Source organism: Heteronotia binoei, chromosome 16 (assembly GCF_032191835.1).
Source record: "Heteronotia binoei isolate CCM8104 ecotype False Entrance Well chromosome 16, APGP_CSIRO_Hbin_v1, whole genome shotgun sequence".
Classification (NCBI taxonomy): domain Eukaryota; kingdom Metazoa; phylum Chordata; class Lepidosauria; order Squamata; family Gekkonidae; genus Heteronotia; species Heteronotia binoei.
The window spans coordinates 28,477,254-28,952,072 of NC_083238.1; the positions used below are offsets into that span (position 1 = coordinate 28,477,254).

General features: G+C 43.8%; 1 protein-coding gene across 1 annotated transcript; it reads left to right on the forward strand.

Moving 5' to 3' along the window:
- The first annotated feature begins 142,660 nt into the window (after nt 1-142,660).
- B3GALT1 (beta-1,3-galactosyltransferase 1) lies at nt 142,661-417,275 on the forward strand. Its single transcript, XM_060257346.1, has 3 exons — nt 142,661-142,819; nt 289,632-289,750; nt 415,943-417,275. Exon 3 carries the CDS (start codon nt 416,168-416,170, stop codon nt 417,146-417,148), a length of 981 nt encoding a protein of 326 aa, XP_060113329.1. The 5' UTR covers nt 142,661-142,819; nt 289,632-289,750; nt 415,943-416,167; the 3' UTR covers nt 417,149-417,275.
- Nucleotides 417,276-474,819: the final 57,544 nt, after the last annotated feature.

Genomic DNA, 474,819 nt, shown 5'->3' on the forward strand with positions numbered 1-474,819 from the left:
ACTACTGTATGGGGATTAGCTTGGGCTTTGAGCTCATTATTTACAGTCTGGTCCCAGTTCAATCCCTGGCACCTCTGGTTAAAAGATCTCAGGCAAGCAAGTGTAGGGAAAGACCTTTATCTACCCAAGATCCTGGGAAGCTGCTGCCAGTCAGAGTAAACAATATTAAACTAAGTAGACCAGATGAGAGCTGACATGGCATATTGCAGAGGCGTTGAACTCATTTGTCACAAGGACCGGATCTGACATTAATGCCACTTCATAGGGCTGGGCCGTGCATGCCATAAAATGTAACACGAAGTACTGGAGATATGAACTTTATAAAGATGATTTTAGATACCAACGGCAATAGCAGGTGAATGAAAATAGCAGGCTTGATTGGATTGTGTGTGATATGCAGAGGGGTAACAGGCGTGGAGGAGATACCAGCATTGGGAATGAGACAGGAACCTAGGTCTCAATTTCATCCAGGTGAATTCAGCCCAGGAGGACGCAAAGAATAAATGGACATGTCTGACATTGAGAAACCACAACATTCAATTGCTGACCTAAGGGTAGGAGTGCTCTTTACAAAGGAATGTCAAAGGGAGATTAGAAAGAGACTGCTGAATTGCAATTGATAATGAAGCTCAAGACAATGCATCCTCCTGGATTGAACTGAGAGGTAGGCTGATTCTGCATTAGCCTATGCTCCAGCTCCGGTGCTGTGTTTCCCCCGGGGCAGATGTTGGTTTCCGCATATCTTGACCCGGGGTGGCAGTTTGACCCGCTTCCAAAGCAGTGTCACCCCAAAGTTAGGAGGTCGGCAAAATGTGAGAAGTTTATTTTTGATGCAGTTCCGGGGCTCGAAATTTATGTGCGGAACTCACGCCAATGCGCTGTCAAACTTCTCGCATCAGTAGAACACACCCACATAACTCCACACCCATAATTCCGCCCAGTTATTTCATCATACTTCCTTAATTTTACTCCCTTTGAAAATTATCCAATATTTTCCTGAAATAGAGTAATTTTTTTTAAACAACTCACATTTTGTGTCACAACGCGAAAAATATATAACGATGTAACATGATTTTCTTTTACTGAATGCATCCCTTGCTTCCACCTGCCCCATTCTTTATGGTATTCCACGTGATTTTGATAATGTGTCATTGCATTTGGATTACTTTCTTAAAAATCAATAAAAATCAATCCTGACTATTATAATTTTTTTTCCAAATAAGATTGTTACAACGCAACTAAATAAATAGCGATGTTACACGAACTACTTTAAAGATGCGCAATTGCCACCTTTATCGATCCCCACCCCCCCGTATGGCCTCGAACGGGAATTTGATTATGTTTATAGGTTTATATTTTTGATAGGTTGGGGAAACTTTCTCCCTCAACCCCTCTGCATAAATCTCCCCCTCCCCACCTTCATGCATCTGTTTGTAATTTGTTATAGCTTTTAATGGAAAAGCTATAACAGCGTTTGTGGCTAAAATTGGTGGACTTTGGGTCCCCAATAAGGGAGAAAAAGCAGGATATAAGTTTTTAAAAGTATATATAGTAAATAAGCAGTGGTGTAAGTTGGTAGACCAATGATCTAACTTCCTGTAGGGGAAGAGCCACTTACATTGAAAGAAGTCTCTTTAGACTGAAATAAGGCTTCATACTCTGTTTGCAGAGTGGTAGGGGAGGGGTAGGATCCACCCCCATAGCCTATATAACGCTGCATTTCTGTGCATGCTTATGGGAGTAAGGACCTTATTTCTGAATAACTATACCCAGGATTGGGCTACATATCCAGATTCTTCAGTGGATAAGCACTCAGGTAGGTGAGTAAAAGCTGTGCAATTAGACCCCTTGTCACTCAGATAGCATCACAGAAATCTTGAAATACCTCACAGCTTCCCAGAGACTATTTTAGCTGCAAATGACAAAGGCGCTGATGATTGCGCTACTGTAATTTTCTGTTAATGAGAACTCCTGAGACTTCTAACATGAACTGTGAATGTACAAATAATTTCTTTTTCAGGCCTCACGCCATGAAGTACCATTTAATTAGGTCACAACTGGAAGTGTTAGCTCATACCTCAGCCAGGGACATAATTGTTCCCATTTAATAATGTATATTTCAACATGAGAAAGTAAAAATCTCTTGAGCCATTAAGCTCGCTTTCCTTAAAACACGAGCCTCAGAAACAAAACATTGACTCCATTTTAGGTAACTTGACTCAAAGTTCCTTTTCCTGTCAACAGTTGTTATTACTGTAGATTTGGCTGTAAAAAGAGCAAAGCGTAATAAAATACAGTGACACATCAAGGTGCTGCTGCTGACTCTGTCTCAGTGATTTGTTTTTTTTTTTTAAAAAGCAGAATCTATCAGGGAAGGTTTTCTTGTAAGTGTGTGTGTGTGTGTGAGAGAGAGAGAGAGAGAAGGCTGAGAATAAATTGGTGTTGGATGAAAAATCCTTTCAAGTCGCAGCTGACTCATGGTGACCTCTCGTGGGGTTTTCATGGCAAGAGATGAACAGAGGTGATTTGCCTTCGTCTGCCTCTGTGTAGTAACCATGAACTTCCGTGGTGGCCTCCCATCCAAGTACTTATCAGGGCCAACCCTACTTAAGTCCTGAGATCCCATGAGATCAGGCTCATCTGAGCCATCTACATGCATCAGGGCAGAATTAAATCACACAATACTAAATCTTTCAGCAATAAAAGGTTAAATTTGCACTCAACGGTGCTCCTGTGTTCATTTTGTTGTGTGGCATGTTTCCCCCCCCCCCTTAAATATGTATTTTTTAAAATTAAAGCGAAGTTAAATTTAGTTTTATTTTGAGAATTTTATGACCCCCTACCCTTTCTTGAAACAATCAACAAACATCATGAACTGTGGCAAAACCAGGGCTGAGAATCAGTAGCCCTCTATAGCAGAGGTGGCCAAACTGTGGCTCGGGAACCACATGTGGCTTTTTCACATACTGTACATTGTGTGGCTCTCGAAGCCCCCACTGCCCTGTCAGTTGGCTCGGAGAAGGCATTTGTCTCTTCAGTCACTTCTTCAAGCCAAGCCAGCTGGCAGCTTGGAAAATGCATTTAAAGTTAAAGTTGCTTTCTTTCCATTCCCCCCTTCTTGCCCCATTTATCTTCCTTCCTTCCTTCCTTCCTTCCTTCCTTCCTTCCTTCCTTCCTTCCTTCCTTCCTTCCTTCCTTCCTTCCTTCCTTCCTTCCTTCCTTCCTTCCTTCCTTCCTTCCTTCCTTCTCTCGAAGATCTGATGTTCTTGTCTTACATCTCTCAAGCATCTGATGCTTATTCTATGTGAGTCTTATGTTAAGCAAGTTTGGCCACCCCTGTTCTATAGCTAATGTTAGGTACACTGGAGGGGTGTGGACACAAATGCACTTGCCCTGCCCACCACCATCAACATTCAGTTGCTGACTTGTGAGCTCAAAATATGGGTTCCCCTCACTGTGATCTGTAGTGTTTGAAAAAGCAGTGGTTCTGATCATGAGGGTCAGAGATGTCAGATGACGTGTACATACCTCCTAAACACACATGTTCCATGCTCAACAGCAAGCAGTCATGGGAATGGGGGCCACCACATTCATGGCCACGCCCCCCTCTATCCATTTCAGTGTATGTTGCATTTGACGTAGAGGGCTATTGTGAAGAGGTAAAGGGTGGAGATCTTTCCATAGGCATGTAACATTTGGTAAGCAGAAGTACAATGTGTACTCCAGCCCACAGAGAAATGTAGATAAGTTTTGTAAAATAAAGGTTATGAGGCTATTTTTCTACTTAAAAAAAGAAAGAAAGTACAGGTATAGTTAATTGGCCCCATGAGCAAAAGCCAAGGTTTCTCATCACTAATGGACAGACGATGTATGCTCTGCGCACTTTCAGAGGCTAGTCTGCCGTAGGGCTATTACTGAAGGCTATGCTCTTTGGTTTTTAAAAATCCCAATTTCTTACATGGGTTCCCTTCGCTTGGGATGAAGTGCAGTCATTTTTCTGCCGGAGTATACGAACAAAATTTAATAGAAAGGCCCCTTTTGAAATCTGTATTTGTTCTTGCACCTGTTGTGAACAAATAAACATTATGCATAGGCATAAAACAACAGGTGAATTGGCAACAGCAGTTAAAAAAAGGGAGCAATTAAAAGGTTCAAAGCAATAACATTCAATAACAACAAAAGGATGTGGTAAAGGAAATATTCCCTCTGCCCCAATTTGCTGTTGTAGCCTTATGAGACTGTGGAGTGTGAACTGTTGCTGTCAAGTGAGCGTGAGGTAAAACTGCAAATATCTGTTTTACTTGCAAGCATAGACAAACAACAACTCAAAGGTATAATATTTAGTACATCTCAATGTATGTTATATGGTGATGATTACAATGTATGCAAGTCACTTGCAGATAATTTAGAAGGGCTTTAGGTCATAAAATTAAGAGCTTAGCCCTGATTTATTTTTCTCTAGTGGGACAATACTTAAAAAATGTGATTTAGAGGCCCTCCGTGACTCGGTTGGCTGGTTGGCATTTTCTTTGCAGCCCACAGGATTTTAACTTCTCCTTTGTCACAGCAAAGATAATTTTCCTTATGATGTCGCTAGTTCAGAACGGGTTCTTTGGGTGATTTATAAGCCCCCAAGAGTAAACCTCATATTCTGAAGAAATGGTTCAACGAAGTAATGTGTTAGCATTTCCTAAACTGGAAAAGTCCGCTACAGAGAAACAGAGTTCATTGAAGGCAGTGGAGGCAGAGAAAGTGTCTTTTGTAACAAGAATCATACTAAGTAGGCAGTCGTATCACTTTGTGGGTCATTAGAGACCTCTAGGATAGGGTTGCCAAGTCCAATTCAAGAAATATCTGGGGACTTTGGGGGAGGAGCCAGGAGCAAGGTTAAGGCGACAAGCATAACTGGACTCCAAAGGGAGTTCTGGCCATCACATTTAAAAGGAACAACCCACCTTTAAAATGCCTTCCCTCCATTGGAAATAATGATGGATAGGGGCACCTTCTTTGGGGGCTTATAGAATTGTACCCCCTAGTCCAATTCTTTTGAAACTTGGAGTGTGTTTTGAAGGGAGGCACCAAATGCTATGCTGAAAATTTGGTGCTTTTGCCTAAAACAAAAGCCTCCCAGAGCCCCCAGATACTCACAGATCAATTCTCCATCATAACCTATGGGAATCGGTCTCAATAGAGTATATAGAGTGCCCAGCAGACATTTCCCTCCCCCCACACTTTCTAATGACCCTGAAGTGGGAGGAGGGCCTCCAAACTGGGGGATCCCCAGCCCCCACCTGGGGATTGGCAACCCAACTCTAGGATGTTGGACCTTCCTCTAGACTTGCCCCCATCTCCCACTACAATTATAATGGGAGACCTCCTGGGGGCAACCAGTTGACCTCTGCTACTACCTTAGAATTTCAGCTAAATCCTTGGAGAGCCAGTGTGGTGTAGTGGTTAAGTGTGCTGACTCTTATCTGGGAGAACCGGTTTTGATTCCCCACTCCTCCACTTGCACCTGCTGGGATGGCCTTGGGTCAGCCATAGCTCTGGCAGAGGTTGTCCTTGAAAGGGCAGCTGCTGTGAGAGCCCTCTCAGCCCCACCCACCTCACAGGGTGTCTGTTGTGGGGGAGGAAGGTAAAGGAGATTGTTAGCCGCTCTGAGACTCTTCGGAGTGGAGGGCGGGGTATAAATCCAATATCTTCTTCTAAATCCTGGAGCAGAGTGATGCAATTTCAGCCCAGAAATGACATAATTACATTGCTGTTTATGGCACTCCCCATGTCCCTGGCCCCCTTGCTGCCTGCTGGGTGACCACTACTGTCTGACAACCCTACTTTTCTCTCTGAGGTTGAGGTTGGTACTGCTGGTAGCTCCTACATCTGTAGTAAGGAGACTAAGGTCTGAAATTAGGCTTTAGTCTTTAGAAAGGCTTGCAAGGAGTGCGGGTGGGGTTCAGGCTTACCAGCTGCCCGTTTATGGCAGGCATACTTCTGGCAATTTTAGCCTCTGCTTACCGATGCTGAGCTGATCAGCAGGTGAGGCAGCAGTATGATGTCACTTCTGGTGCTACCTGGAAACACTGGCATCATGCTGGGCAACTCCGTAGCACTCACCTCAAAACCCTATGGAACCCATAGAGTTTCTGGGCAAGTGCTAGTGTCACCCTGGCGCAATGTCAGTGCTTCTGGGTCATGATGGAAGTGACATCATCGTGGTGGTGACTAGCATTGCCCCCCAGCGGAAAGTACTCGCCCACCCCCATCTCCTATCTTTGCTGTGTATCGATTTTACTTATTCTTTCTAGCGTCTCGTCAGTTTTGGAACTGCATGATCAGGTCTCTCCAAGGTGGAGGAGAAGTAATGGATCTCAGTGCATGAAGCACACAGGGATCTGCCACAGGGATCTTTGCAATTCTTGCCTGTGCTCTAGTCACGTCACCATCAGAGCCTGGCTTCCTTGAGAATGAAATAAATAAAGAAGGTGTTTCAGATGGGAGCATCACCAGGCCCTTGCTCCAAACACTGAGGGCCCGATAGGGAAGAGGGGCGAGCATAGCCCTCACTTAAACAGTGGCTCTAGCTTCAGACATACGGAGAGTGCTGCGCAGACTCGGAGGAAGGCAGCCGCTTGTCTCTTCGCTCCTACTAACGCTAAGTTGTTTTACTCTTTTAACTTTTATCTTGCCTTGATAGAAGGAATTGTTTTTAAATAATCTTATCCCATCACCTCACTTTTAATATTTGGTGCCTCTGTTTTGTCTTTCCCAAGCTCTGCCTGTTTAATTAGTCAATAAGCCTCTGCTTTCGTTTTCTGAATCAGAAGCTGCTGCAGCTAACGACCTACAGCTGAAGTTTTATAAAGTTTTACATAGTCTTAGCCTGTCTCTCAAAGACAGGGTTTTGTTTTTTTGTTTTGTTTTTTTTTAGAATCTTTTAATCTGAACTGAAGGTTGAAATTAAGTCAACTCCTGCAAAGCAACAAGGCAGAGTGCAGTCGGCTACAGAGTTGGCTCTGACAAATTTGGCTTTTAAAGATATTTTACGATATTCTTAGCAGATGTTGCGGCTCAAGCTTCAGCTCTTTTCCTTTCTTCCCTGGGAGTCTGCAGGAGCGATTCTCAGCTGTGGAATGCCTCCTGTCACACAGATCACTGCTTCACTAATTAAAAATGAAAGGCAGGGGCCATCCCTGAAGGATGTGATATGAATCACACATACAAGGGCTCTCACCCTGAGGCAGAGGGAGTCGTAGACTCACTGACCCAAATTCATAAGTTTATTCCCAGAGTGGTGTTACATGTTGGTACCTCAGATAAGGCTGTTTCCTTTTTTGCCGTAGATGATATTTATTCTAGATATCTATCTGTTTGTCTGCCTGCACCACTTTTTATGGAGTAGTTCTAAAACTGGGTAATAGTTAAAGCTTCAGTATCCATTACAAATACATACTAAAATCAGCGATAACTCTCAGACAGAAATGAATTTCACAAAGCTCTGACTCATTCGTGATCTAGGCTGACCTTTCTCATAGCTTCTTACTTCTGAGAATAGGGTTGCCAGGTCCAACTCAAGAAATATCTGCGGACTTTGGGGGAGGAGCCAGGAGCAAGGTTGTGACAAGCACAATTGAACTCCAGAGGGAGTTCTGGCCATCACATTTAATGAGACTGCACTCCTTTTAAATGCCTTCCCTCCATTGGAAATAATGAAGGATAGGGGCACCTTCTTTTGGGGCTCATAGAATTGGACCCCTTGGTCCAATCTTTTTGAAATTTGGTGGGTATTTTTGAGGAGAGGCACCAGATGCTGTGCTGAAAATTTGGTGACTCTGCCTCAAAACAGCCCCCCCCCACCAAGATATCCATGGATCAATTCTCCATTATACCCTAAGGCAGGGGTGTCAAACTCATTTGTTACGAGGACTGGATCCAACATAAATTAGACCTTGTTGGGCCGGGTCATGTGTGTCATAAAATGTAATGCCAGGTAGCAGAGATATAAACTTTACAAAGGGCACAGACAAGCAAAATTAAAGATTTCAAAAAAAAAACCCCTTAAACCATGCTTAAAACATTAGCAGTCATTGGTCTTAAAAGTGATTTCTTTGTATCTCTCCTGTGCAATCCGTGGAACTGGGCAAAGGAAGCTCCGACTGTTTCCTTCCTTCCCCAGGGGACCAGGAGGGGGAGGAGCCGCAGTCAGTAGAAGAAAGAGAGACTTGGCTCAGTAGCTCTGGTGTGTGATCGAGAGAGCCTGGCAAAGCAAGCTCTCCCTCCCCACTTCCTCTCCAAGGAAGGAGCCTCAGCCCATGGAGAAAACAGAGGCTTTGCTGTGTAGCTCCTGTGCTCTTGAGCAAGCCTGGCAAAGCAAGCTGGGATGCAGAAGGAAGCAAGAGAGAGGAAGAAGGATGACAGACAGTTGCTCAAGGGCCTGAAAGGAGTCCAAAATCTTGTTGCTGCCATACATTCTAAGGATGGTTAGGAAAACCACTATTGCGTCAGCTGCAGCCCATCTCAGTATGAGGGTGATACTGTATGAAGTCCTTTGACTGCTCTGAGCAATTGTGTGAATGCTGAGAATTATTGCTCGAGTTTGCAACTCTCTTATGGATGGAATCATAGCAATGTAAGGATCTACAGAGGATATAGTTCTTGGCTGCAGCCATCTTGTTGGGAAGCTAAAGCACTTCTCTTTGAAAGCACAGTTTGGATGCCTTATACAGTTAAGGGCCTGTGTCTCTGAGAAATGCCATTGGCAGTTTTCTGGCTTTTCAGTAAACTTACCAGCACACTCTGCTTGCTTACCATCATTCTGGGAAGAAGGAACAAGGGTTTTTATACACTATGAAACAGTAGAGAGGATAAGCTGTGATTTCTTCTGGAGGTGAATACTGGGATAAGTAAACAGGCAGAAATGGGTTGATTTTTAACAGACTTACAGTGCTTTTAACAGACTAAAAGAATTCCAGTTAGTGGAGTGTGACTTTTTTGCTTCACCCTTTCCACTGAAGTAGTCAGAACTGTGCCACAGGATGGGTGGGGAATGGGTAAAATCAACTCGCCCTAGGGTTGCTAAGTCTGATTCAAGAAATATCTGAGGACTTTGGGGGTGGAGCCAGGAGCAAGGTTGTGACAAGCATAATTGAACTCCAAAAGGAGTTCTGGTCATCACAGTTAAAGGGACCACACACTCTTTAAATGCCTTCCCTCCATTGGAAATAATGGATAGGGGCACCTTCTCTTAGGGCTCATAGAATTGGACCCCCTGATACAATCTTTTTGAAACTTGGAGGGTATTTCGGGGACAGGCACCAGATGCTGTCCTGAAATTATGATGCCTCTACCTCAAAAAACAGCCCTCCCAGAGCCCCAGATACCTATGGATCAATTTTCCATTATTCCTTATGGGAATCGGTCTCCATAGAGTATAATGGAGTGCTCAGCAGACATTTCCCTCCCCCTCCCCCAGTTTCTGATTACCCTGAAACCGGGGGATCCCCTACCCCCACCTGGGGATTCAATCAAAAGCCAAGATCCAAACAAAATTACTAATTCACTTAATATAATAAATTTCACACATGATTTAGGTACAATTCATAAATAATTTCATCAATTTCTGGTAAATATAAACGGTATTTCTTCACAATTGCATCAATGCTGTGAACTCAAACAAAGTGCTAGAATAACTCAAACAAAGTGCTAGAATAATTACAAAAGCCTTGCTGTTCCAAATAGCCCTCGCTTACAAATTCTAAGTACATAAATGTATTCAGAGCCCTGAACTATGTGGGCCCAGGCTAGCCTGATCTCATGAGATCATAGAAGCTAAGCTTGGTCGCCCCTAGTTAGTTTTTGGATGGGAGACCACCATGGAAGTTCATGTCACTATGCAGAGACAAGCAATGGCAAACCACCTCTATTCATCTGTTGCCTTGATACCCCTGCAAGGCTACCATAATTTGGCTGTAACTTGATGACACTTTTCACCACCACCCATGTATTCAGAGAAACTGGATGAATGCTTGTATTCGGAGGAACTGAAGGGCATATACCACAGAGCAGTGATTCAAGCCTTTACATACAGTGACTGCGGAGTCAAAGGAGGTCAGTCTAGTTACAGATTTGGGTTCCCTTCCCATAACAGAGTTTTACAAGTAGCCAAGCTCCCCCAAGACGCTTATCTTTTATTGTATGTCTGAGTTTTACAGTCAAAATGAATTTGAATTGACTGGTGTATATGGGCTTGGCGTTAAAGTTCTCCTTAGGGCATTAGCTGTATCATGCTCTAAACAGCTGCTGTCCTGCCTTCATGGTTATAAAAGCTCACGATTCGGTGTGCCTTGTGGAGTGTGGGAGAAAATGTATTCTGTATGCTCCCTACTAGCTGTGCAGGAATTTTATTTTGTCAGATGGAGTTCCTGCAAACGGCCTTCCAGCACGGTGTCAGCACACTGTGAATAAATTCACAGACAGTGTTTGCGTAGTGTAATCTGTTGGTCTAGAAGGTGATTTTCAATGCACCTCAAATGATATACCGGCAATAGTGTCTTCTCCAAAGGTAAGGGATAGCTACATGTGAATGATAATTTTTTGTTCTGCCAGTAAATTCAACACTGATGCACAGGGCAGACTAAGTGTGAAAAGTTAGGATGTCACTAGGGAAGTGGAAACAAGACCTTAGATCTTTCCTAACATGACTGTATTTAAGGATTTAAACATCTTTTAATTAATACCTTTACTGGCATGTTATAAACATAAAAAGACTAAGAGAAACAAGTATAATTTTAGTGCTACAAAGGAAGAAATTCTCCACCAGAGGATTTTACTTTATGCTCCCAAATCCTCATAACAATTAGAAGGTAACTTGCTCCTAAATAAGTAATATAAGGGCTCTGAGCTGACAGAAGATACAAAACCTCTCATCAGGATATCCATGAAATTTGCGTAGAAGGGGGCTAATTAAAAATCTTGCAGTTTGAAATAGAAATCACAGTAAAGCAAAGCATGGAAGTCAGATTCAGGCTTTCTGATCCTAAAAGGACAAAATCTTCCATGATAAGAAGCATTTTCAAATCTTCCAAAAAGAACCACTGCAGGGAGAGCATGAATTCTCATGAGCATAAAAGCTCATTGTAATCAAGGAGATGTTAAGTGTGAAAAATAGGATGTTAGAACCCTAGGGTTGCCAAGTCCAATTCAAGAAATATCTGGGGACTTTGGGGGTGGAGCCAGCAGACTTTGGGAGTGGGGCCAGGAGACATGGGGGCGGAGCCAGGAGCAAGGGTGTGACAAGCATAATTGAACTCCAAGAGAGTTCTGGCCATCACATTTAAAGGAACGGCACACCTTTTAAAATGCCTTCCTTCCATAGAAAATAATGAAGGATAGGGGCACTTTCTTTTGGGGCTCATAGAATTGGACCCCCTGGCCCAATCCTTTTGAAACTTGGGAGGTATTTTGGGGAGAGGCACTAGATGCTATACTGAAAATTTGGCGCCTCTACCTTAAAAAACAGCCCCCCAGAGCCCCCAATACCCGCAGATCAATTCCCCATCATTCCCTATGGGACTCGTTCATGGAGGTGCATAATAGCTTTGGGGGCGGGGCTTCCCCCGCCGGCCAGCTGGCTGGGGGAGGGGGGAAGCCTGTAAAACTGGGGGATCCCCCGCTGGGCCCTGGAGATTGGGAAGCCTATAGAACCCCGTGATCAGGTATGATTCCAAACACCAGCGGGAGCATGTCCTGTTTGCAAGAGCAGAGGGTTTGTTTTTCTGTATCCAAAAGTCAAATTAATAAAGTAAAACAATAACAATAAAAGTGCCAAATCCACGATGGCATTTTGCTAATTGTTCATTTTCTTCAGACTGCTGGAGTTTATGAGGGGGAAGAAACATTTCTGGAGGGAGGTAGACAAGAAGATTTGCAACCAACTATCACTGTCCTCTGTCAAAAACCTCTATCAAAAGCCTGGTGGAACATCTTTGCCTTACAGGCCCTGTGGAACTGTAGAAGATCCCACAGGGCCTGGGCTTTGTCCAACAGAGTTCTACCAGGTTAGGGGCCAGGCCTGAGAAAGCCCTGTCCCTTGTTGAGGTTGATCAAACTTCTTTGGGAGCAATTTACCAGCAAGGTGTTACTGCCCTACCAGGGACAAAGCAAATATTCAACAAGATATTTTTTTAAAAAAAAATACAATAGCAATTGGACATTTTTACAGAAAGTATTAAAATCATCATTAATGTATATATTTAATAAGAAGAAAGGAAGACCATGCACTCCAGAGACAAATTGCAAATGACAAGTAACCCAGAGTGGAGCAGTCATTGTGGGTCAGATGTTGTTAGTGTAAATCATTGCTGATGCTGTCTTTCAGGATTCTGTCCCTTTGTATGAGTTTTTGGCATTTAAACTCTGAACTAGGGACGTACCATACCTTGCCTTTTATCATCTATGTCAATTTGCACATGAACACTGAGGCGCTATGTCGTACGCAGCCTGCAGTTTCACATGTGCAGGTGAGAATCATCTCAATCTTCACGATGACTGATTGCAGCATAGTTACTGATTTCTACTCAATTTGTAACCAAGAGAGTTCTTGGGGTTTTAGAATCAACAAAGGACAGGCTGTTTCAAAGCAGAGGAAACGTAACAGGTGGGAAAGTGCCCCTGGCGGAGGCTTGGTTAGTGATTCTTGGTGACGCATAAATATCCCTGTTTTTATTTGCGGAACATTCAGGGATTTGGGCGAAGTTCCCAGGAGAATTGAGCCAGGCGGAATCAAATGTTTTAATTCCAGACTAGATCAGGGGAAGGATTTGCCAGTGTAACCAAACAATTTTCAGTGTAGGCATGGCTGAGGAAAATTATTGCTGTGTTTGTGAAACAACTTCAGTGATAGCGTCCCCACTGATTAGAATTATCTTCAGTTAAAGACTGACTCAGAACGTCTCCTGAAAAGACGTTACATAATTCTTTAGTGACTATGGATGGGGTTGCAATTGAGGCCGTACTATCACTCTATATCAACTGCTTTTACAAGGCAACCAATTACACCTAAGAGCTGATAAAAAAAGCTCTTCTCACATTTAAAAGCTGTTTCGAAGACTGAAATGTGCTTTGAATTTTATTAATCCTCCCTCCGTCCTTTTCTTCCAGACCAAACTGACTAGAAGGGTAAACAAGTTCTTCAGAGCATGGTTCATGGTAAAGAATGGCCTTAATAAGAAATCTTAACCTGCTAAGTTCTTAAAGAAATTAATTGGTTGCCAACTTGTTTTCAGGCTGCTTCTTCTCTTTAAAACCTTGAACATCTAAGGGCAGGGTATGGGGGGGATATATTCATTTTTTGTACCTTGCTTTTCTCTCTAATAGAGACCCGAAAGCAGCATATGCCATCACCTCAGATTCTCCATTCTATCCGTGCAACAACTCTGTGTGGTAGGCTAGGCTGAGAGTATGTGAGTGACTCTGAGTCTCCTAGAGGGCTTCTATGACAGAGTGAGGATTTGGAATTTATTCTCTCATGTCCTAGTCTGACACTCTAACCACTATGTAACATATACTCTACGGAAGGAGGAGGAGGGTTATTTATACTCTGCCCTTCACTTGGAGTCTCAGAGCGGCTTACAATCACAGTCCCTTCCCCTTCCCCATAACAAACACCCTGTGAGGTAGATCAGGCTGAGGGAGCTCTAAGAGAGCTGTGACTGACACAAAGTCACCCAGCAGGCTGCATGTAGAGAAGTGGGGAATCAACCCCCCAGATTAGAATTTGCCTCTCTTAACCACTGCGCCAAACTGGAGCTGCCCATCAGTTCACATGGGCATCAGTTTCTGTTGCTCTCAGATTCTGAAGTAAAATAGGTGACAGTGAGGTATCAGTATGCTTGTCCAATAATTCAAAAAGCTGAAAATGTTTTAAAGAATTGGACTAAATATAAATAATCATGGTTAGTGTGAAATGCCATTAAGATGAAAATAGTACCTAAGCTCCTCTTTGTAATTATAATGCTGCCATTATTACTTAAACGGTCACTGCTAATCCAAAGTCAGCAAATATTTATTTATTTGGAGAGATAGAAACCCAGAATCAAAAAACTGGTGCTTTAACAATAATGGAACAATGCGGGTTTGATGCTGCTAGTATTGAGAGATTATTTTGTTTTTAGGCTCTCAGCTCTAACGAACTGGTTTGGAAGAGATAAGACTCAGGTGAAAAAAGAAGGGCCTTTACTGTGTTGGCCCCTCAATTATGGATCACCTTTCCTGCGCTAGTATGCCTGGCACCTGGTGTGTTCAGTTTTAGATACTAGATGAAGTCCTTTATATTTGCCCAGGCAGCTGGTTAATTTTAATGCCTTAATCTTATATGAGTGATTAGGGTCAGCGCTAGCGGTTCTGCTGCTCAAGACAGCCCTTTGCGCTACACCCCCCCCCCCAAGCTCCTTTGCAACAGGAAATTGTGCGCGTGGCACGATGATGTCACCAAAAGTGATGTCATCAAGCAGGCCAGGGGATGAGGAGCATTGCAGGAAGCCTGATCGGGGGCAGGGAGAGCTACAACACTTGTGTACCACCCTCTTTGCAAGGAGCGTGGCACGCAAACCCCGGGCCCTGCTCATCAGGGGAGAGACGGGGCACCCAGCAACGCCCCAGGTGAGGTGGTGCCCTAGGCAGCCACCTACCCCACCTACTCCCACATGCTGGCTCTGTTAGTGTTTATAAGTCTTTTGCCCCCTGCTGGATTGTTCTTATTGTGTCACCCTTCAATACTAGACAGTTTGTGTGGCTTCAGATTTTATGGTTTGATTTTATTTATTTCTATTGATTATAGATAGATAGATAGATAGATAGATAGATAGATAGATAGATAGATAGATAGATAGATAGATATAGATATAGATATAGATATAGATATATAAAATAAAATATTTAGAACCAGGGTATTGAAGGGAGGGGGAGAGAAAGAGAGAAGATAATCGCTCTCTCCACTGTCCAGAATTATAGAGTTGGAAGGGATATTGCAGGACATCTAGTCCAACCCCTGCACAGTGCAGGAATAAGCAACTTTAAATGAATTCCAGCAGCAGCTAGTAACCTTAATCTAAATAAGTCTGAACAACAGATTATCTCTGCTTTGAATGAAGAGAACTGTCAGATTTGTTCTGTACTAAGAGAAAGATGGGAAGAAATTAACATGTTAAGACAGGCAAACAGTAACATGTTAAGACAGTAAAAGAGAAGGCACTTAAAATGACCTGATTCAATACAAAACTTAATTCCCCCGAACTGGTAACGTTAGCAACATGCTAAATACTTTTTTTTTCTTTTTCCAGACTAAAAGATTTTAGTACTTTAAAACCTGTAACAGGTGCATGGAATCATACAGTGCCTCTTCTGCTAGGTCCCACTGTGGGAAATGTCAGGCAAAAAAAGAAGACTGCAGATTTATATCCCACTCTTCTCACTGAATGAGAGTGGCTTACAATCTCCTATATCTTCTCCCCCCCCCCACAACAGACACCCTGTGAGTTGGGTGGGGCTGAGAGGGCTCTCATAGCAGCTGCCCTTTCAAGGACAATTCCTGCAATAGCTATGGCTGACCCAAGGTCATTCCAGCAGCTGCAAGTGGAGGAGTGAGGAATCAAACCCAGTTCTCCCAGATAAGAGTCCGCGCACTTAACCCCTATACCAAACTGGCTCTCAAAAGACTGTGGCTTGGAATCAAGCTAACATTTTTGCTCAGCTGGCACAAGGAGTTCAGTCCATGGAGTGTGTTTTCCCCACAGCACCCTGAAATGCCCTCCCATCCTGTTTCTGGGTCCCCCTTGGCCAAAGGAACAGGATTGAATGGGTGCGTTGTAGGTTGCTACAGGAGGGGAGAGGCACAAAACTCCTCGCACCCTTGGAAGATGTTAGTTTGGGTCCAACCATGTGTACTTGAATGTTCCCATGTAAAACTTTTTCAAAACAGAGAAAGAGAAGGATTCTTTGCTAGTCTTCTCTAGATTTATATGCTCCTGATGCATTTCATACCTCTTTTTCCCCATGTTTTTCAGTGCTGTGACTGATTGTGACTTATCCTGTGTTGGTGCTGCATAATAAACCTGTAGATCCAGTAGTGCCATCCTAAGCAGAATGACACTCTTCTGAGAGACCATTGACTTCAGTGGGCTGAGAAGAGTGTAACGCTGCCTGGGACTGTACTATGAGTCACTGCCAACTATATCTATTATTGGCTTAGCTGCAAATCATGTTCCCCATTAAAACGCACAGAGCTCTTTATGACCAAATGGCTGCATATTGATTGCATTATTGGCTTCATTGTATAACAGTTTGCACAGCCAGTCAGCACACATATTCATGGATGTAATGATAATATTGTCAGACCTCATCAGCAATTTCAAATATCTGGGGAGAAAGGAAGAGTTTAGCAAAAAAAAATTGCACGCATGCACAAACACACACATTCTCTTGCGCTTGTGGAAAGCTTGCGTTTCGAATTCATGGATGAAGCAAACTTTTGAGGTGCTGAAATGGTCCAGAAATATCAACGAAGCCCCCACTTGTCCATTAGGTACCACTCAAAATATTAAGGTGTATTATTATTGTAGCATATTGTATTATTGTTGTAGCAGCCCTAACAGTCCAGATCACCTAGAACTCGATCTTGTCAGCAGTGTAAAGTAAAGTAAAGTAAATTTATTTTTATATCCATCCCTCCCCCGCCAAAGGCGGGCTCAGGACGGCTCACAGACATGGAACACCATGATTTGGATAAAATACAATGTAAACAAGAGTTTTAAAATACAATTCAATTACACAAATTAATTAAAATAGATAAAACAGGTGCTATAAAGTGCTATAGACCACAATCATACATAGGATGGCTAGATGGTTACAGGTCAATTTCAATTTCAATTTAGCCAGGTTCTATCATAAAAGCAAGCTGATAGAGAAAGGTTTTGCAAGCCCTGCGGAACTGGTTCAGATCCCGCAGGGCTCGCATCGTCTCTGGAAGTTGATTCCACCATCGAGGGGCCATTGCTGAAAAGGCTCGCTCCCTGGTTGTCTTCAGTCTGGCTTCTCTTGGCCCAGGGATTTTTAAGAGATTTTGAGAGCTAGATCTCAGTGCTCTCTGGGGGACATACGGGGAGAGGCGGTCCCTAAGGCAGGCAGGTCCTCGGCCAGTGGGAACCTGAGGAGGGTCAACTGTGGTTAGTATTTGGATGGGAGACCAACAAAGGAAGCCTGAAACTGCTGTGTAGAGGAAGACAGTGGCACCTCCCCCCCCCCACACACACTTCTATGAGGTGAAAGTTCATGGGGTCACCATGAGTCATTTGCAACAGCACACTCTACTTTATTGGGCGGAAATTATTACTCCACAAAACCCACCCATAAGATATCCAATACTCTTTGTAGTAACAGCTCAATTCTTAGATTTGTAGATTTAACTTCCAAAATAATCTGAAGAATGTCCCCAAAAGAATTATCTCCTAGGAGTCAGTTTTTTTGATAACCCCCTGAAGTTGCTGAAGAGAATCATGTATTAATCATAAAATGTTACACCTTAGAAACTGATCTCTTGCATTAGCCGTTAAACACATTACGCTTTTGTATATTTAATAATGCCCTAATATACTTGAGAGGCTATTTAAACTGGTTGGATTTCCCTCTTGCCTATTCATGGAATTCTAATTTCCCTTGCAGGAGACTTGCAAGTGGCAGAACTGAAAATATTGCTTGCAGATAATTAACAAGAGCCGGGCAAGTAATTTGCTGTGAATCATTTCACGAGTCCGCTCACTTTGCTTACAGTTTATCTATGAATATCATATAATCACCCCAAATTTATTTGTTGTTCATGGAAATCATTTGGTGGTTAATTGGGAATGGGAGGTATGGTGGAGATAATATATCCTTGCGACTTGAGTTCTGCAAAGTGCCAAAGACCTACTCAGAAGCCCATTAGGCACTCAGTGGTAGAGCTTCTCCTTTGCAGGTAAAAGGTCTCAGGTTCCATTCCTGGCACCTCCAGCTGAAAGGATCAGGTAACAGGTGATGTGAAAGATCTCTGCCTGAGACCCTGCTGAGCTGCTGCCTGTTAGAGTACACAATACTGATGATCTGATCCAATATCAGGTAACTTCACGTGTAGGTGCGTTCATTAGCAGCTATCATCAAATGCACCACATCTGCGGGCTTCCTCAACCTTTCCAGTCCTGGCACCCAGCCTACACAGGATTCACAGAATTACAAACATGTGACAGGAAGTTAAGTGACATCATAGGGCAGAGCTATAGAACTGGAAGATGAGGGACTAGAATTATTAGCCCACCAGGGTCAAGGCTGGTATTATGAGCAGCAGTATAAGAGGTAAGGGCAAGAAACACAAACCAAACATCAGGGAACTGAAGAACTCAAAGTAGGATTGCCATACCCCAGGTGGAAGCAGGGGATCCCCCAATTTTGAGGGCTGCTGCCCACAGCTGGCCAGTGGGGGACCCCCCCCCCCCATAGCCACAAGCCCATGGGATGCCCCCAACATAATGATGTCACACTGGGGACATCTCATGCAGTGATGTCACCCCCCCCCCCCCCATGAACATGCCTGGAGAGCTCCCTCCCATTCTGTGCTGGTGTCAGGTAAGGACAACTGTGGAGGAATCCTCTCTATTGCAGGTTGAGTTGGCCTTGCTGTCTTGCTTCTCTCAGCATGCGAATAAACAGAGCTATGTGGCACTGCACCCTTGTTCACGATGTAAGTGCAGTGGCAACACCGAGCAATCTGTAACAAATGTAAATTATCATCTCTGCAAAACAGATAGGGAACCGGGGTTTAACACTGACATAAATTTGCTAGCTGAAATTAGTACCATGCTTCTCGCAACTGTAGGGGGAGCTGTAGTTTATCTGTTCATGCTTCCCTTGATTTCCCCCCTCTTTTCTACCTGTGATATCCTGAAAGTTTCTTTGCTACTGTGAATGCTTTCCGCAAACCAGTAGCTTCACATTTTATAGAATGCGGCTCTGTATGTATGGGACTTATTTATTTCTCCAGCTCTGCTAACAAAGGGAAGGCCTATCTGGGCTTGCAGGGTCTAATATTCATGTTATTTCAGATTAGGCATGCTGTGTCACCTGCTGTGGGGTTCTGGGCCCCAGCTGCTGCTTGGTGGATCAGTCAGAACAAACTAAGTGGCGAAAGCAGTTACCCAGAAGTGATGTCACAGTGATGCACTAGGAATTTCCTAAATCTCTGTAGATAACATAAAGATATCAGAAATTCCTAAAGCATAGCCATAATGTCCATCCTGGGTGTATAACTGGATGTGGCATTGTGGGGTCATGTGCTGCAAAGTCCCTATTCCCCGCCCCCCTCCCCCCCCCAAAAAGTTCTGGGGACTTGCCATCAGAGGGATGGCAGCCATATTTCAGAATGTGTTTTCTTTTTATGTGTGTTTGACCGGAGGTGGGGAAGTAGGGGCAGCTGTTGGCAAAAGTATGATATTACTTTCAGGAAAAAAATGAAGTGACATCATTCAGTTGGCCTGATGGCCATTTTTAATGTTTTTCTTCTGCCACTGCTCTTAGTAGTAGACGCAGCAGCAGAGGATAATTCAAGGCCGTTTGATATCACAACTCTGGAAATTGTTGGAAACATCATAAATTACTCCAACATTGATAAATGTTAAAGAAATTAAAAATGAAAGACTATAGCAAGAGGAGACTATAGGTCAGGGGTGTCATACATGTGGCCCAAGGGCCTAATCAGGCCCCCGAGCAGCTTGCTTTGCCAGGCTTGCTCAATCACACAGGAGGTACAGAGCAAAGCCTCTATTTTCTCCATTGACTGAGGCTCCTCCCTTGAGGAGGAAGGGTTGAGGGAGAGCTTGCTATGTTAAGCTCTCTCAATCGCTCAGCAGAGCTACTGAGCCAAGCCTTTCTTCCTTCTGTTGGCTGAAGCTCCTCCCCCTCCTGGTCCCCTGGGGAAGGAAGGGGACTAGGAGGGGGAGCTTCCTTTGCCCAGTTCCCTGGACCACATGGGAGAGAAACAAAGAAAGCACCTTTAAGACCAACGAGTGCTAATGTTTTAAGCATGTTTTAAGTTTTTTTAAAAAAGAAAATCTTTAATTCTGTTTGCCTGTGTCCTTTATAAAGTTTCTATCTCTGCTACCTGGCATTACATTTTATGTCATACATGGCCCAGCCCAACATAGTCTTATTTATGTCAGGTACAGCCTTCATAACAAATGAGTTCGATACCCCTGCTATAGGTTATTTGCCAGGTACCTTATTAATAAGGAGTGACAAGAACTGATGGTGTGGCAGGAGTGTGAGTGACAATAACTGTACCTTGTTTGAGGTGAGAAAACACCTTGAACCGGCCCTGCAGGCAAGTAGTTTGTGTAATGTCTAGAAGAAATCTGTGGCAGTCCCATGGGACACATCACTCATGCAATTTAAGGCATTCCATACCACAGCTGCCAGGGCTGAATGAAGTGGGAAGCTCATTTTTAAAAGAGCAAAGAGGTGGTGTTTCATTATTGATATTCTTTTGCAGATCCTGCAAACAGACACAACTTGTATATCTCTTGGAGCGAATAAGCCAACATGAGTCATTTATATTTCTAACAATGCAGATATTTAAGAGTTCCTTAACATTATATTACCTTTTCTAGCTTCTTCTACTGAATATTATTGGAAAACTGTTGTGATAATATATTTTCAAAAACAAGTTCTAGGGGGGACAGCCAAATTTTTTTTAAAAAAAAAACAAACAAACCCAAAATAAGAACACTTTTCTTGTATCATTGATCTGACATGAACTGGAAATTATTTTACACTCTCCACCCCCCACCCCCCTTATGTCCTGTATTGCATTCATATTAATGACAGAACAACAAACAATAATTTGAAGCAGTCCTATTTTTACTCCAGTCATCTTCAGAGGCCCCGCTTTGGATTGCTAACTCTGGGTTGGGAAATACCTCGATATTTTGGGAGTGGAACTTAGTGAGGGCGGGGTTTAGGGAGGGGAGGGACCTCATTTGGATAGAATGCCATAGAGTCCACCCTCCAAAGCAGCCATTTTCTCCAGGAGAATTGATCTCTGTTGTCTGGAGACTGGCTGTAATTCTGGGAGATCTCCAGCCTCCCCCTCCCCCCCCCCAGACTGGCAATCTTATGCTTTGGTTGTCCCCACCATCAGAAGCTAAACAGGCGGCAACCTGAGAAAGGGTTTTCTTAGTTGTGGCACCAAACTTTGGAACTCTCTCCCCAGGGAAATTCATCCACCTCCCTCTATCGGTGTCATCTGCCTGCAGGTGAAGAATTCTTCATTTCATTTGGCATATCACCTATTATTGTTATTGGCTGTCGTCCCTGGTTTAAATGTTTGTATTGACCTATTTTATAATTTTTAAATGTTTTTAATTTTTCAAATGTTGTAATGTTTCTTTGTGTGCTACCTTGAGGGCTGTGATGGGGCAGAAAGGCGACATAATGATTTATTAATTAGATTTGTGCGTTTCTGAATGAATCTTAAACCATCCATTCTTTTTCCAGATAGCTTTACACTGAAAATTAGTTTGTTTTCCTCACATTCCTCCCTTCTCCTTAGCCTTGCCAACCTCCAGCTGAAGCCTGAAGTTCTCCCAGAATTGTAGTTGGTCTCCAGACCACTGAGAGCAGTTCCCCTGGAGGAAATGGCAAGTTTGAAGGACGGATACTGTGGCATCACTGTCCCTCTGAAATTCCTCTTCCGTCCAAACTCTGCCCATCCCAAGCACTACCCACAAATCTCCAGAATTTCCCAAGCCAGCATTGGAGGTCCTAGCTGTCATAGGCAAGCTCTCCTTGTATATTTTGCTCCTTTATTGATGCCATCAGCAGGCCTAGATATCTATTTTCGATAGCAGAGAGAGAAAACCAGCAGGAAGAAGTACTTCTGAGAATGTGCAGCATCTCCTTGGCTCATCGCTAACTAACTGGAGTTTTCTGCCTCCCGGAGCCAGTTGTCTGTGGGCACAAGGTTCAGCAGGACTTCCCAAACCTGAACCTACTGATCCCAAAAGTACCCTTGTGATGTGCTTGCTTTTTCTCTGCCTCCCCTGCCCTCCTGCCAGCAGCAAAATTCTACTTTAAAAATTCAAAGGAAAATGCAATTCATGTTTGAAATGTTCATCTTGTTGTCTTATTAATAACGTAAAGTGTGTGAGATTAGAGAGATGGGGTCCCCCCATAGCTCTGGGAGGAATCTCAGTGGGTTAACAGTAGGGTTGCCAAGTCCAATTCAAGAAATATCTGGGGACTTCGGGGGGGGGGCTGGAGACATTGGGGGCAGAGCCAGGAGCAAGGGTGTGACAAGCATAATTGAACTCCAAGGGAGTTCTGGCCATCATATTTAAAGGGACAGCACACCTTTTCAATTCCTTCCTTCCATAGGAAATAATGAAGGATAGGGGCACTTTCTTTTGGGGCTCATAGAATTGGACCCCCTGGTCCAATCTTTTTGAAACTTGGGCGGTATTTTGGGGAGAGGCACTAAATGCTACTGAAAAATTGGTGCCTCTACCTTAAAAAGCAGCCCCCTCAGAGCCCCCGATACCTCCAGATAAATTCCCTATTATACCCTATGAGAATCGATCTCCACATAGAGAATAATGAAGTCCCCAGCAGACATTTCCCTCCCCCCTCCCCCCCCGTTTCTGGTGACTCCAAAGCGAGGGATTGGCATCTCTACTCACAAGTTGCTGCAAACTTCTTCAAAGTAACACAGGAAGCCTTTCAATTGGAGACTGAAGCCTCCGGAGGTGGAAAGTCACATGGTGGCTGTGGGGGTGGGGCTTCCCCCCACCGGCCAGCTGACTGGGGGTGGGAAGGAGCCTGGGAAAGCGGGAGAACCTCCACTGGGACCTGGGGATTGGCAAGCCTAGTTAGCAGCAGAAACTTGCCAAAAGAAAAAAAAAGTTAGATTTCTCACTGAGGTTCTTTTTTTTGGGGGGGGGGGTTGGCCAGGGGGGTGAATAAGGAAATGTGTAAGCAAAAATATGTTTATGCCTTTTTCTTTGCCTCAGTGAGAAGTCTGTGACTAGGTTTCACCAGCTATCTCTACAGTATGTACTCCCTCTAAGCTGTGGAGTCTTGTGAGCAAAATTCTACTTTGTGAGCTACTGGCATTAAAATTTTGAGCTACCACATAAATTAGTTTGCTCTGGGGCCATTTTTCCTGAGCTAAGACAAAGATGTGTGAGCTGGAGCCTAAAAAAGTGTGAGCTAGCTCATACTAACTCAACTTGATAAGAGAATGGGAGGGAAGGCAGCATGGGATAGATCAATCTTGTCAGCTCTTGGAAGGGAAAAAAAAAAAACTGAAACTGGGTTGGTAATTGGATGGGAGATCACCAAGAAACTCTGTTGAGGAAGGCAGTGTAAGCCCCCCAGCAGGAAAACAAATTTGAGGAAACACAGCCAGCCCCCCAGCAAGAAAGCTAACTAAAGGAAACATAACCAGCAAAAATGCAGAAAACTAGGAAACTCCTCCCTCTGTGGAACCTCTGGGACTGAGAGGAAAAGAAATGGCTTCTATATAGTGGAAATGTATGAATTTATCTTACTCTCACTGGTAAACACCATAGAGATTAGAGGAAAGTCCTGGGGCATCACCTGGACATGACACCAGTTCCTTCCCAAAGTCTGCTCTCTCCAGGCACTGCCCCCCCCCCACCCAATCTTCCTGCATTTGCTTAGGAGGGGCTGGCAAATCCTACTTGTTAAAACTGTTCCATGTAACCCGTGGACTGTTGTGTCCCCAAGCCCAATTAAGAAACACACAGAGAGTTCTGTGAAGAGAGATAACTGAAAAGCTTTTATTAAAATGTCACTACTGACAAGGGGGAATTGGGCCCACGAGGCACTAAGATCTCAGGACATCCCAAAGTTCTCCAAAGAATACAAAAGTGACCATGGGTCTTATACCTTTGATGTCATAGGCATACATTAAGCATACATTATTCAAGTAAACATGATTGGATACACAAGTAACACTACATGACTTGGTAAAACAAAAGAGGAGTCGATTGCACCTTTAAGACCAACTTTAGTTTTATTCAGAACTTAAGCTTTCATGTGCATGTGCACTTCTTCAGATGAGGAATGAGGTGCAGTAAGCAGAGCCACATACAGCACACGAAAGCTTATGTTCTGAATGAAATTATGTTGGTCTTAAAGGTGCAATCGACTCCTATTTTGTTCTACTACTTCCGACCAGCAGGGCTGCCTACTTGGATATAACTACATGACTTGACTTCTTTCCATTGGTGAATCCCGATTTGGGATGAACTTGGTGAAGTTAGCAATTGTTTACATAGCAAGAAAGATACATTGCAGAACACTGGCACCTCAGAAAGGCGATAAAACTCTTCTTTCTTTCTGCTTGTTCTTTGATTCTCTGCCATTTGATGATACTCCTAACACTTAAGTGTTCCAGTGTTATCAGCTTGTGCATTCCAAAAAACCCAGACCTCACTCTTAAATCATGCCTTTTCCCTATTGAAATGTGCCAGGATGTGTGTCATTGCAGATTGATTGTTATGCCCAGGTCCTATAAGCCTCATCCTCCCACTAGCCTAAATTATTCTGGGCGTTTTCGCACTCACCTTCAGCCGGCGCGACCCCCCTCTTCACCGCGCAGGATCTGCGCGGATCTCGCACTAAACGCCGCGGAGCAGCCGGAAGAGCCGGAAACTCCCGGCGCTTTTGCGGTGCAAACGGAAACCGCCAAAAAGCAGTTTGGCGTTTGCGCCGCAAAAGCGCTGGGAGTTTCCGGCTCTTCCGGCTGCTCCGCGGCGTTTAGTGCGAAATCCATGCAGATCCTGTGCAGTGAAGAGGGGCGTCACGCCGGCTGAAGGTGAGTGCGAAAACGCCCTCTGTGTCCAGGAGAGGGGAGACCTTCTGTGTGGTTGCTAATTTATTTATTTATTTATTATTTATTTATTTCATTCGGTTTATATCTCGCCCTACCCCACCGAAGCGGGCTAAGAGACCCAGGGAGGTCATTTTACAAGAATGAAATGCAGTTTCGATTTCCTAGCCGAGTCAAGCGTCTAAAGGAAAATACTTTTAAAATGCACCATTTGCCTAGCTTCTATAGTCTATCTATGTGTATTGCTAATTCTAATGATTTCGTTAATACTGACGTCAGGTTGTCATAGCTGATCAATAGGCAGTGACAAGAAATGTCAAAAGGTGCTGGGCCTGGCTCACAAAACTTTTGGCTAGATGGTGCCATATTGTTTTTAATTTAATGCTGATATCTTTTGGATCACAAAAGCCAAAATATGCTGTGCTCAAAAGCCAGATAGAGCCATTTGCATCACTGCTGAATGTAATCAAAATTTCTCTTACATTATTTTGTTTGCTGTAAGAACATAGGAAGAGCTAACTAAAAGATACATTCCCTGCCTTTCTGAATCATTTCGCCCTGTCTTTCTTTCTCCATTCCCTATTACATTTAGAGATGGTAGAACTGTCATATTTCATAGCCTATATGTGGGTTTTCACCCCCCCCCCCACATACATTGTGCCAGCTTGCATAGACTAATGGGCCACATAGTGCTTTGTGTTACTCAGGTGTGAATGATTTGGGGTTGGAAAAATCTTGGGCTGGAACTTATTACACCAAAAAAGCAATATTTTTCCTAGCTTAACCAGAACATCTTCATATCTTCAAGGTAACACAAGTCTGTCTGACCCTGAGTGAAATGAGATACTGAATATGATCCAGTATAAATCATGAGATGAAAAGAACAAATAAGAGAGAAGGAAGCCTGAGAAATGTGTCTGAGTTTATTACTGGATTATTGAAAAAGGGAAGATGGGGGGTGGGGGGGGGTGCAGTGGCCAAGAATGGTATTCTTCTGACATTGAAACAGATGCATATAAGCAATACGTCTCCTTGGGCACCGATTTTCATAAGGTGCATTTAGATTTCAGGTCAGAGTGGAAATTTTTAACACAACTGTAATTGTATCGGAATTAACCCTGATTAATGATTTTATTGGCAACTAAATTTAGTTGGGTGGAAGCCTGCATAAATAACTGCTTAAGAATTGAGTTCAGAGTAACCATCTGCAGAAGGCTGGTTGATCAGTTTAACAACCCCCCCCCCCCCCAAAAAAAAAAGGAAGGAAATGTCAACAAATCTTACTATTCCTGTGAATCTGAATCCTGTTTCCAAATCCGGTAGCTGGAAACAAACAAACAAACAAACACATATGCCTTACTTTACTTGGATCTGCTTTTATGGGACACCAGCATTTACTGGTGACATATGCAAAGCAATGAACATTGTATGTTCTCACAGATATATGAATTCCTTCCATATTTAAATTGAAAAAATAATAACATCCACTTTCTTACAGTCTTAAAAATGTTACAACATAGCCCAGTCTGTATCTCACCAAATCCTATGATAGTATTTGGCACCTAAATCCTCAAGTATCAATTTCACACCAAAGCCCAGATAAAGTTACACAAGAATAATTCAGTGGCTGTGTCTCTTTAAGATTCAGAGCAATAACAGACTAAATAGGCGTGCAAACCCATGACCACAAAACCCATGATGCAGTGAATCATTAACAAAAATGCATTCACAACAATATACAGCCCTTTGGTTTCATCATACATCTCCCTGCCATGCAAACATCTCGGCAAAGTAAGGTCATGCAGAACTCGGTTGATTTCCATTTGCCCAATGGATTTTCCACAGGAACATGTCGCTTGAAGCTGTGAAAATGGAATTGACAGAATTCCTCCCGTGAGTCTGGCACATAACTAAAAATAAGATTTTTACTGCTAGAGAGGTTTGTTAAAACATACTTGCTTTGGCATTCGCCTCCATGCACATGTCTGAAAATAGACCGCATCATCCACTTCTTTAATCTTTAATCTAATTTCTTAAGAGTCAAGCTGAAAGATGAGGCTTTCCAGTCCATCATGGTTAGTTCAAGATTTATGGGATGGATCTATTAGTGGAAACAAAGCATTCTATTCTGTGTGGACATAAAATGGAAGTTTTCTTGAGCAAAAGCAAGGCTCAGGATAAATGAAAGAAAACAAAATGTACAGAACTGATGGAAGATTTCAAAAAGTAAAATCGTCATTCTTGAAACGTAAGGGGAATGTATCATTTTTATTTATGCTTTTCAAGACACCAATAAATTAAAGTTTCCTGGAAGATTTTTTTTGTTTGATGCCAAAATCATTTCCTGTTGCAAAGAAAACTTTTTTAGCTCCAGATGTGAAAGAGTATTTCAACTGAAATCTCTCTTAATCAACATTCTTACAAGATGGAATACTGGAGCTGAAGTTATAGAAGAAAATGGGCAGCCAGTTTCATCGTCTGCATTATTGTCATCATCAGCCCATGTCCCTTGCTTCAAGGCACCATAACCTCTGTAAAATAGGTCAGGTGATGGGAAAGTAAGTGGCCCAGTGATGTTTGTAGCTGAGCAGTGATTTCAGGCCAGGTTTCTCCTGGTCCTAATGCAACACTCTATCCCCACACACTCTCTAACATCCAGGTCTGAATCATGTATAAAGAAAGGGAGGGAAGCTCAGTTTTAAGAGCACAACTGACATGTGTGAATAAGAGGAAGCTGATCCCTCCCCTTTTCCAGGCTCTTATCCTGGGAGTCAGCCCCGCTAGGAGAAAAATGACCAGATTGGAAGAATGTGAGTCATGAGAGGTGGAAAGGTACAGCTCCATACACCTACACTTTATTTAGTTCTTAAACTCAGTCCTCCATGCCTTGCTTTATATGCCGCTAGGGTAGATGTATGAGTTTGAACAAGTACAGGTATACAAATCACGGACATCACTTCCAGGTTTCCTTCAGAATGTCTGGCCATTGGCACTGCTATGCATTGAACTGGGATAGGTAGTTCCTACCTGGTTCACTGGAGACAGGAGAGCAGAGCTTGGGGACTTGGGAACAAGGGGCAGAAGGATCCAAAATGCCTGCTGCCCTAAACCAGTCACTGGCCCCCTGCCTGTTTCAATGGCCCAATGGCACATTAGCGCGGGAACCAGAGCTGTATATATGTTGGGACCGCAGGCCCCTTAGTGAGGCTTGTTGGTGTAGCCAGTTACCATGCTGCTTCCAAGAAAGAGCTGTTCTTACTTCCAATAAAGAGCTGTTCTCATCGATGCATTGAACCCACTATACCATAGGCACAAGAGTCATTTTTTACTTTTTCTCCCACTACCACTCTGAGCAGTGGAAAACAATAGGGCTGGGGGATCCACTGCCAGGGAGCTTCAACCCTAACGTGATGTCAAAATAGGAATTTGAATTTAGCTCTCCTCAGTCATGAAGCTCAGAATACCACATCACACTTTGATCAATATTGTTGTGAGCTCATTTTCCTGCTGTGAATATATGTGGGGTTTTTTTTGGGGGGGGGGGGTTGCTGTTTGAAGATGCAGTTACTCTGTGGCTAGATAGAAATGGTTCAATTGAAGTGGTGGTTTGATTGAAGCGGTGTATTTGAGAAACAGTGCAGTAGGACTTCTGGGTTGTTGTATTTAAGAGGAAAGAGACCCAAATTCAAATTCCAGCCAACCACAAATACTGTTAAGAGAAATTCTCAAGTGATCCCTCCTTCCTGCCCAGTGTTTAAGTGTTACTTTTATGTTTTTGTATGTATTTTAGCTCTGGTTTTAATTGTTTTAATGATGGGTTTTCTTGGTTGCTTTTAATGATTTTTAAAAAAAATTATTATGTGTGTTTTGTTAGCTGCCTTTTTGGTATTTTTGAATTCATGTGTGTGTGTGTGTGCACACGTGTGAGAGTGTGTGTGTATGTGTGCACACCTGGAAGTCATGGCAACTGACTGACCCCTACTGGGGGCCTAGAGGATATTCAGAGAGGTGGTTGAATAAAGCCTGCCCCCAGCTCCCAACTCCTGGCATTCTAAGGAGGTCCCTCATCCAAATACTTGTCAGTGACATCCCTGCTTAGCTTCTGGTGAGATTGGGCTAACCTGGGTTATCCAGATCAGGGCAATTTCTTAGCTGCCTTGATATGTCCTTGCCCCACTGATGGACCTCCTGGTGACGCCTGTTGTTGTTTTTTTGCCACTGTGTGACACAGAGTGTTGGACTGGATGGGCCATTGGCCTGATCCAACATGGCTTCTCTTACGTTCTTATGATAGCCATTGTGAGGGCAGAAAACTGGGCTATAAAGTTTGTAGCATTAAATAAATAAATGTCTCCATGTGTATGTGCAACTGTGCTTGGTATGCTTCAGGCACTACAACTCTGCAGCTTGCACTTGTGGTCCCACTGTTGAGTCTCTTGGGAGGCTGGACTTTTGCCCTGAAGTCTGGCAGTGCCCTTGTGCTCAGGCAAAGTCAATGAGAGCATTCCTAATCTTTCTACCCAGGGGAAACCAAACATCTCTCTGGCATAAAATGTTTTCATGGATTTTCCTCAAACTGAAAGCCACAAGGTAATTCTCATTGAACTTGGCCCTGTTAATTAGAACAAGTTGCACATGTGCCAATAATAAAATGGAAACAATTTGGATTTTGTTCATAAATCATGTGCTATTATCTTTTTTGTTAAATTTCAAGGTGTTAATTAGAAAAATGGAATCCTTATGTCATGCTTCCGAATTTTCTTAAAAAGATAACTGTGGTTATTGCCTTTTTTTTTTTCAAATACTTCTGACAGAAGGTGATAAAGAAGGTGGCTTTCTAATTAATTTCAAAACTCATTTAAGCTAGTCTAGAATTTGCTTTAATTAAAAAAAAAGTTCTGACAGAGGTTTGTTATTGATGAATAATGTATGAAATGTGATCAAAACATCATCTTTGATAGGCATTTTTTATAAATTAAGTTATATCTTGATAGGAAAAAGATGCTCTAAGCAACATAATTTTCTTGAACCAGAATGCTGTTGCACAGAATTAATCTAGAGGGGGGCTTGGGACAAAATGGTGTGATCATGAGGCAACTAACAGTGAAATCCTTTTTAAAAATTCCTGGGAGTAAGCCCTACTGAATAGTCCATGGGGCTGTGGCTCAATGGTAGAGCATCTGCTTTGTATACTTATTATTTATTATTATTATTTTATTCAATTTATATCCCGCCCTACCCCACCGAGGTGGGCTCAAGATGGCTTACAACATAAAAAAGCTAACAAAAATCTGTTTAAAATACATTAATAATTATACAATAAAATACATAAAAACACAAAGAACTCACTTCAATATGTACTATGCTACCTTTTCTTAAATACAGAAGGTCCCAGGTTCAATCCTTGTCATTGTCAATTAAAAAGACCACCACTAAGTGGCATGAAAGACTAGTATAACTGCAGATTTGAATTCTGTTGGGTTTTTTTAATTGACCCATGTGAGTAATTACTTTGAGACAATTGACATATCACTATAGAGTTGATCTGTTAGATTCTCAGAAGACATATTGGTGGAGATGACATATCCATGTGGGGAGGGATATCTCACTGCCGCTGCAAATACTTTTGCTTTTGGTGGTTTTAAATTATTGAATTTAAATTAGTGGTTTTATGTGTTTTATGTGTATTACACAGAAGTGTTTCCCCACACTTTCATTGTGCATGTCTGTCAGGTTTTCTTTGTCATTCTGTATTTATTTTCCTCTCTTTAGCACTCAGTTTGCTTTCTGATCACTGCTTCTCTGGATTTTCGGAGAGTGCTTTTGTGCCGATTTCCCCCCTTCTTTTGCTTCCAAGCCAAAGGTAATTCAAAAGTATACAGGTTCCTTCAGATTTCTGTTTTGCCCTATTGCTGCCCCTCAAAGGACATTCCCTTCGCCACATCAAGAAGAAGATGATATTGGATTTATATCCCGCCCTCCACTCCGAAGAGTCTCAGAGCGGCTCACAATCTCCTTTACCTTCCTCCCCCACAACAGACACCCTGTGAGGTGGGTGGGGCTGAAGAGGGCTCTCACAGCAGCTGCCCTTTCAAGGACAACCTCTGCCAGAGCTATGGCTGACCCAAGGCCATGCTAGCAGGTACAAGTGGAGGAGTGGGGAATCAAACCCGGTTCTCCCAGATAAGAGTCCGCACACTTAACCACTACACCAAACTGGCTCTCCGAGGTTGTTCTGCCCACTCTGCACTTTCCGCCATCCTCTGCCCTTCGTCAATGGACAAGTTCCATTTCCCCCTTGTTTTTAAATTTTTATTTTTTTTGACAAATGGCATGAATCTAGCAATATGCGACTATCACTAGCCTTGGATAGCCGATTTAAAAAAAATGGGGGGGGGGAGTTTAAAAGGAACCACATGAGGTTAAGTTCAATGCTGATATTGACTTGAAAGGGGGGGTCAGAGAGGAGGCAAATGGCAAGCGTCTTTAGTGCAAAAGAAAAAAAGAAAGAAAGAAAAATAATCTGCACAGGACAGGCTCTTAAAAACTGCTAAGATCATGATGAGTGTGCAGGATCAAATTAAAAAGGTAAAGATATCCCCTGTGCAAGCTGGAGTGATGTTGTATCACAAGATTTTCAAGGCAGACTTTTTTTACGGAGTGGTTTGCCATTGCCTTCCCCAGTCATCTACACTTTACCCCCAGCAAGCTGGGCAATCATTTTATCCACCTCCGAAGGATGGATGGCTGAGCCAACTTTAAGCCAGCTACCTGAACCCAGCTTGAGCCAGCTACCTGAGCCCAGGTCATGAGCAGAGCTTGGTCTGCAGTACTGCAGCTTACCACTCTGCACCACGGGGCTCCTAGGATCAAATTAGAGAATCAAAGAGAAAACCAGGACATTTTGCAAGGGCGGGCAGGAAATTAGCATTACGATGGAGCTGCACTAGGGCATCAGCAAAAATGCCCTCCCCTCATTTTTTCAGTTTAGTAGCACAAGACTAAAAAAAGCTCTTCCAATCTTCTGCCAGAAGACTCCTCCTCCCTCATGTAAATTGCAGATCTGTACAAAGCATTGTGGAGTTGCAACCAACTTTCCACAGGCTTGTTCATGCACACACATACATCGTCCATTATCACAGCTTGCATTGCCAGTGTCAGTGGGTTCTACCATCCACTCTGTACACTCAACATCTTCCCCCATATTATGAGATTATGTGACTTTCATTTTTCGCAGTGGCCTTTAACACAGCAGAGAATCTCATAGTGCTTGGCAATACGGAGGAGGGCTTCGCAGCTGCTTGTCAATTTCAGAAAAAGTCTGGTCAGTTTCAGCAGTGGTTCTTCCCCTTTCCCTGCATTCCTTTTTGTACCCTTTCATTCAGCGAACTAATACTAAAATGTATGCACAAAACTTGAACCATGGGGATTTGAATGGAAGGTGCTTGCTGGACAGTATTGTGTAGCTGCAATAGGGCAATTGCAGTAAGGCAGTTGCATGCGTTATTATTATATTGTTATTGTTTTCAAATAATAATAATGTGAGAGTGGTGTCTTTGGATGCCACTCCCCACATGTCACAAGTGACATCCCCCCCCCCCCCCCGATTTAGAAAAGTGTGTTTTAAAAATTGTAGCTGCAGAATGGATACACTGGAAGAGAAAGAACGGTGCATAAGGTGGGCACAGAATCCAAAGTAAAGCTTAAAGGCTTGCTGCTCTGAAAATCTGCATCAAGATGTGTGTGCATAATGGGTCATTGTGTTTTATTTCCATTTAAACAGTAAGCCACCTTGAGTTCCCGTAGGTAGAAAGGTGGCTAATGAATGTTGCAAATAAATGAATAACACTTCATTGTCTGAGGACACAGTGGAGCCATTGTACATTGACAGTTTGGGGAAGGGAAAGGAAAGGAAGATGAGTGGCTTTACCTTTTTTATTTATTTGTTTGCTTGCTTGCTATAAACATTTTTATGGTGTGTTTCTACCCACAAGGCGGAGAACAAAGTGAGAGTCCTGTGGCTCACACCTTGAATAAATCTTTGTTGGTCTTAAAGGTGCCATTGGACTCTCACTTTGTTCTCTTGCTTCAGACCAACGTGGCTACCCACACGGATCAACCCACGTTGCAGCAAACATAAAACCTTTAACATATCTGAATAACTAAAATGAGCAATAATTCAATTAAGACACATAAACAGCACTGGAAGGAGGGCCAATAACTGTTACTGGGGGGTTGTCATGCCCTGCCTCCTCCAGTGGCCTCTCCCCTCCCGTGGCCATTGCTCCATACTCCCAGGGGTTCCTCTGTGGGGTGCAGCCAGAGGTCTCAGAATGGTTGGGGAGGCTGGGTCACTTCAACGCAACACCTCTGGGTGCAGCCAGTTTGGTGTAGTGGTTAAGTGCGTGGACTCTTATCTGGAAGAACCGGGTTTGATTCCCCACTCGTCCACTTGCACCTGCTGGATTGGCCTTGGGTTCACCATTAGCTCTGGCAGAGGTTGCCCTTGAAAGGGCAGCTGCTGTGAGAGCCCTCTCAGCCCCATCCACCTCACAGGATGTCTGTTGTGGGGGGAGAAGATACAGGAGATTGTAAGCCGCTCTGAGTCTCTGATTCAGAGAGAAGGGCGGGGTATAAATCTGCAATTCTTCTTCTTCTTCTTCTTCTCTCAGCTGTTTCGGGCTGACTGGGCACTCTTTCTCTTTGGGCTGCACCAGTCACCTGCCACTTTCTTCCTCCTCATTGACCCCCTTTTGCTGCTCTCCCTTATATTTTTATTTATTTGTTTGTTTGTTTGTTTGTTTGTTTGTTTGTTTTACTTTGTATGCCGCCCTTCCCCACAAGTGGGCTCAGGGCGGATAACAACAAAAGTTAAAACAATTAAAAACTACAAACTAAAACCATAAAATACAATAAAACAAATAGCACATTTGTCACAGGTGGTGGTTTCCATTGGGCACATTCTATATATCAGTACAGCAGTTGGCCCAGAAATGGAATAATAATTTAAGGTAAGATAATATCGCATCATGACAGGCAAGGGAGGCCAAGCAGATGGAAATAAGGACGTCCGCTGCCTCAACCGAAGGCCCTGTGGAACATCTGTGTCTTTCCAGCCCTATGAAATGGCATCAAATCAGGTAGCGCCCAGATCTCCACAGGGAGCTGATTCTACCAGGCTGGGGCCAAGGCTGAAAAGGTCCTGACCCTGGTCGAGGAAAGTCGAACGTCCTTTGGGCCAGTGACTGTCAGAAGATGCTGCAAAGCGGAACACAGCAATCTCTGGGGCACATGTGGGGAGAGGTGGTCCTGCAGGTATGTCGGTCCCAGCCTCCTGAGTCCCTTCCCCCCAGTGTCCTCCTTTCAGCTCCACCTTTCTTTATAAGTTCAGAGGCCCAGGAGGGGCCCTGGATGCTGTCATGCCTGCTCCCTGGCCAGCCCTCACCCAGGTGATCTTCCCCCACTTCCTGGGGCTGACAGCGGGGGTTGTGCCATGGCTGCAGCCTGTTTCTGGGGGCTGAAAGGGTTCCGCAAATGCTGTGCTGCCCCTTTCTTTTCTGGCAGTGGCGTTGCCATTGGGCAGCATGCTGCCTGGACTCATGGCCTTCCTCAGCGGCTCTGAGGTGGAACTTCTAGGATGTTCAGAGCGGCTCCAGGGTGGAGCTACGGCACCTCTTCAGCTGGTGCCTCAGACCGGCCAGTACATGCTTCCCCGTGCCTTGCTTTTGTTGGGCTGTGCTGGGGGGAGGGGGGTGTTGGGCAAGGCCTAGCCAGGAGTGGACGGGACAGGGGTGTGCCAGATGAAACAAACAAAAAGCCTTCAGCTGCTGGCATAAGACACAGATAGAGGGAGACAGATGACACTCCTGAGGGAAGGAGTTGCAAAGCTCTGCCATGATGGACCTTTCTCGGGTCAACTAGCCTTTCTCGGGTCAACTAGCCTCAGATGGAGGGGACACTGAAGCAAGGCCTCCAAGGATGACCACATGACTATTTTGGCACTTCAAAAGGTTCAGGGAGAGGGATGAGAGCTCATGATCCTGCTGTTTCATGGGCCTAATCTGGTTCTGGTCCTTGCAGCGATTTTTAACGACTGCATTCTCATTTAAAACGGAGTTGGTGGTCATGGGTTGTCCTATGCCTACCAACTGTAGTATGTAGTCTGGCTTTGAGAAGGCCTGTTCTCAGGTTTCCACGCGTCTAACATCACATAGTGGAGACACCTGAAGTTGGACCTCCAAAGATATCTGTAGTGGTCAGGTAAGTTTATATGGGAGTAGGTGAGTTCGATCCTGGCGGAAGCTGGGTCCAGGTAAGCCAGCTCCAGGTTGACTCAACCTTCCATCCTTCCGAGGTTGGTAAAATGAGTACCCAGCTTGCTGGGGGGAAAGTGTAGATGACTGTGGAAGGCAATGGCAAAAGTAAAAAGTCTGCCGTGAAAATGTTGTGAAAGCAATGTCACCCTAGAGTCGGAAACGACTGGTGCTTGCACAGGGGACTACCTTTACCTTTAGGTGATCTATACACTATATAATGCAGAGTTGTAAAATATATTGCTGAAGTGTCTCTTCAAAAGGAAAACATCATATAAATGAAAATCTCTGGGTCAACATCTCAACTGATTTTCCTTATCATGCCTCATATCGGAGATTTCCTTTCTCAGTGGTTATAAGGAGGGAAATTGACTGGCAGAAGGGCTATAGATTGGCTTTTTAATACCAACTCGTTCTCCAAAGGACTGGGATCTTTGATCTGTTCCTGTTATTCTGCAACCTCCCTTTCATTTTTCACAACCCAGGCCCTTTCAAGACCCAAGGACAGATTTTTGGCTGTGGTAGAGTCAGCCTTGCAGTTATTCTTCCTCAGTGGCAGATGTAGCCTCCTGCGATCCATAATGTGTCATTCTTTTGGCAGATGAGTTCACACTGCTGTTTCAGAAGGTCTGGATAATTTTCAGAAGAGTTTAAAAAAATGGAAGTGAATAAATGTATTTAAAAGCCAACTGGTGTGCAGAATATGCCTCTATCAGCACCCTCTGCTCCTTCAGCTTTATATGGCAAAAAGATAAAATAATTAACTTTTTAAAAAAATTTTACTAAACTATTGTGCCTCCTCTAAAAACAATAAAGCATAAAAACATTCATAAACTTACAGCATTTAAGGATCAGGGGTTTTTTTATGTCACTCGTATTATGGGGGCCCTCACCTGGGCAGCCCAGGCTAGCCTGATCTTGTTAGATCTCAGAAACTAAGCAGGGTTGACCCTGGATAGTATTTGGATAGGAGATCTTCAAGAAACACCAGGGTGGTGGCATGGAGCAAGGCAATGGCAACCCACCTTTGAACATCTCTTGCCTTGAAACCGCTACATGGTCTCAATAAGTCAGCTGCAACTTGAGACCTCCCCCCCCCCGCCAAAAAAAGTGTGGGAGTAACCATTAGTTCCAGTCTTTCTTGCATCACTGCGTAGCGTAAGTAGTCCAGGATTGTGTGGGAGGAGCCAATGATATGGGAGGAACCAATGTTTCCCAATTGTTTCCCAAGGGCCACTTCTATCATTTGTGGGGAACCGTTTTACAGACTCCTTCAATGTGATCTGGGTTTTGCTATGTTACAGAGAGGTAATGTGTGGTGGATTCAGTGCTTCCACACTAGCGATGCGACATGAGTGGTGAAACAGCTCTTGGAATCATAGATCCTGCTTGGGTCTTGGAATCCCCCAATGAGATTCAGGGCCGTTAGAATCCCTGTTTTCTGCTCTTCATCGACTGCCATGAACTGCATCAAAATTCACGACAAACTTTAGTTTGTCAGCCAGTACGTGCCCATCTCTACTCACCTCTTTCTTAGTGTTGTCACTTACCTTGTGCCTTTATAGGGCAAAACACAAGAAGGACATAAAATATTGACCAGCCAGTGGAATTCTCAGACACCCCTCAGTGCAGTTGTATATTGCCTCATCATTTGAACCTCAACAAAACTGGAGTCATTATAATTCAAGTGTCAATTAAACCATTATCCTCGGTGGTGATGGGAAGTGCCATCAAGTCACAGCCAGCCTTGGTAACTCTGCAGGGTTTTCAAGGCAAGAGATGTTTGCCATTGCCTGCTTCTGTGTAGCAACTCTGGACTTAATTGGTGGTCTCCCATCCAAATGTTGTACAGAGCCAGCCCTGTTTAGTTTCTGACACTTTCTGAGACCAGGTTAGCTAGGGCCATCCAAGTCAGGGCATTATCCTTGGCGTTCATAAAATGTGCTTTTTGTATAAGGCACTGGAAATCAAGACTCAGCATCCCATACCATACCAAACCTTTAATGGCATAATAGATTCAGATAAAAATACACAGAATATAAAAATTTAAACATTGGAGATAAAATCAAAATAAAACCGAGCTTACAGATACATTCAAACATGGTCAGAATTAAATTTAAGGATGTCAGCCAGAAATTTTGCCACAGCCTCACTAACCACCCCCTCAGTATCACTCAATAAATAATAACAGGGTGGCAGAATAGACAAATCTGGAGAAAAAGAAAGCTTGCCAAATAAATCTTTACGGAGGTTATGGTAAAAAGAACAATCAAGCAATATATGCTGGATTGAGTCAGGGGTATTCGCTCCACAGGAGCAAAGTCTGTCGGCTAAAGGGACTCGCTGATATCTCCCTTGTAAAACTTTGGAGGGAAACGCGTTTAGTCTGGCCAACATAAATGCCCTGCGATGACTTGGAGTGGTTAGGTCTGATAGATAATTGGGCATTTTGCCACAAAAAGCATAAAGACCTAAGGAAGCTGGAGAGCAAGTATAAGGGAGAGTTGGCCGTAATTTCGTTTCCTCCAATTCCCACAGTCTCAGTTTAATACATCTGAAGATATATGACTCTTCAGAGGTAGAAAAATCATCTACCTCTAACCCCAATTGATTGAGTTTAGACAGAAGCAGTGCTGTCCAGGACGAAATATATGGGTCTCTTTTCATACAATCAAGAAGGCTGTTGGGATCTGTTCTAAAATGAATTTTGAGCCAGAATTTAAACACTGCAATCCAGGCTTTTGTCTCCACCAAAGACTGACCCACTTCAGAGCAGAGAGCAAAGTAGGACACACATTTTGGCAAACCAAGAATTTGTCTAAAGAATGAGGCTTGAATGCCCTCCACTTTCCTGGTAAAAGCTGAGATCCATATAGGGATACCATAGAGGATTTGGGCAAGCGTTTTGGCTTTGAATACTTTAATAGCTGCTGGAACTAATTGGTTGCCCCTTGCAAAGAAAAACTGTTTAATTTGAGCAGCTGAACACTTAGCCAAGTTGATGGTGTTGTTACGATGTGAAACCCAGCTTAACTTGTGGTTAAAAGTGATCCCCAAGTATTTAAAATTTTTTGTTTGCTCGATTGTTGAATTGCCAATAAACCATCTCTGTGGGCCCCAGCAATTTGAAAAGACAACTACTTTAGATTTGGCATAATTGATAGAGAGTGAATTACAATTACAGTAGTCATAAAAGGCGTTCAAATACCTTTGCAGGCCCACTCTTGTACAAGAGAGGATGGTAGTGTCATCGGCATAAAGTAATAAGGGGACCGCTCGGCCTGCAAGTTTAGGCGGATGACCATTGATAGGGGTCAAAAATTGTGCCAGGTGACTCAGCATCCCAGTAAACTGTAGAATTACAATAAAAAAATTGTTATTGTTCTTCCCAAAATTTGAAAAATAAGGAATTATTATTTTAAAAAAAGACTCAGGGCGTTTTCACACAGGGCTTACCCCGGAGCGATGTCCCTCTTCACCGCGCAGCGTCTGCGTGGATTTCGCACCAACTGCTCCACAGAGCCGCGAAGAGCCGCGGCTTTTGCGTTGCAAATGTAAACTGGTTTTTGGCGGTTTACATTTGCGACGCAAAAGCCACGGCACTTCGCGGCTCTTCCTGGTTCTGCGGAGCAGTTGGTGCAAAATCCGCGCAGACGCTGCGCGGTAAAGAGGGACGTCGCTCCGGGATAAGCCCTGTGCGAAAACGCCCACAGTGTCCCAGCTTGTTACTGAGGTGCTTTAACCACAGCACATCCTTCCTTCTATTGAAATGACTAACTCAGATACTCACTCTGTGTATGTTTTCTGTGAACAGACATCATGCTGGAAGGCATCCATTATTTTTCACTCAAATACATGTACTCTACTCAGTTAATTGAGCAGTGAGCTGGCTGGAATTGGAAGCCTCTTTTTAATAGCATTGCCTCCATTTAAAAAAAAAATTGAATGAACAATAAATCCACAGGGGTTTGGATATTTTTTTGAATAGGTGAAAAAAAAATGACGAGGAAGGTAGAAAGTATTCCAGATTTTTATACTTCTATCTATGAGCTATAGCTAAATTCTCACCCTGTATGTCTAAGGGAGTATCCCTCCCTATATAAGCACGCCCAGCCCTTCAGGTCTGGTGCAGAGGTCCTGCTGAAGGTAAAGATAAAAAGGTAAAGGCAGTCCTCTGTGCAAGCACCAGTTGTTCTGCTGAAGGCACTCTGGTATAAAAGGTAAAAGTAGTCCCCAGCGCAAGCACTGAGTCATTACCGATCCATGAAGTGATGTCATATCATGGTGTTTTCTTGGAAGACTTTTTATGGGATGGTTTGCCATCACCTTCCCCACTTTACCCCCAGCAAGCTGGGTACTCATTTTACCAACCTCAGAAGGATGGAAGGCTGAGTTAACCCTGAGCTTCCACTGGGATCAAACTCAGGTTGTGAGTAGTGCAGTGCTGCAGCTTACCACTCTGCACCAAGGGTATACAGAACTGTAAAACAGTTGAGGGATTTGGGGAGTTAATTACTCAAGGAAAGTGAACTGTAATCCTTGTGTTTGGCTTAGGCATTTAAAATGAAAATGTGAGGATATCTATATATAAGCCAGTTCCCAATGTACTCAGGGATGTACATGAAGGGGTGGGGCTATGTAAATAGACACAATGATAAGGGTCACCAAGGGTGGGGAGAACTTTGACACCTTCTCCCTGTGGTGTTCTCCCATAAAAGAAATAGTTCATTCCATTATTTTGGAGTGAAGAGGCAGGTCACAGCTGGAAGCAAAGCCTTCTGAGTCGTGGTGCCCCAGCTTTGGAATACCATCTCCTGTAGATGCACCAGATTTGCTGATCTTCCAGCACTTGTTAATGCCTGGTTTAGTGTTTTAGCCATGGAATTTTTTTTTTACCTCTCTGCTGTTTTTATGACGATGGCTCTGGTTGGATTTCTTCTTGGTATTGTACTATTTTTATCATGTTTGCATGTTCTATGTAAGTTCTGGTTGAAGGGTGAGAGGTAATTTTTCTGGCTCCACGTTGTCAGGGCTTGGAAGCTAAGCAGGGTCAGCCGCAGTTAGCGCTTCGAAGGGGGACCGCAAGAAAGACTGTGCAGAGGAAGGCAATGGCAAACCACCTCTGCTCATCTCTTGCCTTGAGAACCCCATGGCCATGATCCTGCAGCCACCAAGTGTTGCAAGACGTAAAGGCCAGCAATGCAGTGCACCATTATAATGGATGTTCCAGCTTGCCCACGGGCTGCAATGCACTGCCTCCAGGAGTCCAATGCATCACGCTGGCTCCCTTTTGTTCTTGCAGTAAATAAGTCACTTTCCTACCCACCATAGACATACATTTCCCTTTAGTGTGAGGGCCAGTTTGCTAGGATAGGGTTCCTAGCCAGAGAGCCAGTTTGGTGTAGTGGTGAAGTGTGCGGACTCTTATCTGGGAGAACCGGGTTTGATTCCCCACTCCTCCACTTGCACCTGCTGGAATGGCCTTGGGTCAGCCGTAGCTCTGGCAGAGGTTGTCCTTGAAAGGGCAGCTGCTGGGAGAGCCCTCTCCGGCCCCACCCATCTCACAGGGTGTCTGTTGTGGGGGAGGAAGGTAAAGGAGATTGTGAGCCGCTCTGAGCCTCTTCGGAGTGGAGGGCGGGATATAAATCCACTATCTCCATCTACCTCACAGGGTGTCTGTTGTGGGGGAGGAAGGTAAAGGAGATTGTGAGCCACTCTGAGACTCTTCAAAGTGGAGGGTGGGATATAACTCCAATATCTTCATCTACCTCACCGGGTGTCTGTTGTGGGGGAAGAAGGTAAAGGAGATTGTGAGCCGCTCTGAGACTCTTCGGAGTGGAGGGCGGGATATAAATCCAATATCTTCATCTACCTCACAGGGTATCTGTTGTGGGGGAAGAAGGTAAAGGAGATTGTGAGCCACTCTGAGACTCTTCAAAGTGGAGGGTGGGATATAACTCCAATATCTTCATCTACCTCACCGGGTGTCTGTTGTGGGGGAAGAAGGTAAAGGAGATTGTGAGCCGCTCTGAGACTCTTCGGAGTGGAGGGCAGGATATAAATCCAATATCTTCATCTACCTCACCGGGTGTCTGTTGTGGGGGAGGAAGGTAAAGGAGATTGTGAGCCGCTCTGAGACTCTTTGGAGTGGAGGGCGGGATATAAATCCAGTATCTTCTTCTTCTTCCTAATGGACAGAAACTCAAGGAGCCTTGAAAACCCTCTTGTTCCCCCACCAGCCAGCTCACTGCAAGACCTAGAGAATTCCCAACAGTGAGCTGTCTAATTTCTGCCTGAAGCCATCCAGTGTGAGCGAGAACTCACCGCTGTCCTTAGATAATTTGTATGAGCAATTAATTAGAATTAGTTGCGATAGCAATTAGCACGATGAGCAATTAGTTAGAATTGATAGTGATAACAAATGAATAGGATAGTAATAAACTATGACAAAGCTAGGAAGTTGCAGTAGCAATGTAGTAGGGATGTACTATGAAGGAACAAACGTTGATGTGAGTCTTGAACAACGTGGTCAATGAAGTTAGCAGTCTCAGTGGCAGACTTCATTAAATGTCTCGCTCAGTGAAAAGCAAAAACTTTACATTTGTTGTGAAGTAGGATCTTTCTGGACCACAGATCCCCAACCTTTTTTGAGATGGTGGGCACCTTGGGAGCTCTGACATGGAGTGATGGGTTCAGTTACAAAGTAGCCGTGGCAGGAGGAAGCACCACACCCTCAGAGGAAGCCCAAGTGCAGAGGGGAAGAGGAATAATTAAAAACAAACAAACATGTTCTCAGTGTAACCCAGACTTGCAAACAATAGAGCAATTAACAGATGGCATTTATTGCCTTTTGACATTCTCGCCATCATTCTCTCATTCTGACATGTTGCTGTTTTATTGATTTTCCATGCAAATGCTATCCAGACCAAATGTTCTTTCAGTTTGTTAATTTCACTATTTTGCCACTGGTTTCTAACTTTGTACCACTTTGTATAATTAACCACTTGCCTACCAGCTATATGTAGCTCCGCTCACTGTACCCCATTCCATTGTCTGATAAAGTAGGCATGCATACTGAAAGCTTACATACTGAATAAAACTTTGTTGGTCTTAAAGGTGCAACTGGATTCCTGCTTTGTTCTCTTGCTTCAGAACAACACAGCTGCCCACCAATGTTCCCTCTAAGCTGCAGAGTCTTGTGAGCAAAAATTCTACTTTGTGAGCTACTGGCATTAATGTTATGAGCTACTGCATAAATTTTTGTGCTCTGGGTTAATCCTTCCTGAGGTAAGACAAAAATGTGTGAGCTGGGGGGCTAAAAATCTGTGAGCTAGCTCATGCTAGCTCAGCTTAGAGGGGACGCTGCTGCCCACTTGGATCTTGGAAAAAAATAAGACTGGAAAAGAAGAATGAGAGAAAATAACTCCAACGTTGGTCACAACAGCCACTGAAACTGTTAGGGTTTAGAGATACCTTTAGCAGAGTTGTGTGGAGAGAACCACAAAAACAAGCCAGGCAGACGTTTTAGCTTAAGGATAAAGTAGTTTACTTTTACTAGGAGGAAATGGGTGACTGGGATTTCTAGAAAACAAATAAGGACTCAATATCCTTTCTAGCTTCTAAGCTACATCTCGACTCTATGGAATCCAAGCTCTAACTGCATGGAGATCTGAGGGCTTTACACAAAGGGCAATAAAAACTGACCAAATGGTTTCCCCCAGACCACCTCCCAAATATATGGATTAGCCTATTAGGGCTTTGCTTCAATGGTCACTATACATATTGACACCTAGCCTGAGCGGGAAATACGTGCACACATTCTCATTGGCTCTGTCTCTCACTGGCTAAGCATCAGCATGCATATACATTCATTTAATTAACTCATGACAACAGGAAGTGAAATTGCATCAGAAAACCCAACAGAAACAAAATTATTTTAACCTACACAGCCAATCAGAAGCCTGGCTGGCAAGAGCCCTGAATGGCCCCAGCCACTTCTAAAAACACTTGGTGGGTGCCAGAGAAAGTGTCAGTGGGCACCACCATGGCACCTACGGGCACTACGTTGGAGGCGCCTGTTCTAGACCTTTAGGGCTGGAGGGAAACACACCTTGCAGTCTGCCAAATCAATATGCGATGATCAGGAAAGCTGAGAAGATGATCTAATCCGTCTCGGGATAACAGTAGAAAAAGTGGCATCCAGGGGGAAAATGCAAGAGTACTTCCATAATTGATTGCTTTCATTCAATCTCTATTATAAATTACTGGACCGTGTTATGAAAAATAATGCCACCAAGAAGCGCACGTCTCACAAAATATAATTGAGTGCATTACAAATTTGACTGCAGGGGCTACTGCAAGCGGAGATATTGGAACCATTTGTCAATGTGTCTTTTAACTCATTGTTTACTCCTCCGTGCAATCTTTCATGTATTATAAGGGGGTCGCTTGTGGAAAGACAGATTCTGCCCTGCCATGTGCGTAGATTTAGTTACATCATTCTGGTGGGTTTTAGCAAAAAGTAAGGCTCAGTCGATGCTAAAACAAGAGCCGCATGTAAGCAAATTATCATATATGAAATGGGATGCTTCTCCCTCTCATCCTGTGGATTATGTGAATTAAGAGATGATAAGCTAACTATATGGGAAAAGAGCAATTAAAAGTGTGTCATATCCAAAATCCCAGCCTCTACAGCTTCAGTACACTGACTAAATAATAGAACGTTATTGTGGTTGTTTTAAACTTTATTATAGTTTTGCGCATGGGTTTCTCCTAGGCTTGCCAATCCCCAGGTCCCAGTGGGAGTTCTTCCGCTTTCCCAGGCTCCTTCCCGCCCCCAGTCAGCTGGCTGGTGGGGGGAAGCCCCACCCCCAGAGGACCATGTGCCTTTGCACCTCCGGAGACTTCAGTCTCCAATTGAAAGGCTTCCTCTTGGGATGGTGGGTCTGTGTTGCTGTGAAGAAGTTGGCAGCAACTCATGAGTAGAGAGGCCAATCCCCTGCTTCAGACTCGCCAGAAAGGGGTGGGGGGAGGGAAACGTCTGCTGAGCACTTCAATATTCCCTATGTGGAGATCGATTCTCATAGGGTATAATGGGGATTTGGAGGTTTCGGGGGCTCTGGGGGGGGGGCTGTTCTTTGAGGTAGAGGCACCAAATTTTCAGTATAGTATCTAGTGCCTCTCCCCAAAGTACCCCCCAAGTTTCAAAATGATTGGACCAGGGGGTCCAATTCTGTGAGCCCCAAAAGAAGGTGCCCCTATCCTTCATTATTTCCTATAGAAGGGAGACATTTAAAAAGGTGTGCTATCCCTTTAAATGTGATGGCCAGAACTCTCTTGGGAGTTCAATTATGCTTGTCACACCGTTGTTCCTGGCTCCACCTCCAAAGTCTCCTGGCTCCACCCCCAAAGTCCCCAGATATTTCTTGAATTGGACTTGGCAACCCTAGTTTCTCCAGTGGTCCTGGTAGTGGGTCAGTCCTTACTACTGGAAATGTAGCTTCTCCTCTTCCAGGATAGGGCCGGCTCAAACTTGATCCTGGAGGGGAGGGGCTTATCCCCTGGTTTCCCAGTCTTACCGGCCCTGCCTTTGAAGCAGAATGTATCGGCCTGAGCTCTGTTGAGCTTGAAGGTCCTGATAAAAAAGAAATAGTATTCCGGATTCGCTATAAAGTGCTGGTTATTACCTTTAAAGCCCTATATGGCCGAGGACCTGTCAACCTTAGTGACCGTCTCTCCCCACATGTTCCCCAGAGGGTACTTAGATCTGGATCACAGAATCTATTGTCAATCCCCGGGCCGAGGGAGGCGAGACTGAAGGCTACCAGAGAAAGAGCCTTCTCAATTGCGGCCCCCCACTGGTGGAACCAGCTCCCAGAAGAGGTAAGGGCTTTGCGGGACCTTGCCCAGTTCCGCAAGGCCTGCAAAACAACTCTATTTCGACTGGCCTTCAGCCCAACTATGTAGATGCTCAACATCGCTGAACGTACTGTACCAACTTTAGCACTAACGTGTACAACACCAGATACTGGGATACTGTCCCAGCAACAAGAGCTAAAGTGGCAACAGTCTCTTTCAGTGGTGCTAACAATTTTTTTGTGTGTGATCTTTTTCTGACATATGTGATCTCAGACCAGGCTACAACAAACCCTTTAAAGGGAAGTGGCAGCACAAATCCAGAGAGAATAGGTCATTTTCCTTCTCCGGCAAACAGGGTCAAGCTTCTAAGGGAACTAAGAAACAAATTCAATGTGACTATGCCACGAACCTGCATGGCATCAGAATTGGGAAGTCATTTACAGAGGTTTGCATTGCAGTGGCACAGGTCTGTCACCAGCTTAGGAACCTGGTAGCATGGATTGGTAAGCTGCAGCACTTCAGTCTAGGCTCTGCTCATGACCCGAGCTCGATCCCGGCGGAAGCTGGGTTCAGGTGGCTGGCTCAGGGTTTATTCAGCCTTCTCTCCTTTTGAGGTTGGTACAATGAGTACCCAGCTTGCTGGGGATAAAGTGTACTTGCCATCATTTTCCTGGAAGTTCCCAAGAACTGATCCCCAAACAAATGCAGTTCTCTCCAGCTGGCCTTTCTATATCAGCGGAACATAAGAGCTGTAGAACCTGTGTCTTTTTAGTAACAATCACAGTGTTCTTCATAGTCCACAGGAATGGTAGGGTCACCCTGGTTTAACATGGATTAACAAGATGAAGGCACCAGGAAATTCAGAATGGAGACCCTGAAGGACATGGTGGCTGTTTTCCAGCAAGGGGATTTCATGGCCTTTAAAGATCTATCTGAGGCATATTTCAACATTCCTATAGCTGCAGGCCATTGCAAATGTTTTCAATTTGCATATAATGGACTTCATTTTCAATATTGGACTTTGCCTTTGGGTCTGAAATCCTCCCTTGGAGTTTTCTTCACTAAGTTTCTGGTTTTCCCCTGATAGCTTTCTATGGCTGCAGGGAATTGAACCATATTCCCTTTCCAGTCGACATCCTAGTTGAGGTGGTCTCCTGGGATCAGATTCTCAAGTCCTTACAGATGACTTATGGAGGTCCTGAGAGACCATAGCTTTGTTATCAACATGTAGAGGTCCACTCTGTTTCCAACCCAGGTGATAGTTCACCTAGGGGTTCTGATTGGCATTGTTTGGGATGGAGTGTTCTTCTCACAGTAAAGATACCAAAAATTCACAGGTTGCCACAGATAATGTGGATGAATTCCATAGAGCTGATGCTTCTGGCCCATCTCCTAGGCTTGAGGGTCCCTGTATGAGATCCTTCAATGGACCAGGCTTTTTGGGCTTACCCTCCTCAGCAGTTCCCCCTCCCCTCTAGGTCCCTAGACCTAGATCCCACACAAAAAGGTGCTGAGATCTCACTTTCTGGTAAAATTCAGATTGGATCTCTGGTGGCAGATGGTCTCAGGTTGTTCCTCAAGCGGCAATCCCTGAGGGCCCACAGAGGTTGGTGGTGATGATGGATGTGAGTCCATTGAGATGGGTAGCACATTTCCAAGGTCAGATGACCTGGTTTCCCGCAAAGTGGGGTAAAGCATAAACGTCTGAACTGAGTACCATCAGGTTGGCACTGATGCAGTTCAAGAACGTTCAGAAGGGACAACAACAGAAGAGAACATTCATGGACAACACTACAGCCAAAGCTTATGTCCACAAGTATTGAGGGGGGGGGCACTTGTGTCCAGACTTTACACACAGGCAACTGATCTGTTGGGCAGAGCACCATCTTCAGTCCCCAAAAGCTATTCATGCAGTGGTCAGAGCAACTTGGTAGTTGACTGGCTGAGTTGATAAATGGTAGAGTAAACATAATGGATGCTCAACTGAAAAGTCTGCAGGAATGTCAGAAATTCAGGACACCAAGTGTGGACCTCTCGGTTATAGAGGACAATCTTCATCTGAAACTATTCATGTCCAGATTACAAAATCGAAAGGCAGTAGCACAGACCACCTGAACAAAGATTGGTCAAGGAGTCTTCTGTATGCCTTTCCACTACTTCAGATTATCCAGCAACTGTTCTAGTAGTTTATAGAACAAGGAGCAGAGATCATAGTAATTGCTTCCTTGCTCAGAAGGGTCCAGTTCAGACACTCGGTAGTAGACTCTGGGAGACTCCTGATGCAGGAGGACCTGCTAGTGCAGGGGGCGGTGTATCGTACCCAGCTGCAGATATTCAACCTCACTAACTAGATGTTGAGGTACCACTCAAGTGGTCACACTATGTTAGCCCCCCACAGAATCTCTGCCAATAGTCTATAAAGTAACACTTTCAGTCTTGGGTGTAGATAAAGGTTAGATCCACTGATGGCACAATGAGATATGTGGTGGCCTTTTTAATAGACTGCTCTAGAAAAAGGCCTTAGTTCCACCACCTTGATAAGACAAGTGGTGGCTATTTTAGTCATCAGGGGGCCAGAAAGAGAAAGTCCTTGGTCTTACAACCTACAGGTTAAGAAGTTCCTTTAGGGGGCAGTACATAGGCCCCACTAGGAAGCTGAATGGGTATTCTAGGTTCTGTGTAAGAAGCCCTGTGAACCAATGGCTTCTGAAGTCTGAAGGAGCTGACGTATAAAGCAAAATTTCTACTGGGGGTTACATCAGCTAGGAGGTTTTTTGGAGCTGAGTGTCTTGTCCATAGACAAGAAATTATGCATTTTTCATGTTGATAAGATTGCATTCAATGTTCCCTCTTAACTCAGTTGGTGTGAGCTGGCTCACTGTTTCTGGCCTCTGGCTCACACATGCTCATCTTGACTTGGGATGTGTGGTCCCGGAGTGGACTGGTTTGTGCAGTGGCTTGCAGCTTTCTTGTTGGTGGCTCGCAGGGTGGAGTTTTTGCTCACAGGACTCTGCAGCTTAGAGAGAGTATTGGTTGTGTGGTGCCCAGCACTGGTGGTTATTCCCTTTTCACAGATCAGAAGTATCATAAGATCTATCTAGGTTCAGACAGATCATTGTGCTGTGTTTTTCCCCCTGCAAGTTTTTTTTCTTCCTGAGAGCAGGGTTCTCTGTTTTTCTGGGTTCCTTTTAGAAGTCCCCTAATGTAGGTCTTGGACTACAGAGCCGTAGTCTGATGTTGGAAAACCTTTTGAAGGGGGGAAGTATGTTTTTTCCTTCCCTGTTTTAAATAGTGGAGATGGGAGGCAAGGCTTCGATATGACTGGGAAACCAAGGGATAAGCCCCTCCCCTCCAGGATCAAGTTTGAGCCGGCTATATCCTGGAAGAGGAGGAGCAACATTCCCAGTAGTAAGGACTGACCCACTCGAGGACCACTGAGAAGAAGAAGAAGATATTGGATTTATATCCCGCCCTCCACTCCGAAGAGTCTCAGAGCGGCTCACAATCTCCTTTACCTTCCTCCCCCACAACAAACACCCTGTGAGGTGGGTGGGGCTGGAGAGGGCTCTCACAGCAGCTGCCCTTTCAAGGACAACTTCTGCCAGAGCTCTGGCTGACCCAAGGCCATTCCAGCAGGTGCAAGTGGAGGAGTGGGGAATCAAACCCGGTTCTCCCAGATAAGAGTCCACACACTTAACCACTACACCAAACCGGCTGAGAAAGAAGCTTCACGGTAAGTGAAACAAAGCTTCCGTTCTGCAGACAACCCCCCCCCCCCAGGAATCCGCTTTGGAAAGGAATAAAATGACATTAGTGGGAGTCAGGCACCTTTGGAATTGGTACTAATGAAATTCATTGGGACTGCTGTAGGGGGTAGGTGTCAAGGAGCCAGGATCCAGAATGCACATGGATCCTAGCCGCTTCTTCAGCATGTCTGCATCATCTCCAGCCAACCATAAAAAGAGGGGGCCTATTTGTTATCTTGAGGGAACCTGACAAAGAAGCCAGAATAATGAACAACAGCAAGATCTTTCCAAGGGCTGCTTGTAAATGTCACAGAGAGGGCACTCTCCAGGTCACCTGCCTGAAGATTTGTGAGGACAGAAGGTTAGAAGCTAGCCGTATTATTTCTTTAAAGGATTTCTATTCCACTTTTGTCTGTGCCAGTTACCCAAAGCTGCTTACAGTAAATGCACAAGTGTAATGTAGACAATGAAAAGAAAAAAGGAAGAAAAATAGTCCATTGCCAGCTCTTTGGCTGGTCTTGGATTCATTTGCCCAGCTCACTCAGGGCCATGGGCTGCAAGTAGGGTTGTTAGCTCCAGCTTTAGAAATTCCTGGAGATTTGGGGGCACAGTCTGGGGAGGGGAGAGTTTGGGGAGGAGAGTAGGATTGCCAGCCTCCAGGTTGTATCACAAAATGTAATTTAGTACATTAAGAGAAGCCAAGGACAAATAGAAGCGGTGAGATCACTCCCTGCAAAGTGTTGGGTTGGCGATGGGGGCAGAGGGAGCGATCTCGCCGCTTGTCTCCCAGCCAGGCGTGTTTCCCCTGCGCCTGCGGGCCTGGCTGGGAGACAAGCGGCGAGATCGCTCCCTCTGCCCCCATCGCAAACCCAGCACTTTGCAGGGAGCATTCTCGCCGCTTGTCTCCCAGCCAGGCACACAGGCGCGGGGGAAGCACGCCTGGCTGGGAGACAAGCGGCGAGATCGCTCCCTACGATGGGTTTGCGATGGGGGCGGAGGGAGCGATCTCGCCACTTGTCTCCCAGCCAGGCACGCAGGTGCAGGGGAAGCACGCCTGGCTGGGAGACAAGCGGCGAGATCACTCCCTGCGAAGTGCTGGGTTGGCGATGGGGGTGGAGGGAGCGATCTCGCCGCTTGTCTCCCGGGGGCTGCAGGCCCCTCCCCCCTCATCTTTTAGTATTCGGACCATAAGACGCACGCACTTTCCCCCCCCACCTTTTTTGGGGGGGGGGAGTGCGTCTTATGGTCCGAAAAATACGGTACTATATCCCTTGGTGACCTGCCTGAGGAAGGGTTATCTCTGAAAGTGGATGGAAGCCGCAGTCCAGTTGCAGCCACACCGGTTTGGGAATTGCAGTCACACCAGTATTGGGCTTCAGGAAGTCCTACAAACAAAGAAAAAACATTGTGTATTGTCTTTGTAAAATGGACTGTAAAATATTTCTAAATTATTATGTGAAAAATACTGTGCTCAAAATTTTGTTTTTCAATATATGTGTTAGATAAAACCCTATCGGAGTGTTCTAAAGTCATATAGACTGGGTTGTATCTGGAGATCTCCCATTATTACAACTGATCTCCAGGCAACAGGGATCAATTCTCTGTGAGAAAATGGCAGCTTTGGAAGGTGGACTCTATGGCATTATACCCCTGAAGTCCCTCCCCTCCTTCAACACCACCTCCCCAGACAACATCCCCCAAATCTCCAGATATTTCCCAACCCAGAGCTTGTAACCCTAGAAGGGAGGGACTTTAGGAATGTGATGCCGTAGAGCAGGAGTGTCAAATATGCGGCTCAGGGGCCAAATCAGGCCCCCAGAGGGCTCCTATCAGGCCCCCAAGCAACTGTCTGTTGTCTGCTTCCTTCTCCATCTCTCTTGCTTCCTTCTGCATCTCAGCTTGCTTTACAAGGCTTGCTCAATCATCCCGGAGCTACAGAGCAAAACCTCTATTTTCCCCATTGGTTGAGGCTCCTCCCCCTCCTGGTCCCCTGGGGAGGGAGGGAAAGAGCCAGAGCTTCCTTTGCCTAGTTCCCTGGATCCCACGGGAGAGATACAAAGAAAGCACCCTTAAGACCAATGAGTGCTAATGTTTTAATCATGTTTCATTTTTAGTTTTTTAAAACAATCTTTAATTGTGTTTGTCTATGTCCATTATAAACTTTATATACCTGCTACCTCATCTTGAATAGGTATGCACATGGCCTGGCCCGGCCTGGCCCAACACGGCCCGGCAAGGTCTCATTCATGTCAGAGTCAGCCCTTATAACAAATGAGCTCAGCACTCCTGCCGTAGAGGTTACCCTCTGAAGCTGCCATTTCTTCTGGGGAACCGATCTATGTAGTCTGGACATCAGTTGTAATTTTGGGAGATCCCCACGCCCCACCTGGAGGATAGCAACCCTAGCTTAAAGTCAAGGGGCAGAACTGTTTTGGCTCTTGCCCACAGCCTTCCTCTTCAGAGTCTTCCTTGGTGGTGTGCCATGCAAGTACAAACTGTGGCTGACCCTGCTTAGCTTCCAAGCTGCAAGTCAAGAGCCAAGACTGTTATGGCTCTTGCCCAAAGGCCCCACCCTGACTTAAATGCTTATAACAAGGAGGGAAGCAGGACCTCAGCCCAGATCTCATTCCGCTGGTGGAAACATTCCCAAGACTCGCCTCTCCCATCCCATTCTTTGTATAGAAGTTAGGCTTGGCCTGTTATCATGGATAATTGAATTGTCACCCTTGGCCACCTTCTAAGATGGTTTGAAGATGTCCACAGGAAGAAGTGCAGATCCATCTTGGTTTTGAAGAAGAAGAAGAAGAATTGCAGATTTATACCCCGCCCTTCTCTCTGAATCAGGGACTCAGAGTGGCTTACAATCTCTTATATCTTCTCCCCCCACAACAGACACCCTGTGAGGTGGGTGGGGCTGAGAGGGCTCTCACAGCAGCTGCCCTTTCAAGGACAACTCCTGGAATAGCTATGGCTAACCCAAGGCCATTCCAGCAGGTGCAAGTGGAGGAGTGGGGAATCAAACCTGGTTCTCCCAGATAAGAAGCTGTGCTCCTATGAGCTCCTACTGAATCGGAGGCCTATGCAGCCCCAGATCATGACATTCCCACCACCATGCTTGATTGTAGGCAAGACACACTTGTCTTTGTACTACTCACCTGGTTGCCGCCACACACGCTTGACACCATCTGAACCAAATAAGTTTATCTTGGTCTCATAGGAGCACAGTACATTAGTCTGCTTGTCTGCAGCAAACCGTTTGCAGGCTTTCTTGTGCATCATCTTTAGAAGAGGCTTCCTTCTGGGGCGACAGCCCTGCAGACCAATTTGATGCAGCGTACGGCGTTTGGTCTGAGCACTGTCAGGCTGACCCCCCAACTCTTCAACCTTTGTAGCAATGTCATGGTCTGGGACTGCATGAGTCCTGCCAGCACTGTGGAGCTACAGTTCATTGAGGGAACCATGAATGCCAACATGTACTGTGACATACTGAAGCAGAGCATGATCCCCTCCCTTCAGAGACTGGGCCGCAGGGCAGTATTCCAACATGATAATGACCCCAAACACACCTCTAAAATGACCACTGCCTCGCTAAGGAAGCTGAGGGTAAAGGTGATGAACTGGCCAAGCATGTCTCCAGACCTAAACCCTATTGAGCATCTGTGGGGCATCCTGAAATGGAAGGTGGAGGTGTGCAAGGTCTCTTAACATCCACCAGCTACGTGACATCGTCATGGAGGAGTGGAAGAGGACTCCAGTGGCAACCTGTGAAGCTCTGGTGAATTCTGTGCCCAAGAGGGTTAAGACAGTGCTGGAAAATAATGGTGGCCACACAAAATATTGACACTTTGGGCTCCATTTGGACATTATCTCTTAGGGGTGTACTCACTTTTGTTGCCAGCAGTTTAGACATTAATGGCTGTGTGTTGCGTGATTTTAAGGGGACAGGACATTTACACTGTTATACAAGCTGTAGACTCACTACTTTACATTGTAGCCAAGTGTCATTTCTTCAGTGTTGTCACATGAAAAAATATACTTAAATATTTACAAAATGTGAGGGGGTGTACTCACCGCCCTGAGCCTGCCTCAGCGGGGAGGGCGGGATATAAATAAAAATTATTATTATTATTATTATTATTATTATTATTATTACTACTACTACTACTACTTTTGTGACATACTGTATGTATGTATATCTTCCACTTGATGAATCATCCTATGCCAACCAAAGCTAGGCTCTAGTACAACGTAACTTATAAATACAACATTTAAAACAAGTAAAAACAATTACAGTTACAAATCCTAGTGGCGTCCTGTTAAAATTCCGCAAGCAAAAGCATTCCTGTGTTGGTCAAAGTAGACCTGGGGTCCACAGTTTATACAAATTTTTGTCCAAATATTTAGTGAAGATCTCATCAAGCTCCTTCTCCCTCAAGCTGGTTTGCCAAAATCTGGGACATCCTTATCATGGAAAAAATCACTGCTCGTATACAGCACTCTGAAGTCTGCCCTAAAAACTCACATTTCATGGAAAAATGGTTTTCATTTGTAGATTATGTAGCAACTCATGATCTCCAGCCATACAGAATATCTCAATTTATTCTATCTCTAATTCCCCCCCCCCCTTTAAAATATCTTCTTCCCTCCTCCGTTTGTGCTAGTTGTGGTCTACATCTTGCACAAAGTACATACTACTGTTGCAGAAGGTGCGCTTTATAATAGTAATAGCACACATTACTCTTTATGCTGATATTCTTTAAGTTTCGTAATTGATTGATTATGGCATCTTACATAACTTGCTGTTAATCTACTTGCTATGTTTCCTATCTTTATTTTCTTTTTTATACATAATGCAGCTGTTGTGTTCTTATCCAACACGGTTTGCAGCTTGTTTGCACATACTTCTTACTCAGCTATAGTCAATATTATTTACTGCACTGCATTGTTATTTACATCCTTGTTCCTTTGCATTCTTGTTTTGTTTTTTGTATTGGAAAGCTCCAATAAAATGTTAATTACCAAATATTTAGCGAAACACAGAATCTGCTGCAACTCTGCAGCAGTAGTTTCTCCCTTTCGTTTACAATTGCGTCACTACCCTGATTTTTCCTTTATTGGTTTGTGTTGTGCTTCAACCAGGGCTCAGTGAGGACTCCTCAGGAGAAGAGAACTGCTCAGGAGTCAAGTGTAGCCAGCTCTGAGTCACCAGAAGCCAGCATGCAGGAAGATGAACTGCAGGCTGGTCAGAATTTACAGCCAATAGCTGGTGCAGAGCCACCGACAGTCTCCAGCCCTTAGTCAACAAGTGAAACTAAATTGATCTTCCCCAGCCCCCCAGTATCACCCACACCCTTTGAGCACCACAGACAGAGGCTATGAGCAGAACTAAAAGAAAGACATCAGAGTTCTCACCTCCTGGCATGACACCAGCTGCTTGAGTAGTTGCAGAATTATTTCTGAGCAGCTGGCTGCAAATTTGACCCTTAGGCACATGCCTATAAAAACCAGCCTGGGGAGACTGTTAGGTGTGGGAGAAACAAGTCATTCTACTACTGGCTCTGCGAGCACAGCTTCAGAACTGGCCTTACTTGGGTAATCCTTGGACTGGCTTTTGGCTCTGCTTGATTTCTGCTTCTGGATAGTCCTTGAGCTGCTTGACTATGTCTCTTGGGCAAGCCCTTGGTATTGGCTCTCTTGGCTCTGAAGTCTTGGAGTAGACTTTTAACTTGGTCTCTCTTGCTTGGCCTCTGACTGCCTTCCAGGAACCCACCAGGGCCGGATTAAACCCTGTGGAGGCCTCTAGGCAGTCAAAATCTTGGAGGCCCCCTTGCAAATTATCTCAGAATAGGAGCTTGTGGCCCCTGCTGCAGCCTGCAGGCACCTTCTCAAAAGCCCCTTTGACAAAGCTGTGGAGGAGAGGCAGAGAGAGGCAAATTTGGCAACGACACCAGCATCAGCTGCACCAGGCAAGTCAGGCAAAGAGCAGCTCAGTTGCTGGCTGCACATGCAAGCTGGGAGGGCTGCAAGCAGGGGGGAAACTGTGGGGGAAAAGCTGGCCTGGAGCCCCTAAAGGCATGGGGGCCCATAGGTCAGTGCCTACTTGTGCTAACTGTTAATCTGGCCCTGGAACCCACCCTTGGCTCTGCCTGACCTGTGACAGTTTGCCAAGATGTGCCTTTTTTCCCTCTTTCACTTCCACTAGACAGCCCTCCCCTCCAGAAAATTTGGTAACCTCACTCAATGGTCACTCATCTAATTTAAGCAACAGTGGGCCCAGTGATCCTATGTAATAATGCAGTGGCAATGTTCCCTGTCAGCTTCAGCAGCAACCAAATTGGACTTGGTGGGTTCCTATAAGCCAGGGGTGCCATATGGATATTTATAACATCATTCACGGGCCATTAAAAATTATCAACTTAAAAAACAGTGCTCCGCCAAGGGAGAATGATTCAGGCCAGCAAAATTAATGCAAATAATTGTTTTTCTATTTGAAGTCATGTGGGGAGAGCCTAATCTGGCCCACACACACACACACACACCCGGCCTGCTGCCCTAGGCAAATGCATACGTCCAGGGCTTTTTTGTAGAAAAAGCCCAGCAGGAATTCAGTAGTATATTAGACCACATCCCCTAATATTAGCATATTAGGTCACACACTCATTAGCATATTAGGCCACACCATCTGGGATAATCAACTGCAAACAACTGTGACAGTAACTTTTCCGGGCCCTGCAGCAATTCTGGCCGGCCAGCCAGGCCCCAGGGAGGCTGCCGCACAGTACATCTGTGCCCTGTGATCCCTGCCTGGCCCTGGGGAGGCTGCCGCACAGCGCAGTTAAGCCCCACAATCCTCGCTGGCCAGCCAGGCCCCAGGGAGGCTGCCACATGGCTCAGTTCAGTGCAGCAATCCCGGAGGGCCACACCAAGTGACCTCGAGGGCCGTATACAGCCCTCGGGACAGAGGTTCCCCACCCCTGCTATAAGCCAGCCAAAGGGGGATGGGATTACCATCCTGTTGCTGAGTGCTAAACTCCCTCCCTCCCCTTTAACACAGCCTAGTTGGAATTCAAACAGCTGAACACGCCGTTGGCTGAACGATTAGCCTTTAGAACTTTGGTGCTTTAATAACTTTTTTAAAAAAGAAAGTTGAGATGCAGGAGATCTTCAGCGGAGAGAAGAGCGTTGCCAAAAGCGTGGCAGTGGATTTATTACATTACGGCAGACTGCAATCTGTGTGAAGACGTGTGAAGTTTCTTTCCCTGAATGAAAATAGGGATGATCCGGTTTGCGTGGCTGGGGATGGGATGGGGAAGGACTTTGGAGAGGGTTTCAGCTCAACTTCTTCCATTGATTTCCCTTTGCAGGGTTCAGAGCAGCAGTAAGTTTTCAGCTGTAAAAACGAAATGGGGAAGAGGCAATTAAGGCCCCAGACAGCCTCAGCAGCATTTCATAATACGGCGCAGCAGTTCTAAAGCTGGGCTGGCGAGCAGAACTGTTATCAAAGAGGAATGATTTTCCACACATGCACCCTCGCTAATGAGACTGAAGTGTAAAACGTAGTCTTGGGGAAGGTGAGCAAGTAATTGTTGATAGATGTAATTTATTCTTCAGGCTGAGCTGAATTAATATGAATGTCAAATGGGAAAGAAAAAAAAAAGTATTTGCCTCTCCAAATTGTAAAGAGTGAGTATAATAGCAGAAAGTGAGGGAGCCGTATTTTGTAGTTAAAAATAAATACTGAACAAAGGGCACTGATTGCTCGAAGGCTTGCCGGTTAAGAAAGAACAGGGGCTCTGGAAAAGCACCCAAGGCTGCTTGGAATCCATGAAGTGGAGCGGGGGAAGGGGGGGGACTTGGTGTCCCTCAGCTTCATTGATATCTTTGTGCTAAGAACTCGCCTGTGACTAACCTCCAAATGATAGAGAAAGCTGGGTTCATTATCTGGTTCTTTTACATGGCTGCTTCCAATTTGGTGAGCTGAGAGCTGCAGTTTACCCCCAAAGAACACAAAAAGGAGCGTCAAAAGCAAGAGCTGCATACAGTCCCGCTGACCCATCCATTTCCATTTCTATCATATTCTGATATGACAAGACTGGGAATACAGTGCCTGAGAAGAGAGCTCTCACCCCCCCCCCCCTGATCTAATTAGATGCGATCTACTAATTGACATCAGCAAACACATATACATATTTCATTATTATCAAAGGTAAACACTTATGGAAATCACATAAGACCAGTCAGTCTCATCGCATAGTTAAGAAAATGTTCACATCCATAGAATCCCGTAAAAAAGCAATGTTTATGAAGCGGTGAGGTTTAGATGAAGCAAGTGAAGACTTGCAGAATTTATTCTAGCAGAAGCTTTTGTGAGTCTAGATGTAAAATTTCCAGGGGTGGGAGAACCAGAGTTTTTTTTGAGGGGGAGGATTAAAATATATACAGAACTTACTTTCTTTTTGAAATTAAGCTTTTACTGATTTTACAACCAGCACAAATGCGTCATGGCTTAGCATAAAAAATGATCCCGTTTGGCAGATTTTATGTACATGTCAGTGTATTTTAGCCTGTTGTCTGCTTTAAATTTGTTTTAACTGTTTTTAATTCGCTATATATTGTATTTTATCTGATGTAATCCACCCTGAGCCCGCTCGTGGAGAGGGCAGAATAGAAATCAACAATTTTTTTTTATTTTATTACATTCAATTTATATCCTGCCCTCTCCGCAAGCGGACTCAGGGCGGCTCACAACATTATACAATACAATCAGTCCAATAAAACATATAAAACCATAATTTACTTATTTCAGTTTTAAAACCATTCTGTGGCACTGCTTCAGTACGGTATAAGCGGTGTTGAATTCTCGACTGTGATCACCAGCATGCTATATGATGTCCGGTGGCAGCCCTTTTTCCATTAAACAGTAAAAGCCTGCTTAAACAATTCGTTTTGCTTAAACAAATATGTGCTATCAAGTTGCAAATGACTGATGTCAGCCTCAGCAAGAGGCCTTAAAGGCAAGAGATAAGCAGAGGTGGTTTGCCATGGCCTTTCTTTGTGGTCTCCCATCCAAATACCTACCCTGCTTAGCTTCCAACATCCTATGAGATTGGACCGCAGGGATTTCAAATGTTGTGTCTGGGGAATGGCACCCAGCAACAACTTTACTGGCGCTCACCAAGTGTTTCTATAATATAAAGAAAAAAAAGAAATATTTTACTAGAAGTTTTTTTTTTTTTTAGTGCTCTCCAAAATGTCCCAATTTTTCCCATCAGAATAATGCGGGGTGGTGGTGGTTGGGAATCCTTGAAAAACAACTGGAAACAGAGCTTGTTTCATCAGACCCAATTTATATACACAACAGAAGGGGCGGAGGATGTTGCAAAGTGAGGCTTGTTCAGAATGAGATCCAGTCCAAAAGTATTTGGATCCACTTCTCTAACCAGTGAAGGCCAATCCATTAGGGCCAATGAGGCAGTGCCTCACCTACTCAGGCTGTCCCCCACCACCCCCCTCCGCCTGCCTTCTCACTCCCCATAGCAGCCAGTCAAGCCAGTCTCTGTCTTGTCTTTGTTTTGCTTAGCACTGCAAGAAAGTCTCTCCTTCCACAAGCAGGAGGCTATTCTTCATCTTTAAAGGAGGTCCATCCACTACATTAGTTCATTGGACAGGGAGCTGTTCATTTGGCTCCCTTTTTGTCTCTAATGGGTCAATGGATCTCTAAGAATCCATTGACACAAGCCCTTAGCAGTGTTTGACCAATTCTTCACTAGCAGTCACTCCACCCCTGGGCTTCTGCTTTCCTAGGATCGAGCAATCAATTCCCCACCAGTGTATTTTGATATGTGGCTCCCTCCAATTTCACTCACAGCTTCCTGCTCTCTTTTTTGTTTTGATTTGGAAGCTGAGAGGGAAATTGGAGCGAGCCGTACATACTATCGTTGTAAGGCCTCCACTTCATCCCCTTTTCAGATTAGGTATGCTTGCCAGGTCCCTCCCTGACCACTGACGGGATGGGGATGTAAGATGTAGGTTGGGAAACTTTGGGAGATTTGATGGTGGAACCTGGGGAGGATAGGGATGTGGGGTACAATGCCACAGAGTCCACCCTCCAGAGAATCCATTTTCTCCAAAGGAACTGATCTTTGTAGTCTGAACTGTAATGCTGAGGCATCCCCGTGTCCCGCCTTGAGGCTGGGATCCTTAGAATAAGGCCTAGGGCTCCTCTTACAGCAGGAGGAGTCCAGGTTGCCTGATGCTGCTTAATAGCAAGGCGGAGGTAGTGGAGAAGAATACATAGTGTTCAGATGAATTTCTTTGCCCAATGAAAATCAAACCATCTTCAGTCCAGTTTGCAATCTTGTACTAGGGTTGTCAACATCATTTCTGGTGTAATCTTGGGAGTGACACCATTATATCAGCGTGTTAATTGATGCTCTAGGGCTCCTCCAAACTCTCTGGTAAAACCATGGAGTTTTCAGGACTCCTAGAGTGCCATGTTAACATGATTACATCACTCCTGAGGTCACACCACACATTATGTTGTAATGTTGGAACACTGCAGGTTTGCAGGTTCCTGCCTCAGTCTCTTGCTAGTTTCCATTGTTTGGCTGGCAACCACAATTAGGCTTATGCACAGAATGAAACAAGAGTCTTCTCTTTTACATATGTGCATTTCACTAAGGACATTTAGTACTTCCCCTTAAAACTCAGGAGGAGAAAGAAGCTAATTTCTATTATTAAGAGGAAAGACCCAGAAATAGGGTTCCCAGGTCTGTGCTGGAAAATACCTGGAGACTTTGGGGGTGGATCCTGGAGAAGGCAGGGTTTGGGGAGGGGAGGGGCCTCAGCATGGTACAGTGCCATATCCACCCTTCAAAGCAGCCATTTTCTCCAGGGGAGCTGATTTCTGCCATCTGGAGATCAGTTGTTTAAACAGGCCCCCACCTGGAGGCTAGCAACCCTAAGAGGAGAATTTGCATCACACAATTGGAAGCATTCATCACACAATTAAATGTTGCTGCAGTACATAGGGCTTCCAAGTCTCTGCCCACCAACCTTTTCTGAGCAACAGCAGGAGAAAAATGTTTGATGTTACTCCAAGAATCATTGGAAACTCTGGTTTTACCATAAAGTTTCTGGTGTTTCCTAGAGCAGGGATGGCCAACGGTAGCTCTCCAGATGTTTTTTGCCTACAACTCCCATCAGCCCCAGTCAGCATGGCCAATGGCAAAAAACATCTGGAGAGCTACCGTTGGCCACCCCTGTCCTAGAGTACTGTGGTATCACTTCTTTCAGTTTCCCCCAGAAATGATATCACACTGTGCATTATATTGTGCCCTCCCATATCCTCGCCCCCTCATCTTCCACTGACTGGCAGCCCTATGCACTAGACACTTCTTTCAGTGGAAGGGCAAAAATACTGTTTTTCAGCCTTCTCCCGGCTAATAGAAGGCTAATGGGAAGACACTCCTTCAGTAATTTATCTATTAAATTTGATTTTTATACCACCCATTCCCTGAGACAGAACTCAGGGCAGTGTACAACAACCTACTAAAACAAACATATTGTGCGGTTGAAAACTTCAAAAATTACAATAAAACTTTGCTATCAACTCAAAATTAAACAGGCGGTCAGAATTTCCAGTTGTGCTCCCACCTTGCAGGAGGAGGGGAGTGAGGGGGCCAGCTGGATGAACGCCATCGCTGTTCTCAGCCAAACGCCTTGCGGAATATCTGCCTTCCAAGTTGCATCAAGTCCCACAGGGCATGGATGTTGCTCGGCACAGAGTTCCGCCAGCTTTTAGCGCCCCGGCCCTCATCAAGGACAGCCAGGTATCTCTTGGGCTGAGGACCACAAGCTGAGCAGCTGAGTGTAATGCTCTTCGGGGGGTAAATACAGTTGTTGAGCAGAAAGCTGGAGCTTTCCCCTCCTGCCATATAAACTTCTTTCCCCAATGAAAACCAGACCTTCTTCAGTCCGGTTTGCAATCCTATATTAGGGTTGCCAACTCCAGGTTGAGAAATACTTGCTGATTTGGGGATGGCACAAACACAACCACAAAGGTTATAGTAACCCAATAACAAAATAATATTAAAGTACAAAAGTCATAATGCACACAAAGTACAATTGAAATAATAAAGAACATGGAGTCCCAATGTGCAGGGGGTCGACTTGAAACATCCTGCTCCGATCTTTCTTCAGCCATGGGGTGCTCCTTCCATAATAGTTATACAAAAAGTTCCCACTTCAAAACACTTAACAACGATTTATCCGCTGCGTCTTATAACTGCAAATAATATAAATACTTTCACAAAGGAATTACAAAGTTTCCAAAAGTTCAAGACAGGCACAATGCTCATACAGGCTCAAGGCATGCAGGGCATGGATGTTACTCAGCAGAGAGTTCCGCCAGCTTTTAGCGCCCTGGCCCTCATTAAGGACAGCCAGGTATCTCTTGGGCTGAGGACCACAAGCTGAGCAGCTGAGTGTAATGCTCTTCGGGGGGTAAATACAGTTGTAGAGCAGAAAGCTGGAGCTTTCCCCTCCTGCCATATAAACTTCTTTCCCCAATGAAAACCAGACCTTCTTCAGTCCGGTTTGCAATCCTATATTAGGGTTGCCAACTCCAGGTTGGGAAATACTTGCTGATCTGGGGATGGAGTCAGGAGGGCGGAGCTCAGGGAGGAGAGAGAGTATATGGACCTGAGCCTGCTTCGGCAGGGAGGGCGGGATATAAATCAAAATAATAATACCAATGCCATAAAGGCTTTTTCCCAAAACCGGCATTTTTCCCTAGGGGATTTTATCTCTGTTAAATTGCCTGGAAGTCAGGGCCCACCTGGTAGGGTTGTGACCTCCCGGGCCCACCTGGTAGGGTTGTGAATCGCCAGTTGGGGGCAGGGGATCCCCTTCTTTGGAAGCCCTTCCCCCACTTCAGGGTTATCAGAAAGTGGGAGGAGGGGTTGAATGCTCACTGGGCACTCCATGATACCCTATGGAGACCTGTCCCCATAGGCTATAATGGAGAATCGATATGTGGGTTTATGATGGCCTGAACACCCTTTGGAGTTCAATCATGCTTGTCACAACCTTGGTCCTGACTCCACCCCCAAAGTCCCCCGATATTTCCTGGGTTGGACCTGGCAACCCCACCACCTGTAGGTGACAACTCTACCCTATACACACTTGCCAGAAAGTGAACCCCATTGAATGTAGAAGGACTTGCTGGTGGTTAACACATGCATAGGATTCCACTTTTAGTGGAAAACAAAGGGTCCTCTGCACATTCTGTCATTTATTTTGTTACAAAATCTTCTGAAAAGCATTGCCTCATGAAAGCAAAGGTGCTGAGTCTTGTGAAAGTCTTTTGTAAGTAATCAGATCTGGCTGCATTAACCACCCTTCATCTCCTTATTAGTGGATGTCCTGACTTGCATTTTTACATCATTTGCATTTCAATATTTCGTTTTATTGCTGCTCTTAAATGGGGATGTTTTCAGTTTTTTGGCATTGTGACACCAAAACATTTCAGATCTCATGTGAGCTTCATTCACCCCATTCTGTCTTCAGCCTCCCCACTCCCCTGAGGGACTTCCGCATCGCTGTAGGTAGGAGGAGGAAAAGAGAGGAAGGTGCTAGACCACAGACAGGCTGAGCCTCTGAAAATCTAAGATAGGACACAGATGGCAAGTTTTGCAGGGAATTGAGGGGGGGATTGAAAGAAAGGTTGTCAATCCTTGCATTTTATACTTTCTCCTCTGATAAATACCATTTCAGTGCTTTTTATATTGTGTCAGAATTCAAAATAGTCTGAGGCAGCACTGGAACAAACAATGGCTGTGATCACACACACTAAATAATGCACTTTCAATCCACATTCAGTGCACTTTGCCAGTTCACGCAGTGATATGCAGGTGGGAAGTTGTGTACGATCGCAACTAATGTGTATGTATAGACTGTGTAAAACAAAGGCCTCTTTCTCTGGCATCAATTTTACTGTTAGGATCGCCAGCCTCCAGGAGATCTTCTGGAATTACAGTTGCTCTCCAGATGACAAAGATCTGTTCTCCTTACGGCTTGCAGCTTCCTGCTGAGGACTGGAAGTCCTTTTGCTCCCAGCTTTTGTTGCCTGCCACTGCTCAGATGGGTGGCAGGAAAAAAATTCCTAAGTAAAGTGCAGGCCACAATTGGCATCCCCATAGCGATGCAGCTTCTGGCATGACCCAGAAGTGACATCATCACAGCAGGTGATGGCCATAGAGTTTAGGGTAAATGCTAGAATATCCCACCAGCATCATGATATCACTTCAGATCATAGGCTGGGTTCAGACGGGCAGTTTGAGGCAACACAGGACTATCCCCCAGACAGATTAAGAAAAAACTTTAAGATGCAAATATCCAGATACCGTCCCGCTCCCATACACACCCCGTCCTCCAGAGTCGTTGAAATGTCTGAAGAAACTGTCACTTCCTAAGGGGTAACAAATCCCCATGGCACTTCCATGCCACATTTCCCAGCCGTCGGAACAGCCGGGGATTGCCTGGGAAGTGCTGCTCAAGCGCTTGAGCGGTTTAACCACTCCTCTAGGGTGCGTGCAGCCCATCCCTGTCCTGGCAGCAGGCCACGTGCAGTCTGACCACCCCAGGGCACTTTCAACTCTGCCAGCTTACTCTGGGATGGGAGGCTGCTGGCCCAGCCATATAATCATAAAGTTGGAAGGTACCTCCAGGGTCATATAGTCCAACCCTTGCAAAATGCAAGTTCACAAATACCTCCTTACACATACATACATCCTCAGTGAACCCTGCTTCATGCCCAAAAGATGGCAAAAATCTCCAGGATCCCTTGCCAAACTGGCCTGGAGAAAAATTGCTGACTGACCCCAAAGAGGCAATCAAGATTTCCCTGGGTGTCTAAGAAAGGGTCACAAGAACTAAGCTCTGATGCAACCCTTCCTGCCCTCCTTCTCACGATCTGCCTAATTCACAGAATCAGCATTGCTGTCAGATGGCCATCTAGCCTCTCTTTAAAAACCTCCAAGGAAGGAGAGCTTACTACCTCCGGATGAGGCCTGTTCCACTAAGGAACCACTCTGACTGTCAGGAAGTTCTTCCTGATGTTTAGCTGAAAACCCTTTTGATTTAATTTCAACCCATTGGTTCTGTTTCTGGACAACAGAAAACAACTCTGCACCATCCTCTGTATGACAGCCCTTCAAGTACTTGGAGATGGTGATCATATCACCTCTAAGTCATCTCCTCTCTGGGCCAAACATACCCAGCTCCTTCAACCTGTCTTCATAGGACTTGGTCTGCAGACCCCTCACCATTTTCATTGCCCTCCTCTGGACATATTCCAGCTTGTCCATATTCTTCTTAAACTGTGGTGCCCCAAAACTGAACACAATACTAGGTGAGTTCTAACCAGAGCAGAGTAAAGCAATACCATCACTTCACTTAATCTGGACACTATACTTCTGTTGATGCAGCCCAAAATTGCATTTGCCTTTTTAGTTGCTGCATCACACTGCTGACTCATGTTCAGTGTATGGTCCACTAAGACCCCCTAGATCCTTTTTGCATATACTACTGCTAAGACAAGTCTCTCCCATCCTAAAATTATGCATTGGGTTTTTCCTACTTTGACGTAGAACTTTACATTTATCCCTGTTAAAATTCATTTTATTTGTTTTAGCCCAGTTTTCAAGCCTGTATCCTGTCTCTGTCTTCTATTGTATTTGCAACCCCTCCCAATTCAGGAGGTCTGAAGAGGGGTCTTGAAAGAAACAGGGGGAGACTCTATGGCAATAACTAGGAGGAGTGTTACAACAATGGGGAGAAAGAGTGTGGGGACCATAGACAGTGAGTGAGAGATTAAGAAAAAGGGAGAAGTTAGATCATGACTATCAATCTTGAAGACCCCGTCTGCCTTCTTAGTGGCAGAGGTAGTTTAGATGGAAAAATGTGACCTGCTTTGTGGTGACCTGTTTCCAAGACCTTATATACCTGATTCCCATGGGGAGGGTGTATGCTGTGATTTTCTGGAGTCAGATTAAGTTGTCTGATTTGCTAGTTTCAGGTATCAGGAAACTTCTATCTTGGCTAATAATTGTTTGGGGCAAAGCTAACTGTGACCTGAGATTGTGCCAATATCCTACTTAACAACAACAACAAATGATTGAATATTGGTGTAATGTTCTGGAAACCGAGACTGTTTGAAGGCAACATGGTTTATTCAGTAGCACATCACAAGAGAGAGAGCAGGCGGGCCGGGTCCTGCTTATATACATTACCCGGAACTGCCCCCTCGTCTGACCAGTCCAATCCTGGTCAGTCAAACTTCCCGCCCCAGATCTTGATGGGCGGGGCGTCTGGCGAGCTACATCCGGGGACCCACGGGTCGCCTCTGTAGTGATCGCCATGCGGTATAACAGCTTATGTTCAAGACACAACAATTGGCTTGCAGATCTGTTGGGTCTCAGTAAATGAGTTTTTGCCCTTATAATGTACTCAAGAATGGAGGCTAATTTGCTTATTGCTGATGTGTTAAACATTGACTTAAAATTCTTCTGTGTCTTCTTTAATATTCCCCCTTTGTCAACACGCCCACCCATCCACCACTGTGGCTGGAATCTGAGATGATCTTAGCAAGTCAGGATTGTTTGCTTCCAGGGCATGTTTTCTTGCCAGGGTACCTGGAAACCTTATTTTGCATTCTAATAAATATTGGCAATTACGTCTGCTGAGTCTGATCAAGTTGCTTTCATCCTATTTTCAGGTTGTTGGTTTTTTTTAAAAAAAAGTGGCATTTTTGTGCAGTAGCCACATCTGTAGCTTCAGGTAGAAGCACCAGTCCATGCAAAGAACGGCTCTGTCATGCCTGCAACGTTGGCAGCTGTGTGGTGCTCCATCAGTGTACTTGACTGATGGCTGTCGGGAAGCGTGAGCCATTTTCTAGCCATTACGAAATCTTCATAATACATTTTCTCTGTCATGTGTCTCTCCAAGTAAGCATTGCGGTCCTGATTTTGTGTGTGTGTGTGATGAAAACAAACCAATTTTCTAAAATCTAGAGGTGTAGGCCTTGCTGTAATTTTATCTGTGGCAAAGCGATTGTCTTCTTGGAAAGGAAAGGAAGATGGCCGCTCACGGGTGAGAAGAGAAATCCTGTAGGCTTTAATTTATTACTAAGAGGGAAGTGCCAGGCTTGGCCTATCCTAGGGCTCTGGTGTCTGCTTTGTAATAACAGGCTTAAAAGATGGAGTAGTGCGGTAGTTTCTCTGCTTTAGGATAATTGGCACATTTGACAATGTGGAAGAGAGTTTCAATTGATACATCTACCTGCGGATCTGAAAGCACTAGGAGTGATGATGACAAATGGATACTTTTGACATACAAATTACAGCCTCCTTTTGTTTTTAAATACGTGCAGAACAGACTGCTCAGTGTGGGGGAGGCAGGTGGAGTTACCTCATGGGTTCTCTCTCTGCTGTTAGGCAAACAAATAATACCAGCCTTCTCGCTTTTTGTCAGATAGACCTGAAGGGAGATCAGATTCATAATGAACCTTCTCTGTAGCAAAAGAGTCACTTCAGGGAGCTCTCTGATGGTTATTTATGTACAAGAGTTCTGGAAGGTCACACGGTACTGTGGGGAGAGACAGCAACCATAGATATCAATCCACAGGCAAGGAGGCTGAACACTTGTGTTTTGAAGTGTTTTATTTTTAACTGCAACATCAGCTGGAGTGTAAATCAGAATTGCATAGATCTCATCTTCCCGACAACCAGTCATTGTAAAAATCAATTTAACAACTTTAAAGAGACATATTTATTTATTTATTTATTTATTTATTTATTTATTCTATAATATATATCCCGCCCTTCCCACAAAGTGGCTCAGGGCGGCTCACAACAACGACAAAACAATAAACAAGGTACAAAGTTAATACATTTAAAAGTCAAAACATTTAAAAAACCTAAAAACCTTAAAATCTTAACATTAAAACTATCCAGTATATTTCACTAAAATCTGATAAGCTACATTTATCTAGTCGGCATAAGCTAACCGGAAGAGGGTTGTCTTACAGGCCCTGCGGAACTGAGTAAGATCCCGCAGGGCCCTCACCTCTTCCGGCAGCTGGTTCCACCATGTGGGGGCCATTGTAGAAAAGGCCCTGTCTCTGGTTGTCTTGAGACGGACTTCCTTGGGCCCGGGGATGGTGAGAAGGTTTTGAGTCCCAGACCTCAGTACTCTCTGGGGAACGTGTGGGGAGAGATGGTCCTTCAGGTAGGCAGGTCCCAGGCCATATAGGGCTTTAAAGGTAATGACCAGCACCTTGTACCGGACTCGGTATGTTATTGGAAGCCAGTGCAGAGCCCGAAGGCCCGGCCGGATGTGCCCCCACCTTCGGAGGCCCAATAACAGCCGGGCCGCGGCATTCTGCACCAGCTGCAATTTCCGGGTCTGGCACAGGGGCAGCCCCATGTAGAGGGCATTGCAGTAATCCAATCTCGAGGTGACCGTAGCATGGATCACTGTTGCTAGGTCGTCGCGGTCCAGGAAGGGGGCCAACTGCCTTGCCCGTCTTAGTGCATAAGACTTAGAATTACAAACTCGAGGGTCTCATAAGGAATTGTGAGGGGGAGGAGATTGGATTTATATCCCACCCTTCGCTTGGAGTCTCAGAGCGGTTTACAATCTCCTTTCCCTCTCCACTATAGACACTCTGTAAGATAGGTTAGGCTGAGAGAGTTCTGAGAGAACTGCTCTTGAGAGAACAGCTCTTTCAATAGCTCTGGCTGACCCAAGGTCACTCAGCAGGTGCATGTGGAGGAGTGGGGAATCAAACTTGGTTCTCCCAGATTAGAGTCCGTGCTCTTAACCACTTTCAAGAACTAAGGGGAGAGATCTGCCAACCACCTAGAAGCCGGCTATATTTAGATTACTTTCATTGCACTTTTGTGAAACATTGGCCTAGGCCATTAGCATATCTGGAAATTATGAGAAACTACGAAGCACTACAGGATGCCACCCATTTATTCATTTAACTTATTCATTACATATCAGCAGACATAGCACCGAAGATGTTAATTTTATATATTATGGTTTTAATAATTGTTTAATGTTTCATTTTAATACTGTTTTAAAACAGACTATTGCATTTTATGATGATAATTTGCTGTTAGCCACCCTGAGCCTGTTCACAGGGAGGGCAGGATACAAATAGAAACAAACAAACAAACAAACAAACACACCAAACTGGCTCTCCGCACCAAACTGGAAATCCTACTTCAAAATCTCCCCATCTGGGATTTCCTCGGTTCTCAGAGAAGGCTATTTTCTCCCCCTTTCTCACTTTAACTGATGAAGTCCAGTCCTGCGCAGTGTTATCCCAGTCTGAGTACACCATGACTGAAATCATCCTGGACTAACTGCATAGTATTATGCCGTTGGTTGCTTAAACATTCCATCCCTTCTAGATCATTTTCAGTCTTCCTCACGCTGTCAGAAGCTTGGATGTGTGTGGACATGGTGGCGTGCTGGCATCATGTGTTCCATGACATCACTTCTGGTGATTCCTAATGCGATGTGATGTCACTTATGGGTTTTCCACGGATGTGATGTCACACTGCACGTGGCACCAGCAGTTTTTTTATTTTTCTCATGCCACCACTCGAGAGAAGTAGTAGGCAACAAGAATTGCCAGCATAAAACTTCTTGCCCATTGTAAACCTGGCAACCCTACTCAAGTCTTTTAAAAATGACTTCTAAAAACATTTCTGCTGGTTAATTTATAGTGGTGTAATACTATAGCCTGTCTGAAGAGGACCCTTAACTTTGAATATTCTCCCTGAGAAGCAGAATTGTTTGACATTTCCTGTTAGTACAGACATCTAATTCAGGGGTGTCAAACATGCAGTTTGGGGGCCAAATCAGGTCCCCAGAGGGCTCCTATCAGGCCCCTGAGCAACTGGCTGTCATCTGCTTCCTTCTCCCTTATTATTATATCTTGCTTCCTTCTACATAACAGCTTGCTTCGCAAGGCTTGCTCAATTATACAGGAGCTATAGAACAAAGCCTCTGTTTTCGCCATTGGCTGAGGCTCCTCCTTTGTGGAGGAATAGCTTGCTTTGCCAGACTCTCTCAATCGCACAGCAGAGCTACTGAGCCAAGCCTCTCTTCCTTCTGTTTGCTGAGGCTCCTTCCCTTCCAGGAAGGAGAGAGCCAGAGCTTCCTTTGCCCAGTTCCCTGGATCCCATGGAAGAAATACAAAGAAAGCACCTTTAAGACCAATGAGTGCTAAGGTTTTAAGATTTTACAAAAAATATGTTTGTGTTTGTGTTCTTTATAACATTTATATCTCTGCTACCTAATCTTAAATAGGTACACACATGGCATGGCCTGACATGGCTCGGCCCAACCAGACATGGCCCTGCCCAACAAGGTCTAATTTATGTCTGATCCGGCCCTCATAACAAATGAGTCCGACACCCCTGTTCTAATTGGTCTGTGGGTGCCCCAGTTTTCTTCACTGCCTTGTCCTCATGGGGACTAGTTGGTTTACTGTTAGACTGAATGATTTGCCATTGTACAATTACGACCCACATATACTTAATTCATTACTACCTTTTTGCCTATCAATTTAAATATGTTAAGTACACTTGTTTCTCTTTCTACCTTTGGGTAAGGGGGTAGCAAGATTTGTAACTGATTGTGAACTGCCTAAGACCTAGGGCTGCCAGGCCTCCTGCTATGGCAGGAAATCTCTCACTGGCAATCCCCTTTTCCTGTTGCTACTGCTATTGGCAGCAGCAGGAAGAAAAAAACAGTGACATCACTGACTTTGCTATGGCACTTCCAAGGAATACCCAGAAGTGAGGTAGGTAGCTCTAGGAATTACCAGAAACTCTATGGTAAAACCACAAGAGTTTTTGGTGATTGCTAGAGCTACCCTATGTCTCTGCTGGGGTTTTCCTGAAAGTAAAATGCCCCTATTTTCAACCCTCCTGCCAGCGGCAAGGCTCTCTCTGGCTCAGCCTGGCAATTCTACCCAAGACAGCCACTTTAAAAAACACTTTTTGAATCAAATGGGACTTACATATGAGAAGATCTGTTTAGGATTGCTCCATCTACTTCTCACATTCTTAGCACCATGAGATAACATTTCAGTATATCTTCTTAAGTACAAAAGTTGCCATCATTGTTTTTTGTGAAGGGAATAGCCCTTTGTTTTTCAATCGTTGTGCCTAAATAGCCCCTCGTTGGTGGAACGACCTTCCGGAGATGGTGCGAGCCCTGCGGGACTTGAACCAGTTCCGCAGGGCTTGCAAAACATGTCTCTTTCAGCTGGCCTTTGAGATGGAACCCGACTAATTTGATGAATGGACAACTAGTCATCTTGTGGATATCACGACTACAGCATTTAGCACCTATTTTATTATATATTTAACTTTTAAATAATTTTACTGTAATTGATATTTAAAATTGTTTATGTTGTTTATGATTCATGGGATTCCCATGCCTGTCAGCCTCCCTGAGCCCGCCTCGGCGGGGAGGGCGGGATATAAAAATAAAATATTATTATTATTATTAAATGTGAGGTAGTCAGGCTGGAACCCTCAAAGCACTGTATTGCTGCAAATCGCTCTAGGGTTTTTTTCATAGCAGGTAACTTTTAAAGAGTGGGTTGTTAAAATGTTTTTACGAAAGAAAGAAAGAAAGAAAGAAAGAAAGAAAGAAAGAAAGAAAGAAAGAAAGAAAGAAAGAGGGCGAGGAGTCAATTTATTATCTTGGGAAAACCTGAAAAAAACCAGAAAGTATCTAGAATAATGAACTACAGCAAGCCCTCTCTGTGGGCTACTTGTGATGTAGCTTTCTGGTGACCCAGGGCACCCTCTGGGTCACCTGCCTGAAGATTTGTGAGGCCAGAATGTTTGATGTTAGGAAGGCGTTATACTGCCTCTTAAAGTAAAGTCTTGCAGAGCCCTCTTGGCATGTATCTGTTAGTAGCTCACTATCCTACTTCTTCCTCTAAATCATTTCCTGCCTTCTTAACAGAGCGCCCTGGGTTAACACATGCAATTGTGGCACTTAATTTAATAAAACTGGATGTGGCAAGACTGCTGGGAGCCAAGACAAATAAAAGACTGTATCAATAGTAAGGTGAAAGCAGAAAGAAACAGTGGCGACATTTGGAAGAGCTTTTTTTTTTTTTGTAGTATGAATATAACCGGTGGCTATAGAAATACTCCAACCTTTCTGCACTCCTAGTACATATGCAGTTTGTGTGTGTGTTGAACACTGTGTGCTCTTAGACAGTATATCAGGGTCATGAGAGGTTTCTGATGACCTCTTAGACAAGCATTTGGCCTTAAAATAGAGTTACACATCTGACAAAAATCACATGCTAGCATTTGTAGCAGACCGGTGTGGCTTCATTCAGACATCATGAACAGTCCACAATCCCTCCCTCCCTTCCTTCCTGAGGGAGTCAAAGTAAAAACTTTTTGGGGTAGAAATCCTAATTGCTAGCAGGGTTCCCAACTCCAGGTCAGGAGATTCCTGGAAATCGGGGGTGAAGCTCAGGAATGGTGGAGTTTGGCATATACGGGGAACTCAGTAGGGCTGCAATGCCATATAGTCTCCTTCCAAAGCTACCACTTTCTTCAGGGGCAACCATGGTCTGTGCTTCTTTTCTACCTCTTCCTTTGCTAAGGGTGCCCCCATTAAGGTCACTAAGGGTGAAGTTATGTGTTATTTTGCAGCTTCCCCCCCCCCCCAGGGAATTATTATTTATTTCCTTCAAGGAATAAATAAATAAAATTTATTTCCCCAAGGAAATAAAGCAAGGGCCATCCTTGCATACTTAATGTAGGGATGATTAACCAGTACCATGCAAAGTAATTCTTCTCTGCCAATTTATTTATTTATTTGCTGACTTAATTTATAGCCTATCTTTTTCACTGAGCCTCAAGATGGTTTGCAGAATATAAAACAATATGTTCAGACCCCACGAGACATTCAGTGTACAGTGTGATAGGCCTAGAATTACAGAATTAGAAAACAATGTAAACAAGACAAGGTATACTATAAACAATGCAAAACATGGAATTTCAAAGGTAGACAGCAATGCGTAAAAGCAAAGTGATAACATACAATAAGTATTGCAATAGAATACAATCCTGTTCCACTATAAAAGGGGCCCTCTTGAGCGGTTCTTTTCTACTACTGTTATAATCCCTTTATAAAAATGAATTCTTGACCATCTTCTGTTTTACACATTCTTGGGAGTGGTAAATGCTTGGAAGCCTTCCTGACCTCCTCAGGCAGAACGCCCTTCAAGTTGTGAGCCACTGTGGAGAATGCTGGTGAACAGGCAGTTGCCAAATCTTACTCATTTGCCAGGTGGCACCTTTAGAAAGTTGTACTTGGATGGGCAAAGTTGTAAGTAGTTGACTCAAAGGTCATTAAGGGCTTTGTATGTGATGACCAGAACTTGAATGTAACGGGCAAAACTTTTGGGTAAAATTGGCATCAACCATAGAGTTTGCCCAAAAACCAGAGTGTCACTGTGGGACATCTCTGACATGATGGCATCACTTCCATCTGATGTCAGAGATGTAGTGCAGCAACATTGCTGTTTGTGGGTGGACAGAAGCCCCCCCAAAACTGGGGATTCCCTCGCTGGGAACTGGGGAATGGCAACTCTAACGCAGATTCAGGTATAGTGCATTACACTAATCTAGCCTTGAAGCAACCATAGCATCACTCCATGTCACCAGACCTGCAGAGTCAGGTTTGGGATCCATCTTCTGGGCTAAATGTACATGGAAGAATGCATTTTTGCAGCAGCCACATGAATTTGCTTCTCTTCTCCAAGTAATCCTATCAACCACTGGTTTATCATGGACAAGGAAAACATGATGTTTAGACACACACACACACATACACCTGTCATAACGTGTAGTTCTGTCCTCAAGAGTTTCTCATTGCACTCATCTGCTTAAGGAGGGGATGTGGCTCAGTGCAATGATGTCACTTCCATGTGATATCATTGTGATGATGTCAATGTGGGAGGGGATCTTTGAGGGTGGGGCTTCCCTTTGTAATCAGCTGGCTGAAATCAGGGAAACCCCCACCCCAACCAACGGTTTGGCAGCTCTACTTCATGTGCGATGCATGCAGAAGGTCTTAGATTCACTCCTCCCCCCCCCCCCCCAGCATCTCCAGTCAAAAAGTAGATTACATGAAAGACTGCCACACAGATCCTGCAGAGCTGCAGCCAGTCAGAGGAGAGAAGACGGATTTTGATGAACTAATAGTCTGTCTCAGTCCAAGTGAGCTTCATAGTGAGTGAGTCTACGGAGCGCTGCCTCTTTGCCTCTTTCATCCATCTGAAAAGGGTGCTGCCCGTAGAACTGAGAGGGTTCTAGCCTTCCCTTCTGCTCAACGCTATGAGTTCCAAAGTAATAGCAATGAATGCCCACCTTTCTCCTTGCAGTCTTCTCTATGAAGAGGACTCTTAACTTCGAATCCCTGAGAAGCAGAACTGTTTGACATTTCCTGTTAGAGAAAGATTGTTGCTTCACAGATGCAGTAGGACCAGGGCTTTCTTTGTAGAAAAAGCCCAGCAGGAACTCATTTGCATACTAGGTAATACCCCCTGATGCCAAGCCAGCTGGAACTGCATCCCTGCTCAAAAAAAGTAGGACTCATGTTTTTGTAAATTGTTTTCCACTCTAGACTTTTAATCCTGGTTTAGCCCTGTCCCCATACTGAAATTCTACGCTTGAATAATTGAATTATGGATGTGCATAGGTTCAGCGAAGAAATTAATAACATTCCAAACAAAAGTTTACTGAATAGGCATACTGCACATTAAAAATACATGTTTTCTTCCAGCCATGTTTCATTCGTCTTTGGATGCAAACATCTCTCTGTTAATTTTGATTTTCTTCTTCTTCTTCTTCTTCTTCTTCTTCTTCTTCTTCTTCTTCTTCTTCTTCTTCTTCTTCTTCTTCTTCTTCTTCTTCTTCTTCTTCTTCAGCTGCTGCTGCTGCTGCTGCTACATGGAAAATATTAATATTAGACTGAGGAAGCTATTATAAAATACAAATACTCCTGCCCATGTAGTATAGTTTTCAACCTATAGATGGAATGTGAAGATTCCCCTGAATTACAACTGATCTCCAGAAGATGGCGATCAGTTGCCCTAGAGAAAACGATGGCTTTGGAGGCGGGTTTATGGTTGTCAGGTCGTCCTAGCAACTGGTGGGGGATGGGGGGACTTCCCAGGAGCAGGAGGGAGGCCCACCCAACGTTGCTGATGAAATAATATCTAGCTTTTCCCCCTTCTAGATTAGAGACTTTTCTCCCCATGCTACTGCTAGGCCTTCCTACTCAGTCTTCTGCTTTTAATTAAATTCAGAATTAACTACATAATCCAGATTTGATTTGTTTTATTCCCACAGTAGCGTCATGTTTTCCCTCACCGACTGGCCGTTAAAGCAGCAGTTCTTGGCCTGTGATATCTCAGCTGCTCACTTGCTACACCTTTTCCAGCTTACCATATTCCTCCTTCTCCATCCTGGCCTTACAACCCTACAGTTGACTCACGTTTGGATCCCAACTCATCGTTTAAGAACGATTGGTATAGATATTTCCCCCTGGAATTTTATGTATTTATGAGATGTTATAACTTGGGGCTCTTTTTGTATGCTGTAAATAGATTCGCTGACTTTGGGTTGGGAAATTCCCCGAAATTTGGAGGTGAAGCCCAAGGAGGGAGGGTTTTGGGGAGGAGAGGGACCATAGCCAGGCAGAGTGCCATAGCGGCCACCCTCCAAAGCAGCCATTTTCTTCAAAGGTACTGACTCCTGTAGTCTGGAAATCAGTTGTAATTCTGGGAGAACTCCAGGCCGCACATGGAGTAGAGCTGCCAAACCGTTGGTTGGGGTGGGGGTTTCCCTGATTTCAGCCAGCTGATTACAAAGGGAAGCCCCACCCTCAAACATCCCCTCCCACATTGACATCATCACAATGATATCACACGGAAGTGACATCATCGCACGAAGCACATTGCATGGCGATGCTCTAGCATTTTGGCCAAAACTCTAAGGTAACCATAGAGTTTTGACCAAAATGTGAGAGCGTTGCTGAGCAAAATGCCTGGCATGATGATGTCACTTCTGCATGACGTCATAGCATACAGCAGTTTTGCCTCATCCTCCCCACTTCTGGTAGGCTCCCTCCCATTGACTGGGTAAATAGACCTGGCAACCCTAACATGAAGGTTGGCAGCCGTAGCTGTAAATCACTTGAGCGTGTGGAAAAGTGGCTTACAGATATTTTAAAGAAACAAAATGTAGAATACATAGCTAATTCAGATTTGCAGTGGGCCTTCCAGCTTCTTCTCTATGCCTTCTCTGTGCACAAAGGTAACAAAAATTAAATATGAAGCTTCCATCATGAGGTGGTGAAATTCCTCTTGCCCAGAGCACAAGCTCTTTAGCTCTGCTAATGACTGGAAAGGCAGTTTAGAAACCCATGTGTCAGAAGGCAGCAAATGGCTACGCAGCAGCTCTGAGCAGATCCTGAAATATGTGTTAAGAGGTATCAGCTTTGAGTCAATTCTGGAATGCAAGTTAAGAAGCAGCAGGTGGTGCTTTCCATTTTCAGGTGAATGGCAGGCAACAGCATCAGGCACACACAGGATCATAGGAATATCTATTTGTGGCAGAGTGTAACTCTTTATGCCAGACAATTCTCATTATCATGAGAGAGAGAACTCCACGTCCCCCCTTCATTGTTTACCTATAAGTTGTCACTGGAACAAAAGCAGGTTTACAAGAATGTATATATCTTTCTGGCAGCAAATAGGTTCTCTCTTGCCACTATGCCTCATAGATGGCAGCTGCTAAAAAAAGAGAGAGTGTGTGTTTGTGTTGTAAAAGCTGGTAAATTTTTTCAGGTTGTAAATTCAATTTCATGAAGGCAGAAACTTATTAATTTTGCCACAGAGTTGATTCACTGGCCATCAACGTGGCCAGCATTTTCTGACACATTCTAATCCTATCCTTCTTTCAAGTTACCTCAGTATATGTAGTTCTACCCCTTTCACATTTTACCTTCAGAACGACCCTCTTCCAATGAAAAAGAGTAACTGGTCCAAAGTCTACCAGTGAACCTCATAGATTAGCAGAAATTTAAACCAAGATTTACCTAGTCCTAGTTAAACGCTTAAACCACTACACCACAGTGGCTTACTTCTCAAATATCACTGACTGAAACAATTAGAGAAAGTGGCCCTGACTTAGAAGTGGGAAATGGGGGAGGCAGGATGGGATGTGTGCGATTGTCACCTCAATGCAATGATACGTCTTCCAGTGTGACCTTGAAGTGACATCATCACCCGAAATGACAGTCTATCACTAACCCAAAACTCAATAGTTATGGTTGCCACTTTTCAAGTAGTGGCTGGAGATTTGCTGGGATTACAACCGATTTCCAGGCAACAGAAAATGGCCAAAGAAGGGTTGGAGTTATACCCCACCGTTCACTTGGATTCTCAGAATGGCCTATCATCTCCTTTCCTTCCTCTCCCACAACAGACACCCTGTGAGGTAGGGTGAGACTGAGAGAACTGTTCTTGAAGGAACAGCTCTGAGAGAACTGTGACTGACCCAAGGTCACCCAGCTGGCTGCAAGTGGAGGAGTGGAGAATCAATCTCAGTTCTCCAGATTATAATCCAGTGCTCTTAGCCACAACACCAAATTGACTCTTGATGGCATTATACCCCATTGAAGTCCCTCTCCTCTACAGACCCCATCCTCCTCAGTTTTTACCTTCCCCCAAATCTCCAGGTATTTCCCAACCTGGAGCTGACAACTTGGTTTAAATCAGAGTCTTGGGCTAGTGCTACAGTGTCATCCTAAAAAGAAGAAGAAGATATTGGATTTATATCCCGCCCTCCACTCCGAAGAGTCTCAGAGCAGCTCACAATCTCCTTTACCTTCCTCCCCCTCAACAGACACCCTGTGAGGTGGGTGGGGCTGGAGAGGGCTCTCACAGCAGCTGCCCTTTCAAGGACAACCTCTGCCAGAGCTATGGCTGACCCAAGGCCATGCTAGCAGGTGCAAGTGGAGGAGTGGGGAATCAAACCCGGTTCTCCCACATAAGAGTCCGCACACTTAACCACTACACCAAACTGGCTATCCTAGACATGACATCACTTTTGGATTGCTCCAGAAGTTGCATCATCTCATCAGGAATGACAATTGCACATGCACATCCCATTTCACTGCCCAGTTGAGTAACAGCGGTCAACAGAGGTGATGGGGGGAGCGATCTCCTTCTACAAGCAAGAATATGGTAAGCCTACTCAGAAGCTTGCTTTCTAAGGCTCTGGGGCCACCCTTTTAAAAAACGGCCCTCAAATATTTAAAGAGCTACTTTATCCTAAACTACTGCTTCCTCTGGCCCATACCAATCTAATCTGACTGGCAGTGCATTCCCAGGATCTCAGAGCTTCAGGCATGTTATCGCAGAATCATCCAGGCCTCCAGAAAAAGATTCTCTCTGCCCTTCTTCACACATTTAAAAGACAGTCTGATAGATGCATGCATATGAGGAAACTGTCCAGTCCACAGATGAGGGAAAGAAACAAAAGCCTCCGAATCTTCATTTAAGTGGAAAACTCAAGTTCTCCCTGTCTGCAGAAGACCTGATTTCAGGTTGAGCCATTATGGATTCCTAGAAGGGCATTTTGCTGCCTTTAATTCTCACAGGTCCGGAGCAAGCCTGGTCTGGGGAATTTTCTATCTTCATCCCCCCACCTCTCATTCTCAGCGGTCTGCAGACACCAGAAATGGAGCATAAGACCATCTGTGTGCAGAGTATGTGATATACCGCTCACCTGTGTGGGATTTCCCTGTGTTTGTGTCTTCGCTTTCCTTTTAATGTTATTTCTTACAGAGGGCTGTAAATACAGCAAATATGCCTGGTGCAGTAAATTGGGAATTATCCCTGATATAATGGGAGATGACTTAGGGCCATATGGCTGTAATGGATAGAGGGGGAAGGATGGACGCAGCGGCTGTCGAAGGATGCCTGAAGCCTTTCTGCCAGCTACTGCTGCCTTGACATGGGAGATAGCAGAGTTAGCGCTTATGAAAGATACGGCTAGCGCAGCTGGTGTCCCTGACCACTCGGAATCTGCTTTAATTTACGAAGCGCCTTTGAAATCCTTCAAGCTGAAAGGTGCTTTATAAATGTAACTGGATGTGATGATTGACAACATAAAATGTCAGGTAGCATAACCTATTAAACCTTCCTCTAAAATACTTCATGATCCATGCTGGAAGATGTGGGGAAGAGCCCTTTGGAGTATATAATTTATCAAAGTTGCCATAATGACGAAAACCCCAAGCGTTAGCTGGATTTGGAAGCGTGGTTTACAGGCGCAAATGGCTGAACAGGAGGAACACCAAGCTCCACTGAATCCACTAGAAGGTTTTAATAATCAGAGCCAGTCTAAAGGCAGCCAGTCATTTCTACTCACTACTGAAGTCTGTAATGACAAGCAAAATAGCATACTTCTTAAGACGGTCTTTGCAAGGAAACTGTAGCAATGTATACCATTGTGCCAGGTCCTATAAGGTTTGGAACTATCAAAGTAGAATCCAGAATCCTTGCACTGTGCTGTGAATTACAGAGATCCTGTGCTGTGGATGTGAACATGGAGAGCTGCCTTCTACCGAGTTATTTAGGGTACCTTAGCCCTGTGATCCACAGCATAGTGCCCGTGAGCTCTATGGCAGCCTCTATTATGATTTCTGGTGCCTGCTGACTTCTTTCCTAAAGCTAAGAGCCAGTTTCCTCTACCTCATTGTAGCAGAAGGTGCTTCAAACGAGCCCAGGGGCATCACCTTTTCATCTGCAGACCACTGATTTGAAAACCTCTGTCTTCATTCTAGGAGGATGCTTGGCTGGAACTTTTCATTCACGATTGATCCCAGCATGCATGGGACTTAGGGCTCTCAAAATTCTAAAAGTGTTCACAGGTTCAACAAGGTTGAAGACCTCTGACAGCCTCCATCATCATATGGATTGAGGTCTGGTAAATGGAATTCATTATACTGGAGCACATGGCTGACTTTTCCAAACCCTTTCAGCAGGCTATAGAGCGTAAAAGGCGGTTCAGTGTGGCCAATGGGAAATTTGGCTACTTCGTGTAAATGGCTTTCAGGGTGCTTTAGAGCACTTTTGAGCCTGATCACAGGAGATGAGATGCATAATCTCAAATATAATGACTTGAAAACCAAGGGATACATGGCAAGGTCTGAGCTGAGCTGAAGATATATATCCAGGAACATTTGAACACAGCTGTATAGTTCTGTGCAAGTCATAAAGGGTAGACCATGGTATTTAGCACACATAAATGAATACACTTACAATCATGTTTTTACGTGGGGCTTCCCATGGTTAACATCTGCTGAAGTTTGACCATCCTGCAACCACTGGTCCATTAAGTCCAAGCATTCCTGATGCTGGAAGCAAACAATGTTAAAGATTATGCTTTAAGCCCTGCTTGTAAACTTATCAGTGGCCTGGCTTCTTTGACCAGGGCTGGTTCTTTGACCAAACCACTCAAACCTTACTTGTAGGATCACAGTGAGGAGATGGCACTGCATCCCAAAGGCATGACTCCCTTCCTGCCAGGTGCCAGCATGTGAGACACTGGGCATCCCATCCTAGACCCACACTATGGCTAGCCAGTAGCCATGTCCAAAGAGAGCTTCTGGAGCCATACACTGCAGGGCTCAGCTCAGACTCTGCTGGCAACAGCATGGGAGAATGCGATGGGAGAACCTTCCTTGGGATGACATGCCTGGCTATTAGGGACAGGATGCTGATTTCCAAGACCTTTCCCCTAAACCTTCAAGGAAAGGTTGTGTCCTTAAAATCTCTCTTTGTGTGTGTGCCAAGTGCCATCAAGTCGCTTCTGACTTATGTCAACTCTGTGAATTAATGACCTCCAAAACATCCTGTCCTTTAACAGCCTTGCAAAGCCAGGGCTGTGGCTTCCTTGATTGAGGCGATCCAGCTCATGTTGGGCCTTCTTCTTTCCCAAGTTATTGTGAACAGGTGCTAAGCGCTAAGATGTTTTCTCTGCTTGTTGGAGGGAAATCAACGATCTACACAATTGGGCAGTTGTGGAAAAGCCAAATCAAATTAGAAAGTAAAACCCAGTGGCCTAGTTTGCGCAAACAGTAGATGAGACACCAAATCCTCCTTAGAAACCCAATATTAATTGTGGGAGGGTCAGCAGAGGGAAGACTGGGGGGTGAAACAGATAACTCCTTTGAAGAAGCAAAGGCTGGTGACAGAATCAGTGTTGAAATCTCCTGCATGTAGCCATGAAGAGGAGTAGTGAGGATATACGACCACAAATGTGGCCCAATCTCAGAGCCAGATTAACAATTAGACCAAGTAGGCACTGGCCTATGGGCCCCCATGCCTTTAAGGGCCCCGGGTCAGCTTTTCCCCAGTTTCCCCCCTGCTTGCAGCCCTCCCAGCTTGCATGAGCAGCCAACAACTGAGCTGCTCTTTGTCCAGTTTGCTTGGTGCGGCTGCTTCTGGGATTGTCACTAAGTTTGCCTCTTTCTGCCTCTCCCCTGCAGCTTAGTAAAAGGGTCTTTTAAGAAGGTGCCTGAAGGCTGCTGTGGGCGGTGGGACAAGCACTCAGACTCTGACATAATTTGCAAAGGGCCCCCCAAGATTTTGATTGCCTAGGGGCTTCCATAGGGTTTACTCAGACACTGCCCAATCTGTACATAGCTGGTGCACAAATTTTCTTTTTCTTTCTCCAGCAAGCACTCCTATAGCTTTAAAGAGAGCTTGGTGTCAGTAGTCCTTTCCCCCTGGCAGCTGAAGAGACAGTTAAGAAGGCTTCCTATTGCTCCCTTTCCTGCTGGGTTCGGCATGTGGTAAGAGCAGGGATAAAGCTGGTTGGGAATTATGCAGATTAGGCAAGCTAATTTAGTACATCCAAATTGTGTAATTAGCTCTGTTACTTTGCATATTATGTAGATTATGCTACTTGGGGAGGGGGGGTAAAGCAGTGGCAACTTTAAATCCAATCATGTCCTTATATAACATTTTAGGATCTGTAATACAATGAGTCAAGTAGAGAGGTCCTATTGATTCGCCTGCGCTTCTCAGAGCCTTGTACACGGTGGTATCTTCTGGATTGCTTCACTGGGTTGAGAGTGGGGTGGGGCATCATTGTTTGTTGGCTGTAGAATGTGGTACTGCCCCCCTGGGAACCTCTGTGTCACCAAATATGATCTATTTTGTCCTACACAACTATATGAAAGATTTCTGGGGCAAGTTTCCTGTTGGCCTGGTGGTACTCAGTTCTCTCACACTGTACAGTTGACCCAAACGTGGCAGTGGGTTCCTTGAAGAGATGTGTGAAGGTTTGTGGAATCTGAAGCCAGTAACCAGAAACTCAGTCTTATTAAGACAAAGATATGTTTCAGAAGACTGGTCAGTTATGGAGAGAATTTTACTGTCCGTTTTCATGGGCTGACATTCATTTAGGACCCTTCTAAATGATGTTGTTCAGGGAACGTATTCTTGGATCCAGATCCATACCTGGAAGCTCAAGTTTGTATACATACTCCTTATTTACAGATGCTACAGAAAGAGAAGAGACCGAAATGGAAAGTCAGGGAATAGAATCATCCTTACCTGTAATGTGTAAGGTGACCTTCAATCATTGATTATGACTTGATAAATGGAGAGCATTATTGATTGGTGTTCCAGGCAGCATGAAACCAACATTAGATCTGTAAACAAATTCAGTAATACTAGTTTGGTTCAACTCACCTTTTTGTTTAATCTTGATCAGTTCTCTTCCTTATTACTGCCTCTATCCTGCATGATTTTTTGTCCATGCATGTCTCATGATCCTCAGCATGATCTTTTTTGCTGGTCAAAGAGGACTCGGTTTTTCACCATTGGGGAGAAAACTGGTAGGAACCCAACTCATTGTCTTCAGCAGTCACCTAAATGTGGGTTCCTTGAAGGCAGTGATGGCACTGCCATGTTTTGATGAATTAAGATGGCCACCTTTGTCAGTCTGCTTTTGAGGAAACTTTGTAATGAGCATCAGGCTTAGAAGGAACACAGTTTATGTGTATAGCTTGCCCTTTCCCATGGTCTGAAGACAGGTTACAACCAATATAGTTGATTGTAAAGCCAATAAATAAATAAAAGGCATGATAACATCTGTTCCTGCATGAAAGAAGGTATGTTACATCCCCTTGATGTTGGCAAATGACAGCGTTCTCTCTCTTTATGTATAGTTGCTATGCTCATCTTTTTTCTTTCCAGTAGAAAGTCTCGCCAATGCAATGCCTGGCTGCATTGAGAGTGAAATGGATTCATTCTACTATTTCCAGTTGACAACTCTGCTAACAACAGTATGGTCTGTTTGTCAGGTGCATCAGGATAATGTAGCACCGTGTTTCTTTTTTTTTTTTTACTCACGTAACTTCAGAGTAAGTTGTGAGAGCCCTCATTTCAAATGAGTGCAAATGACAATTTATTTGCCAGTTATTGGCCGGTTTGCTGCCTCAGAAGCATAAGTCATAGGGTGAAATGTTCATCATGGAGTTGCAGTGCAGCCACCACAGAAATACCAGGCTCTGCTTGGGGGTGCTAATGACCCACGCAGTTCCGTGGGTAAGCAATCCATTCTTGTCTGGTTGAAAACAGTTAGGCTTTGTTTTGCTTCAGCTGAGAGAACATGTTTTCACTTCCTTTTCAGAAAGCAGACTTATTTTTCATTGATTTCCATTAGAGTAAGGAGAGCGATGATCCAGAAACAGCTCATGAATTGCATTATCCAGTTTAATTAGAATGAACAGAAAATCCCTCCATAGACTTGAATAGTCAGCATTCAGCCTCCGGTGCAACTTTATATCAGGTTGGCAGTAGACTGACGGTGCTGCCAGCGCCAATTATTACAGATATCCCCCTCAATTTAGACAGCTTCCACTCCCCTTTGTCTTGTGCGCTTGTAAGAGTCACTTACACATTCTCAAGCAATCTGGTAACAGCAGAGGGAGGCAATCCATTTGGGCCTGCAATCTATTTTTAGTTAAGGGTGTTAAGCTCAGGGAACAGGGATGTGCCGATCACATTTGTAGACAGAATTCAGCTTTTTACCCTGTTCTGCTTTGCTGATCCTCCCTGGGAACTATTCCAGGGTGAAATGGGTGACTGTGTTCTAGAGTAACAGAAATGTGATGAAATTTAGCTCTGCAAAGAGCCAGGTCATGCATTCAGGACCAAATGATCAATAAGCAGTTTTGTTTGCTGGCTGGAGATTTGCCAGTCAGAAAACAGCAAATGAAGAAAAGAAACTAGGAGTGCAAATATGACTTTGTCATTCAAAGGAAATGATGGGGTAGATCCAAACAAGATTTTCTGCTAGTGGAATGGGAGGAGGGAGTCCCCTTTGACTGCCAAAATGACTGTGCTGAGGACGGTGGAACTCGTATGCACAAAAGCTTGTGTGAGATAGGGGCTGTAATGAGGAAGGAAATTGGGTGAGCGAGAGCAAAAGTTGGCAGGATCCAGCCCAAAAAAGCCATATTATACATTGTGTGAATCATATTCAGAATGGATTGGGAAATGTACATAAGGCTGCCGGCAGGTTTGTCTCTCTCCATCACACTCTTTGTGTTGATTATAAGCTTTATATCATGCCTTTCTGACTGATCAGGGCTACAGAAATGGCTATCTAATAAATAAGACTTTATAAGAACACATCATACAATCAGTTAAACCAAAACTACAAATAAATGTGTAAAAATGTCAAAACAGCAAGTAAAACATTGGGCAGGGAGCTCGTTTGGATTACCGTGGGAATGTCAGATGGGGAAAAAAGCACTCCTCTTCACCCACTGGCAGAAGATAGAGGGAACAGATGGGTATCTCTGCCCCCCCTTAGGTCCTCAACCATGTGACTGTGAACTCTAATCCTTGGCCAATCTCCTTTGAGCTCTGCCTTCCCCTCAACAGGTTCAAACATGAATCTCTGTCTGAGGCCCTAAAAGTTAGTAGGATGGTAAATAAGGGAAAGTTATGGAATGCAGTGTGGGTTGTTTTTTTTTTAAATCAGCCACAGTCTTGTAGAATGAACTCTTCCAGTAAACATAATTAGAAGAGTATGGAATGTAGGTCCACAGATGTTTATTTTGCCATTCCTTGCAGTGTGTTCACCTGCTTAAGTTATTTGGTAGGAGCAGGTACCTTCTGGAATGAGTTTCACTGTCTCTGGGCTGTGGCTCATTGATAGAACATCTGCTTGACATGCATAAGGCCCTAGCTTTAATCCCTGACATCTCCAGTTTGGGACCCAATTATCAGTACTCCTGAATACGTGACTATTTCTCCATATATCTGAATATATATGAAAATACAAATAAACTGTTTTTCAGATACGTATTCAGACCAGATAAATTCACATCCCTACATGAGGGAGTTTTGTGAGGAGGGGGGCCTTCTAGCATTTATAGCCAAAGTTGATCCAGGGTGCTTTCAGTGCAATCCTAAAAACACTTTCCAGAGAGTAAATCACATTGAATAAACCTGAGTCAGATTCTGAATGGACCTGCTTAGGATATGCCCCCCTCCCCCACTAGTTGCTATACAGCAAAACATGGGCTCATGGTAAATAACCTACCATTTCCTGGGGTATAATTTTCTTTCATTTTTAATTCTTTAACAATAAATGTCACTTATTAATTCATCGCAAAGTATCACAGCTTCATGGCAGAGTGCATTTTAATGGGTGTTACATTTACTCTCTTTCTTTGTAAACAGGACAGGGTATTGTGGCATCACAAAGAGTAAAGCTTATTGTAGCATTGATAATTGCTGATTAAAATAATTGTTAAATGAGTCTCTACCAATAAATGTAATTAATTGTATTAATCAGGGCTTAACAAAACTCCATTATGGCTGTTGTGAACGGTCACTGTGCTTATCTTATCCTTACGAATTTTGCATACAAGCGCCACAAAGTCTCCGAGAAGAGAAGCAGCTCTTACATTCCATGGCCTTTCAGACTCAGTGTTCACCATCTTTTCCCACAATGTGTATTTCTTATCTTTGCTGACTTTTCATGCATCTAATGGAATTGCATTGGAAGGCAGCTGGAAAAGAGGACGACCCGACATGAGATGGATGGACTCAATCAAGGAAGCCATGGCCCTAGGCTTCCCAAATCCCCCGCTTTGCCTGGTGACCCCCGATTTGAAGCCTTCTTCTCCCGCTAGCCAAAACTCTGGAAAGCGGGGGGGAATGGCGGCCCTTCCCACCCAGCCCCGATCTCAGCAGCTTTTCCTTGCCCTGCCCTTCCCACCCAGCCCTGATCTCAGCAGCTTTTCCTTGCCCTGCCCTTCCCACCCAGCCCCGATCGCAGCAGCCTTTCTTCAGTTTTCCCAGGCTGCTTCCGGTCCCAATCAGCTGGCTGGCAGGAGAGGGGGGGAGAGAGGGAGCCCCGCCTGCAAAGGACCATGTGCCTTTGCACCTCCAGAGGCTTGACTTGAAAGGCTTCCATTTAGGATGGTGTGTCTGTGTGTGTTTCTGTGAAGAAGCTGGCAGCAAATGGTGAGTTGAGAGGCTGATCCGCTGCTTCAGACTGGCCAGAAAGGGGGGGGGGGAGAGGGAAACGTCTTCATTATTTCCTATGTGATCGATTCTCATAGGGTATAATGTGGAATTCTTCTGGAGGTTTCGGGGGCTCTGGGGGAGCTGTTTTTTGAGGTAGAGGCACCAAATTTTCAATATAGTATCTAGTGCCTCTTCCCAAAGTACCCCCCAAGTTTCAAAACGATTGGACCAGGGGGTCCAATTCTATGAGCCCCAAAAGAAGGTGCCCCTATCCTTCATTATTTCCTATGCAAGGAAGACATTTAAAAAGGTGTGCTGTCCCTTTAAATGTGATGGCCAGAACTCTCTTGGAGTTCAATTATGCTCGTCACACCCTTGTTCCTGGCTCCGCCCCCAGTGTCTCCTGGCTCCACCCCCAAAGTCTCCTGGCTCCACCCCCAAAGTCCCCAGATATTTCTTGAATTGGACTTGGCAACCCTACATGGCCCTCAGTTTGCAAGACCTGAGCAAGGCTGTTAATGAAAGGACGTTTCGAAGGACATTAATTCATAGGGTTACCATAAGTTGGAAGTGACTTGGTGACATTTCACACACACACACATACACACACAGAGATTATTAATCTTAAAAGTGGCAGTATTACATTCCTTTTTAAAAAAAGTTTTGCTGCATAAACTAAGATGGCTACCCCTCTAGAATTCCAGTGCAATCCTAAACAGAGTTACACCTTAGGGTGGCACTTTTTGTCTCTGCAATTAATTGCTTGACTTACTTCTCAAGTTCACCTGAGTTTAACCTAGGAGGTTGTTTTCAATAACAGAGCTGACTCCTGAAAGAAGAAGAAAAAAACACATAGCCCACATCTTCCAGAAACGCCCCCCCCCAAAAAAAACCTCCACTCCTTCCCCTTCCCTAGCTGTCAACTTTTTAAAGAACTTCCCAAAACAGTGGAAAGTGGCAATTTCTTTATTAAAGTGTTAATTTTGATGCATGATCAAGAAACAACGTGCCAAAGTTTCAACAAACTCCTTTCTCCAGCCCTTCTCCTCTTCCATTATTTATCCCCAGAATCTTCATTTTCAGCCTTTGGCTGCAGAAGAGTGGGCTAAAGAAGAATTCGTAGATGCATCTAATTAGTATTTAAAACAGACATGTGGGGAGGGGGGAGTTTTTTGGGGGAGAAATCAGCAGTCACTTAAAAAAAATATCTTTCATGCCAGTTTCTTTGCATGACTCTATAATTTATGTGCTCAGCATCCGACAGTGTGTACATAAAGTTGCACAGAAGGAAGTAGCATCACTGAATTAAATTTTTTAAAACCGGGGAAGGCAAGCTCCAGGAGTAACTGATTTAACATGTTTTACAAAATAAATAAACAAAATGCAGAATTTAATTATATACCTGTGCACCCTCTGCACTGGAAGGGTTGTACATTGACAGAACTGTCTGCAAATTGAGGCTCAGTGGTAGGACTTACCTTTTTTTTAGCTCTTCCAGTATCTAAGAACAGATTTAATTACATCCCATACATATGGAATAAATACACTCAGAGGTGAGGGCATTTAAGATAAAGAATGGTATGAATACAGCTGGCAACGAGCTGTCCATGAGTATGTTTCTTTTTGAGAAAAGGTCCGCAGCCTATAGCCTATTTAATTCAAAGCTGTCCTGTTCAAGTCACTGCTCAGAAGTAATTAGTTGTTGGGTGGGAGCCCAGAGATTTAGCGATGAGAAAGGTAAGAGAGCATAGCTGGTGGTGACAGGCCTTATAGTTAAGACCTGATTGTCTTACAAGGCTGGGGAAGGCAGAGCTGCTCTTCCTTGGTTTACAAGAATGGCAGCAGAAACCCAGTGAGGATCCTCCATAGCTTAGCCTACATTCACACAGACAGAGGAGAAAGCTGTCTGCTTAGAGCAGGGGTCCTCAGACTTTTTAAATAGGGGGCCAGTTCACTGTCCCTCAGACTGTTGGAGGGCCGGACTGTTGTGGTGGCTGCCGTTACTGTACAAGGCCGCGGGCCGTCAGTTTTCCGTCTTCTGCATCTCTCTCCCTTCCCCACACCACACACCCCAGCCTGGGAAACCACCTCACCTCGGTATCGCCTCACACTCTGTCTCTGCCGCCTCAGCCCAGTGCCGGAAGTGTGCATTGCTAATGCGAGTTTAGGTCAAACGTCACTTCCGGTCTGATTTTGCCATAACCCGGTGGGCCGCATAAATGTCCTCAGCGGGCCAGATGTCCTCATCTGGCCCGCGGGCCATAGTTTGAGGACCCCTGGCTTAGAGTGTGGATCCACTGAGTCTCTGAATGGTGATGGCTCATCAGAAGCGGCAACTTTCTACTGTGGGCAAGCTGGAAGGGCCATTCCCCTCTTCTCTTTGATATTGCGCATTGTTATTGTCATCTTTGAGGATGCCCTCATTTTTTCATCTTCACTTATTCTTTGACATGCCCTATTTACTCAAAAGGAGGACAACCTTGATATGTACAGTTCAGAGGGTAGCTGTGTTGGTCTGCACTAGAATAGTGAGATTCATGTCTGGTAGCCCCTTAGAGACCAGCAAGATTGGGTCAGGTAGAAGCTTGCAAGAGTCAAAGCTGCCTTCATCAGACATGAGTAGGAATGGAGATTGCTGATTCTTCACGTCCCAGTCAGAAGGTGGAGGCTGGGGGTGTTGCAGAGAAGGAACTTAAGATGTAAAGATACCATGCAAGTTGATTATAATATGCATTGAGCCTTTGCATGCTGAGTTTCTTCTTTACAACACCTTTTGCACCTTCTGACTGGGATAATGAAAACTCAGACCTATTTCGCACGCACCCTACGCCGCTCTCACGTTTGTCTTCTCAGCGCAGTGTCCTTCCGATTTCCCACTATCTGCCCCTGGGCTGCAGCAAAGATCAGCACTGAAGTGCCCCGGGGCTGCAGCAAAGATTGGCATTTAAGTGCAGCAAACAAACTGGTTTTTAGCAGTTGTTTGCTGCTCTTAAATGCCAATCTTTGCTGCAAACCCAGGGCAGATAGTGGGAAATCGGAAGGACACTGTGCTGAGAAGATGAGCGTGAGAATGGCGTAGGGTGAGTGTGAAATCAGTCTCAGAGATCTCCATTCCGACTTGTGTCTGATGAAGGGTTTTTTTGTCTCTTGAAAGCTGATACCCTCAAAATCTTGTTGGTTTTGAAAGTGCTACTGGTCTCAAATGTAACCTTGACTGTAGGGTGACCTGCCACTCAGATGTTATATGCGACACATTTTTATTACAGAATATATGTAATTTGTTTTGGAATGTAAAACAACTCCCTATTTTATTTGATGGTATACCTGTGGGGGAAAAAAACTAACATTTGAGGAAGTACTGTGTATGGCAGATTGCACCCTTCGATCCCAGCTATCTGTTATATGTCATTTGCATGTCACTTGCCCAAAAATAATGTTGCTAAATGAATTTGTTTTAATGGGCGCGAGGAAAGAGAAACTGGAGCAAGAAGACTCATGGTTTGCTTCCCACAGGGAATAAATAAAATAAAAGCAGAGAATCACACCAAGCATCTTTCAAAATTTGGCATTATTAAATGGAGATGAGCCCATGCTTTCAGCCTGCCCCAGTGACAATCTAATCCTAAACAGAATGGTTTTTTGAATGGCTGTAACTCTATTTAGGATTATACTTTAAATGAGCTGAATCAAAATATTTTATTTTATTTATATCCCACCCTACCCTGCAAGTTTAAAGGATTAAAACAGAATACTATAAAAGTTAAAATTCAGTTCTATATAAAGAATCATAAGATGGCAACAACACAATTGAAGTGCTCTCTGAGATTTTCCCTTGCATGTGTGCTCAATAGCATTGGTTATTAGCAAATGGCCAATTTCCCACCAGAATATATATAAAGATACTTCTACCTTGTACAGTGGGTAGAGATGGATAGGACAGGAGGGTAGGGCAGGAGGAGCAATCGCAGGGGTGGCCAATGGTAGCTCTCCAGATTTTTTTTTTGCCCATCAGCCGCAGCCAGCATGGCCAATGACTGGAGCTGCTAGGAGTTGTAGGCAAAAAACATCTGGAGAACTACCGTTGGCCACCCCTGTATGGTGTCCGCCACCTGAGCCTAAGGCTCTGTTTTACAGGCCCTGCTAAAGGGTTGTAAGTTCTACAGGGCCTGGACCTCAACTGGGAGACTGTTTGGCCAGAGCTGAAAAGGCTCTGGCTCTGGTTGAGGCTAAGTGAGAACACCAGCAGATGTTGATCTGAAGAAGAATGGAGAGTTCTCTGGGGGACATAGTGGGTGAGGTTGTTCTGTAGATATGATGGCCCCAGACTGCTCAGGGATTTAAAGGTCAATACAAAGATCTTGATCTGGTACTCCACAGGAAGCTAGCGTGGAGCACAGGCTCTATACATGCTTATTCTGAAGTCCTTGTAAGGACACACACAGCTGCGTTTTGAACCAGCTGGAGTTTCTGGATCAGTCTCTGCGTAGAGCGAGACGCAGACATAGAGCGAGGCACAGGATGCAGTATACTCTATTTGTGCTTTTGTTTCTGTTTGCCCATTTAAATTGTATTTTTGTAAAATATATTTGTTTCTGTTTTGAGTTCCTACTAGGAGGAACTGGGATAAAAATACTGAAATGAAATGGAGACACCAGGGAGTGAACCTATGACCTTGTGCATGCAAATCATGCTGTGGCCTTCATTATTATTTTTTTGTTTGTTTCCCAGCTTCTCTGAATCATATAGGAAATTACTTTTGTAAACTACAAAAGCAGTTAACTCTGCATGAGAAGTGCAGATTACCTTGTGATCATCTTTTAAAACATAAATAAAACCATCTGTGCTGCAAAAAGATACAGGCGGGGGAGAACAGCGTAAAGCACGTGATCACCGTCAAGGGAAAGATCCACAAGACAGATAGCAAAAGCCTTACATTGTAGCTGAAGTTGTGCTTATTTTAAATACATGGTCACGGTTCTCAAAATATGGGGGCCACTGGAAAAAAAATGACTAGCACAAAGCAATACATCTGTAATGGTACAGTGTAATATGACAAGATATTACTTTGAATTTGCCCTGAGTGCTTGAGTCTTGTTCTCCCTGAGGGGTTGAAGCAAATAGCAGGGGGTTGAGACAGCCACATGATAGATTCAGTGATATCTTGTGAAGGCAGAGAGAGATACAAAGAACTGAGAAAAAGGATTCAAAGAAGGAAATAAATAAAAAAATGTTGTAACAAAGAATGGGGAGGATTTAAAAAAAAACAGGCAAAGGAGAGCTAATAATATGCTACAGTTATGATTGTAAGTATTCTGATGCTTTAAGGCAAGGCTCTAAAGATAACAAAAAACAGACTTTAGAATTCAAGTTAAAAGTGCCAAAATGGGCTGTTTTGGCACTTTAAAATACCTGAATAGGGGGAAACAAGATTGCCTGTTGCCATCACACCACAATTTTGACGTTGGCAGTTTGGTGTAGTGGTTAAGTGTGCGGACTCTTATCTGGGAGAACCGGGTTTGATTCCCCACTCTCCACTTGCACATGCTAGCATGGCCTTGGGTCAGCCATAGCTCTGGCAGAGGTTGTCCTTGAAAGGGCAGCTGCTGTGAGAGCCCTCTCCAGCCCCACCCACCTCACAGGGTGTCTGTTGTGGGGGAGGAAGGTAAAGGAGATTGTGAGCCGCTCTGAGACTCTTCGGAGTGGAGGGCGGGATATAAATCCAATATCTTCTTCTTCTTCTTCTCCTCTAACATGGTGTTGTTGGCCCTCAGCTAGACCCTTGTAGTGCAGTTGGCAGGCCATTACATTGGCAGAAACTAAACCACTTTAATCCAGTTGAATTTAGGAGGACTGACAACGAAATATAGCTGTTTTGCTGTTGTAGAAATCTTAAGTACTCACTGTCTAGTGCTCAGTGTAGTGTAGGAGCTAGAGTGTTAAACTAGGGTCTGAGAGGCCTAGGTGTGAATCCCTACTCTGCTATGGAAGCTTAGTGGGTAATCTTGGGCCGTTCACACTCTGTCAGTCTAATTTACCTCACAAGGTTGTTGTGAGGATAAAATGGAGAAGGACAATGTTATAAGCCCCTTTGGGAGAAAAGGAGAGAATACATAAATAAAGATAGCAAGATACATTGTCTAGGGAACAAAGGCTTTCCATTGGGTTGTTTCTTCTAGGGCTCTGGAAGGCAAATGATTACAGCTTTTCCTATACTATTGTCCACCTCCCATATTTTGAGAACATTTATGCCACTAGGAACAAGAGACCAAACAGAAAGTTTTGTTGGCATAGCATATCCCTTTTTCCTTCTCCATTAACACAGCACCACAACCATTAAGGCTTAAAACTAAGAAGCAGAGCTAAAGGAAACATTTAAGTCAATATGCCACTTAAATTGTAAAACTGGATTTGTTGAAGCTAAAGCATATTAATATGGCATCTTAGGTTGGATCACACTGACTTTCCCCCCCTCGGTCTTGCCCCATTCACCTCCTTATTACAGTCCTTGTCCCCTTTTTTTTGTTCCATGAAGGTTGGTCCCATGACCCCTTCTTAACCTTTTGGGTAGTCAAAAGCAACTCCCTCCTTTTTTCACCAGTGGAACAGCCATTTGGATCATGAGAGCTTTTTCGGATTTGGGCATGCCAAGCTTCCATGCATTTGTTTTAATTAATTTTAACTAATTAAATTAATTCATTTTATTTTTCTAAAGCAAATACAACCTGCCTCAAGCATGCAACGGGATATAAAAGGTCCCCTGTGCAAGCACCAGTCGTTTCCGACTCTGGGGTGACATTGCTTTCACAACGTTTTCACAGCAGACCTTTTATGGGGTGCTTTGCCATTGCCTTCCCCAGTCATCTACAATGGGATAGAACCAAACAACAAATTTTGTTGAATTTTAACAAACTCAGTAGTGTAAAATCAATAGCAATAAATGCAATCAGTATTTATTTGTTTGATTTTTTTAAAGTCTCCCCCACGTGAAGGGTCTCATGGCAATTTACAACATTAAAATCAATAAGGTAAAACACCATAACAAGTAACATATAAAATATTAATATTAAAATATTAAGTTATTAAAATACATAGGTATCACCATGCCACTATTAAAGCAGCTCAAATATATGGTTATCCTCCAAAGGCCAGCCTGAACAATTCAGCCCTGCATGCCCAGGTGTAATCCAAGAGTGCCTACTACAAGGTAGGGGCCACAACTGAGAAGGACATTCTCCTTGCGACAGCTAACCAAGCCATCCTGAGGCCAGGTACCTGCAAGAAGTCCCTAGACGTTGACTGAAAGGAACATGGGAGGTTGCATCAATAAACACGATCTATAAATTTAAGATTAATTACTGTTAAAATCTTGGGTGCATATGGTGGTCTAAAGGGTAATAATGATAACCAGACAAGTCCTCTTGTGGAGAGAATTCTAAAGAAAGGGTTCCATCACAGAAAATATTATAATTTTTTAAAAACCCGTTGGAGGGTCTTGGGGAAGGGCCTCTGACGAAGATTGTAATTCATGTGGGAGATGCTCTGTTCCAAGACAGTTTTCAGATTAACATCAGCAACTTTAATTGTGCCTGGAAACTATGAAGGTCTTTCAGCATGGGGATGATATGATCACTACAGTACGCTTCAGTCAACAGCTTTACTGCATGTTTTGAATCTGTTGATGTTTCTGAACACTTTTCAAGGGCACTCCAAGTATAATACATTGCAGTAATTGAGCTTGGATGTTACTGTAGCATAGATAACTGACCAGATCATCTCTTCCTGGAAAGGGAAACAGCTGGTGCACTAAACTATAGCAGGTGAAAAATTCATCACGCTGCAGATGATGCCTGAGCATATGTATGCAAGCCTGGAACTATAAGCACACTCAAGCTGTGAAGCTGATCTTTAAGGCGAAGTACATCTAGGAGTGATTGAATACCACCACCTTCATGGTCCAAAGAGTGACTCTCAGCTTTATCTGAATTGAGCTTCAGTTTATTTGCCATCAATCAAGCTATTAGTTACTCCAAGCACCTCTTCAGGAATCAGGTCATCCACATCCACTCCTGGGTGAGATAGAAAAGAGGGAAAGAAAAGATAGTTTCTGTTTCATATTAGCTCAGGCACAAAGCCTGGCGAAAGTTCCTTTCCCCAAATTCTGCTGCACTGTCAGATAATGCAAAAATCACCACATTCATATTTTGAAAGCATCTCTAGCTTCGTCTGGACTTGGATGCTAAACTTATCAGGAGGCTTCTGTACTAAGTTTTAGAAGACAGCTGTTGCAAAGGAATATGATACTATTGTATTCTTGTTCCAATAAAATGATTTTTAAAAAAAGCAGAATATCAAAGTAGGTGTCAGGAACAGAACAGAACGTTGGTTTGGTGAATGAGCTATGATAATTGGGATTCTATACCTCTCCCTAGTTCTTTTGTTTGTTTTTCATTCTACCTGGGCATAACACGTATGTAACAAAGCTCAACCTACCAGTATGTTGTTTCTTGCTGTGAGATGGTCTCTACCCCTGGGTACTGGAAGCTGGAATGAGAATCATTGGCAATGTAAAGTTATCATTATTGCTGAAGAACTGAGAGAGCCATTGTGGTGTTCTGTTTGGAGTATTGTAGTGGAAGACCTAATTTCTGTTTCCCACTTATCCACGAAACTCCATGAATAACACTGGGTCGGTCCATCGTTTGTCATCCTAACCAACCTTACAAGGTTGTTGGGAAGGCAACATGAGGAAGAGGAGGAATTTGTGTGCTCCCCTGATGTCCTTGGAAGCAGAGTAGAATAAAAATACAGTAGATCAGTAGAAGGGGAGCCTTCCATCCCTACAAAGTATTCATAGAATCCATGCCCTCTGACCTTAAGTATTTGCAGAATGAATGTGGCCACATTCTGAATAGGCAAGAAGAACTCTTCATGTATTCTGAAGGTACTAGGAAATGCACCCTGAGTTAGTGTACGACACAGGTTATTTGTTTCTCAAAAAGATCTAAAAGATTCAGGGATCCAAGTGTGGTTTAATTGGTGTTACTGCAGGGGTGGCCAACAGTAGCTCTCCAGATGGTTTTTTTTTTGCCTACAACTCCCATCAGCCCTAGCCAGCATGGCCAATGGCTGGGGCTGATGGGAGCTGTAGGCAAAAAACATCTGGAGAGCTACCGTTGGCCACCCCTGATTGTCCTACTGGTTCAGTTGCAAAGGATAAGGGGGCTCGACCATTCGCTGGTTCAGCTCATGTCCTGCTTGCAGATTGCAAACTAGGAGTCCCTTGTTTGTTGGGCAGTTTGTTTGCAAGCTGCTTGAGCCTGATTGCTAAGCAGTTTGGTGTAGTGGTTAAGTGTGCGGACTCTTATCTGGGAGAACCAGGTTTGATTCCCCACTCCTCCACTTGCACCTGCTGGCATGGCCTTGGGTCAGCCATAGCTCTGGCAGAGGTTGTCCTTGAAAGGGCAGCTGCTGTGAGAGCCCTCTCCAGCCCCACCCACCTCACAGGGTGTCTGTTGTGGGGGAGGAAGGTGAAGGAGATTGTGAGCCGCTCTGAGACTCTTCGGAGTGGAGGGCGGGATATAAATCCAATATCTTCATCTACCTCACAGGGTGTCTGTTGTGGGGGAGGAAGGTAAAGGAGATTGTGAGCTGCTCTGAGAGTCTTCGGAGTGGAGGGCGGGATATAAATCCAATATCTTCATCTACCTCACAGGGTGTCTGTTGTGGGGGAGGAAGGTAAAGGAGATTGTGAGCCGCTCTGAGAGTCTTCGGAGTGGAGGGCGGGATATAAATCCAATATCTTCATCTACCTCACAGGGTGTCTGTTGTGGGGGAGGAAGGTAAAGGAGATTGTGAGCCGCTCTGAGAGTCTTCGGAGTGGAGGGCGGGATATAAATCCAATATCTTCTTCTTCTTTTCATGGGTACACAGCTCACATTAGCCCCCCACCCCCATTTGTCACTGCCACCTGTGCTCTCCACTGCCAATTGTTTAAATGATGAATGAACAGAACAGTTAGTCATTTATACATAACACTGTGTGATTTTTTTTTTTAATTTTTATCTTCTGGTGTTTGTCTGTTTGAAAAGATCTGTCTGGGCCTTAAGCAGTTTGCCCATGCATTTCTTTATAAAACAAATGCGGGAGTCATAATTTTAAATGACCTGACCGAAGCCATCCATGATTCTTGGAGGAAAATCAGTTTCACCTGCTGTGCAAGGTGCAAAAACAGCTGCAAGATAAGGAATGAAACTGTCAGCACAGCTATTGCACAGCCACAAAGCAGTCTGGGACAATGCTTGAGTCAGGTGCTGAACAATCACGCTAGCCTGATCTGATCTAAGGTTCATCTCACGAGTTATCACAGTTGTTGCATACTGCATGCCTTCATTGATGGACGTGCTCACTGTGAAGCTCTCTGCAGCTCTGGGGAAGGTGTCAGGCCACCCAAAACCAGCTGAAAGATATATCATGTTCCCCTGAAAGACATAGGCAAACAAGGTTGTATACTGCTAAAAGCCCTTCACTGAGATCAGTACTGGTTGAGAAGAGTGTTCACTGAGGCTAGGAACTTATTTTATACCCATGTGAAGATATTAATAGCGCATTGTACATAATTTGGAGGTGAGCCTAGGCATTTGGATCTGGGACTTGGTATGAACTGAGTTTTGTACATAAGGAAATGATTTATACGAGTCAGACTTCGTATAGCAGTGTCTGTATGCTGCAAATTGTGGTAGCTTTCCAAGGTCTTGGCCAGCCTTGCCATCTAAGGTTCTTGTCAGGAACATTATAGATACAATGCATGCAGTCTCCCACTTAGTGATAGACAGGTGCAGGGCTTTTTTTGTAACAGGAATTCCTTTGCATATAGGGTCACACACCTGATGTAGCCAATCCTCCAAGAGCTTACAGTAGGCCCTGTACTAAGAGCCCTGTAAGATCTTTGGGGATTGGCTACATCAGGGGGGTGTGGCCTAATATGCAAAGGAGTTATTGCTACAAAAAAAGCCCTGGACAGGTAGTTTAGTGGTAGAAGTTTTTGACTGATGGAGTTAGGTTAGAACAAGTGCCTTATGACAGTCTAAGGCCTTCTTGTGCCGGAGAATTGGCTGCCTCCTGTGTTGATAATTCCCATAAATCCTATATATACCACTATCTATTTCTATTGTTCTAAACGCAGTTATAATTCACAGTAAACTCTTAGGCCAACACTAGGGGGAATTGGAGTAGTAAAATGTTACCAAGCCCTGAGGCTGGTAGGCTTAGCTATAAGCATTGTTCGCTAGTCAGATTTATTTTTATATTTCAGGTATGTTGGAAAGGAAAGGTCCCCTGTGCAAGCACCAGTCGTTTCCGACACTGGGGTGACGTTGCTTTCACAACGTTTTCACGGCAGACATTTTACAGGGTGGTTTGCCATTGCCTTCCCCAGTCTTTTACACTTTTCCCCCAGCAAGCTGTTTTTATCGACCTCAGAAGGATGGAAGACTGAATCAACCTTGGGCCGGCTACCTGAATCCAGCTTCTGCCAGAATCATAAGAGAAGCTATGTTGGATCAGGCCAACGGCCCATCAAGTCCAACACTCTGTGTCACACAGTGGCAAAAAAATTTATATACACACATACACTGTGGCTAATAGCCACTGATGGACCTGTGCTCCATCAGGTCGTGAGCAGAGAGTTCAGACCACAGTACTGCAGTACTTCTGCTTTTACCACTTTGCACCATGGGGTGTAAAGAAGGCTTGCAAAATGCTGTAAAAATTATTTGTTGCAAGTTCCTTAAATAAGGACTCTTACAAAATGTTTACCTCACGGGGAACACCACACTGCAGTAAACAGCTCACCACATGAATCAGCTGCCCCACATAGTTTTCTCTATGTTATGGCTGACCAAGAGTGGAGCAGATCATGGCCCTGATGCAAATTTAAGGGGCATCCAATTAGAATCAATTTTGTATTATCTAAATTTTACTTTAAAGGCTTTATTTGTGAGTGGGGGATCAATTTTGTGAAAGAAGGAATGATACTTTGATGGAAATAGAGGGAAATTAGGAAGGTAATGCAATTTGATCATCTTTGATATCATTGATCCTTTTTTTTTTTTGTGGACACGGTCTTTCTGAATTTTACTCTTATCTTTCCTTCCTGTTTTGTTTCTTTTTCCACTCAAGTTCCTAAAACATCAGACTTGTTTCTGCGTTTGTTTCCTTCATTGTGATCATCTGATTATTTGCTCTTAACATGCATTATACCTTCTATGCCAATGATCTGATTCTCTGCACCTCCTTTTCTAATACAGCTTCTTGTCTTGATGCTATCTCTGATTGCGTAGCTTCTTTCTCGTTGATATACATCTGGGTACCTGTTATGATCATGACATCTTTTGGTGGCCCCCTGTTTATATCTACAAGAGCCCTGTGGTGCAGAGTGTTAAAGCTGCAGCACTGCAGTCCTAAGCTCTGCTCACGACCTGAGTTCGATCCCCGGTGGTAGCTAGGTTTTCAGGTAGCCGGCTCGAGGTTGACTCAGCCTTCCATCCCTCCGAGGTTGGTAAAATGAGTACCCAGATTGCTGGGGGTGGGGGGGAGTGTAGATGACTGGGGAAGGCAATGACAAACCACCCCATAAAAAGTCTGCCGTGAAAATATTGTGAAAGCAATGTCACTCCAGAGTCGGAAACGACTGGTGCTTGCACAGGGGACCTTTCCTTTCCTTTCCCGTTTATACTTATGTGAAGGGTCCAGTGTTTCCTCTATGCTGCAGAGTCTTGTGAGCAAAAATTCTACTTTGTGAGCTACTGGCACTAAAGTTGTGAGCTACTGCATAAATTAGTGTGCTCTGGGGTCATCCTTCCTGAGCTAAGACAAAAATGTGTGAGCTGGAGGCTAAAAATCTGTGTGCTAGCTCAAACTAACTCAGCTTAGAGGGAATACTGCAAGGGTCACATCCTTCTCTGTAACTGCTCCTACTTTGTGAAATACCTTTTCTTACAAGACTTTGGAAATTGTGTAAAGCAGCATTATACCAGCAGGCATGTACTATCTAATTGATGAGTTTGATCAAACCAATTTTTCTGCTAATGAAAAAGGGATGGGGTCCTCTTTGACCACAAAAGGCTATTCTGTGGTCATGGTATCTGCATGCACAAAAGCCACCTGGAGCAGGAGCTGTAGTAAGGAGGAGAACTGAATGAAATCTTATTGTTCCGACAAATATCTCTATCATTCCAGCTCGGTATGTATAATCTGTCTAATGCTGAATTACATTCTGAACTTGGCAACTTGGATTTTGGTCTTTTGATGAGGAACTATCAGGTTGCTCAGATCTGTGAGTATAAAATGACTCATTAGTGAGGTTGACCATATTGGTAATTTTTGCTCCAGGTTTGTGTTGACTTCATTATTATTTATTAATTTGTATAATATAAAAATGAATTCTGTCAATCTTAAATTAAATAGAAGAGCTCTTCATTTGTTTCTTTCTTCTGTGTTTGTTCCTTCTCCCTGTTCTGTGGCTCTTCTAATGCTTCCATTCTTCCCTCTCGCCATTTGTGGAACCCTGTACCCCACTGTGGGAGAAGATGTATTCTCAAGGATGGTTGCAGTGATAAGAACATAGCCTGGCTGCCCATGGAATGCATGTTCAGACTATTTGTACAGCACTTTAGAATATGTCTGGTTTTACCCTTTGATTGCTTTCTCTCTTTCTCTTTTCTGAATGCTACAATAAAACTTGTATCATTTCCCACTTTTAAACATTGATTTCTTCTTTTGCCTCTGCCTCCTTGTCAAAGACATTGTTTTATTCTTTTCCAGCTTGACTAATTATATCATCTTTGTTTTGCCTCTTTTTCTGCTTCATTGTCTCTATTCTTCATTTTTCTGCCTGTTTGGATTCTTTTTTTTTAATCACATTTACCTAGCATTTCTTCTTTGTTACCCTCTTCTCACCGGCTCCCATTTCCTTTTCCAATTCTGTTTAGGTGACTTTTCTGATCTTTGGCTCCTTCCTATTTGTGGTTCTGTTCTCTTGTTATTATTTGCCTCTTAGTTCGCTCTGCGGATTCTCTGTTTTTCTCTAAACTTTGAGTTACTTCTGTTTCATGCTCCCCTCCTTTTTCCTCTTGGCCCTTTCTCTTCAGCTCAGTGACCCCTGAAGCACTTCTTCAGGAGTGCTTTAACCATGCCTGAAAAGGTATCTTCTCTTTCAGTTTTTTTTTTTGTCATTTCATCTGTATGCCTTCTTCTCTTCTGTTTTCCCTTTGTCTCTCTTCCCCTTTCCTAACGGCCATTAAAAACAAACCTTGGACCTCGAGGCAGGGATTGTTCCTGTTAACTGAATTACGGCACAGCACCTACCGGCTGAGGTGCCTCATAAATAATAAATATGGTTGTTATTGTTGTCTCTAAGAGATAGCCCGTTATTGGATCGCTATTAAAGGCAATAAAATGCAAATCTAATAGAAGTGGCAGCAAACTGACAACATCATTTAAGAAAGTTATTTTGGTCTGTCTTCACCTGTGGCAGAGTGCGTTCTCATCAACATGATTGCTTCCTCGCAGATTTCCCCTTTCCTGGTGGAAAGAAGGGGAGGAACATCTGTAAAGAAAGATGCGACTGGGAATTAAAAATAATAATAATAGATTATTCCAAGCAAAGATTCGGATGAGATCATTGCAGGAAAGATAATTGGTTATTTGGAACTGAAATTCAAGATAACCAGTTAATAGTGATGATTATGGAAATATGGACTGGATGGCAAAGAGCTACACAGGATGAGTATCGTCCCCATTCCAATCTGTAATAGTCACCCCAATCTTTGCCTGGAAGGATCTACACATGCATGGAGCTCACAGCTTTTTAAAAAAAATCTAAAAATAAGCTACACATGACTGATTTGTGTCAGGACCATTGCACACAGTTTTCCTGACCTTAACTGGCCCCAGGGAGCTGCTGTTTGTCCTCTTGCGGTAAGCATACAGAAGTAGGAGTCATAGTGTCATGGCAGAACACCTGCTTTGCATGCAGAAGGTCTCAACCATCCAGTTTAAAAGATCAACATGATAACGGTGGTTATAATGTTGGAATGGGACCTGGGGGCTCCAGGTTGGAATCCCTACTCTTGCATTGAAGCTTTCAGGGTAACACACTCTCACCCTACCTTACCACATGGTGTTTTTCTGAGCATAGAATGGAGGAAAGGGAAATGATGTAAGAGACTGTTGGTCCCCTTTGTGGAAGAAAGGCAGGGTATAAAGTGTTCAAATAAATCAGGTAGAAGTTTATGTGGAACAACTGTACCTGAGACTCTGGAGGGCTGTTGCTAGTCAGAGGAGACAGTATTGACCTTGATAAGCCAGTGGTTTGACTCTAAGGTTGCCAGGTCCAGCCTGACACCAGTAAGGAACCAGAGGGGCAGACACATGAGGGAAATCCAGAAGTGACACTAGTCCTCTCTGGTAATCACCCCAAACTTTATGGTTTGACCACTGAGTTTCTAGCAATTCCTAGAAAGATATGATCGCTTCCAGATTTTCCCTGAAAGTGAAGTCATGGCATCGACCTGATGGACATTTTTTTTTTAAAAAAAAGTCTTTATCCAGCACTCCAAGAATGAGTGTACAAGAGATTCAGTTAGATGTAATAAATAAATGAAGAAGGGTATTATCATATCCATTTGTATCTCTAATTCTCCCAGGTTGATATGAATCAACTTTCTGAACCAGAAACTACTAGGATCCCCCATGAATGCTGTATAGTGCTTTGTTACCAACAAAATTGCACATGGGATTGCTTATATGCATTATGTATGGGAGGTAATTCTACCTTGATGGAGAGAAATTAAAAAAAAGTTCATGATGGGAATATAGTACTATATTAGGAGCCCAGGCTTTATTTGAATTACAGTACATGGTTGATCTACATGCTTGAGTTCTCCCCCACCCCCGAATTGTATTAAGTAGAGTGAAGTGAGGACAACACATTGTTATGTTACTTGTTTATGCAGCCAAAAATATCTGTTTCTGTGTTAAATTTTTCAGTGCTTAAAAGGCTACCACAAACAGCCTGTGTTTGTAGCCTTCGAAAATAGGATAAAAATTCAAGTTCATATTTTCCAGTACTTCTGAAAGAGAAAGAGCTGCTTTTTACACCTAGAGAAGCAGGGTTGCTTGGTCTGTCAGAGCAGCTGATGGGGGTTAGGGTGCATTTACTGGGAACAAGGAGGAACGCCTGGCATTTCAGGGACATTGCGAGGGGGGGGGGGGTGACACTCTGGTTTTGGGACAAAAACATCTATAGTAGAAGCTAATTCTACCTTAGAGCTTTAGTAAAAAAACAGAGTGTTACCCCCGATGTGCCTTCGTCACTTCCGAGTCATTTAGGCATGTCATGGAAATGCTGAGCATACCTCTTTTTTTGGGGGGTGTGTGTGTTATTTTTTGGTAAAATAAAGTGGAGAGGTGGAGCTTGGCAGTGGAAGATCCCGGCGGTCTGGCTAGGGTTGCCAGGTCTGTGTTGGAAAATACATGGAGACTTTGGGAGTGAATCCAGGAGAGGGTGGTATTTGAGGAGAGAAAGGGCCTCAGCTTGGTTTATCTTCAGAGGTACCATTTTCTCCAGGGAAGTTGACCTCTGCCAGCTGCAGATCAGTTGTAAAAGTGGGAAATCTCCAAGCCCCACCTAGAGGCTGGCATCCCTAGGTCTGGCATCCATACAAGGAAGCAATGGCAGATTTAGGATTTGAGAGGCCTTTGGTCTTTCAGTCTGGACGAGGTGGGGTAGGCAACTGAGACTTGCAACTGACCATCTTAGATATTCCACAAAACGTGAGCGTGGGAACATGTTTGTGGTGGACTCTGTTAGTCCTGGGGAAGATGGGAAATGGACACCGTTGCTACCTTCTAGAGTTGGCCCTCAGAGCAAATGGCATAGTTGTTATCTCCTTCTGTTTACTGAGTAATGTGAAAAGAGGAAACTAGCATAGTTCACCTACATTTTCTGCAATACTGAATTGTGTGAATTACTAGCAGGGATACCAACCTCCGGCTGGGCCCTGGAGATCTCCTGGAATTACAGCTGATCTACAGATGACAGAGATCAGTTCTCCAGGAGAAAACTGCAGCTTCAGAGTGTGCATGCTATAGCGTCCTATCCCTGCGAAGCACCCTTCCCAGGCTCCACCCCCACATCTCCAGAGATTTCCCAAATCTTCCCATGTGAGGAGAAGCCCCCTTTTCGAACATCGTAGTTACCAGCATGGTTGCCAGCGCACCGGGAGAAGTGACTCACACTCGTGTTGTACAAATAGCCATGAGCTAAATAGACACTCTAAACCGGTATAGAGTGCCTATAAGCAGAATGGACGTCTTCCCGTTGTTCCGAGTACCAGCCATAGAGCGGAGGAGACTGCACCGCCAAGGAGCTGTCCAGGCGGTCGGTTATGGAATCCACCATGGAAGGCTAACACCACACACAGTCATCTTCCCAGCAGGCTTGCCTTCATTCCATCCTAACCAAAGGCTCACGTACACACCAGATGTCACCTTTGGCTGACCTGCAACCCATTAACTCAAAAACTGTTTAAGTGTTCAACTGCCGCTTCCTTTGATCAACGGAACCCAGAACAAAGGAGAAGATTGAAGAAGAGGACGACCATCTCCAGCCAGAGCCAAGCCTTTTGTCTGAACCAGGTGTTACCTAGGCAACGATTTGAATATCTATTGTCACCCTTGTGTTAGCCTTAAGTACCCCTCTACTCAGTCATTTTTCCCATTCTTCTCCACAACGGCCACTTTGGAGCCCCCCCCTGGGTATCTTTCAATATGAAAGTCTCGCCAGGTACCCACCAATCCAGCATGTTCATTGGTCAGTCACCGGCACCCAATGAAGGTGCCACCAATTAACTCACCATTGGCTACTTCAGAAGTCCAGCCCTTATGGTCATTGCAGAGCCTCCCCTTTCTCCTCCCCATACCTCCCATCCCCTGAGAGTCAAAGGTAGTTTATTTAACCTCTGACCCAACCTCTGACCCAACTCGTGTGTGCTTCTATTAGTATCCCAATTTCCGCTGTATAGATCCATCCCCGATTCCTGATCAGTTTCGGGCCCCTTACCCACGTCCTCACTTGTCGCTATTGGAGTCTTCCTTGGAAACTACGATAGGTAAATATCACCCTGTATGTCTACCCTTATGTTCCTCTATCTATCTATCTATCTATCTATCTATCTATCTATCTATCTATCTATCTATCTATCTATCTATCTATCTATCTATCTATCTATCATTTCTTAGGACTGTATGTGTGATTTCATGATCATTTTACTTGTATGAAAGTCTATATTCTCAATAAAAAGGAATAAAGCTAGAATCCCTACATTCTTGTGCCTTACTTCCTGGATGGTTGACCTTGTATACATTGGTAAAAGATCCTAGTGAGCCAGGTGCCCATCTAACTAATTCCCCAACCTCGTTTGAGGGCATTTCGGCTTACACCCAAACTGGAGATAGCAGCCTTAATTACCCCCAAAAAATTCTGTGAAGTGCTTCTCCTTCCATCATTACTGTTGTTTACAATAGATGAAGTTACCTTGAGAGGAAAAATATTGCAGAGGCACAAAAGTCCCTTAAGAATCACAATGTCATGTGAAATGTTAACCTGTTTTTAAAATTATTGCCCTAATTCTGCATTGCTAAGTGCAACTGAGTTTATCTAACTCTGGCATGAGAATGTTGAGATAGGGTACCTGCCAGCAGCATTCATACTTTTTAAAAAATCAGATTCCCTCTACGTGCATAAGAATTTCTCTTCATGCAACTGTTTTTCCCTTCAGACTTTAGTTTATATCGGAATAGTTTTACATACTAAAAAGAGAAGCATAATGTCAAAAAAAAAATCAGCACAAATCTCTGCATGGGTCAGCAATTAAGCATTCTTATCCTTCAGTCAAGTAGAAGCGTTTCAAGCTGGGGTGAGCAGTGCCCTCCTGTTTGTGTACGTGTGTGAGAGTCAGGCCTGATTAAAACATGAAGCTAGTGAGGCAAAATAATTCATCCAGGGGACTTTGTATTCAAACAGTGTCTTGTTTAAACAGGTCTGCTAAACCACTGGAAGCCACCATGTCTGTGCAGCACATCTGCATGATACTCACCTGGGCTATGTACTCCTGATGTGCTAAGTAAGATGCATAGCTGGTTTGTGTGCATAGCGGCTCATTTAAAACGAGAGGCTTTGCACTTGAAATGTCCCACATGTATGGTTGCCAACTGTGGGTATGGAAATTTCTGGACATTTTAGTGGAATCGCTTGGGGAGGGAGTTCGGAGAGAAACATCCTTAGTGGGCATAGTGCCATAGAATTCAACCTCCAAAGCAGCCATTTACTCCAGTGGAACTTATCTCTGTTTTCTGGATATAGGGTTACCAACTCCAAGTTGGGAAATACCTGGAGATTGGGGGGTGGTGTGTGTGTGTAGAGCCTGGGGAGGAGGGTTTGAGGAGGGGAAGGACTTCAGCAGGGTATAATGCCATAAAATCCTTTCCAAAGCAGCCATTTTGTATAGGGGAACTGATCTCTGTAGTGTGGAGATCAGTTGTAATTCCAGTAGATGTCCAGGTGTGGATTGTTTTACCTCACTGGCATCACTTTTCAGTCAGGCCTAAGAGAGACAAATGGGCAGAGACAGAGAAAAGAAGCCTTATAGCAACTAGAGAATAACCAGTTGAAAACAGAAATACAATGAAACAAATAAACAACACTGATAGTTGTTTTCCTGAGGGGGGAAATGTCCCTCTCTGAAAAGAAAATTCCATCTCCCTTTTCTTCTGTCACATTTTCCCAAATGCTGAAGAAAATCTCCCTCAGCCTATAAATACTGCCTCTCAGAAAGTGCTCACTTGTCCAACAGCATTACTCTTTATAGCAACTGTAAAGCCATGAGAGCTTTCTTCCCCGAAGTGCCACAGCTACATCATTTCCATTGCCCTTCATATATAATGTCTGAATTAATAATAAGGATATGATTATATACCTTGGTTTTATCTATGATGTAGATGTGGCATCTTTCCAAGCTAATCATGTCCCGTATTAAGCAATCTGTGGTCTTCCAACCAAGAATTTATGGCCCTTTTGTTCTTTTAACAGCTCCAGTCCTTTTTGTCAATTATTCATTTAAGGCATGGCTGCACAAGGAATGGACTACGGCCATTTTATAGTTTATTACAAGCCAGACCACAAACTTTTGTGAACTTCTTATTGCTGTTGTAGCCCACCTGTATTCCAGTACATCCCAAAAGGGCACCTTCTCTTCTCCCCACCTTTAAACGTGTCTATCATCTTTATTATAGTGGAAGAAATCTGATCAGAGAAAAGCTATAGCATGTGGAAAGGTAGATTGACAATAAGAAGGGCTACTGAAAGTGGAGAGATTCGGGGGGGGGGGCTAAATCAGAGGTGGCCAAATTTGCTTAATGGAAGAGCCACATAGCATAAATGTCAGGTGTTTGAGAGCCGCAAGGAAGGAGGGAAGGAAGCTAAGTAGGTGGGGGAGGGAGGTGGAGGTGGAAAGAAAACAACTTTTAGCTTTAAATGCATTCTCCAAGGCACTGGCTGGCTTGGCTTGGAGAAGTGATTTAAAGAGACAAATGTCTTTTTCAAGCTGGCTGATAGGGCAGTTAGGGCTTCAAGAGCCAAACAATATGTGTGAAAGAGCCACATGTGGCTCCTGAGCCAAAGTTTGGCTGTCCCTGGGATAACAACTTGGGACCCTGGTTTATCTGGACACCTGGGTAGTTAGTGATTTGCTGCAATACATTCAGCAGCTCTTTTATTTAGGGACAGCCACTGTCTCTCATCCCAGCCTACATACCAGGGTTTCGAATGTCAGGGGTTCTAATGAAATAAAGTTAAAATAGAACTACATCAATATAAATGATACATAATATATAAATGTGAGAAAATATTTTGTCGTATTAAAATGATTTAAAATAAACTTATAGACTGACAATTTTTTCGAAATTATTTCAAACTACATTTTGAATATAGTATAAAGCATATATCAGCTAGAGTAGTCGGCCTCTTGCTTTTTACAACTGATCTCCAGCTGGCAGAGATCAACTGGCCTGGAGATAATGGCTGCTTGGAAGGGGTGGCCTCTATGGCACTGTATCTTGCTGAGGCCCGTCCCCTCCCTAAACCCTGCCGTCTCCAGCCCCAGAGTCTCCAAGTATTTTCCAACACAGACCTGGCCACCCTAATTTCAACTGAGCCTGGGGTGGGAGAGCAACTCCAGGCTTTTCTGATAGACATTTCTTTCCTGCCACTTTTAAAATCTAGGTTTGGACCTGGTGACAGTCTTATTAGATGGTCGTCATTCTCAGGAAGACGGGGGAAATTTCTCTCTGTTGATTTTATTAGCTCCTTCTCCTGTATTTATTACATGGTCTTCTCAGGATCCTAATGAAATCTTGTCAGCGGGACTTACTCCCAGGAAACTGTTCTTAGGATGTTGCTTAGGCACACAGTTACTTTAGATCTTGTGGGAATTTCTGGAGCAGCCCTCCAGTAGTTTAATTTTTTCTTGTTAGATAAATATCAAAGCGGTTCCCATTGGTAGTGTGAAATCATCTGCCTAGGATTTAGTTTACTGAATACTCCTGTCTGAATTAATGTTATCCCTAGTCTTAATACATCTATGCAGCCTTTATGTGAGATCATCCTTGGCTTTGGAGTTGAGTATCTTTAATATGCTGGTTATACCAGGTTCTGCATCTCTTTAGGTGATCATCCAGGAGCAGAGGTGACTTCAAATTAGATTCTTATGGGTGAATATCAGTAAGTTAACCTTATTCAAAGCAAGATGGAGTTCAAATGTCTTCATTCAATCAAACGGGGAGGAGGGGTTGTAGAAAAAGCCCAGCAGGAACTCAGTTGCATATTAGGCCACACCCCCTGATGTCACCATTGTTTCACACAGGGCTTTTTTGCAGAAAAAACCTCAGCAGGACTTACTTGCATATTAAGCCACACCCCTTGACACCAAGCCAGCCAGAACTGCATTCCTGTGCATTTCTGCTAAAAAAAAGCTCTGAATATAACGTTACGAAATGCTTGTTATGGATGTTGCTTTGTTGAAGTTTTACTTTCCAGGAACAAAAATTAATGAACTTGTTTGTTCTCTCACTTACTGAGGACTCTGATATGGGTTTTTTTTTTTACAAATGTGAAGGGTTCAGAATTCAGAACTGACTTTGTAATCAGTTCTTTTACAAGACCCTTTAGAAGAGAGATACACTCTTTTTGTATGATTTTTCATTTGACATTCACAAATTGAATATACCTCTTTTCCTCTATTAAAAATTACCCAAGTCGTCATAAAAATAGGTATATGTTGCTAGTGTTTTTGTGTACAAAATCTGTATTGTTATAGAACAGGTGTACGCAAACATTAGGAGAACACAGAGCCCAAAAAGTGTAGTTTTACTTACAGTTATTTAAAATGTGAGATTAGCCACAATATCCCTGCATAAAAACTCATATCCATTCTGTGTCTCGCTTCAAGGATCAAACTCATAACCATTTGCAGCAGAAAAGAGAAAAAATGCTTTTAGAAACGCAGCAGGGATCTACATCAAAGTAACAAGAATAGCTATCAATTTTTCTTAACATCCCCTGTACCACACAGAGACTGTCAGACTAAGATCTGAGAGACCCAATTTTGAATCCACACTCTTTTGTGGAAGCTCACTGAATGATTCAGGTCAATCACACACACTCCATCTAACCTACCTTACAGGGTGGTCGTAAGGGTAAAATGGAGGAGAGAAGAAGGATCTAAGCTGTTTTGAGTTTCCATTGGGGAGATGAGTGGGGTTTAAATGAAGTAAAACTACAAATAAATAATATAAGCAGGGCCTGGGGAATCTCCTGGAATTACAGTTCATCTACAGACTACAGATCAGCTCCCCTGGAGAAAACGAATGCCTTGGAGGGTAGACTCTCTGGCACTGTATCCTACTGAGGTCCCTATCCTCCCCAGGTTCCACCCCCAAATCTCCAGGAGTTTCCCAAACTGGATCTGGCAGCCCTATCTACTCTCGCCCCCTGCTGGAGTTATGATGAAGTCTTCTATAAATGGACTTCACACATTGCTAGTGTATAGCCCATTTGTAGAAGACTTCATTATAGCTGACGGCAGCTGAGTCGCCAAACACAGCAGGAAGTAGAAAGCAGGGATCACAAATTAATACAAACTGGTTCAATTCATGAACCAACCTCCCTGTTTGTATCACTTTGTGGTTCAGTTTGTGGTTCGGCCATGAACCATGAAATGAAATGAACTACAAAAATGTGGTTCGTTCCCATCCTTAAACATTATACTGCCTTTCATAGATAACTCTACACAGTAATCACAATATTTAATGAGCCTAACCAGCTTAGTAAATTGGATTGTCTATCCCTTTTCTACCCACCATATTTCTGTACCATCATTCTTCCAAGGAGCTCAAAGAAGATTGCACTGTTCTCCCCTCCGCCATTTTATTCTCACAGCAGATCGGGTAAAGAGAGTGATCCAAAGCTACTAAACAAGCTTTATGGTTGAGTGAAGATTTGAACAGGTTTCCCCAAGTTCTAGTCCTTATTTAGAACTTTCATTAGCTTCCTTTTTCCCTTGTGGAACTCTAGGTGGCTTACTATATCAATAAATTATTATGAAAATAAATTTTGAAAAATCATAAAACTCCAATAAAAAGTCAACAATTTAAACCTCTACTCCACATTGGATTCATGTTAGCATTCTTCCTTTTGACCACTAATTGAACTATATTGAATTGAGTGCCTGACTTGCTGGAAATCTCTTGTAGAATGCACCCACCCCCACCCCGAAATGGTATTGTCCTCTTAAATGTCTTCTTTTAAAAGACAATCGTATTTTTAAGTCTTCTTGAAAGCCAGGGCTTTTAAAAGCGATATTGATAATTAATATCTGAAAAAGGATTTATATGAAAGGGTGATACCATATTTTCTTTCTTTTATACATTTTAAATATGATGTCAATATATTCTGTCCTATGTTTATGATGTCATGTTAAATACAAGACATTTTTATTATAATGAATTATGTGAATGGTAAGGTGCCTCTTCTGAAGTATGTCTGGAAGTTTGATGTAGTTAAAAGGCCAGTAGACCTAAGCCTTTGATTAACTGCATATTGACTGGTCTTGAATTGAAGGATTTGGTGTTTAGGCTCAAGAGCCATACTGTCTGCAGGGCTGGCGTGCCCATTTGGTGACATTAGCCCTTTGTCTAGGGTGTGCTGGCCATTGGGGGTGACGAATTGGGCACCCTATGTGACTCCACCTCCACTGGTCTCTACCAGCCACCTCTGCCCCCTGGCTCCCCCTACTTGTAAGCAGCCAGCCAGCCGCCTGTATGCAAAATTTGGAGATGTGGGCCAACAGCGTTTATGCACAGTTGCTAAGAAATTTGTTCCCTCAGTGGGGCTTGCTTCTGAGTAAGTGCTCACTGATGGGTGAGAAAGAAAAACTGTCCACAGTGGCAAAAGACTCTGGGAAAAGGAAGAAAGGCACAAAACTCCCCAGCGAACCAGCTTCCCTGGCCCAGGCCAATGAACGTGGCAGAGTGGGGAAAGTGAGGCATGGTGTGGGTGTCCCAGAAGCCTCCACCTGTGGGGAAGAATGAGGACAGGAGGGGCAGAAAAGGCTTTTTGCTCAACAACTGGAGCAGCTGCTTCTCCTTATCAGGAAGGCAGGAGCCTCTGCCAGAGCCTTCTTTGCCTCTCCTGGCAGAACTTTTCCCTTTTCTTTCCTTCACCTATTCCTCTGGCTATCCTTCCCACCCCTCCTGCTCGTGGGCTTCTCCTTTCTTTCTCTTTTTCCCCTGCATTCCCAGGCCTCTCACTTTCCCTCTGCTCTCTCATTCCCTCCCTGCATTTTTCCTTCTCCGCCCACCCACCCCATTTCCTTGAGGGAGAAGCCCCCTTCCTTCTCCTCTTCTTTCCCCACCCCTCATGGTCCGGTAAAGTGTGTTACCCAGTTTTCTGGGCAGAGGGGAAACCATGGCCAAGGGGTGGCTTCTGCTGCTGCTGTTCCAGACACCACATAGAGGAACTCCTCCACGCAGGTGGATTAATAGCCCAAAGTGAGAGTATGCGGAGCTGCAGCAGAGCCTATCCCTGCCCTGCTAGCAGACTGGGCATGTGGCTTTATTCAGGGCATCACCGAAAAAGTTGGTTGCATGTATGATCACCATCACAAGCATGGGGGTGGGTGGGGAGTACTGGGGGCCTGGGGTACCAGAAACCCTGGTGCTGGCCCTGACTGTCTGTGTCAAAATGGACACTTCCCAGAGCTGTCTGCCGCACATAGGGTCGCCACCAGAGCAGTGGCATCCAGCAGGAGTATTTTGTTGGTGAAAAGCAATGTCATCTGACATCACAACATTACTTCCTGTTTGTAACTGGGAGTGGCATTACAGCGTTCTTTCTTCTTTCACTATTGATAGTATTAGGGTTGCCAAATCCAATTCAAGAAATATCTGGGGACTTTGGGGGTGGAGCCAGGAGACATTAGGGGTGGAGCCAAGATCAAGGCTGTGACAAGCATAATTGAACTCCAAAGGGAGTTCGGGACATCACATTTAAAGGGACAGCACACCTTTTCAATTCCTTCCTTCCATAGGAAATAATGAAGAATAGGGGCACCTTCTTTTGGGGCTCATAGAATTGGACCCCCTGGTCCAATCTTTTTGAAACGTGGGGGGGTATTTTGGGGATAGGCACTAGATGCTATATTGAAAAAATGGTGCCTCTACCCCAAAAACAGCCCCCCACAGAGCCCCAGATACCTGCGGATCAAGTCTCCATGATTTTCTATGGGAATAAATCTCCATAGGAAATAACAGAGTTCCCAGCAGACATTTCCCTCTCCTCCCCCCGCTTTCTGACGACCCTGAAGCGGGAGGAGGGCCTCCAAACCTGTGGATCCCCTGCCCGCACCTGGGGATTGGCAACCCTAGATAGTATATTCTGTGCACATTAAATTCTATCAGTGGTAATTTTGAAGTATGCTAACCCTCCTGGGCCCAGTATAGAATTCCTCAAGAGTTCACACATGAGAAGAGGGATGCCAGATAGTCTCTGCTCTATTACACTGTGTAGAATTCCTAACGTACATGCAGACTCATACAAGACAACAGCTCCAATGCTTGATGAGATCTGAGTGCACATTGGAGCCTTTGTATATGTTTTCATAATGTTGGATTGTTGTGGGTGTCAAACTAAACAGAAGCATGTTCTGTTGAACTGATACTACCCTCTGTGGTTGTATCCCAGCATAAAAGACATTCCCCATATTTTACTTATCAGGGCATTTTATGGTTTACTCAATAAATTAAAACAACTTAAGGGAACTCAATGAACAACAGATTTTAAGTAGGAAAAGATGTGTCTCTCGGGAAACTGAATGGGAACAACGACCATTTGCTGCTTATATCTGTGCGTACTCCTTAAACATTAACATTAACAGAAGGCTAACAGCACAGAAGATTGTAACTCATCTGTCAAAGTCGAATCAAGAACAGAGGGCTGGTGTTCCGCTAATTAATTGAACTTCCAGGATGTGACATCTGAAATACCTTGTGGGAAATGTGACTGAAAAACTAATCTCAGCCTCATATTATTTATTCTAAATATAGAAAACAGATAAATACTGTTCTTACTAATTGTTAAGGCTCTGTGTTAAAGAATTAATAATTAGCACAATCAATGCAGTGGCGAGAGTGATATAAAAACTAGGTTAATCATCTCCCAACTCAGGCATGGTATGTTAGCCTCTGCTCTTTCCCCTCAGGTATATAGATGATTTGCATTTCACAAAAGAGGTTAACACAGCATAGTTTCCCCCTTTCTGCATATGAAGGATTTTGTGTTGGAAAGAAGCCAGCTTTACATTTTTTTCTTAAATGTCTTTATAATATCATTCCTACAATATGAACACTGCAATCATAAACACGTCTACTTAGAATCTACCCTGACCTGGATGGCCCAGCTTAGCCCTATCTTGTCAGATTTCAGAAGCTAAGCAGGGTTGACCCTGGCTAATATTTGGATGGGAGGTTTCCAAGGAATAACAGGGTTGTGATGCAGGAGCAGGCAATGGCAAACCATAGGGCTTACTCACAGGGAATACTTTTTTTACAATTTCACTATTAATCAGTTATCCATACCTAATAATTTTCACTTTTTCCTCCATCAGTGCACACTGGAGTGCAGAGCAATAACCAGTAATGTGAAAATCTGTGTAGTATTCTTGTGGTCTAATTTGCTGGCTGCTATGTGAGCAATCACTGTTTATTTAGATCTAAATAAGAATTCCAATCATCATCCTCGCCAAAAACGTACAGTTGTAAAAACCCTCATTCACCGTGGCATCACGCATCTGTGAACCAAGCCAACTCCAACGGGAACTACACCACCTCAAACAGTCACTGCAGGCCAATGGATACTCCCAACAAGAAATTAGAAGAGCCCTCCATCCCAGGAGACCATCCACACCAAATCCCGAGCCACACACAAATGTGGGTACAGCTTTCCTGCCCTACATAAAATCTGTCACCGACCGCATTGGCAAAATTCTCAAACGCCATAATGTTGACACAGTTTTCAAGCCCACACAACAGATCCGCCACATGCTGCACTCGGCCAAAGATATGAGAGATCCACTTTCAACCCCTGGAGTCTACAAAATACCCTGCTCCTGTGGTGCAGTCTACATTGGCACTACCCAACGCAGTATCAACACCCGTCTCACCGAACACAAGAGACACTGTCGCTTGTTTCAGCCAGAAAAAATCAGCTGTAGCTGAACATGCACTTCAAGAAGGAGACCACGTCATCCACTTTGAAAGAACTGAAGTCCTTTCTACCGTCTCACATTATCATACCCGCCTGAACAGAGAAGCTATTGAGATTTACAAACACCAGCACAATTTTAACAGAAAGGAAGAAGGCATTTTCATCCACCAATCTTGGTACCCAGCTCTGCAAAACACCCTACAGACTATAAATTGCAGAAAGTCTCAGAACAACCAGCAAATTCCACAGAACAATCAGCACAGTCAACAACCATCTTCCTTATCTTCAAACCCCTTCGAACACTCCCAGCAATTAACACGGAACAATGGTCACATTCAACAGCCAGTTTCCTTATCACTACCCTTCCAGGAAGCCCCACCAAACAATGGGCACATCCACAAACCAATTGCCCTTTCATCACACCCCCTCCAGCCTAGAAATAGCAGCTCTCCAGCAGCCCTGGCCCCACTCAATGCACAGCAGCCAAGAAGGTCTGAGCGCCTGCTCCGGCTGCAACGCCGCTGAGGATGTTCTCCGCAGCTGAGAACGAAATGTCTGGAAGGAAAACTTTCTCCAGTAGAACACGGCACTTGATCCCGAAAGATTCTACAAACCCTAATGATGTTACCAGCCGTGAAAACCTGAAATCTTTGAAAATAAACACAGTTTGCAAGCCCACACTTTTCTGATCTCACTGGGGCAGTTTACTCACAAGAGTTGCTGGACGTAACAGTCTGCTGTGTTTCAACCAACTTCTTCAGACTAACAGGAAAAGAAAAGTAAGGAACAAAGCAGTCCAGGGGGTGGAGCTTTTCACCATCCCATAATCAGGTTCTAGTTTACTCTTTACTATTTTACTATGCAAATGACTTCTGAAATGAATGCAGACCAAACAGAGGGACTCTGCTCTCTTACTTTGCCACAGCTTCACACACTCACAGAGGAGAGCCACGTGGCTCTATCTGCTCAGCCTGCCCACATCCCACTTTCCTCCTACTGAGATTTAAAGGCTCATACACTTTCCAAAACACAAGCCGTTTCCAAACTTCTTCTAAGCCTGCCAAGATTTAAAGGCATGTGGTGGCTGTTGGGGCAGGGCTTCCCCCTGCCAAACAACTGGCCAGTGGTGGAGAGGAGCCTACAAAACTGGGATATCCCCTGCCTGGACCTGGGGGCTGGTAAGCCTAGTGCTACTGGACTCAAACTTTGTTTTGCTGCTTCACACCAACCCACCTGAATCTGTCATGTGGTGAGCTACTCCAGTGATCTCACTGGGCTTAGGCTGGAATTTACCGCAGGATTGCTTTGTCACTCTTCAAACTCTGCTTGATATGACTTTATTCTTGTTCTCTCTGAAAGATCATTTGTATGCAATGCTCTTGGGATAGTGATTGAGTACTGGCTTGTTTTTAATATTGAAAATTTATGTTGTTGTTTTTATGATTTCCTGGTATTCTGACTTGTTAGTTGCCTCGAGCAGATCTCTGGAAAGATGGCATAAAAATTCTGTAACTAAACAAATAGATAGAAAATACAGAAAGACATATCTGATAAAAAGAACCAGTGACCCACGTTTCATTTCTTTCTTATACCCATTTCTGTTTCCGTAAAAGCTCAGTAGTCCAATAAGTCTTCTCCCAATGTTTATGAGAAATCCTTCAGTTTTGTTACCAGGCTCATAGCTATGGTTATCCAGAGTCCTCCTCAGCTTTCATCCAGGTAGGAGAAAATACTACCCCAGAATGATTATACAGCAAATAAGAATTCAGCTTGTGGTGGCAGGCAACTTTCCAGCAGGTGCAATGTCAGCTGTCCTCTGAAGAAGACAACAAGCTTTAGAGAGACATGTAGTTTCAAGTTGAATACAGTGTACATGATTTGTTGTTCAGTCACACAGTCGAGTCTGACTATTGCGGACCCCATGGACAAAGTCACACCAGACCCTCCTGTCTTCCACCATCCTCCGAAGTCTGCTCAAATTCATGTTAGTTACATCAGTAATGCTGTCCAGCCATCTCATCTTTTGCTGTCCCCTTCTACTTTTGCCTTCTGTCTTTCCCAGCATCAGGATCTTCTCCAGTGAGTGCTCCCTTCTCATTTGGTGGCCAAAGTATTTGAGCTTCAGCATCTGACCTTCCAGGGAACAGTCAGGGTTGATTTCCCTTAGGATTGACTGATTTGATCTTCTTGCAGTCCAAGGGACTCTCAAGATCCAAAAAGACAAACAGATTAACATGTACACACACAGAACCTCTATCATTCCAATAGTCATAATTACATTGGGGGGGGGGCACATTTATGGAGGTTAGAGAGGTCTTATGGTCATACCATACCACATGCTACTGTTTCTTGGTCTTCATATATCTGTAATTATTGTAAGCCAAATGTATAAAAATGTCTATATTAAATCAAGCCTGACCTCTCTGTAGAAGCAAAAATGACAGAACTGAGGCTATTGTACTTTGGGCACATTATGAGAAGACAAGACTCACTGGGAAAGACAATAAATACTAGGAAAAATTGAAGGTAGAAGGAAAAGGGGACGCTCTGATATGGAATGGAATGATTCATCAAGGAAGCCGCAACCCTCATTTTACAAGACTTGAGCAAGCCAGTTGACAAAAGGACGTTTTGGTGGTCATTAATTCATAGGGTTGCCATAAGTCAAGAGTGACTTGACAAGACTTCACACAAACACAGAGACACAGTTATAACAAATGTTCCTCAAATGCATTGTTTTCAAAACCATATTAAGTAGCAGGCTTTTGAAATTTGCCTACCAGGGTAGCTGGAAAATATTGGACTAGATGGGCTAGCTAGTGGTTTGTTTGACCTTAAACAATGTACCCAGCTCCTGAAAACAGCATCATGTAGATATACCCTGAATACAGTTTGTTAAGTCCTGCCTGCTCAGTTTCAATAATTATTTTTGACCAATAATCCTCATGGTTGCAACATTGCAATCCTGAATCCTTTGAATGGTCTTAAAAGCATTTTAGGAATGCACTAAGAGACTCTCGTGGTAGTATCTTAGAGATTTTCAGGATATAGGCTTTTGGGAGTCAAAACTCCCTTTGTCAAAACTTACATCTACTTGTATCTGATAAAGGGACCTTTGGTTTTCATCAGCTTATTCCCTGAAAAACTTGTTGTTCTCTAAGATGCTACTGGCCTCAAATCTAGCTCTCCTACCAACACAACTGTCCTCCTGATACTACCTTCAGGTTGTAGAAGATCTGAAACTGTATGGCAGTCTACATTATGTGTTCATCAGTTCATCTGTCATGATGGTGATAATGAATGATGATGAGAAAGATGTAGAAAGAACAATTTGGTGTTGAATGTTCATTGAAATGTTATGCTGCCTTTGATCACTAGACCATATTCAGCACATCTGAGCCCATTGCTGTCAATGGACTTAGGTATGCCTAACTCTTGGGGCTGCCAGGCCAATTGGAAATGCTGGCGGGAAGATGGGGGACCATTCCAGGAGCTGGAAGTGCCATCATGCACCAGAAGTATTGTTGCACAACATTCCTATGTCACCCCGTGTGACATAGGCACACCTGTGACATCTGGGACAATGCTGTTTTTTGGACAAACTGTGGTAAAATCAGCCTCAAACCATAGAGTTTTCCCCAAAACCCAGAATGTCACCAACGTGCATACATCACTGTTGGGTTTTTTTTGCGGGGGGGAGGGATTTCCTCTCACCAGCCCAAAGCAGGGGATCCCCCACTTTCAACTGGAGAATGGCAGCCTTGCTAATTCTGCGCCGAACCAGGCTGGCTAACTTTAATAGTTTGGAAAACAGATCAAGACTGAAAATAATAAAGTAAAATATATGCATATTATAAGATAAACAGGAGCACTTAAACCCATGGTCCACAATCCCAAACACAGTTAAGGAGGCCCATTGAAAGCCCATTGAGTTAATATGCCCATTGAAATTAAGGGTTTAAACGCACTTAACTCTGTATTGAGCCATCGGTCTGAGTGGTACTTGTGTAAATATGTAACTGCGTATGAGCTGTGGCTTTAACATTCATGTTCATTGTGTTGTATTTTCAAGGAGCGTTTTTTAAAATAACTATGAATATTTAAGGAAACATATTCAGGTTGACGCATTCCAGAAACACATTTTTAAGTGATGTGAAGAGAGAGAATTCTCTGAATTTCCTTTTCAATTTCAGAATCCAAACTTGAGTATAAAACATGAATGGCACCATTAAGCATTTAAACATGCTCAGATTCTGCCTGTCTCCCTTAGGCAGTTCTGGGCGGTTCACAGAATAACGGTATTTCTTTGTGAACACTGAGATTTTTCTCCCCGTTGAAACTGCTTATTGCCTGCTGAGGAGCTCTTAAGGGACAATTACTTCCAGCACAGTCCAAACCTCTGCATTCCTGCCTTTCTGTTTATCTCGGGGCATAATGACCACACACTGCTACATGCTATGTGCATGTGCTTTTCTGTGGCCAAGATGCTTGAACACAGCAGATATTCCATCCCTCATTTAGTACTCCTGGCCTTTTAAAACCTTGAAAACACTTCCATGTAATTAGAAGAGTATGTAAGATATTCCTAAACAGTGTGCCGATTCCCTGATTAGGAAGTTGTGTTTTTTATTATTTTTTCCCCCAAATGCTGGTCTATGCATACCCAGGGCTTTTTTTTTGAGCAGGAACGCACAAGAGCGCAGTTCTGGCTGGCTTGGCATCAGGGGTGTGGCTTAATATGCAAATGAATCCTTGCTGAGCTTTTTCTACAGAAAAGCCCTGTGTGAAACAGTGGGGACATCAGGGGATGTGACCTAATATGCAACTGAGTTCCTGCTGGGCTTTTTCTACAAAAAAAGCCCTATGCATACCTTTACCTTGACCTGAATGGCCCAACCTAGTTTGATCTCATCACATTTCAGAAGCTAGGTAGGGTCAGCCCTGGTTAGTATTTGGATGGGAGACCACCAAGGATGTCCAGAGGTCACGGTGAAGAGGCAGACAATGGCAAACCACCTCTGAGCATATCTTGCCTGGAAAACCCCACAGACTCACCTTAAGTGAGCTGTGACTTGACAGCACTTCCCATGACTGTATGTACCTTTGACCTGTCTTGACCCTTAGTCGATGGATGTACCATTGGGCTAAATTTTCCATACGAAATATCTGCTTTATTTATTTATTTTAAAACATCTTTGCTCCTCCTTTCCACCCGGATATGGCGAACGTCATAACATAAAATTTTTGAACATTAAAAACAGCATTTACCGGTAAAATGATGATGACCAGAGCAGATGGCTCTCCTTGCTTCTGATACCTGGGATATGATGAACTTTGTAACATCAGCAAAATAGGTCCCATTGATATGATCTTGTTTATTGTGTTTGTTTTTGAATCAAACGGAATGCCTCACAGGATTATCTAAATTATTTATTATTTAAATGTTTGCACTGCCCCTTTCTTCTTGACTCCAGGTGGCTGATCTGCTTACGGTTCAAAGAGAACCAGCATTTTGACCAGCTTTGCATAGTAAGGGCATTCAGCATTTGGCATGGTAACCAGGTGGCCACTGATTATGGATGCAAGAGCTTTAATTGGCTAGAGGATCACTACCCCAGTTCTAAGGGAATGTTCCATTTTGAGCCTTCTATTACTAGGGAAGTTTACCAGAAAACCTAATGTGCCCTTTGGTCTCCTTGTTTACGTCAAGGAAAGAGTTTGGTGTAGTGGTTTGGTGTAGTGGTTAAGTGTGCGGACTCTTATCTGGGAGAACCGGGTTTGATTCCCCACTCCTCCACTTGCACCTGCTGGAATGGCCTTGGGTCAGCCATAGCTCTGGCAGAGGTTGTCCTTGAAAGAGCAGCTGCTGTGAGAGCTCTCTCCAGCCCCACCCACCTCACAGGGTGTCTGTTGTGGGGGAGGAAGGTAAAGGAGATTGTGAGCCACTCTGAGACTCTTCGGAGTGGAGGGCGGGATATAAATCCAATATCTTCTTCTTCTTCTTCTTCTTAAATAAATGCTAGAATTTGTAAGTGAACGATGCACAGTCTCTCCAGTTTGGTGCGCTTAATGGCATGCATTTGGTAATTTGAAGCCCTGCGCTATATCTTCAGTGTTGAAGTCAGAAGAGTCTTCACTGGATCCAGTGCAGGTCAAGAGATTTTCATTTTGCCCAGCGAGCAGCCTGGCTCAGAAATATCTGCAGTGCTCTTATGTATAGCTATGGAGAGCAAATTGAGTGAACGTATTAAGATTAGTGGCTTTTGTTCAGTTTCCCTCATTTTTCTATTGCTCATCTCCTGGGTGACTTGATGAAGGCAAGCTCTCATTTTAACAATTGTTAGCGTGGAGCTTGGAAGAAGCAGTAGAAGTTTTGCAGGAAATAATAGGAGATATTAGATTTAATTGATCTAGGAAATTGAAGCCAGTGGGAAGAATGGATGGTTTTCAAAGTGACCTGAGCTGTTAGATCTGTACATACAAGTTGGGTGAAGGTTTAACATTCAGCTCACTTTCTCCTCTTACGTATTTTTTGCTTTGCGAAATCTAATTACTTAACTGTATAGCTAACTTATACCACATCATTAAAAAGGCCCATTTATCTAGGGAAAAAGGAAAGTCTTCCCCCCCCCCCTTTTGTTCTGGTTTTAGCTGAAAAAAATTAATTTCCAAAATGTTTTTTCTTAATTGATTGTATTATGTGGCATTTCACGTGTACCTGATTCGAGTTCCGCAGCACCTCAGAAACCAACATGAGTTTAGGGGTAGGCATTTTTGAGAGTCAATACTCCCTTCATCAAAAATGGTAACCTTCAAAGCTGACTTATCCATATTTACCTATTATTCTTTTCCAAGATCATTTCCCTTACTCTAAAGTTCATCTAATTCATCAGTGAATACAAATTAATGATTACCAGCACATCAGATGTCCTTAATATTGCACAATGATGCTTTAACTAAGTCCTGGATTCAATATTCTTTTACATTCTGACGGAAATGTTGTGAAGAATATGGACTTCCATAGCAATGTGGGCGGGTTTTCTGTAGTTGCTTTGTAGGATTCTTCCAGCAGACATTTTAGCAAAACCTATCTTTGAGGTTCTGTTGAGAAACGCAGTGGCCATTGAGGAGATCAGGAGTCGCACTAATAAACATTTAAGTTGTAAATAGTTCTTTGTACTATTGAGGGTCAGGTGGTAATGACCAGTCCCAGTGGTATGTGCCCTGTCTTTTCAACAACTCTTTGCCCTTCCCTTCTTAATAAAAGATAGCTCTGACTTTTGGGGACTGGGTGAAGCATAGCACTTAGAATGGGCTGTGATCAGGGAAGCAGCAGCTTCACATCTAGAGTTGCCAGCCTCCAAGTGGGGCCTGGAGATCTCTCACTTTTACGCCTGATCTCCAGCTGGCAGAGATCAGCTCTCCTGGAGAAAATGGCTGCTTGGAAGGGTGGCCTCTATGGCCTTGTACCCTGCTGAGGCCCCTTCCCTCCCCTTCTAACACAGACCTGGCAACCCTATTCAGATCTCATTCTGTCTCCAGGCTCACTAGCAGTACAATCCTAAAAACACTGAGTAGGTTAAAGTAGGGTTCTGAGTAGACCTGTTTATGATGGCACTGTCAGCAGCCTTAGGCAAGTCACTCTGTCTACTCTCTGGATACTGAAAGCACTATAAAAATGCTGTGTTGTTGTTGTTGTTGTTTGTTGTTGTAGTTAGTGGTAGTAGTAGTAGCCAAAGTCCATGGCTGCCACCTCCCTGTCACCTCTATATTTGGTGGTTAAGACACAGCTCATTAGTATATCAACCACTCTGCTTTGTTCCTGCTAACGGGATGATCTCTTAGTCTTAATGTCCATGCTGGCTGGGGCTGATGGGAGTTGGAGGCAAAAAAAACATCTGGAGAGCTACCGTTGGCCACCCCTGGGTTACAGCAATCAGAGCATTTGGCACAGCACAGGGCAGGATCCACACATCAGGCGACCCAACTGTTGGCCAATGAACCCCAACCCAGCCCATGTGCTGAGAAACCAGTAATGACAAGCAGGTGGTTCCGAAGGGCACAAGCCCCTGCATGAGACCCTTGCCACCTGGGAGCAGAGCCAGGCAACCACTCCCAAGCTGGGCATGCTACTAAATAACTTAACCCCCAAGATCCCATAAGGGGTAGGGGTCCCACCTTGGGGGCAGGCCTGCAGGCACAGCCTCCCCAAACCTGGATCTGGACCAATGCCTAAAACCTCCATAAAGCTGTGACACAAGCTTTTCAAATGAATTTACACACCAAGAGACCAAAGTGAAAAGGGAAGGCATGTCCAAGGAAGCAAAGTAGACCTGACATTGGCTGCTGGGCTTTAGGTGGAGGAGGTACGGGGCAGCAGCTGAGACTTGCCCAGACCCACCCCGAGCCCCATCAGGGGAGGAGACAGTCCGCTCAGAACCCAGAGCCCTCCCCAAAACCACTGCAGGCCAGCTGGAGCCATGCTACAACTCAGATGGAGAGCCCTTCATCCATTCGGAGCTCACAGCCCTGTGTCTATGATGCAGCCACCAGTAAATTTGTTTCCAGTTAAGGTTTTCAATTCTGCCTAGGCAAATGCTGGGAGAGTTTGGGGGCAGTGCCTAAAGACAGTGGTGTTTGGGTAGGGTGTAATGTCACTTCTGTGTGATGTTAGGAATTTCTGCTAATCTCTTTGTAGGCCATTTTCTTACCCACTCCTCAGTTTCTCTGAAGGTGGGAGATCAGATCTAGTGGTGGAAAATTCCCCCGTGGGCAACAGAGAAGCCTTTTTTCCAGGAACAGATTCGGTGTTCACCTTCAATGCCCTTCAACATCTGGGCCCCACATATCTGATGAATCTTCTCTCCTTGCATCGTATTTCCTTGTGACAGCTTCAGTGTTCCCAGAAAGGTTTATTGGCATTACTTAGGGTTGACAGGCCCCTGCCAGGGGTGGAGGATGCTCCACCCTGCCTCTTGTCCCCCCCCCCCAAAAAAAAAAATTAAGAGGCCACTGGGCTGATGGCATGACATCACTTCCAGAGAATACCCCCTAAGTGATGTCATCGTGACTCTTTTGGAATTGTCAGAAGCTCGGTGGTAAACTCATATAGGTAAACCATAGGGTTTTCAGAAATTTCATTCAGTCTTCTCCGGGAACCACTGAAAACAATATGGTGCTACCATAGAGTTTCTAGTGATTCCTAGAGATGCATGCTATTACTTCTGGTTACCCTTCCCCCAAGAAGTTATACCATACCATTGTCAATGGCCATTCTCCCCATTTCCCCTCCCCCTGGTTTCCCAGTGGCTGGCAAGCTAGGCCTGGCAATGTTATCAGTACCCACCTTGTCTAAGGCACTTTCAGCAACGGTCTAGGTCTCAGCTTATTCAGGTCTCAGCTTATTCACCTTAAGAGCCTGGAGGGCTTTCTGATAAAGTCATTCTAGCTTTCTGGCAAGGTTACGAAACAGTGATTCATCTTTTGTAGCAGCCTGATATTGGGCGAATGGGAACTACCCTGTTGTTGGGTGCATAAGGTGTTTTTATGTAGGCTCTTAACATTTTTGAAGTGTTGGTTTAATGTTTGTTTTTGTATGTATACATGTGTACTTAGATTGCCCTGACCTAGATGGCCCAGGCTAGCCCAGTCTTGTGATATTTCAGAAGCTAAACAGGATCGGCCCTGGTTAATATTTGGATGGGAGACCCCCAAGGAGTTGCTAAGCAGAGGAAGGCATTGGTAAGGTGCCTCTGTTAGTCTCCTTCCTTGAAAACTCCACAAGGCTGCCATATGATGGCACTTCACACACACATGTGCTTAAAATTGTTAGGGCATATAGGGAACAGTCGCAGCTAGACTTGCCAGATCTCTCCCTATAGCATGAGATGTCCTGCCCCTGCCCCCACTGCTCCCACTGCTGCTCTCTGAAGCAGCAGGAGCAAAATTGAAGAGGAAATTGGCAAAAATCAACATTGTGGCAGCTCTGAGACATCGCTTCCTACACAAACATGGAAGTTATATCACTGTGCTGGGATAAAGCTCTGGGATTCACCCCCAAGCTCTTTGGTAGCCCCAGTTGGCAACCCTAGCAACAGTTGTATAAGGGGAAAACAAAAACTTGAGAGAGGCAACAGGGCACATGGTAGGGTTGCCAGGTCCCCCCCCCCCACATCCAGTGTTGAGGGATGGGGGGTAGTGTTGCCAGAATTTGCCATTTTAGTACCTATTGTTACTCTGTAATTTTAGATTTTATATATTTTAAATTGTTTTATTTACTGTTGATTGTTTTTATGATGTAACCCGCCCTGAGGGGATGGAGCCTTTCAGGGAGGACAGAGACATCCTTGGGGTAAAGTGCCATACAGCCTACCCTCCAGAGCATTCATTGCTGATCTAGTTTGGAGATAAGCTGGAATTCCAGGGGATCCCCAGGTCCCACCTGGAGGCTGACATCCCTAGTACACAGTGATTGGGTGACAGGTTATAGTCAAGAAAGGAGGGGAATTGGAATTCTCATATGTTTGATGGAAACCATTTTGGATCTGAGTCACTGTGGGTCACTGGAGCTTACTGAAAGCCACATGCGGCATTTTGAAATGACGTTTGCTCACATATTAAAGGGAGCTTTGACTGTCAATAGCCTATACCCTGAAAATTCTGATAGTTTCTAAGGTTCTACTGGACTCAAATTTAACCAATACATATTGAACTGTATTTCCTTAGTTATTACATAAAAAGGTAAAGGTAGTCCCCTGTGCAAGCACCAGTCGTTTCCAACTCTGGGGTGAAGTTGCTTTCACAACGTTTTCATGGCAGACTTTTCACGGGGTGGTTTGCCATTGCCTTCCCCAGTCATCTACACTTTCCCCCCAGCAAGCTGGGGACTCATTTTACTGACCTCGGAAATATGGAAGGCTGAGTCAACCTTAAGCCAGCTTCCTGAACCCAGCTTCTGCCGGGATCAAACTCAGGTCGTGAGCAGAGCTTAGGACTGCAGTACTGCAGCTTTACCACTCTGCACCACAGGTCTCTAAGTTATTACATAGCAATACATAATTTAATAAATATTTATAATTTTTTAAAAATCTGAAATGATAGGGGGTTTCCAAGAGTATAAAATCTTTGTGTTTGTTTGTTTGGCTTGTCCCAAATGCTAGTTTTTACTCATAATGTCCCCTGGAGAACTTTTAATATTCTGATTGAATTGTGTTTGTTTATTTTAAGATTCAGGGCATAAAACATTTAGGTGTTTTAGAATAAATGCAAGAGCTCCCTTTAAGGTGGCCGTTGGTGACTTACTTCTCCGTAGCCACAGTGGGCAAGAGCTCAGGTTCCACAATCTCTTTATATTCAAGGCACCCAGCAATACTGCTAGCTCACGGCTGCTGATTTTCTAGTTCATTAATTACCTCGTTATTCTTTGTTTTTGTTGCCCGTTCCCTGGGTTGACTGTTAACATTCCAAAGGTTTTCTGAGATATGAGGCATATTTGAGACACATGCCTCCAGCTGACTTAATTTCCACACCTGTAATTTGGAAAATGTTAATACATTTCTCTCCCCACCCCCTTTCCCTTTGTGAAAGGAAAAGATGTGAATGTCAAATATTCTCTAGAGCCAGCATTGACTTCCCTTTGGCTGAATCTGTCCTTTTTTCAGCTTTTGCTTCTCTGAAGAGTTTTTCTGAGGGAGGTAAAATTGTGCAAGGTGGACTCGAAATTTTGTATGAATAATAAAAAAAGCAAAGTGCTGCATTTTTAAGTGCACGCTTATCACTTTTGATAGTTAACTCTTTGTATGTCATTTCTGCATGACTTTTTTTGAGCAGGAACGCAGTTCTGGCTGGCTTGGGATCGGGGGTGTGGCCTAATATGCAAATGAATTCCTGTTGGTCTTTTCCTACAAAAAATCCCTGTGCAAAAAATGGTGATGTCAGGGGGAGTGGCCTAATATGCAACTGAGTTCCTGTTGGACTTTTTCTACAAAACCCTGCATTTCTGCAAGTTTAAGATTGTAGGCTAAGCTTCATACAACTAGAGGAGTACTTTTTTTGTGGAAAAGTGCAACAGAATAATCTCGATTCTGGAACACTATGACAAAGGTTTAACTATCATCAAATTCTGCTTAAAGGGTAAAGACAGATTTCAGGAAAATCTTGTTCATGTGAAACATTGGCCGTTTTCCCCACTGACCTTACTCTTCACCGCGCAGCGTCTGCGCGGATTTCCCACCAACTGCTGCGCACAACCAGGAAGTGCCGCGGCTTTTGCGTCGCAGATGTAAACCACTAAAAACCAGTTTACATCTGCAACGCAAAAGCCGTGGCTCTTCCTGGTTGTGCACAGCAGTTGGTAGGAAATCCGCGCAGACACTGCGCGGTGAAGAGGGATGTCGCTCCGGAGTAAGGTCAGTGGGAAAACGGCCATTGTCAGGTATTTTGAGAGTAGTTAAAGGAATTTAGAGAAGATTCCAGAATTTCTGAGTGGAAACATCTCAAGAAGCAAAGTTTGAAATTTTGGAGTGTCCTGACCAGGCAAAACATCTTTCAGAATTTTGAAGGCTATTGGATGAGGTTTGGTAAGTTAAGTGTATATTTCTTGCACAGGGTTTTCACATATCGCTAGCTAATGGCTTGTCATGTATGATGGTGGAAAGTGTTGTGAAGTCATAGCTGATTTATGGCAACCCTGTGGATTTTTCAAAGCAAGAGATCTTCAGAGGTGGTTTGCCATTGCCTGTCTCCACATCACCACCCTGGTATTCCATGGTGGTTTCCCATCCAAATACTAGTCAAGGCCAACCCAGATCTAACATGACTGAGGCAGCCTGGACTATCCGGGTCAAGGCAATGACTAGTGAATATATGCTGCCATATTGCTTGATATCTTATAACTGATTTCATGACTTGATGGTGAAAAGGGAACAACCTGGGCTGAAAAAAAAATGTGTTTGAGGTAAATTTGGATGAAGTGAAAGTTTAACATGTGGAATTCACTGCCACAGGAGGTGGTGGCGGCCACAAGCATAGCCACCTTCAAGAGGGGTTTAGATAAAAATATGGAGCAGAGAGGTCCATCAGTGGCTATTAGCCACAGTGTGTGTGTGTGTGTGTGTGTGTGTGTGTGTGTGTATGTATGTATGTATATATATATATATATATATATATATATATATATATATATATATATATATATAATTGCCACTGTGTGACACAGAGTGTTGGACTGGATGGGCCATTGGCCTGATCTAACATGGCTTCTCTTATGTTCTTATGTTGTAATTGCAGGAGATCTCCAGGCCTTATCATTAGGGTTGTCAACTCTGCGTTGGCAAATTCCTGCAGATTGGGGGCAAGACTGGAGACTGGAGAGGATAGAGTTCAAAGAAGAGAGAGAGCTCATTAGGGGTTTAATTCTATAGAGTCCACCCTCTGAAATTCTCTCCCGGGAAACTGATCTCTGCAGTTTGGTGATCAGTTATAATACCAGGAGAACTCCAGGGCTAGGGTTGCCAGATCTGACTCAAGAAATATCTGGGGACTTTGGGGGTGGAGCCAGGAGATTTTGGGGGTGGAGCCAGGAGCAGGGTGTGACAAACATGATTGAACTCCAAAGGGAGTTCTGACCATCACATTTAAAGGGACTGTAGGCCTTTTAAATGCCTTCCCTCAATTTGGAAATAATGCATGGGGCACCTTCTTTTGGAACTCATAGAATTGGACCCCCTGGTCCAATCTTTTTGAAACTTGGGGGGTGAGGTTGAAGAGAGACTCTGGATGCTTTGCTGAAAATTTGGTGCCTCTGACTCAAATCACAGCCCCCATAGCCTCTGATACCCACAGATCAATTCTCAATTATACCCTATGGAAATTGGTTTTCATAGAGTATAATAAGAGTGCCCAGCAGACATTTCCCTTCCGCCCCCTGCTTTCTGATGTGGGGAGAGGGCCTCCAAACCAGGGAATCCCCCGCTCCAACTGAGAATTGGCACCCCTACCCAGGCCCCTCTTGGAAGTTGACGACCTGTGTGAAGGTCCTCCAGTGACCCTGTAGGCCAGGATGAGCCTGAAGTTGTAGTTGGAGTATGGTCACCTGCCCTGCCCTGAGTCACATCCTGCTTCCTGTGAGCTGCTGCTGAAGTCAGCTGCCTTTCAGCCACACCTGCAGACTTATGGGTTGCCAGTCTAGGTGGTGGCTTTCCCTGGCCTCTCTGGCATCCTCTGGGCTATTAGTCCCAGTTGAGGCTGGTTGTTTGGGGCTGCCTCCATGGAGCTGTCGCAGGTACTAACTACATCTTTGTTTCTTCAGCTGATCTCTAGGATTGATCTTTTCCCCCATATCCTGTAAGTTTTACAACCAGAGTCTGTTCATTAGTCCAAGCAGCTTGGCTCCCGTATCACCATTAAAAAGGGAAGCAATTTTTGCTGTTTCTTCAAAAAATCTCCAGGTATTTCCCCTTGGCCGCTGATAGGGTAGCCGGATCCAGGTGGGGAAACTCCTGGAGATTTGAGGACAGAGCCTGGAACAAACAAGAACCTCAGTGGGATACAATGCCATAGAGTCCATTCTCCAAAGCATCCTCTTGCTGTAGACCTTGGAATCCCCTTCATGTGGTTTTTGAGGGTCCCTTGTTCCCTAAGTGCAGCATGTAGGAGTATTTCTGGACTCTGTGGGAGGGCAGAGGGAGATCAGGAAATGGACCTTCCATGGTGAGGGCAGAAGTAAAAAAACAAAAACAAAACCCAAACAGATATATTCAGAGGGAAAAGGTGGAACACTAAGGGCTTAAAAATATCACTGGAAAAATTACAAAGTTGCAAGTACTTTGGGGGAAAACCCTATTAAATATTTTCTCATTTGGAATTAATGAAAGGCTTTAAAAGGCAGTTTTGCTTGACAAAATGCTTTCTAAGGACTATGGGGTATTTTTTTTTACGTAGGCAGCACTGGCTATTGATAATTCATGTATATGCTGTAAGTATAAACACAGAACACATTGCTGCATCTGGAGGGTTAGGAATGCCAGCCTCTAGGTGGGACCCAGGAATCCCCCGGATTACAACTCATCTCCAGACTACAAAGATCAATTCCCCTGGAGAAAATGGATGCTTTGGAGAATGGACTCTATGGCATTGTATCCCACTGAGGTTCTTGTTTGGCCTAGGCTCTGTCCTCAAATCTCCAGGAGTTTCCCAACCTGGATCCGGCAACCCTACCTCCTATACCCTATCAGTGGCCAAGGGGAAATACCTGGAGATTTTTTGAAGAGTGGAGCCTGGGGAGGGCAGAGTTTGGGGAGATGGAGGGACCTTAGCAGAGTATAGTGCCACAGAACCCACTCTCTAAAAGAGCCATTTCTCCGGAGGAACTGATTTTGACTCTCTGGAGATCAATTGTGATAGCAAGAGATCTGCAGGCCACAGCTGGAGGTTGGCAACCGCATTAGGGTGCTATTGTGTTGGAGCAAGTTGGGTTTTCTTTAGCATTGTCCTTCCTCTGATGTCCTTTCCTCTGCTTTAGTGCAGATGATAGAAAGCAGTGTTTTGATCTGCTGTCCTTTTGATGAGGTCTTCTTCTCCTATGACTGGATTGGTGTAGGTGGCCAGGGGTGGAATTCTGGCAGGAACTCCTTTGCATAATAGGCCACACACCCCTGATGTAGCCAATCCTCCAAGAGCTTACAAAAAAGAGCCTTGTAAGCTCTTGGAGAATTGGCTACATTGGGGGTGTGGCCTAATATGCAAAGGAGCTCCTGCTAGAATTTCACCTCTGGATGGGACTATCTGTGAATTGGGGTCAGGTGCTCTGGCACCTTCAAACGTTGTGTTCCCTTTTCCCTGTGTTAGTTAACATCTCAGACTGCAACAGAAAGGTGGTCATATTGCGGCTCTCATGTAGAAGGGAAGTAAAATTGCAATTGCTTTAGTTTATATTTATTCTTTGCTCCTGAGTGGAAGAGAGAATCTCTGCTCATGATTCAAAAGTCAGCATAATAATTTGAGTTGCCTTTTCAGTGGAAGGGTATAGCACCCTTTCAGTTCAACAAGTACCGTTGTCTATGGCATTCAGTATTCATTGCATATTCTGAAGAGCTGCTGAATAAATAAAATCATAAATTAGGGATGCTGTAGAGCAGGGTTAGCTCTAACAAAGGATAGGCACGCATGTCTGTGAAGATGTGGATACAAGGTCATTCATTCTGTTTGACGGAATTGTGCAATTCTCAACAAAGGGATGTCCCTCAAGCTAAGGACATCTGGAAAGCTATCCACTGAAGTGGCTAATTAGATTCCAAGGATTTTTTAAGTTGTTTTTTTGAAATGGTATCCCCAGCTTTTAGAGCTCAAAATGAGATAATCATTATTATCTGAAAGAATATATCTGTCCCATGCTATGAAGGCACGTGACACAGTCTATTTAAACAGACTCTATTGCCCTACCGCATGCCCCACTGAGAGGAATTAGCATCACTGTACTCCTGGCCAGTTTCCTATCATTTCAGTAGGGCTTCCATAGGAAAACAACCTGATGCACTGTGCCCATTGAAGAGCCACAGCATTCTCGGTTCTGTGCTCAGATGTTCCATTTAGGATTTCTGTCTTGAATTTTTATTTTATTTTATTAAGATGCAATTCAAGCGATACTGTGCAAGAGGAACCCAGTAAAAAGAATCATACCATGGGGCAAGAAAGATCGCATCAAGGGACAGAGATGTCAGGGGCAAAATGGCACTTAGGGCAGCTTATAGAATCATAGGGTTGAACTAGTTGGCCTGTATGGCCCCTTCCAACTCTGTGCACTATCCTACCTTAGGCTGGAGGAAGTTCTACCAGCCTAAGGAGACTTTCTCCAACTTTTAATAGCTCTTCTCTCAGAGGAAGAGTCACTTATTTTGGAGGAGGGCTTCTTAGACTAGAAGAAGACTTCAAATGTGGTTTAGTGGGGTGGGGAGATACTGACCACTATTTTTGTTGTTGTTCAGTCGCACAGTTGAGTCCGACTCTTTGCGACCCCGTGGACAAAGTCAAGCCAGGCCCTCCTGTCTTCCATCATCCTCCGAAGTCTGCTCAAATTCATGTTAGTTACATGTAACACTGTCCAGCCATCTCATCTTTTGCTGTCCCCTTCTTCTTTTGCCTTCTGTCTTTCCCAGCATCACAGTCTTCTCCAGTGAGTGCTCCCTTCTCATTTTGTGGCCAAAGTATTTGAGCTTCAGCTTCATCATCGGACCTTCCAGGGAGCAGTCTGGGTTGATTTCCCTTAGGACTGATTGATTTGATCTTCTTGCAGTCCAAAGGTCTCTCAAGAGTCTTCTCCAGCACCACAACTCGAAAGCATCTATTCTTTTGCGTTTGGCCTTCCTTATGGTCTAACTCTCAAAGCCATACTTTACAACTGGGAATACCGTCTCTTTGACTACATGGATTTTTGTTGGCAGGGTGATGTCTCTACTTTTTATTATACTGCCTAGGTTCACCATAGATGTCCTCCCAAGGAGCAGATGTCTTTTAATTTTACGGCTACAGTCACCATCTGCAGTGATCTTGGATCCCAGGAATGTGAAGTCTGTCACTACTTCCATGTCTTGTCACTACTGTCACCACTGACCACTATACAAAAACCCAAAATTTGCTTGCTTGCCTCCTTGCATTTCAAAGAACATGTAAAGAAAGGCACTGGTTACTTCATGTACCCAAATTATGTAGAAACTGAGTATATGAACATCTCAAGAACTTATCAATGAAAAAAAATCATTAATGCATTAGTCTTAGGAGTAAAAGTGGTTAGATACCTTCAGAAAATTTCCTCTTTTGTTTTGAATTGGTTTCCAGGGTAAAAAAAGCAAAGCAAAACATATTTTAAAAGTCAAAGTCCTTTCCCTCTGAATTATGGTTCTGTCACTTTTAAAGATGATGGAGCTGTCTCATCTTCATTTCTTACAAGCTGATCAGCAACTTCACAAGGCTTCCCTCCTGATTCCATAATTTGATACAAACTGAACAGCTGCCATCACAAAAGGTCAGTCACCCACTTACTTACCTACTTTCATTTGTATCTTGTCCTCTTCTGAAACAGCTCAGGGCATCATCCACAGTGTTTTCAGCTTGTGAAGTATTTTAGCTGGCAATACTGTGGTTTGTCAAATGTACTCAGTGAGTTTCATAGCTGAGCAGGGATTTTCAACCAGACCTCCCAATTCCAATTTAAACCATTTTAAAATTGTTACCTGCTGTTTAGGTTGGATAGAAGATAACAAAGTACTAAGAGGGACCTGTGAGTTCAGGGAAAGGACAATCACATGATAATGTATTGGTCTGTGTAGTAAGACCTCAGGATCAAGAAAGAGAAAGCTTCCTTCCTGGGACATTCTTGTAGACCTGTGCAGATCGTCTTAAATTGCTTCAGTGTCCTCACTGGCCCACCCCAGGTCTCCACACATAACTCAAGAATACTCCTTCTGCCTGTCTCTGGCACATTTTCATCCTGCCCTTCCTCCAAAAGGCTCAAGAAGGCATACATGGTTCTTCCCCATTTTATCCTCAGAATAACTGTGTCAAATAGGTTGATGTGGAATCTGATCCTTGGTGTTTCAAGACCTAATGCAACATATGTTAGGGTTGCCAGCCTTCAGGTAGAACCTGGAATTCTGCTGGAATTACACTTTATTTTCCGAATTACAGAGATCCATTCCCCTGGAAGAAAAGGCAACACTGGAGGGCAGACTCTGCGGTATACCATAAAGTCTTTGAGAAATTGAAGTCCTAGAGTGACATCACTTTCCCAAAAAGCTTCCTCTTTTCCCCAAACACTGTCTTCCTAAGACACAATCTCAAACCTCCAGGAATTTCCCAAAACAGAGTTAGCAATCCTAACCATACTGTCTCTCTATGTATGGTGGAAGCTGGGTTCAGGTAGCCGACTCAAGGTTGACTCAGCCTTCCACCCTTCTGAGATCAGTAAAATGAATACACAGCTTGCTGCGGGTAAAGTGTAAATGACTGGGGAAGGCAATGGCAAACCACCCCCTAACAAAATGTCTGCCAAGAAAATGCTATGATGTGACGTCACCCCATGGGTCGGTAATGATTCGGTGCTTGCCCAGGGGACTACCTTTACCCTACTTTTCTAACTATAATGTAGCGCTGTCCAATCTGTGCATGGAGATTGTGAGCAGGATCTGCAGATGTGAGCTTGAGTCCATGCATTTATATTACCTCTATCACACAGGGCTCTTTTTCCAGTAGAATCCAAGAAGAAGAAGATGAAGAAGAAGAAGATGATGATGATATTGGATTTATATCCCACCCTACACTCTGAATCACAATCTCCTTTACCTCCCCCCCCCCCCACAACAGACACCCTATGAGATAGGTGGGGCTGAGAGAGCTCTTACAGCAGCTGCCCTTTCAAGGACAACTCCTACGAGAGCTATGGCTGACCCACGACCATTCCAGCAACTACTAGTGGAGGAGTGGGGAATTAAACCCGGTTCTCCCAGATAAGAGTCTGCACACTTAACCACTACACCAAACTGGCTCTCATATGACACATTTAGTTATATGTTATGCAAATGTACTGTTGGGAACTGACGGTCAAGTCTATTAAAGGTTTATTGATTTAAGAATAAAAACATATTTTTATCATCTGTTACTTGATGATTTTTTTTTTAAAATTTGAGACTTATTTTGAAGAGTCCACAACAGTGGCCATTGAACTGACATGAAAGAACAAAGCTTCTATCTGATCCATTTACAGGTTTAAACAAACTTGTTTGTTCTGTAATCGCACTATCCTTCACTTTGAAATTGTGATAAATACTCCTTCGGAAGACATAGTGGGAGGGGGGGGAGAACCTAACATTGTGCAAAAGGCAAATGAACATGCAGGCAGAAAAAAAAAGAAATGAAAAATATAATGCAGCAAAAATAATTGGATGTATCTGGAATAGAGCTGAATAAATTAGACATAGATGTCATAATTTTTGACACAACTTTTTGACATGTACTATTGTGTTCTGCTGTTATTACTTTAATTTCTTAAATTATACTCTCACTGAATTTTCAGTCCTTGCAAATGACACAAATTGGGGACGCCAATGAATACCCCAGTCTTCATTCTGACATAATTAACAAACATGGTTTTCCATTAGGGAAATGAGCTTAGGAAAACCTTGGGCTTGTGCACTCTTTGACTCTCCTTTGTTACCCCTGACAGAATTAGCTATTTTTCTGGTTCTAAACTTTTGAAATAGCAAACTTTGGCTTGTAATCCTGGTTTGCAAACAACAAAACTAACCCCAGCTTCTGGATGCATCCAGTTTGGACATCCAAACAACTGTAGAATCTTTAGATCCAGTTGCCCTACAGGAGGAGAATGCAACCAGATCTCCCTCCACATGTGAAGTTCATGTAGTACAGGAGGTCTGTGATCCAGCAGCATCCTAGAATGCTGCCATTTGCACAAGTGGATAAAGATCCAAGAGAACTGTCTTGGGTTGGTAGGTGAGAATTGCTAGTAGAGAATCCCAGAGCACTGTCCTTCCCAAAATTGAAGCAATACTTTATTTACTTACTTACTTACTTACTTACTTACTACCAGGCTTCTCACTGAGACATAAGGCAGATTATAAAATATAAAAACAGTGCAATCTGACATCATAAGACATCCAGTAACGATGCAATAGGGCTAGGATCAGTAGACACAAGCTTTGATTAAAGGATGGATAGCATGTGAGCTTTCTGCTTCCTAAAGCTATCTTATTTGGGAACTTGCTATTCCAAGGCTGTGCTTATTTATGAGGTAAGTAGAATCACTTTTTCATAGATACCTGACTAGACAGACAACAAACAGATGGAGATGACCAACAAATATTTATTTAACAGAAAATAAAATATTCAACAGGATAAGGATCTTGTGTGGAAATGTTTCAGTATATAAAGTGAAGGGCTTCTCAACTTCATGACTGAAGCTTTCCCAAAAGAGAGAGTAACTGCTTTGTAGCTGAGCTTCAGTTAAGGTAAATAAACCCTGAGGGAATATTTGATTCCTCTGTTATCAGACAGGTAACCTCAGTGCACAAAGTTTCATTGGAGCCTATTTCCATAACCGACAGATTCATCTCCAGGTTCCGGGACCCTCTTTTAACACACAGAGCTCCTGACTACAGAAGTTGTACATGTGAGTTAGGAATGTCAGGTCCTTAACAGGATGCTTATTTGTCTCACTAAAACAGGCTTTCCCCCTAAGACTTTCTCAATCCCTAACTAAAAGCCAAATAAAAACCTGTCTAAGCTAGGGTTGCCAATCCCCAGGTGGAGGCAGGGGATCCCCTAGTTTGGAGAGCCTCCTCCCGCTTCAGTGTCATCAGAAAGCAGGGGGAGAGGAGGGAAATGTCTGCTGGGAACTTTATTATTCCCTATGGAGATTTATTCCCGTAGAAAATAATGGAGAATTGATCTGCGGGTATCTGGGACTCTGGGTGGGGGGGGGACTATTGTTTGAGGTCGAGGCACCAAAGTTTCAGTATAGCATCCAGTACCTTTCCCCAAAATACCCCCCTATGAGCCCTCAAAGAAGGTGCCCCTATCCTTCATTATTTCCTATGGAAGGATTTAAAAGATATGTGGCCCCTTTAAATGTGATAACCAGAACTCCCTTTGGGGTTCAATTATGCTTGTCACATTCTTGCTCCTGGCTCCATCCCAAAGTCTCCTGGCTCCACCCCCCAAAGTCCCCAGATATTTCTTAAATTGGACTTGGCAACCCTAGTCCAAGCAGAGCCCCAAATAGGAAAAAAGTTGTGCCACACCTTTCTTAAACTGAGGCAAGCTCATCCCCTTTAATCCAGTGGATTTCCATGGGTTCTGATTGACTGACAATCACTTGGATTTGTATGAGACCAAAATCACAAAGATTGGTTCAGAGTCCTGAGGAGAGGCAGGGCTTTGGGGAGATGATTCCCACAGCATCATTTATGAGCAAGTTTACCAGCAGACCAGTTTTTGGACAGTTTGCAAGCAATCAGTCAAAACTGTAGCATAAGATATATCAAGTATGGAAGAAATGTGAAGGGGGAAAAGAAAAGTAAAAACAGAAAACTTTATTATGAATTAGACAACAGATCATAATCATGGAAACTGAGATTCAACTAATAAGATCATGTTTAAGAAATCAGAGCCAAAACTGTAAATATTTTTAAAGTCCCAGGCTGAATGTCATTTCAGAGAGAGAAGTTATTCAACATACATGTTTATTCAAACAAAAATAATACATTTTTCCCCATCAAATTTGGTCCTTATATTAAAGAAGCAGGTATCACCAGAAATAAATAGAAACTGTAATAGTACGCTTCCCAAACAAAAATACACTTTTATTTTTAAATGATTAAAATGAATGAGTCAGAATCAATGGTTCCCTACTGCTAAGAGAATAACCACCTTCAAGTCTTTCTCCAGTGGAAGATTATTTACTTAATGGAAAGGAACTTTTGGATGTAACCCAATGTACTGACCTGGATTTAAACAAAGGCTTATATCTTTTCTATGTGAAATAAGTCCAGAAACTAAAATCTTCAGTCACTATGTATGTGTGTTAAGTACATATAACACACACACACACTTAAAAGATTGAACAAAATATAGGCTAGTATTTGTTAAAAAAGCATGATACACCATTCTAAACTCACTGACTTCTGTGAACTTAGGAAAGTGTAACTCTGGTTAGAACCAGGTAAGAAACTAGAACTGATTCCTCGCTGGCAGTTGCTCCACCCCTGGGCTTCTGCTTTCCCCTGGCTCATGCGATCAGTTCCCCACCAGTTGCTGCATGGGTGCATTTTGATCTGCGGCTCCCTCCAGTTTCCCTCGCAGCTTCCAGATATATAAAAAAACAAGAGCAGGAAGCTGCGAGGGAAATTGGAGGGAGCCATGGATCAAAATGCACCCACGCAGCAACTGGTGGAAAATTGATCGCTTGAGCTGGGGAAAGCAGAAGTCTGGGGGCAAAGCAACTCCTAGTGGGGAATCGGTATAGTGGTGTGATCTGAAGAACAAGACCCACTGGGACAAGCATCTTTTTAGTACTTTTTAGATCAAGTGGAAATATTAACTCCCCTGCTTTCTGTTCATAATATTAACAAATGTTTGCTACTGTACTACTCCAAAGGATAGGGATGAGAAGGACTTGAGACCAAGGACGTTTTCGCACTTACCTTAAGCCGGAGCAACGTCCCTCTTCACCGCGCAGTGTCTGCACGGTTTTCGCACTAATTGCTGCGGAGCACCTGGAAGAGCTGCAAAAGCCGCGGGACTTTGCGGCTCTTCCAGGTGCTCCGCAGCAATTAGTGCGAAAACCGTGCAGATGCTGCGCGGTGAAGAGGGACGTCGCTCCGGCTTAAGGTAAGTGCGAAAACGCCCCAAGAATTGAAAATGAGGGGGGGGCGGGAGGCAGAAAAAATTAGGTTGGAGGGAGAGAGAAATTGAATGAGCAAAGTATGGGAAAGAGGGAGGGGGGATTAAGGGAAAAGAAAGATTGTGTTGTCTTGCTGTAGCACCCGAACTAACGCTTTGCAAGATCCAGAACTGGCTGAGCTAAGTGCAAGACAAGCAAGAAAGGAAAGACTATTGGAGAAAATGACCTGCAGACTGTCTTGCACCAGAGCTAGCTTGGCTAATGGGTTTAGCATGATCTGTTAGGCAAGTCTGCTTCAGTCTTGGAGGAAAACAAGTCTAGCTGATAGTAGAGTGCCCTTTACCATGCTCAACCTGCAGCCAAATCTGCATTTTAAAAATAAATGGAAAGGCATTCAGCTGACTGCAGCAGAACACTGACTTAAAGGGCCCTCCAAACAAACTGACTTGCCCCCCCCCATTTTGTCCCCCCCCAGTCCTTTGTTGATGGCCTTAAAGTGGATGCCAATAAAGAAGCCTACAGAAGCTTTCACTTTGCCAATGAGAATTAGTTCAATAGTATTTATATTGTAGGTCTGGTTTCTGAAAGTAAAAAAGTTTTCACAGAGTATTGCACACCATGTAATGTGATTATTTCCTCCCAGTGGATCTTCTTTGCTTAAAAAAAAATCCCTACCTGCATCTGTGTCTTCATAGAGTTGGAAGTCCAACCCCCTGCACAATGCAGGAAATTCACATATACCTCCCCTAAGTTCCCAGGACTCCTGTCAGGTGGCCATCTAGCCTTTGTTTAAAAACCTCCAAGGAAGGAGAGCCCACCATCTCCCGAGGAAACCTGTTCCACTGAGGAACCGTTCTAACAGTCAGGAAGTTCTTCCTAATGTTGAGCCGGAAACTCTTTTGATTTAATTTCAACCCATTGGTTCTGGTCCTACCTTCTGGGGCCACAGAAAACAATTCCACACCATCCTCTATATGACAGTCCTTCAGGTACTTGAAGATGGTGATCATCTCACCTCTCAGCCACCTCCTTTCGAGGCTAAACATCCCCAGCTCCTTCAATCTTTCTTCATAGGACTTGGTCCCCAGACCCCTCACCATCTTTGTTGTCCCCCTCTCTGGACCCATTCCAGCTTATCTATATCCTTCTTAAAACGTGGTGCCCAAAACTGAACACAATACTCCAGGTGAGTTCTTACCAGAGCAGAATAAAGCGATACCGTCACTTCATGTGATCTGGACACTATACTTCTATTAACACTGTCCAAAATTGCATTTGCCTTTTTAGCCACCACATCACACTGTTGACTCATGTTCTTCATCTATGGGTGTTTGGCTACTAGAGCAGAGGTCCATCAGTGGCTATTAGCCATAGCGTATTCTTGGAATTCTCTGGGGCAGTGATGCTCTGTATTCTTGGTGCTGCGGGGGGGGGGGGCACAGTGGGAGGGCTTGTAGTTCTTTTTCCCACTGATGGATCTCCTGATGGTACCTGGGGGTTTTTGGCCACTGTGTGACACAGAGTGTTGGACGGGATGGGCCATTGGCCTGATCCAACATGGCTTCTCTTATGATCTTATGTTCTTAGGGTTAAAGGGTGATCCTAATCTAATGCAATCCTAAAAATACTACAGTGGATTTATAAGGGTATAACTCTGCTAGGGATGTGCCTCTTGCTCTTTATCTTTCGTTGGCAGCTACTTGACATTCTGCTAGTCATTGCTTAATATCACTGTTAGGGATACATTTATGTTACCTAAACCTAGTGCTTTTTTGTTGCTGGAGCATGGTGAGTGTGCCCCAATATTCTGCTGGAAAAGTGCAAGTGATAACTGTTGTGTGCCTTCTAGGAAATTGGCACCACTCCAGATTAATGGTGTTGAGATAGCAGTAACAGCTGTAGTAACTGATTATGAAACTCGGTATACCTTCTCCTGTGTTCAGCATTCATCTTCAGCATCCTATGACATGCCACCTCTCTCTCCTTGCTTGGCATTTGTATCTCCTCATGGTTGTCCTCCACTGTTCTTTTCCTGCCTTTGTTGGTTGCATCAGTGAAGAACAGTGTGTGATTTTTTTTTAAAAAAAAAACAACCCCTGTATGATGATTGTAATGTGGCAATAGTATCACAGAAGAGTAAGTTGGATCCAGCTAGCTTTTTTGGACACTTGACTCCCCTCTCCTATATGTCTTTAGTGAGACTATGCAGATTCCACAATCCATGGTGAGAAAAACTGTTGTCAGGTTTCAGCCAATTTATGGCAGGAAAGGAAAGGTCCCCTGTGCAAGCACCAGTCGTTTCTGACTCTGGGGTGACGTTGCTTTCACAATGTTTTCATGGCAGACTTTTAATGGGGTGGTTTGCCATTGCCTTCCCCAGTCATTTACACTCCCCCCCCCCGCAAGCTGGGTACTCATTTTACCTGCCTCGGAAGGATGGAAGACTAAGTCAACCTGAGCCGGCTACCTGAAACCAGCTTCCGCTGGGATCGAACTTAGGTCATGAGCTTAGGACTGCAGTACTGCAGCTTTAACACTGCACCACGGGACTCCTAAATTTTAAAGGTAGTCCCCTGTACAAGCACCAGTCATTTCTGACTCTGGAGTGACGTTGCTTTCACAATGTTTTCACGGCAGACTTTTTACGGGGTGGTTTGCCATTGCCTTCCCCAGTCATCTGCACTTTCCCCCCAGCAAGCTGGGTACTCATTTTACCTGCCTTGGAAGGATGGAAGGCTGAGTCAACCTGGAGACGGCTACCTGAACCCAGCTTCCACCAGGATCGAACTCAGGTCATGAGCAGAGCTTAGGACTGCAGTACTGCAGCTTTACCACTCTGCACCACAGGGCTCTTAACTTATGGCAACCCTAGAGCATTTTCAAGCAAAGAGATGTTCAGAGATGGTTTGTCACTGCCTGCCTCTGAACAGCAGCCCTGGACTTCCTTGGTGCTTAGTTTCTGAGATCTGATAAGACATATAGCCTTTTCATGGTCAAAAGAGACTTCCTTTTTCACCTACAGAAAAGCTGGTTGGATCTGGTGATATTTATGTCTTGTCCGATGCCCTGCTTGTTGCACCCAAATTGTCTCATTTGTCTCTGATACACAGATGACTGGTGCTAACACTCAGGAAATCCTGTATTTTGTTGGCCTTTCTCATCAGCGAAGAGTTAATTTTGACATCCATCACTGTTAAAAAAAAAAACCCCAAAAAACAAACCACACATTTCAGGACATGAATATGTAACATCTGTGCAGGATCTTTCCACCTGCTGTGCTTAATTTCAAAATGAGTGTTGTCATTAGTGCAAAATGATTTGCTCTTTCGGAAAAGTACAGTCAAAACAAAGGGTTTCAGACTGGTTCCCTGATATCAGGGCTCAATCAAAAGTTGTGGCTGTTGCCTCCAGCTGAAGAGCACACACCTGCTCAGGATCTCTCCTCTCCAGCTTCCTTCCAGATGTTAAAAGCTGGCTGACCAACAGTAGGCATGCTATGGCCCTCTTGGGAATTAGAATCTCCCTTTGTATCCTTATCCTTTTCCAGTACATTTCCCTCAAAGCAAGTGAACTAAAACCAGTAAGTAGCAGGTGGACTCCATTGCCAAAAAGCAGATATACTTCTCTCCTCTGGTTCCTTTGCTGTCTGAAGTTTTTTGTGGGGGGTGACAGATGGCTTCTTCAAACTAATCGGCGATAACATCGGGGTTTTTTGGTGTAGTACATGTATTTCTAGGCAAATCATGAACTGTTTTCATTTAATATTCTCACTGTGAAAAGCTGGGCACTTTAATGGAATGTGGCGTGCTCTAAGGAAATGTGTCACAGTCCCCAAATTACATTAAAGAAGTGATTAATCACAGTGCTCTGTGAGGAGTAATGCAAAAAAGACAACAGTCACTTGCTGGTTTGGAATCAGGAGTTGTGAGCTCTGTGAAATGTTTGTGGTGACATGGGCCACAAGGGTGGGGGGGAGAGATGTCTTTCTTTCTGAAACACAATTAGCAGGAAGAGATTTAAGACTCTGACCCTGCAGTTTGTTTGTGCTATGTGTTGAGAGTAACTCATGTGCTACTCTGCACTTCTCAGTAGAAGTCAGTGTTCCAGAATTAGAACTGGAGTGCTGGGGGGAGTGAATGAAGTGTGCCTCAAAAGGGGCACAGACTTGTCAGGGGCAGGGGGTCCTCTTTTCCCACGCCTCTCCCTCTGGTGCCAGTAAGCTGGCCAGCAGGGGACCAACTGGCAGCGAAAGGAGGCTTCTACTATAGAGTATTTGCTCAACTACCAGAGCATCCCTGTGTCACAGCGATATGATGATGTCACTTCTGATGTGTACTGGAAGTGATGTCATTGTGCTTCCAGACACATCAATCTAGCTCTGTCTTTGCTCTTGAAAGTCCCACCTCCATCCCCCTCTAGTTGCCTGGGAATACCTTAGAGGGCACTTTTCAGCGTAGCCCACTGAGATTGTTCTTAATGTATTATCTGAAATAAGTTATTATTTTACATACCATACCAAACCTTTAATGGCATAATAGATTCAGATAAAAATACACAGAATATAAAAATTTAAACATTGGAGATAAAATCAAAATAAAACCGAGCTTACAGATACATTCAAACATGCTCAGAATTAAATTTAAGGATGTCAGCCAGAAATTTTGCCACAGCCTCACTAACCACCCCCTCAGTATCACTCAATAAATAATAACAGGGTGGCAGAATAGACAAATCTGGAGAAAAAGAAAGCTTGCCAAATAAATCTTTACGGAGGTTATGGTAAAAAGAACAATCAAGCAATATATGCTGGATTGAGTCAGGGGTATTCGCTCCACAGGAGCAAAGTCTGTCGGCTAAAGGGACTCGCTGATATCTCCCTTGTAAAACTTTGGAGGGAAACGCGTTTAGTCTGGCCAACATAAATGCCCTGCGATGACTTGGAGTGGTTAGGTCTGATAGATAATTGGGCATTTTGCCACAAAAAGCATAAAGACCTAAGGAAGCTGGAGAGCAAGTATAAGGGAGAGTTGGCCGTAATTTCGTTTCCTCCAATTCCCACAGTCTCAGTTTAATACATCTGAAGATATATGACTCTTCAGAGGTAGAAAAATCATCTACCTCTAACCCCAATTGATTGAGTTTAGACAGAAGCACTGCTGTCCAGGACGAAATATATGGGTCTCTTTTCATACAATCAAGAAGGCTGTTGGGATCTGTTCTAAAATGAATTTTGAGCCAGAATTTAAACACTGCAATCCAGGCTTTTGTCTCCACCAAAGACTGACCCACTTCAGAGCAGAGAGCAAAGTAGGACACACATTTTGGCAAACCAAGAATTTGTCTAAAGAATGAGGCTTGAATGCCCTCCACTTTCCTGGTAAAAGCTGAGATCCATATAGGGATACCATAGAGGATTTGGGCAAGCGTTTTGGCTTTGAATACTTTAATAGCTGCTGGAACTAATTGGTTGCCCCTTGCAAAGAAAAACTGTTTAATTTGAGCAGCTGAACACTTAGCCAAGTTGATGGTGTTGTTACGATGTGAAACCCAGCTTAACTTGTGGTTAAAAGTGATCCCCAAGTATTTAAAATTTTTTGTTTGCTCGATTGTTGAATTGCCAATAAACCATCTCTGTGGGCCCCAGCAATTTGAAAAGACAACTACTTTAGATTTGGTATAATTGATAGTAAGTGAATTACAATTACAGTAGTCATAAAAGGCGTTCAAATACCTTTGCAGGCCCACTCTTGTACAAGAGAGGATGGTAGTGTCATCGGCATAAAGTATTATTTTACATATAAATTGTAGTTCTCATTTTTATTTTCCAATACAGGTCCATCAACATGCCGCCAAATCCTCTTTAATACTGAGTAAGACAGACAGAGTGGAGAATGGCAGAGAATGAAGAACTGTTGTCAGTATGGGTGTGACGATGGCGAAGCAATACACAAGATTTGCAAATCGTAAAACAGAAACGGAGCTTTTTGAAAATTTCGGTAAGTTGTTTTGAATTTTTTTTTTTAATATCTAATTTGTCCAACAACAAGGTAACATACTTTAGGTGTCACCAATATTATATTTTATATTTATCAACATAAGCAACAAGATGAACATTTAGTCATTATATGCACAGCTATATTCCACGTATAGTTTCTTGTGTATTTTCAATACTTCATTTTGGCTTTTTTTGGTGTGTTAATTACCTCTTGACAAATTCTCCTGATCTCTTAAACCTGGTGTGTAGCAATACTGCTGCTTCCTAGACTTGAAATAGAATTGTGAATATTTATCCACAAAGTTATGGCAGATGCTTCAGAAATCAGCAGTGTATAGAGAGCGGGGAGGGCAAAGCCTCTAGATCTCCAATTCACTGATTCACATTGACCAAACAAGCTTGCACCTGTCCAGCTTTTGACTTTTTATGGCAGTGACTTGCAGAGTCACATATGAAGTCTGTTTGCCTAACCAGTGCATCAGTATTCATGGTTATTAATTAGGGCTACCAGCAACCTCTGAGAGAAGCTGAGGGTGGGGCATAGCATGCTGACCAATGCTCAAACATCATCTCTGGCAAAAGAAAAAAGAAAAGAAAAAGGAAGTGATGTATTAGACACTCTAGAGTTTACAAAATCTCGATGGCTTTACTGTAGATTTTTTAATAAATTCTAAGCACCCACTATGTGAACTTTACTTTCACACCACACCCCATTTCATCCCACTAGCACCTGAGGCAGTGAGATGCTGGAAGGTCATCTACTGTAGCAAGAGGCCTGGCACCCTGATATTAATAAACTGTCCACTAAATACTGCATGCTAATCTGTAGAATACATCCGCCAGTGTTCCATATACTTAAAAATGCACTGTTTTCTATTGATAATGTTAGGTGTTTCTATTGATGATGTGTGGGGGGGGGGTTTCTATTGATAAAGTTGCGAAGAGGGCCCCAAGCCAATTTTTTTCCCAGTTGGGTCCCAAATTACTTCTCTGCAACCCTGCCAGGATTGTGCGTATGAAGGAATCAAAGAAAACAGGACAAATGGTGACCTTTGGGGGTGGAGAAATACTTCATATGTGTGTTTAGGAATGATTTGGAATTGCGCCATGAGGAAGGAGCTTCCACTTTGCTGCAGGAAACTGTGAACCGTTTTTGAGAGCTAATAGCAGCTACTAAACACTGTTCAGATGTCTGAGAAGGATTAGTTTTTCACAAGGCAATGCAGGACTTTGCTTTTCAGACTTGCCCCTGGGTGGTTTTCTGTTGAATGCTTTCTCATGTGGGTCATTGCTAGAAGAATGGGGGGAGGGGAGCAGAACCCTTCTGAAATCAGATCCTTAGCTGTGCTAGAAAAAGCCAGTGCATTGTAAAGGACAGCAGAATTCCACACTTCTAAGTTCTTAGAAGCCTGTAACCCTGCTTAGAATTAATCTGTACATCAACTGCTCTTTCAAGGACTGGACCTAAGAAACTCAAGCCATAGACCGGGTTCTGGACAGTAAAGGAGCCATTGGGTATCTTCTCAACTTCAGCACTGTCTTAGAAATTTATTTTCTTTCATCAGGGATATGCCTTTAGTGTAAGTAACAAGAGATTAGTCTGAAAAAATGAAGTTAAATGTCCAGAGGCATTGTTTCAGCTGGAAATGAGGAAGGACAGTGAAGTTAGGGCAAGGGAATGGAAGGTTAGGAGACGAAGGACTCTGAAGGCGAAGAAAGAGCTGTAGTTCCATGTAAGTGTCGTGGCATGCATGAACTTTACATAAATAGAGTTATCAACCTCCAGATGGGATCAGGAGATTGCCCGTTATTCGGGGCTTTTTTTGTAGCAGGAACTCCTTTGCATATTAGGCCACACACACCCTAATATAGGCAATCCTCCTGAAACTTACAATAGACCCTGTACTAAGAGCCCTGTGAGCTCTTGGGGAATTGGCTATGTCAAGGGTGTGTGGCTTAATATGCAAAGGAGTTCCTGCTACAAAAAAGCCCTGCTGCTATTAGTTTATCTCCTTGGAGAAAATGTCAGCTTTGGAGTGTGGACTCTATGGCATTACACCCTGCTGAGGTCCTTCCCCAAACTTCACCCTCCCCAAGTTCTACCCCAAAAATCTCCAGGTATTTCCCAACCCAGATATAAAGGAGATGATTTGAGTTGTTTAGAGTGCATGAGACCTTCAGTACAGGTGGAGGAGCAGACATTGCGGATAGGAGTGTAATGTGAATTAAGGGTGGAAAGACATGCTTAGTTGTACCCAACAACTGGCAACCTTCCACTCATTTGCCTCCTACTTAGAATTCAGAAGTAGGCCTCGGCAAGGATGCCTGCAGAGTACGAAAAGCGGAAGTCATCGCTCAGTTAGGAAAGTCAGAAATCATCAGCAACAAACTGCACGGAGCTGCGGCTGATCCCATTTACCATCTGGCATGATATTACTTATTATTTCCTCTGGGAATGTGCTAAAGATGAAAAGAGAAGTGAACATTTGCAAAGTGTACAGAATAATCATTCGAAGTTGCATCCTTGTTGATAATATCAATGAGATATATAATTGAGATATGAGCAGGGTGGGGCAGTGAAATGCTAAATATCGCAGAATGCTGGTGTGCTACTTTCAAGACTCAGCACTGAACAGACAAATGTAATCCTATTAGGGACATCAGAACAGGAAGAAAACTCCAACTGTTTTATTTAAAAGCCCCCTCAGACAAATCAAAAGTAATCAAAGCCGAAAAATCCCAGGCTTTTCAACAATTGCAACACAACTGTGCATCAGATTTTCTAGGGTAATCTCCCAAAAATGTTAATCCAATAATCTTCCAAAGGAGATTCTCCATATGCATAGCTATACCAAATACATCTACAGGCTGCATGGAATTAATTTTAACCAAAAGAAAAATTCATTTACTAAAAGGGATTAAAGGAAATGATTCTTAAATTATTTCAAAACAAGAACTTAGTGAGGGAGGGGGCAGAACAGGTTCTTTCTCGCCCTTATTCCCCCCCCTCAAAACTGTCAGGTTAAATCCAGTATGAAAATTTTGCAAATCTAATTAAAATTTGCATATGGCTTTTAGATGAAACAGTTGTATTAAAGTTAACTACCATTGAGCAATGTGAGTATATATTTGCCATAGTTTTGCCCAGGGGTTTTTTTGAGCAGGAATGCACAGGAACGCAGTTCCAGCTAGCTGGGTGTCGCCTGATATGCAAATGAGTTCCTGCTGGGCTTTTTCTACATAAAAAAGCCTTGGTGTTGTCTGGGCATTTCTCCTGGTGTACCATCAATGTGTACTTAGCAGTTGTGCCTTTAAAAACCAGTGTTTTCCCACCAGCAACTTTATTTCATTTTATTATTATTTCCAATTCTATCCTTATCAACTTCGCTGCCTTCCACAGCTGTGATAAGAAAACATAGCACACCTGCCAGAACCTGAATTCTGAGCATGCTATTGGTCCAGAGCTCTGTGATAGGCACAAGCAGACTTGTCTGTTCAGTCTCTCCCAGGCCCAGCTCCATAAACAGTTCTAGCCTGGTAAGTATACATAGATTGAGACCCCAGCTATTAGCATCTAGCCAGTGTGGTGTGATGGTTAAAATGTCAGAGTAGAATCTAGGAGTTCCAGTTCCCATGCTGCCATGGAAGCTTGCTGAGAGGCCTTGGGCCAATTGTACACTCAGCCTAATTTACCTCACAGTAGAACAAAGTTTGAGCCCGGTGGCACCTTTAAGACCAACAGAGTTTCATTCAAGTTTTATTTATTTGCTTTATGTGCAAGAAAACTTCTTCAGAATAAAACTTTCTTGGTCTTAAAGGTGCCACCGGGCTCAAACTTTGTTCTGCTGCTTCAGACCAACACAGCTGCTCACCTGGATCTTACCTCACAGTGTGTTTGTGAAAAGAAAAGGGAATGATCCATAAACCGCTTTGGGAGAAAGGCATTGTGGGAGAAAGGCAGGGTATAAATGAAGTAAATGAAGTAGAGATGTGAAGGCCTGGCAGCAGAATATGGACTATTTTAGTCCTTTAAATCATTTATTAGCCACCTTTCTACCCTACAAGAATGCAAGGCAGCCTACAACATAAACAACAATAAAATACATAAAATATGTGAGTCCACTCATTTAAAATCAATATTTTAAAATTGCCAGTAGGCAAAAGAACTAAAATTAATTGAATGCCATCATGGGTAAAATTATCTTTAGCTGCCTCCTGAATTTTGGGAGGATGGGGGTGGTCCCCCCTGCCCTCAAGGATATCCTCACCACACACAATTTTTTCCAACTGGATAACTGGGAAATCTGGAGAAGCACTGAAAAAAATACCTTAGAGGTGACATTTTACTCATTCAATATATGTAGCACAACTATTTTATATGAGACGATCTACAGCATCAAATAATTCCTGTGTCTACCATAAATACACACAACACATTTTCAAGTTATATGTTTATGAAAGGAAATAACTTATCAATAATTAATGTGCTATAATGTATTTGATTATATTACATTGCTGAAGAGTTCAGTGCTATAAAGTTTACTTCACCATCCAAGTATGCTGCTTGTCATGTCATGGAAATGTATAGAAACAAACTGAAAATAAACACAGAAACATTAAAGAATTTTAACAAAGTTTTAAATGTGGTTTTCCCCCTAAGTGACTACAATAAACGTATCTACTGAATACAAACTATAGAAAAATATTCATGTAGTAATCAGCACCTTGAATAGGCTTCCCAAATCCCCCGCCTGGGCGCCTCCTCCCCCCGCTTGCCAAAAATCTGGAAAGCGGGGGGGGGGGCAATAGCGGCCCTTCCCAACCAGCCCCGATCCCAGCAGCTTCTCCTCACCCCTTCCCTTCCCACTGTGTGTGGGCAAACAACAGCTCTACGATCTCCAAAATCAAATATTAAACTATGATCAGTCACAAAAGCTGTCTCTTTTCCCTTCAGCCATACAATCTAAGCCCGCTCTTGAATATGGCACCTAACCCCGGGCACGCGGGAAAACCGCAGCATCAAAATAATCGCGACCGATAGCTAGCTGCCTTCTTTTCTTGCATTGGTTCTGCTCTCTCCTGGCCTATGGCATCTCTCTACACCTACAGTCCAAAACTCCTGCCACTCAGCCGAGGAAGACACCTCTGTTCATTCAGTGCCACAGCCGGAGGACCCACACCATATGCTGTGTTTCTTCCCCCAATTTCCCCAGTTGGCACAAGTGCTCAGTTCTGTGATTGGCGGGGGCTTCAAAAAGCGGGCTCTGCTGGGCTTGCTCCTTCTTACCAGGAAACCAGCCGGGTTGGGAAGAACTGGTGTAGCTGAGATAAGTGCTGAAGGGGGGGAGGGGCTCTCGCTGGAGCTGTCAGTCAAGATGAGGGGGTGGGTGGCGGGGGGGGGGGCTCTAGCTAGTGCTGCCGGCTGAAGAGAAGTCCCATGGGTAAGATGAGTGCAGTTGGTGTGGGTGCGGGCTGGAAGGCCCTCCCCTGCCTGCAAGGAAGAGCTCCCATAGCTGAGACAAGGGGAGTGGGGAGGTGGGGAACCGGGAGGTGGGCAGGCAGACTCTTGTCGATGCCATCAGCTGGGAAGAGCTCAGGACTCGCTCTCCTGCTGCACTAACAGGGCGGGCTTCCCTTTGCTATCAGGGGAAGATATGCTAAGGCATGGTGCGGTTCTTTTGCTGGCAGGCAGCTTAGTTCGGGAACTGGAAGGGGAGCTGAACCTGCGACCATGCTCTGTGGAATGTGTGCATGCCTGCACTTTGCATCGGAGGCCCTGGCCGAAGCTGCACTTTAGTTCTGGGGAGAGGATACTGGCATGGGTCCACCTACCGCAGCTGGCCCCTCCATTCGCCCAGAAAACTGTCTGTTGCTTGCCTGTGTGGGAGGAGAAAGCAAGAGGAGGCAGCTGGTGCCGGTGACTGAGCCTGCAATAGTTTAACCAAGTTGCTGGAGAGGGAGCAAAGGCAGCTCTAGGGCATGGCCCGGGAGATGGAAGAGCGGGGGGGGGGGGGAGGAACAGCCTGTGAAGAGTGGTGCAACTCTTGTCCCTGTTGCCCCAACATACTCAGGAAACCAGCAGTTAGGAAAGCCAGGCATCGGTCTTCTCTTAAATAAAACTTCGTTGATCTTAAAGCTGATGCTGGACTTTGTTCTCGTCAGTTTGCTACTTGACAGTATTTCTCTCTCCTCGAGCGAAAGTTGGAGCGGGGGAGGGAATGCCTGGGTGTCCCTTTCACAAAATGCAAACTGTATGTTGTAATGGATGGGAAGGGACAAGCTTTTATCATTGTAATTTGTTTAATGAGGGTGTCGGTAAGGCGATATCGGGATGGAATATCGTTTGTTAAAAGCATGGGGTAGCTGCAAGTATCGAGGTGCTGGGCTGGAACCTAATGAATCTCCAAGAAAATGATGGCGCTCTACTTGCCAAGCCAGGCACCAGATCTCCCATGCTTCCAAAAAATCACAGCAATTTGTCTTGTCTGCTATTTGATGGTATTTCTCTCTCCACCCTGATTACAGGCGTTGGAGTGGGAAAAGAAATGCCAGGGTGACCCTTTTCACAAATGCAAGCTGTATTTCATACTGGGGTGGGAAGGAACAAGCTATGAATTATGCATGGTGTGTGATAGGGATGCCAGCCTCCAGGTGGGGCATTGGGCATCCCTCAGAATTACAGCTCATCTCCAGATTCCCCTGGGGAAAACTGATGCTTGGATCCCACTGAGGTTCCTGTCTTCCTTAGACTCCATCCTTAAATCTCCAGGAGTTTCTCAGCTTGGATCTGACAACCTCCCCCCGCCTTCCCCTCCTAGTGTTCAGGGAGGACCTGGCAACCCTATGTGTGAGCTGAGTGGAATGAGTCTCCTGGTGTTCTCTATTGCTGCTTTAAATCAAACTTCGTTTTGCTTGGATTATTTTCTGCTTAAAATTGAACTGCTTAAAAACCTAGAGGGCTTTGTTCAGGTTCTTTATTCATTTATTTTGGGTACAAGTTAGCATATATTTTGCTATTGGTCTGTATACCCCCTCCCCCAATCACCAGCAGAATACAGCATTCTTGGTGCTTTAGACAAAGTTTTCTTGTGGTCATGCATGATTTTGGAAGTTTGTCATTGTACAGGAGTTGTTTTGTTGTAAAAAGAAGATGTGGTTTTTTGGTGCAGTGTGCTGGAAGTGACATCATTAGAAGTGGACTTGGGAAGTGACATCACTTGACCTTTGACCTGGGAGTGCCATCACAGGATGTGACATCACAAAAGTGATGTCACATCCTTGCTCCTGGCTCCACCCCCAAAGTCTCCTGACTCCACCCCCAAAGTCCCCAGATATTTCCTGAGTGAGACTTGGCAACCCTAACCTTGAATCAACAAAAAATGTTATGCTGTTATCAATCTAAGAAGTTTCTTGAACCTCTGGTTGTAGCAGGTTACCAGATTAGTGCCAACATCAGTAGATTACTGTATATATCTTTGGAGATGTCTTTCAGTGATATTTTATAGATATTCTACTTTGGGTTTTTACCCAATTGCTCTTTAATGACCTAAAATTCTTGAACATGCCAAAGAAGTCTGCAGTTCTGAAATGAGTGGAATAGAATCTGGACACCTCGTCACAGCAGTATTTACCACCTATAGCAGGGGTGTAAAACTCATTTTTTTTAATGAGGGCTGGATCTGATATAATTGAGACCTTGTCTCAAAACATGTAAGACCAGATTTTTTTCGGGAGCGGGGGGAGAGGAGGTTTTCTTCCTGCTTTTGCAGCAGAGGCTGCAAAAGCTGGAGGGAAACCAAGCCAGGCCAGTTGGAAAGGCACACGGGGGTGGGGGAAATCTTTGTCCTGTTTTTGCAGTCTCAAAACACATTGAAAACACATCAGCCAGTATCATAATGCCCCTGTATAACTCTATGATGTGGTCTCATTTGGAATACTGTGTACATTTCTTCTTATTGCACCTCAAAAAAGAAATAGCATTGAAAAAAAGCAGAAAAAGGCAACTAAAACAATTAAGAGAATGGAACCACCTTCCCTATGAAGAGGGTTAGGGCTCTTTAGCTTGGAGAAACAATGACTGAGGGGTGACATGATAGAGGTTTACAAAATTATATGTGGGATAGAGAAGGCACAGAAAGAAGGCACCTTCTCATAGTACAAATAGTTGGGGGCACTCCATGAAACTAATGAGCAGTAGACTTAGAACAGATAAACGGAAGTACTTCTTCACTCAAAGAGTGAATGCACTGCTGCAAGAAGTGGTGGCAGCTACAGGCACAGACAGATTCAAGAGGGGATTGGATAAACATATGGAGATCCATCAGAGGCTATTAGTCACAAAGTACAGATGGAACACTACGTATGGGGGAGTGATGCTCTCTTGGTGTTTTGGGGGGCAATCTACCTTGCAGGGTGGTTTTTGAGGCTAAAATGAAGGAGAATAAGATGCTGAATATTTGAGGGACAGAAAACAATGTAAAATAAGATTTAAATCTGGAAGGAGGAAGTGACTTCACAGAAAGGACCAGGGAAGAAAGCATGTATTTCTAAGGGAGAAAGGTAATATAGGTTGGTGTGTTTAAATCCGAACTTTGAAAGAAGTTACTTTAAAGGAAAAGGTGGGTTTGATGGAGTGCCCAGAAAGTGACCTCACAGGTGGGGGTAGGGTTTGATGCAGTGTGCTGGAAGTGACATCATCTGAAGGGGTGGAGCTGGGGAAGTGACATCACTTGACCTTTGACCAGGAAGTGACATCACAGGATATGACATCACAAAAACTCTCCTGGCTCCACCCCCAAAGTCCCCAGATATTTCTTGAGTCGGACTTGGCAACCCTAAGCGGATCCCCCGGTTTGGAGGCCCTCCTCCCACTTCAGGGTCGTCAGAAAACGGGGGGAGGGGAGGGAAGTGTCTTTTATTCCCTAGGGAGATTTATTCTCATAGAAAATCATGGAGAATTGATCTGCGGGTATCTGGGGCTCTGGGGGGGGCTGTTTTTTGGGGTAGAGGCACCAAATTTTCAGTATAGCATCTAGTGCCTCTCCCCAAAATACCTCCCAAGTTTCAAAAAGATTGGACCAGGGGGTCCAATTCTATGAGCCCCAAAAGAAGGTGCCCCTATCCTTCATTATTTCCTATGGAAGGAAGGCATTGAAAAGGTGTGCAGTAGCTTTAAATGTGATGGCCAGAACTCCCTTTGGAGTTCAGTTATGCTTGTCACAGCCTTGATCTTGGCTCCACCCCTAATGTCTCCTGACTCCACCCCAAAGTCTCCTGGCTCCACCCCAAAGTCCCCAGATATTTCTTGAATTGGGCTTGGCAACCCTACTCCCAGATAGCCCAGGAGGTGTGGGCAGGAGACCTTCCTCATGTTTCTGCAGTCACGGGGAGGATCTTCTTTGTGCCTTTGCAGTTGTGGCTGCAGAATCCCGAGGAAAGCCCAGCCAACCCGCACGTCTCAGACAATCAGAGAGGCATGACAGGAGGGAGGTCAGTTGCTTATGGGACAGATCCAAGACCTGCAGGGGCCGAATCCGTCCCGCAGACTGCCAGTTCAACACCCCTGCCCTAGATTTTTGTTTGTCATGTCATGGCTGTAAGAGACTTTCCCCGCTACTACTGTTTCTGTCCAAGTAATATACTTCCTCTTGTTCAGCACAGAATTTATTTTTGACTTTATTTTTTTCCTGTGTCTCAGATGGCAAAAATTATTATCAGTGTGCTGAGTTAGTACAGGGTATGTGCAACAATTTGCAACCGTCTTTCAAGTACCGGGTATATTTGTAAATTTGTTTGTCGGTAACCAAGACATTATATTTTTCAATCCCATAAATATGCCAAGTAGCATAATTTTTTTCGTAGTGAATTTTGCAATATTGTTATAACCCTGCTCCTTCTCAGAACAGTTTTAAGGAAATAAAACAGAGATATTAAAGTTTTACATTCGCCAGAGAAAAACTGGAATGGCATCCCACCCTATCCATCCCACCTAAGTGCAAGGATATATAGATGTCCAACTGAGTTAAGATTGGTGATCATCCCCACTTCACCATGAAACTCACTGGATGACTTTGGGCCAGTCAACTCTCACAGCCTGATCTCTCTCTTAGCATTATTGTAAGAATATGGTGGGGAAGAGAAAATGATGTACACTGCCCCCAACACCCTGAAGAAAAGGTGGGATAAAAATGTTTGAAAGAGAGAAATCTTCTAACAGAACCAAAGTCAGAACACACCTGTCTCGCAAAAAAAAAAAATGCCAAGTTGTTTTGACATTTAGCAAATGTCAACAATTACATTTAAAGGGCCTTACTGTAAGAAATTAAATTCCAGTGATTACCATCATCTAATTCCATAATTGGAGGAAGTTTTGCTGCTAGGCAACCCGACCTGTCTGCCTTGGACAGCACTTCTGTTGCAAATGGGAGAGAATTTCCAATTCCTCACACCCTCAGGAGTAGAAAAAGGGAAGGGATAACCAAACAATGAGGAAGGAATTCCACTGGCAGCAGGTGTTAGGGAAAGGCCTGCAGGCCTATGTTCAGGTCTCAGGTGCATCAGAGTGAGGATCATAGGTTCAAAAGGGACAGTGTCCCAGCAAGGATCTGCTGCTGAGGGAGAAATGGTGATGCTGTTTTCATTCTTTGACTGGATAAGGCTAGCCAATGGTTTAGGAATATAGTTCTTGTTTAGGATGTCAGAGGTCCTGGGTTCAAATACCAAACAAGCCTTCCATAGCTAGATAGAGAGAGTTGACTTTTTTCTGGAAGGTTGTGGAGGGCACTTATTTTACATTTAACTCTTGATTTCTCTAATTAAAATATCTCAGGTGCCAAAGAGTACTACTATGATAATGATGTCATAATTCATAGGCATGATCCCATCAAATACCTCCATCTCTGTGCTACAGGCTGCAGAATCCATGGAAAGTCCTTATATCAAGGCTATACGTGTGCTGTTGTGTCTGTAGCAGGTATCATGAAGAAAAGGTGAAGAATAAGGGTTGAGATGGTACTGGGTCAAACAGTAGCCATGGCTTTAGCATATAAAGCTCCCCAAAATTTGGGGAAGCCCAAAGACTCCTGAGTACTGCTGGCTGCTCATCTTGCTGATTGTTTGGGATAGGGTTGCCAGTGCCCAGTCCAGATGGGGGATCCCCAGGTTTTGGGAGCTTCTCTCCACTATGGACCAGCTGACTGGTTGGGGAAACCTTGCCTCTAAACAGGGATGTTGCATGCAGATGCTCTTGTTTTTGGGCAAACCTCTATGGTTTGAGGTGAATTTACCACAGGGTTTCACCAAAAAACCAGAGTGTTGCCCCCTGTGTCACTGATGCGGTGATATCGCTTCCGGGTGACATCAATGCATTGCATGTCATCCTCACCCATCCCTGGAACACCTCCCAAATCCCGCTGCCAGAATGATGAGTTGGCCTGGCAACCCTAGCTTGGGATCTGTGGGAGGACAAAGGGACTTGAGATATCAATTGAAGTGGACCTTTTGGTTATCTGACACAACCAACCATAGGGTGCATAGGATTGCCAACTCTGGCTTGGGAAACATCTGGAGCTTCTTGGGTGGTACCTGGGAGGGTGGAATTTGGGGAGGGAGGTAGCCCAGGAGGGACGTGATGCCATAGAATCTGCCCTTTGAAGCTGCAGTTTTCTCCAGCAGAGGGAACTGTTCTCTGTAGGCTAGATATCAATTGTAATCCTGGGAGAACTCCAGGTCCCACTTGGAGGTAGGCAACCACATGCATGACCCACATCCCCTTTCTAATCAACCATGGATTTTGTAGTTTTCACATAGTATTATTTGATATTACAAAGGTAACACAGACAGTCTGATCTTCCTCATTCAATTAGACTGTATGTGTTTCATTTGCATATACCTCCACCATGGGCTTTGTAGTCTTAAAGCAAAAGGCAGCTTTAAGTTACTTCAGAGCTTGATTTGTCCTCATTCAATCAATTGGAGTTAGGTTGAAGGATTATAAAATATTTAGAAATAAAGTACTGGAAGAAGTATATTTGATTTGTTCCACAGATGCTATATTGCTTCATTCTTAGAGATTGAATTATTCGGTCTAGTTATTTATGCTTTAAATTAATATTGTCTTGTTGCAAAATAATAGAGCTGGTGGACTATAGCAAAAACAGAAATCTTCTCCGCCATTCGACCGAATTCTTTATGTTCTGTGTGGAGACTATTGGTTTCTGAAATACTCCAGTGCACTGCAAGGGCATTTCACAGCATAAATTATTTAAAAGTGCACTTTTAGAAATGAGAGGTTGTGTTTTCAATAGAATCCTTTGACAATGAGTCATTAGATGAGATGCAGGAAAGGCTGGCCCATTAAGGTAAGATGGCCCTCTTCACCACTGGGTTTAGGAGTCTACCCCTAATTCTGTCCATACTTTAGGGAGCACAACCAGGCAGCTTCCCACTCCCAGTCTCCAACACCCATCGATGCCTAAATGAGCAATGGGAGAAAGAAGAAAGAAGGGAGTGATTCCATGCAATGCTGCTGCATCACTTTTTGGTGACTACCCAGAAGTGACATCATCACTTTGTATAGTTTTGCCATAGAGATTAGAGAAACTCCTAGAGATATATACAGTGTGGTAACTTGGGTTGTGTGTGGAGGGGGGGAGATATTTGTGCAGTTGGGTATATTAAACCCCCCAAATATTGGAATTTTATGCTATTCCCAAATCCTGATACCGATATGGGGGGTGGTGGGGGGTGGGCTCCCTCTGGGAATCCTACCCCCCCAGGGAAAGTGCATGCGCAATACATAGCCTCTCCTCTCCCGGTGTAGTGAACGCCGCGTGGTCACTGTCTGGCTATGCCTGGCAGATGGTCACTGCAATGGCCTCTCCTGCATTACTGCATCCGTAGCAACACCTTCTCGCTGGTCCCCCCCGTTTTCACAGAGTTTGCTACGTCATGGTGCGACCGAAGTGTCCGGCGGTATAACCGGATGGGCAGGCTGGGCCCACCAACCTCGTCAGCCTAAGAGAAGGAAAACTCTAACATCAAACCCGGGCAGATAGAGCTCGTTAATGTAACACCTACCACCTGGAGGACTCACTGCCGGCGTCCCGGCTTACTGGGCCATGGCAGATGACCCCCAGGTGAAAGGGTGGAGCCAGTACCGCGCACACTGCGCTTCACCTAAAAAATTCCTCTGCGCAGGCCTGAAGGGCATATCCACACACACAACTCACAACGCATCAAGTCCTGCAGCGATAGGCAAGGGGCGAAACGGCAGGTGGAAGGTGCCACTGGAAGCCGCAGTCCCGATCCTGCATGTAGGCGGTTCAGGATATTGGTCGCCTGATGCTAACCCGGAGACGAAAGCATCTTTCGGCAGCACCCTGAACGACCAAGCAGCCTTATCTAGGGACAGCACTGCTTGCTCCACACGGAGAGGGGCCTAGAAAAGGTGGCCTAAACAAAGCTCGTCTCCCCCACCCCAGTTGGCTAGCCGCGGTCAACGGGCATCCTTACTTGCGGTCGAAAAATAACAACAAAGAAAAGGCATGCACCTGCCTCACAAAGTGTGCAAAGACTAAAGCTTGCGTGTTGGAACATCAGAACCATGCTTGACACAGTAGGCAGTGGTCGCCCTGAACGACGCTCTGCTCTAGTTGCCCACGAACTTCTCAGGTTGAATATCGACATAGCAGCTCTCAGTGAGGTCCGTTTCCCTGAGGAAGGTAGTCTTCAAGAACACGGTGCTGGCTATACCCTCTACTGGTCGGGTAAGTCAAAGGCTGAGAGCCGCCTTTCTGGCGTTGGCTTCATGGTCAGGAACTCCATTGCCTCCAAACTCGAAAACCTTCCAACAGGTCACTCAGATCGCATCATGTCCATGCGCCTCCCACTTCAAAACAAGCAGCATGCAACACTCTTCAGTGTGTATGCCCCAACCCTTCAAGCAGATCCTGCAGAAAAGAACAAGTTCTATGCTGATCTACGCAACCTCGTACGGAAAACCCCTACAGAGGACAAGGTGATCATCCTTGGCGACTTCAATGCCAGAGTAGGTAAAGACTCGGAAGCCTGGAAAGGAGTACTTGGCAAACACGGCATTGGCAACTGCAATGACAACGGGCGCCTCCTGCTAGAATTCTGCATGGAGCACCAGCTCACCATCACCAACACTATCTTCCAGCAAAAGAACAGTCTGAAGACAACCTGGATGCACCCACGGTCCAAGCATTGGCACCTTATTGACTACATTCTGGTGCGCCAGAGAGACCTTCGAGATGTCTTACACACCCGAGTAATGCCCAGCGCAGAATGTCATACGGATCATCGTCTTGTACGCTGCAATCTCCGTCTTCACTTTAAACCCACACCCAGGAGAGGAGGTATCCCTCGGAGGAAGTTTCAGGTTGGCAGCCTCCAGTCAGCCGAAGTTAAAGCTGCCTTCCAGGCAAAACTCCAGTCAAGAATTGAGGACCTCAGTTGCCCCACAGACCCTTCTCCAGAAGCACTCTGGGAACACCTAAAAACTACCGTCCTGCAGATCTCTGAAGAAGTCCTCGGGTTCTCCACAAGGAAGAACAAGGACTGGTTTGATGAGAACAATCAAGAGATCCAAGAATTACTGGCAAAAAAGAGATCTGCCTACCAAGCACATCTTGCTCAGCCCTCCTGTCCTGGGAAAAAAGCAACCTTTCGCGCTGCATGTAGCAACCTCCAGCGCAAGCTTCGAGACATTCAGAACGAGTGGTGGACCAAGCTTGCAGAGAGAACCCAGCTGTGTGCAGACACTGGTGATTTAAGAGGGTTCTACGAAGCCCTGAAGGCAGTATATGGTCCATCATATCAGGCTCAGAGTCCCTTGCATAGTGCAGACGGCCAAGTGCTCCTCACAGACAAGGCATCCATACTGAACCGGTGGTCAGAGTATTTTCAGGTTCTCTTCAGTGCCAACCGCGTAGTTCAAGATTCAGCAATCCACCTCACCCCACTTCAACCGGTGAAAACAGAGTTGGATGAGATCCCCACCCTAGAAGAGACTGTTAAAGCCATCAAGCAACTGAAAAGTGGCAAGGCAGCAGGAGTTGATGGAATTCCACCAGAGATCTGGAAGCATGGGGGCACAGTACTACATAGCTCACTTCACAAAGTACTTGTCACCTGCTGGGAACAAGGCAAATTACCACAGGACTTTCGCGATGCAATCATCATCACCCTATACAAGAACAAAGGGGAAAAGTCAGACTGCTCCAACTACCGGGGGATAACCCTGCTCTCCATCGCAGGCAAAATCCTTGCCAGAATACTCCTGAACAGACTGGTGCCCACCATTGCAGAAGAACTCCTCCCAGAGAGCCAGTGCGGCTTCAGAGCTAACAGGAGCACCACCGACATGGTATTTGTTCTCAGGCAGCTCCAAGAGAAATGCAGGGAACAGAACAAGGGTCTGTATGTGACTTTTGTCGACCTTACCAAAGCTTTCGATACCGTTAGCAGGAAAGGCCTGTGGCAAATCTTGGAACGTTTAGGATGTCCCCCAAGGTTCCTCAGCATGATCATCCAGCTACACGAAGACCAGCGAGGCCAAGTCAGACACTGCAACGACCTCTCGGAGCCCTTCCCAATAGGCACAGGTGTAAAGCAAGGCTGCGTTCTCGCGCCAACTCTCTTTACGATCTTCTTTAGCATGATGCTTCAAAGAGCCGCAGTAGATCTAGATGAGGACGATGGTGTCTACATCCGCTATCGCACCGATGGCAGCCTGTTCAACCTGAGGCGACTAAAGGCACACTCCAAGACAATGGAAAAACTCATCCGAGAGCTACTGTTTGCTGATGATGCTGCACTCGTCTCCCACTCAGTATCAGCTCTGCAGCATATGACGTCCTGCTTTGCAGAGGCTGCCAAGCTATTCGGCCTAGAAGTTAGTCTGAAGAAGACAGAAGTTCTCCACCAGCCTGCACCCCAGGAAGATTATCACCCTCCCTGCATCACTGTGGGTGAATCAGTTCTGAAGACAGTCCAGCAGTTCAGCTACCTGGGGTGCATCATCTCCTCAGATGCCAAGATCGACAAGGAGATTGACAACAGGCTGGCAAAGGCAAACCGTGCATTTGGCCGACTGCACAAAAGAGTGTGGAGCAACAAGCATCTGAAAAAAGGCACAAAGATCAATGTTTACAAAGCGGTTGTGATGACAACCCTCATCTATGGCTCCGAATCGTGGGTTTTATACCGTCATCACCTGCGACTCCTTGAGCGCTTTCATCAGCGCTGCCTTCGCACCATCCTCAACATCCACTGGAGTGACTTTGTGACCAACACTGAAGTCCTCAAGCGGGCAGAGGTTACCAGCATCGAGGCACTGCTGTTGAAGACGCAGCTGCGCTGGGCAGGGCATATTTCTAGGATGGAAAACCACCGCCTTCCCAAGATTGCCCTGTATGGCGAACTCTCCACCGGCCATCGAAATAGAGGGGCACCAAAGAAGAGGTACAAGGACTCCTTGAAGAAATCCCTTAGCACCTGTCACATCAACCATCACCAGTGGTCTGACCTAGCCTCAGATCGCAAAGCATGGAGGCACACCATCCACCAGGCTGTCTCTTCCTTTGAGAACACGCGCATAGCTGGTCTTGAGGACAAAAGGAGATTGAGGAAGAATCGCACTGCTACAGGACCAACCCTAAATCAGACTTTTCCCTGCAGCCGCTGTGGCCGGACCTGCCTGTCCCACATTGGTCTTGTCAGCCACCAGCGAGCCTGCAGCAAACGTGGACTATTGCACCCTTCTTAAATCTTCGTTCGCGAAGCCAAGCCGAGAGAGAGAGATACCGATATGTTATTTGAATTCAGGATTTTTCAGAAATCCTGAAATTTTTGGCTCCATTATACTCTATGGCCCCATAGGGCATAATAGGGAATTGATCCGGGGTATCTGGGACTCTGGGAGGGCTGGAGTAACTCCTTATACAATTGTTCTGTTAGGCATTGGGGTATACTTGTTAGATTGTTCAATTAAGGCCAGGTTTAAATCCAAAACAGAGTTCATGCCCTTCTAAACCCATTGACTTAAATGATGTTAGAAGGATATAACTCTTCTTAGGATGGCCCAGGTAGAATGATGTTTCTCTTCTAATGTTTATATATGGCCACCACCACCCCACACAAACAAAAAAAAAACCCTTTTCTTAAAATGAATGTGGAGAAGTGTGGTAGATACAACAGAACAGACACTTAAATGAAAGCAGTAACCTTAAAATTGTTGTGTTTTTCAGAATTAGAAATGCCTAAGTGTTGGGCAGAGTGGTGGTGGAGCTACTTACCTTGATATCAAAACTTAAATATAAGAAGGTGAAATACTACAGGTGAATAGTCAGCAAAGTGCACCAAGTTGTATGTTGGAATAACAAAAATTCATTTTTAAAAAACAATTCTCATAGATCCAGAATGGAGTTTATTAAGTAATAAAGATGCCCAGAGTATGGACTATTGTCCAGAGTCAATTCAAAGGTACCAACTCCTTTGATTATAAATTGTTTGAGGTCTTTTATAATTTCGTAACCATTTCTGAATTCCCTCTACCACTCCACCGCAGAAAACAAAAAAAGGAAACCCAAGGGCCTTTAACTCTTGGGCCTTTCTCCTTATTTCCCTCAAAAATGTTTTGTTAGCTGACATAACACTGGAAAGTCAGCTTAATGTAATCTCAGGCAAAACCATTGCCATTACTGATTACATATTAGTTGCGTAATAGGCTTCTCCCCCCCCCCCACCATCACCACAGAGGTCTTTCATTTTAGTCCTAAATCAGCATAAGAGGCCAGAAAGGTGCCTTGAATCACAGCCAAAAGTTCAAGTGTATTTAACTGTGGGTGGGATGGGAAGGATCACAATACTAGAAGCAATTAAATAACCCGGAGCTGCAGATATGATTATAATGTCCTAATAATGGAATTTTAAGCAGTATCAGATCCAAAGAGCTGACCCATTTACTTATCATGTAGCTGTTGTTAGATTTGAAAGGGAGGACTAGAAATGGCTGTAGACTGCAGTCCTATGAACTACACAGAGGCACTTACTTTTGAGTAAATATGCATAGGATCATACGCTCAAGCATCCTTCCAGGCAAGGTAAGGATCTGAAAAAGCTGGAACAAAACTAGAAATATACCATCAGACAAGCTTTCTGGATATCATATCAAGAGACAGAACAGGGCCATAACTAGCCTAGGTGGGACTTCCCTGTTCCCAGGTGGCGTTTCAAAGAAAGGAATGGAAAATCAATATTTCATTATGACCAACAGAAAATTGTATAAATATTTGATAATACGTAAGCTATTGGAGGGGGGCGGTATATCTACAGAAGGATATGTGTGTTTTAAATAGATCAACATATATGTAATCCTGTCGCCAAGCCCAAGTTATGTTTGTATTCCTTCTGCATGTGAATGGCTATTGTGTGCATTAAATAAGAAGTGAGTTTTGAAGGGCAGAGGTGTTCTCCTCATTATAATGAGCACCTTCCCTAAATAAATAATCCTAAACATCCCGAAATGCTCCCAGGCATAATAGATAAAGGATTATTGTTTTTGGGATCCCCCTAAGTGTGGTAGAGGAACTAGAGATCAAATTGCCAACATTTGATGGATTATGAAGAAAGCACGGGAGTATCAGAAAAACGTCTATTTCTGCTTCATTGACTATGTTAAAACCTTTGATTGTGCGGATCACAACAAACTGTGGCAAGTCCTTAAAGAGATGGGAGTACCAGACCACCTCACATGTCTCCTGAGAAACCTGTATAAGGGTCAAGAAGCAACTGTCAGAACGGGATATGGAACAACTGATTGGTTTAGAATAGGAAAAGGAATTCGACAAGGATGTAAATTGTCACTCTGCTTATTTAATTTATGCAGAGTACATCATGCAGAATATTGACCTGGAAGAAACACAAGCCGGAATTAAGATTGCCGGGAAAAACATCAACAACCTTAGATATGCAGATGATACTACTCTAATGGCAGGAAATGAAGAGGACCTAAAGAACCTCTTGTTGAGGATGAAAGAGGAGAGCACAAAAGTAGGCTTGAAACTCAACATCAAAAAAACAGATCATGGCATCTGGCCCCATCAAACCTTGGCAAATAGAAGGGGAAGACATGGAAGTAGGGACAGACTTCACATTTCTGGGATCCAAGATCACTGCAGATGGTGACTGTAGCCATGAAATTAAAAGACGTTTGCTCCTTGGGAGGACAGCTATGGCGAACCTGGGCAGTATAATAAAAAGTAGAGACATCACCCTGCCAACAAAAGTCCGTATAGTTAAAGTGATGGTATTCCCAGTAGTAATGTATGGCTGTGAGAGCTGGACCATAAGGAAGGCTGAGTGCAGAAGAATAGATGCTTTTGAGATGTGGTGCTGGAGAAGACTCTTGAGAGTCCCTTGGACTGCAAGAAGATCAAATCAGTCAGTCCTAAGGGAAATCAACCCAGACTGTTCCCTGGAAGGTCAGATGCTGAAGCTGAAACTCAAATACTTTGGCCACCAAATGAGAAGGGAGCACTCACTGGAGAAGATCCTGATGCTGGGAAAGACAGAAGGCAAAAGTAGAAGGGGACAGCAAAAGATGAGATGGCTGGACAGCATTACTGGTGTAACAAACACGAATTTGAGCAGATTTCGGAGGATGGCGGAAGACAGGAGGGCCTGGCGTGACTTTGTCCATGGGGTCGCAAAGAGTCGGACTTGACTGTGCGACTGAATAACAACAAAGTGTGGTTATGCTCTTGAAAAATCTGTCTAGAGGAATTTTGGGTGGTTAGTCCTTGATGCATTAAGTGGTTGGAATGTGAGCACTAACAATTTGTGGAGTACCAGTTAGGGTTGCCAAGTCACGTGATGTCACCTGCAAGTGATGTCATCACGACGGCAACATCGTGCACTGGCCACTCTAGACATTTCTGAGAAAACTCTATGGCTTTCCTGGATGCTCTAGCAATTTTCCCGGATGCTCTACCATAGAGTTTTCCCCTCCCAAATTGTTAGAGCATCTGGAAAAACCATAGAGTTTTCCTAGAAACGCCTAGAGCGGCCGGTGCGATAACATCACTTACAGGTGACGTCATTATGCCGACGACATCGGCGGAGGTTCCCCCCACCGGCCCAATGTACCAGTTGCTACTGATGGGAGGGCAGAAATGTTCCTAAATATTTCATAAAACAAGCTGTAAATCTTTACACAGAAGCTGTCATGTCACAAAATATACAAGTCTGCTTTTTTAAAGTCTTAGATGAGATTAATCAGTGTTCCAGGAAGAACTGCACACCCACTGGCCTAAGGGGAAAGCTTATAAAAACTGAGAGATAATCACAGTTAACTAGATAACCAAACAACAGAAAATAGTCTAGAAATATTTTAGGAAAAGGAAAGGAAAGGTCCCCTGTGCAAGCACCAGTCAACTCTGGGGTGACGCTTTCACATTTTCACAGCAGAGTTTTTATGGGGTGGTTTGCTGTTGCCTTCCCAGTCATCTACACTTTCCCCTTAACATGCTGGGCACTCATTTTACCGACCTCAGAAGGATGGAAGGCTGAGTCAACCTCGAGCTGGCTACCTGAACCCAGCTTCTGCTGGGATCGAACTCAGGTCGTGAGCAGAGAGTTTGACTGCAGTATACAGCTTTACCACTTTGCGCCACGGGGCTCTTAGCAGAAGTACTGTAGAAGTATTTAAAATCAGAAAGTGTCATGGTCCCATTCATTAGAAAAGATCTCTACTTGTGATTTAAAGATGTCACAATGAACATCAATAGAAGTTCAGTGTTAAAATCTTAAACAGATTAAACTTTGGCATACTTCTGTTTTAATTTTATTTTTTATGTATAACTGTCGTTAAATAATGCTTGCCTTTGATTAAACTGTGATGGTATGAAAACAGAGCCTTAATCAGTCTTAGGCAGATGAAAATATAAACACAGAGGACAAAACAGAAAGTGAAACTTTCTATTATTGTGAAAAATAACATGTTTTTAAGTGACATGATTTCTCCAACAAAAGACCCTCTGATTTGCATTAATCACATACAGCCACAAGAGGTATAAATTTATTTTTTTTCTCCTTTAGTGTTTAGAACTTTATTGAATTTTGTTTGACACCACAGATGACAGTAAAAGTGATTAATTGCCGCTCATAATTGGAGTTTCATTCCAGTGGTTATTGCTTGTCAGTATCAATTAATAGCTCCACGAAAACCTCATTCATTTCACAATATTAAAGAATGATGGCTTGTGGGAATTATGCTAAACTAGCATTTTCAATTAGGTTTTGGATTTTATAGTGTAATGAATAATAGTTTACTGTTTTATAATAGTTAGCAGTGATGGGTTATTGTCGTATTGTAATCACCCTAATCACATATATATGTTTCTTGGCAAAAATGCCATTATTGAGGCATCATATTAAAAAGCAGAGGCTATTGTATGTAATTGTTGCTTTTAAAAATAAAGCTTCTTTAGGGTACATACGAGAGATATTTTGGCTATCTCAATTATAGAGCTTTGTTTCAGTGATTAGGAAATGAGTACTGTTTTGAGACAACGAAACAAAACCTATCTAATGAGAAAAAATTGTCCTATAACATCTTCTAGATATAGATTGGGGCTTTCTGTGTAAAAAAATGATACTGCCACCTTTTAAAATGTCAGGACTATAGAGCCTATTCCAGTGCAATTCTAAGCAAAGTTGCTCTCTTCTAGACCCATTGACTCCACTGGATTCAAAAGACCATAACTCTGTTTAGGATGGCACTACCAGAGACCCTTTGCTGTCCATACTATTAATCTGGAGGAAGGGGTAGTTAGAGAATTGCAGTATGGCTAATGAGGCCAGATTCATTTTCTGTAAATTGTTCCTGGATGATGTCTTCCCCAGGGACTCATTCATTTGTTGTTGTACTACTCCTCTTCCCCACCTCCTTGTGCTCCAAAGGCCCCTCCTTCTAGTGGCTGTCTTCAGCTGCCTCATCGGTGCTTGATTTTGGTCACATTCCTGCACATTTTCTTCTGCTGCATTTCCTTGCTCAAGTTCATAAAAGATGGGATTTTATTATTGATAAAAGCCAACTGTTGGAAAGGTGGAATCCAGGCTCTGTACCCTGATCTAGCATGAATGTGAGTGGGGGACTTAGAGTTTCAAGCTAAAAAGGTAAAGGTGGTCTCCTGTGCAAGCACCAGTCATTTCTGACTCTGCTAGAATTAGATAAAAATGGGGTCCAGTCTTATAAAATGAGTTGGAATTCTAAAGCCCGTGCTGCATCTGCTGGTTTACGTGGAACAGTCCCTGTGTAGGTCTGACCACAACACATGCAGAAATATACTGGGAGCAATTGTTTGCATCCAACAGTTCTGTCTGTAGGATGTAAGCTGTCCTCTGATCCTTAAGTTTACATATTTAAATATCTACCGTTTTCACACACAGCTTACATCGCAGTCACAATCCTGTTCCCTCTGCAGCGTCCGGTCGGATTTCCCACCATCTGCACCAGAGGTACAGGAAGTTCTGCAGCTTCTGCGTAGCAAACGTAAACTGGATTTTAGCGGTTTACGTTTGCTACGCAAAAGCCGCAGCACTTCCTGTAACTCCGGCACAGATGGTGGGAAATCCGACCAGACGCTGCGGAGGGAACAGGATTGTGACTGCGAGGTAAGCTGTGTGCGAAAATGGTAATCCTGTTTTTCAACACATACACATCCCCACAATGGCTTACACTACCGTAACATCTCAATTAAAAAGTCGTAGTTAGTAATAACTCTGATAAAAGTTCACTGGACACCTGGAAAACTTTTGCATGCTCTAAGAATGTCTTGATGTGTCAGTGTTTTAGACACCTCCTTCAAGCATTAAAATGAGTCAAAGCATTTGTGCCATTCAGGGCTTTTTTTTGTAGCAGGAACTCAGTTGCATATTAGGCCACACACCCCTGATGTAGCCAGTCCTCCAAGAGCTTACAGTAAGCCCTGTAATAAGAGCCCTGTAAACTCTTGGAGGATTGACTACATGAGGAGTGTGTGGCCTAATATGCCACCGAGTTCCTGCTACAAAAAAAGCCTGGTACCATTGTTTCAATGAGATGGTGGATTCGACTTGTATCTCAGAAGCAGCTACTGTGAAACATTGAGTTGGATCTAAATTGGCAATTTACACCAGTTCCCCCTTCCTGCTATGGAACCCCCTCACATTGTTCCTTGGGGGGTGAGGTCCCCTGTCCCTCGGAAGCAGCATTTTGTGGAGCTGCATTGGGTGAAGGGAAAGCAGGAAGGTCTCATTCTGCCCCTGAAAAATATAGCCTGGATCCAGCCCATTGGATAGAAAGATATTGCAATGTATTTCGTTTATTATGTTGCATTCATTTTAACACTTTTTGATACGATTGCCCATCATTATACTACCTATACATCAGCAAAAGTTACTGTTTCTCATAATTTATTGTCTCGATTTCTGTCAACAGCTGTGGGGGGGGGGAGAGAATTCTTGAGGTGGAGGGATCAGCAGGTCAGCTATCTTTTTGTGCTAGATGATGCAAAACTATTCATGCCTCAGTGACTTTCTGAGTGATAGTTGTTTGTTAAGAGACAGTGAGTTTAAAATAAAAAAAACGTCAGTACCAACTGAATTGTTTCTCTGTCTCTTGCTGTTCTCAGCTTTGAAAAGAAACACCGAGGTAGCCATTTGGATTGCGGCAGGATTAGTGGGAAAGTTGGGTTTTGAAGAAGCTCTGGCTGATTGTTTTAGCATGGTGCTAAACCTTTGTACCATCTGGCCTGTGATCCAAAGGGACATGTACGTGCGAGTCCATATGTGCACCTGAAAATTTGTTTGTTGCAGTTTCCTGATGAAAAGCTGGCCCTGCAGAAGTCACAGACTTTTTTTTTTTTAACTCTTCAAAGGAAAAGGGCAGTTTTAGAACCGAGTACAAGAACTTTGCAGAGGTGAAGTGATAGGGAATTTGACGTTCAGTTGGTTTTGATCACTCAACATTTCCTTCAGACTGATTGTGTGTGTGTGTGTGTGTGTGTGTGTGTATGATGGCATGTGTTTGGAGTCTTTGCATTCAGAGGATGCTTATCCTGGTTTCGACAGAAATAAAAACCCACCAGTTTCAACAGAAATCAATTATTTAACCTGCCATCTAAAATTTTCAGAGCCTGTTTCCCTCACCCAGTGGATTTCCCCTTCCAAAATTTCATGCCTGTGAGAGATCCTGTCTGCAATTCTGGAGGCAGTTAAAATTCCAACGGGCACAATGTGCTGTGGGGAGGGGCTGGAAATGCTTCAAATAGCCAGGCACTCAAAGTAAGGTTTACTTCCCTTAACCCACATGCTTCTCTGTTGTAAAAAATAAGACCACATTCATGTATAATCAAGTTCCCCAGGAGTATATTCTCTCACAGAGAAAGAGAGAATGAGAGAGAGATGATCCTTCTCTCATCTCACTGTCTATGTGAGAGGAACTCTCACCTGAAAGCACTTGGGGGGAGGGAATGCCTCTTAATTTGCTGCTAAAGTAGTGATACTCATTTAGTGGCAAGCTCACTCTCACCTGAACTGCTGTGCTTCATGCTGAGGAGAGAGTGAGAAGGCCAAGAGGGAAGCATTTCCTCTCACGAATGTACATGGGCTTGCTAGGTTCAGTCATAGTGGAAAGGAAAGACAACACTATAAGCTCAGAGTACTCTGTTAATTTAAAAAGTTATAGTTATGTATTTAATATTAGTTATGTGGGTGCCTGGTGAGATGGTAAAGCAGGCATACAGCGATCACGTGGCTGTTCTGGTTGGTGGCAGTTGTGAATGTGTCTCTCTTCTAGCTGCTGGGTGAGTACCACAGTGTTAAAGATTGGAAACCAATACCGTAGGCAGACTGTCACAAGGATGGGAGAAAAGATCACGAAAAGACCAGTCTCTGACCCTTTGGAGACCTGGCAGAAACAACCCTTCAAAGGTGCAAAATGGTGAGCCTGGGAGGGATTTTGGACAAGGCTGAAATCTCATCCTCTGCCCTTCTTCCAGCTTTCTCTCAGCTTTCACTCAACCCAACCTTTTCTTCATAGCTGGGGTACCCCCAGCAATTAGTTTTGCCAATCCCCAGGTGAGGGCAGGGAATTCCCTAGTTTGGAGGCCCTCTGCCCACTTCAGAGTTATCAGCAAGCTGAGAGGGGTAGGGAAATGTCTGCTGAGCACTTCATTAGACTAGTCCCTATAGGGTGTAATGGAGAATCAATTCACAGGTATCTGGGGCTCAGGGGGGGCCTGTTTTTTGAGGTAGAGGCACCAGATTTTCAGCATAGCATCTAATGCCTCTCCTACCCCCCCCCCCAGTTTCAAAAATTAACCAGGGGTCCAATTCTGTGAGCCCCCAAAGAAGGTGCTCCATCCTCCATTATTTCCAATGGAGGGAAGGCATTTAAAAGGAGTGTGGTCCCTTGAAATGTGATGACCAGAACTCGCGTCAGACTTCAGTCATGCTTGCTACAACTTTGCTTCTAGCTCCACACAAAAAGTATCCTAGCTCCACCCCCAAAATCCCCAGATATTTTCTGAGTCACACCTGGCAACCCTACCCCCAAGCAGCACCTCTGCTCATATTTTTTGCAGGTCGCAAGCTGCAGAACCAAACAGGAATGTTTTTGGAGGAAACTATGGCTGAAGAAACACCACATTTGACAACGTTATGTGGTATGAACAAAGGCCAAGCGTTCTAGTTGGATAGTGTGCATGTCAGATGAATATATGTTTTGTCACTGTCTCCCTTTGTTTCCCATGCCCTAAGCATCACTGTCCCGGGGGAGGGGGCGGGTTGCAGAATTGAAAGACAGCATATGAAAACAAATACTATAAGATAACAGATACTGTGGGCCACATGGCATCATCCAAAACTTGGCCCAGTCTGACCTCGTCAATTCAAATCTGAAAGTTGGTGGAAACTTCATTTGGATTAGTTACCCTTCTAAGAGCAAACAGGATGTGTTCAGAATTGACTTGACTGGTTACTCAGCCGCCCTGAGCGACTTGGTGGGAAGGGCGGGATATAAATCATAAATAAACTAAAAATAAACTAAACTAAAATTACTTTCTGAACACACATCTAAAGAAACTGGCACTAATTGTGCATCTGCATTTTTTTTTGAGGTTCCAATCTATAGCAGCATGTAGGTTGGTGGGCAAAGTGCATTACACAAGAACCCATGAAGGTGCCCTATACTGAATCAGACCCTTGCGCCATTAAAGTCAGTGTTGTCTACTCAGACTGGCAGCTGCTGTCCTGAGTCTCTGGCAGAGGTCCTTTACCTCACCTACTGCCAAGCCCTTCACCCAGAGGCTCCGGAACCTGAGAATTTCTGCATGCCAAGTAGATGCTCTATCACCAAGCCATGGCTCCTCCCCATTATCTATCTATCTATCTATCTATCTATCTATCTATCTATCTATCTATCTATCTATCTATCTATCAGATTTACATCCCGCCATCCCCTGACAGGCTCAGGGCGGCTAACAACAGTTTAAAAACATTAGCAATTTACAAACATGTTAAAATTAGATATATAAAAACATTTCCATATATATTAAAAATCCGAGATGGAAAGCTTCAGATTTCCAATTCAGTGAGATTGTCGATGCTGAAGGTAATAGCCACCTCCCCCTAACCATTAAAGGTGAGTTTGAAAAGTTCAGTCTTACAGGCCCTGCGGAACTGTGGCAGGTCCCGCAGGGCCCTGATGTTTTCAGGAAGGGCATTCCACAAAGTGGGGGCTGTTACTGAGAACTGGGGAGGGACAGTGGCTCAGTGGTAGAGCATCTGCTTGGGAAGCAGAAGGTCCCAGGTTCAATCCCCGGCATCTCCAACTAAAAAAGGGTCCAGGCAAATAGGTGTGAAAAACCTCAGCTTGAGACCCTGGAGAGCCGCTGCCAGTCTCAGAAGACAATACTGACATAGATGGACCAAGGGTCTGATTCAGTATAAGGCAGCTTCATATGTTCATATGTTCAACGCTCTGGCTCTAGTGCTGGTCAATCGAGCTTCTTTCGGTCTAGGGATCTTAAGGAGATTTTGAGACCCTGAACGTAGTGCTCTCTGGGGCGCGTACGGGGAAAGGTGGTCCCGAAGGTAGACAAGTCCCAGGCCATATAGGGCTTTAAAGGTTATAACCAGCACCTTGAAGCGAATCTGGAATGCCACAGGCAACCAATGTAACGCTTTCAGCACAGATTGAATGTGTTTCCGTACAGGTAGCTCCATTAACAACCTGGCTGCTGCGTTTTGCACCAGTTGCATCCTCCAAAGTTGAGTCAAGGGCAGCCCCATGTAGAGGGTTACAGTAGTCTATTCTCAAAGTGACCGTTGCATGGATCACTGTTGCCAAGTCGTTGCACTCCAGGTATGCAACCAACTGCCTTATCCGCCTAAGATGGTAGAATGCGGATTTGGCAATGGCTGCTACCTGGGCCTCCATTGTCAGCGAAGGCTCCAGGAGCACCTCCAGGCTCTTGACCCTCGACGCTGGCGCTAATAGCGTCCCATCGAAGGCTGGCAAGGGGATTTCCTTACCCTGGCCACTGCGACTCAGGCACAGGACCTCTAGAAGAGGTTGTATTTAGTATTCTCTAGTACAGAATGAAAATAAAGTTTAATATACTATTGGGGAGGAGGGGAGACAGAGAAATCCATCTGTTTACCAACTCCATTTCAATTTCCAGGTACAGCTAGTCCCTTGAAACCACTGTCCTTAGAAATACGACAGCTACTTTCTGAGTGTTAAGGAAAAAGTAAATTGCTTGTCATTAGGGACTTCACTGCTTTGTTCTTGAGGGAAGAAAATGGCTGTCTCCATTTCTTTGCTGTCTCTTCTACGGTCTTCTTCTGCTATTGCTTCTGAAGAAGGAGATCTGTTAAGAAAGAATAAGGAAGGGGTTTTTTTAACCAGCTTTCTGCCTAATTGCTATATATGCAGGAATTCTTCTGCCATATCTGCAGGAATTCAATGTGATGGGAAGTAGTAGAGCAACAGATATCAGCGAGTAAATAGCCCAGGCTGACAATCCTGGTTTAGGAAATTACTGGAAATTTGAGGGCAGTGACTGGGAAGGGTGGATTTTCAAAAGAGGACAGAGGGATGTGATGTCATAGATTCGAAAGCTGTCATGTTCTCCAGGGGAACGGTATTCTCACAGAGGTCTGGGAGGAGCAGAGCAGCTCTGATAGCTGAGACAGCTGGAGAAATTGCTGAGAATTTCTGAGTTTTGAAGGACTACATTCTAAGGTTTGTGGGGCTGCCTAAAATTCTAAGGTGTGATAGCTGGGGAACTGCTCTTTGTTTGGTTGACTGCTCTTTGTTTGGTTGACTGCCTTAAGGGTGAAAGAGATTGAGAGTGATTGCTGCTGATTGAGAGTGATTGCTGAGGAGTGCCCTGCTCCACCTCTTTGCATTTTAAGCTGCGCCTTGCCAAAGGCTGAGCACATCTCACAGAGGTCTGGGAGGAGCAGAGCAGCTCTGATAGCTGAGACAGCTGGAGAAATTGCTGAGAATTTCTGAGTTTTGAAGGACTACATTCTAAGGTTTGTGGGGCTGCCTAAAATTCTAAGGTGTGATAGCTGGGGAACTGCTCTTTGTTTGGTTGACTGCTCTTTGTTTGGTTGACTGCCTTAAGGGTGAAAGAGATTGAGAGTGATTGCTGCTGATTGAGAGTGATTGCTGAGGAGTGCCCTGCTCCACCTCTTTGCATTTTAAGCTGCGCCTTGCCAAAGGCGCGAGCCTTTGGCGCGAGCCGAAGGGCGAGAGCTAAAGGGCTCTTGGCCTGTGGCTCTTCGCCTAGGGGCTCTCTAAGGAGCAGGAACCCAGATCCCTGGCTTCCTTGTTCTCCAAATAAGGTAAGTTCCCAGTAAGGTAAGTTTAGGTAAGTTGACCCGCCAGAAGGGGAGCCACTTAAACAGCATTTAAAGAGGACTGTATATTTTAATATATATATATATATATATATATATACAATGAAGATAGAATGCCAGCAGGGGGTTGGGGGCTTTCCAGTGTTTTGCACTGAGTGTCACATGTATGACTATCTGCCCAAAGGACAGAAGTCTTGGGTGTGTGCTCGATGCAAGGAGCTCCTGGTCCTCAGGGAACGAGTTCGTACCCTTGAGGCCGAGGTGACTGCCCTGGAGAAGCAGAGACGGTCAGTTAGGCACTTGGGGAAGACTCTCGGGGGCGTATTAGATGAGCCCCGCTCTGAACGTAGCAGCCCCGTTGCTGCCAGAGAGCGTGAGGGTCGAGAGGGAACAGGGCACCGTGCTGAGGATAAGGGGAATGCGCCCTCAGAAGGGACCTCTTCTTCGGTCGGTGAGCGGGAATCCTTTCGCGCCAAGGAACCATCCCTGAGCAGGGGGAGAGGGGGGGTATTGGTAGTTGGTGATTCGATCATTAGGCAAGTAGACAGCCGGGTGGCGAAACCGCGTACTGACCGTATGGTGACTTGCCTGCCTGGTGCGAAGGTAGCGGACATTACGCGTGTAGTAGATAGACTGATAGACAGTGCTGGGGAGGAGCCTGTGATCGTGGTGCATGTTGGCACCAACGATGTGGGGAAATGCAGTCGTGAGGTCCTGGAGGAAAAATTTAGGCTGCTAGGCGGGAGACTTAAGGCCAGGACCTCCAAGGTAGCCTTCTCGGAAGTGCTACCTGTTCCACGTGCAGGGCAGGAGAGACAGGCACAAATTAGAAGTCTCAATGTGTGGATGAGACGATGGTGTAAGGAGGAAGAGTTTAAGTTTGTTAGGCACTGGGATGCTTTCTGGAACAAGCGGGAGCTGTACAAAAGAGACGGTCTCCACTTGTCCCCGGATGGAACCAGGCTGCTGGCGCTTAAAATCAAAAAGGTGGCAGAGCAGTTTTTAAACTAAATCTTGGGGGAAAGCCGACAGGAGATGAAATGTCTCTGGTTCGGGAGGACTCGTCTCAAAGAGATGAAGGGTTAGCTGCTATTTTTCTACCGGGTAACGGACCGGAGTTGTCCACTGTGAAGGTGACAAACAATATGGACTGTCTGCCAGTGTCTCGAGGCGGCAGGAGGAAGGTGGCGGGCCTAGCTCGCCTGGGAAATTATAGATGTTTGTATGCAAATGCTAGAAGTGTTCAAAGTAAAATTGGTGAATTGGAATGTTTAGTGCTGGGAGAAAACATAGACATTGTGGGAATTTCAGAAACTTGGTGGAATGAGGAGAATCAGTGGGACACGGTGATTCCTGGATATAAGCTATATCGGAAGGATAGGGAGGGAAGGGTTGGAGGTGGGGTGGCTCTGTATGTCAGAGAGGATATACGGTCCAGTAAGGCTGAGATCAGAGAATTAGATTCACTTTTAGAAATGCTTTGGGTTGAAATAGAGGGCCCAAAAGGAAATTTAACTATGGGAGTTTGTTATCGCCCACCAAATCAAAAGAGAGAGGACGATTATAATATGATGGAAGGCTTAAAGATAGCGGCTAAACGTAAAAACTGTGTTGTAATAGGTGATTTTAACTACCCGCAGATTGATTGGGTCAATATGTGTTCTGGTCGAGAGAAAGAGATTGAGTTTCTTGATGCTCTCAATGACTGTGCTATGGAGCAGATGGTCTCAGAACCTACCAGGGGTGGGGCGATCCTGGATTTGGTCCTAAGTAATGCCCAAGACTTGGTGAGAGATGTAAAAGTGATTGCGCCGCTTGGGAGCAGTGACCATAATGTTATTGATTTCACCGTTTGTATAAATAGGGAGTTGTCCAAAAAGACCACCACAACCACGTTTAACTTTAAAAGGGGTAAATACACTGAGATGAGGAGGCATGTGAGGAAGAAACTGAAAGGAAAGGTACATACGGTCAAAACCCTTGAGAAAGCTTGGACGCTATTTAAAACTATAATCCTAGAAGCTCAGATAAAATACATACCACAAGTTAGGAAAGGCACAAACAGGCATAAGAAAAGGCCTGCGTGGTTAACAAATAAAGTAATGGAAGCTGTAAAAGGTAAGAAGGACTCCTTTAAGCGGTGGAAAACCAGTCCAAGTGAGATTAGTAAAAGGGAACACAGGCTGTGGCAAATCAAATGCAAGACTGTGATCAGGCAGGCAAAAAGGGACTATGAGGAGCATATTGCAAAAAACATAAAGACCAACAATAAAACTTTCTTCAAATATATTAGAAGTAGGAAACCAGCCAGGGAGGCAGTGGGGCCCTTGGATGACCATGGGGTAAAAGGATTACTGAAGGAGGATAGGGAAATGGCTGAAAAGCTAAATGAATTTTTTGCCTCCGTCTTCACTGTAGAAGACGAGAACTTTTTGCCCGCCCCAGAACCACTAATTTTGGAAGGGGTGTTGAAAGACCTGAGTCAGATTGAGGTGACAAATGAGGAGGTCCTACAACTGATAGACAAATTAAAAACTAATAAGTCACCGGGTCCGGATGGCATACATCCGAGAGTTCTGAAGGAACTCAAAGTTGAACTTGTGGATCTTCTAACAAAAATCTGTAATCTTTCATTGAAATCTGCCTCCATTCCTGAGGACTGGAAGGTAGCAAATGTCACCCCCATCTTTAAAAAAGGTTCCAGAGGAGATCCGGGAAACTACAGGCCAGTCAGTCTGACTTCAATACCGGGAAAGTTGGTAGAAACCATTATCAAGGACAGAATGAGTAGGCACATTGATGAACACGGGTTATTGAGGAAGACTCAGCATGGGTTCTGCAAGGGAAGATCTTGCCTCACTAACCTGTTGCATTTCTTTGAGGGGGTGAACAAACATGTGGACAAAGGAGACCCGATAGATGTTGTTTACCTTGACTTCCAGAAAGCTTTTGATAAAGTTCCTCATCAAAGGCTCCTTAGAAAGCTTGAGAATCATGGAGTAAAAGGACAGGTCCTCTTGTGGATCAAAAACTGGCTGAGTAATAGGAAGCAGAGAGTGAGTATAAATGGGCAGTCTTCGCAGTGGAGGACGGTAAGCAGTGGAGTGCCGCAGGGCTCGGTACTGGGTCCCATGCTTTTTAACTTGTTCATAAATGATTTAGAGTTCGGAGTGAGCAGTGAAGTGGCCAAGTTTGCGGATGACACTAAATTGTTCAGGGTGGTGAGAACCAGAGAGGATTGTGAGGAACTCCAAAGGGATCTGTTGAGGCTGGGTGAGTGGGCGTCAACGTGGCAGATGCGGTTCAATGTGGCCAAGTGCAAAGTAATGCACATTGGGGCTAAGAATCCCAGCTACAAATACAAGTTGATGGGGTGTGAACTGGCAGAGACTGATCAAGAGAGAGATCTTGGGGTCATGATAGATAACTCACTGAAAGTGTCAAGACAGTGTGCGTTTGCAATAAAAAAGGCCAATGCCATGCTGGGAATTATTAGGAAGGGAATTGAAAACAAATCAGCCAGTATCATAATGCCCCTGTATAAATCGATGGTGCGGTCTCATTTGGAGTACTGTGTGCAGTTCTGGTCGCCGCACCTCAGAAAGGATATTATAGCTTTAGAGAAGGTGCAGAGAAGGGCAACTAGAATGATTAAAGGGCTGGAGCACTTTCCCTATGAAGAAAGGTTGAAACGCTTGGGACTCTTTAGCTTGGAGAAACGTCGACTGCGGGGTGACATGATAGAGGTTTACAAGATAATGCATGGAATGGAGAAAGTAGAGAAAGAAGTACTTTTCTCCCTTTCTCACAATACAAGAACTCGTGGGCATTCGATGAAATTGCTGAGCAGACAGGTTAAGACGGATAAAAGGAAGTACTTCTTCACCCAAAGGGTGATTAACATGTGGAATTCACTGCCACAGGAGGTGGTGGCGGCCACAAGTATAGCCACCTTCAAGAGGGGTTTAGATAAAAATATGGAGCACAGGTCCATCAGTGGCTATTAGCCACAGTGTATGGAGCACAGGTCCACCAGTGGCTATTAGCCACAGTGTATGTGTGTATATAACATTTTTTGCCACTGTGTGACACAGAGTGTTGGACTTGATGGGCCGTTGGCCTGATCCAACATGGCTTCTCTTATGTTCTTATGTTCTTATTCGTACTCTGGAGATAGTTGAAGAACAAAGTTGGATTCCAGTAGAACCTTTAAAATCAATGAAGTTTTATTCAGAATGTAAGCTTTTGTGTGCGTACACTTCGTCAGACAATGAAATGGGGTACAGTGAGCAGTGCTACATGTAGCTGGTGGGCAGTGGTTCAGCATGCAAAGTAGTACAAAATTAGAATCCAGTGGCAAAATAGTGGAATTAACAACTTGAAAGAACAAATCGAAAGAGAAATTAACAAACTGAAAGAAGTTTGGTCTGGATAGCACTTGCCTAAGACAACCAAGGCAGTAACACATGTCAGAATTGGAGAATGACAGTGAGAGTGTCACAAGGCAATACATGCAGAGTCCTTTTATTTCTCTATTGCTTCTCAAGCCTGGGTTGAACTCCAGTTTCGTTCTATTGCTTCAGACTAACATGGCTGCCCATCTGGATCTACCTATCTGGAAACAGTTGTAATTCTAGAACTCCAGGCCTCACCTAGAGGGAGGTTGATGTTCAGTTGCAAGACCTACAAGATGCGTGGAAGGCTGCAGAAGGGAAATTCAGTGAAAGTGGAAGCTGGGGTTTCCAGCCTGAGGCTAGCAGTCAACAGGCACCTACCTTGGGAGTGTCTTGATCTGTCTGTGTCCATGTGTGTCTGAGACAGCATTTTCCCAACTTCTTTCCCAAGCCTGCCTGGTCTTTGATTTCTGCCCCTTACCAGCAGTTTGAGTACTGGTAAAGGTTCTCCATGTGTTGAGGCAATTCCTAGGCAAGTTGGAGGCGCTTTGAATACCGTCAGCTTTCTTTAAAAGGAAAAGAATTTTATTCACTACAGCTTGACAGTCTAGAGCACACTTCACAGAGGAAAAAGAATAGCAAACAGAAAGGACTGTTGGAGACCTAAGGAACAAAATAAAAACATATTCCCTGGTCTAACTTAGAGTCTCAGATTTTGCCTCAGCATCCGTCCTGGAGGGGGATGGGAACAAGCACTGCAGCTCGAATGCGGAGCTGAAACAAACATTTGTGGCAGTGCTTGAATACTGTTAGGAGGGTGTCCCCATCTTTTAAACCATTCTTGCCCTTCCTGGCTGGAAGTTCCTGAGTTTGGAGATGATGCCTCCTGGGCTTCTGGCACTTCATCTTCAATCAGCGTGGCGTTCATGTTTCGCATGTTTTAGTGTTCAGCTCACACTTTGCAGTAGCCATCCATCTTGTTACTTCTTGACAGTTGGGCAAAAAGTTGTCTCCCTGCAAGAAATTCATCTCAGTTCTGCTAGCAATTTGAGCATTTTTATGATCCTCTTCCCTGGAAAAGAGCATTGTTCCCAGTACTTTGGGGACCCCTGGGTGAGGTTCAAAGCACCTTACGTCTCCTGGGCATGAGGGGATGGGTGTCACTGGCAACATTGTGATATCCACAGCAATGTGGCACAATCCAGGAGTGATATCAGTGTGCTCAGGGGTCATTTTGTAGAATAAGAGGTGCTGGAGTTTATTAGCACAACTCATTTGCATAACTCATTTGCATATGCCACACACCCGTGACATCACCAGAAGGTGTACTACATTATATCAGCTCAGCATCTACCTTCAAATGCTTCTTGAATGATAATTGTCCCAATAAAACCTTACTCCTATCATACTTTTTAAATTACTTTCTCTATGTGGCCTCAAAGGCATGATGAAGATTTCCAACTGTCTGATTTGTACGTTTGGGTTATTTTCCCATTTTTTGTGTGGTGAAAACCATTAGAAAGTTTGTCAAATCTTAAGAGTTTAGCAAAATTTTCATGGGGGTTTGAACAGTGGAGCCCAGAAGCAAGTATTGGGGGGAGAGTAAGAAAGAAGGAGCACAATAAAATGTAGAGGCTCCTGTGAACTTCTGCCCAAAATGAGGCCTGAGTGTGCTCCTGGCACAGCCCTAGCATATATCCAAAAATTTAAGGTGTAACCATAGAATTTTGGGTGAATGCTAGAGCATCTCCTGGCACAATGACGTTATGTCTGGTTCATTGTGGAACAGATGTCACAGTGTTCTCAGCAACACCAATTGCCCACCCCCGCCACCCCATTTCTCCATGCAGTTTTACCCCTCTGCCAAGCTGAGTGGTGGCAGGTAGAGCTGGGTGTACCACCGAGGCAGGTGTACCACCGAGGCAGGATACCTGGCCTCCTTCGGGACATTAAGTCTTTCCACATTATTCATTTTTTTATGTCTGTATCCCAAATAGGGTTGAAATTCAGTGCAGGTCTGACCTACCAAGCTATTTTAAAGGGTGGGCCCAGCCTACCTAGTTGTATCTTGAGAACTCACTTAACATTTTATTTTTCTTTGGTTCTTGGTTCGTAACCTTTTTCTTAATTTGACCTTGTGTTGTTTCCTAATGTAGCTGTATTCCTTTCTTTTGTCATGGCAACAGTATTTCAATCTCCCCCCCCTCCCACACACACACATTTGTCCATTCAGTGTTCAAATGCTGAGACAATATAAACAAGAGTCAACAACAATCAGCACAGTCAACAACCATCTTCCTTTTCTTCACACCCCTTCCAACCCTCTCAGCAATTAACACAGAACAATGGTCACATTCAACAGCCAGTTTCCTTATCACTACCCTTCCAGGAAGCCCCACCAAACAATGGGCACATCCACAAACCTATTGCCCTTTCACCACACCCTCTCCAGCCTAGAAATAGCAGCTCTCCAGCAGCCCTGGCCTCACTCAATGCACAGCAGCCCAGAAGGTCAGAGCCTGCTCCAGCTGCAATGTCACTGAGGATGTTCTCCGCAGCCGAGAACGAAATGTCTGGAAGAAAAACTTTCTCCAGCAGAACATGGCACTTGAGCCCGAAAGATTCTACAAGCCCTAATGATGTTACCAGCCGTGAAAACCTGAAATCTTTGATAATATAAACAAGTTTCCTTCAATGACAACTATGGGAAGTCCCTAACTTTAGGAAGTCAGTTACTGTACCGATTAAACCAGGGGTGGGGAACCTCCATCCTGAGGGCCATGTATGGACGGTCCTCAAGGTCACTTGGTGTGGCCCTTGGGGATTGCTGGGACAAACCGAGCCATGTGGCAGCCTCCCTGGGGCCTGGCTGGCTGGCCAGAATTGCTGCAGGGCCTGGAAAAGTTACTGCCACAGTTCAGTTTGATTATCCCAGATGGTGTGGCCTAATATGCTAATGAGTTCCTGTTGTAATATGAGGGGATGTGGTCTAATATGATACTGAGTTCCTGTTGTGCTTTTTTTTTTTGCACCTATGCATTTGCCTAGGTCAGCGGGCCGGGTGTGTGTGTGCATGTGTGCCAGATTAGTCTCCCCCCACATGATTTCAAATAGAAAAACAATTGTTTGTATTAATTTTGCCGGCCCGAATTGTTCTTCCTTGGCAGAGCACTGGTTTTTTTTAAGTTGATCATTTCTTATGGCCCGCGAATGATGTTATAAATATCCATATGGCTCTTGGCAGAAAAAACATTCCCCACCCCTGGATTGAACCATAGGTTGACCATCTGGACACAGACGCACACTCTGTTAATGGCCTATCAAGTAGTACCAGATGGGATTATGACTAAGTACACTTTCTGTTGGGAAACCTTGTTTTCATGAATGTTATCCTATAGCGTTCATGAAAACAAGAACACCGAAAGTGCAATCTTAAACAGTATTACACCCATCTAAGCCCATTGACTTTAATGGATTTAGAAGAGTATAATTCTATTTGGGATTGCACTGTCAGTTCCCTGGCTATGTTTTTAGTTGTTTAAAAACAATACCACAAAAAAGTCTTACGGGTGCCTCAGAAATTCCTCTTGGCAGTTCATTCCTGGGAACATCAGAATGTCAATATCATCTAGAAGAGGAAATAAGAAACTTTTGGAAACTTTCTTGATTCTTACTATCACAAGCAACTTTCTCCCTTTAAAAACACACACACTTTTCCCATGACAGCTTTTATACTGCATGATCCAAGTTGTGATGTATTTCTCTTGAAAAGAGCAAACTGACAATCAGAAGACCGCCTTACTAGCCTTCAGTAAAAAGCATTGTGAGAAATGACTGATCGTTCACCAGTGAATATCTGTTCTTGTGGAATGGCTGTTGCTGTCAAGCTGCTCTGTTGTGGTGAACAGAAGGATATAACACCACAGAAAAATGTATTGTTAAAAACCTAATTACTATAAATTGCTGCTAACTGAAAGTGAACTATTCTACATGAGCCTTCTACTTGAGATCTATTGATTGGATTTGCTTGTGATACAACAAAGAAAATGGCCCCCTGGTTCCTGTAATGCCCAAAATTGCAGGACTCTTGGAATGGTTTAGTAATTTATTTATCAAGCAAACGTAGATGATGCCTCTCCAGAGACTTTTTCAAGGTGGCTAATAAAGTAAAATAATACAGTAACATCATTGAAATGCAAGCATATTAGTAATGAACCATGAAACTTAGCCCAGGCATAAAAAAAAAGAACATAAACCAACCGACCACAGATCAAATAGGACTGCTAACCTCTAGCTGGCACTTGGAAATCTCCTGCTATTACAGTTTATCTCCAGACAACCAAGATCAGTTCCCCTGGAGAAAATGGTTGCTTTGGAGGGCGGGCTTTATGGCATTATACCCTGCTGAAGACCCTCCCCTGCCCAAACCCCGCCCTTCCCAAGCTCAGCTCTCTGATTCTCCAGGTATTTCCCAACCCCGAGCTGGCAACCCTACCCAAGTGCCTTTCATAAAGACTAGAAGCAGTAAAGCAAAGAAGTAGTACATATAAAATAACCAAAGATGCCACTTCTGGGTAAAAGGAAATATTTTGTTCTGGCACTAAAGGATAGTAAGGTAGGCACCAGGGGGAGTGCATTACAAAGATGAGGTGCCACCATTGAGAAAGCTCTGATTCTGTTTTGTACCCATATCAGCTCTAGAGGCACTGGGAACAGAGAGATGAATCCCACCCCTACCGTGCCACTTCAATGAGCAAAGTTTGCTGAAATATTTATACCTCTCCTTTCCTTTTGTCTCAACCGTCAAGCCTTCCTTCAAGTAAAATACTGTCCTGATCTGTCCAATCACAGTTCTCACCTTGTATCCAGTCAGCTTCCAAGTTTTCTGTAGCTCCTCCCTGTCAGCTAAGGTAAATGATTTTGAACTTGGTTGAAAGGCCAGAGAGTATATAAAGTGTGGCAACCTTATACATGTAGAAAGAAAGCAAATGCATAAGACCAGGAATCAGAGACAAGACAAAGTACACCGCTCCCAAACAAAAGGTTTTTTTTTTTTTAAATTGCATTAAGTAACCATGCCTTTGTTGGTGTTTGCAAGCAGCCAATCTCTGAAATCTCCAAAGGCTGCCTTTAACTGTTTCCTTCCATCCATCTATGTTATATCTAAAAAGCAGAGGAATGCTCCTAGCAACGTTATAAGCAGAAGATAATTGTTCTCTACTCTTTGCAGTATTCTCTCCAGCATCATAACACACATAAGTTGATAATGGTTAATTACTTGATGCTCTTCCCATTCAGTCTCCTGAGGAGTAAATTAAATTTTGTCTCCTTACCTGAGGGGATTTAAGAGAATACAGAAAGCTGGGTCTGTGTGCTAGAAGCAATGGTCTCTTACAGCAGGTGGGGGAGCTTGGCTTTGACCTGGGTTGGAGTAGAATATACACTACAGTTCACTCTTGGTGTCTCTTTTCAGCCCAGCTACTTATGTACAGCACCCTTTCCACACAGTTTCACATGGCTAAATATAGTGGTGGAAAGTGCTGTCAAGTCTCAGCCAGTTTATGGCATCCCGGTGGGATTTCCAAGGCAAGACATAGACAGAAGTAGTTTCCCATTGTGCTTCTCTTGTATTCCTTGGTGGTCTCCCATCCAAACATTAACCAGGGCCAACCCTGCTTAGTTTCCAAGATCTGACAAGATCAGATTAGCCTGACTGGGAAATAACTGAGGATTTTGGGGGTGGAGCCAGGAGCAAGGTTGTGATTATTGAACTCTGAAGGGAGTTCTGGCCATCATATTTAAAGGGATCACACTCCTTTTAAATACCTTCTGTTCACTGGAAATAATGAAGGATGGGGGCACCTTTGGGAGGGGGGCTCATAGAATTGGACCCCTGGTCCAATCTTTTTGAAACTTGGGAAGGGGGGGTTAGGAGAAGCACTAGATGCTATGCTGAAAATTTGGTGCTTCTACCTAAAAAAACAGCCCCCCCCCAAGCCCCAGATACCCACAGATCAATTCTCCATTATATCCTATGGGGAACCATCTCCATGGGGTATAATGGAGTGTCCAGCAGACAGTCAACCTCCCCACCTCTGCTTTCTGATAACCCTGAAGTGGAGGGGGCTCCAAACCAGGGGATCCCCATCCCGCAACTGGAAATTGGCAACCCTATTTACCAGTTTAATGACTTAGGCAACGAAGACCCTCGGCACTACTGCATTTCTCCAGTCATGGAGATTTAGTTTCTGAGATTTGATGAGATCAGGCTAGCCTGGGTTATCCAGGTCAGGGACAGAATATAGCTGTTGAAAGTTCCTGCTTGTGCCCTGTGTGCTTATGGCAACTATGCAGAATATTTCCAATACGTTAACAGTCAGGTTTGTGGTGGGGCTGTGTTGCAAGGATCTGCTTTGGCCTTGCAAAATGGAAAAACTGTATAGAACTGTATACATTTGAAATGTTTTAAGGATTTTATTGTGATTTTATTGTTATGATTTAATTCTATGTTATTCTAATTACTGTTAGCTGCCCTGAGCCCATCAGGGGAGGGCAGGATATAAGTGGGAAGGAAGGAAGGAAGGAAGGAAGGAAGGAAGGAAGGAAGGAAGGAAGGAAGGAGAGGGAGGAAGGAAGGAAGGAAAGAAAGAAAGAAAGAAAGAAAGAAAGAAAGAAAGAAAGAAAGAAAGAAAGAAAGAAAGAAAGAAAGAAAGAAAGAAAGAAAGAAAGAAAGAAAGAAAGAGTGTGAGAGAGGAAGGAAGGAGGGAGGGAGGAAGGAAGGAGAGGGAGGAAGGAAGGAAGGAAGGAAGGAAGGAAGGAAGGAAGGAAGGAAGGAAGGAAGGAAGGAAGGCAAAGCAGGTGAAGGATGCTACCAGTAGAGAAGTAAGGCTAAGCCAGCCCTAATACCTATCACACTAAATCAATCAGTATGTGTCAGACTAGGATCTGGGAGATAGCTGAGTTCAAAACACCATTCTGCTAAGGAAGCTCACTGGGTGACCTTGGGCTACACTCAGCCTAATTTGCCACACAGGGCTGTTGCACTGTTGTAATAGTCTGTCACAGACACAGAGCACCTCCAAGACTGGCGTTAAAGCCTGGCCAAACTGTGTGCATTCTGTTGTCAGTTACTACTGAAGTGAAAAAAACCGAGAGGATTTTTTTTTTACCTTTCTATAAGTTTTTTGATTTATGAGATTAATAAAAACAGCAATTTCTAGACATATGGAGAAATGCTCAACTGTTGTAAGAGGTTTATACCTTTTCCCTTCCCTGCTCCCTCAGAAAACAGTGGAATCCATTCTCTCACAGGGATTATTGAATGATTATATCAGTATTATTTTTATCCCCTGATTTATCTATTCCTGCTGTGGTCCAGGAGTTTCTTGATGACTCCTTGCATTTTACGTGGTGGGGGGAGGGGAGTTGCTCTCTCTTTCTTTCTTTCTTTCTTTCTTTCTTTCTTTCTTTCTTTCTTTCTTTCTTTCTTTCTTTCTTTCTTTCTTTCTTTCTTTCTTTCTTTCTTTTCCTTTCTTTCTTTTTTTGCTTGACTATCCTCCAGTGTTCAGGACAACAAATGTCCTGTTACATTGACAGGTTTAATTCTTGTGCCACATTAAAAGATTATGAGAGTCAGGAAGGAATCTTTTCCTTCCTGAATCCTGCGCCCTACCCCCCCCCTGCTTTTCTGAGACATCTGAAAATGACAAAACTGGAGATACCAAACGGTGAACCCTTTTACTAGTAATTCAGGTAGGGAAGCTGGGATACCAAATGGGCTGCTACAATACTACATCTTTTTCTCATTCTGTTAAGGGTGTTTGGTAAACAGGTGTGTGTGTGTGTGTGTGTGTGTGTGTGTGTGTAGCTATGCTGGTTGGCTCTGTAGAGCAGCTAGGTTTGAACCCTGTGACACCTTGGAAAGCAACATGGTTTTCAGGGAATAAACCTTCCACAAAGACAGTTTTGACTCTTAAAAGCTTGTGCCCTGAAAGTCTTGTTGGTCTCAGAGGAGACTTCTTAAGCAGAGAAAAGGAAAAGAAAGGTCCCCTGTGCAAGCACCAGTCGCTTCTGACTCTGGGGTGACGTTGCTTTCACGTTTTCAGCAGACTTTTTATGGGGTGGTTTGCCATTGCCTTCCCCAGTCATCTACACTCCCCTCGCAGCAAACTGGGTACTAATTTTACCAACCTCAGAAGGATGGAAGGCTGAGTCAACCTCGAGCCAGCTACCTGAAAAGCCAGCTTCCACAGGAGATCGAACTCAGGTTGTGAGCAGAACTTAGGACTGCAGTACTGCATCTATAACACTCTGCACCACGGGGCTCTTAAGCAGAGAAAAGCAAAGTATAAAACAGATGCAGAGACAGGTGATGGGCTTGTGGAAGAACATTCCACAATTGGGGCTGTGCAATTGAGGGGGGGGGGGGAACCTATGCCTGCTTTGCTTTAGTAAGTAGCATGAGCTTTAGTAAGCAGCCTGATCATCAGAGTTGTGATGATGATGAAGAAGAGTACTTTTTATACCAAGCAAAGAAAAGCAAGGTATAAAAAGTACTCTTCTCTGCATCTGTTGAGTTTCTAGCACCAGAGTGAAACACATTGACCGTTTTCGCACACAGCTTACCTCGCAGTCACAATCCTGTTCCCTCCGCAGCGTCTGGTCGGATTTCCCACCGTCTGCGCCAAAGTTACAGGAAGTGCCGCAGCTTTCGCGTAGCAAACGTAAACCGCTAAAACCCAGTTTACGTTTGCTACGCAAAAGCCGCGGCACTTCCTGTAACTCCGGCACAGATGGTGGAAAGGATTGTGACTGCGAGGTAAGCTGTGTGCGAAAATGGTAATTTACTTTGTTAACACCTTTTGCTAATTTGTTGTTCTGCAATTTTATAAAGTTTTTTAATAATATAGTTGGGGTCATATTAATTTGTTTTTGTTTGCTTTTCTTTTACTCTTGTTCTGTTTCTTTAAAGTTGTTGGCAAAAATGCTGTTAGATAGGTTTATTATCAGGGCTTGAATTCAGCAGGAGCTCACAGGAACACAGCTCCTGAACCTTCAGCCAGGGTCTGCATACAGTGGGGAGTTCTCTCCCTGCTTCACACAGATCCTGGGGCATATGCAAATGAGATATGCTACTGAGTTTCTTCACCTTTTTTTCTACCCTGCTTATTATTATTGTGAGTTTTGATTCGTGAGTTATAGGATGACTTTTAACAAAAACCCCTTGTATTATATTGTTTATATATTGGCCAGTGTTGTATGCTGCACTGAGGGCCCTACCGATGCAGGCAGCAACAGAAATTGAACATTCTGTTTTATGCTCTTTTAATTGTCTTGACTTCTTCCAAAGAGTCTCAGAAACTGTGAGTTGGATGACAATTAACTTTTAGCACCCTCATCAAAGAACTATAGTTCTTTGGGTGAAAGGAGTGACAATTCTACATAATAGTCTACTCTCTCTCTCTCTCTCTCTCTCGGCTTGACTTCGCAAACGAAGATTTAAGAAGGGTGCAGTAGTCCACGTCTGCTGCAGGCTCGCTGGTGGCTGACAAGACCAATGCGGGACAGGCAGATCCGGCCACAGTGGCTGCAGGGAAAAGTCTGATTTGGGGTTGGTGCTGTAGCAGTGCGATCCTTAGTCTTTGCACACTTTGTGAGGCAGGTGCATGCCTTTTCTTTGTTGTTATTTTTTGACCGCAAGTAAGGATGCCCGTTGACCGCGGCTAGCCAACTGGGGTGGGGGAGACGAGCTTTGTTTAGGCCACCTTTTCTAGGCCCCGTGTGGAGAAAGCAGTGCTGTCCCTAGATAAGGCTGCTTGGTCGTTCAGGGTGCTGCCGAAAAATGCTTTCATCTCCGGGTCAGCATCAGGCGACCAATACCCTGAACCGCCTACATGCAGGATCGGGGCTGCGGCTTCCAGTGGCATCTTCCACCTGCCGTTTCGCCCCTTGCCCATCGCTGCAGGACTTGGTATGTTGTGGGTTGTGGATGTGGATATGCCCTTCAGGCCTGCGCAGAGGAATTTTTAGGTGAAGCACAGTGTGCGCGGTACTGGCTCCACCCTTTCACCTTGGGGTCATCTGCCATGGCCCAGTAAGCTGGGACGCCGGCAGCGAGTCCTCCAGGTGGTAGGTGTTACATTAACGAGCGCTATCTGCCCGAGTTTGATGTTAGAGTTTTCCTTCTCTTGGCTGGCGAGGTTTGTGAGCCCAGCCTGCCCATCCGGTTATACCGCCAGACATTCCGTCGCACCATGACATGGCAAACTCTGTGAGAAATGGGGGGGACCAGCGGGAAGGTGTTGCCACGGATGCAGTAATGCAGGAGAGGCCATTGCAGTGACCATCTGCCAGGCATAGCTGGACAGTGACCACGCGGCGTTCACTACACCGGGAAAGGAGAGGCTATGTATTGCGCATACACTTTCCCTGGGGGGGCAGGATACCCAAGAGGGAGCCCACCCCTCTCCCCCCCCCCCATAATAATAGTCTACAGTGCAATCCTAAAAACATTTTCTTGGAAGTAATCCTCTTTGAATAAAATGGGACATACTTCTGTGTAGACGTACTTAGGATTGCTCACTAAGTAGGTACAGTCCAATCCTAAAAAGAGTAACACCCTTCAAAGTCCATTGAAATCACTTAAGGGTGTAGCTCTGTTTAGGATTGCACTATTAATCATTCCTCCCCCCCCCCAAAAGGGAATTCTAAAAATTGTTATTTACTGGAGATGGGCTAGAGGTCTCTCACAAATAGTGGGTGGAGTTTAGGGAGAGGGAGGACTTCAGCAGGGTATAATTTTATTTATTTTATTAGATTTATATCCCACCCTCCGCATTATGGGCTCTGGGCAGCTGAGTCTATTCTCCAAGGCAGCTGTTATCTCCTGGGGAACTGATCTTGGTCTCCTGGGGTGGGAGAGAATCTCAGGGTGCCACCTGGAGGTTGGAAACCCTACAAGCCATGACAATTAAAATGGTACAAAATCCATATATAATTTTGTCTTTTTGAGGGCTTTTACACTGGTAGTGCTGGTATATCCTCAGTATTTTGATGGAAATGTGCCAGAGCAGACACAGTTAGGTATCTCTCATTTTTGATGGAGGAGAAGAATTTCCCTCAGGCAAAGACTGGAATTCTCACTGAGATTTGATTTCGGGTGGGGCATTTCTTGAGGCCAAAACCTGTTGGTGTCTCCAGGATTATTCTGTTACTGTGAATGGCAGGGAATATTTGTCTGAGTTGTCTGGCTTTGTATAACTTAATATATTCGTTCTCCTTTGGGCAGTTCTGGTATGGAGCTACATTCTTGCCTATCCAAAATCCTACATTCTTTGTTCTTCCCTATAATCCATCAGATCCTAGACTGTCCTATTTGATTTTATGGAATAACCCTTAGGCGTGTTTTGAGTATGGATGCAAGTGCAACATAACCCTCAAATTTGCTGTGTTATTTGCTACAAGCAAGATGTGAAAGGGGGGGGGGTGTCACATGTGTTAATGCTGATTGACATTTTTTTCACATTGTAACATTTAAAAAGTGAATCCTGGATGAAAGATTGAGGATGTGCTTTTCATATCTAAACTGAACTATTTTTGAAGAGTGGTATCTCTGAGACAGATCGGTTTTGTGGGTATGATGGCTCAGAATGTTCACTTTCTCAGGGAACAAAAAGATCTGAGGTCCAGCTTCTATGAATGGAGAAAAAGTTGGCCATGTGTGCTTGACCATCTGTGGTCCTCACAGAGTGTGGGACTTACCTGCTTCCTCCTCCTGCTACAGCAAAGTGAGTCCCTTGGAATTTTGTTCTTGGGGACAGGCCTGTAGCCAGAAAATTCTAGTTGGGGGGGGGGGGGGGGCACAGGAAAAAAATTTGGGTGGAGGGCCCCCTGGCGGCCCCCGCTCTCTCCACCACCACTTTTCTGGCAGACCCAATCTCTGCGTGGCTCTGGTCGTCCCGACTCCCTCCACGTGGCACCTCCCACTCCCACTTACCCAACTCACTCACCAACCTGGCAAAACAGTGGGCTCCCGGGGCTCTTTCAAGGCACCTCCCTACCCCTGCCGATCACGTGATCAGTGGGAAAAGCTGCTTCGACGCTGGTGGTTCCTACGCCAGCTTTCCGGCACACTCAGCAAGTTCAGCACTGGCCACCTCAGTGCTGAATGTCCTGAGCACACCGGAAAGCTGGCATAGAACTGCCGGCCTTGACGCAGCTGTCCCTGCCGATCATGTGATCGGCGGGGGGCACCTTGAAAGAGCCCCAGGAGCCCGCTCGTCACTGTTTTGCTGGGTTGATGAGTGAGTTGGGAGGGAGGGAAGGAGGGAGGAGGAGATGCCTGCAGAGTGGGGTGAGGGCCACCAGAGCAGCGTGGAGATCGGGGCCACCAGAAAAGTGGTGGCAGAGAGAGTGGGGGTCGGGGAAAGGAGGGGCCATAAAGGTCCGGGGGGTTGGGTGGGGGCTGGGCCTTCCCATCCTCCACCCTGTGGCTATAGGCCTGCTTGGAGGTCTGCAGACCCTCAGGAACAGGAAAGGGAGAAAAGCAGAAGGAATTGGTAGAAATTGCTACCCTTTTTCTTCCACAAATGGAAATGCTATTCCATCTGAGGAATTGTGTGGAGGGACACATTCTAGTTTGTTCGGGATTACAACCAGAATTCTTCCAGTTGGTCTTGAATGCTGTTGGGTTCTCATACAAAATACTTAGACAGATCATGAGAGGGAGGGCAGGAAGGGTTGCATCAATGCTTTGTTCTCATGGCCCTTTCTTACATGCCCAGGGAAATGCTGATTGCTGTTTTGGGGTTAGGAAGCAATTCTTCTCCAGGCCAGAAGGGCAAGGTATCCTGGAGAGGTTTTTTGTCATCTTCTGGCATGGAGCAGGGGTCACTGGGTGTGTGTGGGGGGGAGGTACCTGTGGAATTCCTGCATTGTGCAGGGGGTTGAACTAGAAGACCCTTCAGTTCCCTTCTAATTCTATGATTCTATTATTCTTCTATCCATTTTTTGATTGTGTTACATGCTTACACCTCATGTATTAATGAGAGGACTTGAAACCTTGTTGGGAATGTAGACTTGTAAGAATTCTCCTCACTTCCAACTAAATTACAAGTCTACAATATGTACTAAGCATGAGGAGATATTTTGCTGTACGATATATCTGGATACATTCATGTGTGGCAATTATGTTTATATACCTCAGAAGTTGTTTTATGACACCAATGGGGGAGGCAGTTAGCTGAAATGCATTTAGTGTTTTTGTTGTATGTTGTTCTTTGACCACTTGCATGTTTTTATGGTGTAAATGAAATTTATAGAAAATTAAAGTTCTATTTAAGGGTTTTTAAAATTATAAGTATTTGGAGGTGTCCCGCCCAGCCCGGGCAGGGACTGCGCGGAGGAGACCCCCCGGCGCCTGCCAGCCGCTCCAAGCCCCCGGCATCGCCCCAAGAGCCCCCCCCACCTCTCCAAGCTCCTGTGGAGGCCCCACCCCTCACCTCGACTGACGGGGCGAAAGCAGCCACCCGAGCGACGCCTCCCAGACGGCGAGCCCGGCTTCGAGTCCGTGAGGTCTGGCCGGGGCAAGACGCCGGAGAGCAAGAGGGAGAGCCATTCAGCTCGTCGCAGCACGAGACGCTCCCTTGCAGCACGCCGCTGAGGGCTGGGACGCCTGAGGCACGCCCAGTCAGCCCGGCCCCGACGCACCTCTCCTGGGCGTCTGGGGCTTTGAAGGGGGGAGGAGCCAGAGAGGGGCAGGTCCTGGGAGGGGGGAGGATGGGTCGGGAAGCATAAAAGGAGGGAGGGAGGAGGTCGCTGAGGAGAGCTGGCTGATGCGCAAAGAGGCTGCCTCGCGAGAGAGAGGGACAGGAGCCATAGCACAGCCAGGAGGGAACGGGGGCCTGCGGTGAAGTAACCCAGTGCCCACCCCCCTGTTTCTGAGACCTCCGGGGAACGCCCCAGACTGCCCGGGTGGGGCAACGGCGACGCCGGGGGACCGGGAGGGGCACCAAAGACCTGACAGGAGGTTTCCTTAATTATCCTTTTTTGGGAAGGGCTGTAGGCTGTGAGGAGGAGGGGGAAATACTGCTGAGGGGGGTGTTAAGTAGGTGGAAGCGCAATCTAAAGTAAATAGTGGTCTAACAAGCAGGGACCTGAGGAAACAAAGTGACAGAGGCATGAACCACCTGGTCTCTACACTGCTATTATGGTCGTCTTTAGGGATCCTGCTTCAAGTGCCCTTTTTCTTCTGAGATCAGACTGGTGACAACCCAACAGAAGGCCTTCTCAGTCATGGCAATAAAACTCTGGGACTTTCTTCTTGGGAAGATTTGCCTGCCCCCTTCTCTTACCTCTTCTACCAGATGATGAAGACTTCTTTTGCATTCCCTCACTGATCCCTCCATTGTTCTTATGTCTCTTGTGTATTTTTGCTCTAGTTTTAATTATTTTATTGATGTGTTTGGAGAGGGGGCTTGGTTTTAATGGTTTTAAAATGTGATTTTTATCAGATTCATTTTAATTTTATTAGCCACCTTGGTGGGCCCTAGTGAAGGCAGAAAGGCAGGATATAAATTTTGTAAAAGTAAATAAATAAATGGAGAAAAGCTGGGGGAAATAGAATAGGTAAAAATATACACACAGGGACTAGGCACAGAAGTGATTGGCAAGAAGGAAGTGGGCAAAAGAAGGAACCAAAGGGGACTATTGGGGTTGGTTTTGGAGCCTGGATTTCATCAAGGGACTTCTGCCATTTGACCTCAAGGGGACTCTGAGGATCAAGAAGAAGTGAGAGGTGGCTGAACACTGGGAATTCTGCTACACTGAGAAGGAGATGATGAAGTGAACTGATCAGAAGCTTTTTAATCAATATATTAGCAGCTATTTAGCTTTGTATTTTGCAGGGCTTTTTTTGAGCAGGAACACACAGAAACGCAGTTCCGGCTGGCTTGGTGTCAGGGGTGTGGCCTAATATGCAAATGAGTTCCTGCTCATTTTTTTCTACCAAAAAAGCCCTGGTATTTTGTTTAGCTGAAATCAGTCTGTACATTCCAGCTCCATCACTGTAAGTAGTGGCAATGGAGCTGGAATGTACAGACTGATTTCAACTATTCTGCTGCCAGTGTCATGCTAGACGGAGTCATATCCTTCTAAATCCTTAGACTTCAGTGAACTTCATGGCACTGCACTTCTTCAGGTACAGTCTGCTCCCCTAGGATCAAATGCAAGATAATGAAAACTAAATACTTTCCCATGAGCAAGGAATGTTCCTTAGAGTGAGCAGAAAAAAGTTACCCTGTGCGTAGATCTGTTAATAAAAAAAAAGTTCTCCCATGGTAAAACATGTCTCAGCCTTAGCGGCTGAAGTATGAATAGCTGCACTTCACCAAAGCAGAGTCCTAATTTTAATAGGGAATTGCCTGAGATGAAGAAATGAAGCAATTGCTGCACTTATGGGCAAATCATCCTCGAATGGAAGAAATTATAGCTGATTATACTGTGGTTACCTGCATGCATTCCTTGCTGGATATTACTCTTGGAGGTCCCTTCCCACATTGTCAGTGTCTTACGTTCACTTTGTTTCCAGACGAGAGGAAGAATGGCCCATGTTGATTCTCTGTAATGTTTAGCTATTAAAAAACCCAAAATTCTTACACTGAAAAGAGAGCTTCTTTGTGGGGGAGATGTTGGTTCAGTGCCCTTCATTCCTGCTATGGGTAAACATGTCGTAACCTGAACGTGGGATGAATAGGAAGCCACATCCACAAGCAGACTGTCCTGTTCCCTTCCCCTATCCAACACCCTGCACTGTGTACATTGGTTCACCCCTCCCCTGTCTTCAGCTTTGCTTCCCTTACTGCTCTATACGTGGTAGGATCTATTGGACTAGAAAAATATCAGAATTCCAGAATATTCACAAATACTCGAATTTATTTGGTTCCTTTATACCCTATGGGGACCATCCCTTTAAATAGTAGTGGTATTTAATAATAATAATAATAATAATAATAATAATAATAATAATAATAATAATAATAATAATAACTTTATTTTTATATCCCGCCCTCCCCCGCCGAAGCGGGCTCAGGGCGGCTAACAGACATGGAGATCCCATGATTCATATAAAACAATGTAAACAATTTTAAATATATCAATTGCATAATAAATTATTTAAAATAGATAAAATGTATAAAATGGGTGCTAAATTCTGTAATCATAATATCCACAAGATGGCTAGATGTCCACATGTCAGATTAATTGGGTTCTATCTCGAAAGCAAGCTGGAAAAGAAATGTTTTGCAAGCCCTGCGGAATTGGTTCAGGTCCCGCAGGGCTCGCACCATCTCTGGAAGGTGGTTCCACCAGCGAGGGGGCCATCACTGAGAAGGCCTGCTCCCTAGTAGCCTTCAACCTAGCATCTCTTGGCCCAGGGATTGTTAGTAAGTTCTGAGAGCTAGATCTCAGTGCTCTCTGGGGCACATATGGGGAGAGGCGGTCCCTTAAAGAGACTGCAGTCTCTTTAAATGTCTTCTAGCTGTGCCAAAATAAAACTCAAATAATATCAGCTTTTATTCAGCTTGGTATATACCGAGCACACACCCCTAATATGTGGTATCTTGGATTAGATCCTAGAAGTTGAAGAGACTTTGTAGATATGCAGTTTATGTATGTGTTCTGTGTGTATGTCTTTATCTATTATCTAATGCAGGGCTCTCTCCCCCCCTTTTACAGCCCTATGAGGTTGGTTAGGCAGACAGGTAATGACTGAATGTTAGCTTCATGACCAAGTGTGGATTTGGACAAAAATCCACATCCTAATCACATCATCACACTGTCTGTGACTGAAAAGGTTGCAATTACATTAATAAGTATGACTCATCCTAATAGCAGGAATGATACAAACCATAGCTTGTGTATTGTTGCTTTTTAGTCAATATAAAGGAGACAGATGAAGTTACTGTTCCGCTCCTTGTCAGCATGGTTGCCATATTTTGAAAAGCAGAAAAGAGGACGTATTTCCTGATTACTTCAAACAGTTATCATGATGACAAATCTCATTTTAAATGCTCCTACAATTTAAGGTGTGATAATTGCTAACTAGGAATATTCCTGATCTTCCAACCCCAAAAGAGGACATGTTCATAAAGGTTTTTTTTTAAGAGCCCAAAAGAGGACGTGCCTTCCAAAAAAGGACATCAGGTAACCCTATTGGTCATGGTAACTCATAGGGCTCCCACCCCCCCTATTGGAGGAGGGATCTTGTGACCACCACCCCTCTGAGAAGTAACCAGAGAATAATTAAAAACCTGTGACACTGGCTGCAATACCACATGACTTGTGTTCAAAACCCAGAAGTAGCATAGGGTAGCTCTAGGAATTGCTGAAAACTCTATGGAATTTCTGGCAATTCCTAGAGCTATCTGTGGCATTTACATGGTTTTTTTTTTTTTACTGGAAGTGACATGATGCCGCAACCATCATCACCCCCCTCCCATATTCCCACCCACAGCCATTCCATTAAATGCCAGACACAACTAGGCCTTTCAACAGGAGAGTGAGTTACCTTTTTATGAGTGAGTTACTCATTTGTTAGGAGGGCCATATCTGACTCAAATGGGTCTTTGTGGGGCCAGGCCATGTGTGTCATAAAATGTAATATGAGGTAGCGGAGATAAAACTTCATAAAGGACATAGACAAACACAATTAAAGATATTATTTTTAACTTAAAATACAAACATGCTTAAACCTCTTGAAATATTTTGTTTAAAATGGAAAGGTGGGGGAATAGTGGGATTTGGCAATGTAATTTTAAAAACAAAACATCAAGAAAAAGTACAAGGATCACAGCAGAAATTAAAAATATAGGATGCTCTGAGCTTGGGAAAACAATTGCAAGCTTCTCCCCCTCCCCCAGGGTCTACTCAGATTGGCAATGGCTCTCCAGTGTAATATCCCCCTTTGGCTGTGGGTTCCCAGGTTAGAGTACTCACTAGGTCATGTCCATTGAGCAGAGACAAGCTGGCTCAAAGTATCAACCCTTTATTTGCAATGACATAATCCAGGAAGCCTGAGCTTCAGCTGCCTACAGGAACACTGAAAGTGAAACTGATCTCCACTCTATCGAAACACATTGCAGCACAGACAAAGTTATAAGGAAAATGTGGAATGGATTTTCCATTGAGGTCTCTGGGACCTCTCTATCTGGGCACAGAGACCTTAATGGAAAATCCATTCCACATTTTCCTTGCAGCTTTGCTTCATGCTTCAGCCAGAAAAGACAAAGCAGAAAGAGCAGGGAACTGTCAGCCTCAGATCTTCAAAGGAGGAGGGGGAGAAATGTTCCCCGTGGGCCTGATTAAACCCTTGGGTGGGTCGGTTCTGGCCCACGGATTGGACATTTGACACCCATGATGTACATGCTTCTGAAAGAGTGGATTTGTAGCCATTGAGACTAGATCTATGATGGAGAAAGACTTCTGTGAACCAAACCTAGTACAAGTAGTCTAATGACTGTATTACTTCAAAGGCCTGTTGACCATATAATGAAGATGATGATGACCTTCTTATGCCCTTTCAGCATGGGGGAGGGGAGGATGAGCACCATATAACACCCACTAAATGTGTTTATATTGTAAGTCTGTCCCCCTAAATTAAGTGGAATTTATTCCCCCATCAGCCAACCACTCTGCCCCATGGCGCAGAGTGTTAAAGCTGCAGTACTGCAGTCCTAAGCTTTGCTCACGATCTGAGTTCGATCCCCGGTGCTGATAAGATGCTGGGGAAAGCGATGATTTCAGGAGGCACCCGCTGGATCAACTAAAAGCCTGGTGGAAGAGCTCCGTCTTACAGGCCTTGTGAAACTTGGATAAGTCCCACAAGTTCTGGATTTCCAGTGGGAGCTCATTCCACCCGGTGGGGGCCTGGACTGAAAAGACCCTGGACCATGTTGAAGTCAGTCAGGCATCGTTAGGACCAGGGATTACAAGATGTTGTGCAGCTGACCTCAGGGCCCGGGGGGGGGGTTCATATGGGGAGAGGTAGTCCCAGAGATATGTATGCCCCAGGCCCCTTTATTCATGCCAGTGGAGAAATCTCATGAATGAACAAAGCAGCAAAAAAAACAAACAAACAAAAGAGTATGGTTGAGTACTATATGTCTTGAAACACAGGTGAAGCATCCTGCGTTAATGCATTGTTATGAAAGCTGTGATCCTTAAGTGATAAGCACCACTGAGACACACAATGGGAATGAAGAACTTGGTCAATTAGCAAAAGCCACAGCAAAAACCCAGCTCAAGCAAAAAAAACCCACCATCAAATCCTTTTCCTTTCCCAAATTCCCAAGGAAAGACTGAGGCTCCATGAATTACACACAGATCATCCTTAATGAATTTTTCATGGAAAGCACTCAAACACTTTAGTGATGGCTGGGAATAAAAACCCTGAGAGGAAGATGAATGGGTGCATTTAATTGCTAAAAGTGTATAGAGTAATACATTTTGTCATTTTGTTTCTAAAGTTCAGGAGGCATTCCCACCCCCCCACTCCCTTTTGTTCTCATGTACATGAAAGTCAATCTGGAAGGCGAAGCTGGAAAAAACAGAGACTTTGTTCAAAACCCTTTGCGGTGACTGACTTGACACGATGGTATTACAGATCAAGCATCTGGGCATTTCGTATTCCGCAAATCATATGCTTGATGAATAAATGCCTAATTCCATTGCAGGCCCCCTTCTGTTTGACGTTCCACTTGCAAATCAAATTTTCCTGTGTATTCTTCATGTCTGTGCTCCAGAGTGAAATGGTATAATTTCTTTCTTAGCAGCTGCCAGCCATTTCAGAGGGAGCTGGGCCTTTCTCTAACATATTTCAATACTCCTACCGATTAATAACACAGCAGCAGGAAAAGACGTGTTGAGCTGAGTTCAATTATCCTTCCATCCCAATTATACTATGACATTAAATCTTGTGACATTTAATAAGAAAGGGCATTTCACCCATGGCTACCTTGAGCGCAGACAATTTATGCAACTATGTTCCCTCGGAAGATTTTTTTTTTTTTTTAGAAAGCTTAAAAAAGAGAGAGAAGGCATCCTGACATGCTTCTGTATCTACAGCGCCGTGTTAATTAAATAAGATGTAGTGAAGTTGTTAATGTTGAAGTTACCTGATACCTTAGACAAAGAGAAACAAATGAATTAACCATACCGGGTTTTGTAAGTGTCTAAGAAAAAAGAAAAACAGACCAGTGATTCAAATACAGACTGAGGGGAGGTATGCCATTATCTTTCTTTGTTTCATTCTCATCCTTCCTCCAAGAAGTTCAGGCTGGCAGTCATGAGGTAACAACCCTGTGAGGTAGGTTAGGCTGAGAAAGAGAGAGAGAGAGACACTAGAGAGCTCTTGGGTAAGAGTGGAGTGTCTTAAGTCATACACTCTTACCACACTATGCCATAGCGGTTTCTAAGTCTTTAGGGACACAGGACTATTTTGATGGTTATCTGTTGCTTACTTAAATGAGATTTCCCATTAAATTGCCAGTCCGTGCATGAACAACCAGAAACACTATCTCTTTTGTATGGATCTCTGTTAAACATTAAATATCTGAGGGGAAAACCAGAAATGTCACACATGTACCTCAAAGGTAAAGACCTTTTATGACATACTTTTCTCAGAGAACAAGGATGGGCTATTGCATGTAAGTTTGCCATGTCCTGACAATGGGGAGTAGAATGGAGCCTTCCGGGAGTTGGGTGCAGCAAGGACATCATGTGGAGGTGTCATCATCACATCAGGAACATTTTGTGGCAACACTCTGATTTTTGGGGAAAACACCATAGCAAAATTGCCCTCAAACCGTAGAGTTTTTCGCAAAAATCAGAGCGTTGTTGCACAATGTCCCCGATGCAATCAGATGGTGATAATGATGATGATGTTGGATTTATACCCCATCCTCCACTCTGAGTCTCAGAGCAGCTCACAATCTCCTTTATATTCTCCCCCCACAACAGTCACCCTGTGAGGTGGGTGGGGCTGGAAGGGGCTCTCACAACAGCTGCCCTTTCAAGAACAACCTCTCCCAGAGCTATGGCTGACCCAAGGCCATTCCAGCAGCTGCAAGTGGAGGAGTGGGAAATCAAACCCGGTTCTCCCAGATTAGAGTCCACACACTTAACCACTACACCAAACTGGTTCTCTTTCATAGCTCACTGCCATGTGCCATTATCATATGGGGATATTGCATGGTGGCATCACTGTTTGGGGACAGTTTCCCCCTCCAGACAGCTGGCCAGTGATGGGTCGAAGCCCCCAAAACCAGGGAACCCCCGCTGGGCCATGAGGAATGGCAAACCTAATTGCATGATTGTAATGAGTGAAGGAAAAGACTGACTGGCAGAAAGAGAGAGAGTGAGAGAAGACAGGGAAGAGTGACTGACAGAAAGAGAGAGAAATGATGTACAAACATGCTTAAAACTCTTGCAATACTTTGTTTAGGAAAGGTAGGCAAATAGTGGGATTTTGCAATTTTAAAACTAAAACATCAAGAAAAAGCACAAGGATCACACAGCAGAAAACAAAATATAAAATACTCTCAGCCTGGGAAAACATGAAATGGCAGGACATTTCAAGCTTCTCCCCACACCGCCCCAGATCTACTCAGATTGGCAATGGGAAGGAAGGAAAAGACTGACAGAAAGAGAGAGAGAAGACGAAAAAGACTGACTGACAGAAAGAGAGAAGGAGAGAGAAAAGGAGGGAAGGAAGGAAAAGAAATTAAATTAAATGGCAGGCCATTTCAAGCTTCTCCCCCCCACTCCCCGCACCCCCAGGTCTTCTCAGATTTGCAATGGGAAGGAAGGAAGAAGACAGACAGGGGAAAAGACTGACAAAGAGAGAGTGGGGGAGAGGGAAATAAAGCAAATAAGGGGAAAGAAAGACTGACAGAAAGAAAGAAAGAAAGAAAGAAAGAAAGAAAGAAAGAAAGAAAGAAAGAAAGAAAGAAAGAAAGAAAGAAAGAAAGAAAGAAAGAAAGAAAGAAAGAAAGAGGGAGGGAGGGAGGGAGGGAGGGAGGAGGGGAAGAGAGTTGGAAACAAATAGACAGAGAAAAAAGAAAGAGAAAAGAAATAGGAAGGAAGGAAAAGGGAGGGAAGGAATGAAAGAAAGAAAGGGACAAAAGGAAGGAGGAAAGAAAGTAAAAGAAAAACAAATAAACGGGATGGGTGCAACTTACCTTTAAAACTGCTGACTCTTGCCCAGCATCTTAGCTTACTTAGGCCTGCAGCCAACGGGAAATTGGGTAGCTCCCCACGCTGGCGTGGCTGCGTCCCTTGACCTCCGCTGGCCTGGGGGGGGGGGGTTGGGAGGCCCCATGCTGGCAGGGCTGCGTCCCCTGACCTCCGCTGGCCTGGGGGGGGGTTGGGAGGCCCTGCACTTGCACAGCTGTGTCCACTGAGCTCCGCTGGCAGGGGGAGCAGATCAGGAGGCCCCGTGCTGGTGCGGCTGTGTCCACTGAAATCCACTGGCCTGGGGGGAGGTTGGGAGGCCCCGCACTGGCGGTGCTGCGTCCCCTAATCTCCACTGGTCTGGGAGATGTCAACAGGAGGCCCCGTGACCCAGCATTGAGGCCTCCATGGCCTGGTGCCGGGTCCCAACCCTGCCAATGGGAAATGCCGCTCTATGTGATGCAGTTGAACAATTTTGGTTCCATGGTCAAATAACAAGTAATATATTGTCTTCTCCAAATGTAGACAAAATAATCTTTCCTTCTAAAGAAAAGAAAAGGATAATGCAGCCTTCACTGATTTGGACCAAGATTTGATTGAAATGTATGTATAACATGATGAATAAAGACTGCGTCATGGGGCCTAGATAAAAAACTAGACAGAACAATGCATGGAACTGACAGTTTGATCAAAATCTTCAGCCTAGATGAAGAATTTCATTTGCGCTGGAATGTGTTGCTTTTTGATGAGTTCCTGTTACTTTTGACCAACGATCCCAGTAGCAAAAGGAAGCAGAATTATGTTTCCTTTTTTAAAAAAATCTACAGGCAAAAGTTTATGTTGTCAAAGTTTGCATTGCAAGGCTAAAGCAGAAACGGAAGGGCATGCTGGAATATTTACCAGCTGTTCCAGGGTACTTTTCAGCCTCTCCAAATGAGCCACTTGACAGGTTCATCAAATATGATTTGTGTCACATGGTCACGTCTTGTGTGGATTAGTTGAATAGCTCACTTTCCTGGGATTGTTGACAAATACCTGACTCCTGTCGCAATCTGTCGGAAGCTGTGCGCCAAACTCAGTAAGCATTTTGGGAAGGAGGCTTCCTGTTTTTTGTACTCTTTGTGATCTGATAGTGATCCAGATATCTAAGAGTATGTGTTGGGGGAGGAGGGATTTAAGAAAATGTAACAGCGAGTAAAAGGTGACATTACTGGCAATGACATAACACTAGATATTGTAGCTCGGTGCAGAGTCTGTGCATCCAGTGCATGACTAGCATTTTACATTCCAACGCAGCCAAGAAAGCAGCATAATCACTCAAAATGAATGCAACTGGATTTGTTTGAGCACATTAAAACAGCTCCCTAAACAACCAGCTCCCTGCTCTCAACTAGCAAGCAGGGTGAAAGCTGAAGCGGTGGGTGAACAAGCATGTCTAGTTTCATAATTTTTGCTTTGTAGCTGGGGAGGACAGTGGAGAGAAATAAGCCCAGCTGTGGGCATCCGCCCATCATTCAGAGCCTTAGTTAAGACTACTGGTGGTTAATAACCCAGATTCAAACTATGGTTTGAACTCTTGGTTCGACATACCCTAACTAAAATAGTTAGTGAAATGGTCCACCTTCAAAAAAAAATCACACTAACTATAGATAACTTAATTAAACTATTAAAAGGTAAAGGTAATGGTAGTCCCCTGTGCAAGCATCGAGTTGTTACCGACCCCTGGGGTGACATCACATCACGGCATTTTCTTGGCAGACTTTTTATAGGGTGGTGTGCCATTGCCTTCCCCAGTCATTTGCACTTTACCCCCAGGAAGCTGAGTACTCATTTTACCGACCTCGGAAGGATGGAAGGCTGAGTCAACTTTGAGCCGGCTACCTGAACCCAGCTTCCACCAGGATCGAACTCAGGTCGTGAGCAGAGCTTGGGTTGCAGTACTGCAGCTTAATACTGTTATGTTAATCTGAACTGACCCGATCTGGTTCTGAATAGGCCCACAGCCATTTGTTCAGGAAAATTTAAATCTTTAAGGGGGCAGTTAAATTAAAGTTAATTAAATTAATTAAATTAGCTGGAGGAGAATGTGCTCGATGCATTTATTAATCTGAACACCTGTCTTTAAAGGGGGAGAGAGGCCAGATTAAGTCAAAGAAATGCAACAACCAGGTGGGGGGAGACACTCTGGGGTATTTGTTTGCCCTGATGCTTGTTCTCTCCCCACCACTTAACTTTAAAGCGTTGGAGCAGCCAGTTCAGCCAGATGTTGTTAAGCCAGCTCTGCAAGCACCCTGACCAGTGAATGAGACAGGATCACATCTTGCTGGTGCCACTCTCATCCAGCTACAAGGGCTTTGTCTAGGGCTTGTGGTCTCCCTCCCCACACACCTGCCCACAGCCCTGCTCCTCTTGAGACAGCCCCCCCCCTTACACATTATAGTCATAGGATACCAATTCTCCTGGTTCTTTAGTTGCTGCTACTTTTAGATTTGTACTGCCCTCTTGCCTGAAACTTTGTCTTGTTTCCTTTCCACCTAAGAATTAGGGTATAGCAAAGTGAAGTCAGGAATCCCTGGTAAAAGATATGATATGTTGTAAAAAACAAAACAAAAAAAAACACAACTGAGAATAACAAAAACAGGGAATCCCAGGACCCCCAAATGGATGGGTCAGGGAGTTAATTGCAGGATTCTATAACTACTTCAGTTGTTCTTGGCTTGTTTCCCACAACTTATTTATGCCTTTGGCCAGGAACTCCGTGTATCCCACGTTTCTGCCCCATTGGGGGCCATGAAGTTAAAACAAGTGTTACAAAAACACATCATAAAAACAGTTAAAAAGTAAAACTAAAATGCATATGTAATATCTCAGGCAAGCAGTAACTAAAATATAGGGCAGGAAGGAAGGAGGGGGTCACTGAGAGAACGCAAGTCAAAACAAAAAAAAGATCAGGCAGAAGATGGTGGCAGAAGGAGAGCCATCACAAAAATAGCTGCCAAGAGGAGGCAGTGAGGAAATGTATGGAAGTTCCAAGCAAAATATCCTCCTATGATCAGGGCAGCCATTTTCATCTGGGCATTCCTTGTAGATCCAAGGGTAATGAGCATAGTGCTCCACTGAGGTGAAGGAAAGCCAAGATTGGCTCTTTGCTTTAGGGAAGAGATACTTTAGGGTAGAAGCAAGTGAGTACCATCAGTGGGCAACTAGGTACTCTTAGGCATCACACAGAGGACCAGTGATCTTTCTTTTACATTATTAATATATTTGGCTTGCTCTTTCTCCCTGCATATGCCATCCGGAGTGCTCCAGCTTGGGAGGTTCTGAAGTCATTTGCCATCTTAGTAAAATACTAAAATTTATCCTGCTCTGCATGGAATGGGCTGTTTAACAGATTGCTTAATGTGAAAGTGGAATGCTGATGAATTGCCTTAACTTGCAACATTACTTGGAGACAGCTGATAAAAATGTCTTCATATATAATCATTAACAGTGGAACTTTCCAAAAAGCTGAGGGGGGGGGGCAGCCTGTGAAGTAGTGAGGGGTGAATAAAATTAAACCATCGTAATATATCAATATGCACATACATCATTTTCATTCATTGACTTATTGAGAATTGTAAAAATGGCCAGTGTCACAAATGAAAAATCAGGGTTGCTTTCATGAAGGATGCTGTAAAAGCCAATTCTAGCGGGTAGAGAATACATTTCATGCTGTTGTTGAGCTATTTAGTATAGATCCAGTGGCCCAGGGCATCTCTATCTAGCAAAAATGTATCTGTAGGGCTTGTCTCTGATTAAATACATGGACTCTACAGAGACCCCAGTGCTCTAGAGTTCACTTACAATTCACATTGTTTGCTTTTTCCCCCAGAATAACACTTGTACATTGGTTCAGACTAAATTTACTTTACCAAACACACACTCCTCTGCATTGGTAAACTTATGTCCCACCAGCTTGAATTTTGCCTATATCCATACTATCCATCACTTCATTCCTATTTTCTATGGCAGTGGGTGACAGAAACACGAAAATGTGCATATATAGTAGGCAACTTTGATCATGAGCCAGTGCTGTGTCATTGTCTCAGTGTTCTATATTTCACTATTACATTACTGTAGATACAGAGAGGAGACCAAGGGTTCCAGTCTTGGCTTGCCATGAAAAACGGATAATCTTGAGCCAGTTATACTCTTTCACATTTCCTTATCTATCAAGGAGAATATAAGGATTAAATGGCATTTGAGAGAGCCACATAGGTTGCCCCAGGCTCCTTGGAGGAACAGAAGGGGGGGGGGGGGGGGAAGAAAAATGGAACAAAAATGTAATCAATAAATCCAGTTCAAAGATAAATTGTATATATTAAAATGCGGATCACCCCACATTATGTTACATGTACTCAGGGCTTTTTCCTAGGGGAATTCAGTGGAATGGAGTTCTGGAACATCTTTGTGGAAACAGAATTCTCAAAAAATGATAAAAGTTTGTGAGAGGCACCTGTCGGTCTCCCCTTCATTTCCCTCTTGAGAGTTCTGGCACCTCTTTTTCCATATAAAAAAGGTCGTGCATGTACTAACCATAAACAGAGATCAAGATGGGTAGCTATGCTAGTCTGTCTGTAGCAGTAGAAAAGAGTAAGAGTCCAAGAGCGTCTTGAAGACTAACGAAATTTGTGGCAGGGTATGGCACTTAAATAAGTCGCTGCTCACTTACCGTATTTGGATAGAATAGGATATAGTCAGAATCTGAAGAAGTGAGCAGTAATCAAAAGCATATTTTCCCCAAAAAATGTACTTCTGAGACTGACCAGTATTCAGACCTTAGTATTTGTTTACAGCAGGGGTCCCCACATTTTGAGCCTGTAGGCATCTTTGGAATGTTGAGAAGGAGAAGTGAGCAGCACCACCCCAAAATGGCTGTTGTAGTAGGTACAGCCAAAACCCAATACTTCTCTCCTCACTTTGCACAAAAGGGAGTAAAAAAAAAAGAAACAAAGGAAATCCCAAGGAGGGACTGGAGAGAGAAAAGGAAATAAAAAGTAAGGAAAGAAAGGAAAACCTGATGTGGGAGGTAGAGGGAGGGAGAGTTTGGGGAATAAAAATAATGAAGGAAAGCTGGGGGCAGGGACAAAAAGAGAAGGAGTACATGGAACAAAAAGAAGGAAACCCTGAAGCGATAATAGAACCACAGAGTGACTAATGAAAGAACAGGAGGGACACTTACCCGTCCTCCTGATCAATCCAGTAGCATGGTACACCCTTTCATTTGAATGATGGCACCCAGTAACAAGCCCTGCCTTATAATGAAGCTTGGTAGGCACCAAGAAAAGTACGGGCGGATGTCGTAGCGACCATGTGTGCCATTTTGAGGAAACACACTGCTCTTCCAGATTACTTGCATTCCTTCTGTGAAAATAAAAAGTGTGGAAGGGGACATAGCTCAATGATAAGAGCTCATGCTCTGCATGCTGATTCAGTCCCTGATGTCTCAAAATAAAAAGATCTCGGATAGCAGGGCAGGCGAAAATATCTCCCTGAGACCTTGGAAAGAAGCTGACTATTTACAGACTATCAACTGAATGGTCTAGACTAGTGACTCTAGGGTTATCAGGTCACCCCTGGCCATCGGTAGGGGATGGGGTATAGGATGGCCAGATATAGAGTGGGAAACTCCAGGGCAGTTAGGGATGGTGCCTGGGGAGGACAGGGACCTCAGTGGAATACAAGGCCATAGAGCCCTCCCTCCAAAGCAGCCATTTTCTCCAAGGGTACCAATCTGTGTCATCTGGAGATGAGCTGTAATTCTAGGGGATCCCCAGGTCCCACCTGGAGGCTGGCATCCCTATCTGATCTGTTGGTCTAGAATAAGCACATTTCCATCTTTAGTCAGGAACGAGAGATGGATAGAAACAGCCAGGCCTTGGATTCAGCAGGAGCTCACAAGAGCACAGCTCCTGAACCTTTCTGAGGGTTCCCCCTCTTCCTCCCCACCTCCCCACCTTGCCCATTGAATAGTAGGTGCAGTTGCATAACAATCCCTGGATGAGCTCCACCACCTATTTTTCTACAAAATGACCCCTGGAAACAAACTTTTGCCAAGTGGCAACTTAGCATTCATAGACATACGCCCACAGGGGAATCCATGTCATCGCTAACCTCCAGCTACACGCTGAGGAGAATTTAACACTCTCCTGCTTTCCCAGATATCTGACGGCAAGTATGGAAGCGTTCTCCTCGCACGTGGACAAGTGATACAGGAAACTGTTTCCCTGCGTGGTTACATGTTTTGAGAAATTACCTCTTGCCAGCAGTGCTTTATATTCAGGGAGCGCCCTGTTCCAGTATTGCTGCTGCTGACAGCACAACCCCATTGGCACTTTCCGTGTGATGCTGACAGGAGCCAGCACAGGCTGGGGTGGTCGGCAGACTGCCAGGGTCAGATATACTGTCGGCTGCTTTGGGAGGGGGGAAAAAAACAAACAGCCTGTTTATTCCTTTACAGCAAAAAGAAATCCACAGTACTTTTCCTTCTGACAGTTCCTGAGGTGGGTGATCATAGAGTGTAGGACTCCCTGCTGTGGATTGCCTGAAACGATGGATGGTTGTTTGTTGCAGCCCTGCACTTCCGCTCCGAGCTCCACTTTTTTGAAAAATGTTAGCCTACGGGTAGTGCAAGCAGGCTGGAGAAAAGAGGATTGACGAGCCAAGGGACAAGAGCAAAAGCAGTAAAAAGACATTTGAGAACCAGTGTTTCAGAATACGTACATTTCATTCTCAGATCCTAGACTCCTATGCATTGGCATTGGCATTGGCATTGTGCTTTTTAAAATTCCAGCCACAAGACAGCCTTCTGGCGTGTACTCTGGGATCACTCAGTAATGATGATATCACATGTTGACTTATAAAACACTCTGACAGGGAGAAGGGCGTGGCTTAGTGGTAGAGCATCTGATTTGTTTCCAGAATGTCCCAAGTTCAAACCCCAGCACCTCCAGTTAGAAGGATTAGGTTCAAAGTTATGCGAAAAACCAGTTTGGTGTAGTGGTTAAGTGCACAGACTCTTATCTGGGAGAACCGGGTTTGATTCCCCGCTCCTCCACTTGCAACTGCTGGAATGGCCTTGGGTCAGCCATAGCTCTTGCAGAGGTTGTCCTTGAAAGGGCAGCTTCTGCGAGAGCTCTCTCAGCCCCACCTACCTCACAGGGTGTTTGTTGTGGGGGAGGAAGATAAAGGAGATTGTGAGCTGCTCTGAGATTCAGAGTGGAGGGCAGAATTTACATCCAATGTCGTCGTCTTCTCTCCCTGAGATGCTAGAGAGTCGCTGCAAGACCAAGTAGCCAGTAGGTCTCATTTAGTATAAGGCAGCTTCATATGTCATTGGATAGGTGACGGTTTCAAGAGAGGTAATTCACATTGTTTAGGTGTACACAAACTGATGGTTTGTAGGGAGACGCATGTATATGTGGGCATCAGCTCTAAGGCTTCTTGTTATTCCTCAAACAGCATGAAGTACCTTTGTACATTGAATCCCATTAGTAGTTCCTTTGATGCAACCTGGGCTTTCCTCTTATCAGGAAGGCAGCTTGGGAAATATATACATTTCCGATGCCTTCAGAGGGTTTGCAGCTTCTTGAGCATATTTGTACAAAATCATTTCAGCCACTACACTGGCCTGAGCTGCCTGCTAATTGTAGCTGTGGTTTAGACTTCTCTTCCACATCACTGTGTGAACCAAACACCCACCTGAAAAGAAATGAGGGACTGGTGGGAGCACTTGGGAATCAGCACTGACTAACTAGGCGGAGAGTAAACAAAATCAGAAGGTATGACATTTGGCTCTGTAGCGCAATATTTCTTACTCCCAGTGGCATGCATAGAAGAGTAGGGAAGCAAAATATTTTCCACCCAAAGAGATAGCATTTCAATATTTATTCTCAATGCTGTACCAGCATTATTTGGAAAGGGGAAAAGATAATGACTCAGACTGTGAGAGCTCATTTCTAAGGCAGGTCTATTTGAAATCCTACTCGGGTCTATTCAATAGGGCTTACTCCCAGAAAAGTGTTCTTAGGATTGCACTGTGAACCTTCAGATCTGGATATACTTATTAGGAGATGTCACAATCAGCTCAGAAGGTTCCAATTCTAGGTACTTATGCTCAAAAACCTATAGCAGGGTGGCCAAACTGTGGCTTGGGATGTGGCTTTTTCACACATATTGTGTGGCTCTCGAAGCCCCCACTGCCTCATCAGCCTGCTTGGAAAAGACATTTCTCTCTTTAAAGCACTTATCCAAGCCAAGCCAGCCAGTTAATTTCTTTCCACCTCTCCCTCCCTCACCCATCTATTTTCCTTCCTTCCTTCCCTTGCAGCTCTCAAACATTTGATGTTTATTCTATGTGGCTCTTACATTAAGCAAGTTTTGCTACCCGTGACCTATAGGGTCTTCTCAAGTCCTGTTTATCAGTCGAGAGTAGTTGTTCAGCAGACTGTGTGGATACATCCCAATGACTATGTGGTGGTGGAAAGTGGCACCAAGTGTCAGTCGACCTTTGACAACCCCATGGGATTTTCGAGGCAAGACACAATTTAGTTTGCTGTTGCCTGCCTCTGCATAGTGACCCTGAATTTCCTTCGTGTTTTCCCAACTGAATACTGACCAGGGCCAATCCTGAGTAGCTTCTTTGACAAGATTTGGCTATCCTGGTCCATCCAGCTCAGGGCCTCAGTGAATTATGGGTATGTTCATTGGCATGATTCCACTGTTTTCTCACACCATTAAGCGACTCTCTCAGCTATCAAGCCACCTGACTATACAAGTTTCAAGTTTGCCTCAAATGTAATCAAGAACATTCAGACAAGGTCTGTTTGCACCAAGTTCTGTGAGCAGTTACTTCTAAGCAAACATGCTTCAAATCATGCTGCACAAATCAGCTTACGCAATGTGTGCTCTCGATCTGCTGATGAGGAAACACACAGCAGAAAAATTGTGCCATTTAAAAGAAATAACACCTGGTTGTAGATTGCTGGCTGAACTTCAGAGTTTTATTTTTCTTATCTCCTCTTAACTTTTGATCTTGGGGATTTATGCTAAGCCAAACTAATTCTGGCCAACAAAACACTGCAGAATGGCAATGATATGCCTGGTATAATAATGATTGCAAACATTACATGGGCTAATTGGAGTAACATAGCTACTGTTTCCTCATGGTTTCATTCAGGGCTAAATGTATCATTGGGCATGGTGAGACAGCTGGCATTATATGGAAGATTGGGAGTACTGTTAAAGACCAGCAAAAAAAAAAAATTGCTATATTTTTATGGGGGCACCATCTGAACTTCCTGTCTCAGGCATCAAAATGTTTTGAATCTTTTCTGGCTATATTGAATGAGCACACCAGGGCACCTGAAGGACCATAACAGTTCTTGACATACTCTTCTTCCTGTGCCCCAACCTGTGAAAATAACGTGGAAGGCCACAAGGCAGAGAAGGCCTTTCTGTGGTGGTACCCCACTTACGGAACTTCCTTCAGGAAAGCATTTCCTGGCGCCTAAGTACCTCAGTTTTAGGAACCAAGCTTAAGGGGTTCATTTCTTCCAGACTTATAATGGAGTGTTTGCAGTTGATGTTATTTTATATATATATATATAATTTAGTCTCTCTCTGTGTGTATCATTCTTAATATTTTATGGTTGTTATCTGTCTTCACAAGGCATCACAAAGCTCTCTGGCAGAAAAAGGAGCGAGAGAGTATCATCTATAGCTTCCCTTGCTTACACACCTGCACAACATTCAAGAAAAAAATTAATTTCGAACTCTCCTGTTCATTTTTTAACGTTTCAAAAAGTTGTGAACTGTGACACTTCTCTTCCCCCTACCAAAAAAAAACTAGTTTAAAGAAAGAATGTAATGTTCTGAAAAGAAATGTACTATTAATATTTTGATAACATATTACATCTGTTTTAAGGGGAATGAGAAGCTGGGAACAGCAAATGCTAAGAAAATTGTGAGTTATTATAATATAAAAAACCCATAAAAATGCTATCTTTGGCCACAGCTCTATAATGTTTAATATTGCATGATAATACTGAATATTGCATTCTTCTTCTTGTATTCTGCTTGTTAAGGAAAAGATCTGTGTACTGCTAATGCTTAAGCCCGACAGTAAAACTAAGTGATTCTCTATTTCTCAATTTGTCAGTTTCCTAAATAATGAAATTACTTATGGTCACATTACAGTGGATAGGTTGCCTGGCCATGGTATAAAAAGACTGTTGGAAAAAGCTTTCTGAAGGAATAAAACCACCCTGAGCCACCCATTAGTACCTGGCCTAGATCATAAAGTTCCCTAGATCCACAATAACTTCGAGAGCCAGTTTGGTGTAGTGGTTAAGTGCGTGGACTCTTATCTGGGAGAACCGGGTTTGATTCCCCCACTCCTCCACTTGCACCTGCTGGAATGGCCTTGGGTCAGCCATTGCTCTGGCAGAGGTTGTCCTTGAAAGGGCAGCTGCTGTGAGAGCCCTCTCCAGCCCCACCCACCTCACAGGGTGTCTGTTGTGGGGGGAGAAGATATGGGAGATTGTAAGCCGCTCTGAGTCTCTGATTCAGAGAGAAGGGCGGGATATAAATCTGCAATTCTTCTTCTTCTTCCTTGTTCTGTGTAAGCAAGAGCACCTGATCTTCCTGTAAGTCAGTGCTCCCCCAACATGGTGGCCACCAGTGTGTTTTCTGGTGGCCCCTTGCTCTTCCCCCAAAGTGAAGAGACAAGCCCAGTTTTTCTTCATTGGAGCAGGAGGTTCTTGAGAGAACTGCCCTTAAGTCTGAGGTCTGTGGGAGTCTGTGGAACCCCCTGCTGATGATGGTCCACCCAACTCAGGTAGATTTTACACAGTTATCTGTTTTTTGCCCGTGATCCAGAAACATAACAGAAAATGCAAGAGGTTTTCTCAGCCATAAATAAAACCTGTCCCTCTCCCCACCCTGTGCATATTGCATTTCTGTAGGGTGTAGCAGTGGCCCTTCCTGCTTATCATAGGTTAGCCTGTGAAATGAAATCGTTGGGTTTGCTGAGTAAGAGAGTTCCTGCTTCAAGGAGGTTTTGATCAATGGGTTCAGGATCAATGGGTTGTATCTTCTGGAAGAGTTCAGAAAAGGAAATTGATGGAGCAGGTCTTTCCCTGCCTTACCGAAGGAACTGGAACCTTCTCTCTGAGGACTGGGAGTCAAACAAAATGCACAAGATCAGCATCTACGGTGTCAAGTGGGAATCAGATGAAATTGTTTCTTTCTGTTCCACTTAAGTCTTGCATCAGCAGAGAAAGGTAAAAGGTGATTTCGCCGTATTTCTCCTTGTGGCCGTAGCATCGTATTCTGTGGTGGGTTTTTGCTTGTCAGGCCCTCCCAATCCTCAAAGGGAGGCTTTGGGATAATTGGCAGGGTGCTTGAGGAAGGTGGAGAAAGATCCACAATGCCACCTGTTTCTGCAAACTTTTTTGCTGGATCCAACCTGATATTTTGACAGAGCAGGGCAGAGGGGCCCTGACTTGGACGGTCCAGACTACCCTGTTGTCAGATATTGGAAGCTACAAAAGGTTGTCCGTGGTTAGTATTTGTATGGGAGACCACCAAGGAAGTCCAGGGTCACAGTACAGAGGTAGGCAATGGCAAACCGCCTCTGTTTGCATATTGCCAAGAAAACCCTGCGGTTTGAAAAGCTTGTAATTTGATGGCATTTTCTACCACCAGGGTAGAATGTAAGGAAGATGGAGTGATGCAGAGGTGGAAACCAGAATCTGAGCAGTTCCAGGTCAATTAGAATTCTTCGTGAATTAAAGGTCATGTTGGTAGTGTAGATGCATGTTTTATATAAACAGATGCAATTATATATAACACTTCCACACAGTCGACGTAGCTACAGCATATGTACATGTAACATGCTGTTTGTTGAAATCCAGCTTATGAAATATTAATTTTTATGCTCCTGGTACTGGGAATTCTCTCTCCCCCCCCACCCCCCTCTGTAAGCTATTAAATATATAAGATGCAGGTCTATGCTTGGGCACTCTAAAGCTAAAACATTCAAAATGGCTTAAGTGAGTATCAGTCTCCATGATGATATATTTTAATCTGATGCGTGTGAGAGAATCACATGGTATAAACTCATGTTCCTCAGACATTAAGAAAGGTAAATGGGCTATTAGATCATCTGCTCTTTTTCCTGGCAATATTATGCTTTCAAGGATCTTTCTGTAGGACAATATGTTGTGGGCTATTGATAGCAAAGTGGGGTTTTTTAAAATTTATTTATATTTATTTTATTATTCAATTTATATTCCACCCTCCCCACAAGTGAACTCATGGTGGGTGGGTTACAGTAGCTAAAATCCAGTATAATACAAACAGATCATACAAGGTTAAAAAAAAATTAAAATCAGAGTCAAAGAGACTCCGCTCTGGTGTTCACAGTGGCCTTCCACAAGTGCAGAGCTTGCTTATTTATTTATTTTCTATTTGTACCCTGCCCTCCCTGCGAATAGGCTCAGGGCGACTAACAGCAAATTCACATCATAAAATACTATAAAATACTATAATCTACTAGAAAACAGTATTAGAATAAAACATTAAACAATTATCAAAACCATAGTATATAAAAATTAACATCTTTGACGCTATGTCTGCTAATATATAATGTATCAGATTTATAAGTGGACGGTGTCCTGTACTTCTTCGTAGTTTCACATATTTTCCAGATATGCTAATAGCCTAGGTCAATGTCTCACAAAAGTGCGGTGATAGTAATATAAATACAGCAGGCTTCTAGGTGGTTGGCAGCTCTCTCCCCTTAGTTCTTGAAAGCATGTTGAAACAATGCTGTTTTACAGGCCTTACAGAACTGGAGATCTTGTAAGGCCCTGATGTCGTTTGGGAGCATATTCCATAACGTTGGTGCTGCCACTGAGAAGGCCCTGGCCCTGGTTGAATTTAGCTTAGCCTCCTTCAACCCAGGGACTGACAGAAGATTTAGAGCCCCAGAACACAGTACAGGGAAAGGCGGTCCTGCAGGTAGGCAGGGAAAGGCAGTCCTGCAGGTAGGCAGGTCCCAAGCCATATAAGGCTTTTAAGGTTAATACACCTTGAATTGGATCCGGTATGCTACAGGCAGCCAGAGCATATGGTGAATAAAACTTGGATCCATTCAAAGGATGCCATAGTGATCCAGTTTGGTGCAGTGGTTAAGTGCGTGAGCTCTTATCTGGGAGAGCCGGGTTTGATTCCCCACTCCTCTACGTGCACCTTCCTGATGTGACCTTGAGTTAGTCATAAGTTCTCACAGAGTTGTTTCTCTCAAGAGCAGTTTCTGTCAGAGCTCTCTCAGCTCCACCTGCCTCACCGGGTGTCTGTTGTGGGGAGGGGAGGGGAGAGGAGATTGTAAGCCACTTCAGGTAGTGAAGGGTGGAGTATAAATCCAGTCTCCTCTTCCTCCTCTTCTTCTTCTTCAGGGCAGGGAAGGCAGGCCAAGATCTTCAGGGGTCCACCGCCTCAACCAAAAGCCTGGCAGAATAGCTCCATTTTACAGGCCTTGTTTATTTAAAACCTACCAGAAGGATTGAGTGCTCATGATAGGAAAGGAGGACATTGTGTATTTTCAATATCAGACAAACAAATGGTAGCATGAAGGGGGTACAGCCAAGATTTTATCGAGAGCATTGAAGGTGGCATCTAAGAGGAACTGGTTAGATTCTAACAGTGCAATCCTAAACAGAGTTACAGTATCCTAAATCAGTGAACTCACTGGGATTTGAAGAGTGTAACTCAGTTTAGCAGTGCACCGTAGAGGTCACGGAAGAGGACTTCCTAACTTCCCCACTCCAGTCGCAGCTTGCCAAGACTCCCAGAATTCCTTGCTTATAGATTGGTGATCTTCTGGGACAGCACTCGGTAAAGTGTGGGTCTGCAACAAGAAGGGGAGAAGTGTCCAAATCACCCATCCTCAGCAGTCAGAAGTGCTTTCTGTGACCAGAAAAGGGAGGTAAGGATCTAAAGTCTATATCAGTATTGTCCATATACAGGTTTTGCATCATTTTCCTGTTGTTTGCTGTGACAGAACAAAATAAATATGTCAGCATGCTATGGGAAGTCAGGGTTTTCTCAGACTGCTTTCAACTCTCCTCACTATTGTCTGTCTCCAGAGATGAGGGTGGAAATGGAGTTAGCATGCCAAAATAGGCAGGTTAATTGGAAGGATTGCTTTACTAGAAGAGGCTGCAGACGAAAGCAGTTCAGCAAACCACAAGTGAGATGCTGTTATCCAGAGACTGTAATTAACCACTGATGTCAATATGATACCATATAGCAAATGAAGAGACCATTAGGACAAATACTTCAGTAGCCTTAGAACAGCACAGAAATTAAGACTTCTAGAGATGAATTGCTCCTTTCTCCTACATGTGAAAAGCAGAACATTCTGCATGGCACTGAGAACTGTCTCTCAGCATTGTTTTAACCCAGAACTACCAAGGGCTAGTTTATACAGGCATGCACATTGATTTCTCAACATGGTTGCTGATGTGGGAGGGTGTGGCACAGTGGTTACAGTACAGGATAGGGTTGCCAAGTCCAATTCAAGAAATATCTGGGGACTTTGGGGGTGGAGCCAGGAGACATTGAGGCAGAGCCAGGAGCAAGGGTGTGACAAGCATAATTGAACTCCAATGGAGTTCTGACCATCACATTTAAAGGGACAGCGCACCTTTTTAAAATGCCTTCCTTCCATAGGAAATAATGAAGGATAGGGGCACCTTCTTTTGGGGCTCATAGAATTGGTCCCCCAGTCCAATCATTTTGAAACTTGGAGGGTATTTTGGGGAGAGGCACTATATACTATACTGAAAATTTGGTGGCTCTACCTCAAAAAACAGCCCCCCCCCGATACCTCCCGATCAATTCCCCATTATACCCTATGAGAATCGATCTCCACGTAGGGAATAATGAAGTGCCCAGCAGACATTTCCCTCCCCCCACCATTTCTGGCAACTCTGAAGCGAGGGATTGGCCTCTCTACTCACAAGTTGCTGCCAACTTCTTCAAAGTAACACAGACACCCCATCCCAAGAGGAAGCCTTTCTAATCGGAGACTGGAGCCTCTGGAGGGGGAAAGTCACATGGTGGCTTTGGGAGCGGGGCTTCCCCCCGCCGGCCAGCTGACTGGGGGCGAAAAGGAGCCTGGGAAAGTGGGAGGGTCCCCGCTGGGACCTGGGCATTGGCAAGCCTAGTATAGGACTAGGCCCTGGGGTGACCCTCATTCAACCATGGAAGCTTCCAAAGCAACCTTGGGCCCATCACCATCTCTCAGCCTAACCTACCCTCACAAGATGGCTGTTGGGGGGATTAGATGGAGGGCAGAAACAATGTGAATAGCTACTTTGGATCTCCCATCAGAGAGAAAAGCAGGATATAAATACAAATAAAATAAACTTGTTGACTAGCAGCTGCACTTGACCTGGTTAAAATTAACATTTTAAAAATTGTTTTGAAGTGATTAAAATGTCCTGGCATACATAGAAGCATAGAATAACAGAGTTGGAAGGGATCTCCAGTCATCTACTCCAACCCCCTGCACAATGCAGGAAATTCGCAAATACTTCCCCCTAACACACACACACACCCAGGAACTCCTGCTCCAGGCCCAGAAGATGGCAAAGGAAAACCCCTCCAGGATCCCTGACCAAACTAGCCTGGAGAAAAATTGCTTCCTGACTCCAAAGTGGCAATTGGTGTTTCCCTGGGCATGTAAGAAAGGGCCATGAGAACTAAGCACCGATGCAACATTTACTACCCTCCTTCTCATGATCTGCCTAAGTTCAGTAGCCTTAGAACATGTAAGGAGTTAATGTAGGGGGTCCCCAACCTTTTTGAGCTTGCATGCACTTTTGGAATTCTGACAAAGCATGGTGGACACTGCCACAAAATAATTACTACAAAATAACTACTATTACGGGAAGTACAGCCAGCCATAAAATAGCTGCTGCAGCTTAGCTTCAGTCATACAGTGAAGGTCCTTGTGCTGTGCTGTGCCAGCCACTGCTGCTAAAGCAACGTCCTAAAAAATCTACAGCCAATCAAAACTCCAGTGGTCTATGAGAACCCTTGCTTGTCAAAACCCCCACCAGCCCCCCTCACTTTCTAGAAACAAGAGGCTCCAGGAAAGACGTCAGTGGGCACCATGGTGCTCACAGGCACCACCTTGGGAACTACTGAGTTAATGGATGGCAGGGTTGATTAATTTTCATGAAGCAGCGTGAGGATTCACATGAAGTTGCAGTATATTTTTGAAAACTGCTTCACAGTTTAGATGATGATCAGTCTTATAACAACCTGGTGTTCTACATCTCTATGATTCCCCGTCCAGAGTTGGTGGGCAGAGACTTACATTCCCATTCTACAAAGCTGGAATTGAAGCTGACGCAGTGCCACCCAGCTGATTCATTTGAAACTCTGGTCTACAAGGATTGGATCACACCAATTCCTTCAACTAGAGCGTGGCCCCTTCATCGTCTTCCTAAACTCGGACCCATATCCATTGCAAACCTAATGAATACAGTGAGCTAGGCTTCTGTCTATGAGGCATGATTTCCCTTTCTCAAAAGCAGCCTCAAATGCACCCCAACATCCTCCTGTTTTAGAAGAGGGGACCCCTGGGAATAGGATGTCTGAGGGTGTTTTGGACTGCTGCAGGAAGGGGGAGAAATTCCACTGCACAGGTGGAAGTCCTTGCAACCATGAAAATGTCAGATCCAAACTAGGGCTTTCTTTGCATACTGGCCAGTATCATACTGCAGGTTCCTCCAGCTTAAGGAGCTCTTCCATGAGAAGAAGGCTACTAAAGTTGAAGGAAGTCTTCAAAATTTGCTCAGTAGATTAGTAGGATACAGGTCACTGCTGCACAATGAACCACCAGTCAGTTTTGTCCACTGGTGTAAAATCAACCTTACATGGCTTCATTCTTGCATTATTGAATACACAGCAACATCAAGAGGTGGAATTCAACTTTAAACAGAAGGAAATATATACTTTTACTTTAATACCCGACTATTGCTACTGACACACACATCACACATGGGCACTCAAACAGCATTTTCTATTATCATAAATGTATCCTAGATATACAATGCCATTCTACGCAGAGTTTACTTCTAATTCCATTGAAGTAAGTGGGTGCAGAAGGATGTAACTGTGCTTAGGATGGCAGTGTGAGGTTGCCAATCTAGGCCCTCAGGCTGCCCAGGAGGTGCTCTGGAAGCATTGTTTCAGAAGTACAGGAAGCTGTCATGAAGAGGGAGCGGCAAATTTTCCTTTTTTTGATCAGAAGCAACATTGTGGCTGCATTCAGACTTCACAATAAGCAACATTAGTTTAAACTACAGTTTGTTACACTAGCCGTAGTAAGCTACCAGACACACATAACAGACCATAGTTCATTCATAAACCCCAATTAGTCTTCTTGCCTCCTACCCAGCCTCTAAGGAATCTCTGGATGCTTTTCCTGGCAAGGCTTACTGTATATGCCACCTGCTGCTATTGACCAGATGCAAAAAAAAATAGGCATGGAAAAGGTGAGGCAACCTTGGGCAAGTCAAGTGTAAGCCAAGCCTACTTCTCCTTGTGCTTGACGGGGTATCATCATTCTTCCTCTCCCTTCTGTCTAGTTGCTTCTTTGAATTCATGAAATTTTATACTTTGAAATAAAACAAATCTTGTTCACATTTTTCTACCTTTTTCTCAATTGTCAACCACTTTCCCCTTTCTGTTTCTTCCAAGCCACTTCAATACATCTCTTAACATTAAAAAATAGATCTTTTGCAAAAAAAAAAATCCAACCCCTTTTCTCTCTTACCATTTTCTCGCCTTTTGTTTCCTCTTTGGAGAGGCTCAAGTCTCCAAAACACATCCCTGCATAGTTAGAAATTCCTAGTGGCAAGTGAGGATGGAGAGAAAGCAAGGAGAAGGAGAGAAAGGAGAGAAACCTGCCTTTCAAGCAGACAGGTTTTCTGTTGGTCTGTGCTTCTCTCTCTGTGTTCAGGAGGATTACAGCAGGTCTACTCACAGTCCTCCCCTGGACATTTCACTGAGGCTTACTCCCAGGAAAATGAAACTGTTACAGTGCCATCCTTAGAAAAGTTACAACCTTCTAAGTCAGTGGGCTAAAAAGGATGTAACTCTGCTTAATGCAGTACTTTAAGAGGAGCAGCACTATTGAATAAAGTGGGCATTCAGATGCTACAGCAAGCCACAGCTATCAAACCAGGTACAATCCATGGTTTAGAATCTCAGTTTAGCAGCCTGCATTCCGATACTGAACAGCAGTTTAATAAAACTGTGGGTTATATGCAGCATGTTTGCCTGAATGCGGTCCATGTTCCTTTGGATCCAAGCTGAGATGAAGCGACACGGCTAACCCGATAAATCTCTTGTGTTGTTATCTAAGATATTACTTGGCTACAGTCCACAGCAGAATTTGCAAGATCATATAGGGGGAAAGCAGTATATTCAAGCCTTTCTGCCAAACTGGAAACCATTGTTTTATGTTATGAAAGAGGTTCTCTTTGATCTTTCCCACAATTTATCCACTCTTCTCAATGCCTGTCATGTCCACAGAACAATATTGATATTCAATAGAAAAATACAAATGACAAACCTTTATGGCCTAGGGGGATATTATTGGAAATGGCCCATAATTGCTCCTTTTAACTTTTTAATAATAAATCTGACTGAATCATTGTCCTAAGGACTGGACAATCCCAGATAATCATCCAAGCAGTGATTTTCCATCATATTAAAGGATTTACTGTCCTTCAGGCCAAATTATGTTCTCTATAGAAAAGAGGTATGAATCTAAGCAAAGAACAAGTCCCCAAACAAAGAGCAAGTCTCCAAAGCAGTACTGGTTACCTACCTCTTCAATTCGTACAAATACCTTCTGAGGAATATCTTTTTTTAATTTCAGAAGCTTTTCAATTAGATGATGAATCAGGACATGTAAATGGTTCAGTCATTCCATTTCAAGTTAGACCTGTTTGTCTGCTGTAAGTGCACAGACCCTTAGTTGCTTACAAAAGGCCACAAAATGCCACTGATGTAAAAAAAAAAAAAAAAGATGAGTTAACCTTTCCGGCAGCATTAACGGCTCTGACATTATTGTGACATTAGTGATCTTTCCACGGTTCCATTTATTCATTTAGCATAACTTATTTTCCCGTGTTTTCCATTATTATTTTAACAATGAAGTAATTGTCCTTTTCATCAATATACCAAATAAGACTTGCCTTTAGAAAGGTAGTTCTTCTATCTTAACCAGGGGTCATTTTGTAGAAAAATAGGTTGTGGAACTCATCCAGGGATTGTTATGCAGCTGCACCTACTATTCAATGGACAAGGAGGTGGGACTCTCAGAAAGGTTCAGGAGCTGAGCTCCTGTGAGCTCCCACTGAATCCGAGGCCTGATCTTAATTAATTTGCCTGTTTGGAAAAGAATACTATGTGTGAGAGAAAGTGTATGAACATCTCTGAAGGAAAAGTTCCCTGCTGTTAGTAGGATGCATTTGCATCTCATATGATAATATATGTTCTGCCCTGATCTAGATAGCCCAGGCAAGCCTGATCTTGGAAGCTAAGTAGGGTCGATTCTGGCAAGTGCTTAGATGGGAGACCTCCTTGAAATACCAGGAGTGGGGAGGTAGGGATAGGCTTTATTCAGCCCCCTCCCTGAATATCCTCCAGGCCCCTAGTGGGGGGGTCAGTCACTAGAGGTCACCATGACTTCCAGGTGCACACACATGCGCACATATAAATACAAAAAGAAGACAATATATGTTCTGTGGCTTTGGACAAAATACCATTTTGGGGAGGGAACTGTAGTGAGGGAGGTGGAGTCAGGGCAAAATCAGTTTGCGCAACTTTCTGCGGAGTGGTAGAGAAAAGGAGGGCAATATTGCCTGAAGGTGGGAAAGACCCACCGTGAACTTTGACGGCTTTCAATTTGTAGAGTTCAATCCTTAGTTTATAAAACCCCTAAGACACTAAGAATTGTATGATGATTAATTTTTAAAGCTCAAATAGTTTACCATCTAGGAAAAGACAGGAAACTTATGTCAGGATACAGAAGGGCAGTCAGAAATAGGCCTAAAGATCCTAAAAACTCACCGGCCTGCATGATGCTGTGGTTAAGAGCATTGGAATGGCTTCTGGGAAATCCAGGTTCATATCCCACACTGCCACGATAACATGCTGGGTGACATTATGACAGGACTGGATCTACATGTTTTTTGAGGGGGCGGGGGCAAAATTTAAAAAAAAAGGTGCCCCCTTATGGGCCATTTGATCTTATGGTCCCATAGAATACAATGGACTCCATATCCAATTTGGTTCCCCCCCTCCGTTGGCGCCGGGGGAAAGCACCCCGCTCTGCCCCCCCCCCCCCTAGATCCGGCCCTGCATTATGATGGTTATTCTCAATTTGTCTAACCTACCTCACAGGGTAGTTGCTGTGAGGAAGAAAATGGAGGAACAGAGAACAATGCAAGCCAGTTGAGTCCCCAGTGGGCAGAAAAGGAAGGGGTGGTGGAAAGGGTCATCAAGTTGCAGCCGATTTATGGTGACCGCATAGCGTTCCCAAAGCAAGGCAAACAGGTGGTTTGCTGTTGCCTGTCTCTGCGTAACAACATTGGACTTCCTCGGCAGTCTCCCATCCCAGTACTAACCAAGGCAACCCCACTTAACTTCTGAGATCAGGCTAGCTTGGGCTTTTTTTTTAGCAGGAACTCCTTTGTCCGTTAGGCCACACAACCCTGATGTAACCAATCCCTCTCAATCTTACAGTAGGACCGGTATTAAGAGCCCTGTAAGCTCTTGGAGGATTGGCTACATCAGGAAATCATGGTAAGCAAACAAATATGTTTGTGGATACTAGTAGTTTCTGTCTGCTGCTTCTGGAACATACTCATTTTGGCCATTTTTTAAATACAATTTTAATTTTACTCTCAGCTGATTTTTAGTTGATGCTTCCTGTAAGTGGATTTTTAAAAACCCAAAAACCTGCCAGTTCCTGTGTGGATTTGAGAGCAGCTGCAGTCCAAGACACAGTTGCTTCAAAAGCCCACTCAGCAGATGCTATCCCAGGCAAGCAGAATCCGCATCCCCATAAGGAAGGCTTTGGCAGAAACTCTTGGTCATGATCTAAAAGATCCTGAGACCACTGTTCTTACTTCAGTTTAAAAAATTAAAAAAGCAAGAGGTAGGCATCTTAAAAATAATCTTTCCTCACCTTCTCCTTGAAGAGAACTTTCTTTTCTTTTTGTCTTGGGGAGGAGGGGAGAATTGGACAGAGGACACACAATCCAGTTGAGGTCACTGGGGCTAATAATTTTTCACACCGTTTGAGTTAAGTATTTCTTAATCGTCCAGGTTGAAACAATTGTACATGAGCTACAGTTGTAGATGACTGCTATCTTTTTCCTGTCTCACCTTAAAATCTGCTCTGCGAAGGCAATCAAATGGAAACGTTGCAAGTATCAGGGGGCCGTAATGCACACCCTGACTTGGGACCTCATAGGAGAACCTAGAGGTGAAGAGCAAGATTCTGCATTGAAATGGTTCTGCTCTTGCACTTCTGGCTGAAGTGGCAGACATCCAGCGAGAGTTGTTGTGCATTTTATCATCCCTATTTATTTATTTATTTTAAAGGAATGCCATAAAAATAACCTCCCATTGATGGGAATTCTACCAACCACACCCCTGAACTCAGGTAGAGCCTGATGGATCAGACCAGTGGTCCATCTGCTTCAGCATCTTGTTTCAAACAGTGGACAGGCTGTCACCCTGGGAGACCAATGAACAAGGCATAGAAGCCAAAGCCTCCCCTTCTAGCACTGGGTTTCAGAGGCTTTCTATCTCTGAATGTGGAGTTTCCCTTTATTCACCACAGTTAGTAGCTATTGATATCCTCACCCTCAATGAATCTGGCTAATCGCATTTTGAATCTATCAGTGTCGGTGGCCATCACTCCAGTGTAATGCTTAGAGACCATTCCCATATGGATAGATCTCATCATTTATGTAAAAATTCATTTAGTTAGATATTTGCAATGGGAACCCAAAGCAGCTTATCACATAATTCTCTGGTATTCCATTGTCCCCATCACCACAAGTACTGATTCCAAAGGCTTCCTGTATCTTGACTGCAGAGGCTCCCTTTATTCCCCATTTAACCATCAACAGCCTTGCAATGACATCAGTTTGGATTCCTCAGTTAAGGGAATTATGATGCTTTTAATTCAGAAGTCTAATACAGGGGGAAGAGTCTAAATTATAGTGAAATCCTAAACAGAGATACACTCTGGACTTAGAAAGACTTAAAAGGGTGTGAGTGTGTTTAGGATTACATGGTTAGCCTCTACCTGGACCATTCCTCTTAAACACAACTTTACAAACCATCTTCAACTGGGGATAGTATCTAGTAGGAGCACAGTCGTCACATTGTTCAGCAATTTTCTTACCTCTGGCAGCACTAACCCCAGGAACAGCTTTAATCCTTCACCTCCAAGGCAATTCACTGAGAATAAACATAGCAAAAGGTGGAGGCCCATCCTCCACAGTACCCATCCATAAGTTCTACTGGTGGTAAGGGACATGCAGCCTTTGAATAACAAATTCTCCTTTGAACAACAAATTAACCTTGGCAAGAACAACTGCAGGGAAGCAGAAAAAGCTCATCTCTTTTTCCAGCCATCCAGCATTCTTTTCCTCTAATACCATTGCATGAGACTACCCGGGCACTATACAAACTGATGTTGTGCTGCCCAAACAGGCACTGACCTTCAACTAGGGTTGCCACGAATTTCTCAGTGAATCTGTTCAACCGTTGAACGTATCCTTTTCAGTGCTCATGATCATACTGTGAGCTGATTAAGGATATGTTGAGATTGCATCAAGCAATTCAAGCAAGCAAACAAGTTTGCAGATGCCTGTGGGCTGAAAGTCAACTCCCAAATAACTGGAGGATTAGAAAAAAATAATTACACAGTGAAGCAATGCTTTTGATCATCCCATTGCAGAAGGAAGAGGGGATAGAGAAAGTTTTTCTCCCCCTCCCCCAAAGTTTTGCAGGGAAAGAAGTAATGCTTTTGATATCCACATCACAAAAAAGAGAGAATAAGGATATCTTTCTCTCTTTTTTCCCTGCAGCCCAAGCATAGCTCCCCTACCCACCCCCACTGCTGCTAAATTTGCTAAATCTCAGGAGTCTCCAGGAGGTGAGATCAGAAGACTTCCAGCTGATTGCATGGCATTTGGATCAGAGGACTTCTGATTTCCAGCTGATTGCATGGCATTTGGTTCTTGAGCAGAAAAAAAAAGAACTTTGCTTAGTACAGAACAAAATTTCCCCATTTTGAGATCAAAAGCTGACTGATACCTGCAAATAATCTGTTTCTGCATATAGACACAAATAGGTTGCAAACAGGTATACAGCCCATTGATTACCTGGCTGCCTGTTCATTGCTAGTAGGTGTTCAAGTATCCCTATCTTTAACAATCCTGAATTCTCACATGGTTGCAGAAGTGCAAAAGGCCCTCTGTTCTTGTCAAAGTATGAAAATAGCAGATCTGCAACACTGAGATGCTGGCATAGACTTCAGCACCATGGACAGCTCATTGGTTCCCGATAGCAGATGGGAAGGAAATACCTGGCCATTCATTTCCAGACCAGAGAATCTCTCAAGCTATCAGGCTGAATACAAGGTGTCTGTTCCAGGTTATACCTCTTTTCTTCTAAGACAGTTACCTGGTCTGCACGACTTCAAAGGCCATACATTTAGTAAATCTCATTAGACCCCAGCATGATTGAGAAAAAGAAAGATAGTGATGTCATCGGATTCAGGATATTCTTTCAAAATCTGTCGTCCCACAAAAAGTAAAGAACCTGCAGAATGTGAGCTGGTAAGAAAAGTTAACTAATTTGGACTGCAGCTAGAAGAAGAGAATTGTTCAAATTAAATATGACTCTGAACCTATTTCTCAGGTGGTGCTGTTCTGAGCATCACAAAAATGCATTTATTTAAGGAAGAAATGCTTGAAGGGTGTGGATCCAGTGTTGGAATTTGCACAGGTGTACAGTGTTTGATTTGTATGAGGCCAGGTCATGGCAAACAGATGTTCCTTTATAACATATTCTTTGTTTCAAGGACAATGCAAAGTCATAATACAGTGCCTCTACCATCTCATACAGCAAAACTGAAAGACTCTTAGTATCATAGAGAAATATATACCGTATGACATCATCACAAATGAAAACATCCATCCATGCATTACCGGGGGGGGAATCACAATACAGTTTATGAAAACTTTAAAGAACCAAAACAAAATAGTTCAACAAGGAAAAGTTTTTGCACCCTTTGGTTCTCTTGGAAAGCAATGGGGATGAAAAAAGAAACAATCCTACATCCCATTTTCAATAAATGTGCACATTGGCCTCTTCCATGATTAATGCCTTTCAATAGAGCTGTGTAGACCTTTGTGGTCTTTGTGGAATATCTGATCTCTGTGATGGTCTGTATTTTCTTGAGTCGTAAATACGCAAAACAAAAAAGATTCCCTTTATCAGCTCTTCAGACATTCAATACCCTGCTAAATGCTGAATTTAGTGGATGAGAATGGCACTGAGTGTTCTTCTTCAACGTTTGTATCTTTTGGTTTTACTGATTTTTCAAGGGGATCTTAACTGTAAATTCAGGTAAAAGACATAATGGAAATGCAGTAGGTGGGATACCGCAGTACACTTCTGCTTATGAAAATGAGTGGTCACTGATTTCCCCTCCCCCAATTCACTGTTCATTAAAGTCCGCTGTCCCCCGGGAGAAGCATTGTACAGAAGGCTGCTATTCAAGAGAAGAAGATGATGATATTGGATTTATATCCCACCCTTCACTCTGAATCTCAGAGTCTCAGAGCAGCTCACAATCTTTTTTACCTTCCTCCCACACAACAAACACCCTGCGAGGTAGGTGGGGCTGTGAGAGCTCTCCTAGAAGCTGCCCTTTCAAGGACAGCTCTGCGAGAGCTATGGCTGACCCAAGGCCATTCCAGCAGCTGCAAGTGGAGGAGTGCGGAATCAAACCTGGTTCTCCCAGAGAAGAGCCTGCACACTTAACCACTACACCAAAGTGGCTCTGCGTGGGAATGGGTGAGAAACATCTGTTCCGGTTATGGAAATCCTTTTTCCTCGTTAAAAATTACTGCTTGATCCAATCCTTTGCCTTTATGTTAAATGCTGTATTGTGACTCAAAGTCTATGCTTGCAGGACTCCATATGCACAACACATTCTTAAGCATGACAGCACTGTGCGCATAGTTCCTGAATCTTGGATTATCCAAGCAAGTCGTCATGGGGAAATGGTGGTCATGTTACTATATGCTTTCTGTAGTATAAGAATTATCCCACCATGTCACAGTTTGCTCTTTGGTCCTTTTGACTGTAGGGGGAAATGATATGCTTTGCAATACTCCATCCTGACATATACCTCAAAGCTCTCAAAATCCCATCTGAAGATAAATGCATGTTTGAAAGCTACAAGCTTGCTTCTTGCAAACCCAAGGAACCAATCATAGAAAGATAAGTACATGTATTGATAGCATAAATCACTCAAAGCCCATGATCCTCAAATCATTCTGAAGAACACATCCATCAAACTTTGCTCTCTGGCCCCGTTTTCAGGTAACTGCGTTTAGGGTTGAGTAGGCAGTGTGATTACTCTAATGACTATAACAGTATGTCAAAAATGTTGAAACTCCTTATTTTACACTGTTCATCTGACTTCAAATAGACAAGAGCTGCATCTTTCATTTCAGGTTGGCAGATTGAGGCTGACAGTCTTGCATATTCTTGTTTTAAGTTCCTCTTCACTACTCTACACTAGAAGTTCCTTGGAGTTATTATATGCACAGATGTGGATCAAGGTACGTCAGTTCAGGAAACATGCTTCAAGAAATTTGTCAACATTTCTTTGCAAATTAATTATTTTGGTAATCCTTCCAGTTCATGTTACAAGCCCTTTTCAGATACTACATCCAGATGTAGTAGGACCCACCAACTGCACATAACCCTACCTGATAGGTGTGGTTACCTTGCTTGTGGGAACATGGAGAACACGTCTTTTGCATGCAAATACACATTTTGGAGGCACAAACCAGCCACTGGATTTTGCGTGGCAGTTCTCATTCATTCATACCAAGACAGAAGGCATATGTTGCTCATGTTCTCACAACATGACAATGATGTGTATTGGGAGTAGGGATGGACATGACCTTGGCTAGCAAACCTTTATATGTGATGAATTTTGGGTAGTTTGTGGTTTGTGAACTGCAGTTTGGCCATGAACCTTCATGAACTTTTAATGCAGTTGGTGGAGGTTTGTGGAGAGCAAACCTCCTCCCTGCAAAAGCTGCCAAAACAACAGAGTGGAGGGTCAGGCTACTCACAGCTGCTCCTATGGCTCAGCTGTTTCAGGCTCTAAGCAGCTGTATGAGCTCCCATGGCTCAGCTCTTTATAGGGGCATTCTTGGGGAGCCAGTCACTGCAGCTTGCTGACTATCACATTCAGGGCAGAGCCTGGCGCCTTTACTCTTTTAAGCAGGACAGGGTACAAGACAGGAGGAAGAGAAGTAATCTCAGAGCAGTTTGCAATCTCCTTTCCCTTTCCCTCCCCACAACAGATACCCTGTGAGGTCGGCGGAGCGGAGGGAGCTCTGGCAGAAACTGCTCTTGAGAGGAACAGCTCTGTGAGAACTTGTGACTGACTCCAAGGTCACGTCAGCAGCTATATGTGGAAGAGTAGAGGATCAAACCCAGTTCTGCCAGATGCAGTTAACCACTACACCAAACTGACTCTCTCTGACTAAGCAGGTCAACTCACAGAGGGGGTGGCAAGCAAGGTTGCTTCCACACCAAGCCTTGTTCAGGATGTTCTTTTTACTGACTCCTTTTGCTGACTCATCCCCAAAACCCATGTGTTGTGTCTTCCTGGTGGATTCCTCATCCTCCAGGTGTAAGTCCTTGCTGCTTTCTAGCAGCTTGTCAGCCCTGATTCTGTAAAGACTCTGCTTAAGGGACCAACAATGATCATTGCTGTGCAATTATGTGAGCACTCTGACTTCATGTTAAAGTTGTCAAGCGCTCATTCCTTCTTCTATGGTCTGTTGGTTCAGGGACCACCATGGGCATTGAGGTTCTGACCTCTGTGTCCTTTCTTTCAACTCCTGCCAAAATGAGCAGCCTGGATGAAAAGCATTTTCACTTCTTGATGCTTCCTTCATTGGGTCTACTCAGATGGGTATTCCACCAGTGCAGAGCCTGACTTCTCTGATTCCTCCGAGGAGCTGGTGGTGCTGGCTGGCTGGCCCATGACACCATCCCCCCCATCAGGCTCCCCTCCTGACAGGCCCAGAGACCCAGGTTTCCCAGGGAAGAATCAATGGACCTGTTCTAACAGATCAGGGATATGCAGATTCCCCACCAGCTCATAACCCTTCCATTCCATAAGGTACTGAAGCTCTTGGGGGGGGGGGTTGGTATTCCACTGGTGCAAGGCCTGACTCCTCTGCTTCCTCTGAGGGGTAGAGAGTGTAAGCTGGCTGGCCAATGACACTGCTCAAGAAAGTGCCTTTAAACAGCTGAGCCCTGCGGAGCAAACTTCTTAGCAGGGTTCAGCTATTTAAAGGGGCTCTCTCTGGCATCCAGCCCCAGGGACTGGCAGCCCAATCAAGCCCCTTTAAACAGCTGGCAAGCAAGTGCTCATGCCACTTAACTTTTTAAAGGGACTTGCTTGAGTTCACCTCTGAGCTGAGTGGTGGTTTAAATGGCTAGGAGTTATTTAAACCTCTTCTTTCTACTAATAAAAAGTGGCAGGGAGCAGAAAGCAGGGGTCATGAACCCATAAGAATTCGTTTGGTTCATGAACCAACCTCCACCCAATTCATACAGGTTTATGCCTGTGAGAGCATCACAGCATGCATGCTCCTTGTATTTGTAGTTGCCAGTTCCCCAGCCCACAGGAACATGTCTGGAAAGTGAATAGAGAAGCTCAGTATGGACAGGTGTAACTAAAGGCCTGACTTTTATCCCAAGTCGGTATGCTTATAGGCCTTTTACGTTTGTTTAAACCATAGTTCATGTGATGACAAGCACCTATGTGGTTGGATCTATTCACACCTCTGAGTTCTGGATTTCAGCCATTAAGGCTTTTGTAAAATTGCTGAATAGAAGCAGATGGTGGTTGTATAAATCAAGGTGAAAGGGTATATGAAATCTTTACTTTAAAACATTTAAATCTTTTAGTCTTTATAAAACGTGCTCAACAGCAAATTTTGTGGATGAATAACTTTGTAAATAATCCATTTCACAAGGGTGATGTTTCTCTTTTAACAAACTGTGCCTGAGCAAATAATTGTTCCCCCCCCCCTCCCTTCCATATTAATTGTTTATTTGGCAAATAAATCTTGGCTTGCAGCTCGGTAAGCACTTTGCTGTGACTTTTCAAAATGTGGTGTCCATCTGTTTTCTAGGAACTTTTTGGGGTAAATGGCATATTTACCTCATGTTCCTGGCATGTTTGGAATTGTGCTGTGCAGTGTGCCATTGTGGAAAATACCACCTACCATTTGGCGTATTTTCATCTATGACACATATGACCACTATTAGTCTCACGTAACTGTCAAAAAGAAACTTTGAACAGGTACACTGACTGAATGGATGAGATCGCTACTGGGCAGTGTGTGTTGTTTTCCCATAAGGTTTATATATTCTGCTTCCAAGCATTTTTCATACACGGCGTTTGTCCGTGGATGAATGCTTTTAATAGCATGTGCACATGAGTAGTGTAATGTCTGAAAAAAAGAAAACTGTGCAAGGCACAAATGATCTTCGCTACTCAAAAGGTAGACTTCCCTAGTCATGAAAATCAATCTGAATTATTCCATGGGTTTCCTCTTCCTGCAATATGTTGCTCTTGCTTTTAGACCACTCACATGAGCTGCTCATTTTGTGCTTCACTGCCTGAATACATCAAAACTAGCCCTTAGAATCACATTTTAATAGGAATGTTTTGTTCCAAACAGAAGTCTCCCCCACCCACAAAGCCGATGTCTATCATTCTTTTCGGTTAATTTCAGTCCATCTGATCCTATCTGTTCAAAAATTTCCACCTGCGGAAGGCATAGGAGCCCCACTGCTTTCCAGATTTAGGGTTTTACTGTAGCTACTAGCAGACAAAGAGACTCAATGCTTTCACTTTTAGCTAGTTATTTAGAACATTTGTATACTGCCTCTTCAGAACCTGTGAGGTAGCTCACAACTAAAACAATAAGAACATGCAAATCCAGCTTTAAGAAGGTCAATAAAACATGCCAACAAACCAATATAGAACAGGTCAATAAAAAAACATGCCAAGCCAATAAAAACAAGTCAATAGAAACAGGCCAATCCAGTTTTAAGAAGGTCAGTAAAAACATGCCAGGGCATCAAAGCAGCATAAAACAAACAGAGCAGTCTAAAATGATATTGATAAAACAGGCCCAGAGCAGACCATAAACAGCTAAACAAGGTGGATTTCCTTAATTAAAAGTCTGGCTAAAGAGAAGTGCTTTGGCCCGACTGATGCCTAAAGGCACGTAAGGTAGGTACCCAGGTGAGTTTCAAAGGGGAGGACATGCCACAGGCAAGGTATCACTATCAAAAAAACTCTATTGCTGGTCAACCCATATCTCTGCTCTGTAGGCAGGAACACAGAAAGAGTGGCTTGAGAAGAGGATCTTAATAGGCAAGCAGGGCAATAATCTCAACATATAGGATCAGGACTCCATTCAGATTCAATTCCTATACATCTTAACTAGAATATGCATTTAGACACCATGTTATTTACATATTATTCTTAATATTATGTAATTGAGAAAGCATAATAACAGATAATTCTTATGACCTTGGACCAGTCACTCTCCCTCAGACTAAGCTATTTCATGGGGTGGTTGTTGTAAGCATAAATGGAGGAAGAGAGAATGTCAATGTAGGCTGCTTTGAGTCCCCACTAGGGATGTGCAATTGACATAAACCAAGCTGAAAATATACCCCAAAATACCAATATTTTACCAATATTTTTATACCTTACCAATGTTTTTAGGTATTATTTAAGCCAAATACAGATCAAAGAATCTGACTGGGTACTAGTATAGCTGAGCCCGAATAAAAGCCAGATTTTTTTTTTTTGCTTATATTCAGGTATATTCAGTGATACCACTGGATCAGCTGGGGCAGAGGGAGCTGAAAGTTTGCATGCCTCAGCTGGAGCTTGTTCCTCTTGCAGCTTGGTTTAAAGAGGAGCCAGCCCAGGATCAGCCAGGGTGGCAGGAGCTGCAAGTATACCATAGGATATAATAGAGCAAAAAAAATGGGTTTGCCGAATATTTTCCAAATCCAAATACCAGACGGGTATTGGGATTTGGTAATATCAGAAAATACCAATATTGTTCAGGTTTAGTATACACAAACTCGAAAAATACTGGGGGTAGGGTGGGGCTGCATACCCTAGTCCCCATCAGAGAGATAAGTTGTACATAAATAGTAAATAATATAGACACTTTACTGAAGAAACTTACAAACATGAATAAAAGACGTAAGCACTGCTTGTTATCAAGTGACATAATCTGCTCATAAATCTAACCACCGGTAGATCATCAGCTCATTAACTACTTGCTATGTTTCATTTGACGCTCTGGAGTAAGAGCATTGTAATACACCCACCTTGCTTCTCAGCAGTTCTGGCAAAGTTATATGATTTCAATAGGACATAATTGAAAGAAAGTGTACTTACGGCTGAAGTCATATGAAATGGCCTAAAGGCCATTTGAGAAAGGGCTGATGAAGCTGAAGCAAAACCTCTGATTATGTCTGTACTGATACAGAAATGCAATTCATGACTCAGGGAAAGAAACGTTTCAGAATTTCTAAACAGAAGCTTATTGAGACTTGGCTGAGACATGCAGAAGGATGTAATGGTAGAATTCAATAGTGGTAGACTACTGTAGCAGTTCAGATGAGCAATGTTCACCACATATAAACTTCCAGCAAATAATAATTTAAAAAAATAGGCGCACATCTAAGAGAAAAGTTCTACTCCCTGCTGTACCAATTTTCTATAAGAAGATGGGGGTGGCTGTTTTTTACACAGAGCAACATACAAAAACGTGACACACATATTTCCAAGCCAACACAGTCAGTCCATTCTGCCGCTGCAGGACACTGCCATTTCATTACCCCTTCATTCGACTAAAGTCTTCATATGCTGGGAGATACTGAGATTTTTCATTTGCTTCAAAGGTGCAGAGAATTACAAGTTCTGCTTAGGATTGCAGTAAATATATGGCAGTAAATGCTGGAAATGGTTAAGAAACTCTTAACAGTTTGGAGCATCACAGTGTTTGTGATTGCAAAGGAAGACAGACACTAATTCCGCACTAAACCTTTAGTTCTGGTTCAACCTTCTTCCCAAACTGATTTTCTACACTAGAATCACAGAATCATAAAGTCATAGAGTTGGTTTCTGTGATTCCATGATTCAAATGTAGAATATCAGTTTGGGGACAGGACTGAACCAGGATTTCATGTAGCCGAGATGTGACATATAAAACCTGCAGTGAATTTGATCAAACATAGTCCTTTCCAGAAGGCTTATTTCATGCTAATGAAAGAACTGATGGTAATGAAGAAGAAGAAGACTGCAGATTTATACCCTGCCCTTCTCTCTGAATCAGAGTCTCAGAGCGGCTTACAATCTCCCATATCTTCTCCCCCCACAACAGATACCTTGTGAGCAGGCCTCAGATTCAGTGGAAGCTCACAGGAGCACAGCTCCTGAACCTTTCTGAGAGTTCCACCTCCTCCTCCTGAGAGTTCTGCCTCCTTGTCCATTGAATAGTATGTGGAGCTGCATAACAATCCCTGGAAGAGCTCCACCACCTATTTTTCTACAAAATGACCACTGTTTGTGAGGTGGGTGGGGCTGAGAAGTCTCTCACAACAGCAGCTGCCCTTCCAAGGACAACTTCTGCGAGAGCTATAGCTCACTCAAGGCCATTCCAGCAGCTGGAAGCAGAGGAGTGGGGAATCAAACCCGGTTCTCCCAGATAAGAGTCCGCACACTTAACCACTACACCAAACTGGCTCTCATATGCCAAACTGGCTCTCATGAAGGGATGGCAACAAAAGGAGCGATAGCAATGAAGAGCCACCATTCCTTCTGTGCAGTTTCATCCAGTAGAGCTTGGCCAAGCAGTAGTGGTACCATCTACAATGGTGCTTTAGGACACTCAGTAGGATAAAATTGGATAAAGTTGCTCTGGTCCATTCCAGCTTGGACTCCACACTGAGGGCAGAGGTTATAGCAGAGTCTGTCCACAGCCTTCTCTTGTCCAGTATTGTTGGATGAGTTCCAGATGTCAACACTCAAGGCTATTGACAAAATATTTGGTGTTGCTGCTTTCCTGTCCAGTTTTGACTGGTGAAGACTTGCCAGGAAAGGCTATTCAACTCCATCATAAATACAATGAATGCATCATTGCATAAAGAACTGTCACCAGATGCCCTTAAAATGAGAATTTTAAAACCTCTTTAAACCCTTCTCTTGGTATCAGGAAATATCAAACCAATTCTAATTTGTCAATTCTGGCCAAAAGCATCGGATCAGTTCCAAATGATTCTGAATGAGACTGAACAATCAGAATCTGTTATAATCTGATTTCCAGATGGTGTTCAAGGTGGAAACAGTCTTAGTCACCCTGGTACATAACCAATGGGGAGAGATGGGAATATGTTGCCCTTTTGTTTGTCCTGGATTGCCCGATAGCTTCTCCTGACAGAGTTCTAGTTCAGTGATTGAGATCAACAAAATTGCCTTTTAAAAAAAAAAGTGCTACCAGTTGCCTTTGGGGAGCAGCTTGTGTAAACACAGCATTCATATTCAAAGGCAGCCATGTACACCTGTGTGCATGCCGGTTCCAAGCCCAGATAAATGGGGAGGGATGGAGAAAGACCTGGTGACCTACTCCAGAAAAATCTGCCAAGAAAATGTTACGGAAAGGCTCTCAAAAGTATCAGACATGGTGCCCAATGGCAGGACCCCCAGGCCAAAAGGTGCCCAACAAGTTACTGGGGAACAGCAAAGACCTCTAGCAAGTAGTCATGGTGTTAATGATGTGCCTGGGACAAATCTAGCGGGAATCCCAGCTGCTGATACAGCCCAAAGTGAAAGTAAGGGTCTGCGCTGCACAGAGACTTATTGAATAGCAACATGAAATGTCAGAGAAATGAGTCAGGGCAAATTGGATATTGTCAAACAAGAAATAAGGTTAAAAATCAACCTCCTTGGCATAAGTGAGTTACACTGGATAGACAATGGCTATTTTCAGTCTGAAGATTTTATTGTCTACTATTCAGGACATGATATCAAGAAAATAAATTGAGTGGCATTTATCATAAACAAGAAATTTGTGCATGCAGTAGAAGACTTCTCAATGGTCAATAATTGAATTATGACCATCTGAATTCATGCTAAGCCACTCAGCATCAAAGTTGTCCAAGTCCATGCCCCAACAACTGATGCGACAGAACTTGAAATAGAGGGTTGCTATGCCATCGTCCAAGAAACTGTGAAAGTTTCTGAAAGTTGCTCCAAAAATATATTGTTTACATATTGGGTGATTTTAATGCAAAATCTGGCACTCAAACAGAAATAGGCATCATAGGTAGACTAGCGCTTGGGGAAAGGAACAATGCAGAAGATTGTTTGGTACAATTTTGCCAAGAAAATCATTTTCAGATCATGAATATTTGGTTCAAACAGCACAAATATCACTTATACACTTGGACCTCTCCAAATGAACTACACCATAATTGAATTGACTATATTCTGTGCGATCATAAATGGACCAGTTCAGTACTCACTGTCAAGACATATCAAGGTGCTAACTGTGATTCAGATCATGCATTGTTGATGGCTAAAATAAAAGTCAATCTATGCAACATCAAAAGGACAGCACCACTAAAGAAGCTTGACATCACTAAAATCCCCGCACCCCCCCCCCCATGCACAATTGACAAGGTGAAAAAAATAGCTTTGAACTGCTGGACACTGCTGAGAAAACACTTGAAAAACTGGCTGGAAATTCATTCTACAATCATCAACATTCATTCTACAATCATCAAGATAGCTGCTGAACAACAGGGGTGGCCAAACTGCAGCTGCTCTCAAAGCCCCCACCACCACGTCAGCCAGCTTGGAAAAGGTATTTCTCTCTTTAAATCACCTCTCCAAGTCAAACCAGCCGTTTGGAGAATGCATTTAAAGTTAAAGTTGCTTTCTTTCCACCTCTCCCTCCCCATCTTCCTTCCTTGTCTTGTAGCTGTCAAACATCTGATGTTCATGTCTTGTGACCCTCAAACATATGCCATTTATTCTATGCGGCTCTTACGTTAAACACGTTCAGCCACCCCTGCCATACAAGAAACCAGAGAAAAAGTGCAAATAGCTTGAACCATAAAAACAGCAGAGCAAAGAAAAGCAGCAGGAAAACGAGAAGAAGCAAGAGGACTGAATGCGGATTTCTAGAGAGCAGCAAGGAAAGACAATAAAGTTCACTGGGATGAGTGTTGCAACAGCTAGAAGAGGACTGCGTGAAGGGCCACACCAAGTGTGTATTTATGCAAGTCAAAAAGATTTGAACACTATTTACTGCTCATAAAGGCATCATCAGAAGCAAGCAAGGGAAAGAACTGTCCATCCAACAAGCTGTCAAAAACAGATGGTGAGAATACACAGAAGCCCAGCCTCAGGATGCCAAGGAAAGGGAAGTTGAGAAGAAACCACCCATCCTTGAGGAAGAGATCGTGTGGGCAATGAGCCAACTACCAAACAACAAGGCCCCAGGTGTTGACATCATCTCCACGGAATTACTGAGGCCTGTACCACCCACAATCATCAGAGCCCAGAGTCAGAAAATTTGGGAAACCAACACATGGCCAGGGGACTGGAAACATTCAGTATTCATTCCACTACCAAATATGAGACTCCAGAAAGTGCTCCAATTATCACACAAAATTATACAACAATGCCTGGCATCAACCACTGAAAGGGAATTACCAGATGTCCAAGTCAGCTTTCAAAGGGGGCATGGCACTTGTGACCATATAGCAAATCTGTGCTGGATCATGGCGAAATCTCATGAATATCAAAAGATTATCTGTTTATGCTTCATTGATCACAAGAAAGCCTTCAGCTGTGTGAATTATGACAAGCTGTGGCAAACCCTACAAGATCTGGGGGTGCCAGCACGTCTGGTCAAGTTGATACAATCATTGTACACAAACCGGGAAGTCACTGTGTGGACACCATATGGAGATACTGATTGGTTCAAGATAGAGAAAGGAGTGCAACAAAGGCTGCATTCTTTCACATTTCCTATTCAACATGTATGCTAAAACAATCATGAGGAAGTTAGAACGGGAAGAGTCAAAAATCAGGGTAAAGGTGGGAGGAAGGAATATCAACAGTCTTTGATATGCTGATGACAACCCTCCTCTCAGAAACTAAGGAAGGCCTGGAATATCTGATCAAGAAAATCAAAGAAGAAAGTGAGAAGTTTGACCTCTTCCTAAACATCAAAAAGACCGAGATCATGACCACTGAGAAGAACAGAAACATCAAAATAACAGCTGATGATGAAGAGATTGAATGTGTGGAATGATTCACTTTCTTAGGATCACTGATCAACCAAAGTGGTGAATGCAGTCCAGAAATAAAATGTCGAATCACACTGGGTCACATAGCAATGATGAGCATGAGCCAAAAATGGAAGAGCAAGGACATCAGCGTAGCAACCAAACACAGAATAGTCTGCGCTTTTGTGTTCCACATAGCAGCCTATGGCTGCAAAAGTTGGACTGTGAAGAAATAAGACAGGAGGATAATTGACTCATTTGAGCTGTGTTGCTGGAGAAGGTTCCTGCGCATTCCTTGGACAGCAAAGGTGACAAGCAAGTATTGGAGCGCATAAAACCAGACATGCTATTGGAAGGGAAAATCACAAATCTGCGACTGACTTATTTTGGCCATGTCATGTGGAAGAACTCACTAGAAAAAGCAATTATGCTTGGATCGGTTAGCGGCAAAAGGAAACCAGACCGCCAAAGAACACGGCAGCTAAGCACCGTAAAAGTCGATACCAGCCTGAGCATGGAACAACTCAAAAAAACAGTACAAGATCAGAAAACGTGGAGAAAGAGCTGGCCCATAGAATCGCCAAGAGTTGGACATGACTGAATGGTTAACAGCAAAGAAGCATCAATACCAACAGGCCCACCATGATAGTATGGAGAACGGGGTGTATTGCATGCTCTGTGGAATTTGGAGTTGGCTGCAGTCCCTGAGCCCCAGTGGGAGAAAAGTGCCAGCATCATCTGCCTAGCTCCACCCCTTCATCTGCATAGCCTCACAAACACACACACTGTTCTTGTTGCTTGATCTTGCCAGTGTCTGATGGGATGCAGAGACCGGCGTTTATTAGACAGCTGTAGGAACAGCTGTATAAAGGCAAGAGGGCTTTTCCTCTGTTCTTCCATTACACAGCCTGGAAATTATAGTCATTATAAAATTGAGGCAATTTATCCTGCTGGCATGGAATTCAACACAGAGAATCTGCCACAGGACAGGCATAATTGTGCTAAGTTTCAGAAAGATCAGCTGAAGTGGAAGAGTCCATGCAATTTTTTTTTTTTAAGTGCTTCGATGTGCAGGCTTCTTATATTTGCAATCATTCTTCGCCAGGCCCAAACACCTTCAGAGTTCTACATTCTGATTTAAGTTCTGTCAGAAATTCAACACATTCTCTGCATTCATGAAAATCTATGATGTGTGTCTGTGTTTTCTGCTTACCTGGCATGGTGGGCATTTTGACATAAACTTCCCTCGCTTTTTTTTGTGTGTGTGCACAAGTAAACACTGTAACAATTATTTTGAAGTGAAGGAGGATATTTATTTATTTATTTATTGGCTCTAGAATATGGATAAACAAATGTGCTTCTCAAACTCCCTTTTTCATTTCTGCCTTTTGTTAATGTTCCAGGACAATTTTCTTCCTTTGAAAGTGTTGGCTTTTTTTATTAAAAGAAATTGCTTTTAAAATTATTTCTTTCCAATTGTTATATCATTTTTCCTATGCTGCTTTTGTTTTGTTTTGTTTTTCAAACTGTAATTTGGACGTGGCTGAGAATCTATATAACATAATTGCAATTGAAGCAAAATGAAGCAGCAACCAACAGCAACAACAAAAAGACTCTTCTTTCTTTTTGGGGGGGGGGACATTATGAGCCCCAGAATGAGTTTGGGTGAAAACTCTGCATTTCACATTTCAGTGCTTCAGTCAAATCTTATTCTTCTGCCTTACATTATGAGTTCCAGGTTTAAACACAAGCGATTCGATACAAAATAAAAAAGACTTTTCATTTTTTTGACAAGGGGCCGTTTGGGAGAAGGTGAAGTTGTTGAAATTGTACCAAATTAAATCTTGCAAGCTGTTTACAAACAAATAGCTTTTTAAGTGTTTTTCTCTTGGCAGTACCTGTCTCTGCATCCCACACTTCTTACCCAGAGGTATTAGAGCACTGATTCAACTATTGTCGCTCTTCCCATAGTTCCACAGCTGTCTAAGCGGGCTTCGCACCTGCCTCTTCTTCTCCAGATGGGAATGTTCCCTCAGGTTGCCCTTAATGAATTCCATTAAAAGTGAATTTGTATTTGCAGGAAGATCTGTATAGGCAGACAGCTTCATTTGACTGCAGGCTTGGAAACAGAGATATTCACCTTGACAATATAGAGGTTTATGGGGTGTGGGTCCCAGTGACTCTTCCAATCAGTTTGGTGAAGTGGTAAAGTGCACGGACTCTTATCTGGGAGAACCAGGTTTGATTCCCCACTCCTCCACTTGAGTTGGGCTGAAATTAAAGCTGGAATGGCCTTGGGTCAGCCATAGCTCTCACAAGAGTTGCCCTTGAAGAGCTCTCTCTCAGCCCCACCTACCTCACAGGGTGTCTGTTGTGGGGGAAAAATATAAAGGAGATTGTTAAGCCGCTCTGAGACAGTGATTCAGAGAGAAGGGCGGGGTATAAATATGTAGTCATCTTCTTCTTCAAATACAGAAGAAGAGGCCAACACATCACATTCTGTAGCATGTAGCTGACGGTAGATGTATATTAAGACTTCATCAGGGACCAGTTGGGCCACGGTGTAAATTATTAACAGTGAAGTTTCAAGCACACATTAGATGACTTTCCTCCTCCCTTGAGACATTTATAATGGATGCCTTCCCAGTTACAGAAGGGTAAAATTTATAGCAGCTAAATTTCCTGAGATGCTGTCTTGTTCGTAATCATCTCTGCTGCTGTTCTCTTTATTGACAGCATGGATGCTGAGCCATGCTGTGAAAAGAACCTGGCCTGTGTTTTTGAAAAAAAATGGTCAGTCTGTTGCAGTGTGAGCCAAAGAGAATTTCGTGATGTTCAAACAGTGATGAGGTCAAATAAAATTCCATTGAGAAGGCTGGACATGCTCTCCTATAGTACAAGAAAGCAGCAGAATGAAGACGTCTCTTCTTCAAATGGGCTTGGTAGCCTCCATACATGGTACTTTGACTGAGGCCTCCACCTGAGGACAAGTATGTTCATTGTTAGAAAGTTATGGACAACTTTGGCAGTAAGTGTAGCTCCATTCAAGGCCATAATGTCTCTTCAGTAGTTACCATAGATTCCCTTTCAGGGTTGTCCTCTCCAGGTCTATTGAGCTGAGGTTCAGCTGTGAAGAGTAGGTGAGAAAAAACAGGAGTACATACCTACAAAAAGGTCAGTGGGCCCTCTTGATTTTCCCCAGATGTTCTGCACTGTGCCTCCTTTGCTATAGCTCAGGCACCTATGCCCTTAGAGCCAGTTTGGTGTAGTGGTTAAGTGTGCGGACTCTTATCTGGGAGAACCAGGTTTGGTTCCCTAATCCTCCACTTGCACCTGCTAGCATGGCCTTGGGTCAGCCATAGCTCTGGCAGAGGTTGTCCTTGAAAGGGCAGCTGCTGTGAGAGCCCTCTCCAGCCCCACCTACCTCACAGGGTGTCTGTTGTGGGGGAGGAAGGTAAAGGAGATTGTGAGCCGCTCTGAGACTCTCTGGAGTGGAGGGCGGAATATAAATCCAATTTCTTCTTCTTTTCTGAAATGAAATTTCCCTTAAATGAAATTCACTGCTCACTAACATGTTTGAAGCTAACCAGCCACATGTTGGAGTTCACTAGGTGTTTAGCAGGCAACTAAACTGATCTACTGAAAACTGGGAGCTGTTGTCCATTGATAGTGGGCTGCTTATTAAATTTGCAGATGATATAAAATTGGGAGGGATTGCAAATACCATAGAAGACAGAGTCACGATACAGGATGATCTTGACAAGCTGGAAAACTGGACTAAAACAAAATGAATTTTAACTGGGATAACTAAAGTTCTGCATAATTATAGGATGAGGGAGACTTGTCTTGGCAATAGTATGTGCAAGAGGGATCTAGGGGTCTTAGTGGACCATACACTGAACATGAGTTGCCAGTGTGATGTGGTAGCTAAAAAGGCCCGTGCAATTTTGGGCTGTATCAACAGAAGTCTAGCATCCAGAACACATGAAGTGATGGCATCACTTTCTTCTGCTCTGGTTATACCTCTTCTAGAGTATTGTATTCAGTTTTGGGCACCGCAATTTAAGAAGGAGGGAAACAAAGATGATGAGGGGTCTGGAGACAAAGTCCTATGAGGAAAGGCTGAGGGAGCTGAATATGTTTACCCTGGAGAAGAGACAATTGAGAAGTGATTATGATCACCATCTTCAAGTATTTGAAGGGCTGTCATATAGAGGATGGTTCAGAGTTGTTTTCTGTTGCCCCAGAAAGTTGAACCAGAATCAGTGGGTTGAAATTAAAGCAGAAGAATTTTTGACTAAACATTAGGAAGAACTTCCTGACAGAGCAGTTCCACAATGGAACAGGCTTCCTCAGGAGGAGGTGGGTTCTCCTTCTTTGGGATTTTTTTTAAACAGAGGCTAGATGGCCATCTGACAGCCATGCTGATTCTGTGAACTTGGGCAGATAATGAGAAGGAGAGCAGGAAGGGTTGCATCAGGCTGAGTGTCTTGGCCCTTTCTTTGTTGCCCAGGGAAATGCAGATTGCCACTTGAGCCTATGAGAGTGCTGCTCCAGCATCCGATCACCTTTGAGAAGGGAGGTGGAATGTTGGAGGGAAGCACAAAAGGAGTTCAGTTCAGTTCTGCGTCAGGGAGAGAGCAGTGAGAGTTTAGTTCTGGCTCAGGAAAAAAAAGCAGCTAAAGGGAATCCATTTTAAGTTAGGTCTTCCTCTTTTCCTGCTGCCTTCCACTTAAATCCACTTAAATCCACTTAAAATCCACTTAAATTCCTCTTTTCCTACTGCCTTCCACTTAAATCCACTTAAATCCACTTAAAATCCACTTAAATTCCTCTTTTCCTACTGCCTTCCACTTAAATCCATTTCTACCCAGGTAAGGAAGACACATTCTTAAGCAAGACCCCTTCAGAGCCCTTTAACAACTGACCTTGTGCAAGAGAACTAAAGCACTGGGAGGAAGATTGTAAGAAACATTGCTGTCAGCAGTAACATTTATTTATATTTATGTATCACTTTACATTTCTATACCCAGTTTGGTGTAGTGGTTAAGTGTGCGGACTCTTATCTGGAAGAACCGGGTTTGATTCCCCACTCCTCCACTTGCACCTGCTGGCATGGCCTTGGGTCAGCCATAGCTCTGGCAGAGGTTGTCCTTGAAAGGGCAGCTGCTGTGAGAGCCCTCTCCAGCCCCACCCACCTCACAGGGTGTCTGTTGTGGGGGGAGAAGATATAGGAGATTGTGAGCCGCTCTGAGTCCCTGATTCAGAGAGAAGGGCGGGGTATAAATCTGCAATTCTTCTTCTTCTTCTTCTTTTACCCCCACCCCACCCCTGCAAGTGGGCTCAGGGCAGGTGACAACATAATCAGAGATTTAAAAAACAGTTACGACGATTCTAAAACAATGAGTCAGTTTAAGACAATTAGGTAATTTAAACTTTTAATCAAGTAAACAAATTAAAACAGTTAAAAACATTCAAGATGGCAAAATTTCACAGTATAAGGGCCTAAGCTGAGCAAGCAAAATAGACAGATGTTGTTACATAGTGTCAGTGCTTGATATAAACAGGTGGTTGGATGGGCTGTATTTGGCACGGAGGCCAGATATTCAAATGTCCCCGCCTCAAATAAAAGCCTGGTGGAACAGCTCTGCTTTACAGACCCTGTGGAACTGGGTCTGTAAATTTATAGTTGGGAGTGAGCAGTGAAGTGGCCAAGTTTGCGGATGACACTAAATTGTTCAGGGTGGCGAGAACCAGAGAGGATTGTGAGGAACTCCAAAGGGATCTGTTGAGGCTGGGTGAGTGGGCGTCAACGTGGCAGATGCGGTTCAATGTGGCCAAGTGCAAAGTAATGCACATTGGGGCCAAGAATCCCAGCTACAAATACAAGTTGATGGGGTGTGAACTGGCAGAGACTGACCAAGAGAGAGATCTTGGGGTCGTGGTAGATAACTCACTGAAAATGTCAAGACAGTGTGCGTTTGCAATAAAAAAGGCCAACGCCATGCTGGGAATTATTAGGGAGGGAATTGAAAACAAATCAGCTGGTATCATAATGCCCCTGTATAAATCGATGGTGCGGTCTCATTTGGAGTACTGTGTGCAGTTCTGGTCGCCGCACCTCAAAAAGGATATTATAGCATTGGAGAAAGTCCAGAAAAGGGCAACTAGAATGATTAAAGGGCTGGAGCACTTTCCCTATGAAGAAAGGTTGAAACGCTTGGGACTCTTTAGCTTGGAGAAACGTCGACTGCGGGGTGACATGATAGAGGTTTACAAGATAATGCATGGGATGGAGAAAGTAGAGAAAGAAGTACTTTTCTCCCTTTCTCACAATAGAAGAACTCGTGGGCATTCAATGAAATTGCTGAGCAGACAGGTTAACGGATAAAAGGAAGTACTTCTTCACCCAAAGGGTGATTAACATGTGGAATTCACTGCCACAGGAGGTGGCGGCGGCCACAAGCATAGCCACCTTCAAGAGGGGTTTAGATAAAAATATGGAGCAGAGGTCCATCAGTGGCTATTAGCCACAGTGTGTGTTTGTGTGTGTGTGTGTATATATATATATATAAATTTTTTGCCACTGTGTGACACAGAGTGTTGGACTGGATGGGCCATTGGCCTGATCCAACATGGCTTCTCTTATGTTCTTATGTTCTAACTGCAGCAAACTCCACCGAGCCCTGATCTCTAAAGGGAGCATATAAGCTGAAATTTCATGTTATTTTCCAGATATAAAGTTTGGGTGTGACCAGATGCACAAGCCTTTTTGTGTGAGCCAGAGGGCAAGAATCAAAGGCTCTGTACCCTCTGGTCTTAGGTAACCTGGCCCGCTGGATCTGGGATTGGGCCCAAGAGATAGCCAGTGGCTTTTGTTTGCTTCTTTTAAAATTGTACTTTTTTCCTACTGTAAATTGATTTGGATCCTTTCAGGGAGAAAACTAGGGAATTAAATATTTAAGTAACCAACATAATTGTGTGAAAGCATAAATCTGTTGTATCAATTTATACCAGGCTAAACAGCATCTGTAGAGTAATACGTATCTGGAGTAAATTGACCTTAGGACAATAATTGTAATGTGTGGGGATAAACAAAAGGTTGATTCATGGTCTGAGAGCCATAAAGAAGAGATGGTTACCAAGAAAGGCTGCTAATCTTTAGATTCTAATATAGGGAAATGGAATGCATGAAAGGAGTTGCTAAGGAAACAATTCTAGGACCAGAGGACTGTAGCCAAAAATATGGCTGGTTCTTTTAAATCAACCTGTGAACTCCAGCCTTCCTACATTTGCAGCTCTTGGACTATCTATCTAGTACAATTTTATCCTGTTGTTCTCCAAGGAACTCACAGCAGAATTTATGGTTCTCCCTTCATTCACTGGTGGCCAGAAACATATCTGTCTTCTCCCATATTAGAGAAGGTTAGCCAGTTCTGCCAAGGAGGGACCATAGCGCATAGAATCATAGAGTTGGAAGGGATCAGCCTGATGCAGGATCAGCCTAAGTGTTTTGTAGCCACTCCATGAAGACTGCCGGTGAGTGGGGAACTCTCCACTACCCTAGGTAGCCAATTCTACTGATGAACTACTCTTACTATCCAGCTGGTCGTGTCCTATCCATAATTTAAACCCATTATTGCAAATCCTATCCCCTGCTGCCAACAGCTCCCTGCCCTCCTCCTCCCTGCCCTCCTCCTTTCAAATACTGGAAGGATCTGTGATAGAGCATCTGCTCTGCCTGCAAAAAGTCCCAGGCTCAATCCCAAGCATCTCCAGTTGAAAAGGCCAGGAAACCTTGGAGAGCCGCTACCAATCTGAGCAGACAATACTAACCTTGATGGACCAATAGTCTGATTCTTTATAAAGGCATCTTCATCTATTCATGTGTCTTCAGCACCACAGAATCCTTTAGACCAGGAGTGGGGAACAGTGGCTCTCCAGATGTTTTTTGCCTACAACTCCCATCAGCCCCAGCCAGCATGGCTAATGGCTGGGGCTGATGGGAGTTGTAGGAAAAAACATCTGGAGAGCCACTGTCCCCCACCCTGCTTTAGACCTTTACAATATACATTGCTGCTAACAAAATTACAGCTTTGCCGCTGAGTTTCACAGCCATAGTTACTTGAACCACCATCCTGCTATTTATCTGATAAACTTAAGTAGCATTTGTGGCCTTATCATTACCTGAACAAGTCAGTTTCCCATTTAGTTACAGTGACTCTAGAGAAATGAGGCACACAGTAATGCTTTATGTCCTAACACAATGGTTATGTTTCCATTCTCCAACATACCTTAACAAGGGTTAACCAGCCTACACAACATAAAGTATGGCATGGTGGTTATTTAAATGCTAATTTCCTTCCTTTCCCCCAAATCTGATTGGGAAAAATAACCTACAAAAAGATTTCTGATCCCAGATAAAGCTTGCATATTTCCCCCCTGAATAAGATATGACATGAGGGGGGGGGCGGTGGAGGAATTACATGATGAGTCTTAAAATAAGGTATAACTTTCCCCAGCAAATACAGCATACTAATTTACAAACTTCTTGTTGGCACCTGTTCATCAGGATGGAAATTCACATCTGAACTGATTTTTGTCAAAGACAAACAGCGATATTAAAAATATGTTCCTGGTTCAGAAGCAACTAGCGGCTGATTCTCATGGTTGCTAAGTAACAGGCACTTTATGGCAGAAATCTGCATAGAGCCCATTCTTGCAAATCGATTCACATTGTACCTTGTGGGGACATCCCCAGAAAGGCATGGGTTGTGTACAAACATAACATTTGCAGAGCCAGTTTCCTCCCTCCCATGGCTGGCTTGCATCAGGGGGTGTGGTCTAATATGCAAATGAGTTCCTGCTGAGCCTTTGCTATGAAAAAAGAACTGGGAGCCACATCAAAGAGAATATGTCTAGGCCACATTGGTGTTGTGCAAATCCATAGAGGACAAAAAAAAATGGAAGGGGGTGTGTGATAGAAGTTACAATGGATAGAAAATCATAGCAATGAATAAACACCAAATTAATTGAAACAACGAATAAACAAGATGATCCTTCAAATATCCTGGTCCCAAGCCATGTTGAATTTTAAAGGACAAAGCCAATGCCTTGACTTGGGTTTCCAAGGAGCCTGGGGGCGCATTCCAGCAGGAAACCTACAATTTCTTAATAGATACAAAAATATGTCTGCAAATACAAGAGCATCTTCTTTTTTGATTAGGACACTGTATAAAATGTTCATCTCTTGGATGGTAGCTCCTAAGTAGCTAACCATCTGAAGGATGCTGCAACTTGTTGGATAATTTAGGCTTAGATAAAAGAAGGCAATTAGCGTACTGCTGGCACTAATGAGCCAATTAGCACTGACAATGTTACAAAGAACTCAGTGGCGCAGGTAGCTAATCAGCCTTTGAGAACTGTCCCCGCTCAGGAGTCGAGAGCTGGCAAAATAAATTTGTCATATGCTAGCCAGCTTGCGAGATCCGGTCGCAGTGTGAAATAGACAACTCTCCTCTGACTCACATCTGTATTATCGGAAGGGATTCTCAAACTTTGTCAGGATTCAAGGCAGAGGGAAGGCTCCACAAGTGTAATGCAGCCTAATCCAGAACAAAGTGTTCATCAGACATCACCCATAGCTTTAATGCCCAAAGGACACATGATACTGATCTAAGATCAAACTTGTACGTTTTTGCTAATGGAATGCAATCCTTGAATTCTGCCACACTAATTGCAACAGCTATTTAGGAAGTGTGGGGTGATTAATTTTAATTTCTGCATGGCTTTTTGTTTGCTTTTGCAGTCAAAATCATCCCTCCAAATAGAAGTAGGGAGATGCACTTGTTTCTTGGAGAATGCAGAAACAACAAATTAACCCCAAATCACCATTCATTTTATTTGTTTGGATAGTGCAAATGAACAGGAGAAAAAAAAAGAATGAATAAATGACTCCCTTCCCTCCTTCCCCTGGCCTCCCTCCCATTATTGGGTAGAGGATGCCTGTGATGACTCTAAGCTTGTGACTGCCACGCATACAGGTCGTCAGTTGACAGATGAGTAAATAGGAGGGGAGCCCCAAACACACACACCCCTTCCTTCTCACTCTGCTTGCCAAGGGAGGGACAGAACCCAGAATTGTCCCATGTCTGCAATAGAGATGACAACAGCATCTTCACCAACTCAAGCTCTTGCTTGAGTTTTGTTGCTCATAATAGAAAACAGTACTCCCTCTAAGCTGTGGAGTCTATGAGCAAAAATTCTACTCCGTGAGCTACTGACATTAAAGTTTGGTATTTGCACTCTCCAAACAAATAAAGAGAATGGTGATTTGGGATTACTGCAGAAATCAGTTTACTCCGGGGCCATTTTTCCTGAGCTAAGACAAAAAACGTGTGAGCCGGAGGCTAAACAACTGTGAGCTAACTCACAATGACTCAGCTTAGAGGGAAGGCTGTTAGGAAGTGCTCCCATACTAAAATCTAGGGGTATTGGTTTGGAGCTCTCTTACCTTCCTCAGTTAGGAAGCCAGCTGTTCAGTGGCCAGGTTGGGCTGCTCATGAGCAGCTGAAGCCCTTTCACTTTGTTTTCTTTTTGTGCAGACATGCAGTGCACAATAATTCCCTTACACACACACCTGTTGCCACCACCTCACCATAATCTGTCACCATTGTTTATCTGAATGGACAAAAACAGCCATTAATACCAAAATAAACGTTGCATAATATTTTTAACAAGATTTTTCTAATTGGATGTATGAGTGCGCCTGATTAACAGTAATCGTTCCAATAAAAACAGGTAGCCGCCACATCCTGAACCAGACTGCTGGTCCATCATCAGTATTGTTTACTCAAGGGCTTTTTTTTTTGTAGCAGGAACTCCTTTGCATATTAGGCCATACCCCTCTGATGTAGCCAATTCTCCTGGAACTTACAGTAGGCTCTGTACTAAGAGCCCTGTAAGCTCTTGGAGGATTGGCTACATCAGGGATGTGTGGCCTAATATGCAAAGGAATTCCTGCTGCCAAAAAAAGCCCTGGTCTACTCAGACTGTTAGTGGCTGTCTAGGGACTCAGGCAGAGGTCTTTCACGTCACCTACTACCTGATCCTTTTATCTGGAGATCAAACCTGGGACCTTCTGCATGGAAAACAGATGCTATACTACTGAGCCACATGACTGAGCCCCTTCATTAATTTTATTTAAAATATGTACAGGCTACTTTACCTCTGCAAACTCAAGGCAGCTGTGTCTGCATCACTCTGCAAATCGTTTTTCCCCACAAACTCCTATGGGAGTAATTGTTTTCTGCACACACAACTGCAACTGCAACACCACAGCTGCTGGGCAGCTGGAAAACTCCTCAGTGCGGTGCCAGGCAGTGAAGGCAAGCCAAGTCAAGGCTGAGCTCTTGAAAGATCACAGCTGGAAAGAAAGGTGTGGTCTCTGCAAAGTTCTCGACATCCCTGTCAAATTCTTGTATATTTGCATTCGAGAATGAAAAGGACCTCATGCCTTATATAGAGCTGCTTGCTTCTTCTTAGACCTGAACGAGAATTCTCATAGATCTAGCTAGAACACATCCAATGAGATGGTAGACTAAGGAACTAGATTTCCCACAGATGAAAGGAATTCATTTTTTTTTAGAATGCTCCCCACACTTTAAAAAAACAAAAAAAAGCTTCCTACCATGTGACAAAGAAGAACATCAGAAAGAGAGTCCATTGTGTGATCCTCGGTCTTTATCAAAGAATTGTTGTTGGAGAGAGAAAATTCAGATTACTCTTTCGTCGCATTTTGCCATGCGTTGTCTGAATGGTGCAATCAAGACTTCTAGCCCACAATCAGGGATCTTTTATCACCTGCTGGTGTGACTCATTTACTGTTTGCCAGACACAAGCCAGGAAATGATCATTTGCCAAGCTGTTTGGAGGCGGCTGAACAAACTCAAGGATGTTTTTTGCACAATTAGACTGTTTTCTCATAGCTGCCCCCCCCTCCAGTCCTCCCATCACCTCAAATTGTAAATTAACACTTGTTAAAAGAAACAATAATTCCACTGAAATTTTGTGTTGTGACTTACTACTTGGATCTTGCAATCATTTTGTGAATACATGCCACGGACTGCACAGGCATGAAAAGCAGGCAATGCCCCCTGAAGCTAAGCAGAGCCAACCATGGCAAGTACTTGGATGGGATTCCTCCAAGGAATACCAGGGCCAAGATGCAGGGGCAGGCAGTAAACCACGTCTGTGAACATCCTTGCCTCTCAGCACCACTAGGGGTTACCAAAAGTTATCCATGCACACACACATATGCATATACACACAAACACAAAATAGAAAAGAAAAGCAGGCAATGCAACACAATGCTTCCAGTGTCAGTCATGTAAAGGATGCATTTGACAGTGCAAGTGCAAGGAGGGAATAAGTGCTGAGGACTATGCTTGACCAATAGGTCAACTCACCTAGGAAGCCCTTGCCATCTAAGTGGAACTTTTCCACCTGCTCAACCCAACCCCATGGCTCCCTTTAAAAGGGGGAAGATGCAACTTGGAGGTGCTGCTTTTTGCCTTGGTAGACCTTGCCATCTACACTGAGCTTTTCTATTTTCCCAACCCCATGCCCTAGCTCAGGGGTGTTGAACGCATTTGTTATGAGGACGAGATTTCACATAAATGAGACCTTGTTGGGCCGGGCCATATTTGTCATAAAATGTAATGCCAGGTAGCAGAGATATAAACTTTATAAAGGACACAGACAAACACAACTAAATTTTTTTTTAAAAAAAAAGATATTTAAATAAAATGTAATTAAAACATTAGCACTCTTGCAATATTTTGTTTATTTAACAGTCTCTGATAACTGACACCTCTTGCTCTGAATTAGTGCATCAGAATCTGGAGACAATGTCGATGCTTTAGCAATCTTGAGTATGCTGTTCAGGTGTGTAACTGTAAGTTGCAAACCTACGTTTGATTTACTGACATTCAGTACAAAAATCTCATGGTCAATGCTTTGAGCCTAATACCCAGAGGAAAACATGAACTGTTTGGGCACTCTGAGCTTTTGTACATAAGTTGCTTCATATGCCAGTCAGCCAATGAAGGAAATAGAGGCTTTGCTCTGTAGCTTGATTGAGCAAGCCTGACAAAGCAAGCTGTGATGCAGAAGTAAGCAAGAGAGGGAGAAAGAAGCAGGCAACAGTAAGTTGCTCGACCTAATAGGAGCTCTCCAGGGGCCTGATCTGGTCCCTGGGCCACATATTTGACACCCCTGCCCTAGCTCTTTGCTTGTAAAATGAATTTGTTAGCTGGTACTATTGTTATTAATAGCTTATTTTTATGGTATCCATTTTTGAAATATATTGCTGAACAGGATATTGTTCCAACAAATCCATATTATAAAAGTTTAATTTATTTTTAGATATAGGAGAGGAAAGGTCCCCTGTGCAAGCACCAGTCGTTTCCGACTCTGGGGTGATGTTGCGTTCACAAGGTTTTCACGGCAGACTTTTTACAGGGTGGTTTGCCATTGCCTTCCCCAGTCTTTTACACTTTCCCCCCAGCAAGCTGGGGACTCATTTTACCGACCTCGGAAGGATGGAAGGCTGAGTCAACCTTGGACCAGCTACCTGAATCCAGCTACCGCTGGAATCAAACTCAAGTCATGAGCAGAGAGTTCAGATCACAGTACTGCAGTACCGCTCCTTTACCACTCTGCACCATAGTTGGGCCTAAATGGCTATATAAAAGCACCAGAATTTACTTTAAGATAGATAGATAGATAGATAGATAGATAGATAGATAGATAGATAGATAGATAGATAGATAGATAGATAGATAGATAGATAGATAGATAGATAGATAGAGAGAGACAGACAGACAGACAGACAGACAGACAGACAGACAAGTTTTTTTCTAGCAGTACAGGGCCTACTATAAGCTACTGTAGGCACTTAGTACAGGGCCTACTGTAAGCTCCAGGAGGATTGGCCACATCAGGGGTGTGTGGCTGAATATGCAAAGGAGTTCCTGCTACAAAAAAAGCCATAGATAGATAGATAGATAGATAGATAGATAGATAGATAGATAGATAGATAGATAGATAGATAGATAGATAGATAGATAGATAGATAGATAATAAACTCAGAACATATAATCTTATTTTTTCTTATGGTATCTGTATGCTACATTTTCATAGTATTGCTTTGTTGTTAAATTAATAAAATAATAATAATGGGGGGAGAAAAATAGCTTATTTTTATGTCTGTATTATAACAGAAAGTTTCATATTTGTTAGCTGTCAGGAGTGTCCTTTTGTACAGAAAGGTGGGAGACAGAGAGAGAGATAGACAGAGAGACAAAATGACCTTGCGGAATATGTGTCCCTTCTCTGGTTTTAGAAAAAAATTGCTGGGCAGTCCTAAGCAGTTACATCCTTCTAAACCCATTGACTTTGGAAGGTTTTGAAAGATTCGACTCTTCTTAGGACTGCACCATTCTTCACCCTTGGTTCTGTGTTACTGATTACCGGGCGTAACTTCTCCCTGGACACTGGTGGCTTACATTATACGATCCTCCTTGAGTCTCCATGAAACATCAATAAAAATAATTCTGTTGCACAGGTGCCAAGCCACTTGGTATAAGGCTTGATATAATTTTTAATAAAAATTATTATAGTGTTCGGATCAAGAGCTTGCCTAGCCTGTAGGCAAAGAAGTCTGAGTAATGCAAGTTTGCCTGTTCCTGCCTAGCTTCTCAGCATCTCTGCTCGCACCTCACCATCTCCATGTCTGGAGGGATACAGTGCAGAATCCATGCGGCTCCTCCTTCCCCCTCAGTCTGTTCCTTGTGTCGCCCAGGCCTGAAACGAATGAGCAAAAAGACAAGAGACAGCGCAGAAGCAAATAGCTAAAATAATCAAATCAATTTGACACTCTCAAGAGAGTTAGTGGCAGAATCAATCACTTCTGAATTTCTCCCACTTGTTATTCTATTGAAAAAAGCAGTGTTTAAAGCAGACTTATGGGAGGTTTATCTGCAAGGTATTAGGGATTCTAATCATGTTTAAGGTTTATGCCTCCCTCTGGTATTATCCTTGTTTATAATAAACTAACTATAGCATAAATCCTGCTTCATGAATCTGGTGTGATTGTTGCAAAGATTAATTATGATCAGTGCTGGTTGGGGGGGGGGGGTTGTTTGTTTTTTTTAAAGAAAAGCTATTCTGTAGTTCTAACTTCTAGGCTGGATTTTGCTTTAACTGATAGCAATTTACACATTCATAAATTCCCTAACCTCTTAAATATTTATAGTAAGAATAAAATTATATTGCCAAGATTTTACATTACATTCTATCAGTGCCCTAAGGATAAATGTCTTGTTAGTTGCCTTATTTTAAATTACATCATAACAAGTTGACTTTATACAAAGAGATGGGTTGTTTATCTCCAAAGAATGTCAAGTCTATAATGGGAACATAGAGGGGGAAAGCAGTCAGGCATTTACGGTAGGTTTATATTCTGTCAATAATATTAATGGTATGTTAAGCTGAGAGAACATGAGCAGTCTAAGATCACCCACTGAATTTGCATGACCGAGTCAGGATTTGAACCTGGGTCTCTCTCTCCCAGATCGTAGTACAACATTCTAACCATTTTATACCATTTTGGATCTCTAAGCATGTGACCCCAAGTCAGAACATGGCACCTAGCAGGAAACTGGGTAGGAACATGGAGACACTGTCACAATGATGTCATTTCCAGGTTGAATGTGGAAGTGACACTATGTTGCTTTAGGATTCAGTGGAAACTCTATGGTGGTGGAGGTCAGTGGCTCAGTGTGGAGAATACCCTTCTGGGAGGAGGAAAAGCAACACAAGGAGGAGACCGTGTAAATGCTGAAACACAAGCAAAAGCTCATGGCAGACTGCTGTAAAATGTATATTTTATGTGCAAAAAATTCAATAAGGTGTTGTAAGTATCCGTGTGCAATTCTTACAAATTTATATCAACAAAAACTGTATAACGGCAGCCTAAGAACATTCTATGCAGACACAAAAATAACATGCACATGTATAAAAATCCACATAACACTGCAAGCAGGCTCAGAAAAGGTTGTCCTGTAACCAAAAGTTGTAAGTCCACATAAAAGCTAATTATGATACATTAGAGCAGGGGTGTCAAATGTGTGGCCCACAGGCCAAACCAGCCCCCAGAGGTCTTCAATCAGTCCCATGGGGCTCTCTTCTCCCCCTTCCCCCCTCCTGTCCTCAACCTGTGAAGCTTGGAGGCTGCCATGACATTCCCAGCTCCTTCTGCCTTCTCTTTGCAGAGGCTAAAGCTGAAAGCAAAGCTGCAAAGAAAATACGGAATGGATTTCTCCTTGCTCACATGGCAATCTCAATCTCAGTCCAGTCATCCCGGTGAAAGGAAGCATGATGGATAACCAGCAATACCAAGCCATTTCCCAACAGGGCTTCAACAGACGCGTGGTTCTGGGACAACTCATACAATCAGTAACTCGCTTCGAGTCACACAACAAAGCTGGTATCTTCAGATGCTGATCTGAAGATACCAGCCTTGTTGCATGACTCGAAGTGCTTAAGTGCTGATTGTATGAATTGTCCCAGAACCATGTGCCTGACGAAGCCCTGTTGGGAGACAGCTTGGTATTGCTGGCTATCTATTGTGCTTCCTAAATTCATGGATTCCACACCAAAGGCTAAACTCATGGATTCCACACCAAAGAAGATCTGATCCATTGCAGTCTTTAGCTCCAGGACTGGTACCCCTGGCATTCTTTGATGGTGCTTGGGATGATTATAGTGGGATTAAAATATAAAATTACATGATTTGTTTAAAAGATGAAAGCCTAACTATACAGCACATCCCCAGCAAAGGAAATGATTGCACTGACAGTTTGTAAATGCCTGTGTAATGACATGTTGTATGCTTAGGTGGGGATTTTCCGGGGAGATATCTGGGCATTTTATTAATACCTTGGAGCAACTAATGATTTAATTACAGGCAGATAATGCTTCCTATCCAGATTAAAAAGGTATTTTTGTATTAATATCAAATTCTGATTTCTGACGGTGCCATGAAAAGCCTGAAATATGCAATTTTGCGGTTAATTTCTTTGGCATAAACATAGCATAAGTGTGGAAAATTACTTACCAAAGCAATCCTGCATATCTATCAATCAGATCCAAATAACATCAAAACAAAAAGGTACTAGGAAAGACTTAGGGCAATTTAAATAACAACGAATAGGACTGTGTTCCTTTGCACACCTAACCTTAAGTCAGACTTTAATCAATGGGGCTTTCTTCTGAGTAGGTATATTCAGAAGCTTGCGTGTTTCTTTCCAACGTCCACCTCAGAGGGAAAAAAACAAAAAGAACGAAACGGTGACTTTTGAGTCTAAGGTATTTCAAGACTGATCAAAATAGGATTTTTTAAAAAAAAAAGAATTCTCCCAACAAATAATGATATTTGCCGTTTTCAAGTGGGAACACAGCAAAACTGTTGTTATTAGAAAGGATGTGATGTTCACATTACTGCAACCGATGTGCAGCAGACAGACTGAGAACACCTTGATGGTATCATTGGCTCTCTCAAACATGCTGGCTGTGCTGGGATAGCCCATCAGTTGAGAACTGAAAAAGTAACTGATTGCTTGAAAGCGACTGGGTATTTGGCAGTGCCCTCCTAAGCGCAGTTACACCCTCATAAGCCTGTTGACTTCAGTGGACTCAGAAGGGTATGAGCCTGTGTGGGAATGCACTGTGAATCTCCTCTGAAGGAAATGGTAGAGAAGAGCAGCAGTGGAACTTTTGATTGAACACGCAATTTAAAACACATTGATCATAATTAAGTTTGTTAAAGTAAGAAGTTAATTGACCTTGAAAGCTGAATCAACGGCAGTCAAGCAGTGGTCATGGAAACCAGAGACTGGTGAGGCTACAGCATCAAACAGCAGAGGAAAATCAGACAACAACATCAATAGCTAAACAGGTCAGAGAGGCTATTGTTATCAGATATGGGGGGAAAGACTTGGATCATATACGGAGTACATTTTTAAGCAGATGTTTCCCCATGATATGCCCTAAGATATGTGTATCCCTTAATTACATAAACCAAACGTGGCCAAACCCAGTTTTTTTCAGACGTTCCATGAATAAAATAAATGCAATTCTATTTTTGCAACATATTTTAATGAGAATGGCTTCTTCCTGTAGGACAGCACCTTAATATGTAATGGGCTGGATCCTACCAGCTGTTCTGCTGGTGAAAGGGAGAGGAGGGGACCCCTTTAGACACCAAAAATGGCTATAATGAAGAGTGTGAGATGTGCACAGATAAAAATCATGTAGGACAGGAGCCATAGCAAGGAGGAAAATTGGGTGAGATTGTTTAAAAAAAAAAACAACTAGCTGGATCCAACCCAATGATATAGAATAGAGTATTCAGATTTTCCCCCTCATTTAGCTGAAGGACCCAATGGAAATCCAGTGAATTTGAAGCTATACATACACGCAAATAAGAATAATACAAATGTGGTTGTTCCAGTATATTTGGAATAGGTTGTACTTGCTGTAAAAGTTGCCACATCTTTGTCATTAGTTAAAATAGTAAACCATTTAATTTTTCTAATAATTTTGATGTGTTGATGAACTTTACTCAAAGCACTGCCTTTAGCTAAGTTTGGGGTGGGGGGATTAGAGATGAATTAGTGCCTTGAGCCTTCAGATTTGGCTCAAAGTTGCTTACTGAGTGATTGGGATGCCATAAATTTTTCACTGAAGCTCTGTAACAGTTGAGCTTACCTTGTTCAGCATGATGGGATTCGAAGCCAACCAGGCACTGGATGGCATCAAGCAAACTGAGCAGCTGCCAAAAAAAGTTTGCAGCCGCCTGTTGGTCGGCAAACTCAGCTGATTGGTGGATCAGCTGGCAGTTAGGTTCTTATCCCATGCACTTACCCCCTCAGAAAAATAGCTGCACAGTGAAGATAGAGAGCAGAAACAATTTCACACTGCAAAAGGAGAGAGAGGAGAGAGATGTCGATTTCTCACTAGGTCTTGTTCCGAGTGGAGAGCCCTTTTGCTCCTGGCGCTTCTCTCCATTTTCGCACAAGCTGCTGCAGAGCTGCGAGTTAGCACGCTGCTCTCCCATGGCAAGCAGAAACCACTTGTAAGAGGATCTTGCTTGCCGCAGGAAAGCAGCGCACCAACTCGCAGTTCCCTGCGAAGCACCGGGAGCAAAAGGGCTCTCCACCTGGAACAAGCCCTAGTGAGAAATTGGCCAGAGAGAGTTTCTCTCCTTTTTTCTACAACCCAGGTTAAGGGCTCAGAAGAAAAGCTCTCTCTTTCTTTCTCCCAACCCCAAACTTAGAGCTTGGCTATAGAGAACTGGAATGATCTGGGGAGAAGAGAAGGAAAATCAGCCAGGGTTCTGCTCACACACTCTCCCTGCTCACCACTAAACGTGTTGTATATCAGCAGGTCTTGATGCAGCAAAAATGTCTGGAAAAGAGATCAGAAGAACCTGACTTGCAGCTGATCAGCTGAGAATCAGCGCCTGATTCTCCCCTCCCTCTACTAAAATACATTGCTGGACACAAAATAGAAGCTCCTGCCGGGAGCTTATATCTCATAGCTGAAATGGGCCTCTTCTTGTGAATCGATACAAACAAGTTGAGAACAGCCCATAGATTTATTGACTGCCTAATCACCACTGGTGAATGGGAATGAGCTGAACTGGAAGGTGTTTAAGAACCCTTGTGTGATTGAGAATAAGGGGACACCTTAGGAATTATTAACAAGTTGTCAAAAAGAAGAAGAAGAGCTGATCCCATGGTTTGTTCCATACTGTCCCAGTTAAAGGATCTTGCCATGGTCTAGCCACAATCAACAACATCAACATTTATTACGATCAGTCGGCAACAATTTAACAGTGTGGTTGGCATACAAATACAAAATTAATAGAGATTAAAATTCATGGCCTTAATGTGCTGTAATTAATTATTCATAAAAGTTATTTAGAAGTTTTGGAATAGCTGCTTTCCTGGGGGCAAAGTCTCAGCACGGGGTTTGGCCACTTTAGAGGTGGTCTTGTTGGAGCAGTCTGCAAGGAGGAGAGGTGTGTGAAGAATTTTTCAGCTCTTCCTGGGAACTTAGTAGGGTTGCCAGGTTCAATTGTGTCCCTGACAGTGGGGTTTGGGTGGTGTTCTGGGAGGGGAGGAGCCATCCCTGATGTGATGACATCATACAGAGTGACATCATTGCATCCCCAATGCAACTCCCCCTTCCCCCGTTTTTCTCCAACCATTTAAAGGGAAACTTCTCTTTAAACGGCTGTGGGAGCTGTCAGTTCCTGTCCTGCAAGAGACAAAATTGCCTCTTGCAAGGTGGGGGCCGCTGGGACCCACTCGGAAAGAGTGGGTGCTGCGTGCTGCCACTCTGTAAGAGGAATAATCAATTCTTGCAAGGTAGGAGCCGGCAGCACCAGCTTGGAAAAAGTGGGCTCCATGCTCTCCCACCTTGCAAGAGCCAATTATGCTTCTTGCAGGGTGGCAGTGCATAGTGCCCACTCTTTCCAAGCAAGTGCTGCTGGAACCCACCTTGCAAGAGGCAAAATCACCCCTGACAGCACCCACTCGAGGGCACTGTGTATTCCTACCCTGCAAGAGGCAAAATTGCCTCTTTCAAGGCAGAAGCCAGCAGCATCTGCTCTTTTCAAGCAGGGCCCCAGAGGACTGTTGGGGGCAGGGCTTCCCCCCTCCGGCAAGCTGGCTGTTTTCAGGAGTGGAGTCCTAAAAATGAGGGGAAACCCTTCCGGCACCTGCGGAGTGGCATCCCTTTTAGATAGAGGTGAGATATGTGGCGTCCTTATAAAATGGGCAATATAATAACACACGTTCCACTGTTTTAGCTGCATTCAGTTGGCAGAAACAAAGACATTGTGGGTAGGGAATTTGTTAGTATCTCCCTTCCAGTAGCGCTGAGGGCAAGCAATTAAAACAGGCTAAAGTGAAAGTTCTGCAATATCTGGGGAATTCTGAAGCACAAAGACAGACAGAATGTTTTGGCTATGGATTCCCTAGCATGGGATGCACCCAAGCTCTATCAGCTTTAGCTGTATCCCAGATTCATTGTTTAGGTATTTCTTTAGCTCCCAGGAACCCATGATGCCATGATGTACAATAGTAGTCAGGTGATATGGAACCAACTCATTGGTTCTCCCTGTGTACCAGGGTAGCATGGGAAGAAACTGCTGCCAACAATAGCATATGAATTGGTCCTTCGGCTGCAGTAATGTAGCCAGCAGCATTAGTCACAATTAAGTAGATCTGATTTTTACCATCTGGCTGAATGCAAAGGCACAGTAATCTAAGTATGATCACCTTTTTAACTAGAAAACACTTTGTTGTGTCACACTGCTGTACGGAAATGTCTTTTGTGGAAATGAAATATGTTTAGTGAAGATAGTATAATGGAATCAACCTAATTAGTCTTCTGTAAAGTTAATTGTAGCTCCATTACTTGTTTACTTTGGTTTTCTATACAATGAGCACCGGGTTTGAAACAGGGTAAAGGATACATGAATTGTACTGTAAATAGGAATTGCAGTTGCGGAATATATAACTCACTGTAGCGATACTTTGAAATTAACGAACCTTCTCAATTCATTACAGATAAAAATGTTACACTCCCTCCTTCTCTATACGATAGAAACAGTGCGCTGATTATGTAAACAACTCCTGGTTTCCATTGCTGAACCATTATTTTGTGGGCATAAAGCATCAATGACTTGACTTGATTTCCCTTGGTGTGTTTCTGAACTTTCTTTTCAAATTTGCGAGATATATTGAATAACCAGTGAACTCTGACTCCAGCAAAAATCCCCAAATGCATTTTAATTAGGTCTCCGGATTTCCTTTAATGAAGATTTAAATACTTTCTTTTTCATCCTACCCTCTGCAGCTTGTTCTCACTCGTAGCAACTGTGGAATTATAATGATTTATTAATTAAAAACTCGATATCAGGCTAAGTGTTGTTGTTGTATCAGTAAATTAGTTTGGACTTTCAAAGAGCCCTCAGTGCCATATCAGATAGTGAGAAAATGGTTCTTGGACTGGACAAACAAGGAAATTAAGGACTGGTATAAAATGGCCATCTGAAAATGCTTCTGGATAAGAGCTTTTTTTCTGTAAGTATCAAGATACAAAATGGCCCACTTAAGGATCATTGGTTATTTCGCACAGTCTTTTTTTTAAATCTTCCATTCGAAGCATGCTGAACCTGAAAATGGCATTTCAAATAGGAATCAGAGCTTGCTGAAAAACAAAATGGCACCCACAATGCAAACTGCATGTAGTAACAATAAAACAAATGCAAAATGACAGTAACACAAGCAAGCATTTTATGAGGTGCTCCTGCCTCTAAATTCAGTTTGTGCAGACAATATCTGGAAAATGGAAATGCATTAAAAAAAGAGATGAAATTGCAGGCTAGGCGCTTAAGGAAGTTTTAATAAGACTGTAAAATATTATGATAAGCTCTTGTTTAAAATATACTCTGCGCTGGTCACTGCAGTATTAGAGAGATAAAAAGTTACAGAGACAAAGAGCAGCATAATTAGGAATCCGACAGAGAGGTAGTATTACCATGATAAAGCTTTGACAATAACCCAGGCGGCTGGAAAGAAACTATCATAAAGCTCAGTCCTAATGCAAATACTTACGCTAAAGATGTGGATTTGCAACCTCTGTTGGTCTCAAGAAAACTAATTTACAAGTAAGTGAAGCCCTATGGAGACATTGTGTTTGATAGGGAGAACTTGCGCGTGATAGATGAGAGCAATCAATCATTCTCCTGTTCTTTCCCTTTCTCTTGCACATCACGTGGCACTTGCTATAGCAGTGCCCGCAAGCTCATTCACACAATCTGTATGCTACAATTTTGAGATGTACAAACCACATGGTCTCTTATGTGCGTGTGAAATTCAGACAATATTGGGGGACAGACCAAAACTGGGTAGGGCATTTACGTTGCAAACCTTTATGCCCACAAAATGATCATTTGTGCTAATCTGGATACAGTCTTGTGACAGTTTCCCTACAGTAGAGTGCAAGTTGGTTAAAAATCAGACCATTTACTGGAAGTTGGTAACTGGTCTGAGGTCAGGTGAAATAGCAAGACGACATCAAATTATTTAGAATATAGAAAATCCCAAGCTGACGGCAAGTGCTTTCCTTTAAACTTGGCGTTTCCACACTGGTGAATCCTTTCCCTGCCTAAAGCATTGAGCCCTTTCCAAAAACTCAGTGATCAAAACAGGGCTCTTTTTCTAGCAGGAACTCATTTGCATATTAGGCCACGCCCCCTGATGTAGTCAATCCTCCAAGAGCTTAGAGGGCTCTTAGTACAGGGCCTACTGTAAGCTCCAGGAGAATTGGCTACATCAGGGGTGTGTGGCCTAATATGCGGAGGAGCTCCTGCTAGAAAAAGAGCCCTGGGTCAGAATATTATCTTCTGAAAACTTTCCAAAAACTCAGCAATCAGAGGATTATTTTATGAAAATTAGCTGACCATTCGGAGGCATCAACATAACAAAATAATGCCTTGAAGGCAAATCTGCACGTTAAGGAAAAAATGCAACTTGTACTACCATCCAGAAGGTTTCAATATCTGTTTTTATGTTTTATTTGTTTGTTAATCTATAAATCAAATGTTTTAGCAGCTGTAATTTGGCATGTGGCTTAGAAAAACCTATGTAATCCACCACATCCAAGTCAAACCAGAAACCCCCACCCAATACTCCTGCATCCCTAATGGCTTCCAAAAAAGTCTTGGGAATCTGGTGCTGCAGCTGAAGTTGGCTGAAAACATACATCCAATTCATTTCTTTCTTTCTTTTTTTCATTTCAACCTCTTAAGATCACAAGAATGATTTATGTAAGATTCTGTTTCCTGAAGTGGGCAACATGGTAGAGACAGTTACGGAATGTTCTACCTTAGGACTGGTGACCAAGTGCACTTGGAAGGGGCATGCTTATCATTTATTTAAATTATTTATATACTGCTTTTCTGGCAGCACTCAACATGGTTAATATTATGGATGATAGTCATTGATAGATGTTATGCTCCTAGATTTTATATGAACCTTTTTTAAAAGCTTGGGCTAGTAGCCATCAGTATGTCCTGAAGCAAATAAATTCCTTAGTTGCAGTCAGGGCTTTTCCTGAGCAGGAACACAGTTCTGGCTGGCTTGGTGTCAGGGGGTGTGGTCTAATATGCAGATTAGTTCCTGCTGGGCTTTTTTCTATTAAAAAAAAGCCCTAGCTACAGTGCAATATTATGCAGAGAGTTACTCCATTCTAAGGCTATTGAACTAAGTGGACTTAGAATAAGGTAACTGCATGGGATTGTTGCTCAGCTAACTCATCCCAGTTTAGCTTAGTTTAAAGTATGCCTTGCTGTATTTCCTGGAAGGAAGTCTTGCTCCTTAATCTTAACTGTACAGGACAGAGTCACAGAGATCCCCAACATGGTGCCAGTTTATGCCAAAGTACCCATCAACACCTATCCTGGTGCCCACCAAGTGCTTTAAGAATGTGGGCAAGCCATGTAGGGCTTTCCTCAGCAAGGCTTCTGACTGGCCACTGGAGATTTGATTGGCCATGCCCAGGGCTGGCCCATCCATTAGGCAGCCCTAGGTGGCTGCCTAAGGCATGGCGCTGGTGGAGGGGATGCCAAATTTGACCTGGTTGCCCACCCTAACCTCAGCCAGGGGAGTGGGTGAGTGCAGTGGCGTGGTGCCTGCACCTCAGAGCACACATGCCGTCCAACTGCCATTGCTCAGCCTGGCTGTCATCACTTCCAGAAGCAACAATGGCCAGGCTGAGTGATGGCAGGTGGGTGGCACGCACACTCTGAGGCACAGGCGCATCACCACTGCTGTGCTGCTCACCCTCACTGGAATGAGGGAGGAAAGGTGCTGGAGAAGGGACCAGGGGGTGGTGGGGTGGAGCCTCGCCTCAGGTGCCAGATACCCTGAGGCCAGCCCTGGCCATGCCAGTTTTTTTAAAACCTAGCTTTGGCAGCAGCTGCTACCATAGCACAAGGATCTTCACGGTGTGACTGTAAATAAGCTGCGGCAGCCATTTTGTGGCTGTGCCCACTGCTCTGCGTCCAAAGTCCAGAGGTGCCTTCAGGCTCAAAAAGGTTGAGAACCCTTGGTATAGGAACAGGTTCTGACTACTCATTGGGGAGCACACTGTACATCTATATACTTTATTATTTCTTCACAGTTTCCAAGGCATAGAAGCAGCCTGTACGGTGCCAGGAATGTCCAGGCTATGCCCCATTTTTCATACGTTTGATACGTTGAAAAATAGCCGACATTGCCATGGGGGGAGCAGAATTCTCGTTGCCTCTGTATTGCAGTAAACGGTGTTTGTTCTGCACCTTTAAAGCACTGAATAGAGGCCGTGACACGAGAGCTGGGGGAAAGGGGGCCAATATGGGTAAACAGTTCTTTTCACTAACTATCAACGCTGAGGAGGTCTGTCACAAATTTTGCCTAAAGCCATCTGACATCCCCTGTATGAGATGAAATTCACGCTTATCTCTAAAAGCCTGCCACAGTTCCCTTTGAATGATGCATTGTTTATCGCACATACCACAGAGAAAAGCTCCTTTGCAGGAAAGAAATGGCTCTGTAAAAACAGATTTAATTTTTTTTTCTTCCACTTCCTCCCTTTGGCCTCTTTCATCTGCTAATTTCCTCCATACCTTTTACATCTAATAGTTTTTCCCCCCTATGCTTTCCTTCCAAATCTTGGTAAACTCTTCCCCCCTTCTCCCCCCCTCCCCATTTTAATGCTATGTTTTCTTTGCCTTTCTTTCCTTAAATTTGGTCTCCACCATCTATTCTGTCTTCATTGCATCTGTATATTGTGGAAGCCTGTTATTTGTGTACTTCAATAATGTTTCATGTCCATTTTCTCACCATAATTTCCTTTATTTCCCCCCTCAGCTTTTTTCACTGGATCTTTTTAATTTACTCGAATAAATAAATAAAAGGGGGCCATGGCTCAGTGGTAGAGCCTCTGCTTGGCATGCAAAAGGTCCCCAGCATCTCCAGTTTAAAAGATCAGGCAGCAGGTGATGTGAAAGACCTCTGCCTGAAGCCCTGGAGAGCTGCTTCCAGTCTGAGTAGGCAATACTTTATGGACCAGTGCAATATAAGGCAGCTTCGTTTCCCTTTTAACCCAGTGGGAGTCCAAAGTGCCATCAATATCCTTCTAATCAAATTTAATTTCACTAAAAAAAAAACCCACCTTTTCTTGTTAAATTCTGGTTGGAAGCGAAGTGAGGTGAAAAACGTGGAGGAAACTTATGGCATTGAATGGGCAATATTCATTTTGAAGTAGGCAGGCTAGGGTTGCCAATCCCCAGATGGGGGCAGCGGATCCCCCGGTTTGGAGGCCCTCCCCCTGCTTCAGGGTCGTCAGAAAGCAGGGGGAGGGGAGGGAAATGTCTGCTGGGAACTCTGTTATTCCCTATGGAGATTTGTTCCCATAGAAAATCATGGAGAATTGATCTGCGGGTATCTGGGGCTCTGGGGGTGGGCTGTTTTTTGGGGTAGAGGCACCAAATTTTCAGTTTAGCATCTAGTGCCTCTCCCCAAAATACCCCCCAAGTTTCAAAAAGATTGGACCAGGGGGTCCAATTCTATGAGCTCCAAAAGAAGGTGCCCGTATCCTTCATTATTTCCTATGGAAGGAAGGAATTAAAAAGGTGTGCCGTCCCTTTAACTGTAATGACCAGAACTCCCTTGGAGTTCATTTATGCTTGTCATAGTCTTGATCTTGGCTCCACCCCTACTGTCTTCTGGCTCCACCCCCAAAGTCTCCTGGCTCCACCCCCAAAGTCCCCAGATATTTCTTGAATTGGACTTGGCAACCCTAAGGCAGGCCTATTTCTATCATCCTACTTGTCCCGGAACCTTCCTACCACTCCTGTGTGTGTGTATGCTCACAGGCACCCCCTAACAGAAAATAGATATCGGGGTAGATCTAGCCATCCCCTAAGAAACCTTTCTTCAGCCTCAGAAACCTTTCTGTAACTTGAGTGGCTTTCTCTTAGGCTGGAGAAAGGCTTCAAACTTTGCATTACAGAGCAGTGGGATAGGAGGACCCACTGCAATTAATTACTTAGGTAGGTTGATAGAGCAAACTACTGGTGATAAACTGAAGATATTAATTTCGCATGCAAGAAGATTCTGGAGGGTAGAATAAAGTAATTTGAGAACCTCCTTCCATTATCCCCAGATAGTCCAACAAGCCTAAGCCTTCGCTTGGTGTTTCTCAAGGACCAGCACAGTCGCACTGCAGACAATGATACGGCACATCACTGGATATTGAGCTATAGCAATAATTTGCAACTGGATTTTCCTGTGTGGACAAGACAATTCTACTGTGAATGAGTGCCATAGTTAAAATATGGTGTCATATCCAGTGATATGTGAATACAGCCTACATTTCAGAGCTGTGGTTGATTTCTAAAAAGCAAATGGTGCCAAGGCGTGAACAGTAAAACTGTCCCAAGCCGCCATAGTGCATAATCTTCAATGGTCAGTAACCTATTATAGAGCTTTTTCACACAGCCTAAGTATTCCAGTATGGCAGCTGGTCAGTTACTGAACAGTAACAGGTTTCTGCTGGCATTTCAGACAGACCCGATTCAGTAACTGGCTGCTGCCAGAATACTGTTACCTTTTCACACAGTCCCATGGCTGTCCCGGTAGTGAGGTATGCCTGAGTCGTTATTAACAAAGAGCAGCTTCTTTTAGTTTTCAACCCCTCCTTCCGGGTTGAAATCGCTGTGTGAAATGTCCCGTAGTGATTCCAGGAGTGCCGTTTCCGCTCTTTTTTTTGCCTGCTGGCACGCGATCTCCAGTTTTTGGGGGTTTTTTTGGAACGTCGGGCTAAGATCGTTATAACACTATAGTGCTATAGCGATGTTTCAAAACAGCACCACCATAGGGATGCCTGGGCTCCATTGAGATCCCTAAGATCGCTGTGGCTGACACTTTGTAACAAGTACCCCATTGGATACACAGTTCAAGCGGGAGATCAGGGCACCAGGCATTGGTCTGTCACCTGTTGCTATCAATTCCATGCCCACACAGGAGTCACGGGAAGGTGACTCTGAGGCACATTTATTGGGGGAGGGGGCTATTGCCACCTGGAGAGGGGTTGCCCATAGGGCAGCAGGTTTCGGCGGGAGAACAGACAAACAGTGATTGGTGAGACAGTTGTTGCTAACCCATACCTGATGTGCACCCATCCATGCTCACAGGCTATTGGCTGGAAAGTGACTTGTGCCAAGCTGCAGCAGGTATAAATATTGGGGGGGGGGGGGAGCCACAGACCATGTTCAGATTGCCAGGCATTGTAAACTCTCTTCCCACTTGAACTGTGTATCCAATCCTATGGTGGTGCTGTTTTGAAACATCGCTATAGCGATCTTAGCCCAACATTTAAAAAAAAAAAAGCTGGAGATTGTGCGCCGGTGGGCAAAAAAGGGCGCGAAAACAGCCAACACTCGTGGAAGCAAGATAAAAGTGGAATAGTGTGAAATGGCTCGCTTCAATCATAGAACCCTACCGGGGGGAAAAACATGTGTCTGAAAACTCCCATCCCTGTCCCGGATTACTCCAGGCTGGCACAATACTGGCTCCCTTCCGGTTTCCACTGGTAAGTGTGAAAAGGGCCATAATTAAACAGCCAAATTACATCAAAACTGATAGCAATGGATCAGCAACAAGCCTCTCTGAGAAAGTGCAACTCAACATTCAGTCAGTCAATATTTATTACAGTCAAAGACCGGTACAAAGCAAAAAAGAAGCCCTCAAAGCAACTCATTGATGTACAGTTGATGAAATCAAAGATCTTCTAAATATTTCCTGTTACAAATTACAATGTTAATTTTGTAACTGCATGAGTTATAGAGCTCTGTGTATCTTCCAGTGGGAATTTCTGAAGTACCTCAGTTCTAAAATTCATGTAAAATTGATTTAAATTTAGATAAAAGTGGGGCAATTAGTTGTAATCTTTCATTGTGGTAAAGTTTACAGTGCAGGAGGATATGCTAGACCATTTCAACTGTTTTTTCTGAGCAAAGACTCAACATTAATGCTAAGTGGAATGTTGATTAATAACTAGAGTTACCCCTGGCCAAGGGTAATAGCTGGGAGGGCAGGGTTGTGAGATCCAGGTTGGAAAACTTCTGGAGATTTGGGGATGGAGCCTGGGAAGGCTAGATGGGGTACCATGTCATAGAGTTGGGGTACCATGTCTTAGAAATGGGGTACCATGTTTATTTTCCTCAGGGGAATTGATCACTGTAGTCTGGAGATGAGCTGTAATTCCAGGGGATCTCCAGGTTACCACCTGGAGGCTGGCATGCCTCTTAATGTTTCTGCAGCCAGAACACCGCTTGTTATGAGTTTTGTATTAGGAAATGGCTCATCTCCAGTTTTTTTTAAAAATGCTTCTACTTAAGTAAACAAGGCAGCTTACTAGTTCACCAAGGAGTCCCCAGTACCTCAATGTAATCTTGGATACAGCTTTAAAGACATAAGAAGTATAAGAAATAGCTGTGCGGTGATTTGTACCTCGAAGATAGAAAATAGGATCTGAAGAGGAGGAAAGAGGCAGCTGGCCAGGTCTTGAAACATGTTCTGAATGATGAGCAATCCCTGTACTCACTTAAACTGCTCTTTCCCTTGAGCAAACAAGAAGGAAAATTTAGTCTGAGGGACTGGTCTTTTGTGCAAGTATCCAATGGAACAAAAGGACAGCTTAAAGCTCTGCTCTGTTCTTGTTCAGTCCATTTGAATAGGGCTTGCTGAGGAGAACTTCCTAATGGAATGTATCTTATATCCAAAACTGAGGGAAATATGCTAAAATAGGCTATAGACTTTCTCCCATTAGTTTGAGAGTCAGATATCCACAAACAGGTCCCATGTACTTGGGAGCACATTTAGATGACCCAGTTGCCTTAGTCTTTCCCAAATAATTTAAATGGCAGATGTAGGCAATTGTTTCCTTGAAATGTGGTCCTAGCTTTGTGGAAGCTGCTGTCAGATAAACAGCTAGCGAACATCTAAAGGGCATCTCAGCCACAGATAGAGCTGTGCAAGAAAAAAAAGCTAAGGTTTTTTTTTTTCAGGTTTGGGTTAGGGGTGTGCAAAAAAAAAATTGGAATTAATCGGATTCGGAAATATATGGGCCAAAATATTCGGAATACCGTATATTTCTGAATACCAGCATTCGGAATAGCTGTATGTACTGGAGATATACAGCTATTTCCAAATATACAGGCCCATTATAACCTATGGGCCGCTGAAATCAATGGCAAAATAGGGTATATTGGAACTGCCTGGAGGGGAGGAGGTTTGAGGGAAAGCCCCCAAATTTGTAGGGGACCTGCAGGGGACTCTCCTCTACAAATCCCCCAGGTTCCAAAAAGATTGGGCCAGGGATTCCTATTCCAGGGGCACCCAAAGAGGGTGCCTCTCTCCCACCATTATACCCTATGGGCCATTGAACTCAATGACAACATAGGGCATAATCAGAGGCTACTGGGGGGCAGGGGGTTTGAGGGAGAGCCCCCAAAACTGCATTGAACCCGCAGGAGACTCTCCCCTACAAAACCCCCAAGTCCCAAAAAGATTGAGCCAGGGGGTCCCTGTCTTTGGGCTCCCCAAAAGTCCCATTGCCACCAGTTCTGGGGAAAGCCCAATTAGCCACATCCTCCACTATAATTGCTGTGGGAAAAGTGGCTCTGGACAGCGGGGGGGTTGAGGGAGAGGCCCCAAAACTTCAGGGCAGCTTCAGGGGACTCCCCCACATGCAAACCCCCTGATCCAAAAAGACTGCACCCATCTGTGGGCACCCCAAAAGGAACACTGTTCCCAATGGTGAGAAAAAAAACATTAGAGCCACTTCCCCCACTGTAATTATCGTAGGAAAAGCGGCTCTGGGGAGCAGAGGGTTTTGCGGAGAGCCCCCCCAAACTGCTGTGCAGCTTCAGGGCACTGTCCCACACAAAACCCACAAGGCCAAAAAAAAAATTGGACCAGGGGGTCCAATTCCTGGGGCACCCAAAGCCAAACTTCACATCAGATAATCTCTATAGGACCCAAATGCACTAGATCCATCTATCTACTCCGTGAACCCTGCTGGCCTGGAACCAATATAAACCAAGTTGCCAACATCACTGCTACACAAAACACAATCTGCTCAAGGTCTGCTCTGCAGACCTGGCTGCAGCAAATCCAGATGCCAGCTCTCCAGCCCTGCCCCAAACAACGCGTGGAGAGCTGGCCAAGCACAACAGGCATGCTGGTTCTGGGTCTCTCACCCAGATGCCAGCTTCCCTGCCACAAGATGTGCAATCTACAGATGCCAGCTCTCCAGCCTTGCCCCAGACAACACAACTCTCAAACAAGAGAAGTGGTGGGCCAGACCTAGCTCCACATCACTGTGTATCTGACACAAAGCAAGATTTAGACTTACCTTGAGTGATGGATGGTTGGCTGGTCCAGGCTCTTTTGCGTTATCCAGGGTGCACCATGAGGAGGTGAGCCAGAGTTGCACCCCAAATGAGGAAGATCACTGGGAGGGCCTCAGATTGTGTGAGAGGAAGGGAACCATTCCTTCTCTCTCAGCTCAGCAGCAACACACCAGCTATCACTGTCCCATTAGAGGGACCTCAGCATTGGTATGGCTGCTGGCTGCCTGTCATCATCACTGGCACCTCCCTCTTTCTACCTCCTGCCCCTGAAAAATAACTGGGTTAACCTGGCTGGGCCTGTGAGTGCTGTCGTTTAAAGTTGGGGGCTGCAATGACCCTTTCAGTATTATTAGTCATATGTGGATGGGGACTGGGGAAATTTGGATTGCTTTGCAGATTTTAAATCAGCATTCACTTTTGGTTTGAGGATGGATGAGGGGTGAGGGGGTGCACTGCCAATCAATTTGTGAGTGAGTTTTTGGGCTGTCTTTGGACTCTAGTCTAGATTTAGTGGAAGAGCGTTTTACAACCACCTTCCAAGCGCGACCAAGAGAGGATGCAGGCACAAGTAGGTGCTCACTTCATTCACTCTCAAAGTCTACGTTCGGGGAGCCGAACAGAGGCAAGTTGACCTTCAGGAAGACCAACTGCTCAACTGTCCAGGGTTGCAGGCGATTGCGATGCGGGCAATGTCACCCATATGTGAAAAGACGCGCTCGCTCTGCACATTCATCAATGAGCATGACAGGAACGCCTTGGCCACGGAGGAGAGGATCGGCCAGATCGCCTCCTTCGCGACCCAGTAGTCCAAAGGAGATGTTTCCTGTGACTTGTTGGGCTCAGAAAGATATTTCCTCACCATTGCAGCACCTGTCTCCTCTCTCAGGTGCCTACCACTCCCAAAGGGGGCAACAATCCACCCAATGAGTGTCATTTTGGCACTCTACTTGGCGTAAGTCTGGTGGGAGACACTGCCTAGATGGGGAGGTTGGGGATGAACAGCAGTGGAAGTGGCAGATGAGCTGCTTCCACCCCCCCTGCTCCTCAACTACTGGCACTGAGCCTACCCTGACTCTGCAGCGCTCGACCATCTGGGAGAGCTTGTCTCGCCAGCAATCGAGCTCATTGGCCCACTCGGCGATTGTGCCCTTAAGGTGTGGGTCTAACTTGGTTACCATTGTGTAGACCTTATCCTGGGTGAAAGTCTGAAAGCAGGCCTCAAGCCCTTCCTGCAGCCTAACAACCAGGGCGCGCACCGCTAGAAGAACGTCTGCATGACCTTGAGCTGGCACTAGAAACGAGGCCAGGTCCTCACGGGGCATGTGGACCATGGGGATGACCAATGCAATGCTTGCCGTATCAGATGAGAGCATTTCTGTGTGGGTCTTGAAGGGCCCAAGAAACTCCACAGTCTGCGAAATGACCACCCAATCATCTTGGGTGAGACAGTTCTCATCCTGAAAGACCCTTGTCTCAGAGACAAAGGCATCCAGGGCTGCTCTCTGCAACACCATGAGCTTCAGCATGGCACAAGTGGAGTTCCAGTGTGTGCTGACACGCCTGTCAGTGTCTGTTTCTCATGCAGCAGATACGAGTCCATATTGCTGCGTGAGAAGTGATTCGTGATGTGCCGACACTTCTGGAGCAGAAGACAGTACTCATGGGTCGCGGCTAGATACTGACGATCCTGGCTTTTCGTCTGGCCCAATGCATCCTTAACCACGAGGTGAAGAAGGTGGACCATGCAAGGAAGGCGTTTTAGGCCCTGACACTGGACAGCCGCCTTGATGTTGGAGCCACCATCAGGCACCATGAAGCCCATGGTGATGTCCCTGCCTACCCAGCCCTCTAACTGCCATGAAAAGATGGCTCCAAGAGTGTCCACCGTGTGTGGTGCATCAACTGCTCTGGCGTGCAGCAAGGCCCAGTGATAGCTGGCCTGGCGGCCCTGACCCTACCTGCTGCTACTGCCACCCCCACCCTGCAGCTCACTGGATTGCCACCAATGCACAGTCAGGGAGAGATACCCCTCGAACACATGTTGGGAGCTCCAGATATCTGAAGTGAAATGAACAGTCCCCCCGGCAGCACGGGACAAATGCTCCTTCACCACAGATCTGGTCGCCCTGAAAACAGATGGCACAATGGTCCTGCTAATGGTGGTTCTAGCAGGAACTTTGTACCAGGGCACCAGGTACTCGAGCAACCCTAGCACCCCAGGATTCTCAACCACTGAAAATGGAAGCCCATGAGCAACTGACATGGCAAGGTTCCAGGCGATCACCCTCCTGTCATACCTGATTTCCCCTCTTGGCACACAGGCAGAGATGCCTGGCATCCCTGCCCTGTCACGGAACTCTCCTGGAGAGCTCTGAAGGTAGTTGCAGTGGGATGGACCTCCTGGCTGGGTGGTGTTGGCCGTTTGGGCACCCCAGTACCAGCCTGCTTCTCCCCCTTAAGAAGCACCCCCGGGTGGTGCTTCCACAGGTGGTTCCACATCCCCCCTGGAGTCAGGTGGGCAGGGTCCCGCCCACGAATGATCCGGGCCCTGCACAGCTGGCACTGCACATAGCATGGATCCTCTGTAAGTCGGAAATGCTTCCAGACTTCGGAGGTGTATGGATGCCCAAGCTGACCAGCAGCTTGGGTGTCCAGAGCCACCTCCTGTGAGGTGATCGGGGCAGACACATCGTGTCTCGAGGTGGCAGGAGGGGCTGGCCGCCAGGGGGAAGTGGGCGGAGATGGAGGCACCTCATGTGTCTCCATTTCTTCCCCCTCCAAACCATGTGGCCTCCCCTCCTGGCCATCCCCTGAAGGACTGCTGGTGCCCAAAGGAACCGAAAAAGGGGGCTGGTCCTCCTCAACCAGTTTCTCCTCCAGCTCCTGCACGACACTCTGCACCCTCCTTGGGGTGATCATTTTGGACAGAAAACTGTCCCCAAAGCTCATCTCCAAGGAGGGCTGCTCTTGCTGCCCCTCCTCTGGCTGCTGAGGTCAAGCGACATCAGCTGGAGGAGAGACTGCCCGAGCAGCAGACCCATGCTCAGTGCCAGCACCTAATGGCACCTCTACTGGGGGCACCCCAGAAGCAGCTTTGATGAAGGGCCAAGGCGGGCCTTCTTCATCACACTCCAGCCAGAGGTTTTAGTGCTGGAAGGCGGCTGTGGAGTGGCCCTACACACAGGTGGGGGGAACTGGGTCCTCCCCCTCCCCTCCACCCCTCTAGTCTTCTCCTTGGCCTTGCCCCCAGGACCCCTCTTCTGCTGCCTGTCACTCAAGTCACCCTTGGCCAGTCTCACACAATCTGAACTGAGAGTGGGTTTTTTTTACAAACCTAACTCACTACACTGTACCCTGAACCAACAGGTGTCCTGCCTTCTTTTTAAAAACCCTCGCACCAAAACTTGTTTGGTTGGTTTTTTGGTTCCTAACCTGTCCTGCTTTGGGTTGGGGTAGAAGTCTGGTAAAGTTTAGGAGACTAGGTGATCCTGCCTCTACCTAGCTATAGTTTTTAAAAGGCTACCTTGAGATGAAGGCAATCCTTGTTATATCCTCCTAGTTAAACTTCTCCTAACTAGATCCTGGGACAAACCGGATTTCCTTGCAAACTAGAAATCAGGTGTCCCCTATAACTAGAGAGAAGCTGTAGTTTACCCTATGGAAATCTAAGGATGCACTGGCTTTCAGTGGCTGAAAGCAGGATGTACTTCAACCCTAGTTTTAAAAGGGACCCTGATGTGGCCTAGTAGTCACGCTGCCTTTTATGAGAAACCTAAAATCTTTTTAAGTTGCCCTATCTGGCCTAGTTGAATTTTGAAAGAAGATAAAGCCCTGAACTGGATTAATTTTTTTTTTAATTTCAAAAAACGCAATCCCTAAAAACACCCTTATTAGTGGGGCAGCCTATTTAATGGCCCTAGCCCAACCGAAAGCACCCTCAGACTCCAAAAATAGCTCTATAAAAACATGAAAGTGACCCCACACAGCCCACACACCAACCCTCTCACACAAACCAGAGGTAATTAAAAAAAAACGTGACAGAAAGAAACTTAACTTGTAACCCTCCCCCCCCCCCCAAAAAAAAACCAGAACCAGGAAAAGGGACAACAGGAAAGGATGCAAAACCAACAGCAACAGATCCAAACAAATCCAACTGAGAAAAGGCCAACAAACTCAACTGTTCAAAAACTAAAATTTTAAACAATAAAAATTAGGCCAAACGCTCGCCCCCCCCAAGAACCAGAACCAGAACAGAAAAGGAACAACAGCAACACAACACAGCAGCAACAAATCAAACACAGAATCCTTTTAAAACAGTAAAAAACTTGACTTTTAACAATACAGGAACTTAACCAATTCCTCCCCCAAAAAAACCTTCACCCTAACCCCAAGAAATCCAAGCCACCCAAATCAGGAAAAGTAAAAGGACACTGCACTTTTAAAAGTCCTCTCACTAAAGTAAGATATAGGCAAATTGGCAAAAAAAAAACCCAACCCAGGCCCCCACCCCCAGGAGAACCCACTAACCCCAAATAAGCTACCCACCCACCCAAATCTGGATAAGTAAAGGGACTCTGAGTCTTAAAAAGTCCTTTTACTTTTATCCTAACTAAAATAAAAACAAGAATCCCAAGACTGTCCTACCTTAGATGTCTTCTCCAGGCAAGTCAGGCAAGGCTGAGAGAGAGCAGCAGCAGCTGAGGCGAAGGGCCAGTGCAGCACAATCTCTCTCACACACCAACACAGCAGCAATGGAATGGAGTCCAGCCAGGCAAACTCCTTAAAAAGGTTCTCTGGCCCTACACAGAACAATTTCAAAAAATACCACTGCTCTGTGATTGGCCAGAGAACACTGTTTACTTGGATACCCAAGTAAACAAAAGAACAACAATGCTGCTGATGGCTGAGGGATTAGCCCAGCCATCAGCTACACAACAGCTCTGCAATGCATGCATTTGCAATGCATTTTGCAAATGCATGCTTTGGATTGGCTGCTGGGGCTCCTCTCCCCCTCCCCGTCCCTCCCTGATCCCAGGGAGGTTATGGGAGAGGTGGGGAAAGGCTTCCAAAGGCGGGAAAGGAGGCAAACAGCTTCTCTGAGGTTGCAGAAGCTCCTTTCCCGCCTTTTACATTGAGTTCCATATACTTCCGAATATTGTATACTTCCGAATCAGGGGGTATTCGGCGGTCTATTCACTTCGGCTGAACCAAATGCACACCCCTAGTTTGGGTAGATTGAGCCCAAAAAATATCGGTATTCCCACATTCCTAATACTCGTGTGGTATTCAGATTTGGGAAAGAAGGTTCCCCAGATTTCCAAATTTTTCAAGTCCATGAAATAATGAGTTGTTTTAAAAGGTTTCTGGGTGGCTGAGGGAGTTCTCTTTAGAGATATAGGTGCCAAAACTGTAGCAGAGCTGCTGGCACTTGTCCTTTAAAATAACTTTCAAGCTTCAAGTTTATTGGACAAAGAGGTCCAATTTTATGGGCCTTTGATCAGAGTGCCCCTGGCCATTCTCCTTTATTTCCTATGGAGGGGGGAAAGGGGGGGCTTCTAGGGGTATCCAGGGCAAAGACCATTGCCTGCAAGTAGCAATCTCTGAGAGCAAATAGTAAATCCAACAGAATGATTGCAGAGCTCAGAAATCCCAGCAGAACCACAAGCTAATGTGCCGAGCCAAACAGAACCAAAAGCAAACCAGAGAATCTCTGCAGTGGAAACTAACTACATTTTTTTCAAGCCAAATGCAATCAGTTGCAATGTATGGAATGCCAAGCAGAATCCAGTGCCACTGTGGCAATGCAACTATGTGGAAGAAGAGAAGGGTTTTATGTTCTGCTTATCTCTACCTTATGGAGTCTCAAAGTGGCATTCCCTGCTTCTTCCACAACAGACACCTTTGGAGGCAGGCAGGGCTGGGAGAGTTCTGAGAGAACTGTGACTAGCCCAAGATCACCCAGTGCATGCTTCATGAGGAGGAGCAGGGAATCAAACCCAGCTCTCCAGATTAGACTCAACCACTTCACCATGCTGGGGAATTGTAACCACGCCCCATTATTCTTTGATTCATGTAAAGTATGAACCAAAAAACTGTAAATGTTTAGGGCTGTCCAGTTCTCAGATTTTTAATTGACTGTCTTGTATTTATCCATTTAAATGATTACATTTAACTGTATTTTCATATTGTTATAGCCTCAGTACAAGTGCCTTTTGAGTGGATAGTGGAGGAAGTGTGAAATCACTTAAAATTTAATAAACAAAAGCAGGAAAGCTGTTTTTAATTTTTTTCCCATTCCCTCTTATGGATATATGCCAAGATCAAATTGGCTTTAAAAAATAAACCAGTGTCTCCTTCAGGCTTAGCCCACTTAATTACATTCTTCCCCATGGACTGATCTGCTAAACTTCAGTTTTTATATAGGAATACTGTGTATTCATCTTGCAAGCTCAACCTGTCTTTGCTGGCTCGGGGAAAACATCTTGAATTCTGAAATTTCTGACTGCACCATCATGATCCTAAATTGTTGCCTAGTTAGTGATGTTAGAACACTACCTTCTCTATGAATTTTAATTCAAGAAATAGTTTGTGATTGTTTATCTAAGTTATGGACTGCAGATAGATAATAGTAGGCAGGGCTTTCTTTGAACAGGAATGCACAGAAACATAGTTCTGTCTGGCTTAGCATCAGTGGGTGTGGCCTATTATGCAAATGAGTTCCTGCTGGGCCTTTTCTACACAAAAAGACCAGTGTGAAACAATGGTGTAGCCTAACAGGGGATGTGGCCTAATATGCAAATGAATTCCTGCTGGGCCTTTTCTACACAAAAAAGGCCAGTGTGAAACAATGGTGTGGCCTAACAGGGGATGTGGCCTAATTTGCAAATGAGTTCCTGCTGGGCTTTTTCCTACACAAAAAGGCCAGTGTGAAACAATGGGGTGGCCTAACAGGGGATGTGGCCTAATTTGCAAATGAGTTCCTGCTGGGCTTTTTCCTACACAAAAAGGCCAGTGTGAAACAATGGGGTGGCCTAACAGGGGATGTGGCCTAATATGCAAATGAGTTCCTGCTGGGCTTTTTCTACACAAAAAGGCCAGTGTGAAACAATGGGGTGGCCTAACAGGGGATGTGGCCTAATATGCAAATGAGTTCCTGCTGGGCTTTTTCTACACAAAAGGCCAGTGTGAAACAATGGTGCGGCCTAACAGGGGATGTGGCCTAATATGCAAATGAGTTCCTGCTGGGCTTTTTCTACACAAAAGGCCAGTGTGAAACAATGGTGTGGCCTAACAGGGGATGTGGCCTGATATGCAAATGAGTTCCTGCTGGGCTTTTTCTACACAAAAGGCCAGTGTGAAACAATGGTGCGGCCTAACAGGGGATGTGGCCTAATATGCAAATGAGTTCCTGCTGGGCTTTTTCCTACACAAAAAAGGCCAATTTGAAACAATGGGGTGGCCTAACGGGATGTGGCCTAATATGCAAATGAGTTCCTGCTGGGCTTTTTCTACACAAAAAAGGCCAGTGTGAAACAATGGTGTGGCCTAACAGGGGATGTGGCCTAATATGCAAATGAGTTCCTGCTGGGATTTTTTTACACAAAAGGCCAGTGTGAAACAATGGGGTGGCCTAACAAGGGATGTGGCCTATTATGCAAATGAGTTCTTACTGCGCTTTTTCTACACAAAAAGCCGTGATGGTAGGCAGTCATTTTGGTCCAAATGCCATGTCAGCCTGTGAAGATGGTAATGTGCCAGGGAGATGAGGGTTGTAATAGTCTGGACACACTTGGAGTAAGCCAAGTCCAAACACTGCGACCAGCATCTCAGGGATGAGCTTTGTGAAGGTTTGGGAGGCTTACACCCATGCCTATTTGCCTTCTCTTGCGTCACTGGCTCCAGCGGTCCTACTGGTATTGATGTAAGCCGCCCTGAGCCTGCTTCGACAGGGAGGACAGGGTATAAATCTAATAAAATGAATGCATGAATGAATAATAAGATTGCTTGGATGGAGGTCTGGTGTTGGTTGTGGAGCAAAATGGTCTAGTGTACCATGAAACTTGCAAAGTTGCTTAGCGCTGCTCTAGAGAGTTGCTGAAAATCCCACAGATCTAACAGGAAATGGTTTGGGAACCCCCAGTGCTGTAGTATTTGTGTTGCTGGTCAGTGTTTGGTCAATGTCCAGATGGGAGACTGAGGGAAGCTCTATAAAAACTATTTTGAACTTCTTGTATCTTCTGGACATTTTTATTGATTAAAACAACAACGCACCAGCCATTGACAGAGTGCTTTGTTCAGACAGTGGCTGTGGTAGTCTGTAGCATCTTAAAGACTAACACATTGATCATGGCACAAGCTTTTGCGATTGGACGCATCTGGCCACAGGGCTCTTTGCTCTTGTTGTTTTTTCACGCAGTACTGCTTTCTGAACAAATTGCTGGCTGTTTTCTAACCTACGTTGGAAAGTTCAGATGAAAGTACGGGGCTTTTAAACGGCAGCACTTTTGTGAATGTTGATTCTTGAACAAATGGTTCCCAAATGGGTGTGTGCAGAATAGATGGAGCTAACCCCATTGATTTTCATTATTTAAAGACCAGAGAATTGGAGTTGGAGACTTTGAAGCCATTTATCCTCACACCTGCCATGGCTTTTTTTGGTTTGTTTGTTCATTTCTGTCTGCCAGATCCCTGGTGTTCCTTGACAATTAACAACTTTTAAAGAGAAAGGATTATCTGCTTTATGAAGGGTACCAAGGGAGAAAGTCACCTCCCTTTGCCGGCAGCTGGCAAATGTCTGATGAGCTTGACTGTAAACACCACTCACATTTGGAAGGCAAAATTTTAGATGCTCCTGCAGTTTGTATAGATCAGCTCGTTTAAAGTTAATCAGTCAATACACAATTAAGCCAGACAGAAATAAGGGGAAGGGAAGAAATCAGTGCAGGCTGTTTGTTTCAGCGGAGCAATTATCATTTGAAGCCGATATGAATTTTCAGCCCTTATGAACGGAGATGAGAGGTTGTTTATTACAAAAATGCCTCATCCTGTCTAGATGGTGATGTCCGTCAATTTTTTTTAATTCTTTTTTTTAACATATATCTTAAGATTTTTTGAAACGTATTTTGGACATATAGCAGCTAAATTTCTGACACTACAAGGGCTTAAAATAGCTGAGAGCATCAGAAGTGGAAAGAAAGAGTGAAAGAACTGGAGTACCATGAAAAAGCATCATAAACAGGCCCAATGCTACAAAGGAGAGGGTAAGGAATGGATGCTAGACATTGTCCATTAATTCCCTTTTTCTCCTCTCCACCAAGCCAGATTTTTTTAAAAAATTGTTTCATAGTTCCCCACTTGGTTTCTAGTCTTTGCTTCTGACTCACTGCTTTTCAACCCAGAAATACTTCCCTCTCCCTCCACAGTAAGACAGCACATAAACAGGGAATGGAAGCACTAGTTACAATTAAGTTGAGGAATGGTTCTACTGCACATCAGGCCACATTTTGGGCAGGATCTCACAAGGGTGGAGCTCTGGAACCTCTAAATTTTATTGTGCTCTTTCTTTCTTACCCCCCCCCTCCCCAAATTCTTACTTTGGGCTCCATTGTCTAAACCCTCTGTGAGAATTTTGCTGAACTCAAAGCTTTGACAATCTTTCCAATATTTTCCCCCCACAAAAAAATAAGAAAAAAACAAAAACATATCACGCAGACAGATGGAAATCATCATGCCGCTGTGGCCACACAAGAGAAAGTAATTTTAAAAGTCTGATGGGAGTAAGGTTGTTTAGGACAATTATAATTCAAGAAGCATCTTAAGGTAGCTGCTTAGCTGATATAATTTAGTACATAGGAGATCCCTATGTTAAGCACATTTGAATAAGCAAGTTTGACATTTCCAGAAAGAGACTAGATAGAAACTAGGAGTGGCTCGTTCTCTGCAGAAAGGAATTGTCCCTTTTCAGTGTCTGTTTATGATGTTTATCTTGCTGTACCTCATCACCAGCGGCTTCTGCCCTCCCTGTTTCATTTTGTTATGCTCTGGTACATATGTCTACCCAGGTGACCACTTCATTCATCTGACAAAGCAAACTCTGGACCATGAAAGTTCATGTCACAGTCTTCAACGTACCATAAGACTCTGTTTCCTCACTGTGGTCAAATATTTATTGATTTCATTGCACTGGGTATACATCCTTAAATATTCTGAATCGCTTAACTGAGATCTGTCAGGTCTGTCAAAGCAATATTTATATAATTAATGAAAGTGCCATAACAGATAAAATAGATCCCAAGACATTTCACTTTGCAAAAACAGTGCAAGGGAAAGGCTGAAGCTGCTTCTTCCTTTCATAGTCATGCCTAGACTCAGAAGTAGGAGACGTATTTTCTGGTTGTTCTTTCAGCTGGATATAGATCTCAGGTTTTTTTTCAGCTATCCAAAATAGTGGAGTCCAACTATCCTGAAACAAAACCTCTGGATAGCTGATTTTAAAGGGTATTTAAAGGGATTGCAGTCCATTGCCCACCAAGGTCAGAATAAAGAGTCGGACACAATGCATTGGAATGAAATTGGGCCACTTTATTAACTTCCAACATGAACAGCAAGGGCACCCCACCAGCGGCCTGGCCAGGGCTAGGGGTCACCGCGACCGCTCCCCTGCCATTAACGGGCGAGAGACCCAGCCTCCCAGCCGGAGCTGAGCCGCTCAGCTCCCTCCAGGCAGGCCCAGCAGGGAGGCCCGCACCAGAGGGCCCAAACCCAGACGCACGTCTCGGCAGAAAGGCACCCTCTAGCCGAGCCTCCTGGACAGTCTGCATTCTCCAACCCGGGTCTCCAAACCCCAAGGTCGATCATGCCAGACCCCAAAATTCCCCAAAAGGGGGATGCTTCACAGTCCTCCCCTAGCCGCATAGTGTCCTAAACCCCTAAAACCTGCCAACTAAAGTGACCACCTATTTAAAGGCACCTTCCCCAAGCCAATTCCACAATCCACTGCACTGCTATGCAGGGTAGGCAAAAAACACACCCCAGCACCAGCCAATCAGCTGGGGCGTAAAAAATTCCTACCCGGCTCCCCAAATGAGGCAACCAGCAATGCCTACATAGCAGACAGGGTGGGTGGGAGGGCCGATTGCCGAGGGACTGAACGAAGGGACGGGGAGCTAGCTGTTGAAGCGGCTAAACCTCGCCCCCAGCAAAGCGCGCCCAAACAGGCGAACTCCAACTCTTCCCGCCCTGGTGGGCAAACAGATCCAAGCAGCCTAGCAGCTACGCTGCAGGCTGCAAGATCACGATTTAAACACTTTCCAGATGATCTCATGGCTTGAAGAAGGTGATTAAAGGGGTTTGCAAGCTCTTTAAACACTTTTGGAGTTCACTTGCAGCTTGTAAAATGTATTTAAAGGGACCATGTTCCATTTAAATGCCTTCCCTCCTTCCATTGAAACTAATGGAGGATGGGGGGATCTTCTTTGGAGGTCCATGGAATTGGACACCTGATCCAATCTTTTTGAAACTTTGAGTTTTCTTAGAAGAGGCATCAGCAGCTATTCTGAAAATTCGGTGCCTCTACCCAAAAAAACAGACCCTTGGATACCCCCACATTGATTCCCCATTATATTCTACTGGGACCACTGGTTCCCATGGGGCATATAATATCAGAAAATACCAATAATTTGTTACAAGGGTTCCAAACCTCTTTCCCTCAATGAACACATCAGTTTCAGGGAGACATTTCCTCAGTGCTTAAACAACAGTATGCAGTTGATGAGGAAAAGGAATGTTTCCATCAGCTTTTGCTCTCTTTGATCTTAGGAAAGGATGTATGTACCACAAGCAGCAACTAGGGGTTTTTTCCCCTCAACTGGGGCATATATGTTTCCCCATAGACACAGTGGCTTCTAGTGTAGTGCAACAGCAGTGTAGCTTCCACATTCCAGGTTACCCCCTGGTTTCCTCACACCAGTCTCCCAACAGCAGTTATCCCCTCGCCCATACCACCAGTACTTTTTTGTTTGCTTTTTTAAATCAGCAATTAAATATGTTTATATTCCTGTAACATTACAACAATAAGTATAACTGGTTCTCTGAGTTTCCAGCTTTTATTTTTTAAAGTGTTTGTTCCCTTTTGTCACTGAGTTATGCCTTTTCATTTTCCTCAGCAAAAGGGAACAGAGATTTACTTTTCTTTTTAATGAAAGCTGGGAAGTCAGAGAACCTGTTATACATTTTGTTATAATGTTGTGTAGTTATAACAACAGTCATTTGCTGTTATATAGATATAATAACGGTCATCCCTACAGACGGACAGCAACTGTCCAGAGTCTCAAGCAGAAGTCTTTACATCACTTCCTACCCCATCCTTTGTCTGGAGATGCCAAGGATTGAACCTGGAATTTTCTGCATGCAAAGCAATACCCTCCCCATGGAAAGTGATTTAAAATGACTTCTCAATCTCATTACATCTGAGAAGTTAGTGTGCACTAACTAAGCACAGTGTTAGCGAGCACTTTGCAGAGGCTGAAAGTAATGGGAGCTGGCAATTTCTAGCCCACATAGATATAGAAAAGGGAGTCAGGAATGGAATGATTCATCAGACTTCGGAGGGGGTGGGGGAGATTGCCCCTAACCATGTAGGTTTCCATGCAAACTCTGTAATTAACAATATAATATTATGTAATACTTGGAGAGATCTCTGAGAGATAGATGAGAAGCAGGGCTGCAGAAGTGAAGAGGAAGTAAAGCAACAGCCATCTTGTAAAAAGTTCCATGGCAGTTTGGATGCAGTGTGACAGGGTTGCCAGTCTATTTGCCCATTTGGCAGGGAGATTTGGGAGGGCGGGGGGGTGTTGTGTGACATCCCTGACATGATGATGTCACCTATGGGACATCATGCGGGGAATGTTCTGAGAATCTTGTGTGGGGAATGTTTTGGTTTTGGGGCAAACTTTATGATTAAATCAAACTGAAACCATAGACTTTGCCCAGAAACCAGAGCATCCCCTGCACAATGTTCCTAATGTGATGACATCACTTCTGAGTTATCATTGCATTGGGGAGGTCATGCAGTGATGTCCCTGTTTAGGGGAGGGGTTTCCCCTGCTGACCTGATGGTCTGCGGTGGGGAGAAGCCCCTGAAATGGGGGCTGGCAACCCTGAATGTTGAGGAGAGAAAATGTTCATGTTCTTGAGAATGGAGGTGTGAACCTCCACCAGAAAGTTCAGTCTTCCCAAAGTCTCTTTCATAAAGTGAGTACTTTTCAGCGTTTTCAAAGTACCTGTCAATCAAGACAGTTCTTTAAGATTTCATTTGCAGACATTAAAAAGGTTGAGTAAATGGATTAAGGAAGAGTTTTAGGAATAAAGCATGATGAATAAGTTTAATGTAACTTGATACGGAAATTGGATCAAACGAGCAATCTGAAAGAGTTTAGCAGCATGGAAAAATCTACTAATTGAAACTAACTGCAGTTGGAAGCTACAGAAAATGGAGAGTCATGTGAGATCGAATGTGAGAAATGTCTGGATGGTAGCAACTGTAACACAATTGTTCACTTGGATTATTGCCAAAATAAATTCAGCATTTTTTGTTGGGGAGGGAAATTTGAGACACAAGGTGTTGCACTTATTCCATGAATGTCTGGCTGACTCAGGCAGAAAATTGCTCAAGGTGCATATAGATTTTGTACCTAACAAACTGGTTACCACCAAAGGACAGGGAGGGAAATACAAAAATTGTAAGCACCGTGAGTCATGTTACCTGAAGAGATTTTACTTGGTGCCTCTTCAGAGAGCTGAAGGGGCTCTTTGTGGGCTGACCTCATGATGTTCCAGCTGCATGCTTTTGTGGAGAAGCACCTCCTCCTCATTATTTAACGATACAGACAAACAAGTTAGGCCAGAATTTACCCTGAGATAATCTGATCACATGTTTCAGCTCAGAATTTACAAGTAATATGTAATCTATCGATGAAAATCAGATATTAGTAACAACATCGAGGCCTAGTTTCAAAATAAGCACTGAATACAGATGTGGTGGAGTTTTTACATACCTCACAGGGTTGTTATTAGGATAAAAGGGCTGAGAGGAGAACACTGTAAGGCACTTTGGGTCCCCACTAAGAAAACAGGTGAGGTATATATGAAGTAGATGTTCTTCATATTTATCAAGGGGTGGATACTAGTTAGATTAGTAATCTATGGTGGGGTGGGGAAGGTATTTTCTAAAATGTAATTTGCCTCTGTTTAGTGATGGTTTTCAGATTTCATGATACTAAATGTTGTTCATGAGCTATGAAAGATACAATTACTTGAGGTTTTTTTATTGAACATACTCACATTTCATTAAAATACATGGCTTTGCCCCCTGCCCTTAGGAGTGCCCTCCCTCCTTTCTGTACCTGGCACCATTGGTGAATATCTTCGTGTGTCAACCCAAGACTGTTACACTTGTTAATGGATTGATTATTCCCTCTGTATCTGTTGCTTTTTTTGTCTTGTTGTGGTTTGATATTAACGTTCTTGTTTGATGCTACTGATGAGCAAGGTAGCAGTGCTTATATTTCAGGTAAAATTTTAAGGTAACAAGACTATTCATTTAACACAACTATTATTAAAAGCCAGAAAACAGCTCTCTGCTGGGAAGCTAAAAATATATCATACTGTACAACTCGAGCTAAGAGACATCACCTAGAGTGCTAGCATCTGGTAAGGGGAAAGAGGACGTGGGAACTAGGTGGAGGCCAAATGAATGGGTCACAGGCAAAGCGAATGTCTGATAGATTGTTTTGAGGAGCTGGAACTGGACAGACCGTAGACCAGTGATGGCGAACCTTTTAGAGACTGAGTGCCCAAACTGCAACCCAAAACCCACTTATTTATCGCAAAGTGCCAACACGGCAATTTAACCTGAATACTGAAGTTTTAGTTCAGAAAAAACAACTCATAGTGAAATTAACAAACTGAAAGAACATTTGGTCTGGATAGCATTTGCTTAGGAAACCAACAAAATAGTAACATGTCAGAATGGGAGAATGATAGTGAGAGTGTCATAATGCAATAAATGGAGGCTGTTCATTGCTCTGTTGCTTGCAGGTCTGGGTTAAACTGAGAACATGCCTTTCCCAGAGGAGCTCCTGTCCACCTAATTTACTTTTGAACATGTAACATTCATTATAAACATCATTCTAGTTTGCCATTAGTTCATATGCCCACTCTGCCCTGGCAGCTTGCTGGGAAACCTTGGACCAGTAATATACTCTGAGTTAACCCACCTCATAGGTTCGTTGTGAGGATAAAAGAGAAGGGGAGAGTGTGTCAAACCACTTCAGTGTCCTTTTGGGGAGGAAGGCAGGGGATACATGATGTTAGTTAATAAATTAAGTGATGAAAGGAGTCCACTGATTTATATGGCTAAATCTGAGTCCAGCAGCACCTTAGAGAACAAGATTTTTGAGTGTCAAAGCTCCTTTTTTTCTAATTGAGGGAGCTCTAATGCTGGAAAGCTTGTGCCCCCTCCCCTAAATCTTGTTGGTCTCTAAGTGCTCCTGGCCTCGAATCTAGTTGTTCTATTATGGACCAGCATGGCTATCCTTGGAAACTTCAGGGATAGTCTGAATTGTATTAACTAGAAAATCTGATGTGAGAAAGGAAGGCCAGTTTGGTGTAGAGGTTAAGTGCGTGGACTCTTATCTGGGAGAACCGAGTTTGATTCCCCACTCCTCCACTTTCAGCTGCTGGAATGGCCTTCGGTCAGCCATAGCTATTACAGAGCTGTCCTTGAAAGGGCAGCTTCTGGGAGAGTTTCTCTCAGCCCCACCTACCTCACAGGGTGTCTGTTGTGGGGGAGGAAGATAAAGGAGATTGTGAGCTGCTCTGAGACCCTGAGATTCAGAGTGAAGGGTAGAATATAAATCCAATATCTTCTTCTTTCTTTAAACTAAAACTGCAATCCTGTGCATGGGAAGAGAGTAGGTGCCACAGTGCTCACTGTGGATTACTTCCAAGAAACCATGGAGAGCAAGCCCAATGAGGAAAGGTTAAGGGACTTGGGGATATTCAGTCTGGAGAAGAGGAGGCTGAGGGGGGAGACATGATTGCTCTTTTGAAGTATTAGAAGGACTGCCACTTAGAAGAGGGCAGGGAGCTGTTCCTGCTGGCAGCAGAGGAGAGGACTGGGATAGGAAAAACTTTTTAACAGTAAGAGTTATTCAACAGTGCCATCAACCCCCTCACTGGCAGTTGCTGAGCAGCAGCTGGACAAACACTTGTCAGGGATGCTCTGGAAAACCAGAACAGCAGTGCAACAGTTCAAAAACAGCTTATCAACAATTTGCCTTATGGTCCCTGTAGCTTGAAAGAGCTCTGCTCAGATATTGCTATCAGAAGCATCATATTTGAAAGCAAGGAAGCCTGCAGTTCCTCCCTTTCCACTCCTAAATCAGAGGCAATCCCGGCTGCTGTTTCTGCCAGATTAGTGGGATCCAACATTTCCTGTAATAAACCCACATCCCTTCAAAAAAACATGCTTGATTCAAGGTCCTGATCTCTCTTCTCCACCCACTCCATCCCCACACACCCATGCTCTCTTCTTCCTTTCAGCTTGGACCATGCCACAACAGTTTTGAAATATGAAATGAAAGCAGGTCTTGGCCACATGAAAATGTGAAGCTGCCTTATACCCATCTCTCTAGTGCAGGGGTGGCCAAACTGTGGCTCGGGAGCCATATGTGGCTCTTTCACACACATTAAAAAAGTAAAGGTAAAGGTTGTCTCCTGTGCAAGCACAGAGTCATTACCGACCCATGGGGTGATGTCACATCATGAAGTTTTCTTGGTAGAAGTTTTAGAATTTCCCAGTCATCTACACTTTCCCCCCAGCAAGCTGGGTACTCATTTTACCGGCCTCGGAAAGATGGAAGGCTGAGTCAACCTTGAGCCCACTACCTGAGCCCAGCTTCTGCTGGGATCAAACTCAGATTGTGAGCAGAGCTTGGACTGCAGTACTGCAGTTTTACCACTCTGTGCCACTCTGCTCCTTCCAACAGCAACTAGATACTTACAAAAGTAGACACTGTCAGCTGTATCCCATCACTTAAGTGTCACCAAGTCATAGCTGACTTATGACAGCCCCAGCAAGGGGCTTTCAAGTGAGAAGCAGAGATGGTTTGCCATTGCCTTCCTCTGCAGAGTCTTCCTTGGTGGTCTCCTTTCTGAGTATCAGCCCTGCTTAGCTTCTGAGATCTGATGAGATTGGGCTATACCATGCTGCCTTCCCTCCCGATTGCATCACATTAGCACATGTTCAAGAAGTGAGCAAAACTCACATATCCCCCATGGCATGTATTCAACAATGGTTTCTTTCTAAGCCAAAGAGTCTAAAAGTTGGAGTTCCCAGAAATATTGGTGTTTTTCTTGACAACATATAAAAGTGAAGCTGCTGATAGAACCTGACAGGGTTAAGGTGATTCACTATCCAAAAGAAATTTGCTACATCAGAAAAAGAGTCATCGCTTTTGATCACAGCAACACTGATCATTGTGAGGTGTTAGGAATATAACACATCTGTAACATGAACGGAATTGCAGTGTACCATTAAGGACACTTTCCTGGAATTAAACCACTGAAAATGTAGCAAGCCGTTGCAATAAACAAATTGCTCGAGAGTCTTTTATTAAAACTTGGCAGGGTTTTTAATGTGATCCTGTTACAGCAGCAGAATAACTCTTAACCAAATACCTCCCTGCCTTACTAAATCCATATTGATATTTTGAGAGTAATTTATTCTTCTTCATAGGTAAATTCAGTTTAAGTTAGGCAAAGGTGTTGAATTAGATGACTTTGAGATAACTTCCAGTTCAGGAACCTTGCATTTTAATCAGGAATAACTAGATGAACTCATCTGTCTCCTCTAGCACGAAAAATGTTTATTTTAAATCAATTAGCCATAAATCGATTCATCTTCTCTCTCTCCTGTCAACACACAAAACACCTTTATTGCAAATCATTTGTCCAGATCATTTTGTTCATTACCGTGCTCCAAGCACAGCACACATTTTTATTTTTACCTTAAATTTAATTTCATAGACGTCTTACCATGTGATCACATGATATACAGTTGTGTCCTTTGTGCCTGCTGGCTCCCAGAAAAACAGCATGCAGCTCTTTGCAGGAGAATATCAGCAAGTCTGCACCAACAAAGTGAAATATGCATGGCCATGCGAGCCGTGGTGGGAACTTGGCAACTTTAGCTCTGACCTAAACAAGGACACCAACCTCCCATTTGTATGAAGTTCTTCCACAGGAGGCTGAATCTTCACATGCAGTATAATAAGGCACTGGATAGGCTGTAGGGATGCAGACAGAATTTTTATTTGTTTTTGACTTGTTTTTGTTTGTTGCAAATCAAGATTCCTTGATATGGCAGGTGTTGGGAGGTGTTATTGGATTCAGTTGGTGCATCCCTTGGTTTCACTGAGAAGCAGAATTCCTGGCGTTAATACTGAGGAGGAGGTTGCCCTGCCCCACCAGATTCAAAGGAGGCGCGAAGCCCCATTGGGTGTTACAATATTCAGATGGCCAATAGAGAGGTGTATCTGTTCAACATGTGCTTGTTGCTGCATCTCTCCTGAGCAGGCTTTTGCTGATGGCTGCTGCCCACCTTTAGGCAGCACGGAATTAGCCAGTTACCAACTGGGGCCGAGCTGGAATTTGCGGGGGGGGGGGGGGGGGCTATCTCTGGTTGGCTTCACAGGTGCCTTTTTTCAATTGCTGCGTTATGTCACAGTGAGGGTGGTTAATTAGGCATGGTCCTTAACTGTTTAGGCCATACCTAGTTTGGCAGGGATTGGGTGGGCTGATAATGATAGGAAAGGTCGATCGACAAGCACCCCAAGACTTTCAGAGTGGTGGAGGAAGTGTCTGGAAAAAGCACATCACTGGCTACTGAGAGCCAGTTTGGTGTAGTGGTTAACTGTGCGGACTCTCATCTGGGAGAACCGGGTTTGATTCCCCGCTCCTGTGCTTGCTGCTGGCATGGCCTTGGGTCAGCCATAGCTCTGGCAGAGGTTGTCCTTGAAAGGGCAGTTGCTGTGAGAGCCCTCTCAGCCCCACCCACCTCACAGGGTGTCTGTTGTGGGGGAGGAAGATAAAGGAGATTGTGAGCCGCTCTGAGATTCGGAGTGGAGGGCGGGATATAAATCCAGTATCTTCTTTTTCTATGTGACAGGGTGCGGCTGTGAAGGAGCTGCCCTTGGTGCTGATCGACACCTTTTGGAACCTGGTAGTGGCTGTGCAATGCATGAGGTGAGGGAGATAGGGCTGATGCCTCTTGGCTGATGATAATAGACAATAAACATGGTGAGCAGGTGCTAATAAAGATGCTTGCTGCGTTTGACATCACCACAGGGCTCAGGGCAGGTTAGAACTAATATAAAACAATTAAAACAGTATTAAAACCAGGGCTTTTTTTGGTAGCAGGAACTCCTTTGCTTGTTAGGCCACACCCACCTGTTGTAGCCAATCCTCCAAGAGCTTACAGGGCTCTTATTACAGGACCTTCTGCAAGCTCTTGGAGGATTGGCTACATCGGAGGTGTGGCCTAATACGCAAAGGAGTCCCTGCTATAAAAAAAAAACCTGATTAAAATTATTAAAACTATATAGATAACACAGCACACCAGATGGCAGTCAGGCACAGATGAACAATGATCCCAAAATTTCTGCTTGTTAGTGTGGCTGCAATGGACCAAATACTGGGCAGTGGGCAGAAATCACTGTCAGTAGCATAAACAGGGTAGAGCAGGGGAGGCTGATGTAATTAGACACCAGCCAAAAGCCAAAAGCCTGGTGGAACATCTCCATTTTACAGACTCTGTGAAACTGAAACTAATCCTGCAGGGCTCTGATCTCACTTGGGAGAATGTTCCACCGGGCCAAAAAGACTCTGGCTCTGGTTGAGGCTAAATGGATGTCTTTTGAGCCTGGGGATCACCAGCAGCTGTTGGCCTGACAAGCATAAGGCTCTTCGAGGGACATATTGGGAGAGACTGGTGCAGATCAAGTTTAATTAATTAAACTAGTTAAACCTAAGCTGTTGTCTCATATTTTCTTGGAATGGGTGTCTGGGGCAAACCGCCGCTTTAACTGTAATTCCCACGTGTAATCGCTTTTTATGAAAATGTCAGAAATTGATCTCCTCACTGAAGGAATATTCTACTCCCAGCAGATATCACAAAGTTTGCGATACTGGATGCACTTAAATTCTCATCTGCAGATCAAATTGTGAGGAAAGAAATGCTTCAGATATCCCAGTGCATAGAGATAGAGAGAGAAGAAAGCCCTTTTCACATGTTACACTGATCATGTGTACATTATTGATGTATAGACGGACTTCTGTTTGAGAGGAAATGTCACGTGTGTTCATATTGCGATGACACCAAAGACTAGTACTTGGATCAGTGTGACATTCAGCTTGACATGGGTCGAACATAACATGAGAATTACTTGACACACATATAAAGAAAAATCAGGTGTACAGTGTACATGATTGTCCCTGCACCACTTTCGTTGTGACTTGTGAACAGGGCTGAACTTTTATCTTCTTGTCCATGCATTCTGTTTATGTAACGGAAAACCAGGCAATATTACACACAAAGGGAATTCATGTATATGGCCAAGGACCTGCCTACCTTAGGGACCATCTCTCACCGTATGAACCCCAGAGAACACTGAGGTCAGCAGGGAAGAACCTGCTGACTATTCCCGGGCCAAAAGAGGTAAAGCTACAGAGTACCCGCACTCGGGCCTTCTCTGCTGTGGCTCCACGCCTATGGAACCAGCTTCCGGAGGATATGCAGGCCCTGCGGGACTTTGAACAGGGTTCCGCAGGGCCTGCAAGACCATCCTTTTCCGAATGGCCTTTACCGACCAAGAAAAAGACTGCTGAGCAAGCTTACCATCTGTATAATAGCACCAACATATTAGTTAATTTATTGCTTTTAGAATTTTAAAAGAGTTTTAATTAAATTGTTGAATTGTATTCCATTGTTAAATGTTGTATAATGTAAATTATTGACTTGTGTTGTTAGCCGCCCTGAGCCTGCCTCGGCGGGGAGGGCGGGATATAAATAAAAATTGATTGATGTAGATAGATCCAGGTGAGCAGCCATGTTGGTCTGAAGCAGTAGAACAAAGCAAGAGTCAAATTGCATCTTTAAGACCAGCAAAGTTTTATTCAGAATGTAAGCATCAGACAAAAGTATGGAATGGCAAGCAGTCCTAAAATTAAAGTGGGCAGTGAGTTAGTATGCAGAGTCGTGGAAATGTTTTTTAGCAGATTAAAAAAGTCACAAATTGGGGTCTGGTGTTTGTTAGTTGATGTTAACTGTGCTGAGACAGCAACAGTCAAGTTGGAATAGCATATTGATGTCCATGTACTAAACCCATTAAGTATCCTGGGTGTGAATTGCAATAAATAAGAGTCTGTTGTAAATGTTAGCTCTGGGTTAAAACGAGGGCATAGGTTTCTCAGGGGGTTGATTTAAACATGCCACACGCACGTAAACGTAATTCTAGTTTGCCATTAGAAAAAAGAATACATTAAAATATAGCGGAAGATGGGTAATGAGATAAGCAGCCAGTATCCCTATTTGAGTATGTCAATACAAAAAACATTATTCTGATACACTATTCTAAAAGAGAAATACATTGGAATACTGTGGATATATAGCTATACCTGGTGAAAACGGCTTTAGTATATGTAATGAGATAAAAAAAAACAATATCCCTCAGTCCTGGGAAGGTGTTTCTTCCAAGTTTCATAATAATTTGTAATTCAGCAATTTCCCTCTCCATGCTGTTCTTGAAGTACCTTTGCAGCAAAAAAGAGACTTTGAGGTCACCCATTGAATGTTCTGAAAACTACTGAAACATCTAATCAGTGTTCTGTGCCACAAACGAAAGCTGCTCAAGGATATAAGGCCATACAGGATATGACCATACAGCTTACCCTCCAAAGTAGCCATTTTCTCCACTGATCTCTGGAGCCTGGAAATCGGTTGTGATTCTAAGAGATCTCCAGGGCCCACCTGGATTTTGGCAGCCCTAGTTGATGATTAGCAGATGGGTTAAGCCTTCTAGTTGACTCCCCATTCCCTCCTTTCTCCATGCTGCTTCTCCCTTACCCCCAAAGAAATGGAAATTAAAAGTACCAAGCAGTGGGCAGATTGCCACCTGAAAAGTAGCCAGACTTAATTTCCGTTTGGATCTGAACATTAGAGGAAACTTCATTTGGATTTGTTACTCTTCTAAAGTTAGCAAATGGTTGCACTGGATTTTTTGTCTATTACATTCTGAATGCACCTGCCTCATGGACTGTACCACTTCAGCCTACAGGTGGAAGTTTCCATTTTAAAGCTGCCCATGTTTTAGCCCCATCTACTACTTGATGTGTCCTTTGCATATTAGGCCACACACACCTTCTTACAGGGCCCACTGTAAGCTCCAGGAGGATTGGCTACACCAGGGGTGTGTGCCCAGAGCTGGCTCACCCACTAGACAAACTAGGCAGTTGCTTAGCGCACTGGGAGGAGGTAGTGCCAAATTGGACTCCCCCTCCTCCCAGTGTCCATTACAACTTCCTAGTTTGCTTGCCTGCCTCCCCACCACCACTGCAGGCCCCCCACTGCAGCCCACCTTCCCTCCCTCCCCGGCACTGCAATGCAGCCACGCTCTGTCGCCCCCCCCCCCATCACAGCGTGCCAAGATGTACCACACTGAGGCTGGGCTGCACCGGCTTTGATGCAGCCAGCATGCCATCTAATGCTTTGAAGCCCATGCAGGAGAAGGCTTTGCTCCCCCTCACTTCTGGTTCCAGGAAGGAGGGGGAAGAAGCTTCAAAGCATTAGATGGCACACCAGCCATATCGAAGCAAGTAGGGCCCAGCCTTGGCGCGGCTTGGTGCACTCTGAGGAGGGGGCGGTGACAGAGCATGGCTGCATTGCAGTACCGGGGAGAGAGGGAAGGCGGACAGTGGTGGGGCTGCGGTAGGGGGACTGAGCCTCATCGTGCAGGTGATGGAGCACAGCGCCACATTGTGGCATTGTGAGGGCTAGGGGGGTAGTGCTATGCACCCTGAGGCAAACACTGTGTGTGGCCTAATATGAAAAAGAGTTCCTGCTACAAAAAACCCCTGCATATTTGAAAAGTGTGTGAGTTAGTGACTCAGACATTCCTTGCTCATTCATGTATGCAGTCCCTTCAAGTGTTTTTTTGAAGCCTAAGATAACATGGGGACAAGACTAGTGATTGCAAAGTGAGTGCTATTTGCTAATCATCTCCTATTAATACAACTGATGACTTCTGCATCGCCGACATCAATTTTAACTTGACTCCTTTTTTGCCAGTGAATTGAAATTACAGCTATTTTAGCATGGGATATCCTCTGATCTGTAAGCCATCACTTTGTAGCCCTTGTGGCGTCTTCATTTTCAATAAAGCCCATACTGATTGTGCCATAACAGCAAAAATGCAGGTATTGAAAAGTGGTTTGTTTGTTTTTTTTTGCCCCATCTGGCCTTCCCCTGTGCCCATCTGTTTCTTTCACTCAGTGTGCCGGAAGGAATCTTGCTTCATGAAACAGAATCTAAACCCCTGTCGTAAGCCCTGTATAAGTCACCCAACCTACGCCATGGCTAAGTCTGCCCAAGAATAATCACTGTCCCAACATTCATCAGATTGGTTTGTGTGGGGTGTGTGTATGCTATCACATATGAGCAGCCCTTTCCCTCCCCACCCTAAAATACAGTTTGGACAGAGCGGATTTACTTATTAAGAAATATTCTCTGCTTTCAGCTGGTGATATGTTTCTGGCATGGGAAAAGGTACCACTGAGCCCTGTTCTTCCAGCTCAGCGTTTAACTACACATGGGAGACTTCTGCACAGACTATTGCTTGATGCTGTTGTCTGAATGGTAAGTACTGCGCACCTGTTATGTTAACAAATTCTTTGGCGAAAGGGCAGCTTAAATGCTGCAGTATCAACAATTAACCACATGCCTGTGTTCTATAGCATTTTTCCTTTTAACTACGTGACAGTTCATAAGGTCAGTGTTTGATTCTGTTGTGATGGTGCCTTGGTCCGATACTAATTTCTGGTCTTTTTTATTGCTTTCTTACGTACAGTGTAACATAAATCCCTTTGTGGCCCACAAGGGCAATTCATCCGTTCCTCCACTTCCATTTATTAAACTAAGAGTAGTGAATTCAACTTTTATTTAGAAGCTGCCACAGTGCTTATTGAGCATGATCCAGCCACAGTTAAACCCGGTTGATTTTGCTGGTTGAAATTTACACACCCGGTAAAATCAATTGGACCAAAAAGTATCTCACTTTCACTTCATCGTGCCCTTTGAGAGGATAACTCTCAACTATTTGTATTCCTCCAAGTCTTATGCATCTTATGCTATATAGATGTAAGTCCTTGGAATGAAAGGTGGTGTTTTTTTTTTTAAATAGTTGCCAGGTTTCCTGGGTAACAGGTGGAGGGTGGGGTTTGGGTTGTTAGCTCCAGGTTGGGAAACTCCTGGAGATTTGGGGGAGGAGCCTGGGGAGAACAGGGACTTCAGTGGAATGCAATGGCATACAGTCCACCCTCCAAAGCATTTTCTCTGCAGAAAGCAATCTTTGTAGTCTGGCGATGTGCTGTAATTCTGGGGAATCCCCAGGCTGGCATACCTATTATCCTCAGTCAGGACACATCTGATAGCAGCATATTAGCAATGCAATCCCATGTGTTTTTACTCAGGACAGAGCCCCTCTATGTTCAATGGACATTAATGTGAGATAAATATGCATATAGGTGCAGTGTTAGAAATCTTGTTTAATAAGTGGAATTCTGAATATGGTCTTTCCAATGCAATCCTTAGCGAAGAGACACCATTCTGAGTGTGGTGGATTCAGAAAGGTGTAACTCTGTTAAGGATTGCACTGTTTATTCCACAATGCTGATTCTTCTGAAAATGGTGAATTTAGGACCTCTGTTAATTAGATCTCTGGCTCTGACCATGTTTCACCTTCTTATGCTTCAAAGCCTAGTGTGGCCATCAGAAAGGTACTATTTTTACATTCCTGGCTTCACAGGGGTGATGCTGCAGCAAACAGGGTCGTATTTCAAATTATTCACAATTATTTCCAAGGTACTCTCTAAAACACTGTGGCATTAATTAATTTAGCACACAGCTGAGGTGATCCTCACAGACACTCACTTTGCAAATGATTATTTCTGCCGCAGAAAATTAGACACAAAATCAGACACTTCAGTAATGCATTCTCCTTCTGTGATTCTCAGCAATTGAAAGTAATGAATTACTTCCCCTTTTGACACATGAAGAAGCTTTTATGATGTGAGATGAGTTAAAAAAAATATATGCAATTTGAATTTAACTCGGAAATCAAAGCACTTCCCCGTGATGAAAATGGGACATGCGCACACACAAATCCTTCACAGTAATAGCATTAAATGTACTAAAAGTTCCATCACGAGATCAATGATGGGGCTGTTGGCTACTTTATAAAGGTAAGGATAGTGATTTTGAAAGCTTTTATGTGTACATATCAATAGGCATAAACCATATATCCGTTTAATGGCAAAAGCTCTGAGTATTTAAAAATGAAAGTAAATGCTGAATGGTTTATATTAATCTTAACCCCACACACACACACACACACACTCACCATTTAAAGCAGTAATTAATCTCCATGAAAGCCAGAGTGAGTTTTAGCATGGATTTTCCTGACAGGTGAATAAGAAGAAGAAGATGAAGATGATATTGGATTTATATCCCGCCCTCCACTCCGAGGAGTCTCAGAGGGGCTCACAATCTCCTTTACCTTCCTCCCCCACAACAGACACCCTGTGAGGTGGGTGGGGCTGGAGAGGGCTCTCCCAGCAGCTGCCCTTTCAAGGACAACCTCTGCCAGAGCTATGGCTGACCCAAGGCCATGCCAGCAGGTGCAAGTGGAGGAGTGGGGAATCAAACCCGGTTCTCCCAGATAAGAGTCCGCACACTTAACCACTACACCAAACTGGCTAGAATAGCAGTTCTAACTCAAATTTTTCAACCCAGCATTAGTCAGAGTATGAATTTTATTTTATTTTATTTTATTTGGGGGGGGGGGGTGAAAACTAGAGAACCAACCTCGTGTGGTAGTTAGAATGTCAAACTAGCATCTGGAAGATCCAGGTTCGAATCCACACTCTGCCATGGATGTTTACTTGGTGACCTCGGACCATTCACTCTCTCTCAGCCTAGCCTGTCCACAGGGTTGTCATGACAATAAAGTGGAGAAGAGGAGAACAGTGCTGTATAAGCCACTATGGTCCCCATTGGAGAGGAAAGTGAGCTTCTCCCCCCGCCCTCGCACACACACTCCAGGTGGTGGGAGGCAAATGTGACTACTGGCAAGAGACCTGACAACCTTCAATATAACTGACCACCAACCCGTTTCATGAGCTCCTAAACACAAACTGCTTGCCACTTGATAACAGCCAGCTACTATATGGAGAGAGAGAGAGAGAGAGAGAAGAAACAGGGCTCACTTTCTAGCAGGAGTTCCTTTGCATATTAGGCCACACACCCCTGATGTAGCCAATCCTCCAAGCAGGGCAGGATCTAGGGGAGAGCAGAGGGGGTGCTTGCCTCAGGTGCCGCCGGAGGGGCAGGGTGCCAAATTGGGTATGGAGTCCATTCTATTCTTTGGGCCCATAAGATAGAATGGGCCCATAAGGGGGCATCATTGTTTAATTTTGCCCCCCTCAAAAAGCACGTAGATGCAGTCCTGCCTCCGAGAGCTTCCAGGGCTGTTCTTACAGGGCCTACTGAAAGCTCTTGGAGGATTGGCTACATCAGGGGTGTGTGGCCTAATATGCAAGTGAGCTCCTGCTAGAAAGTGAGCCAGAGAGAGATTTATTTTAAGCCAAAGCTTATATGAGAGAACAAATTGCAATGCAGCTGCTATCCTTACCTTGCAAAGCATAACATTACTTTCTGGAAAATCAATGGCTATGGGTTGCATTTAATAGTTGCATTTAATAGTTGTCTTGAACCTTGGCAAGTGTCTTTCCACCAGTGGAGAAGGGAAACAATATAGTTGCCAGTTCCCTTTCCCAGATCCTCACATCATGTGCAGTGCAATTGCTGGGGGGGGGTGCCCTCTGAACCCCCACATTTTGAGGAGTTGTGGGCTTCAGGGGAGTGAAGAGGCAGGAAAGTTCCATTAGGTAAGCAGAGCTTTCCTTATAGTTTATTGGATCCATACCGATGAATAAGCATGGAAGACCCAGTGTCGGTGCTGGAGAAAAGCTCACCTAGTTCCAAAGGCCCTCTGAAGACCAAAGTGTTTATTTCTCTGGTTTCCAAGAAAGGTGGGCTAAATATTCTCTTAATAAAATAAATAAGGTTTGAGCAAGGTGTGAGGAGGCTAAAACAGTGGGGGCCAAATGGACTTAGGGGAAGCACAAAACCATGATGCCTGGGAACCTCAACACAAAAGACCCTTTTGGAGAAAGCCCACAAAGCAGATTTACCACCAGCTGACCTCAAGTCCTGGGCAGGTTGTTATGAACAGAAGTAGTCTTTCAGGTCCCTTGGACCCAAGCTGTTAAGGGCTTTAGGGTCAAAACTTTCACTTAGAATCGGGCCTGGAAGCAAACCAGAACTCCAGTGTAGTCGACTGGCATCCCGTTCACAGAGGATCTCAGTTAGGATCGTAGCTGCCATACCAGTTAAACCTTCTGGATTTTCTTCAGTAGCAGTCCAGCCCCATATAAAGCATGTTAGAGTTTGTGGTGGTTATAACAAAAATCAGGCCTTTACATTGTTGTTGTTTTAAATATCTTAGGTCCACTTAGTCCAAGTGGAGAGAACCAGAATGCACCTGCCAAGCTCATTCTGTTGCCTCAACCCAGAATCCCTAGTGAGAGTGAAAGGATAAATCTAATGAATTCATTTGTGAGGTGATAAAATCGCTACAAAGTGATGTTATCACGCTAGGTTAGAAGAGTGGCAAATATTTTGTTTGAACATGCCCTCATGTGGTGAGTGTTGGCATTTACCACTGAAAAGGTCTCACCGGGAACAATAGTGGACTGTGGGATGCTATATTTAGATAAAAACGTTACCACTCAAAACTGACATGATAAATTCTTTCCTTGGTTGCTTTACCGAAAAGTGTGGGTCCTCCCCCACCTTTGAGCAAGATTATAGTGTTAATGCTTTTTTATGCGGTCTTCTGTCCTGATTTTAATTAATTGTACTGTATTCAGATTAAGATCAATACAGATTTATTGTTGAGATGAGGTAGATATTAGTGCTGTTTTGGGGGCCCATTGGCCAGAAAGGTGGGGCATAATATGCAAATGATAAGCAGACCTTTAGACACCTATCATATATGTGATTTCAGTGACGGTTCCTTTAAAATAAAACTTGGACAGAGTTTGGCTGCTGTGAGAGAAAGCAAGATGGAACTCTTCCTTGTCTTGTGGGTTTTCAACTTGGATTTATTATTTTCATCCCTGTCAGGTTTTCTGTGCTTAATATGTTGCTAAGTAAACACAGAATGTGAGCAAGCCTTATTTTGGGCTCTCTGCTTTCTGTTTGGCACTGAAATGCTGAGCACCCTCCATGACCAAAGACAATAACTGCCCTGTCAGCTCTGTCACATTGCTTGGTTGCTTCTGCTGAGTTCGCTGTGAAGTGAAGCAGGCCTACAGATGTAATCCTGGCAAATCAGCAAAAACACTACTGAGCACCAAGAGCAAAATCTGTAGTAGAAATTAAAGGCAAAGTGCCAGGCCTTTTTCTGAGCAGACACGTTGCCAAAATGTGATGTGCATGAAAAAAAATGTACATAAGAAATAAAAATGAGCAAAATATTGATTTCAGAATTCAGATTCGGAATTATGGCCTTTCAGATTTGTTATTCAAAATTTAGAAATTGGGGATTTCTGAATATCTGGAACTCCATTGAAGTTAATATAAATCAGGACTTTTTTTTAGCAGGAACACACAGGAACGCAGTTCCCTCTGGCTTGTCATCAGGGGGTGTGGCCTAATATGGAAATGAGCCTCAGCTGGGCTTTTTCTACAAAAAACCCTGTGTGAAACAATGGTGATATCAGGGGTGTGGCCTAATATGCAAATAAGTTCCTGCTGGGCTTTTTCTACAAAAAAGCCCAAAAGCTGTTTCCCACTTTTTAAAAAAAGCACAACCACTTTTTACAAGGTTTCCTTCAGCCCCCCAGTGCCTGTACTAAGCATTGAGATGAGGCAAGTGCACACAGCGCCAGCCAATATTGTCAGGTGTTAGAAAGTGATGGCAAAGTGGGCATGGATTTTGATCAGTGCAGAGGCAACCAGGGCAGCACTGGCAAGGCACAGAGGACACCTGGTCCTGGGAGGTTGACAGATACCGTGAGCAGCACCAGCAGGCAGACTAGAGCTACAGACAGAGAGCAGTGAGTGGGTAGGAACTACTCCACCAGCATTGGGTACCGCACAGTTGAGTGAGTGAGCAGAGTCCTGGAGCAATAATTGGAAGAAGGGAATGGGAAGCAGGAAGAGGCAGCAGACTGACTGGTGGCATGCCCTGTACTGTGGACCATTCTGTTACTGAAAGGGAACCTCAGGAAAGCCCAGCAGTGGGTAGCTTTGTCCATAAGGAAAACCAGTCCCCCACCCACCCACCCCGATCTGAGGGTGTGGGCTAACAGCGTTTCTTGCCTGAGAGAACACCTGCTCAATGGGCACACTGGTTGGTGGGCAAGACATTACTCCCACTGATGAGTCTTCATTTGGCTGAGGCAATGCTCTCCCACATCAGATGCGTGTGTGTATTTGAAGAGGAGTTTTCTGCTAGTCACAATGCTGATTTGCACAGGGGAATTTTGCTGCACGTGTGGGCTGGAGGCAAACCATTCTGTGAGTCTAATTGCTAGGCTCTTGGCTGGAATGATCCACCCCCTAAACTCAAAAACACCACTACTGCTTCTCCCCGAGCTGCCAGTGTCGATCTCAGGGCTGATGCCATCCTTCTCTGGCACATCAGCCCGTTATATGAAAAGTGTCTCCCTCTCTTGCCTCTTGCTCTGGCTGGCTTGCACACAGGCACCACTGAACATGCTTGGGGTCCACTCTAATCTGCCCCATCTAATCTGCCAGTGCTTAACAAAGCAGCTGTCTGACAGATTGAGGGGGGGGGGGGAGCTCAACAAGGGCTGATTGTTCTCATCTTCCTTTCCCTGTCTCACTCCCCTCAGCAGAGGGTGCTGTAATGGCTACAGGCAGCGTTTCTGCAGCTTTCCCCATGTGTCAGCATCCTCTGCTGCAACTACATTTCATACTGCTTGGAGAATCTCTCCAAATGATCTTTATCTGTCTGTCTGTCTTTCTGCCTGTCTATTATCTATCTATCTATCTATCTATCTATCTATCTATCTATCTATCTATCTATCTATCTATCTATCTATCATCTATCTATCTATTTATCTATCATCTACCTACCTACCTACCTATCTATCTATCTATCTATCTATCTATCTATCTATCTATCTATCTATCTATCTATCTATCTATCATCTACCTACCTATCTATCTATCTATCTATCTATCTATCTATCTATCTATCTATCTATCTATCTATCCATCCATCCATCTATCTATCTATCTGTTTATGTCTTACAAAAGGCACCCAAATTTCATATAAAACATTCCTATTAATCTACAATCTACTTAAATCAGTCTTATTCCTAATATACACTAAAGCCGGGGTTTCAAGCTCATGTGTTATGAGGGCCAGATCTGACATAAATGAGACCCTGTTGGGCCAGGCCAAGTCTGGCTGGGCCATGTCAGGCCAGGCCATGTCTGTACCAATTTAAGATTAGGTAGCAGAGAATTAGACTTTATAAAGGGCACAGACAAATACAAAATTAAAGACTTTAAACACTATTAAAGGGTTTTTTTTAAAAAAAAAAACCCTTAAAACATGCTAAAAACATTAACACTCTTTGGTCTTAAAGCTGCTTTCTTTGTATTTCTCCTGTGGGTTACAGGGAACTGGGCAAAGGAAGCTCTGCCTCTTTCCTTCCTTCTCCAGGGGACCAGGAGGGGCAGGAGCCTCAGCCAATAGAAGGAAGAGACAATGGAGAAAATAGCAGTTTTGCTCTGTAGCTCCTGTGCAATTGAGCAAGCCTGGCAAAGCAAGCTGTCATGCAGAAGGAAGCAAGAGAGAGGGAGAAGGAAGCAGATGACAGCCAGTTGCCTGTGGACCTGATAGGAGCCCTCTGGGGACCTGATTTGGCCCCCGGGCCACATATTTGACACCCTTGCACTAAAGGGTAAAATCAAATGTAGGCTGAGCGACTAAGAAAGAGAAGACTATTTCAGCCTGAAGAGCACTAATCTCAGAAAATGATAAGAAGAACAACTGGTTTTACATCCCACTTTTCTGTACCCTAAGGAGTTTAAAATGACTTACAATTGCCTTCTCTTCCTTTCCTCACAACAGGCACCTTGCAAGGTAGCACCTTGTGAACTGTGAGTGCCTGCTCATAAAAAGCCCTGGTTGGAAAGGACCAATGTGAAAGTACCTTGTCTGTGTTTGTGTCTGTGCCTGCTTCAGGATAAGGGCAGGCTCATATCACACACAGGGCTTGCTCTCACCCTATCCTACCCTCCCTTAGCAAACCATGGCAACACCAATAAGGGGACACTGATTCTCTGCTCCCACCCCCTTGATGCCAGGTTGTCTGAGGAACATTTCCATTTCATATCTCAAAAAACCAGGTCAAACTGTCTGATGAACTGGTTTCACTTTTCTCCTCTTGCCATCAGCCTGGCTTGCTTTCAGGAGCCAATGGGACTGAATATCAGGAATTATCAGGACTAAAAAAATTAAAGAGTCAGAATTACTAATAACTAGTCCAAATATAGCATTAATCAATGTTTTTCAATACTTCTGAAAATGAATTCCCCATTCCTAACGTCAAAGGGAATAAGGATTACTTACTTATGGTGAATTTTTCTTTATTATTTGCTATACTGTATTGTTGTTTTTTTTAAAAAAAGAATAAAGATGTAGACCAGCTAAGATTGTCAACCATGAGGTGGTGGCTGAAGATCTCTCGCTATTACAGCTGATATCCAAGCAACAGAGATCAGTTCCCCTGGAGAAAACGGCCACTTTGGAAGGCAAACTCTATGCCCCATTGGTGCCTCCCTTCCCCTCCCCTCCCCCAGCCCCACCTTCCTCAGACCCCACCCCCCAAAATCTCCAGGTATTTCATAACCTGGGGCTGGCAACCCTAAGACCAACCAAACGATTTCTCATTCCTGACTTCATCACATGTGTGGACTGATACCCTTGTCCATAAGCGTAGCCTTCAAACTCTTTCACGGGAATTAAATTGCTCACTGGTGACATGATTCTCTCAGAGACTAGGACAGTTCTGCATTTTTTTTTTAACTTTGTCTCCCTTCAGAATATTTAGCATATTCATTTTCTTTGATCAGACACTACAGAGGGAATTTATTCTCACATTGCTTGTGCAATCAGCTAGCTTTGAATTCTGACTTTCATACAAAATCAGATATCTTCTTTGAGAAGTGCTACAACAAGGCAAATGAATGCAGGTCTTTGTAAATAAATACTAGGCAGTAGTTCAACAATCTAGAATATTTAGAACAGAATTGCACTCTGTTGGTTTAAAAATAAATCTGAGAGAGGAGAAAATTATTAGGCCTATATTGAAAATTTGAAGTTCTGTCATACACCACAATTATGTTACAATCAGATATTATTTTACAGGATTCTCTTAGTGATCATTAGTAGCAGCAATAGCGAATAATAACATCCCCGTGAAACAAGTGAGTTGGGAGAAGGCAGGATTGCTAATTGCCTAGTATTCTATTAGTCCAAACAGTAAATTTTGTTCTGTCAAGCTGAGAGTTGTGAAACCAGTAAACTCCAGATTAATTTGTAACAGGTTAATGCCTCCCCAATAAGGGAAGCCAGTTTGGTGTAGTGGTTAAGTATGCTGGCTCTTATCTGGGAGAACCGGGTTTGATTCTCCACTCCTGCACCTGCTGGTATGACATTGGATCAGTCACAAGTTCTTTCAGAGATGTTCTCAAGAACAGTTCCCTCAGACCTCTCTCATCCCACCTACCTCACAGGGTGTCTGTTATGGGGAGAGGAAGAGAAAGGAGATTGTAAACCACTCTGAGACTCCGAGTGAAGGGTGGGGTATAAATCCAATCTCTTCTTATTCTCTTCTGAAACACACACATGGAAATAAAGGGTCTCTTTGCATGTTCCAAAGCAACACTTTAACCTCTAAATCACAGGGATATGTAGAGACAGCTACTCTCTTAAAATTGAATTTCTGTTGGTTAATAGCTCTCTGACTGAAAGGAAGGCATACATGTGTTAATTCCAGGTGTCAAGTGAAAACTTTGTATCCCAGCCAAAGATCACTCATGTTTATGTTTTAAGATTTTTATTTAAAATCAATCTAATCATTCTTGAAACAAGTAAATATGAAAACATATTTGATATAAACTGTTCTTGCATACATAAATGAAATCAGAAACAGAGACATTTCATTCCTTCCTATCTAATGATATGTGGCCTTTCACACTTACCGGTGGAAACCAGAAGGGAGTCGGTATTGTGCCGCCTTGCAGTAATCCGAGACAGGGATGGGAGTTTTCAGACACATGTTTTTTTCCCCCGGTAGGGTTCCATGATGGAAGCAAGCCATTTCACACTGTTCTGCTTTTATCTCGCTTCCACCAGCGCCAGCCGTTTTTGCCTGCCGGCATGCGATCTCCGGCTTTTTTTTTTGGAACGTCGGGCAAAGATTGCTATAGCGCTATAGCAACGTGTCCATACCAAACCTTTAATGGCATAATAGATTCAGATAAAAATACACAGAATATAAAAATTTAAACATTGGAGATAAATCAAGATAAAACCGAGCTTACAGATGCATTCAAACATGGTCAGAATTAAATTTAAGGATGTCAGCCAGAAATTTTGCCACAGCCTCACTAACCACCCCCTCAGTATCACTCAATAAATAATAACAGGGTGGCAGAATAGACAAATCTGGAGAAAAAGAAAGCTTGCCAAATAAATCTTTACGGAGGTTATGGTACAAAGAACAATCAAGCAATATATGCTGGATTGAGTCAGGGGTATTTGCTCCACAGGAGCAAAGTCTGTCGGCTAAAGGGACTCGCTGATATCTCCCTTGTAAAACTTTGGAGGGAAACGTGTTTAGTCTAGCCAACATAAATGCCCTGCGATGACTTAGAGTGGTTAGGTCTGATAGATAATTGGGCATTTTGCCACAAAAAGCATAAAAACCTAAGGAAGCTGGAGAGCAAATATAAGGGTCAGTTGGCCGTAATTTCGTATCCTCCGATTCCCATAGTCTCAGTTTAATACATCTGAAGATATATGACTCATCAGCGGTAGAAAAATCATCTACCTCTAACCCCAATTGATTGAGTTTAGACAGAAGCACTGCTGTCCAGGATGAAATATATGGGTCTCTTTTCATACAATCAAGAAGGCTGTTGGGATCTGTTCTAAAATGAATTTTGAGCCAGAATTTAAACACTGCAATCCAGGCTTTTGTCTCCACCAAAGACTGACCCACTTCAGAGCAGAGAGCAAAGTAGGACACACATTTTGGCAAACCAAGAATTTGTCTAAAAAATGAGGCTTGAATGCCCTCCACTTTCCTGGTAAAAGCTGAGATCCAAATAGGGATACCATCGAGGATTTGGGCAAGCGTGTCACAACAGCACCACCATAGAGATGGCTAGGCTCCATTGAGATAAGTTACCAAGTTTCAGCGGCAGTGATCTCTGGCATCTTAATGGAACCCAGGCATCCCTATGGTGATGCTGTTGTGATACATCGCTATAGCACTATAGCGATCATGGCCCGACGTCAAAAAAAAAAAGCCCAAGATAGTGCGCCAGCGGGCAAAAAAGGGCGTGAAAACTGCTCCCAGATTAGATACTGGACATTTCACACAGCGCCCCATACCGATTTCAACCCGGAAGGAGGGGTTGAAAACTGGAAGAAGCTGCTCTTTGTTAGTAAAGACTCAGGCATGCCTCACTACCAGGACAGCCGCGGGACTGTGTGAAAAGGTGACAGTATTCCGGTAGCAGCCAGTTACTGAGTTGGGTCTGTCTGAAATGCCAGCAGAAACCCGTTACTGTTCAGTAACTGACCAGCTTCCATACCGGAATACATAGGCTGTGTGAAAAAGTTCAAAGTTAACATGCAATTTCTGAGATTCTCACCAAAGCACTTTTAGAAAGATTAGATAGCGTCACACAACCCACATCTGAAAGATTCAGGGGCCTTATGGGTGTGGCCAGGGCTTTTTTTGTAGAAAAAAATCCAGCAGGAATGCATTTGCATATTAGGCCACACCCCCTGATGCCAAGCCAGCCAGAATTGAATTCCTGTGCATTCCTGCTCCTGTGTGGCTATCTTATATAGGCTCAATTACATGGAACTCGCACTACCATACCAAAACCTTCCCATCTGTTACTTCTGATGATATGAGGTGAGCTCTTCTCTGAATTTAGAAATTTCCCATAAAAATGTATGTATCAAAACTGAACTGTCAGTTCAAAGATTTTTCTAGACATCTGTCCATCTATTCAAAGTTACCTCTACCCCAAGGATGGAATTGAGAATGTAGCTGAGAAAATAAAACTTGTATGTGTCTTGCTAAACTGAAAACTGAAGCAAATTGCTAGGCCGGCAGTTTGTTCAACCAGTACTTCTAATTGACAAGAGTTCATGACGCATCCAAAGTCTGCTTATAATCCTCCGAATTGTGACAGGTTCACTGTCCGACACGGAGAACACAACACCTCTTATGTAAAGTAACAGCATGGTGTGACCAGGGTGTGCCTTAGCATGAATATCCTTCAGGGAGCCTTGCAGATGCAAGTTCAAGTCTCCTTCCTCAACTGTGTTTTCTTTTGCCAAATACGCAGACAGACAAGAAAATGTAACCACTGCAGCAATGTTATTTACATGACTTGCTGTGGGTAGGGCTCAGGAGTTCCAGGTGAAGGGAACACAGACACTGGGGCACACATTAGTGACCATTCGCGAAAGGTATTCCTGATAACTGTTCAGTAGTTCACTGGGAAAAGTCACCCATGTGTTAATCAAGAGCCATAAGTTTGGGTCTTACCCAACAAGAAGGCAAAGCTGACATTTTGGATAAAAACAGGGTTTAAAAAAAAGGTAAAGGTAGTCCCCTGTTTAAACACCAGTCGTTTCCAACTCTGGGGTGATAACGCATCACAACATTTTCACAGTAGACTCTTTTATGAGGTAATTTGCCATTGCCTTTCCCAGTCATCTACACTTTTACCCCCAACAAGCTGGGGTACTCATTTTACCAACCTCGGAAGGATGGAAGGCTGAGTCAACCTTGAGCTGGCTACCTGAACCAGCTTCTGCCGGGATCGAACTCAGGTAGTGAGCAGAGAGCTTGGACTGCAGTACTGCAAAACAAAAGGAAGAGGCTGAATTAGAACCTATGGGTCACAAGCAGTCCTCTAACAACACAGGAACACAACCTTTCTTAGAACATTTGGATTCTTCCACCTGCCCTTATATCGGCACCACCCATACATATCAAGGCTGGTAAAGAAAGGCAGAGTACAAAGGAGATGTCAGGTGTCACATATCCAGAGCTGGTGCTTCAAATGCTATATGTGGCCAGGAAGTCCAAAATGGAGTCCCTGGCACGAGCAAGATTTAGCTCCACGGAGCATAACCACTGAGGATGGGCCACTCACGCTGACTGACTGCCTCACATGTCTATCATTTTGGTCAGCAATCCCATACACTATCTACCTGCTCAGTTCAGGAAGACTATTACCACCCGCAACTTCTGTTCATCCCAGCAGCCTTACACTGCATCCATGCCTACCCCGCCCTGTCTTGTAGGCTCCGTGGCTTATCAGACACCATCAGTGAGACTATTTTGAACATTTCTGTCCAGTACTTCCTGTGTAGTGCTTTTCAAAGTGGATTTTGACACTGTAGTAAAACAATGGCTCGGCAGTAAAATAATACAAATGCAAAGAGACAATGAATCTGGAAGGACTAAAACTAATTAAAAGCAGCAACGGTGTGTAAAAACATAGTAATCTAAAAACCATTAATACTCATAAAAGCCACTGTAGCATGTGTAAATATCATATATTCTGATAGTCAACAGGGGCACAGAAACAATTAGATTTTTCTGCAAACTTAGGGGGTCATTCCCAGGTTGGCAGAAAAATCTTAAAACATCACAAAATAGAGGGGGGAAGTTAAATTCCCCCCCCAAAAAAAACAAGAGCACAGTCTGTAGAGAGCCAGTTTGGTGTAGGAGAGCCAGTTTGGTGTAGTGGTTAAGTGCGCGGACTCTTATCTGGGAGAACCGGGTTTGATTCCCCACTCCTCCACTTGCACCTGCTAGCATGGCCTTGGGTCAGCCATAGCTCTGGCAGAGGTTGTCCTTGAAAGGGCAGCTGCTGTGAGAGCCCTCTCCAGCCCCACCCACCTCACAGGGTGTCTGTTGTGGGGGAGGAAGGGAAAGGAGATTGTGAGCCGCTCTGAAACTCTTCAGAGTGGAGGGCAAGATATAAATCCAATATCTTCTTGTATAAGTGCAGACAATGCTCCAATGTGCTGGCCAGATGGCTGGGTTGGGCTAGAAAGTCACTGCCGCCACCACTAGCATTACTGGGGCAAAGCAGCCAGGTTGGGTGGGTGGCCAAGTGGACAAACAGGGGAGTTGTCATCACTGGGAGGATGGGCAGGCGGTTGGTGGGGTGGGGGAGTCACCACCTCTGCCAGCCTTGAGGCAGGAAAGCTGCAGGGTTGTCAAGGGAGTCAGCGCCACTGCTGCCATTGAGGATGCAAAGCAGGAGGGCTCGGGAGTCACCACTTCCACTGCCCCGGAAACAGTGACACTGCAGAGCAGCTGGCCAGGCAAGGGAGCTACTGCTGTTACCATTGATGAAGCAGGAAGAGGAAGGGATAGGGGTGAGTGGGAAAGCAAGAGAGAGAAATAGAGAGTGATGAGGTGAGGGAAGCAGAACGTGAGAAAAAGAGAGAAGCGTCAATAGAAATGGGAGGAGAAAGTAAGAGAAGGTGAGGGAGAAAGGTAGAGAGGGATGGAGATAAATAGGGAGAGAGGGGAGGAAGCAACAGCAGCGGGGATGGGGTGACAGTTCCCACACTTTTTTGCAGGTCCCCTTTTGTATAGCTACATTCTTAATATTAAAATGCACCTATGTGCATATTCTTAAAGGTAAAGGTAGTCCCCTGTGCAAACACTGAGTCGTTACCAACCCATGGGGGTGACATCACATCATGACATTTTCTTGGCAGACTTTTTACGGGGTGGTTTGCCATCTGCAAGAGCTCCGTGGTGCAGAGTGTTAAAGCTGCAGTATTGCAATCCTAAGCTCTTCTCACAACCTGAGTTCAATCCCCGGTGGAAGCTGGGTTTTCAGGTAGCCGGCTCGAGGTTGACTCAGCCTTCCATCCTTCCATCCTTGCTGGGGGGAAAGAGTAGATGACTGGGGAAGGCAATGGCAAACCACCCCATTAAAAAGTCTGCCGTGAAAGCAACGTCACCCCAGCGTTGGAAACGACTGGGGCTTGCACAGGGGAGCTTTCCTTTCCTCGCCATCTACACTTTTCCATCAGCAAGCTGGGTACACATTTTACCAACCTCAGAAGGATGAACACATGAAGCTGCCTTCTACTGATTCAGACCCTCGGTCCATCAAAGTCAGTATCGTCTTCTCAGACTGGCAGTGGCTCTCCAGGGTCTCAAGCGGAGGTTTTTCACACCTCTTTGCCTGGACCCTTTTTTGGAGATGCCAGGGATTGAACCTGGGACCTTCTGCTTCCCAAGCAGATGCTCTACCACTTAGCCACCGTCCCTCCCCTAAGGATGTAAGGCTGAGTCATTTGAGCGGGCTACCTGAACCCAGCTTCTGCCGGGATCGAACTCAGGTCATGAGCAGAGCTTGGACTGCAGTACTGCAGCTTACCACTCTCTAACACGGGACTCTATGCACCTTCTTGCAAGTTAGCAAATATATGTTCTTCCTTGCAAATTAGAATGTAAACACTGCCATACATGCAAGCCAGTAAAACCAGAATAAACTTTACGACATGCATATACCTCAGTTCCGTGGGCAAACTCTCTGTGGAGTCCAAACAAACTCCCTACTTCGTTCAAACTATAGCCTGACCTCTCCAGACCTTCATTTTTATCTTTACCGCACAGACCATTGGCTAAAAGGCTGGTATTAAATGACTCCTGAAGATGAGGCATTGATTTAGTGCTGATGAATTCCAATTTATTTGCTCTCCTGATTTATTAGCACTATTCAAGAGAGCTTTGTTTACCTCATTCAGAACTGTTAAAACTGGAGGAAAAGCACTCCAGAGGGCTTCAGGTCTTGATTTTCCTCCAATGATGTTTGTTAACCTTTGTGCCAATGTAGAACAAGAGCTGTAATTGAAAATACAAAGTGAGCAATAGCTTGCAAAGTTTCATTTTAGGAAAAAAGATAATGGTGTCACCCAGTGTTCACTGTATGGGTATAATATTTCCCAAGAGGCACTCTTGTTAGTACAGATACAAAAATCATCCATCCATAGTTCTTTTTTTCATTCTAAACAGGAAGCACATGTAATCAGCTTGAATTCTAGTCCTGCTCTCGTTCACAGGCAACTAGTTGCATGTAGCAGTGGGTGGGCATTTATTTGGGGGAATGTTTTCTTGAGTTCAGATTTGACTATCCGCACGTGTTTTGCACTTGCTTTGAAAAGGGGTTGCGCAGCCATGTCAGCATGTATTCTGTCAGCGATAGAACCTTTTTATTTTTGCACATGAGCAGCAATGGTGTGGGAGGACCGTTTCACAGATACCATGGAGTGCCCAAAAGATACTTAAGTGGGTTCTAGATCAAATGAAGCCTAAATTCTCCCTAGAAGCTAAAATGACCAAGCTGAGACTATCATATTACGGTCATATCATGAGAAGACAGGGCTTACTAGAAGACAGAATAATGCTGGGAAAAGTTGAAGGGAGTAGGAATAGATCAACTCAGTAGAAGCAACAACTTCCATTCTGTAAGATATGAGCAAGACTGTTAATGATAGGACATTCTGGAGATCATTAATTCATAGGATTGCTGTAAATTGGAAGCAAGTTAATGGCACTTAATACCAGGGCTTTTTTGGCAGAACTCATTTGCATATTAGACCACACCCTCTGACATCACCAATGTTTCACATGGGGCTTTTTGTAGAAAAAGCCCAGCATGAACTTATTTGCATATTAGGCCACACCCCCGGACACCAAGCCAGCCGGAACTGTGCTCCTGTGCTCTCCTGCTCAAAAAAAGCCCTGCTTAATACACACATATTATACGGAGTGAAATATGGACTAGGGCTCTCCAGGCTAAAGCTTTTATGTCAGTATGTTTGTTGAGTCATTTACGTTTGTGGGATCTGGCACACCTGATAATTTGAAGGTTCAGAGAATGTTATTCATACTCAATTTAGTGAAATGGAAACCAACAAAAAATGGATTGAAGCTTTATTTTTTTCACCTACTAGGATGGAACTTAAACAGTGTTTTGAATTTTTTTGTTGTACAAGGAAAAACAGAATGTGCAGATACCCACCAAATTTGCAATTCATGTTAAGGATTCAACTATAAATGATGGCACACTCACAGTCCTAAGGAAAGGGTATTAAAAAGGGTATAACTTTAGTTAGGATTTCACTATCACTCTCCCTAAGCAGAATGAATCCAAAGTATGGAGTGGAACACTTTAAATTTTGGCTAGACTAGGCTGCTACAGGTAACTTGTGTGATTAAATTATCATTCATAGAACTGAGCCCTTAACATAAATCTGTCAATCCTAACCTATCTTTCATGACACTGGTTCTTCTGAGGTCAAATTAATGGTCAAGTGAGAAAGAACCACACAAATGGTCTAATTAGGCTTGCCAACTGCCCAACTTTGAGCAACCCAATGAGAATCATGGATAATGGTAGAAAAAAATAAAGCAAGCCTCCGTGCAAGCTTAGCCTCAATATATAAAGAAATTTCAACTACAACAGTAAATAAATTAATAAATTAATTAATATCTTAATTCTATTTTATTATCAGAAGTAGATTCTCATAGTAATATCCATCCAATAAGAACAGACTATTTTAATATGACAATAAACAGAATATCCCAGTGTCATATTCCTTTTTGTCCTTTTAAAGCTTCAGTCTTGATAATATTCCAGTGTGATGTATATTCAGCTTGTATAATCATAGCAGCAACGAGTTAGTACTCAATGCTTAGTTTCACTCAAGGCTTCCTTTCTCCAAAGGAAATCTTTTGCCATTTTCTTTGGAGAAAGGAAGCAGATTGCAACTGCGAGCGTTTCTTGCCTGTATTTTGTCTTGCCTATGAAAAGCTTGGAAAAAAACTTTAAAAGGATAAAAAGGAGTTTGATATTGGGATATTGTGTTTCTTGTTATATAAAAACATGGTGTTCTTATTGGATGGATATTAATACAAGGATCTTCTTTTGGTAATTAAATAGAATTAATATATTCATTTATTATCTGTTGTAATTGAAACTGTCCATCTTTTGCAGGCATTTACCCATTACCACTCTTACCTGCCTGCCACTCTAATGGTCATGACAGGAGAAAAAGGGGAAGGAGTGCATCTGACTCCAGAAGGGGTGTCATGGCTTTTACTATAGCGATTTGAGGAGATCCTAGAGCATCAGCCAGAAGTGACATCGTTTCTGGGGTTGGATGCAATCCCACTCCACTAGTCTCTGAGGATTGCCAGCTTGGGCCTGGCAACCCTAGGTGGTACCTGTATTTGGGCATTGGTAAAAGTATCATGGGAAGACTCTTGCAGTTAAATGTGGATTCACCATACAATCTGTCCTCTAACTATACAACCATCCTTGACAGTTCTTCACTTGGGCTAGCAGGGAACAGCTGCTGTGGCTCTGATCATAATCAATAGGCTGTGGAAAGCCTCAAGGTCTAAGCCAATGAAAGATACCTAAACTAAAATAAATAATTGTCTAAAGGAAGCCTTAAAGGGAGTCAAGAAAAAATGTGTCCCCGAAGTGATTTTTTAAAAAAAGAAAGTAGAATAGTAAAGATTTAGATTTGAACACTAAATTGTTTTAGTGGAAGGCTTCTACAAGAGAGGGAGGGAGGGAGGGAGGGAGAGAGAGAGAGAGAGAAGGAAGGAAGGAAGGAAGGAAGGAAGGAAGGAAGGAAGGAAAGAAAGAAAGAAAGAAAGAAAGAAAGAAAGAAAGAAAGAAAGAAAGAAAGAAAGAAAGAAAGAAAGAAAGAAAGAAAGAAAGAAAGAAAGAAAGAAAGAAAGAAAGAAAGAAAGAAAGAAAGAAAGAAAGAAAGATTCTACCACTGTTCAGCTTACCCAACTAGAGGTTTTCATTTAAGGGGTTAGAACTAGGAAGGATTTTGTTAAATTAAGACAGTAATGGTGATTGAACTGATAACTTCCTGGAGGCAAGAAATTCTTTTATTCTTCAGAAACTGATATTTTCCTTTTAAAAAGGAAAAGAAAAGCATACTTTGCAATACAAAAAAGGTACTTTCATTTTCAAATCTGTTTCTATAATTTCTTCATAGAGGGTGCATAAGCCAGGAGTCTTATCTGGCAAACGCTCTTATTCTTGCTTGATAGTTACGAGACTTTCCCTGCGGTTAATACTCCATTTTCATTTGGGGAGGGGACATTGGGGTTTAAACATAAATTAAAATACAGCTTTCAGTTGTCCACAGACAAAGGACAACAAATAGAGGTTTTGGGGATATAAGAGGAGATCAGAACTTAGCATTACAAACAAAAATCTTCCTTGGGAGCAGAGACACAAATAATGCAGCCGTATTGTGTTTGTATCCCTGGATTCATCCATTGGTAGGAGAGCTGTCAAAAGGCAGATATGCCATCTTGTTACTGAATTAATGAGAACTTTTGAAAAGAGAGGTTCGACTTACTTTCATCCCAGGCAATTCTCCAAAACAGCAATCCGCAGTAATTTTGTTTCAACGTTACAACGTTATCTTTACCCTGCATAAAGATATGGCAGAACGTAGCTATTGAAAACGAAGACCAGGAAGAATCTGGACTGCCATGACAAAGCTATGGCAACTTGAAGATAAAATTAAGCTGTTTTCAGGGAAATCCTAAGCAGAGTCAGACTCTTCTAAGCCCAGTGATGGTGTGATCAATGTCCAATTAATTTTACATTTACCTGAAAGGAGATTTGTGAGTTTTTTACCCCATATATGTTATCAAGAAAAAGAGAGGAGCATCTTACATTTCTGTACAAGTTACAGCTTTGAACAGTAATTTTTTTTAAAATTAAAAATTGGGGTATAACCATTTTTAAGGAGGATTGCCTCACATGGAGGGTCATCTTCTTTCTGAGTCTCTTCCGTGCACAACAATGAGACTTGTTTGCTTTATTTTGGTTATGTTATTTACAAAATTTATATCCCATCTTTCTGCCTTAGTGGAGCCACCAAGGTGGCTAGTGATTAGAAGCAAAACATTATAGAACACGAAAATTAAACATGTGTTTTAAAAACCTGCAATTAAAACACAGTGCCATAGGGAGAGGTCATTGATCAACAACAACAAAAAAGTCTTCATCCTCCAGCAGAAGACAGTGATGGACGGAGACCAACAGATCTTTCTGGGGAAGGAGTTCTGCACTTTTGGAGCCATGATCGAGAAGATGGTGGAGGGACGGTGGCTCAGTGGTAGAGCATCTGCTTGGTAAGCAGAAGGTCCCAGGTTCAAACCCCGGCATCTCCAACTAAAAAGGGTCCAGGCAAAGAGGTGTGAAAAACCTCAGCTTGAGAACCTGGAGAACCACTGCCAGTCTGAGTAGACAATACTGACTTTGATGGACCAAGAGTCTGATTCAGTATAAGGCAGCTTCATATGTTCAAGACTCACTCTTGGGTAGCCACCCACCGAAGCTCAGAAGGTGGGAGCTCCAGAAGCTGAAGGTCCTTGTAAAAGCACACTAGCATGGAATATGTTCCCAGGTAAAAATCCTTTCACTGTATTATGTGGTACACATGGTGGTAAATGCAGAACACTTCTCAGAGGAACCTCCCGTAATCCTGCCTGGCCCCACCAATACCACCCGGTACCATACAAATGCTTTAATTATGCCAGGCACAGTACAGACTTCAGATAGTGTGGTGTTTTGATACATAAGTATTGTGTGTTCTATTTCTGTGTTCTAATGTGGGGTTTGATAGGTATGTTGCTGTGGTTTTAAAAAGCAGGCCTCGGTAACAGCAGTGTGTTATGGTTAGATGGTAACCGTACCCTAGGGGTTGGAGCTGACTGGTTTGTTCTGAGAGTGAGTGCTGGACAGTGTGTGTATATGTATGGAGGATGGAGCTTGAATGCAGCCCTCTCACATCTCCTCTGGCCACATTCTATTGTTTCCCCTTCCCCAGGCATTCCAGTATACAAACTACCTGCTACAAAAGGAGGTGGGGCAATCATCCTCAAAAGTCCCACTTCTCCTCCAGGGGCCTGTGGAACTCCACTGAATAGGGGAGGTGGGAACCAGTCTCAGCTTAGGTGAGGTGAATACAAACTTTTTCTCCAGACAGGCATTTGTTGTTATTGCTCTTGTTTTGTGGCTTTGGAAAAGAGTGTCAGGTTAGCCAGGCTTTTATTTAGCTTTTAGTTAGGACTGGGGTCAATTTAGGGAAGAAAGCTTGTTTTAATGTGACATATAAGTATTTTGTTAAGAGCCTGATATTCCTAACTTGTGTAGGAAGATTCTGAGGAGTGTGGTAAAACAGCAGTGTTGAACCTAGTGCGGTAACTTATCTGGAGAAAGGGGAATCAAATCTCTCTACAGGGCTTATTTACTTTACTTAAGACTCAGATACAAAGTTATTACTATCATCGGGGAAAAGTCTTTGACCTTTGGAGGGTGAAGATGAGAGCCAGATTTACTTTATATATTGAAGCCATCCACACAAAGCATTTATGCTATGAAATACTTTGTTTTCTGTTAAATAGACATTTGTTGTTCATCTTCATCTGTGTCTTACTTGTCTGGTCAAATAGCTAGGAAAAAGTGGATTCTATTTTCCTCACAAAGAAGAAGTACAACCTTAGTCTAGAAGGTTTCCAAATATGAGACCTTTAGAGAACACATAGCTTACACACTACCTATCCCTTGTTCAAAGCCTGTGTCCTTCCTATTTCTTTGATTGCAGGTAGCTGGGGATTAAAGACTCTATAGGAGAGGCCAGAGTGAGGGACTGGACATTCTAAAGAATGCAGTTGCCTCAGAATTTTTCCCTCCTCAACCCATAGCTGCCACAGAGAGGTGTTGCATGCACACTGAGGGGATGCTGCAAAGATTGGCATAGGAGAGCTATGGTATACCCAGAATCAGGTGGCCATGGCAGGGGAAGAAAGAGGATGTAGTGTACTGGCAGCTTCAAACAAAGACCCTTTGTTGGAGAGGCTCCTTGTAGCTGCATTCAGATTGGCTGCCCTTGCTGAGCCAACCAATCAAGTAATATGCATTTGAATGAAGCCCATGTGAGGGTTCTAAGTGCTTGTTTTTCTATTGGGTTGTTTATTGCTGAAGGTGTGTTTTGAGTGGCGTTTCTGGGTATATAGTTGTGGCTAGCTGTGTGTGTTTTCAGCTGGGTTTTCACTCATAAAATGCTGGAATCATCATAGCAAGGGTGGCCAAACTTGCTTAATGAAAGAGTCACATAGAATAAACGTCAAATGTTTGAGAGCTGCAAGACATGAACATCAGATGTAGGTAGGTAGGTAGGTAGGAAGGAAGGAAGGAAGGAAGGAAGGAAGGAAGGAAGGAAGGAAGGAAGGAAGGAAGGAAGGAAGGAAGGAAGGAAGGAAGGAAGGAAGGAAGGGGTGTGTCAAGAGTCACTCCATCTTCGTTCCTCTTGTATTCAACCAATATTACAATGCTAACGCTTGTGCTTTGCTATGCTCGCTTTGAAGCTGGCTTATCTGGAGGGAGGGTGGCATGTCTGGGAACTCCGAAGTTACTACACAACCAAGGTCAGGAGAGCTGGAGGAGATGTAACCAAAAGGGTGATAACGAGCACCTGGGGTGATGAGAGACTAATAGTGAACCTGCGCAAAATCCTCGATTTAGCTTGGCGCGCTTGGCTTGAATTATAACGGTCAGGGCAAGGGTTTATAAGAGCAAGGAACTGGCAGGAGAGCCAATTCTGACAATGTCTGTACCTGCCTATGATGCTGGAATAAAGATCTTGAACATTACTTGTCTTTTTCTTGCCTCTGGGTCTGACAGAGGGAGGGAGAGGTAGAAAGAAAGCAACTTTAACTTTAAATGCATTCTCCCTGCTGCCAGCTGGAGAAGTGATTTAAGGAGACAAACACCTTCCCCAAGATGGCCAACATGGCAATGGGGGCTTCAAGAGCCACACAATATGTGTGGAAGAGCCACATGTGGCTCCCGAGCCACAGTCTGGCCACCCCTGCACTATAGCATTTGACCCACTCCTTTTCAGAGGACTAGAAGCACTTTACCTTCCACAGGTGGTGGTAGGGAGGCCATAGCCTATGTCTTCTATAGTAGTGTGATAAACTAAGCTTATGAATAAGTAGCAGGGCATTTGCATGCATCTCTTCTGTATCGCTGTGCGGGAGTCTTGCATTTACAGCACATTTTCAGGGGAGGACTGTAAAACCACCCCAGAAATGCCGATCAGAGACAACCTGTCTTTCTCCATGTCTAAACATATCCCATCGGCAGTTGTGTCTTGCCTGGGATTCCAGCATCGAGACACATCTAAGACGACAGTAATTCTGGGGTTGATTTAATCAATTGCAGGAGGAGTATGCAATTGTTCATGTCCTGCCAACTCTGCTTATTTCATCTGTGTTATTATTTTCCGGGTGGGGGGGAGGCATCTTTCTGTCTCTTGACAAGGTGTCGTGCAGGAAAAAAAAAGTGTGTGCAGCATACTAATGGGTTTCTAGGGAAAGGCAATGCTGGATCAGCATTTCTTCCAAAGTACCTGCCATTTCTGGAATTACATAGTTGCCTGTTTTAAAGCTGGGATATAAATCCAGGGTTTTGGTCTTTGTGAAACTCACAAAGGGACAAACCTTAAAAGCGTTTGTCTACTGATTATATAGTTGGAACAAGCTACTCAACTTTTTAGCATATCTCAGTAATCCCCAGTATTAACTCTGCTGACTGTAATTTGTGCATAGCTCGTTGTTGAATGCATGAACTTGTATGAGGAGTGGTTTTAATGGTCCTGTACAGGGACGGCTCCCATCCCCAACTTAGCCTCCTTCCCACTGGGCAAGCCACAAAAAAAGAGTGTATTCAGGGCTCTTACTCAGAGTAGAAGGCAGCAAGGAACCTGGGAGCAGCGACCAGCCTGGTGAGGCAGGCAGTAATGGTAGTGACAGCCACTGGTAGAGAGGAAACTGGAGACTTGGACAGCCCAGCTGTAAAGGCGAAGGCAGGCAGCTGAGAAGGGCCAGGGTAAGATGAAGATAGAGCAGGGAAGCTGGGCCAGATATCTTTAAGCCCAGGAAGGAGAAGAGACAGCCCTGACAATGGTTATCCATGCTATTTTTATCATTTCCAGGAAGAGGTGGCGCTGAATCCTGATTGGAGCGAAGGTTCTGTTGTTGGGGCCAAGGGTGGTATAAAAGAGCAGCTTTTGAGTCAGGTTAGGCAAGGAAAAGTTTCAGAGAGTGCTTGGAACAGGTAGCAGGACCCCTTCAGAACAGGCGTCTGAACCACGTCTTCCCATTCTGCGGCCAGCATGGAGGCTGACTCCAAACCATACAGGATGGCAGAGGATGGGTGAGCCAGTACAGCAAAAGGGAAGCCTTGCAGGTCCAGTGCCTATGTGAATTTGCTCTGTAATTTGGAGGTGGGGAATCAGCATTTTGGCCTCTGGGTTTCTTTTTCTAGTCCACGCAACCTCCTCCAGGACGGCTATTGGCTCAGCAGTAACATTCATGGTTTATCATCAGAATTTGACGTACTGAATTTTCAGCCCTAAAAACTTATAATCAATCAAAGTGTGAGGCACAGTTTTCCATGATGTTTGTTTATGTGCATGCGGGGCCAACCCTAGACTGTCTGGCACCCTAGGCAAGGCTAACTTCTGGCACCCCCCTCCACTGATAATATCACCAAGTCACATGGGAGCACCCAGTTCGGTACCCCCCAGAAGGCTGGCGCCCTAGGTAATCACCTAGGTTGCCTAGTGGCAGGGCCAGCATTCTGTGTGTGTGTGTGTGTTCAGGTGGGAGAAGGCTGAAAATAAAACAAGCTTTAATTATCAAATTTATCTCTATCTCTGTATCCAGGGGTGGAATTCTAGCAGGAGCTCCTTTGCATATTAGGCCACACACCCCTGATGTAGCCAATCCTCCAAGAGCTTACAAAAAGGAGCCTTGTAAGCTCTTGGAGGAGTGGCTACATCAGGGTGCCTAATATGCAAAGGAGCTCCTGCTAGAATTCCACCCCTGTCTGTATCTATCTAGAGATACATAGTGTTTCAGAACATGCAAATTACTTCGCATACATTATTTCAATCATGTTTACCACAACCCTATGAAGTAGGCCAATATTATTGGCATCATACTGTAAATGGGAGGTGAAGCTAAGAGGTTAATAACTTGTCTAAAGTCTAGGGCCTTGCAGAGCGATTTGAACTAGGGATTTATGGTTTCCCAAGTCAGTCCTAAGCACCACAAAAGCAATCCTAAATAAGTCTACTCATAAGAGAAGCCATGTTAGATCAGGCCAATGGCCCATCCAGTCCAACACTCTGTGTCACACAGTGGCAAAAAAATTATATATATATATATATATACATACACACACACACACACACACATACACACACACACACAAACACTGTGGCTAATAGCCACTGATGGACCTCTGCTCCATATTTTTATCATTTCTGTTGGATTAGGAAAGATTACAGTCTTGAGACTCTTCGGAGTGGAGGGCGGGATATAAATCCAATATCTTCTTCTACAGTCGGATAAGCCTGACAACACTGAAAACAAATTCCAATTGAATTATTAAGACAAATAGCTCCAACTACTTTAATGGAACCAAATCAAGTTTTTAAGGGGCAAATCATCCAATAATTAAAATGTAGTTTTGTGCATTTCTCTGCTACACAGGCACACTTTGTGTGATGTACAATTGACATGGAAAACTGTGCCAGTGATAGGAACTTTCTCTAAATAATACTTTATTTATTTTCCTTTCTTCGTATCTCCTTGGTACAGAGAAAGCCATTTACCTTGGCAGGGGAAAAAATTCCCATCGCTTAAGCTAGGATAGCCTTCTCACTCCCTTCTTTTGTATCAGCCCACATGAATACAACAATGAACTTTGGATATGTAATTGGAGATGCAGTGACTAAGCAAGAGCAGCAGATGACCAAAACTAATTTAAACATCAGATCGACTGCTTTCTGTTCAGACTTTTCACATCCTTGCAGACTCCTCCATCTGCAGAGTCAAAGAATACAGAGCATTGCATTCAGGCTGCATTGGAATTCCTTTTGCAGGCATACAATCTGGCTGGTCTAATGACTGTAATAATAAATTCAGTCAGGCACCTGTACCAAGGATAGAAAAAAGCTGGCTCCTTGCCCCCAATCCTTTGTTAGCCAGAACATAGAAGCACAAAGGGTAATGTACCTTGTTGGCTCCAGTACCCATCAAAGGGCACCGTGTTGGTCTAGGTGGGCCAATGGCTTGACCTCCATAGGCTTCTCTAGTTTGTTTATTTGTTCATTCATTCGTTTGTTTAGATTTTTCAACCGCCCTCCCTTGCCAAAGCCAGGCTCTGAGCGGTACAGCATAGAAATAGAACATACTGAAACATACTTAAAAAGAGATTTAAGAACCAGTAATAAACAAGTGTAACAGGTGCAAAACCAGTAACACCGCTATCCTACCAGGGTGGGGAGCACCAGGGTCAAACCATCACCGTCCTTGAGAGAGCCAGTTTGGTGTAGTGGTTAAGTGTGCGGACTCTTATCTGGGAGAACTGGGTTTGATTCCCCACTCCTCCACTTGCACCTACTGGGATGGCCTTGGGTCAGCCATAGCTCTGGCAGAGGTTGTCCTTGAAAGGGCAGCTGCTGTGAGAGCCCTCTCCAGCCCCACCCACCTCACAGAGTGTCTGTTGTGGGGGAGGAAGGTAAAGGAGATTGTGAGCCGCTCTGAGACTCTTCGGAGTGAAGGGCGGGATATAAATCCAATATCTTCTTCTTCTTCTTGCAAGCTGTACAGAATTGAAGCAGATCCTGCAGGGCGTGAATGTTATGAAACAGAGAGTTCCACCAGGTTGGAGCCACGGCCGAAAAAGCCTAGGGTCCGGTCAAGGACAGCCAGATATCTCTCGGGCCAGGGGCCACCAGTAGATTGGGGGGCATACCAGGAGAGGAAGTCCCAAAGGTACGTAGCTCCCTGACAAATGCAGAAACATGGACGTTAAGGATAGCCATCCAATTGGAGCGAAAAACAAGGTGGCATAGGCTGCAGCTCTCAAAATGCTTTCCTGGGAGTAAACCTTGTTGAAGAAAATTAGACTTACTTTTGAGTAGACATGCTTCGGATGTTTTTTTTTTTTTCTCCCGAAGATACCAATGTGTTTGTCCCCCTTTAACTGGAGAAAGAGTATGCTACAAGTGACATCTGTTGAGGTAAGTCAGAAGATACTTCTGCATACACATGGTGGGAGATAGGGGGAGACACTTAGAGCAATCCCCTCCCTAGCCACTTGGCATGCCAGGCCCACATCCGCTGCCTCCAACTATCCACACGGTGGATATCCAGAAAGGATCAAAGGTTTAGATCATGTGGCTGGTCAGATACATAGTCTGAATCTACACACGTAGAACTGAACTCCATTCAGAATACAGCCATTGCATGGACGGTTAACAGTGCTGGAGGTGGAACTGGTACATCCTGATTGCTAGGAAATTGTTTCTCACAATAAATTGTTTAAATCAGGGCTTTTCTGTAGCATGCACTCCTTTGCATATCTGGCCACACCCACCCACTCCGATGTAGCCAGTCCTCCTGGAGCTTACAGTAGGCCCTGTACTAAGAGCCCTGTAAGCTCTTAGTTCCTGCTACAAAAAAACACACACACACACACCTGGTTTAAATTAAAACCAACATTAAAACTATAAAAAAATCAACAAAGAATATATACTTCCAGATGGCAGGGAAGCATTAGCTTCTATAGACCTATGTACTATAGATCTATGTACAGCTTTGCTTATTTATTTATCTCATTAACCCACCCCCCATACACACACACCCCTTTCTCCCCAGCTTACCTCATTCTCCTTTCCTTCATTTTATCATTGCAATCAGTCCATGTGGTAGGTTAGGCTGAGAGTGCATGGCTGGCCCAAAGCCACCAAGCCAGCTTCTGTGACAGAGCTGGGATTCCTCCCAGATCTCAATCTGCCTCTGTAACTACTCCATCACACTAGCTGTCTGAAACTGACTCAGGAAATCTTAAATATCAGTTTTGCTGTAAAGTTATGCCACTGAAGGAGAAAGTGAGATTTATACATCACCTCTTTCTCCAAGCGATTACTCCACTAATTAATGTATCTGCAGTAAAAAGCTTTCAAGGCTCTATATGTGGGAAAGTCTGAGAATCAGTGACTGAGAACCTCATCTCTGCATAGCCCCATGCTGGATTCTGTTTCTTGTTTACATTAAGGTGGAACAGAATATTGAGCTTTTATAGACAGAGGCAGATGAGCGCAGCTGGCATAACATAGTGGCTGAGAGAATTAACTGAGGTCTACAAGGACTTCTGTTCAAATTTCACCTCAACCACAAACTCCCTATGGCAAGCAACTTGGGGTGGGGGAAGGATTAATGGTTTTGCTATGTTACGGTTTATTCTTTGGCGCTGGTAACTTTTGTTCATAGGGAATGGAGATTTAGCTATTAGTGACTCGGTCTTCAATGGGAAAATGTGTTACTGTGAAGAGCCTGCAGGGTAATAACTTCTTTTTCGTAATGTGCTTGTTTTCTTTATTGTGCTTTCCAATCTTTGTTTCTATTTCTTAATTAAAGCCATGCTCAGAATGGGTAATGCAGTCACTTAAACTGTCTTTACGATGCCATTCTCAAGAGCTCAGCTCTTTAATGTTGTAATTATGCTATCATTATAAATGCAACTCTTTATTATGTGGGGTGTAATATACTTGTGGGAAGGAGGAAAATAGGTTTTATATATCTCTATCGCTACATTCAAAATTTCCCAGCTTAAGGAGAAATTGCATTGTACTTTATCCCTCAGAACAAGCTGATTATTTAATGTGGCTGAAATTCTCCAAAGAGAGAACAAGGTCTACAAAACAACAGTTTCTCATTTATTTTATGCTCTCCTCCGCGTCTTCCATCAGGAAGAATAATGCTAAGTCAAGCTTCAGCACTTTTTCGTTGGTCAAATAAATATCTGTCCTGGCATTGATTTACACTGGATTTTCTAGGCACTGCTTATTGCTCGGCAGAATTGCCCACACTGACTAGATTTTGAAAGGTTACAAGATGTTTAAGTTAAGTATGACATTTTGGAAATCGGATTAGTTCTAGTTAAGCAGTTGCGTGGTGATAACAAGCAATGTCAAACTGTTTGGATATTTATTATCAGATAATAATAACTCCACTTTACCAGAACTGATATATAATGATGTGGGTGGAGAGAGATCTGTCTAGAAACAGGTCTCCTGCCTCCTGCTTACATGCTATCACCTATCGACGCTCATGGCACCTTTTGCTCATAGTGGGTTGGATTCGCATTGTAAGGTTGGATCAAAAGGTGTCCCTCCCCTCATAGGATTCATTGAAGACTCTTTCCATGAACAAGAAAGGCGAGTTTTGACCCTGCATAAGGACTCGGATCCTTTTTAGTGGGATCAGTACCATAAGTAGTTCAAAACCAATCAAATCAGTATGATAATTAAAAAACTGAAGCAATGAGTTCAGATAACTTTGTTCCGTGCCAGTCTATATGTTTTGTTTTGTTTTTAAATTCTATATTGGTGGTATTTTTTTTTTCATTTAGTGTGTGTGCATGCACACACATGCCCATTCCTGGAAGTGATGGCAACCTCTGGTGACTCCTACTGGAGCATGGGAAGAGAAATGGCTTGATAGCCTGCCTCTGCCTCCCAACCCCGGTATTCTCTGGAGGTCTCCCATCCAAATACTTGCCAGGGTCGGCCCTGCTTAGCTTCCGAGCTTCTGACAAGGTCAGGCTCTGACAAGATCCAGATCAGGGTTATATTATTTTAAAAAACATTCTTAGTAAATAAATTTATTTTAAAAACATTTCTATAGAACTCCAGAGGCCAGCCTATATATACACATATACTATGTGCAGCTGGGGACGTAGGGTTGCCAGCCTCCAGGTGAGGCCTGGTGTTCTCCTAGAATGACTACTGATGCCCAGGCTACATAGATCAGTTCCCTTGCAGGAAGTGGCAGCTTTGGAGGACAGATATACCATGGAGTTAAGGAGAAATGCAGCTCCTAGAGTGACATCACATACCCACTGAGCTCCCTCCCCAGTCTCTGCTCTTCCCAGGCGACACCCCCAAATTCCTAGAAATTTCCCATGCTATAGTTGGAAATGCTACTGGAAAGTGAAAATGGCAGGCACTGGAGGTCAAACTGAGCAGCCCCTGTGGTGCTACAAGCCAGCATAGGGTCACCAGGTCTGGGTTGGAAAATATCTGGAGATTTTGGGGGGTGGAGCTGGGAGAGGGTGAGGTTTAGGGAGGGGAGGGACCTCAGCATGGGACAATGCCATAGCGTCCACCCTTCTTCAAAGCAGCCATTTTCTCCAGGGGAGCTGATCTCTGTCAGCTGGAGATTGGTGGTAAAAGTGGTAACATTGAGCCAGCAATGCAGGGCCACTCAGCTCAGTAAAGCTGACAATAGGCATTAGCTCGCCACTGCACCATCCCCCAAATTGCAAGCAGTGCAGAACATGGTAGGCTGACACTAACAGCCATTAATGATAACAGGTCCAAGCCAAGCAGCCCCTGAGGCTGGGCAGAGTTTCTGGGGCTTGGCTCTGCTGGCTTCAGTGGCCATGAGTGCCCCCTCCCCCCTCAGGGCAGTGGTCCACTGGGAAATTTCCTTGTATGCTAAATGCCCAGTCCACCCCAATACACATCCAGATTTATGGGATTAGGCCCATAAATTTAAACATTACTCTGGATTTATTTTACCATGCTATGGTGACCCAGGGTCCTCCTTGGAACATCTAACACCGACCAGATAAATTCAGACAGACAGACAGACAGACAGACAGACAGACAGACAGACAGACAGACAGACAGACAGACAGACAGACAGACAGACAGATAGATAGATAGATAGATAGATAGATAGATAGATAGATAGATAGATAGATAGATAGATAGATAGATAGATAGATAGATAGATAAGCTAATTGTGAACATGTAGTTTGCCTGCTGTAGAGCTTTCAGCTTTTTTGATATACCTTTATGTATTGTGCCTCTAAATCAAACATGGGATCATTTGTATCAGGCCAGGTCAGGGAAGGACTGAAAATGAATAAAAGTGCCTTGTATTCTAATGGATATGGTCCATAACCATGGTAGCAATGATAGTTTTCCACTGAGTTCAGTCAAATGCATATTTTGTCCAGTAAATTAAGTTTCAAAAAGCTACACCAAAACTCCGGATGGAAAATATTATTCGTAGTGTTTTGGAATAAGCATTTTCATTGCTTGAATTTCTCATGCTTTGGATGGCTACCTCGAAGCAGGGGGTTTATTTTGCAATACAAGCAGCTTCTTTTTAAAAAAAAATGACTCCTTGGTTAGGAAAAATGTTAGAGAAATAAAACAGGCTAGTGCCAATCAATAGAAGATGAATCGAACGAGATTCCCTAATATCAGCTAGACATAGCCATTGCTCAGCCATTGCTGACTCTGTTGTTAACAGATCGCTGAACAAGCAGCTCACATTAAAAGCATCCGAAACGCAGCCATGAACTCACCTGCGTACAAAGCTTTGACGAAGGTGACAAGGCATCACTAAATCAGATGTGCCATTTCCCCCTGCTCCTTTTGTTTGATGGAGCCAAGACACGGGATTTTAACATCAAAGATAAGAGAACAAAATATTCCTTCTTGCTCCAGAAGGGGACTTTAATCTATGAATGCAATACCAGTATGTTGATTGGATTTTCTTTTACACAGCATAGTTGAAGATTTGACCTGACATCTGGTAAAGGGAAATTACCAGGCCTTGGCCTTATTAATTCTTTTAAAGGAGCAATGGGGAGAAAAATGCATGTACCTACAACACATGCAGCACAGGTGTTAGGCTGTGGCTTAGAGACAGAGTGCGTGCTTTGCTTAGCAAAGGCCTCTGGTTCTATCTCAAGTGAAAGAGCAGCAGGTATTCTAAAAGACCTTTCAGGGCCTGAGATGCTAGAGAGAACTTTCAGTCAGAGATGACAATATTGAACTAGATGAGCCAGTGTTCTGCAGCTACGTATGTTGGTATCCAGGTACTGTCAAAAGCTAGCTGGAAATATGTACTTCTTTTATGCTTTCATAAAAATGTGTCGGAAATTCATAAAGCCCAGGATTTCCTCAGCCGTCTCCTATATCCCAGCCATGTCACTCAAGTTTATAACTGTTATTATTTATCCAAGGATAATCAGATTGCTAGATCTTACCATCTGTTGCGCCATATTCTTATTAAAAGATTTACCATATGTACAATCCTCCCCATTTAATAATGCTGATATAAAAATAATCAACCAAATGCATAACCTATTTCAGATGGTACCCTGAGTACCACAGAAATTAATACACAATCCTGTCTGAGGAAATCCTGTGGAGCTACACTTTGGTACATTTTTTTTTCATCTTGTACAATCATTTAAAAACAAATGTATTATAATAGTAGAACAAGGTGTGGAAGCTTTGGGTCCCATGACGCATACATAACAATGTTGTGGGAACACATAGGCCGTTTCCCCACTTACCTTACCCCGGAGCGACGTCCCTCTTCACCGCGCTGCGTCTGCGCGGATTTCGCACAAACTGCTGCGCAGCACCAGGAAGAGCCGCGTAGTCCCGGGGCTTTTGCATCGCAAATGTAAACCACCAAAAAGCAGTTTACATTTGCGACGCAAAAGCCCCGGGACTACGCGGCTCTTCCTGGTGCTGCGCAGCAGTTTGTGCGAAATCCGCGCAGACGCAGCGCGGTGAAGAGGGACGTCGCTCCGGGGTAAGGTAAGTGGGAAAACGGCCATAGTTTATCAAAACATGGCCCATATTTAGCACAATGCATCTTTTAGACTAGAATGGGAATTTGTTGTAAAGGGCATTGCCAAAGGCAAAGGCAAAGCAATTTTTTTTTTTTAAAGTGTGAGAGCATGACAGACAGTATTACAGCGTTAAATTAGGATATTGGAAGGTTCCAATCCCCACTCTGACAACAGAAGCTTGTTGAGTGACCTGGGACCAGTCATGTACTCTTTATGAGAGAAGAACCATATAAATAAGTTTGAGTTCCAACCGGGGAGAAATATGGAGTATAAATGAAATAAATATATAACAACAGGTACTGTATCATCAAGTATTAACAGTTCTTAACAAAACATGCAGAATCAGAGGAATTTATAGCTTAACCAGGGGTGACCAACAGTAGCTCTCCAGATGTTTTTTGCCTACAACTCCCATCAGCCCCAGCCAGCATGGCCAATGCCTGGGGCTGATGGGAGTTGTAGGCAAAAAAACATCAGGAGAGCTACCGTTGGCCACCCCTGGACATAAAAGGTTGCACCAATGGCCCCATGGTCATGTGTCTGCGATGCTTGTGCATCTGTGTGCATCTGGTAGGGTTGCCAGGTTCCTCGCCCAACCAACAGGGGGATTTGGGGGGCATTCTGAGGGTGGTTGGGGACATTGTGGGCAAATGCTATGGTTCAATTAGGCTTAACCTGTAAAGTTTGGCCACAAACCAGAGCATCACTCACTCAATGTCCCTGACACAATGACAGCACTTCCAGGTGACATCATCACATCAGGGGGGGGTTCTCTCACCAGCCAGGTGGTCCGCAGCAAAGAGAAGTTCCCAAAACTGGGGGATCCCCTTCTGGAACCTGGGGGATGGCAAGTGGGTGCCACCACAGAGTCGCTACCTTGGAGGGTGAGCCCAGTCACAAGAAGGTGGGAAGTTGCTACAGCTGAAGCAGCTGTTTCTGAATAGCTGTTTTCTTCAGACACAAAGTTGTTGTCTCCTGTCTTCTTCTGAAGTACCTCTTGCTCCAGTGCAGTAAAGGAAAGCCAGGATTGGGGGGAGAGATTCATTTGGGGAGAAGCAAAATTAGTGTTAGGAAACCTGTTGGTGGGCAGTATGTCACCCACTGGCCATTGTGGGTCACTGTTTTAAGTGTTGGCCTTTGAATACAAGCTGAAGCCATGTTGGAATCTGATGGTTTCCTGTGAGATATTGGTGTTGGCCTTTGAATACAAGCTGAAGCCATGTTGGAATCTGATGGTTTCCTGTGAGATATTGGTGTGCATTCTGTCCTGGAGAAAACCCAGCTTTGGCAGAAATTCCAGCAGTTGTTCTTTATAGAAGAAAGAGAAAAGTGAAAGCCTTTGTTTCTGTATTTCCTGTTAATATCGGACCGTTGAGCTCGTTGCTCATTCAAATACAGAAATATGTAAAAGCAACCTTTAATGGTATCAGTGGGGTATCTACGGCCCACTCAATATTTTGAGACTTGCTGCAAAATTTTAAATAACCAAAGACAGGTGTAATGATTAATACATCAGTTCTCGTTTCCTACCATATGCTGTTTTTCATTCCTGCTGAGCACACTGTATCGGTATCTTTTGCTCACCGATATAAAATATGTTTTTCCTGCTTATCCTGATTTCTGACAGCATTTCAGACTCATAGTGAGTTCAAAAATGGTAGTGGAAATGTATGGCACTTTGGGAGAAATATAAACACTAGCATATGAATATGAAATAAATGTGTCATACTTACTCTGTGCCCAAAAAAAATTCTTTATGAAGATAATAGAAATTTTGTGCCATGGAAACTCAGATTCTCTGTTCAGTTTGTAGTAGGCAAAACTGGCAGAAGGGGAGCCAGTTTGGTGTGGTGGTAAAGTGTTCAAACCCTTATCTGGGAGAACCGGGTTTGATTCCCCACTCCTCCACTTGCAGCTGCTGGAGTGGCCTTGGGTCAGCCATAGCTATCGCAGGAGTTGTCCTTGAAAGGGCAGCTACTGTGAGAGCCCTCTCAGACCCACCCACCTCATAGGGTGTCTGTTGGGGGGGAGAAGATATAGGAGATTGTAAGGCACTCTGAGTCTGATTCAGAGAGATGGGTGGGGTATAAATCTGCAGTCTTCTTCTCTCTTGAAGCCGGAGCCACTCTTGAGGAGCTCTTTCTCAGTTCATTCAGATGTTAGCTGAGATCATTTCAGTTCCAAAGGGCAGAAATGAGCAGAGCCTTTTTTGTAGAAAAAGCCCAACAGGAGCTCATTTGCGTATTAGGCCACACCCATTGACATCAAGCCAGTCAGAATTGCGTTCCTGAACAAAAATGTCCTGGAAATGGTTAGAGACTCCCAGATACATGGCCATCACATGAATCTGCATTATGGTGAATCAGACCATTGGTCCCACAAGGCCAGTACTGTCCATTCAGATTGGTAGCAGCTCTCTAGAGTCTCCGGTGGAGGTCTTTTATATCATCTACCACCTGATCCTTTTTTAAACTGGAAATGGTAGGGATTTAACCTAGGACTTTCAGTGTGCAAAGCAGAGGCTCCACCACTGAGTCTGGCTCCTCCTCTGACATGGAAAGGAAAGGTCCCCCGTGCAAGCACCAATTGTTTCTGACTCTGGGGTGACTTTGCTTTCACGTTTTCACGGCAGACTTTTTTACGGGGTGGTTTTCCATTGCCTTCCCCAGTCTTTTACACTTCCCCCCCTTCCAGCAAGCTGGGTACTCATTTTACTGACCTCGGAAGGATGGAAGGCTGAGTCAACCATGGGCCGGCTACCTGAATCCAGCTTCTGCCGGAATCGAACTCAGGTCGTGAGCAGAGAGTTCAGACCACAGTACTGCAGTACTGCTGCTTTACCACTCCTCTGACATGAACTTTGCATTATTATAACTGATTTCATGCCCAATTAGACTTTCTTGCCCCTACCACTGCTCTCTGCTCCCCCCCCCCCAATCTTTCACTACACTCTGCACTATAAAAGAATACATTTTAAAAAGTTAGGGATTTTTGGGTTGGGATTACCCACAGTGGAATCCTAACCAAAGTTACACCCCTCAAAGCCATTACCTTCAACGGTCTTAGAATGGTGTAGCTCAGCACTGCAGGGCCAGATCTAGGGGGGCGCAGAGGGGGGTGCTTGCCCTGGCCACCGACGGGGGGGGGCGCCAAATTGGGTATGGAGCCCATTGTATTCTATGGGACCATAAGGGGGTGCAATTTTTTTTCATTTTGCCCCTCCTCAAAAAACATGTAGATCCGGTCCTGCAGCACTCTCAATACCTCTCTGTGCCTTTCTCCGTGAGCCAATTCTGTTCTCTGATCTTGGATTGTAATATACTTGACTGACTCCATGAGCTTCATTTATCTTGAGATGAGTCCTTACGATCACTTGAATAATCAGTGTGGCCCGAATAATCAGACTATGGAGGTGGAAAAAGAAAGGAAAGCAATCTAACCGATGCAGGATGTGCCTGCTTGCACAGGTGTAAAGAAGGGACAAAGCGCTAGCAGTCTCGTGCTTCCTGCAAGCCAGTCGGTTAAGTGACCAGAATGACCGTGGCATATACTGCCCTTGAACAGGTAACAAGCTGCTATGGCCAAGCAGATACTGTGCAGGTTGCAAAGCACAGCACCGTGCTTGTGATTAATTGGACCACAGAACATCAAGGTAAACCAATCAGCAACTTCCTGTGCAGGGAACCCAGCAACTCAGAGCACCGTATGTTTGGCTTGTGATTGTGTGTAAAAATAGAATATTTTAAAAAAAGGATATCACCTGTGTTTCCACACCAGAAATGCACGTATCTGTTTCTTTTTCTCATTCAGCATCCAAGGCACACTCTGTTTTCCCACTGACCTTACTCCGGAGCGACGTCCCTCTTCACTGCGCAGCTTCTGCGTGGATTTCCCACCAACTGCTGCGCACAACCAGGAAGTGCCGCGGCTTTTGTGTCGCAGATGTAAACAGCTAAAAACCAGTTTACATCTGCGACGCAAAAGCCGCGGCTCTTCCTGGTTGTGCGCAGCAGTTGGTGGGAAATCCGTGCAGACACTGCGCGGTGAAGAGGACGTCGCTCCGGAGTAAGGTCAGTGGGAAAACGGCCACAGATTTTCTATAGATAAATAGGTAAAAATGGTGGAGGTTATGTGAGCTGTAAATGAACTATTCCTCACACAACCATAAAAGGTAAAGGAAATACACCATTTTAAAAAATCCTTTGATGTTGATTTTCCTCACAGGCATCTGATTCCATATTTGCAAGACAATTGACTCCATCCCATGGACTATATACCGCCCTGAATGCTGATCCAGAACATAGTGTGATACTTCTGGAAATACCGCAACCCTTCCTCACAGCAGCAGTATTGTTCTCTGTGCTGTTTACCTCTGACGCCCTGTGTACTTTTGCGTACTGTTCTCTGTGCCATGGCAGGCCAGCTAGTTCATCAGTCACCAGAAGGTGCAAAGTACTGGAGGCGAATATGTGATGCGTGGGGAGCTTGAGGGAGAACTACCATTCTGTGACTTCTCTCCCCTCCCCATCCTCACTGAATTGGACACTGGAGGATTTCCACAGAGGGAGGGTGGGCAGCAGTTTTCACCAGATCCCCCTCCTGCCGCAGACCTCTGGATCCACTCCCACGTCATTCCCGGAGGTTCCCCTTCCCACAAAGCAACATTCTGGAACTGCAGGGTGAGGGGGAGAAGTAAAATAGAGCTCCAGAAATGGCCAATAGACCAAGCCTTGGCGGCCATTTTAAGGGCAGAAAGGCAGGTTACAAATTTTGAAAGATTTTTTTTTCCCCATTATGGTTGGATATTAATCAAAATGCAAACATTTTAACCCTTACCTCTGCTGACCCAAACATTTGTAACTTCCACTGTTAGCATTTTCATATATACATTCATTGATTGTTGTTATAAATATAACAATCCAATCCAAATCTTCAACATGGTTATGCATTTTTCAGTGCATACCTCTCTGCTTGTAGCAACATACTCATGTTTTTCAAAAGTCTGCAGTGCATTAATTTAGAAGTGCCAGTTATTTTCCTTTCAAGAAGCAGAAAGGAGCTTTACATATTACGAAATAATTCCTGGCCTGATCTTCTTCAGTAACGGACAATGTTTTAGTCATAAAGACTGCCAAAGTAGATGGGCAGTTCTCTGATGGCTTCCGCCATCTTCTTTTGTTTTAACAAAACTAAAATGGATTCTAGTGATACATTTGTTTAAGCAAATTACCTGCTGGGACTTTTACCCCAAACATAAACAGACACCATTTAGGTGAGTTAATCGCTTGCTTGACCAATTAACTGCATAAGATTAAATATATATCTCAAGCACTGATAAATGCATTGTCAGGCAGCTAATTGGGGTTATACTAACAATTAGTACTGAGCACTAGTAGAGCAGATAAGGAAAAGAGTTCTCAGACAGAGGAGATTACAGTGTGATCCTAAACGGTGATATACCCTTCTATATCCATCGTAATCAGTTGGCTTAGAACGATAGAGCTCTGTTAAGGATTTCACGGAATTCTGTGTCTTGCCCTCACTATGCTTCGAACTGTCTCCTTGGTGTTTGCCTCTTGTTCATGGTTTTAAGTGCCATACAAGCCTTGCAATTTGTCTCTGTTAAAATCACTGGAAGCTTTTCTATTGACTTTGCTATGTAGAAGATGCCGCTAAGATGTATAAACCCTGAAGTGGATCACCCAAGCTAGTGTGATCTCATCAGATCTCAAAAACTAAGCAGGGTTAGTTGGCCCTGGTGAGTATTTGGAAGGGAGACCACCGACGTTCCCTCTAAGCTGCAGAGTCTTGTGAGCTAAAATTCTACTTTGTGAGCCTTAAAGTTGTGAGCTACTGCATAAATTATTGTGCTCTGGGGCCTTTTTTCCTGACCTAAGAAAAAAATGTGTGGAGGCTAAAATTCTGTGAGCTAGCTCATGCTAATTCGGCTTAGAGGGAACACAGGAGACCACTGAGGAAACCCGGGGTTGTGATGCAGAGGCAAGCAATGGCAAACCACCTCTGGAGATCTCTCACTTTGAAAATCCCCTGCGATCACCTTCAGTAGACGCCCGTCTAACTGGAAATTGACTTGATTCCAAAGTGCTTAGATGCATGGGAAAGGAAGAGAAGGAATATTACAATCATAGCAGACAAAAATTCTTTCCTTGGCGTCCAAAAACACGTGATTGAAACTTACACTACTGATGAAAATTATAATTGAAATGGAGAAATAAAAAAAAAACCCAGGGTCTTCGTTTTGGACTCTTTGGGCTAGAAGGAAATCAGCGTTGAACTCAATATGTTGCCTGTTGTCGTTTTTTCATATATGTATATTTATGTATCACCTTAAGTCAGTCATGACTTGACATCCCTGTCCCCCCAAAAAGATTAAGGGTAGCGCAGCTGGCAGAAATTATGCACCCCACTTTCCAAACCATGTGCATTATGTGATATGCACATAGAATTCAGGAATGGGTAGATTTTCCCAGATCAGTTCTCGCTATTCATTGCAGTGAGTCCCCTTACAAGCGGATGACTTTAGCTTGAATGTAAGTATCTCCTGTGCTTTCAAGAAGAAGAGGATCTTGTTCATTGATAATTTCCTTTGTACAAGTTCAGTTTGCACAAAAAGGGTGTGTTTGAGTGAGATAGACAGGAGATTAGATCCAGCAGTTTCCATGGCCCCCCTTTTCCTTCTGCAGACATTCACACCCCAATGTTATTCCTCAGGATCCTTATTCAGTGAGTTGCAGTTGTGGAGAGAGAATGTTCCATTTCACTGATGAACTATTTAGTCCATATTCTATTTGGCAGAAGTCTGCTTCTTTCTTAGGTCAGCCAAGAAGAGCTTATTGAGTAAGCCTGGTATACACTATACATTAAATGACAGACAAAGAAGAAGTAGAGAAGAGATTGAGTTTATACCCCAGCCTTCACTCAGAGTCTCAGAGGGCCTTATGATCACCTTCCCTTCTTTTCCCACAACAGACACCCTGTGAGGTAGGTGGCACTGAGAGAGCTCTTTCAAGAACTGCTCTTGAGAGAACAGATCTGAGAGAACTTGTGACTGACGCAAGCAGCTTCATGTGGAGGAGTGAGGAATCAAACCTGGTTCTACCAGATTAGAGTCCTTCACTCTTAACCACTACATCAAATTGGCTCTCAAAAGTCTTGTCCTTGAACTCTGTTCAAATAAGAATGAGGGACTAGTGACTGGATGGAATATTTGAAAAAAGAAATCAGTGGCTTTGTCAAATAGCTAATTGGGGTTATACTGACAAAATCTCTTACAGTTGGAGAGCCGCTGCCAGTCTGAGTAGAGAATACTGACTTTGATGGACGGAGGGTCTGATTCAGTATAAGGCAGCTTCATATGTTCATGCACTGAGGAGGGATGGTCGTGGCAGGCAGTGGACTTGTCCTTCAACTTACTTCTTCCCTAGAGGGCCACCAGCAGCCAGGAGCAAGCTGAAAGGGGGCCCTGAAGTAGTAGAAATATCAGAGGGACCACTCATCTTGCCATGCTGCATATCTGTTTGACCACCTCAATCTGCCACTGGCTAGGCAGTGGGTTTCTAACCTCCAGTTATTACAATTGATCTTCAGACTTCAGAGATTGGTTGCCCTGAAGGAAATGACAATTTCAGAGGGTGGAATCTACAGCTGCACTCCCTCCAGGAATTTCCAAGCTGAAGGTGGCAACTCTGAAAGGGAGGATGAACGTTGGACTAAAGAAGGGTTTGAATTTCTTTAACACAACTTTAGGGAGGGAGTTAAATCACCAAACGAGTTGCCCATTTATAAAAACTTTGGCTTTATTGTCTCCAGGCTGCTTTCCCAAGACTTTCTTATAAAAGTCAGAAAACCAGGTTTGACTGCTAAATGATATAACATATCATCAAAGATTTCAGGTTTTCACAGCTGGTAACATTAGGGTTTGTAGAGTCTTTCGGGATCAAGTGCCGTGTTCTACTGGAGAAAGTTTTTCTTCCAGACGTTTCGTTCTCAGCTGCGGAGAACATCCTCAGTGGCGTTGCAGCCGGAGCAGGCGCTCAGACCTTCTTGGCTGCTGTGCATTGAGTGGGGCCAGGGCTGCTACTACACTTTCGGAATGCAAAATTAAACTCTGTACAGTAGAGAGGAACATCCGCAGGGTATAATTCAATACAGTTCACTCTCCAAAGCAGCCATTTTCTCTTTAGGCTGAAGATCAGTTGTAATTCCTGTAGATCTCCAGACCCCATCTGGAAACTGGCAATCTTACCAGGGTGGGACTTCAGCACGGAAGTCGAGGGCCCTGGTTCGAGAACTGCCAAATTCCCACCAACCCACTGGCAGGAAGGAGGCCGCCAGGAGGATCCCACCCTCCCCAAAGAGTCCCGCTGCCACACGGTGCACATGGTATGATGACGTCACCCGGAAGTGATGTATCGCTCTGGGATGACAAAGGATCTCCAGGCAACAGAGATCAGTTCCCCTGGAGAAAATGGCCACCTTGGACTCTATGGCATTATAACCCATTGAAGTCCTTTCCCTCCCCAAACCCGTCTCTCCTCAGGCTCCACCTCCCAAATCTCCAAGGATTTCCCAACTTGGAGCAGGCAAGGAAATCACGGAAAACTCTATGGTTTTGCATGGGGATGCTGCAGCAATTTGGGGGGGAAACGGCAGCTGGTGGGGACTTGGCAACCCTACCTGGTTCATGAGCTCAGGCTGAAGGTTTGCATTTGAAATGCACATTACAGTCTAAAGGGAACCCCCTTGTAATACCTTTAAGTCCACAGTCTAAAATTAACACAGTGTACTGTGGGTTACAAGGTGAGTGCCCCAGATAAAAATCCCATATATCTAAATGGAGTGTGGCGTTCAGGATCAGCTTGACCAACTATTTTGTCACTGTGTGAGCCAGAGTGTTAATGGTTACTATCTACCCAAAGTTGCTGCCAAAACACAAGGCATCTGGAGCTAATTAGAGAGAATTTCCTGTGGAGTTCAAGAAAGTTGAATTTTTATCTATCACTTTAAATACATAAAACATTAGCGCAGGTGGGAAAGAGACTGCAGCAGAATATATGAGCAGATAAGGAAGAAACCTCTTCCAGGAAAATGTTGTCTGAGAGGGAAAGGAAGAAGAAGAGATTGGATTTATACCCCACCATTTGCTACCATAGGAGTCTCAGAGTGGCTTACAATCTCCTTTCCCCTCCCCACAACAGACACACTGTGAGGTAGGTGGGGCTGAGGGAGCTCTGCCAGAAATTGCTCTTGAGCAGAACAGCTCTGCGAGAACTTGTGGCTGACCCATGATCACATCACCAGGTGCATATGGAGGAGTGAGGAATCGAACCCGGTTAACCACTACACCCAACTAGCTCTCTCAAGAGGAGAGACTGCAGTTGCCAGGCTTAGGATCCACGCTGAAACCATTTGGCTCTGCAGGATCATTGAGGAAAAGCTGAAAGACCACTTGGCCAGAGCCTCAAGCCCAACGTGGGCCTCATGTTTAGATGCCTGGTGCTGGATCCAGCCAGCTTTTCTGCCAGTTACAAAGGAATGAGGGGTACCGTTTCACTAACGCACACACACACACGGCTTGCCTGCTCCAAGTTGGGAAATCCTTGGAGATTTGGGAGGTGAAGCCTGAGGAGAGACGGGTTTGGGGAGGGGAAGGACTTCAATGGGTTATAATGCCATAGAGTCCAAGGTGGCCATTTTCTCGAGGGGAACTGATCTCTGTTGCCTGGAGATCCTTTGTCATCCCAGGAGCTCTCCAGCCAGCACCAGGAGGGTGGCAACCCTTAAAGATGCTCTACACTGAGTCAGATCTTTGGTCTTCCAAAGTCACATCCAATATTTGATTAATCGGCTGGCTTGTTTGGAGAGGACGAGGATGGGGGGGGAGGGTGGGCCATAGCATGAAACACCTGGAAGGGATTAAGAGGAATAAAAGCAAAGAAATGCTCTCAGCCCAGGTCAAGGAGTCAATGGTTTTCAGCTCCATGAAAGAAGAAAGCGCTTTGCCGAAATTAATGATGGGAAACAGGAAAGCGGCTTTCAGGGTCACAGAACTGCATTGCGTGAGCTCAGTTCGTAGCCTTTTCAGTGTGCAGCTTTATCTTCAAGGTTTTGGCACAGGAGGGAAGAAAAGGAGAGCGAGGCCTTGCCAGCCTGAGACTTCCAACAATAAACACCGGCAGCTAACCCACTGCTCTCTTCGCAGGAGCACGTCTTTGCTGCATAGTCTTCTGTCCGAGTGCAATAATGGCAACCGAGTCTGTTAAAGCTTTGCTCAGAGCTTCATTGTACACCACAAAACCTGCTGCTTAAACAAGCAGGACTCATGGAGTGTGTAATCTTTAACTCTTGTTGGTGATTATACCTTCCCTCCCTCCAGGATATAACAGATCCTAGATGGAGCCTGGGAAGATATACCACCTGTAGTATGTTTTGCAATGAGAGGAACACCTTGCCATTGAAATTACTGAGATTATGGCCTGGCAAACTGTTTGAGGACTTCGATCTAGGGGAAGCATACCTTGTCAACAAGAGCCATTGGTGTGATTGTGTATTAAGGAAGGAACCTGACAAATAAATGTTCTGTTGTTGACACAAAAGATAGGTCTGGTTTTCACATGCATGTTGTCTCCCTTAATTATTCGGCACTGATGAGCGACCGCTGGATGTCTGTTTTGTGTAGTGGTTAAGTGTGCGGACTCTTATCTGAAGAACCGGGTATGATTCTCCACTCCTCCACTTGCACCTGCTGGCATGGCCTTGGGTTAGCCATAGATCTTGTAGGAGTTGTCCTTGAAAGGGCAGCTGCTGTGAGAGCTCTCTCAGCCCCACCCACCTCACAGGGTGTCTATTGTGGAGGAAGGAGATAAAGGAGATTGTAAGCTGCTCTGAGACTCTGATTAAGAGAGAAGGGCAGGGTATAAATCTGCGGTCGTCTTCTTCTTCTAAATGGTCTTTGTTGAAGACTGTTGTATCCGAAGTGATGTTAGGAGATAGAGAAGTTCTTATCAATTGTGAGATCTGTGATGACCTCTTTAGACCTGTGGCGTTCTGCATCTAATAAGCATGCATGTATAAAGCCACTCTTAGTCACCCTTAATTCCCAGAGGAGGCCATGGAATGGAGCTTAATCCATTTTCATACAATCTAACAGTGGCATCCTAAACAAAATTCCACTTTTCTGAACCTACTGGATGCTTCTCTAAGCCCAACTGGAGAAGTCCATTGTAACTGTGTTTAAGATGGCACTATTAATTAATGTATGTAGGAGGAACAAAATCAGAGAAGCAGTCCCCATTCCCATCCTGTGTATGTTTAGTCTACTGTAGGGAGAAATCTTGTGCATGTTCAAAGACATTAACTGGTTCAAAAGTTCTCCTCACACAATGCAGCGGCCCAGCATTCTGTGAAGAGAACCTATTCCTGAGAGGAGTGAAATAATGAAATGAGCTGAAACAGAAGGAACCAAATGTAATGTCTTAGTGATTGTGAAGATGCAAGAAGCGGAACCAGGTACAAACAGTTAGTAACCATAGCACAGGTGTATTAGCCATTGTTAAAACGCAGAAGCAGAAAAGAAACGACACGGTTGAACAGGCCATGGCAACAGTAAAGATTAATAGCAATAGAGACTAATAAGTAGCAAGTATTAACTGACACACCCCACCTCGGGGAAAGGTAAATTTAAATGCACATGCAATGTATGTAACGGGAGGGGTACATGTCAAGGAGGGGGTGAAGTAGGCGTGCCGGGTAGCCTGTACCCTCTAAGTACCTCAGCCTATGGGGAAAGGAGGAGGGATTCATCGGCCGGGAGTAAAGGATAAAAGGGTATGTATGGAACTGATCAGAGAGCTCGTTGAAAAGCGACTCGTTGAAAAGGGGCCAGGGGAAGCGGACAGATTGTCTCTAACATTCCTCAAGGTGGGACCTGGAGTTGCCTTGGAATTGCAATAGATCTCCAGATTATCAAGATGGGTTCTTCTGAAAGGAAAGGCAGCTTTGGGTGGCACGCTCTAGGGTATCACATTCTTGTTGAGCTCCTTTCCCACCCCAAACTCTACCCTTCCCAAGCATCCCCCCCCCCCGCCCCCAGGCTCCAGGAACTTCCTAAACTGGACTTAGCAACCCTACCTATACATGTTCAGTGTGCACATACATAGGGATTGCTGTCACTGTAGAACAAGTGTATTTATGTTTTAGGGTTGCAGTTCCAGGTTAGGGGTGGAGCCTAAGGAGGTGGGGCTTAGAGGAGGGGAGGGGCTTCACTGGGTTATAATGCCATTTTCCAAACCACCCATTTTCTCCAGATGAACGAAACTCTTGTCACCTGGAGATCAGTTGTAATAGCGGGAAATCTCCAGCCACCCCTTGCAGGCTGGTAACCCTAGTGTGTTTAGAGTTATGGTGAAGCTTGGAGCTGTGATTTCTGTATGCACCAAGACTTCCACAGGGTAGTAGTTATAACTGACAATTATTTCTTGAACTTGTGAGGCACTCTAAGTTGATTGAAACCAATGAGTTTAGAAGAGTATAACTCTCCTTAAGACCCCATGTAAATCAAGTAATACTAGACCTTAGCCCCAGTAGACCTCTATGAGAGTTAGAAGTTACCATTAAGGAGGGAGGGGGATCCAGTTATGTCCCTATCATTTCTGTATTTTTTTATCTTCTAAAAACCCTTTTCTCTTGTTTCTGCAATGTTCACTCTGCTACCCACTCTTTGTCTCAAAAAAACCCCAAAATTGCCAGGCCATCAAATTTTGATACAGAATGTGTATCTTCTGACATCAATTAGACAACAGCAACTGGCTATAATGGATTATGTAGATGGCCTGGCAAAACAGCCAGAGTTTACTAAAAACTTGCACAACCTCCCAGAAAAGGAGATGACAATAAAACCACAACACAGTAAGTCATTTAGAAGAGACTGGCACATTTCCCCCACTCTTCATTTCCAGTCCCAATCATCTAACTAAATGAAGTGTGAAATAAAGCTCTGCCTAAATCGTTAGACAATGCCAAAGCCCTCCCCTCAAAGATCTCCTGAGTATTGGAGGCTTTTCCATCCAACAAAATAGTTCAGCAAAAGCCTGCTGCTCAGAGTTAATACACCAATGTACCATGGGATTTTCCAAGTGCTATAGAAGCAAGCCCAAAGTTAGGTGCGATGGAAATAGTTGTATGCAGGCCTTGAATTCAGCAGGAGCTCACAGGAGGGCAGTTCCTGAACCTTTCTGAAGGTTCCCCCTCCTCCCCCCATCTACCTACCTTGTCCATTGAATAGTAGGTGTACCTGTATAACAATCCCTGGATGAGATCCACCACTTATTTTTCTACAAAGCAACCCCTGGTTGTATGGATTTAATCTCAATTCCACCTGATACATGCTAAGTGACAGGAGGTGCTCTTTTTAAACAATAAGAAATGAGTAGGTAAGTTGATAATGATGAACACATAAACCAACAGAAAATGGGTACTTAAACCCTCCTTGCCAAGGGTGCTGGCAGCCAGTGTGAGCCCCCAGATAAATATTCCCTCAAGGCCACCACCCACATCACCCATGGTCAACCAGACATGATACAGTACTGTTGTAAGATGGGCCTAACTTACAAAGAGAACACAGAACAGAGTCCAGGGACAGCCTTCTGGTAGGAACCAAGTTTAATAATGTTTTAACCCCACCCCCTACTGTCTGGTATATCTCCTGCAAAGCAGGAGATTAACCCTTAGGTTCCCACTTGTACATGACATTAAAGGGGCAAATCAGCAAACAGGGTTATCTTTATGTACACATACATTTCCCCCACTCTTCACATTGGTAATACACTTAGGGTGTTTTCCCACAGAGCTTACCGCGGAGCGACGTCCCTCCTCACCGCGCAGCGTCTGCTCGGATTTCCCACCAACTGCTCCGCGGAATCAGGAAGTGCCGGACCTTTTGCGTCTCAAATGGAAATCGCTAAAACCCTAGTTTACGTTAGCGACGCAAAAGATCCGGCACTTCCTGATTCCGCGGAGCAGTTGGTGGGAAATCCGAGCAGACGCTGCGCTGTGAGGAGGAACTTCGCTCCTCGTTAAGCTGTGTGGGAAATCGCCCTTAGTTTTCTGTAAACAGTAAACAAAAACCACTCTCCTCTTTCCTATAGCCCCTTTCAGACACAGATGTACAGTCCACATGTACAGGAACTGATAGCGTTGTATGCTCATGCTGAGTCCATAGTCTGTCCCTCTCAGACAACATGGCAGCTTTGTCTAATGGGAGGATCACAGTTTGTGCATGCTCCCGATACATGTGGTTGGCAGATTCCCAGTACTTGCAACTGTAACGTTTGAAAAGGGTTCTTGTGAACAAGCATGCATGTGGAAAAATACGCTTGGATACCCCAGCACATTTAGCTGGTCCTTTTAGCGCTCCAATCCAGTAATAAAGATAATCAGTGTGCAGTTAATTGCACATCAGTGTAATTTAACCAAAGACCAGTGTGCTCTTTCTCTTTCCCCTTTTCTTTTCAGCTTTATGCTAAACTCTTGTGCTGGTACATCTGGAAGGGAAGGAAGTGAACCACCTCATCCTAAAACAAACATTTGTACATTGTATTCCCATCAGACATGTTCTTGCATGAGATCTCAAATACACAATCAAGTATCATAAAAGGAGCTCATTACAGCTGTGTTGGCCATTTATTTTAAAACGCTAAATAGCAACATTAGCAGCACTGCGCTGATCTACATTGTGATGAACTCTGCTAAATTAAAAATGGGCTTCTGTGAATAAGAGCCACATGATACCATCAATATCATAGAAACAGAGGTGTGTTGTTTTTTTCAAGGAAGCCATAGATCAAATTGCTAATTAGGTTCACACACCACAGATACCAGTCTTTAATGTCTGGCTTCACTGAACACCAAACAGTTGGGTTTGTTTCCTGCCTAATGGCTCTGAGCATCCTCAGGAACACCAAAGTCAGTGGAAGCACTCCAAGCAGAGAGAAATAATAATAATAAATTTTATTTATACCCCGCCCTCCCCGCCGAGGCAGGCTCAAGGCGGCTTACAGGACATGGCAAAAGCCATGTTAAAACAATAAAACAAGATAATACAATTCAATACAACTAACAATTAAATATTTAAATCATCTAAAAACAGTCTAAAAAATATAATCTTACCGTGCTACTATCTCAGTTATATTAATGATGGCATGATGTTTATTCCAAGTTCCATCTTAGAAGGCTAGCCGGAAGAGGGCGGTTTTGCATGCCCTACGGAATTGGCTAATATCCCGTAGGGCCCGCCCCTCTTCTGGCAGCTGGTTCCACCATTGGGGTGCCTTTACAGAGAAGGCCTGTTCTCTAGTTGTTTTTAATTTGGCCTGCTTTGGCCCAATGGTTGATCATAACTATTGGTGATAGAGCATGTCATTTCCTTTGACCACCCATGTCCTCTTTTGTTTGGGATGGACTGTGGCTCAGTGGTAGAGCAACTGCTTAGCATGCAGAAGGTCCCAGATTCAATCCCCAGCATCTCTGCTTGAAAGGACCAGGTAGCAGGTGATATGAAAGACCTTTGCCTGAGACCCTGGAGAACTGCTGCCAGTTTGAGTAGACAACATTGACCTTGATGGACTGATTATGGTTCCCAGCCTCCTGCTGGGGGTGGGGGTTCCCCTGATTTCAGGGCCTCCAACCCACTGCCATGGAACCAGTCAGGGGTGGCGCCCCGCCTCCAAAGAGCATTGGTGCACAGCAAAGTGCCCACACAATGACATCACCCAGAAGTGACATTTTTGCAGAGGAAGGATGGTCTACATTTGGAAAGAACTCTATGATAATTGTGAGAAGAAGATCCCCTGCCAGAAGCGAGGTAAGAACTGGCAACCCTAGGTCTGATGGTCTGGTTAGGTATGAAGCAGCTCCAGTTTGGTGCAGTGGTTAAGTGTGCGGACTCTTGTCTGGGAGAACCGGGTTTGATTCCCCACTCCTCCACATACACCTGCTGGAATGGCCTTGGGTCAGCCATAGCTCTTGTAGGAGTTGTCCTTGAAAGGGCAGCTTCTGGGAGAGCCCTCTAAGCCCCACCCACCTCACAGAGTGTCTGTTGTGGGGGGAGAAGATACAGGGGATTGTAAACCGCTATGAGTATCTGATTCAGAGAGAAGGGCAGGGCATAAATCTGCAGTCGTCTTCTTCATGTGTTACCTTCCTATGGGCTTCTTAGGCTTGCATATACTGCTGGTTTCTTCACACATTATGCTATTCCAGTTCTCTTGACGAACATTTCTGACAGCAACTTGCAGCAATCCAATGGGATTCAGGAAAACCACCTGAGGACTGGAGAGGCCTGATAGGGTCAAGCCACTATGCCTGAGCCCAACCTATATTTTAGGAATACTGTTCAGGTTGAATGAGATCTCACACACACAAAACACTGCCCTGTGCTCCTTGGAGGAAGACAAACCAGTAAGCATAGAATATGGGGTGCAATTCATGTTGGAAACAAAAGAATGACTCTGTGGTGGACTAATTTTATCCCCTGCCCCTAAAAGATTTACTGCTTTCAAAGCTTTCCACCATTCATACCAAGAGAAGCAGTCGGATCCCTATTCCTTGGCATCTGGTCCCTATGGAATGAGTGTGGGATGCACTCATCCACAGGGGGCTCCGGAACAGGATATATTTACCCATCACAAGAATCTTGCAAAACTTATTTAGTTCAAAGATTTATTAGCCACCTTCTCCCTTGCAGAACTTAAGGCAGCTTACAGTATAAGTAAGACGATTAGAAACACAATAAAAACAAGTATAATACCCATAACAATCACGCTATGAAATACTCCAGTTAGGACTGCCAATAACAAAAGCTATCTCAGTCAAATGCAGTCATCAATAAAGCTGTCTTCGGCTGCCTCTTGAAGATTGACAATGAGGGGACCTATTCAAGGCCACTATTTCAACAATGAGCAGAAATAGCTTTGTGCAGGGGAATAAAGCAGAAAGAAACATAGACACGGGGCAAATCTTTGAAGAAAAGGAAGTTGGTTGAAATCGCGGTTCTTAGAAGGCATAGCAAAATTTCTTTTCAGCACATAGTCTTGGTTCAGGGCATTATTGTATGCAGTTCTATAAGTTTATTAAATTACTGTATCCTTTGTTGTGACATCTATATATGCTGGAGTTTCTCAAATCTATGCATTATAAGCACTGTTGTCCATTTGGCATGATACAGTTTTTGGTTACTGGTGCAAGAAATGCCCTGTTCATTACTAAATTCTGAAGGATTTCTTCTAATTGTGTGTGTGTGTATGTATGTGTGTGTGTGTGTGTATATATATATATATATATATATATATATATATAATGGTACTGGAAAAAAGATTTCAGAAAGAAATTTGCCAGCTGTCATGTGTTGGTTGTAATGCAAATGGGATTCCAAATAGACATCTGTATTATGTACCTGACAGCTGCCGTTTTGACCCGAACCATTAAGGACTTCAAAATGTTATGCTCTCTGTAGCTTACAGCTGGACTGGACCCTGTTATAGATTTTTGAAAAGATTTAATCATGATGATAATCATCATTATTGGGTAGCCTCATCAGTGTTGTCTTGTAAGTGCATAAAAAACAGAGCCTTACAATTTAAAAACCCCAAAAATGATGAGGGGCAAGTTGGGAATTAAACAGCTGAAGAAGTACGATCAAAGATAAAAGTCTACGGCAATATTTCGCCTTTGAGAAAATAAATTTTAACTCAGCATGCTCTGCATAAATAGAATTTATTTTTAAATTGTTAATAGTATTTCTTTAACAATGTCATTCTGCTCTGTATGGGGTTATATTTATATTTTGTTAAGTAGCAGCCATATGTTAGTGGCTATTATCTTTGATTAGGTTACGCTACTCTGTGGTTGCATGTAATGTATTATTAAGACATAACGTATGTCTTCTCGTATTCTTGTATTTGGTACTCAGGAACCAAAAAAAAAAATTCTCATTAATTTGTTTCATTATAGAGTGATACAGTAGATTAAACCAAGAAACAAGCCCATTGTCCACTCATGTGGTGAGAGGAGTTTTGCCATTCTTTGGTAATTAAGAAATCTATAAAAACAGAAAAGTGTTGACCATTTCCTTAGTGGATGGGTGGATGATAGAGATGACTGGTTTTCAGTAAGATGGTAGGTGCACTACAGAAGATGGCCACTTTATAAATGGCTGATGATCTTCAATAGTATCTGTTATTAATAGGGTTGCCAAGTCCAATTCAAGAAATATCTGGGGACTTTGGGGGTGGAGCCAGGAGACATTGGGGGTGGAGCCAGGAGACATTGGGGGCGGAGCCAAAAGCAAGGGTGTGACAAGCATAATTGAATTTCAAGGTAGTTCCGGCCATCACATTTAAAGAGACTGCACATCTTTTTAAATGCCTTCCTTCCATAGGAAATAATGAAGGATAGGGGCACCTTTTTGGGGGGTTCATAGAATTGGACCCCCTGGTCCAATCTTTTTGAAACTTGGGAGGTATTTTGGGGAGAGGCACTAGATGCTATAATGAAAATGTGGTGCCTCTATCTCAAAAAACAGCCCCCCCAGAGCCCCCGATACCCGCAGATCAATTTCCCATCATTCCCTATGGGAATCGTTCATGGAAGTGCATGATGGTTGTGGGGGCGGAGCTTCCCCCGCTGGCCAGCTGGCTGGGGGAGGGGGGAAGCCTGTAAAACCGGGAGATCCCCCTCTGGGACCTGGGGATTGGGAAGCCTAGTTATTAAGTGCAGAGAGGAAGTGGTTCTGCTAGTCACAGCTGATGTCCTAATGCGTGACTCTTCTACATCATCAACAATTATTAGCTATAAGTCTGTATCCTCATGTTGTCCTGAAGACTCCCAGCATTTTCCAGTTCTGTATGTTGGCTGAAGTTATTGATTGCTGGAGTTATCTCCTTGAAAATAAAATGGCTGATGTTTCGATCCAGCTTGTCTCTGCTGAATGGACTTGAGAATGGGTGCCTGAGTGAGACATCTAACCAGGGAACCCACAGCCAAAGGGGACATTACATACAGTTCTCAAGGCCTCCCTCTTAACCATCTGAAAGAAGAAACCAGTTTAAGTTCATAGGTAAATGGTCTGGAGGGGTAACTCCTCCAGAAAAAGTGATTTCCTTAAAGAGAGGGCCCGCACCAGACAAAAACATCTTCAGCTGAGGCCTTTCAGAAATCCAGCCCTGGGAGAGACAAACAACTAGTCCTAATGCTCCACACCCTACCCAGTTTTTATTTTCTTCCATTCACTCCTATACATACTCCTCCCAATATGCACATTGAGCAGTTTTATTGCTCCACCCAACAGCATATATCCCCAAAGCTCTACAGATACCCTTGGTCAAACTGGCTTTCCCAGCAGGCTAATACCTCACTCATTCGATAACCCTTTCTGTGAAAACGCCTAGGCAAACTGGCCTTTTATTCCTCACTAAGAGCCCTGGCTTCTATGAATGCAGCAGTGCTTGCAACAGAGAACTTCACTTCCTCTTTATGTACGCTGCCGTGCCATCAGGGTTTGGTGGACCCCATGAGACAGCATTGAGGGTGAAGTGGGAGTTAGAGTGACAAATTGGCAAAAATTGCTGTTGCTGCCACTCATGGAAGTGGCTTCCATGAGCAGAAAATAGAGCTAAGATCCTTACCCAGACTGTTGCAGTGTCCAGCTATGAAGCCTTACCCACCCCAGCTTCCAATATGAACTTAACAATATTAATTAAAAAAAAACCCCATATGTCCTTATTTGAGTCTAACTCTTCTACGATTGATCATATCATACCAGCCTCTGAACTAGAGTTGCCAACCTCCAGGTACAAGTACCTTCCATTACAAGCATTTGCTTCCTGTCAAGTTTGGAGCTTGAATGGACTTTCATGAACTGTGGGATTCGAACTGTGAATTCAAACTTTCATGAATTTTGGTATTGTGTATCGATGAATATATTTATAAATAGTCTGTTGTTGGATGTATTTTGAACTAACAAATATAAGGTGTTCATAATTATAAATATATGGTAGGTGGTAATTGGTAATTGGTTCATCACAGCATTATTATTGTCAGTGAGTCTCCGTGGCCCTGTTTACACAGCGTGTTGAGTCCGTGTTAAACTGACCCAGTTCTGTTCCGAATATCTTATTTTCCGGATATTATCGTTCAGACTGCCATACTACAATTCGAATCACTCCGCGGTGAAACCGTCTTCTGCCGTCCACGCGATGGCACCATGCAGTCCTTTTTTTGTTTCTCCACTATCATGTGCATATGTTCATAATGCGCACAAGCACATTATGCACATAAGCACATGCGCATAGGTCAGAAAACATGTTATTATGCAGTTATGCGCATATCGCTAAGTAGTAAAAAAAAAAAATGGCGACCGTAAACCAGATGCCTGAGGCTCCTTTGGCTCTGGGACAGCCTTCCGACATCCTGAAGTTGGTTAATCTCTCAGCAGAACTATCCAGACAGAGAAAACTACGAGGTGAAATCGGACAACTCAAAAACCACTGCAAAGGAGCAGTTAACAAAATAATCCGGTTCGGAGAAGGATTGGGGGGGGCCAACAACGATTGACTACCGGGAGGCAGATGTTGCTGTCTGATCAACCACTTTTAATCTTGTAGGAAACAGCAGCGACAACTGATTAAACTGTGTGTCTAAACAGGCCCTTTGGTTGCTTATTTAACCTCCAGGTGTGGCCTGGAGGTTTCCCAGAATTACAAGTGATCTCCAGACTACACAGTTCAGTTCCCCTAGATAAAATGGCTTCCTTGGTGGGGGAACTCTATGGCACTATATCTCATTGAGTTCTCTCCCTTTCCCAAAACCTTCCCCAAAATCTCCAGGAACTTCCCAACCAAAAGCTGGCAAGCCTACTCTGGATAGAGTCAAGTGCAGGAATGTGGTTTGGATTTCTGTTAAAAGTGAAGTGAGGCTGAGGTCATCTTGAGTATGGGGCGCCTAGCCATTAGTGCAATCAGGCAACTGAAACAATGGATTTTTAATTATGTGCAGCAAGCCATGGCCAAATATTATGGGTTATGTTTTTCACTGAATGCCATCAATCCATAAAAAAAATGTCAAATAAATTTGAACAATGTTGGGAAATCACAGCCTAATTACTAGTAGTATGTCAGCAGAGAAACAGAGGGGCTAAATTCATCAAATAAATTATTCCTCATGAATTATTTCCTTCGCTCTAGGCATTATATGTATGATATACATTGATGAACTCCTAATTTAGCTGCTTTTTTGGCACATTATAATGATGTCAATTTTCCTTATTTATGTAGTCATTCTTCACAGTGGCACTGTTCAGGGCTTGCATAATGTACTACAGGTGCAGTTACCCACTAATGAACTAAGCATTTTGGCAAAGACAAAAGAAAGCACTTGTTACCTAAGAATGAGAAAAATAACAGTAAGAATGCTTAGCTGTGCCAGTGGTTTTTTTTTTTAAGTTGTTCTGTGAGTTTAGATTAGTATTTGCCTTGATAGACTCTTAATCGTAGTTTGTGTGGTTTACAGAGCCCATAAAAATCTCTGAACTGTATAAGTATAGCTGTGGGAACATATATTACGTGATTCACTCCTGGGTCTCCAGTGGCCCATTTTAACTACCTCATATATATTGATCAAAGCGACTGGACAATGAAGACATAGGCAAAGGGATTGGATCTCATTTGGGAGACTATAGTGCAGTTAACTTCAACAGAAAGGAGAAAGGTGGAATGTATGTTGCTTCCTCCGACATTTTCTGATCTGGATTTTAAACAATATGAAGTATTCTTTCTTCAAAGACCTTTAATTCCCCCCCCCACCCACCCCGAACTTCTCTTGTTTGTTTACAAAAATGTTTGTGCTGCCTTTTCAGAGACCTGCTCAGAGCAGCTCCTAACTACAGCAATTCAATCATACCAAACAGCCATTGAAAAACAGGGCAGAGCACAGAAACAATCTACAGAAAACCTTCACTTCACCTGCCTTTTCCGGTGGTGGAAAGGGCTGTCAAGTTGTCATTGACTTACAGCGAACCTTCGGGGTTTTCAAGGTGAGGGACAAACAGAGTTGGTTTGCCACCACCTGCTTCTGCATAGCAACCCTGTGTTTCCATGGTGGGCTATCCAAGTACTAACAAGGGCTAATCCTGCTTAGCTTCCGAGATCTGGTGAGATCAGGCTAGCCTGCCCCAGCATAAACACAAGATAATCTTGTTTCCATGCCCTGTTAATTGTTCTATCGCAAGGGGATAGAACATAAAAAAATTAGTCTTGCTTAGGCAAATCTTGTCTTGTGATGTGCAGCCAGGGATGTAGGAATTATCCCAGGGAATACATAATGATTCCTACCAAACCCTGCTGCTCACCTTTAGAAGCCAGCATGTTGTAGACTGCAGGGATTTTGTGAGGAGTCCAAAAGCTAAAGACCTTAGAGGGGCTGCTGGTTTAGTTGACAATGGAGATCAGTAGAGGTGCCATGAGAAATTTGCCAGCCTTATGAAACGTGTGTATTCTCAAAATCCCTCTGATATTTTGTCCAAGCAGAAAACATCCTCAAAACCTCAACAGACAAAATTCCATGGCAGCTATATTTGAGGACCTGAAACCTTCCTTCAGGTTCACAAACCAGCTGATTGTGTAAATTTCATTGAGAAATCGAACAGGAAACTTAATTAACTTTGAGAGTAGCTTGTTAAACTGGCTTGGCACGGTCTTCGCAATAGAAGTAATCCTAATAAAGCATAACATTCAAGAGTCCTTACTTCAGACGTGGCATTACAATATGTATTATTTTTGCACCTCTACCTTAAACATGGGTGGGAGGCTTGAGAGGGAGATCAGACTTGAAAGGTGGAATTTTGTCTGCAACAGTAGTGGCTCATGGCATAAAAGGTATCCAGTCTCTTGTTTCCGGGGGGAGGGGGGAGGTTGGTGTCCATTGTGGTATAAAATGGGAAGTGGTGATGGAGCTGCCATGGCTACATTTGCAGTACCTTCAGAGTGGCTGGTGGAACTCGGTACCAGGAAGTAGTGTTATCACCCTCCTTTCATGCCAGGTTCTGCTACTCACGTAGAGCCATACACCTGCAGAATGCTGGAGACATTGTGGCAAAACCACAGCCCAGATCGGTGCCACTAACATAACCACATCAAATGATAAACACATATGGCTGTAAGAATGACTCACTGACTCATATATAATCAATCCATGGCTGGCAAATACAAACTGTGTGGACATAGGGTGTGATCAGACAAGCAGTTTGACCCGCCATGGCTACCCCTCCCCTCCAGATTAAGTGGGTGCAATCGCACATCTGGCGCCTGTGCTCCACTCGCCCTTACCTTGTCCTAAAACAACTCCCCAGTGAAGCAGTTCCATGGCAGGTTTTTGGCCATCTGCCCTGGATGCCATGGAAACGCACCCTGAAAACGCATGAGCAGTGCAGTTGTTCCACTCCATTTCCAGCATGTCCTTTGTTCTTCCCCAACCCCCACAGACATATGCTTCAGTGCCCCCATCGAACCAGCCAGGAGAGTGTGCGTTTGTCAGTTTCTGTGCATCACACAGCAGGACTTAGGGAAAAAGCACCCAATCCAGCTGCGGGTCCGTGGCTGTGGCACATTAGCAATGTGGATGACCAACCACAGGCTCGCAGCACTATGATGCTGCCTTAGCAGCCACCATCTGATAAACCCAAAGCCGCTCAAAATCAAGCAGCTTTTAAAAAGCTGAGATCCTGCTGCAGCAACCTGCCCATCTGATTGCACCCATAGACCCTAGACACGTGAAAAAGGTTTGTGACATCTATATAACAGTATGTATAAAATATCTCTAGCAAAAATATATACACCAGTTTGTGAAACACGGTTCTCCCCTTGTCACTCCATTTAATGATAGCTCTTGAACACATGAAACTGTCTTTCACTGAGCCAGGCTAGTGGTTTACCAAGGTCAGTTTTCTGACTAGTAGTGGCTATCTCTCAGAGAGCAGTCATCCACATCACCTACTACACTATCATTTGTCTGGAGACAACGAGGTTTGGACCTTCTACATGCCAAACAGATGCTGAGCCGCAGCCTCTCCAGCAGTTTCATTAAAATGAACAAATTTGGCTGTCCTAAGCTGTCTTGTATTCCAACAACAGTGTATTTTTTTCAAGCAGAAACCTTTCACACAAAGGGTAAGAAGTGGTTGAATGGGGGGGGGGGTCAGATCAGTGCCTCTAGACAAGAAGGCAGGAAACGGACCTTGACGAACAGCGAGGTCTTCTCATCAATAACAGCAGAACGAACTATTTTTAAAAGAACCCACAAAGATACAAGGTCCAAGGTTTTTACAGTTATGATTACAGTTTTGCTTTAGTTATAATCGGGTCTCTGCAACAGGAAAGACAGGCTAGATTTGGAATGTCAATATCAGGGCTTTTTTATAGCATGAACTCCTTTGCATATTAGGCCACACACCCCTGATGTAGCCAATCCTCCAAGAGCTTACAGGGCCCTTGGTACATGGCCTACTGTAAGGATTGGCTACATCAGGGGCGTGTGGCCTAATATGCAAAGGAATTCCTGCTACAAAAAAAAAGCCCTGGTCAATATTATTCCACATGTTCTCATCGTTTGACAGACAAGCTGGACTATATAACGATTCCTACGCTGATTTGATGTATAGATGTACCACATCTTCTGTTCTGAGAAGCTCTGGAAAGTTCTGGCAGACAACAAGGATTAGTTTCCATGGATTAGTTGTAGGCAGAGGTCACTTTGTAGAAAAATAGGTGGTGGAGCTCATCCAGGGATTGTTATGCAGCTGCACCTACTATTCAATGGACAAGGTGGGGAGGAGGAGGGGGAACCCTCAGAAAGGTTCAGGAGCTGTGCTTCTGTGAGCTCCTGCTGAATCCGAGGCCTGGTTGTAGGTCTACTAGGGGCATCTGGTTGACCATCAAGCAAAGCAGGATGTTGGACTAGATGGACCATCGCTCTGAGCCCCTGCTGCTGCCCATATTTTCTTAGAAATTTGCTTTACAAGCCAAAAACCAGCTACTCTCCAATAGCTTCCAGTCAACATTGCCTAGAGGCACACAAAATATAAATCAGCTAAATTGTGTGAAGAACATAGAAGTGATACTAAATTCGAATCCTACATTGTGGAATACAGACAGGTTCACCAGTGAACCTGTCAAGATGTTCATCAAGATGTTACTCCATACAAACCATCAAAGATGTTCTATAAATACTACAGGTCTCCTTTGTCTTATTTCATTACTTATGCAGGAGATTGAATAAAGTTTCACCGGCAGCTGTGAATGTCTTAATTTCACACGGCAACTTTTATGATTTACATAATGGATGTTTTTAAAATAACACCGTGCAACTGTGTTTGTTCTCAGATGTATAATGATAAGGATGATAAACCTGCCCAGAGTTGTGCTAATAAGTTGTATTGATTCCTTATGAGACTTAAATAAGTCTAGCTGCCTGCGGGCTTGTAGCAAACAGCACAGTATAAACTTATGTGTCTGTCGGTGTGTAGTGATTTTCTATTCTCCTCTCTAACGTAATATGCAATGTATTGCATTAGTGAGCAACTTCCTTAGTTGCAGAAGAGAAATTAAAAGCTCCTTCCTCCTTGTTTGCAAATTTTAGAGCTTCTGAGTTATCACCAATTTATGTTTTGTTAGTCTGGACAACCCAGGCCAACCCAATCTCGTCAGATCTCAGAAGCTTAAGCAAGGTCAGCCCTGGCTGGTATTTGGATGGGAGACCTCCAAGGCCTGCTGGGGTCATGATGCAGAGGAAGGGGATGGTGGACCTCCTCTGAACGTCTCTTGCCTTGGAAACATAGGTGTTGCCATATGTCATCTATGACTTGAGAGCAAAACAAACAAGAGTTCCAATTAAAGAGTCAGGTGCAAACTGAGAGCCAGTTTGGTGCAGCGGTTAAATGTGCAGACTCTTATCTGGGAGAACCAGGTTTGATTCCCCACTCCTCCACTTGCAGCTGCTGGAATGGCCTTGGGTCAGCCCAAGAGATGTCCTTGAAAGGGCAGCTACTGTAAGAGCTCTCTCAGCCCCACCCACCTCACAGGGTGTTTGTTGTGGGGGAGGAAGGTAAAGGAGATTGTGAGCTGCTCTGAGTCTCTGAGATTCAGAGTGGAGGGCGGAATATAAATCCAATGCCGTCGTCTTCATCATATTAATTCAAGTGTTTGTCATACATTAGTTCCTGGTGGGGCTTTTTTTTCTAGAAAAGGCCCAGCAGGAACTCATTTACATATTAGGCCACACCCCCTGACACCAAACGTTCCTGTGCATTCTTGCTATTAAAAAAAAGAACCCTGGTTACTGGAAGAAAACAAACAGGCTGAACCAACCCACATTGCATTCCAAAGGGACTGTGTATTCAACATGCTGGAAATCACAAGTTGAGCTTCAGATACAGGGAACTGAGGGTTATGGGAGATCTAGGTTAAAAAATAAGAGGCTTTTTATGGCTGAACTGGGAATCCAGCGGACTCCACATGCTCCACATACATAGATTTTATGTAAGTGAAATATATGTATGAACATACCTGACCTGCAAAGTCATTCCAGTTCACAGCACATCTATATTTTTATGTAGTAAGAAAGCTCCTTGCCATGGCAGTCATGTTACTACAGTGATCATTTCATCTCTATCCACAAGAAACTGCTTTCTACTGATTCATACCGTTGGGCTATCAAGGTCAGTCCGGTCTACTCTGACGGGCTGCAGATATCTAGAGCAGGGGTGTCAAACATGCAGCCCGGGGGCTGAATCAGGCTCCTGAGCAACTGGCTGTCATCTGCTTCCTTCTCCCTCTCTCTTGCTTCCTTCTGCATCATAGCTTGCTTTGCAAAGCTTGCTCAATTGCACAGGAGCTACAGAGCTAAGCCTCTTATTTTCTCCATTGGCTGAGGCTCCTCCCTTGGGGAGGAAGTGGGGGAGGCAGAGCTTGTTTTTCCAGGCTCTCTCAATCACACAGCAGAGTTACTGAGCCAAGCCTCTCTTCCTTCTATTGGCTGAGGCTCCTCCCCCACCAGTCCCTTGGGGAAGGAAGGAAAGAACCAGAGCTTCCTTTGTACAGTCCCCTGGATCCCATAAGAGAAATACAAAGAAAGCACCTTTAAAACGAATGAGTGCTAATGTTTCAAGCATGTTTTAAGTTTATAAATATATATATATTTAATTGTGTTTGTCTGTGTCCTTTATAAAGTTTATACCTCTGCTACCTAATCTTAAATAGCTACCCACATGGGCTGGCCCAACATGACCCCGCCCAACCAGACATGGTCTGGCCCAACAAGGTCTCATTTATGTCAGTTCTGGCCCTCATAACGAATGAGTTCGACGCCCCTGAGTCTCAGGCAGAGGTTTGTCATTTTACCTACTCTGTCAGCCTTCTCACTAGAGATGCTGAGGGTTGAACCAGGGGGACCTTCTGTGTGCAAAGCTCTGCTACTGAGCTCCCTTTGCACATTGCAGAAACTGCTAGACTGTAGACTGGGGTAATAACCTGTGGAATTTAGAGTACTTTGAGGGGAGAATCGATTTAATCTTTTTTCATCTGTCCTTATTTGCATCAAAGACTTGTTCTTGAAACACAGCTTTAGTCCTCATGTGTTTAATACTGGCGGCCTTCAATTATTTCTCAACTTTATTACCCAAAAGTAAACTGACGTCTTGCAGTGAACATAATGAATTTGCACTCTATTCAAACAAATCCAATTTAACGTAACATTTTAAGAACAGCTTTATTTAGAATATTATAATGCGCATGCTGAACTTCCTTATTTGGTTGCACAAAGGCTGGAGGGGGAGGGAAGAGGATTACTCTTCTAGCAGCTCACTGCTGTATTTCAGATGAGAAATGGACTTTAGCTGTGAATTCCTCTCTAGCACTTTGCATCCCATTATTATGCAGACACAATTCTTATTGAACTGTTGAGAGCTATCTGAAGAAGGTCTAGTCCAAATCCTGGTAATAGTGCTGGTGAAAGTGCCATCATGTCACAGCAGACTTATGATGACCCCATAGGGTTTTCAAGGCAAGAGCTGAACAGAGGTGGCTTGCCATTGCCTGCCTCTGCAAAACTACCATGCGTTTCCTCACATGGTCTCCCATCTAAGTACTATAACCAGGGCCAACCCTGCTTAGCTTTTGAGAGCTGATTAGATCAGGCTAGCCTGGGCTATCCAGGTGATAATACTCAATATTCTACTCATGTCTATTCAGTGGGGCTATCTGCAAGGAAAGTGTTCTTAGGATTGCACCCCAAACACTGCTGTGTTCAAGCAGTATGTTTGTTGTCACTGGGGGCAGGTGGAGCAAGTAGCAGTCAGAGACATGGCTTTGTCAGTGGTGGCACCTCATCTGTGGAATGCCTTCCACCTCGAGGCTCACCAGACAACTATCTGACTTTCTTTTAGGAGACAGGCCAAAGCATTTCTCTGTACCCAGAGTTTTAATTAAGGAGATCCATCTTTTTCTAGCTGTTTATGGTCCGCTTTGAGCCCAAGGATTGTTTTACCAGTACCATTTTAGATAGTTCTTTTGAATACTGCTTTGATGCTTGAGCTTGTTTTTACTGGCTTTACTTTTTTATTATTTGCTTGTTGCCATTGTTTTATTGTTTTAGCTGTGAGCTGCTTCGAGCAGCTTCTGCAGAAGGGATGTACACATTTCCTCAATAAAATAAGTAAATATGCACATATCACCCTTTCATCCTGGAAGTGGTCCAAAGGCAATTTAGTATAAATTTAAAACATATAAAATACACTGTATTAATAAAATGGGAAATGAGTGCCTACCAGAATAGGAGCTATCCATTTCCTTGAGAAGCCGAGAAAAAATGAACAGAAGCACATGAATGGCATACATCATTTTTAGCAGTCATTTTGCAGCAGAACGGCTAAGAATATTACCAGGGACTCCAGGCAAAATGTCTCTCTTACCCTCCTTCCGCACATTACCAAGACCCAGCCAAAGTGTCATATGAGAGTAGGGTTGTCAACAGGCCTGGAGGAAAATATCCTATCAATTTAATAGATGCTTAATGTGTAGAAATGGACAGCTGAAGCTTTTCATGGCATGGAGGCAAGGAACATCCCCTGGTAAATAACATTGCATTCAGCTTCTATTAATGGTAGGTAGGTAGGTAGGTAGGTAGGTAGGTAGGTAGGTAGATAGATAGATAGATAGATAGATAGATAGATAGATAGATAGATAGATAGATAGATAGATAGAGAGAGAGAGAGAGAGAGAGAGACAGACAGACAGACAGACAGACAGACAGACAGACAGACAGACAGGGGAGGGAGGGATGGATGGATGGATGGATGGATGGATGGATGGATGGATGGATGGATGGATGGATGGATGGCTTTTTTGCAGCAGGAACTCCTTTGCATATTAGGCCACACTCCCTGATCTAGCCAATCCTCCAAGAGCTTACAGGGCTCTTAGTAAAGGGCCTACTGTAAGCTATTAGATGATTGGCTAAATCAAGGGGGGGGTGTAGCTTAATATGCAAAGGAGTTCCTGCTACAAAAAAGCCTGGATAGATGATAGATAGATGTGTGTGTGTGTATGAGAGAGAGAGAGAGAGAGAGAGAGAGAGGAAATTATGACACTGTTAGTATCAACAGACAAAATAACTGGTTCTCTCTATATGTATTGTATTTCCATTCACATATACGTGCCTCACTTCCATGAAGGACACAGAGCTATGTACATAATGCTCTCTTTTGTGTTGTGATATGTTACAGAGAGTGATTGGCCCAAGGTTACACTTGGTCCTTCCCTGTTCCTCAATAAAGGTCCTGTTAAATTTGTGCTCCAGTGCCTTCCCTGGCTGCACAGGCACCAAGACGACCATGCTCTTCCCCTGAAATTTGTACCATTAGTCCCCTCTCTCCGAGAAGTCCTGGCTCATAGCATTTAGTTGTGTGTCTTCTTAAAGATGACCTATCTTGGCCAGCTGGCAAATGCCAGAAGGCACTGGGATGTTCCTTAGGAGGATATTCCAAAAGTATACATGTCTGCTGCTTCCTGTGTGGACCATACCTTACTTCTTTTGAGTTACAGGGAGACTACTTACATAATATAAAAGATCAGATGAACTCTTAGAATTGGGGGACCGGACTAGCAAACGCAGTCCTGATCAGGGCTTTTTTTTTTTTGTAGAAAACCCCCAGCAGGAACTCATTTGCATATTAGGCCACATCCCCTGGCATCACCATTATTTCACACAGAGCTTTTTTGTAAGGAAAGTCCAGCAGGACTTCGTTTGCATATTAGGCCACACACCCCAGATGCCAAGTTAGCCAGAACTGCATTACTGCTCAAAAAAGCCCTGGTCGTTGTTCTTCTTTCATATGGGATGGATCTGGATTAAATTGATGGTTTCCACTGATTCTCTCCTCCTGATCCCCCTCATGTCATCCGGCAGGGTCTCCAGTTCCCCAGGGGCAACATTGCAGGGACATCAATGGGTTGCTGTGAGGGAGGGGAGGCAGGGCAATTCCATTTTGCTGTTGGAAAGTTTAGTCTGGCTCCAACCAATGTTCAATTTCTGTAGTGATGTTGCACAACAAAGGCCAATGTACGTGTGCGGAGGGAGGTTAGGTGTCTGCGGGTTGCTTTTTCCCTAGTTCGAGTTGCCACTGTTGCCGGGGTTTTTTCTACGTTATCATTTGTGCCTTTGCAAACATTTCAGTGGGATTTTAATTACAAATGACAGTCTGTTGTCTTAATAACTAGATTTATAGAAACAACACTTTTATGCCAGGATTGCATTCTGAGAAATGAAACGCGGGGGGGGGGGGGGGGGGGGGGGGCGAGTTCAGTGTAGACAAATGTTCTGTTTATTTTTATCCTTTTTCTGTTCACATAATGGCAGCCATACAAGTTTTTAAACCAGTTGTTGCAAACATATTTGTCCTGCCAGTTTTGAGGCAAACCAGAAAGAATCCAAATAGATTCAGTGTACTGGTAAATCAAGACCAGATTCTTGTGACGAGAGATGAGCTGATTGGGCCATATTCTTTTTATTTGGATTTTGTACATTACTGAAATTCTCTGATTTGTTTCCTTTCCTTGATGATGATGACCTCCGTCTTTACATAATTTGTACATAAACAGGGGTCATTTCATAGAAAAAGCGGTGCCAGAGCTTATTAGCACACCTTATTTTCATAACTTATTTGCATACGCTACACACCCCTGACATCACCGGAAAGCGTACTAAATGATATCAGCTCAGCATTTACCTTAAAATTCTTCTTGAATTATAATTGTCATAATAAAACCTTTCTCCCATCATACTTTTAAAATTAATTTCTCCCATGTGGCCACAGTGGCATGATGATGATTTCCATTTGTCTGCTTTATATGTTTTGGTTGTTTTCTCTTTTTTTGTGCAGAACAATGAAGCCCAGGAGCAAGTATTTGCGGGAGGGGGGAGGTTTAAGAAAGAAAGAGCACAATACAATTTAAAGGTTCCAGAGCTCTGCTCCTGTGAGCTCCTGCCCAAAATGAGGCCTTCAACTGACACAAAAATAGGTTAAATTTAACAGGAAAAAATCATGGTGAGGATTGAGAAACTGGTGTGAAAATAGAGCTTCACATTTCTCACCTGGAAGAAATGGTATCATAATGGAGATATTCAGATCCACCAGGCCACAGTCTAAATTTGACTTCTTCTCTACTTGTGTCTCCTGAAATGATGATGAATTAACATACATGGAACTGAGTGAGTAGACAGGGGAAATAACTCTGGGACGCGGGAAAAGATGGAGAGGCAAGGAACAGCTACAAGATGTGACTTGGCAGAGAAGCAAAGGGTGAGGAGAGTCAGTTCAAGAGGGACAGAGAGTTGAAGAGTTTCAAGCAGATTTGTTAATAGAGACTTTTCTATATTACTCCTGCCCAAAACATTACTACTCCCCCTAGGGTTGCCAGGTCCAACTCAATAAATATCTGGGAACTTTGGGGGTGGAGCCAGGAGCAAGGTTTCTGGCTACAAACTTTGGATGCTGTTTAATGACCATCTTCATTAAGGGAGTTCTGGCAATCACATTTAGAGGGACCGCATGCCTTTTAAATGCCTTCCCTCCATTTGGAAATAATGGATAGGGTCACTTCTTTGGGGGCTCATTGAATTGGACCCCCTAGTCCAATCTTTTTGAAACTTGGAGGATGTTTTGAGGAGAGGCACTGGGCGCTATGCTGAAAATATGGTGCCTCTACCTAAAAAACTGCACCCCCCCCCCAGAGCCCCAGATACCCACAGATCAGTTCTCCATTATACCCTATGGCATTTAGTCTCCATGGGTATAATGGAGTGTCCAGCAGACATTTCCCCATCACCACTTCCTGATAACCCTGGAGCAGAGGTAGAGCCTCCAAACTGGGAGATCCCCTGCCCCAGCTGGGGATTAGCAACCCTAGTTGCCAGCCTCCAAGTGGGGCCTGGAGATCTCCCACTGTTACAACTGATCTCCATGGTCAGTTAACTAACAAATTGTCATGCTTTATTGAAAGACACAACATTGAAAGATATATTAATACAATGCAGTTAATCCACACTATCAATTAGATCCTCAAAGTGAAAATAATTCCTATACGTTGAAAAATGTTCAGTCCGAAAAACTTATCCAGTCCAATCAAGTGCTTGTTCATAATTCTCTTGCAGTGAGCCTAGTGCCATGTGAAACATCTGATTCAGGTAAATTTAGGCCATCTCAATCTCCTCCCAGCAGTCGGTTTGAAACATACATGTCAGAACTGCCCAACTGTACCGAGTGAGAGCTATTATGGACAGCCTTCTTGCCACATGGAGCTTTGTCCACATTGTTCTGTTCTGAGCAGCCACCGCGGGGAAGGGTGGACCTATGGGCTGGGTCTAAGAGAAGGTTATTAATAGAACAAAGTGCCCAGGGTTATCTTCCTTGGGCATTTCCAAGGAAGCGTCAGGACTACTTAATACAGTACCTGACTTGGGAGTGAAATCCCAAATAAAAAACACAAAATATACAATCTGCTATTTTCTATATACCAGTAACCAGACTTAATTTCTCCCTGTCCAAAGACGCACCATCCATCTCAACACACTAGCCTGGAGTGAATATTGATTAACGATCGCATATGCAAACACAGGGTCATTATTCAAAGCATTTATACTTCAGTAACTCTCCTCAGGCAGAAATGCTCTGTGGACCAAAACAAAACCTTCGTTGAACATTACTTATATCCAGTTTATCCAGTTCTGTTGCCGTCACAGTATCGGGAATTTTGTCCATATGTGTAAGAGGTTCCTAAACACCCTCCAACCCTAGACTTTCTCTTGATGATTATGGATCATTTTGATATGCTCTGAGAAATGTACCAAAATACAAATTGTTAGTAGACTGGATACACATTGGATTTGATGTAAGCTTGCTAAAATCCTGCGTGTATATTTCACTACACAAAGATACTTTGCAGTGCGAAGCTTTTGCCACCACATAGCAAGATGTTCTGAAATCCTGAAAATAAATGGGAATTACAGGGTAATCTAGGGAATTCATGCACAGTGGCTAAACACAGATCTTATATTCCTTTAAAGCATAATTCCTGGCTTGGGTGACGCGCTCCTTAGAGACTTACAAAACAGAAACGGTGCCACTGCAGTGAGCATTAGTCATGCACACCCATGCACAGAGGTTCACATCATCACCACTGAAATGTTCCCGCTAATGAAAGGAATTTCTCGCAAGTCTTCTTGAGCTTTCTCAGACTAATCCTATGCATATTTATTCGCACATCAGTCCTGCTTTATTCAGTGGGGCTTACTGCCAGATAAATGTGTGCAGGAAAGCAACCTTAATCTTATGAGCTACCGTTAATGGTCAGTGTGACATGGTATCTCGTTTCTGACCATGGCCTGTGCTACACAGGAAATGTCCCTAAGTATAAACCATTTCACAGTGCTCCAGTTGCAGTTACTTGACCTTAGCATATCGTAATTTAAGCTTTGGTAGATTCTAAAAATGGCTATGTGTTATCTCAGCACTTTGGCTTGTGGACATCATCGTTTTTTATTTTCTACTGCTCTCAGGGCCGGCCCTGCCACCACTAGGCAAACTGGGCAATTGTCTAGGGCGCCAGCCTTCCGGGCACCGAATTGGGCATTCCCATGTGACTCGATGATGTTATCGGTGCGGGGGAGTGCCGGAAGTCGGCCTTGCCTAGGGTGCCAGACAGTCTAGGACTGGCCCTGGCTGCTCTAAACTTAGTTATGTGGATGGCCAACACCACAGTATGGGTCAGAGAATTCATACATATGAATGTGTGAAGCGGATCTGTAGTGAGATGAGAGGCGGGTGGGTGGGACAGAAGGCGACATGAGAGTTATGATGATGGAAAGAGGTTCCTGCATCTTCATGGCTAGGAAGAAGGGGGGAAGATGGCTCTGTACTGGAACAGGGGCCTCTTTTCCAGATGTGAGAGAGAACACGCCAGCCCTTTGATGAATTAACACCTATCTCTTTTTTTTGTATTTTTGTGTGTGTGTGCACCTGGAAGTCATAGTGACCTCTGGTGACTGAACCCTACTTAGGGCCTGGAAGATATTCAGTCAGGCGGCTGAACAAAGCCTACCGCTGCCTCCTGGTATGCCAAGGAGGTCTCCCATCCAAGTACTTGCCAGAGTTGACTCTGCGCAGCTTTTGAGATATGACAAGAATGGGCTTGCCTGGGCCATGCAGGCCAGGGCGATGTGCTAACAACTCTTGATTGGAGGGTGTGGGTTGGCAGTCTGGAGACCCAAAGCCTAGCACCCAGCATGGTTGAAGATCCCAGAGCACACGTGGAGGTGGGGGGCTGAGAAGGAGAGCTGCTCCTTTGCTTGAGGCTTCTGCCTTGCTTCCTTCTGGTTTTCATGCTTGGTTGGGATTTATGCGGACTTTGCGTTTGCCTTGAAGGATGAAGGGGGGCATGATGTGAAAGGGAGAAGCAGGTGCACCAGGGTGGGCAGATCAGATGCAACATGGATTGCAGGTATTGTACTGTCTTTCTGTTTATTTTCCTTGGTGTGCCTCCATTCTGACCTGTGCAATACCCTGAGTTTATGCCTGGCAGAAATAAAGTCTTCTTTAACTTGAGAGTTTGCACAAGTCCTTACCCAGCTGCCTGGCTTCTTAGCATGCTACTGAGCAATCTACTTGTGAGTGAGGCTGGCTATCAGCAACCAGGCAGGAGGGGGAGGCTGGCTTTTAGAAGAAGAAGAAGATATTGGATTTATATCCCGCCCTCCACTCCGAAGAGTCTCAGAGCGGCTCACAATCTCCTTTACCTTCCTCCCCCCCAACAAACACCCTGTGAGGTGGGTGGGGGTGGGTGGGGCTGGAGAGGGCTCTCACAGCAGCTGCCCTTTCAAGGACAACTTCTGCCAGAGCTATGGCTGACCCAAGGCCATTCCAGCAGGTGCAAGTGGAGGAGTGGGGAATCAAACCCGGTTCTCCCAGATAAGAGTCCACACACTTAACCACTACACCAAACTGGCTCTCTGGCTCATTTTACCCAAAATGGTGGCAGTGATCAGAAAGGCCGGCAGCAAAAGAGTGGCTAGCCTTGCCCACAATGTGACAGAGACCACGACAGGCTTTGTGTGTGTGTATGTGTGTTCTTTAATTGTTGCATTTTATGTAACGTATGCGCATGGGTGGAATTTTAGCAGGAGCTCCTTTGCATATTAGGCCACACACCCCTGATGTAACCAATCCTCCAAGAGCTTACAAAAAAAGCCTTATCTTAGATTGGCTACATCAGGGGGTGTGGCCTAATATGCAAAGAAGCTGCTGCTAGAATTCCACCCCTGAGTATGTGTAACTGTAATCCATTTGCCCTTAAGTCATGTGCCCATGTATTTACAATAGATACACTGTGTTTCAAACATTAGAACATCTGGCACGGGCATCATATGTGCATTCTTGTGCCAGAGCAGGGACACCTGAGGAATGTGCAAAAATAAAAGAAATCTAAGCATACTTTCACTGCATAGTTACTAACTGCTGTGTACTAGAGGAAAGTTCTTGCCAAGCTACTAATCCAAGGAAGAACAGATGCTTCCAAAGGTAGCACTAGATCACTGGCAAGCATGAGCTATAGAAATGTATTACACAAGATTTGTTGGCTTTTGGGATGCTTCTAACCACTACCATCCAAAATAGTGTGTATTACTTTAAAAGTCCTGCATGATCTGGGGTCAGCATACTCTTTCCCATCTGAATCTGCCCATCTGTTGAGATCACCAGCAAAGGCCCCGCTCTGTGATTCCCTATGATCTGAAGTGAAATGATTGAGTGCAAAGGACAAAGCCAGCTAAGTAGGGGGCCCAAGGTCGAGAAACTTCCTCACCACACTTGGTTCCAACTTCGTGATATTTTAGGCTCCAGGGAAAACATTTTTTTTTCTCCTTTATGTCATGGAGATTTACCATCCTGCTATCCTTTCTGCTAGGAGTTGCGCTGTTGAATTCATGGTTCCTTTTTGAGGTATTTTCTTGGATGTTTTCTTTGATTCTTTGCTGCTGCTACTGCCAGGGGCATTTTTGAGTGTTTTTAAATACCTCTCTCTCTCTCTCTCTCTCTCTGTTAATCTGCTCATTGTTTAATTATTTTGGTGGTATTGTTTTTGTTGCTATTTATATTTTTTCTGCATCTTATTTTGAAAGCTCCCTCACAGCGACTTGGATGAAAGGGCAGAATGGAAATGTGTTAAACAAACAAACACTATAGAAAGGAAGAGCTATCAGCACAATTCTTGTCTACTGCGGAATCTGTTTGCCTGTGGCAGAAACATTTCCACATCACTTTCGCCTTTCCTCAGTCTGAACTTTCTGACCCTTCCTCTGGCCTCCTCGACCTCTGTAATTGGACTGCCATGTGCTATGGAAACGAGCAAAGCAAATAGCATTTGTGCATTTATTTCATATCACGATTGTTTTTTTCTTATTCAGATGAGTGGAATCAGTGGGACTTCTGCATTTCCTTTTTAAAACTGATTTGGAAATTAATGCACATGATGCCTTTCTACAATAAGACTATGGACTCTAGATAAATATGGAGTCCAGGAAATAGTTCCCCGGTCTGACTCAGGAAATATCTGTGGACTTAGGAGGTAGAGCCCAGAGACTTTAGGGATGGAGCCAGGAGCAAGGGCGTGACAAGCACGAATGAACTCCAAAGGGAGTCCTGGCCATCACATTTAAAGGAACCGCACTCCCTTCATTGGAAATAAGGGAGGATGGAGGCATCTTCTTTAGGAGCTCATAGAATTGGACCCCCTGGTCCAATTTTTTTGAAACTTGGGAGGGGGAGATAGAAGAAGCACCAGATACTATGCTGAAAATATGGTGCATCTACCACAAAAAACATCCCTCCCAGAACCCAAGATACCCATAGATCAGTTCTTCATTATTGTCATGAGCCCTGATGAGGGGGAGCTGGAAGGGTTAACAGACCTGGAAGAGTTGCCAGCCAGTTCCTCAGCTGAACAAACAGTAGCTGGCCCATCAATCACTCTCCAGGCACCAGTGTCAGCTGTTGACGATCAATCTCTTCCAAGCTCTCCTCCTCCCATCTCAAGAGTTCGGAGCAGGCTTTGGAAAGAACTTTCAGAGCAAAGATATGAGCACGCCGATGCTTCAGATCTCTCAGCCCTGAGTTCTAACAGAGTCACTGCCACCCAGGGAGCAGGCTGATTGAGGCTTCTATATAGCTCCCACCCAGGACCGAGTAACCTTGTGGAAGCAACAAGTCTATCCTCTGGCTTGCATCCATGCTCCTTCCTGATTCCTGATCCTGACCTGCTTGATTTCCTTAGCACACTGACCTTTTGGCTTCTGGACACTGACTTCTGATTCTGGTTTGATTCTGCATTGGTGACTTGGCTCCTGCTTGATTTCCTGGACTTTGACCTTGGACTGGCTTTGGACTCCTGCCTGCCTGAGCCCTGAGAACGTGACAATTATGCCCTATGGGGACCAGTCCCATAGGGTATAATGAAGTGTTCAGTGGACATTCTCCCCCCCCCCCGCTTTCTACTAACCCTGAAGTGGGGGGGAGGGCCTCTAAACCAGGGGATCCGCTGCCCCCAACTGGGGATTAGCAACCCTACCAGGAAACTTAGCTTGGAGGATCTATTTGAATAGCATAGGCCTTTGTTGACACTTACAGTACAATGGGAGAAGTAAAAGGAATACATTGCCAGATCCAAAAAGGTGATGTTCAAATAAGTACAAAAACCAGTGCTGCGTGTGTTTTGTGAATAAGGCTGCCAAGCTCCCATCGAGGGTTGACAATTAGTGGAGAATGTATTAACATATTATGTACACAAGAATGTTCTACTGCACTGTATTTATTAATGCCAGTGGAGACTGGAAATGCATTGAAAGAGTAAATGATGGTTTATGGATTGATCCTATGCATGACAGTTCAGAAGTAAGCCCCTCTGGATTCCGTGGGGTCTGCTCCCTAATAAGTATATCTAGAAATAAGTGCTTGGCTGTAATAGAGTGTTTCCATCCCAGGAGTAGCATTTGTTAATTAGTAGCTCCTGAAATGGTTTTTAACCTTACAGTTTTAAAACACATCCAAGCGGAAAAACAATGTTTGATTTTTTTTTTCCTGCTGAGGTTTCACTGTTAAAAGTACTGACAGTTCTGATCCCAGAATCCTTATTGGTTGCTGATCAACTCAAATACAAGCCAATTCCAGACCTGTATTTGCAGGGGGGGGAGGGTACATGAAATATGTATACTCTGAACTAAAACTTCAAGCTGTTTCAGTCACAATAACCCTTTTCTTGACAAAAAAAAAAATGTGAGAAAATATAATTGTTTAATGTGTGACAGTTATTTCTGCACATTTCCTGGGGAACCAAATCAAATGGTTGCCAATGACAACCTAAATTATTTTTGTAATACGTTTTTATCCCTTCCTTCCTTCAAGGAACTCAGGGTAATTTTCACTGTTCTCCGTTCTTGCAATTTAGTTTTACAGCAGCCCTGTCAGTTCAAGATGTGTGAGAGAGTGACTGGCCCAAGGTCACCTGATGAATTTCATCCGAGTGGGGATTTGAAAAAGAGGTTTCTTGATCCACTGCTCTAAAATGCTGTCTTTCTTGAATCGAGCATCAGCCACGTGAGCCTTGCAGAGTAACAATGATAAATTTATGTCCCTGACAGAAAGGGTCAGGAAGGGGGAAAACAAAGAGAGAAAAGGGTAAGAAGAGACAAATGTGGACTCAGGCTAAAATATGGAGCCCACTGGTCCACAGATGAACAAACAGGGTAATGGGCTAACAAGATTAGACAGAAAGTTCAAAAATAAATGTTTGAATTTTTTCACTCACTGGTGAATTCCCCATCCATCAATGGTGAGTCCGTAGAGTCTGTCACTATTTTAAATCCTTCTCCTGAAAAGTACTATATAATACCTTGTCATTTTGCCATTAAACATAAGAATGTCAGTCTAGAAGTATCCTGATTTCTCTTACAAATGATGAGTATTCCCATATTGGCAGTTTGTTTCTGTTGTTTGTTTTTTGTGTTGCTCCTTGAGATAAGTATCATTTGCTAGCTGGAAACTGGAAACCACTTACTCTGGATTAATCCAATTGAGAGCAGCAGGAGTACTAGTGTAAAGGCGTAGAGAATCATTGTCACTCTCTGCATGTCGAGAATAAAGCTGTAAATAAAATTACCAGATAGGTATATTATTTGAGTGGCATATTCTCTCTAAATTAGAACAGTAGAAGAGAAGGTTTTTATACTCTGCTTTTGTCTACCGTATGGAGTCCCAAAGCAGTTTACAACCTCCTTTTCTTCCTCTCCCCACATGAGGTAGGTGGGGCTGAGGATGTGACTGGTCACCCAGCAGGCTTTATGTGGAGGAGTGGGGGAACAAACCCAGTTCTTCCAAATTAAATCAAATTCACTTTTGCAAATTAGAGGTGTAGTGGTTACTTATGAATCAGACCAAATCTCTTCTACTTCAATTGTAAAGACTGGTTTGGTGGAGTTTTATGGAACTGTGATGACATTGAGAAGGCAACTTTTGTTTCTTAGAGTTCTGATGTATGGAACATAGTAAAATATGGAGGCACAATGAAGCATGAATGTCCAACAAAAGAAGTAAGTTGGTCTTCACAGGTTACATGAGGCCACCACATTACAGATCAGCACAATGTGTCACAAGAATTAAAAGGTAGAAATCTGTGCAAAGCCAATAATTCTGCAGTCTTTTATTTTGATTGAAAGATAATATATAAAATACACATCATTAAATAAACTGAAATGTAACATTCTCAATATTTCTATTGTTATCTGTTAACTTAAAGGTTAACTACTGAGAACAAAACACAGAATTTAAATGAATCGGCAAGATAATAGCTGGGTAGCCTGAGCTTACCTTGTCAGATGACTAGGTGGGCCAGGCCTGCCTTGAATTCCACTCTCCTGACCCTATGGGAGGATTTCTTACTCAGTATCATTTATCAAACAGAGGGTTTGGCCATCTGTCTATACATTTTCATTTTTTTTCCCATTCATCCTCATCTCTAGCATTAAATCTACAGATTTCACATCTGCCCAGCTGTCTTTGATAAGGTTTGAGCAGTGTATTTCCGACTATTATTCAAGATGATAATTTCCCATACCACTCTATAAAAGTAGAAGCTTATAAAAAGAGTGATTTGCAAGCCAAACTGCTGCAGTGGATATTTTGCTTAAAGAAGCACAATTTCTATTTTATGACAATGCCCTAGTTTCTAAGGTGCTTGAATCTCTACATATTCTTTGCTATGGACACTAATTTGGCCTTTTAAATATTCTACTTAAGAGCACTAACTTTGTTTCAGGGGTATCCTCTTCACAGGGATTTCAAACTATGTTTATTTTAACTGTCCGCTGGTTTTTGCCACACAGTTTATGACTGGCAGTAGCTGGGATCATATCCTGGATGGTCATCTGAGCCCTGGAAGTTAACGCTAGACATCTAATCCCTGGCTTCCGTCTCAAGTGTACATTTGTCACCAGATTAGAAGCCAGTAGCCAAACGATCATCTTGATCTTTGTGTAGAAGTGCTGTTTGCCTGATTCTGTAGCGAAACTTTAGGTTCTTGGCTTCAGGGATCCCTTGAGGAGTAGAGTTGCAGGAATAAATGTGACAGGATATTCGTTCAGCTAGGATTCTCATTTTCTGTAGAAGATTTATTGATTTGAATTCATTCATCATCCCAGCTGAGGAACAGAAGAAAGTAATGAAGTATATAATGGAGAAAACAACTTTTAAAAGAAATTTCTTCAGAAAATCATTAGTTGTTTTTCTCCTTTAGTGCTCTCTGGGAAAAAAAAATAGGTTAATTTTGTCATCTCAGCCGTGAACAAAAAAATGTTTTAACAATAGCTCTGTGTTTTCTGCAATTTGGGTGGCTTTTCTACCTGTGTTCCAACTCTATTCAAGCAAGAAATAATATATTTAGTACCAATTTTTAAAATCTCTATCAAAAATTGACTCTTTCAAATGCGCCTATGCGATGAACCACAGGCTCTATTAATAATAAATAGTAAATTATGTCTCTGATCACTGATATGACCAAACAGGGAATGATCCACATTCCAGAGACTATATTTACAACAGTCAATAATTATTTTATTAATCTATTCCAGTCTTGGAGACACTTGGTGCCATCTCTGAGGCAGACTTGGTAAAACTTCCCTTCCAAATCCACCTTGAAAAAAAACAGCATTTTATTAGATTGTCTTTCCGTTCTAACACTTACATATACAAACATCTGAAAACTAGCTGTCAAGCTAAGCTCAATGGAAAATATATTTTGTTAGCACAGAAATACTGCTAATATAGAATCTTCTCAAATATTCTAACAGCAAAAGGGAAAAAGAGTCAATCACGGACTCGAAAATGTTATGGAAGAGAAGACGAACTACCTCAAGTAGGTTCTTAGAGAAGTGGCACAATTTTTTTCCTTAACAAATAAGTAGAATTGGGGAGTCATCCAGGGCCTAATGGGAGAGGGTGTATCCTGAAGAAGTGTCAGGTACTTAAAATGTTTTAGAATCAGAGGAAAAGGAGAAATATATAGGGCCAAAACACAGAAACATATATAAGCAACTGTAGGAAACTGTTCAAATTCAAAACAACCACGGAAATCTTTGCTTTTATTGTGTGCATGACTCAAGGTGGGGGAAACGCCATTTCCATTCTCCACTGACCCTCTCTTCTCCTCCTGTTGTTCTGATTCTGTCTTTCCTAAGAGCTGGGGATGTGAACCTCCAGATCGACCCTGGGGGTCTCCTGGTATTATAGCTCATCTCCAGATTATAGAGATCAGTTCACCTGAGAAGAAAATGGCTACTTTCTGTTGGCAGAGAAATTAACACAGCTGCCATGAACAACCCTATTAAAGAGTAGATAGGTTTATTTAGGAATTGACATACTTGATAGGAAAGAGGAAGGACCTTGTGCAATCACAAGAGAGATTGGTCCACCCTAGCCATCCCCCACCCCTAGATCTAATGTGTGTATTCACACACAGACATCTGCCCCCTCCCATGTCCCACCTCTTCATAGGACTGGCTGGGACTGGAACATATAACGGTAGCAAGCTGCTGAATTGCATGCATGGCACATTCCCCAGCTATCTGTAGGGCCAGGGCATGTGCAGGAGCAGTGTGAATGCTCTTCTAAGTGTATGTGTGGCCCACACTTATCGTGAGCAGTGTGTGATTGCCCTGGCACGTCTCTTCCTGGAGTAGCTTTTTCAAAGCCAAGAGATCACCAGGGCAAATTCCAAGTGTGATCGCACCCAGAGATAGGTTCCTAACTACATTTCTAGCTGAGAAAATGGGGGAAATTCACCGAAGAGTAGCAATCTGGAGACAGACAAGGAATGACACCTAAAAGGAGAGAAGGTGCTGACCTCATTATCCTATCTAATTGTCTTCTTGCTGTCCCTACCAGGACCTACCTTCCTTCCTTCCTTCCTTCCTTCCTTCCTTCCTTCCTTCCTTCCTTCCTTCCTTCCTTCCTTCCTTCCTTCCTTCCTTCCAATATGCCTGCCCACCTGAGTCAGTTTTTAAAAGGACAGTCTTGTAAAAGAATGACTATAAGGGTTAATGCAGGGTTTTGTTTTACATGCACATTGTGGAGAGAGGAAGAGAAAGTACATCTAGGACTGATAAAATTCATTGCATTCTAGTAGACAGTTAGAACTGAAAATAATAGATCTAGTCTGATTAAAAATACTCATAGTCATATATCACAAGGCGCATTTCAGGATCAGGGAGCTGTGTTTATTAGGGTTTCAGAAGAGAAATATCTCCTGAAGAATAAACATACATTAGCTCAGATTTGTAGCTGTTGTCTCTTTTTTCCTCCTCTTCTCAGTAGCGACAGCATTACTCAGACCAAAGAAGGCAAAGTAGACAATTCATTTTATAAGAGAGGAAGACAGAGGACAAGAGTACTAGTGGGACTCTGGATATTTTTGTACTGTCAGAAGGCCCAGAATGAATAACAACACTTATATACTCTATACATCCTAATCTAGTTTCTGGGGCTGAATTTATTGCATCCCACAGTCTCTTTTGAACATTAGGTTTAGTTTAACAACAAAAATCCACCTGAAACCAACAGCCAACATCAGGGCTCCCCCCCCCCCCGCACCCCGGGGAACGTGGTGGAACAGAGTTTCAGAATCTCTATGTGGAAACAAAATTCTCAACAACAACAACAAAAGTATAAAAGTTGATGAGGGGCACCCATGTTTTTCTCCTTTATTTCCCTTTTGAGAGTCCCTACACCTCTTTTCCCAGAAAAAAAAAAGCCCTGGCCAATATGGTTACCAACTCCATCTTTGAAAACAGGGCTTTTTTTGAGCAGGAATGCACAGGAACGCAGTTCTGGCTGGCTTGGTGCAAGGGGGTGTGGCCTAATATGCAAATGGTCCCTGCTGGGCTCTCTCTACAAAAAAGCCCTGTGTGAAACAATGGTGGGATCAGAGGGTGTGGCCTAATATGTAAATGAGTTCCTGCTGGGCTTTTTCTACAAAAAAAGCCCTGTTTGAAAATAGGCAGTGGTGCCTGAGTAGGGTTGCCAGCTATAAGTTGGAAAATAACTGTAGATTTTGGGGGTGGAGCCTGAGGAAGGCAGGTTTGGGGACGGGAATGACTTCAGTGGAGTATTATGCCATAGAATTCACCTTCCAAAGCAGCCATTTTCTCCAGGTGAACTGATCTCTATTACCTGGAAATCAGTTGTAATCCCAGGAGATATCTACTTACCACCTGAAGACTGGCAACCCTACACCTGGGGAAGGATGGAGTTTAAGGAGGACAGGGAAATCAGAGGGGATATGGGGTCATAAAAGCCATCAGCTGAAGATGCCATTTTTTCCAGGGAAACTGATCTCTGTGTTCAGGATCAATTGAAATTCCTTGGAGTTCCACACCAGCGTGGTATAGTGGTTAAGAGTGGTGGACTCTAATCTGAAGTACTGGGTTTGTTACCCCACTTCTTCACATGAGCCCTGCTGGGTGGGTGACCTTGGGCCAGTCACAGTTCTCTCAGAATGCTCTCAGCCCCACCTACCTCACAAGGTGCCTGTTGTGGGGAGGTGAAGGGGACTCTGATTGTAAGTCACATTGAGACTCCTTAAGGTAGAGAAAAGCAGAGTATAAAAAACAGCCCTTCTTTTTCTTCTTCTAAAGGCTGGTAAACAGGATGGTTGATACATATCAAAGATCTATGTTTGTTCAAGTTGCTAAGCCATAGTTAGCAATCCCAGGAGGAAATGGGGAGCAGGGCCTGGTATGCAAGTGCTTAATATAAGTGCACTTATATCCAGAAGTGACATGGCAGAAGCTCTAGCACTGGGAGGGGGGAATCTATGGTTTTACCATACAGTGTTTGCAGGTTGCTAGAGCATCCACCCTGTGACTTCCACTTTTTGCTGGAAGTGACATAAGCATGCCAGGATGATGCCAGCATGTGTTTTCCCCGCATCCCCTGTTTCCACAATGACATGGGATACCAAGAAGCCTCCTGCTATAGCTAGAGGCCTGGCTTCCCTAATATTTGCTATCTCTTGCCTGTTCATATATACAGAATTGCTGGAAGTGTGTTGAACAAAAACCTGTAGAGTTCTCTACCACTACAATTTCCATCACTATGATGGCACTATTTAAAACTGCTGAGATCAGAAAATACAGTGAAAGTATGCCATGTATCTATGCTTAATCTAGGCTTCCCAATCCCCAGGTCCCAGCGGGGGATCTCCCGTTTTCACAGGCTTCTCCCCGCCCCCAGCCAGCTGGCCGGCGGGGAAAGCCCCGCCCCCCACAATCACCATGTAGGTTTAGAGCTCCTGCAGGTCCGTTTTTAAAATACGTGCCTTTAAGGCTGAGCAGGAAGCAGGAAACAGGAAGGGCTTCGGAGAACAGCCCCTCCCTTTCTTTTGGTTTGGTTTTCAGATCAAGTAAAGTTCTGCAGGAACAAGACCAGGTAAGTATTTGTGTGTGAGAGAGAGGGAGGGGGCAGGGGATTCCCTGGTTTGGAGGCCCTCCCCCCACTTTAGAAAGCATGGCGGGAGGGAAATGTCTACTGGGCATTCTATTATTCCCTATGGGAGAAAGATTCCCATAGGGAATAATGGGGAATTGATCCGCGGGTATTGGGGGCTCTTGGGGGGCTATGTTTTGACGTAGAGGCACCAAATTTTCGTATACCCCCCCAAGTATACCCCCCCAAGTTTCAAAACGATTGGACCAGGGGGTCCAATTCTGCGAGCCCCAAAAGATGGCGCCCCTATCCTTCATTATTTCCTATGGAAGAAAGGCATTTTAAAAGGTGTGCTGTCCCTTTAAATGTGATGGCCAGAACTCCCTTGGAGTTAAATTATGTTTGTCACACCCTTGTTCCTGGCTCCACCCCTAATGTCTCCTGGCTCCACCCCCAAAGTCTCCTGGCTCCACCCTCAAAGTCCCCAGATATTTCTTGAATTGGACTTGGCAACCCTAACTTAATCTTACTTCTGTATCCAGAGGTTTCTGAAAGAGGGTGGAGGCCGTTCCGATGTGCAGATAGGCCCAGTTTATGCCAAGGGCTTAAGGCCTGTTCTCATGACCATTTGAGTTTTTGGTAGCTTTGGGTAAACCAAGGAAAAGTTTCTTTTTTATTTTATTAATACATTTTACCTTGCTTTTCTCCTGATCTGTAGAATTCAAAGCAGCTTAGGTACTCACATATAATGTTTTGTTTTGTCAGTTGGATCTGGTCATGGACTGCAATAAAACTGAAACTGAAGGTACTCATACACAAAGTTGCACAAATCCACAGATTACCATTTACAAACAGAGATACATAGCAAACAGTATTTCTGTCATTTCACAATTGGCCCTTAATAATAAAAGAAGAGTTTTATAATAAAAGAAGAGACACCTTCACACGGTGTCTCAGAGTGGCTTACAATCTCCTTCCCTTCTCCCCACAACAGACATCCTGTGAGGTAGGTGAGGCTAAGAAAACAGCTCTGAGAGAACTGCTCTTGAGAGAACAGCTCTGAGAGTTCTGGAACTGACCCAAGGTCACCCAGCTGGCTGCATGTGGAGGAGTGGGGAATCAAACCCAGTTCTCTAGATTAGACTCCGCCATTCCTAACCAGTACACCAAACTGGCTCTCTCAAGTTAGAGTGATTGGGATGCCAGCCTCCAGGTGGGGCCTGGGGATCCCCTGGAATCACAGTTTACCTCCAGACTACACAAATCAGTTCCCCTGGAGAAAATGAATTGGAGAGAGATCTTGTTCTCCACTGAAGTCTCTGTCCTCCCCAAGCTTCATCCTTGAATCTGCATAAGTATCCCAACCTGGGTCTGATAACCCTAGCCCCCAACCCCCACCTCGGTGGCCGGGGGGGGGGGCGTTGACCTGTCAACCCTATGCCAGTCCTTTCTTGGGTAGAAATGCTTGAAGTGCCGTAGGCACGGAGGAGGCCAGGGCTAAGCAATAGATATTAGTCAACTCCAGTGAAAGCCTTGAAATTTGCTTGCATGTAAATATTCTGAGTCTACCTTTTATACAGATCCATCAGAGGACTACTTTTGGTTATAGCTCTGTTATCATGCTTCGATATAGTACATGATGTAGTATGTAGTATATAATTTAACAACTTCTATCGCTTAGTTACTTTGTGATGTTTTATGCCATACCAATTAGATTTGCTTTTGTTTATGAGAATGGATGTTGGATATTCAGTTCCTGAAAAAATTGTCACAATTCAAAGTTAAATATGCTTAACATCCGTTTAATTCACTTAATTCTTTATGGGGTGGTCCCCCCACACACATTATAGTATTTTTTTTTAAACCTTCCTCATTCATCTCTGTGGGGACAAAACTTTTACCACATGACGGTTGGTTGTGTGAACACGTCTAAACTTGTCGTACATCCAGAACTTTTTAAAAAGCTTATTTGAATGACAGGCCAATTAAAAAAGCTTTCAGCATTTCCCATGTGCTAATTGTGTGCACTGAAAAGATTTGAAGATGATTGTGGAATGGGTATGAAGGGTCAGCCACAGCACATGGAAAAGGCTTTTCATGCGGCAGTTATGCTAAGCATTTATTTAAGCTGGAGAAAGGATTCAGTGCTGACAATGGCGCTTATGTGACTTGGGACTTAAAAACCCCAGCCTGATGCTTTCGCTTGCAGACAAAATCAATTACCTAAAGGTCCAGGCTTTGGATAACTCTCTTGATCTCTTGGGTCTGCAGTACTAGCCAAGAATTTTATGAAATGATTTCTATGAAATATATTTTTCATCCAAGCTGCATATGAAAAAAATGCAGTACATTTTTGCTTTCCCAGAAAAAAAAATAACCAAAGGTTCATAGATAAGCCGGGCTTGTTTTGTGCTGAGTGTATCGGTTTCTTGTACTCAAGCAAACATGTCTCTACAAATTGGAATAAAATCCACAGATGAACATACTCAGCCTCCTATTCCCTTCCCTTTCACCATTCTTAACCCACACAGCTTTGGTCTGTGCAGATCCCATGATCCCCAGCATAGCATTTTTGGTGGACAAAAAGGATTCTCTCCTCGGTTTTTCACCAATGGAAAATCTAGTTGGTTCCCCCTATGTAGAGCAAAAAAGAATGGGAAATCAGTCCTACCTCATTACAGAAAAATGTTACACACAAGACTCTTGTTTGTAGGTTGCATGTAGGATACATAAAAGAGTAAATATTAAATATGTGGATGGGAGCAACATTTGACTGCAGCCTGGTGCAAATGGAACTCTAAACGTAGTTAGGAGGTTAGTAACTTGACATGGTTGTGCCTACTTCCTACTACTACTCTAGCTAGCACTAATTGTGGTGCACAGGAACTCATTTGCATATTAGGCCACACTCCCCAACATCACCCTTGTTTCACACAGGGCTTTTTTGTAGAAAAAGCTCAGCAGGAACTCATTTGCCTATTAGGCCACACCCCCTAATACAAAAACCATCCGGAACTGCGTTCCTGTGCGTTCCTGCTTTTAAAAAAAAAGTCCTGGTGGTGCGGTGTTATGGCTGCAACAGCTGCAGTTACAAATTCGAGGCTGAGAAATACCTGGAGATTTGGGGGGTGGAGCCTTGAGAGGGACCTCAGCAGAATTTAATGCCATAGAGTCCACCTTCCAAGGTGGCCATTTTCTCCAGGTAAGCTGATCTCCGTTGCCTGGAGATCAATTGTAATTCCAGGATATCTCCAGTCACCACCTGAAGTCTGGCAATTCTAACGACGACACTATTCAGGATTAGCTTTCATGGAGGAAAGAAGAGTGGGATTCGGGTGGTCCAGGGAAGGAAGCAAAACAGTAGTCCATAGCACAATAATGCTATATCGCTAGCATAATACCTGCACTAAGCAACTCTCTACATTCATGTGGCCTGCAGTAACCTTTTCATTTTTAGAACAAAGTTAGAGTCCAGTTGGCATCTTTACGACCAACGAAGTTTTATTCAAAGTACGAGCTTTTGTGCGCATGCATGCTTCTGTTACTTCAGGCCAATACAGCTATCTACCTGGATCTCTTTTCATTGTTAATTACAGAAGGAAATTTTTATATTGTTCATTAATGCTTAGAATTTCTATAGCATTTTCAAACTCATGAAGTCTTTGATCTAACCATACTTCTTGTTGAGGCCTCAATGTAGACACTTGAACAAACTGGGATCTCACCCCCCCCCCCAAAAAAAAGAATTAAGATTGCAAATAAGGATGATGTCAAGATCGACTAATAATGACTTAAGACTGAGGGATCATGGCCTAAGCAATAGGCCCTGTTAAAATCATAATGGGTCCCCTGCTGCTAGTGTTTTACCTTAGTTGCTTCCCTTCCCCCCTTTTCTTATTTTGATTTGCAACTGGTGTGAAGGAACTAGTCGGCACCTTCTCAGGGCCTGAGGTGGGAGGAAGCCTTGCATAACAATTCAAGGGCATTTGCTAGCTATCGCCTGAGAAAGTATCTAGTAGTTATGTGTGAATATTTCCTCCTGTAAACCCCGCCCACCCCCCGTAGGAATGTTTTTGAAGTGTATCTTAAAACCCATGTATCAATGTATTGGTTTCATTCTTAGCAAGCTAGAGGCTTGCGCCAGAGTACCGGTTATCAATAAATGTAGTCTTAGTATCCACTTGGACTCATTCTTGAATCCGTCGACTTGACAGATGAAACACTAGTTTGAAATACTGGACTTGTATTCTACTGCTGTGCTTGGCAAAGTCTGCAGTCTCCCTTCTGCCTGAACGGTCCTCTTCCAGCTCACATAGGCCTTTTTCCCACTCACGTTTTACTGGCGCCACGACCATCCTGACGCCGGCGAATCTGCCTGGATTTCGCATCAGAAGCTCCGGCGCTCCCAGAAGCGCCGGCTACTTCCGTCGCTAAGCCAGCGCAAACGGAAATCGCAAAGATGCAGGAAAACGTTTGCGCTGGCTTAGCGACGGAAAGCGCCGGCGCTTCTGGGAGCGCCGGCGCTTCTGTTGCGAAATCCAGGCAGATTCGCCGGCGTCAGGATGGTTGTGGCGCCAGTAAAACGTGAGTGGGAAAACGGCCATAGTTCTTCAAAAGAACCCTTTCCGTCAGAGGAGCACTTTGTAAGTTCCAGGGAAGCTTCAGACTTCACTGAGCAGTGTGGCCAGATACAGGCTCAGGATTCCAAACTGTTGTTTAAACCTAGTTTGTATGCAAGAAATAACCCCCCATTTGCTCAAGTACCCACATTTAGACATGTTTGTGGTTAGAACACAGGCTTCCTAAAAGGAAATGTTCAGATCCACATGGGAGTGCACTAGGGTTTCCAGCCTCCTGCTGGGGGTGGGGGTTCGCCCAATTTTGGTACTCCAACCACCAGCACAGACCTGGCTGCTGGGGGAGTCCTGCCCCCAAAGAGCTCCAGTATGATGATGATGATGAGATTGGATTTATATCCCGCCCTATACTCTGAATCAGGGGCTGGTTTCACACTGCAAAACTGACACGATTTTATCCCATTGCGAAAAAAATCTGCTGTAGTTTGAACCATTTCTGGGCTATCAGACAGCCCCTGCTGAAGTGGCAGGATCCTGGCAGCGGAGGACGGTTGCCCATTCACACTGCTATCCCGGCTCAAGCACGGACCCAATGCAGAAAGAGTTGTCTCTTTTAAAAAGGCCCGTGTGTGCGCACCATCGGAGAAGCGGACAAGCGCACCTCGGAGAGGGATGAGGGGGGTGGGGAAACCAACCTTGCCAGAAACAGCTCAGCACGATCACACAGCACTTCCACTTATGAGTCACCTTGGGGCATTCAGACAGTAGCTGATTATGTGACCTACATCCGATTCAGGGGGATGATACCAGGAAAATCCAGGTGGCTAGGAGGCGTCTGGAGACAGGGTGAGAGCGGGTGCGGCTCGGAGGGCAGGTGTGCTCATATGATCATGCATTTTTCCATTTTCTCCAGGGGAACTGATCACTGTAGTCTGGAGATGAGCTATAATCCAGGGAATCCCCAGGCCCGTCCTGGAGGCTGGCATCTCTCCATGAAAATCATTGCAAAGGATTTCAACCCGTGGAAATGCTGTGCCTCAGACCTAGCCTTAAGTTGTGAAGTTACCAGAACTATTTCTGGCATTAATTCACAGAATTTACGTATTTATCTACTGGGACTTCTAAAAGAGACAAGTAGCTGAAAGCAACAGTGAAAGTTACAGATCACAACCAATTTAAGCCTTGCAAATAGAATGGAGCTAGAAGGTAAATGGAGGAGGGAAAAAAGCTCCAATTGAAGGTCTTTTAAAAGAATGTGGAATACTTTGAATATTGTTGACCTTGCAGGTTTGGAAAGAGAGGGAACTATTAAAGCTGAAACATTTTACGTTAGAGTAGAATTGCACATTGGGGTATAGAATATAATCTAAACACACCTGCCAGCTGAAATGCTGGCATTCTAAATTATGTTATTCCTCATGTGTGTTGCATTTTGCTTTTTGTGAAGACGTGCCAATGGATGTGAATATTACTCAGATCTGAAAACTGTAATATCGTTAAAAACATTTCACAACACCTTTTTAAAAAACATTTCACAACACAAGAAATAAAATTATTTACTGACATAAAATTATTTATTTGTAGAAAAGCCCTGCTTAGCGCACTTTAAAATAAATAATGAAATGAGCCTTTTATAATAGCTGCTGGATTGGGGCAGTCTACAGATTTCTTGTAGAAAAGCCCAGCAGGAACTCATTTGCATATTAGGCCACACACCCCTGATGCCAAACCAGCCAGAACTGCATTCCTATGCATTCCTGCTCAAAATAAGACCTAGTGCTAAAGTATCAATACTAGAGATCAGCATATAAAGCAAGGAGGCTTAGCCAAAAGAGGAGATACTCTGAGATCAGCATATAAAGCAAGGAGGCTCAGCCAAAAGAGTAGATACTCTGAGATCAGCATACTAGAGATCAGCATATAAAGCAAGGAGGCTTAGCCATCTGACTGCATTCAGCCAGCCTGCTAAACCAGTTTGCCACAATCTGTATGAGTTTAGCTTGTTTGTCAGGCCTCCACATTCATCTCCCTCTGTCGTCCTTCTTTTTTACAAAGAGTGAAACCAAGGATTCTGGCTTTGCAACGAACTCCAGTTCACCATGACATACAGAGTGAGCTGGAATATGCTTATTCTATGCAAGCCAGGATTTGAAGACATAGTTAAACTCTGGTTTAGATTCCAATTGTGGGGGGGAGGGGACAAACTCTAATTCAGAGGTGTCAAACTCATGTTTTCTGACATAAATGAGACCTTGTCAGGCCAGGTCATGTGTGACATAAAATGTAATGCCAGGTGTGGAGGGGTGGGGGGAGGTCTCCCTCCTCCTCCTCCAGTGGCAGCCATTTTGAGGTGGCACTCACCATCCCCTTCACAGATCCAAAGATACCCACAGGATCAAAGAGGTTAGGGGCTCTTGCTTATTGAAATCAATGAGTTTAGACTGGGATAACTATGCACGGGATTGCACTGTTCGTTTGCAAAAGGAACAGTGCTGTTGAACTGGAACATCATATATATAAAAGGAAGTCTTTCAAGGATCTTCTGCGAAAGTAATCAATTCCACAGGCTGTATAGATTTGGATGCTGCAGATTTCCAGCTCATGCTGTTATGAACTGTTCTTTTTTTAGACTCTCCTTGAAATTAGATTGCAGATGTCAAATGGTTAACTCTTCACTAGCTATCGTGCCTGATTTTTTAAAAAGTTCTTATATCTTCCATTTGCAATGCAGTGCCAGTTTCTGAGTAAAAGCGTAGATTCTGAGCAACTCTTAAAAACACATAATTGATTGGATCTTTTTGGTATGCATTATACATCCAGAGAAGATTCATTGTTCAAGTATTGCCACTAGAAACAAGCCAATGCAGAATACTGCGGAGGCCAACGATATGCATACAAGCCAGTTGCTTTCCCTGAGAGCCCTTGAGATCAGCAGCCTCATCCCATCAAATAGAGGAGACAGAGCTGGCATCAGCATACCGTGAGATGGGGCAGCTGCCAGGGCCCATGGCTTCTTATGGGGCCTACCTCTGCTGACTCCTTACTCACACTATAAGTGTACAAAAAAAAAAATTGGTATTTTTCAAGTTTGGGTATATAAGCAAAAAATGGTATTTCCCAATATACCTGAATCCCAGTATTGGTATAGTATTGGGATCCAGGAAATAATCAGGAAACATACATTTATTCAGCTCCATTATAGCCTATCCCCTTAAGCTATAATGGAGAATCAATTTGGCGGTTTCTGTTTTAAAAAGATTGGACCAGGGGGTCCAATCCTATGAGCCCCAGAAGAAGGTGCCCTCATCCTCCATTGTTTCCTGTGGAGGGGGGGGAGGGATGTGGTCCCTTTAAACACCTTCTCCAAGCTGTGGCATGGCTCTATGCCATGGTGAGTGAACTCCAAAGGTAAAATACAAAATGTCTTACAAGGTAGGCGAGTGAAGAGAGAGCACTCTTTAGGGTTTGTAGAATCTTTCGGGATCAAGTGCCGTGTTCTACTGGAGAAAGTTTTCCTTCCAGACGTTTCGTTCTCAGCTGCGGAGAACATCCTCAGTGGCGTTGCAGCTGGAGCAGGCGCTCAGACCTTCTTGGCTGCTGTGCATTGAGTGGGGCCAGGGCTGCTGGAGAGCTGCTATTTCTAGGCTGGAGGGGGTGTGATGAAAGGGCAATTGGTTTGTGGCTGTGCCCATTGTTTGGTGGGGCTTCCTGGAAGGGTAGTGATAAGGAAACTGGCTGTTGAATGTGACCATTGTTCCGTGTTAATTGCTGGGAGGGTTGGAAGGGGTTTGAAGATAAGGAAGATGGTTGTTGACTGTGCTGATTGTTCTGTGGAATTTGCTGGTTGTTCTGAGACTTTCTGCAATTTATAGTCTGTAGGGTGTTTTGCAGAGCTGGGTACCAAGATTGGTGGATGAAAATGCCTCTCTGTTATACCCTTGGCTCCATTATAGCCTATAGGGACCATTCCTCATAGACTGTGATGGAGATTCAATCCAGGGGTATCTGGAGCTATAGGGGGCTGTTTTTTGAAGTAGAGGCACCAAATTTGCAACACAGCTGCTAATGCTTCTCCTCAAACCCCTCCCACCAAATTTTAAAAATATTGGACCAGGGGTATTAAAACCAGATGTGGTGCAAAGGATACCGTGCTCTTAGTACAAACTCTGCTGTGGATTTTTTCTGTTGGTGTTGATGCTGCTAAATCTTGGTTTGCTTTTTGGAACAGACACCTGAGGACCATCACAATCCCTGTGTAGATTGTGGGCTTTCCCCCACTCGCTTGTGTGTTAGTTTTGTTTGGGGGGGGAGGTGTATTCTGCATGTGTTTTGCTCCCTCTAGTGGTCGATTCAATGTTACATCGCTTTATGTCTGGCATAAAACCTGTCATTTAAATCCGCAGGAAGTTATGCCAGACATAAAGCAATGTAATATAAAATTGACCACTAGAGGGAATAAAACACATGAGGAATTAAAAAAAACCCCACTGAAGTAATATAAACACACAGGCAAGGAAAATAAGAATGTGGGAAACCTCTCTGTCTTTCAGATACTCAGATTCCAAACACCTGGAATCCAAATCAAAATTTGACAGCAGCTTGGGCAATATCTAATTTTTCATTAGACTAAATTTATTTGGGTCTGAATCCGAACCTGCCAGGTTGACACAAGAAGGAAGGACAATCCCCACATCCCACTACATCCCACATTGTCACCAAAGGTTCCTTGACCTGCAGAAACAGCTTTTGGAAGAAGTGAGACATGAAAAGGAAGGCACCAGCAATCCACTCAGTTCACCAGGCTTCACTTGTGGTTCTCTGGATTCAGACCATTATTTACAAGGATAGTCACTGATTTATCATGCTGTAGTGACTGCACAAAACACCATTTTTTGTAACACAGCTGCCATGAGCTGGCAGAACAAGTACATCAGAGTCTTTATATGCTCATCCTAGTCCTTTTGTGCTTGTCCATTTGTAATGTTCCTGCAGGACAATCCTTTGACCTATTGCTTTGTTTTGTGAATTTCATTATCACCATCACCACCATCATCAATTTTGTTGTTGTCAATATATTTGTTTTCCTTTTTCTGTCCTTCTGTTTGACTTTCGTCACTTCTATTCTACTTGCTGTCTCTGTCTTTTCCAAGCTTTACATTCTTTTCTACTCTTTTTTCCTCCTTTTCATCTTAAGAACCTTCTTTCAATTTGTTTTTCCTTGCTGCCTCAAAAGCTTAATTTGTACTAGGACTCTCCAGGACTCTGTTTTCAGTGGCAGGAATTCATCCTTGTAAGGAACTAATGAGATATTAATTCCCATTAGAGTTCTAATTTAACAGAAAAGATGAAAACCACTTCATTTCCCCAAAGCTAAGGATAAGTTTATTAGACAGATTCAAACATATATTTTCACCCACACATATACAGAGTGTGCATACCCATCAATTCAGGGAGGGTGGGAAACAGAGTAAAAGATCATGATGTATTTCAGTAAAATTTCTTGTTATGGAGTATGATGATTCCCCCCAGGAACCTTTTAACTTCTTCTTGGCTGGGCAGCCCCTTTTCTTTTTTGTTTTTCTGTCTGTCTCACCCAGTTGATTAAACACATATAGATATATGCTGACCCAGTCTAGTGATCTGAAGGACCGAGTAAAGTTCTTTTGTCTTTGTTTGAAAATGGTAATTCAAAACAAATGAACTGGTGTATTTTACTTACGAGGGGGAAAGATCAGGTAGGTAGTAGAATTAAGTTTTATAAGGTGAATGGGCAACAGGAATGAACAAAATATAAACAAAAGATAGTTAATCACAAACACAAAACTGTTTTGCTGTACAGACTGGCCTTTAAACACTGAGGAGACAGATTTCTTGGCAATCTCTGCTTAAATAAATAAGCATAAGCTTCTTTGTCTCAAAGACATTTAAACTGGTGAAGGCAGAAACATTCATTTCAGGGAGGAAGTTCCAATTTCTCTTCTTAACCACCTAATAGGGATCACACAAATAGGAGCTATTTCCCCCAAGCTTGAATGGGGATCCTTCTTGATCCCTTCACACTCTTAACCTTCCTTCGCAGTCAGCTGTCAGTTCTTCACTGTCATTCTTAACTGGCACACCTAACTGCCACTCTCAACTGTAGAATTCCATTTGAATCTCTTTTCACTCAAGGTTCTCAAACCAGTTAAAGTATTAACCATTTTCACTTGAGGATCTAACCATAAGAATACATTCTGGGGTACAATCCCTGGGACATGATTAGAAATTATGAAGCAAATTCCAGAGGGGAGGAGATGGAAAGGATGAAGTGGTTTTCATCTGGTTACGTTCTAGTCTTAAGGTTGCCCAGCCTCCCTATATAGCAGGAGGGCTCCCAGTAATTATCTTTAATGCCCACTGGTGCCTCAAGTATTGACAGAAGGACTTGGATGAAAGAAAGACCTAACATCCCAGTGATGTGACAGCACACCCATGTCACTTGTGGATTAAACCAGAAGTAGCACAGGACACTCTAGGATTCCCAAAAAAAGCCTCTATAGTGAAACCATAGAGTTTCTGCAGAATGCTAGTGCTCCCAGAAACACTCCGATACCACTGCAAAACACCCAGGGAATGGCATCAGTGGCAATGTCATTACATCGTCAGTGAGAACCCCCACCAACCCAGTAAGTCTCCCACCAGTTGCCTGGTCATATCTGACAATTTTATCTAGTCTAATACAGGCATTTTTGATACTGATAATTAAGTGGTGCCTGATCAACACAAGTTATGCCTGTCATAAAAAAACAAACAGATAAATAAATAAATGCCTATCATAAATTCATAAATTTTCTTTTTTTTTTTCTATTTGGTTTACTGACACTGCATTTGTTCGCCAGTGTCTTCCTTTCTGTTTCAATAATGGCAGATCTTTTCCCATTGAATACGACTTCCACCCACTATGCACTCCAGTACTTCACTGAACCATCTTGTATTGCTGATCAGTAGCATTTCCTTAGAGGAATCGACTGTATTAAATCTCTGCAGAAAATTCAAGCAGCACGTGTCTTGAGAACATAGCTTGATCTTATTTTTCTGGGCAAACATGGGAACGTAGAGAATAGTGAGCTCAAAAACAGTGCAGTTAGTTAATAGCATGGCATAGGGTGTCTTTCTGCTTGCGGAAGGTCTTTCATGCTCACTCAAGGTTTTGTTTTGTTGATTTATTGCACGAAAAGTACTGCCTGAGAAATGCGAAACTAAATCCAGAATTGGTTTTTGGCTTGCAAAATAAGGTTTCCGTGACTCCTTGCATGCGTGGAATAACTCAGAACTGCTGTATGACCTACCTGCTATGCCACTATTTATTTATTTAATTTAAAACATTTAAAACACCTTTCCACTCAACTTAGCAGCAAACAATAAAAACATTAACAAAAGATTTAAAAACAGGGGGAAAAATGAAAAATTATAAAAAATAGTTTTAAATATTTAAAAAACAAACAAACACACGAACAGGAGCAAAGGTCGATGATTATGAGGGAAGAAATGCCAGGCTAAACAGAGAAGTCTTCACCCATTGGCAGAAGACAATGATAGGAGTAGACAAAGAAATGTCCCCGGGGAAGGAATTTCATAATTATGATGCCATAACTGAGAAGGCTTCAAAATTGGTCTCAAAATTGTGAATAAACAATGAAAACTGTTTCCTTCTGTTGATGGTTCTTTGGCCACAAAGCATAATTATTGAAATTTGTTCCCAAATGGATGATGGAAGGGGAAGTTTCCCAGCAGAGAAACACATGCATTTTCTCTCATCTTCATTTTCAGGTCTTCGGCCTCTTCTACGCTGGCCGTCTCCCTCGCTTTCTATATGCATTTCCATCATCTTTAAAATATTGTTCTGCATTTCCTCCTGCTTTCACCTTGCATTTCTGTTGAGTTTTCTTTTTCATTCTGCATTTCTTTTTACCCATTCAGCTCTCAGTTCATTTTCTGTCTGCTGTATCCCCAGATTTTCTGAAAGTGGTTTTGCCGTGGATTTTTCACTTGCCTCACTTCCAAGCCAAAAGTAATTCAGAAGCAGATACATTTCATTGGATCTTTAACAGTTTGGCTGCAAGTTAAAGGGGAGGTTGTAATATTTTGGTCTCTCCTCCCACTGGCAGATGGACTCCTTAGAGCCTCTGAGATCTTGGTAAAAAGTGATGCTTTCTCCCCCTCCCCTCCCCCAGTTTGTGCATTCTCTTGGGCTCCCCCCCCACACACACACACACACACTAAAACCAGCACAAGGGAAAGATGCTCTTTGACAGAGGTCTGTCCATGTTTGTGGTCTCCTGGTGACACACAAAAATAGCTGTTTACAGTAAATGAAATAAAACTGCTGAATGGTTTAGAAATAAGACTACTGGATCATTCACTTGAGCAACTGGCTGTCATCTCTTCCTTCTCCCTCTCTCTTGCTTCCTTCTGCAAAACAGCTTGCTTTGCAAGGTTTGCTCAATCGCACAGGAACTACAGAGCAAAGCCTCTATTTTCTCCATTAGCTGAGGCTCCTCCCTTGGAGAGGAAGAGGTGGAGGGAGAGCTTTCTTTGCCAGGCTCTCTCAATCGCACAGCGGAGCTATTGAGCCAAGCCTCTCTTCCTTCTATTGGCTCCTCCCCATCCTGGTCCCTGGGGAAGGAAGGAAAGAGCCAGAGCTTCCTTTGCCCAGTTCTCTGGGCCTAATGGGAGAAATGCAAAGAAAGTACCTTTAAGACTGAGTGCTAATATCTTAAGGATATTTAAAGGTTTTTTTAAAAAAAATGTGTTTGTCTGTATAAAAATGTTATCTCTGCTACCTAATCATAAATAGGTACACACGTGGCCCGTCCCAACCCAACATGGTTTGGCCCGACAAGGTCTCATTTATGTCATATTTGGCCCTCATAACAAATGAGTTTGAAACCCCTGATTTAGCGTGTGTGAGAAAGCAAGAGCGGTTCTAAAAAATGGTGTCTTCAGGGAAATATGACTGAATTTTAGAATGCTGGAGGGGCTGACCTTCATTCAAGTAGGGCCAGGAGCCAAAGAACTGCACAGGCCTATAGCCTACACAGGTTATGCTAGCCTAGGGGAATGGTTGACTCTTTTCCATTTGCTCAGCTGACACATACCCACAAACTCCTCGGGAAATCCTCTCTGCTTCAAAAGTAGTTTGCCATCTGGCGCTGAAGCCTACGATTGCAGAAGAGCCAACTGTAAAGTCCCCTTTGGCTGCTGGCATTAGTTTTGCATTTCTTTGGATCATCTTCAAAAGATCTTAAACTCTGCCACCATCTGTACTGAATTGCTCAATCCATGCCGAATGACATCAAATCCAGGGTGTCGAAACATCCTTGCCGCATTGCCCGAAATCTTTTAATGGCAAGTTTTCCTTCCTGGAGGTTCCAAATCTTGTAACTTGAGAAGGGTGCAGGCCAAAATAGCAGAGACTGGACAGGAACTATCAGGCCATAACAGATTAATGATAAATTCTCTTCACTGCTTTCCAAAAGTCTCTTTCCATATTTGGTGGCCAATATTATGTATAAGAAATATTGTAGTTCCGGAAAAACGTAGTTCCCAGCATACTGGGCTGGGGTGCTGATGTATTGCAGTCCCAATTTTAAATCAGGCGAAGGGGGTAATGGGATCCTGATGCTGATGCCAACCTCCAGGTAGGGCCTGGGAAAATCTCCTGAAATCACAGCTCATTGCCACTATTTGACACACTCCTCCACACTAGTCTATGTGCGGTTCAGGATAAATTGAGCTGGTGTTAGTGCTAGCTAAGTTAGGATCCAGGGTTGTTTTTCTCAAAACACTGGCAGCCATGGTGGACTGCTTGTTTGCACCATGATGTAGATAAGCCAGTAGTAACCCTGGTAACACTGATGTCTCAAGTCTTATTTGGCAGTACTGGTGCATAGTGTTCCCTCTAAACTGAGTTAGTGTGAGCTAGCTCACAGTTTATTAGCCTCCAGCTCACATATTTTTGTCTTAAGAAAAAAAATGGCTCCAGAGCAAACTAATTTATGCAGTAACTCACAACTTTATTCCAGTAGCTCATGAAGTAGAATTTTTGCTCCCAAGAATCCATAGCCTAGATACAATAATTGCTGATACAATTATTCACTGGTAGCCTAACATATCAAACCTTGGTGGGTGTGGGCAGGTGTGTTCAACAGAATATTTTTAATTGCATGTAGCTCCTATAGACACACTCTTCGGTACTCCCAAGTAATAAAATTTAAAATAGGGTTATAAACCACAGCCTGGAACTCCCAGGAGCATTGGAGGGGGAAACAGGTGTGCTGGCATCACACCGGCATATGACATCACTTCCTTGGAAAATCAGAAGTGATGTAATGACATCAGAAGGTGCTCTAGCATTCTCCAAACTAGTGCTTTTGGCAAATTTTCGAGCATCTCACAACATCATGCGGTTAATTCAGGTTTTCAGTGGAAGTGACATCACAAACAGCACAATGCCAGTGGCTGCCCCCCTGTTTGCCACCATTTTTCACCCACCAACTTCTCAGGCAAAACTGGGGATTGCCGGGAAGTCTCTCAACGTATCAGGAGACCTGGCAACCCTACTTCCTGAGACCTGATGTACTAGACAAGGCCTGGTTGTAACCAGAGCCAGCTTTACACCCAAGCTAAGTAAACTGAAGGGGTCTCTAAATACAAAGAAAATATGAAAAATTACTACTAATGCTATGGCGCCTCTTAAACTTAACATAGTTTAAGGCCTCATCATGTCTCAATCCAGCCCTGGATATCGGAATTAAGTAATCCAAGATCCATCTTCCAATTCTCTTTTGTTTTGTTTTTCTTTCAAGGCTCAGCTGCTCTAGATTCAAACTCATACGCTATATTCAATCACTGTATTATACTTTACATATTTGCAGTGGCCTTCTGCTTCATTTCGTTGCAGATACAGACCGCAGACCTCGTGTTTGTTTGTTTTTTTAAAGTGCTTCTGCTTGAGCACCGTTTAATTGGCGTAGTTCATACCACATATTGACATATGCCTTTCAAAGAGAAGGTTCTGATTAAGGCTGTGCTCCTAAGAATAGAATAGATTTTCTTTCTCGTTCCCACTGTGGCATACCAATGACACTTCGTGTGCAAGTCTATTTAGCTGCTTCTGAAGTGGCTGACAAATTACCTCTCCTCTCTGGTGTCTTTACTGTTGGGAGGATGCAGTAGCTGCTGCTTATTCTTTCCATCCTTCCACAAATTAAAAGCTAGCTATGCTTTAACCGATAGAGGGCTCAATGGAAGAGCATCTGCTTTGCATCCAAAAAGTCCCAGATTCAGCCCTTGGCATCTTCAGCCAAAAAAAAAAAAAAATCAAATGGTAAGTGATATGGACAGGGCACTTTCTTTGTAGCAGGAACTCCTTTGCATATTAGGCCACACACCCCTGATGTAGCCAGTCCTCCTGGAGCTTATGGAGGCCCTGTAACAATGAGCCCTATAAGCTCTTGGGGGATTGGCTACATCAGGGGTGTGTGGCTTAATATGCAAAGGAGTTCCTGCTACAAAAAAAAAAGCCCTCGATAGGGAAGCCATCAACTGAGACCCCAGATAGCTGCAGCCCATCAAAGTAGACAGTACTGACCTTGATAGACCACTGGTCTGAATTAGGGTTGCCAAGTCCAATCCCAGAAATATCTGGGGACTTTGGGGGTGGAGCCAGGAGACACTGGGGTGGAGCTAGGGGGAGGGGGGAAACGGTGCCGGGGAGCGTGGCGAGCCGCCCCGTCTCGGAGCGGGCGACGCCGCTGCGCAGCTGCTGCCTCTTCTCCGCTTGCCGTGGCTGCTCCTCCGAGATGGGCTCAGGCTGAGCCCATCTCGGAGGAGCAGCTGTGGGGGGGCGGCAGTGGCACGGCGGCCTCGCCCGCTCCGCCTCTGGTGTGGAATCGGAGGGGGGGGTGGAGGCAGGCCGAGGGCATGGCGAGCCGCGAGTCCGGGTCCTAGAAGGGCCCGGATTCATGGCTCGCCATGCTCCTGGCCTGCCTCCGCCCTCCCTTCTCTGGTTTTGCCTGCGCTGCTGCCGCCTCTTGGCTGCTCCTCCGAGATGGGCTCAGCCTGGGCCCATCTCGGAGGAGCAGCTGCGGTGGGCGGGGAGGGGGCGGCAGCCGTTTCCCCCCCTCCCCGGCGCCGTTTCCCCCCTCCCCCCGCTTCCATTTTTTTGGGGAGCGGGGGAAGAGGGTGGAAATCCTGGGATCCCCCGCCAGGGCGGGAGGGTTGGGAAGCCTAGTCTGAATCACTAAAAGGCAGCTTTATGCATTAAAATATATCATGGCTAGCCCAGTCTTGTCACATCTTGGAAAATACGCAGGGTCGCCCCTGGTCAGTATTTGGAAGGGAGACCGCTAAGGAATGATGTGGAGGCAAGCAATAGAAAACCACCTCTAAATGTCTCTTGCCTTGAAAACCCTACAGGGTTGCCATAAATCAGCTGTGACTTGACTGCAAAAAAACCAAGGTAATCAGGGACCCAGTCCAGAGATACCAACATGGAATTGTAATCTGCCCCTGTACTGCTGCATGCTCATCTTCAATACCAGAAACTCATACCTCTCCGAATACATATCTGCAGGGCTTTTTCTGTAGAGGAACTCCTTTGCATATTAGGCCACACACCCCTGATGCAGCCAATCCTCCTGAAGCTTATGCAGGCCCTGTACTATGAGCCCTGTAAACCCTTTTAGGATTGGCTATATCAGCAGTCTGTGGCCTAATATGCAAAGGAGTTCCTCCTACAAAAAAAGCCCTGCACATCTGGTTCATTCAGCTCTGACAACAGTGATCACCTGTTTGGGAGGCACATGAAAGGGGGGCTGAATCCAAGCCTCCATTTCCCTACAAGCCTTTTTTCCCCCCTTTGGTAGACAAGAATGAAGAGGAGAAATTAAGTCCAAATGAGATCATTTGGAGAACACGTAGCCCTCTGCATGGTGATGAGCTGGGGCAGAAGTGCTCCTTATCTCCTCGCCAATCCCCCACCACCACACTTTCTCCACCTCTAACACTGCTGGCCATTCATGTGAGAACGTAATGTCTGAATCGAATCAACTCGAGGATGCATATGCTTAGTGTACACGGTCAGTTTCTCAGATCAAAACAAACAACTGGTTAATCTGAGCTTGTCTGCAGTAGCCAGTGGTATTGGAACAAAGGCAACTACACCAGGAAGGTGGGAAATTAGGGTTGCCAAGTCCAATTCAAGAAATATCTGGGGACTTTGGGGGTGGAGCCAGGAGACTTTGGGGGTGGAGCCAGGAGACATTAGGGGTGGAGCCAAGATCAAGGCTGTGACAAGCATAATTGAACTCCAAAGGGAGTTCTGGCCATCACATTTAAAGGGACAGCACACCTTTTCAATTCCTTCCTTCCATAGGAAATAATGAAGGATAGGGGCACCTTCTTTTGGGGCTCATAGAATTGGACCCCCTGGTCCAATTTTTTTGAAACTTGGTGGGTATTTTGGGGAGAGGCGCTAGATGCTATACGGAAAATTTGGTGTCTCTATCCAAAAAACCAGCCCCCCCAGAGCCCCACATACCTACAGATCGATTCTTCATGATTTTCTATGGGAATAAATCTTCATAGGGAATAACAGAGTTCCCAGCAGACATTTCCCTCCCCTCCCCCCGCTTTCTGATGATCCTGAAGCAGGGGGAGGGCCTCCAAACCAGGGGATCCCCTGCCCCCACCTGGGGATTGGCAACCCTATGGGAAACTAAGAAACTGTTGCAGTCTTCTCCACTCCACTCCATAGATAGGGGCAGGGGTGGAATTCTAGCAGGAGCTCCTTTGTATATTAAACCACACACCTCTGATGTAGCCAATCCTCCAAGAGCTTACAAAAAAGAGCCTTGTAAGCTCCAGAAGGATTGGCTACATCAGGGGGTGTGTGGCCTAATATGCAAAGCAGCTCCTGCTAGAATTCCACCGCTGGATAGGGGTGTGTGCATCATTCAGTCTGGCCCCATGAATGCTGCGCACACACTTCCTAGTCCAGTGTGAGAAGCCTTGTGTGCAATCCAGAGTGGTCAATAAAATCATTCATCCCTTTCAGAGAATGCTGACACAGACATGTGTGGTTGCAGGAGATGCCTGAGCAAAAGATTGCTTCTGCATACAACATCAACCGTACTGCGCCAGTGCACACAGAGATACATTTTAATGTCTGTATTTGTGCAGTAGAATTTCTTCCATGCATGCCAATAGCTATAATTCAGGCATAGTGTCTTGGTTGTTCACGGCATTTATTTATTATTTAAGGAAGCTATATCTCACACACTCCTACCACTTACATGTTCAATATTGTAAAAGTACAATACAATAAAAAGATACGTTATCTCCTGTCCTCTCAACTTCTTTGTATTCACAGCCATTTTCAGTACTGTACTTTTATGATTGATAGAGAGGCAGAGATGAGAGAGAGAGAGAGAGAGAGTTCAATTTAAACTTCAAAGGCTGAAGATAATGAACATTATATTCCATAACTGACAATGCAGTCCTGAGAATACTTTCCTGGGAGTAAGCCCCATTGTATACAACCACATTTACTTCTGAGTAGGCATGCTAAGGGTTGCTCCCTAAGTTCCATAACTGAGGCGCTACTACAGAGAAGACACTCTCCCACCCTACTTCAGTAGGTGGGGACACATGCAAAAAGTCCCTACATCGGGAGGGACAGTGGCTCAGTGGTGGAGCATCTGCTTGGGAAGCAGAAGGTCCCAGGTGCAATCCCCGGCATCTCCAAAAAAGGGTCCAGGCAAATAGGTGTGAAAAACCTCAGCTTGAGACCCTGGAGAGCCATGAATGGGGCTGTGGCTCAGTGGTAGAGCATCTGCTTGGGAAGCAGAAGGTCCCAGGTTCAATCCCTGGCATCTCCAAAAAAGGGTCCAGGCAAATAGGTGTGAAAAGCCTCAGCTTGAGACCCTGGAGAGCCGCTGCCGGTCTGAGAAGACAATACTGACTTTGATGGACCGAGGGTCTGATTCAGTATAAGGCAGCTTCATATGTTCGTATGTCCTGCCCATCTTAACTGTTAGGCAGGAATATGCTGAAGAAGAAGGTTCTTTAGATATTCTGGTCCCAGCTTGTTGTAGGACTTTAATGCTTATAATCAACATCTTGAATTAGGCCTGAGAGTAAGTTCTGTCAGGACTGGCATGGAGCGTTCTCTGGAGCCCACCACAGGTGGCAGCCTGGCTACAGTATGTTGTGCCCATGGAAATTTCTGAACTGTTTTCAAGGACAGCCCCATGCAGAGGGCATTTCACTAATCCAGTCTGACTGCGATCAGAGCACAGATAGCTGTGGCCAAATCGTGTCTACTGAGACAAGCCTAAACTGGGCGAAGACACTCCATGTCGCAGGAGATATCTACACCTCCGTCTGTAATTCTGGATGTGAAGGTGTCCCTGTGCTACAAAGCTGCTATTTCAAACGGAGGGGTGACCCTGATTCTTAGCAGATCCAAATGCCTCAACTATCGACCAACAACAGACATTGGGAGAAATTATTATACACGGCCTGACTTCAGAAGGCAGCTTTTTAACAACAAAAAAGAAAAAAAAATAGAGAAAGCCACCTGTCAGTTGAGACAACTGCCAATTAGTTGAAAAAGCTGTATGACTAAAAAATGCTATAAGCTAAGCCCATGGATTCTCTCTGTCTTAAAAACTCTCTTTACAAACTTACCACCCCCTTCCCCAAATGTATAAATTTTAGACATTTATAATATCAGGCACAATCAAATGATAAGAATACAAAGTGAAAATGCATGAAATATTATATTCAACAATGCTTTAACCACTGCCATGAAAAAGTGACAACCGGAGACAGTTTCTCAAAAGGCTGCAGCAAGACTTTAAAAAGAAGAGATAACACCTTCTAAAAATTGGGATTCAGATGAGCCTACATGCCCTACTAGAGGGCCTCTACCTGATGACCCTGTTACATTCCCACCACATCCTTTTGCATTGTGTTTGCTTCCCTACTACACCTTAGCTGAAGAAAAGGTTTGAACCACTTTGTTGTCTCTCAGTTCCATAGTTTTGTAGGGCATTCTTATTTGTTAGGTTAAACATAATTACTTCCACTGTCTGACAGGGCAGGTTTGCTGGCAAAGTATATTCTGACAGAATCATGCTTCGTGACCTGCAAATGATCAATACACCTTTCCACATTTTGCTCAAGTGCCCTATATTTACGACACTCAGGAACCACTATATTATGCCCCAATTAAGCAACCACTTACCTCCCTACTCTCCAGAAACTGTTCTGCTCTTCCTCAAAGATAATAATCCAGAAATTACATTGAGTGTGGCAAAATAGGTATCAGTCCTTCAAATCTTGGTCCCCAATGGAATATTGAGAATATTTCTGCTGCAAAAGGTTATATATCTATGAGCTTCCAAAGTTGGAAGGGAAAGGAAAGAAAGTGGAAGGAAAGGAATACTGTTCACCCCCATTTTAAAGGCCAGTGCATTTCAAAACACATTTCCCATTGTGTTCCTAAGGGCAGTGTGGGCATCAAGTGAGGGAGGAGGCAAAATAAAGCAAGAAGATACAACAAACAAGAACTGGAGCAAACAGGCCACAGTGTTACTGATTACAGCATTCAAAGCCTTTCGTACAGCACAGGGCAGGTGACCCAGCTGTTGTCTGCTGAACTGCATCCCAGCCCGCATGCTGGGGGAAACCAGGAGTGACAAGAAGGCACCAGCCCCTGTGTGCAACCCTTGCCACCTGGGAGTGGAGCCAGGCAACTGCCCCTGAGCTGGGCATGCCACTAAATGACTCACCCCCCCCAACCCCATATAGAGGTCCCTACCAGAGAGGCAGGTATGCTGGCGCAGCTCCCCCACAAAATGGATCTAGCTCAACGCCTAAAACTGCCATAAAGATATGACAAAGAAATACATGTAAAACTATAAAACACAATAACCTGAACTAAGGGTGGGGGGAGGAGGGAGTGTCCAAAGTGGCAAGCAGGCAGAACCCCTAGCTGCTGGGCTTTAGATAGGCAAAATGTGGGGCTGGGCAGCTTAGATGCTCACCCAAGCCTGCCCCCCACACAGCTCAAAGGGAGGAGCCAGAAAAACAGCCTGCAATTGAAGGCAGCTGTGGAGACCGCCCAGCCACCTGGGGGGCCAACAACCACCACAGACCAGCCCTGCAACCGCAAAGCAGCCACCAGTAATTTAGCGGCCGCAGCTTTCTTTTTTTAATTATAAATTATAATTCCTACTTGTTGTTTGTTATAGCTTCTCCATATGGGGACTTCGCTTTGTTGTTATCGGATACCACTCCTCCTGAAGAAAAATCTCTTCTTCACCATTTCTCCTCTCCATCAATTTCAGTGGGATCTATGTGTAGATAATTGTAGGCATACGGCGTGCTCATAACCTTGTGGAACAAATCATTATTTCACCATTTTCATACAGATAAATGAAGCGGAAGCAGCAACTTGCCCTAGACAATTCAGATAACATTTGAAACTGGCTTCTCAGATCCATAGCTAACGGTCAGCTTGATGGAGAACACCATCAATCTTATTACGTGCCTTCTTACCAGGGTGGAATTCTAGCAGGAGCTCCGTTACATATTAGGCCACATACCCCTGATGTAGCCAATCCTCCAAGAGCTTACAAAAAAGAGCCCTGTAAGCTCTTGGAAGATTGGCTACCAGGGGTGTGTGGCCTAATATGTAAAGGAGCTCCTGCTAGAATTCCACCTTTGCTTCTTACCAAACGCCTTTCAATGCTAATCTGTTCCATGATAGTTCTTGTGTTTTCCACATGTCCTTCCTCTATTGGAGGAAATCATTCACAATTTGATTCTTCAAGCTACTGTTTTACTTCCAATATGGCTCAGCTTCTTGGGTTATATTTAGCAGCCGCACATCTCTGGAGAAAAACAACCAAATTGCCCTTTTCAGTGCTACGTTCTAGGACCTCCTGTCACAAGTACCAAGCCAGCATATTTTGCAGATTCAATATGCCCTCCACAAACCGGTTTTCAGGCAGCGTGTACTGAACATGCAAAATAAATACATTGCCTTTTTTGGACAAAATAGCGGTTGCACGTATTGAGATGGTATACTCTCCTGGTATGCATGATACATGCAGCAGAAATGTAATGTCTGAAAAGGGCTAATATCTCAGCATCACTGGGTAATTCTTCAAACTATAATGCTGCAGAAAAAGAATTATCCAATGCTGATGTTGCCTCCCTGTCTAATTCCATTCTTCAGTATCTTCTTGCTCCAGATAACATAAGGATCACTGTAGCAGAGCTTCTTCTGGACCAGCATTCTTTCCCCAATCTATGCTTTTTACTTACTAAAACAAGCAATACCAGGATCAATAAAAACTGTACCTTCTGACTTAGAAACCCAACCCTAGTTCCAAATGGGAGAAATAAATACTTAGAGGCATTCTTAGATGAGATATATGATGTATCATTAGAGGGGATGGACATAGTTTTAGGGCTGTCCCGATTCTCAAAGCACATTTCAAAACTGAACTCAAGTCTACCTTGAGAGGACTTTGGTCCATCTCATGACTTAAAGGGTACGAAGCTGCAAAAACAGAGGTAGTGTGGCTAGAGATATGTCAACATTCAGCTATTCAGAAGCAAAATAAAGATTCTCTCGCCCCTGAGAAGGTTTGCGTTTTTATGTTTGTTCACTTATTCCACTTCTGTTTTAGCACAATTTTCCCCTTGTAAATTTCCCCCTTTATATTCTTCATCAGATGATCCCAGCCAGTCAGGGATTACCGTACATAGTGAACATGATCACTTCACATGGCTACCAAGCCAGTCTGATTTGCCTATATGAGAACACTGCTGAGGGGCAAACAGTGCTGATTAAGAGTGAAGTAATCGTTGCCCAGACCTGGATAGTCCAGGCAAGCCCAATCTCATCGGATCTCAGAAGCTAAGCAGGGTGGACTCTGGCAAGTACTTGGATGGGAGACCTCCTCAAAATACCAGCAGTCAGGAGGACAGGGGCAGGTTCTATTCAGCCACCTCTCTGAATATCCTCCAGGCCCTCAGCAGGTTTCTCTTGCCTTGGAGTCACCACGACTTCAAGGTGCAGACACACACACACATGCACACACACACATTTAAAAAAAAAAAAAAGAGTGAAGTCATTGTTTACTTCTGTGGTCACATCCATGGTCACAGCCAATTGAATGACCAAATATCCTTTTTATCAGAGGCCCCTTAAAACGGCTGAAAAGAGAGGGAGGTTTTTATGCCATTGCTGAAATACGTTTACAAAAAGAGGTCAGCCCTAGAAATTATGTCCTCAGAATTGTGTGCATTTGGGATGAGGTTAGGACAATCCAAATTTCAAATGACATATACTTCAGGCATCCCATATCAAACAGAGGAAGGCCTCCCTTTCCCAGAAAGACGCACTGGCTCTCCAAAACAAAACCAGGCACACTTTATGGAATGGGTGTGGAAGAAGACTTGTGAACCACTTACAACAGCAACACTGTTCAATATATGCACCTGTTAGTAAGACCTAAAATAGTTTATTACATAAGAATGCAATTGGCACCTCCGTGGCTTTTCTTGACTGCTTATGGAATTGCTCCCACTATTGATCACAGAAAGCAAAAAAAATAAACTCCCTTTCTTTTCTGCCTATGACTTGAACTCCTCTCCCCCTTCTTTTCCTTCCGCCTCCCAAGATATTTAACAACGTGGCAGATGGTGTCAGTCCTACAAAGCCCATGCTCACGGAGCTCACACATGGAAAAAATAAATGTGTTTACCAAAAAATTATACAGAATAATGGATTTTTTCCCCAGGACCAGAGACATCAGGAAATAAGAAAGTATAGTATCAGGTTTATATAGGTGAACACCAAAACGTACAATATAAAGTAATCTAATAAAATACAATGCATAGATCTCTTATTTCTCTTCCTACTGAACATGTTGTATATAAAAGATTACTCATAAAGATGCCCTATCAATGACTTGCATGGATTTCCAAGTCATGTTTAACCTATTCACCATGTATAGAGTTATTAAGCTTCACTTCTTATAGTACTATGGATTTCCAGTTGTGTTGGCATAGTCCTAAATAGGGTGTACAAAAAAACCAAAATCCAGGAAAATCTAGATTTGGGAATATTCAGCGCTTAAAAATTCAAGGGGGCCGAATATCTCCTAATAGCAGATTCAGTAGCCAAATCTGATTCGGGAGATATTTGGCTATTCCCAAATATACGGTCCCATTATCCCCTGTGGGCCATTGAAGTCAGTGGCAAAATAGGATATAATGAATTGTGGCTGAGTGGGAGGGAGTTTGAGGTAGAGGCTCCAAATTTGCAGGGCAGCTGTAGGAGCCTCTCCCCCACAGAACCATCAAGTTTAAAAAAGTTTGGGCTGGGGGTCTAATTCTAGGGGAATCCAAAAAGGGCCCTTTTTCCCTGCCCATTTATTCACATGTTTAGAGTTATTTTTTAGTCTGTCTTGTTGGACAGTCCAATGAGCAATTTTGTCTAATACATAGTACTCCCATATTTTTTTTTATCCCACTGATACATTGGGGGAGGTTTCTGATCTTGCCAATGTAGAGCAAATGTGAGTTAGCTGCTATTAGTATGAGGTCTTTAACGAATTTAAAAGTATCAAGACCAGATCTTTAGTTATATAATAACCTGTGATTAGATGTATTTGTGAAACATTAATTATTTTACATGACACCAACTGTAGTAGAAAGAGCCTCTAGTTCCTCACTTCTTCTAGCAATATGGCAACAGATATGTATTAAAATACAAGAGTCTTGTTGGAGTTAAATACCATCGAAGTACAACTTTTATGGTTTGCTGCTGAATTGGAGTTGATCTAGATGTGTATACTGGGGGAGTTCCAGTTCTTTCCTCACGGCTGGGCTGTAAGAGTGTGGTCCAGATCTTTGCGCCACGCACACTTAACCTCTACACCAAACTGGCTTTCCTAGGGGAAAGTTGTCTGTACTGGACTTTTATTGCTTCCAAGAGGGAGAGGACATTGACTAATGGAAAACTCACATACGCACACACTGAGACATCCCTACCTCAGTGCAAACACAAGACAGAAGTCTCAGTCCCATACAGGCCTTGATGGAGAAATAGAAACTTGCCCGTGCAGGCACACTTCAAGCTATTCACGCCTGCATCTATCTCAATCATCAGGCGGTACCAAACTCTCCTCCATCCTTTCAGTTCCCCCTGCTGCTCTATACCATACAGCACTAACCTTTTCTTCAATGAGAGTCTCTTCAGAGTAATGAACAATAACCCAAGCTACTTCCTGCCACCCCAGCCATTTGTTCCTAGAAAGAGAGCACGGACTAAGAGGTGCACCACAAATGAAGCTATCAGCTAAGCAGCAAGGAGTAAATTCCTACAAAATAAAATCTTTTTTTTAAAAAAGAAAAGCCTTGAGAAGATCTTTCTGCAATGTTTTCCAGGATCTTTTAGAGAACACAGAAACTAATCTGCAGCAACCAGAGCTTTCTGGGGAGCCTTGCTGTAACCAAGAAACTATTCCAGCCTTGAAGCCCCCCCTCCCCAATTCTACAGTCCTTTTTCTTCTCCCACGGGTCTCTGATTCAAAAGCCAACTGGTTCATCTGCTTCTTTTGGGTTTGAGCTGTCGCTAGACAGACCTGCCCCCCATCCTCTGTCTCTTCCCTGACAGCCAAACAGACTGCCAGGTGGGTTCTCCTCCAAGTATCATGCTGGGCCAGCTTCAACAAAACAAGAAGCACGCCTGTTCTGAGGGAGGAAACCAAGGTTAAGACTCAGCAGTAGCACAATATGGGGAAAGAATCTGTTTCCCTATTTTATATGCAATTTTGCTGCTGTTGTTCACATAGATTTTCCCCAATGTGCAGGAAGCACTGAGTGAAACACCCACTGCCGTCTTTTATGCACCATTCCGTATTAACACCAATAGCGAGGCTGCTATTTCTGTTTGTTTTTCTTTTCCTGGCCTCGGTGGTCCGCCACACTGGTTGGCTTTGCCAGCTGTTTTGTTCAGTTCAGTGTTGCTTCCGTCTCATGCTGCTCTTGCTGTCAAAGCCGAAAAGAAAGGAATTGTTGGAGAGTCGGGTTTGGGGAAGTTGAAAGTGGGGGGCAAAGAGCTTTTCTTCAAGGTGATTCTGAAATTGAAATAATTCTGAAAGGGAGCTTCCAGAGGGGTAACAGAAAGAGACCAAGAATACAAAAAGTGAAACGGGGGGTCTAAACCATTGTCTACTTCTCCTATTACAAGAACCCTGGAATAAATCACGTATGTTCATATTTAAAAAAAAAATCTGGAGCCATTCACGGAAATTAGAGAAACCCCCTTGTGCAAACAGAACCTTTTGCTCTTATTAGGCTTCCTTTGGATATACCCCTATGCAACGAAAGTGAGTTCCAGTTTAAACACAATAAAGTTGGCAATAGGATCTCTTTCCTTTATCTTATCCATTTTTATCTGTCCTTTCTCCAAGGCGCTTGAGGCAGTTTATGATTCACTGTCCTTTACTTCATCCCCTCCACAGTCATCCTGTGGAATTGTTTAGACTGAGATAAACTTACTAGGCCAAGGTCCCCTAATGATTTCATAGCTGTGTCATTTGTCCATGAGCATAGGTCTCTGTGATGGACTGCACTTTTTAAAAACTTAGGAGTGCTGTACAAACAGCTGAAGGACTTTGAAGGGTTAATTCTTCACAGAAACAGAGGACCTTAAGTGACAGGCTGCTCCAAGCAATCTGATTGGTTAGTATCAGCTGAGCAGAAAAAGACTTAAGAGCTGCATGCTGAGGAGTCAGTCAGATTTCTGCCTTGACTGAGCTGACTCTGATTTCAGTCTTAGCTGACAGCAGTTTTACACAGATGGAAAACTGTAGGAAAGCTGGCAAGGAAGTTTGGGAAGTAGATGAAGACTTCCGTTTGGGCTAAACAAAGGGAATGGACTTTCTAGTGGGGGGAAATTTCTCTACCCAGTCATACAGAGAGCCAGCTCTGAAGAGTGCAGCGATCCCTGGTCTGGTGTGGTTAGAAGATCCCTGGTCTGGTGTGGTCCCTTTAAATACTGTTAAGAGTAAGTTAAAAACTCAGGATGAGTACTGGTGTTTCAAGAGAAAGGGTTTGGGTACTGGAAACAGAGTACAAGCCGGAGGAGCAGGAAGAGGTTTGGAGCCCTTCACTCAGAGTCTCAGAGTGGCTTACATTCACCTTTCTTCCTCTCTAAGTCAAAGAATACTCAAAGAAAGTGTAGTGTTTGGAAAACACAGAAACAAAAGCCTCCTAGCATAAAGATTTAAGTAACTATGAATAGATTAAGAAATTCTCATTAGCCTGAAACATAAGAACTAAAGTCTGTGCACGTATTGCTTTTACCTTAGAAATTTCAGCCCCTGATTTCACCTGACCTTTCCCCAGTATGTTAAATAAAATATATATATATATTTTAATTTTTTAATTTCAAAACACCTCAAGTGCCATTTAAATTGCTTAAGTTAAAAAGGGCTCCTGATCTTTCCCTCAGGTTCTGGGCTGAACCAACAGCCAAAATATTGTACTGTGACAGGGTGGGACAGACAGATTTCTTCAGGAAAGAAGAAAACAGAGAACTTGGGTGGCTCAGTCACAAAAATGGAAATATAAAACAGAGATAAATCTTACCTCTGAGGGAGGGAAGTGGACAGGGCCATCGTAGTCTCCCTACTTCTGATTCAACATTATATTGCACTGTCTAAATGTAGAGTAGTTGCTTCTAAACCACTGGAATGTGTTCCTAAACATGGGATTGATTAATATGGTAGCAGAAATGCTGATTATTCCCACTTTTTAGTATTCAAGAGTGAGGTGGATTACTGATCCATGGTCAAGGTTATGACTATGGATTATTCTGGATTAATTACATGATGAATAGAGGTTATATATCCCATAACCATGGTGCAGAGTGGAAAAGCTGCAGTACTGCAGTTGGAGCCCTCTGCTCATGACCTGAGTTTGATCCCAGCGGAAGCTGGTTCAGGTAGCCGGCTCTAGGTTGACTCAGCCTTCCATCCTTCCGAGGTCGGTAAAATGAGTACCAAGCTTGCTGGAGGGAAGGTGTAGATGACTGGGGAAGGCAATGGCAAACCACCATGTAAAAAGTCTGCCATGAAAACATTGTGAAAGCAACGTCACCCCAGAGTTGAAAACGACTGGTGCTTGCACAGGGGACTACCTTTACCTTTATCCCATATGCTCTAAAACCATTAGAGCAAGTATGTTTGTTTGTTTTTCAGCTAGCCCAAGAAAAAAGCAATGCTTGACAAGAACAACAGGAAGACATGGTGCATAATTCCTTGTGCAAACAATTATTGAGAGAGAATTTCTAACCTCTGTCTTGGGGGGAGAGGGGCTTTCCCACTGACATTGGTCTATAGTTGCACTACATTGTTGTATAAGAACACATTTTGTAGGAATGACCACCCTTTCTCTGGGACCCAAAGTGTACAGACAGAAAAGTCTACCAACTCCAATTATTGTGTGATTCAACAGTTGTATTGGGCGTGTTTCCATCATTGCGCTCCACCCATGTAAAAAACCAAGAATACATATACAATATGTGAGAAGCCTTAATGGGGATGAAGAGAAAATACCTACACTGCTTGCTGTACCTTGCAGAGAAACAAATCATACAAGAGAAAGACCCAACACAGGGGATGAAGTTCAACTGGAGGGCTTTGTTCAGCAGTGAGCATCTGTTATAACGAACCTAATGATGTAGCCGTTAAAAAATTGAAAAATCGGGGTGGCTTGACTGATCACAGTTTGCTGCCTTCCAGGAATGTTCAGGCTCCCCAAATTAAAAAGTGAAACAGTAGTTTTTGTATGGAGCGTCTAATGAAATAAGAAATAAAATATAAAATAGAAGAGCACCTTTGAGTCATCTAGTTTTTACAATGTATTATCGTCTGGTGTCCTTGTTAGGTTCAAGAAATCACAGCCTGAAGGTTATCTGAATTTTATTCATGAACTTCGGAAAGAGTCGGGAAGTTCATTTTGTTTATTTTAATAAAAAACTCAGGAGTATGAGTCACTTTAATTCCAGATTAGCCAAAAGTTCTTCTTGGAATTCAGGGAAGAGTCGTTAGAATGTGACATCATGTGTTGTCCCTCATAGCTCCACTTCTTCAGGGGCAACATCACATTTTCCCAACACCGTATGTGAGAAAATCCTCCTGAGACTTTAGGTGATGCAGTTGCAGAAGTGTTATCTGAAACAACCTGCTGCCGTTTACAGTTTTCAGTACAGGCCCTTTCCTGTTATCCTCACCTTCTGAAATGACGCCACCTCAGTAGTAGCACCATGACTTTGTAGTTGCTTCCTCTGCAAAGTCTCTTTGGTACTGCCATTGTTGGTTTTCATGTGCCAACTGACAAGTTATTTTCTTTTAGGTTGTGTTTAATTAATCTTTTTTTAAAAAAAACCTGATGTAATTAAATCTTGCTCGATTACAAACTGGCATATTATTTTAAAATCGCTTGGGTCACTGCTGGGGGAAAAGGAGGGGTATAGATAGATTGCGTTGACTTGGATGGCCTAGGCTAGCCCAATCTTGACAGATCGCAAAAGCTAAGCAAGTTCAGCCCTGCTTAGTATTTAAATAGGAGACCACCATGGGATACCAAGATCACTAGGCAAAGACATGCAATGACAAACCACCTTGGAACATCTCTTGCCTTGAAAACCTCACAGGGTCGTTATGACAGCTGTAACTTGGCAGCAAGAAAAGGGGTGGCAAGATTTCTCTTCTGTACCATCGAACAAAGGTCAGGCACAAGCCTAGTGATGGGTGAGGGTTACCAGCCTCAGTGAGGCCTGGAGTTCTCCCACAATTACTACTAATCTCCATCCAGAGAGATCAGTTTTCCTGGAGGAGATGGCAGATTTGGAGGAGAGACTGTATGCCATTATATCTCCATTGAAATCCCTCCCCCAACTCTGGTCCTAAATCTCTACTTTAGCAGGGCCTAAAGTAGTCTTGCCAGCCCCCAGATTCTGGCAGGTGATCCCCCAGTTTTGCAGGCTTCTCCTCACCAACAGCCAACTGGCTGGTAGGGGAAAGCCGTGCCCTAACAGCCACAATGTTCCTTTAAACCTTGACGCATCATGTTTAAAAGACTGTGTGTGTGCCTTTAAATCTCAGCTGGAGGGAAGTTGCATGGGCAGGGTAAGCAAATAGAGCCACATGGCTCTTCCTGGTGAGGGTGTGACCCATGTGAGAAAGGAAAGAGAAGCTAGTACACTCCCTCTTTTTGTTTTGCATTGATTTCAGAAGTTGTGTGTATAATAAAATGGAGTTAACTAGAAGCTGATTATGGAATGGAGGAAAACTCCACTCCCTAGGCTGCTCACCTTTAGTTTTCCTGGTCGTCTGAAGAAGTTGGTTGAAATACAGCAGATGGTTACATTCAGCAACTCCCATGAATAAATTGCCCTAGTGAGATTATAGGGTTGTCGGCCTCCAGGTGGAGTCAGAAGATCTCTAGCTTTTACAACTGATCTCCAGCTGGCAGAGATCAGCTCCCCTGGAGAAAATGGGTGCTTTGAGGGGTGGACTCTATGGCATTATACTATGCTGAGGCCTCTCCCCTCCCCAAACCCCACCCTTTCCTAGTTCCACCCCCAAAGTCTTCAGGTATTTTCCAACACAGACCTGGCAACCCCAAATCACAAAATGGTGTGCTTGCAAACTGTTTATTTTGGCTGCTCTGTATGTGTATTCACTTTCATTTAGTAGAAGTGCGGCTGCTGGGGGATGAGGAAATGAAGACTGTATTCAGGGGAACTGCACTGCTGTATTTTTATTTGTTTTAGGGAATGGGAAAGTTTCCTGGCTCCATTCCAAAGTCCCCAGGTATTTTCTGAGTTGGACCTGGCAACCCTAGCCTAAAGGTTCAGGGGCACCCACCCAGTGATTAAACTAGTTACTATGGTAAAGTTATGTCATTTCAGAAATAAAAGACATTTTATTTGTGGCTTATGTATCAGATGAGATTATGATCAAGATAAGGATGGATATAAGTTACAAGCTTGCACCAGGCCAAGGAATGCAATGCTATTACCCAGAGCAAAGGCTAAAATGGCATGATGCCACATATTCAGAAGCTGTCTAAAAAAAAACCCTACATGTTACAAAATGATAGACAGTTCACTAACTGACAGATAATATGATTTAGGACTGTGCAAGTTACCAAACTTAAAGAAACAGCTATCCCGAAGCCATGATCACCATTTCTGTAATTAGGAGAAATTTAGTATTATTCAAGATGATGAATGCATTGGATAGATGAGTCAGACAATTTACTTAAAAAAAAAAAAAAAGCTCTCCATTTACTTATTTGCTTTGAACATAATTGATAAAAGAAATCACAAATCATAATATCCTGGCCTCTCAGCACAGGTTCTAGAGGGGACAGTCAGTGAAGTTAATTGGTGCAGACAAAAGAGAAATCATGTCATCATCTCAAATGCAATCTCTCGGAAGCAAGATTGCTTATCATAAAAGTCATCAGCGCTTTCCACCCTATGATGAAACTCTGTTCAAGACACCCATCTTTGGGGCGGGAGAAATCTGATTAATCAACCTTTTCACTTGATATATTAAGCATTTTAGCTCTAAAATATGTGGGAAAAGGACTTACATTTGCTTTTTGAAGAAAAAGACAGCTGGCAGAATGTGAAAATAAGGAGGATGTATAAGAATGCAAATGTACAGGATTTTCTAGCCTGAAATATTGAGACACTGAGACACTGCTTTCACAGATACACCATTTATATGGAATTTATCTTTATTTGTTTATTCATTTCATTTATAGCCCTCATTTCTTCCCAATGGGGACCCAAAGTAGTTTGCATCGTTCTCATCTCTTATGTATTATATGTATCATTTATACTTTATATATCATTTATACTTATAATTGTGCATGTAATGCAAATGATGATTTATTAATGCAGAACCTTTTGAAAAATGCATACGTTTTTTAAAGAGTAAAAATATCGGCAGAAATGGAAATGGTACACAGAATTAGGGGTTCAAAAGAGGAACAAAATAAAAGAAGGTGTTTTGTGGACGGACTGCAGACTTTTGGAATTTTCAGGGGTTGGATCCTGTCAGCTTTTTTGCAGACGTAAGAGGGAGGAGCAGCTCCTAAAAGGTTGTCTCTAGCCCTGCATGGACAAAAGGTTTGCCCTGAGGATCAGGAATCTGATGAGAGCATTCCTCCTCCCTCTTACACCGGTAGAAAAGGTGAAAGGGTCCTATACAAATCATTCTTAAACAGGAGCAGCATTTAGTGGAAACTACTTAGAGTTGAAAGAGCGCTGTGGCACAGTGATAAAGCTGCAGTACTGCAGTCTGAGCTCCCTGCTCACAACCTGAGTTCGATCCTGGCAGAAGCTGGGTTCAGGTAGCCGGCTCCAGGTCGACTCAGCCTTCCATCCTTCCGGGGTCAATAAAATGAGTACCCAGCTTGCTGGGAGAGAAGTGTAGATGACTGGGGAAGGAAATGGCAAACCACCCCATTAAAAAAAGTCTGCCGTGAAAACATGAAAGCAACGTCACCCCAGAGTTGAAAATGACTGGCGCTTGCACAGAGGACTACTTTTACCTTTTTTTTAACCTTTAGAGTTGAATCCGATCATTCTTTTCCACTCTGTTGGGTCCAGTGGCCCCCTCGGCCAAGTCTTCCTTGAACAGAGAAAAAGTTCCTTCAGCAAAGTAAGGAGAACCCTTTCTCTGTTCAAGGAAGACTCTTAGATGAGTCACAGGGATCCAGTCTTTTGGGGACTGCTTGTCTGAGCTATACATCCCATTCAGACACACAGTTTAAATTCTAAGTATGACCCACACGGGTGGGATCTTATTGGTAAACTTTGACAGGGCCTGAAAGTCAGAGGGCAGCACAAGGTGCAAGTCGAAATCACAATATTTTATATTCATCTCATTTCAGACATTTTTCTTTCATGATTCATAAGACTACATGTAGGGGATAGAACTGTATGTGTACAGGGGACCGCACTACAAATTTGTGTTGGGTCTAGGGAAACTGTGCTTGTGCCCTGTTCCTATAGAGAAAGGAATCAGAACCTAAGCTCTGTCTTCTAACGTGGGAACTCCTTTCTATAATCACAGGCACAATTTTATACTGATTCACGTGTGCTTTCCATAACATTTGATTGGCAGCTGAATGGGTGGATGTTCCATGCAACATGAGAACTAGTTCTCAGGGGAAACTTTGGTGCAGTATCGGTGTGATCAGACGAGCTGTTAGATCTGTTGTCGTTGCTTCTCTTTAACGGATCTAACAGGCATATCCAGATAGCTACATCTGTCTCCCGTTCCTCAGTCATTGGGTCCCCCGTGGTCACCCCTGACTTCCGCAACACCACAGAAAGTCCAGTATTTAGGGATCCTGCTGGTCTCACAGAGCTTCTGCTGGTGTCTGATCGCTCTCTTGCCGGGTGAAGCCTTTTGGGATGTCTGATATTTCACATCCTGTTTTGCCACCATTACTGCTTAACCGTATACAATGAGCACATAAGCAGTTATTCACCAAAGGCTTGTTTAAAATGTTTGTGCAAGCCTAGGAGTGAGTGGGCAAAGACAGGCAGGATGGTGGATGGAGAGGCACAGCTGCTGGCAGCAAGGCTGAGGCTACACCCTGAGAAGTTCCCCCTGAGAATTAGTTCTCATGTTGCATGGAATATGCAGTAGATAGAGAAGGGCCAAGCACTGGTTCCAGGGGGCCTGATAGGTGAAGCAGCTAGTCCTGCTCAGGTCCACTGGCAGGGCAGGCAGGATGGTGAAGAGAGGCAAGGCAGATGCATAGGACTGGAGCAGGAGGCCAGCAAGAGGGCAGCAGTGGGCTCAATGCCATGGAAAAGGTACTGGTAGCCATGGTGATCGGCACGACATCTGATCACGACTCCACCTGTGCAAAAAAACCCCAAAAAACTCAGAACCAAATTAGAGGCATGGCTGTACCATGCCAAGCTGCCTGTCTGATCGCAACCTATCATAGCTTGTAGTGCATCTTTTGAAGCAGCAAAGATCAAGCCTCACAGTAACCTTTTATGATTTGCGGGAATTGGTTGTTTGGAGCCAGGTAGTATAGGGAGTAGCATGTCATTTTAGGACTGAGGAAACCCAAGTTCAAACCTCACTCTGGACCAAACTTGACATTATAGTGGCCACAATCTCATGGCTGTTTCAGCACTAGAAAAGGCACATGGGGGGGGGGGGGGGGAGGTTTGCCGAGAGGATAAAATGGCAGATGGAAGGACAAGTATGTCATTTGGAGGTCCTGAGGAAGGGTAGGATAAAAATGTAATAGGGGATGGGGATGGACTGTGTTCACCACTCTGAGCTCCTTGGAGGAAGGGGGGAGTTAAATAATGCCTTTTCATCTATTACATCTGCTAGCAGAATTGACTCAGGTGGGTGTGTTAAATGTCATCAAGTGGCTTCCAACTTAAGGCAACCCTATGAATTAAAGACCTCCAAAACATCCTCTCATTAACAAGCTTGCTAAGGTCTTGGAGACTGAGGACTGTTGGAGCAGGCCTTTCTTGCTTGCCCTTCCTGCTATAGCCCCCAGGGCCCTCCTTAAATGTTGATTTTGGGGTCAGTGGACCCTCAAAGACAGCAGTCAGAGCCAAGTGCCCCTCCACAGCTGGAGACAGATGGTGCAATACAGACCATCAAAAATGCGCATTTTGTTTGCTGTTCTCTGAAAACCCCTTTGGGTTTTCTGGAAGAAAAGTAGCTGTGAGAGGCAGGCATACAAATAAACCTTTTATGAGCCACTCTTGTAGCTGAAGATTGTAAACTTGTTGGGCATTTATACTTATGAAACTTAGTAAAGGGCCATGAATATTAACAATAGCAGCAAAGAGCTGGGGTTGAGGGGAAGCCTAGCAACAATGGAACAGTAGTTGGCATTCAACTATCTTTTAAAGAAAGTTTAGCTATGGTGGTGACGTTAAGTGCCATCAAGTCACAGCTGATTTATAGAAGACCGCACAGGGTTTTCAAGGCAAGACAGGTTCAGAGGTGGTTTGCCATTGCCTGCCTCTGTGTCGTGAGTCCTTTGAGGTCTCCCAGGGGTGGAATTCTAGCGGGAGCTCCTTTGCATATTAGGCCACACACCCCTGATGTAGCCAATCTTCCTGGAGCTTACAGTAGGCCCTGGAAGAGCCCTGTAAGCTCTTGGAGGATTGGCTATATCAAGGGTGTGTGGCCTAATATGCAAATGAGCTTCTGCCAGGATTCCACCCCTGAGGTCTCCCGTCCAAATGCCAACCAAAGCCGACCCTGCTTAACTTTTGAGATCTGATGAAGTCAGGCTAGCCTGGGTCATCCAGATCAGGGCAACTTGGCTGTACCCAGTGGTTTGTTTTTTCCTTGTCTGTAATTCATGGGATTCCAAACATTGTTTCTTTAAACCAACATGGCACTTGTGATTTTGACAGTTTCCCCATCCAAATTAGAAAAGTGTTCTACTGTGTCGCGCAGGTTGCTGGTTGAGAAATAGAAAACCCCAAACCATCGTGATCTTACAGAACTAGCCAAGCAGTTGTTTAGATCCTGACTGGTTGCTTGTATAATCAAGCTGCAAGTAATCTTGTAAAACCCATCACTTGTGTTGCCAAGCTCCAGGTTTCATTATTTTTCATATGTAATGTCGAGATTAAGCATATGTATTTGTTATGTAGTATCTAGAGAGCACGCATGCCTGAAGAAGCCTCTGGGAAACGGCATGGTACTGCTATCTGTCACAGCAATTTTGTGTGCAGGAACCATTAAGATACTGACAGGGCTTTTTGGGTAGAAAGCAGGAACTCATTCGCATATTAGGCCACACACCCCTGATGTCACTATTGGTCCACATAGGGCTTTATGTAGAAAAAACCCAGCGGGGATCCATTTGCATATTAAGCCACACCTCCTGACACCAAGCCAGCTGGAACTGCGTTCCTGTGTGTTCCTGGATACTGACATCAATTTCAAAAAAGCCCTGGATACTGACATCAATTTCAACACCAACACATGGAAAGGAATGGAAGCTCCCTGGAATAGACTAATACTTCGTGCTCTCCATTGAGTGTACATGTTCTTTTCGAGTCTGCAGTGGATTTCTATCAGAAAAACAATGTATGGGGTTTGAATGTGTACCCTTTGTAATTCTTGTGGAGTCTTGTTAGAAGATTTCATACATTGTTCTTTATTTTTTCATTGCAATTTATTACAAAGTCATTTACAGCTTTTGTGGCCATGAGCTTTTTTGCTTTTCATAACCTCCAGGTAGTGGTTGGAGCCCTTCCCACTATTACAACTGGTCTCCAGGCTATAGAATTCAGTTCATTTAGAGAAAATGGCCACTTTGGAAGGTGGACTCTATATCCCATTGAAGTCCCTCCTGCCCCCAAACTCTGCCCTCCTCAGGCCCCTCCCCTCAGATCTCCAGGAATCTCCCAACTGGTAACCAATGCTTCCTCTAAGCCGCAGAGTCCTGTGAGCAAAAATTCTACTTTGTGAGCTACTGGCATGAAAATTGTGAGTGACTGAATAAATTAGTATGCTCTGGGGTCATCTTTCCTGAGCAAAGACAAAAATGTGTGAGCTAGAGGCTAAAAATCTGTGAGCTAGCTCATACTAACTCAGCTTAGAGGGAACACGGCTGGTAACCCTACCCATCACCCAGTTTCAAAGGAAGAAATGCATGCATTCTGTGCCCCCTTTTGAATGGGAAGGAGGAGAGACTGGATTTTACCTTTCCTCTTCTCCACCAAATGTAATGGTATCTACAGGCATATTAACCACCCCAGTGCTTGGAATGGGCTTTTCATCATGGGGAAAGTGCATGTACTTTTATATGTACACTTTTTCTTGTTGGGTTGGGACTCGTCTCTATCAATCTAAGTTGCCTAAGGATCTATGGAAGCATCGACCACACAGATATTTTCACTAACGGTTTCCTTCCTGATTCATCAAAGTCTTGCAAGCAACTAGAATGTGTGTGTGTGTTGGAGCCACAATTCTCATTCATGGCAGAGTTTGGCGACCATACTTCTGCACAGGAAATACGGTGTGTTCGATAAAGATGACATGCTTCGGGCAAAAATATGCATCTACTTAAATGCACAGCTGGCTGATTAACAAAATTTACAACTGCTGTCAATGTGGCTGTTAAATCTTGGAAGAAGGGAGAAAACTGAGGCTAGAGTTAAATGTGTTAAGCCAAACAGTTTAACTTCCCTCCCTCAGAGGCAAGATTTTCCCTAAATTTTTCTTTCCCTTTTGTGACTGAGACAGACACTCTAGTTGTCTATTTTCTTCTTTCTTAAAGAATTTTAGCAGTCTCACCCTGTCACAGTATAATATTTTGGTTATTTTTTCAGCCCAGGAACCTGACAGAAGAAATGGGAGCCCCTGTTAACTTATATGACTAAAATGGCACTTGAGATGTTTTTATATTCCAAATTACCAAAATATTTTATTCAACATAGACGAGTGAGAGCAGGTGAAGTCAGGGGTTAATTTTTTATATATAACTCAATATAGATAATTCTGAGGTAAAATCAGTACATGTACAGACTTTAGTTCTTATATTTTAGGCTAATGAGGATTTCCTAAGCTATTCACAGTTACTTAAAATTGTTATGTTGACAGACTTTTGTTTCAGTGTTTTTTCAAACACTCTAGGACTGAGTCCAGATCAGCAGCTTCAGGTACATGGGAGAAATCTCAAATTGGGCCAGTTCAAAATGGAGTGGCCAAATTCCGATCAGACGCTCCCACGCGAGTCACCCATTTCCTGCATGGAAGGCACTTTGGCATGGTCAGATGGCTGTTGTGCACCATCCCCTCGGTGCGGTTTGGGTTTCTTTTCTCCATACATTTTAGTGGTCCATGTACACATGCTCTCATGTGCACATGAACTCATGTGCTCTGGCCAGTATTTTTTAAAAAAGAATACCGGTGAACACCTTGAGCGGATTGGCGGGTTCACACCACCAGTCCACCTCTCTTGTGCACTCTCACGTTCAGACACCCGAAAAGACAGATGGTGTGCAGCAGAAGGATTTGCTACTGCTTCCTAAGTGGTAGCTTTTTGCGCTGCCTCAGAGATGCCAGAGGATGGAGTGAGTACGGGAGCAGGACGCGAGGCAGATGTGCATGTTTGGACTTGATTTTTTAATCCATCTGTGAGCCGTCCCTGAGTTGGCTTAAAATGCCAGTCTGGACCCGGCCTAGTATACTTTCTTTGAGTATTCTCTTTTTTGTTCCCAGAAGGCTGATGCACTCTTTCTGGTACCCTATTTAGACTAGGTAGGGAATTTTCTTTTCTCTGCCTCTAAGAACCTTCATCTACTTCCCAAACTTCCTTGCCAACTTTCATCAGTTTTCCTTTCTGTGTTAAACTGCTCATAGTCGGGCTGAATTCTGAAACTGTTAGTACTCAACTCTCCTCAGCCAGGGCTGAAATCAGATTGAATTCTCCTCAGCATCCAGTTCAGAAGACTGATGCTAACCAATCAGATTGCTTGGAGCAGCCTGCCACTCAAGGCTCTCTGTTTCTGTGAATTAACCCCTCACAGTCCTTTAGTTGTTTGTACAGCACTTCTAAGTCTCTTTAAGGTGCAGTCTGTCACAACAGCTATGCAAGGAAGAAGATGAAGGAGCCATTTATTACAACAAATTGGAAAGTTTGGGCTTCTTCCTCTTAAAAAAAAAAAAGTCCAGAAGATTAGATGAATCTCCCTCCTGCAGAGCACTTTGAGATGTTATAGTTCTTCTTGGACTGCTGTAGTGCAAAACTGGAAGCGTCCCAAGGAAATGAAGTTCTTCTCCCAGGGTTTTTATGGTGACATAAAAAGCCTGCCAGGCATGCCACAACAGCCCTGGGCTTCTCCTGGTCTTTTTAGCAGGAATACAAGGTGTACCTGGGCTTCATTTCCAAAGTAAGATGCACATTAATCTGCAAATCACATCTTCAGGTATGGATGTTATTCTTTCTATTCTCAGTGGCTTTAGGAAACCTATCCATTAAAAGAAGCATGGGGAAGAGGAAGATCAAGTGAATGACCTTCCTCCTCCCTCTCCTTTTGAATATCAGATGCTCAGAAAGCACTGACCCATGTATCTCTCCTAGAAGAAATTTTTGGTCTCATACAGATTTCTGAAACAATAATTGGATGTATGGATATTGGGGGTGGTTTCTAAGTGGAGAGGGAAAGATACTCTGCACATGTTGAAGTCTTGCTGTTTTCTGTAGCCTGACATATGTCTAAATTTTATAGGAAGTGATCAAATAGTATCAATCTTGAGCCTTGAGGCCTCTGTGCTCTGTTGTGGACCTTCCAGAGGAACTTATTGGCAACTGTGTGAGGCAGGATGCTGCACTAGATGAACCACTGGTCTGATCCAGCAGAGCTCTCCTTATGTTCTAGAAACACCCCTGGTGCTTACTTAGTCGCAAGATCAGTCTAATCCAATCTTTTGGCATTAAGCAGCACTGAAGTCCAAACTTGATGGATAGCTACAAGGATCAATTCATTTCCCATAATAAAATAACTGTTATGCCCAAACAGATTGAGGCAGGCAATGACCAAAACTGAGTTATCTAGAAAGACTTCTTGGGCACAATGCAGCAAATCCAGATCACAATTGGATGCCACTGAAATCAATCTTGGTTTAAATATTTATCTTTGAATTTGTTACATTTCATTGCAATGGGGAAAACACAATATGAGAAACACAGGACTGTCACCCCGAAAGTGGCACTCTGTTTCAGATTTCCACCCCTTCTGTAACTAAGAATGTATTAAAATGGATGTCAGTATCACAACATCAGCTGTCTTATGTCCCTGCCAGCCAGTGATGTTGAAAACTGTGTGTTAATTGTTTTAGAGGATAGCTGCATTGGTCTGCAGTAGAACACCTTGATCCAAGTCTAGTAGCACCTTAGAGACTAACTAGATTTTCAGGATATGAGCTTTTGAGTCATAACTCCCTTCATCAGATACAATGGAGATGGAGGTGATTTTGCCTTATTTCCTTACATATCAGATATCTGATTTTGCTTTCCTATCTAAAGGGAAGTTCAGCACTCAAAAGCTCACGCCCTGAAAAGCTAAGGTGCTACTCAACTCAAATCTATGTGACAATTGTACAATATTAAGTAATTACACTTTAGTTACAGAAGATGAGAATTCAGCCTAGGGTAGGGTTGCCAGGTCAGAGTTGGAAAATACCTGGAATCTTTGGGGTGGATCTGGAAGAGAGTGGGGTTTGGGGGAGGAGGTGAGGGGCCTCAGCATGGTACAATGCTGTAGAGCAGGGGTGTCAAACATACGCCCAGGGACCAAATCAGGCCCTTGGAGGGTTCCTATCAGGCCCCGAGCTACTGGCTGCCATGTGCTTTCTTCTCCCTCTCTCTTGCTTCCTTCTTCATCACAACTTGCTTTGCAAGGCTTGCTCAATCACACAGGAGCTACAAAGCAAAGCCTCTATTTTCTCCATTGGCTGAGACTCCTCCCTTGGAGAGGAAGGGGGAGATAGCTTGCTTTGCCAGGCTCTCTCAATCGCACGGCAGAGATACTGAGCCAAGCCTCTCTTCCTTCTATTGGCTGAGGCTCCTCCCCCTCTTGGTCCCCTGGGAAAGGAAGGAAAGAGCCAGAGCTTCCTTTACACAGTTCCCTACATCCAATGGGAGAATTATAAAGAGAGCACCTTTAAGGCCATTGAGTGCTAATGTTTTAAGCATGTTTTAAGTTTTTTTAAAAGAAATATTTAATTGTGTTTCTCTATGTCCTTTATAAAGTTTATATGTTTGCTACCTAATTTTAAATAGGTACACACATGGCCTGGCCCAACAAGGTCTCATTAATGTCAGATCCGGCCCTCGTAACAAATGAGTTTGATAGCCCTGAAGTCCACTCTTTAAAGTAACCATTTTCTCCAGGGGAGCTGATCTCTGCCAATTGGAGATCAGTTGCAAAATCGGGAGATCTCCAGGCCCCACCTAGAGGGTGGCAACACAAGCCCAGGGGCTGCCATTTTCATGGACCCTGTGGGCCTTCAGTCCTCCTAACCTTTTGTCTGTGGGTTAGAATTTACCCATCCCTGATACTAATTGAGAAGCTTAATCCTTCCAAATGGCTTACTTCTCTTTTTGGAAAGAAAGGCACTAACAATATCTCAAAAAGCAATGCTTAGATACTCTGAAAGGTGGGCTTGAAAACTTCTCTCACAGTTTGCCCAGTGAATGCTGAAGGTTTTGTTGTTTATAGTTTGTTGAGCTGTTAATTTGCTTAGTTATGAGAGACTAATTCATTATCCAGTTCAGTTAGTTATCACCTCAGGCATTCTGTGTATGATTTCAGATGTCCTCATCTGCACATTAGTCTTGGTCCTTCTCATTCTTACACTGATTAATTGAACACTAGGCCACCACAAAGAGGGGCTTGTATGTAATCAAGGCCATTGATGTATTCATTCTGGATCTCACAGCCACAAAGCTGCTGCATTACAAGTATCCTTATGAACACTAAGGGGAAGGACTCAATAAAGATGAGGACAAGGACCAAGGAAATGATTTGTTTGTAATAATGACTGTTAACTGTGAGATTATTTAACATGACTCCTGTAGCAAATATTGTCAGTAGAGTTATCAGAGGAATAAAAAAGGGTTTGCTAAATGGCATTGAAAGCTGGTCCCATGTGAAAAACAGAAGAACTGAGTTCCTATAAGGAGGTCCCTCGGTTGCTGACCTAAAGTTTTCATTAAATGCAAAGCACTACCAGAGATTTAAAAGAGACGAAGAGGCCAAGAGCCTTACGAAAGAGCAGGGGACCGTAATCACAGTGGCTATGGTAACTGAAGGTGAAATGTGTTATTTGCATCAGTTTATAACCCAACCGGGATGCAATTTACATGTGATGTCTGTAACGGAATGTGATGGATGTAATCACACAGTACCTGTTACCGCATGGAACCCGTGAAGGTTCTGAAAACCATGCTGAAAGGGAGGCAGAAGGAAAATGCAAAGCTTTGGCACTTTGTGGGGGGAAATATTTCAAAGCTAGTTTATTCTGAAAAGGCTGCACTGTACATGATTTGCTCTCCACATTTCCCACCCCACCCCATCCCCTTTTTGGTCATAGAAGATTGTTTTCAGAAAGGATAATTTTTAAAATCTGCTATTCAGTTCAGTGGCAAAGCCAATGCAATCAAGGGTGTGTGTGTGTGTGTGTGCGGGTGGGTGAGTGGTTAGGCAGACTTTCAGTTTTCACAATTTATTTATTTTATATTTTTTATATATATTTTTAGCCCGCCCTTCCCGCAGGACAGGCTCAGGGAAGGGCGGGTTACATCATAAAAACAATCAACAATAAAAGACCAATTTAAAATATATAAAATCTAAATCTATAAAGTGACAATAGAGACTAAAATGGCAGGTTCTGCCTCACAGACATGACCTATTGTCCAGGTCCAGCAGATCTTATAGCACTGGGATGGAATGAAGGGGGGGGGGCGGAGGCCAGTAACAAGTGACGTCCACTTACTCAGCTGAAAACCTGGCAAAAAAGCTCTGTTTTACAGGACCTGCGGAATTGGAGCAGATCCCGCAGGGCCCAGATCTCCAGGGGGAGCTCATTCCACCAGGCGGGGCCAGGGCTGAAAAGACTTCTGTTAAGGTCAGAGCCAATGGAAACAAAATAAAGTGATAAATATTAAAGATGAAATGACATTTGATCAGTCATAGAAAAGACAGCTTAATTTACACTCTACATAGGTAGAGTCTCTGCTTGGTAAGGAAAATCAAGACTACTCAGGTATTGCACATATGCGAAGTCTTTAAGGCTAACCAAGTTATTCCAGGACAAGCTTTCATGAGTAAAAGAAGAATAGCTGAAGAAGTGAACTCTGAGTCATAAAAAAATAACGCTGGAATAGGTGTAGGCTTGAAGACGTCACTTGATTTCCCTTTTACTTTGCTAACACAGGCTATAACATGGTTACCTTTTTGAAATTACTAACATATGTGCAATGGAAATGCTTTAGAGTTGGATCTAAAGATCCACCAGTGATAGAGAGCTATTTTATTTTATTTTTTGCCATTTCCCCCTCTCACTGTGGACCCTCCTCCAATTTCCCCTCATGCTATTCCTGACAGTCTCCCCTCCCCAGCAGCCTTTAAGGGAGTTCAGGAGTCTGCAGCAGGACTGAAGAAGCATTAAAACAGCTTTGGGATCCAACCAGAGGAGCCAAGAATATGTATGGTTGATGTCAACAGAGAAGTCTGCAGACACTAATTTAGAAATGAGCATCTGTAAGAGCATTAAGGCATACTTTTATGTAAGTGTGTGTAAAACCAGGCTGAAATGTGTGTAATGCATTAAAGTCTGGGAAGAGAATTACTTTCTAATGCATTCTGGAAGAGCTGACATGCTAGTTATTGTATGTGCTTGCACATGTATCTTTTAATTCAAAATGGTGCTTGAAGAATGGGAAATATTTAATGTTCAAAAATTATAAGCAGAAGCCTGCATGAGTAGATAGGGATGTCAGCTGGGTGAGTTCACCTGGAAGGTGTTTAAAGGGACTGCAATCAAAAGTCCCCTGCTGGCGAGGAAGAGGGACCTGGCAACCCAATCAAGAGAAGGACCTGAAGATGCAGACTTTCCTTTCTGGCAGCTGTTCCACAGCAGTGGGGCAGCTGCCAGAAAGGGCCCTGGTCCAGGATTGAAGATGTAATATCCAGGAATTAAAATGGTGAGCACAATGCCCTTGCAGAAGTGATTCTGTCTACCATTCCCTTTTCCTAGCCCCCCCCCCCCCCCCCCACTCTGACATCCAGAAAAGCAAAAGCATGGACTGGGAGGAGGAAGTACCAAACGGGCATGTGGTGTGCAGAGGGGAAATAAGGCAAAGTCACCTCCATCTCCATTGTCTATAAGTGAATAACTTTCTCCACTGACTTCTTCCAGTGGCAAAAACATCATCAGTTGTGTGGTCATCCTACCAGATTTAGATGTTAGACTTTGATTTATACTGTCATTTTTTCCTGTAATGTCATTCTTTCTTTAAGATGTCTGGCATCATAAAATTAGGGTCCAACATAGGGTTGCCAACCTCCAGGTAGCACCTGGAGTTCTCCCAGTATTATAACTAATCTTCAGACTACAGAAAATAGTTACCATGGAGAAAATGGCAGTTTTGGAAGGTAGGCCCTGTGGAATCACATCCCCACTGAATTCTTCCCTTCTCAAACTCCACCCTCTCACCAGGCTCTGTTCCCAAGTGTTCAGAAATGTTCCAATCTAAAATTGACAATTGTAGTCTCACAGTCAAACATAAGACCCATTGTTTTCTGTGGTAGAGATTTAAACATAGGCTCAAGGTTGACTCAGCCTTCCATCCTTCCGAGGTCAGTAAAATGAGTACCCAGCTTGCTGGGGGGGGAAGCATAGATGACTGGGGAAGACCATGGCAAACCACCCCGTAAAAAAGACTGCCCAGAAAATGTCGCGATGTGATGTCATCCCATGGGTTGGTAAAGACTCAGTGCTTGCGCTGATCTCCCTTAAATGCTGCTTGGTGGGTGGGGACTGTCAGGAATAGCATGAGGGGAAATTGGGAGAGGGTCCACAGTGAGCCGGGGAAATGGCAAAAAAAAAAAAAAAATCAGCTCTCTGTCACTGGTGAATCTTCAGAGCCAACTTTACCTTTACTTTTTTAATCCTCCAACTGAAATCAAAGGTGATTAGAAGTGCTTAATTTTGGCTAAATTGTATACACGCACATATATATATTGGGTGCCTAATACAGCTAGAGTCCCACTGAAAATATTGGGGCTTGATCCTGACTTGATCCTTTAGTTTCAAAAGAATACAATTGTGACTAATTGGGGCAAGTTCTAAGTTAATGTTTGAGCATATTTATTATAATAAACAAAAAAAGGGAAAAGAAAACAAAAAAAATTATCTAACATCAAAGTTTGTGTTAATAAGGCTTCCCCAAAGTTTTCTGTGAACATCAGCAATTCAGGAAGTCTTTTTTTAGTACCACATTTTCATGCAAGCGCCTTTATTAGTAAAGAACAAAAGGGAATTTAAAACATCATATATAAGCAGATTTATTTCTGTTCAGAATATGTTTGAACATTTCTTAAAAGGCCCCCATTTCTCTTTAAAAGAAAATGTCTTATGTTCATGTTTGAGCATATTTATTATAATAAACAAAAAAAGGGAAAAGATGCTTCAGCTATAAAGAAAAAAAACATACATTCTGGCATGCACTGAGTTGAAAAAGCGTATTCCCTCATCCCTTACAACTCTGGCTCTTGTTTCACTAGAAAGGAAGTTCCCAACATTAAAACAAATTAACATCTCCCAAAGTAAGTCCCTAGTCCCCAGTATTTCCTGCTCTTGTTACTGTCAGAGAAATGAAAGCTTCAATGTATTTCCTCCACAGTAGAAAGGAAAAGGAACAGCACAGAAGTTTGCTAACCTATTGCTTTATTTTGAATGGTAAATCCAAGTTATCATTTCTGAGTAACTCAGACTGAAAGGGAATACATCAGATTGCATGACCTTGCCCAGTTCCGCAGGGCCTGTAAGACAACCCTCTTCCGGCTGGCTTATGACTAGCTGGTACAAGAAACCAAGTGTAGTTATACTAGATGTCTGCTGTCCCTAATGTTTTAAATGTTTTAAATGTCTTAAACATTTAAATGTATTAATTATTTTAACTGTTTTTATACTTAAATTCTATTTATGTGAAACTTTGTGTTGTGAGCCGCCCTGAGCCACTTGTCGGGGAGGGCGGGATATAAATCATAAAATAAATAAATAAATAGATTGCATCTGCTTTATTGCTGAGTTTGTCATTTAAAAAGAAAAACTTAAACACTTGAAGGCAGAAATACACTTTCTATACAGCGCAGTTAATCTTTCCCTGAGGTTTTTTTTTTAATAGGTACGTTTGGATTTTACCAAGTGAGGACTACAAGCAACTTGAATGGGTAGCAGTTTTTAGTAGGGAAATTTGCAAAGAGAATGAGTGCAATTTCTCCTTCCTCCCTGCAATGGTTTGCCCCTTTAAATTGCAGTCTCCACAACTGTAATCTGCAAAATAATAATACCCTTGGAACAAAAATGATGACACTACATATATAAATTGTTGAACACCAGTCTAGTGTAGCAGTTAGAGCAGAGGTGTCAAACTCTATTGTTACGAGGGCTGGATCTGACATAAACGTTACTTTGTTGGGATGGACCACATGCGCCATATTATGTAACACAAGGTACCAGAGATATAAACTTTATAAAGATTATTTCAGATGCCAAATGGCAATAGGCTTGATTGGATTAGGTGTAATATGCAGAGGGGTAGTAGGCATGGAAATAGCATCATTGGTAATGAGACAGGAAACCTAGGTCCCAGTTTGGTCCAGGAGGATGCAAAGAACAAATGGACAGAAGTCTGAAGAAGTGAGCAGTGTCTCACGAAAGCTGACACAAATTTTGTTGGTCTTCAAAGTGCTACTGGACTCTTATCACAGTTCACAGATTAAGAAAAGACGTGTTTCAAATCTTCTAATTACATTAAAAATGTCAATAATCGTTACTTGGAAATGTCCAGATGCACCTACACTTTCACTATGGCACTTTGAGATGTAGGAGATGTATATAATGGAAAAAATTACTTATCAGGTGAATCAATATGAATCCAGTCCTCCTGATTTTGTTCAAGTGTGGTCTATTATATTAGATTATTTGTTGCGAGTTCCGGAAAACTTAAAATCTTTAATTTTAATGTGATATTTGTGATGTGTGATATTTGATTTGAGCATAGTCTTCTGTTAGTTAGCTTATTTTATGTATTTGGTGAATGTTTGTAAATTTGTTGGTTTATATTATGTATAATATGTGTCACTTCACTAGCAAACATCAGTGACCAGCTACTGAAGATCTTTGATAAGGAATAAGTTACACTTTGGTATCAACTAGCACTGGTCTGATTGAGAGCCAATACTTGGTGCAAACAAAGAAAAGTGTCTTGCCTCTCCTAGTTAACTCCCTGCCAATTTGTTTATTCACTTCTCAAAAGTTGTGACAAAACCTATTAGTGCAATTACCATTAACTTCCTTCCATACAGAACAGTAACATCTACATGTATTACAATTTTGCATTTTGAATATTTGCATTTAGATTATTCTTCCATCAATGGCACATTGATATAAATTATTTTCCACTTATGCCTTTCAGGGGGAAAAAAGAACTTCAAACAAAATGGAGGCTGTAGCTACAGAAGGGGAAAGATTGCACTTCAGGCTTAAAACCTTTTCATTGATCCATGAACCATTACCAGGTTCCTTTCCTACGTCAAACTGTCAGGATTGAAAAATAACATGCTGTCTCAGTGGGACAAAGAGATGCTAATGGCAAGAAGGCTTTTTATTCACATGGCAGAATAGAAGAGCTCCAGGAACAATGGCTTCAAAGGTCTCATGCTTGTACGTCCTCACAGTAGTTTGTTGGGCAAGTGCTCTTTGGTACTTAAGCATAACACGTCCCACTTCATCCTACACTGTCCACAGAACTTACGACAGCATCTCAATGGCTAGAAAAAACGTCTCTTTTGGCAACATAAGGACTCGACCAATCAACCCCCATTCATTTGATTTCCTCATAAATGAGCCTCAGAAGTGTGAGAACAATGCCCCTTTTCTCGTTATTCTCATCAGCACCACTCACAAAGAATTTGATGCAAGACAAGCCATTCGAGAGACGTGGGGAGATGAAAACAACTTTAAAGGTATTAAGATCTCCACCCTCTTTCTTCTGGGGAAAAACACAGACTCTGTGTTAAACCAGATGGTGGAGCAAGAGAGTCAAATCTTCCATGACATTATTGTGGAGGACTTCATTGACTCCTATCATAATCTGACTCTGAAAACCTTAATGGGAATGAGATGGGTGGCCACATTTTGCTCGAAAGCCAAGTATGTAATGAAAACAGACAGTGATATTTTTGTAAATATGGACAACCTTATTTACAAATTGCTAAAACCTAACACCAAGCCAAGACGGAGGTACTTCACTGGTTACGTCATCAATGGAGGCCCGATAAGGGACGTCCGTAGTAAATGGTACATGCCTAGAGACTTGTATCCAGAGAGTAACTACCCACCATTTTGCTCGGGCACTGGCTATATTTTTTCAGCTGATGTAGCAGAGATGATCTACAAAACCTCCCTTCATACTAGACTTCTTCATCTTGAAGATGTATACGTGGGACTCTGTCTGCGGAAGCTTGGCATTCATCCTTTCCAAAACAGTGGCTTTAATCATTGGAAGATGGCTTACAGCCTGTGCCGATATCGACGTGTTATCACAGTGCATCAGATATCTCCCGAAGAAATGCACAGAATTTGGAATGACATGTCAAGCAAAAAGCATCTCAGATGCTAGACTTTTTACAGATGTAAATACTTTCTTTTTTTCAACTGGAGGTATATTATAATTGGAAACGGGGATATTAACTTCCAGGAGGGAGTGTCCTTTAATATGTTTTGTTTGGTTGTTCTTTACAACATTAGGTTTTTACAAGGTGTAAATTGTATTCACGATGGTCTTATTTCTAGCAACCAGAAAGGTTAGGATTACATCTGTCTTCTTGTAACTGTATACATAAGAGGACAGGTGTATATCTATTCTGTTACAAATATGAAATAGGAACCTTAACATAAGACAAGAGTGTATAGTTTGAGGCTCCTGGGGCTCTTTCATCTAACCTAAAAGTACTTGATGAAGTGGTGATAATCCCAGCTATCTAAACAAAAGGTCCTTCGTGCAGACTGTGATTAATTTAAACATGCAGCTTTGTTATGATCCTGTGTTCCAAATTGTGTTCCATTTTTTTCTTCATCAGAGATAAGGTTTGAGTGCCAACTTCATAGCTAGTACAGATGGAATATGTATGTGTGTGTGAGGGGGGGGGCTATTTGTTAATTTCCTGCATTGTGCAGGGGGGTTGAACTAGATGACCCCGGAGGTCCCTTCCAGCTCTATGATTATATGATAATTTCTGATTTAGTACAAGATTCCTAAAAGTCTATGCAGGGTTTCCCCACACTGAGCTTAGGAACAGGCCTTCTCTTCCCACCCCAAACTTTGAGGGATACTTCCAAGCAACATCTGAAGAAACCTGTGCTGGAAAGTCCTTGTACATGAACGAAAGCACTGTAAGTGCATGCATGGAAATGTGTTAGACATGTTCATAAGTCTCCTTGGATTTGAATCATGCCTGCATACATTCACACAGCCTATCTCAGCAATTATAATACCCCAAATGTGATGTTAGGCAGATTGCTTTTAAAAAAATGCAATTTTCATCATTTCCCCTACACTAGCAGTATAATCCTATGCAAGACTTGCAACAGTCTGAACCTATTGACTTTAATGGGCTTAAACTAGAGTGACTCTTCATAGCATTGTACTGTAAATCCAAAAAGAGACCTCAAAGTGCACTAAAACCCCATCATTAAAATACACAACAGAAAGAATACCGCCCCCCCCCCCCCCCCCGCAAATTAAATTTGGTTGGATTGAGTGAATCCATGCTACTGATTGTGGAACCTTCTTCTTTCTCCAGAGGAATGTTCTGCTACTAGCGAATGGATTAATAGGATCCAACCCATGATGAGAAATAAATTATACATGTGTTAACATTGAAAGGGCACTAAGAAAGATTAGCAAGGGACACGTCTATTTTTTTAAAAACAGTAAAATCAGTTGTACAGATAGAAAAAGCCTGGTACAGATGCTATTTAAAACAGTATAGTTTTCATATAAGAAATATGCAGTGTTATTAACGAAAGGAAATGTTACCTGAACAACACCCACCTTTGTATTACTTGATCCAAGTCAGTAGGTTGCAAACAAACCAAAGTGTATGTTCAGTTGTAGTAGGCTGTCCATTGGAATGGAATAATTATGTCAGGCAGGCATCAACATAATTTATTTGCTTTTTCTTTAACATTAAAAATTTTAGGGGTTAAGCAGACAGCCAATCAAAAAGGAGGTGTCCTTATCAATTCAGTTGTTCTTCACTACCACCTGTGTATAAATGATACGCGAGCATAACAATTTGACAAGGAACTTTGACAGCGATAAAAGCAAAGATCAGTTTAAAAATCCAACCTTAAAAATGCTTTTAAAAATATCTTTTTGGTAGCAGCCAGCATCATAATTGGTTGGGTTTTTTTTCTGAATTGTATCAGCACTTTTATGGACTCCCCATAAGAGGAACAGTTTGGGGGTTTTTTCTGGACAGCAAACTAGCATTCTGGTGACAGGAGACGATAATAGCTCCCGGAGGTTAAGAGAGTACCATTCGGGCAGTAAATCTTCAATTTGTTCTGCTCCGTTCAATGCCTTGGAGTGAACAGAACCTTACTATATCAACCCTCTTGTTTTTCTCTTTTGCGACACCCAGCGATATAAAATAAGGGGCCCCATGGCACCTTACAGACTAAAAATTTTTTATTCCGGCACGAACCTTTTGCAAGCCAGAGCTCACTTCCTCAGATGTGTGAAGGGTTCATCCATGAGGGAGAAGGTCAGGCAGGCTCACTTGTTCAACTGAGATACAGTTCAGTGCATTTCATCGAGTGAGCTGTGACTCCAAAAAGCTTAAACTGGAAGAAATATTGTTAGTCTTTAAGGGGCTACGGGGCACCGCTTTTAATTTGTTGTTACAGGAAAGCCAGCATGGTATAGCCAGATAAGAAGGATTAGCCCTACGATGGGAGACCACCAAAAGAAGGCTCAGCAGAGGAAGGCAAGGGCAAACCACTTCTGCTTCTCACTCACCTTGAAAGCCCCTTGCTGGGGATGCCCTCAGTCAGTTGTGACTTGATGGCACTTACATGGCATTGGGTCTGTACCAGTATTCCCTCTAAGCTGAGTTAGTGTGAGCTAGCTCAGTTTTTTAACCTCCGGCTCACAAGTCTTTGTCTTTGATCAGGAAAGATGGCCCCAGAGCAAAGTAATTTATGCAAGAGCCAAATCACTTCTCACAACTTTAATGCCAGTATCTCACTCATAAAGTAGAATTGTTGCTCCCAGGACTCAAAAGCTTGGAGGGAGCATTGGTCTGGACCCATCTGGAATTAGTCCCAGTGTTTTTAACAGCAAATCCAGGAGTTAGACCCCTTTGTACAAGTGCAGTCTGCCTCCTTTCTCACTGCTATGCTGATATACATATTCTCCTCCTAATTATTTGTTGAGCAGCATACTTCATTGAAAGACAGTGTAAGGCTAAGCAGAGAAAACTTTTGTCTCCAATGGATTTAGAACAGTGTAAATTCTAAGGCACAGTTGAGCATCTTTGATAGCTGATTCTGTATTCTGGCCTCTGCCCTTTTGAGAAGCAAGGCCCACAGCCAGACACACAGGTCTCAGGACTGTGACTCCCCTGGATTCAACCTCTAATCTTAACCAAGAGCTCAGTCCTCTTGTCTCTGACTGCACCAGTCGCCTCTTTCCAAGAGAAAGGGAAGATTTGTTGTGCATTGGACATGGCACTTTAGGTCCCAAATCAACTAGGGCAGCTGCCTACCAAAATGACAATCAGTTCTGTCAAACTTATAACACTGATCCTTTGTTGCACAAAGGAAAATGGGGTACACTGAATGTAAGAATGATAGCTTCTGGGATGTTTGAGAAGCAGACATTCTCCGCCCCCGCCCCCCTCCATGCACACCGTATCCCACAGTGCTTGTGAATGCAGCTTCAGCAGCAATTTGATATGTGGCATGGGCGAGGAAGGCTGCTGCTTTAGAAATTCAAGCACAGCGCTCCCCAGGGCTGCAGACAGATGCACATCAAAAGGAGACCCACAGTGCTGTGAACATGCTTTGAGCTCTACTTGGGAATGTAGCGTATAAACAAATGAAATGCTGGTATATGATAAGGCCACTGACATTTCTGTTACTTGGCACCTCCTCTTCTCTCTCGTTCTTTGGATATCAGTCTTAGGCTTTCAGCCTGAGATTCCCTGAGGGGCAAGTAACTAGCAGGTTTGTTTTTGAAAGCAAGACTGGAAGGAAGTCTTACAGCGGCCTCATATTTAATCCTGTATTTAACTTAACAGCATTTAATTCTGTTTCTAACTAGGAAAGTATTTATACTGGAAACATAACTCACAAATTTAGGGCTGCACCATGATGCTCAGTCACCTGCCGTTGTGCCTCCATTATTTTATTCACTAAAAGAATACAGTTCCAGAGTCTGCAGCCTTCAGCAGAAGACCCATGGGGGAGTAGGGGGGGGCATCAGCTTAACCCTGTCCCTCCAGCCATTTTTGTTTATTTTGAAAGATTAAAAACTTAACAATTTCTGCAAAAGCTCCCCAGACAGAACATCCAGAACACTTTATGGAAGACCAGCAGTGTGACTGCATAGGGCACCAACCTTCTGGGGGAGCCAAATTGGGCACCCCCATGTGACTTAGGCTTTCCAATCCCCAGGTCCCAGCGGGGGATCTCCTGGTTTTACAAGTTTCCCCCCGCCCCCCAGCCAGCTAACCCAACAGCCCCCACAGCTCTAGATCTCCAGCAGTTTTAGGGAATAATGGGGAATTGATCTGCGGATATCATGGTCTCTAGGAGGGCTGTGTTTTGAGGTAGATGCACCAAATTTTCAGTATAGCATCTAGTGCCTCTTCTCAAAACACCTCCCAAGTTTCAAAACGATTGGACCAGGGGGTCCAATTCTACGAGCCCCAAAAGAAGGTGCCCCTATCCTTCATGATTTCCTATGGAAGAAAGGCATTTAAAAAGGTGTGCGGTCCCTTTCAATGTGATGGCCAGAACTCCCTTTGGAGTTCAGTTGTGCTTGTCACAGCCTTGATCTTGGCTCCACCCCCAATGTCTCCTGGCTCCACCCCCAAAGTCTCCTGGCTCCATCCCCAAAGTCCCCAGATATTTCTTGAATTGGACTTGGCAACCCTAATGTGACTAGGTGGCATTATCAGTGCAGGGGGGGCGGGCACCAGAAGTTAACCTTGCCTAGGGTGCCAGGCAGTCTAGGGGCGGCTGTGAAGGTCAGCATAGTTTGCATGAAGCTGCTGAGAACAGAGTCCGTGAAGAAATTCCATGAAGAGTCTCCATTTATAAAATGCCCCAGCGAAATCGGAGGTCATCAGTATTTTAATTCTGTTACATTTATACTGATGATAAGCATTTTGAAATAAACACAGGATACCCGTTATGCTGACCAAAAATTCTGGAAAACAAGAAAAAACAAATCTACCGCTTCTAAGTCACAGATGCTCATTTGATAAATAATTTGATTTTTTTTTTTCATTTTAAACCAACAGCGGTTAAAAACAATCTGATCAGATCATTTATAGATCTTTGCCTGATCGCGGTATTGGCAAACCGAGTCTGTGCTAGCAGTTTATTTCAAAAGTTACTATTTCAGTGCTAAGAAGCAAAAAATGTGAAATGTTTTCTTCTGATACTACATCACAGTTGCGCATCGTTTTCTATACGTGCACACTACGGTCCTGATCTCTTGGAACATTTTGAATTTTGCAATTACTTCAGGCAGCAACCGAAGACCAGTCCAAAGTGATTAATGGTGACTAATCAGAGTTACACCTTTCTAAGCCAGTTGATTTCAATTGACTTAGAAGGATGTAACCCTTTTTTAAAAAAATATTGCTCTAAATTCAGATGATTTTGATGGGAATGTGGATTGTACCCCAGGTGCCTTACCTTATACTTCTGGCACACTTTACTCACAAAAGCATGGAAACCATGTCTTGTTGCCGCTATGCAAGGGGGCCACTGCTCAGACATCAACAGGCCCATGCATAATGTATGCAGAGGGATATGTTTATCCATCTTTAGTACATGTTTGCAAATGTGTTCTTCTGTCAAATATACATCTCCTCCACCCAAAAGTCATTAAGAAATAAGCTACCACGTTGATCCGAAAGTGCCGTCTTGCTGACAATAGGGCACATAACATTACCAGATGGTCACTTCTATTGGCAGAGAAGTGGGCAATTCTTAACAATTCTCTCCTCTTATTGCAGACTCAGATTTCACTCCCATATTGTTTTGAAGGTCCCCAAACTCTTAGGATGAAGATTTTAGTGGACTTGGTGGATTGCAGGAGGAGAGGGAGGCGAGAAAGCCCATTACACATTTACAGTACTTTGGATCTAGCTTATATTCACATAGCGAGTTTTTACACATAAATCTGAATAGAATCAGGCCTTTATAATATATATATTACCATAGGAATGTATTAGGATGACAGTAGACATTTGCTGTACCATTCCTAGAAAACAACAGAATTGGATTTTGATATAACTAACTGAAGTCCCATTGCTTTCACAAACTTGCTTTTGCTAGAGTGTGTCCAGCGGTTGCAATATCAAACAAAGCATGTGAAGCCACAACTCCAATAGTGCCATCACAAGTCAAATCCCAAAAAGTATGTTCTCATCCTCTGGGATACTGGGGCCGCGGTCACACTCACCATTAAATCCATCCCTAACGCATCGCTATTATACTCCACAGCTTTTTTACAATGAATTTCCTGATCAGACATCCCCCCATCCTTCAGTTCTAAGCTGCGTCGGTCTCGTCGTTGGTTGATCAGAGGTCTCAACTGGACCTCGTTTTTTGAGATGGCATTCCGCACTCGCGCAAGCACAGTACCATGGGATATCGTGCTTGGCTTTTAAAAAAAAAAAGTGCAAGCAAAGGTGGGCGATGTGCCCCCCCCATTTAAACACCTGGCCAGGGAGGGGAAGCCCAGGAGCTCTCTTTGCTGTCTCTCCGCCTGGCAGGGAGACGGCAAAGGTGGGTCATCTTCCTCCGCCCCCATTTAAACGGGACAGGGTAAAAGCCAAAACAGGCCGGAACAGGCATCAAACAACTTAGACTGTCACAAAAAACTGGTGGGGAGAAGGCAAAGGTGGGCGATCTGCCTTTCCCACACGTTTAAACACCCCACTTGGGTTTTTGAAGGGGGGGTGGGAAGCCCAGGAACTGCGTTTGCCATCTTCCCGCCTGGCGGGGAGACAGCAAAGGCAGATGATCTGCCTCTCACCCCACCCCCCATTTAGGAAAGGTCCCCTGTGCAAGCACCAGTCGTTTCCGACTCTAGGGTGGTGCTGCTTTCACAACATTTTCATGGCAGACCTTTTATGGGGTGGTTTGTCATTGCCTTCCCCGGTTATTACACTTCCCCCCCCAGCAAGCTGAGTACTCATTTTACTGACCTCGGAAGGTTGGAAGGCTGAATCAACAATTGCTGGCGCAATATCATTTGGAGTGGGCTCTTGCAGGGAAGCAGATGTGCTTGCGACAAGTCGGCTACGATGGAGCGTTCAAACATAGAAAGTACGCGCGGGAGTTGTCGGAAGCATGCTTGGTACAGATTTAATGCACTATCAAGAAAAGCCCACATCCCAGTCGTGGCAGTGCAGGACACAAACGAGCCAACGACCATTGCCAGATGCTGATGTTTGGACAACCACATAAAACCCGACATGCATCCAGCTTTCATCCATGCCCATCTCGTCAGTTTATGTGCGTCTGACCTTGACCTGGGAGAGGTATAGGAGTGTTTGAGCTATCTCTTTGGCAATAGTAGGGAATGCTGTGTCTTATCTGATCAACATCACTTGATGAAATACAAAACTTTAATCAATTTTCAGTGTATCTATCAAACAAGGCAGTCAGTATGAAGTCTATGTCTCTTAGGAAGTTAATTGACCTTCAAAACTAATTATAATATCCAAAGTACATAGCAAGCATTTACCGTATGCCGTTCAAATGGCCCAGAAAGCCAAAATTTCTGCTCATTTTTTAGTGAACGGTAACAAAGTAATGGGTGGTCCATACCTGATCACACTTTCAGTTCTGTGAAGCAGGACAAATCAATCACCTAATTATAAGCACTGATGCATAGATACAAAGGTACCCGTGCACAGTGAAAGTGTTCGCTCAGGAACGGAGAGGGAAAGAAACAAAGCTCACTCCAAATCACAACAAAGCTGCTGCCTCTACAAATCACTTCTTTGGACGCTTCTGTAATCATTTCACTTTTATAGGCTGGAATGGTTACGATCATTCTTTTCCTCCATGCCTTAGTTTTAGGGCAACAGATACTCAGATGTACCGATCCCGTTGCCCACCCCTATGATTGATGGCCCTTTTACAACCGACCTGCTTGAAGCCACATGAAAATGTCCATTTTGAGGGAGCTATAAAAAGGTTTCACATATTTCATCCTTTTCACTGCTTGGATAAAAGAACATAAACAGTTGGTGCAGAACTTTAAAATCCTAAAATCCTCCAACATCCCTCAGTTGCTTGGCTTTAGGAGCTCAGTTTTCACATCAGCGAACAGACAGTGGTTGAATAGCTATTTGCAGTCAAATAGTTTTTCAGAGTGAACCTACAGGAAGTTCCCTTATACTTGCGCCTACTGGTCTCTCAAGGCCAGTATTGTGTATTCAACACTTGAGAGTAAGTGGGCACAACGAAAGCAAGAATTAACCCAACTATATGTTGATATATATATAAGATTCCTTATTCCATTCTTCCGAGATGCTGGCTGGCTTTGTAAATTGTCCTATCATTTGGCTATCTCTTATTGCTCAAACACAGTCAAGGGGGTACAAGATTGGCATAATATTGAATCATTTAGCAATACACAGAAATGTAATCAGTGATCAGTGTTAGGGAAACAGTAGTGGAAACCAAACAGCTGGCTACAAATACAGCAGTAAAAAATTAAGAACAGCAAAACTGCCCATGGGGAAAAACTTTTTCAGCAGTGAAAACATAACATCTGTCTGAGCCAGAGGTTTTTTTAAAAACAATTTCCCCCAGCATTGCATTCATGCTTGCCACTGTCTTTTTGTGGAGGGCATATTTGTAAATATTTAACATAGAAAATGTTGTAAAATATATATATATATATATATATTTTAAATCAACTTCTTCTGTATCTCACAGCCTATATCTGTAGAGTCAACTTGCGATGTAACATTTTGTTATGCATGGAGCTGCATCAGGCTTTTTCTCTGTCAGTGTTTTAAGAGCCTTAAGCATGAGTGCCCTGGTTTTTGAATGTTCAAGCCTTTTAAAGAATTAACCAATTTTATACTTTTCTTAATTATTTTGAACAAACAGGGGGAAAAATGAAATTGCAAAGAGAACAGGACAAGGGGACGTTAAACTTGTATATGTTCCATTCACCAGGAAGCGTTTGGTCACAGTAAGAGTGTAAAGAACCAACAGCCAGTATTTGTTTTAAAAAAAAATAGGAACACAGGTTGCTTTTTAATTTTTTAAAAAAATTATTGGGTTCATGTATGTAAGATTATTTGAGTTTGTTACCATTGTAACCGTATTGCGAATTTTTTTTAAAAAATCCATTGCATCCAACCAGGTTTTCTGCTGGGGCAAAAAGAAGTGAGAGGTGCCAGCCAACCACCCTACAGGTTGTGCTGAACATCCTGAGATCTGTATGGGGGAAAAAGCCATGTATGTTAGGGGTGGTAGTAAGGAGTAAGATTAGAAGTGCTTTCACACATGTTAAAATGCACACTTTCAATCCTATTTGCAACTGGATTTTGCTGTGTGAAATGGCAAAATCCGCTTGCAAACAGAAGTAGATTGAAACTGCATTATTTAGCATGTGTAAAGTGAGACTGAATGAAAAGTTGGTGGTATCCAAACTCATGTTTGATTTTTTTTTTTAAATGTAAATGCAAAAAAGCACATATTGCCAATATGTTTTCAGAAGGCTTAAGTTTTAAAGAAATATTTCATTATAGATTTCCCTACTGAGTGACTTCAGAGGATTTCAGAATCATTTAGATTAATGGGATAAAATGATCCCTTATTGGGATTAAACCTGTAATACCCATAGAGGATACAGAGAACAAAGATAATTAGCTGAGAAACCTGTCAACATTATCTGAACTTTAGGTGTACCATTATATACAAATGGCTGTATTTATGTATTTATTTGTCAAAATTGTATATATTGTTTTATCTACCGTAAGTGTCTAAAAGTGCTTTCTTCTAGTTGAAAAGTATTATCTAGGGGTCTGTGGGGTGCCAGCCAAGCTGCTAATCATTTTTTTAAAAAATAAATGTTTAAAGAAGGATAAAGAACAATCAAAAATGTCCTGTAAGTGCTTTTCTTTCTTTCTTTTGCCATGTTTACTGAAATGTAAGCCATTCCCAGATACCAACCACCAAGCTAAACTGTAGCCACATTTGTCATGAGGTGTTTTGCTGATTGTTTTTAAACACAGAGGAAAATAAATTTGGGGTGGGGGATCTTGTACTTAAGTCATCATTTCCACAGTTTTTTTTCCCCTCAGAAACACTTTCTTGAGGTTCTTGTTTTAAACTAACATCTACAGCTCTAGTCAGTTTGGTGTTGTGGTTAAGAGTGATGGACTCTAATATGGAGAATTGGGTTTGAATCCCCACTCCTTCACATGCAGCCAGCTGGGTCACAGTTCTCTCAGAGCTGTTCTCTCAAGAGCAGTTCTTGAAGACCTCTCTCAGACCCAGCTGCCTCACAGGGTGTCTGTTGTGGGGAGAGGAAGGGAAGAAGATTATAAGCAGCTCTGAGACTCCGAGTGAAAGGCTGGGTATAAATGCAACTCTTCTTTTCCACCTGGGTTAACATTTAACATAATAGAAAGTGCTTTGTATAAACTTAGTACTTCAACCAGGAACAGCAAATTAAATGTCATTCTGGAGTCTGGTATTCAGTATTTCGTGAGGAGGGCAGCACGAACATAAATGATAATAGGACAAAACAGGGTTACCTAGATTCTAGACACTTTCAGAGGGCACGTTGTAGGTATTCAACTGATAGCAAGACCATAAGTAAATTTAAATCAATGGCGTATAAGGAGAAATATTTTGATAACAGCTCAACCAGGGACATCAAGGAGGCAACAAAACTGTCTGCCATGGTGATAGTTCAACCCCACATCCATACAAACGTGTCAGAATTGTTTTGTGTATCCAGCATGATATTTGCACCTAAATGACAGGGTTTTATCTTTGCTCCAGACTACCTGACTGTCTGATTTCCTGGCCTGGAAGCCTTTACTATATCTAGCTAGCCCTTTATGTTTCATTCCCTCAATATCTACTAGGTCAAGAGAAAAATGTATGAGAAACTAAACAATAGAGTTTTTTTCCACCTGTGGCAGAGGAAAACACAATCCTCAGGTACCCTGCTATAGTTCATGTTTGTGTTAAGCTCAGCTCTCCCACAAAGTACTGTAATGGCTTCCATAGCAATAAGAATTGCCTGAACCTATGAAGCTACCTTATGCTTAGTCAGATCACTGACTCCCATCTAGTTTAGTACTGTCTCCTCTCTAGCGCAGAGGAAGGATTTTTCAAGCTCCTGGGACCAAAAACGCTTTAACTGAAAACTGAAGGGTGGAACCTGGAACCCCCTACATCCAAAGCATGCTCTCTACAATTGCTTCTTCCTCAGCATCCACAACATTGCTAGCAGCATGGACAACTACCAAGAGTCTGCCATTATAGAACAGGTTTGAAGTAGTGCTATCAGAGATAAAAGACAACGTCCTTCATTCAGAATTGGTGTTCTTATCAGTCATTCAAAACCCTTCAGCCTATCTCCAAGGAGAAGAAACATGTCCATTCTAAATGACAATGGCATATTCAGTACTTAACTATTTAACCTACCATTCCCATGCTTTGTTTGTTCAGTTTTTAGAGACCATCCAGATGACGTTGTTGTCAGTCTGTTGAATTGCAGTATTTTCCATGTTGCTTCCCCCCCGCCATCCCCTCTGAAAGGACTTTGTGATGATTTTTCTACTGGTTCAGCTCACGAGTCACAAACAGGGAACGGATTTTTTGATAAATAGTTCAACAATGGGGTTTGGAGTCGACAATTTGTCGACCTGTTCATGGCTGTTTAGCTTCATTCTATTTCTAACCATGCAAAACAGGGCAATTGGCTTTTTGCGCATCCACATTCTTATGCAGCCTGACTGAGTTCTATTCCTTGGCCTCAGTAGCCCCTAGAGATTGTAATGGCTGCTGGTTGATTTGAATCGTCACAATATAGATGGGACCACGAAGGAGAAACTAAGCCACAACAAGGAAAAAACTCTCAGTGTAAAATATAATTCTGACTTATGATTAATAAGTATCAAAATACAAAAAGAGTATCAACAGTACACAGCATCTCAGTCACGCACAAAGTTAAAACCTCATAAGTTCCACAGTACTCCTTCTGCCTTATGTGGTTCAAAGCCACTATATTATATTCAGTGCAATATTTGAGAAAAAGGTCTAATGGAGAACCAGTCCGCTTTGCAAGCCATTTCGAATCTCAGATCCTTCTTCTAGGGACCAATCTTGTGAATTGTGTTCAATATTCTAGGTCCAGTAGTGCAAAAAATTATTCAGTCATCAACCATGTCAGTCCAGAATTCCTAGCTTTCTCTAATTTTCATGCATAATAGTGAGAACGCCATAGTAAATACAATCTTTGTCAGCAAAGCTCCGGAAAAATGGTCCCAGAGCAAACTAATTTAAGCAGTAGCTCACATTTTTAATACCAGCAGCTCATGAAGTAGAATTTTTGCTCACAAAACTCCACAGCTTAGAGGGAGTATTGATCCTGATTACCCCAGTGGGCCAGCCCCAACACTATTAAGGTTTCCAAGGGTTGCTGACCCTTAGAAAGATTCTTCGCTTCCTTTTATGTGTCGCTGACCGAGTCATTGCTCTTTTTTTTTTTAACGTTCATAATCTTATAACAGCATTAGAATGACAATAAACAATAAGATCAAGTAATACAAGCTTACTACAAAAAAAATTACTTAGCCCCTCCTTGGCTCCACCAGAGCTGACAAACATTAATTCATGAATGCCAGTGATGGGTGTGCAGTTTTAAAAAAAATGCTGTCCAAGCTGTGCTCACAACCTGAGTTCGATCCCGGCAGAAGCTGGGTTCAGGTAGCCAGCTCAAGGATGACTCAGCCATCCATCCTTCCAAGGTCGGTAAAATGAGTACCCAGCTTGCTGGGGGGGAAAGTGTAGATGACTGGGGAAGGCAATTGCAAACCACCCCATTAAAAAAGTCTGCCGTGAAAACGTCATGATGTGACGTCACCCCAGAGTCAGAAATGACTTGTGCTTGCACAGGGGACTACCTTTCCCCTTATTCTGGATCTGGATTACTAGCAGGGCATCTGTTTTGTTACCCCAGATTTTCTGGGAAGCACATATAGGGATCTCATTTGGTGGGGAAGGGGGTGTCAGGGGTACTGGAAGAGCTACTTGGTGGCACCTGATACCTTTAAATTTTAAAGAGCCATTATTTTCTATGACAGTAAACTGGGGGCCAGGCCTGTTTAAAATTTAAAGGGACCAGGCATCTCTTGGAACTGCCAAGCAGCTGATCTAATAGCTGATAGCTGACTTTGCATGTCCCTTTAAATTTTAAAACTAAACTGGATCAGCCTGTTCCTTACCTATAGATAGCATTGCCCCACTAGTGGAAGCAGAACTAAGTTTGTGGTCGTTTCCTTCCACCTGTGGCCTCCACTGCTTGGTATCCCAGCCAGCTGGTGGGCTCCTGGAGTCCTGTGAAGCGTGGCAGGACAACCAAGGTGGCAGAGCTTGCCCCGACTGCCAGAAAACAATGCACAGGCTCCTAGATTCCTATGATACTGGGCTGTCTTGTGGGAATCTCCCTTACCTATCATCTATAGGAAATAATGGGGCTATTATTTCCCATGGATAGATCTATGCTGTCTTGTGTCTGTAGAAAATAACATGTCTAGCATTTTCTATGTGCAGTAGGACTGTGGCTCGCAACCGTTTGGGCACTAGGGGCTGGTTTTGCGGAAGACAATTTTTCCACAGACCAGTGGAGGGATGGTGCTGGGGTTTTTGCCACCCCAGGCTGCCTCCCACAACCTGTCCCTGCCCCTCCATGGGGGTCTTTAAATGATTGGTAGGTGAAGGTCGCTGCATCGTTGCCCCTTCCACCCACCCATGACCCAGGCAGATGAAAGAGAGAGGAGCACAGCCATGCTGCCTCTTTCATCTGCCCGGGTCCCGGGTGGAAGGAGAGGTGAGACTGCTCTGCCTTGCTCTGCAGCCCGGTTGCTAACAGGCCACGGACCGGTACCGGTCCATGGCCCAGGGGTTGGGGACCCCTGCAGTAGGAGAGTCTTCTCTTCTACTCTCATAGAATATAGTAATAATATAAAAGATTTTTTGGTGGGTTTTTAGCTTGGATAACCTGAGTGCTCACCCCTAATGCCAGCAGAGAACTAATAAGTTCTGAGACCAAAGAAAGGAAAACACAGGAAGCAGTTAATTAGACTGAAAGCCACAGAAGAAGGAAAATTGCAAGGGAATGGGGGACCTTTGCTAAAGAGGCTTTACTTTCACATAGATGTATTGTCAGAGCTTGCTCTTGGGGATGGATTTTTAGAGAGAATATCTATTAGCCCTTCCAATTCAACTTGCCGTTGAATGCAGAAAATGAAATTGAGCAGTGCAATAAGGCCCTATGGGAATCTTAGCATTGCATACTAACATTTCCTTTTTCAGTTCTGGCTACCCACCAAGTCATTTTTTGACACTTTTCCAACAAATCATCATCCATCCTTATCCAATTCAGAGAAATCTTATTATCCAAGTAAGGTCCTTGGCCTCACACTAAATCCTTCCCATGAACTTGATTTCCAGACATTAGCTATCAAAGTTATTTTGGGTCACCTTTGCAATGAACTGTTCTTTCCTCTCTCCAAAAGAAAAAAGAATAGACCCAACTTCCTTCTTAATTCTTTTCTAAAGAAGAAGCCGCCCAGAGTCCATGTGTGGAGTGGGCAGCATACAAATTTAAGGTAAATAAATAAATAAATAACATACACATAGCTGAAAGGTCTTCTTTTAACAAAGGAAAGCGCAGCAGCTGCAGGGTTCAAGATAGGGTTGCCAGGTCCAATTCAGGAAATACCTGGGGACTTTGGTGGTGGAGCCTGGAGACTTTCCCATTCCCTAAATAAATAAATAAACACAGCAATGAAGTTCCCCTGAATAAAGTCTTCATTTCCTCGACCTTTTTTTTTTCCTTCAAAGAGTTCCCCAGCAGCTACACTTCCACTAAATGAAAGTGAAATTTGTCATACCCTCACAAGTCCCTTGCCAGGCTTTGGTAACATTTCCAAGTACGGCTTTATTAAAGGACACACACAGAGCAGTCAAAATAAGCAAAACCGGTTTGCAAGCCTACACTTTTGTGATCTCACTGGAGCAATTTACTCATGAGAGTTGCTGACTGTAACAATCTGCTGCATTTCAACCAGTTTCTTTTTTTTTTTCAACCAGCTTCTTCAGACTAACTCAGGAAAACCAAAGTAAGGAACAGAACAGTCTAGGAGGTAGAGTTTTCCTCCATCCCATAATCAGGTTCTAGTTAACTCTTTACCATCCATTTTACTATACAAATGACTTCTGAAACAAATGCAAAACAAACAGAGGAACTCTGCTCTTTTCCTTTCTCACACATTTCACACACTCAATGGGACTGCTGGCTCAGCCCCGCCCCCATGCAGCTTTCCTCCTGCTGAGATTTAAAGGCACACATACATTCCCAAACACAGTTTACAAGCTTCTTCTAAACCTACCAAGATTTTAAGCACATCATGGCTGTTGGGGTGGAGTTTCCCCCATCAACCAGCTGGCTAGTGGTAGGGAGGAGCCTGCAAAACCAGGGGATTCCCCCACCCACCCAGACCTGGGGACTGGCAAGCCTAGTTCAAAAGCAACAAAGGCTGTTTGTTTAATGCCCAGCGTACCAGCTGCACTCGGATTAACCATTTGCCCACATTATCATCGTTTGGTGTTTGACTTATCCAAAGTATATTATTCCATTTAATATTATGATGCAGGAGGAGCTGTGGCTTTACTTGCATGCTTAATGGTATCTGCCTTTGCTCATCTACAATACTAACAACAGGGCAGAAACCCAACTTCCTTGGCAGCTATTCCCCTAGCACCTACAAAAAGCATGAAATGAGGATTTGGGGACACTTTGTAGAGCTCTTGCTTTTTCAGATTCAGAAGCCCTCTTGCATCAGTCAGGCTCCTAATAATGCAATAACCCCTCCTCCCCCTGCCTGCCAGGACCTGCTGGTTGTGGCATGAAACCATACAATTATAAGTCAGGAAAGAACTATTGAGCACACTGGCTACTTCTGCAGGATCAAACTGTATTAGAAGCGCTGCTGGCAATCCTTGGCCATTACAATGGGTAAATAACAGCCATGAAATGTGTTAGATCCTTGATATGTGTTAGAAATGTTTTGCCTCAATGCCTAGTGTTCTCTTATTCCACCACCCCCCTTCATATTGCCAGAGTCTGACTGCAACAGTTACCCAGGGTTTAATTAATGCACATCTTAAAGCTGTGTAGTGATTTGTATTAGTAGGGTGGGTTTCTCCGCACTTGATGATCTTAATTACAAGCACTCCATTTTCTCATTTAGTTAATTGTCATAAATCTTCAAATGGACCCGCAGTGCCATAGCAGAAGCCGATATCATTTTTTAAAAAAAGAAATACTGAAACTAGGCTGGCTGAGACCACATGCCTGAAGAAAAGACATACGCAGGGGAAAGCTTTGCCCTGATTAAACATCTCCTTGTCTTCCGAAGGTTAAAAAAATGTGTGAAAGGGAAGAAAAGACAGGGATAAGGAAGGCTTCCTTATTGATTCTGCGGCAATCTAACAATCAAGTCTGCACTGCACAGCTGTCTCTTCTGCTGGCTGTACCTCCTGCATGAGAGGGGAGAAAAAGTGACTCACAGTGCAGTGCTAAACAGAGTTACCCCCTTCTGAGGCCACTGACTGTAATGGACATATTTAGGAATTAACTCTGCTTAGGACTGCACCATAAAGTTTTTGCAAATATCTGCTGGTTCCTGTATTATGCTAGCGCCGTAAGTATCCAGTGACCTGTGCCCTTTAGCTCTTGGGTTCTGAGAACAGCAAATGATTCATGGAGGGTTCTTCTAAAGGTTTTCTGCCGCAAGTAGAGTCAGCTTTATGTGACTTGCAGCTCTATGGGAATCTGCAGCATTGACAGTTATTTTGAGATTAATGGCAAACAGTGAAAAAATGGTAGAAGTTACATGCTGGCCCAGGGAAGACTGCCTGTGTGTACTAGAAGCCAAGGCTCCTGTAATATTGGGAAGGGAATATCAGCAACCTTCTCTTATCCTCACAGCCCTATGATACGACCTGTCAAAATTTACTTTTCTGTTCAAGTATTAAAGGTACAGGATATTTCTCTTTTACTGAATCACAGCAACCTGGTTTGAAGCACCTTATCCTTTTCCCCCCTTTTTTATAGAATCCCCCAGATAAACTCTAAATTTCAGCTTGAGCCATCATTTGAACGCAGCACTTGTTATGTTTAACTTTTAGGCTGCCTGACTCCATTGTGACTATTTTTACACCGACGAACAAAGCATTGTAAGCTAAAGGCCAGCTTCTAACTGAAGTAGCAGATCTGTGTCTGGCTTGTACCATGTCTGGCTTGTACCATGTCAAACTACAAAATGGAAGTTTATATGATAGAAAGTTCCCTCAAAAAATTAAAGAAAAAGATTCCAGCTCAGAAAAGATTCCAGCTCAAAGAAGGTGACTCTAGCAGGGAGAAGGCAAGGTTAGAACTTTTCTCCCTCACATCTGGGAATGTTGTTTATATGCATCCCTCTCCTTTCTTTTTGAGTGTGTGGTTCATCACTCAGAAAGAAGATCATCACTCAGAAAGAAGAAGGCACTACATGGCAGTATTGCTATCAAATAAAATCTAAGGGCTGGGATTCAGTGAAAGATTGCCTGGAAACTAGTGGAAGCTTTGACCATGGGGACATGGCTTTGTACATATTGAAACACTTCAGGATCCTTTGTGGTTGCCTGGAACTTTATAAAGCTGCCCATCCCTCATACTAGCCTCTTGCATCACCATCCGCTCATGAGAACAGGTGACACATTAATAGTGTGTAAACTGCTTGCCTCCACCGGTCTTTTACAGAAACACTGTTGTAACAATATTGGATGTATTTATGAGGTGAGCTTAGTTCCCCCTTTTCTATATATTTGACAACAGTCAAATCACAGGTGAAAGTGAAATGAAATGTTTTATTTACAAGTTAACAAGTTATTCAACAGAGCAAGTATTAAGTGTCACGTGTTTCCACTTGTAAGGGTAAAGTGACTCTCCACTGAAATTCCGTAGTTACACCCTTTCTCTGAATACTTTGGGCCCAACTCAATTAAATAAAGCATAAGGAGAGATCCTTGCTTCTTTTCCTCAGAAAGTTTACCTCAGGTTAGGAGGTTTACCAGACCTGGTTACCATGACACAAGCTACCTCAAAGATTTGGTTTTCCTTTTCATCTCACAGTCCTTGGCTCTCAGAAACTGCCCAAGTAGATTTGTTGCTTTTGGCTTTTACCAGGGTACTTATTTATCACCTAATAATCTTTCTCCCCTAAACCTGAGGCCATGATCACAAGGGTTGGTTCAGGGCCCTGAGGAAAAGTGGGACTTTGGAGATAGATGATTGCCACACTGTTTTGCTGCCACTGAAGCTTGAAAAACCCATCACTATACATCATCTGTCACAGTCTTAATTCTGCTGATGAGCTGCATCTTACTTAAGATCATAGTGGAGTCAGCAACTCTAGTGCGGGAAACTTGAAAGCCAGTTTGGTGTAGTGGTTAAGTGTGCGGACTCTTATCTGGGAGAACCAGGTTTGATTCCCCACACTTCCACTTGCATCTGCTGGAATGGCCTTGGGTCAGCCATAACTTTGGCAGAGGTTGTCCTTGAAAGGGCAGCTGCTGTGAGAGCCCTCTCCAGCCCCACCCACCTCACAGGGTGTCTGTTGTGGGGGAAGAAGGTAAAGGAGATTGTGAGCCACTCTGGGACTCTGAAATTCGGAGTGGAGGGCAGGCTATAAATCTAATATCTTTTTCTTCTTCTGCTCCACACTCCAAAGCAGCCTTTTTCTCTGTGGAAGTGATGTCTGTAGCCTGGATGTCAGCTATAATTTCGGAAGATCTCCAGGACCTTTATAGAAAATATGAGCCCTCAATCACTTAGTATGAGTGAAACTTACTTTTGCTTTACAGTGTTTAAAGTTGATGCAGTAAAAGCAACTGCCTCAGTAATAATGCAGCAATGTTTGCTGATGCTGGAGACCACACTAGGGCTGCAGTCAGACTGGAAGGTTGGACCAGTTTGAGCACTCTCCTAATTACTCTCTTGCATTTTGTGATGGAGATGTTCAATCAGACTCCCACTCTAATCTGGCCTTACTGCGTGCTTCTTCTGTGGTTGACCATTCAGATTAATGTTGCATGTCAACCACATAGCATGCAGTCTAGTCTTTTTAAAAAAACAACTTCATGATCTAAAAAAATATTTCTTGGGTGCGCATGTGCACTTCTGAACCAGTTTGGGTGCAAACCAGGGGAGTTCAAATATCCAGAAATGTGCGGATATCCATAAGGACTGTACTTTCTCCAGTGGCTTTTTACTCTACATTCAGCTCATCATATAACAGGGTGAGTACGACTGGGAAATGTGGCTATGTGAATGAGCCTATTCCCTTTATTCTGTAAGGGAATAGCAACTACATCAGGCCAGATGTGGCTATGTGAATGAGCCTATTTAATCTGTAAGGGAATAGCAACTATATCAGGCCAAACTGCCCGTCTGAACGCAGCCTAGACCTTCCTTCAGAATCTCACACTGAACAAGAAGGAAATACTACTAGGATACAACGTATAAGGGAATCACCACATGTAGCACACATATGACAATTCTACTGTTCTCTTGTGTTACAGTCATATACATATGAAGAAGGGCAAGATGCAAACATAATCCATCATGAGTATTGTGTACCCTTTATAAATGAATCAAAACAGAGGGAGAAACGTATCCATTTAATGTTTTAATCCAACTGAGCAGAAAAAACATGTTGGGGGCACCATGGTTATGAAACTGATACATGATCAGTAAATTCCTTCAGTGCTGTGTGAATTTCTGAAGTTCACCTAGTGATTTATTGGTTGTTTGCTGAAACTACTTTGGCGATGCTTCTCAACATGATGTAGATGGCAAATGTGCTATGTTGCATATACATCATGAGGATTCACTGGCAGATGCACCTTCAAAATGCTACCATAATCCATGAGATACTGTTCAGCAGATGCTAAGGTGGAGGATCATCTGGTTAAAATGGCCATTAAAACTCCATTGTTTACCACCTTATTCCTTGGATTCAGCATTTCTGCACTCAAGAATAAAACTAATGGCCCAGGATATGGAATATATACTGTGAACCATTTAAATTGTGTAATTTATATGTAAATAGACACAGTCAAAAATGGTATATAGTCACACACTGAATACATACAGTATGCATTTTAATTTGTACTGCAATTTAGCTGTTGCTTCCAACAGATGGGAGAGTCGTGCAACACTTTCAACTCATTTAATTACTTATGTAAAATATTGGCTTGTGTTAATTAAGTTCAATAAATTACATAATGGTGGAGAGATTCTATGAAGAGAGACTTTTTGTAAATGATACGGCAAATGTATTCCAATTGATGACTTCAGACTGAACAACACAATAGAAACTAAACAAAAATAATAATACATAAACCCAAACTTCGGGGACATTAATTTTAATCTTTTGTCTTTTACAAAAGTATAAAATGTATGATAAACATTTATTAAACGAAGTAGTAATGTTCTCCATAGACATCTGCCTTAGCAGTTGAATCTTAGCAGGAAAATGTTGTTCTACATGAGAAACTCTTATGGAGTGAATACAGATTGCCTTCACTATGCATGTGTGCATGGAACCATTTAGAGCAGGGTGTCAAACATGTGGCCCAAGGGCTGGATCAGGCCCTCAGAGAGCTCTTATCTGGCCTGCGAGCAACTCACTATCATCTGCTTCCTTCTCTCTCGCTTCCTTCTGCATCACAGCTTGCTTGGCCAGGCTTGCTTGATCGCACAGGAGTTACAGAGCAAAGCCTCTACTGGCTGACTAACACATGAAGCAACTTACGTACAAAAGCTTACAATGCCCAGCAATTTAATGTTTTCCCCTAGGTCTTAGGCTCAAAGCAGTGACCATGAAATTACTGTAATGAATGTCAATAAATCAAAAGTAGGTTTGCAACTTACACATATACACCTGAACAGCATACTCAAGACTGCTACAGCACAGATATTGTCTCCAGATTTTGATGCAATAATTCAGAGCAAGAAGTGTAAGTTATCAGAAACTGTTAAATAAAGTATTGCAAGAGTGCTAATCTTTTAAGCATATTTTATTTTAAGTTAAAAAAAAATCTTTGTGTTTTCTGTGTCCTTTATAAAGTTTATATCTCTGCTACCCAGCATTACATTTTATGATACGCATGGCCCAGCCTGACGAAGTCTCATTTATGTCAGATCTGGCATAACAAATGAGTTTGACACCCCTGATTTAGAGAATCTGTTGTCTGCAATACTCCCTCTAAGCTGTGGAGTCTTCTGAGCAAAAATTCTACTTTGTGAGCTACTGACATTAAAGTTGTAAGCTGCATAAATTAGTTTGCTCTGGGGCCATCCTTCCTGAGCTAAGACAAAAATGTGTGAGTCAGAAGCTAAAAAACTGTGAGCTAGCTCACACTAACTCAGCTTAGAGGGAACACTGGTTGTCTATAGCCAGGAATTAGGGAGGGGGGCAGCAGGCAGGGGGCAGTTTAGCACGGTTGAGCTTACTTCCAAGGAAAGCTGTTAAATGGGAAAGCTGCTCTTGTTTTATCTTGACTGAGCAGCTGAAGTGTGTATATTCCTGGCAAACAAATATTAATATGCAACTTCATATTAACTTTACTTTTGGAAGTTGGATTGTTCAAAACTGTCACCTTCATTTTAGCAAAATCTCCAGCCTCACCCAACAACTCTTGAAAATGCTAATGACCTTTCTGGCCAGAGAAAATAAAATGGTAAGTTCACTCCCCCCAGCTAGTCAATTTCACTTCAGCCCAACAACATTTGGCCAGACATAACATAAAAACATAAGAGAAGCCATGTTGGATCAGGCCAATGGCCCATCCAGTCCAACACTCTGTGTCACACAGTGGCAAAAACAAACAAACCCCAAGTGCCATCAGGAGGTCCACCAGTGGGGCTAGAAGCCCTCCCACTGTGCCCCCCAAGCACCAACAATACAGAGCATCACTGCCCTAGACAGAGAGTTCCAACAATATGCTGTGGCTAATAGCCACTGATGGACCTCTGCTCCATATGCTTATCCAATCCCCTCTTGAAGCTTGCTATGCCTGTAGCTGACACCACCTCCTATGGCAGTGAATTCCATGTGTTAATCACCCTTTGGGTGAAGAAGTACTTCCTTTTATCCATTCTAACCCGACTGTTCAACAATTTCATTGAATGTCCACGAGTTCTTGTATTGTGAGACAGTTCACACCTCCAGCTAGAAGGGAAATGAAAACAGCTTTTACCTACAAAAGGGTTTTTCCCCTCTGTCTCTTCTACCAGAGCGGACACAACACAATCTTCTGGCTGGGCTGGACAAATTGGGGAGGTGGCTTTGCCTGGTGAGAACCCTCTCATAGCTTCATACCTCAAGCTTTCATCCTGCCCAGAGCCTGCCACCCCAAATCATATTCTCCCCTCTTCTAACCTTCACAGTCCTAATAAATGCATATTGCTGATGCCACCTCAACCTCACTTCCCCCTAATACCAGCTACTAGGCTGCAGCAGTGTGAAGGAACCAGGAGCACTACTGACACTTTCAATATATTTCCAAGAAGGGAATGCTTCACTTATTGAACTTCTGCCTCTCACAATCAGCTGAAATCAACACAATCTGCCACTAATTGCTGGAGTTTTGTGGACACAAAAGTCTACAATAACATCCACACAGCAGCAATCGAAATGGCCTCTCTGTTTTGTTCCATCTGTCTTTGCAAATCTGCCATTTCTGGCATCAACATCAAATCCAGATTTGAAATGTATTTGACTGACAAGCACCATCTTTGAATACACATAGGATTATATAGCATTCCTGGATATCATGCAAGCTTGCAGTTTGCATTGAAATAAAGATAAAAAAATTAGTGGTGTAGTTTAGTAGCTTGGAGTATTTTTAGTTATTCAGACATGACTCTCTTTTAAAGAAAAGATTGGTGACTTCTGGTGTCATATATGGCGGTTGCATTGTCTGTGGTCACCTGCAAGCTGAGGAGAAAGACACAAAGTGACCTGTAGATTACTAGGTCATTTATGTGGTACCTCTTTTCTTGGGCTGATAGTGTCCTTATAATAGTGAACACTCCAGCCACACGGGGAGGCATCTAACAGAAGTGTCAGATCAGGTAAACAGTGGTACAAAAGGAATACCATGCTCCAAGTTCTGGTGGTGGGTGTACCACAGTACAGAGTGTCTCACCAACACAAATATCAACATGAGTGTCTCTTCTGAGTCCAACATGAGCTGGATGCTCTTGCTGAACCCTTTCTGAACAGGTTTGATTCACAACTTGGCAAAATGCACAACAGCACTGTATAGAGCTGTAAGGCCAAGCAGCCGCTGGATCTGTCTCGCCTTCTGCAGTGGATGCTGGAGATGGTGAAATGTGAAGCTGACAATGGTGTCAATTCTGCCCAGGGTGGGAGGTAAACTTTCCTAGATGTGGAATCCAAAAGCTGCCATAGGAACTGCAGAGTCTTTTGGTGTGTTCACACTACACTAATTAATGCATTTTACATCTGGATTTTTGCTATTCTTACACAGTAAAAATCCAGATGTAAAACATATTATTTAGTGTAGTGTGAATGCACCATTTGAAGGGTTATGGGTTTATTTAAAATATTGATATCTCATGTTTCTCCTGAGAAACATGGCTTTACAAAGAAACACAATCTCATAACCAAAGAAAGAGAAGTAAAAGGAATCAAACCAAAACCTCCACGCAGGGGCTGCGATCACACACACTAAATAATGCACTTTCAATCAACTTTCAATGCACTTTCCCACTGGATTTTGCCAGTTCACACAGTAAAATCCAGTTGGAAAGTGGATTGAAAGTGCATTATTTAGTGTGTGTAATCGCGGCAAAGCTACCAAAAGGATGTCAGAAAAGCCCTGTTTTACAGAGCCTCCAAAAACCGCACAATGTGGGCCCTTCCTCACATCCTCTGGAAACCCATTCCACATCGCAGGATTGGCTACCAAGAAAGCATAGGCTTAAGCAGAAATAGTTCTCAGTAGAGAAGCTACCAGCAGACTCTTCTTTCACTATCAGAGCTGTCTTGTGTAGGTGAGGTGATCCCGCAGGAGGTTGCATGTAATTAGGGTTGCCAAGTCCAATTAAAGAAAAATCTGGGGACTTTGGGGGCGGAGCCAGGAGACTTTGAGGGTGGAGCCAGGAGACATTGGGGGTGAAGCCAGGAACAAGGATGTGACAAGCATAACTGAATTCCAAGGGAGTTCTGGCCATCACATTTAAAGGGACAGCACACCTTTTGAAATGCCTTTCTTCCATAGGAAATAATTAAGGATAGGGGCACCATCTTTTTGGGCTCATAGAATTGGACCCTCTGGTCCAATCGTTTTGAAACTTGGGGGGTATTTTGGGGAGAGGCACTAGATGCTATACAAAAAATCTGGTGCCTCTACCTCAAAAAATAGCCCCCCCAGAGCCCCCAATACCCACGGATCAATTCCCTATTATTCCCTATGGGAATCGTTCTCCATAGGGAATAATAGAGTGCCTAGTAGACATTTCCCTCCCCACCACACTTTCTAAAGGGGGGGAGGGCTTCCATACCAGGGAATCCCCCCTCCCTGCCCCCTCCCTCTCTCACACACACAAATACTTACTTGGTCTTCTTCCAGCAGAACTTTGCTGTGAAAACGAAAGCAAGGATGCACAGGAAAAGAAAGGGAGGGGCCGTTCTCCATGGAAACTGTTACTGACCCTTTCCCATGAAGCCCTTCCTGTTTTCTGTTTCCTGTGCAGCCTTAAAGGGACACATTTTAAAAACGGATCAGAAGCTCTACAATAACTTGATGCCTACAGGTATGTTCTCTCCCCCCCCCGCCCCCAGATTTTTTGAGAGCGGGGGAGGAGGCTGCAAATTCGGCGGTCCCCCGCCAGGGCAGGAGGGTTGGGAAGCCTACATGTAATGTCTGTTAAAACCACCATCTTGAAGTGAGCACAGAAACAAATTGGCAGCCAATGTGATGACCTTAAGTTTGAGGCAATATGTTCAAAATGCCCACAAAGAGGCAGAGCAGCTGCAACAAAGCACCAGGCTGGCAGCCTGTGTTCAAGATACTGAGTCAAACCACTGCTGGAGCATGTACAGTGTTTGTCAAAATCAGGGTCAATCGAGTCCTGGCTGGATGAAACCCAGGAAAAGGTGGGACTTCTTCCTTCTCAGGATATTGAAGCTTTGAGATAAGGAAATAACACAGAATGGCACTGGTTCTGCCACTTCACACGGCCACACTTCTGTGCTACCAACGAGCCTAAAAATCCAGCAACATCTAGACCAGGGGTGGCCAAACTTGCTTAATGTAAAAGCCACATCGAATAAACATCAAATGTATGAGAGCTGCAAGATATGAACATCAGATGTAGGGAGGGAGGGAAATGGAGGGGAAGAAGGTTGGGAGAGGTGAAAAGAAAGAAACGTTAACTTTAAATGCATTCTCCCTGCTGCTGGCTGGAGAAGTAATTTAGAGAGAGAAATGCCTTCTCCAAGCTGGCCCATGTGGCGGTGGGGGCTTCAGTGTGTGTGGAAGAGCCACATGTAGCTCCTGAGTCACAGTTTGGCCACCCCTGACCTAGACTCAACGTACTTCAGAAGGTCAAATCCAGCTTCCAGCTATTATGCTGACCCATGATCCTGAGGCACCTGTAGTCTGCTTCTAGTCCTTGCTGTCAGAGACAGGATAGCTGCCCTCATCTCATTTTTCACAACAACCATCTGAGATGGGTTTAAGCTGAGAGAAAATTACTTGCCCCAAAGTCCAGTTTCCTCTTCTCTCTCCCTAAAAAAGGCATTTGAATAAAGATGCAGCTAGCAGTGGACTCCAGGGTTTTGCACTCTGATATCTACTCTTGGTGGCCAAGTATCACAGCTTTTACTGTCTCAGGGGAAACTAGATGGCTCACGGGTTGGAAACAGAAGAGGCCCTGAGCTGAGAAGACATGGAGAGAAGGGGGTGCAGGAGGAACGGGAGAGGGGTGATATGTGAAGGACAGAGGAAACTGAAAAAAAGGGGCCAAGAAACAGGGGGGTCTAAAGGCAAGAGGATCTATTTGCAGTTATCTGGAAATATGTGAAGATACCAAGGGAAATTTGGGCTTTGGGGGCTTATGAGATAGACAGCCAAGGAGAAGGGGCCTTTAAAAAAAAAGAAAGAGGCTGATGCCTTTTAATTAGAAGTAAAGGGTTCGTTCCTGATTGAGTCATATCTTAAGGATTAAACCTTCTCACTTCTCCCTCAAGAGTATCTGACTCGAACAGAGGTGACCTGGAAACAGAGCTGTGCTCTCAGCTCCTGCAGCATTCCCTATGCCATTCTGTGTTATTTCCTTTCATACGCTTCTGCCCTGGAAGGCCAAATAAATGAATCGTTCCACAAGTGAAAGAGGGACACATTCCTGCACTCAAAACGTTCCTACTGTTTAGGGTTGCCAAGTCCAATTCAAGAAATATCTGGGGACTTTGGGGGTGGAGCCAGGAGACACTGGGGTGGAGCCAAGATCAAGGCTGTGACAAGCATAATTGAACTCCAAAGGGAGTTCTGGCCATCACATTTAAAGGGATGGCACACCTTTTCAATTCCTTCCTTTCATAGGAAATAATGAAGGATAGGGGCACCTTTTTGGGGGGCTCATAGAATTGGACCCCCTGGTCCAATCCTTTTGAAACTTGGGGGGTATTTTGGGGAGAGGCACTAGATGCTATACTGAAAATTTGGTGCCTCTACCCCAAAGAACAGCCCCCCCCAGAGCCCCCGATACCCGCAGATCAATTCTCCATGATTTTCTATGGGAATAAATCTCCACAGGGAATAACAGAGTTCCCAGCAGACATTTCCCTCTCTTCCCCCCGCTTTCTGACAACCCTGAAGAGGGGGAACGGCCTCCAAACTGGGGGATCCCCTGCCCCCACCTGGGGATGGCAACCCTTGTTCTCAGAGTCCTTAGAGTTCCCTCAGTGTTCACTAGCTTCCCAGGTGGGAGCACATACAGCCGGGGCTGCAGGAACTGCACTGGCTGCCAATAGTATACCGGATTTGTTACAAGGTGCTGGTTATTGCCTTTAAAGCCCTATATAGCCTAGGACCTGCCTACCTTAGGGACCGTCTCTCCCCATATGTTCCCCAGAGGGTACTTCATTCAGGATCTCAAACTCTATTGGTAATCCCCAGGCTGAAGGAGACCAAACTAAAGGTCACCAGAGACAGGGCCTTCTCGGTCACAGCCCCCACTGGTGGAATCAACTGCCAGAGGAAGTGAGGGCCTTGCGGAACCTTGCCCTGTTCTGGAAGGCCTGCAAGGCCGCTCTCTTTCGGTTGGCCTTTAATTGATGTGGAATTTATACTGTAGGAAGCTGAAGACATACCATTGCCACTGAAGAAATATGTATTACCAAAGAGATTAGCACCAAATTAATTTTGATAGTTTAATTACAGAATGTGCTTTATATGTAATGTAATTTTACAATATGTTTTGGTCTATTGTTTGTTGTGATTTTATACTGTGAGCCACCCTGAGCCTACTTCAGCGGGGAGGGCGGGATATAAAATCAAATCAAAAATAAATTATTCCAGCACAAAGTTTCCTTCTCTCACAAAATCAAAGTAGAGTCTGTCGATTACACTGGAGATTAGGGTTGCCAAGTCCAACTCAACGAATATCTGGGGACTTTGGGGGTGGAGCCAGGAGACTTTGGGGGTGGAGCCAGGAGACTTCTGTGATGTCATTTTCTGTGATGTCACTTCCAGGTCAAAGATCAAGTGATGTCACTTCCACTCATTTGATGATGTCACTTCCAGCACACTCCACTAAAACCCCACTTCTTCCTTTGACATCACTTTCTGGGCACTCTCCCAAACCTGCCTTTTCCTCTGAAGAAACTTCTTCCTACCCCCAAACTTCAAACATACTGTCGTATATAACTTCGCACCCCCACCTTTTCCCCATTTTACATTACCTCTAGGCCAGGGGTGGTCAAAATTGCTTAATGCTAAAAATCACATAGAATAAACATCAGATGTTTGAGAGCCACAAGACATGAACATCAGCTGTTTGAAACAGGCACGTAGGCAAATAGATGGGGGCAGGGCTTGAATTTGGTAGGAGCTCACAGGAGCACAGCACCTGAACCTCCACCCAGGGTCTGTATGCAGTAGGCAGTTCTCTCCCCACTGCACACAGATTCCAGGGCACACACAAATGAGATATGCTACTGAGCTCCCACACCTTTTTTTCTACAAAATAACCCCTGGATGGGGGAGGCGGGAGGGAGAGGTGGAAAGAAAGCAACTTTAACTTTAAATGCATTCTCCAAGCTGCCAGCTGGCTTGGAAAAATGATTTAGAGAGAGAAATGCCTTCTCCAAGCTGGCCAATGGGGCAGCCGTGGGGGCTTCGGGAGCCACACAGTATGTGTGAAAGAGCTACATATGGCTCCTGAGCCTGTTTGGCCACCCTTGATCTAGACTTTTAGGCCTCCTGCCTGTGCAAAAATAACAAAAATTTTGCATAAAGCATCAAGGATGCTGTAGAACCTTACTGATGGGGAGAGTTATAGACGAAATAGCAAAACATATATTTACTTGTACCAAAATAAATAACCTAACCAAAGCACTCGGGATTGGTTTTTTTAAAAGAAGGTCAAATTTCAGCAGGAAACAAAGCAGGCCAAAAGAAGAGAGTTTGACTTAAGCAGCAATAGGGAACTCCAGCAGATACATTTCACTCAGCACACATACCAAGCATAATTCATAGCTTCAAAACAGACCAAAAAAACCCTCACCACCACAAAAATGCAGAGTTAATTTGAAAATTATACTCCCATCAGATTGTGCTTTAACAATAAGAAATAATACCAACAGAATACTTTCTGCATATACCCCACAACTAATTTAAGAAGATATATACAACACACAGGTAGAGGCTATCCAACATATAACATTAGTATTGTTATCAGCTTCATTTATAGCCCACCTTCCTCACTGAGACTCAGGACAGAATACAAAAAATGAAAAGCAATTCAATCAGACAGCAAGAGCCTTTAATAAACAATGTATTAGGACTACAATTACTGAAGTGGAGAACAATGCAAATAAATTACTTGGTAAAATATTCAAATACAGTATAGTGCAGGGGTGGCTAAACTGTGGCTCAGGAGCCACATGTAGCTCTTTCACACATATTGTGTGGCTGTCAAAGCCCACACCACCCTGTCAGCTGACTTGGAGAAGGCATTTCTCTCTTTAAATCAAGCCTAGTCAACCAGTGGCTTGAAGAATGTATTTAAAGTTGCTTTCTTTCCACCTCTCCCTCCCCTCAGCTATTTGCCTGCCTGCCTTCCTGCTCTCAAACATCTGACATTCATGTCTTGTGGCTCTCAAACATCTGACATCTATTCCATGTGGCTCTTACATTACACAAGTTTGGCCACCCCTTGTCTAGAGCATGGCATAAAAGTTCTGCCAAAAATGAAGCCCTTTACACTGACTTTAGTAGGAAAGAGACGCATGCAATGTTGATTCTGTTAACTTCTTTGTGAATTTCCTGCATTGTGCAGGGGGTTGGACTAGGTGACCCTGGAGGCCCTTCCAGCTCTAAGGTTCAATGATTCTATGCACTGAACTGCACACTTCACACTATGCAAAATGCACAACAGAAAACTGTATGAACCTAGGGATGCCAGCCTCCAGGTGGGACCTGGGGAATCCCCTGGAATTACAGCTCATTTTTAGACTACACACTGGAGAAAACTGCTGCTTCAGAGGGAGAACCGTATGACATTATACCCTGCTGAGATGCCTTTCCTCTCCAGGTTATGTCTCCAAATCTCCACAAGTTTCTCACCTGGATATGGCAACCCAACTCCCCCATTCCCTGCCAGTGGCCAGGAGTTCCTATATTTATTTCTTTGGAAGGTAGCCTTTTGATACTTTTATTCTCCTAGCAGAAACTGCCTGCATCTTAACTATGATATATAACTAAAAGTACTACTGAATTTGTTTACTTTGCAAATTAAGTCTGTCAACTGAAAACTTGAGGGTATAACTGTGTTTCACACATCTCCTTCCCTGAGTCAAAGGCAGGAGTGGCCAACAGTAGCTCTTGGTTTTTTAGCTCCTTGCGTTTCTGCTTCTTTCTATTCTCCACCCCCCCCCCCCCCGCACTGTCCCCCTGGAAAATCCTCTTCTGTGCCCTTTATTTTATTTTTAAATTCAAAACTGGCCCTGAAATACTGTTGCTGGAGTCCTGTTTTGTCCAGGTCCAAACAAACCTCTCCCCCACGCCCACCTTTACACTCAGAAAAAAAATTACAACTTACAGTACAGTTGGGAGAGAAGAAGAAAAGTTTGTTTGGGAGACCACATGGAAGGAAGCCCTGCCCAAGTGAAACTGAGTTGGGAAGGGTGACCACGGGCCAGTTTCACAGCCTAACCTATTTGTGGAGACCCAACAGGTGGAATATATAAATAAATAAGTAGGCAGATCTCTGGGTAGTGTGGCATATCATTATTTTAATTGTCCTTGTCCTCAGTGTACTCTGGGTGAACTCAAACCCAAATTAAGTGATCAATTAGCTTTCCTTTTAGTGTGAGCATGTCTGATTCTAGTGGTGTGAAAGCTGCCACTTTGTGAGGCAACCTGTAAGAGTTTGTTGAAGGCTTCCTCCCAATATAACTGAGGTGGTGTTCCCCTCTTCTATTTTGGTTATTATTTAGGAATACTTTGTCAGCCACAGGATATCTGTGAGGTGAAAAGAACAAGCAACTTTATTTTCCTGAAAAGGGTTAAAGGCTTAGAAAAACAACAAGGGGAGGCTGGGACAAACATAACCTTTAGCTTCTGCTGGACCCAAAGCTTAAGATACAGTTACAAATAAAGCAATGTTCTGTAGAGAGAACAAAAGCCAGACAGTATTGTGAGAGTGTATTCTGGATGATTGGCAGGCCTCTGAATCCCAAACTAGAGTTTTCACTGTGCTTTAAAACAAAACTGCAATCCCTTCTTTAAGTTTCCCTCAACTTTGAAAGGCTAACAGTTGATCAGAAATCCTGAACACCATATGTCCTAAACCCTAGACACCATAGGTCCTAAATACCACACAACCTGGGCCTATGTGTGCTTACGACTGTGTTGTGTGTGTGCATCTAGGGTTGCCAAGTCCAATTCAATAAATAACTTGGCACTTTGGGGGTAGAGCCAGGAGACATTGGAGGTGGAGTCAGGAGCAAGGTTGTGACAAGCATCATTGAACTCCAAAGGGAGTTCTGGCCATCACATTTAAAGGGACTGCACCCCTTTTAAATGCCTTCCCTCCACTGGAAATAATGCAGGATAGGGACACTTTCTTTGGGGGCTCATTGAATTGGACCCCCTGGTCCAATCGTTTTGAAACATGGTGGGTATTTTGGGGAGAGGCACTGGATGCTATACTGAAAGTCTGGTGTCTTTGCCTCAGAAAACAGCCTCCCCAGAGCCCCAGATACCCGTGGATCAATTTTCTATTATACCCTATGGGGGTCGATCTTCATAGGGAATAATGGAGTGCCCAGCAAACATCCCCCCCGCCCCGCTTTCTGATGACCCTAAAGTGGGGGGAGGGCCTCCAAACCGGGGGGATCCCCTGGCCCCACCTGGGGATTGGCAACCTTATGTGCATCTAAAGTACAATTCTCTCTTTTTTGTGCCACCACCTCAAATTAAAAACCCAGCCTCCCAAATTACCAATGACTTGGAGGATGTTAGAAAAGGCTGCCTCTGAGCATGTGCAAAAGTAGAGTTTCCCAATAACTTCAGCATGCGCAAAGGGTAGAGTTTCCCAATTACTTCAGCCTTTCTCCTGTGCATGGATGAAGCGTGAGCAAGTGATTACAGTATGTGAGGAGGACTTTGAATCACAGTCTGCTCTCTTAAACAGGAACACTTTATTGCTACAAACTAAGCTGGAGCACAAGAAGGGAAAAGACTTATCAATCCTACTGGTTACAGATCTTAGAAAAAACGGCAAAAGCATAATACTAAACTAGGTAACCCATACAAGTGGCCCTGTATCTTAGGTAGCAGTGCCCGTCAGTTTACCTGGTCCAGGAAATTATACATTACCTTTCCATCCCATCCCAACCTAACTCCTCAGCATCAAGGCAATTTCTAAAAACCTAAAATGCCCAGCATTGAAACTCACCACGTAGAGACTTCATTCCAAGATGAGGCTTTCAGGAGATCTGTAGGTACTTCTTAACTGTGTAACTGTGCGTCTGACTGTCCTGTCAGACCAAATGCAAAAGGCTTTGCTGCTGCGCTAGTAAACCTGGCCTGAACTTAGGGTTGCCAAGTCCAATTCAAGAAATATCTGGGGTCTTTGGGGGCGGAGCCAGGAGACTTTGGGGGTGGAGCCAGGAGACATTGGGGTAGAGCCAGGAACAAGGGTGTGGCAAGCATAATTGAACTCCAAGGGTCATTTAGAGGGGCAGAACACCTTTTCAAATGCCTTTCTTCCATAGGAAATAATGAAGGATAGGGGCACCATCTTTTGGGGCTCATAGAATTGGACCCCCTGGTCCAATCCTTTTGAAACTTGGGGGGCATTTTGGGGAGAGGCACTAGATGCCTCTATCTCAAAAAATAGCTCCCCCAGAGCCCCCAATACCCAAGGATCAATTCCCCATTATTCCCTATGGGAATTGTTCTCCATAGGGAATAATAGACTGCCCAGTAAACATTTCCCTCCCCCCTCACACTTTCTAAAGCGGGGGAGGGGGGGGCTCCAAACCAAGGAATCCCCTGCCCCCTCCCTCTCTCACACACACACAAATACTTAATGGGTCTTGTTCCTGCAGAACTTTACTTTCTCTGAAAAGGAAAGCAAAAAGGGAGGGGCCGTTCTCTGAGGAAACTGTTACTGATCCTTTCCCATGAAGCCCTTCCTGTTTCCTACTTCCTGCTCAGCCTTAAAGGCACACATTTTAAAAACCGCAGGTTTCTAAACCTGCAGGAGCTCTTAAACTACAGGATTACTGTGGTGGCAGAGCGTCCCCCGCCGGCCAGCTGGCTGTCAAAACAGGGAATCCCCCGCTGGGACCTGGGGATTGGGAAGCCTACCTGAACTTTACCACAGCTTTGCGCCAATCTTTTAGGATTGCCAACCTCCAGGTGGGGTCTGGAGATTTCATGTTTTTATACTGGATCTCTCCAGATGACACAGAGCAGTTCCCCTGAAGAAACTGGCTATACTGGAGAGTAAACTTTAGCGCATTATATCCTGCTGAGGTCCCTCTCTTCCCCATGTCCCACCCTCCCCATGGTCCACTCCCAAAATCTTTGTGTGTTTCCCAACCCAAAGCTGATAACCAGGGCTTTTTTTTAGCAGGAATGCACAGGAATGCAGTTCCAGCTGGCTTGGCATCAGGGGGTGTGGCCTAATATGTAAATGAGTTCCTACTGGGCTTTTTTTCTACAAAAAAAGCCCCGCTGATAATCGTATTCCCAGCTCCACAGTTTTATCCCCTCCCCCAAAGAAGTCATCTGGAAACACTTTGTTTTCCCTTCTGAAGTCTGGAACTGTTCCATGATTTTCTCTCTCATTAGGAAAATGGCTTTGTCTTGGCTACCCCCCCCCCCCATTTGCTCCCTGGTACCTCCTCAAGTTTCACCCTCCGCCTGATGAAGCTTCATGGCAAATGCCATCCAGCTGTATTTTATATGGTTTAATATGAATAATAAAAAAGTAGTGCGTGCATTTGGCACATTTTACAACAAGAATTAATTCTCTCCCGGTCTCACATAATTAACATTGTAAAGTTATGACCAGGTTTTCAATGGAAGGTGATGCGTTTCCAAAAAATTGCTACAGCGTAGTGGTTAAAGAGATTAAAGAGGAATTTCAGAGCATTAAAAAAACTTAAGCTGAATCACTGATTGTGCATTACTGTCGATTTAATGTTATGCTTAGATGTGCAAAATGTGGCACATCCTTGGCAATGCTTCATTTCGCAAATACTTCTAGAACACTTCACGTATATAGTAAGACGCTTCCAAATACACATTTGTACTTAGTAGCTCCCGAATAGCTTATCCATTGCCTAATGCACTTCTGCAGCAACGTATTTCATTTGAACGTCCCATATACTCACCAAGTCACACACACCCTGGAAGGCTTATTTGCATAACAATGTCTTTAAAAGTAAACTGTCCATTTTATACAGCTACACTTTATGCAACGTTTTATTTAATCCCACTTAAAAACAATGCATTCGCATACCATCTGAGACATCTAGGTTCAACAGCAGTTAAAGAAGTGCTGTGGGAGGGGGAAAGGCATTTGTGAGACATTTGCTTAGAAATCTCCCCCTTGGTATGTGGAGACCAGTTTAAGTGTTTCTTTCTTGGAATCTTTTTCAGCCTTGACAGCAACGACAAGACACTAAAGCAGTTTTTAGAGGCTGTAGATTCTCTTATATTCAGTTCCCTTAAATACACACCTAACTCTGAGGGATTGGCATTTATGTCTATGCTGCACTTACATTTTCATGCATACCATGGCGTGTGTTTATTACATTTCAATGCCATTTTTCTTCAAATTGGGACCTCAATGGGGTGTCTGTATAGGGTCTGTCATCTAGGCATTGACCAGATGCAGGCTCATTGAGCTACAGCAAGTGGCTGTATCCAGGGTTTTTTTGTAGAAAAAGCCCAGCATGAACTTATTTGCATATTAGGCCACACCTCCTGACACCAAGCCAACCAGAACTGTGTCCCTGTGTGTTCCTGCTCAAAAAAAAAACAACCCTGTATCACATGACTTCCAACTATTCTCTAGATCAGGCATGTCCAGCTTCAAACAGGTCATGATCTATTTTTTCTGGACAAAAGTGCTGGTGATCTACCACCATGAAAATTAAATTTCAAATTAATTTTAACCCACCAAAGTTGGGTTCCACCGCCCCCCTCCATTTACAATGCACCATCTGTCATTTACTGGTAAGCAAAATAAGCAAAAACAAAACAGAGACGAAGATCCAGAAAGAACTTCAAACAGTTTTTCTTGAATTTTTATTGTTATAACTTTCTTTAACTGTCTTAATAACTTTAACTTTTATTGAGTAATTTGTGTTAAATGTAGGTCAAGTATTGATCCAGGCTGATCTTGCGCAATCTTTAAAACTTCGCTCTGAGCCTGCATTTCATCCACCAGCTTTTTGAAGTTGAGTGAATATTGCGTGAGGGCCAGTCTCAGGGAATCCTGGAGATGTTCATCTGTCATGTTGGAACGCTGTGTACTCTTTGTCATTTTCAGATGGGAAATGGAGATTCACACAAATACGTTGAACCAAAACAGGAGTGTACAGCTTCACTGCATCTTCACAAGTTGGGAGATTTGTCTCTAGGCACTAGCTTCCAAAACAATTTTTGCTCAGCACAAGTCTTGAGAAAAATGTCATTTTTAAGGGTTACTATTTCGTTTTCAAGAGATGCCTTGTTCAATGAGTAATTTTTACAAATAGCAGCTGCAGTTTCCTTAATGTCCATATTTGCTTTGAATGGGTATGACAAGTACTCCACAACTTTTTCAGTTCTTTGGAAGTCACGGGATCTTTTTTCGAATTCCTGGATAATAGAGCAGATTTCTGTCACATGCTTCTCATTCTGAAAAACAAATTTGGATAGTGTCCCAAATGGTCCTGCACATTAGGAAAATGATCAAAAGTGTTGTTTGCAAGGTCAGTCATCATTAGCTCAAATTTGCTCTTGTAGGATGAAACTGTACTCATCATCTTGCCAATGCATTTGTTTTTACCTTGTAGTTCAATGTTCACATCACTTAGTTTGCCTGTAAAGTCAGCAAGAAATGCCAGATCACATAACCACTCATCTTCCAACTCTGCTTTGTCATTTCCCCTCTCCTTCAAAAACCTTCTTATTTCATTCAGCAAATCATGAAATCTTTGCAGAAATTTGTGCCTACTTAGCCACCTTACATCTGTGTGCAAAATTATTTCCGCTGCCCCTTCATCAAGAGTAAGATTGTAAAGCCATCTTTGAAGTGATCTTCCACGAACTAAATTTACAATTTTGAAAGTGATGTCCATGACAGTCTTTGTATTGAATCTCTTGCTTGCCAAAACTTGCTAGTGAATGATGCAGTGGTAAGAAAGGAAATCTGGAAAGTCATCATGCTGTCTACAGAGGCCTAGGAAACCATTAACCTCACCTGTCATTGCTCTTGCTCCATCAATAGCAATGGAAACAAGTTTATACAATGGAAGATTACATTTTGTCACAAAAGAATGGAAAGAGCTGAATATTTCCTGACCGGTAGTTCTCCCTTTTAAAGAAATCATTCCAAGTAGTTCTTCTTTAACACTGAAGTCTTCAAGAACAAATTTTCCTTCATTGAAAGGTTTGCATTTCTTTGTGATCAGGTTGCTGACCTTGAAGGATGCCATGGTTGCATTGACCGAATGTGACCTTGGCTTCGCCATCAACTGTTGCTGTGCAGCCAATTTAGATTTAAGTTCTTTGAGCTTCAGTTTACAAATTTCACTTTTGTGTGGAAAATCAGCATCAAACTTATTGCTATGCAGAGCCTTATAATGACTCTCCAGATTACCCTTTTTGGTGCAAGGATACAGTGGCGTTACAAAGTAGACAACAACACTTGTCTTTCACCATGATGAAGAAGTAGTCCATTTCCCATTCATCATGAAAGTGGTAGGTTTTGCTCTTCTTTGGAACACTCATCTTCGTTATACCGGGGTGGCTGGGGTGCTAAGTTAACACTGGCTGAATCTGGTCCAAAACGGTCACTGTCCCAAAGTATTAAAGATCAACAGGAACTTGAAGACCTCTGGATGATGCGAAAACCACACATGCAGTTCTAAAAGTAAAAATAAGAATTCATCATACTGGCACCAATAATCAAATACCACCACACCAAACAATCATAAAGAAACCCCCCAAACACCTGTCCAGCAAACCATGAGACCAAGTGGGGCTGGTGATCTACCTCTGACCCCTCCACTATTTACTGGTAGATTGCAATCTACCTGTTGGACATACCTGCTCTAGATCAGCATTTCTCAAACCTATAGAATTACAGAATCAGAATTGGAAGGGACCATCAAGGCTCTTGGGTCTATGGTTCTTTAAACATCATGGGGGAGGGAGGCTCCATCTTATTCAAGAGACTTTTTGTAAAGACAAGGGAAAGGACCCTCACATGCCTCCCCAGCTATCACAAATATGGGATCTCCTCAGATCTCTTGGAGACCCAGCTTGGTATAGTGGTTAAGAGTGGCAGACTCTAATCTGGATAACAGGTTTTGGTTCCCCACTCCTCCACAAGAAGCTTGCTGGGTGACCTCATCACATCAGCTTTCGGGCCAGTTGGGGGGTGGGGAAGCACCCCCCCCCAAAAAAAGCAGGGGTTCCACTGCCCCTGGCAAGGGTCTGACAACCCTACTCAGGAGATGTCAGTCAATTAATGTCAGTTTTCCTGTCATTATGAATAACACTTGCTAATAGGTTGTGTATGGTAACTGAACATAATTACTTGGCTTTCCATATTCATGATAGCTAAGTATCCCAGACAGGAAAATCTGAATGTAGGACTAGGTTTCCCTACTGGATTCCCTTATTGAATTAGAAAGCAAGTGTTTGTTGACTACTTAGATTTCTAGCCTACCACATCAGCCAGTAACATCCTCCCCAGCTTACTTATCAGATTTCAAAGAAATACACACAGTATTTGAAAAATATTATGTAATATCCATATGCCCACAAAGTTACGGACAACAAAATGTTGGTATGCAACCAATTTGCCTGGACTAGCAAATTAGAATAAATACTGCATGGCAGATAGGCATGATCTGCAATGGATACCTTACATCTAGATATGGACAGTAATCTAGTCACACTTCATCACCACATTATTGAGTAGAACTGTATCGAAATCAGTGCAATACTGTAGAATTTTAAGAGAGCCAGTTTGGTGTAGGGGTTAAGTGCACGAACTCTTATCTGGAAGAACCAGGTTGGATTCCCCACTCCTCCACTTGCAGCTGCTAGAATGACCTTGAGTCAGCCATAGCTATCGTAGAGCTATCTTTAAAAGGGCAGGTTCTGAGAGAGCTCTCTCAGCCCCAGCTAACCTCACACGGCGTCTGTTGTGGGGAAGGAAGGTAAAGGAGATTGTAAGCCACTCTGAGACTCAGAGTATAGGGTGGGGTATAAATCCAATTTCTTCTTCCTCTTCTTGATATTTATGAACAATATATGGAACCAACATACTGTTGTCCCATGGACAATTCTACTTCTTGTTTCCTGGTTGTTCTCTAATAGCAAAAAGAACTGAACAACAGATTCCCTGGTCCCTTCCATATGGAGCTTTTGTTCCACTTTCCCTCCCCAACTACTTCCACATGACATTATACTTCAACTCTTTTTTAATATAACATTTTTAAAATTAATTTGTTGCATAATAACTTACAATGACAACAATGCTCAAACCTCGACAATAACCATCAAACACATGGTTACAAATGATGATAAAACATACCATTACTACAAGGAAAATTGGAGGATTTTTTTGGTAAAGAATTTACAGTAGTGGTATTATTGGAAATGCAGCTTTTAAAAAAGTACCATTTCCCCATAAAGTTTGAGTGGTGTCTTTTTCTATTGCTAACAATTGGTCTGAGATCTTATCAATTACAATGAAATCCCAAATCTTTAAAACCATTGCCTTATTGTTGGTATTTTGTCAGATTTCCATTTTGGGATTATTATTAGTTTTGCTGCTACCAATAGTATAACAATAAGCTCCCTTGTTTGTTTTGGGACTGAAATGTCTGGCCATAAGTTTAATAAGATAGTGACCAATTGATTTGGGATTTCATATTACGTAATGTCACAAATATACTTAATTGCTCTCCCACTTTGAAGGCAGCTAAGCAGGGGCTGCCTCGTTCTTCGCTCCAATCGGATTTAAGGAAAGATGAGGCAGAGTCAGGGTCAGCGCAAGTGGAGAAGGGGAAAGGGCATCCACCCCCATGGTGAGGTGGCACCCTAGACTGCCACCTAGCTTGCCAACTCCCACACACCGGCCCTGCTTTCTCCTGAACCTTTTGACAGCTGGAAGTACCTATCCACTGCTTATGGTTTAACATCTCATAAACAATTGAGATTGTGCCTCTTACACTTTCTGTTTCAGATTCCAAATTGTGTTCAAATTTAGTTAAATCCTTATTCAGTATTGTAAGTATTTCTGAGTTATGTAAACAACTTGATATTTGATGGTATTGAAAGCGAGGGAACTTGGTTTCATAGTTTAACTCCAGTTCTTTTGACCACACATGATTCCCAGTCGGTATGTCACAGAGTCTATAAATACCATTTTGCCTCCAAGAGATGAAAGTATTTGACAGTCAATCTGGTTCAAACCATTTTTGTTCCAAAGAAGCAGTAATTGGGGATAAACCAGGTGCTAATTGGTCTTATCCCAATAAAATAATGTGGAACTTAGATAACAATTATTCGTAACTAATTTTGGCCTTTCTGTACTGCAATGCTTGACTGACCAAGTTTTGGAATTCTTTGGTACATCTTTTCCAAAACAACTTTTGAGATGGCTTATCCAAAGAAAAAGTGGTGGAAATGCCCTAGCAGGACATGTGGAAGCAATGAAAAAAATAATGAATGTATCCAATCCAATGCAAATGCAGAAATGTCCATTCAAATGATCTTTCTCACTTGTCTAGTCCAGCTAGTGCTGAAATAATTGTGCCCCATGGCTAGATGGCCCCTGGAAACAACAAATTAGTGAAGTTTCCAGTGGAAGTGAGGGAAACAGCTAAAATTATCTCCACTTTTCCATCAGTAGAAGTGTCTTCCTCAAGCAGTAAATACAATTAGGCTCTAGTTTTTTGTCAGAAAGAATGCAGTGGAAGACTAACTCCTTGTCCTGGGAGATGATAACCACTGATAAAGCAGGGGTCCCCAACGCCTTGTTGACTTTGAGAATACTTTTTGAGAATATTGAAAGGGAATCACTACAAAATGGCTGCCATGGATACAGGGGCCAGTCACAAAATATTGGGAGGCTGTAACCCAATCAGTGCTTCCTTTTTGGTCTCTTGCTCCAAAGAGGTGCGGAAAGCCAGAATAGGCATTTGCTTTGGGGAAGAAGGAAGTGGGTTCACATCATCAGATACCATGGCACCCACATCCACCATTTTAAGATCATTGGCCTAAAGGCTGATGTTTGTCCTATCTTAACTTTGAGATCTCCATGGAAAGAAAGTCCATAATTACCAACCTAAAAGTAGTTATTGAGATAACCAAATAAAAGAACCACATAAACATTTTGAAAGAAAGTACTCTTTCAAACCAACTGAATTTCAGCAGCAGAAGTGAAGAAGAAGAAGAAGAAAAAGCACTGAGTTACTCATCACATAGCACAAAGAAACCTCTGGGGGTCTGAGTGGAGATTACCAAGATATGGAAGTTTTAATTTCAAGAAACAATCCATACTGATGGTTTGTCTCTCCATGGAACTAGTAAATTAAATGCGAGGGAATTCTAATAAAATACAAAGACTCTAATGTGAAAATTAAATCAGCCATTACAGAGAATAAGGTAGCAGGGGAAAGGGGGGAGGGAAATAACAGGAATGAAAGTTAGTCAAGTCTAATATCTTACACAGAAACTCAAGAATCACCAAGTGAGTATCTCTGTAATTCAGAGCCATTTTATGCCCCAACTTGTTTTTAATGACTTGTTTGAATGGTTTTGGCTCTGGTTGTCTTATTATTTTTATTGTTTTATTTGTAAGCCACCTCAAGCAGATCTCTTTTAGAAATAAATAATAACTTTCAGAAATAAATAATAAGGGAGAAACTGAAGTAAGAAATTATGGCTCAGATGATCATAGAAATCAACTACAGAAATCAACACATTACATTTAGCTCGCTTAGTTATTGCATTCTATGCCACTGATTCTAATAGTCTATAATAGTGTCCCAAAAGCTGTAATGCAATTCAGTGAGTAGGTGAAACTTCATCGACATAATGTTGTTAAAGTCTGCAAATTGCTTGGGAAGCCAGGGTTCTGACTAGGGTTGCCAATCCCCAGTTGAGGGCAGGGAATCCCCTGGTTTGGAGCCCCCCCCCCCAATTCCCATAGGGTATAACGGAAAATTGATCAGTGAGTATCTGGGGCTTGGAGAGGCTGTTTTTTGAGGCAGAGGCACCAAATTTTCAGCAGATCATTCGATGCCTCTCCTCAAAACACCCTTCAAGTTTTAAAAAGATTGGACCAGGGTGTCTAATTCTATGAGCCCCCAAAGAAGTTGCCCCTATCCTCCATTATTTCCAAATGTAGGGAAGACATTTTTTTATAAGGCACGCAGTTCCTTTAAATGTGATTGCCAGAACCCCCTTTGGAGTGCCATCATACTTGTCACATCCTTGATCCTAGCTCCACCCCCAAAGTCCCCAGATGTTTCCTGAGTCGGACCTGGCAGCCCTAATTCCGATTATGTTTGTATTCCTTATGTGTTTTTTACAATTACAAAATTTGTAAAACACAGGGAGAGTTACCATTAAGGAAGCACAACTCTGGGGGAGGAAGATAAAGGAGATTGTGAGCCGCTCTGAGACTCTGATTCAGGGTGGAGGGGGGAATATAAATCCAATGTCGTCTGCTGCTCTTAGTGGTGGTGGAAAATGGGAGTCTTGACTTGACAGCCCTAATACAGGCAGAGTTGGTGAACAGACTGAAAAACCCTGATCTTTTATATTTTAAAGAAAGAAAGATCCCAGTTTTATTACATCATTGTTCTTTTTTGAGATGATGTGGAAATTTACAAGGCAGAATGAAATAGTTTCCCCTTAAAATTGCTTACTTTTAGAAGCCAGTAAAAAGCCAAGAAGAAGAAAAGCCAGGCAGAAATATGAGTGCTGTCAGCCTTCAACTAAGAGGAGCTCAGCTCATGACAGTGGGGAAAACAAAACATCCCCCCTCTTGGTTCATGTACCTGTCAGTCAAAGCCACAACTTCCTTTGTTGGCAAAGGGAAGGCAGAACAGGCCCAATGCCACAGTATAAACTAGGAAGAAAACTGTCTGCATATTTTGCTTTCTTTCTCCAGATCTTAAAAGTCTACAGAACTGCTTTTTTAAAAATAAAATAAAAGTTGGGGACTCGTTCCAGCTATTGGGCCAAATGGGCAACAAGTGGGGAATATAAATCCAATGTCGTCGTCGTCTTCTTCTGCTGCTGCTGCTCTAAGTGGTGGTGGAAAACCCAAACAGATGAAAAGACAATAGGGCAATCTTCCAGGATGCTTTAGCTACAACCCCTGACTAACTCACCTTTCCTTGCAGCCAAGTGAGTACGAGCCTCAGGGCTTTTGTTTTTTTGCTATCAGAAACTCCTTTGCATATTAGACCACACACCCCTGATGTAGCCAATCCTCCTGGAGCTTACAGTAGGCCCTGTACTAAGAACCCTGTAAGCTCTTGGAGGATTGGCTACATCAGTGGGGTGTGGCTTAATAGGCAAAGGAGTTCCTGCTACAAAAAAAGCCCTGGTGATCCTCAAGCCCACAGATCCTGCTGGAGCAACCCCTGGCTTTTTCAGGAATTCATCACCAGGCGGGAAGGGGCTGTTTCTCTCCGCTAACAAAGTGCTCCTTCTTTCCTTTCTTCCCCTCCCCATGCCCTCCCATCTCTGCTTTTTAACTACTTCTTTCCTGCCTCACCTGCTTCCTGGATCTGTCACCTCACATCTGAGCAAGGCAAGTCTTTACTCTTGCATAGGCTAGTGCTGGCAACCGGGTCTCCTTCCTGCTCTCTGGTGGTCATTGGAGGCCTGATTTGACTTTCCTTCCTTCTCATAGAACTGCTCTTTTGCTCCCCTTTCTTTCCCATGGATGATGCACCGGAGTACAGCTGTGCAAAGTAGACAATGGACTATCACGGTTACAGTCATTCTCAACAATTTTCAACGATTACTGAATGCTGTTGCTTTTGGATTACTTATATTAAAGGAGATTTGATTCTGGGTTTTGTTCACTGCATGCACATCCCGTCCTTTAAGTCAGGGGTGGGGAACCTTTTTTCTGCCAAGGGCCATATGGATATTTATAACATCATTCGCGGGCCATAAAAAATTATCAACTTAAAAAACAGTGCTCCGCTGAGGGAGAATGATTCAGGCCAGCAAAATTAATGCAAATAATTGTTTTTGTATTTGAAGTCATGTAGGGAGAGCCTAATCTGGCACACACACACCTGGTCCGCTGCCCTCGGCAAATGCATCGGTCCAGGGCTTTTTTTGTAGAAAAAGCCCAGCAGGAACTCAGAAGCATGTTAGACCACATCCCCTCATATTAGCATATTAGGTCACACACTCATTAGCATATTAGGCCACACCATCTGGGATAATCAAGTGCAAACTGAACTGTGACAGTAACTTTTCCAGGCCCTGCAGCCATTCTGGACGGCCAGCCAGGCCCCAGAGAGGCTGCCGCACAGTACATCTGGGCCCTGTGATCCCTGCCTGACCCTGGAGAGGCTGCTGCACAGCATGGCTGGGCCCCACGATCCTCGCTGGCCAGCCAGGCCCCAGGGAGGCTGCCACATGGCTCGGTTCGGCCCAGCAATCCCCGAGGGCCACACCAAGTGACCTCAAGGGCCATATATGGCCCTCGGGATGGAGGTTCCCCACCCCTGCTTTAAGTCAAAAGAAACCCTAGAAACTTCTAGACTATTGCAAAAGTAACACTGGTCCTGCCCACTGAAGTGTTTGGTATTTTTTATATATATCTTTATATGAAGCCAGCTTGAACATGGTGGTGTTAATCTTTGTACCTATTTCTGAAGTGTGGACTCCCATCTGAGAATACCTAAATATGCAGATCAGAGCCACATTTAACCAATACAGATACTTCTGCAAAGTTGGGGACTCCCCAGGTTTGCTGAAAAATCTGAATTTAAAAAGAAAACAATGTAGGGTTAAATTCCCTCCAAAATAGAACAGCATTGTCTGCACACATGCAGATGATGCACTTACCTCTTGAGCTCTCAGCAGCTGCAGGGAGCCAGTCCAGGTTCGGTCATGGTGGAAGCAGATATCAGGTGAGAACAGCTCCAGGCTGCTGGGCCCCGTTGCCAGGCTCAAAGGTAGGGGAAAAGAAGAGGGAGAAAGTCTGAGGGAGGTATGGCTGCCAGCCTCCAGGTGGGGCCTGGAGATCTGCTTTTACAACTGATCTCCAGCTGGCAGAGATCAGCTTCCCTGGAGAAAATGGCTACTTTGAAGGGTGGACTTTATGACACTGTACCATGCTGAAGCTCCTCCCCTCCCCATACCCCACCCTCTCCCGGATCCATTCCTAAAGTCTCCAGGTATTTTACACACAGAAACCCTAGAGGAAGCCCTGGCAACCCTAGAGGAAGGGGAAGAGGAAAGACATTGTCTGAGAGTAGAGAAAGTGGGCAGACTAAGAAGAGATGAGGGAAAGAGGGGGCATTGTCTAAGAAGGACTGGGAACAAGTGAGGGGGGAGATTGACATAAAGGGGTGAGGGGAGAAAGGAGGGAAAGGGAGGATTGCTAGAGAAGGGGTGGGAGAAAGAGGGGGAAGACTGACATAAAAGGGGTGGGGAGAAAGGGGGAAGGGAAGATTGATAGATAAGAGGTAGAGGTAGAAGGAGGGGGGAACTTTGACAGAGAAGGGGGAGAGGGAAGGAAGCAAAGGTAGGGGCATGCCTCCTCCTCACAAGGTCTGAATCAGCCAAGCAGAGTGGATGTTACTATATTTATTGCCGATGTACATCATAAAGTCTCCATGAGGTCTCCATCTTAGAACAGCCTGGAAACTGGACCAACCAACTTCCTCCCCCCCTCAGACCCACCCAGTTATATCCCCTGACAATGATCAACTAGGCCACTAGGTGGCAACAACAATTGAACATATATTATAGGTCCCCACTTGTATTGTTATCCTAAGGCTTGCTTCTTCTAGGGCTGTGCTCTCTTCCACTGTGGAGGATAGGGATGTTCCTCTGTTGTGGAGCTTCTTTCTCAGACTAGGAGCTTCCACCCATGCAAATCCCATGTGTTTCCATTATCCAAGAAGTCCCTACAGCTGGAAAAATTAGCTTATGCTACCCAGGACTTTTTTGTAGAATAAAACCAGCAGGACCTCATTTAAATAGTAGGCCACACCCCCTGACATCACCATTGTTTCACACAGGGTTCTTTTGTAGAAAAAGCCCAGCAGGAACTCATTTGCCACATCCCCTGGCACCGAGCCAGCCAGAACTGCGTTCCTGCTCAAAAAAGCCCTGATACTACCCATACAAAAAAGCACCACTGAAGCCAAATCAGTCTTAGGATCCAAGCAACATTTGGAACACAGACAGCTAGTTTTAATTTCTGATGAGTCACCATTTGGGGTAGCAGGGTGGAAGGTGGATAATATACCAATATGTTAGAAGAAACAAATGATTTATGGTGCATTTATTTGAGTGTTTTAGGCACACCTTTGTCTCTGCTCTCTTGCTTTGTTTCAAGTACTCATCAATATCACTCAGCAAGTGTCACTTTTGTGCCACAGGCCGTTTCCTAAACCCATGTTGGTATTTTTCAAAATATGCCAAGATAGTCATATTGCAATTAAATGGTTGTAAAAAAAAATATTTAATGCACATTTATAACTGAAATCCAGAGGCGATTTTTGGTAGGACTGCATGCTCACGGCAACAGGCCTTAAAATCAGGGGCGGAAATTATCTTCAACTGGCTGCAAAATTGGAGAGCGGAGAGCATATTCGTCAATGTCAAACCCACACATGGATTTTATTTCAGGAAGAAAATGAGGTTGCTTACCTGTAATGGTTATTTTTTAAAATAGACCCTCTATGGCCACATGCTGGAGAATCTGTCTGCATAAACTGCAAGCATAAACCAAGGGTGTGTCACGTAGGTCACCATGGTGGACCTTTGCTGATGCTTGGGACCTGTCAGAAGACTCACCTATAATGACCAATCTTCTCCTGCCCGTATTAGGAAAAAACTCCCCACAATTTTATTGGAACCTCTGGGCAATCTCCCATTCCATGCTAGAATGGAAGCACAGGAAGGAACAGGGCTCTTTTTGTAGCAGGGACCCTTTGCATATTAGGCCACACACCCCTGATGTAGCCAAACCTCCAACAGCTTACAGTAGGCCCTCTAAGATGACCCCTGAAAGCTCTTGGAGGATTGGCTACATTGGGGGTGTGGCCTAATATGTAAACACCTTCCTGCTACAAAAAAAAGCCTTGGGAAAGAATGTTGGGCAACTTTTTTGAGCCTTGTAGACATTGATATGCCTTTAATGGTGCATGGAAGAGGCTTAACAGTGAGATCCTAAGTAAAGTTACATCCTTTTCGGTCAATTGAAGCCATTGTACTTGGGATAACTCTATTTAGAATTGCACTAGGCTTCCCAATCCCCTGGTTTCCCAGGCTCCACCTCGCTCCCAGCCAGCTGGCCAGCGGGAGAAGCCTGGTCGCTGCAGCCACCATGTGGCTTTAGATCTCTGCAGGTTTAGAAGCCTGCAAAGCAAACACCTTTAAAAAAAAAAAAGTGTGTGCACATGTTTAAATTTGAGCAGGAAGTGAAAGATGCACTGGGAGGGGGCAGCAGCTGTGAAGTGAAGTCCAGCCCCTGCTTGCTTTCACTTTCTATAGGAACCAGAACCAGTAAGAGTGTGTGTGTGTGTGTGTGTGTGTGTGAGAGAGAGAGAGAGAGAGAGCAATAGCACAGTCTCTGTACTTGTTTTTTTTGGATGGGTTTCAGATATCTTTTATAGTAACCTGTTTATGGGATGGAGGAAAACTTCATCTCTCTTTTCATTTGCCTGTGTTAATTTGGTTGGAAATACAGCAGCTCCTGTGCATAGAGCCCCAGTGCGATCACAAAAGTGTGTGCTTGCAAACAAACTCTGTTTATTTTGGCTGCTTTGTTAGTGTGGGTTTACTTTCATTTATTGGAATTACAATTGCTGTTGGAGACAAGGAAATGAAGACTATCCAGGGGAATTGTACTGCTGTAGTTTTATTTATTTTAGGGAATGGGAAAGTCTCCTGTCTGCACCCCCAGTCCCCAGGTATTTTCTGAGTTGGACTTGGCAACCCTAAATTGTGCAGCCTTAGAGGGGAAGGATACTGAAGGCATTTGAAACCTAGCACCAGCCCTAAGCAGAACATTTACAAAGCTCAATATGGAAGAAAGCTCTAAGCTTTCCCTCATCTTGACAAAAACAAGATTTTAATGAGACAGTCTCCCCCAACAAAACTGATCACCAGGGCTTTTTTTTGTAGTAGGACCTCCTTTGCATATTAGGCCACACACCGCTGATGGAGCCAATCCTCCTGGAGCTTACAGTAGGCCCTGTACTAAGAGCCCTGAAAGCTCTTGGAGGATAGGCTACATCAGGGATGTGTGGCCTAATATGCAAAGGAGGTCCTGCTACAAAAAAAGCCTTGCATTGCCAAAATAAACTGCATCTAAGTGAACTAGGGTTGCCAAGTCCAATTAAAGAAAAATCTGGGGACTTTGGGGGCGGAGCCAGAAGACTTTGGGGGTGGAGCCAGGAACAAGGGTGTGACAAGCATAATTGAAGTCCAAGGGAGTTGTGGCCATCACATTTAATGGGACAGCACGCCTTTTTAAATGCCTTTCTTCCATAGGAAATAATTAAGGATAGGGGCACCATCTTTTGGGGCTCATAGAATTGGACCCTCTGGTCCAATCGTTTTGAAACTTGGGGGGTATTTTGGGAAGAGGCACATGATGCCAACAGGTATGTTCTCTCTTCCCCCAGCCCCCCCTCCCGCCTCCAGATTTTTTGAGAGTGGGGGAGGAGGCTGCAAATTCGGGGGTCCCCCGCCAGGGCGGGGGGGGGGGTTGGGAAGCCTAAAGTGAACAGCATTTAAGTAACGTTGTTCTCTTTTTTACAGTTATTGAAGACCTGGGCATGCTCAGAGTTATTGGCTGGCAGGGGATGAAATGAGGAAGATTGCTAGCTGGTTAGAAGCGAACATCTAGCTGACTGTTCTTCTTCAGCTTACATGTATTTAAAGCCTAAGTATGCCCAGAGGAACCAATGAAACCAAAGGGACTTTTGCCCTGAGGACTGCAGCCTTGAGCTGGCAGGAAGATCAGTCAGGGAGGGGGAGGGGGGAGAGAGGTCTCCTTTCAAAAGCCTCCTTTCCCCTTGTTTATTTTTCTTGTATTCTGTTTTCTGTAGTGTAAGCTGCTTTGGTTCCCCACAGGGGAGAAAAGCAGGTTACAGTTAATTAATTAAACTGTCTCTCCTGTTCATGGGAGGAAAATGGAGAATGGCTATGTACGTATGTCAGAAGCTTACACAATTGCATGGGTTTGATTTCTGTAAGGATGTAGCCTTAAAAACATTTATTTTTAATGTACTATACCACAAACTACAAGTAGTTTTACAGTATATATTAAGAAGTATGTCCCGTTGGAATTTTCCTAAGCACTTGGAACATTGAATTGAATAAGACAGGCTTAGAAACTGAACAGCTAAAGAAACTGTTTCATGATAAGAAAACAGCTGAGTCAAAATTACTTAAAAAAAACCCCTTTAATAATGTCAAAAAATCTCTTCCCTTGTTGGGGATTTTAGGCATTCCTTATTAAAACACTCACTTATTCATTTACATTGTCCACACTTGCCTTCAGTGACATCATCATGCAGCAATATCTGAATGGCAGTGAAAGACTTGATGTCATCTTGTTCAGAGAATGAAGATCCCTGATTGGCTAGGATCTTCTATAGCAGGTATGTCCAACAGGTAGATCGCAATCTACCAGTAGATTGCAGAGGGATCAGAGGTAGACCACCAGCCCGACTTGGTCTCATGGTTTGCTGGTCTGGTGTTTGGGTTTTTTTGATGATTGTTTGGTGTGGCGGTATTTGATTATTGGTGCCAATATGATGAATTCTTATTTTTACTTTTAGAACTGCATGTGTGGTTTTGGCATCATCCAGAGGTCTTCAGTTCCTGTTGATCTTTAATACTTTGGGACAGTGACCGTTTTGGACCAGATTCAGCCAGTGTTAACTTAGCACCACAGCCACCCCAGTATAACGAGTGTTCCAAAGAAGAGCAAAACCTACCACTTTCATGATGAATGGGAAATGGACTATTTCTTCATCATGGTAAAAGACAAGTGTTGTTGTCTACTTTGTAACGCCACTGTATCCTTGCACCAAAAAGGGTAATCTGGAGCATCATTATAAGGCTCTGCATAGCAATAAGTTTGATGCTGATTTTCCACCTAAAAGTGAAATTTGTAAACTGAAGCTCAAAGAACTTAAATCTAAATTGGCTGCACAGCAACAGTTGATGGCGAAGCCAAGGTCACATTTGGTCAGTGCAACCATGGCATCCTTCAAGGTCAGCAACCTGATCGCAAAGAAATGCAAACCTTTCAATGAAGGAGAATTTGTAAAAGATTGTTTTCTTGAAGCAGCAATCTTTTTGAAGGATTTAAGAATAAGAAATAGCTGCTGTTCAAGATGTTCAGTTGTCAAGAAACACCATCGTGCAGCAAAAAGATGTGGGGAGACACAATGAACAATTGTTGGAGGATGTTTCAGTTTGTGTTGCTTTCTCACTCCAGACTTCTGAATCTACAGACATAAGAGACATAGCCCAGTTACTAGTCTTTATCCGGGTGGTTTTTGAAGACTTCAGTGTTAAAGAACTACTTGGAATTATTTCTTTAAAAGGGAGAACTACTGGTCAGGAAATATTCAGCTCTTTCCATTCTTTTGTGACAAAGTGTAATCTTCCATTGCATAAACTTGTTTCCATCACTACTGATGGAGCAAGTCAAGAGCAATGACAGGTGAGGTTAACGGTTTCATAGGCCTCTGTAGACAGCATGATAACTTTTCAGATTTCCTTTCTTACCACTGCATCATTTACCAGCAAGTTTTGGCAAGCAAGTGACTCAATACAAAGACTGTCATGAACATCACTTTCAGCATTATAAATTCAATTTGTGGAAGATCACTTCAAAGACGGTTTTACAATCTTACTCTTGATGAAGGGCAGCGGAAATCATTTTACACACAGATGTAAGGTGGCTAAGTAGGCACAAATTTCTGCAAAGATTTTGTGATTTGCTGAATGAAATAAGAAGGTTTTTGAAGGAGAGGGGAAATGACAAAGCAGAGTTGGAAGATGAGGAGTAGTTATGTGATCTGACATTTCTCGCTGACTTTACAGGCAAACTAAGTGATATGAACATGGAACTACAAGGTAAAAACAAATGCATTGGCGAGATGATGAGTACAGTTTCATCCTACAATTTGAGCTAATGATGACTGACCTTGCAAACAACACTTTTGATCATTTTCCTAATACGCAGGACCATCTGGGACAATATCCAAATTTTGTTTTTCAGAATGAGAAGTATGTGACAGAAATCTGCTCTGTTATCCAGGAATTCAAAAAAAGATTCTGTGACTTCCAAAGAATTGAAAAAGTTGTGGAGTACTTGTCATACCCATTCAAAGCAGATATGAACATTAAGGAACTGCAGCTGCTATCTGTAAAAATTACTCATTGAACAAGGCATCTCTTGAAAACAAAATAGTAACCCTTAAAAATGACATTTTTCTCAAGACCCGTGCTGAGCAAAAATAGTTTTGGAAGCTAGTGCCTAGAGACAAATTTCCCAACTTGAGAAGATGCAGTGAAGCTATACACTCCTGTTTCAATTCAACTTATTTGTGTGAATCTCCATTTTCCCATCTGAAAATGACAAAGAATACACAGCGTTCCAACATGACAGATGAACATCTCCAGGATTCCCTGAGACTGGCCCTCACGCAATATTCACTCAACTTCAAAAAGCTGATGGATGAAATGCAGGCTCAGACGTCTCACTAATTAGCAAGAGCGAAGTTTTAAAGATTGCGCAAGATCGGTCTGGATCAATACTTGACCTACATTTAACGCAAATTACTCAATAAAAGTTAAAGAAAGTTGTTAAGACAGTAAAAGAAAGTTATAACAATAAAAATTTAAGAAAAACTGTTCGCAGTTCTTTTTAGACCTTCGTCTCTCTGTTTTGTTTTTGCTTATTTTGCTTACCAGTAAATGACAGAAGGTGCATTGTAAATGGGGGGTGGGGGTGGAACCCAACTTTTGTGGGTTAAAATTTAATTCAAAACTAATTTGAAACTTAATTTACATGGTGGTAGATCACCAGCGAAGGCAGCGCTGATGAAAGCGCTCAAGGAGTCGCAGGTGATGACGGTATAAAACCCACGATTCGGAGCCGTAGATGTCATCACAACCGCTTTGTAAACATTGATCTTTGTGCCTTTTTTCAGATGCTTGTTGCTCCACACTCTTTTGTGCAGTCGGCCAAAGGCACGGTTTGCCTTTGCCAGCCTGTTGTCAATCTCCTTGTCGATCTTAGCATCTGAGGAGATGATGCACCCCAGGTAGCTGAACTGCTGGACTGTCTTCAGAACTGATTCACCCACAGTGATGCAGGGAGGGTGATAATCTTCCTGGGGTGCAGACTGGTGGAGAACTTATTTTTTGACCGCAAGTAAGGATGCCCGTTGACCGCGGCTAGCCAACTGGGGTGGAGGAGATGAGCTTTGTTTAGGCCACCTTTTCTAGGCCCCTCTCCGTGTGGAGCAAGCAGTGCTGTCCCTAGATAAGGCTGCTTGGTCGTTCAGGGTGCTGCCGAAAAATGCTTTCGTCTCCGGGTTAGCATCAGACGACCAATACCCTGAACCGCCTACATGCAGGATCGGGACTGCGGCTTCCAGTGGCACCTTCCACCTGCCGTTTCGCCCCTTGCCCATCGCTGCAGGACTTGATGCGTTGTGGGTTGTGTATGTGGATATGCCCTTCAGGCCTGCGCAGAGGAATTTTTTAGGTGAAGCCCAGTGTGCGCGGTACTGGCTCCACCCTTTCACCTGGGGGTCATCTGCCATGGCCCAGTAAGCCGGGACGCCGGCAGCGAGTCCTCCAGGTGGTAGGCGTTACATTAACGAGCTCTATCTGCCCGGGTTTGATGTTAGAGCGCTTTCATCAGCGCTTTCATCAGCGCTGCCTTCGCACCATCCTCAACATCCACTGGAGTGACTTTATGACCAACACTGAAGTTCTCAAGCGGGCGGAGGTTACCAGCATCGAGGCACTGCTGTTGAAGACGCAGCTGCGCTGGGCAGGGCATATTTCTAGGATGGAAATCCACCGCCTTCCCAAGATTGCCCTGTATGGCGAACTCTCCACCGGCCATCGAAATAGAGGGGCACCAAAGAAGAGGTACAAGGACTCCTTGAAGAAATCCCTTGGCACCTGTCGCATCAACCATCACCAGTGGTCTGACCTAGCCTCAGATCGCAAAGCATGGAGGCACACCATCCACCAGGCTGTCTCTTCTTTTGAGAACGCACGCATAGCTGGTCTTGAGGACAAAAGGAGATTGAGGAAGAATCGCACTGCTACAGCACCAACCCTAAATCAGACTTTTCCCTGCAGCCACTGTGGCCGGACCTGCCTGTCCCGCATTGGTCTTGTCAGCCACCAGCGAGCCTGCAGCAGACGTGGACTATTGCACCCTTCTTAAATCTTCGTTCGCGAAGCCAAGCCGAGAGAGAGAGAGAGAGAGAGATCACCAGCACTTTTGTCTGGAAAAAATAGATCACGACCTGTTCAAAGTTGGACATCCCTTTTCTATAGGACTAATCCAGGAAGAAGGAAGAAGCAGCACACAGTGCCACCAATGTAGAAGTACAAGACTTTTCAGGGACAACTTCACTGAAATTGCTAGTTTCTACCAAAAAGTCAAGAGTAAGAGAATATTGGGTGTGGTTCTAGTATTTAATGATAAGTGGCTCATTTCATAACTTGCATTGCTTTTCCATGCTTTTTTTGTGTGAGCACAGAAAGAACCTAAATCCAGGAGAGCTCCCCTCAGTCCTCTGCCATGACTGGTTACCACCAGTTCTGCCTCTTTATAAACTTACCTTCCAAGGGAAGGAGACAGGTAGCCAGAAGGGCTGACAAGGACAGACGCTCATATTGTCGAGTTCCCTGATGGCAACTGAGGTTTCATACATAATTAAAAGTCTTTGTTGCTGCTCTAAATAGTAGTTTCCAATTCATCCTATCGAGCCAAGGATCTCCAACAGCAATGGATGCCCTTAAAACTGAGGTTTCCACTCCACGAATCCTCCCCCATGTCCATCTCCAATAGGGTTGCTAGGTCCCCCCTGGCCAACGGTGGGAGATGGAGGGTAGGGTTGCCAGATCCAGGTTGGGAAACTCCTGGAGATTGAGCCTGGGGAGGACTGGAACTTCGGTGGGGTACAATGCCACCCTCCGAGACATTAATTTTCTCAAGGGGAACTGTAATCTGGAGATGAGGTGTAATTTGGGGGGATTCCCACTACAAGAGTAAATTTGGGAGGTCTGTTGCTCAGTTCAAACTAGGCCCAGAGTGACGGGGTAGTGCTAAGCTCTCATAATTAATTGAGGGGTAGGAATACCTAAATTTGTGATTCTGCACTGCTCCTCCAGTTTTGAAACACAGCGTTCTCATATGTTGTGCATAGATGGAGCAGGTCTTCTAGTTAAAACAAATACATCCTGAACTATATGTGAAAGTTTTTGTTTCTCTTACATTCCATGACTGGTTTGGGTTTTTTTTTTTTAATATCTCAGCAAAACATACCAATTTAAGAGTAGCAGAGGGGCTATAAAGCTGTCTTTTTGGCAAAGCATGCCCAACTACCGAACCCAGCATGAGTTCTCTCTCAAGCATCTCAATAACACGATCTCACACAGGCACTTCAGTTTCTCCTCGACTCATTAATTTGTCCCAACTCCCACACAGTGTTTTTAAAGTGGGAATTCATGATTTATCGTCGGTCCCTATTAATCTTTAAGATAACGTAAGATTTCTCCTATAAATCATGACTTGGCCCACTTCATTACCTCTTAGATTATTTTTAATATTGCTGATGGAAAGCCAAGACCACTATTACCCAAAGGCAGATAATTCTCCAGCTTACCCAAGTTTCATTTTAACTTTGAATATAGTATCATTTCCCACCAAATTAGGGAGAAAAAACAAACTTGAGGATTCAGGATGAACACAATGGGACTGATTAACTTCTGGGACCACTGAATAACACCTTTTGAAGGAGGAGGTGCTATGGCTTTATAAAAGAGCCTCTGCTTTGCCTGGTTCAATCCCTGACATCCAGGGTGTCACGGCTGGGGCCGGGTCAGGCAAAGTCCAGGGGCAGTCCAAGGTCTGCAGCCAGTAAGCAGGAGGGTCCGAGGCGCCAAATCCGAATCACTGTACAAGTATCGCAGGTCCAAGGTCCAGAAGCCGAGGTCAGGGAGTCCAGAAGTCACAAGCCAAAGTCAGGGAGTCCAGAAACCAAAGTCAAGCCAGAGTGGATGCTAGAAGGTCAGGGAGATGACTAGTTGCTTCCACAAAGCCTCCTCCCAAAGCCTACAGCTATATAGCCCTCTGCTGGCTGTTGCCCATCTGGGCTAATTGCTGGCTCAGAGAGGCAGCCAGGATCCTGTTGCAACTCAAGCATCCTTGCTCTTAGAAGGGCCAGAATCCTCTCAAAACTCAGGGCTCAGGGAGTTTCTTGCTTGTGAGCGTGCCGCCCTCCTCCGATCCCTGAGGTCCTGACGGAGGCGGTCACGCACACGCGCCACCCAAGAGGGCAAGGCAGGGGGGCTGGGATCTTCTCCAGCAGGAGGCAGGGGCACTGGTGCAGGTGGCAGGGGCACAGTTTCTTCTGCAGGCTCAACTTCCTCTGCAGGGTCCCCAGCACCCATGACACAGGGCTGGCCCTGCCACTAGGCAAACTAAGCAACTGCCTAGGGCGTTGGCCTTCTGGGAACACCAAATTGGGGGGGGGGGCCTCATGTGACTTGGTGATGTTATCAGTGTGCGAGAGGGGGCAGAAGTTAGCCTTGCCTAGGGTGCCGGACAGTCTAGGTCCAGCCCTGCTGACATCTCCACTTGGCCAGGCAGTAGGTGATATGAAAGGCCTCTGCCTGAGACTTGGAGAGTCGCTGCCAGTCTGAGGCTGCAGTCAGACGAGAGGTTAAATCCGGTTGCTGTAGTTGCTGTTGCTCTGCAGATATAAAATGCAGGTTCAGACAGCAATATCTGCCTTCCATCCCCCAGTGATTGGCACCCGGTACTCACTTTTCTTAGAGCTGGAGTTTCCAGGGACTGGAGAAAGTCTGGTCTTTATGGGTGTTTGTGGTTTCACCCTGTACTTCTGGATGTTTGGATCTTCTGCCATGTGCTCAAGCCGTTCAGGGAGGGAGGCTTCTGGTTTCTGACCACCATTTTTTCATTCTAGGAAGCCATGTGCATAGTTGCCTCTGGCAATTGAGCAGTTCTGCACATGTGCACAAAGACCTGTACAGATGAAGGAGCTACCCACCCCCCACCACCATGGCAACCATGCAGCAGATGTCTGGATCTGTCAACCATGGGGTGAGTTGGGTCAGGGTGGCATGTCAAGTCAAACCTCTCTGGAACAAATAGTTGCAGAGAAATTAGAGGTGCACCCAACCTTGCCAAGCCTCCAGTGTGACCACAGCCTGAATAGAGACTATTGACCTTGATGGTCTAATTCAGTATAAGACAGCTTCATCTGTGTTGTACATAAAAATTAAAGCCACTGTATCCGTAATAATCCTGACTTGGATAGTCCAGGCTATCCCAATTTCATCAGATCTTGAATTTAAGCAGGGTCAGCTGTGGTCAGTATTTGGAAGGGAGATCACCAAGGAATGCCAGGGTCATGATGTGGAGGCTAGCAATGGCAACCCACCTCATCATGAAAACCCTACAGGGTCATCATAAGCGACCTCGACAGCAAAACTAGCAAAAAATCTACACATCACTGACCCTATACAGCCAACACTGATGAACCCTTTCTTCCAGGAATATTTTGATCACTGATATCAGCCTGCCCAGAGGACAATTTTACTACACACCAGGTGTAGCTTTTGTGGTAGAAGATGTAATAAAATGGTTGCCTGTATCCACATTGTTCGACACAATAATCATATAGGCAATTGCCTGAATCCCCTTTTGGTGCTCAGTGGATTATGCAAGTGTAAATAAAAGGAAATGAAAATGTGCTTATTGGAAAAGTAAATAAGATAGACAAGAAAACAGGTGGATGGGAGGACTAAATAGAAAATACTCTAGCAAAATCGAATGGCCTCCGTATCTCCATATCATCATATCAGCAGCCAAAATGGCCTTCTGTACCCATCTGAGAGAACAGAATGATGCAGTTTCCAAAAGCACGTTCATTTACAGGATGAAAAGGGACATTCCACGTGCAGCTTTTTCAAATAGAGGATGTCAAGAATTCTTTCTGTTTTGCTGAAGCTTTGTCTTCTGGGGGCTAGCTGTTCTGAATGAAGCTCTGTAGCATCATATTTGCATGATGATCCAGCACTGCCTTAACCTCCCATAATTGTGGAGTTTTCCATTTAACTTGGTTTGATTCAGCAAGGCTGATTGCCTTGGCTATGCATACAGCTTGACAAGTAGCAATCTACCAATCATAAAAACAGTCATAACGCCACCCTTTTAATGTACTCTGTAAGGTTGAGTTTATTCACAGTGGCAAAATGAATTACAGAAATGTCACAATGCTCAGCTATTAAAATCTGGACAACTAATCAGGCAGGTCATCATGGAAATGAAAGGGAACTAAACACAATAGATTTCTCATATTTAGATAAAAACTCCGCCCCCCCCCCCTTTAAGGTGGGCAAATCCTAGAGCTCATTAGTGGAGAACTAGAGCAAATGAAGTTTCACAGACACAAATTCAGAAAGAAGTAATCTATTTCTGTTACGGTTAGATTTTAAAAGATTTGGAGGTACAGAATATTTATATCTGTGTCATATTCTGTTTGCAACTTGAAGATACCTGACTGGGCGAGTGAAACATGTGATTGTTCCAGGAGGAAAGAACAACTACCAGGGTCAGGGGTCATTTTGTAAAAAAATAGGTGGTGGAACTCATTAGCATAACATTAGCATATACCACACCACCACCACTAGTCAAAAGCAACCCAACGCAAGAAAGGAGAGCCCCAGGCGAGTGAGGCCTGCTTGGGCTGGCTAGAGATCCCAAGCAGGCCTCGCTCACCTGGCCGCCACCCCCCCCCCCCCCAGCCAAAAGGTCAGCAAGCCACTTGCCACCCAAAATCACATAAGAAGTGAAGAAAGGGTGGTGTGGGTTTCTGAATTCTAATAAAGGCTGCTGAATTCAAGGCCTGACCAGGGTAAACAATAAGAAGCATATTTGTAAAAAGTGATTCTTAACAGAGACTATATATCTCCCTCAGGGGCATCTTGAGGAACATTAATAACTTGGGGGAGTAGGGGCATTCTGAATTCTAGGCAGCTGCTTCTTCTGACATGAGAGGGGGAGAGGCCATGGCTGAGTGGGAAAGCCTTATGAGGGAGCGGGGCTGAGAGAGTTCTGAGAGAGCTGTGACTGGCCCAGGATCACCTGGCAGACCCTTAGGCTAGTCACTGTGGGGAAGAGTGAGGAAATCAAATCCAGTTCTCCAGATTAGAATCTGC

Coding starts and splice junctions, on each gene's coding strand:
- B3GALT1 (XM_060257346.1), top strand. CDS start 416,168: ATGGCTTCAAAGGTCTCATGCTTGTACGTCCTCACAGTAGTTTGTTGG.